Here is a 576,716-nt window from a genome sequence, read left to right as displayed (position 1 = left end):
ATAGCTGTCATTTATAACTCTGCAGGTTTGTGAATTACAGTGCCCCTGAGCTCCTTTCTTCAACTCGCTTTCTTTTGAGCTGGCCGCAACACCGCAGGATGTCTTCAGGCCCTAATCTGGTTCCGGCACGGCACGCTGAGCGTTTGGTTAATTCCTCTTCCTGGTGGGAAATGAGAGTTAAATTTGCCCGTCCAGACACCTCCAGCTAGCCTCTCATTGGTTCTCGCTATTCCTGTTCATCTTCCGCAGAAATTGCAAACTGGGCCAAACAGGAGGTTAAAGGGACTGACTCTCCAAGTCGGGAGAGTGTTAGTAAAGCGTCTGGAATGTTGCACCCGAGTACCAGGGTACGAAAACTGAGACATATTTGAACACGTCTCCCGATCACATGGTTGATCATACTCTAGGTTCCACATGCATGTTTTAGCTGAAGGAAGAATACCTTAATCCTGGGTAGTTGAAACCCGTGGAATGGGTACCATGCAATATGACTTCAAAGGGTCTTCATTTGCTCACCGAACCTCTCCAATCCTATCACTGCTGCGTTTATTCCCCTGTACACATGCTTGATTCTCTTTCGGAGACATAGCAATCCATAGGTTTTAAGATACTTACTAGTCAGGTACATTCTTAGGCGTTTAATATGCGGTGTTGAGTCCATTTCGTTGAGCAAGGAGTAGCTCTTGTCTATTCCATATTTGACTTAAGGAACTTTATCTGTGCTCATTTCAATCTCTGGTTTTATGCAGCACCCCAACTCACCTTTCCCCTTAAGCAAGCATAAGTTGGTTTTCTAAATTTGAGACCCTGTTCTCTTCTGTAATTCAGTTCCTGTGTAGCCAAGTTTACATTCCGTGTATTACTGATATCTTATGATGTTTCTTTTTCTGTGTGACTTACTTCAGTTAGAATCATCATACCTGAATCCACTCATTGTGCTGCTAAGGGCCTGATGACACAGACTTCATTGCTGAGTGATATTGCTTTGTAAGTAAATACCACAACTTCTTTATCCATTTTTCACTTTCTGCGATGTTGAACTTGTACTGTAAACGAGGTTCTTTTAAACAGAGCCGTTCCAAACTTTGGGGTGGCTGTGTCTTTTTGATTTTAATTTCCCTAAGCTATAGGACCATAAGTGGAAGTGCCCTAGGTTCTGTTGCTTTGTTTTTTAGATGTTTCAGGAAACACCATACACTTCTCCCGAGTGGTTGTTGGCAATTTACATCCCGCCCATCAGCATAACAAGGCTCCCAGTTCTCCATGGCCTGTCCTGCCTTTCTGGATTTTACACTTTTTTTCAGATGGCCCTTTTGACCGGGGGGAAGTGAGACTTCATTGTAGTGCAGATTTCCTTTGCAAGCTTGCTTGGTTGGCCAAAAAGGGCGTATGCGTTTTTTCCTGAATATATTCAGGAAAAAAGGCATACGCCCTTTTTGGCCAAGTGCATCATTGTGGACGTTCTGCCTCTTTTCCTATGCTTTCAGTGCAATTCCAGTCTACCTCCTGAAATCGGTTTCCTGCAATTCTGCCCCGCTTTCAAGTCCTCTTGGCAGCCTTACTTCAGTCTATTTTTGGATGATAGCTGTCATTTATAACTCTGCAGGTTTGTGAATTACAGTGCCCCTGAGCTCCTTTCTTCAACTCGCTTTCTTTTGAGCTGGCCGCAACACCGCAGGATGGCTTCAGGCCCTAATCTGGTTCCGGTACGGCACGCTGAGCCTTTGGTTATTTCCTCTTCCTGGTGGGAAATGAGAGTTAAATTTGCTCGTCCAGACACCTCCAGCTAGCCTCTCATTGGTTCTCACTATTCCTGTTCATCTTCCGCAGAAATTGCAAACTGGGCCAAACAGGAGGTTCAAGGCGCTGACTCTCCAAGTGGGGAGAGTGTTAGTAAAGCGTCTGGAATGTTGCACCCGAGTACCAGGGGAGGAAAACTGAGACATATTTGAACACGTCTCCCGATCACATGGTTGATCATACTCTGGGTTCCACATGCATGTTTTAGCTGAAGGAAGAATACCTAAAACCTGGGTAGTTGAAACCCGTGGAATGGGTACCATGCAATATGACTTCAAAGGGTCTTCATTTGCTCACCGAACCTCTCCAATCCTATCACTGCTGCGTTTATGCCCCTGTACACATGCTTGATTCTCTTTCGGAGACATAGCAATCCATAGGTTTTAAGATACTTACTAGTCAGGTACATTCTTAGGCGTTTAATATGCGGTGTTGAGTCCATTTCGTTGAGCAAGGAGTAGCTCTTGTCTATTCCATATTTGGCTTAAGGAACTTTATCTGTGCTCATTTCAATCTCTGGTTTTATGCAGCACCCCAACTCACCTTTCCCCTTAAGCAAGCATAAGTTGGTTTTCTAAATTTGAGAACCTGTTCTGTTTTGGAATTCAGTTCCTGTGTAGCCAAGTTTACATTCCGTGTATTAGTGATATCTTATGATGTTTCTTTTTCTGTGCAACTTATTTCAGTTAGAATCATCGTACCTGAATCCACTCATTATGCTGCTACGGGCCTGATGACATAGATTTCATTGCTGAGTGATACTGCATTGTACGTAAGTACCACAAGTTCTTTATCCATTTTTCACTTTCTGCGATGTTGAACTTGTACTGTAAACGAGGTTCTTGTAAACAGAGGCGTCCCAAACTTTGGGGTGGCTGTGTCTTTTTGATTTTAATTTCCCTAAGCTATAGGACCATAAGTGGAAGTGCCCTAGGCTCTGTTGCTTTGCTTTTTAGATGTTTCAGGAGACACCATACACTTCTCCCGAGTGTCTGTTGGCAATTTACATCCCGCCCATCAGCATAACAAGGCTCCCAGTTCTCCATGGCCTGTCCTGCCTTTCTGGATTTTACACTTTTTTCAGATGGCCCTTTTGACCGGGGGGAAGTGAGACTTCATTGTAGTGCAGATTTCCTTTGCAAGCTTGCTTGGTTGGCCAAAAAGGGCGTATGCGTTTTTTCCTGAATATATTCAGGAAAAAACGCATACGCCCTTTTTGGCCAAGTGCATCATTGTGGACGTTCTGCCTCTTTTCCTATGCTTTCAATGCAATTCCAGTCTACCTCCTGAAATCGGTTTCCTGCAATTCTGCCCCGCTTTCAAGTCCTCTTGGCAGCCTTACTTCAGTCTATTTTTGGACGATAGCTGTCATTTATAACTCTGCAGGTTTGTGAATTACAGTGCGCCTGAGCTCCTTTCTTCAACTCGCTTTCTTTTGAGCTGGCCGCAACACCGCAGGATGGCTTCAGGCCCTAATGTGGTTCCGGCACGGCACGCTGAGCCTTTGGTTATTTCCACCTCCTGGTGGGAAATGAGAGTTAAATTTGCCCGTCCAGACACCTCCAGCTAGCCTCTCATTGGTTCTCGCTATTCCTGTTCATCTTCCGCAGAAATTGCAAACTGGGCCAAACAGGAGGTTAAAGGCGCTGACTCTCCAAGTGGGGAGAGTGTTAGTAAAGCGTCTGGAATGTTGCACCCGAGTACCAGGGGAGGAAAACTGAGACATATTTGAACACGTCTCCCGATCACATGGTTGATCATACTCTAGGTTCCACATGCATGTTTTAGCTGAAGGAAGAATACCTAAAACCTGGGTAGTTGAAACCCGTGGAATGGGTACCATGCAATATGACTTCAAAGGGTCTTCATTTGCTCACCGAACCTCTCCAATCCTATCACTGCTGCGTTTATGCCCCTGTACACATGCTTGATTCTCTTTCGGAGACATAGCAATCCATAGGTTTTAAGATACTTACTAGTCAGGTACATTCTTAGGCGTTTAATATGGGGTTTTGAGTCCATTTCGTTGAGCAAGGAGTAGCTCTTGTCTATTCCATATTTGGCTTAAGGAAATTTATCTGTGCTCATTTCAATCTCTGGTTTTATGCAGCACCCCAACTCACCTTTCCCCTTAAGCAAGCATAAGTTGGTTTTCTAAATTTGAGACCCTGTTCTGTTTTGCAATGCAGTTCCTGTGTAGCCAAGTTTACATTCCGTGTATTACTGATATCTTATGATGTTTCTTTTTCTGTGTGACTTATTTCAGTTAGAATCATCGTACCTGAATCCACTCATTATGCTGCTACGGGCCTGATGACATAGATTTCATTGCTGAGTGATACTGCATTGTACGTAAGTACCACAAGTTCTTTATCCATTTTTCACTTTCTGCGATGTTGAACTTGTACTGTAAACGAGGTTCTTGTAAACAGAGGCGTCCCAAACTTTGGGGTGGCTGTGTCTTTTTGATTTTAATTTCCCTAAGCTATAGGACCATAAGTGGCAGTGCCCTAGGCTCTGTTGCTTTGTTTTTTAGATGTTTCAGGAGACACCATACACCTCTCCCGAGTGTCTGTTGGCAATTTACATCCCGCCCATCAGCATAACAAGGCTCCCAGTTCTCCATGGCCTGTCCTGCCTTTCTGGATTTTACACTTTTTTCAGATGGCCCTTTTGACCGGGGGGAAGTGAGACTTCATTGTAGTGCAGATTTCCTTTGCAAGCTTGCTTGGTTGGCCAAAAAGGGCGTATGCGTTTTTTCCTGAATATATTCAGGAAAAAACGCATACGCCCTTTTTGGCCAAGTGCATCATTGTGGACGTTCTGCCTCTTTTCCTATGCTTTCAATGCAATTCCAGTCTACCTCCTGAAATCGGTTTCCTGCAATTCTGCCCCGCTTTTAAGTCCTCTTGGCAGCCTTACTTCAGTCTATTTTTGGACGATAGCTGTCATTTATAACTCTGCAGGTTTGTGAATTACAGTGCCCCTGAGCTCCTTTCTTCAACTCGCTTTCTTTTGAGCTGGCCGCAACACCGCAGGATGGCTTCAGGCCCTAATCTGGTTCCGGCACGGCACGCTAAGCCTTTGGTTATTTCCTCTTCCTGTTGGGAAATGAGAGTTAAATTTGCCCGTCCAGACACCTCCAGCTAGCCTCTCATTGGTTCTCGCTATTCCTGTTCATCTTCCGCAGAAATTGCAAACTGTGCCAAACAGGAGGTTAAAGGCGCTGACTCTCCAAGTGGGGAGAGTGTTAGTAAAGCGTCTGGAATGTTGCACCCGAGTACCAGGGGAGGAAAACTGAGACATATTTGAACACGTCTCCCGTTCACATGGTTGATCATACTCTGGGTTCCACATGCATGTTTTAGCTGAAGGAAGAATACCTAAAACCTGGGTAGTTGAAACCCGTGGAATGGGTACCATGCAATATGACTTCAAAGGGTCTTCATTTGCTCACCGAACCTCTCCAATCCTATCACTGCTGCGTTTATGCCCCTGTACACATGCTTGATTCTCTTTCGGAGACATAGCAATCCATAGGTTTTAAGATACTTACTAGTCATGTACATTCTTAGGCGTTTAATATGCGGTGTTGAGTCCATTTCGTTGAGCAAGGAGTAGCTCTTGTCTATTCCATATTTGGCTTAAGGAACTTTATCTGTGCTCATTTCAATCTCTGGTTTTATGCAGCAACCCAACTCACCTTTCCCCTTAAGCAAGCATAAGTTGGTTTTCTAAATTTGAGACCCTGTTCTGTTCTGTAATTCAGTTCCTGTGTAGCCAAGTTTACATTCCGTGTATTACTGATATCTTATGATGTTTCTTTTTCTGTGTGACTTACTTCAGTTAGAATCATCATACCTGAATCCACTCATTGTGCTGCTAAGGGCCTGATGACACAGATTTCATTGCTGAGTGATATTGCTTTGTAAGTAAATACCACAACTTCTTTATCCATTTTTCACTTTCTGCGATGTTGAACTTGTACTGTAAACGAGGTTCTTGTAAACAGACGCGTCCCAAACTTTGGGGTGGCTGTGTCTTTTTGATTTTAATTTCCCTAAGCTATAGGACCATAAGTGGCAGTGCCCTAGGCTCTGTTGCTTTGTTTTTTAGATGTTTCAGGAGACACCATACACTTCTCCCGAGTGTCTGTTGGCAATTTACATCCCGCCCATCAGCATAACAAGGCTCCCAGTTCTCCATGGCCTGTCCTGCCTTTCTGGATTTTACACTTTTTTCAGATGGCCCTTTTGACCGGGGGGAAGTGAGACTTCATTGTAGTGCAGATTTCCTTTGCAAGCTTGCTTGGTTGGCCAAAAAGGGCGTATGCGTTTTCTCCTGAATATATTCAGGAAAAAACGCATACGCCCTTTTTGGCCAAGTGCATCATTGTGGACGTTCTGCCTCTTTTCCTATGCTTTCAATGCAATTCCAGTCTACCTCCTGAAATCGGTTTCCTGCAATTCTGCCCCGCTTTCAAGTCCTCTTGGCAGCCTTACTTCAGTCTATTTTTGGACGATAGCTGTCATTTATAACTCTGCAGTTTTGTGAATTACAGTGTGCCTGAGCTCCTTTCTTCAACTCGCTTTCTTTTGAGCTGGCCGCAACACCGCAGGATGGCTTCAGGCCCTAATCTGGTTCTGGCACGGCACGCTGAGCGTTTGGTTAATTCCTCTTCCTGGTGGGAAATGAGAGTTAAATTTGCCCGTCCAGACACCTCCAGCTAGCCTCTCATTGGTTCTCGCTATTCCTGTTCATCTTCCGCAGAAATTGCAAACTGGGCCAAACAGGAGGTTAAAGGGACTGACTCTCCAAGTCGGGAGAGTGTTAGTAAAGCGTCTGGAATGTTGCACCCGAGTACCAGGGTACGAAAACTGAGACATATTTGAACACGTCTCCCGATCACATGGTTGATCATACTCTAGGTTCCACATGCATGTTTTAGCTGAAGGAAGAATACCTTAAACCTGGGTAGTTGAAACCCGTGGAATGGGTACCATGCAATATGACTTCAAAGGGTCTTCATTTGCTCACCGAACCTCTCCAATCCTATCACTGCTGCGTTTATTCCCCTGTACACATGCTTGATTCTCTTTCGGAGACATAGCAATGCATAGGTTTTAAGATACTTACTAGTCAGGTACATTCTTAGGCGTTTAATATGGGGTGTTGAGTCCATTTCGTTGAGCAAGGAGTAGCTCTTGTCTATTCCATATTTGGCTTAAGGAAATTTATCTGTGCTCATTTCAATCTCTGGTTTTATGCAGCACCCCAACTCACCTTTACCCTTAAGCAAGAATAAGTTGGTTTTCTAAATTTGAGACCCTGTTCTGTTCTGTAATTCAGTTCCTGTGTAGCCAAGTTTACATTCCGTGTATTACTGATATCTTATGATGTTTCTTTTTCTGTGTGACTTATTTCAGTTAGAATCATCATACCTGAATCCACTCATTGTGCTGCTAAGGGCCTGATGACACAGACTTCATTGCTGAGTGATATTGCTTTGTAAGTAAATACCACAACTTCTTTATCCATTTTTCACTTTCTGCGATGTTGAACTTGTACTGTAAACGAGGTTCTTGTAAACAGAGCCGTTCCAAACTTTGGGGTGGCTGTGTCTTTTTGATTGTAATTTCCCTAAGCTATAGGACCATAAGTGGAAGTGCCCTAGGTTCTGTTGCTTTGTTTTTTAGATGTTTCAGGAAACACCATACACTTCTCCCGAGTGGTTGTTGGCAATTTACATCCCGCCCATCAGCATAACAAGGCTCCCAGTTCTCCATGGCCTGTCCTGCCTTTCTGGATTTTACACTTTTTTCAGATGGCCCTTTTGACCGGGGGGAAGTGAGAGTTCATTGTAGTGCAGATTTCCTTTGCAAGCTTGCTTGGTTGGCCAAAAAGGGCGTATGCGTTTTTTCCTGAATATATTCAGGAAAAAACGCATACGCCCTTTTTGGCCAAGTGCATCATTGTGGACGTTCTGCCTCTTTTCCTATGCTTTCAATGCAATTCCAGTCTACCTCCTGAAATCGGTTTCCTGCAATTCTGCCCCGCTTTCAAGTCCTCTTGGCAGCCTTACTTCAGTCTATTTTTGGACGATAGCTGTCATTTATAACTCTGCAGGTTTGTGAATTACAGTGCCCCTGAGCTCCTTTCTTCAACTCGCTTTCTTGTGACCTGGCCGCAACACCGCAGGATGGCTTCAGGCCCTAATCTGGTTCCGGTACGGCACGCTGAGCCTTTGGTTATTTCCTCTTCCTGGTGGGAAATGAGAGTTAAATTTGCCCGTCCAGACACCTCCAGCTAGCCTCTCATTGGTTCTCGCTATTCCTGTTCATCTTCCGCAGAAATTGCAAACTGGGCCAAACATGAGGTTAAAGGCGCTGACTCTCCAAGTGGGGAGAGTGTTAGTAAAGCGTCTGGAATGTTGCACCCGAGTACCAGGGGAGGAAAACTGAGACATATTTGAACACGTCTCCCGATCACATGGTTGATCATACTCTGGGTTCCACATGCATGTTTTAGCTGAAGGAAGAATACCTAAAACCTGGGTAGTTGAAACCCGTGGAATGGGTACCATGCAATATGACTTCAAAGGGTCTTCATTTGCTCACCGAACCTCTCCAATCCTATCACTGCTGCGTTTATGCCCCTGTACACATGCTTGATTCTCTTTCGGAGACATAGCAATCCATAGGTTTTAAGATACTTACTAGTCAGGTACATTCTTAGGCGTTTAATATGCGGTGTTGAGTCCATTTCGTTGAGCAAGGAGTAGCTCTTCTCTATTCCATATATGGCTTAAGGAACTTTATCTGTGCTCATTTCAATCTCTGGTTTTATGCAGCATCCCAACTCACCTTTCCCCTTAAGCAAGCATAAGTTGTTGTTCTAAATTTGAGAACCTGTTCTGTTTTGGAATTCAGTTCCTGTGTAGCCAAGTTTACATTCCGTGTATTAGTGATATCTTATGATGTTTCTTTTTCTGTGTAACTTATTTCAGTTAGAATCATCATACCTGAATCCACTCATTATGCTGCTACGGGCCTGATGACATAGATTTCATTGCTGAGTGATACTGCATTGTACGTAAGTACCACAAGTTCTTTATCCATTTTTCACTTTCTGCGATGTTGAACTTGTACTGTAAACGAGGATCTTGTAAACAGAGCCGTTCCAAACTTTGGGGTGGCTGTGTCTTTTTGATTTTAATTTCCCTAAGCTATAGGACCATAAGTGGAAGTGCCCTAGGCTCTGTTGCATTGTTTTTTAGATGTTTCAGGAAACACCATACACTTCTCCAGAGTGTCTGTTGGCAATTTACATCCCGCCCATCAGCATAACAAGGCTCCCAGTTCTCAATGGCCTGTTGCCTTTCTGGATTTTACACTTTTTTCAGATGGCCCTTTTGACCGGGGGGAAGTGAGACTTCATTGTAGTGCAGATTTCCTTTGCAAGCTTGCTTGGTTGGCCAAAAAGGGCGTATGCGTTTTTTCCTGAATATATTCAGGAAAAAACGCATACGCCCTTTTTGGCCAAGTGCATCATTGTGGACGTTCTGCCTCTTTTCCTATGCTTTCAATGCAATTCCAGTCTACCTCCTGAAATCGGTTTCCTGCAATTCTGCCCCGCTTTCAAGTCCTCTTCGCAGCCTTACTTCAGTCTATTTTTGGACGATAGCTGTCATTTATAACTCTGCAGGTTTGTGAATTACAGTGCCCCTGAGCTCCTTTCTTCAACTCGCTTTCTTTTGAGCTGGCCACAACACCGCAGGATGGCTTCAGGCCCTAGTCTGGTTCCGGCACGGCACGCTAAGCCTTTGGTTATTTCCTCTTCCTGTTGGGAAATGAGAGTTAAATTTGCCCGTCCAGACACCTCCAGCTAGCCTCTCATTGGTTCTCGCTATTCCTGTTCATCTTCCGCAGAAATTGCAAACTGGGCCAAACAGGAGGTTAAAGGCGCTGACTCTCCAAGTGGGGAGAGTGTTAGTAAAGCGTCTGGAATGTTGCACCCGAGTACCAGGGGAGGAAAACTGAGACATATTTGAACACGTCTCCCGTTCACATGGTTGATCATACTCTGGGTTCCACATGCATGTTTTAGCTGAAGGAAGAATACCTAAAACCTGGGTAGTTGAAACCCGTGGAATGGGTACCATGCAATATGACTTCAAAGGGTCTTCATTTGCTCACCGAACCTCTCCAATCCTATCACTGCTGCGTTTATGCCCCTGTACACATGCTTGATTCTCTTTCGGAGACATAGCAATCCATAGGTTTTAAGATACTTACTAGTCAGGTACATTCTTAGGCGTTTAATATGTGGTGTTGAGTCCATTTCGTTGAGCAAGGAGTAGCTCTTGTCTATTCCATATTTGGCTTAAAGAACTTTATCTGTGCTCATTTCAATCTCTGGTTTTATGCAGCAACCCAACTCACCTTTCCCCTTAAGCAAGCATAAGTTGGTTTTCTAAATTTGAGACCCTGTTCTGTTCTGTAATTCAGTTCCTGTGTAGCCAAGTTTACATTCCGTGTATTACTGATATCTTATGATGTTTCTTTTTCTGTGTGACTTACTTCAGTTAGAATCATCATACCTGAATCCACTCATTGTGCTGCTAAGGGCCTGATGACACAGATTTCATTGCTGAGTGATATTGCTTTGTAAGTAAATACCACAACTTCTTTATCCATTTTTCACTTTCTGCGATGTTGAACTTGTACTGTAAACAAGGTTCTTGTAAACAGAGCCGTTCCAAACTTTGGGGTGGCTGTGTCTTTTTGATTTTAATTTCCCTAAGCTATAGGACCATAAGTGGAAGTGCCCTAGGTTCTGTTGCTTTGTTTTTTAGATGTTTCAGGAAACACCATACACTTCTCCCCAGTGTCTGTTGGCAATTTACATCCCGCCCATCAGCATAACAAGGCTCCCAGTTCTCCATGGCCTGTCCTGCCTTTCTGGATTTTACACTTTTTTCAGATGGCCCTTTTGACCGGGGTAAGTGAGACTTCATTGTAGTGCAGATTTCCTTTGCAAGCTTGCTTGGTTGTCCAAAAAGGGCGTATGCGTTTTTTCCTGAATATATTCAGGAAAAAACGCATACGCCCTTTTTGGCCAAGTGCATCATTGTGGACGTTCTGCCTCTTTTCCTATGCTTTCAATGCAATTCCAGTCTACCTCCTGAAATCGGTTTCCTGCAATTCTGCCCCGCTTTCAAGTCCTCTTGGCAGCCTTACTTCAGTCTATTTTTGGACGATAGCTGTCATTTATAACTCTGCAGGTTTGTGAATTACAGTGCCCCTGAGCTCCTTTCTTCAACTCGCTTTCTTGTGACCTGGCCGCAACACCGCAGGATGGCTTCAGGCCCTAATCTGGTTCCGGTACGGCACGCTGAGCCTTTGGTTATTTCCTCTTCCTGGTGGGAAATGACAGTTAAATTTGCCCGTCCAGACACCTCCAGCTAGCCTCTCATTGGTTCTCGCTATTCCTGTTCATCTTCCGCAGAAATTGCAAACTGGGCCAAACAGGAGGTTAAAGGCGCTGACTCTCCAAGTGGGGAGAGTGTTAGTAAAGCGTCTGGAATGTTGCACCCGAGTACCAGGGGAGGAAAACTGAGACATATTTGAACACGTCTCCCGTTCACATGGTTGATCATACTTGGGTTCCACATGCATGTTTTAGCTGAAGGAAGAATACCTTAAACCTGGGTAGTTGAAACCCGTGGAATGGGTACCATGCAATATGACTTCAAAGGGTCTTCATTTGCTCACCGAACCTCTCCAATCCTATCACTGCTGCGTTTATTCCCCTGTACACATGCTTGATTCTCTTTCGGAGACATAGCAATCCATAGGTTTTAAGATACTTACTAGTCAGGTACATTCTTAGGCGTTTAATATGCGGTTTTGAGTCCATTTCGTTGAGCAAGGAGTAGCTCTTGTCTATTTCATATTTGGCTTAAGGAAATTTATTTGTGCTCATTTCAATCTCTGGTTTTATGCAGCACCCCAACTCAACTTTACCCTTAAGCAAGAATAAGTTGGTTTTCTAAATTTGAGACCCTGTTCTGTTCTGTAATTCAGTTCCTGTGTAGCCAAGGTTACATTCCATGTATTACTGATATCTTATGATGTTTCTTTTTCTGTGTGACTTATTTCAGTTAGAATCATCATACCTGAATCCACTCATTGTGCTGCTAAGGGCCTGATGACACAGATTTCATTGCTGAGTGATATTGCTTTGTAAGTAAATACCACAACTTCTTTATGCATTTTTCACTTTCTGCGATGTTGAACTTGTACTGTAAACGAGGTTCTTGTAAACAGAGCCGTTCCAAACATTGGGGTGGCTGTGTCTTTTTGATTTTAATTTCACTAAGCTATAGGACCATAAGTGGAAGTGCCCTAGGCTCTGTTGCTTTGTTTTTTAGATGTTTCAGGAAACACCATACACTTCTCCCGAGTGGTTGTTGGCAATTTACATCCCGCCCATCAGCATAACAAGGCTCCCAGTTCTCCATGGCCTGTCCTGCCTTTCTGGATTTTACACTTTTTTCAGATGGCCCTTTTGACCGGGGGGAAGTGAGACTTCATTGTAGTGCAGATTTCCTTTGCAAGCTTGCTTGGTTGGCCAAAAAGGGCGTATGCGTTTTTTCCTGAAGATATTCAGGAAAAAACGCATACGCCCTTTTTGGCCAAGTGCATCATTGTGGACGTTCTGCCTCTTTTCCTATGCTTTCAATGCAATTCCAGTCTACCTCCTGAAATCGGTTTCCTGCAATTCTGCCCCGCTTTCAAGTCCTCTTGGCAGCCTTACTTCAGTCTATTTTTGGACGATAGCTGTCATTTATAACTCTGCAGGTTTGTGAATTACAGTGCCCCTGAGCTCCTTTCTTCAACTCGCTTTCTTTTGAGCTGGCCGCAACACCGCAGGATGGCTTCAGGCCCTAATCTGGTTCCGGTACGGCACGCTGAGCCTTTGGTTATTTCCTCTTCCTGGTGGGAAATGAGAGTTAAATTTGCCCGTCCAGACACCTCCAGCTAGCCTCTCATTGGTTCTCGCTATTCCTGTTCATCTTCCGCAGAAATTGCAAACTGGGCCAAACAGGAGGTTAAAGGCGCTGACTCTCCAAGTGGGGAGAGTGTTAGTAAAGCGTCTGGAATATTGCACCCGAGTACCAGGGGAGGAAAACTGAGACATATTTGAACACGTCTCCCATTCACATGGTTGATCATACTTGGGTTCCACATGCATGTTTTAGCTGAAGGAAGAATACCTTAAACCTGGAGAGTTGAGACCCGTGTAATGGGTACCATGCAATATGACTTCAAAGGGTCTTCATTTGCTCACCGAACCTCTCCAATCCTATCACTGTTGCGTTTATGCCCCTGTACACATGCTTGATTCTCTTTTGGAGACATAGCAATCCATAGGTTTTACGATACTTACTAGTCAGGTACATTCTTAGGCGTTTAATATGCGGTGTTGAGTCCATTTCGTTGAGCAAGGAGTAGCTCTTGTCTATTCCATATTTGACTTAAGGAACTTTATCTGTGCTCATTTCAATCTCTGGTTTTATGCAGCACCCAAACTCACCTTTACCCTTAAGCAAGCATAAGTTGGTTTTCTAAATTTGAGACCCTGTTCTGTTCTGTAATTCAGTTCCTGTGTAGCCAAGTTTACATTCCGTGTATTACTGATATCTTATGATGTTTCTTTTTCTGTGTGACTTATTTCAGTTAGAATCATCATACCTGAATCCACTCATTGTGATGCTAAGGGCCTGATGACATAGATTTCATTGCTGAGTGATATTGCTTTGTAAGTAAATACCACAACTTCTTTATCCATTTTTCACTTTCTGCGATGTTGAACTTGTACTGTAAACGAGGTTCTTGTAAACAGAGGCGTCCCAAACTTTGGGGTGGCTGTGTCTTTTTGATTTTAATTTCCCTAAGCTATAGGACCATAAGTGGCAGTGCCCTAGGCTCTGTTGCTTTGTTTTTTAGATGTTTCAGGAAACAGCATACACTTCTCCCGAGTGTCTGTTGGCAATTTACATCCCGCCCATCAGCATAACAAGGCTCCCAGTTCTCCATGGCCTGTCCTGCCTTTCTGGATTTTACACTTTTTTCAGATGGCCCTTTTGACTGGGGGGAAGTGAGACTTCATTGTAGTGCAGATTTCCTTTGCAAGCTTGCTTGGTTGGCCAAAAAGGGCGTATGCGTTTTTTCCTGAATATATTCAGGAAAAAACGCATACGCCCTTTTTGGCCAAGTGCATCATTGTGGACGTTCTGCCTCTTTTCCTATGCTTTCAATGCAATTCCAGTCTACCTCCTGAAATCGGTTTCCTGCAATTCTGCCCCGATTTCAAGTCCTCTTGGAAGCCTTACTTCAGTCTATTTTTGGACGATAGCTGTCATTTATAACTCTGCAGGTTTGTGAATTACAGTGCCCCTGAGCTCCTTTCTTCAACTCGCTTTCTTGTGACCTGGCCGCAACACCGCAGGATGGCTTCAGGCCCTAATCTGTTTCCGGTACGGCACGCTGAGCCTTTGGTTATTTCCTCTTCCTGGTGGGAAATGAGAGTTAAATTTGCCCGTCCAGACACCTCCAGCTAGTCTCTCATTGGTTCTCGCTATTCCTGTTCATCTTCCGCAGAAATTGCAAACTGGGCCAAACAGGAGGTTAAAGGCGCTGACTCTCCAAGTGGGGAGAGTGTTAGTAAAGCGTCTGGAATGTTGCACCCGAGTACCAGGGGAGGAAAACTGAGACATATTTGAACACGTCTCCCGTTCACATGGTTGATCATACTTGGGTTCCACATGCATGTTTTAGCTGAAGGAAGAATACCTTAAACCTGGAGAGTTAAGACCCGTGTAATGGGTACCATGCAATATGACTTCAAAGGGTCTTCATTTGCTCACCGAACCTCTCCAATCCTATCACTGCTGCGTTTATGCCCCTGTACACATGCTTGATTCTCTTTCGGAGACATAGCAATCCATAGGTTTTAAGATACTTACTAGTCAGGTACATTCTTAGGCGTTTAATATGCGGTGTTGAGTCCATTTCGTTGAGCAAGGAGTAGCTCTTGTCTATTCCATATTTGACTTAAGGAACTTTATCTGTGCTCATTTCAATCTCTGGTTTTATGCAGCACCCCAACTCACCTTTCCCCTTAAGCAAGCATAAGTTGGTTTTCTAAATTTGAGACCCTGTTCTGTTCTGTAATTCAGTTCCTGTGTAGCCAAGTTTACATTCCGTGTATTACTGATATCTTATGATGTTTCTTTTTCTGTGTGACTTACTTCAGTTAGAATCATCATACCTGAATCCACTCATTGTGCTGCTAAGGGCCTGATGACACAGATTTCATTGCTGAGTGATATTGCTTTGTAAGTAAATACCACAACTTCTTTATGCATTTTTCACTTTCTGCGATGTTGAACTTGTACTGTAAACGAGGTTCTTGTAAACAGAGGCGTCCCAAACTTTGGGGTGGCTGTGTCTTTTTGATTTTAATTTCCCTAAGCTATAGGACCATAAGTGGAAGTGCCCTAGGCTCTGTTGCTTTGTTTTTTAGATGTTTCAGGAAACACCATACACTTCTCCCGAGTGGTTGTTGGCAATTTACATCCCGCCCATCAGCATAACAAGGCTCCCAGTTCTCCATGGCCTGTCCTGCCTTTCTGGATTTTACACTTTTTTCAGATGGCCCTTTTGACCGGGGGGAAGTGAGACTTCATTGTAGTGCAGATTTCCTTTGCAAGCTTGCTTGGTTGGCCAAAAAGGGCGTATGCGTTTTTTCCTGAATATATTCAGGAAAAAACGCATACGCCCTTTTTGGCCAAGTGCATCATTGTGGACGTTCTGCCTCTTTTCCTATGCTTGCAATGCAATTCCAGTCTACCTCCTGAAATCGGTTTCCTGCAATTCTGCCCCGCTTTCAAGTCCTCTTGGCAGCCTTACTTCAGTCTATTTTTGGACGATAGCTGTCATTTATAACTCTGCAGGTTTGTGAATTACAGTGCCCCTCAGCTCCTTTCTTCAACTTGCTTTCTTGTGACCTGGCCGCAACACCGCAGGATGGCTTCAGGCCCTAATCTGGTTCCGGCACGGCACGCTGAGCCTTTGGTTATTTCCTCTTCCTGGTGGGAAATGAGAGTTAAATTTGCCCGTCCAGACACCTCCAGCTAGTCTCTCATTGGTTCTCGCTATTCCTGTTCATCTTCCGCAGAAATTGCAAACTGGGCCAAACAGGAGGTTAAAGGCGCTGACTCTCCAAGTGGGGAGAGTGTTAGTAAAGCGTCTGGAATGTTGCACCCGAGTACCAGGGGAGAAAAACTGAGACATATTTGAACACATCTCCCATTCACATGGTTGATCATACTTGCGTTCCACATGCATGTTTTAGCTGAAGAAAGAATACCTTAAACCTGGAGAGTTAAGACCCGTGTAATGGGTACCATGCAATATGACTTCAAAGGGTCTTCATTTGCTCACCGAACCTCTCCAATCCTATCACTGCTGCGTTTATGCCCCTGTACACATGCTTGATTCTCTTTTGGAGACATAGCAATCCATAGGTTTTAAGATACTTAATAGTCAGGTACATTCTTAGGCGTTTAATATGGGGTGTTGAGTCCATTTCGTTGAGCAAGGAGTAGCTCTTGTCTATTCCATATTTGGCTTAAGGAACTTTATCTGTGCTCATTTCAATCTCTGGTTTTATGCAGCACCCCAACTCACCTTTACCCTTAAGCAAGAATAAGTTGGTTTTCTAAATTTGAGACCCTGTTCTGTTCTGTAATTCAGTTCCTGTGTAGCCAAGTTTACATTCCGTGTATTACTGATATCTTATGATGTTTCTTTTTCTGTGTGACTTATTTCAGTTAGAATCATCATACCTGAATCCACGCATTGTGCTGCTAAGGGCCTGATGACACAGATTTCATTGCTGAGTGATATTGCTTTGTAAGTAAATACCACAACTTCTTTATCCATTTTTCACGTTCTGCGATGTTGAACTTGTACTGTAAACGAGGTTCTTGTAAACAGAGCCGTTCCAAACTTTGGGGTGGCTGTGTCTTTTTGATTTTAATTTCCCTAAGCTATAGGACCATAAGTGGAAGTGCCCTAGGTTCTGTTGCTTTGTTTTTTAGATGTTTCAGGAAACACCATACACTTCTCCCGAGTGGTTGTTGGCAATTTACATCCCGCCCATCAGCATAACAAGGCTCCCAGTTCTCCATGGCCTGTCCTGCCTTTCTGGATTTTACACTTTTTTCAGATGGCCCTTTTGACCGGGGGGAAGTGAGACTTCATTGTAGTGCAGATTTCCTTTGCAAGCTTGCTTGGTTGGCCAAAAAGGGCGTATGCGTTTTTTCCTGAATATATTCAGGAAAAAACGCATACGCCCTTTTTGGCCAAGTGCATCATTGTGGACGTTCTGCCTCTTTTCCTATGCTTTCAATGCAATTCCAGTCTACCTCCTGAAATCGGTTTCCTGCAATTCTGCCCCGCTTTCAAGTCCTCTTGGCAGCCTTACTTCAGTCTATTTTTGGACGATAGCTGTCATTTATAACTCTGCAGGTTTGTGAATTACAGTGCCCCTGAGCTCCTTTCTTCAACTCGCTTTCTTGTGAACTGGCCGCAACACCGCAGGATGGCTTCAGGCCCTAATCTGGTTCCGGCCCGGCATGCTGAGCCTTTGGTTAATTCCTCTTCCTGGTGGGAAATGAGAGTTAAATTTGCCCGTCCAGACACCTCCAGCTAGCCTCTCATTGGTTCTTGCTATTCCTTTTCATCTTCCACAGAAATTGCAAACTGGGCCAAACAGGAGGTTAAAGGGACTGACTCTCCAAGTCGGGAGAGTGTTAGTAAAGCGTCTGGAATGTTGCACCCGAGTACCAGGGGAGGAAAACTGAGACATATTTGAACACGTCTCCCGTTCACATGGTTGATCATACTCTGGGTTCCACATGCATGTTTTAGCTGAAGGAAGAATACCTTAAACCTGGAGAGTTGAGACCTGTGGAATGGGTACCATGCAATATGACTTCAAAGGGTCTTCATTTGCTCACCGAACCTCTCCAATCCTATCACTGCTGCGTTTATTCCCCTGTACACACGCTTGATTCTCTTTTGGAGACATAGCAATCCATAGGTTTTAAGATACTTACTAGTCAGGTACATTCTTAGGGGTTTAATATGGGGTTTTGAGTCCATTTCGTTGAGCAAGGAGTAGCTCTTGTCTATTCCATATTTGGCTTAAGGAACTTTATCTGTGCTCATTTCAATCTCTGGTTTTATGCAGCACCCCAACTCACCTTTCCCCTTAAGCAAGCATAAGTTGGTTTTCTAAATTTGAAACCCTGTTCTGTTTTGGAATGCAGTTCCTGTGTAGCCAAGTTTACATTCCGTGTATTAGTGATATCTTATGATGTTTCTTTTTCTGTGTGACTTATTTCAGTTAGAATCATCGTACCTGAATCCACTCATTATGCTGCTACGGGCCTGATGACATAGATTTCATTGCTGAGTGATACTGCATTGTACGTAAGTACCACAAGTTCTTTATCCATTTTTCACTTTCTGCGATGTTGAACTTGTACTGTAAACGAGGTTCTTGTAAACAGAGGCGTCCCAAACTTTGGGGTGGCTGTGTCTTTTTGATTTTAATTTCCCTAAGCTATAGGACCATAAGTGGCAGTGCCCTAGGCTCTGTTGCTTTGTTTTTTAGATGTTTCAGGAAACACCATACACTTCTCCCGAGTGTCTGTTGGCAATTTACATCCCGCCCATCAGCATAACAAGGCTCCCAGTTCTCCATGGCCTGTCCTGCCTTTCTGGATTTTACACTTTTTTCAGATGGCCCTTTTGACCGGGGGGAAGTGAGACTTCATTGTAGTGCAGATTTCCTTTGCAAGCTTGCTTGGTTGGCCAAAAAGGGCGTATGCGTTTTTTCCTGAAGATATTCAGGAAAAAACGCATACGCCCTTTTTGGCCAAGTGCATCATTGTGGACGTTCTGCCTCTTTTCCTATGCTTTCAATGCAATTCCAGTCTACCTCCTGAAATCGGTTTCCTGCAATTCTGCCCCGCTTTCAAGTCCTCTTGGCAGCCTTACTTCAGTCTATTTTTGGACGATAGCTGTCATTTATAACTCTGCAGGTTTGTGAATTACAGTGCCCCTGAGCTCCTTTCTTCAACTCGATTTCTTGTGACCTGGCCGCAACACCGCAGGATGGCTTCAGGCCCTAATCTGGTTCCGGTACGGCACGCTGAGCCTTTGGTTATTTCCTCTTCCTGGTGGGAAATGAGAGTTAAATTTGCCCGTCCAGACACCTCCAGCTAGCCTCTCATTGGTTCTCACTATTCCTGTTCATCTTCCGTAGAAATTGCAAACTGGGCCAAACAAGAGGTTAAAGGCGCTGACTCTCCAAGTGGGGAGAGTGTTAGTAAAGCGTCTGGAATGTTGCACCCGAGTACCAGGGGAGGAAAACTGAGACATATTTGAACACGTCTCTCGTTCACATGGTTGATCATACTTGCGTTCCACATGCATGTTTTAGCTGAAGGAAGAATACCTTAAACCTGGAGAGTTGAGACCCGTGTAATGGGTACCATGCAATATGACTTCAAAGGGTCTTCATTTGCTCACCGAACCTCTCCAATCCTATCACTGCTGCGTTTATGCCCCTGTACACATGCTTGATTCTCTTTCGGAGACATAGCAATCCATAGGTTTTAAGATACTTACTAGTCAGGTACATTCTTAGGCGTTTAATATGCGGTGTTGAGTCCATTTCGTTGAGCAAGGAGTAGCTCTTGTCTATTCCATATTTGACTTAAGGAACTTTATCTGTGCTCATTTCAATCTCTGGTTTTATGCAGCACCCCAACTCACCTTTACCCTTAAGCAAGCATAAGTTGGTTTTCTAAATTTGAGACCCTGTTGTGTTCTGTAATTCAGTTCCTGTGTAGCCAAGTTTACATTCCGTGTATTACTGATATCTTATGATGTTTCTTTTTCTGTGTGACTTACTTCAGTTAGAATCATCATACCTGAATCCACTCATTGTGATGCTAAGGGCCTGATGACATAGATTTCATTGCTGAGTGATATTGCTTTGTAAGTAAATACCACAACTTCTTTATCCATTTTTCACTTTCTGCGATGTTGAACTTGTACTGTAAACGAGGTTCTTGTAAACAGAGGCGTCCCAAACTTTGGGGTGGCTGTGTCTTTTTGATTTTAATTTCCCTAAGCTATAGGACCATAAGTGGCAGTGCCCTAGGCTCTGTTGCTTTGTTTTTTAGATGTTTCAGGAGACACCATACACTTCTCCCGAGTGTCTGTTGGCAATTTACATCCCGCCCATCAGCATAACAAGGCTCCCAGTTCTCCATGGCCTGTCCTGCCTTTCTGGATTTTACACTTTTTTCAGATGGCCCTTTTGACCGGGGGGAAGTGAGACTTCATTGTAGTGCAGATTTCCTTTGCAAGCTTGCTTGGTTGGCCAAAAAGGGCGTATGCGTTTTTTCCTGAATATATTCAGGAAAAAACGCATACGCCCTTTTTGGCCAAGTGCATCATTGTGGACGTTCTGCCTCTTTTCCTATGCTTTCAATGCAATTCCAGTCTACCTCCTGAAATCGGTTTCCTGCAATTCTGCCCCGCTTTCAAGTCCTCTTGGCAGCCTTACTTCAGTCTATTTTTGGACGATAGCTGTCATTTATAACTCTGCAGGTTTGTGAATTACAGTGCCCCTGAGCTCCTTTCTTCAACTCGCTTTCTTGTGACCTGGCCGCAACACCGCAGGATGGCTTCAGGCCCTAATCTGGTTCCGGCCCGGCATGCTGAGCCTTTGGTTAATTCCTCTTCCTGGTGGGAAATGAGAGTTAAATTTGCCCGTCCAGACACCTCCAGCTAGCCTCTCATTGGTTCTCGCTATTCCTGTTCATCTTCCGCAGAAATTGCAAACTGGGCCAAACAGGAGGTTAAAGGGACTGACTCTCCAAGTGGGGAGAGTGTTAGTAAAGCGTCTGGAATGTTGCACCCGAGTACCAGGGGAGGAAAACTGAGACATATTTGAACACGTCTCCCGATCACATGGTTGATCATACTCTAGGTTCCACATGCATGTTTTAGCTGAAGGAAGAATACCTTAAACCTGGGTAGTTGAAACCCGTGGAATGGGTACCATGCAATAGGACTTCAAAGGGTCTTCATTTGCTCACCGAACCTCTCCAATCCTATCACTGCTGCGTTTATGCCCCTGTACACATGCTTGATTCTCTTTCGGAGACATAGCAATCCATAGGTTTTAAGATACTTACTAGTCAGGTACATTCTTAGGCGTTTAATATGGGGTGTTGAGTCCATTTCGTTGAGCAAGGAGTAGCTCTTGTCTATTCCATATTTGGCTTAAGGAACTTTATCTGTGCTCATTTCAATTTCTGGTTTTATGCAGCACCCCAACTCACCTTTACCCTTAAGCAAGAATAAGTTGGTTTTCTAAATTTGAGACCCTGTTCTGTTCTGTAATACAGTTCCTGTGTAGCCAAGTTTACATTCCGTGTATTACTGATATCTTATGATGTTTCTTTTTCTGTGTGACTTATTTCAGTTAGAATCATCATACCTGAATCCACTCATTGTGCTGCTAAGGGCCTGATGACACAGATTTCATTGCTGAGTGATATTGCTTTGTAAGTAAATACCACAACTTCCTTATGCATTTTTCACTTTCTGCGATGTTGAACTTGTACTGTAAACGAGGTTCTTGTAAACACAGGCGTCCCAAACTTTGGGGTGGCTGTGTCTTTTTGATTTTAATTTCCCTAAGCTATAGGACCATAAGTGGAAGTGCCCTAGGCTCTGTTGCTTTGTTTTTCAGATGTTTTAGGAAACACCATACACTTCTCCCCAGTGTCAGTTGGCAATTTACATCCCGCCCATCAGCATAACAAGGTTCCCAGTTCTCCATGGCCTGTGCTGCCTTTCTGGATTTTACACTTTTTTCAGATGGCCCTTTTGACCGGGGGGAAGTGAGACTTCATTGTAGTGCAGATTTCCTTTGCAAGCTTGCTTGGTTGGCCAAAAAGGGCGTATGCGTTTTTTCCTGAATATATTCAGGAAAAAACGCATACGCCCTTTTTGGCCAAGTGCATCATTGTGGACGTTCTGCCTCTTTTCCTATGCTTTCAATGCAATTCCAGTCTACCTCCTGAAATCGGTTTCCTGCAATTCTGCCCCGCTTTCAAGTCCTCTTGGCAGCCTTACTTCAGTCTATTTTTGGACGATAGCTGTCATTTATAACTCTGCAGGTTTGTGAATTACAGTGCCCCTGAGCTCCTTTCTTCAACTCGCTTTCTTGTGAACTGGCCGCAACACCGCAGGATGGCTTCAGGCCCTAATCTGGTTCCGGTACGGCACGCTGCGCCTTTGGTTAATTCCTCTTCCTGGTGGGAAATGAGAGTTAAATTTGCCCGTTCAGACACCTCCAGCTAGTCTCTCATTTGTTCTCGCTATTCCTGTTCATCCTCCGCAGAAATTGCAAACTGGGCCAAACAGGAGGTTAAAGGGACTGACTCTGCAAGTCGGGAGAGTGTTAGTAAAGCGTCTGGAATGTTGCACCCGAGTACCAGGGGAGGAAAACTGAGACATATTTGAACACGTCTCCCGTTCACATGGTTGATCATACTCTGGGTTCCAAATGCATGTTTTAGCTGAAGGAAGAATACCTTAAACCTGGAGAGTTGAGACCCGTGGAATGGGTACCATGCAATATGACTTCAAAGGGTCTTCATTTGCTCACCGAACCTCTCCAATCCTATCACTGCTGCGTTTATGCCCCTGTACACACGCTTGATTCTCTTTTGGAGACATAGCAATCCATAGGTTTTAAGATACTTAGTAGTCAGGTACATTCTTAGGCGTTTAATATGGGGTGTTGAGTCCATTTCGTTGAGCAAGGAGTAGCTCTTGTCTATTCCATATTTGGCTTAAGGAACTTTATCTGTGCTCATTTCAATCTCTGGTTTTATGCAGCACCCCAACTCACCTTTCCCCTTAAGCAAGCATAAGTTGGTTTTCTAAATTTGAGACCCTGTTCTGTTTTGGAATGCAGTTCCTGTGTAGCCAAGTTTACATTCCGTGTATTAGTGATATCTTATGATGTTTCTTTTTCTGTGTGACTTATTTCAGTTAGAATCATCATACCTGAATCCACTCATTGTGCTGCTAAGGGCCTGATGACACAGATTTCATTGCTGAGTGATATTGCTTTGTAAGTAAATACCACAACTTCTTTATCCATTTTTCACTTTCTGCGATGTTGAACTTGTACTGTAAACGAGGTTCTTGTAAACAGAGCCGTTCCAAACTTTGGGGTGGCTGTGTCTTTTTGATTTTAATTTCCCTAAGCTATAGGACCATAAGTGGAAGTGCCCTAGGTTCTGTTGCTTTGTTTTTTAGATGTTTCAGGAAACACCATACACTTCTCCCGAGTGGTTGTTGGCAATTTACATCCCGCCCATCAGCATAACAAGGCTCCCAGTTCTCCATGGCCTGTCCTGCCTTTCTGGATTTTACACTTTTTTCAGATGGCCCTTTTGACCGGGGGGAAGTGAGACTTCATTGTAGTGCAGATTTCCTTTGCAAGCTTGCTTGGTTGGCCAAAAAGGGCGTATGCGTTTTTTCCTGAATATATTCAGGAAAAAACGCATACGCCCTTTTTGGCCAAGTGCATCATTGTGGACGTTCTGCCTCTTTTCCTATGCTTTCAATGCAATTCCAGTCTACCTCCTGAAATCGGTTTCCTGCAATTCTGCCCCGCTTTCAAGTCCTCTTGGCAGCCTTACTTCAGTCTATTTTTGGACGATAGCTGTCATTTATAACTCTGCAGGTTTGTGAATTACAGTGCCCCTGAGCTCCTTTCTTCAACTCGCTTTCTTGTGAACTGGCCGCAACACCGCAGGATGGCTTCAGGCCCTAATCTGGTTCCGGCCCGGCATGCTGAGCCTTTGGTTAATTCCTCTTCCTGGTGGGAAATGAGAGTTAAATTTGCCCGTCCAGACACCTCCAGCTAGCCTCTCATTGGTTCTTGCTATTCCTTTTCATCTTCCACAGAAATTGCAAACTGCGCCAAACAGGAGGTTAAAGGGACTGACTCTCCAAGTCGGGAGAGTGTTAGTAAAGCGTCTGGAATGTTGCACCCGAGTACCAGGGGAGGAAAACTGAGACATATTTGAACACGTCTCCCGTTCACATGGTTGATCATACTCTGGGTTCCACATGCATGTTTTAGCTGAAGGAAGAATACCTTAAACCTGGAGAGTTGAGACCTGTGGAATGGGTACCATGCAATATGACTTCAAAGGGTCTTCATTTGCTCACCGAACCTCTCCAATCCTATCACTGCTGCGTTTATTCCCCTGTACACACGCTTGATTCTCTTTTGGAGACATAGCAATCCATAGGTTTTAAGATACTTACTAGTCAGGTACATTCTTAGGGGTTTAATATGGGGTTTTGAGTCCATTTCGTTGAGCAAGGAGTAGCTCTTGTCTATTCCATATTTGGCTTAAGGAACTTTATCTGTGCTCATTTCAATCTCTGGTTTTATGCAGCACCCCAACTCACCTTTCCCCTTAAGCAAGCATAAGTTGGTTTTCTAAATTTGAAACCCTGTTCTGTTTTGGAATGCAGTTCCTGTGTAGCCAAGTTTACATTCCGTGTATTAGTGATATCTTATGATGTTTCTTTTTCTGTGTGACTTATTTCAGTTAGAATCATCGTACCTGAATCCACTCATTATGCTGCTACGGGCCTGATGACATAGATTTCATTGCTGAGTGATACTGCATTGTACGTAAGTACCACAAGTTCTTTATCCATTTTTCACTTTCTGCGATGTTGAACTTGTACTGTAAACGAGGTTCTTGTAAACAGAGGCGTCCCAAACTTTGGGGTGGCTGTGTCTTTTTGATTTTAATTTCCCTAAGCTATAGGACCATAAGTGGCAGTGCCCTAGGCTCTGTTGCTTTGTTTTTTAGATGTTTCAGGAAACACCATACACTTCTCCCGAGTGTCTGTTGGCAATTTACATCCCGCCCATCAGCATAACAAGGCTCCCAGTTCTCCATGGCCTGTCCTGCCTTTCTGGATATTACACTTTTTTCAGATGGCCCTTTTGACCGGGGGGAAGTGAGACTTCATTGTAGTGCAGATTTCCTTTGCAAGCTTGCTTGGTTGGCCAAAAAGGGCGTATGCGTTTTTTCCTGAATATATTCAGGAAAAAACGCATACGCCCTTTTTGGCCAAGTGCATCATTGTGGACGTTCTGCCTCTTTTCCTATGCTTTCAATGCAATTCCAGTCTACCTCCTGAAATCGGTTTCCTGCAATTCTGCCCCGCTTTCAAGTCCTCTTGGCAGCCTTACTTCAGTCTATTTTTGGACGATAGCTGTCATTTATAACTCTGCAGGTTTGTGAATTACAGTGCCCCTGAGCTCCTTTCTTCAACTCGCTTTCTTTTGAGCTGGCCGCAACACCGCAGGATGGCTTCAGGCCCTAATCTGGTTCCGGTACGGCACGCTGAGCCTTTGGTTATTTCCTCTTCCTGGTGGGAAATGACAGTTAAATTTGCCCGTCCAGACACCTCCAGCTAGCCTCTCATTGGTTCTCACTATTCCTGTTCATCTTCCGTAGAAATTGCAAACTGGGCCAAACAGGAGGTTAAAGGCGCTGACTCTCCAAGTGGGGAGAGTGTTAGTAAAGCGTCTGGAATGTTGCACCCGAGTACCAGGGGAGGAAAACTGAGACATATTTGAACACGTCTCTCGTTCACATGGTTGATCATACTTGGGTTCCACATGCATGTTTTAGCTGAAGGAAGAATACCTTAAACCTGGAGAGTTGAGACCCGTGTAATGGGTACCATGCAATATGACTTCAAAGGGTCTTCATTTGCTCACCGAACCTCTCCAATCCTATCACTGCTGCGTTTATGCCCCTGTACACATGCTTGATTCTCTTTCGGAGACATAGCAATCCATAGGTTTTAAGATACTTACTAGTCAGGTACATTCTTAGGCGTTTAATATGCGGTGTTGAGTCCATTTCGTTGAGCAAGGAGTAGCTCTTGTCTATTCCATATTTGACTTAAGGAACTTTATCTGTGCTCATTTCAATCTCTGGTTTTATGCAGCACCCCAACTCACCTTTACCCTTAAGCAAGCATAAGTTGGTTTTCTAAATTTGAGACCCTGTTCTGTTCTGTAATTCAGTTCCTGTGTAGCCAAGTTTACATTCCGTGTATTACTGATATCTTATGATGTTTCTTTTTCTGTGTGACTTACTTCAGTTAGAATCATCATACCTGAATCCACTCATTGTGATGCTAAGGGCCTGATGACATAGATTCCATTGCTGAGTGATATTGCTTTGTAAGTAAATACCACAACTTCTTTATCCATTTTTCACTTTCTGCGATGTTGAACTTGTACTGTAAACGAGGTTCTTGTAAACAGAGGCGTCCCAAACTTTGGGGTGGCTGTGTCTTTTTGATTTTAATTTCCCTAAGCTATAGGACCATAAGTGGCAGTGCCCTAGGCTCTGTTGCTTTGTTTTTTAGATGTTTCAGGAGACACCATACACTTCTCCCGAGTGTCTGTTGGCAATTTACATCCCGCCCATCAGCATAACAAGGCTCCCAGTTCTCCATGGCCTGTCCTGCCTTTCTGGATTTTACACTTTTTTCAGATGGCCCTTTTGACCGGGGGGAAGTGAGACTTCATTGTAGTGCAGATTTCCTTTGCAAGCTTGCTTGGTTGGCCAAAAAGGGCGTATGCGTTTTTTCCTGAATATATTCAGGAAAAAACGCATACGCCCTTTTTGGCCAAGTGCATCATTGTGGACGTTCTGCCTCTTTTCCTATGCTTTCAATGCAATTCCAGTCTACCTCCTGAAATCGGTTTCCTGCAATTCTGCCCCGCTTTCAAGTCCTCTTGGCAGCCTTACTTCAGTCTATTTTTGGACGATAGCTGTCATTTATAACTCTGCAGGTTTGTGAATTACAGTGCCCCTGAGCTCCTTTTTTCAACTCGCTTTCTTGTGACCTGGCCGCAACACTGCAGGATGGCTTCAGGCCCTAATCTGGTTCCGGCCCGGCATGCTGAGCCTTTGGTTAATTCCTCTTCCTGGTGGGAAATGAGAGTTAAATTTGCCCGTCCAGACACCTCCAGCTAGCCTCTCATTGGTTCTCGCTATTCCTGTTCATCTTCCGCAGAAATTGCAAACTGGGCCAAACAGGAGGTTAAAGGGACTGACTCTCCAAGTGGGGAGAGTGTTAGTAAAGCGTCTGGAATGTTGCACCCGAGTACCAGGGGAGGAAAACTGAGACATATTTGAACACGTCTCCCGATCACATGGTTGATCATACTCTAGGTTCCACATGCATGTTTTAGCTGAAGGAAGAATACCTTAAACCTGGGTAGTTGAAACCCGTGGAATGGGTACCATGCAATAGGACTTCAAAGGGTCTTCATTTGCTCACCGAACCTCTCCAATCCTATCACTGCTGCGTTTATGCCCCTGTACACATGCTTGATTCTCTTTCGGAGACATAGCAATCCATAGGTTTTAAGATACTTACTAGTCAGGTACATTCTTAGGCGTTTAATATGGGGTGTTGAGTCCATTTCGTTGAGCAAGGAGTAGCTCTTGTCTATTCCATATTTGGCTTAAGGAACTTTATCTGTGCTCATTTCAATGTCTGGTTTTATGCAGCACCCCAACTCACCTTTACCCTTAAGCAAGAATAAGTTGGTTTTCTAAATTTGAGACCCTGTTCTGTTCTGTAATACAGTTCCTGTGTAGCCAAGTTTACATTCCGTGTATTACTGATATCTTATGATGTTTCTTTTTCTGTGTGACTTATTTCAGTTAGAATCATCATACCTGAATCCACTCATTGTGCTGCTAAGGGCCTGATGACACAGATTTCATTGCTGAGTGATATTGCTTTGTAAGTAAATACCACAACTTCCTTATGCATTTTTCACTTTCTGCGATGTTGAACTTGTACTGTAAACGAGGTTCTTGTAAACAGAGGCGTCCCAAACTTTGGGGTGGCTGTGTCTTTTTGATTTTAATTTCCCTAAGCTATAGGACCATAAGTGGAAGTGCCCTAGGCTCTGTTGCTTTGTTTTTTAGATGTTTCAGGAAACACCATACACTTCTCCCGAGTGGTTGTTGGCAATTTACATCCCGCCCATCAGCATAACAAGGCTCCCAGTTCTCCATGGCCTGTCCTGCCTTTCTGGATTTTACACTTTTTTCAGATGGCCCTTTTGACCGGGGGGAAGTGAGAGTTCATTGTAGTGCAGATTTCCTTTGCAAGCTTGCTTGGTTGGCCAAAAAGGGCGTATGCGTTTTTTCCTGAATATATTCAGGAAAAAACGCATACGCCCTTTTTGGCCAAGTGCATCATTGTGGACGTTCTGCCTCTTTTCCTATGCTTTCAATGCAATTCCAGTCTACCTCCTGAAATCGGTTTCCTGCAATTCTGCCCCGCTTTCAAGTCCTCTTGGCAGCCTTACTTCAGTCTATTTTTGGACGATAGCTGTCATTTATAACTCTGCAGGTTTGTGAATTACAGTGCCCCTGAGCTCCTTTCTTCAACTCGCTTTCTTGTGACCTGGCCGCAACACCGCAGGATGGATTCAGGCCCTAATCTGGTTCCGGCACGGCACGCTGAGCCTTTGGTTAATTCCTCTTCCTGGTGGGAAATGAGAGTTAAATTTGCCCGTCCAGACACCTCCAGCTAGCCTCTCATTGGTTCTCGCTATTCCTGTACATCTTCCGCAGAAATTGCAAACTGGGCCAAACAGAAGGTTAAAGGGACTGACTCTCCAAGTGGGGAGAGTGTTAGTAAAGCGTCTGGAATGTTGCACCCGAGTACCAGGGGAGGAAAACTGAGACATATTTGAACACGTCTCCCGATCACATGGTTGATCATACTCTAGGTTCCACATGCATGTTTTAGCTGAAAGAAGAATACCTTAAACCTGGGTAGTTGAAACCCGTGGAATGGGTACCATGCAATATGACTTCAAAGGGTCTTCATTTGCTCACCGAACCTCTCCAATCCTATCACTGCTGCGTTTATGCCCCTGTACGCATGCTTGATTCTCTTTCGGAGACATAGCAATCCATAGGTTTTAACATACTTACTAGTCAGGTACATTCTTAGACGTTTAATATGCGGTGTTGAGTCCATTTCGTTGAGCAAGGAGTAGCTCTTGTCTATTCCATATTTGGCTTAAGGAACTTTATCTGTGCTCATTTCAATCTCTGGTTTTATGCAGCACCCCAACTCACCTTTACCCTTAAGCAAGCATAAGTTGGTTTTCTAAATTTGAGACCCTGTTCTGTTCTGTAATTCAGTTCCTGTGTAGCCAAGTTTACATTCCGTGTATTACTGATACCTTATGATGTTTCTTTTTCTGTGTGACTTATTTCAGTTAGAATCATCATACCTGAATCCACTCATTGTGCTGCTAAGGGCCTGATGACACAGATTTCATTGCTGAGTGATATTGCTTTGTAAGTAAATACCACAACTTCTTTATGCATTTTTCACTTTCTGCGATGTTGAACTTGTACTGTAAACGAGGTTCTTGTAAACAGAGGCGTCCCAAACTTTGGGGTGGCTGTGTCTTTTTGATTTTAATTTCCCTAAGCTATAGGACCATAAGTGGCAGTGCCCTAGGCTCTGTTGCTTTGTTTTTTAGATGTTTCAGGAAACACCATACACTTCTCCCGAGTGGTTGTTGGCAATTTACATCCCGCCCATCAGCATAACAAGGCTCCCAGTTCTCCATGGCCTGTCCTGCCTTTCTGGATTTTACACTTTTTTCAGATGGCCCTTTTGACCGGGGGGAAGTGAGACTTCATTGTAGTGCAGATTTCCTTTGCAAGCTTGCTTGGTTGGCCAAAAAGGGCGTATGCGTTTTTTCCTGAATATATTCAGGAAAAAACGCATACGCCCTTTTTGGCCAAGTGCATCATTGTGGACGTTCTGCCTCTTTTCCTATGCTTTCAATGCAATTCCAGTCTACCTCCTGAAATCGGTTTCCTGCAATTCTGCCCCGCTTTCAAGTCCTCTTGGCAGCCTTACTTCAGTCTATTTTTGGACGATAGCTGTCATTTATAACTCTGCAGGTTTGTGAATTACAGTGCCCCTGAGCTCCTTTCTTCAACTCGCTTTCTTGTGACCTGGCCGCAACACCGCAGGATGGCTTCAGGCCCTAATCTGGTTCCGGCACGGCACGCTGAGCCTTTCGTTATTTCCTCTTCCTGGTGGGAAATGAGAGTTCAATTTGCCCGTCCAGACACCTCCAGCTAGTCTCTCATTGGTTCTCGCTATTCCTGTTCATCTTCCGCAGAAATTGCAAACTGGGCCAAACAGGAGGTTAAAGGCGCTGACTCTCCAAGTGGGGAGAGTGTTAGTAAAGCGTCTGGAATGTTGCACCCGAGTACCAGGGGAGGAAAACTGAGACATATTTGAACACGTCTCCCGTTCACATGGTTGATCATACTCTGGGTTCCACATGCATGTTTTAGCTGAAGGAAGAATACCTTAAACCTGGAGAGTTGAGACCCGTGGAATGGGTACCATGCAATATGTCTTCAAAGGGTCTTCATTTGCTCACCGAACCTCTCCAATCCTATCACTGCTGCGTTTATGCCCCTGTACACACGCTTGATTCTCTTTTGGAGACATAGCAATTCATAGGTTTTAAGATACTTACTAGTCAGGTACATTCTTAGGCGTTTAATATGGGGTGTTGAGTCCATTTCGTTGAGCAAGGAGTAGCTCTTGTCTATTCCATATTTGGCTTAAGGAACTTTATCTGTGCTCATTTCAATCTCTGGTTTTATGCAGCACCCCAACTCACCTTTCCCCTTAAGCAAGCATAAGTTGGTTTTCTAAATTTGAGACCCTGTTCTGTTTTGGAATGCAGTTCCTGTGTAGCCAAGTTTACATTCCGTGTATTAGTGATATCTTATGATGTTTCTTTTTCTGTGTGACTTATTTCAGTTAGAATCATCGTACCTGAATCCACTCATTATGCTGCTACGGGCCTAATGACATAGATTTCATTGCTGAGTGATACTGCATTGTACGTAAGTACCACAAGTTCTTTATCCATTTTTCAATTTCTGTGATATTGAACTTGTACTGTAAACGAGGTTCTTGTAAACGGAGGCGTCCCAAACTTTGGGGTGGCTGTGTCTTTTTGATTTTAATTTCCCTAAGCTATAGGACCATAAGTGGCAGTGCCCTAGGCTCTGTTGCTTTGTTTTTTAGATGTTTCAGGAAACACCATACACTTCTCCCGAGTGGTTGTTGGCAATTTACATCCCGCCCATCAGCATAACAAGGCTCCCAGTTCTCCATGGCCTGTCCTGCCTTTCTGGATTTTACACTTTTTTCAGATGGCCCTTTTGACCGGGGGGAAGTGAGACTTCATTGTAGTGCAGATTTCCTTTGCAAGCTTGCTTGGTTGGCCAAAAAGGGCGTATGCGTTTTTTCCTGAATATATTCAGGAAAAAACGCATACGCCCTTTTTGGCCAAGTGCATCATTGTGGACGTTCTGCCTCTTTTCCTATGCTTTCAGTGCAATTCCAGTCTACCTCCTGAAATCGGTTTCCTGCAATTCTGCCCCGCTTTCAAGTCCTCTTGGCAGCCTTACTTCAGTCTATTTTTGGACGATAGCTGTCATTTATAACTCTGCAGGTTTGTGAATTACAGTGCCCCTGAGCTCCTTTTTTCAACTTGCTTTCTTGTGACCTGGCCGCAACACCGCAGGATGGCTTCAGGCCCTAATCTGGTTCCGGCACGGCACGCTGAGCCTTTGGTTATTTCCTCTTCCTGGTGGGAAATAAGAGTTAAATTTGCCCGTCCAGACACCTCCAGCTAGTCTCTCATTGGTTCTCGCTATTCCTGTTCATCTTCCGCAGAAATTGCAAACTGGGCCAAACAGGAGGTTAAAGGCGCTGACTCTCCAAGTGGGGAGAGTGTTAGTAAAGCGTCTGGAATGTTGCACCCGAGTACCAGGGGAGGAAAACTGAGACATATTTGAACACGTCTCCCGTTCACATGGTTGATCATACTTGGGTTCCACATGCATGTTTTAGCTGAAGGAAGAATACCTTAAACCTGGAGAGTTAAGACCCGTGTAATGGGTACCATGCAATATGACTTCAAAGGGTCTTCATTTGCTCACCGAACCTCTCCAATCCTATCACTGCTGCGTTTATGCCCCTGTACACATGCTTGATTCTCTTTCGGAGACATAGCAATCCATAGGTTTTAAGATACTTACTAGTCAGGTACATTCTTAGGCGTTTAATATGCGGTGTTGAGTCCATTTCGTTGAGCAAGGAGTAGCTCTTGTCTATTCCATATTTGACTTAAGGAACTTTATCTGTGCTCATTTCAATCTCTGGTTTTATGCAGCACCCCAACTCACCTTTACCCTTAAGCAAGCATAAGTTGGTTTTCTAAATTTGAGACCCTGTTCTGTTCTGTAATTCAGTTCCTGTGTAGCCAAGTTTACATTCCGTGTATTACTGATATCTTATGATGTTTCTTTTTCTGTGTGACTTACTTCAGTTAGAATCATCATACCTGAATCCACTCATTGTGCTCCTAAGGGCCTGATGACACAGATTTCATTGCTGAGTGATATTGCTTTGTAAGTAAATACCACAACTTCTTTATCCATTTTTCACTTTCTGCGATGTTGAACTTGTACTGTAAACGAGGTTCTTGTAAACAGAGGCGTCCCAAACTTTGGGGTGGCTGTGTCTTTTTGATTTTAATTTCCCTAAGCTATAGGACCATAAGTGGCAGTGCCCTAGGCTCTGTTGCTTTGTTTTTTAGATGTTTCAGGAAACACCATACACTTCTCCCGAGTGGTTGTTGGCAATTTACATCCCGCCCATCAGCATAACAAGGCTCCCAGTTCTCCATGGCCTGTCCTGCCTTTCTGGATTTTACACTTTTTTCAGATGGCCCTTTTGACCGGGGGGAAGTGAGACTTCATTGTAGTGCAGATTTCCTTTGCAAGCTTGCTTGGTTGGCCAAAAAGGGCGTATGCGTTTTTTCCTGAATATATTCAGGAAAAAACGCATACGCCCTTTTTGGCCAAGTGCATCATTGTGGACGTTCTGCCTCTTTTCCTATGCTTTCAATGCAATTCCAGTCTACCTCCTGAAATCGGTTTCCTGCAATTCTGCCCCGCTTTCAAGTCCTCTTGGCAGCCTTACTTCAGTCTATTTTTGGACGATAGCTGTCATTTATAACTCTGCAGGTTTGTGAATTACAGTGCCCCTGAGCTCCTTTTTTCAACTTGCTTTCTTGTGACCTGGCCGCAACACCGCAGGATGGCTTCAGGCCCTAATCTGGTTCCGGCACGGCACGCTGAGCCTTTGGTTATTTCCTCTTCCTGGTGGGAAATAAGAGTTAAATTTGCCCGTCCAGACACCTCCAGCTAGTCTCTCATTGGTTCTCGCTATTCCTGTTCATCTTCCGCAGAAATTGCAAACTGGGCCAAACAGGAGGTTAAAGGCGCTGACTCTCCAAGTGGGGAGAGTGTTAGTAAAGCGTCTGGAATGTTGCACCCGAGTACCAGGGGAGGAAAACTGAGACATATTTGAACACGTCTCCCGTTCACATGGTTGATCATACTTGGGTTCCACATGCATGTTTTAGCTGAAGGAAGAATACCTTAAACCTGGAGAGTTAAGACCCGTGTAATGGGTACCATGCAATATGACTTCAAAGGGTCTTCATTTGCTCACCGAACCTCTCCAATCCTATCACTGCTGCGTTTATGCCCCTGTACACATGCTTGATTCTCTTTCGGAGACATAGCAATCCATAGGTTTTAAGATACTTACTAGTCAGGTACATTCTTAGGCGTTTAATATGGGGTGTTGAGTCCATTTCGTTGAGCAAGGAGTAGCTCTTGTCTATTCCATATTTGACTTAAGGAAATTTATCTGTGCTCATTTCAATCTCTGGTTTTATGCAGCACCCCAACTCACCTTTACCCTTAAGCAAGCATAAGTTGGTTTTCTAAATTTGAGACCCTGTTCTGTTCTGTAATTCAGTTCCTGTGTAGCCAAGTTTACATTCCGTGTATTACTGATATCTTATGATGTTTCTTTTTCTGTGTGACTTACTTCAGTTAGAATCATCATACCTGAATCCACTCATTGTGCTCCTAAGGGCCTGATGACACAGATTTCATTGCTGAGTGATATTGCTTTGTAAGTAAATACCACAACTTCTTTATCCATTTTTCACTTTCTGCGATGTTGAACTTGTACTGTAAACGAGGTTCTTGTAAACAGAGGCGTCCCAAACTTTGGGGTGGCTGTGTCTTTTTGATTTTAATTTCCCTAAGCTATAGGACCATAAGTGGCAGTGCCCTAGGCTCTGTTGCTTTGTTTTTTAGATGTTTCAGGAAACACCATACACTTCTCCCGAGTGGTTGTTGGCAATTTACATCCCGCCCATCAGCATAACAAGGCTCCCAGTTCTCCATGGCCTGTCCTGCCTTTCTGGATTTTACACTTTTTTCAGATGGCCCTTTTGACCGGGGGGAAGTGAGACTTCATTGTAGTGCAGATTTCCTTTGCAAGCTTGCTTGGTTGGCCAAAAAGGGCGTATGCGTTTTTTCCTGAATATATTCAGGAAAAAACGCATACGCCCTTTTTGGCCAAGTGCATCATTGTGGACGTTCTGCCTCTTTTCCTATGCTTTCAATGCAATTCCAGTCTACCTCCTGAAATCGGTTTCCTGCAATTCTGCCCCGCTTTCAAGTCCTCTTGGCAGCCTTACTTCAGTATATTTTTGGACGATAGCTGTCATTTATAACTCTGCAGGTTTGTGAATTACAGTGCCCCTGAGCTCCTTTCTTCAACTCGCTTTCTTTTGAGCTGGCCGCAACACCGCAGGATGGCTTCAGGCCCTAATCTGGTTCCGGTACGGCACGCTGAGCCTTTGGTTATTTCCTCTTCCTGGTGGGAAATGAGAGTTAAATTTGCCCGTCCAGACACCTCCAGCTAGCCTCTCATTGGTTCTCGCTATTCCTGTTCATCTTCCGCAGAAATTGCAAACTGGGCCAAACAGGAGGTTAAAGGCGCTGACTCTCCAAGTGGGGAGAGTGTTAGTAAAGCGTCTGGAATGTTGCACCCGAGTACCAAGGGAGGAAAACTGAGACATATTTGAACACGTCTCCCGTTCACATGGTTGATCATACTTGGGTTCCACATGCATGTTTTAGCTGAAGGAAGAATACCTTAAACCTGGAGAGTTAAGACCCGTGTAATGGGTACCATGCAATATGACTTCAAAGGGTCTTCATTTGCTCACCGAACCTCTCCAATCCTATCACTGCTGCGTTTATGCCCCTGTACACATGCTTGATTCTCTTTCGGAGACATAGCAATCCATAGGTTTTAAGATACTTACTAGTCAGGTACATTCTTAGGCGTTTAATATGGGGTGTTGAGTCCATTTCGTTGAGCAAGGAGTAGCTCTTGTCTATTCCATATTTGACTTAAGGAAATTTATCTGTGCTCATTTCAATCTCTGGTTTTATGCAGCACCCCAACTCACCTTTACCCTTAAGCAAGCATAAGTTGGTTTTCTAAATTTGAGACCCTGTTCTGTTCTGTAATTCAGTTCCTGTGTAGCCAAGTTTACATTCCGTGTATTACTGATATCTTATGATGTTTCTTTTTCTGTGTGACTTACTTCAGTTAGAATCATCATACCTGAATCCACTCATTGTGCTCCTAAGGGCCTGATGACACAGATTTCATTGCTGAGTGATATTGCTTTGTAAGTAAATACCACAACTTCTTTATCCATTTTTCACTTTCTGCGATGTTGAACTTGTACTGTAAACGAGGTTCTTGTAAACAGAGGCGTCCCAAACTTTGGGGTGGCTGTGTCTTTTTGATTTTAATTTCCCTAAGCTATAGGACCATAAGTGGCAGTGCCCTAGGCTCTGTTGCTTTATTTTTTAGATGTTTCAGGAAACACCATACACTTCTCCCGAGTGGTTGTTGGCAATTTACATCCCGCCCATCAGCATAACAAGGCTCCCAGTTCTCCATGGCCTGTCCTGCCTTTCTGGATTTTACACTTTTTTCAGATGGCCCTTTTGACCGGGGGGAAGTGAGACTTCATTGTAGTGCAGATTTCCTTTGCAAGCTTGCTTGGTTGGCCAAAAAGGGCGTATGCGTTTTTTCCTGAATATATTCAGGAAAAAACGCATACGCCCTTTTTGGCCAAGTGCATCATTGTGGACGTTCTGCCTCTTTTCCTATGCTTTCAATGCAATTCCAGTCTACCTCCTGAAATCGGTTTCCTGCAATTCTGCCCCGCTTTCAAGTCCTCTTGGCAGCCTTACTTCAGTCTATTTTTGGACGATAGCTGTCATTTATAACTCTGCAGGTTTGTGAATTACAGTGCCCCGGAGCTCCTTTCTTCAACTCGCTTTCTTGTGACCTGGCCGCAACACCGCAGGATGGCTTCAGGCCCTAATCTGGTTCCGGCACGGCACGCTGAGCCTTTGGTTATTTCCTCTTCCTGGTGGGAAATGAGAGTTAAATTTGCCCGTCCAGACACCTCCAGCTAGCCTCTCATTGGTTCTCGCTATTCCTGTTCATCTTCCGCAGAAATTGCAAACTGGGCCAAACAGGAGTTTAAAGGGACTGACTCTCCAAGTCGGGAGAGTGTTAGTAAAGCGTCTGGAATGTTGCACCCGAGTACCAGGGGAGGAAAACTGAGACATATTTGAACACGTCTCCCGTTCACATGGTTGATCATACTTGGGTTCCACATGCATGTTTTAGCTGAAGGAAGAATACCTAAAACCTGGGTAGTTGAAACCCGTGTAATGGGTACCATACAATATGACTTCAAAGGGTCTTCATTTGCTCACCGAACCTCTCCAATCCTATCACTGCTGCGTTTATGCCCCTGTACACATGCTTGATTCTCTTTTGGAGACATAGCAATCCATAGGTTTTACGATACTTACTAGTCAGGTACATTCTTAGGCGTTTAATATGCGGTGTTGAGTCCATTTCGTTGAGCAAGGAGTAGCTCTTGTCTATTCCATATTTGACTTAAGGAACTTTATCTGTGCTCATTTCAATCTCTGGTTTTATGCAGCACCCCAACTCACCTTTACCCTTAAGCAAGCATAAGTTGGTTTTCTAAATTTGAGACCCTGTTCTGTTCTGTAATTCAGTTCCTGTGTAGCCAAGTTTACATTCCGTGTATTACTGATATCTTATGATGTTTCTTTTTCTGTGTGACTTACTTCAGTTAGAATCATCATACCTGAATCCACTCATTGTGCTGCTAAGGGCCTGATGACACAGATTTCATTGCTGAGTGATATTGCTTTGTAAGTAAATACCACAACTTCTTTATCCATTTTTCACTTTCTACGATGTTGAACTTGTACTGTAAACGAGGTTCTTGTAAACAGAGCCGTTCCAAACTTTGGGGTGGCTGTGTCTTTTTGATTTTAATTTCCCTAAGCTATAGGACCATAAGTGGAAGTGCCCTAGGTTCTGTTGCTTTGTTTTTTAGATGTTTCAGGAAACACCATACACTTCTCCCGAGTGGTTGTTGGCAATTTACATCCCGCCCATCAGCATAACAAGGCTCCCAGTTCTCCATGGCCTGTCCTGCCTTTCTGGATTTTACACTTTTTTCAGATGGCCCTTTTGACCGGGGGGAAGTGAGACTTCATTGTAGTGCAGATTTCCTTTGCAAGCTTGCTTGGTTGGCCAAAAAGGGCGTATGCGTTTTTTCCTGAATATATTCAGGAAAAAACGCATACGCCCTTTTTGGCCAAGTGCATCATTGTGGACGTTCTGCCTCTTTTCCTATGCTTTCAATGCAATTCCAGTCTACCTCCTGAAATCGGTTTCCTGCAATTCTGACCCGCTTTCAAGTCCTCTTGGCAGCCTTACTTCAGTCTATTTTTGGACGATAGCTGTCATTTATAACTCTGCAGGTTTGTGAATTACAGTGCCCCTGAGCTCCTTTCTTCAACTCGCTTTCTTGTGACCTGGCCGCAACACCGCAGGATGGCTTCAGGCCCTAATCTGGTTCCGGTACGGCACGCTGAGCCTTTGGTTATTTCCTCTTCCTGGTGGGAAATGAGAGTTAAATTTGCCCGTCCAGACACCTCCAGCTAGCCTCTCATTGGTTCTCGCTATTCCTGTTCATCTTCCGCAGAAATTGCAAACTGGGCCAAACAGGAGGTTAAAGGCGCTGACTCTCCAAGTGGGGAGAGTGTTAGTAAAGCGTCTGGAATGTTGCACCCGAGTACCAGGGGAGGAAAACTGAGACATATTTGAACACGTCTCCCGTTCACATGGTTGATCATAATCTGGGTTCCACATGCATGTTTTAGCTGAAGGAAGAATACCTTAAACCTGGAGAGTTGAGACCCGTGGAATGGGTGCCATGCAATATGACTTCAAAGGGTCTTCATTTGCTCACCGAACCTCTCCAATCCTATCACTGCTGCGTTTATGCCCCTGTACACACGCTTGATTCTCTTTTGGAGACATAGCAATCCATAGGTTTTAAGATACTTACTAGTCAGGTACATTCTTAGGCGTTTAATATGGGGTGTTGAGTCCATTTCATTGAGCAAGGAGTAGCTCTTGTCTATTCCATATTTGGCTTAAGGAACTTTATCTGTGCTCATTTCAATCTCTGGTTTTATGCAGCACCCCAACTCACCTTTCCCCTTAAGCAAGCATAAGTTGGTTTTCTAAATTTGAGACCCTGTTCTGTTCTGTAATTCAGTTCCTGTGTAGCCAAGTTTACATTCCGTGTATTACTGATATCTTATGATGTTTCTTTTTCTGTGTGACTTATTTCAGTTAGAATCATCATACCTGAATCCACTCATTGTGCTGCTAAGGGCCTGATGACACAGATTTCATTGCTGAGTGATATTGCTTTGTAAGTAAATACCACAACTTCTTTATCCATTTTTCACTTTCTGCGATGTTGAACTTGTACTGTAAACGAGGTTCTTGTAAACAGAGCCGTTCCAAACTTTGGGGTGGCTGTGTCTTTTTGATTTTAATTTCCCTAAGCTATAGGACCATAAGTGGAAGTGCCCTAGGTTCTGTTGCTTTGTTTTTTAGATGTTTCAGGAAACACCATACACTTCTCCCGAGTGGTTGTTGGCAATTTACATCCCGCCCATCAGCATAACAAGGCTCCCAGTTCTCCATGGCCTGTCCTGCCTTTCTGGATTTTACACTTTTTTCAGATGGCCCTTTTAACCGGGGGGAAGTGAGACTTCATTGTAGTGCAGATTTCCTTTGCAAGCTTGCTTGGTTGGCCAAAAAGGGCGTATGCGTTTTTTCCTGAATATATTCAGGAAAAAACGCATACGCCCTTTTTGGCCAAGTGCATCATTGTGGACGTTCTGCCTCTTTTCCTATGCTTTCAATGCAATTCCAGTCTACCTCCTGAAATCGGTTTCCAGCAATTCTGCCCCGCTTTCAAGTCCTCTTGGCAGCCTTACTTCAGTCTATTTTTGGACGATAGCTGTCATTTATAACTCTGCAGGTTTGTGAATTACAGTGCCCCTGAGCTCCTTTCTTCAACTCGCTTTCTTTTGAGCTGGCCGCAACACCGCAGGATGGCTTCAGGCCCTAATCTGGTTCCGGTACGGCACGCTGAGCCTTTGGTTATTTCCTCTTCCTGGTGGGAAATGAGAGTTAAATTTGCCCGTCCAGACACCTCCAGCTAGCCTCTCATTGGTTCTCGCTATTCCTGTTCATCTTCCGCAGAAATTGCAAACTGGGCCAAACAGGAGGTTAAAGGCGCTGACTCTCCAAGTGGGGAGAGTGTTAGTAAAGCGTCTGGAATGTTGCACCCGAGTACCAGGGGAGGAAAACTGAGACATATTTGAACACGTCTCCCGTTCACATGGTTGATCATACTTGGGTTCCACATGCATGTTTTAGCTGAAGGAAGAATACCTTAAACCTGGAGAGTTAAGACCCGTGTAATGGGTACCATGCAATATGACTTCAAAGGGTCTTCATTTGCTCACCGAACCTCTCCAATCCTATCACTGCTGCGTTTATGCCCCTGTACACATGCTTGATTCTCTTTCGGAGACATAGCAATCCATAGGTTTTAAGATACTTACTAGTCAGGTACATTCTTAGGCGTTTAATATGCGGTGTTGAGTCCATTTCGTTGAGCAAGGAGTAGCTCTTGTCTATTCCATATTTGACTTAAGGAACTTTATCTGTGCTCATTTCAATCTCTGGTTTTATGCAGCACCCCAACTCACCTTTACCCTTAAGCAAGCATAAGTTGGTTTTCTAAATTTGAGACCCTGTTCTGTTCTGTAATTCAGTTCCTGTGTAGCCAAGTTTACATTCCGTGTATTACTGATATCTTATGATGTTTCTTTTTCTGTGTGACTTACTTCAGTTAGAATCATCATACCTGAATCCACTCATTGTGCTGCTAAGGGCCTGATGACACAGATTTCATTGCTGAGTGATATTGCTTTGTAAGTAAATACCACAACTTCTTTATCCATTTTTCACTTTCTACGATGTTGAACTTGTACTGTAAACGAGGTTCTTGTAAACAGAGCCGTTCCAAACTTTGGGGTGGCTGTGTCTTTTTGATTTTAATTTCCCTAAGCTATAGGACCATAAGTGGAAGTGCCCTAGGTTCTGTTGCTTTGTTTTTTAGATGTTTCAGGAAACACCATACACTTCTCCCGAGTGGTTGTTGGCAATTTACATCCCGCCCATCAGCATAACAAGGCTCCCAGTTCTCCATGGCCTGTCCTGCCTTTCTGGATTTTACACTTTTTTCAGATGGCCCTTTTGACCGGGGGGAAGTGAGACTTCATTGTAGTGCAGATTTCCTTTGCAAGCTTGCTTGGTTGGCCAAAAAGGGCGTATGCGTTTTTTCCTGAATATATTCAGGAAAAAACGCATACGCCCTTTTTGGCCAAGTGCATCATTGTGGACGTTCTGCCTCTTTTCCTATGCTTTCAATGCAATTCCAGTCTACCTCCTGAAATCGGTTTCCTGCAATTCTGCCCCGCTTTCAAGTCCTCTTGGCAGCCTTACTTCAGTCTATTTTTGGACGATAGCTGTCATTTATAACTCTGCAGGTTTGTGAATTACAGTGCCCCTGAGCTCCTTTCTTCAACTCGCTTTCTTGTGACCTGGCCGCAACACCGCAGGATGGCTTCAGGCCCTAATCTGGTTCCGGTACGGCACGCTGAGCCTTTGGTTATTTCCTCTTCCTGGTGGGAAATGAGAGTTAAATTTGCCCGTCCAGACACCTCCAGCTAGCCTCTCATTGGTTCTCGCTATTCCTGTTCATCTTCCGCAGAAATTGCAAACTGGGCCAAACAGGAGGTTAAAGGCGCTGACTCTCCAAGTGGGGAGAGTGTTAGTAAAGCGTCTGGAATGTTGCACCCGAGTACCAGGGGAGGAAAACTGAGACATATTTGAACACGTCTCCCGTTCACATGGTTGATCATAATCTGGGTTCCACATGCATGTTTTAGCTGAAGGAAGAATACCTTAAACCTGGAGAGTTGAGACCCGTGGAATGGGTGCCATGCAATATGACTTCAAAGGGTCTTCATTTGCTCACCGAACCTCTCCAATCCTATCACTGCTGCGTTTATGCCCCTGTACACACGCTTGATTCTCTTTTGGAGACATAGCAATCCATAGGTTTTAAGATACTTACTAGTCAGGTACATTCTTAGGGGTTTAATATGGGGTTTTGAGTCCATTTCGTTGAGCAAGGAGTAGCTCTTGTCTATTCCATATTTGGCTTAAGGAACTTTATCTGTGCTCATTTCAATCTCTGGTTTTATGCAGCACCCCAACTCACCTTTCCCCTTAAGCAAGCATAAGTTGGTTTTCTAAATTTGAGACCCTGTTCTGTTTTGGAATGCAGTTCCTGTGTAGCCAAGTTTACATTCCGTGTATTAGTGATATCTTATGATGTTTCTTTTTCTGTGTGACTTATTTCAGTTAGAATCATCGTACCTGAATCCACTCATTATGCTGCTACGGGCCTGATGACATAGATTTCATTGCTGAGTGATACTGCATTGTACATAAGTACCACAAGTTCTTTATCCATTTTTCACTTTCTGCGATGTTGAACTTGTACTGTAAACGAGGTTCTTGTAAACAGCGGCGTCCCAAACTTTGGGGTGGCTGTGTCTTTTTGATTTTAATTTCCCTAAGCTATAGGACCATAAGTGGCAGTGCCCTAGGCTCTGTTGCTTTGTTTTTTAGATGTTTCAGGAAACACCATACACTTCTCCGGAGTGTCTGTTGGCAATTTACATCCCGCCCATCAGCATAACAAGGCTCCCAGTTCTCCATGGCCTGTCCTGCCTTTCTGGATTTTACACTTTTTTCAGATGGCCCTTTTGACCGGGGGGAAGTGAGACTTCATTGTAGTGCAGATTTCCTTTGCAAGCTTGCTTGGTTGGCCAAAAAGGGCGTATGCGTTTTTTCCTGAATATATTCAGGAAAAAACGCATACGCCCTTTTTGGCCAAGTGCATCATTGTGGACGTTCTGCCTCTTTTCCTATGCTTTCAATGCAATTCCAGTCTACCTCCTGAAATCGGTTTCCTGCAATTCTGCCCCGCTTTCAAGTCCTCTTGGCAGCCTTACTTCAGTCTATTTTTGGACGATAGCTGTCATTTATAACTCTGCAGGTTTGTGAATTACAGTGCCCCTGAGCTCCTTTCTTCAACTCGCTTTCTTGTGACCTGGCCGCAACACCGCAGGATGGCTTCAGGCCCTAATCTGGTTCCGGCACGGCACGCTGAGCCTTTAGTTAATTCCTCTTCCTGGTGGGAAATGAGAGTTAAATTTGCCCGTCCAGACACCTCCAGCTAGCCTCTCATTGGTTCTCGATATTCCTGTTCATCTTCCGCAGAAATTGCAAACTGGGCCAAACAGGAGGTTAAAGGGACTGACGCTCCAAGTGGGGAGAGTGTTAGTAAAGCGTCTGGAATGTTGCACCCGAGTACCAGGGGAGGAAAACTGAGACATATTTGAACACGTCTCCCGATCACATGGTTGATCATACTTGGGTTCCACATGCATGTTTTAGCTGAAGGAAGAATACCTTAAACCTGGAGAGTTGAGACCCGTGTAATGGGTACCATGCAATATGACTTCAAAGGGTCTTCATTTGCTCACCGAACCTCTCCAATCCTATCACTGCTGCGTTTATGCCCCTGTACACATGCTTGATTCTCTTTCGGAGACATAGCAATCCATAGGTTTTAAGATACTTAATAGTCAGGTACATTCTTAGGCGTTTAATATGGGGTGTTGAGTCCATTTCGTTGAGCAAGGAGTAGCTCTTGTCTATTCCATATTTGGCCTAAGGAACTTTATCTGTGCTCATTTCAATCTCTGGTTTTATGCAGCACCCCAACTCACCTTTACCCTTAAGCAAGCATAAGTTGGTTTTCTAAATTTGAGACCCTGTTCTGTTCTGTAATTCAGTTCCTGTGTAGCCAAGTTTCCATTCCGTGTATTACTGATATCTTATGATGTTTCTTTTTCTGTGTGACTTATTTCAGTTAGAATCATCATACCTGAATCCACGCATTGTGCTGCTAAGGGCCTGATGACACAGATTTCATTGCTGAGTGATATTGCTTTGTAAGTAAATACCACAACTTCTTTATCCATTTTTCACGTTCTGCTATGTTGAACTTGTACTGTAAACGAGGTTCTTGTAAACAGAGCCGTTCCAAACTTTGGGGTGGCTGTGTCTTTTTGATTTTAATTTCCCTAAGCTATAGGACCATAAGTGGAAGTGCCCTAGGCTCTGTTGCTTTGTTTTTTAGATGTTTCAGGAAACACCATACACTTCTCCCGAGTGGTTGTTGGCAATTTACATCCCGCCCATCAGCATAACAAGGCTCCCAGTTCTCCATGGCCTGTCCTGCCTTTCTGGATTTTACACTTTTTTCAGATGGCCCTTTTGACTGGGGGGAAGTGAGACTTCATTGTAGTGCAGATTTCCTTTGCAAGCTTGCTTGGTTGGCCAAAAAGGGCGTATGCGTTTTTTCCTGAATATATTCAGGAAAAAACGCATACGCCCTTTTTGGCCAAGTGCATCATTGTGGACGTTCTGCCTCTTTTCCTATGCTTTCAGTGCAATTCCAGTCTACCTCCTGAAATCGGTTTCCTGCAATTCTGCCCCGCTTTCAAGTCCTCTTGGCAGCCTTACTTCAGTCTATTTTTGGACGATAGCTGTCATTTATAACTCTGCAGGTTTGTGAATTACAGTGCCCCAGAGCTCCTTTCTTCAACTTGCTTTCTTGTGACCTGGCCGCAACACCGCAGGATGGCTTCAGGCCCTAATCTGGTTCCGGCACGGCACGCTGAGCCTTTGGTTATTTCCTCTTCCTGGTGGGAAATGAGAGTTAAATTTGCCCGTCCAGACACCTCCAGCTAGCCTCTCATTGGTTCTCGCTATTCCTGTTCATCTTCCGCAGAAATTGCAAACTGGGCCAAACAGGAGGTTAAAGGCGCTGACTCTCCAAGTGGGGAGAGTGTTAGTAAAGCGTCTGGAATGTTGCACCCGAGTACCAGGGGAGGAAAACTGAGACATATTTGAAACGTCTCCCGTTCACATGGTTGATCATACTTGGGTTCCACATGCATGTTTTAGCTGAAGGAAGAATACCTTAAACCTGGAGAGTTAAGACCCGTGTAATGGGTACCATGCAATATGACTTCAAAGGGTCTTCATTTGCTCACCGAACCTCTCCAATCCTATCACTGCTGCGTTTATGCCCCTGTACACATGCTTGATTCTCTTTCGGAGACATAGCAATCCATAGGTTTTAAGATACTTACTAGTCAGGTACATTCTTAGGCGTTTAATATGCGGTGTTGAGTCCATTTCGTTGAGCAAGGAGTAGCTCTTGTCTATTCCATATTTGACTTAAGGAACTTTATCTGTGCTCATTTCAATCTCTGGTTTTATGCAGCACCCCAACTCACCTTTACCCTTAAGCAAGCATAAGTTGGTTTTCTAAATTTGAGACCCTGTTCTGTTCTGTAATTCAGTTCCTGTGTAGCCAAGTTTACATTCCTTGTATTACTGATATCTTATGATGTTTCTTTTTCTGTGTGACTTACTTCAGTTAGAATCATCATACCTGAATCCACTCATTGTGCTGCTAAGGGCCTGATGACACAGATTTCATTGCTGAGTGATATTGCTTTGTAAGTAAATACCACAACTTCTTTATCCATTTTTCACTTTCTGCGATGTTGAACTTGTACTGTAAATGAGGTTATTGTAAACAGAGCCGTTCCAAACTTTGGGGTGGCTGTGTCTCTTTGATTTAAATTTCCCTAAGCTACAGGACCATAAGTGGAAGTGCCCTAGGTTCTGTTGCTTTGTTTTTTAGATGTTTCAGGAAACACCATACACTTCTCCCGAGTGGTTGTTGGCAATTTACATCCCGCCCATCAGCATAACAAGGCTCCCAGTTCTCCATGGCCTGTCCTGCCTTTCTGGATTTTACACTTTTTTCAGATGGCCCTTTTGACTGGGGGGAAGTGAGACTTCATTGTAGTGCAGATTTCCTTTGCAAGCTTGCTTGGTTGGCCAAAAAGGGCGTATGCGTTTTTTCCTGAAGATATTCAGGAAAAAACGCATACGCCCTTTTTGGCCAAGTGCATCATTGTGGACGTTCTGCCTCTTTTCCTATGCTTTCAATGCAATTCCAGTCTACCTCCTGAAATCGGTTTCCTGCAATTCTGCCCCGCTTTCAAGTCCTCTTGGCAGCCTTACTTCAGTCTATTTTTGGACGATAGCTGTCATTTATAACTCTGCAGGTTTGTGAATTACAGTGCCCCTGAGCTCCTTTCTTCAACTCGCTTTCTTTTGAGCTGGCCGCAACACCGCAGGATGGCTTCAGGCCCTAATCTGGTTCCGGTACGGCACTCTGAGCCTTTGGTTATTTCCTCTTCCTGGTGGGAAATGAGAGTTAAATTTGCCCGTCCAGACACCTCCAGCTAGCCTCTCATTGGTTCTCGCTATTCCTGTTCATCTTCCGCAGAAATTGCAAACTGGGCCAAACAGGAGGTTAAAGGCGCTGACTCTCCAAGTGGGGAGAGTGTTAGTAAAGCGTCTGGAATGTTGCACCCGAGTACCAGGGGAGGAAAACTGAGACATATTTGAACACGTCTCCCGATCACATGGTTGATCATACTTGGGTTCCACATGCATGTTTTAGCTGAAGGAAGAATACCTTAAACCTGGAGAGTTGAGACCCGTGTAATGGGTACCATGCAATATGACTTCAAAGGGTCTTCATTTGCTCACCGAACCTCTCCAATCCTATCACTGCTGCGTTTATGCCCCTGTACACATGCTTGATTCTCTTTCGGAGACATAGCAATCCATAGGTTTTACGATACTTACTAGTCAGGTACATTCTTAGGCGTTTAATATGCGGTGTTGAGTCCATTTCGTTGAGCAAGGAGTAGCTCTTGTCTATTCCATATTTGACTTAAGGAACTTTATCTGTGCTCATTTCAATCTCTGGTTTTATGCAGCACCCCAACTCACCTTTACCCTTAAGCAAGCATAAGTTGGTTTTCTAAATTTGAGACCCTGTTCTGTTCTGTAATTCAGTTCCTGTGTAGCAAAGTTTACATTCCGTGTATTACTGATATCTTATGATGTTTCTTTTTCTGTGTGACTTATTTCAGTTAGAATCATCATACCTGAATCCACTCATTGTGCTGCTAAGGGCCTGATGACACAGATTTCATTGCTGAGTGATATTGCTTTGTAAGTAAATACCACAACTTCTTTATGCATTTTTCACTTTCTGCGATGTTGAACTTGTACTGTAAACGAGGTTCTTGTAAACAGAGGCGTCCCAAACTTTGGGGTGGCTGTGTCTTTTTGATTTTAATTTCCCTAAGCTATAGGACCATAAGTGGAAGTGCCCTAGGCTCTGTTGCTTTGTTTTTTAGATGTTTCAGGAAACACCATACACTTCTCCCGAGTGGTTGTTGGCAATTTACATCCCGCCCATCAGCATAACAAGGCTCCCAGTTCTCCATGGCCTGTCCTGCCTTTCTGGATTTTACACTTTTTTCAGATGGCCCTTTTGACCGGGGGGAAGTGAGACTTCATTGTAGTGCAGATTTCCTTTGCAAGCTTGCTTGGTTGGCCAAAAAGGGCATATGCGTTTTTTCCTGAATATATTCAGGAAAAAACGCATACGCCCTTTTTGGCCAAGTGCATCATTGTGGACGTTCTGCCTCTTTTCCTATGCTTGCAATGCAATTCCAGTCTACCTCCTGAAATCGGTTTCCTGCAATTCTGCCCCGCTTTCAAGTCCTCTTGGCAGCCTTACTTCAGTCTATTTTTGGACGATAGCTGTCATTTATAACTCTGCAGGTTTGTGAATTACAGTGCCCCTGAGCTCCTTTCTTCAACTTGCTTTCTTGTGACCTGGCCGCAACACCGCAGGATGGCTTCAGGCCCTAATCTGGTTCCGGCACGGCACGCTGAGCCTTTGGTTATTTCCTCTTCCTGGTGGGAAATGAGAGTTAAATTTGCCCGTCCAGACACCTCCAGCTAGTCTCTCATTGGTTCTCGCTATTCCTGTTCATCTTCCGCAGAAATTGCAAACTGGGCCAAACAGGAGGTTAAAGGCGCTGACTCTCCAAGTGGGGAGAGTGTTAGTAAAGCGTCTGGAATGTTGCACCCGAGTACCAGGGGAGAAAAACTGAGACATATTTGAACACATCTCCCATTCACATGGTTGATCATACTTGCGTTCCACATGCATGTTTTAGCTGAAGAAAGAATACCTTAAACCTGGAGAGTTAAGACCCGTGTAATGGGTACCATGCAATATGACTTCAAAGGGTCTTCATTTGCTCACCGAACCTCTCCAATCCTATCACTGCTGCGTTTATGCCCCTGTACACATGCTTGATTCTCTTTCGGAGACATAGCAATCCATAGGTTTTAAGATACTTAATAGTCAGGTACATTCTTAGGCGTTTAATATGGGGTGTTGAGTCCATTTCGTTGAGCAAGGAGTAGCTCTTGTCTATTCCATATTTGGCTTAAGGAACTTTATCTGTGCTCATTTCAATCTCTGGTTTTATGCAGCACCCCAACTCACCTTTCCCCTTAAGCAAGCATAAGTTGGTTTTCTAAATTTGAGACCCTGTTCTGTTCTGTAATTCAGTTCCTGTGTAGCCAAGTTTACATTCCGTGTATTACTGATATCTTATGATGTTTCTTTTTCTGTGTGACTTATTTCAGTTAGAATCATCATACCTGAATCCACGCATTGTGCTGCTAAGGGCCTGATGACACAGATTTCATTGCTGAGTGATATTGCTTTGTAAGTAAATACCACAACTTCTTTATCCATTTTTCACGTTCTGCGATGTTGAACTTGTACTGTAAACGAGGTTCTTGTAAACAGAGCCGTTCCAAACTTTGGGGTGGCTGTGTCTTTTTGATTTTAATTTCCCTAAGCTATAGGACCATAAGTGGAAGTGCCCTAGGCTCTGTTGCTTTGTTTTTTAGATGTTTCAGGAAACACCATACACTTCTCCCGAGTGGTTGTTGGCAATTTACATCCCGCCCATCAGCATAACAAGGCTCCCAGTTCTCCATGGCCTGTCCTGCCTTTCTGGATTTTACACTTTTTTCAGATGGCCCTTTTGACTGGGGGGAAGTGAGACTTCATTGTAGTGCAGATTTCCTTTGCAAGCTTGCTTGGTTGGCCAAAAAGGGCGTATGCGTTTTTTCCTGAATATATTCAGGAAAAAACGCATACGCCCTTTTTGGCCAAGTGCATCATTGTGGACGTTCTGCCTCTTTTCCTATGCTTTCAGTGCAATTCCAGTCTACCTCCTGAAATCGGTTTCCTGCAATTCTGCCCCGCTTTCAAGTCCTCTTGGCAGCCTTACTTCAGTCTATTTTTGGACGATAGCTGTCATTTATAACTCTGCAGGTTTGTGAATTACAGTGCCCCTGAGCTCCTTTCTTCAACTCGCTTTCTTTTGAGCTGGCCGCAACACCGCAGGATGGCTTCAGGCCCTAATCTGGTTCCGGCACGGCACGCTGAGCCTTTGGTTATTTCCTCTTCCTGGTGGGAAATGAGAGTTAAATTTGCCCGTCCAGACACCTCCAGCTAGCCTCTCATTGGTTCTCGCTATTCCCGTTCATCTTCCGCAGAAATTGCAAACTGGGCCAAACAGGAGGTTAAAGGCGCTGACTCTCCAAGTGGGGAGAGTGTTAGTAAAGCGTCTGGAATGTTGCACCCGAGTACCAGGGGAGGAAAACTGAGACATATTTGAACACGTCTCCCGATCACATGGTTGATCATACTTGGGTTCCACATGCATGTTTTAGCTGAAGGAAGAATACCTTAAACCTGGAGAGTTAAGACCCGTGTAATGGGTACCATGCAATATGACTTCAAAGGGTCTTCATTTGCTCACCGAACCTCTCCAATCCTATCACTGCTGCGTTTATGCCCCTGTACACATGCTTGATTCTCTTTCGGAGACATAGCAATCCATAGGTTTTACAATACTTACTAGTCAGGTACATTCTTAGGCGTTTAATATGCGGTGTTGAGTCCATTTCGTTGAGCAAGGAGTAGCTCTTGTCTATTCCATATTTGACTTAAGGAACTTTATCTGTGCTCATTTCAATCTCTGGTTTTATGCAGCACCCCAACTCACCTTTACCCTTAAGCAAGCATAAGTTGGTTTTCTAAATTTGAGACCCTGTTCTGTTCTGTAATTCAGTTCCTGTGTAGCCAAGTTTACATTCCTTGTATTACTGATATCTTATGATGTTTCTTTTTCTGTGTGACTTACTTCAGTTAGAATCATCATACCTGAATCCACTCATTGTGCTGCTAAGGGCCTGATGACACAGATTTCATTGCTGAGTGATATTGCTTTGTAAGTAAATACCACAACTTCTTTATCCATTTTTCAATTTCTGCGATGTTGAACTTCTACTGTAAACGAGGTTCTTGTAAACAGAGGCGTCCCAAACTTTGGGGTGGCTGTGTCTTTTTGATTTTAATTTCCCTAAGCTATAGGACCATAAGTGGCAGTGCCCTAGGCTCTGTTGCTTTGTTTTTTAGATGTTTCAGGAAACACCATACACTTCTCCCGAGTGGTTGTTGGCAATTTACATCCCGCCCATAAGCATAAAAAGGCTCCCATTTCTCCATGGCCTGTCCTGCCTTTCTGGATTTTACACTTTTTTCAGATGGCCCTTTTGACCAGGGGGAAGTGAGACTTCATTGTAGTGCAGATTTCCTTTGCAAGCTTGCTTGGTTGGCCAAAAAGGGCGTATGCGTTTTTTCCTGAATATATTCAGGAAAAAACGCATACGCCCTTTTTGGCCAAGTGCATCATTGTGGACGTTCTGCCTCTTTTCCTATGCTTTCAATGCAATTCCAGTCTACCTCCTGAAATCGGTTTCCTGCAATTCTGCCCCGCTTTCAAGTCCTCTTGGCAGCCTTACTTCAGTCTATTTTTGGACGATAGCTGTCATTTATAACTCTGCAGGTTTGTGAATTACAGTGCCCCTGAGCTCCTTTCTTCAACTCGCTTTCTTGTGACCTGGCCGCAACACCGCAGGATGGCTTCAGGCCCTAATCTGGTTCCGGTACGATACGCTGAGCCTTTGGTTATTTCCTCTTCCTGGTGGGAAATGAGAGTTAAATTTGCCCGTCCAGACACCTCCAGCTAGCCTCTCATTGGTTCTCGCTATTCCTGTTCATCTTCCGCAGAAATTGCAAACTGGGCCAAACAGGAGGTTAAAGGCGCTGACTCTCCAAGTGGGGAGAGTGTTAGTAAAGCGTCTGGAATGTTGCACCTGAGTACCAGGGGATGAAAACTGAGACATATTTGAACACGTCTCCCGTTCACATGGTTGATCATACTTGGGTTCCACATGCATGTTTTAGCTGAAGGAAGAATACCTTAAACCTGGAGAGTTAAGACCCGTGTAATGGGTACCATGCAATATGACTTCCAAGGGTCTTCATTTGCTCACCGAACCTCTCCAATCCTATCACTGCTGCGTTTATGCCCCTGTACACATGCTTGATTCTCTTTCGGAGACATAGCAATCCATAGGTTTTAAGATACTTACTAGTCAGGTACATTCTTAGGCGTTTAATATGGGGTGTTGAGTCCATTTCGTTGAGCAAGGAGTAGCTCTTGTCTATTCCATATTTGGCTTAAGGAACTTTATCTGTGCTCATTTCAATCTCTGGTTTTATGCAGCACCCCAACTCACCTTTACCCTTAAGCAAGAATAAGTTGGTTTTCTAAATTTGAGACCCTGTTCTGTTCTGTAATTCAGTTCCTGTGTAGCCAAGTTTACATTCCGTGTATTACTGATATCTTATGATGTTTCTTTTTCTGTGTGACTTATTTCAGTTAGAATCATCATACCTGAATCCACGCATTGTGCTGCTAAGGGCCTGATGACACAGATTTCATTGCTGAGTGATATTGCTTTGTAAGTAAATACCACAACTTCTTTATCCATTTTTCACGTTCTGCGATGTTGAACTTGTACTGTAAACGAGGTTCTTGTAAACAGAGCCGTTCCAAACTTTGGGGTGGCTGTGTCTTTTTGATTTTAATTTCCCTAAGCTATAGGACCATAAGTGGAAGTGCCCTAGGCTCTGTTGCTTTGTTTTTTAGATGTTTCAGGAAACACCATACACTTCTCCCGAGTGGTTGTTGGCAATTTACATCCCGCCCATCAGCATAACAAGGCTCCCAGTTCTCCATGGCCTGTCCTGCCTTTCTGGATTTTACACTTTTTTCAGATGGCCCTTTTGACTGGGGGGAAGTGAGACTTCATTGTAGTGCAGATTTCCTTTGCAAGCTTGCTTGGTTGGCCAAAAAGGGCGTATGCGTTTTTTCCTGAATATATTCAGGAAAAAACGCATACGCCCTTTTTGGCCAAGTGCATCATTGTGGACGTTCTGCCTCTTTTCCTATGCTTTCAGTGCAATTCCAGTCTACCTCCTGAAATCGGTTTCCTGCAATTCTGCCCCGCTTTCAAGTCCTCTTGGCAGCCTTACTTCAGTCTATTTTTGGACGATAGCTGTCATTTATAACTCTGCAGGTTTGTGAATTACAGTGCCCCTGAGCTCCTTTCTTCAACTTGCTTTCTTGTGACCTGGCCGCAACACCGCAGGATGGCTTCAGGCCCTAATCTGGTTCCGGCACGGCACGCTGAGCCTTTGGTTATTTCCTCTTCCTGGTGGGAAATGAGAGTTAAATTTGCCCGTCCAGACACCTCCAGCTAGTCTCTCATTGGTTCTCGCTATTCCTGTTCATCTTCCGCAGAAATTGCAAACTGGGCCAAACAGGAGGTTAAAGGCGCTGACTCTCCAAGTGGGGAGAGTGTTAGTAAAGCGTCTGGAATGTTGCACCCGAGTACCAGGGGAGGAAAACTGAGACATATTTGAAACGTCTCCCGTTCACATGGTTGATCATACTTGGGTTCCACATGCATGTTTTAGCTGAAGGAAGAATACCTTAAACCTGGAGAGTTAAGACCCGTGTAATGGGTACCATGCAATATGACTTCAAAGGGTCTTCATTTGCTCACCGAACCTCTCCAATCCTATCACTGCTGCGTTTATGCCCCTGTACACATGCTTGATTCTCTTTCGGAGACATAGCAATCCATAGGTTTTAAGATACTTACTAGTCAGGTACATTCTTAGGCGTTTAATATGCGGTGTTGAGTCCATTTCGTTGAGCAAGGAGTAGCTCTTGTCTATTCCATATTTGACTTAAGGAACTTTATCTGTGCTCATTTCAATCTCTGGTTTTATGCAGCACCCCAACTCACCTTTCCCCTTAAGCAAGCATAAGTTGGTTTTCTAAATTTGAGACCCTGTTCTGTTCTGTAATTCAGTTCCTGTGTAGCCAAGTTTACATTCCGTGTATTACTGATATCTTATGATGTTTCTTTTTCTGTGTGACTTACTTCAGTTAGAATCATCATACCTGAATCCGCTCATTGTGCTGCTAAGGGCCTGATGACACAGATTTCATTGCTGAGTGATATTGCTTTGTAAGTAAATACCACAACTTCTTTATCCATTTTTCACTTTCTGCGATGTTGAACTTGTACTGTAAACGAGGTTCTTGTAAACAGAGCCGTTCCAAACTTTGGGGTGGCTGTGTCTCTTTGATTTTAATTTCCCTAAGCTATAGGACCATAAGTGGAAGTGCCCTAGGTTCTGTTGCTTTGTTTTTTAGATGTTTCAGGAAACACCATACACTTCTCCCGAGTGGTTGTTGGCAATTTACATCCCGCCCATCAGCATAACAAGGCTCCCAGTTCTCCATGGCCTGTCCTGCCTTTCTGGATTTTACACTTTTTTCAGATGGCCCTTTTGACCGGGGGGAAGTGAGACTTCATTGTAGTGCAGATTTCCTTTGCAAGCTTGCTTGGTTGGCCAAAAAGGGCGTATGCGTTTTTTCCTGAAGATATTCAGGAAAAAACGCATACGCCCTTTTTGGCCAAGTGCATCATTGTGGACGTTCTGCCTCTTTTCCTATGCTTTCAATGCAATTCCAGTCTACCTCCTGAAATCGGTTTCCTGCAATTCTGCCCCGCTTTCAAGTCCTCTTGGCAGCCTTACTTCAGTCTATTTTTGGACGATAGCTGTCATTTATAACTCTGCAGGTTTGTGAATTACAGTGCCCCTGAGCTCCTTTCTTCAACTCGCTTTCTTTTGAGCTGGCCGCAACACCGCAGGATGGCTTCAGGCCCTAATCTGGTTCCGGTACGGCACGCTGAGCCTTTGGTTATTTCCTCTTCCTGGTGGGAAATGAGAGTTAAATTTGCCCGTCCAGACACCTCCAGCTAGCCTCTCATTGGTTCTCGCTATTCCTGTTCATCTTCCGCAGAAATTGCAAACTGGGCCAAACAGGAGGTTAAAGGCGCTGACTCTCCAAGTGGGGAGAGTGTTAGTAAAGCGTCTGGAATGTTGCACCCGAGTACCAGGGTACGAAAACTGAGACATATTTGAACACGTCTCCCGATCACATGGTTGATCATACTTGGGTTCCACATGCATGTTTTAGCTGAAGGAAGAATACCTTAAACCTGGAGAGTTAAGACCCGTGTAATGGGTACCATGCAATATGACTTCCAAGGGTCTTCATTTGCTCACCGAACCTCTCCAATCCTATCACTGCTGCGTTTATGCCCCTGTACACATGCTTGATTCTCTTTCGGAGACATAGCAATCCATAGGTTTTAAGATAATTACTAGTCAGGTACATTCTTAGGCGTTTAATATGCGGTGTTGAGTTCATTTCGTTGAGCAAGGAGTAGCTCTTGTCTATTCCATATTTGACTTAAGGAACTTTATCTGTGCTCATTTCAATCTCTGGTTTTATGCAGCACCCCAACTCACCTTTACTCTTAAGCAAGCATAAGTTGGTTTTCTAAATTTGAGACACTGTTCTGTTCTGTAATTCAGTTCCTGTGTAGCCGAGTTTACATTCCGTGTATTACTGATATCTTATGATGTTTCTTTTTCTGTGTGACTTACTTCAGTTAGAATCATCATACCTGAATCCACTCATTGTGCTGCTAAGGGCCTGATGACACAGATTTCATTGCTGAGTGATATTGCTTTGTAAGTAAATACCACAAGTTCTTTATCCATTTTTCACTTTCTGCGATGTTGAACTTGTACTGTAAACGAGGTTCTTGTAAACAGAGCCGTTCCAAACTTTGGGGTGGCTGTGTCTTTTTGATTTTAATTTCCCTAAGCTATAGGACCATAAGTGGAAGTGCCCTAGGTTCTGTTGCTTTGTTTTTTAGATGTTTCAGGAAACACCATACACTTCTCCCGAGTGGTTGTTGGCAATTTACATCCCGCCCATCAGCATAACAAGGCTCCCAGTTCTCCATGGCCTGTCCTGCCTTTCTGGATTTTACACTTTTTTCAGATGGCCCTTTTGACCGGGGGGAAGTGAGACTTCATTGTAGTGCAGATTTCCTTTGCAAGCTTGCTTGGTTGGCCAAAAAGGGCGTATGCGTTTTTTCCTGAATATATTCAGGAAAAAACGCATACGCCCTTTTTGGCCAAGTGCATCATTGTGGACGTTCTGCCTCTTTTCCTATGCTTTCAATGCAATTCCAGTCTACCTCCTGAAATCGGTTTCCTGCAATTCTGCCCCGCTTTCAAGTCCTCTTGGCAGCCTTACTTCAGTCTATTTTTGGACGATAGCTGTCATTTATAACTCTGCAGGTTTGTGAATTACAGTGCCCCTGAGCTCCTTTCTTCAACTCGCTTTCTTTTGAGCTGGCCGCAACACCGCACGATGGCTTCAGGCCCTAATCTGGTTCCGGTACGGCACGCTGAGCCTTTGGTTATTTCCTCTTCCTGGTGGGAAATGAGAGTTAAATTTGCCCGTCCAGACACCTCCAGCTAGCCTCTCATTGGTTCTCGCTATTCCTGTTCATCTTCCGCAGAAATTGCAAACTGGGCCAAACAGGAGGTTAAAGGCGCTGACTCTCCAAGTCGGGAGAGTGTTAGTAAAGCGTCTGGAATATTGCACCCGAGTACCAGGGGAGGAAAACTGAGACATATTTGAACACGTCTCCCGATCACATGTTTGATCATACTTGGGTTCCACATGCATGTTTTAGCTGAAGGAAGAATACCTTAAACCTGGAGAGTTGAGACCCGTGTAATGGGTACCATGCAATATGACTTCAAAGGGTCTTCATTTGCTCACCGAACCTCTCCAATCCTATCACTGCTGCGTTTATGCCCCTGTACACATGCTTGATTCTCTTTTGGAGACATAGCAATCCATAGGTTTTACGATACTTACTAGTCAGGTACATTCTTAGGCGTTTAATATGGGGTGTTGAGTCCATTTCGTTGAGCAAGGAGTAGCTCTTGTCTATTCCATATTTGACTTAAGGAACTTTATCTGTGCTCATTTCAATCTCTGGTTTTATGCAGCACCCCAACTCACCTTTACCCTTAAGCAAGCATAAGTTGGTTTTCTAAATTTGAGACCCTGTTGTGTTCTGTAATTCAGTTCCTGTGTAGCCAAGTTTACATTCCGTGTATTACTGATATCTTATGATGTTTCTTTTTCTGTGTGACTTATTTCAGTTAGAATCATCATACCTGAATCCACTCATTGTGATGCTAAGGGCCTGATGACATAGATTTCATTGCTGAGTGATATTGCTTTGTAAGTAAATACCACAACTTCTTTATCCATTTTTCACTTTCTGCGATGTTGAACTTGTACTGTAAACGAGCTTCTTGTAAACAGAGGCGTCCCAAACATTGGGGTGGCTGTGTCTTTTTGATTTTAATTTCCCGAAGCTATAGGACCATAAGTGGCAGTGCCCTAGGCTCTGTTGCTTTGTTTTTTAGATGTTTCAGGAAACACCATACACTTCTCCCGAGTGGTTGTTGGCAATTTACATCCCGCCCATCAGCATAACAAGGCTCCCAGTTCTCCATGGCCTGTCCTGCCTTTCTGGATTTTACACTTTTTTCAGATGGCCCTTTTGACCGGGGGGAAGTGAGACTTCATTGTAGTGCAGATTTCCTTTGCAAGCTTGCTTGGTTGGCCAAAAAGGGCGTATGCGTTTTTTCCTGAATATATTCAGGAAAAAACGCATACGCCCTTTTTGGCCAAGTGCATCATTGTGGACGTTCTGCCTCTTTTCCTATGCTTTCAATGCAATTCCAGTCTACCTCCTGAAATCGGTTTCCTGCAATTCTGCCCCGCTTTCAAGTCCTCTTGGCAGCCTTACTTCAGTCTATTTTTGGACGATAGCTGTCATTTATAACTCTGCAGGTTTGTGAATTACAGTGCCCCTGAGCTCCTTTCTTCAACTCGCTTTCTTTTGACCTGGCCGCAACACCGCACGATGGCTTCAGGCCCTAATCTGGTTCCGGTACGGCATGCTGAGCCTTTGGTTATTTCCTCTTCCTGGTGGGAAATGAGAGTTAAATTTGCCCGTCCAGACACCTCCAGCTAGCCTCTCATTGGTTCTCGCTATTCCTGTTCATCTTCCGCAGAAATTGCAAACTGGGCCAAACAGGAGGTTAAAGGCGCTGACTCTCCAAGTCGGGAGAGTGTTAGTAAAGCGTCTGGAATATTGCACCCGAGTACCAGGGGAGGAAAACTGATACATATTTGAACACATCTCCCTTTCACATGGTTGATCATACTTGGGTTCCACATGCATGTTTTAGCTGAAGGAAGAATACCTTAAACCTGGAGAGTTGAGACCCGTGTAATGGGTACCATGCAATATGACTTCAAAGGGTCTTCATTTGCTCACCGAACCTCTCCAATCCTATCACTGCTGCGTTTATGCCCCTGTACACATGCTTGATTCTCTTTTGGAGACTTAGCAATCCATAGGTTTTACGATACTTACTAGTCAGGTACATTCTTAGGCGTTTAATATGCGGTGTTGAGTCCATTTCATTGAGCAAGGAGTAGCTCTTGTCTATTCCATATTTGACTTAAGGAACTTTATCTGTGCTCATTTCAATCTCTGGTTTTATGCAGCACCCAAACTCACCTTTACCCTTAAGCAAGCATAAGTTGGTTTTCTAAATTTGAGACCCTGTTCTGTTCTGTAATTCAGTTCCTGTGTAGCCAAGTTTACATTCCGTGTATTACTGATATCTTATGATGTTTCTTTTTCTGTGTGACTTATTTCAGTTAGAATCATCATACCTGAATCCACTCATTGTGATGCTAAGGGCCTGATGACATAGATTTCATTGCTGAGTGATATTGCTTTGTAAGTAAATACCACAACTTCTTTATCCATTTTTCACTTTCTGCGATGTTGAACTTGTACTGTAAACGAGGTTCTTGTAAACAGAGGCGTCCCAAACTTTTGGGTGGCTGTGTCTTTTTGATTTTAATTTCCCTAAGCTATAGGACCATAAGTGGCAGTGCCCTAGGCTCTGTTGCTTTGTTTTTTAGATGTTTCAGGAAACACCATACACTTCTCCCGAGTGTCTGTTGGCAATTTACATCCCGCCCATCAGCATAACAAGGCTCCCAGTTCTCCATGGCCTGTCCTGCCTTTCTGGATTTTACACTTTTTTCAGATGGCCCTTTTGACCGGGGGGAAGTGAGACTTCATTGTAGTGCAGATTTCCTTTGCAAGCTTGCTTGGTTGGCCAAAAAGGGCGTATGCGTTTTTTCCTGAATATATTCAGGAAAAAACGCATACGCCCTTTTTGGCCAAGTGCATCATTGTGGACGTTCTGCCTCTTTTCCTATGCTTTCAATGCAATTCCAGTCTACCTCCTGAAATCGGTTTCCTGCAATTCTGCCCCGCTTTCAAGTCCTCTTGGAAGCCTTACTTCAGTCTATTTTTGGACGATAGCTGTCATTTATAACTCTGCAGGTTTGTGAATTACAGTGCCCCTGAGCTCCTTTCTTCAACTCGCTTTCTTTTGACCTGGCCGCAACACCGCAGGATGGCTTCAGGCCCTAATCTGGTTCCGGCACGGCACGCTGAGCCTTTGGTTATTTCCTCTTCCTGGTGGGAAATGAGAGTTAAATTTGCCCGTCCAGACACCTCCAGCTAGCCTCTCATTGGTTCTCGCTATTCCTGTACATCTTCCGCAGAAATTGCAAACTGGGCCAAACAGGAGGTTAAAGGGACTGACTCTCCAAGTGGGGAGAGTGTTAGTAAAGCGTCTGGAATGTTGCACCCGAGTACCAGGGGAGGAAAACTCAGACATATTTGAACATGTCTCCCGATCACATGGTTGATCATACTCTAGGTTCCACATGCATGTTTTAGCTGAAAGAAGAATACCTTAAACCTGGGTAGTTGAAACCCGTGGAATGGGTACCATGCAATATGACTTCAAAGGGTCTTCATTTGCTCACCGAACCTCTCCAATCCTATCACTGCTGCGTTTATGCCCCTGTACGCATGCTTGATTCTCTTTCGGAGACATAGCAATCCATAGGTTTTAAGATACTTACTAGTCAGGTACATTCTTAGGCGTTTAATATGCGGTGTTGAGTCCATTTCGTTGAGCAAGGAGTAGCTCTTGTCTATTCCATATTTGGCTTAAGGAACTTTATCTGTGCTCATTTCAATCTCTGGTTTTATGCAGCACCCCAACTCACCTTTACCCTTAAGCAAGCATAAGTTGGTTTTCTAAATTTGAGACCCTGTTCTGTTCTGTAATTCAGTTCCTGTGTAGCCAAGTTTACATTCCGTGTATTACTGATACCTTATGATGTTTCTTTTTCTGTGTGACTTATTTCAGTTAGAATCATCATACCTGAATCCACTCATTGTGCTGCTAAGGGCCTGATGACACAGATTTCATTGCTGAGTGATATTGCTTTGTAAGTAAATACCACAACTTCTTTATGCATTTTTCACTTTCTGCGATGTTGAACTTGTACGGTAAACGAGGTTCTTGTAAACAGAGGCGTCCCAAACTTTGGGGTGGCTGTGTCTTTTTGATTTTAATTTCCCTAAGCTATAGGACCATAAGTGGCAGTGCCCTAGGCTCTGTTGCTTTGTTTTTTAGATGTTTCAGGAAACACCATACACTTCTCCCGAGTGGTTGTTGGCAATTTACATCCCGCCCATCAGCATAACAAGGCTCCCAGTTCTCCATGGCCTGTCCTGCCTTTCTGGATTTTACACTTTTTTCAGATGGCCCTTTTGACCGGGGGGAAGTGAGACTTCATTGTAGTGCAGATTTCCTTTGCAAGCTTGCTTGGTTGGCCAAAAAGGGCGTATGCGTTTTTTCCTGAATATATGCAGGAAAAAACGTATACGCCCTTTTTGGCCAAGTGCATCATTGTGGACGTTCTGCCTCTTTTCCTATGCTTTCAATGCAATTCCAGTCTACCTCCTGAAATCGGTTTCCTGCAATTCTGCCCCGCTTTCAAGTCCTCTTGGCAGCCTTACTTCAGTCTATTTTTGGACGATAGCTGTCATTTATAACTCTGCAGGTTTGTGAATTACAGTACCCCTGAGCTCCTTTCTTCAACTTGCTTTCTTGTGACCTGGCCGCAACACCGCAGGATGGCTTCAGGCCCTAATCTGGTTCCGGCACGGCACGCTGAGCCTTTGGTTATTTCCTCTTCCTGGTGGGAAATGAGAGTTAAATTTGCCCGTCCAGACACCTCCAGCTAGTCTCTCATTGGTTCTCGCTATTCCTGTTCATCTTCCGCAGAAATTGCAAACTGGGCCAAACAGGAGGTTAGAGGCGCTGACTCTCCAAGTGGGGTGAGTGTTAGTAAAGCGTCTGGAATGTTGCACCCGAGTACCAGGGGAGAAAAACTGAGACATATTTGAACACATCTCCCATTCACTTGGTTGATCATACTTGCGTTCCACATGCATGTTTTAGCTGAAGGAAGAATACCTTAAACCTGGAGAGTTAAGACCCGTGTAATGGGTACCATGCAATATGACTTCAAAGGGTCTTCATTTGCTCACCGAACCTCTCCAATCCTATCACTGCTGCGTTTATGCCCCTGTACACATGCTTGATTCTCTTTCGGAGACATAGCAATCCATAGGTTTTAAGATACTTACTAGTCAGGTACATTCTTAGGCGTTTAATATGGGGTGTTGAGTCCATTTCGTTGAGCAAGGAGTAGCTCTTGTCTATTCCATATTTGGCTTAAGGAACTTTATCTGTGCTCATTTCAATCTCTGGTTTTATGCAGCACCCCAACTCACCTTTACCCTTAAGCAAGAATAAGTTGGTTTTCTAAATTTGAGACCCTGTTCTGTTCTGTAATTCAGTTCCTGTGTAGCCAAGTTTACATTCCGTGTATTACTGATATCTTATGATGTTTCTTTTTCTGTGTGACTTATTTCAGTTAGAATCATCATACCTGAATCCACGCACTGTGCTGCTAAGGGCCTGATGACATAGATTTCATTGCTGAGTGATATTGCTTTGTAAGTAAATACCACAACTTCTTTATCCATTTTTCACTTTCTGCGATGTTGAACTTGTACCGTAAACGAGTTTCTTGTAAACAGAGCCGTTCCAAACTTTGGGGTGGCTGTGTCTTTTTCATTTTAACTTCCCTAAGCTATAGGACCATAAGTGGAAGTGCCCTAGGTTCTGTTGCTTTGTTTTTTAGATGTTTCAGGAAACACCATACACTTCTCCCGAGTGGTTGTTGGCAATTTACATCCCGCCCATCAGCATAACAAGGCTCCCAGTTCTCCATGGCCTGTCCTGCCTTTCTGGATTTTACACTTTTTTCAGATGGCCCTTTTGACCGGGGGGAAGTGAGACTTCATTGTAGTGCAGATTTCCTTTGCAAGCTTGCTTGGTTGGCCAAAAAGGGCGTATGCGTTTTTTCCTGAATATATTCAGGAAAAAACGCATACGCCCTTTTTGGCCAAGTGCATCATTTTGGACGTTCTGCCTCTTTTCCTATGCTTTCAATGCAATTCCAGTCTACCTCCTGAAATCGGTTTCCTGCAATTCTGCCCCGCTTTCAAGTCCTCTTGGCAGCCTTACTTCAGTCTATTTTTGGACGATAGCTGTCATTTATAACTCTGCAGATTTGTGAATTACAGTGCCCCTGAGCTCCTTTCTTCAACTTGCTTTCTTGTGACCTGGCCGCAACACTGCAGGATGGCTTCAGGCCCTAATCTGGTTCCGGCCCGGCATGCTGAGTCTTTGGTTAATTCCTCTTCCTGGTGGGAAATGAGAGTTAAATTTGCCCGTTCAGACACCTCCAGCTAGTCTCTCATTGGTTCTCGCTATTCCTGTTCATCCTCCGCAGAAATTGCAAACTGGGCCAAACAGGAGGTTAAAGGGACTGACTCTCCAAGTGGGGAGAGTGTTAGTAAAGCGTCTGGAATGTTGCACCCGAGTACCAGGGGAGGAAAACTGAGACATATTTGAACACGTCTCCCGTTCACATGGTTGATCATACTCTGGGTTCCACATGCATGTTTTAGCTGAAGGAAGAATACCTTAAACCTGGAGAGTTGAGACCCGTGGAATGGGTGCCATGCAATATGACTTCAAAGGGTCTTCATTTGCTCACCGAACCTCTCCAATCCTATCACTGCTGCGTTTATGCCCCTGTACACACGCTTGATTCTCTTTTGGAGACATAGCAATCCATAGGTTTTAAGATACTTACTAGTCAGGTACATTCTTAGGCGTTTAATATGGGGTGTTGAGTCCATTTCGTTGAGCAAGGAGTAGCTCTTGTCTATTCCATATTTGGCTTAAGGAACTTTATCTGTGCTCATTTCAATCTCTGGTTTTATGCAGCACCCCAACTCAACTTTCCCCTTAAGCAAGCATAAGTTGGTTTTCTAAATTTGAGACCCTGTTCTGTTTTGGAATGCAGTTCCTGTGTAGCCAAGTTTACATTCCGTGTATTAGTGATATCTTATGATGTTTCTTTTTCTGTGTGACTTATTTCAGTTAGAATCATCGTACCTGAATCCACTCATTATGCTGCTACGGGCCTGATGACATAGATTTCATTGCTGAGTGATACTGCATTGTACGTAAGTACCACAAGTTCTTTATCCATTTTTCAATTTCTGTGATATTGAACTTGTACGGTAAACGAGGTTCTTGTAAACGGAGGCGTCCCAAACTTTGGGGTGGCTGTGTCTTTTTGATTTTAATTTCCCTAAGCTATAGGACCATAAGTGGAAGTGCCCTAGGCTCTGTTGCTTTGTTTTTTAGATGTTTCAGGAAACACCATACACTTCTCCCGAGTGGTTGTTGGCAATTTACATCCCGCCCATCAGCATAACAAGGCTCCCAGTTCTCCATGGCCTGTCCTGCCTTTCTGGATTTTACACTTTTTTCAGATGGCCCTTTTGACTGGGGGGAAGTGAGACTTCATTGTAGTGCAGATTTCCTTTGCAAGCTTGCTTGGTTGGCCAAAAAGGGCGTATGCGTTTTTTCCTGAATATATTCAGGAAAAAACGCATACGCCCTTTTTGGCCAAGTGCATCATTGTGGACGTTCTGCCTCTTTTCCTATGCTTTCAGTGCAATTCCAGTCTACCTCCTGAAATCGGTTTCCTGCAATTCTGCCCCGCTTTCAAGTCCTCTTGGCAGCCTTACTTCAGTCTATTTTTGGACGATAGCTGTCATTTATAACTCTGCAGGTTTGTGAATTACAGTGCCCCTGAGCTCCTTTCTTCAACTTGCTTTCTTGTGACCTGGCCGCAACACCGCAGGATGGCTTCAGGCCCTAATCTGGTTCCGGCACGGCACGCTGAGCCTTTGGTTATTTCCTCTTCCTGGTTGGAAATAAGAGTTAAATTTGCCCGTCCAGACACCTCCAGCTAGTCTCTCATTGGTTCTCGCTATTCCTGTTCATCTTCCGCAGAAATTGCAAACTGGGCCAAACTGGAGGTTAAAGGCGCTGACTCTCCAAGTGGGGAGAGTGTTAGTAAAGCGTCTGGAATGTTGCACCCGAGTACCAGGGGAGGAAAACTGAGACATATTTGAACACGTCTCCCGTTCACATGGTTGATCATACTTGGGTTCCACATGCATGTTTTAGCTGAAGGAAGAATACCTTAAACCTGGAGAGTTAAGACCCGTGTAATGGGTACCATGCAATATGACTTCAAAGGGTCTTCATTTGCTCACCGAACCTCTCCAATCCTATCACTGCTGCGTTTATGCCCCTGTACACATGCTTGATTCTCTTTCGGAGACATAGCAATCCATAGGTTTTAAGATACTTACTAGTCAGGTACATTCTTAGGCGTTTAATATGCGATGTTGAGTCCATTTCGTTGAGCAAGGAGTAGCTCTTGTCTATTCCATATTTGACTTAAGGAAATTTATCTGTGCTCATTTCAATCTCTGGTTTTATGCAGCACCCCAACTCACCTTTACCCTTAAGCAAGCATAAGTTGGTTTTCTAAATTTGAGACCCTTTTCTGTTCTGTAATTCAGTTCCTGTGTAGCCAAGTTTACATTCCATGTATTACTGATATCTTATGATGTTTCTTTTTCTGTGTGACTTACTTCAGTTAGAATCATCATACCTGAATCCACTCATTGTGCTCCTAAGGGCCTGATGACACAGATTTCATTGCTGAGTGATATTGCTTTGTAAGTAAATACCACAACTTCTTTATCCATTTTTCACTTTCTGTGATGTTGAACTTGTACTGTAAACGAGGTTCTTGTAAACAGAGCCGTTCCAAACTTTGGGGTGGCTGTGTCTTTTTGATTTTAATTTCCCTAAGCTATAGGACCATAAGTGGAAGTGCCCTAGGTTCTGTTGCTTTGTTTTTTAGATGTTTCAGGAAACACCATACACTTCTCCCGAGTGGTTGTTGGCAATTTACATCCCGCCCATCAGCATAACAAGGCTCCCAGTTCTCCATGGCCTGTCCTGCCTTTCTGGATTTTACACTTTTTTCAGATGGCCCTTTTGACCGGGGGGAAGTGAGACTTCATTGTAGTGCAGATTTCCTTTGCAAGCTTGCTTGGTTGGCCAAAAAGGGCGTATGCGTTTTTTCCTGAATATATTCAGGAAAAAACGCATACGCCCTTTTTGGCCAAGTGCATCATTGTGGACGTTCTGCCTCTTTTCCTATGCTTTCAATGCAATTCCAGTCTACCTCCTGAAATCGGTTTCCTGCAATTCTGCCCCGCTTTCAAGTCCTCTTGGCAGCCTTACTTCAGTCTATTTTTGGACGATAGCTGTCATTTATAACTCTGCAGGTTTGTGAATTACAGTGCCCCTGAGCTCCTTTCTTCAACTTGCTTTCTTGTGACCTGGCCGCAACACCGCAGGATGGCTTCAGGCCCTAATCTGGTTCCGGCACGGCACGCTGAGCCTTTGGTTATTTCCTCTTCCTGGTGGGAAATGAGAGTTAAATTTGCCCGTCCAGACACCTCCAGCTAGTCTCTCATTGGTTCTCGCTATTCCTGTTCATCTTCCGCAGAAATTGCAAACTGGGCCAAACAGGAGGTTAAAGGCGCTGACTCTCCAAGTGGGGAGAGTGTTAGTAAAGCGTCTGGAATGTTGCACCCGAGTACCAGGGGAGGAAAACTGAGACATATTTGAACACGTCTCCCGTTCACATGGTTGATCATACTTGGGTTCCACATGCATGTTTTAGCTGAAGGAAGAATACCTTAAACCTGGAGAGTTAAGACCCGTGTAATGGGTACCATGCAATATGACTTCAAAGGGTCTTCATTTGCTCACCGAACCTCTCCAATCCTATCACTGCTGCGTTTATGCCCCTGTACACATGCTTGATTCTCTTTCGGAGACATAGCAATCCATAGGTTTTAAGATACTTACTAGTCAGGTACATTCTTAGGCGTTTAATATGCGATGTTGAGTCCATATCGTTGAGCAAGGAGTAGCTCTTGTCTATTCCATATTTGACTTAAGGAAATTTATCTGTGCTCATTTCAATCTCTGGTTTTATGCAGCACCCCAACTCACCTTTACCCTTAAGCAAGCATAAGTTGGTTTTCTAAATTTGAGACCCTGTTCTGTTCTGTAATTCAGTTCCTGTGTAGCCAAGTTTACATTCCGTGTATTACTGATATCTTATGATGTTTCTTTTTCTGTGTGACTTACTTCAGTTAGAATCATCATACCTGAATCCACTCATTGTGCTCCTAAGGGCCTGATGACACAGATTTCATTGCTGAGTGATATTGCTTTGTAAGTAAATACCACAACTTCTTTATCCATTTTTCACTTTCTGCGATGTTGAACTTGTACTGTAAACGAGGTTCTTGTAAACAGAGCCGTTCCAAATTTTGGGGTGGCTGTGTCTTTTTGATTTTAATTTCCCTAAGCTATAGGACCATAAGTGGCAGTGCCCTAGGCTCTGTTGCTTTGTTTTTTAGATGTTTCAGGAAACACCATACACTTCTCCCGAGTGGTTGTTGGCAATTTACATCCCGCCCATCAGCATAACAAGGCTCCCAGTTCTCCATGGCCTGTCCTGCCTTTCTGGATTTTACACTTTTTTCAGATGGCCCTTTTGACCGGGGGGAAGTGAGACTTCATTGTAGTGCAGATTTCCTTTGCAAGCTTGCTTGGTTGGCCAAAAAGGGCGTATGCGTTTTTTCCTGAATATATGCAGGAAAAAACGTATACGCCCTTTTTGGCCAAGTGCATCATTGTGGACGTTCTGCCTCTTTTCCTATGCTTTCAATGCAATTCCAGTCTACCTCCTGAAATCGGTTTCCTGCAATTCTGCCCCGCTTTCAAGTCCTCTTGGCAGCCTTACTTCAGTCTATTTTTGGACGATAGCTGTCATTTATAACTCTGCAGGTTTGTGAATTACAGTGCCCCTGAGCTCCTTTCTTCAACTCGCTTTCTTTTGAGCTGGCCGCAACACCGCAGGATGGCTTCAGGCCCTAATCTGGTTCCGGTATGGCACGCTGAGCCTTTGGTTATTTCCTCTTCCTGGTGGGAAATGAGAGTTAAATTTGCCCGTCTAGACACCTCCAGCTAGCCTCTCATTGGTTCTCGATATTCCTGTTCATCTTCCGCAGAAATTGCAAACTGGGCCAAACAGGAGGTTAAAGGCGCTGACTCTCCAAGTGGGGAGAGTGTTAGTAAAGCGTCTGGAATGTTGCACCCGAGTACCAGGGGAGGAAAACTGAGACATATTTGAACACGTCTCCCGTTCACATGGTTGATCATACTTGGGTTCCACATGCATGTTTTAGCTGAAGGAAGAATACCTTAAACCTGGAGAGTTGAGACCCGTGTAATGGGTACCATGCAATATGACTTCAAAGGGTCTTCATTTGCTCACCGAACCTCTCCAATCCTATCACTGCTGCGTTTATGCCCCTGTACACATGCTTGATTCTCTTTTGGAGACATAGCAATCCATAGGTTTTACGATACTTACTAGTCAGGTACATTCTTAGGCGTTTAATATGCGGTGTTGAGTCCATTTCGTTGAGCAAGGAGTAGCTCTTGTCTATTCCATATTTGACTTAAGGAACTTTATCTGTGCTCATTTCAATCTCTGGTTTTATGCAGCACCCCAACTCACCTTTACCCTTAAGCAAGCATAAGTTGGTTTTCTAAATTTGAGACACTGTTCTGTTCTGTAATTCAGTTCCTGTGTAGCCAAGTTTACATTCCATGTATTACTGATATCTTATGATGTTTCTTTTTCTGTGTGACTTATTTCAGTTAGAATCATCATACCTGAATCCACTCATTGTGATGCTAAGGGCCTGATGACATAGATTTCATTGCTGAGTGATATTGCTTTGTAAGTAAATACCACAACTTCTTTATCCATTTTTCACTTTCTGTGATGTTGAACTTGTACTGTAAACGAGGTTCTTGGAAACAGAGCCGTTCCAAACTTTGGGGTGGCTGTGTCTTTTTGATTTTAATTTCCCTAAGCTATAGGACCATAAGTGGCAGTGCCCTAGGCTCTGTTGCTTTGTTTTTTAGATGTTTCAGGAAACACCATACACTTCTCCCGAGTGGTTGTTGGCAATTTACATCCCGCCCATCAGCATAACAAGGCTCCCAGTTCTCCATGGCCTGTCCTGCCTTTCTGGATTTTACACTTTTTTCAGATGGCCCTTTTGACTGGGGGGAAGTGAGACTTCATTGTAGTGCAGATTTCCTTTGCAAGCTTGCTTGGTTGGCCAAAAAGGGCGTATGCGTTTTTTCCTGAATATATTCAGGAAAAAACGCATACGCCCTTTTTGGCCAAGTGCATCATTGTGGACGTTCTGCCTCTTTTCCTATGCTTTCAGTGCAATTCCAGTCTACCTCCTGAAATCGGTTTCCTGCAATTCTGCCCCGCTTTCAAGTCCTCTTGGCAGCCTTACTTCAGTCTATTTTTGGACGATAGCTGTCATTTATAACTCTGCAGGTTTGTGAATTACAGTGCCCCTGAGCTCCTTTCTTCAACTCGCTTTCTTGTGACCTGGCCGCAACACCGCAGGATGGCTTCAGGCCCTAATCTGGTTCCGGCACGGCACGCTGAGCCTTTGGTTATTTCCTCTTCCTGGTGGGAAATGAGAGTTAAATTTTCCCGTCCAGACACCTCCAGCTAGTCTCTCATTGGTTCTCGCGATTCCTGTTCATCTTCCGCAGAAATTGCAAACTGGGCCAAACAGGAGGTTAAAGGCGCTGACTCTCCAAGTGGGGAGAGTGTTAGTAAAGCGTCTGGAATGTTGCACCCGAGTACCAGGGGAGGAAAACTGAGACATATTTGAACACGTCTCCCGTTCACATGGTTGATCATACTCTGGGCTCCACATGCATGTTTTAGCTGAAGGAAGAATACCTTAAACCTGGAGAGTTAAGACCCGTGTAATGGGTACCATGCAATATGACTTCAAAGGGTCTTCATTTGCTCACCGAACCTCTCCAATCCTATCACTGCTGCGTTTATGCCCCTGTACACATGCTTGATTCTCTTTCGGAGACATAGCAATCCATAGGTTTTAAGATACTTACTAGTCAGGTACATTCTTAGGCGTTTAATATGCGGTGTTGAGTCCATTTCGTTGAGCAAGGAGTAGCTCTTGTCTATTCCATATTTGACTTAAGGAACTTTATCTGTGCTCATTTCAATCTCTGGTTTTATGCAGCACCCCAACTCACCTTTACCCTTAAGCAAGCATAAGTTGGTTTTCTAAATTTGAGACCCTGTTCTGTTCTGTAATTCAGTTCCTGTGTAGCCAAGTTTACATTCCGTGTATTACTGATATCTTATGATGTTTCTTTTTCTGTGTGACTTACTTCAGTTAGAATCATCATACCTGAATCCACTCATTGTGCTGCTAAGGGCCTGATGACACAGATTTCATTGCTGAGTGATATTGCTTTGTAAGTAAATACCACAACTTCTTTATCCATTTTTCACTTTCTACGATGTTGAACTTGTACTGTAAACGAGGTTCTTGTAAACAGAGCCGTCCCAAACTTTGGGGTGGCTGTGTCTTTTTGATTTTAATTTCCCTAAGCTATAGGACCATAAGTGGAAGTGCCCTAGGCTCTGTTGCTTTGTTTTTTAGATGTTTCAGGAAACACCATACACTTCTCCCGAGTGGTTGTTGGCAATTTACATCCCGCCCATCAGCATAACAAGGCTCCCAGTTCTCCATGGCCTGTCCTGCCTTTCTGGATTTTACACTTTTTTCAGATGGCCCTTTTGACCGGGGGGAAGTGAGACTTCATTGTAGTGCAGATTTCCTTTGCAAGCTTGCTTGGTTGGCCAAAAAGGGCGTATGCGTTTTTTCCTGAATATATTCAGGAAAAAACGCATACGCCCTTTTTGGCCAAGTGCATCATTGTGGACGTTCTGCCTCTTTTCCTATGCTTTCAATGCAATTCCAGTCTACCTCCTGAAATCGGTTTCCTGCAATTCTGCCCCGCTTTCAAGTCCTCTTGGCAGCCTTACTTCAGTCTATTTTTGGACGATAGCTGTCATTTATAACTCTGCAGCTTTGTGAATTACAGTGCCCCTGAGCTCCTTTCTTCAACTCGCTTTCTTGTGACCTGGCCGCAACACCGCAGGATGGCTTCAGGCCCTAATCTGGTTCCGGTACGGCACGCTGAGCCTTTGGTTATTTCCTCTTCCTGGTGGGAAATGAGAGTTAAATTTGCCCGTCCAGACACCTCCAGCTAGCCTCTCATTGGTTCTCGCTATTCCTGTTCATCTTCCGCAGAAATTGCAAACTGGGCCAAACAGGAGGTTAAAGGCGCTGACTCTCCAAGTCGGGAGAGTGTTAGTAAAGCGTCTGGATTATTGCACCCGAGTACCAGGGGAGGAAAACTGAGACATATTTGAACACGTCTCCCGTTCACATGGTTGATCATACTTGGGTTCCACATGCATGTTTTAGCTGAAGGAAGAATACCTTAAACCTGGAGAGTTGAGACCCGTGTAATGGGTACCATGCAATATGACTTCAAAGGGTCTTCATTTGCTCACCGAACCTCTCCAATCCTATCACTGCTGCGTTTATGCCCCTGTACACATGCTTGATTCTCTTTTGGAGACATAGCAATCCATAGGTTTTACGATACTTACTAGTCAGGTACATTCTTAGGCGTTTAATATGCGGTGTTGAGTCCATTTCGTTGAGCAAGGAGTAGCTCTTGTCTATTCCATATTTGACTTAAGGAACTTTATCTGTGCTCATTTCAATCTCTGGTTTTATGCAGCACCCCAACTCACCTTTACCCTTAAGCAAGCATAAGTTGGTTTTCTAAATTTGAGACCCTGTTCTGTTCTGTAATTCAGTTCCTGTGTAGCCAAGTTTCCATTCCGTGTATTACTGATATCTTATGATGTTTCTTTTTCTGTGTGACTTATTTCAGTTAGAATCATCATACCTGAATCCACTCATTGTGATGCTAAGGGCCTGATGACATAGATTTCATTGCTGAGTGATATTGCTTTGTAAGTAAATACCACAACTTCTTTATCCATTTTTCACTTTCTGCGATGTTGAACTTGTACTGTAAACGAGGTTCTTGTAAACAGAGGCGTCCCAAACTTTCGGGTGGCTGTGTCTTTTTGATTTTAATTTCCCTAAGCTATAGGACCATAAGTGGCAGTGCCCTAGGCTCTGTTGCTTTGTTTTTTAGATGTTTCAGGAAACACCATACACTTCTCCCGAGTGTCTGTTGGCAATTTACATCCCGCCCATCAGCATAACAAGGCTCCCAGTTCTCCATGGCCTGTCCTGCCTTTCTGGATTTTACACTTTTTCAGATGGCCCTTTTGACCGGGGGGAAGTGAGACTTCATTGTAGTGCAGATTTCCTTTGCAAGCTTGCTTGGTTGGCCAAAAAGGGCGTATGCGTTTTTTCCTGAATATATTCAGGAAAAAACGCATACGCCCTTTTTGGCCAAGTGCATCATTGTGGACGTTCTGCCTCTTTTCCTATGCTTTCAATGCAATTCCAGTCTACCTCCTGAAATCGGTTTCCTGCAATTCTGCCCCGATTTCAAGTCCTCTTGGAAGCCTTACTTCAGTCTATTTTTGGACGATAGCTGTCATTTATAACTCTGCAGGTTTGTGAATTACAGTGCCCCTGAGCTCCTTTCTTCAACTCGCTTTCTTTTGAGCTGGCCGCAACACCGCAGGATGGCTTCAGGCCCTAATCTGGTTCCAGTACGGCACGCTGAGCCTTTGGTTATTTCCTCTTCCTGGTGGGAAATGAGAGTTAAATTTGCCCGTCCAGACACCTCCAGCTAGTCTCTCATTGGTTCTCGCTATTCCTGTTCATCTTCCGCAGAAATTGCAAACTGGGCCAAACAGGAGGTTAAAGGCGCTGACTCTCCAAGTGGGGAGAGTGTTAGTAAAGCATCTGGAATGTTGCACCCGAGTACCAGGGGAGGAAAACTGAGACATATTTGAACACGTCTCCCGTTCACATGGTTGATCATACTTGGGTTCCACATGCATGTTTTAGCTGAAGGAAGAATACCTTAAACCTGGAGAGTTAAGACCCGTGTAATGGGTACCATGCAATATGACTTCAAAGGGTCTTCATTTGCTCACCGAACCTCTCCAATCCTATCACTGCTGCGTTTATGCCCCTGTACACACGCTTGATTCTCTTTTGGAGACACAGCAATTCATAGGTTTTAAGATACTTACTAGTCAGGTACATTCTTAGGCGTTTAATATGGGGTGTTGAGTCCATTTCGTTGAGCAAGGAGTAGCTCTTGTCTATTCCATATTTGGCTTAAGGAACTTTATCTGTGCTCATTTCAATCTCTGGTTTTATGCAGCACCCCAACTCACCTTTCCCCTTAAGCAAGCATAAGTTGGTTTTCTAAATTTGAGACCCTGTTCTGTTTTGGAATGCAGTTCCTGTGTAGCCAAGTTTACATTCCGTGTATTAGTGATATCTTATGATGTTTCTTTTTCTGTGTGACTTATTTCAGTTAGAATCATCGTACCTGAATCCACTCATTATGCTGCTACGGGCCTGATGACATAGATTTCATTGCTGAGTGATACTGCATTGTACGTAATTACCACAAGTTCTTTATCCATTTTTCACTTTCTGTGATATTGAACTTGTACGGCAAACGAGGTTCTTGTAAACGGAGGCGTCCCAAACTTTGGGGTGGCTGTGTCTTTTTGATTTTAATTTCCCTAAGCTATAGGACCATAAGTGGAAGTGCCCTAGGCTCTGCTGCTTTGGTTTTTAGATGTTTCAGGAAACACCATACACTTCTCCCGAGTGTCTGTTGGCAATTTACATCCCGCCCATCAGCATAACAAGGCTCCCAGTTCTCCATGGCCTGTCCTGCCTTTCTGGATTTTACACTTTTTTCAGATGGCCCTTTTGACCGGGGGGAAGTGAGACTTCATTGTAGTGCAGATTTCCTTTGCAAGCTTGCTTGGTTGGCCAAAAAGGGCGTATGCGTTTTTTCCTGAATATATTCAGGAAAAAACGCATACGCCCTTTTTGGCCAAGTGCATCATTGTGGACGTTCTGCCTCTTTTCCTATGCTTTCAATGCAATTCCAGTCTACCTCCTGAAATCGGTTTCCTGCAATTCTGCCCCGCTTTCAAGTCCTCTTGGCAGCCTTACTTCAGTCTATTTTTGGACGATAGCTGTCATTTATAACTCTGCAGGTTTGTGAATTACAGTGCCCCTGAGCTCCTTTCTTCAACTCGCTTTCTTGTGACCTGGCCGCAACACCGCAGGATGGCTTCAGGCCCTAATCTGGTTCTGGCACGGCACGCTGAGCCTTTGGTTATTTCCTCCTCCTGGTGGGAAATGAGAGTTAAATTTGCCCGTCCAGACACCTCCAGCTAGCCTCTCATTGGTTCTCGCTATTCCTGTTCATCTTCCGCAGAAATTGCAAACTGGGCCAAACAGGAGGTTAAAGGGACTGACTCTCCAAGTCGGGAGAGTGTTAGTAAAGCGTCTGGAATGTTGCACCCGAGTACCAGGGTACGAAAACTGAGACATATTTGAACACGTCTCCCGATCACATGGTTGATCATACTCTAGGTTCCACATGCATGTTTTAGCTGAAGGAAGAATACCTTAAACCTGGGTAGTTGAAACCCGTGGAATGGGTACCATGCAATATGACTTCAAAGGGTCTTCATTTGCTCACCGAATGTCTCCAATCCTATCACTGCTGCGTTTATTCCCCTGTACACATGCTTGATTCTCTTTCGGAGACATAGCAATCCATAGGTTTTAAGATACTTACTAGTCAGGTACATTCTTAGGCGTTTAATATGCGGTGTTGAGTCCATTTCGTTGAGCAAGGAGTAGCTCTTGTCTATTCCATATTTGGCTTAAGGAACTTTATCTGTGCTCATTTCAATCTCTGGTTTTATGCAGCACCCCAACTCACCTTTACCCTTAAGCAAGCATAAGTTGGTTTTCTAAATTTGAGACCCTGTTCTGTTCTGTAATTCAGTTCCTGTGTAGCCAAGTTTACATTCCGTGTATTACTGATATCTTATGATGTTTCTTTTTCTGTGTGACTTACTTCAGTTAGAATCATCATACCTGAATCCACTCATTGTGCTGCTAAGGGCCTGATGACACAGATTTCATTGCTGAGTGATATTGCTTTGTAAGAAAATACCACAACTTCTTTATCCATTTTTCACTTTCTGCGATGTTGAACTTGTACTGTAAACGAGGTTCTTGTAAACAGAGCCGTTCCAAACTTTGGGGTGGCTGTGTCTTTTTGATTTTAATTTCACTAAGCTATAGGACCATAAGTGGCAGTGCCCTAGGCTCTGTTGCTTTGTTTTTTAGATGTTTCAGGAAACACCATACACTTCTCCCGAGTGTCTGTTGGCAATTTACATCCCGCCCATCAGCATAACAAGGCTCCCAGTTCTCCATGGCCTGTCCTGCCTTTCTGGATTTTACACTTTTTTCAGATGGCCCTTTTGACCGGGGGGAAGTGAGACTTCACTGTAGTGCAGATTTCCTTTGCAAGCTTGCTTGGTTGGCCAAAAAGGGCGTATGCGTTTTTTCCTGAATATATTCAGGAAAAAACGCATACGCCCTTTTTGGCCAAGTGCATCATTGTGGACGTTCTGCCTCTTTTCCTATGCTTTCAATGCAATTCCAGTCTACCTCCTGAAATCGGTTTCCTGCAATTCTGCCCCGCTTTCAAGTCCTCTTGGCAGCCTTACTTCAGTCTATTTTTGGACGATAGCTGTCATTTATAACTCTGCAGGTTTGTGAATTACAGTGCCCCTGAGCTCCTTTCTTCAACTCGTTTTCTTTTGAGCTGGCCGCAACACCGCAGGATGGCTTCAGGCCCTAATCTGGTTCCGGCACGGCACGCTGATCCTTTGGTTAATTCCTCTTCCTGGTGGGAAATGAGAGTTAAATTTGCCCGTCCAGACACCTCCAGCTAGCCTCTCATTGGTTCTCGCTATTCCTGTTCATCTTCCGCAGAAATTGCAAACTGGGCGAAACAGGAGGTTAAAGGGACTGACTCTCCAAGTCGGGAGAGTGTTAGTAAAGCGTCTGGAATGTTGCACCCGAGTACCAGGGTACGAAAACTGAGACATATTTGAACACGTCTCCCGATCACATGGTTGATCATACTCTAGGTTCCACATGCATGTTTTAGCTGAAGGAAGAATACCTTAAACCTGGGTAGTTGAAACCCGTGGAATGGGTACCATGCAATATGACTTCAAAGGGTCTTCATTTGCTCACTGAACGTCTCCAATCCTATCACTGCTGCGTTTATGCCCCTGTACACATGCTTGATTCTCTTTCGGAGACATAGCAATCCATAGGTTTTAAGATACTTACTAGTCAGGTACATTCTTAGGCGTTTAATATGCGGTGTTGAGTCCATTTCGTTGAGCAAGGAGTAGCTCTTGTCTATTCCATATTTGACTTAAGGAACTTTATCTGTGCTCATTTCAATCTCTGGTTTTATGCAGCACCCCAACTCACCTTTACCCTTAAGCAAGCATAAGTTGGTTTTCTAAATTTGAGACCCTGTTCTGTTCTGTAATTCAGTTCCTGTGTAGCCAAGTTTACATTCCGTGTATTACTGATATCTTATGATGTTTCTTTTTCTGTGTGACTTACTTCAGTTAGAATCATCATACCTGAATCCACTCATTGTGCTGCTAAGGGCCTGATGACACAGATTTCATTGCTGAGTGATATTGCTTTGTAAGTAAATACCACAACTTCTTTATCCATTTTTCACTTTCTGCGATGTTGAACTTGTACTGTAAACGAGGTTCTTGTAAACAGAGCCGTCCCAAACTTTGGGGTGGCTGTGTCTTTTTGATTTTAATTTCCCTAAGCTATAGGACCATAAGTGGAAGTGCCCTAGGTTCTGTTGCTTTGTTTTTTAGATGTTTCAGGAAACACCATACACTTCTCCCGAGTGGTTGTTGGCAATTTACATCCCGCCCATCAGCATAACAAGGCTCCCAGTTCTCCATGGCCTGTCCTGCCTTTCTGGATTTTACACTTTTTTCAGATGGCCCTTTTGACCGGGGGGAAGTGAGACTTCATTGTAGTGCAGATTTCCTTTGCAAGCTTGCTTGGTTGGCCAAAAAGGGCGTATGCGTTTTTTCCTGAATATATTCAGGAAAAAACGCATACGCCCTTTTTGGCCAAGTGCATCATTGTGGACGTTCTGCCTCTTTTCCTATGCTTGCAATGCAATTCCAGTCTACCTCCTGAAATCGGTTTCCTGCAATTCTGCCCCGCTTTCAAGTCCTCTTGGCAGCCTTACTTCAGTCTATTTTTGGACGATAGCTGTCATTTATAACTCTGCAGGTTTGTGAATTACAGTGCCCCTGAGCTCCTTTCTTCAACTCGCTTTCTTGTGACCTGGCCGCAACACCGCAGGATGGCTTCAGGCCCTAATCTGGTTCCGACCCGGCATGCTGAGCCTTTGGTTAATTCCACTTCCTGGTGGGAAATGAGAGTTAAATTTGCCCGTCCAGACACCTCCAGCTAGCCTCTCATTGGTTCTCGCTATTCCTGTTCATCTTCCGCAGAAATTGCAAACTGGGCCAAACAGGAGGTTAAAGGGACTCACTCTCCAAGTCGGGAGAGTGTTAGTAAAGCGTCTGTATGTTGCACCCGAGTACCAGGGTACGAAAACTGAGACATATTTGAACACGTCTCCCGATCACATGGTTGATCATACTCTAGGTTCCACATGCATGTTTTAGCTGAAGGAAGAATACCTTAAACCTGGGTGATTGAAACCCGTGGAATGGGTACCATGCAATATGACTTCAAAGGGTCTTCATTTGCTCACCGAACCTCTCCAATCCTATCACTGCTGCGTTTATGCCCCTGTACACATGCTTGATTCTCTTTCGGAGACATAGCAATCCATAGGTTTTAAGATACTTACTAGTCAGGTACATTCTTAGGCGTTTAATATGGGGTGTTGAGTCCATTTCATTGAGCAAGGAGGAGCTCTTGTCTATTCCATATTTGGCTTAAGGAACTTTATCTGTGCTCATTTCAATCTCTGGTTTTATGCAGCACCCCAACTCACCTTTACCCTTAAGGAAGAATAAGTTGGTTTTCTAAATTTGAGACCCTGTTCTGTTCTGTAATTCTGTTCCTGTGTAGCCAAGTTTACATTCCGTGTATTACTGATATCTTATGATGTTTCTTTTTCTGTGTGACTTATTTCAGTTAGAATCATCATACCTGAATCCACTCATTGTGCTGCTAAGGGCCTGATGACACAGATTTCATTGCTGAGTGATATTGCTTTGTAAGCAAATACCACAAGTTCTTTATCAATTTTTCACTTTCTGCGATGTTGAACTTGTACTGTAAACGAGGTTCTTGTAAACAGAGGCGTCCCAAACTTTGGGGTGGCTGTGTCTTTTTGATTTTAATTTCCCTAAGCTATAGGACCATAAGTGGCAGTGCCCTAGGCTCTGTTGCTTTGTTTTTTAGATGTTTCAGGAAACACCATACACTTCTCCCGAGTGTCTGTTGGCAATTTACATCCCGCCCATCAGCATAACAAGGCTCCCAGTTCTCCATGGCCTGTCCTGCCTTTCTGGATTTTACACTTTTTTCAGATGGCCCTTTTGACCGGGGGGAAGTGAGACTTCATTGTAGTGCAGATTTCCTTTGCAAGCTTGCTTGGTTGGCCAAAAAGGGCGTATGCGTTTTTTCCTGAATATATTCAGGAAAAAACGCATACGCCCTTTTTGGCCAAGTGCATCATTGTGGACGTTCTGCCTCTTTTCCTATGCTTTCAATGCAATTCCAGTCTACCTCCTGAAATCGGTTTCCTGCAATTCTGCCCCGCTTTCAAGTCCTCTTGGCAGCCTTACTTCAGTCTATTTTTGGACGATAGCTGTCATTTATAACTCTGCAGGTTTGTGAATTACAGTGCCCCTGAGCTCCTTTCTTCAACTCGCTTTCTTGTGACCTGGCCGCAACACCGCAGGATGGCTTCAGGCCCTAATCTGGTTCCGGCCCGGCACGCTGAGCCTTTGGTTATTTCCTCTTCCTGGTGGGAAATGAGAGTTAAATTTGCCCGTCCAGACACCTCCAGCTAGCCTCTCATTGGTTCTCGCTATTCCTGTTCATCTTCCGCAGAAATTGCAAACTGGGCCAAACAGGAGGTTAAAGGGACTCACTCTCCAAGTGGGGAGAGTGTTAGTAAAGCGTCTGGAATGTTGCACCCGAGTACCAGGGGAGGAAAACTGAGACATATTTGAACACGTCTCCCGATCACATGGTTGATCATACTCTAGGTTCCACATGCATGTTTTAGCTGAAGGAAGAATACCTTAAACCTGGGTAGTTGAAACCCGTGGAATGGGTACCATACAATATGACTTCAAAGGGTCTTCATTTGCTCACCGAACCTCTCCAATCCTATCACTGCTGCGTTTATGCCCCTGTACACATGCTTGATTCTCTTTCGGAGACATAGCAATCCATAGGTTTTAAGATACTTACTAGTCAGGTACATTCTTAGGCGTTTAATATGGGGTGTTGAGTCCATTTCGTTGAGCAAGGAGTAGCTCTTGTCTATTCCATATTTGGCTTAAGGAACTTTATCTGTGCTCATTTCAATCTCTGGTTTTATGCAGCACCCCAACTCACCTTTACCCTTAAGCAAGAATAAGTTGGTTTTCTAAATTTGAGACCCTGTTCTGTTCTGTAATTCTGTTCCTGTGTAGCCAAGTTTACATTCCGTGTATTACTGATATCTTATGATGTTTCTTTTTCTGTGTGACTTATTTCAGTTAGAATCATCATACCTGAATCCACTCTTTGTGCTGCTAAGGGCCTGATGACACAGATTTCATTGCTGAGTGATATTGCTTTGTAAGTAAGTACCACAAGTTCTTTATCCATTTTTCACTTTCTGCGATGTTGAACTTGTACTGTAAACGAGGTTCTTGTAAACAGAGGCGTCCCAAACTTTGGGGTGGCTGTGTCTTTTTGATTTTAATTTCCCTAAGCTATAGGACCATAAGTGGCAGTGCCCTAGGCTCTGTTGCTTTGTTTTTTAGATGTTTCAGGAAACACCATACACTTCTCCCGAGTGGTTGTTGGCAATTTACATCCCGCCCATCAGCATAACAAGGCTCCCAGTTCTCCATGGCCTGTCCTGCCTTTCTGGATTTTACACTTTTTTCAGATGGCCCTTTTGACCGGGGGGAAGTGAGACTTCATTGTAGTGCAGATTTCCTTTGCAAGCTTGCTTGGTTGGCCAAAAAGGGCGTATGCGTTTTTTCCTGAATATATTCAGGAAAAAACGCATACGCCCTTTTTGGCCAAGTGCATCATTGTGGACGTTCTGCCTCTTTTCCTATGCTTTCAATGCAATTCCAGTCTACCTCCTGAAATCGGTTTCCTGCAATTCTGCCCCGCTTTCAAGTCCTCTTGGCAGCCTTACTTCAGTCTATTTTTGGACGATAGCTGTCATTTATAACTCTGCAGGTTTGTGAATTACAGTGCCCCTGAGCTCCTTTCTTCAACTCGCTTTCTTTTGAGCTGGCCGCAACACCGCAGGATGGCTTCAGGCCCTAATCTGGTTCCGGCACAGCACGCTGAGCCTTTGGTTAATTCCTCTTCCTGGTGGGAAATGAGAGTTAAATTTGCCCGTCCAGACACCTCCAGCTAGCCTCTCATTGGTTCTCGCTATTCCTGTTCATCTTCCGCAGAAATTGCAAACTGGGCCAAACAGGAGGTTAAAGGGACTGATTCTCCAAGTCGGGAGAGTGTTAGTAAAGCGTCTGGAATGTTGCACCCGAGTACCAGGGTACGAAAACTGAGACATATTTGAACACGTCTCCCGATCACATGGTTGATCATACTCTAGGTTCCACATGCATGTTTTAGCTGAAGGAAGAATACCTTAAACCTGGGTAGTTGAAACCCGTTGAATGGGTACCATGCAATATGACTTCAAAGGGTCTTCATTTGCTCACCGAACCTCTCCAATCCTATCACTGCTGCGTTTATGCCCCTGTACACATGCTTGATTCTCTTTCGGAGACATAGCAATCCATAGCTTTTAAGATACTTACTAGTCAGGTATATTCTTAGGCGTTTAATATGCGGTGTTGAGTCCATTTCGTTGACCAAGGAGTAGCTCTTGTCTATTCCATATTTGGCTTAAGGAACTTTATCTGTGCTCATTTCAATCTCTGGTTTTATGCAGCACCCCAACTCACCTTTACCCTTAAGCAAGCATAAGTTGGTTTTCTAAATTTGAGACCCTGTTCTGTTCTGTAATTCAGTTCCTGTGTAGCCAAGTTTACATTCCGTGTATTACTGATATCTTATGATGTTTCTTTTTCTGTGTGACTTACTTCAGTTAGAATCATCATACCTGAATCCACTCATTGTGCTGCTAAGGGCCTGATGACACAGATTTCATTGCTGAGTGATATTGCTTTGTAAGTAAATACCACAACTTCTTTATCCATTTTTCACTTTCTGCGATGTTGAACTTGTACTGTAAACGAGGTTCTTGTAAACAGAGCCGTTCCAAACTTTGGGGTGGCTGTGTCTTTTTGATTTTAATTTCCCTAAGCTATAGGACCATAAGTGGAAGTGCCCTAGGTTCTGTTGCTTTGTTTTTTAGATGTTTCAGGAAACACCATACACTTCTCCCGAGTGGTTGTTGGCAATTTACATCCCGCCCATCAGCATAACAAGGCTCCCAGTTCTCCATGGCCTGTCCTGCCTTTCTGGATTTTACACTTTTTTCAGATGGCCCTTTTGACCGGGGGGAAGTGAGACTTCATTGTAGTGCAGATTTCCTTTGCAAGCTTGCTTGGTTGGCCAAAAAGGGCGTATGCGTTTTTTCCTGAATATATTCAGGAAAAAACGCATACGCCCTTTTTGGCCAAGTGCATCATTGTGGACGTTCTGCCTCTTTTCCTATGCTTGCAATGCAATTCCAGTCTACCTCCTGAAATCGGTTTCCTGCAATTCTGCCCCGCTTTCAAGTCCTCTTGGCAGCCTTACTTCAGTCTATTTTTGGACGATAGCTGTCATTTATAACTCTGCAGGTTTGTGAATTACAGTGCCCCTGAGCTCCTTTCTTCAACTCGCTTTCTTGTGACCTGGCCGCAACACCGCAGGATGGCTTCAGGCCCTAATCTGGTTCCGGTATGGCACGCTGAGCCTTTGGTTATTTCCTCTTCCTGGTGGGAAATGAGAGTTAAATTTGCCCGTCCAGACACCTCCAGCTAGCCTCTCATTGGTTCTCGCTATTCCTGTTCATCTTCCGCAGAAATTGCAAACTGGGCCAAACAGGAGTTTAAAGGCGCTGACTCTCCAAGTGGGGAGAGTGTTAGTAAAGCTTCTGGAATGTTGCACCCGAGTACCAGGGGAGGAAAACTGAGACATATTTGAACACGTCTCCCGTTCACATGGTTGATCATACTTGGGTTCCACATGCATGTTTTAGCTGAAGGAAGAATACCTTAAACCTGGAGAGTTGAGACCCGTGTAATGGGTACCATGCAATATGACTTCAAAGGGTCTTCATTTGCTCACCGAACCTCTCCAATCCTATCACTGCTGCGTTTATGCCCCTGTACACATGCTTGATTCTCTTTCGGAGACATAGCAATCCATAGGTTTTAAGATACTTACTAGTCAGGTACATTCTTAGGCGTTTAATATGCGGTGTTGAGTCCATTTCGTTGAGCAAGGAGTAGCTCTTGTCTATTCCATATTTGACTTAAGGAACTTTATCTGTGCTCATTTCAATCTCTGGTTTTATGCAGCACCCCAACTCACCTTTACCCTTAAGCAAGCATAAGTTGGTTTTCTAAATTTGAGACCCTGTTCTGTTCTGTAATTCAGTTCCTGTGTAGCCAAGTTTACATTCCGTGTATTACTGATATCTTATGATGTTTCTTTTTCTGTGTGACTTACTTCAGTTAGAATCATCATACCTGAATCCACTCATTGTGCTGCTAAGGGCCTGATGACACAGATTTCATTGCTGAGTGATATTGCTTTGTAAGTAAATACCACAACTTCTTTATCCATTTTTCACTTTCTACGATGTTGAACTTGTACTGTAAACGAGGTTCTTGTAAACAGAGCCGTCCCAAACTTTGGGGTGGCTGTGTCTTTTTCATTTTAATTTCCCTAAGCTATAGGACCATAAGTGGAAGTGCCCTAGGCTCTGTTGCTTTGTTTTTTAGATGTTTCAGGAAACACCATACACTTCTCCCGAGTGGTTGTTGGCAATTTACATCCCGCCCATCAGCATAACAAGGCTCCCAGTTCTCCATGGCCTGTCCTGCCTTTCTGGATTTTACACTTTTTTCAGATGGCCCTTTTGACCGGGGGGAAGTGAGACTTCATTGTAGTGCAGATTTCCTTTGCAAGCTTGCTTAGTTGGCCAAAAAGGGCGTATGCGTTTTTTCCTGAATATATTCAGGAAAAAACGCATACGCCCTTTTTGGCCAAGTGCATCATTGTGGACGTTCTGCCTCTTTTCCTATGCTTTCAATGCAATTCCAGTCTACCTCCTGAAATCGGTTTCCTGCAATTCTGCCCCGCTTTCAAGTCCTCTTGGCAGCCTTACTTCAGTCTATTTTTGGACGATAGCTGTCATTTATAACTCTGCAGCTTTGTGAATTACAGTGCCCCTGAGCTCCTTTCTTCAACTCGCTTTCTTGTGACCTGGCCGCAACACCGCAGGATGGCTTCAGGCCCTAATCTGGTTCCGGTACGGCACGCTGAGCCTTTGGTTATTTCCTCTTCCTGGTGGGAAATGAGAGTTAAATTTGCCCGTCCAGACACCTCCAGCTAGCCTCTCATTGGTTCTCGCTATTCCTGTTCATCTTCCGCAGAAATTGCAAACTGGGCCAAACAGGAGGTTAAAGGCGCTGACTCTCCAAGTCGGGAGAGTGTTAGTAAAGCGTCTGGAATATTGCACCCGAGTACCAGGGGAGGAAAACTGAGACATATTTGAACACGTCTCCCGTTCACATGGTTGATCATACTTGGGTTCCACATGCATGTTTTAGCTGAAGGAAGAATACCTTAAACCTGGAGAGTTGAGACCCGTGTAATGGGTACCATGCAATATGACTTCAAAGGGTCTTCATTTGCTCACCGAACCTCTCCAATCCTATCACTGCTGCGTTTATGCCCCTGTACACATGCTTGATTCTCTTTCGGAGACATAGCAATCCATAGGTTTTACGATACTTACTAGTCAGGTACATTCTTAGGCGTTTAATATGCGGTGTTGAGTCCATTTCGTTGAGCAAGGAGTAGCTCTTGTCTATTCCATATTTGACTTAAGGAACTTTATCTGTGCTCATTTCAATCTCTGGTTTTATGCAGCACCCCAACTCACCTTTCCCCTTAAGCAAGCATAAGTTGGTTTTCTAAATTTGAGACCCTGTTCTGTTCTGTAATTCAGTTCCTGTGTAGCCAAGTTTCCATTCCGTGTATTACTGATATCTTATGATGTTTCTTTTTCTGTGTGACTTATTTCAGTTAGAATCATCATACCTGAATCCACTCATTGTGATGCTAAGGGCCTGATGACATAGATTTCATTGCTGAGTGATATTGCTTTGTAAGTAAATACCACAACTTCTTTATCCATTTTTCACTTTCTGCGATGTTGAACTTGTACTGTAAACGAGGTTCTTGTAAACAGAGGCGTCCCAAACTTTCGGGTGGCTGTGTCTTTTTGATTTTAATTTCCCTAAGCTATAGGACCATAAGTGGCAGTGCCCTAGGCTCTGTTGCTTTGTTTTTTAGATGTTTCAGGAAACACCATACACTTCTCCCGAGTGTCTGTTGGCAATTTACATCCCGCCCATCAGCATAACAAGGCTCCCAGTTCTCCATGGCCTGTCCTGCCTTTCTGGATTTTACACTTTTTTCAGATGGCCCTTTTGACCGGGGGGAAGTGAGACTTCATTGTAGTGCAGATTTCCTTTGCAAGCTTGCTTGGTTGGCCAAAAAGGGCGTATGCGTTTTTTCCTGAATATATTCAGGAAAAAACGCATACGCCCTTTTTGGCCAAGTGCATCATTGTGGACGTTCTGCCTCTTTTCCTATGCTTTCAATGCAATTCCAGTCTACCTCCTGAAATCGGTTTCCTGCAATTCTGCCCCGCTTTCAAGTCCTCTTGGCAGCCTTACTTCAGTCTATTTTTGGACGATAGCTGTCATTTATAACTCTGCAGGTTTGTGAATTACAGTGCCCCTGAGCTCCTTTCTTCAACTCGCTTTCTTGTGACCTGGCCGCAATACCGCAGGATGGCTTCAGGCCCTAATCTGGTTCGGGCACGGCACGCTGAGCCTTTAGTTAATTCCTCTTCCTGGTGGGAAATGAGAGTTAAATTTGTCCGTCCAGACACCTCCAGCTAGCCTCTCATTGGTTCTCGCTATTCCTGTTCATCTTCCGCAGAAATTGCAAACTGGGCCAAACAGGAGGTTAAAGGGACTGACGCTCCAAGTGGGGAGAGTGTTAGTAAAGCGTCTGGAATGTTGCACCCGAGTACCAGGGGAGGAAAACTGAGACATATTTGAACACGTCTCCCGATCACATGGTTGATCATACTCTAGGTTCCACATGCATGTTTTAGCTGAAGGAAGAATACCTTAAACCTGGGTAGTTGAAACCCGTGGAATGGGTACCATGCAATATGACTTCAAAGGGTCTTCATTTGCTCACCGAACCTCTCCAATCCTATCACTGCTGCGTTTATGCCCCTGTACACATGCTTGATTCTCTTTCGGAGACATAGCAATCCATAGGTTTTAAGATACTTACTAGTCAGGTACATTCTTAGGCGTTTAATATGGGGTGTTGAGTCCATTTCGTTGAGCAAGGAGTAGCTCTTGTCTATTCCATATTTGACTTAAGGAACTTTATCTGTGCTCATTTCAATCTCTGGTTTTATGCAGCACCCCAACTCACCTTTCCCCTTAAGCAAGCATAAGTTGGTTTTCTAAATTTGAGACCCTGTTCTGTTCTGTAATTCAGTTCCTGTGTAGCCAAGTTTACATTCCGTGTATTACTGATATCTTATGATGTTTCTTTTTCTGTGTGACTTATTTCAGTTAGAATCATCTTACCTGAATCCACTCATTGTGCTGCTAAGGGCCTGATGACACAGATTTCATTGCTGAGTGATATTGCTTTGTAAGTAAATACCACAACTTCTTTATGCATTTTTCACTTTCTGCGATGTTGAACTTGTACTGTAAACGAGGTTCTTGTAAACAGAGGCGTCCCAAACTTTGGGGTGGCTGTGTCTTTTTGATTTTAATTTCCCTAAGCTATAGGACCATAAGTGGAAGTGCCCTAGGCTCTGTTGCTTTGTTTTTTAGATGTTTCAGGAAACACCATACACTTCTCCCGAGTGGTTGTTGGCAATTTACATCCCGCCCATCAGCATAACAAGGCTCCCAGTTCTCCATGGCCTGTCCTGCCTTTCTGGATTTTACACTTTTTTCAGATGGCCCTTTTGACCGGGGGGAAGTGAGACTTCATTGTAGTGCAGATTTCCTTTGCAAGCTTGCTTGGTTGGCCAAAAAGGGCGTATGCGTTTTTTCCTGAATATATTCAGGAAAAAACGCATACGCCCTTTTTGGCCAAGTGCATCATTGTGGACGTTCTGCCTCTTTTCCTATGCTTGCAATGCAATTCCAGTCTACCTCCTGAAATCGGTTTCCTGCAATTCTGCCCCGCTTTCAAGTCCTCTTGGCAGCCTTACTTCAGTCTATTTTTGGACGATAGCTGTCATTTATAACTCTGCAGGTTTGTGAATTACAGTGCCCCTGAGCTCCTTTCTTCAACTTGCTTTCTTGTGACCTGCCCGCAACACCGCAGGATGGCTTCAGGCCCTAATCTGGTTCCGGCACGGCACGCTGAGCCTTTGGTTATTTCCTCTTCCTGGTGGGAAATGACAGTTAAATTTGCCCGTCCAGACACCTCCAGCTAGTCTCTCATTGGTTCTCGCTATTCCTGTTCATCTTCCGCAGAAATTGCAAACTGGGCCAAACAGGAGGTTAAAGGCGCTGACTCTCCAAGTGGGGAGAGTGTTAGTAAAGCGTCTGGAATGTTGCACCCGAGTACCAGGGGAGAAAAACTGAGACATATTTGAACACATCTCCCATTCACATGGTTGATCATACTTGCGTTCCACATGCATGTTTTAGCTGAAGAAAGAATACCTTAAACCTGGAGAGTTAAGACCCGTGTAATGGGTACCATGCAATATGACTTCAAAGGGTCTTCATTTGCTCACCGAACCTCTCCAATCCTATCACTGCTGCGTTTATGCCCCTGTACACATGCTTGATTCTCTTTCGGAGACATAGCAATCCATAGGTTTTAAGATACTTACTAGTCAGGTACATTCTTAGGCGTTTAATATGCGGTGTTGAGTCCATTTCGTTGAGCAAGGAGTAGCTCTTGTCTATTCCATATTTGACTTAAGGAACTTTATCTGTGCTCATTTCAATCTCTGGTTTTATGCAGCACCCCAACTCACCTTTACTCTTAAGCAAGCATAAGTTGGTTTTCTAAATTTGAGACCCTGTTCTGTTCTGTAATTCAGTTCCTGTGTAGCCAAGTTTACATTCCATGTATTACTGATATCTTATGATGTTTCTTTTTCTGTGTGACTTACTTCAGTTAGAATCATCATACCTGAATCCACTCATTGTGCTGCTAAGGGCCTGATGACACAGATTTCATTGCTGAGTGATATTGCTTTGTAAGTAAATACCACAACTTCTTTATCCATTTTTCACTTTCTGCGATGTTGAACTTGTACTGTAAACGAGGTTCTTGTAAACAGAGCCGTTCCAAACTTTGGGGTGGCTGTGTCTTTTTGATTTTAATTTCCCTAAGCTATAGGACCATAAGTGGCAGTGCCCTAGGCTCTGTTGCTTTGTTTTTTAGATGTTTCAGGAAACACCATACACTTCTCCCTAGTGTCTGTTGGCAATTTACATCCCGCCCATCAGCATAACAAGGCTCCCAGTTCTCCATGGCCTGTCCTGCCTTTCTGGATTTTACACTTTTTTCAGATGGCCCTTTTGACCGGGGGGAAGTGAGACTTCATTGTAGTGCAGATTTCCTTTGCAAGCTTGCTTGGTTGGCCAAAAAGGGCGTATGCGTTTTTTCCTGAATATATTCAGGAAAAAACGCATACGCCCTTTTTGGCCAAGTGCATCATTGTGGACGTTCTGCCTCTTTTCCTATGCTTTCAATGCAATTCCAGTCTACCTCCTGAAATTGGTTTCCTGCAATTCTGCCCCGCTTTCAAGTCCTCTTGGCAGCCTTACTTCAGTCTATTTTTGGACGATAGCTGTCATTTATAACTCTGCAGGTTTGTGAATTACAGTGCCCCTGAGCTCCTTTCTTCAACTCGCTTTCTTGTGACCTGGCCGCAACACCGCAGGATGGATTCAGGCCCTAATCTGGTTCCGGCACGGCACGCTGAGCCTTTGGTTAATTCCTCTTCCTGGTGGGAAATGAGAGTTAAATTTGCCCGTCCAGACACCTCCAGCTAGCCTCTCATTGGTTCTCGCTATTCCTGTACATCTTCCGCAGAAATTGCAAACTGGGCCAAACAGAAGGTTAAAGGGACTGACTCTCCAAGTGCGGAGAGTGTTAGTAAAGCGTCTGGAATGTTGCACCCGAGTACCAGGGGAGGAAAACTGAGACATATTTGAACACGTCTCCCGATCACATGGTTGATCATACTCTAGGTTCCACATGCATGTTTTAGCTGAAAGAAGAATACCTTAAACCTGGGTAGTTGAAACCCGTGGAATGGGTACCATGCAATATGACTTCAAAGGGTCTTCATTTGCTCACCGAACCTCTCCAATCCTATCACTGCTGCGTTTATGCCCCTGTACGCATGCTTGATTCTCTTTCGGAGACATAGCAATCCATAGGTTTTAAGATACTTACTAGTCAGGTACATTCTTAGGCGTTTAATATGCGGTGTTGAGTCCATTTCGTTGAGCAAGGAGTAGCTCTTGTCTATTCCATATTTGGCTTAAGGAACTTTATCTGTGCTCATTTCAATCTCTGGTTTTATGCAGCACCCCAACTCACCTTTACCCTTAAGCAAGCATAAGTTGGTTTTCTAAATTTGAGACCCTGTTCTGTTCTGTAATTCAGTTCCTGTGTAGCCAAGTTTACATTCCGTGTATTACTGATACCTTATGATGTTTCTTTTTCTGTGTGACTTATTTCAGTTAGAATCATCATACCTGAATCCACTCATTGTGCTGCTAAGGGCCTGATGACACAGATTTCATTGCTGAGTGATATTGCTTTGTAAGTAAATACCACAACTTCTTTATGCATTTTTCACTTTCTGCGATGTTGAACTTGTACTGTAAACGAGGTTCTTGTAAACAGAGGCGTCCCAAACTTTGGGGTGGCTGTGTCTTTTTGATTTTAATTTCCCTAAGCTATAGGACCATAAGTGGCAGTGCCCTAGGCTCTGTTGCTTTGTTTTTTAGATGTTTCAGGAAACACCATACACTTCTCCCGAGTGGTTGTTGGCAATTTACATCCCGCCCATCAGCATAACAAGGCTCCCAGTTCTCCATGGCCTGTCCTGCCTTTCTGGATTTTACACTTTTTTCAGATGGCCCTTTTGACCGGGGGGAAGTGAGACTTCATTGTAGTGCAGATTTCCTTTGCAAGCTTGCTTGGTTGGCCAAAAAGGGCGTATGCGTTTTTTCCTGAATATATTCAGGAAAAAATGCATACGCCCTTTTTGGCCAAGTGCATCATTGTGGACGTTCTGCCTCTTTTCCTATGCTTTCAATGCAATTCCAGTCTACCTCCTGAAATCGGTTTCCTGCAATTCTGTCCCGCTTTCAAGTCCTCTTGGCAGCCTTACTTCAGTCTATTTTTGGACGATAGCTGTCATTTATAACTCTGCAGGTTTGTGAATTACAGTGCCCCTGAGCTCCTTTCTTCAACTCGCTTTCTTGTGACCTGGCCGCAACACCGCAGGATGGCTTCAGGCCCTAATCTGGTTCCGGCACGGCACGCTGAGACTTTCGTTATTTCCTCTTCCTGGTGGGAAATGAGAGTGCAATTTGCCCGTCCAGACACCTCCAGCTAGTCTCTCATTGGTTCTCGCTATTCCTGTTCATCTTCCGCAGAAATTGCAAACTGGGCCAAACAGGAGGTTAAAGGCGCTGACTCTCCAAGTGGGGAGAGTGTTAGTAAAGCGTCTGGAATGTTGCACCCGAGTACCAGGGGAGGAAAACTGAGACATATTTGAACACGTCTCCCGTTCACATGGTTGATCATACTCTGGGTTCCACATGCATGTTTTAGCTGAAGGAAGAATACCTTAAACCTGGAGAGTTGAGACCCGTGGAATGGGTACCATGCAATATGTCTTCAAAGGGTCTTCATTTGCTCACCGAACCTCTCCAATCCTATCACTGCTGCGTTTATGCCCCTGTACACACGCTTGATTCTCTTTTGGAGACATAGCAATTCATAGGTTTTAAGATACTTACTAGTCAGGTACATTCTTAGGCGTTTAATATGGGGTGTTGAGTCCATTTCGTTGAGCAAGGAGTAGCTCTTGTCTATTCCATATTTGGCTTAAGGAACTTTATCTGTGCTCATTTCAATCTCTGGTTTTATGCAGCACCCCAACTCACCTTTCCCCTTAAGCAAGCATAAGTTGGTTTTCTAAATTTGAGACCCTGTTCTGTTTTGGAATGCAGTTCCTGTGTAGCCAAGTTTACATTCCGTGTATTAGTGATATCTTATGATGTTTCTTTTTCTGTGTGACTTATTTCAGTTAGAATCATCATACCTGAATCCACTCATTGTGCTGCTAAGGGCCTGATGACACAGATTTCATTGCTGAGTGATATTGCTTTGTAAGTAAATACCACAACTTCTTTATGCATTTTTCAGTTTCTGCGATGTTGAACTTGTACTGTAAACGAGGTTCTTGTAAACAGAGGCGTCCCAAACTTTGGGGTGGCTGTGTCTTTTTGATTTTAATTTCCCTAAGCTATAGGACCATAAGTGGCAGTGCCCTAGGCTCTGTTGCTTTGTTTTTTAGATGTTTCAAGAAACACCATACACTTCTCCCGAGTGTCTGTTGGCAATTTACATCCCGCCCATCAGCATAACAAGGCTCCCAGTTCTCCATGGCCTGTCCTGCCTTTCTGGATTTTACACTTTTTTCAGATGGCCCTTTTGACCGGGGGGAAGTGAGACTTCATTGTAGTGCAGATTTCCTTTGCAAGCTTGCTTGGTTGGCCAAAAAGGGCGTATGCGTTTTTTCCTGAATATATTCAGGAAAAAACGCATACGCCCTTTTTGGCCAAGTGCATCATTGTGGACGTTCTGCCTCTTTTCCTATGCTTTCAATGCAATTCCAGTCTACCTCCTGAAATCGGTTTCCTGCAATTCTGCCCCGCTTTCAAGTCCTCTTGGCAGCCTTACTTCAGTCTATTTTTGGACGATAGCTGTCATTTATAACTCTGCAGGTTTGTGAATTACAGTGCCCCTGAGCTCCTTTCTTCAACTCGCTTTCTTGTGACCTGGCCGCAACACCGCAGGATGGCTTCAGGCCCTAATCTGGTTCCGGCATGGCACGCTGAGCCTTTCGTTATTTCCTCTTCCTGGTGGGAAATGAGAGTTCAATTTGCCCGTCCAGACACCTCCAGCTAGTCTCTCATTGGTTCTCGCTATTCCTGTTCATCTTCCGCAGAAATTGCAAACTGGGCCAAACAGGAGGTTAAAGGCGCTGACTCTCCAAGTGGGGAGAGTGTTAGTAAAGCGTCTGGAATGTTGCACCCGAGTACCAGGGGAGGAAAACTGAGACATATTTGAACACGTCTCCCGTTCACATGGTTGATCATACTCTGGGTTCCACATGCATGTTTTAGCTGAAGGAAGAATACCTTAAACCTTGAGAGTTGAGACCCGTGGAATGGGTACCATGCAATATGTCTTCAAAGGGTCTTCATTTGCTCACCGAACCTCTCCAATCCTATCACTGCTGCGTTTATGCCCCTGTACACACGCTTGATTCTCTTTTGGAGACATAGCAATTCATAGGTTTTAAGATACTTACTAGTCAGGTACATTCTTAGGCGTTTAATATGGGGTGTTGAGTCCATTTCGTTGAGCAAGGAGTAGCTCTTGTCTATTCCATATTTGGCTTAAGGAACTTTATCTGTGCTCATTTCAATCTCTGGTTTTATGCAGCACCCCAACTCACCTTTCCCCTTAAGCAAGCATAAGTTGGTTTTCTAAATTTGAGACCCTGTTCTGTTTTGGAATGCAGTTCCTGTGTAGCCAAGTTTACATTCCGTGTATTAGTGATATCTTATGATGTTTCTTTTTCTGTGTGACTTATTTCAGTTAGAATCATCGTACCTGAATCCACTCATTATGCTGCTACGGGCCTGATGACATAGATTTCATTGCTGAGTGATACTGCATTGTACGTAAGTACCACAAGTTCTTTATCCATTTTTCAATTTCTGTGATATTGAACTTGTACTGTAAACGAGGTTCTTGTAAACGGAGGCGTCCCAAACTTTGGGGTGGCTGTGTCTTTTTGATTTTAATTTCCCTAAGCTATAGGACCATAAGTGGAAGTGCCCTAGGCTCTGTTGCTTTGTTATTTAGATGTTTCAGGAAACACCATACACTTCTCCCGAGTGTCTGTTGGCAATTTACATCCCGCCCATCAGCATAACAAGGCTCCCAGTTCTCCATGGCCTGTCCTGCCTTTCTGGATTTTACACTTTTTTCAGATGGCCCTTTTGACTGGGGGGAAGTGAGACTTCATTGTAGTGCAGATTTCCTTTGCAAGCTTGCTTGGTTGGCCAAAAAGGGCGTATGCGTTTTTTCCTGAATATATTCAGGAAAAAACGCATACGCCCTTTTTGGCCAAGTGCATCATTGTGGACGTTCTGCCTCTTTTCCTATGCTTTCAGTGCAATTCCAGTCTACCTCCTGAAATCGGTTTCCTGCAATTCTGCCCCGCTTTCAAGTCCTCTTGGCAGCCTTACTTCAGTCTATTTTTGGACGATAGCTGTCATTTATAACTCTGCAGGTTTGTGAATTACAGTGCCCCTGAGCTCCTTTTTTCAACTTGCTTTCTTGTGACCTGGCCGCAACACCGCAGGATGGCTTCAGGCCCTAATCTGGTTCCGGCACGGCACGCTGAGCCTTTGGTTATTTCCTCTTCCTGGTGGGAAATAAGAGTTAAATTTGCCCGTCCAGACACCTCCAGCTAGTCTCTCATTGGTTCTCGCTATTCCTGTTCATCTTCCGCAGAAATTGCAAACTGGGCCAAACAGGAGGTTAAAGGCGCTGACTCTCCAAGTGGGGAGAGTGTTAGTAAAGCGTCTGGAATGTTGCACCCGAGTACCAGGGGAGGAAAACTGAGACATATTTGAACACGTCTCCCGTTCACATGGTTGATCATACTTGGGTTCCACATGCATGTTTTAGCTGAAGGAAGAATACCTTAAACCTGGAGAGTTAAGACCCGTGTAATGGGTACCATGCAATATGACTTCAAAGGGTCTTCATTTGCTCACCGAACCTCTCCAATCCTATCACTGCTGCGTTTATGCCCCTGTACACATGCTTGATTCTCTTTCGGAGACATAGCAATCCATAGGTTTTAAGATACTTACTAGTCAGGTACATTCTTAGGCGTTTAATATGGGGTGTTGAGTCCATTTCGTTGAGCAAGGAGTAGCTCTTGTCTATTCCATATTTGACTTAAGGAAATTTATCTGTGCTCATTTCAATCTCTGGTTTTATGCAGCACCCCAACTCACCTTTACCCTTAAGCAAGCATAAGTTGGTTTTCTAAATTTGAGACCCTGTTCTGTTCTGTAATTCAGTTCCTGTGTAGCCAAGTTTACATTCCGTGTATTACTGATATCTTATGATGTTTCTTTTTCTGTGTGACTTACTTCAGTTAGAATCATCATACCTGAATCCACTCATTGTGCTCCTAAGGGCCTGATGACACAGATTTCATTGCTGAGTGATATTGCTTTGTAAGTAAATACCACAACTTCTTTATCCATTTTTCACTTTCTGCGATGTTGAACTTGTACTGTAAACGAGGTTCTTGTAAACAGAGGCGTCCCAAACTTTGGGGTGGCTGTGTCTTTTTGATTTTAATTTCCCTAAGCTATAGGACCATAAGTGGCAGTGCCCTAGGCTCTGTTGCTTTGTTTTTTAGATGTTTCAGGAAACACCATACACTTCTCCCGAGTGGTTGTTGGCAATTTACATCCCGCCCATCAGCATAACAAGGCTCCCAGTTCTCCATGGCCTGTCCTGCCTTTCTGGATTTTACACTTTTTTCAGATGGCCCTTTTGACCGGGGGGAAGTGAGACTTCATTGTAGTGCAGATTTCCTTTGCAAGCTTGCTTGGTTGGCCAAAAAGGGCGTATGCGTTTTTTCCTGAATATATTCAGGAAAAAACGCATACGCCCTTTTTGGCCAAGTGCATCATTGTGGACGTTCTGCCTCTTTTCCTATGCTTTCAATGCAATTCCAGTCTACCTCCTGAAATCGGTTTCCTGCAATTCTGCCCCGCTTTCAAGTCCTCTTGGCAGCCTTACTTCAGTCTATTTTTGGACGATAGCTGTCATTTATAACTCTGCAGGTTTGTGAATTACAGTGCCCCTGAGCTCCTTTTTTCAACTTGCTTTCTTGTGACCTGGCCGCAACACCGCAGGATGGCTTCAGGCCCTAATCTGGTTCCGGCACGGCACGCTGAGCCTTTGGTTATTTCCTCTTCCTGGTGGGAAATAAGAGTTAAATTTGCCCGTCCAGACACCTCCAGCTAGTCTCTCATTGGTTCTCGCTATTCCTGTTCATCTTCCGCAGAAATTGCAAACTGGGCCAAACAGGAGGTTAAAGGCGCTGACTCTCCAAGTGGGGAGAGTGTTAGTAAAGCGTCTGGAATGTTGCACCCGAGTACCAGGGGAGGAAAACTGAGACATATTTGAACACGTCTCCCGTTCACATGGTTGATCATACTTGGGTTCCACATGCATGTTTTAGCTGAAGGAAGAATACCTTAAACCTGGAGAGTTAAGACCCGTGTAATGGGTACCATGCAATATGACTTCAAAGGGTCTTCATTTGCTCACCGAACCTCTCCAATCCTATCACTGCTGCGTTTATGCCCCTGTACACATGCTTGATTCTCTTTCGGAGACATAGCAATCCATAGGTTTTAAGATACTTACTAGTCAGGTACATTCTTAGGCGTTTAATATGGGGTGTTGAGTCCATTTCGTTGAGCAAGGAGTAGCTCTTGTCTATTCCATATTTGACTTAAGGAAATTTATCTGTGGTCATTTCAATCTCTGGTTTTATGCAGCACCCCAACTCACCTTTACCCTTAAGCAAGCATAAGTTGGTTTTCTAAATTTGAGACCCTGTTCTGTTCTGTAATTCAGTTCCTGTGTAGCCAAGTTTACATTCCGTGTATTACTGATATCTTATGATGTTTCTTTTTCTGTGTGACTTACTTCAGTTAGAATCATCATACCTGAATCCACTCATTGTGCTCCTAAGGGCCTGATGACACAGATTTCATTGCTGAGTGATATTGCTTTGTAAGTAAATACCACAACTTCTTTATCCATTTTTCACTTTCTGCGATGTTGAACTTGTACTGTAAACGAGGTTCTTGTAAACAGAGGCGTCCCAAACTTTGGGGTGGCTGTGTCTTTTTGATTTTAATTTCCCTAAGCTATAGGACCATAAGTGGCAGTGCCCTAGGCTCTGTTGCTTTGTTTTTTAGATGTTTCAGGAAACACCATACACTTCTCCCGAGTGGTTGTTGGCAATTTACATCCCGCCCATCAGCATAACAAGGCTCCCAGTTCTCCATGGCCTGTCCTGCCTTTCTGGATTTTACACTTTTTTCAGATGGCCCTTTTGACCGGGGGGAAGTGAGACTTCATTGTAGTGCAGATTTCCTTTGCAAGCTTGCTTGGTTGGCCAAAAAGGGCGTATGCGTTTTTTCCTGAATATATTCAGGAAAAAACGCATACGCCCTTTTTGGCCAAGTGCATCATTGTGGACGTTCTGCCTCTTTTCCTATGCTTTCAATGCAATTCCAGTCTACCTCCTGAAATCGGTTTCCTGCAATTCTGCCCCGCTTTCAAGTCCTCTTGGCAGCCTTACTTCAGTCTATTATTGGACGATATCTGTCATTTATAACTCTGCAGGTTTGTGAATTACAGTGCCCCGGAGCTCCTTTCTTCAACTCGCTTTCTTGTGACCTGGCCGCAACACCGCAGGATGGCTTCAGGCCCTAATCTGGTTCCGGCACGGCACGCTGAGCCTTTGGTTATTTCCTCTTCCTGGTGGGAAATGAGAGTTAAATTTGCCCGTCCAGACACCTCCAGCTAGCCTCTCATTGGTTCTCGCTATTCCTGTTCATCTTCCGCAGAAATTGCAAACTGGGCCAAACAGGAGTTTAAAGGGACTGACTCTCCAAGTCGGGAGAGTGTTAGTAAAGCGTCTGGAATGTTGCACCCGAGTACCAGGGGAGGAAAACTGAGACATATTTGAACACGTCTCCCGTTCACATGGTTGATCATACTTGGGTTCCACATGCATGTTTTAGCTGAAGGAAGAATACCTAAAACCTGGGTAGTTGAAACCCGTGTAATGGGTACCATACAATATGACTTCAAAGGGTCTTCATTTGCTCACCGAACCTCTCCAATCCTATCACTGCTGCGTTTATGCCCCTGTACACATGCTTGATTCTCTTTTGGAGACATAGCAATCCATAGGTTTTACGATACTTACTAGTCAGGTACATTCTTAGGCGTTTAATATGCGGTGTTGAGTCCATTTCGTTGAGCAAGGAGTAGCTCTTGTCTATTCCATATTTGACTTAAGGAACTTTATCTGTGCTCATTTCAATCTCTGGTTTTATGCAGCACCCCAACTCACCTTTACCCTTAAGCAAGCATAAGTTGGTTTTCTAAATTTGAGACCCTGTTCTGTTCTGTAATTCAGTTCCTGTGTAGCCAAGTTTACATTCCGTGTATTACTGATATCTTATGATGTTTCTTTTTCTGTGTGACTTACTTCAGTTAGAATCATCATACCTGAATCCACTCATTGTGCTGCTAAGGGCCTGATGACACAGATTTCATTGCTGAGTGATATTGCTTTGTAAGTAAATACCACAACTTCTTTATCCATTTTTCACTTTCTACGATGTTGAACTTGTACTGTAAACGAGGTTCTTGTAAACAGAGCCGTTCCAAACTTTGGGGTGGCTGTGTCTTTTTGATTTTAATTTCCCTAAGCTATAGGACCATAAGTGGAAGTGCCCTAGGTTCTGTTGCTTTGTTTTTTAGATGTTTCAGGAAACACCATACACTTCTCCCGAGTGGTTGTTGGCAATTTACATCCCGCCCATCAGCATAACAAGGCTCCCAGTTCTCCATGGCCTGTCCTGCCTTTCTGGATTTTACACTTTTTTCAGATGGCCCTTTTGACCGGGGGGAAGTGAGACTTTATTGTAGTGCAGATTTCCTTTGCAAGCTTGCTTGGTTGGCCAAAAAGGGCGTATGCGTTTTTTCCTGAATATATTCAGGAAAAAACGCATACGCCCTTTTTGGCCAAGTGCATCATTGTGGACGTTCTGCCTCTTTTCCTATGCTTTCAATGCAATTCCAGTCTACCTCCTGAAATCGGTTTCCTGCAATTCTGCCCCGCTTTCAAGTCCTCTTGGCAGCCTTACTTCAGTCTATTTTTGGACGATAGCTGTCATTTATAACTCTGCAGGTTTGTGAATTACAGTGCCCCTGAGCTCCTTTCTTCAACTCGCTTTCTTGTGACCTGGCCGCAACACCGCAGGATGGCTTCAGGCCCTAATCTGGTTCCGGTACGGCACGCTGAGCCTTTGGTTATTTCCTCTTCCTGGTGGGAAATGAGAGTTAAATTTGCCCGTCCAGACACCTCCAGCTAGCCTCTCATTGGTTCTCGCTATTCCTGTTCATCTTCCGCAGAAATTGCAAACTGGGCCAAACAGGAGGTTAAAGGCGCTGACTCTCCAAGTGGGGAGAGTGTTAGTAAAGCGTCTGGAATGTTGCACCCGAGTACCAGGGGAGGAAAACTGAGACATATTTGAACACGTCTCCCGTTCACATGGTTGATCATACTTGGGTTCCACATGCATGTTTTAGCTGAAGGAAGAATACCTTAAACCTGGGTAGTTGAAACCCGTGGAATGGGTACCATGCAATATGACTTCAAAGGGTCTTCATTTGCTCACCGAACCTCTCCAATCCTATCACTGCTGCGTTTATGCCCCTGTACACATGCTTGATTCTCTTTCGGAGACATAGCAATCCATAGGTTTTAAAATACTTACTAGTCAGGTACATTCTTAGGCGTTTAATATGCGGTTTTGAGTCCATTTCGTTGAGCAAGGAGTAGCTCTTGTCTATTCCATATTTGGCTTAAGGAAATTTATTTGTGCTCATTTCAATCTCTGGTTTTATGCAGCACCCCAACTCACCTTTACCCTTAAGCAAGAATAAGTTGGTTTTCTAAATTTGAGACCCTGTTCTGTTCTGTAATTCAGTTCCTGTGTAGCCAAGGTTACATTCCATGTATTACTGATATCTTATGATGTTTCTTTTTCTGTGTGACTTATTTCAGTTAGAATCATCATACCTGAATCCACTCATTGTGCTGCTAAGGGCCTGATGACACAGATTTCATTGCTGAGTGATATTGCTTTGTAAGTAAATACCACAACTTCTTTATGCATTTTTCACTTTCTGCGATGTTGAACTTGTACTGTAAGCGAGGTTCTTGTAAACAGAGCCGTTCCAAACATTGGGGTGGCTGTGTCTTTTTGATTTTAATTTCACTAAGCTATAGGACCATAAGTGGAAGTGCCCTAGGCTCTGTTGCTTTGTTTTTTAGATGTTTCAGGAAACACCATACACTTCTCCCGAGTGGTTGTTGGCAATTTACATCCCGCCCATCAGCATAACAAGGCTCCCAGTTCTCCATGGCCTGTCCTGCCTTTCTGGATTTTACACTTTTTTCAGATGGCCCTTTTGACCGGGGGGAAGTGAGACTTCATTGTAGTGCAGATTTCCTTTGCAAGCTTGCTTGGTTGGCCAAAAAGGGCGTATGCGTTTTTTCCTGAAGATATTCAGGAAAAAACGCATACGCCCTTTTTGGCCAAGTGCATCATTGTGGACGTTCTGCCTCTTTTCCTATGCTTTCAATGCAATTCCAGTCTACCTCCTGAAATCGGTTTCCTGCAATTCTGCCCCGCTTTCAAGTCCTCTTGGCAGCCTTACTTCAGTCTATTTTTGGATGCTAGCTGTCATTTATAACTCTGCAGGTTTGTGAATTACAGTGCCCCTGAGCTCCTTTCTTCAACTCGCTTTCTTTTGAGCTGGCCGCAACACCGCAGGATGGCTTCAGGCCCTAATCTGGTTCCGGTACGGCACGCTGAGCCTTTGGTTATTTCCTCTTCCTGGTGGGAAATGAGAGTTAAATTTGCCCGTCCAGACACCTCCAGCTAGCCTCTCATTGGTTCTCGCTATTCCTGTTCATCTTCCGCAGAAATTGCAAACTGGGCCAAACAGGAGGTTAAAGGCGCTGACTCTCCAAGTGGGGAGAGTGTTAGTAAAGCGTCTGGAATATTGCACCCGAGTACCAGGGGAGGAAAACTGAGACATATTTGAACACGTCTCCCGTTCACATGGTTGATCATACTTGGGTTCCACATGCATGTTTTAGCTGAAGGAAGAATACCTTAAACCTGGAGAGTTGAGACCCGTGTAATGGGTACCATGCAATATGACTTCAAAGGGTCTTCATTTGCTCACCGAACCTCTCCAATCCTATCACTGTTGCGTTTATGCCCCTGTACACATGCTTGATTCTCTTTTGGAGACATAACAATCCATAGGTTTTACGATACTTACTAGTCAGGTACATTCTTAGGCGTTTAATATGCGGTGTTGAGTCCATTTCGTTGAGCAAGGAGTAGCTCTTGTCTATTCCATATTTGACTTAAGGAACTTTATCTGTGCTCATTTCAATCTCTGGTTTTATGCAGCACCCAAACTCACCTTTACCCTTAAGCAAGCATAAGTTGGTTTTCTAAATTTGAGACCCTGTTCTGTTCTGTAATTCAGTTCCTGTGTAGCCAAGTTTACATTCCGTGTATTACTGATATCTTATGATGTTTCTTTTTCTGTGTGACTTATTTCAGTTAGAATCATCATACCTGAATCCACTCATTGTGATGCTAAGGGCCTGATGACATAGATTTCATTGCTGAGTGATATTGCTTTGTAAGTAAATACCACAACTTCTTTATCCATTTTTCACTTTCTGCGATGTTGAACTTGTACTGTAAACGAGGTTCTTGTAAACAGAGGCGTCCCAAACTTTGGGGTGGCTGTGTCTTTTTGATTTTAATTTCCCTAAGCTATAGGACCATAAGTGGCAGTGCCCTAGGCTCTGTTGCTTTGTTTTTTAGATGTTTCAGGAAACAGCATACACTTCTCCCGAGTGTCTGTTGGCAATTTACATCCCGCCCATCAGCATAACAAGGCTCCCAGTTCTCCATGGCCTGTCCTGCCTTTCTGGATTTTACACTTTTTTCAGATGGCCCTTTTGACTGGGGGGAAGTGAGACTTTATTGTAGTGCAGATTTCCTTTGCAAGCTTGCTTGGTTGGCCAAAAAGGGCGTATGCGTTTTTTCCTGAATATATTCAGGAAAAAACGCATACGCCCTTTTTGGCCAAGTGCATCATTGTGGACGTTCTGCCTCTTTTCCTATGCTTTCAATGCAATTCCAGTCTACCTCCTGAAATCGGTTTCCTGCAATTCTGCCCCGCTTTCAAGTCCTCTTGGCAGCCTTACTTCAGTCTATTTTTGGACGATAGCTGTCATTTATAACTCTGCAGGTTTGTGAATTACAGTGCCCCTGAGCTCCTTTCTTCAACTCGCTTTCTTGTGACCTGGCCGCAACACCGCAGGATGGCTTCAGGCCCTAATCTGGTTCCGGTACGGCACGCTGAGCCTTTGGTTATTTCCTCTTCCTGGTGGGAAATGAGAGTTAAATTTGCCCGTCCAGACACCTCCAGCTAGCCTCTCATTGGTTCTCGCTATTCCTGTTCATCTTCCGCAGAAATTGCAAACTGGGCCAAACAGGAGGTTAAAGGCGCTGACTCTCCAAGTGGGGAGAGTGTTAGTAAAGCGTCTGGAATGTTGCACCCGAGTACCAGGGGAGGAAAACTGAGACATATTTGAACACGTCTCCCGTTCACATGGTTGATCATACTTGGGTTCCACATGCATGTTTTAGCTGAAGGAAGAATACCTTAAACCTGGGTAGTTGAAACCCGTGGAATGGGTACCATGCAATATGACTTCAAAGGGTCTTCATTTGCTCACCGAACCTCTCCAATCCTATCACTGCTGCGTTTATGCCCCTGTACACATGCTTGATTCTCTTTCGGAGACATAGCAATCCATAGGTTTTAAGATACTTACTAGTCAGGTACATTCTTAGGCGTTTAATATGCGGTTTTGAGTCCATTTCGTTGAGCAAGGAGTAGCTCTTGTCTATTCCATATTTGGCTTAAGGAAATTTATTTGTGCTCATTTCAATCTCTGGTTTTATGCAGCACCCCAACTCACCTTTACCCTTAAGCAAGAATAAGTTGGTTTTCTAAATTTGAGACCCTGTTCTGTTCTGTAATTCAGTTCCTGTGTAGCCAAGGTTACATTCCATGTATTACTGATATCTTATGATGTTTCTTTTTCTGTGTGACTTATTTCAGTTAGAATCATCATACCTGAATCCACTCATTGTGCTGCTAAGGGCCTGATGACACAGATTTCATTGCTGAGTGATATTGCTTTGTAAGTAAATACCACAACTTCTTTATGCATTTTTCACTTTCTGCGATGTTGAACTTGTACTGTAAACGAGGTTCTTGTAAACAGAGCCGTTCCAAACATTGGGGTGGCTGTGTCTTTTTGATTTTAATTTCACTAAGCTATAGGACCATAAGTGGAAGTGCCCTAGGCTCTGTTGCTTTGTTTTTTAGATGTTTCAGGAAACACCATACACTTCTCCCGAGTGGTTGTTGGCAATTTACATCCCGCCCATCAGCATAACAAGGCTCCCAGTTCTCCATGGCCTGTCCTGCCTTTCTGGATTTTACACTTTTTTCAGATGGCCCTTTTGACCGGGGGGAAGTGAGACTTCATTGTAGTGCAGATTTCCTTTGCAAGCTTGCTTGGTTGGCCAAAAAGGGCGTATGCGTTTTTTCCTGAAGATATTCAGGAAGAAACGCATACGCCCTTTTTGGCCAAGTGCATCATTGTGGACGTTCTGCCTCTTTTCCTATGCTTTCAATGCAATTCCAGTCTACCTCCTGAAATCGGTTTCCTGCAATTCTGCCCCGCTTTCAAGTCCTCTTGGCAGCCTTACTTCAGTCTATTTTTGGATGATAGCTGTCATTTATAACTCTGCAGGTTTGTGAATTACAGTGCCCCTGAGCTCCTTTCTTCAACTCGCTTTCTTTTGAGCTGGCCGCAACACCGCAGGATGGCTTCAGGCCCTAATCTGGTTCCGGTACGGCACGCTGAGCCTTTGGTTATTTCCTCTTCCTGGTGGGAAATGAGAGTTAAATTTGCCCGTCCAGACACCTCCAGCTAGCCTCTCATTGGTTCTCGCTATTCCTGTTCATCTTCCGCAGAAATTGCAAACTGGGCCAAACAGGAGGTTAAAGGCGCTGACTCTCCAAGTGGGGAGAGTGTTAGTAAAGCGTCTGGAATATTGCACCCGAGTACCAGGGGAGGAAAACTGAGACATATTTGAACACGTCTCCCGTTCACATGGTTGATCATACTTGGGTTCCACATGCATGTTTTAGCTGAAGGAAGAATACCTTAAACCTGGAGAGTTGAGACCCGTGTAATGGGTACCATGCAATATGACTTCAAAGGGTCTTCATTTGCTCACCGAACCTCTCCAATCCTATCACTGTTGCGTTTATGCCCCTGTACACATGCTTGATTCTCTTTTGGAGACATAACAATCCATAGGTTTTACGATACTTACTAGTCAGGTACATTCTTAGGCGTTTAATATGCGGTGTTGAGTCCATTTCGTTGAGCAAGGAGTAGCTCTTGTCTATTCCATATTTGACTTAAGGAACTTTATCTGTGCTCATTTCAATCTCTGGTTTTATGCAGCACCCAAACTCACCTTTACCCTTAAGCAAGCATAAGTTGGTTTTCTAAATTTGAGACCCTGTTCTGTTCTGTAATTCAGTTCCTGTGTAGCCAAGTTTACATTCCGTGTATTACTGATATCTTATGATGTTTCTTTTTCTGTGTGACTTATTTCAGTTAGAATCATCATACCTGAATCCACTCATTGTGATGCTAAGGGCCTGATGACATAGATTTCATTGCTGAGTGATATTGCTTTGTAAGTAAATACCACAACTTCTTTATCCATTTTTCACTTTCTGCGATGTTGAACTTGTACTGTAAACGAGGTTCTTGTAAACAGAGGCGTCCCAAACTTTGGGGTGGCTGTGTCTTTTTGATTTTAATTTCCCTAAGCTATAGGACCATAAGTGGCAGTGCCCTAGGCTCTGTTGCTTTGTTTTTTAGATGTTTCAGGAAACAGCATACACTTCTCCCGAGTGTCTGTTGGCAATTTACATCCCGCCCATCAGCATAACAAGGCTCCCAGTTCTCCATGGCCTGTCCTGCCTTTCTGGATTTTACACTTTTTTCAGATGGCCCTTTTGACTGGGGGGAAGTGAGACTTCATTGTAGTGCAGATTTCCTTTGCAAGCTTGCTTGGTTGGCCAAAAAGGGCGTATGCGTTTTTTCCTGAATATATTCAGGAAAAAACGCATACGCCCTTTTTGGCCAAGTGCATCATTGTGGACGTTCTGCCTCTTTTCCTATGCTTTCAATGCAATTCCAGTCTACCTCCTGAAATCAGTTTCCTGCAATTCTGCCCCGATTTCAAGTCCTCTTGGAAGCCTTACTTCAGTCTATTTTTGGACGATAGCTGTCATTTATAACTCTGCAGGTTTGTGAATTACAGTGCCCCTGAGCTCCTTTCTTCAACTCGCTTTCTTGTGACCTGGCCGCAACACCGCAGGATGGCTTCAGGCCCTAATCTGTTTCCGGTACGGCACGCTGAGCCTTTGGTTATTTCCTCTTCCTGGTGGGAAATGAGAGTTAAATTTGCCCGTCCAGACACCTCCAGCTAGTCTCTCATTGGTTCTCGCTATTCCTGTTCATCTTCCGCAGAAATTGCAAACTGGGCCAAACAGGAGGTTAAAGGCGCTGACTCTCCAAGTGGGGAGAGTGTTAGTAAAGCGTCTGGAATGTTGCACCCGAGTACCAGGGGAGGAAAACTGAGACATATTTGAACACGTCTCCCGTTCACATGGTTGATCATACTTGGGTTCCACATGCATGTTTTAGCTGAAGGAAGAATACCTTAAACCTGGAGAGTTAAGACCCGTGTAATGGGTACCATGCAATATGACTTCAAAGGGTCTTCATTTGCTCACCGAACCTCTCCAATCCTATCACTGCTGCGTTTATGCACCTGTACACATGCTTGATTCTCTTTCGGAGACATAGCAATCCATAGGTTTTAAGATACTTACTAGTCAGGTACATTCTTAGGCGTTTAATATGCGGTGTTGAGTCCATTTCGTTGAGCAAGGAGTAGCTCTTGTCTATTCCATATTTGACTTAAGGAACTTTATCTGTGCTCATTTCAATCTCTGGTTTTATGCAGCACCCCAACTCACCTTTCCCCTTAAGCAAGCATAAGTTGGTTTTCTAAATTTGAGACCCTGTTCTGTTCTGTAATTCAGTTCCTGTGTAGCCAAGTTTACATTCCGTGTATTACTGATATCTTATGATGTTTCTTTTTCTGTGTGACTTACTTCAGTTAGAATCATCATACCTGAATCCACTCATTGTGCTGCTAAGGGCCTGATGACACAGATTTCATTGCTGAGTGATATTGCTTTGTAAGTAAATACCACAACTTCTTTATCCATTTTTCACTTTCTACGATGTTGAACTTGTACTGTAAACGAGGTTCTTGTAAACAGAGCCGTTCCAAACTTTGGGGTGGCTGTGTCTTTTTGATTTTAATTTCCCTAAGCTATAGGACCATAAGTGGAAGTGCCCTAGGTTCTGTTGCTTTGTTTTTTAGATGTTTCAGGAAACACCATACACTTCTCCCGAGTGGTTGTTGGCAATTTACATCCCGCCCATCAGCATAACAAGGCTCCCAGTTCTCCATGGCCTGTCCTGCCTTTCTGGATTTTACACTTTTTTCAGATGGCCCTTTTGACCGGGGGGAAGTGAGACTTTATTGTAGTGCAGATTTCCTTTGCAAGCTTGCTTGGTTGGCCAAAAAGGGCGTATGCGTTTTTTCCTGAATATATTCAGGAAAAAACGCATACGCCCTTTTTGGCCAAGTGCATCATTGTGGACGTTCTGCCTCTTTTCCTATGCTTTCAATGCAATTCCAGTCTACCTCCTGAAATCGGTTTCCTGCAATTCTGCCCCGCTTTCAAGTCCTCTTGGCAGCCTTACTTCAGTCTATTTTTGGACGATAGCTGTCATTTATAACTCTGCAGGTTTGTGAATTACAGTGCCCCTGAGCTCCTTTCTTCAACTCGCTTTCTTGTGACCTGGCCGCAACACCGCAGGATGGCTTCAGGCCCTAATCTGGTTCCGGTACGGCACGCTGAGCCTTTGGTTATTTCCTCTTCCTGGTGGGAAATGACAGTTAAATTTGCCCGTCCAGACACCTCCAGCTAGCCTCTCATTGGTTCTCGCTATTCCTGTTCATCTTCCGCAGAAATTGCAAACTGGGCCAAACAGGAGGTTAAAGGCGCTGACTCTCCAAGTGGGGAGAGTGTTAGTAAAGCGTCTGGAATGTTGCACCCGAGTACCAGGGGAGGAAAACTGAGACATATTTGAACACGTCTCCCGTTCACATGGTTGATCATACTTGGGTTCCACATGCATGTTTTAGCTGAAGGAAGAATACCTTAAACCTGGGTAGTTGAAACCCGTGGAATGGGTACCATGCAATATGACTTCAAAGGGTCTTCATTTGCTCACCGAACCTCTCCAATCCTATCACTGCTGCGTTTATTCCCCTGTACACATGCTTGATTCTCTTTCGGAGACATAGCAATCCATAGGTTTTAAGATACTTACTAGTCAGGTACATTCTTAGGCGTTTAATATGCGGTTTTGAGTCCATTTCGTTGAGCAAGGAGTAGCTCTTGTCTATTTCATATTTGGCTTAAGGAAATTTATTTGTGCTCATTTCAATCTCTGGTTTTATGCAGCACCCCAACTCAACTTTACCCTTAAGCAAGAATAAGTTGGTTTTCTAAATTTGAGACCCTGTTCTGTTCTGTAATTCAGTTCCTGTGTAGCCAAGGTTACATTCCATGTATTACTGATATCTTATGATGTTTCTTTTTCTGTGTGACTTATTTCAGTTAGAATCATCATACCTGAATCCACTCATTGTGCTGCTAAGGGCCTGATGACACAGATTTCATTGCTGAGTGATATTGCTTTGTAAGTAAATACCACAACTTCTTTATGCATTTTTCACTTTCTGCGATGTTGAACTTGTACTGTAAACGAGGTTCTTGTAAACAGAGCCGTTCCAAACATTGGGGTGGCTGTGTCTTTTTGATTTTAATTTCACTAAGCTATAGGACCATAAGTGGAAGTGCCCTAGGCTCTGTTGCTTTGTTTTTTAGATGTTTCAGGAAACACCATACACTTCTCCCGAGTGGTTGTTGGCAATTTACATCCCGCCCATCAGCATAACAAGGCTCCCAGTTCTCCATGGCCTGTCCTGCCTTTCTGGATTTTACACTTTTTTCAGATGGCCCTTTTGACCGGGGGGAAGTGAGACTTCATTGTAGTGCAGATTTCCTTTGCAAGCTTGCTTGGTTGGCCAAAAAGGGCGTATGCGTTTTTTCCTGAAGATATTCAGGAAAAAACGCATACGCCCTTTTTGGCCAAGTGCATCATTGTGGACGTTCTGCCTCTTTTCCTATGCTTTCAATGCAATTCCAGTCTACCTCCTGAAATCGGTTTCCTGCAATTCTGCCCCGCTTTCAAGTCCTCTTGGCAGCCTTACTTCAGTCTATTTTTGGACGATAGCTGTCATTTATAACTCTGCAGGTTTGTGAATTACAGTGCCCCTGAGCTCCTTTCTTCAACTCGCTTTCTTTTGAGCTGGCCGCAACACCGCAGGATGGCTTCAGGCCCTAATCTGGTTCCGGTACGGCACGCTGAGCCTTTGGTTATTTCCTCTTCCTGGTGGGAAATGAGAGTTAAATTTGCCCGTCCAGACACCTCCAGCTAGCCTCTCATTGGTTCTCGCTATTCCTGTTCATCTTCCGCAGAAATTGCAAACTGGGCCAAACAGGAGGTTAAAGGCGCTGACTCTCCAAGTGGGGAGAGTGTTAGTAAAGCGTCTGGAATATTGCACCCGAGTACCAGGGGAGGAAAACTGAGACATATTTGAACACGTCTCCCATTCACATGGTTGATCATACTTGGGTTCCACATGCATGTTTTAGCTGAAGGAAGAATACCTTAAACCTGGAGAGTTGAGACCCGTGTAATGGGTACCATGCAATATGACTTCAAAGGGTCTTCATTTGCTCACCGAACCTCTCCAATCCTATCACTGTTGCGTTTATGCCCCTGTACACATGCTTGATTCTCTTTTGGAGACATAGCAATCCATAGGTTTTACGATACTTACTAGTCAGGTACATTCTTAGGCGTTTAATATGCGGTGTTGAGTCCATTTCGTTGAGCAAGGAGTAGCTCTTGTCTATTCCATATTTGACTTAAGGAACTTTATCTGTGCTCATTTCAATCTCTGGTTTTATGCAGCACCCAAACTCACCTTTACCCTTAAGCAAGCATAAGTTGGTTTTCTAAATTTGAGACCCTGTTCTGTTCTGTAATTCAGTTCCTGTGTAGCCAAGTTTACATTCCGTGTATTACTGATATCTTATGATGTTTCTTTTTCTGTGTGACTTATTTCAGTTAGAATCATCATACCTGAATCCACTCATTGTGATGCTAAGGGCCTGATGACATAGATTTCATTGCTGAGTGATATTGCTTTGTAAGTAAATACCACAACTTCTTTATCCATTTTTCACTTTCTGCGATGTTGAACTTGTACTGTAAACGAGGTTCTTGTAAACAGAGGCGTCCCAAACTTTGGGGTGGCTGTGTCTTTTTGATTTTAATTTCCCTAAGCTATAGGACCATAAGTGGCAGTGCCCTAGGCTCTGTTGCTTTGTTTTTTAGATGTTTCAGGAAACAGCATACACTTCTCCCGAGTGTCTGTTGGCAATTTACATCCCGCCCATCAGCATAACAAGGCTCCCAGTTCTCCATGGCCTGTCCTGCCTTTCTGGATTTTACACTTTTTTCAGATGGCCCTTTTGACTGGGGGGAAGTGAGACTTCATTGTAGTGCAGATTTCCTTTGCAAGCTTGCTTGGTTGGCCAAAAAGGGCGTATGCGTTTTTTCCTGAATATATTCAGGAAAAAACGCATACGCCCTTTTTGGCCAAGTGCATCATTGTGGACGTTCTGCCTCTTTTCCTATGCTTTCAATGCAATTCCAGTCTACCTCCTGAAATCGGTTTCCTGCAATTCTGCCCCGATTTCAAGTCCTCTTGGAAGCCTTACTTCAGTCTATTTTTGGACGATAGCTGTCATTTATAACTCTGCAGGTTTGTGAATTACAGTGCCCCTGAGCTCCTTTCTTCAACTCGCTTTCTTGTGACCTGGCCGCAACACCGCAGGATGGCTTCAGGCCCTAATCTGTTTCCGGTACGGCACGCTGAGCCTTTGGTTATTTCCTCTTCCTGGTGGGAAATGAGAGTTAAATTTGCCCGTCCAGACACCTCCAGCTAGTCTCTCATTGGTTCTCGCTATTCCTGTTCATCTTCCGCAGAAATTGCAAACTGGGCCAAACAGGAGGTTAAAGGCGCTGACTCTCCAAGTGGGGAGAGTGTTAGTAAAGCGTCTGGAATGTTGCACCCGAGTACCAGGGGAGGAAAACTGAGACATATTTGAACACGTCTCCCGTTCACATGGTTGATCATACTTGGGTTCCACATGCATGTTTTAGCTGAAGGAAGAATACCTTAAACCTGGAGAGTTAAGACCCGTGTAATGGGTACCATGCAATATGACTTCAAAGGGTCTTCATTTGCTCACCGAACCTCTCCAATCCTATCACTGCTGCGTTTATGCCCCTGTACACATGCTTGATTCTCTTTCGGAGACATAGCAATCCATAGGTTTTAAGATACTTACTAGTCAGGTACATTCTTAGGCGTTTAATATGCGGTGTTGAGTCCATTTCGTTGAGCAAGGAGTAGCTCTTGTCTATTCCATATTTGACTTAAGGAACTTTATCTGTGCTCATTTCAATCTCTGGTTTTATGCAGCACCCCAACTCACCTTTCCCCTTAAGCAAGCATAAGTTGGTTTTCTAAATTTGAGACCCTGTTCTGTTCTGTAATTCAGTTCCTGTGTAGCCAAGTTTACATTCCGTGTATTACTGATATCTTATGATGTTTCTTTTTCTGTGTGACTTACTTCAGTTAGAATCATCATACCTGAATCCACTCATTGTGCTGCTAAGGGCCTGATGACACAGATTTCATTGCTGAGTGATATTGCTTTGTAAGTAAATACCACAACTTCTTTATCCATTTTTCACTTTCTGCGATGTTGAACTTGTACTGTAAACGAGGTTCTTGTAAACAGAGCCGTTCCAAACTTTGGGGTGGCTGTGTCTTTTTGATTTTAATTTCCCTAAGCTATAGGACCATAAGTGGCAGTGCCCTAGGCTCTGTTGCTTTGTTTTTTAGATGTTTCAGGAAACACCATACACTTCTCCCGAGTGTCTGTTGGCAATTTACATCCCGCCCATCAGCATAACAAGGCTCCCAGTTCTCCATGGCCTGTCCTGCCTTTCTGGATTTTACACTTTTTTCAGATGGCCCTTTTGACCGGGGGGAAGTGAGACTTCATTGTAGTGCAGATTTCCTTTGCAAGCTTGCTTGGTTGGCCAAAAAGGGCGTATGCGTTTTTTCCTGAATATATTCAGGAAAAAACGCATACGCCCTTTTTGGCCAAGTGCATCATTGTGGACGTTCTGCCTCTTTTCCTATGCTTTCAATGCAATTCCAGTCTACCTCCTGAAATCGGTTTCCTGCAATTCTGCCCCGCTTTCAAGTCCTCTTGGCAGCCTTACTTCAGTCTATTTTTGGACGATAGCTGTCATTTATAACTCTGCAGGTTTGTGAATTACAGTGCCCCTGAGCTCCTTTCTTCAACTCGCTTTCTTGTGACCTGGCCGCAACACCGCAGGATGGCTTCAGGCCCTAATCTGGTTCCGGCACGGCACGCTGAGCCTTTAGTTAATTCCTCTTCCTGGTGGGAAATGAGAGTTAAATTTGCCCGTCCAGACACCTCCAGCTAGCCTCTCATTGGTTCTCGCTATTCCTGTTCATCTTCCGCAGAAATTGCAAACTGGGCCAAACAGGAGGTTAAAGGGACTGACGCTCCAAGTGGGGAGAGTGTTAGTAAAGCGTCTGGAATGTTGCACCCGAGTACCAGGGGAGGAAAACTGAGACATATTTGAACACGTCTCCCGATCACATGGTTGATCATACTCTAGGTTCCACATGCATGTTTTAGCTGAAGGAAGAATACCTTAAACCTGGGTAGTTGAAACCCGTGGAATGGGTACCATGCAATATGACTTCAAAGGGTCTTCATTTGCTCACCGAACCTCTCCAATCCTATCACTGCTGCGTTTATGCCCCTGTACACATGCTTGATTCTCTTTCGGAGACATAGCAATCCATAGGTTTTAAGATACTTACTAGTCAGGTACATTCTTAGGCGTTTAATATGCGGTGTTGAGTCCATTTCGTTGAGCAAGGAGTAGCTCTTGTCTATTCCATATTTGACTTAAGGAACTTTATCTGTGCTCATTTCAATCTCTGGTTTTATGCAGCACCCCAACTCACCTTTCCCCTTAAGCAAGCATAAGTTGGTTTTCTAAATTTGAGACCCTGTTCTGTTCTGTAATTCAGTTCCTGTGTAGCAAAGTTTACATTCCGTGTATTACTGATATCTTATGATGTTTCTTTTTCTGTGTGACTTATTTCAGTTAGAATCATCATACCTGAATCCACTCATTGTGCTGCTAAGGGCCTGATGACACAGATTTCATTGCTGAGTGATATTGCTTTGTAAGTAAATACCACAACTTCTTTATGCATTTTTCACTTTCTGCGATGTTGAACTTGTACTGTAAACGAGGTTCTTGTAAACAGAGGCGTCCCAAACTTTGGGGTGGCTGTGTCTTTTTGATTTTAATTTCCCTAAGCTATAGGACCATAAGTGGAAGTGCCCTAGGCTCTGTTGCTTTGTTTTTTAGATGTTTCAGGAAACACCATACACTTCTCCCGAGTGGTTGTTGGCAATTTACATCCCGCCCATCAGCATAACAAGGCTCCCAGTTCTCCATGGCCTGTCCTGCCTTTCTGGATTTTACACTTTTTTCAGATGGCCCTTTTGACCGGGGGGAAGTGAGACTTCATTGTAGTGCAGATTTCCTTTGCAAGCTTGCTTGGTTGGCCAAAAAGGGCGTATGCGTTTTTTCCTGAATATATTCAGGAAAAAACGCATACGCCCTTTTTGGCCAAGTGCATCATTGTGGACGTTCTGCCTCTTTTCCTATGCTTGCAATGCAATTCCAGTCTACCTCCTGAAATCGGTTTCCTGCAATTCTGCCCCGCTTTCAAGTCCTCTTGGCAGCCTTACTTCAGTCTATTTTTGGACGATAGCTGTCATTTATAACTCTGCAGGTTTGTGAATTACAGTGCCCCTGAGCTCCTTTCTTCAACTTGCTTTCTTGTGACCTGGCCGCAACACCGCAGGATGGCTTCAGGCCCTAATCTGGTTCCGGCACGGCACGCTGAGCCTTTGGTTATTTCCTCTTCCTGGTGGGAAATGAGAGTTAAATTTGCCCGTCCAGACACCTCCAGCTAGTCTCTCATTGGTTCTCGCTATTCCTGTTCATCTTCCGCAGAAATTGCAAACTGGGCCAAACAGGAGGTTAAAGGCGCTGACTCTCCAAGTGGGGAGAGTGTTAGTAAAGCGTCTGGAATGTTGCACCCGAGTACCAGGGGAGAAAAACTGAGACATATTTGAACACATCTCCCAATCACATGGTTGATCATACTTGCGTTCCACATGCATGTTTTAGCTGAAGAAAGAATACCTTAAACCTGGAGAGTTAAGACCCGTGTAATGGGTACCATGCAATATGACTTCAAAGGGTCTTCATTTGCTCACCGAACCTCTCCAATCCTATCACTGCTGCGTTTATGCCCCTGTACACATGCTTGATTCTCTTTTGGAGACATAGCAATCCATAGGTTTTAAGATACTTAATAGTCAGGTACATTCTTAGGCGTTTAATATGGGGTGTTGAGTCCATTTCGTTGAGCAAGGAGTAGCTCTTGTCTATTCCATATTTGGCTTAAGGAACTTTATCTGTGCTCATTTCAATCTCTGGTTTTATGCAGCACCCCAACTCACCTTTACCCTTAAGCAAGAATAAGTTGGTTTTCTAAATTTGAGACCCTGTTCTGTTCTGTAATTCAGTTCCTGTGTAGCCAAGTTTACATTCCGTGTATTACTGATATCTTATGATGTTTCTTTTTCTGTGTGACTTATTTCAGTTAGAATCATCATACCTGAATCCACGCATTGTGCTGCTAAGGGCCTGATGACACAGATTTCATTGCTGAGTGATATTGCTTTGTAAGTAAATACCACAACTTCTTTATCCATTTTTCACGTTCTGCGATGTTGAACTTGTACTGTAAACGAGGTTCTTGTAAACAGAGCCGTTCCAAACTTTGGGGTGGCTGTGTCTTTTTGATTTTAATTTCCCTAAGCTATAGGACCATAAGTGGAAGTGCCCTAGGCTCTGTTGCTTTGTTTTTTAGATGTTTCAGGAAACACCATACACTTCTCCCGAGTGGTTGTTGGCAATTTACATCCCGCCCATCAGCATAACAAGGCTCCCAGTTCTCCATGGCCTGTCCTGCCTTTCTGGATTTTACACTTTTTTCAGATGGCCCTTTTGAATGGGGGGAAGTGAGACTTCATTGTAGTGCAGATTTCCTTTGCAAGCTTGCTTGGTTGGCCAAAAAGGGCGTATGCGTTTTTTCCTGAATATATTCAGGAAAAAACGCATACGCCCTTTTTGGCCAAGTGCATCATTGTGGACGTTCTGCCTCTTTTCCTATGCTTTCAGTGCAATTCCAGTCTACCTCCTGAAATCGGTTTCCTGCAATTCTGCCCCGCTTTCAAGTCCTCTTGGCAGCCTTACTTCAGTCTATTTTTGGACGATAGCTGTCATTTATAACTCTGCAGGTTTGTGAATTACAGTGCCCCTGAGCTCCTTTCTTCAACTTGCTTTCTTGTGACCTGGCCGCAACACCGCAGGATGGCTTCAGGCCCTAATCTGGTTCCGGCACGGCACGCTGAGCCTTTGGTTATTTCCTCTTCCTGGTGGGAAATGAGAGTTAAATTTGCCCGTCCAGACACCTCCAGCTAGTCTCTCATTTGTTCTCGCTATTCCTGTTCATCTTCCGCAGAAATTGCAAACTGGGCCAAACAGGAGGTTAAAGGCGCTGACTCTCCAAGTGGGGAGAGTGTTAGTAAAGCGTCTGGAATGTTGCACCCGAGTACCAGGGGAGGAAAACTGAGACATATTTGAACACGTCTCCCGATCACATGGTTGATCATACTCTAGGTTCCACATGCATGTTTTAGCTGAAGGAAGAATACCTTAAACCTGGGTAGTTGAAACCCGTGGAATGGGTACCATGCAATATGACTTCAAAGGGTTTTCATTTGCTCACCGAACCTCTCCAATCCTATCACTGCTGCGTTTATTCCCCTGTACACACGCTTGATTCTCTTTTGGAGACATAGCAATCCATAGGTTTTAAGATACTTACTAGTCAGGTACATTCTTAGGGGTTTAATATGGGGTTTTGAGTCCATTTCGTTGAGCAAGGAGTAGCTCTTGTCTATTCCATATTTGGCTTAAGGAACTTTATCTGTGCTCATTTCAATCTCTGGTTTTATGCAGCACCCCAACTCACCTTTCCCCTTAAGCAAGCATAAGTTGGTTTTCTAAATTTGAGACCCTGTTCTGTTTTGGAATGCAGTTCCTGTGTAGCCAAGTTTACATTCCGTGTATTACTGATATCTTATGATGTTTCTTTTTCTGTGTGACTTATTTCAGTTAGAATCATCATACCTGAATCCACGCATTGTGCTGCTAAGGGCCTGATGACACAGATTTCATTGCTGAGTGATATTGCTTTGTAAGTAAATACCACAACTTCTTTATCCATTTTTCACGTTCTGCGATGTTGAACTTGTACTGTAAACGAGGTTCTTGTAAACAGAGCCGTTCCAAACTTTGGGGTGGCTGTGTCTTTTTGATTTTAATTTCCCTAAGCTATAGGACCATAAGTGGAAGTGCCCTAGGCTCTGTTGCTTTGTTTTTTAGATGTTTCAGGAAACACCATACACTTCTCCCGAGTGGTTGTTGGCAATTTACATCCCGCCCATCAGCATAACAAGGCTCCCAGTTCTCCATGGCCTGTCCTGCCTTTCTGGATTTTACACTTTTTTCAGATGGCCCTTTTGAATGGGGGGAAGTGAGACTTCATTGTAGTGCAGATTTCCTTTGCAAGCTTGCTTGGTTGGCCAAAAAGGGCGTATGCGTTTTTTCCTGAATATATTCAGGAAAAAACGCATACGCCCTTTTTGGCCAAGTGCATCATTGTGGACGTTCTGCCTCTTTTCCAATGCTTTCAGTGCAATTCCAGTCTACCTCCTGAAATCGGTTTCCTGCAATTCTGCCCCGCTTTCAAGTCCTCTTGGCAGCCTTACTTCAGTCTATTTTTGGACGATAGCTGTCATTTATAACTCTGCAGGTTTGTGAATTACAGTGCCCCTGAGCTCCTTTCTTCAACTCGCTTTCTTTTGAGCTGGCCGCAACACCGCAGGATGGCTTCAGGCCCTAATCTGGTTCCGGCACGGCACGCTGAGCCTTTGGTTATTTCCTCTTCCTGGTGGGAAATGAGAGTTAAATTTGCCCGTCCAGACACCTCCAGCTAGTCTCTCATTGGTTCTCGCTATTCCTGTTCATCTTCCGCAGAAATTGCAAACTGGGCCAAACAGGAGGTTAAAGGCGCTGACTCTCCAAGTGGGGAGAGTGTTAGTAAAGCGTCTGGAATGTTGCACCCGAGTACCAGGGGAGGAAAACTGAGACATATTTGAAACGTCTCCCGTTCACATGGTTGATCATACTTGGGTTCCACATGCATGTTTTAGCTGAAGGAAGAATACCTTAAACCTGGAGAGTTAAGACCCGTGTAATGGGTACCATGCAATATGACTTCAAAGGGTCTTCATTTGCTCACCGAACCTCTCCAATCCTATCACTGCTGCGTTTATGCCCCTGTACACATGCTTGATTCTCTTTCGGAGACATAGCAATCCATAGGTTTTAAGATACTTACTAGTCAGGTACATTCTTAGGCGTTTAATATGCGGTGTTGAGTCCATTTCGTTGAGCAAGGAGTAGCTCTTGTCTATTCCATATTTGACTTAAGGAACTTTATCTGTGCTCATTTCAATCTCTGGTTTTATGCAGCACCCCAACTCACCTTTACCCTTAAGCAAGCATAAGTTGGTTTTCTAAATTTGAGACCCTGTTCTGTTCTGTAATTCAGTTCCTGTGTAGCCAAGTTTACATTCCTTGTATTACTGATATCTTATGATGTTTCTTTTTCTGTGTGACTTACTTCAGTTAGAATCATCATACCTGAATCCACTCATTGTGCTGCTAAGGGCCTGATGACACAGATTTCATTGCTGAGTGATATTGCTTTGTAAGTAAATACCACAACTTCTTTATCCATTTTTCACTTTCTGCGATGTTGAACTTGTACTGTAAACGAGGTTATTGTAAACAGAGCCGTTCCAAACTTTGGGGTGGCTGTGTCTCTTTGATTTTAATTTCCCTAAGCTACAGGACCATAAGTGGAAGTGCCCTAGGTTCTGTTGCTTTGTTTTTTAGATGTTTCAGGAAACACCATACACTTCTCCCGAGTGGTTGTTGGCAATTTACATCCCGCCCATCAGCATAACAAGGCTCCCAGTTCTCCATGGCCTGTCCTGCCTTTCTGGATTTTACACTTTTTTCAGATGGCCCTTTTGACCGGGGGGAAGTGAGACTTCATTGTAGTGCAGATTTCCTTTGCAAGCTTGCTTGGTTGGCCAAAAAGGGCGTATGCGTTTTTTCCTGAAGATATTCAGGAAAAAACGCATACGCCCTTTTTGGCCAAGTGCATCATTGTGGACGTTCTGCCTCTTTTCCTATGCTTTCAATGCAATTCCAGTCTACCTCCTGAAATCGGTTTCCTGCAATTCTGCCCCGCTTTCAAGTCCTCTTGGCAGCCTTACTTCAGTCTATTTTTGGACGATAGCTGTCATTTATAACTCTGCAGGTTTGTGAATTACAGTGCCCCTGAGCTCCTTTCTTCAACTCGCTTTCTTGTGACCTGGCCGCAACACCGCAGGATGGCTTCAGGCCCTAATCTGGTTCCGGTACGATACGCTGAGCCTTTGGTTATTTCCTCTTCCTGGTGGGAAATGAGAGTTAAATTTGCCCGTCCAGACACCTCCAGCTAGCCTCTCATTGGTTCTCGCTATTCCTGTTCATCTTCCGCAGAAATTGCAAACTGGGCCAAACAGGAGGTTAAAGGCGCTGACTCTCCAAGTGGGGAGAGTGTTAGTAAAGCGTCTGGAATGTTGCACCTGAGTACCAGGGGATGAAAACTGAGACATATTTGAACACGTCTCCCGTTCACATGGTTGATCATACTTGGGTTCTACATGCATGTTTTAGCTGAAGGAAGAATACCTTAAACCTGGAGAGTTAAGACCCGTGTAATGGGTACCATGCAATATGACTTCCAAGGGTCTTCATTTGCTCACCGAACCTCTCCAATCCTATCACTGCTGCGTTTATGCCCCTGTACACATGCTTGATTCTCTTTCGGAGACATAGCAATCCATAGGTTTTAAGATACTTACTAGTCAGGTACATTCTTAGGCGTTTAATATGGGGTGTTGAGTCCATTTCGTTGAGCAAGGAGTAGCTCTTGTCTATTCCATATTTGGCTTAAGGAACTTTATCTGTGCTCATTTCAATCTCTGGTTTTATGCAGCACCCCAACTCACCTTTACCCTTAAGCAAGAATAAGTTGGTTTTCTAAATTTGAGACCCTGTTCTGTTCTGTAATTCAGTTCCTGTGTAGCCAAGTTTACATTCCGTGTATTACTGATATCTTATGATGTTTCTTTTTCTGTGTGACTTATTTCAGTTAGAATCATCATACCTGAATCCACGCATTGTGCTGCTAAGGGCCTGATGACACAGATTTCATTGCTGAGTGATATTGCTTTGTAAGTAAATACCACAACTTCTTTATCCATTTTTCACGTTCTGCGATGTTGAACTTGTACTGTAAACGAGGTTCTTGTAAACAGAGCCGTTCCAAACTTTGGGGTGGCTGTGTCTTTTTGATTTTAATTTCCCTAAGCTATAGGACCATAAGTGGAAGTGCCCTAGGCTCTGTTGCTTTGTTTTTTAGATGTTTCAGGAAACACCATACACTTCTCCCGAGTGGTTGTTGGCAATTTACATCCCGCCCATCAGCATAACAAGGCTCCCAGTTCTCCATGGCCTGTCCTGCCTTTCTGGATTTTACACTTTTTTCAGATGGCCCTTTTGACTGGGGGGAAGTGAGACTTCATTGTAGTGCAGATTTCCTTTGCAAGCTTGCTTGGTTGGCCAAAAAGGGCGTATGCGTTTTTTCCTGAATATATTCAGGAAAAAACGCATACGCCCTTTTTGGCCAAGTGCATCATTGTGGACGTTCTGCCTCTTTTCCTATGCTTTCAGTGCAATTCCAGTCTACCTCCTGAAATCGGTTTCCTGCAATTCTGCCCCGCTTTCAAGTCCTCTTGGCAGCCTTACTTCAGTCTATTTTTGGACGATAGCTGTCATTTATAACTCTGCAGGTTTGTGAATTACAGTGCCCCTGAGCTCCTTTCTTCAACTTGCTTTCTTGTGACCTGGCCGCAACACCGCAGGATGGCTTCAGGCCCTAATCTGGTTCCGGCACGGCACGCTGAGCCTTTGGTTATTTCCTCTTCCTGGTGGGAAATGAGAGTTAAATTTGCCCGTCCAGACACCTCCAGCTAGTCTCTCATTGGTTCTCGCTATTCCTGTTCATCTTCCGCAGAAATTGCAAACTGGGCCAAACAGGAGGTTAAAGGCGCTGACTCTCCAAGTGGGGAGAGTGTTAGTAAAGCGTCTGGAATGTTGCACCCGAGTACCAGGGGAGGAAAACTGAGACATATTTGAAACGTCTCCCGTTCACATGGTTGATCATACTTGGGTTCCACATGCATGTTTTAGCTGAAGGAAGAATACCTTAAACCTGGAGAGTTAAGACCCGTGTAATGGGTACCATGCAATATGACTTCAAAGGGTCTTCATTTGCTCACCGAACCTCTCCAATCCTATCAGTGCTGCGTTTATGCCCCTGTACACATGCTTGATTCTCTTTTGGAGACATAGCAATCCATAGGTTTTACGATACTTACTAGTCAGGTACATTCTTAGGCGTTTAATATGCGGTGTTGAGTCCATTTCGTTGAGCAAGGAGTAGCTCTTGTCTATTCCATATTTGACTTAAGGAACTTTATCTGTGCTCATTTCAATCTCTGGTTTTATGCAGCACTCCAACTCACCTTTACCCTTAAGCAAGCATAAGTTGGTTTTCTAAATTTGAGACCCTGTTCTGTTCTGTAATTCAGTTCCTGTGTAGCCAAGTTTACATTCCATGTATTACTGATATCTTATGATGTTTCTTTTTCTGTGTGACTTATTTCAGTTAGAATCATCATACCTGAATCCACTCATTGTGATGCTAAGGGCCTGATGACATAGATTTCATTGCTGAGTGATATTGCTTTGTAAGTAAATACCACAACTTCTTTATCCATTTTTCACTTTCTGCGATGTTGAACTTGTACTGTAAACGAGGTTCTTGTAAACAGAGGCTTCCCAAACTTTGGGGTGGCTGTGTCTTTTTGATTTTAATTTCCCTAAGCTATAGGACCATAAGTGGCAGTGCCCTAGGCTCTGTTGCTTTGTTTTTTAGATGTTTCAGGAAACACCATACACTTCTCCCGAGTGGTTGTTGGCAATTTACATCCCGCCCATCAGCATAACAAGGCTCCCAGTTCTCCATGGCCTGTCCTGCCTTTCTGGATTTTACACTTTTTTCAGATGGCCCTTTTGACCAGGGGGAAGTGAGACTTCATTGTAGTGCAGATTTCCTTTGCAAGCTTGCTTGGTTGGCCAAAAAGGGCGTATGCGTTTTTTCCTGAATATATTCAGGAAAAAACGCATACGCCCTTTTTGGCCAAGTGCATCATTGTGGACGTTCTGCCTCTTTTCCTATGCTTTCAATGCAATTCCAGTCTACCTCCTGAAATCGGTTTCCTGCAATTCTGCCCCGCTTTCAAGTCCTCTTGGCAGCCTTACTTCAGTCTATTTTTGGACGATAGCTGTCATTTATAACTCTGCAGGTTTGTGAATTACCGTGCCCCTGAGCTCCTTTCTTCAACTCGCTTTCTTGTGACCTGGCCGCAACACCGCAGGATGGCTTCAGGCCCTAATCTTGTTCCGGTACGATACGCTGAGCCTTTGGTTATTTCCTCTTCCTGGTGGGAAATGAGAGTTAAATTTGCCCGTCCAGACACCTCCAGCTAGCCTCTCATTGGTTCTCGCTATTCCTGTTCATCTTCCGCAGAAATTGCAAACTGGGCCAAACAGGAGGTTAAAGGCGCTGACTCTCCAAGTGGGGAGAGTGTTAGTAAAGCGTCTGGAATGTTGCACCTGAGTACCAGGGGAGGAAAACTGAGACATATTTGAACACGTCTCCCGTTCACATGGTTGATCATACTTGGGTTCCACATGCATGTTTTAGCTGAAGGAAGAATACCTTAAACCTGGAGAGTTAAGACCCGTGTAATGGGTACCATGCAATATGACTTCCAAGGGTCTTCATTTGCTCACCGAACCTCTCCAATCCTATCACTGCTGCGTTTATGCCCCTGTACACATGCTTGATTCTCTTTCGGAGACATAGCAATCCATAGGTTTTAAGATAATTACTAGTCAGGTACATTCTTAGGCGTTTAATATGCGGTGTTGAGTTCATTTCGTTGAGCAAGGAGTAGCTCTTGTCTATTCCATATTTGACTTAAGGAACTTTATCTGTGCTCATTTCAATCTCTGGTTTTATGCAGCACCCCAACTCACCTTTACCCTTAAGCAAGCATAAGTTGGTTTTCTAAATTTGAGACACTGTTCTGTTCTGTAATTCAGTTCCTGTGTAGCCAAGTTTACATTCCGTGTATTACTGATATCTTATGATGTTTCTTTTTCTGTGTGACTTACTTCAGTTAGAATCATCATACCTGAATCCACTCATTGTGCTGCTAAGGGCCTGATGACACAGATTTCATTGCTGAGTGATATTGCTTTGTAAGTAAATACCACAACTTCTTTATCCATTTTTCACTTTCTGCGATGTTGAACTTGTACTGTAAACGAGGTTCTTGTAAACAGAGCCGTTCCAAACTTTGGGGTGGCTGTGTCTTTTTGATTTTAATTTCCCTAAGCTATAGGACCATAAGTGGAAGTGCCCTAGGTTCTGTTGCTTTGTTTTTTAGATGTTTCAGGAAACACCATACACTTCTCCCGAGTGGTTGTTGGCAATTTACATCCCGCCCATCAGCATAACAAGGCTCCCAGTTCTCCATGGCCTGTCCTGCCTTTCTGGATTTTACACTTTTTTCAGATGGCCCTTTTGACTGGGGGGAAGTGAGACTTCATTGTAGTGCAGATTTCCTTTGCAAGCTTGCTTGGTTGGCCAAAAAGGGCGTATGCGTTTTTTCCTGAATATATTCAGGAAAAAACGCATACGCCCTTTTTGGCCAAGTGCATCATTGTGGACGTTCTGCCTCTTTTCCTATGCTTTCAGTGCAATTCCAGTCTACCTCCTGAAATCGGTTTCCTGCAATTCTGCCCCGCTTTCAAGTCCTCTTGGCAGCCTTACTTCAGTCTATTTTTGGACGATAGCTGTCATTTATAACTCTGCAGGTTTGTGAATTACAGTGCCCCTGAGCTCCTTTCTTCAACTTGCTTTCTTGTGACCTGGCCGCAACACCGCAGGATGGCTTCAGGCCCTAATCTGGTTCCGGCACGGCACGCTGAGCCTTTGGTTATTTCCTCTTCCTGGTGGGAAATGAGAGTTAAATTTGCCCGTCCAGACACCTCCAGCTAGTCTCTCATTGGTTCTCGCTATTCCTGTTCATCTTCCGCAGAAATTGCAAACTGGGCCAAACAGGAGGTTAAAGGCGCTGACTCTCCAAGTGGGGAGAGTGTTAGTAAAGCGTCTGGAATGTTGCACCCGAGTACCAGGGGAGGAAAACTGAGACATATTTGAAACGTCTCCCGTTCACATGGTTGATCATACTTGGGTTCCACATGCATGTTTTAGCTGAAGGAAGAATACCTTAAACCTGGAGAGTTAAGACCCGTGTAATGGGTACCATGCAATATGACTTCAAAGGGTCTTCATTTGCTCACCGAACCTCTCCAATCCTATCACTGCTGCGTTTATGCCCCTGTACACATGCTTGATTCTCTTTCGGAGACATAGCAATCCATAGGTTTTAAGATACTTACTAGTCAGGTACATTCTTAGGCGTTTAATATGCGGTGTTGAGTCCATTTCGTTGAGCAAGGAGTAGCTCTTGTCTATTCCATATTTGACTTAAGGAACTTTATCTGTGCTCATTTCAATCTCTGGTTTTATGCAGCACCCCAACTCACCTTTACCCTTAAGCAAGCATAAGTTGGTTTTCTAAATTTGAGACCCTGTTCTGTTCTGTAATTCAGTTCCTGTGTAGCCAAGTTTACATTCCGTGTATTACTGATATCTTATGATGTTTCTTTTTCTGTGTGACTTACTTCAGTTAGAATCATCACACCTGAATCCGCTCATTGTGCTGCTAAGGGCCTGATGACACAGATTTCATTGCTGAGTGATATTGCTTTGTAAGTAAATACCACAACTTCTTTATCCATTTTTCACTTTCTGCGATGTTGAACTTGTACTGTAAACGAGGTTCTTGTAAACAGAGCCATTCCAAACTTTGGGGTGGCTGTGTCTCTTTGATTTTAATTTCCCTAAGCTATAGGACCATAAGTGGAAGTGCCCTAGGTTCTGTTGCTTTGTTTTTTAGATGTTTCAGGAAACACCATACACTTCTCCCGAGTGGTTGTTGGCAATTTACATCCCGCCCATCAGCATAACAAGGCTCCCAGTTCTCCATGGCCTGTCCTGCCTTTCTGGATTTTACACTTTTTTCAGATGGCCCTTTTGACCGGGGGGAAGTGAGACTTCATTGTAGTGCAGATTTCCTTTGCAAGCTTGCTTGGTTGGCCAAAAAGCGCGTATGCGTTTTTTCCTGAAGATATTCAGGAAAAAACGCATACGCCCTTTTTGGCCAAGTGCATCATTGTGGACGTTCTGCCTCTTTTCCTATGCTTTCAATGCAATTCCAGTCTACCTCCTGAAATCGGTTTCCTGCAATTCTGCCCCGCTTTCAAGTCCTCTTGGCAGCCTTACTTCAGTCTATTTTTGGACGATAGCTGTCATTTATAACTCTGCAGGTTTGTGAATTACAGTGCCCCTGAGCTCCTTTCTTCAACTCGCTTTCTTTTGAGCTGGCCGCAACACCGCAGGATGGCTTCAGGCCCTAATCTGGTTCCGGCACGGCACGCTGAGCCTTTGGTTATTTCCTCTTCCTGGTGGGAAATGAGAGTTAAATTTGCCCGTCCAGACACCTCCAGCTAGCCTCTCATTGGTTCTCGCTATTCCTGTTCATCTTCCGCAGAAATTGCAAACTGGGCCAAACAGGAGGTTAAAGGCGCTGACTCTCCAAGTGGGGAGAGTGTTAGTAAAGCGTCTGGAATGTTGCACCCGAGTACCAGGGTACGAAAACTGAGACATATTTGAACACGTCTCCCGATCACATGGTTGATCATACTTGGGTTCCACATGCATGTTTTAGCTGAAGGAAGAATACCTTAAACCTGGAGAGTTGAGACCCGTGGAATGGGTACCATGCAATATGACTTCAAAGGGTCTTCATTTGCTCACCGAACCTCTCCAATCCTATCAGTGCTGCGTTTATGCCCCTGTACACATGCTTGATTCTCTTTTGGAGACATAGCAATCCATAGGTTTTACGATACTTACTAGTCAGGTACATTCTTAGGCGTTTAATATGCGGTGTTGAGTCCATTTCGTTGAGCAAGGAGTAGCTCTTGTCTATTCCATATTTGACTTAAGGAACTTTATCTGTGCTCATTTCAATCTCTGGTTTTATGCAGCACTCCAACTCACCTTTACCCTTAAGCAAGCATAAGTTGGTTTTCTAAATTTGAGACCCTGTTCTGTTCTGTAATTCAGTTCCTGTGTAGCCAAGTTTACATTCCATGTATTACTGATATCTTATGATGTTTCTTTTTCTGTGTGACTTATTTCAGTTAGAATCATCATACCTGAATCCACTCATTGTGATGCTAAGGGCCTGATGACATAGATTTCATTGCTGAGTGATATTGCTTTGTAAGTAAATACCACAACTTCTTTATCCATTTTTCACTTTCTGCGATGTTGAACTTGTACTGTAAACGAGGTTCTTGTAAACAGAGGCTTCCCAAACTTTGGGGTGGCTGTGTCTTTTTGATTTTAATTTCCCTAAGCTATAGGACCATAAGTGGCAGTGCCCTAGGCTCTGTTGCTTTGTTTTTTAGATGTTTCAGGAAACACCATACACTTCTCCCGAGTGGTTGTTGGCAATTTACATCCCGCCCATCAGCATAACAAGGCTCCCAGTTCTCCATGGCCTGTCCTGCCTTTCTGGATTTTACACTTTTTTCAGATGGCCCTTTTGACCAGGGGGAAGTGAGACTTCATTGTAGTGCAGATTTCCTTTGCAAGCTTGCTTGGTTGGCCAAAAAGGGCGTATGCGTTTTTTCCTGAATATATTCAGGAAAAAACGCATACGCCCTTTTTGGCCAAGTGCATCATTGTGGACGTTCTGCCTCTTTTCCTATGCTTTCAATGCAATTCCAGTCTACCTCCTGAAATCGGTTTCCTGCAATTCTGCCCCGCTTTCAAGTCCTCTTGGCAGCCTTACTTCAGTCTATTTTTGGACGATAGCTGTCATTTATAACTCTGCAGGTTTGTGAATTACCGTGCCCCTGAGCTCCTTTCTTCAACTCGCTTTCTTGTGACCTGGCCGCAACACCGCAGGATGGCTTCAGGCCCTAATCTTGTTCCGGTACGATACGCTGAGCCTTTGGTTATTTCCTCTTCCTGGTGGGAAATGAGAGTTAAATTTGCCCGTCCAGACACCTCCAGCTAGCCTCTCATTGGTTCTCGCTATTCCTGTTCATCTTCCGCAGAAATTGCAAACTGGGCCAAACAGGAGGTTAAAGGCGCTGACTCTCCAAGTGGGGAGAGTGTTAGTAAAGCGTCTGGAATGTTGCACCTGAGTACCAGGGGAGGAAAACTGAGACATATTTGAACACGTCTCCCGTTCACATGGTTGATCATACTTGGGTTCCACATGCATGTTTTAGCTGAAGGAAGAATACCTTAAACCTGGAGAGTTAAGACCCGTGTAATGGGTACCATGCAATATGACTTCCAAGGGTCTTCATTTGCTCACCGAACCTCTCCAATCCTATCACTGCTGCGTTTATGCCCCTGTACACATGCTTGATTCTCTTTCGGAGACATAGCAATCCATAGGTTTTAAGATAATTACTAGTCAGGTACATTCTTAGGCGTTTAATATGCGGTGTTGAGTTCATTTCGTTGAGCAAGGAGTAGCTCTTGTCTATTCCATATTTGACTTAAGGAACTTTATCTGTGCTCATTTCAATCTCTGGTTTTATGCAGCACCCCAACTCACCTTTACCCTTAAGCAAGCATAAGTTGGTTTTCTAAATTTGAGACACTGTTCTGTTCTGTAATTCAGTTCCTGTGTAGCCAAGTTTACATTCCGTGTATTACTGATATCTTATGATGTTTCTTTTTCTGTGTGACTTACTTCAGTTAGAATCATCATACCTGAATCCACTCATTGTGCTGCTAAGGGCCTGATGACACAGATTTCATTGCTGAGTGATATTGCTTTGTAAGTAAATACCACAACTTCTTTATCCATTTTTCACTTTCTGCGATGTTGAACTTGTACTGTAAACGAGGTTCTTGTAAACAGAGCCGTTCCAAACTTTGGGGTGGCTGTGTCTTTTTGATTTTAATTTCCCTAAGCTATAGGACCATAAGTGGAAGTGCCCTAGGTTCTGTTGCTTTGTTTTTTAGATGTTTCAGGAAACACCATACACTTCTCCCGAGTGGTTGTTGGCAATTTACATCCCGCCCATCAGCATAACAAGGCTCCCAGTTCTCCATGGCCTGTCCTGCCTTTCTGGATTTTACACTTTTTTCAGATGGCCCTTTTGACCGGGGGGAAGTGAGACTTCATTGTAGTGCAGATTTCCTTTGCAAGCTTGCTTGGTTGGCCAAAAAGGGCGTATGCGTTTTTTCCTGAATATATTCAGGAAAAAACGCATACGCCCTTTTTGGCCAAGTGCATCATTGTGGACGTTCTGCCTCTTTTCCTATGCTTTCAATGCAATTCCAGTCTACCTCCTGAAATCGGTTTCCTGCAATTCTGCCCCGCTTTCAAGTCCTCTTGGCAGCCTTACTTCAGTCTATTTTTGGACGATAGCTGTCATTTATAACTCTGCAGGTTTGTGAATTACAGTGCCCCTGAGCTCCTTTCTTCAACTCGCTTTCTTTTGACCTGGCCGCAACACCGCAAGATGGCTTCAGGCCCTAATCTGGTTCCGGTACGGCATGCTGAGCCTTTGGTTATTTCCTCTTCCTGGTGGGAAATGAGAGTTAAATTTGCCCGTCCAGACACCTCCAGCTAGTCTCTCATTGGTTCTCGCTATTCCTGTTCATCTTCCGCAGAAATTGCAAACTGGGCCAAACAGGAGGTTAAAGGCGCTGACTCTCCAAGTCGGGAGAGTGTTAGTAAAGCGTCTGGAATATTGCACCCGAGTACCAGGGGAGGAAAACTGAGACATATTTGAACACATCTCCCGTTCACATGGTTGATCATACTTGGGTTCCACATGCATGTTTTAGCTGAAGGAAGAATACCTTAAACCTGGAGAGTTGAGACCCGTGTAATGGGTACCATGCAATATGACTTCAAAGGGTCTTCATTTGCTCACCGAACCTCTCCAATCCTATCACTGCTGCGTTTATGCCCCTGTACACATGCTTGATTCTCTTTTGGAGACTTAGCAATCCATAGGTTTTACGATACTTACTAGTCAGGTACATTCTTACGTGTTTAATATGGGGTGTTGAGTCCATTTCGTTGAGCAAGGAGTAGCTCTTGTCTATTCCATATTTGGCTTAAGGAACTTTATCTGTGCTCATTTCAATCTCTGGTTTTATGCAGCACCCCAACTCACCTTTCCCCTTAAGCAAGCATAAGTTAGTTTTCTAAATTTGAGACCCTGTTCTGTTCTGTAATTCAGTTCCTGTGTAGCCAAGTTTACATTCCGTGTATTACTGATATCTTATGATGTTTCTTTTTCTGTGTGACTTACTTCAGTTAGAATCATCATACCTGAATCCACTCATTGTGATGCTAAGGGCCTGATGACATAGATTTCATTGCTGAGTGATATTGCTTTGTAAGTAAATACCACAACTTCTTTATCCATTTTTCACTTTCGGCGATGTTGAACTTGTACTGTAAACGAGGTTCTTGTAAACAGAGGCGTCCCAAACTTTTGGGTGGCTGTGTCTTTTTGATTTTAATTTCCCTAAGCTATAGGACCATAAGTGGCAGTGCCCTAGGCTCTGTTGCTTTGTTTTTTAGATGTTTCAGGAAACACCATACACTTCTCCCGAGTGTCTGTTGGCAATTTACATCCCGCCCATCAGCATAACAAGGCTCCCAGTTCTCCATGGCCTGTCCTGCCTTTCTGGATTTTACACTTTTTTCAGGTGGCCCTTTTGACTGGGGGGAAGTGAGACTTCATTGTAGTGCAGATTTCCTTTGCAAGCTTGCTTGGTTGGCCAAAAAGGGCGTATGCGTTTTTTCCTGAATATATTCAGGAAAAAACGCATACGCCCTTTTTGGCCAAGTGCATCATTGTGGACGTTCTGCCTCTTTTCCTATGCTTTCAATGCAATTCCAGTCTACCTCCTGAAATCGGTTTCCTGCAATTCTGCCCCGCTTTCAAGTCCTCTTGGCAGCCTTACTTCAGTCTATTTTTGGACGATAGCTGTCATTTATAACTCTGCAGGTTTGTGAATTACAGTGCCCCTGAGCTCCTTTCTTCAACTCGCTTTCTTGTGACCTGGCCGCAACACCGCAGGATGGCTTCAGGCCCTAATCTGGTTCCGGTACGGCACGCTGAGCCTTTGGTTATTTCCTCTTCCTGGTGGGAAATGAGAGTTAAATTTGCCCGTCCAGACACCTCCAGCTAGCCTCTCATTGGTTCTCGCTATTCCTTTTCATCTTCCGCAGAAATTGCAAACTGGGCCAAACAGGAGGTTAAAGGCGCTGACTCTCCAAGTCGGGAGAGTGTTAGTAAAGCGTCTGGAATATTGCACCCGAGTACCAGGGGAGGAAAACTGAGACATATTTGAACACGTCTCCCGTTCACATGGTTGATCATACTTGGGTTCCACATGCATGTTTTAGCTGAAGGAAGAATACCTTAAACCTGGAGAGTTGAGACCCGTGTAATGGGTACCATGCAATATGACTTCAAAGGGTCTTCATTTGCTCACCGAACCTCTCCAATCCTATCACTGCTGCGTTTATGCCCCTGTACACATGCTTGATTCTCTTTCGGAGACATAGCAATCCATAGGTTTTAAGATACTTACTAGTCAGGTACATTCTTAGGCGTTTAATATGCGGTGTTGAGTCCATTTCGTTGAGCAAGGAGTAGCTCTTGTCTATTCCATATTTGGCTTAAGGAACTTTATCTGTGCTCATTTCAATCTCTGGTTTTATGCAGCACCCCAACTCACCTTTACCCTTAAGCAAGCATAAGTTGGTTTTCTAAATTTGAGACCCTGTTCTGTTCTGTAATTCAGTTCCTGTGTAGCCAAGTTTACATTCCGTGTATTACTGATACCTTATGATGTTTCTTTTTCTGTGTGACTTATTTCAGTTAGAATCATCGTACCTGAATCCACTCATTGTGCTGCTAAGGGCCTGATGACACAGATTTCATTGCTGAGTGATATTGCTTTGTAAGTAAATACCACAACTTCTTTATGCATTTTTCACTTTCTGCGATGTTGAACTTGTACTGTAAACGAGGTTCTTGTAAACAGAGGCATCCCAAACTTTGGGGTGGCTGTGTCTTTTTGATTTTAATTTCCCTAAGCTATAGGACCATAAGTGGAAGTGCCCTAGGCTCTGTTGCTTTGTTTTTTAGATGTTTCAGGAAACACCATACACTTCTCCCGAGTGGTTGTTGGCAATTTACATCCCGCCCATCAGCATAACAAGGCTCCCAGTTCTCCATGGCCTGTCCTGCCTTTCTGGATTTTACACTTTTTTCAGATGGCCCTTTTGACCGGGGGGAAGTGAGACTTCATTGTAGTGCAGATTTCCTTTGCAAGCTTGCTTGGTTGGCCAAAAAGGGCGTATGCGTTTTTTCCTGAATATATTCAGGAAAAAACGTATACGCCCTTTTTGGCCAAGTGCATCATTGTGGACGTTCTGCCTCTTTTCCTATGCTTTCAATGCAATTCCAGTCTACCTCCTGAAATCGGTTTCCTGCAATTCTGCCCCGCTTTCAAGTCCTCTTGGCAGCCTTACTTCAGTCTATTTTTGGACGATAGTTGTCATTTATAACTCTGCAGGTTTGTGAATTACAGTGCCCCTGAGCTCCTTTCTTCAACTTGCTTTCTTGTGACCTGGCCGCAACACCGCAGGATGGCTTCAGGCCCTAATCTGGTTCCGGCACGGCACGCTGAGCCTTTGGTTATTTCCTCTTCCTGGTGGGAAATGAGAGTTAAATTTGCCCGTCCAGACACCTCCAGCTAGCCTCTCATTGGTTCTCGCTATTCCTGTACATCTTCCGCAGAAATTGCAAACTGGGCCAAACAGGAGGTTAAAGGGACTGACTCTCCAAGTGGGGAGAGTGTTAGTAAAGCGTCTGGAATGTTGCACCCGAGTACCAGGGGAGGAAAACTCAGACATATTTGAACACGTCTCCCGATCACATGGTTGATCATACTCTAGGTTCCACATGCATGTTTTAGCTGAAAGAAGAATACCTTAAACCTGGGTAGTTGAAACCCGTGGAATGGGTACCATGCAATATGACTTCAAAGGGTCTTCATTTGCTCACCGAACCTCTCCAATCCTATCACTGCTGCGTTTATGCCCCTGTACGCATGCTTGATTCTCTTTCGGAGACATAGCAATCCATAGGTTTTAAGATACTTACTAGTCAGGTACATTCTTAGGCGTTTAATATGCGGTGTTGTGTCCATTTCGTTGAGCAAGGAGTAGCTCTTGTCTATTCCATATTTGGCTTAAGGAACTTTATCTGTGCTCATTTCAATCTCTGGTTTTATGCAGCACCCCAACTCACCTTTACCCTTAAGCAAGCATAAGTTGGTTTTCTAAATTTGAGACCCTGTTCTGTTCTGTAATTCAGTTCCTGTGTAGCCAAGTTTACATTCCGTGTATTACTGATACCTTATGATGTTTCTTTTTCTGTGTGACTTATTTCAGTTAGAATCATCATACCTGAATCCACTCATTGTGCTGCTAAGGGCCTGATGACACAGATTTCATTGCTGAGTGATATTGCTTTGTAAGTAAATACCACAACTTCTTTATGCATTTTTCACTTTCTGCGATGTTGAACTTGTACGGTAAACGAGGTTCTTGTAAACAGAGGCGTCCCAAACTTTGGGGTGGCTGTGTCTTTTTGATTTTAATTTCCCTAAGCTATAGGACCATAAGTGGCAGTGCCCTAGGCTCTGTTGCTTTGTTTTTTAGATGTTTCAGGAAACACCATACACTTCTCCCGAGTGGTTGTTGGCAATTTACATCCCGCCCATCAGCATAACAAGGCTCCCAGTTCTCCATGGCCTGTCCTGCCTTTCTGGATTTTACACTTTTTTCAGATGGCCCTTTTGACCGGGGGGAAGTGAGACTTCATTGTAGTGCAGATTTCCTTTGCAAGCTTGCTTGGTTGGCCAAAAAGGGCGTATGCGTTTTTTCCTGAATATATTCAGGAAAAAACGTATACGCCCTTTTTGGCCAAGTGCATCATTGTGGACGTTCTGCCTCTTTTCCTATGCTTTCAATGCAATTCCAGTCTACCTCCTGAAATCGGTTTCCTGCAATTCTGCCCCGCTTTCAAGTCCTCTTGGCAGCCTTACTTCAGTCTATTTTTGGACGATAGCTGTCATTTATAACTCTGCAGGTTTGTGAATTACAGTACCCCTGAGCTCCTTTCTTCAACTTGCTTTCTTGTGACCTGGCCGCAACACCGCAGGATGGCTTCAGGCCCTAATCTGGTTCCGGCACGGCACGCTGAGCCTTTGGTTATTTCCTCTTCCTGGTGGGAAATGAGAGTTAAATTTGCCCGTCCAGACACCTCCAGCTAGTCTCTCATTGGTTCTCGCTATTCCTGTTCATCTTCCGCAGAAATTGCAAACTGGGCCAAACAGGAGGTTAGAGGCGCTGACTCTCCAAGTGGGGTGAGTGTTAGTAAAGCGTCTGGAATGTTGCACCCGAGTACCAGGGGAGAAAAACTGAGACATATTTGAACACATCTCCCATTCACATGGTTGATTATACTTGCGTTCCACATGCATGTTTTAGCTGAAGGAAGAATACCTTAAACCTGGAGAGTTAAGACCCGTGTAATGGGTACCATGCAATATGACTTCAAAGGGTCTTCATTTGCTCACCGAACCTCTCCAATCCTATCACTGCTGCGTTTATGCCCCTGTACACATGCTTGATTCTCTTTCGGTGACATAGCAATCCATAGGTTTTAAGATACTTACTAGTCAGGTACATTCTTAGGCGTTTAATATGGGGTGTTGAGTCCATTTCGTTGAGCAAGGAGTAGCTCTTGTCTATTCCATATTTGGCTTAAGGAACTTTATCTGTGCTCATTTCAATCTCTGGTTTTATGCAGCACCCCAACTCACCTTTACCCTTAAGCAAGCATAAGTTGGTTTTCTAAATTTGAGACCCTGTTCTGTTCTGTAATTCAGTTCCTGTGTAGCCAAGTTTACATTCCGTGTATTACTGATATCTTATGATGTTTCTTTTTCTGTGTGACTTATTTCAGTTAGAATCATCATACCTGAATCCACGCATTGTGCTGCTAAGGGCCTGATGACATAGATTTCATTGCTGAGTGATATTGCTTTGTAAGTAAATACCACAACTTCTTTATCCATTTTTCACTTTCTGCGATGTTGAACTTGTACCGTAAACGAGTTTCTTGTAAACAGAGCCGTTCCAAACTTTGGGGTGGCTGTGTCTTTTTCATTTTAACTTCCCTAAGCTATAGGACCATAAGTGGAAGTGCCCTAGGTTCTGTTGCTTTGTTTTTTAGATGTTTCAGGAAACACCATACACTTCTCCCGAGTGGTTGTTGGCAATTTACATCCCGCCCATCAGCATAACAAGGCTCCCAGTTCTCCATGGCCTGTCCTGCCTTTCTGGATTTTACACTTTTTTCAGATGGCCCTTTTGACCGGGGGGAAGTGAGACTTCATTGTAGTGCAGATTTCCTTTGCAAGCTTGCTTGGTTGGCCAAAAAGGGCGTATGCGTTTTTTCCTGAATATATTCAGGAAAAAACGCATACGCCCTTTTTGGCCAAGTGCATCATTGTGGACGTTCTGCCTCTTTTCCTATGCTTTCAATGCAATTCCAGTCTACCTCCTGAAATCGGTTTCCTGCAATTCTGCCCCGCTTTCAAGTCCTCTTGGCAGCCTTACTTCAGTCTATTTTTGGACGATAGCTGTCATTTATAACTCTGCAGATTTGTGAATTACAGTGCCCCTGAGCTCCTTTCTTCAACTCGCTTTCTTGTGACCTGGCCGCAACACTGCAGGATGGCTTCAGGCCCTAATCTGGTTCCGGCCCGGCATGCTGAGTCTTTGGTTAATTCCTCTTCCTGGTGGGAAATGAGAGTTAAATTTGCCCGTTCAGACACCTCCAGCTAGTCTCTCATTGGTTCTCGCTATTCCTGTTCATCCTCCGCAGAAATTGCAAACTGGGCCAAACAGGAGGTTAAAGGGACTGACTCTCCAAGTGGGGAGAGTGTTAGTAAAGCGTCTGGAATGTTGCACCCGAGTACCAGGGGAGGAAAACTGAGACATATTTGAACACGTCTCCCGTTCACATGGTTGATCATACTCTGGGTTCCACATGCATGTTTTAGCTGAAGGAAGAATACCTTAAACCTGGAGAGTTGAGACCCGTGGAATGGGTGCCATGCAATATGACTTCAAAGGGTCTTCATTTGCTCACCGAACCTCTCCAATCCTATCACTGCTGCGTTTATGCCCCTGTACACACGCTTGATTCTCTTTTGGAGACATAGCAATCCATAGGTTTTAAGATACTTACTAGTCAGGTACATTCTTAGGCGTTTAATATGGGGTGTTGAGTGCATTTCGTTGAGCAAGGAGTAGCTCTTGTCTATTCCATATTTGGCTTAAGGAACTTTATCTGTGCTCATTTCAATCTCTGGTTTTATGCAGCACCACAACTCAACTTTCCCCTTAAGCAAGCATAAGTTGGTTTTCTAAATTTGAGACCCTGTTCTGTTTTGGAATGCAGTTCCTGTGTAGCCAAGTTTACATTCCGTGTATTAGTGATATCTTATGATGTTTCTTTTTCTGTGTGACTTATTTCAGTTAGAATCATCGTACCTGAATCCACTCATTATGCTGCTACGGGCCTGATGACATAGATTTCATTGCTGAGTGATACTGCATTGTACGTAAGTACCACAAGTTCTTTATCCATTTTTCAATTTCTGTGATATTGAACTTGTACGGTAAACGAGGTTCTTGTAAACGGAGGCGTCCCAAACTTTGGGGTGGCTGTGTCTTTTTGATTTTAATTTCCCTAAGCTATAGGACCATAAGTGGAAGTGCCCTAGGCTCTGTTGCTTTGTTTTTTAGATGTTTCAGGAAACACCATACACTTCTCCCGAGTGGTTGTTGGCAATTTACATCCCGCCCATCAGCATAACAAGGCTCCCAGTTCTCCATGGCCTGTCCTGCCTTTCTGGATTTTACACTTTTTTCAGATGGCCCTTTTGACTGGGGGGAAGTGAGACTTCATTGTAGTGCAGATTTCCTTTGCAAGCTTGCTTGGTTGGCCAAAAAGGGCGTATGCGTTTTTTCCTGAATATATTCAGGAAAAAACGCATACGCCCTTTTTGGCCAAGTGCATCATTGTGGACGTTCTGCCTCTTTTCCTATGCTTTCAGTGCAATTCCAGTCTACCTCCTGAAATCGGTTTCCTGCAATTCTGCCCCGCTTTCAAGTCCTCTTGGCAGCCTTACTTCAGTCTATTTTTGGACGATAGCTGTCATTTATAACTCTGCAGGTTTGTGAATTACAGTGCCCCTGAGCTCCTTTCTTCAACTTGCTTTCTTGTGACCTGGCCGCAACACCGCAGGATGGCTTCAGGCCCTAATCTGGTTCCGGCACGGCACGCTGAGCCTTTGGTTATTTCCTCTTCCTGGTTGGAAATAAGAGTTAAATTTGCCCGTCCAGACACCTCCAGCTAGTCTCTCATTGGTTCTCGCTATTCCTGTTCATCTTCCGCAGAAATTGCAAACTGGGCCAAACAGGAGGTTAAAGGCGCTGACTCTCCAAGTGGGGAGAGTGTTAGTAAAGCGTCTGGAATGTTGCACCCGAGTACCAGGGGAGGAAAACTGAGACATATTTGAACACGTCTCCCGTTCACATGGTTGATCATACTTGGGTTCCACATGCATGTTTTAGCTGAAGGAAGAATACCTTAAACCTGGAGAGTTAAGACCCGTGTAATGGGTACCATGCAATATGACTTCAAAGGGTCTTCATTTGCTCACCGAACCTCTCCAATCCTATCACTGCTGCGTTTATGCCCCTGTACACATGCTTGATTCTCTTTCGGAGACATAGCAATCCATAGGTTTTAAGATACTTACTAGTCAGGTACATTCTTAGGCGTTTAATATGCGATGTTGAGTCCATTTCGTTGAGCAAGGAGTAGCTCTTGTCTATTCCATATTTGACTTAAGGAAATTTATCTGTGCTCATTTCAATCTCTGGTTTTATGCAGCACCCCAACTCACCTTTACCCTTAAGCAAGCATAAGTTGGTTTTCTAAATTTGAGACCCTTTTCTGTTCTGTAATTCAGTTCCTGTGTAGCCAAGTTTACATTCCGTGTATTACTGATATCTTATGATGTTTCTTTTTCTGTGTGACTTACTTCAGTTAGAATCATCATACCTGAATCCACTCATTGTGCTCCTAAGGGCCTGATGACACAGATTTCATTGCTGAGTGATATTGCTTTGTAAGTAAATACCACAACTTCTTTATCCATTTTTCACTTTCTGTGATGTTGAACTTGTACTGTAAACGAGGTTCTTGTAAACAGAGCCGTTCCAAACTTTGGGGTGGCTGTGTCTTTTTGATTTTAATTTCCCTAAGCTATAGGACCATAAGTGGCAGTGCCCTAGGTTCTGTTGCTTTGTTTTTTAGATGTTTCAGGAAACACCATACACTTCTCCCGAGTGGTTGTTGGCAATTTACATCCCGCCCATCAGCATAACAAGGCTCCCAGTTCTCCATGGCCTGTCCTGCCTTTCTGGATTTTACACTTTTTTCAGATGGCCCTTTTGACCGGGGGGAAGTGAGACTTCATTGTAGTGCAGATTTCCTTTGCAAGCTTGCTTGGTTGGCCAAAAAGGGCGTATGCGTTTTTTCCTGAATATATTCAGGAAAAAACGCATACGCCCTTTTTGGCCAAGTGCATCATTGTGGACGTTCTGCCTCTTTTCCTATGCTTTCAATGCAATTCCAGTCTACCTCCTGAAATCGGTTTCCTGCAATTCTGCCCCACTTTCAAGTCCTCTTGGCAGCCTTACTTCAGTCTATTTTTGGACGATAGCTGTCATTTATAACTCTGCAGGTTTGTGAATTACAGTGCCCCTGAGCTCCTTTCTTCAACTCGCTTTCTTTTGAGCTGGCCGCAACACCGCAGGATGGCTTCAGGCCCTAATCTGGTTCCGGTACGGCACGCTGAGCCTTTGGTTATTTCCTCTTCCTGGTGGGAAATGAGAGTTAAATTTGCCCGTCCAGACACCTCCAGCTAGCCTCTCATTGGTTCTCGCTATTCCTGTTCATCTTCCGCAGAAATTGCAAACTGGGCCAAACAGGAGGTTAAAGGCGCTGACTCTCCAAGTGGGGAGAGTGTTAGTAAAGCGTCTGGAATGTTGCACCCGAGTACCAGGGGAGGAAAACTGAGACATATTTGAACACGTCTCCCGTTCACATGGTTGATCATACTTGGGTTCCACATGCATGTTTTAGCTGAAGGAAGAATACCTTAAACCTGGAGAGTTGAGACCCGTGTAATGGGTACCATGCAATATGACTTCAAAGGGTCTTCATTTGCTCACCGAACCTCTCCAATCCTATCACTGCTGCGTTTATGCCCCTGTACACATGCTTGATTCTCTTTTGGAGACATAGCAATCCATAGGTTTTACGATACTTACTAGTCAGGTACATTCTTAGGCGTTTAATATGCGGTGTTGAGTCCATTTCGTTGAGCAAGGAGTAGCTCTTGTCTATTCCATATTTGACTTAAGGAACTTTATCTGTGCTCATTTCAATCTCTGGTTTTATGCAGCACCCCAACTCACCTTTACCCTTAAGCAAGCATAAGTTGGTTTTCTAAATTTGAGACCCTGTTCTGTTCTGTAATTCAGTTCCTGTGTAGCCAAGTTTACATTCCATGTATTACTGATATCTTATGATGTTTCTTTTTCTGTGTGACTTATTTCAGTTAGAATCATCATACCTGAATCCACTCATTGTGATGCTAAGGGCCTGATGACATAGATTTCATTGCTGAGTGATATTGCTTTGTAAGTAAATACCACAACTTCTTTATCCATTTTTCACTTTCTGTGATGTTGAACTTGTACTGTAAACGAGGTTCTTGTAAACAGAGGCGTCCCAAACTTTGGGGTGGCTGTGTCTTTTTGATTTTAATTTCCCTAAGCTATAGGACCATAAGTGGCAGTGCCCTAGGCTCTGTTGCTTTGTTTTTTAGATGTTTCAGGAAACACCATACACTTCTCCCGAGTGGTTGTTGGCAATTTACATCCCGCCCATCAGCATAACAAGGCTCCCAGTTCTCCATGGCCTGTCCTGCCTTTCTGGATTTTACACTTTTTTCAGATGGCCCTTTTGACTGGGGGGAAGTGAGACTTCATTGTAGTGCAGATTTCCTTTGCAAGCTTGCTTGGTTGGCCAAAAAGGGCGTATGCGTTTTTTCCTGAATATATTCAGGAAAAAACGCATACGCCCTTTTTGGCCAAGTGCATCATTGTGGACGTTCTGCCTCTTTTCCTATGCTTTCAGTGCAATTCCAGTCTACCTCCTGAAATCGGTTTCCTGCAATTCTGCCCCGCTTTCAAGTCCTCTTGGCAGCCTTACTTCAGTCTATTTTTGGACGATAGCTGTCATTTATAACTCTGCAGGTTTGTGAATTACAGTGCCCCTGAGCTCCTTTCTTCAACTTGCTTTCTTGTGACCTGGCCGCAACACCGCAGGATGGCTTCAGGCCCTAATCTGGTTCCGGCACGGCACGCTGAGCCTTTGGTTATTTCCTCTTCCTGGTGGGAAATAAGAGTTAAATTTGCCCGTCCAGACTCCTCCAGCTAGTCTCTCATTGGTTCTCGCTATTCCTGTTCATCTTCCGCAGAAATTGCAAACTGGGCCAAACAGGAGGTTAAAGGCGCTGACTCTCCAAGTGGGGAGAGTGTTAGTAAAGCATCTGGAATGTTGCACCCGAGTACCAGGGGAGGAAAACTAAGACATATTTGAACACGTCTCCCATTCACATGGTTGATCATACTTGGGTTCCACATGCATGTTTTAGCTGAAGGAAGAATACCTTAAACCTGGAGAGTTAAGACCCGTGTAATGGGTACCATGCAATATGACTTCAAAGGGTCTTCATTTGCTCACCGAACCTCTCCAATCCTATCACTGCTGCGTTTATGCCCCTGTACACATGCTTGATTCTCTTTCGGAGACATAGCAATCCATAGGTTTTACGATACTTACTAGTCAGGTACATTCTTAGGCGTTTAATATGCGGTGTTGAGTCCATTTCGTTGAGCAAGGAGTAGCTCTTGTCTATTCCATATTTGACTTAAGGAACTTTATCTGTGCTCATTTCAATCTCTGGTTTTATGCAGCACCCCAACTCACCTTTACCCTTAAGCAAGCATAAGTTGGTTTTCTAAATTTGAGACCCTGTTCTGTTCTGTAATTCAGTTCCTGTGTAGCCAAGTTTACATTCCATGTATTACTGATATCTTATGATGTTTCTTTTTCTGTGTGACTTATTTCAGTTAGAATCATCATACCTGAATCCACTCATTGTGATGCTAAGGGCCTGATGACATAGATTTCATTGCTGAGTGATATTGCTTTGTAAGTAAATACCACAACTTCTTTATCCATTTTTCACTTTCTGCGATGTTGAACTTGTACTGTAAACGAGGTTCTTGTAAACAGAGGCGTCCCAAACTTTGGGGTGGCTGTGTCTTTTTGATTTTAATTTCCCTAAGCTATAGGACCATAAGTGGCAGTGCCCTAGGCTCTGTTGCTTTGTTTTTTAGATGTTTCAGGAAACACCATACACTTCTCCCGAGTGGTTGTTGGCAATTTACATCCCGCCCATCAGCATAACAAGGCTCCCAGTTCTCCATGGCCTGTCCTGCCTTTCTGGATTTTACACTTTTTTCAGATGGCCCTTTTGACCAGGGGGAAGTGAGACTTCATTGTAGTGCAGATTTCCTTTGCAAGCTTGCTTGGTTGGCCAAAAAGGGCGTATGCGTTTTTTCCTGAATATATTCAGGAAAAAACGCATACGCCCTTTTTGGCCAAGTGCATCATTGTGGACGTTCTGCCTCTTTTCCTATGCTTTCAATGCAATTCCAGTCTACCTCCTGAAATCGGTTTCCTGCAATTCTGCCCCGCTTTCAAGTCCTCTTGGCAGCCTTACTTCAGTCTATTTTTGGACGATAGCTGTCATTTATAACTCTGCAGGTTTGTGAATTACAGTGCCCCTGAGCTCCTTTCTTCAACTCGCTTTCTTGTGACCTGGCCGCAACACCGCAGGATGGCTTCAGGCCCTAATCTGGTTCCGGCACGGCACGCTGAGCCTTTGGTTATTTCCTCTTCCTGGTGGGAAATGAGAGTTAAATTTTCCCGTCCAGACACCTCCAGCTAGTCTCTCATTGGTTCTCGCGATTCCTGTTCATCTTCCGCAGAAATTGCAAACTGGGCCAAACAGGAGGTTAAAGGCGCTGACTCTCCAAGTGGGGAGAGTGTTAGTAAAGCGTCTGGAATGTTGCACCCGAGTACCAGGGGAGGAAAACTGAGACATATTTGAACACGTCTCCCGTTCACATGGTTGATCATACTTGGGCTCCACATGCATGTTTTAGCTGAAGGAAGAATACCTTAAACCTGGAGAGTTAAGACCCGTGTAATGGGTACCGTGCAATATGACTTCAAAGGGTCTTCATTTGCTCACCGAACCTCTCCAATCCTATCACTGCTGCGTTTATGCCCCTGTACACATGCTTGATTCTCTTTCGGAGACATAGCAATCCATAGGTTTTAAGATACTTACTAGTCAGGTACATTCTTAGGCGTTTAATATGCGGTGTTGAGTCCATTTCGTTGAGCAAGGAGTAGCTCTTGTCTATTCCATATTTGACTTAAGGAACTTTATCTGTGCTCATTTCAATCTCTGGTTTTATGCAGCACCCCAACTCACCTTTCCCCTTAAGCAAGCATAAGTTGGTTTTCTAAATTTGAGACCCTGTTCTGTTCTGTAATTCAGTTCCTGTGTAGCCAAGTTTCCATTCCGTGTATTACTGATATCTTATGATGTTTCTTTTTCTGTGTGACTTATTTCAGTTAGAATCATCATACCTGAATCCACTCATTGTGCTGCTAAGGGCCTGATGACACAGATTTCATTGCTGAGTGATATTGCTTTGTAAGTAAATACCACAACTTCTTTATCCATTTTTCACTTTCTGCGATGTTGAACTTGTACTGTAAACGAGGTTCTTGTAAACAGAGCCGTTCCAAACTTTGGGGTGGCTGTGTCTTTTTGATTTTAATTTCCCTAAGCTATAGGACCATAAGTGGAAGTGCCCTAGGTTCTGTTGCTTTGTTTTTTAGATGTTTCAGGAAACACCATACACTTCTCCCGAGTGGTTGTTGGCAATTTACATCCCGCCCATCAGCATAACAAGGCTCCCAGTTCTCCATGGCCTGTCCTGCCTTTCTGGATTTTACACTTTTTTCAGATGGCCCTTTTGACCGGGGGGAAGTGAGACTTCATTGTAGTGCAGATTTCCTTTGCAAGCTTGCTTGGTTGGCCAAAAAGGGCGTATGCGTTTTTTCCTGAATATATTCAGGAAAAAACGCATACGCCCTTTTTGGCCAAGTGCATCATTGTGGACGTTCTGCCTCTTTTCCTATGCTTGCAATGCAATTCCAGTCTACCTCCTGAAATCGGTTTCCTGCAATTCTGCCCCGCTTTCAAGTCCTCTTGGCAGCCTTACTTCAGTCTATTTTTGGACGATAGCTGTCATTTATAACTCTGCAGGTTTGTGAATTACAGTGCCCCTGAGCTCCTTTCTTCAACTCGCTTTCTTGTGACCTGGCCGCAACACCGCAGGATGGCTTCAGGCCCTAATCTGGTTCCGGTATGGCACGCTGAGCCTTTGGTTATTTCCTCTTCCTGGTGGGAAATGAGAGTTAAATTTGCCCGTCCAGACACCTCCAGCTAGCCTCTCATTGGTTCTCGCTATTCCTGTTCATCTTCCGCAGAAATTGCAAACTGGGCCAAACAGGAGTTTAAAGGCGCTGACTCTCCAAGTGGGGAGAGTGTTAGTAAAGCTTCTGGAATGTTGCACCCGAGTACCAGGGGAGGAAAACTGAGACATATTTGAACACGTCTCCCGTTCACATGGTTGATCATACTTGGGTTCCACATGCATGTTTTAGCTGAAGGAAGAATACCTTAAACCTGGAGAGTTGAGACCCGTGTAATGGGTACCATGCAATATGACTTCAAAGGGTCTTCATTTGCTCACCGAACCTCTCCAATCCTATCACTGCTGCGTTTATGCCCCTGTACACATGCTTGATTCTCTTTCGGAGACATAGCAATCCATAGGTTTTAAGATACTTACTAGTCAGGTACATTCTTAGGCGTTTAATATGCGGTGTTGAGTCCATTTCGTTGAGCAAGGAGTAGCTCTTGTCTATTCCATATTTGACTTAAGGAACTTTATCTGTGCTCATTTCAATCTCTGGTTTTATGCAGCACCCCAACTCACCTTTACCCTTAAGCAAGCATAAGTTGGTTTTCTAAATTTGAGACCCTGTTCTGTTCTGTAATTCAGTTCCTGTGTAGCCAAGTTTACATTCCGTGTATTACTGATATCTTATGATGTTTCTTTTTCTGTGTGACTTACTTCAGTTAGAATCATCATACCTGAATCCACTCATTGTGCTGCTAAGGGCCTGATGACACAGATTTCATTGCTGAGTGATATTGCTTTGTAAGTAAATACCACAACTTCTTTATCCATTTTTCACTTTCTACGATGTTGAACTTGTACTGTAAACGAGGTTCTTGTAAACAGAGCCGTCCCAAACTTTGGGGTGGCTGTGTCTTTTTCATTTTAATTTCCCTAAGCTATAGGACCATAAGTGGAAGTGCCCTAGGCTCTGTTGCTTTGTTTTTTAGATGTTTCAGGAAACACCATACACTTCTCCCGAGTGGTTGTTGGCAATTTACATCCCGCCCATCAGCATAACAAGGCTCCCAGTTCTCCATGGCCTGTCCTGCCTTTCTGGATTTTACACTTTTTTCAGATGGCCCTTTTGACCGGGGGGAAGTGAGACTTCATTGTAGTGCAGATTTCCTTTGCAAGCTTGCTTAGTTGGCCAAAAAGGGCGTATGCGTTTTTTCCTGAATATATTCAGGAAAAAACGCATACGCCCTTTTTGGCCAAGTGCATCATTGTGGACGTTCTGCCTCTTTTCCTATGCTTTCAATGCAATTCCAGTCTACCTCCTGAAATCGGTTTCCTGCAATTCTGCCCCGCTTTCAAGTCCTCTTGGCAGCCTTACTTCAGTCTATTTTTGGACGATAGCTGTCATTTATAACTCTGCAGCTTTGTGAATTACAGTGCCCCTGAGCTCCTTTCTTCAACTCGCTTTCTTTTGAGCTGGCCGAAACACCGCAGGATGGCTTCAGGCCCTAATCTGGTTCCGGTACGGCACGCTGAGCCTTTGGTTATTTCCTCTTCCTGGTGGGAAATGAGAGTTAAATTTGCCCGTCCAGACACCTCCAGCTAGCCTCTCATTGGTTCTCGCTATTCCTGTTCATCTTCCGCAGAAATTGCAAACTGGGCCAAACAGGAGGTTAAAGGCGCTGACTCTCCAAGTCGGGAGAGTGTTAGTAAAGCGTCTGGAATATTGCACCCGAGTACCAGGGGAGGAAAACTGAGACATATTTGAACACGTCTCCCGTTCACATGGTTGCTCATACTTGGGTTCCACATGCATGTTTTAGCTGAAGGAAGAATACCTTAAACCTGGAGAGTTGAGACCCGTGTAATGGGTACCATGCAATATGACTTCAAAGGGTCTTCATTTGCTCACCGAACCTCTCCAATCCTATCACTGCTGCGTTTATGCCCCTGTACACATGCTTGATTCTCTTTCGGAGACATAGCAATCCATAGGTTTTACGATACTTACTAGTCAGGTACATTCTTAGGCGTTTAATATGCGGTGTTGAGTCCATTTCGTTGAGCAAGGAGTAGCTCTTGTCTATTCCATATTTGACTTAAGGAACTTTATCTGTGCTCATTTCAATCTCTGGTTTTATGCAGCACCCCAACTCACCTTTCCCCTTAAGCAAGCATAAGTTGGTTTTCTAAATTTGAGACCCTGTTCTGTTCTGTAATTCAGTTCCTGTGTAGCCAAGTTTCCATTCCGTGTATTACTGATATCTTATGATGTTTCTTTTTCTGTGTGACTTATTTCAGTTAGAATCATCATACCTGAATCCACTCATTGTGATGCTAAGGGCCTGATGACATAGATTTCATTGCTGAGTGATATTGCTTTGTAAGTAAATACCACAACTTCTTTATCCATTTTTCACTTTCTGCGATGTTGAACTTGTACTGTAAACGAGGTTCTTGTAAACAGAGGCGTCCCAAACTTTGGGGTGGCTGTGTCTTTTTGATTTTAATTTCCCTAAGCTATAGGACCATAAGTGGCAGTGCCCTAGGCTCTGTTGCTTTGTTTTTTAGATGTTTCAGGAAACACCATACACTTCTCCCGAGTGTCTGTTGGCAATTTACATCCCGCCCATCAGCATAACAAGGCTCCCAGTTCTCCATGGCCTGTCCTGCCTTTCTGGATTTTACACTTTTTTCAGATGGCCCTTTTGACCGGGGGGAAGTGAGACTTCATTGTAGTGCAGATTTCCTTTGCAAGCTTGCTTGGTTGGCCAAAAAGGGCGTATGCGTTTTTTCCTGAATATATTCAGGAAAAAACGCATACGCCCTTTTTGGCCAAGTGCATCATTGTGGACGTTCTGCCTCTTTTCCTATGCTTTCAATGCAATTCCAGTCTACCTCCTGAAATCGGTTTCCTGCAATTCTGCCCCGATTTCAAGTCCTCTTGGAAGCCTTACTTCAGTCTATTTTTGGACGATAGCTGTCATTTATAACTCTGCAGGTTTGTGAATTACAGTGCCCCTGAGCTCCTTTCTTCAACTCGCTTTCTTTTGAGCTGGCCGCAACACCGCAGGATGGCTTCAGGCCCTAATCTGGTTCCAGTACGGCACGCTGAGCCTTTGGTTATTTCCTCTTCCTGGTGGGAAATGAGAGTTAAATTTGCCCGTCCAGACACCTCCAGCTAGTCTCTCATTGGTTCTCGCTATTCCTGTTCATCTTCCGCAGAAATTGCAAACTGGGCCAAACAGGAGGTTAAAGGCGCTGACTCTCCAAGTGGGGAGAGTGTTAGTAAAGCATCTGGAATGTTGCACCCGAGTACCAGGGGAGGAAAACTGAGACATATTTGAACACGTCTCCCGTTCACATGGTTGATCATACTTGGGTTCCACATGCATGTTTTAGCTGAAGGAAGAATACCTTAAACCTGGAGAGTTAAGACCCGTGTAATGGGTACCATGCAATATGACTTCAAAGGGTCTTCATTTGCTCACCGAACCTCTCCAATCCTATCACTGCTGCGTTTATGCCCCTGTACACATGCTTGATTCTCTTTCGGAGACATAGCAATCCATAGGTTTTAAGATACTTACTAGTCAGGTACATTCTTAGGCGTTTAATATGGGGTGTTGAGTCCATTGCGTTGAGCAAGGAGTAGCTCTTGTCTATTCCATATTTGGCTTAAGGAACTTTATCTGTGCTCATTTCAATCTCTGGTTTTATGCAGCACCCCAACTCACCTTTCCCCTTAAGCAACCATAAGTTGGTTTTCTAAATTTGAGACCCTGTTCTGTTTTGGAATTCAGTTCCTGTGTAGCCAAGTTTACATTCCGTGTATTAGTGATATCTTATGATGTTTCTTTTTCTGTGTGACTTATTTCAGTTAGAATCATCGTACCTGAATCCACTCATTATGCTGCTACGGGCCTGATGACATAGATTTCATTGCTGAGTGATACTGCATTGTACGTAATTACCACAAGTTCTTTATCCATTTTTCACTTTCTGTGATATTGAACTTGTACGGTAAACGAGGTTCTTGTAAACAGAGGCGTCCCAAACTTTGGGGTGGCTGTGTCTTTTTGATTTTAATTTCCCTAAGCTATAGGACCATAAGTGGAAGTGCCCTAGGCTCTGCTGCTTTGTTTTTTAGATGTTTCAGGAAACACCATACACTTCTCCCAAGTGTCTGTTGGCAATTTACATCCCGCCCATCAGCATAACAAGGCTCCCAGTTCTCCGTGGCCTGTCCTGCCTTTCTGGATTTTACACTTTTTTCAGATGGCCCTTTTGACCGGGGGGAAGTGAGACTTCATTGTAGTGCAGATTTCCTTTGCAAGCTTGCTTGGTTGGCCAAAAAGGGCGTATGCGTTTTTTCCTGAATATATTCAGGAAAAAACGCATACGCCCTTTTTGGCCAAGTGCATCATTGTGGACGTTCTGCCTCTTTTCCTATGCTTTCAATGCAATTCCAGTCTACCTCCTGAAATCGGTTTCCTGCAATTCTGCCCCGCTTTCAAGTCCTCTTGGCAGTCTTACTTCAGTCTATTTTTGGACGATAGCTGTCATTTATAACTCTGCAGGTTTGTGAATTACAGTGCCCCTGAGCTCCTTTCTTCAACTCGCTTTCTTGTGAGCTGGCCGCAACACCGCAGGATGGCTTCGGGCCCTAATCTGGTTCCGGCACGGCACGCTGAGCCTTTGGTTAATTCCTCTTCCTGGTGGGAAATGAGAGTTAAATTTGCCCGTCCAGACACCTCCAGCTAGTCTCTCATTGGTTCTCGCTATTCCTGTTCATCTTCCGCAGAAATTGCAAACTGGGCCAAACAGGAGGTTAAAGGGACTGACTCTCCAAGTCGGAAGAGTGTTAGTAAAGCGTCTGGAATGTTGCACCCGAGTACCAGGGTATGAAAACTGAGACATATTTGAACACGTCTCCCGATCACATGGTTGATCATACTCTAGGTTCCACATGCATGTTTTAGCTGAAGGGAGAATACCTTAAACCTGGATAGTTGAAACCCGTGGAATGGGTACCATGCAATATGACTTCAAAGGGTCTTCATTTGCTCACCGAACCTTCCAATCCTATCACTGCTGCATTTATGCCCCTGTACACATGCATGATTCTCTTTCAGAGACATAGCAATCCATAGGTTTTAAGATACTTACTAGTCAGGTACATTCTTAGGTGTTTAATATGCGGTGTTGAGTCCATTTCGTTGAGCAAGGAGTAGCTCTTGTCTATTCCATATTTGACTTAAGGAACTTTATCTGTGCTCATTTCAATCTCTGGTTTTATGCAGCACCCCAACTCACCTTTACCCTTAAGCAAGCATAAGTTGGTTTTCTAAATTTGAGACCCTGTTCTGTTCTGTAATTCAGTTCCTGTGTAGCCAAGTTTGCATTCCGTGTATTACTGATATCTTATGATGTTTCTTTTTCTGTGTGACTTATTTCAGTTAGAATCATCATACCTGAATCCACTCATTGTGATGCTAAGGGCCTGATGACATAGATTACATTGCTGAGTGATATTGCTTTGTAAGTAAATACCACAAGTTCTTTATCCATTTTTCACTTTCTGCGATGTTGAAATTGTACTGTAAACGAGGTTCTTGTAAACAGAGGCGTCCCAAACTTTGGGGTGGCTGTGTCTTTTTGATTTTAATTTCCCTAAGCTATAGGACCATAAGTGGCAGTGCCCTAGGCTCTGTTGCTTTGTTTTTTAGATGTTTCAGGAAACACCATACACTTCTCCCGAGTGGTTGTTGGCAATTTACATCCCGCCCATCAGCATAACAAGGCTCCCAGTTCTCCATGGCCTGTCCTGCCTTTCTGGATTTTACACTTTTTTCAGATGGCCCTTTTGACCAGGGGGAAGTGAGACTTCATTGTAGTGCAGATTTCCTTTGCAAGCTTGCTTGGTTGGCCAAAAAGGGCGTATGCGTTTTTTCCTGAATATATTCAGGAAAAAACGCATACGCCCTTTTTGGCCAAGTGCATCATTGTGGACGTTCTGCCTCTTTTCCTATGCTTTCAATGCAATTCCAGTCTACCTCCTGAAATCGGTTTCCTGCAATTCTGCCCCGCTTTCAAGTCCTCTTGGCAGCCTTACTTCAGTCTATTTTTGGACGATAGCTGTCATTTATAACTCTGCAGGTTTGTGAATTACAGTGCCCCTGAGCTCCTTTCTTCAACTCGCTTTCTTTTGAGCTGGCCGCAACACCGCAGGATGGCTTCAGGCCCTAATCTGGTTCCGGTACGGCATGCTGAGCCTTTGGTTATTTCCTCTTCCTGGTGGGAAATGAGAGTTAAATTTGCCCGTCCAGACACCTCCAGCTAGCCTCTCATTGGTTCTCGCTATTCCTGTTCATCTTCCGCAGAAATTGCAAACTGGGCCGAACAGGAGGTTAAAGGGACTGACTCTCCAAGTCGGGAGAGTGTTAGTAAAGCGTCTGGAATGTTGCACCCGAGTACCAGGGTACGAAAACTGAGACATATTTGAACACGTCTCCCGATCACATGGTTGATCATACTCTAGGTTCCACATGCATGTTTTAGCTGAAGGAAGAATACCTTAAACCTGGGTAGTTGAAACCCGTGGAATGGGTACCATGCAATATGACTTCAAAGGGTCTTCATTTGCTCACCGAATGTCTCCAATCCTATCACTGCTGCGTTTATGCCCCTGTACACATGCTTGATTCTCTTTCGGAGACATAGCAATCCATAGGTTTTAAGATACTTACTAGTCAGGTACATTCTTAGGCGTTTAATATGCGGTGTTGAGTCCATTTCGTTGAGCAAGGAGTAGCTCTTGTCTATTCCATATTTGGCTTAAGGAACTTTATCTGTGCTCATTTCAATCTCTGGTTTTATGCAGCACCCCAACTCACCTTTACCCTTAAGCAAGCATAAGTTGGTTTTCTAAATTTGAGACCCTGTTCTGTTCTGTAATTCAGTTCCTGTGTAGCCAAGTTTACATTCCGTGTATTACTGATATCTTATGATGTTTCTTTTTCTGTGTGACTTACTTCAGTTAGAATCATCATACCTGAATCCACTCATTGTGCTGCTAAGGGCCTGATGACACAGATTTCATTGCTGAGTGATATTGCTTTGTAAGAAAATACCACAACTTCTTTATCCATTTTTCACTTTCTGCGATGTTGAACTTGTACTGTAAACGAGGTTCTTGTAAACAGAGCCGTTCCAAACTTTGGGGTGGCTGTGTCTTTTTGATTTTAATTTCACTAAGCTATAGGACCATAAGTGGCAGTGCCCTAGGCTCTGTTGCTTTGTTTTTTAGATGTTTCAGGAAACACCATACACTTCTCCCGAGTGTCTGTTGGCAATTTACATCCCGCCCATCAGCATAACAAGGCTCCCAGTTCTCCATGGCCTGTCCTGCCTTTCTGGATTTTACACTTTTTTCAGATGGCCCTTTTGACCGGGGGGAAGTGAGACTTCATTGTAGTGCAGATTTCCTTTGCAAGCTTGCTTGGTTGGCCAAAAAGGGCGTATGCGTTTTTTCCTGAATATATTCAGGAAAAAACGCATACGCCCTTTTTGGCCAAGTGCATCATTGTGGACGTTCTGCCTCTTTTCCTATGCTTTCAATGCAATTCCAGTCTACCTCCTGAAATCGGTTTCCTGCAATTCTGCCCCGCTTTCAAGTCCTCTTGGCAGCCTTACTTCAGTCTATTTTTGGACGATAGCTGTCATTTATAACTCTGCAGGTTTGTGAATTACAGTGCCCCTGAGCTCCTTTCTTCAACTCGCTTTCTTTTGAGCTGGCCGCAACACCGCAGGATGGCTTCAGGCCCTAATCTGGTTCCGGCACGGCACGCTGATCCTTTGGTTAATTCCTCTTCCTGGTGGGAAATGAGAGTTAAATTTGCCCGTCCAGACACCTCCAGCTAGCCTCTCATTGGTTCTCGCTATTCCTGTTCATCTTCCGCAGAAATTGCAAACTGGGCGAAACAGGAGGTTAAAGGGACTGACTCTCCAAGTCGGGAGAGTGTTAGTAAAGCGTCTGGAATGTTGCACCCGAGTACCAGGGTACGAAAACTGAGACATATTTGAACACGTCTCCCGATCACATGGTTGATCATACTCTAGGTTCCACATGCATGTTTTAGCAGAAGGAAGAATACCTTAAACCTGGGTAGTTGAAACCCGTGGAATGGGTACCATGCAATATGACTTCAAAGGGTCTTCATTTGCTCACTGAACGTCTCCAATCCTATCACTGCTGCGTTTATGCCCCTGTACACATGCTTGATTCTCTTTCGGAGACATAGCAATCCATAGGTTTTAAGATACTTACTAGTCAGGTACATTCTTAGGCGTTTAATATGCGGTGTTGAGTCCATTTCGTTGAGCAAGGAGTAGCTCTTGTCTATTCCATATTTGACTTAAGGAACTTTATCTGTGCTCATTTCAATCTCTGGTTTTATGCAGCACCCCAACTCACCTTTACCCTTAAGCAAGCATAAGTTGGTTTTCTAAATTTGAGACCCTGTTCTGTTCTGTAATTCAGTTCCTGTGTAGCCAAGTTTACATTCCGTGTATTACTGATATCTTATGATGTTTCTTTTTCTGTGTGACTTACTTCAGTTAGAATCATCGTACCTGAATCCACTCATTGTGCTGCTAAGGGCCTGATGACACAGATTTCATTGCTGAGTGATATTGCTTTGTAAGTAAATACCACAAGTTCTTTATCCATTTTTCACTTTCTGCGATGTTGAACTTGTACTGTAAACGAGGTTCTTGTAAACAGAGCCGTTCCAAACTTTGGGGTGGCTGTGTCTTTTTGATTTTAATTTCCCTAAGCTATAGGACCATAAGTGGAAGTGCCCTAGGTTCTGTTGCTTTGTTTTTTAGATGTTTCAGGAAACACCATACACTTCTCCCGAGTGGTTGTTGGCAATTTACATCCCGCCCATCAGCATAACAAGGCTCCCAGTTCTCCATGGCCTGTCCTGCCTTTCTGGATTTTACACTTTTTTCAGATGGCCCTTTTGACCGGGGGGAAGTGAGACTTCATTGTAGTGCAGATTTCCTTTGCAAGCTTGCTTGGTTGGCCAAAAAGGGCGTATGCGTTTTTTCCTGAATATATTCAGGAAAAAACGCATACGCCCTTTTTGGCCAAGTGCATCATTGTGGACGTTCTGCCTCTTTTCCTATGCTTTCAATGCAATTCCAATCTACCTCCTGAAATCGGTTTCCTGCAATTCTGCCCCGCTTTCAAGTCCTCTTGGCAGCCTTACTTCAGTCTATTTTTGGACGATAGCTGTCATTTATAACTCTGCAGGTTTGTGAATTACAGTGCCCCTGAGCTCCTTTCTTCAACTCGCTTTCTTGTGACCTGGCCGCAACATCGCAGGATGGCTTCAGGCCCTAATCTGGTTCCGGCCCGGCACGCTGAGCCTTTGGTTATTTCCTCTTCCTGGTGGGAAATGAGAGTTAAATTTGCCCGTCCAGACACCTCCAGCTAGCCTCTCATTGGTTCTCGCTATTCCTGTTCATCTTCCGCAGAAATTGCAAACTGGGCCAAACAGGAGGTTAAAGGGACTCACTCTCCAAGTGGGGAGAGTGTTAGTAAAGCGTCTGGAATGTTGCACCCGAGTACCAGGGGAGGAAAACTGAGACATATTTGAACACGTCTCCCGATCACATGGTTGATCATACTCTAGGTTCCACATGCATGTTTTAGCTGAAGGAAGAATACCTTAAACCTGGGTAGTTGAAACCCGTGTAATGGGTACCATACAATATGACTTCAAAGGGTCTTCATTTGCTCACCGAACCTCTCCAATCCTATCACTGCTGCGTTTATGCCCCTATACACATGCTTGATTCTCTTTCGGAGACATAGCAATCCATAGGTTTTAAGATACTTACTAGTCAGGTACATTCTTAGGCGTTTAATATGGGGTGTTGAGTCCATTTCGTTGAGCAAGGAGTAGCTCTTGTCTATTCCATATTTGGCTTAAGGAACTTTATCTGTGCTCATTTCAATCTCTGGTTTTATGCAGCACCCCAACTCACCTTTACCCTTAAGCAAGAATAAGTTGGTTTTCTAAATTTGAGACCCTGTTCTGTTCTGTAATTCTGTTCCTGTGTAGCCAAGTTTACATTCCGTGTATTACTGATATCTTATGATGTTTCTTTTTCTGTGTGACTTATTTCAGTTAGAATCATCATACCTGAATCCACTCTTTGTGCTGCTAAGGGCCTGATGACACAGATTTCATTGCTGAGTGATATTGCTTTGTAAGTAACTACCACAAGTTCTTTATCCATTTTTCACTTTCTGCGATGTTGAACTTGTACTGTAAACGAGGTTCTTGTAAACAGAGACGTCCCAAACTTTGGGGTGGCTGTGTCTTTTTGATTTTAATTTCCCTAAGCTATAGGACCATAAGTGGCAGTGCCCTAGGCTCTGTTGCTTTGTTTTTTAGATGTTTCAGGAAACACCATACACTTCTCCCAAGTGTCTGTTGGCAATTTACATCCCGCCCATCAGCATAACAAGGCTCCCAGTTCTCCATGGCCTGTCCTGCCTTTCTGGATATTACACTTTTTTCAGATGGCCCTTTTGACCGGGGGGAAGTGAGACTTCATTGTAGTGCAGATTTCCTTTGCAAGCTTGCTTGGTTGGCCAAAAAGGGCGTATGCGTTTTTTCCTGAATATATTCAGGAAAAAACGCATACGCCCTTTTTGGCCAAGTGCATCATTGTGGACGTTCTGCCTCTTTTCCTATGCTTTCAATGCAATTCCAGTCTACCTCCTGAAATCGGTCTCCTGCAATTCTGCCCCGCTTTCAAGTCCTCTTGGCAGCCTTACTTCAGTCTATTTTTGGACGATAGCTGTCATTTATAACTCTGCAGGTTTGTGAATTACAGTGCCCCTGAGCTCCTTTCTTCAACTCGCTTTCTTTTGAGCTGGCCGCAACACCGCAGGATGGCTTCAGGCCCTAATCTGGTTCCGGCACAGCACGCTGAGCCTTTGGTTAATTCCTCTTCCTGGTGGGAAATGAGAGTTAAATTTGCCCATCCAGACACCTCCAGCTAGCCTCTCATTGGTTCTCGCTATTCCTGTTCATCTTCCGCAGAAATTGCAAACTGGGCCAAACAGGAGGTTAAAGGACTGACTCTCCAAGTCGGGAGAGTGTTAGTAAAGCGTCTGGAATGTTGCACCCGAGTACCAGGGTACGAAAACTGAGACATATTTGAACACGTCTCCCGATCACATGGTTGATCATACTCTAGGTTCCACATGCATGTTTTAGCTGAAGGAAGAATACCTTAAACCTGGGTAGTTGAAACCCGTGGAATGGGTACCATGCAATATGACTTCAAAGGGTCTTCATTTGCTCACCGAACCTCTCCAATCCTATCACTGCTGCGTTTATGCCCCTGTACACATGCTTGATTCTCTTTCGGAGACATAGCAATCCATAGGTTTTAAGATACTTACTAGTCAGGTATATTCTTAGGCGTTTAATATGCGGTGTTGAGTCCATTTCGTTGACCAAGGAGTAGCTCTTGTCTATTCCATATTTGGCTTAAGGAACTTTATCTGTGCTCATTTCAATCTCTGGTTTTATGCAGCACCCCAACTCACCTTTACCCTTAAGCAAGCATAAGTTGGTTTTCTAAATTTGAGACCCTGTTCTGTTCTGTAATTCAGTTCCTGTGTAGCCAAGTTTACATTCCGTGTATTACTGATATCTTATGATGTTTCTTTTTCTGTGTGACTTACTTCAGTTAGAATCATCATACCTGAATCCACTCATTGTGCTGCTAAGGGCCTGATGACACAGATTTCATTGCTGAGTGATATTGCTTTGTAAGTAAATACCACAAGTTCTTTATCCATTTTTCACTTTCTGCGATGTTGAACTTGTACTGTAAACGAGGTTCTTGTAAACAGAGCCGTTCCAAACTTTGGGGTGGCTGTGTCTTTTTGATTTTAATTTCCCTAAGCTATAGGACCATAAGTGGAAGTGCCCTAGGTTCTGTTGCTTTGTTTTTTAGATGTTTCAGGAAACACCATACACTTCTCCCGAGTGGTTGTTGGCAATTTACATCCCGCCCATCAGCATAACAAGGCTCCCAGTTCTCCATGGCCTGTCCTGCCTTTCTGGATTTTACACTTTTTTCAGATGGCCCTTTTGACCGGGGGGAAGTGAGACTTCATTGTAGTGCAGATTTCCTTTGCAAGCTTGCTTGGTTGGCCAAAAAGGGCGTATGCGTTTTTTCCTGAATATATTCAGGAAAAAACGCATACGCCCTTTTTGGCCAAGTGCATCATTGTGGACGTTCTGCCTCTTTTCCTATGCTTGCAATGCAATTCCAGTCTACCTCCTGAAATCGGTTTCCTGCAATTCTGCCCCGCTTTCAAGTCCTCTTGGCAGCCTTACTTCAGTCTATTTTTGGACGATAGCTGTCATTTATAACTCTGCAGGTTTGTGAATTACAGTGCCCCTGAGCTCCTTTCTTCAACTCGCTTTCTTGTGACCTGGCCGCAACACCGCAGGATGGCTTCAGGCCCTAATCTGGTTCCGGTATGGCACGCTGAGCCTTTGGTTATTTCCTCTTCCTGGTGGGAAATGAGAGTTAAATTTGCCCGTCCAGACACCTCCAGCTAGCCTCTCATTGGTTCTCGCTATTCCTGTTCATCTTCCGCAGAAATTGCAAACTGGGGCAAACAGGAGTTTAAAGGCGCTGACTCTCCAAGTGGGGAGAGTGTTAGTAAAGCTTCTGGAATGTTGCACCCGAGTACCAGGGGAGGAAAACTGAGACATATTTGAACACGTCTCCCGTTCACATGGTTGATCATACTTGGGTTCCACATGCATGTTTTAGCTGAAGGAAGAATACCTTAAACCTGGAGAGTTGAGACCCGTGTAATGGGTACCATGCAATATGACTTCAAAGGGTCTTCATTTGCTCACCGAACCTCTCCAATCCTATCACTGCTGCGTTTATGCCCCTGTACACATGCTTGATTCTCTTTCGGAGACATAGCAATCCATAGGTTTTAAGATACTTACTAGTCAGGTACATTCTTAGGCGTTTAATATGCGGTGTTGAGTCCATTTCGTTGAGCAAGGAGTAGCTCTTGTCTATTCCATATTTGACTTAAGGAACTTTATCTGTGCTCATTTCAATCTCTGGTTTTATGCAGCACCCCAACTCACCTTTACCCTTAAGCAAGCATAAGTTGGTTTTCTAAATTTGAGACCCTGTTCTGTTCTGTAATTCAGTTCCTGTGTAGCCAAGTTTACATTCCGTGTATTACTGATATCTTATGATGTTTCTTTTTCTGTGTGACTTACTTCAGTTAGAATCATCATACCTGAATCCACTCATTGTGCTGCTAAGGGCCTGATGACACAGATTTCATTGCTGAGTGATATTGCTTTGTAAGTAAATACCACAACTTCTTTATCCATTTTTCACTTTCTACGATGTTGAACTTGTACTGTAAACGAGGTTCTTGTAAACAGAGCCGTCCCAAACTTTGGGGTGGCTGTGTCTTTTTGATTTTAATTTCCCTAAGCTATAGGACCATAAGTGGAAGTGCCCTAGGCTCTGTTGCTTTGTTTTTTAGATGTTTCAGGAAACACCATACACTTCTCCCGAGTGGTTGTTGGCAATTTACATCCCGCCCATCAGCATAACAAGGCTCCCAGTTCTCCATGGCCTGTCCTGCCTTTCTGGATTTTACACTTTTTTCAGATGGCCCTTTTGACCGGGGGGAAGTGAGACTTCATTGTAGTGCAGATTTCCTTTGCAAGCTTGCTTGGTTGGCCAAAAAGGGCGTATGCGTTTTTTCCTGAATATATTCAGGAAAAAACGCATACGCCCTTTTTGGCCAAGTGCATCATTGTGGACGTTCTGCCTCTTTTCCTATGCTTTCAATGCAATTCCAGTCTACCTCCTGAAATCGGTTTCCTGCAATTCTGCCCCGCTTTCAAGTCCTCTTGGCAGCCTTACTTCAGTCTATTTTTGGACGATAGCTGTCATTTATAACTCTGCAGCTTTGTGAATTACAGTGCCCCTGAGCTCCTTTCTTCAACTCGCTTTCTTGTGACCTGGCCGCAACACCGCAGGATGGCTTCAGGCCCTAATCTGGTTCCGGTATGGCACGCTGAGCCTTTGGTTATTTCCTCTTCCTGGTGGGAAATGAGAGTTAAATTTGCCCGTCCAGACACCTCCAGCTAGCCTCTCATTGGTTCTCGCTATTCCTGTTCATCTTCCGCAGAAATTGCAAACTGGGGCAAACAGGAGTTTAAAGGCGCTGACTCTCCAAGTGGGGAGAGTGTTAGTAAAGCTTCTGGAATGTTGCACCCGAGTACCAGGGGAGGAAAACTGAGACATATTTGAACACGTCTCCCGTTCACATGGTTGATCATACTTGGGTTCCACATGCATGTTTTAGCTGAAGGAAGAATACCTTAAACCTGGAGAGTTGAGACCCGTGTAATGGGTACCATGCAATATGACTTCAAAGGGTCTTCATTTGCTCACCGAACCTCTCCAATCCTATCACTGCTGCGTTTATGCCCCTGTACACATGCTTGATTCTCTTTCGGAGACATAGCAATCCATAGGTTTTAAGATACTTACTAGTCAGGTACATTCTTAGGCGTTTAATATGCGGTGTTGAGTCCATTTCGTTGAGCAAGGAGTAGCTCTTGTCTATTCCATATTTGACTTAAGGAACTTTATCTGTGCTCATTTCAATCTCTGGTTTTATGCAGCACCCCAACTCACCTTTACCCTTAAGCAAGCATAAGTTGGTTTTCTAAATTTGAGACCCTGTTCTGTTCTGTAATTCAGTTCCTGTGTAGCCAAGTTTACATTCCGTGTATTACTGATATCTTATGATGTTTCTTTTTCTGTGTGACTTACTTCAGTTAGAATCATCATACCTGAATCCACTCATTGTGCTGCTAAGGGCCTGATGACACAGATTTCATTGCTGAGTGATATTGCTTTGTAAGTAAATACCACAACTTCTTTATCCATTTTTCACTTTCTACGATGTTGAACTTGTACTGTAAACGAGGTTCTTGTAAACAGAGCCGTCCCAAACTTTGGGGTGGCTGTGTCTTTTTGATTTTAATTTCCCTAAGCTATAGGACCATAAGTGGAAGTGCCCTAGGCTCTGTTGCTTTGTTTTTTAGATGTTTCAGGAAACACCATACACTTCTCCCGAGTGGTTGTTGGCAATTTACATCCCGCCCATCAGCATAACAAGGCTCCCAGTTCTCCATGGCCTGTCCTGCCTTTCTGGATTTTACACTTTTTTCAGATGGCCCTTTTGACCGGGGGGAAGTGAGACTTCATTGTAGTGCAGATTTCCTTTGCAAGCTTGCTTGGTTGGCCAAAAAGGGCGTATGCGTTTTTTCCTGAATATATTCAGGAAAAAACGCATACGCCCTTTTTGGCCAAGTGCATCATTGTGGACGTTCTGCCTCTTTTCCTATGCTTTCAATGCAATTCCAGTCTACCTCCTGAAATCGGTTTCCTGCAATTCTGCCCCGCTTTCAAGTCCTCTTGGCAGCCTTACTTCAGTCTATTTTTGGACGATAGCTGTCATTTATAACTCTGCAGCTTTGTGAATTACAGTGCCCCTGAGCTCCTTTCTTCAACTCGCTTTCTTGTGACCTGGCCGCAACACCGCAGGATGGCTTCAGGCCCTAATCTGGTTCCGGTACGGCACGCTGAGCCTTTGGTTATTTCCTCTTCCTGGTGGGAAAGGAGAGTTAAATTTGCCCGTCCAGACACCTCCAGCTAGCCTCTCATTGGTTCTCGCTATTCCTGTTCATCTTCCGCAGAAATTGCAAACTGGGCCAAACAGGAGGTTAAAGGCGCTGACTCTCCAAGTCGGGAGAGTGTTAGTAAAGCGTCTGGAATATTGCACCCGAGTACCAGGGGAGGAAAACTGAGACATATTTGAACACGTCTCCCGTTCACATGGTTGATCATACTTGGGTTCCACATGCATGTTTTAGCTGAAGGAAGAATACCTTAAACCTGGAGAGTTGAGACCCGTGTAATGGGTACCATGCAATATGACTTCAAAGGGTCTTCATTTGCTCACCGAACCTCTCCAATCCTATCACTGCTGCGTTTATGCCCCTGTACACATGCTTGATTCTCTTTTGGAGACATAGCAATCCATAGGTTTTACGATACTTACTAGTCAGGTACATTCTTAGGCGTTTAATATGCGGTGTTGAGTCCATTTCGTTGAGCAAGGAGTAGCTCTTGTCTATTCCATATTTGACTTAAGGAACTTTATCTGTGCTCATTTCAATCTCTGGTTTTATGCAGCACCCCAACTCACCTTTACCCTTAAGCAAGCATAAGTTGGTTTTCTAAATTTGAGACCCTGTTCTGTTCTGTAATTCAGTTCCTGTGTAGCCAAGTTTCCATTCCGTGTATTACTGATATCTTATGATGTTTCTTTTTCTGTGTGACTTATTTCAGTTAGAATCATCATACCTGAATCCACTCATTGTGATGCTAAGGGCCTGATGACATAGATTTCATTGCTGAGTGATATTGCTTTGTAAGTAAATACCACAACTTCTTTATCCATTTTTCACTTTCTGCGATGTTGAACTTGTACTGTAAACGAGGTTCTTGTAAACAGAGGCGTCCCAAACTTTCGGGTGGCTGTGTCTTTTTGATTTTAATTTCCCTAAGCTATAGGACCATAAGTGGCAGTGCCCTAGGCTCTGTTGCTTTGTTTTTTAGATGTTTCAGGAAACACCATACACTTCTCCCGAGTGTCTGTTGGCAATTTACATCCCGCCCATCAGCATAACAAGGCTCCCAGTTCTCCATGGCCTGTCCTGCCTTTCTGGATTTTACACTTTTTTCAGATGGCCCTTTTGACCGGGGGGAAGTGAGAATTCATTGTAGTGCAGATTTCCTTTGCAAGCTTGCTTGGTTGGCCAAAAAGGGCGTATGCGTTTTTTCCTGAATATATTCAGGAAAAAACGCATACGCCCTTTTTGGCCAAGTGCATCATTGTGGACGTTCTGCCTCTTTTCCTATGCTTTCAATGCAATTCCAGTCTACCTCCTGAAATCGGTTTCCTGCAATTCTGCCCCGCTTTCAAGTCCTCTTGGCAGCCTTACTTCAGTCTATTTTTGGACGATAGCTGTCATTTATAACTCTGCAGGTTTGTGAATTACAGTGCCCCTGAGCTCCTTTCTTCAACTCGCTTTCTTTTGAGCTGGCCGCAACACCGCAGGATGGCTTCAGGCCCTAATCTGGTTCCGGTACGGCACGCTGAGCCTTTGGTTATTTCCTCTTCCTGGTGGGAAATGAGAGTTAAATTTGCCCGTCCAGACACCTCCAGCTAGCCTCTCATTGGTTCTCGCTATTCCTGTTCATCTTCCGCAGAAATTGCAAACTGGGGCAAACAGGAGGTTAAAGGCGCTGACTCTCCAAGTCGGGAGAGTGTTAGTAAAGCGTCTGGAATATTGCACCCGAGTACCAGGGGAGGAAAACTGAGACATATTTGAACACGTCTCCCGTTCACATGGTTGATCATACTTGGGTTCCACATGCATGTTTTAGCTGAAGGAAGAATACCTTAAACCTGGAGAGTTGAGACCCGTGTAATGGGTACCATGCAATATGACTTCAAAGGGTCTTCATTTGCTCACCGAACCTCTCCAATCCTATCACTGCTGCGTTTATGCCCCTGTACACATGCTTGATTCTCTTTTGGAGACATAGCAATCCATAGGTTTTACGATACTTACTAGTCAGGTACATTCTTAGGCGTTTAATATGCGGTGTTGAGTCCATTTCGTTGAGCAAGGAGTAGCTCTTGTCTATTCCATATTTGACTTAAGGAACTTTATCTGTGCTCATTTCAATCTCTGGTTTTATGCAGCACCCCAACTCACCTTTACCCTTAAGCAAGCATAAGTTGGTTTTCTAAATTTGAGACCCTGTTCTGTTCTGTAATTCAGTTCCTGTGTAGCCAAGTTTCCATTCCGTGTATTACTGATATCTTATGATGTTTCTTTTTCTGTGTGACTTATTTCAGTTAGAATCATCATACCTGAATCCACTCATTGTGATGCTAAGGGCCTGATGACATAGATTTCATTGCTGAGTGATATTGCTTTGTAAGTAAATACCACAACTTCTTTATCCATTTTTCACTTTCTGCGATGTTGAACTTGTACTGTAAACGAGGTTCTTGTAAACAGAGGCGTCCCAAACTTTCGGGTGGCTGTGTCTTTTTGATTTTAATTTCCCTAAGCTATAGGACCATAAGTGGCAGTGCCCTAGGCTCTGTTGCTTTGTTTTTTAGATGTTTCAGGAAACACCATACACTTCTCCCGAGTGTCTGTTGGCAATTTACATCCCGCCCATCAGCATAACAAGGCTCCCAGTTCTCCATGGCCTGTCCTGCCTTTCTGGATTTTACACTTTTTTCAGATGGCCCTTTTGACCGGGGGGAAGTGAGACTTCATTGTAGTGCAGATTTCCTTTGCAAGCTTGCTTGGTTGGCCAAAAAGGGCGTATGCGTTTTTTCCTGAATATATTCAGGAAAAAACGCATACGCCCTTTTTGGCCAAGTGCATCATTGTGGACGTTCTGCCTCTTTTCCTATGCTTTCAATGCAATTCCAGTCTACCTCCTGAAATCGGTTTCCTGCAATTCTGCCCCGCTTTCAAGTCCTCTTGGCAGCCTTACTTCAGTCTATTTTTGGACGATAGCTGTCATTTATAACTCTGCAGGTTTGTGAATTACAGTGCCCCTGAGCTCCTTTCTTCAACTCGCTTTCTTGTGAGCTGGCCGCAACACCGCAGGATGGATTCAGGCCCTAATCTGGTTCCGGCACGGCACGCTGAGCCTTTGGTTAATTCCTCTTCCTGGTGGGAAATGAGAGTTAAATTTGCCCGTCCAGACACCTCCAGCTAGTTTCTCATTGGTTCTCGCTATTCCTGTTCATCTTCCGCAGAAATTGCAAACTGGGCCAAACAGGAGGTTAAAGGCGCTGACTCTCCAAGTGGGGAGAGTGTTAGTAAAGCGTCTGGAATGTTGCACCCGAGTACCAGGGGAGGAAAACTGAGACATATTTGAACACGTCTCCCGTTCACATGGTTGATCATACTCTGGGTTCCACATGCATGTTTTAGCTGAAGGAAGAATACCTTAAACCTGGAGAGTTGAGACCCGTGGAATGGGTACCATGCAATATGTCTTCAAAGGGTCTTCATTTGCTCACCGAACCTCTCCAATACTATCACTGCTGCGTTTATGCCCCTGTACACACGCTTGATTCTCTTTTGGAGACATAGCAATTCATAGGTTTTAAGATACTTACTAGTCAGGTACATTCTTAGGCGTTTAATATGGGGTGTTGAGTTCATTGCGTTGAGCAAGGAGTAGCTCTTGTCTATTCCATATTTGGCTTAAGGAACTTTATCTGTGCTCATTTCAATCTCTGGTTTTATGCAGCACCCCAACTCACCTTTACCCTTAAGCAAGCATAAGTTGGTTTTCTAAATTTGAGAACCTGTTCTGTTTTGGAATGCAGTTCCTGTGTAGCCAAGTTTACATTCCGTGTATTAGTGATATCTTATGATGTTTCTTTTTCTGTGTGACTTATTTCAGTTAGAATCATCGTACCTGAATCCACTCATTATGCTGCTACGGGCCTGATGACATAGATTTCATTGCTGAGTGATACTGCATTGTACGTAATTACCACAAGTTCTTTATCCATTTTTCACTTTCTGTGATATTGAACTTGTACGGTAAACGAGGCTCTTGTAAACAGAGGCGTCCCAAACTTTGGGGTGGCTGTGTCTTTTTGATTTTAATTTCCCTAAGCTATAGGACCATAAGTGGAAGTGCCCTAGGCTCTGCTGCTTTGTTTTTTAGATGTTTCAGGAAACACCATACACTTCTCCCAAGTGTCTGTTGGCAATTTACATCCCGCCCATCAGCATAACAAGGCTCCCAGTTCTCCGTGGCCTGTCCTGCCTTTCTGGATTTTACCCTTTTTTCAGATGGCCCTTTTGACCGGGGGGAAGTGAGACTTCATTGTAGTGCAGATTTCCTTTGCAAGCTTGCTTGGTTGGCCAAAAAGGGCGTATGCGTTTTTTCCTGAATATATTCAGGAAAAAACGCATACGCCCTTTTTGGCCAAGTGCATCATTGTGGACGTTCTGCCTCTTTTCCTATGCTTTCAATGCAATTCCAGTCTACCTCCTGAAATCGGTTTCCTGCAATTCTGCCCCGCTTTCAAGTCCTCTTGGCAGTCTTACTTCAGTCTATTTTTGGACGATAGCTGTCATTTATAACTCTGCAGGTTTGTGAATTACAGTGCCCCTGAGCTCCTTTCTTCAACTCGCTTTCTTGTGAGCTGGCCGCAACACCGCAGGATGGCTTCGGGCCCTAATCTGGTTCCGGCACGGCACGCTGAGCCTTTGGTTAATTCCTCTTCCTGGTGGGAAATGAGAGTTAAATTTGCCCGTCCAGACACCTCCAGCTAGTCTCTCATTGGTTCTCGCTATTCCTGTTCATCTTCCGCAGAAATTGCAAACTGGGCCAAACAGGAGGTTAAAGGGTCTGACTCTCCAAGTCGGAAGAGTGTTAGTAAAGCGTCTGGAATGTTGCACCCGAGTGTCAGGGGAGGAAAACTGAGACATATTTGAACACGTCTCCCGTTCACACGGTTGATCATACTCTGGGTTCCACATGCATGTTTTAGCTGAAGGAAGAATACCTTAAACCTGGAGATTTGAGACCCGTGGAATGGGTACCATGCAATATGTCTTCAAAGGGTCTTCATTTGCTCACCGAACCTCTCCAATCCTATCACTGCTGCGTTTATGCCCCTGTACACACGCTTGATTCTCTTTTGGAGACACAGCAATTCATAGGTTTTAAGATACTTACTAGTCAGGTACATTCTTAGGCGTTTAATATGGGGTGTTGAGTCCATTTCGTTGAGCAAGGAGTAGCTCTTGTCTATTCCATATTTGGCTTAAGGAACTTTATCTGTGCTCATTTCAATCTCTGGTTTTATGCAGCACCCCAACTCACCTTTCCCCTTAAGCAAGCATAAGTTGGTTTTCTAAATTTGAGACCCTGTTCTGTTTTGGAATGCAGTTCCTGTGTAGACAAGTTTACATTCCGTGTATTAGTGATATCTTATGATGTTTCTTTTTCTGTGTGACTTATTTCAGTTAGAATCATCGTACCTGAATCCACTCATTATGCTGCTACGGGCCTGATGACATAGATTTCATTGCTGAGTGATACTGCATTGTACGTAATTACCACAAGTTCTTTATCCATTTTTCACTTTCTGTGATATTGAACTTGTACGGCAAACGAGGTTCTTGTAAACAGAGGCGTCCCAAACTTTGGGGTGGCTGTGTCTTTTTGATTTTAATTTCCCTAAGCTATAGGACCATAAGTGGAAGTGCCCTAGGCTCTGCTGCTTTGTTTTTTAGATGTTTCAGGAAACACCATACACTTCTCCCGAGTGTCTGTTGGCAGTTTACATCCCACCCATCAGCATAACAAGGCTCCCAGTTCTCCATGGCCTGTCCTGCCTTTCTGGATTTTACACTTTTTTCAGATGGCCCTTTTGACCGGGGGGAAGTGAGACTTCATTGTAGTGCAGATATCCTTTGCAAGCTTGCTTGGTTGGCCAAAAAGGGCGTATGCGTTTTTTCCTGAATATATTCAGGAAAAAACGCATACGCCCTTTTTGGCCAAGTGCATCATTGTGGACGTTCTGCCTCTTTTCCTATGCTTTCAATGCAATTCCAGTCTACCTCCTGAAATCGGTTTCCTGCAATTCTGCCCCGCTTTCAAGTCCTCTTGGCAGCCTTACTTCAGTCTATTTTTGGACGATAGCTGTCATTTATAACTCTGCAGGTTTGTGAATTACAGTGCCCCTGAGCTCCTTTCTTCAACTCGCTTTCTTGTGACCTGGCCGCAACACCGCAGGATGGCTTCAGGCCCTAATCTGGTTCTGGCACGGCACGCTGAGCCTTTGGTTATTTCCTCCTCCTGGTGGGAAATGAGAGTTAAATTTGCCCGTCCAGACACCTCCAGCTAGCCTCTCATTGGTTCTCGCTATTCCTGTTCATCTTCCGCAGAAATTGCAAACTGGGCCAAACAGGAGGTTAAAGGGACTGACTCTCCAAGTCGGGAGAGTGTTAGTAAAGCGTCTGGAATGTTGCACCCGAGTACCAGGGTATGAAAACTGAGACATATTTGAACACGTCTCCCGATCACATGGTTGATCATACTCTAGGTTCCACATGCATGTTTTAGCTGAAGGGAGAATACCTTAAACCTGGATAGTTGAAACCCGTGGAATGGGTACCATGCAATATGACTTCAAAGGGTCTTCATTTGCTCACCGAACCTTCCAATCCTATCACTGCTGCGTTTATGCCCCTGTACACATGCATGATTCTCTTTCAGAGACATAGCAATCCATAGGTTTTAAGATACTTACTAGTCAGGTACATTCTTAGGTGTTTAATATGCGGTGTTGAGTCCATTTCGTTGAGCAAGGAGTAGCTCTTGTCTATTCCATATTTGACTTAAGGAACTTTATCTGTGCTCATTTCAATCTCTGGTTTTATGCAGCACCCCAACTCACCTTTACCCTTAAGCAAGCATAAGTTGGTTTTCTAAATTTGAGACCCTGTTCTGTTCTGTAATTCAGTTCCTGTGTAGCCAAGTTTGCATTCCGTGTATTACTGATATCTTATGATGTTTCTTTTTCTGTGTGACTTATTTCAGTTAGAATCATCATACCTGAATCCACTCATTGTGATGCTAAGGGCCTGATGACATAGATTACATTGCTGAGTGATATTGCTTTGTAAGTAAATACCACAACTTCTTTATCCATTTTTCACTTTCTGCGATGTTGAAATTGTACTGTGAACGAGGTTCTTGTAAACAGAGGCGTCCCAAACTTTGGGGTGGCTGTGTCTTTTTGATTTTAATTTCCCTAAGCTATAGGACCATAAGTGGCAGTGCCCTAGGCTCTGTTGCTTTGTTTTTTAGATGTTTCAGGAAACACCATACACTTCTCCCGAGTGGTTGTTGGCAATTTACATCCCGCCCATCAGCATAACAAGGCTCCCAGTTCTCCATGGCCTGTCCTGCCTTTCTGGATTTTACACTTTTTTCAGATGGCCCTTTTGACCGGGGGGAAGTGAGACTTCATTGTAGTGCAGATTTCCTTTGCAAGCTTGCTTGGTTGGCCAAAAAGGGCGTATGCGTTTTTTCCTGAATATATTCAGGAAAAAACGCATACGCCCTTTTTGGCCAAGTGCATCATTGTGGACGTTCTGCCTCTTTTCCTATGCTTTCAATGCAATTCCAGTCTACCTCCTGAAATCGGTTTCCTGCAATTCTGCCCCGCTTTCAAGTCCTCTTGGCAGCCTTACTTCAGTCTATTTTTGGACGATAGCTGTCATTTATAACTCTGCAGGTTTGTGAATTACAGTGCCCCTGAGCTCCTTTCTTCAACTCGCTTTCTTGTGACCTGGCCGCAACACCGCAGGATGGCTTCAGGCCCTAATCTGGTTCCGGTACGGCATGCTGAGCCTTTGGTTATTTCCTCTTCCTGGTGGGAAATGAGAGTTAAATTTGCCCGTCCAGACACCTCCAGCTAGCCTCTCATTGGTTCTCGCTATTCCTGTTCATCTTCCGCAGAAATTGCAAACTGGGCCAAACAGGAGGTTAAAGGCGCTGACTCTCCAAGTGGGGAGAGTGTTAGTAAAGCGTCTGGAATGTTGCACCCGAGTACCAGGGGAGGAAAACTGAGACATATTTGAACACGTCTCCCGATCACATGGTTGATCATACTCTGGGTTCCACATGCATGTTTTAGCTGAAGGAAGAATACCTAAAACCTGGGTAGTTGAAACCCGTGGAATGGGTACCATGCAATATGACTTCAAAGGGTCTTCATTTGCTCACCGAAACTCTCCAATCCTATCACTGCTGCGTTTATGCCCCTGTACACATGCTTGATTCTCTTTCGGAGACATAGCAATCCATAGGTTTTACGATACTTACTAGTCAGGTACATTCTTAGGCGTTTAATATGCGGTGTTGAGTCCATTTCGTTGAGCAAGGAGTAGCTCTTGTCTATTCCATATTTGGCTTAAGGAACTTTATCTGTGCTCATTTCAATCTCTGGTTTTATGCAGCACCCCAACTCACCTTTACCCTTAAGCAAGAATAAGTTGGTTTTCTAAATTTGAGACCCTGTTCTGTTCTGTAATTCTGTTCCTGTGTAGCCAAGTTTACATTCCGTGTATTACTGATATCTTATGATGTTTCTTTTTCTGTGTGACTTATTTCAGTTAGAATCATCATACCTGAATCCACTCATTGTGCTGCTAAGGGCCTGATGACACAGATTTCATTGCTGAGTGATATTGCTTTGTAAGTAAATACCACAACTTCTTTATCCATTTTTCACTTTCTGCGATGTTGAACTTGTACTGTAAACGAGGTTCTTGTAAACAGAGGCGTCCCAAACTTTGGGGTGGCTGTGTCTTTTTGATTTTAATTTCCCTAAGCTATAGGACCATAAGTGGAAGTGCCCTAGGCTCTGTTGCTTTGTTTTTTAGATGTTTCAGGAAACACCATACACTTCTCCCAAGTGTCTGTTGGCAATTTACATCCCGCCCATCAGCATAACAAGGCTCCCAGTTCTCCATGGCCTGTCCTGCCTTTCTGGATTTTACACTTTTTTCAGATGGCCCTTTTGACCGGGGGGAAGTGAGACTTCATTGTAGTGCAGATTTCCTTTGCAAGCTTGCTTGGTTGGCCAAAAAGGGCGTATGCGTTTTTTCCTGAATATATTCAGGAAAAAACGCATACGCCCTTTTTGGCCAAGTGCATCATTGTGGACGTTCTGCCTCTTTTCCTATGCTTTCAATGCAATTCCAGTCTACCTCCTGAAATCGGTTTCCTGCAATTCTGCCCCGCTTTCAAGTCCTCTTGGCAGCCTTACTTCAGTCTATTTTTGGACGATACCTGTCATTTATAACTCTGCAGGTTTGTGAATTACAGTGCCCCTGAGCTCCTTTCTTCAACTCGCTTTCTTTTGAGCTGGCCGCAACACCGCAGGATGGCTTCAGGCCCTAATCTGGTTCCGGCACAGCACGCTGAGCCTTTGGTTAATTCCTCTTCCTGGTGGGAAATGAGAGTTAAATTTGCCCGTCCAGACACCTCCAGCTAGCCTCTCATTGGTTCTCGCTATTCCTGTTCATCTTCCGCAGAAATTGCAAACTGGGCCGAACAGGAAGTTAAAGGGACTGACTCTCCAAGTCGGGAGAGTGTTAGTAAAGCGTCTGGAATGTTGCACCCGAGTACCAGGGTACGAAAACTGAGACATATTTGAACACGTCTCCCGATCACATGGTTGATCATACTCTAGGTTCCACATGCATGTTTTAGCTGAAGGAAGAATACCTTAAACCTGGGTAGTTGAAACCCGTGGAATGGGTACCATGCAATATGACTTCAAAGGGTCTTCATTTGCTCACCGAATGTCTCCAATCCTATCACTGCTGCGTTTATGCCCCTGTACACATGCTTGATTCTCTTTCGGAGACATAGCAATCCATAGGTTTTAAGATACTTACTAGTCAGGTACATTCTTAGGTGTTTAATATGCGGTGTTGAGTCCATTTCGTTGAGCAAGGAGTAGCTCTTGTCTATTCCATATTGGGCTTAAGGAACTTTATCTGTGCTCATTTCAATCTCTGGTTTTATGCAGCACCCCAACTCACCTTTACCCTTAAGCAAGCATAAGTTGGTTTTCTAAATTTGAGACCCTGTTCTGTTTTGGAATTCAGTTCCTGTGTAGCCAAGTTTACATTCCGTGTATTAGTGATATCTTATGATGTTTCTTTTTCTGTGTGACTTATTTCAGTTAGAATCATCGTACCTGAATCTACTCATTATGCTGCTACGGGCCTGATGACATAGATTTCATTGCTGAGTGATACTGCATTGTACGTAAGTACCACAAGTTCTTTATCCATTTTTCACTTTGTGCGATGTTGAACTTGTACTGTAAACGAGGTTCTTGTAAACAGAGGCGTCCCAAACTTTGGGGTGGCTGTGTCTTTTTGATTTTAATTTCCCTATGCTATAGGACCATAAGTGGCAGTGCCCTAGGCTCTGTTGCTTTGTTTTTTAGATGTTTCAGGAAACACCATACACTTCTCCCGAGTGGTTGTTGGCAATTTACATCCCGCCCATCAGCATAACAAGGCTCCCAGTTCTCCATGGCCTGTCCTGCCTTTCTGGATTTTACACTTTTTTCAGATGGCCCTTTTGACCGGGGGGAAGTGAGACTTCATTGTAGTGCAGATTTCCTTTGCAAGCTTGCTTGGTTGGCCAAAAAGGGCGTATGCGTTTTTTCCTGAATATATTCAGGAAAAAACGCATACGCCCTTTTTGGCCAAGTGCATCATTGTGGACGTTCTGCCTCTTTTCCTATGCTTTCAATGCAATTCCAGTCTACCTCCTGAAATCGGTTTCCTGCAATTCTGCCCCGCTTTCAAGTCCTCTTGGCAGCCTTACTTCAGTCTATTTTTGGACGATAGCTGTCATTTATAACTCTGCAGGTTTGTGAATTACAGTGCCCCTGAGCTCCTTTCTTCAACTCGTTTTCTTGTGACCTGGCCGCAACACCGCAGGATGGCTTCAGGCTCTAATCTGGTTCCGGCCCGGCATGCTGAGCCTTTGGTTAATTCCTCTTCCTGGTGGGAAATGAGAGTTAAATTTGCCCGTCCAGACACCTCCAGCTAGCCTCTCATTGGTTCTCGCTATTCCTGTTCATCTTCCGCAGAAATTGCAAACTGGGCCAAACAGGAGGTTAAAGGGACTCACTCTCCAAGTCGGGAGAGTGTTAGTAAAGCGTCTGTATGTTGCACCCGAGTACCAGGGGAGGAAAACTGAGACATATTTGAACACGTCTCCCGATCACATGGTTGATCATACTCTAGGTTCCACATGCATGTTTTAGCTGAAGGAAGAATACCTTAAACCTGGGTAGTTGAAACCCGTGGAATGGGTACCATGCAATATGACTTCAAAGGGTCTTCATTTGCTCACCGAACCTCTCCAATCCTATCACTGCTGCGTTTATGCCCCTGTACACATGCTTGATTCTCTTTCGGAGACATAGCAATCCATAGGTTTTAAGATACTTACTAGTCAGGTACATTCTTAGGCGTTTAATATGGGGTGTTGAGTCCATTTCGTTGAGCAAGGAGTAGCTCTTGTCTATTCCATATTTGGCTTAAGGAACTTTATCTGTGCTCATTTCAATCTCTGGTTTTATGCAGCACCCCAACTCACCTTTACCCTTAAGCAAGAATAAGTTGGTTTTCTAAATTTGAGACCCTGTTCTGTTCTGTAATTCTGTTCCTGTGTAGCCAAGTTTACATTCCGTGTATTACTGATATCTTATGATGTTTCTTTTTCTGTGTGACTTATTTCAGTTAGAATCATCATACCTGAATCCACTCTTTGTGCTGCTAAGGGCCTGATGACACAGATTTCATTGCTGAGTGATATTGCTTTGTAAGTAACTACCACAAGTTCTTTATCCATTTTTCACTTTCTGCGATGTTGAACTTGTACTGTAAACGAGGTTCTTGTAAACAGAGGCGTCCCAAACTTTGGGGTGGCTGTGTCTTTTTGATTTTAATTTCCCTAAGCTATAGGACCATAAGTGGCAGTGCCCTAGGCTCTGTTGCTTTGTTTTTTAGATGTTTCAGGAAACACCATACACTTCTCCCGAGTGGTTGTTGGCAATTTACATCCCGCCCATCAGCATAACAAGGCTCCCAGTTCTCCATGGCCTGTCCTGCCTTTCTGGATTTTACACTTTTTTCAGATGGCCCTTTTGACCGGGGGGAAGTGAGACTTCATTGTAGTACAGATTTCCTTTGCAAGCTTGCTTGGTTGGCCCAAAAGGGCGTATGCGTTTTTTCCTGAATATATTCAGGAAAAAACGCATACGCCCTTTTTGGCCAAGTGCATCATTGTGGACGTTCTGCCTCTTTTCCTATGCTTTCAATGCAATTCCAGTCTACCTCCTGAAATCGGTCTCCTGCAATTCTGCCCCGCTTTCAAGTCCTCTTGGCAGCCTTACTTCAGTCTATTTTTGGACGATAGCTGTCATTTATAACTCTGCAGGTTTGTGAATTACAGTGCCCCTGAGCTCCTTTCTTCAACTCGCTTTCTTTTGAGCTGGCCGCAACACCGCAGGATGGCTTCAGGCCCTAATCTGGTTCCGGCACAGCACGCTGAGCCTTTGGTTAATTCCTCTTCCTGGTGGGAAATGAGAGTTAAATTTGCCCGTCCAGACACCTCCAGCTAGCCTCTCATTGGTTCTCGCTATTCCTGTTCATCTTCCGCAGAAATTGCAAACTGGGCCAAACAGGAGGTTAAAGGGACTGACTCTCCAAGTCGGGAGAGTGTTAGTAAAGCGTCTGGAATGTTGCACCCGAGTACCAGGGTACGAAAACTGAGACATATTTGAACACGTCTCCCGATCACATGGTTGATCATACTCTAGGTTCCACATGCATGTTTTAGCTGAAGGAAGAATACCTTAAACCTGGGTAGTTGAAACCCGTGGAATGGGTACCATGCAATATGACTTCAAAGGGTCTTCATTTGCTCACCGAACCTCTCCAATCCTATCACTGCTGCGTTTATGCCCCTGTACACATGCTTGATTCTCTTTCGGAGACATAGCAATCCATAGGTTTTAAGATACTTACTAGTCAGGTATATTCTTAGGCGTTTAATATGCGGTGTTGAGTCCATTTCGTTGACCAAGGAGTAGCTCTTGTCTATTCCATATTTGGCTTAAGGAACTTTATCTGTGCTCATTTCAATCTCTGGTTTTATGCAGCACCCCAACTCACCTTTACCCTTAAGCAAGCATAAGTTGGTTTTCTAAATTTGAGACCCTGTTCTGTTCTGTAATTCAGTTCCTGTGTAGCCAAGTTTACATTCCGTGTATTACTGATATCTTATGATGTTTCTTTTTCTGTGTGACTTACTTCAGTTAGAATCATCATACCTGAATCCACTCATTGTGCTGCTAAGGGCCTGATGACACAGATTTCATTGCTGAGTGATATTGCTTTGTAAGTAAATACCACAAGTTCTTTATCCATTTTTCACTTTCTGCGATGTTGAACTTGTACTGTAAACGAGGTTCTTGTAAACAGAGCCGTTCCAAACTTTGGGGTGGCTGTGTCTTTTTGATTTTAATTTCCCTAAGCTATAGGACCATAAGTGGAAGTGCCCTAGGTTCTGTTGCTTTGTTTTTTAGATGTTTCAGGAAACACCATACACTTCTCCCGAGTGGTTGTTGGCAATTTACATCCCGCCCATCAGCATAACAAGGCTCCCAGTTCTCCATGGCCTGTCCTGCCTTTCTGGATTTTACACTTTTTTCAGATGGCCCTTTTGACCGGGGGGAAGTGAGACTTCATTGTAGTGCAGATTTCCTTTGCAAGCTTGCTTGGTTGGCCAAAAAGGGCGTATGCGTTTTTTCCTGAATATATTCAGGAAAAAACGCATACGCCCTTTTTGGCCAAGTGCATCATTGTGGACGTTCTGCCTCTTTTCCTATGCTTGCAATGCAATTCCAGTCTACCTCCTGAAATCGGTTTCCTGCAATTCTGCCCCGCTTTCAAGTCCTCTTGGCAGCCTTACTTCAGTCTATTTTTGGACGATAGCTGTCATTTATAACTCTGCAGGTTTGTGAATTACAGTGCCCCTGAGCTCCTTTCTTCAACTCGCTTTCTTGTGACCTGGCCGCAACACCGCAGGATGGCTTCAGGCCCTAATCTGGTTCCGGTACGGCACGCTGAGCCTTTGGTTATTTCCTCTTCCTGGTGGGAAATGAGAGTTAAATTTGCCCGTCCAGACACCTCCAGCTAGCCTCTCATTGGTTCTCGCTATTCCTGTTCATCTTCCGCAGAAATTGCAAACTGGGCCAAACAGGAGTTTAAAGGCGCTGACTCTCCAAGTGGGGAGAGTGTTAGTAAAGCTTCTGGAATGTTGCACCCGAGTACCAGGGGAGGAAAACTGAGACATATTTGAACACGTCTCCCGTTCACATGGTTGATCATACTTGGGTTCCACATGCATGTTTTAGCTGAAGGAAGAATACCTTAAACATGGAGAGTTGAGACCCGTGTAATGGGTACCATGCAATATGACTTCAAAGGGTCTTCATTTGCTCACCGAACCTCTCCAATCCTATCACTGCTGCCTTTATGCCCCTGTACACATGCTTGATTCTCTTTCGGAGACATAGCAATCCATAGGTTTTAAGATACTTACTAGTCAGGTACATTCTTAGGCGTTTAATATGCGGTGTTGAGTCCATTTCGTTGAGCAAGGAGTAGCTCTTGTCTATTCCATATTTGACTTAAGGAACTTTATCTGTGCTCATTTCAATCTCTGGTTTTATGCAGCACCCCAACTCACCTTTACCCTTAAGCAAGCATAAGTTGGTTTTCTAAATTTGAGACCCTGTTCTGTTCTGTAATTCAGTTCCTGTGTAGCCAAGTTTACATTCCGTGTATTACTGATATCTTATGATGTTTCTTTTTCTGTGTGACTTATTTCAGTTAGAATCATCATACCTGAATCCACTCATTGTGCTGCTAAGGGCCTGATGACATAGATTTCATTGCTGAGTGATATTGCTTTGTAAGTAAATACCACAACGTCTTTATCCATTTTTCACTTTCTGCGATGTTGAACTTGTACTGTAAACGAGGTTCTTGTAAACAGAGGCGTCCCAAACTTTGGGGTGGCTGTGTCTTTTTGATTTTAATTTCCCTAAGCTATAGGACCATAAGTGGCAGTGCCCTAGGCTCTGTTGCTTTGTTTTTTAGATGTTTCAGGAAACACCATACACTTCTCCCGAGTGTCTGTTGGCAATTTACATCCCGCCCATCAGCATAACAAGGCTCCCAGTTCTCCATGGCCTGTCCTGCCTTTCTGGATTTTACACTTTTTTCAGATGGCCCTTTTGACCGGGGGGAAGTGAGACTTCATTGTAGTACAGATTTCCTTTGCAAGCTTGCTTGGTTGGCCAAAAAGGGCGTATGCATTTTTTCCTGAATATATTCAGGAAAAAACGCATACGCCCTTTTTGGCCAAGTGCATCATTGTGGACGTTCTGCCTCTTTTCCTATGCTTTCAATGCAATTCCAGTCTACCTCCTGAAATCGGTTTCCTGCAATTCTGCCCCGCTTTCAAGTCCTCTTGGCAGCCTTACTTCAGTCTATTTTTGGACGATAGCTGTCATTTATAACTCTGCAGGTTTGTGAATTACAGTGCCCCTGAGCTCCTTTCTTCAACTCGCTTTCTTGTGACCTGGCCGCAACACCGCAGGATGGCTTCAGGCCCTAATCTGGTTCCGGCCCGGCATGCTGAGCCTTTGGTTAATTCCTCTTCCTGGTGGGAAATGAGAGTTAAATTTGCCCGTCCAGACACCTCCAGCTAGCCTCTCATTGGTTCTCGCTATTCCTGTTCATCTTCCGCAGAAATTGCAAACTGGGCCAAACAGGAGGTTAAAGGGACTGACTCTCCAAGTGGGGAGAGTGTTAGTAAAGCGTCTGGAATGTTGCACCCGAGTACCAGGGGAGGAAAACTGAGACATATTTGAACACGTCTCCCGTTCACATGGTTGATCATACTTGGGTTCCACATGCATGTTTTAGCTGAAGGAAGAATACCTTAAACCTGGAGAGTTGAGACCCGTGTAATGGGTACCATGCAATATGACTTCAAAGGGTCTTCATTTGCTCACCGAACCTCTCCAATCCTATCACTGCTGCGTTTATGCCCCTGTACACATGCTTGATTCTCTTTCGGAGACATAGCAATCCATAGGTTTTAAGATACTTACTAGTCAGGTACATTCTTAGGCGTTTAATATGCGGTGTTGAGTCCATTTCGTTGAGCAACGAGTAGCTCTTGTCTATTCCATATTTGACTTAAGGAACTTTATCTGTGCTCATTTCAATCTCTGGTTTTATGCAGCACCCCAACTCACCTTTACCCTTAAGCAAGCATAAGTTGGTTTTCTAAATTTGAGACCCTGTTCTGTTCTGTAATTCAGTTCCTGTGTAGCCAAGTTTACATTCCGTGTATTACTGATATCTTATGATGTTTCTTTTTCTGTGTGACTTATTTCAGTTAGAATCATCATACCTGAATCCACTCATTGTGCTGCTAAGGGCCTGATGACACAGATTTCATTGCTGAGTGATATTGCTTTGTAAGTAACTACCACAAGTTCTTTATCCATTTTTCACTTTCTGCGATGTTGAACTTGTACTGTAAACGAGGTTCTTGTAAACAGAGGCGTCCCAAACTTTGGGGTGGCTGTGTCTTTTTGATTTTAATTTCCCTAAGCTATAGGACCATAAGTGGCAGTGCCCTAGGCTCTGTTGCTTTGTTTTTTAGATGTTTCAGGAAACACCATACACTTCTCCGGAGTGGTTGTTGGCAATTTACATCCCGCCCATCAGCATAACAAGGCTCCCAGTTCTCCATGGCCTGTCCTGCCTTTCTGGATTTTACACTTTTTTCAGATGGCCCTTTTGACCGGGGGGAAGTGAGACTTCATTGTAGTGCAGATTTCCTTTGCAAGCTTGCTTGGTTGGCCAAAAAGGGCGTATGCGTTTTTTCCTGAATATATTCAGGAAAAAACGCATACACCCTTTTTGACCAAGTGCATCATTGTGGACGTTCTGCCTCTTTTCCTATGCTTTCAATGCAATTCCAGTCTACCTCCTGAAATCGGTTTCCTGCAATTCTGCCCCGCTTTCAAGTCCTCATGGCAGCCTTACTTCAGTCTATTTTTGGACGATAGCTGTCATTTATAACTCTGCAGGTTTGTTAATTACAGTGCCCCTGATCTCCTTTCTTCAACTCGCTTTCTTTTGAGCTGGCCGCAACACCGCAGGATGGCTTCAGGCCCTAATCTGGTTCCGGTACGGCACGCTGAGCCTTTGGTTATTTCCTCTTCCTGGTGGGAAATGAGAGTTAAATTTGCCCGTCCAGACACCTCCAGCTAGCCTCTCATTGGTTCTCGCTATTCCTGTTCATCTTCCGCAGAAATTGCAAACTGGGCCAAACAGGAGTTTAAAGGCGCTGACTCTCCAAGTGGGGAGAGTGTTAGTAAAGCGTCTGGAATGTTGCACCCGAGTACCAGGGGAGGAAAACTGAGACATATTTGAACACGTCTCCCGTTCACATGGTTGATCATACTTGGGTTCCACATGCATGTTTTAGCTGAAGGAAGAATACCTTAAACCTGGAGAGCTGAGACCCGTGTAATGGGTACCATGCAATATGACTTCAAAGGGTCTTCATTTGCTCACCGAACCTCTCCAATCCTATCACTGCTGCGTTTATGCCCCTGTACACATGCTTGATTCTCTTTCGGAGACATAGCAATCCATAGGTTTTAAGATACTTACTAGTCAGGTACATTCTTAGGCGTTTAATATGGGGTGTTGAGTCCATTTCGTTGAGCAAGGAGTAGCTCTTGTCTATTCCATATTTGGCTTAAGGAACTTTATCTGTGCTCATTTCAATCTCTGGTTTTATGCAGCACCCCAACTCACCTTTACCCTTAAGCAAGCATAAGTTGGTTTTCTAAATTTGAGACCCTGTTCTGTTCTGTAATTCAGTTCCTGTGTAGCCAAGATTACATTCCGTGTATTACTGATATCTTATGATGTTTCTTTTTCTGTGTGACTTATTTCAGTTAGAATCATCATACCTGAATCCACTCATTGTGCTGCTAAGGGCCTGATGACACAGATTTCATTGCTGAGTGATATTGCTTTGTAAGTAAATACCACAACTTCTTTATCCATTTTTCACTTTCTGCGATGTTGAACTTGTACTGTAAACGAGGTTCTTGTAAACAGAGCCGTTCCAAACTTTGGGGTGGCTGTGTCTTTTTGATTTTAATTTCCCTAAGCTATAGGACCATAAGTGGAAGTGCCCTAGGTTCTGTTGCTTTGTTTTTTAGATGTTTCAGGAAACACCATACACTTCTCCCAAGTGGTTGTTGGCAATTTACATTCCACCCATCAGCATAACAAGGCTCCCAGTTCTCCATGGCCTGTCCTGCCTTTCTGGATTTTACACTTTTTTCAGATGGCCCTTTTGACTTGGGGGAAGTGAGACTTCATTGTAGTGCAGATTTCCTTTGCAAGCTTGCTGGGTTGGCCAAAAAGGGCGTATGCGTTTTTTCCTGAATATATTCAGGAAAAAACGCATACGCCCTTTTTGGCCAAGTGCATCATTGTGGACGTTCTGCCTCTTTTCCTATGCTTTCAATGCAATTCCAGTCTACCTCCTGAAATCGGTTTCCTGCAATTCTGCCCCGCTTTCAAGTCCTCTTGGCAGCCTTACTTCAGTCTATTTTTGGACGATAGCTGTCATTTATAACTCTGCAGGTTTGTGAATTACAGTGCCCCTGAGCTCCTTTCTTCAACTCGCTTTCTTGTGACCTGGCCGCAACACCGCAGGATGGCTTCAGGCCCTAATCTGGTTCCGGCCCGGCATGCTGAGCCTTTGGTTAATTCCTCTTCCTGGTGGGAAATGAGAGTTAAATTTGCCCGTCCAGACACCTCCAGCTAGCCTCTCATTGGTTCTCGCTATTCCTGTTCATCTTCCGCAGAAATTGCAAACTGGGCCAAACAGGAGGTTAAAGGGACTGACTCTCCAAGTCGGGAGAGTGTTAGTAAAGCATCTGGAATGTTGCACCCGAGTACCAGGGTACGAAAACTGAGACATATTTGAACACGTCTCCCGATCACATGGTTGATCATACTCTAGGTTCCACATGCATGTTTTAGCTGAAGGAAGAATACCATAAACCTGGGTAGTTGAAACCCGTGGAATGGGTACCATGCAATATGACTTCAAAGGGTCTTCATTTGCTCACCGAAACTCTCCAATCCTATCACTGCTGCGTTTATGCCCCTGTACACATGCTTGATTCTCTTTCGGAGACATAGCAATCCATAGGTTTTAAGATACTTACTAGTCAGGTACATTCTTAGGCGTTTAATATGCGGTGTTGAGTCCATTTCGTTGAGCAAGGAGTAGCTCTTGTCTATTCCATATTTGACTTAAGGAACTTTATCTGTGCTCATTTCAATCTCTGGTTTTATGCAGCACCCCAACTCACCTTTACCCTTAAGCAAGCATAAGTTGGTTTTCTAAATTTGAGACCCTGTTCTGTTCTGTAATTCAGTTCCTGTGTAGCCAAGTTTACATTCCGTGTATTACTGATATCTTATGATGTTTCTTTTTCTGTGTGACTTACTTCAGTTAGAATCATCATACCTGAATCCACTCATTGTGCTGCTAAGGGCCTGATGACACAGATTTCATTGCTGAGTGATATTGCTTTGTAAGTAAATACCACAACTTCTTTATCCATTTTTCACTTTCTGCGATGTTGAACTTGTACTGTAAACGAGGTTCTTGTAAACAGAGCCGTTCCAAACTTTGGGGTGGCTGTGTCTTTTTGATTTTAATTTCCCTAAGCTATAGGACCATAAGTGGAAGTGCCCTAGGTTCTGTTGCTTTGTTTTTTAGATGTTTCAGGAAACACCATACACTTCTCCCGAGTGGTTGTTGGCAATTTACATCCCACCCATCAGCATAACAAGGCTCCCAGTTCTCCATGGCCTGTCCTGCCTTTCTGGATTTTACACTTTTTTCAGATGGCCCTTTTGACCGGGGGGAAGTGAGACTTCATTGTAGTGCAGATTTCCTTTGCAAGCTTGCTTGGTTGGCCAAAAAGGGCGTATGCGTTTTTTCCTGAATATATTCAGGAAAAAACGCATACGCCCTTTTTGGCCAAGTGCATCATTGTGGACGTTCTGCCTCTTTTCCTATGCTTGCAATGCAATTCCAGTCTACCTCCTGAAATCGGTTTCCTGCAATTCTGCCCCGCTTTCAAGTCCTCTTGGCAGCCTTACTTCAGTCTATTTTTGGACGATAGCTGTCATTTATAACTCTGCAGGTTTGTGAATTACAGTGCCCCTGAGCTCCTTTCTTCAACTCGCTTTCTTTTGAGCTGGCCGCAACACCGCAGGATGGCTTCAGGCCCTAATCTGGTTCCGGTACGGCATGCTGAGCCTTTGGTTATTTCCTCTTCCTGGTGGGAAATGAGAGTTAAATTTGCCCGTCCAGACACCTCCAGCTAGCCTCTCATTGGTTCTCGCTATTCCTGTTCATCTTCCGCAGAAATTGCAAACTGGGCCAAACAGGAGGTTAAAGGCGCTGACTCTCCAAGTGGGGAGAGTGTTAGTAAAGCGTCTGGAATGTTGCACCCGAGTACCAGGGGAGGAAAACTGAGACATATTTGAACACGTCTCCCGATCACATGGTTGATCATACTCTGGGTTCCACATGCATGTTTTAGCTGAAGGAAGAATACCTAAAACCTGGGTAGTTGAAACCCGTGGAATGGGTACCATGCAATATGACTTCAAAGGGTCTTCATTTGCTCACCGAAACTCTCCAATCCTATCACTGCTGCGTTTATGCCCCTGTACACATGCTTGATTCTCTTTCGGAGACATAGCAATCCATAGGTTTTACGATACTTACTAGTCAGGTACATTCTTAGGCGTTTAATATGCGGTGTTGAGTCCATTTCGTTGAGCAAGGAGTAGCTCTTGTCTATTCCATATTTGGCTTAAGGAACTTTATCTGTGCTCATTTCAATCTCTGGTTTATGCAGCAACCCAACTCACCTTTCCCCTTAAGCAAGCATAAGTTGTTTTTCTAAATTTGTGAAACTGTTCTGTTTTGGAATTCAGTTCCTGTGTAGCCAAGTTTACATTCCGTGTATTAGTGATATCTTATGATGTTTCTTTTTCTGTGTGACTTATTTCAGTTAGAATCATCGTACCTGAATCTACTCATTATGCTGCTACGGGCCTGATGACATAGATTTCATTGCTGAGAGATACTGCATTGTACGTAAGTACCACAAGTTCTTTATCCATTTTTCACTTTGTGCGATGTTGAACTTGTACTGTAAACGAGGTTCTTGTAAACAGAGGCGTCCCAAACTTTGGGGTGGCTGTGTTTTTGATTTTAATTTCCCTATGCTATAGGACCATAAGTGGCAGTGCCCTAGGCTCTGTTGCTTTGTTTTTTAGATGTTTCAGGAAACACCATACACTTCTCCCGAGTGTCTGTTGGCAATTTACATCCCGCCCATCAGCATAACAAGGCTCCCAGTTCTCCATGGCCTGTCCTGCCTTTCTGGATTTTACACTTTTTTCAGATGGCCCTTTTGACCGGGGGGAAGTGAGACTTCATTGTAGTGCAGATTTCCTTTGCAAGCTTGCTTGGTTGGCCAAAAAGGGCGTATGCGTTTTTTCCTGAATATATTCAGGAAAAAACGCATACGCCCTTTTTGGCCAAGTGCATCATTGTGGACGTTCTGCCTCTTTTCCTATGCTTTCAATGCAATTCCAGTCTACCTCCTGAAATCGGTTTCCTGCAATTCTGCCCCGCTTTCAAGTCCTCTTGGCAGCCTTACTTCAGTGTATTTTTGGACGATAGCTGTCATTTATAACTCTGCAGGTTTGTGAATTACAGTGCCCCTGAGCTCCTTTCTTCAACTCGCTTTCTTGTGACCTGGCCGCAACACCGCAGCATGGCTTCAGGCCCTAATCTGGTTCCGGCCCGGCATGCTGAGCCTTTGGTTAATTCCTCTTCCTGGTGGGAAATGAGAGTTAAATTTGCCCGTCCAGACACCTCCAGCTAGCCTCTCATTGGTTCTCGCTATACCTGTTCATCTTCCGCAGAAATTGCAAACTGGGCCAAACAGGAGGTTAAAGGGACTGACTCTCCAAGTGGGGAGAGTGTTAGTAAAGCGTCTGGAATGTTGCACCCGAGTACCAGGGGAGGAAAACTGAGACATATTTGAACACGTCTCCCGTTCACATGGTTGATCATACTCTGGGTTCCACATGCATGTTTTAGCTGAAGGAAGAATACCTTAAACCTGGAGAGTTGAGACACGTGGAATGGGTACCATGCAATATGACTTCAAAGGGTCTTCATTTGCTCACCGAACCTCTCCAATCCTATCACTGCTGCGTTTATTCCCCTGTACACACGCTTGATTCTCTTTTGGAGACATAGCAATCCATAGGTTTTAAGATACTTACTAGTCAGGTACATTCTTAGGGGTTTAATATGGGGTTTTGAGTCCATTTCGTTGAGCAAGGAGTAGCTCTTGTCTATTCCATATTGGCTTAAGGAACTTTATCTGTGCTCATTTCAATCTCTGGTTTTATGCAGCACCCCAACTCACCTTTCCCCTTAAGCAAGCATAAGTTGGTTTTCTAAATTTGAGACCCTGTTCTGTTTTGGAATGCAGTTCCTGTGTAGCCAAGTTTACATTCCGTGTATTAGTGATATCTTATGATGTTTCTTTTTCTGTGTGACTTATTTCAGTTAGAATCATCATACCTGAATCCACTCATTGTGCTGCTAAGGGCCTGATGACACAGATTTCATTGCTGAGTGATATTGCTTTGTAAGCAAATACCACAAGTTCTTTATCCATTTTTCACTTTCTGCGATGTTGAACTTGTACTGTAAACGAGGTTCTTGTAAACAGAGGCGTCCCAAACTTTGGGGTGGCTGTGTCTTTTTGATTTTAATTTCCCTAAGCTATAGGACCATAAGTGGCAGTGCCCTAGGCTCTGTTGCTTTGTTTTTTAGATGTTTCAGGAAACACCATACACTTCTCCCAAGTGTCTGTTGTCAATTTACATCCCGCCCATCAGCATAACAAGGCTCCCAGTTCTCCATGGCCTGTCCTGCCTTTCTGGATTTTACACTTTTTTCAGATGGCCCTTTTGACCGGGGGGAAGTGAGACTTCATTGTAGTGCAGATTTCCTTTGCAAGCTTGCTTGGTTGGCCAAAAAGGGCGTATGCGTTTTTTCCTGAATATATTCAGGAAAAAACGCATACGCCCTTTTTGGCCAAGTGCATCATTGTGGACGTTCTGCCTCTTTTCCTATGCTTTCAATGCAATTCCAGTCTACCTCCTGAAATCGGTTTCCTGCAATTCTGCCCCGCTTTCAAGTCCTCTTGGCAGCCTTACTTCAGTCTATTTTTGGACGATAGCTGTCATTTATAACTCTGCAGGTTTGTGAATTACAGTGCCCCTGAGCTCCTTTCTTCAACTCGCTTTCTTTTGAGCTGGCCGCAACACCGCAGGATGGCTTCAGGCCCTAATCTGGTTCCGGCACGGCACGCTGAGCCTTTGGTTAATTCCTCTTCCTGGTGGGAAATGAGAGTTAAATTTGCCCGTCCAGACACCTCCAGCTAGCCTCTCATTGGTTCTCGCTATTCCTGTTCATCTTCCGCAGAAATTGCAAACTGGGCCAAACAGGAGGTTAAAGGGACTGACTCTCCAAGTCGGGAGAGTGTTAGTAAAGCATCTGGAATGTTGCACCCGAGTACCAGGGGAGGAAAACTGAGACATATTTGAACACGTCTCCCGATCACATGGTTGATCATACTCTAGGTTCCACATGCATGTTTTAGCTGAAGGAAGAATACCTTAAACCTGGGTAGTTGAAACCCGTGGAATGGGTACCATGCAATATGACTTCAAAGGGTCTTCATTTGCTCACCGAACCTCTCCAATCCTATCACTGCTGCGTTTATGCCCCTGTACACATGCTTGATTCTCTTTCGGAGACATAGCAATCCATAGGTTTTAAGATACTTACTAGTCAGGTACATTCTTAGGCGTTTAATATGCGGTGTTGAGTCCATTTCGTTGAGCAAGGAGTAGCTCTTGTCTATTCCATATTTGACTTAAGGAACTTTATCTGTGCTCATTTCAATCTCTGGTTTTATGCAGCACCCCAACTCACCTTTACCCTTAAGCAAGCATAAGTTGGTTTTCTAAATTTGAGACCCTGTTCTGTTCTGTAATTCAGTTCCTGTGTAGCCAAGTTTACATTCCGTGTATTACTGATATCTTATGATGTTTCTTTTTCTGTGTGACTTACTTCAGTTAGAATCATCGTACCTGAATCCACTCATTGTGCTGCTAAGGGCCTGATGACACAGATTTCATTGCTGAGTGATATTGCTTTGTAAGTAAATACCACAAGTTCTTTATCCATTTTTCACTTTCTGCGATGTTGAACTTGTACTGTAAACGAGGTTCTTGTAAACAGAGCCGTTCCAAACTTTGGGGTGGCTGTGTCTTTTTGATTTTAATTTCCGTAAGGTATAGGACCATAAGTGGAAGTGCCCTAGGTTCTGTTGCTTTGTTTTTTAGATGTTTCAGGAAACACCATACACTTCTCCCGAGTGGTTGTTGGCAATTTACATCCCGCCCATCAGCATAACAAGGCTCCCAGTTCTCCATGGCCTGTCCTGCCTTTCTGGATTTTACACTTTTTTCAGATGGCCCTTTTGACCGGGGGGAAGTGAGACTTCATTGTAGTGCAGATTTCCTTTGCAAGCTTGCTTGGTTGGCCAAAAAGGGCGTATGCGTTTTTTCCTGAATATATTCAGGAAAAAACGCATACGCCCTTTTTGGCCAAGTGCATCATTGTGGACGTTCTGCCTCTTTTCCTATGCTTTCAATGCAATTCCAGTCTACCTCCTGAAATCGGTTTCCTGCAATTCTGCCCCGCTTTCAAGTCCTCTTGGCAGCCTTACTTCAGTCTATTTTTGGACGATAGCTGTCATTTATAACTCTGCAGGTTTGTGAATTACAGTGCCCCTGAGCTCCTTTCTTCAACTCGCTTTCTTGTGACCTGGCCGCAACACCGCAGGATGGCTTCAGGCCCTAATCTGGTTCCGGCCCGGCACGCTGAGCCTTTGGTTATTTCCTCTTCCTGGTGGGAAATGAGAGTTAAATTTGCCCGTCCAGACACCTCCAGCTAGCCTCTCATTGGTTCTCGCTATTCCTGTTCATCTTCCGCAGAAATTGCAAACTGGGCCAAACAGGAGGTTAAAGGGACTCACTCTCCAAGTGGGGAGAGTGTTAGTAAAGCGTCTGGAATGTTGCACCCGAGTACCAGGGGAGGAAAACTGAGACATATTTGAACACGTCTCCCGATCACATGGTTGATCATACTCTAGGTTCCACATGCATGTTTTAGCTGAAGGAAGAATACCTTAAACCTGGGTAGTTGAAACCCGTGGAATGGGTACCATACAATATGACTTCAAATGGTCTTCATTTGCTCACCGAACCTCTCCAATCCTATCACTGCTGCGTTTATGCCCCTGTACACATGCTTGATTCTCTTTCGGAGACATAGCAATCCATAGGTTTTAAGATACTTACTAGTCAGGTACATTCTTAGGCGTTTAATATGGGGTGTTGAGTCCATTTCCTTGAGCAAGGAGTAGCTCTTGTCTATTCCATATTTGGCTTAAGGAACTTTATCTGTGCTCATTTCAATCTCTGGTTTTATGCAGCACCCCAACTCACCTTTACCCTTAAGCAAGAATAAGTTGGTTTTCTAAATTTGAGACCCTGTTCTGTTCTGTAATTCTGTTCCTGTGTAGCCAAGTTTACATTCCGTGTATTACTGATATCTTATGATGTTTCTTTTTCTGTGTGACTTATTTCAGTTAGAATCATCATACCTGAATCCCCTCTTTGTGCTGCTAAGGGCCTGATGACACAGATTTCATTGCTGAGTGATATTGCTTTGTAAGTAACTACCACAAGTTCTTTATCCATTTTTCACTTTCTGCGATGTTGAACTTGTACTGTAAACGAGGTTCTTGTAAACAGAGGCGTCCCAAACTTTGGGGTGGCTGTGTCTTTTTGATTTTAATTTCCCTAAGCTATAGGACCATAAGTGGCAGTGCCCTAGGCTCTGTTGCTTTGTTTTTTAGATGTTTCAGGAAACACCATACACTTCTCCCGAGTGGTTGTTGGCAATTTACATCCCACCCATCAGCATAACAAGGCTCCCAGTTCTCCATGGCCTGTCCTGCCTTTCTGGATTTTACACTTTTTTCAGATGGCCCTTTTGACCGGGGGGAAGTGAGACTTCATTGTAGTACAGATTTCCTTTGCAAGCTTGCTTGGTTGGCCAAAAAGGGCGTATGCGTTTTTTCCTGAATATATTCAGGAAAAAACGCATACGCCCTTTTTGGCCAAGTGCATCATTGTGGACGTTCTGCCTCTTTTCCTATGCTTTCAATGCAATTCCAGTCTACCTCCTGAAATCGGTCTCCTGCAATTCTGCCCCGCTTTCAAGTCCTCTTGGCAGCCTTACTTCAGTCTATTTTTGGACGATAGCTGTCATTTATAACTCTGAAGGTTTGTGAATTACAGTGCCCCTGAGCTCCTTTCTTCAACTCGCTTTCTTTTGAGCTGGCCGCAACACCGCAGGATGGCTTCAGGCCCTAATCTGGTTCCGGCACAGCACGCTGAGCCTTTGGTTAATTCCTCTTCCTGGTGGGAAATGAGAGTTAAATTTGCCCGTCCAGACACCTCCAGCTAGCCTCTCATTGGTTCTCGCTATTCCTGTTCATGTTCCGCAGAAATTGCAAACTGGGCCAAACAGGAGGTTAAAGGGACTGACTCTCCAAGTCGGGAGAGTGTTAGTAAAGCGTCTGGAATGTTGCACCCGAGTACCAGGGGAGGAAAACTGAGACATATTTGAACACGTCTCCCGATCACATGGTTGATCATACTCTAGGTTCCACATGCATGTTTTAGCTGAAGGAAGAATACCTTAAACCTGGGTAGTTGAAACCCGTGGAATGGGTACCATGCAATATGACTTCAAAGGGTCTTCATTTGCTCACCGAACCTCTCCAATCCTATCACTGCTGCGTTTATGCCCCTGTACACATGCTTGATTCTCTTTCGGAGACATAGCAATCCATAGGTTTTAAGATACTTACTAGTCAGGTATATTCTTAGGCGTTTAATATGCGGTGTTGAGTCCATTTCGTTGACCAAGGAGTAGCTCTTGTCTATTCCATATTTGGCTTAAGGAACTTTATCTGTGCTCATTTCAATCTCTGGTTTTATGCAGCACCCCAACTCACCTTTACCCTTAAGCAAGCATAAGTTGGTTTTCTAAATTTGAGACCCTGTTCTGTTCTGTAATTCAGTTCCTGTGTAGCCAAGTTTACATTCCGTGTATTAGTGATATCTTATGATGTTTCTTTTTCTGTGTGACTTACTTCAGTTAGAATCATCATACCTGAATCCACTCATTGTGCTGCTAAGGGCCTGATGACACAGATTTCATTGCTGAGTGATATTGCTTTGTAAGTAAATACCACAAGTTCTTTATCCATTTTTCACTTTCTGCGATGTTGAACTTGTACTGTAAACGAGGTTCTTGTAAACAGAGCCGTTCCAAACTTTGGGGTGGCTGTGTCTTTTTGATTTTAATTTCCCTAAGCTATAGGACCATAAGTGGAAGTGCCCTAGGTTCTGTTGCTTTGTTTTTTAGATGTTTCAGGAAACACCATACACTTCTCCCGAGTGGTTGTTGGCAATTTACATCCCGCCCATCAGCATAACAAGGCTCCCAGTTCTCCATGGCCTGTCCTGCCTTTCTGGATTTTACACTTTTTTCAGATGGCCCTTTTGACCGGGGGGAAGTGAGACTTCATTGTAGTGCAGATTTCCTTTGCAAGCTTGCTTGGTTGGCCAAAAAGGGCGTATGCGTTTTTTCCTGAATATATTCAGGAAAAAACGCATACGCCCTTTTTGGCCAAGTGCATCATTGTGGACGTTCTGCCTCTTTTCCTATGCTTGCAATGCAATTCCAGTCTACCTCCTGAAATCGGTTTCCTGCAATTCTGCCCCGCTTTCAAGTCCTCTTGGCAGCCTTACTTCAGTCTATTTTTGGACGATAGCTGTCATTTATAACTCTGCAGGTTTGTGAATTACAGTGCCCCTGAGCTCCTTTCTTCAACTCGCTTTCTTTTGAGCTGGCCGCAACACCGCAGGATGGCTTCAGGCCCTAATCTGGTTCCGGTACGGCATGCTGAGCCTTTGGTTATTTCCTCTTCCTGGTGGGAAATGAGAGTTAAATTTGCCCGTCCAGACACCTCCAGCTAGCCTCTCATTGGTTCTCGCTATTCCTGTTCATCTTCCGCAGAAATTGCAAACTGGGCCAAACAGGAGGTTAAAGGCGCTGACTCTCCAAGTGGGGAGAGTGTTAGTAAAGCGTCTGGAATGTTGCACCCGAGTACCAGGGGAGGAAAACTGAGACATATTTGAACACGTCTCCCGATCACATGGTTGATCATACTCTGGGTTCCACATGCATGTTTTAGCTGAAGGAAGAATACCTAAAACCTGGGTAGTTGAAACCCGTGGAATGGGTACCATGCAATATGACTACAAAGGGTCTTCATTTGCTCACCGAAACTCTCCAATCCTATCACTGCTGCGTTTATGCCCCTGTACACATGCTTGATTCTCTTTCGGAGACATGGCAATCCATAGGTTTTACGATACTTACTAGTCAGGTACATTCTTAGGCGTTTAATATGCGGTGTTGAGTCCATTTCGTTGAGCAAGGAGTAGCTCTTGTCTATTCCATATTTGGCTTAAGGAACTTTATCTGTGCTCATTTCAATCTCTGGTTTATGCAGCAACCCAACTCACCTTTCCCCTTAAGCAAGCATAAGTTGTTTTTCTAAATTTGAGAACCTGTTCTGTTTTGGAATTCAGTTCCTGTGTAGCCAAGTTTACATTCCGTGTATTAGTGATATCTTATGATGTTTCTTTTTCTGTGTGACTTATTTCAGTTAGAATCATCGTACCTGAATCTACTCATTATGCTGCTACGGGCCTGATGACATAGATTTCATTGCTGAGTGATACTGCATTGTACGTAAGTACCACAAGTTCTTTATCCATTTTTCACTTTGTGCGATGTTGAACTTGTACTGTAAACGAGGTTCTTGTAAACAGAGGCGTCCCAAACTTTGGGGTGGCTGTGTCTTTTTGATTTTAATTTCCCTATGCTATAGGACCATAAGTGGCAGTGCCCTAGGCTCTGTTGCTTTGTTTTTTAGATGTTTCAGGAAACACCATACACTTCTCCCGAGTGGTTGTTGGCAATTTACATCCCGCCCATCAGCATAACAAGGCTCCCAGTTCTCCATGGCCTGTCCTGCCTTTCTGGATTTTACACTTTTTTCAGATGGCCCTTTTGACCGGGGGGAAGTGAGACTTCATTGTAGTGCAGATTTCCTTTGCAAGCTTGCTTGGTTGGCCAAAAAGGGCGTATGCGTTTTTTCCTGAATATATTCAGGAAAAAACGCATACGCCCTTTTTGGCCAAGTGCATCATTGTGGACGTTCTGCCTCTTTTCCTATGCTTTCAATGCAATTCCAGTCTACCTCCTGAAATCGGTTTCCTGCAATTCTGCCCCGCTTTCAAGTCCTCTTGGCAGCCTTACTTCAGTCTATTTTTGGACGATAGCTGTCATTTATAACTCTGCAGGTTTGTGAATTACAGTGCCCCTGAGCTCCTTTCTTCAACTCGTTTTCTTGTGACCTGGCCGCAACACCGCAGGATGGCTTCAGGCTCTAATCTGGTTCCGGCCCGGCATGCTGAGCCTTTGGTTAATTCCTCTTCCTGGTGGGAAATGAGAGTTAAATTTGCCCGTCCAGACACCTCCAGCTAGCCTCTCATTGGTTCTCGCTATTCCTGTTCATCTTCCGCAGAAATTGCAAACTGGGCCAAACAGGAGGTTAAAGGGACTCACTCTCCAAGTCGGGAGAGTGTTAGTAAAGCGTCTGTATGTTGCACCCGAGTACCAGGGGAGGAAAACTGAGACATATTTGAACACGTCTCCCGATCACATGGTTGATCATACTCTAGGTTCCACATGCATGTTTTAGCTGAAGGAAGAATACCTTAAACCTGGGTAGTTGAAACCCGTGGAATGGGTACCATGCAATATGACTTCAAAGGGTCTTCATTTGCTCACCGAACCTCTCCAATCCTATCACTGCTGCGTTTATGCCCCTGTACACATGCTTGATTCTCTTTCGGAGACATAGCAATCCATAGGTTTTAAGATACTTACTAGTCAGGTACATTCTTAGGCGTTTAATATGGGGTGTTGAGTCCATTTCGTTGAGCAAGGAGTAGCTCTTGTCTATTCCATATTTGGCTTAAGGAACTTTATCTGTGCTCATTTCAATCTCTGGTTTTATGCAGCACCCCAACTCACCTTTACCCTTAAGCAAGAATAAGTTGGTTTTCTAAATTTGAGACCCTGTTCTGTTCTGTAATTCTGTTCCTGTGTAGCCAAGTTTACATTCCGTGTATTACTGATATCTTATGATGTTTCTTTTTCTGTGTGACTTATTTCAGTTAGAATCATCATACCTGAATCCACTCTTTGTGCTGCTAAGGGCCTGATGACACAGATTTCATTGCTGAGTGATATTGCTTTGTAAGTAACTACCACAAGTTCTTTATCCATTTTTCACTTTCTGCGATGTTGAACTTGTACTGTAAACGAGGTTCTTGTAAACAGAGGCGTCCCAAACTTTGGGGTGGCTGTGTCTTTTTGATTTTAATTTCCCTAAGCTATAGGACCATAAGTGGCAGTGCCCTAGGCTCTGTTGCTTTGTTTTTTAGATGTTTCAGGAAACACCATACACTTCTCCCGAGTGGTTGTTGGCAATTTACATCCCGCCCATCAGCATAACAAGGCTCCCAGTTCTCCATGGCCTGTCCTGCCTTTCTGGATTTTACACTTTTTTCAGATGGCCCTTTTGACCGGGGGGAAGTGAGACTTCATTGTAGTACAGATTTCCTTTGCAAGCTTGCTTGGTTGGCCCAAAAGGGCGTATGCGTTTTTTCCTGAATATATTCAGGAAAAAACGCATACGCCCTTTTTGGCCAAGTGCATCATTGTGGACGTTCTGCCTCTTTTCCTATGCTTTCAATGCAATTCCAGTCTACCTCCTGAAATCGGTCTCCTGCAATTCTGCCCCGCTTTCAAGTCCTCTTGGCAGCCTTACTTCAGTCTATTTTTGGACGATAGCTGTCATTTATAACTCTGCAGGTTTGTGAATTACAGTGCCCCTGAGCTCCTTTCTTCAACTCGCTTTCTTTTGAGCTGGCCGCAACACCGCAGGATGGCTTCAGGCCCTAATCTGGTTCCGGCACAGCACGCTGAGCCTTTGGTTAATTCCTCTTCCTGGTGGGAAATGAGAGTTAAATTTGCCCGTCCAGACACCTCCAGCTAGCCTCTCATTGGTTCTCGCTATTCCTGTTCATCTTCCGCAGAAATTGCAAACTGGGCCAAACAGGAGGTTAAAGGGACTGACTCTCCAAGTCGGGAGAGTGTTAGTAAAGCGTCTGGAATGTTGCACCCGAGTACCAGGGTACGAAAACTGAGACATATTTGAACACGTCTCCCGATCACATGGTTGATCATACTCTAGGTTCCACATGCATGTTTTAGCTGAAGGAAGAATACCTTAAACCTGGGTAGTTGAAACCCGTGGAATGGGTACCATGCAATATGACTTCAAAGGGTCTTCATTTGCTCACCGAACCTCTCCAATCCTATCACTGCTGCGTTTATGCCCCTGTACACATGCTTGATTCTCTTTCGGAGACATAGCAATCCATAGGTTTTAAGATACTTACTAGTCAGGTATATTCTTAGGCGTTTAATATGCGGTGTTGAGTCCATTTCGTTGACCAAGGAGTAGCTCTTGTCTATTCCATATTTGGCTTAAGGAACTTTATCTGTGCTCATTTCAATCTCTGGTTTTATGCAGCACCCCAACTCACCTTTACCCTTAAGCAAGCATAAGTTGGTTTTCTAAATTTGAGACCCTGTTCTGTTCTGTAATTCAGTTCCTGTGTAGCCAAGTTTACATTCCGTGTATTACTGATATCTTATGATGTTTCTTTTTCTGTGTGACTTACTTCAGTTAGAATCATCATACCTGAATCCACTCATTGTGCTGCTAAGGGCCTGATGACACAGATTTCATTGCTGAGTGATATTGCTTTGTAAGTAAATACCACAAGTTCTTTATCCATTTTTCACTTTCTGCGATGTTGAACTTGTACTGTAAACGAGGTTCTTGTAAACAGAGCCGTTCCAAACTTTGGGGTGGCTGTGTCTTTTTGATTTTAATTTCCCTAAGCTATAGGACCATAAGTGGAAGTGCCCTAGGTTCTGTTGCTTTGTTTTTTAGATGTTTCAGGAAACACCATACACTTCTCCCGAGTGGTTGTTGGCAATTTACATCCCGCCCATCAGCATAACAAGGCTCCCAGTTCTCCATGGCCTGTCCTGCCTTTCTGGATTTTACACTTTTTTCAGATGGCCCTTTTGACCGGGGGGAAGTGAGACTTCATTGTAGTGCAGATTTCCTTTGCAAGCTTGCTTGGTTGGCCAAAAAGGGCGTATGCGTTTTTTCCTGAATATATTCAGGAAAAAACGCATACGCCCTTTTTGGCCAAGTGCATCATTGTGGACGTTCTGCCTCTTTTCCTATGCTTGCAATGCAATTCCAGTCTACCTCCTGAAATCGGTTTCCTGCAATTCTGCCCCGCTTTCAAGTCCTCTTGGCAGCCTTACTTCAGTCTATTTTTGGACGATAGCTGTCATTTATAACTCTGCAGGTTTGTGAATTACAGTGCCCCTGAGCTCCTTTCTTCAACTCGCTTTCTTGTGACCTGGCCGCAACACCGCAGGATGGCTTCAGGCCCTAATCTGGTTCCGGTACGGCACGCTGAGCCTTTGGTTATTTCCTCTTCCTGGTGGGAAATGAGAGTTAAATTTGCCCGTCCAGACACCTCCAGCTAGCCTCTCATTGGTTCTCGCTATTCCTGTTCATCTTCCGCAGAAATTGCAAACTGGGCCAAACAGGAGTTTAAAGGCGCTGACTCTCCAAGTGGGGAGAGTGTTAGTAAAGCTTCTGGAATGTTGCACCCGAGTACCAGGGGAGGAAAACTGAGACATATTTGAACACGTCTCCCGTTCACATGGTTGATCATACTTGGGTTCCACATGCATGTTTTAGCTGAAGGAAGAATACCTTAAACATGGAGAGTTGAGACCCGTGTAATGGGTACCATGCAATATGACTTCAAAGGGTCTTCATTTGCTCACCGAACCTCTCCAATCCTATCACTGCTGCCTTTATGCCCCTGTACACATGCTTGATTCTCTTTCGGAGACATAGCAATCCATAGGTTTTAAGATACTTACTAGTCAGGTACATTCTTAGGCGTTTAATATGCGGTGTTGAGTCCATTTCGTTGAGCAAGGAGTAGCTCTTGTCTATTCCATATTTGACTTAAGGAACTTTATCTGTGCTCATTTCAATCTCTGGTTTTATGCAGCACCCCAACTCACCTTTACCCTTAAGCAAGCATAAGTTGGTTTTCTAAATTTGAGACCCTGTTCTGTTCTGTAATTCAGTTCCTGTGTAGCCAAGTTTACATTCCGTGTATTACTGATATCTTATGATGTTTCTTTTTCTGTGTGACTTATTTCAGTTAGAATCATCATACCTGAATCCACTCATTGTGATGCTAAGGGCCTGATGACATAGATTTCATTGCTGAGTGATATTGCTTTGTAAGTAAATACCACAACGTCTTTATCCATTTTTCACTTTCTGCGATGTTGAACTTGTACTGTAAACGAGGTTCTTGTAAACAGAGGCGTCCCAAACTTTGGGGTGGCTGTGTCTTTTTGATTTTAATTTCCCTAAGCTATAGGACCATAAGTGGCAGTGCCCTAGGCTCTGTTGCTTTGTTTTTTAGATGTTTCAGGAAACACCATACACTTCTCCCGAGTGTCTGTTGGCAATTTACATCCCGCCCATCAGCATAACAAGGCTCCCAGTTCTCCATGGCCTGTCCTGCCTTTCTGGATTTTACACTTTTTTCAGATGGCCCTTTTGACCGGGGGGAAGTGAGACTTCATTGTAGTACAGATTTCCTTTGCAAGCTTGCTTGGTTGGCCAAAAAGGGCGTATGCATTTTTTCCTGAATATATTCAGGAAAAAACGCATACGCCCTTTTTGGCCAAGTGCATCATTGTGGACGTTCTGCCTCTTTTCCTATGCTTTCAATGCAATTCCAGTCTACCTCCTGAAATCGGTTTCCTGCAATTCTGCCCCGCTTTCAAGTCCTCTTGGCAGCCTTACTTCAGTCTATTTTTGGACGATAGCTGTCATTTATAACTCTGCAGGTTTGTGAATTACAGTGCCCCTGAGCTCCTTTCTTCAACTCGCTTTCTTGTGACCTGGCCGCAACACCGCAGGATGGCTTCAGGCCCTAATCTGGTTCCGGCCCGGCATGCTGAGCCTTTGGTTAATTCCTCTTCCTGGTGGGAAATGAGAGTTAAATTTGCCCGTCCAGACACCTCCAGCTAGCCTCTCATTGGTTCTCGCTATTCCTGTTCATCTTCCGCAGAAATTGCAAACTGGGCCAAACAGGAGGTTAAAGGGACTGACTCTCCAAGTGGGGAGAGTGTTAGTAAAGCGTCTGGAATGTTGCACCCGAGTACCAGGGGAGGAAAACTGAGACATATTTGAACACGTCTCCCGTTCACATGGTTGATCATACTTGGGTTCCACATGCATGTTTTAGCTGAAGGAAGAATACCTTAAACCTGGAGAGTTGAGACCCGTGTAATGGGTACCATGCAATATGACTTCAAAGGGTCTTCATTTGCTCACCGAACCTCTCCAATCCTATCACTGCTGCGTTTATGCCCCTGTACACATGCTTGATTCTCTTTCGGAGACATAGCAATCCATAGGTTTTAAGATACTTACTAGTCAGGTACATTCTTAGGCGTTTAATATGCGGTGTTGAGTCCATTTCGTTGAGCAACGAGTAGCTCTTGTCTATTCCATATTTGACTTAAGGAACTTTATCTGTGCTCATTTCAATCTCTGGTTTTATGCAGCACCCCAACTCACCTTTCCCCTTAAGCAAGCATAAGTTGGTTTTCTAAATTTGAGACCCTGTTCTGTTCTGTAATTCAGTTCCTGTGTAGCCAAGTTTCCATTCCGTGTATTACTGATATCTTATGATGTTTCTTTTTCTGTGTGACTTATTTCAGTTAGAATCATCATACCTGAATCCACTCATTGTGCTGCTAAGCGCCTGATGACACAGATTTCATTGCTGAGTGATATTGCTTTGTAAGTAACTACCACAAGTTCTTTATCCATTTTTCACTTTCTGCGATGTTGAACTTGTACTGTAAACGAGGTTCTTGTAAACAGAGGCGTCCCAAACTTTGGGGTGGCTGTGTCTTTTTGATTTTAATTTCCCTAAGCTATAGGACCATAAGTGGCAGTGCCCTAGGCTCTGTTGCTTTGTTTTTTAGATGTTTCAGGAAACACCATACACTTCTCCCGAGTGGTTGTTGGCAATTTACATCCCGCCCATCAGCATAACAAGGCTCCCAGTTCTCCATGGCCTGTCCTGCCTTTCTGGATTTTACACTTTTTTCAGATGGCCCTTTTGACCGGGGGGAAGTGAGACTTCATTGTAGTGCAGATTTCCTTTGCAAGCTTGCTTGGTTGGCCAAAAAGGGCGTATGCGTTTTTTCCTGAATATATTCAGGAAAAAACGCATACACCCTTTTTGACCAAGTGCATCATTGTGGACGTTCTGCCTCTTTTCCTATGCTTTCAATGCAATTCCAGTCTACCTCCTGAAATCGGTTTCCTGCAATTCTGCCCCGCTTTCAAGTCCTCATGGCAGCCTTACTTCAGTCTATTTTTGGACGATAGCTGTCATTTATAACTCTGCAGGTTTGTTAATTACAGTGCCCCTGATCTCCTTTCTTCAACTCGCTTTCTTTTGAGCTGGCCGCAACACCGCAGGATGGCTTCAGGCCCTAATCTGGTTCCGGTACGGCACGCTGAGCCTTTGGTTATTTCCTCTTCCTGGTGGGAAATGAGAGTTAAATTTGCCCGTCCAGACACCTCCAGCTAGCCTCTCATTGGTTCTCGCTATTCCTGTTCATCTTCCGCAGAAATTGCAAACTGGGCCAAACAGGAGGTTAAAGGGACTGACTCTCCAAGTGGGGAGAGTGTTAGTAAAGCGTCTGGAATGTTGCACCCGAGTACCAGGGGAGGAAAACTGAGACATATTTGAACACGTCTCCCGTTCACATGGTTGATCATACTTGGGTTCCACATGCATGTTTTAGCTGAAGGAAGAATACCTTAAACCTGGAGAGCTGAGACCCGTGTAATGGGTACCATGCAATATGACTTCAAAGGGTCTTCATTTGCTCACCGAACCTCTCCAATCCTATCACTGCTGCGTTTATGCCCCTGTACACATGCTTGATTCTCTTTCGGAGACATAGCAATCCATAGGTTTTAAGATACTTACTAGTCAGGTACATTCTTAGGCGTTTAATATGGGGTGTTGAGTCCATTTCGTTGAGCAAGGAGTAGCTCTTGTCTATTCCATATTTGGCTTAAGGAACTTTATCTGTGCTCATTTCAATCTCTGGTTTTATGCAGCACCCCAACTCACCTTTACCCTTAAGCAAGCATAAGTTGGTTTTCTAAATTTGAGACCCTGTTCTGTTCTGTAATTCAGTTCCTGTGTAGCCAAGATTACATTCCGTGTATTACTGATATCTTATGATGTTTCTTTTTCTGTGTGACTTATTTCAGTTAGAATCATCATACCTGAATCCACTCATTGTGCTGCTAAGGGCCTGATGACACAGATTTCATTGCTGAGTGATATTGCTTTGTAAGTAAATACCACAACTTCTTTATCCATTTTTCACTTTCTGCGATGTTGAACTTGTACTGTAAACGAGGTTCTTGTAAACAGAGCCGTTCCAAACTTTGGGGTGGCTGTGTCTTTTTGATTTTAATTTCCCTAAGCTATAGGACCATAAGTGGAAGTGCCCTAGGTTCTGTTGCTTTGTTTTTTAGATGTTTCAGGAAACACCATACACTTCTCCCAAGTGGTTGTTGGCAATTTACATTCCACCCATCAGCATAACAAGGCTCCCAGTTCTCCATGGCCTGTCCTGCCTTTCTGGATTTTACACTTTTTTCAGATGGCCCTTTTGACTTGGGGGAAGTGAGACTTCATTGTAGTGCAGATTTCCTTTGCAAGCTTGCTGGGTTGGCCAAAAAGGGCGTATGCGTGTTTTCCTGAATATATTCAGGAAAAAACGCATACGCCCTTTTTGGCCAAGTGCATCATTGTGGACGTTCTGCCTCTTTTCCTATGCTTTCAATGCAATTCCAGTCTACCTCCTGAAATCGGTTTCCTGCAATTCTGCCCCGCTTTCAAGTCCTCTTGGCAGCCTTACTTCAGTCTATTTTTGGACGATAGCTGTCATTTATAACTCTGCAGGTTTGTGAATTACAGTGCCCCTGAGCTCCTTTCTTCAACTCGCTTTCTTGTGACCTGGCCGCAACACCGCAGGATGGCTTCAGGCCCTAATCTGGTTCCGGCCCGGCATGCTGAGCCTTTGGTTAATTCCTCTTCCTGGTGGGAAATGAGAGTTAAATTTGCCCGTCCAGACACCTCCAGCTAGCCTCTCATTGGTTCTCGCTATTCCTGTTCATCTTCCGCAGAAATTGCAAACTGGGCCAAACAGGAGGTTAAAGGCGCTGACTCTCCAAGTGGGGAGAGTGTTAGTAAAGCGTCTGGAATGTTGCACCCGAGTACCAGGGGAGGAAAACTGAGACATATTTGAACACGTCTCCCGATCACATGGTTGATCATACTCTAGGTTCCACATGCATGTTTTAGCTGAAGGAAGAATACCTTAAACCTGGAGAGTTGAGACCCGTGGAATGGGTACCATGCAATATGACTTCAAAGGGTCTTCATTTGCTCACCGAACCTCTCCAATCCTATAATGCTGCATTTATGCCCCTGTACACATGCTTGATTCTCTTTCGGAGACATAGCAATCCATAGGTTTTAAGATACTTACTAGTCAGGTACATTCTTAGGCGTTTAATATGGGATGTGGAGTCCATTGCGTTGAGCAAGGAGTAGCTCTTGTCTATTCCATATTTGGCTTAAGGAACTTTATCTGTGCTCATTTCAATCTCTGGTTTTATGCAGCACCCCAACTCACCTTTACCCTTAAGCAAGCATAATTTGGTTTTCTAAATTTGAGACCCTGTTCTGTTTTGGAATGCAGTTCCTGTGTAGCCAAGTTTACATTCCGTGTATTAGTGATATCTTATGATGTTTCTTTTTCTGTGTGACTTATTTCAGTTAGAATCATCGTACCTGAATCCACTCATTATGCTGCTACGGGCCTGATGACATAGATTTCATTGCTGAGTGATACTGCATTGTACGTAAGTACCACAAGTTCTTTATCCATTTTTCAATTTCTGCGATGTTGAACTTGTACTGTAAACGAGGTTCTTGTAAACAGAGCCGTTCCAAACTTTGGGGTGGCTGTGTCTTTTTGATTTTAATTTCCCTAAGCTATAGGACCATAAGTGGAAGTGCCCTAGGTTCTGTTGCTTTGTTTTTTAGATGTTTCAGGAAACACCATACACTTCTCCCGAGTGGTTGTTGGCAATTTACATCCCGCCCATCAGCATAACAAGGCTCCCAGTTCTCCATGGCCTGTCCTGCCTTTCTGGATTTTACACTTTTTTCAGATGGCCCTTTTGACCGGGGGGAAGTGAGACTTCATTGTAGTGCAGATTTCCTTTGCAAGCTTGCTTGGTTGGCCAAAAAGGGCGTATGCGTTTTTTCCTGAATATATTCAGGAAAAAACGCATACGCCCTTTTTGGCCAAGTGCATCATTGTGGACGTTCTGCCTCTTTTCCTATGCTTTCAATGCAATTCCAGTCTACCTCCTGAAATCGGTTTCCTGCAATTCTGCCCCGCTTTCAAGTCCTCTTGGCAGCCTTACTTCAGTCTATTTTTGGACGATAGCTGTCATTTATAACTCTGCAGGTTTGTGAATTACAGTGCCCCTGAGCTCCTTTCTTCAACTCGCTTTCTTGTGACCTGGCCGCAACACCGCAGGATGGCTTCAGGCCCTAATCTGGTTCCGGCACGGCACGCTGAGCCTTTGGTTAATTCCTCTTCCTGGTGGGAAATGAGAGTTAAATTTGCCCGTCCAGACACCTCCAGCTAGTCTCTCATTGGTTCTCGCTATTCCTGTTCATCTTCCGCAGAAATTGCAAACTGGGCCAAACAGGAGGTTAAAGGGACTGACTCTCCAAGTCGGGAGAGTGTTAGTAAAGCGTCTGGAATGTTGCACCCGAGTACCAGGGTATGAAAACTGAGACATATTTGAACACGTCTCCCGATCACATGGTTGATCATACTCTAGGTTCCACATGCATGTTTTAGCTGAAGGAAGAATACCTTAAACCTGGGTAGTTGAAACCCGTGGAATGGGTACCATGCAATATGACTTCAAAGGGTCTTCATTTGCTCACCGAACCTCTCCAATCCTATCACTGCTGCGTTTATGCCCCTGTACACATGCTTGATTCTCTTTCGGAGACATAGCAATCCATAGGTTTTAAGATACTTACTAGTCAGGTACATTCTTAGGCGTTTAATATGCGGTGTTGAGACCATTTCGTTGAGCAAGGAGTAGCTCTTGTCTATTCCATATTTGACTTAAGGAACTTTATCTGTGCTCATTTCAATCTCTGGTTTTATGCAGCACCCCAACTCACCTTTACCCTTAAGCAAGCATAAGTTGGTTTTCTAAATTTGAGACCCTGTTCTGTTCTGTAATTCAGTTCCTGTGTAGCCAAGTTTACATTCCGTGTATTACTGATATCTTATGATGTTTCTTTTTCTGTGTGACTTACTTCAGTTAGAATCATCATACCTGAATCCACTCATTGTGCTGCTAAGGGCCTGATGACACAGATTTCATTGCTGAGTGATATTGCTTTGTAAGTAAATACCACAACTTCTTTATCCATTTTTCACTTTCTGCGATGTTGAACTTGTACTGTAAACGAGGTTCTTGTAAACAGAGCCGTTCCAAACTTTGGGGTGGCTGTGTCTTTTTGATTTTAATTTCCCTAAGCTATAGGACCATAAGTGGAAGTGCCCTAGGTTCTGTTGCTTTGTTTTTTAGATGTTTCAGGAAACACCATACACTTCTCCCGAGTGGTTGTTGGCAATTTACATCCCGCCCTTCAGCATAACAAGGCTCCCAGTTCTCCATGGCCTCTCCTGCCTTTCTGGATTTTACACTTTTTTCAGATGGCCCTTTTGACCGGGGGGAAGTGAGACTTCATTGTAGTGCAGATTTCCTTTGCAAGCTTGCTTGGTTGGCCAAAAAGGGCGTATGCGTTTTTTCCTGAATATATTCAGGAAAAAACGCATACGCCCTTTTTGGCCAAGTGCATCATTGTGGACGTTCTGCCTCTTTTCCTATGCTTTCAATGCAATTCCAGTCTACCTCCTGAAATCGGTTTCCTGCAATTCTGCCCCGCTTTCAAGTCCTCTTGGCAGCCTTACTTCAGTCTATTTTTGGACGATAGCTGTCATTTATAACTCTGCAGGTTTGTGAATTACAGTGCCCCTGAGCTCCTTTCTTCAACTCGCTTTCTTTTGAGCTGGCCGCAACACCGCAGGATGGCTTCAGGCCCTAATCTGGTTCCGGCACGGCACGCTGAGCCTTTGGTTATTTCCTCTTCCTGTTGGGAAATGAGAGTTAAATTTGCCCGTCCAGACACCTCCAGCTAGCCTCTCATTGGTTCTCGCTATTCCTGTTCATCTTCCGCAGAAATTGCAAACTGTGCCAAACAGGAGGTTAAAGGTGCTGACTCTCCAAGTGGGGAGAGTGTTAGTAAAGCGTCTGGAATGTTGCACCCGAGTACCAGGGGAGGAAAACTGAGACATATTTGAACACGTCTCCCGTGCACATGGTTGATCATACTCTGGGTTCCACATGCATGTTTTAGCTGAAGGAAGAATACCTAAAACTTGGGTAGTTGAAACCCGTGGAATGGGTACCATGCAATATGAATTCAAAGGGTCTTCATTTGCTCACCGAACCTCTCCAATCCTATCACTGCTGCGTTTATTCCCCTGTACACATGCTTGATTCTCTTTCGGAGACATAGCAATCCATAGGTTTTAAGATACTTACTAGTCAGGTACATTCTTAGGGGTTTAATATGGGGTTTTGAGTCCATTTCGCTGAGCAAGGAGTAGCTCTTGTCTATTCCATATTTGGCTTAAGGAACTTTATCTGTGCTCATTTCAATCTCTGGTTTTATGCAGCACCCCAATCACCTTTACCCTTAAGCAAGCATAAGTTGGTTTTCTAAATTTGAGACCCTGTTCTGTTTTGGAATGCAGTTCCTGTGTAGCCAAGTTTACATTCCGTGTATTAGTGATATCTTATGATGTTTCTTTTTCTGTGTGACTTATTTCAGTTAGAATCATCATACCTGAATCCACTCATTATGCTGCTACTGGCCTGATGACATAGATTTCATTGCTGAGTGATACTGCATTGTACGTAAGTACCACAAGTTCTTTATCCATTTTTCACTTTCTGCGATGTTGAACTTGTACTGTAAACGAGGTTCTTGTAAACAGAGGCGTCCCAAACTTTGGGGTGGCTGTGTCTTTTTGATTTTAATTTCCCTAAGCTATAGGACCATAAGTGGCAGTGCCCTAGGCTCTGTTGCTTTGTTTTTTAGATGTTTCAGGAAACACCATACACTTCTCCTGAGTGTCTGTTGGCAATTTACATCCCGCCCATCAGCATAACAAGGTTCCCAGTTCTCCATGGCCTGTCCTGCCTTTCTGGATTTTACACTTTTTTCAGATGGCCCTTTTGACTGGGGGGAAGTGAGACTTCATTGTAGTGCAGATTTCCTTTGCAAGCTTGCTTGGTTGGCCAAAAAGGGCGTATGCGTATTTTCCTGAATATATTCAGGAAAAAACGCATACGCCCTTTTTGGCCAAGTGCATCATTGTGGACGTTCTGCCTCTTTTCCTATGCTTTCAATGCAATTCCAGTCTACCTCCTGAAATCGGTTTCCTGCAATTCTGCCCCGCTTTCAAGTCCTCTTGGCAGCCTTACTTCAGTCTATTTTTGGACGATAGCTGTCATTTATAACTCTGCAGGTTTGTGAATTACAGTGCCCCTGAGCTCCTTTCTTCAACTCGCTTTCTTTTGAGCTGGCCGCAACACCGCAGGATGGCTTCAGGCCCTAATCTGGTTCCGGCACGGCACGCTGAGCCTTTGGTTAATTCCTCTTCCTGGTGGGAAATGAGAGTTAAATTTGCCCGTCCAGACACCTCCAGCTAGCCTCTCATTGGTTCTCGCTATTCCTGTTCATCTTCCGCAGAAATTGCAAACTGGGCCAAACAGGAGGTTAAAGGGACTGACTCTCCAAGTCGGGAGAGTGTTAGTAAAGCGTCTGGAATGTTGCACCCGAGTACCAGGGTACGAAAACTGAGACATATTTGAACACGTCTCCCGATCACATGGTTGATCATACTCTAGGTTCCACATGCATGTTTTAGCTGAAGGAAGAATACCTTAAACCTGGGTAGTTGAAACCCGTGTAATGGGTACCATGCAATATGACTTCAAAGGGTCTTCATTTGCTCACCGAACCTCTCCAATCCTATCACTGCTGTGTTTATGCCCCTGTACACATGCTTTATTCTCTTTCGGAGACATAGCAATCTATAGGTTTTAAGATACTTACTAGTCAGGTACATTCTTAGACGTTTAATATGCGGTGTTGAGTCCATTTCGTTGAGCAAGGAGTAGCTCTTGTCTATTCCATATTTGACTTAAGGAACATTATCTGTGCTCATTTCAATCTCTGGTTTTATGCAGCACCCCATCTCACCTTTACCCTTAAGCAAGCATAAGTTGGTTTTCTAAATTTGAGACCCTGTTCTGTTCTGTAATTCAGTTCCTGTGTAGCCAAGTTTACATTCCGTGTATTACTGATATCTTATGATGTTTCTTTTTCTGTGTGACTTACTTCAGTTAGAATCATCATACCTGAATCCACTCATTGTGCTGCTAAGGGCCTGATGACACAGATTTCATTGCTGAGTGATATTGCTTTGTAAGTAAATACCACAACTTCTTTATCCATTTTTCACTTTCTGCGATGTTGAACTTGTACTGTAAACGAGGTTCTTGTAAACAGAGCCGTTCCAAACTTTGGGGTGGCTGTGTCTTTTTGATTTTAATTTCCCTAAGCTATAGGACCATAAGTGGAAGTGCCCTAGGTTCTGTTGCTTTGTTTTTTAGATGTTTCAGGAAACACCTACACTTCTCCTGAGTGGTTGTTGGCAATTTACATCCCGCCCATCAGCATAACAAGGCTCCCAGTTCTCCATGGCCTGTCCTGCCTTTCTGGATTTTACACTTTTTTCAGATGGCCCTTTTGACCGGGGGGAAGTGAGACTTCATTGTAGTGCAGATTTCCTTTGCAAGCTTGCTTGGTTGGCCAAAAAGGGCGTATGCGTTTTTTCCTGAATATATTCAGGAAAAAACGCATACGCCCTTTTTGGCCAAGTGCATCATTGTGGACGTTCTGCCTCTTTTCCTATGCTTTCAATGCAATTCCAGTCTACCTCCTGAAATCGGTTTCCTGCAATTCTGCCCCGCTTCCAAGTCCTCTTGGCAGCCTTACTTCAGTCTATTTTTGGACGATAGCTGTCATTTATAACTCTGCAGGTTTGTGAATTACAGTGCCCCTGAGCTCCTTTCTTCAACTCGCTTTCTTTTGAGCTGGCCGAAACACCGCAGGATGGATTGAGGCCCTAATCTGGTTACGGTACGGCACGCTGAGCCTTTGGTTATTTCCTCTTCCTGGTGGGAAATGAGAGTTAAATTTGCCCGTCCAGACACCTCCAGCTAGTCTCTCATTGGTTCTCGCTATTCCTGTTCATCTTCCGCAGAAATTGCAAACTGGGCCAAACAGGAGGTTAAAGGCGCTGTCTCTCCAAGTGGGGAGAGTGTTAGTAAAGCGTCTGGAATGTTGCACCCGAGTACCAGGGGAGGAAAACTGAGACATATTTGAACACGTCTCCCGTTCACATGGTTGATCATACTTGGGTTCCACATGCATGTTTTAGCTGAAGGAAGAATACCTTAAACCTGGAGAGTTGAGACCCGTGTAATGGGTACCATGCAATATGACTTCAAAGGGTCTTCATTTGCTCACCGAACCTCTCCAATCCTATCACTGCTGCGTTTATGCCCCTGTACACATGCTTGATTCTCTTTCGGAGACATAGCAATCCATAGGTTTTAAGATACTTACTAGTCAGGTACATTCTTAGGCGTTTAATATGGGGTGTTGAGTCCATTTCGTTGAGCAAGGAGTAGCTCTTGTCTATTCCATATTTGGCTTAAGGAACTTTATCTGTGCTCATTTCAATCTCTGGTTTTATGCAGCACCCCAACTCACCTTTCCCCTTAAGCAAGCATAAGTTGGTTTTCTAAATTTGAGACCCTGTTCTGTTCTGTAATTCAGTTCCTGTGTAGCCAAGTTTCCATTCCGTGTATTACTGATATCTTATGATGTTTCTTTTTCTGTGTGACTTATTTCAGTTAGAATCATCATACCTGAATCCACTCATTGTGCTGCTAAGGGCCTGATGACACAGATTTCATTGCTGAGTGATATTGCTTTGTAAGTAAATACCACAACTTCTTTATCCATTTTTCACTTTCTGCGATGTTGAACTTGTACTGTAAACGAGGTTCTTGTAAACAGAGCCATTCCAAACTTTGGGGTGGCTGTGTCTTTTTGATTTTAATTTCCCTAAGCTATAGGACCATAAGTGGAAGTGCCCTAGGTTCTGTTGCTTTGTTTTTTAGATGTTTCAGGAAACACCATACACTTCTCCCGAGTGGTTGTTGGCAATTTACATCCCGCCCATCAGCATAACAAGGCTCCCAGTTCTCCATGGCCTGTCCTGCCTTTCTGGATTTTACACTTTTTTCAGATAGCACTTTGGACCGGGGGGAAGTGAGACTTCATTGTAGTGCAGATTTCCTTTGCAAGCTTGCTTGGTTGGCCAAAAAGGGCGTATGCGTTTTTTCCTGAATATATTCAGGAAAAAACGCATACGCCCTTTTTGGCCAAGTGCATCATTGTGGACGTTCTGCCTCTTTTCCTATGCTTTCAATGCAATTCCAGTCTACCTCCTGAAATCGGTTTCCTGCAATTCTGCCCCGCTTTCAAGTCCTCTTGGCAGCCTTACTTCAGTCTATTTTTGGACGATAGCTGTCATTTATAACTCTGCAGGTTTGTGAATTACAGTGCCCCTGAGCTCCTTTCTTCAACTCGCTTTCTTTTTAGCTGGCCGCAACACCACAGGATGGCTTCAGTCCCTAATCTGGTTCCGGCACGGCACGCTGAGCCTTTGGTTAATTCCTCTTCCTGGTGGGAAATGAGAGTTAAATTTGCCCATCCAGCCACCTCCAGCTAGCCTCTCATTGGTTCTCGCTATTCCTGTTCATCTTCCGCAGAAATTGCAAACTGGGGCAAACAGGAGGTTAAAGGGACTGACTCTCCAAGTCGGGAGAGTGTTAGTAAAGCGTCTGGAATGTTGCACCCGAGTACCAGGGTACGAAAACTGAGACATATTTGAACACGTCTCCCGATCACATGGTTGATCATACTCTGGGTTCCACATGCATGTTTTAGCTGAAGGAAGAATACCTTAAACCTGGGTAGTTGAAACCCGTGGAATGGGTACCATGCAATATGACTTCAAAGGGTCTTCATTTGCTCACCGAACCTCTCCAATCCTATCACTGCTGTGTTTATGCCCCTGTACACATGCTTGATTCTCTTTCGAAGACATAGCAATCCATAGGTTTTAAGATACTTACTAGTCAGGTACATTCTTAGGCGTTTAATATGCGGTGTTGAGTCCATTTCGTTGAGCAAGGAGTAGCTCTTGTCTATTCCATATTTGGCTTAAGGAACTTTATCTGTGCTCATTTCAATCTCTGGTTTTATGCAGCACCCCAACTCACCTTTACCCTTAAGCAAGCATAAGTTGGTTTTCTAAATTTGAGACCCTGTTCTGTTCTGAAATTCAGTTCCTGTGTAGCCAAGTTTACATTCCGTGTATTAGTGATATCTTATGATGTTTCTTTTTCTGTGTGACTTATTTCAGGTAGAATCATCATACCTGAATCCACTCATTGTGCTGCTAAGGGCCTGATGACATAGATTTCATTGCTGAGTGATATTGTTTGTAAGTAAATACCACAGCTTCTTTATCCATTTTTCATTTTCTGCGATGTTGAACTTGTACTGTAAACGAGGTTCTTGTAAACAGAGGCGTCCCAAACTTTGGGGTGGCTGTGTCTTTTTGATTTTAACTTTCCTAAGCTATAGGACCATAAGTGGAAGTGCCCTAGGCTCTGTTGCTTTGTTTTTTCGATGTTTCAGGAAACACCATACACTTCTCCCAAGTGTCTGTTGGCAATTTACATCCCGCCCATCAGCATAACAAGGCTCCCAGTTCTCCATGGCCTGTCCTGCCTTTCTGGATTTTACACTTTTTTCAGATGGCCCTTTTGACCGGGGGGAAGTGAGACTTCATTGTAGTGCAGATTTCCTTTGCAAGCTTGCTTGGTTGGCCAAAAAGGGCGTATGCGTTTTTTCCTGAATATATTCAGGAAAAAACGCATACGCCCTTTTTGGCCAAGTGCATCATTGTGGACGTTCTGCCTCTTTTCCTATGCTTTCAATGTAATTCCAGTCTACCTCCGAAATCGGTTTCCTGCAATTCTGCCCCGCTTCCAAGTCCTCTTGGCAGCCTTACTTCAGTCTATTTTTGGACGATAGCTGTCATTTATAACTCTGCAGGTTTGTGAATTACAGTGCCCCTGAGCTCCTTTCTTCAACTCACTTTCTTGTGAGCTGGCCAAAACACTGCAGGATGGCTTCAGGCCCTAATCTGGTTCGGGCACGGCACGCTGAGCCTTTGGTTAATTCCTCTTCCTGGTGGGAAATGAGAGTTAAATTTGCCCGTCCAGACACCTCCAGCTAGTCTCTCATTGGTTCTCGCTATTCCTGTTCATCTTCCGCAGAAATTGCAAACTGGGCCAAACAGGAGGTTAAAGGGACTGACTCTCCAAGTCGGGAGAGTGTTAGTAAAGCGTCTGGAATGTTGCACCCGAGTACCAGGGTACGAAAACTGAGACATATTTGAACACGTCTCCCGATCACATGGTTGATCATACTCTAGGTTCCACATGCATGTTTTAGCTGAAGGAAGAATACCTTAAACCTGGGTAGTTGAAACCCGTGGAATGGGTACCATGCAATATGACTTCAAAGGGTCTTCATTTGCTCACCGAACCTCTCCAATCCTATCACTGCTGCGTTTATGCCCCTGTACACATGCTTGATTCTCTTTCGGAGACATAGCAATCCATAGGTTTTAAGATACTTACTAGTCAGGTACATTCTTAGGCGTTTAATATGGGGTGTTGAGTCCATTTCGTTGAGCAAGGAGTAGCTCTTGTCTATTCCATATTTGGCTTAAGGAACTTTATCTGTGCTCATTTCAATCTCTGGTTTTATGCAGCACCCCAACTCACCTTTCCCCTTAAGCAAGCATAAGTTGGTTTTCTAAATTTGAGACCCTGTTCTGTTCTGTAATTCAGTTCCTGTGTAGCCAAGTTTCCATTCCGTGTATTACTGATATCTTATGATGTTTCTTTTTCTGTGTGACTTATTTCAGTTAGAATCATCATACCTGAATCCACTCATTGTGCTGCTAAGGGCCTGATGACACAGATTTCATTGCTGAGTGATATTGCTTTGTAAGTAAATACCACAACTTCTTTATCCATTTTTCACTTTCTGCGATGTTGAACTTGTACTGTAAACGAGGTTCTTGTAAACAGAGCCGTTCCAAACTTTGGGGTGGCTGTGTCTTTTTGATTTTAATTTCCCTAAGCTATAGGACCATAAGTGGAAGTGCCCTAGGTTCTGTTGCTTTGTTTTTTAGATGTTTCAGGAAACACCATACACTTCTCCCGAGTGGTTGTTGGCAATACATCCCGCCCATCAGCATAACAAGGCTCCCAGTTCTCCATGGCCTGTCCTGCCTTTCTGGATTTTACACTTTTTTCAGATAGCACTTTGGACCGGGGGGAAGTGAGACTTCATTGTAGTGCAGATTTCCTTTGCAAGCTTGCTTGGTTGGCCAAAAAGGGCGTATGCGTTTTTTCCTGAATATATTCAGGAAAAAACGCATACGCCCTTTTTGGCCAAGTGCATCATTGTGGACGTTCTGCCTCTTTTCCTATGCTTTCAATGCAATTCCAGTCTACCTCCTGAAATCGGTTTCCTGCAATTCTGCCCCGCTTTCAAGTCCTCTTGGCAGCCTTACTTCAGTCTATTTTTGGACGATAGCTGTCATTTATAACTCTGCAGGTTTGTGAATTACAGTGCCCCTGAGCTCCTTTCTTCAACTCGCTTTCTTGTGACCTGGCCGCAACACTGCAGGATGGCTTCAGGCCCTAATCTGGTTCCGGCACGGCACGCTGAGCCTTTGGTTAATTCCTCTTCCTGGTGGGAAATGAGAGTTAAATTTGCCCGTCCAGACACCTCCAGCTAGTCTCTCATTGGTTCTCGCTATTCCTGTTCATCTTCCGCAGAAATTGCAAACTGGGCCAAACAGGAGGTTAAAGGGACTGACTCTCCAAGTCGGGAGAGTGTTAGTAAAGCGTCTGGAATGTTGCACCCGAGTACCAGGGTACGAAAACTGAGACATATTTGAACACGACTCCCGTTCACATGGTTGATCATACTCTGGGTTCCACATGCATGTTTTAGCTGAAGGAAGAATACCTTAAACCTGCAGAGTTGAGACCCGTGTAATGGGTACCATGCAATATGACTTCAAAGGGTCTTCATTTGCTCACGAACCTCTCCAATCCTATCACTGCTGCGTTTATGCCCCTGTACACATGCTTGATTCTCTTTCGGAGACATAGCAATCCATAGGTTTTAAGATACTTACTAGTCAGGTACATTCTTAGGCGTTTAATATGCGGTGTTGAGTCCATTTCGTTGAGCAAGGAGTAGCTCTTGTCTATTCCATATTTGGCTTAAGGAACTTTATCTGTGCTCATTTCAATCTCTGGTTTTATGCAGCACCCCAACTCACCTTTCCCCTTAAGCAAGCATAAGTTGGGTTTCTAAATTTGAGACCCTGTTCTGTTCTGTAATTCATTTCCTGTGTAGCCAAGTTTCCATTCCGTGTATTACTGATATCTTATGATGTTTCTTTTTCTGTGTGACTTATTTCAGTTAGAATCATCATACCTGAATCCACTCATTTTGCTGCTAAGGGCCTGATGACACAGATTTCATTGCTGAGTGATATTGCTTTGTAAGTAAATTCCACAACTTCTTTATCCATTTTTCACTTTCTGCGATGTTGAACTTGTACTGTAAATGAGGTTCTTGTAAACAGAGCCGTTCCAAACTTTGGGGTGGCTGTGTCTTTTTGATTTTAATTTCCCTAAGCTATAGGACCATAAGTGGAAGTGCCCTAGGTTCTGTTGCTTTGTTTTTTAGATGTTTCAGGAAACACCATACACTTCTCCCGAGTGGTTGTTGGCAATTTACATCCCCCCCATCAGCATAACAAGGCTCCCAGTTCTCCATGGCCTGTCCTGCCTTTCTGGATTTTACACTTTTTTCAGATGGCCCTTTTGACCGGGGGGAAGTGAGACTTCATTGTAGTGCAGATTTCCTTTGCAAGCTTGCTTGGTTGGCCAAAAAGGGCGTATGCGTTTTTTCCTGAATATATTCAGGAAAAAACGCATAGGCCCTTTTTGGCCAAGTGCATCATTGTGGACGTTCTGCCTCTTTTCCTATGCTTTCAATGCAATTCCAGTCTACCTCCTGAAATCGGTTTCCTGCAATTCTGCCCCGCTTTCAAGTCCTCTTGGCAGCCTTACTTCAGTCTATTTTTGGACGATAGCTGTGATTTATAACTCTGCAGGTTTGTGAATTACAGTGCCCCTGAGCTCCTTTCTTCAACTTGCTTTCTTGTGAGCTGGCCGCAACACCGCAGGATGGCTTCAGGCCCTAATCTGGTTCCGGCACGGCACGCTGAGCCTTTGGTTATTTCCTCTTCCTGGTGAGAAATGAGAGTTAAATTTGCCCGTCCAGACACCTCCAGCTAGTCTCTAATTGGTTCTCGCTATTCCTGTTCATCTTCCGCAGAAATTGCAAACTGGGCCAAACAGGAGGTTAAAGGCGCTGACTCTCCTAGTGGGGAGAGTGTTAGTAAAGCGTCTGGAATGTTGCACCCGAGTACCAGGGCAGGAAAACTGAGACATATTTGAACACGTCTCCCGTTCACATGGTTGATCATACATGGGTTCCACATGCATGTTTTAGCTGAAGGAAGAATACCTTAAACCTGGGTAGTTGAAACCCGTGGAATGGGTACCATGCAATATGACTTCAAAGGGTCTTCATTTGCTCACCGAACCTCTCCAATCCTATCACTGCTGCGTTTATGACCCTGTACACATGCTTGATTCTCTTTCGGAGACATAGCAATCCATAGGTTTTAAGATACTTACTAGTCAGGTACATTCTTAGACGTTTAATAAGCGGTGTTGAGTCCATTTCGTTGAGCAAGGAGTAGCTCCTGTCTATTCCATATTTGGCTTAAGGAACTTTATCTGTGCTCATTTCAATCTCTGGTTTTATGCAGCACCCCAACTCACCTTTACCCTTAAGCAAGCATAAGTTGGTTTTCTAAATTTGAGACCCTGTTCTGTTCTGTAATTCAGTTCCTGTGTAGCCAAGTTTACATTCCGTGTATTACTGATATCTTATGATGTTTCTTTTTCTGTGTGACTTATTTCAGTTAGAATCATCATACCTGAATCCACTCATTGTGCTGCTAAGGGCCTGATGACATAGATTTCATTGCTGAGTGATATTGCTTTGTAAGTGAATACCACAACTTCTTTATCCATTTTTCACTTTCTGCGATGTTGAACTTGTACTGTAAACGAGGTTCTTGTAAACAGAGGCGTCCCAAACTTTGGGGTGGCTGTGTCTTTTTGATTTTAATTTCCCTAATCTATAGGACCATAAGTGGCAGTGCCCTAGGCTCTGTAGCTTTGTTTTTTAGATGTTTCAGGAAACACCATACACTTCTCCCGAGTGTCTGTTGGCAATTTACATCCCGCCCATCAGCATAACAAGGCTCCCAGTTCTCCATGGCCTGTCCTGCCTTTCTGGATTTTACACTTTTTTCAGATGGCCCTTTTGACCGGGGGGAAGTGAGACTTCATTGTAGTGCAGATTTCCTTTGCAAGCTTGCTTGGTTGGCCAAAAAGGGCGTATGCGTTTTTTCCTGAATATATTCAGGAAAAAACGCATACGCCCTTTTTGGCCAAGTGCATCATTGTGGACGTTCTGCCTCTTTTCCTATGCTTTCAATGCAATTCCAGTCTACCTCCTGAAATCGGTTTCCTGCAATTCTGCCCCGCTTTCAAGTCCTCTTGGCAGCCTTACTTCAGTCTATTTTTGGACGATAGCTGTCATTTATAACTCTGCAGGTTTGTGAATTACAGTGCCCCTGAGCTCCTTTCTTCAACTCGCTTTCTTTTGAGCTGGCCGCAACACCACAGGATGGCTTCAGTCCCTAATCTGGTTCCGGCACGGCACGCTGAGCCTTTGGTTAATTCCTCTTCCTGGTGGGAAATGAGAGTTAAATTTGCCCATCCAGCCACCTCCAGCTAGCCTCTCATTGGTTCTCGCTATTCCTGTTCATCTTCCGCAGAAATTGCAAACTGGGCCAAACAGGAGGTTAAAGGGACTGACTCTCCAAGTCGGGAGAGTGTTAGTAAAGCGTCTGGAATGTTGCACCCGAGTACCAGGGTACGAAAACTGAGACATATTTGAACACGACTCCCGTTCACATGGTTGATCATACTCTGGGTTCCACATGCATGTTTTAGCTGAAGGAAGAATACCTTAAACCTGCAGAGTTGAGACCCGTGTAATGGGTACCATGCAATATGACTTCAAAGGGTCTTCATTTGCTCACGAACCTCTCCAATCCTATCACTGCTGCGTTTATGCCCCTGTACACATGCTTGATTCTCTTTCGGAGACATAGCAATCCATAGGTTTTAAGATACTTACTAGTCAGGTACATTCTTAGGCGTTTAACATGCGGTGTTGAGTCCATTTCGTTGAGCAAGGAGTAGCTCTTGTCTATTCCATATTTGGCTTAAGGAACTTTATCTGTGCTCATTTCAATCTCTGGTTTTATGCAGCACCCCAACTCACCTTTCCCCTAAAGCAAGCATAAGTTGGGTTTCTAAATTTGAGACCCTGTTCTGTTCTGTAATTCAGTTCCTGTGTAGCCAAGTTTACATTCCGTGTATTACTGATATCTTATGATGTTTCTTTTTCTGTGTGACTTATTTCAGTTAGAATCATCATACCTGAATCCACTCATTGTGCTGCTAAGGGCCTGATGACACAGATTTCATTGCTGAGTGATATTGCTTTGTAAGTAAATTCCACAACTTCTTTATCCATTTTTCACTTTCTGCGATGTTGAACTTGTACTGTAAATGAGGTTCTTGTAAACAGAGCCGTTCCAAACTTTGGGGTGGCTGTGTCTTTTTGATTTTAATTTCCCTAAGCTATAGGACCATAAGTGGAAGTGCCCTAGGTTCTGTTGCTTTGTTTTTTAGATGTTTCAGGAAACACCATACACTTCTCCCAAGTGTCTGTTGGCAATTTACATCCCGCCCATCAGCATAACAAGGCTCCCAGTTCTCCATGGCCTGTGCTGCCTTTCTGGATTTTACACTTTTTTCAGATAGCCCTTTTGACCGGGGGGAAGTGAGACTTCATTGTAGTGCAGATTTCCTTTGCAAGCTTGCTTGGTTGGCCAAAAAGGGCGTATGCGTTTTTTCCTGAATATATTCAGGAAAAAACGCATAGGCCCTTTTTGGCCAAGTGCATCATTGTGGACGTTCTGCCTCTTTTCCTATGCTTTCAATGCAATTCCAGTCTACCTCCTGAAATCGGTTTCCTGCAATTCTGCCCCGCTTTCAAGTCCTCTTGGCAGCCTTACTTCAGTCTATTTTTGGACGATAGCTGTGATTTATAACTCTGCAGGTTTGTGAATTACAGTGCCCCTGAGCTCCTTTCTTCAACTTGCTTTCTTGTGAGCTGGCCGCAACACCGCAGGATGGCTTCAGGCCCTAATCTGGTTCCGGCACGGCACGCTGAGCCTTTGGTTATTTCCTCTTCCTGGTGAGAAATGAGAGTTAAATTTGCCCGTCCAGACACCTCCAGCTAGTCTCTAATTGGTTCTCGCTATTCCTGTTCATCTTCCGCAGAAATTGCAAACTGGGCCAAACAGGAGGTTAAAGGCGCTGACTCTCCTAGTGGGGAGAGTGTTAGTAAAGCGTCTGGAATGTTGCACCCGAGTACCAGGGCAGGAAAACTGAGACATATTTGAACACGTCTCCCGTTCACATGGTTGATCATACTTGGGTTCCACATGCATGTTTTAGCTGAAGGAAGAATACCTTAAACCTGGGTAGTTGAAACCCGTGGAATGGGTACCATGCAATATGACTTCAAAGGGTCTTCATTTGCTCACGAACCTCTCCAATCCTATCACTGCTGCGTTTATGACCCTGTACACATGCTTGATTCTCTTTCGGAGACATAGCAATCCATAGGTTTTAAGATACTTACTAGTCAGGTACATTCTTAGACGTTTAATATGCGGTGTTGAGTCCATTTTGTTGAGCAAGGAGTAGCTCTTGTCTATTCCATATTTGGCTTAAAGAACTTTATCTGTGCTCATTTCAATCTCTGGTTTTATGCAGCACCCCAACTCACCTTTACCCTTAAGCAAGCATAAGTTGGTTTTCTAAATTTGAGACCCTGTTCTGTTCTGTAATTCAGTTCCTGTGTAGCCAAGTTTACATTCCGTGTATTACTGATATCTTATGATGTTTCTTTTTCTGTGTAACTTATTTCAGTTAGAATCATCATACCTGAATCCACTCATTGTGCTGCTAAGGGCCTGATGACATAGATTTCATTGCTGAGTGATATTGCTTTGTAAGTGAATACCACAACTTCTTTATCCATTTTTCACTTTCTGCGATGTTGAACTTGTACTGTAAATGAGGTTCTTGTAAACAGAGCCGTTCCAAACTTTGGGGTGGCTGTGTCTTTTTGATTTTAATTTCCCTAAGCTATAGGACCATAAGTGGAAGTGCCCTAGGCTCTGTTGCTTTGTTTTTTAGATGTTTCAGGAAACACCATGCAGTTCTCCCTAGTGTCTGTTGGCAATTTACATCCCGCCCATCAGCATAACAAGGATCCCAGTTCTCCATGGCCTGTCCTGCCTTTCTGGATTTTACACTTTTTTCAGATGGCCCTTTTGACCGGGGAGAAGTGAGACTTCATTGTAGTGCAGATTTCCTTTGCAAGTTTGCTTGGTTGGCCAAAAAGGGCGTATGCGTTTTTTCCTGAATATATTCAGGAAAAAAACGCATACGCCCTTTTTGGCCAAGTGCATCATTGTGGACGTTCTGCCTCTTTTCCTATGCTTTCAATGCAATTCCAGTCTACCTCCTGAAATCGGTTTCCTGCAATTCTGCCCCGCTTTCAAGTCCTCTTGGCAGCCTTACTTCAGTATATTTTTGGACGATAGCTGTCATTTATAACTCTGCAGGTTTGTGAATTACAGTGCCCCTGAGCTCCTTTCTTCAACTCGCTTTCTTGTGACCTGGCCGCAACACCGCAGGATGGCTTCAGGCCCTAATCTGGTTCTGGCACGGCACACTGAGCCTTTGGTTAATTCCTCTTCCTGGTTGGAAATGAGAGTTAAATTTGCCCATCCAGACACCTCCAGCTAGTCTCTCATTGGTTCTCGCTATTCCTGTTTATCTTCCGCAGAAATTGCAAACTGGTCCAAACAGGAGGTTAAAGGGACTGACTCTCCAAGTGAGGAGAGTGTTAGTAAAGCGTCTGGAATGTTGCACCCGAGTACCAGGGTACGAAAACTGAGACATATTTGAACACGTCTCCCGATCACATGGTTGATCATACTCTAGGTTCCACATGCATGTTTTAGCTGAAGGAAGAATACCTTAAACCTGGGTAGTTGAAACCCGTGGAATGGGTACCATTCAATATGACTTCAAAGGGTCTTCATTTGCTCACGAACCTCTCCAATCCTATCACTGCTGTGTTTATGCCCCTGTACACATGCTTGATTCTCTTTCGGACACATAGCAATCCATAGGTTTTAGGATACTTACAAGTCAGGTACATTCTTAGGCGTTTAATATGCGGTGTTGAGTCCATTTCGTTGAGCAAGGAGTAGCTCTTGTCTATTCCATATTTGGCTTAAGGAACTTTATCTGTGCTCATTTCAATCTCTGGTTTTATGCAGCACCCCAACTCACCTTTCCCCTTAAGCAAGCATAAGTTGGTTTTCTAAATTTGAGACCCTGTTCTGTTCTGTAATTCAGTTCCTGTGTAGCCAAGTTTACATTCCGTGTATTACTGATATCTTATGATGTTTCTTTTTCTGTGTGACTTATGTCAGTTAGAATCATCATACCTGAATCCACTTGTGCTGCTAAGGGCCTGATGACACAGATTTCATTGCTGAGTGATATTGCTTTGTAAGTGAATACCACAACTTCTTTATCCATTTTTCACTTTCTGCGATGTTGAACTTGTACTGTAAACGAGGTTCTTGTAAACAGAGCCGTTCCAAACTTTGGGGTGGCTGTGTCTTTTTTATTTTAATTTCCCTAAGCTATAGGACCATAAGTGGAAGTGCCCTAGGCTCTGTTGCTTTGTTTTTTAGATGTTTCAGGAAACACCATGCAGTTCTCCCTAGTGTCTGTTGGCAATTTACATCCCGCCCATCAGCATAACAAGGATCCCAGTTCTCCATGGCCTGTCCTGCCTTTCTGGATTTTACACTTTTTTCAGATGGCCCTTTTGACCGGGGAGAAGTGAGACTTCATTGTAGTGCAGATTTCCTTTGCAAGTTTGCTTGGTTGGCCAAAAAGGGCGTATGCGTTTTTTCCTGAATATATTCAGGAAAAAAACGCATACGCCCTTTTTGGCCAAGTGCATCATTGTGGACGTTCTGCCTCTTTTCCTATGCTTTCAATGCAATTCCAGTCTACCTCCTGAAATCGGTTTCCTGTAATTCTGCCCCGCTTTCAAGTCCTCTTGGCAGCCTTACTTCAGTATATTTTTGGACGATAGCTGTCATTTATAACTCTGCAGGTTTGTGAATTACAGTGCCCCTGAGCTCCTTTCTTCAACTCGCTTTCTTGTGACCTGGCCGCAACACCGCAGGATGGCTTCAGGCCCTAATCTGGTTCTGGCACGGCACACTGAGCCTTTGGTTAATTCCTCTTCCTGGTTGGAAATGAGAGTTAAATTTGCCCATCCAGACACCTCCAGCTAGTCTCTCATTGGTTCTCGCTATTCCTGTTTATCTTCCGCAGAAATTGCCAACTGGTCCAAACAGGAGGTTAAAGGGACTGACTCTCCAAGTGAGGAGAGTGTTAGTAAAGCGTCTGGAATGTTGCACCCGAGTACCAGGGTACGAAAACTGAGACATATTTGAACACGTCTCCCGATCACATGGTTGATCATACTCTAGGTTCCACATGCATGTTTTAGCTGAAGGAAGAATACCTTAAACCTGGGTAGTTGAAACCCGTGGAATGGGTACCATTCAATATGACTTCAAAGGGTCTTCATTTGCTCACGAACCTCTCCAATCCTATCACTGCTGCGTTTATGCCCCTGTACACATGCTTGATTCTCTTTCGGAGACATAGCAATCCATAGGTTTTAAGATACTTACAAGTCAGGTACATTCTTAGGCGTTTAATATGCGGTGTTGAGTCCATTTCGTTGAGCAAGGAGTAGCTCTTGTCTATTCCATATTTGGCTTAAGGAACTTTATCTGTGCTCATTTCAATCTCTGGTTTTATGCAGCACCCCAACTCACCTTTCCCCTTAAGCAAGCATAAGTTGGTTTTCTAATTTTGAGACCCTGTTCTGTTCTGTAATTCAGTTCCTGTGTAGCCAAGTTTACATTCCGTGTATTACTGATATCTTATGATGTTTCTTTTTCTGTGTGACTTATGTCAGTTAGAATCATCATACCTGAATCCACTTGTGCTGCTACGGGCCTGATGACACAGATTTCATTGCTGAGTGATATTTCTTTGTAAGTAAATACCACAACTTCTTTATCCATTTTTCACTTTCTGCGATGTTGAACTTGTACTGTAAACGAGGTTCTTGTAAACAGAGCCGTTCCAAACTTTGGGGTGGCTGTGTCTTTTTTATTTTAATTTCCCTAAGCTATAGGACCATAAGTGGAAGTGCCCTAGGTTCTGTTGCTTTGTTTTTTAGATGTTTTAGGAAACACCATACACTTCTCCCGAGTGGTTGTTGGCAATTTACATCCCGCCCATCAGCATAATAAGGCTCCCAGTTCTCCATGGCCTGTCCTGCCTTTCTGGATTTTACACTTTTTTCAGATGGCCCTTTTGACCGGGGGGAAGTGAGACTTCATTGTAGTGCAGATTTCCTTTGCAAGCTTGCTTGGTTGGCCAAAAAGGGCGTATGCGTTTTTTCCTGAATATATTCAGGAAAAAACGCATACGCCCTTTTTGGCCAAGTGCATCATTGTGGACGTTCTGCCTCTTTTCCTATGCTTTCAATGCAATTCCAGTCTACCTCCTGAAATCGGTTTCCTGCAATTCTGCCCCGCTTTCAAGTCCTCTTGGCAGCCTTACTTCAGTCTATTTTTGGACGATAGCTGTCATTTATAACTCTGCAGGTTTGTGAATTACAGTGCCCCTGAGCTCCTTTCTTCAACTCGCTTTCTTGTGACCTGGCCGCAATACCGCAGAATGGCTTCAGGCCCTAATCTGGTTCTGGCACGGCACGCTGAGCCTTTGGTTAATTCCTCTTCCTGGTGGGAAATGAGAGTTAAATTTGCCCATCCAGACACCTCCAGCTAGTCTCTCATTGGTTCTCACTATTCCTGTTCATCTTCCACAGAAATTGCAAACTGGGCCAAACAGGAGGTTAAAGGGACTGACTCTCCAAGTGGGGAGTGTGTTAGTAAAGCGTCTGGAATGTTGCACCCGAGTACCAGGGTACGAAAACTGAGACATATTTGAACACGTCTCCCGATCACATGGTTGATCATACTCTAGGTTCCACATGCATGTTTTAGCTGAAGGAAGAATACCTTAAACCTGGGTAGTTGAAACCCGTGGAATGGGTACCATGCAATATGACTTCAAAGGGTCTTCATTTGCTCACCGAACCTTTCCAATCCTATCACAACTGCGTTTATGCCCCTGTACACATGCTTGATTCTCTTTCGGAGACATAGCAATCCATAGGTTTTAAGATACTTACTAGTCAGGTACATTCTTAGGCGTTTAATATGCGGTGTTGAGTCCATTTCGTTGAGCAAGGAGTAGCTCTTGTCTATTCCATATTTGGCTTAAGGAACTTTATCTGTGCTCATTTCAATCTCTGGTTTTATGCAGCACCCCAACTCACCTTTACCCTTAAGCAAGCATAAGTTGGTTTTCTAAATTTGAGACCCTGTTCTGTTTCGGAATGCAGTTCATGTGTAGCCAAGTTCACATTACGTGTATTAGTGATACCTTATGAAGTTTCTTTTTCTGTGTGACTTATTTCACTTAGAATCATCGTGCCTCTATCCACTCATTATGCTGGTACGGGCCTGGTGACATAGATTTCATTGCTGAGTGGTATTCTGTTGTACATAAGTACCGCAACTTCTTTATCCATTATTTGCTCTCTGGGATATTTAACTTGTGCCGTAGAAGAGATTCCTGTAAAAAGAGCCGTCCCAAATTTTGGGGTTGCTGTGTCTTTTTGATATTAATTTCCCTAAGCTATAGGACCATAAGTGGAAGTGCCCTAGGCTCTGTTGCTTTGTTTTTTAGATGTTTCAGGAAACACCATACACTTCTCCCGAGTGTCTGTTGGCAATTTACATCCCGCCCATCAGCATAACAAGGCTCCCAGTTCTCCATGGCCTGTCCTGCCTTTCTGGATTTTACACTTTTTTCAGATGGCCCTTTTGACCGGGGGGAAGTGAGACTTCATTGTAGTGCAGATTTCCTTTGCAAGCTTGCTTGGTTGGCCAAAAAGTGCGTATGCGTTTTTTCCTGAATATATTCAGGGAAAAACGCATACGCCCTTTTTGGCCAAGTGCATCATTGTGGACGTTCTGCCTCTTTTCCTATGCTTTCAATGCAATTCCAGTCTACCTCCTGAAATCGGTTTCCTGCAATTCTGCCCCGCTTTCAAGTCCTCTTGGCAGCCTTACTTCTGTCTATTTTTGGATGATAGCTGTCATTTATAACTCTGCAGGTTTGTGAATTACAGTGCCCCTGAGCTCCTTTCTTCAACTCGCTTTCTTGTGAGCTGGCCGCAACACCGCAGGATGGCTTCAGGCCCTAATCTGGTTCCGGCACGGCACGCTGAGCCTTTGTTTAATTCCTCATCCTGATGGGAAATTAGAGTTAAATTTGCCCGTCCAAACACCTCCCGCTTGTCTCTCATTGGTTCTCCCTATTCCTGTACATCTTCCGCAGTAATTGCAAACTGGGCCAAACAGGAGGTTAAAGGCACTGACTCTCCAAGTGGGGAGAGTGTTATTAAAGCGTCTGGAATGTTGCACCGAAGTACCAGGGGACGAAAACTGAGACATATTTGAACACGTCTCCCGATCACACGGTTGATCATACTCTGGGTTCCACATGCATGTTTTAGCTGAAGAAAGAATACCTTAAACCTGGAGAGTTGAGACCCGTGGAATGGGTACCATGCAATATGACTTCAAAGGGTCTTCATTTGCTCACCGAATCTCTCCAATCCTATCACTGCTGCGTTTATGACCCTTGTACACACGCTTGATTCTCTTTTGGAGACATAGCAATCCATAGGTTTTAAGATACTTACTAGTCAGGTATATTCTTAGGCGTTTAATATGGGGTGTGGAGTCCATTTCATTGAGCAAGGAGTAGCTCTTGTCTATTCCATATTTGGCTTAAGGAACTTTATCTGTGCTCATTTCAATCTCTGGTTTTATGCAGCACCCCAACTCACCTTTCCACTTAAGCAAGCATAAGTTGGTTTTCTAAATTTGAGACCCTGTTCTGTTTTGTAATTCAGTTCCTCTGTAGCAAAGTTTAAATTCCATGCATTAGTGATATTTTTTGATGTTTCTTTTTCTGTGTGACTTATTTCAGTTAGAATCACCATACCCGAATCCACTCATTATGCTGCTACGGGCCTGATGACGTAGATTTCATTGCTGAGTGATATTGCATTGTACATGAGTACCACAACTTCTTTATCCATTTTTCACTTTCTGTGATATTGAACTTGTACGGTAAACGAGGTTCTTGTAAACAGAGGCGTCCCAAACTTTGGGGTGGCTGTGTCTTTTTGATTTTAATTTCCCTAAGCTATAGGACCATAAGGGGAAGTGCACTAGGCTCTGTTGCTTTGTTTTTTAGATGTTTCAGGAAACACCATACACTTCTCCGGAGTGGCTATTGGCAATTTACATCCCGCCCATCAGCATAACAAGGCTCCCAGTTCTCCATGTCCTGTCCTGCCTTTCTGGATTTTACACTTTTTTCAGATGGCCCTTTTGACCGGGGGGAAGTGAGACTTCATTGTAGTGCAGATTTCCTTTGCAAGCTTGATTGGTTGGCCAAAAAGGGTGTATGCATTTTTTCCTGAATATATTCAGGGTAAAACGCATACGCCCTTTTTGCCCAAGTGCATCACTGTGGACGTTCTGTCTCTTTTCCTATGCTTGAAATGCAATTCCTGTCTACCTCCTGAAATCGGTTTCCTGCAATTCTGCCCCGCTTTCAAGTCCTCTTGGCAGCCTTACTTCAGTATATTTTTGGACGATAGCTGTCATTTATAACTCTGCAGGTTTGTGAATTACAGTGCCCCTGAGCTCCTTTCTTCAACTCGCTTTCTTGTGACCTGGCCGCAACACCGCAGGATGTCTTCAGGCCCTAATGTGGTTCCGGCATGGCATGCTGAGCCTTTGGTTATTTCCTCTTCTTGGTGGGAAATGAGAGTTAAATTTGCCCGTCCAGACACCTCCAGGTAGTCTCTCATTGGTTCTCGATATTCCTGTTCATCTTCCGCAGAAATTGCAAACTGGGGCAAACAGGAGGTTAAAGGCGCTGACTCTCCAAGTGGGGAGAGTGTTAGTAAAGCGTCTGGAATGTTGCACCCGAGTACCAGGGGAGGAAAACTGAGACATATTTGAAGACGTCTCCCGATCACATGGTTGATCATACTCTGGGTTCCACATGCATGTTTTAGCTGAAGGAAGAATACCTAAAAACTGGGTAGTTGAAAAACGTGGAATGGGTACCATGCAATATGACTTCAAAGGGTCTTCATTTGCTCACCGAACCTCTCCAATCGTATTACTGCTGCGTTTATGCCCCTGTACACATGCTTGATTCTCTTTTGGAGACATAGCAATCCATAGGTTTTAAGATACTTACTAGTCAGGTACATTCTTAGGCGTTTAATATGCAGTGTTGAGTCCATTTCGCTGAGCAAGGAGTAGCTCTTGTCTATTCCATATTTGGCTTAAGGAACTTTATCTGTGCTCATTTCAATCTCTGGTTTTATGCAGCACCCCAACTCACCTTTACCCTTAAGCAAGCATAAGTTGGTTTTCTAAATTTGAGACCCTGTTCTGTTTTAGAATGCAGTTCCTGTGTAGCCAAGTTTACATTCCGTGTATTACTGATATCTTATGATGTTTCTTTTTCTGTGTGACTTATTTCAGTTAGAATCATCGTACCTGAATCCACTCATTATGCTACTACGGGCCTGATGACATAGATTTCATTGCTGAGTGATACTGCATTGTACGTAAGTACCACAAGTTCTTTATCCATTTTTCACTTTCTGTGATATTGAACTTGTACGGTAAACGAGGTTCTTGTAAACGGAGGCGTTCCAAACTTTGGGGTGGCTGTGTCTTTTTGATTTTAATTTCCCTAAGCTATAGGACCATAAGTGGCAGTGCCCTAGGCTCTGTTGCTTTGTTTTTTAGATGTTTCAGGAAACACCATACACTTCTCCTGAGTGTCTGTTGGCAATTTACCTCCCGCCCATCAGCATAAGAAGGCTCCCAGTTCTCCATGGCCTGTCGTGCCTTTATGGATTTTACACTTTTTTCAGATGGCCCTTTTGACCAGGTGGAATTGAGACTTCATTGTAGTGCAGATTTCCTTTGCAAGCTTGCTTGGTTGGCCAAAAAGTGCGTATGCGTTTTTTCCTGAATATATTCAGGAAAAAACACATACGCCCTTTTTGGCCAAGTGCATCATTGTCGAGTTTCTGACTCTCTTCATATGCTTTCAATGCAATTCCAGTCTACCTCCTGAAATCGGTTTCCTGCATTCTGCCTTGCTTTCAATGCCTCTTCATAGCCTTACCTCAATATATTTTTTAAAAATAGTTGGCCTTTATAACTCTGCAGGTTTTTGAATTGCAGTGGCCCTTAGCTCCATTTTTTAGCTCTTATTTTTGTGGTCTTGCCCCGTAACCACAGGATTCCTTGAAGCCCTATTTTTCTTCTGGGGCACCTTGCTGTGCCTTTGGTTAATTCTTCTTACTGATGTGATATTAGAGTGACATGTGCCCATTGAAACCGCTACAGCTAGTTTCTCACTGGTTCCCCCTATTCCCATTCATCCTCTGCACTAACTGCAGACTGTGCGATACCAGAACTTAAAGGCATTGACTCCATGTGGGGATGTTGTTAGTAAAGCGGCTGGAATGTCGATCCGGAGCCCCAGGAGAGGAAAAATGAGGTGCGTTTTAGAAACCTTTCCCGATCATATGGTATACCAGTCGCTGGGTTTCCCAAGCATGGTTTAGCTGTAGGAAGATTCCCTTCAACCTGGAGTGTTGGGACCCTTGGACTGAGTAGCATGAAGTATTGCATTAAACTTTCGGCAGTTGCTCACCAAAGCTCACCAATCCTGTCAGCCCCAAGTGTCCAGCCTTATGTCTTATCCAGCTGTGGGTTTATATGTGGTCAATCCAGGTTGCATCACAGCCCCTGAGCGAATTTTGTAAGAATTTTTCTCTCTTTCATTGTTTCAGCGTTTTGTTTTTAAAATTTATTTCTATAATGGGGTTTAGCTCCTTTTCACTGCTGTGTTTGTGCCGCTCTGCACACACTTGATTCCCTTATGGAGATATATCAATACATGGGTTTTAAGATTCTTATTCCTCAGATATATTTCTCTGGGGTGTATAGGGTGTGTTGAGGCCTGTTCATTGAGCAAGGTGTAGATCTTGTCTAATACCTATTTGGTTTATTGAACGGTATCTGTGCTAATTTCAAACTCTGGTTTTATGCATCACCCCACCTCTCCTTTCCCCTTAAGCTGACATAAGTGTGTTTTCTAAATGTGAGACACTGTTCTGTTCTGTAATTCATTTCTTGTGCAGCCATATTTACCCTCCCTCTATAAGTGATATCTTATGATATGTTTCTTTTTCTGTTTGACTTATTTCAAGTAGTATTATCGGACCTAAATCCACTCTTTATCCTTCTACTAGCCTTATTACATTGATTTCATGGTGAAGAGATATTCCATTGTACATAAGTACCACATCTTCTTTATCCATTGTTCTCTTTCCTGGGATATTTAAGGTGTACTGAAGTTGAGGTTCTTGTAAACAGAGTAGCCCTAAACTGTGGTGTGCTTGTGTCTTGTTGATTTTTAGACTTCCCTAGATATACTCCCATGATTGGAAGGGTCCTATGCTCTGTAGCTCTGTTTTTTAGATGATTTAGGAACCACCATACACTTCTCCAGAGTGGCTCTCGGCAGTTCACACACTGCCCATCAGCGTATAAAGGCTCCCTGTTCTCCATGGCCTGTCCTGCATTTCTGGTTTTTACAATTTTTTAGGATGGCCCTTTTGACCGGTGGGAAGTGAGACTTCTTTGTTGTGCACATTTGCATTGCTTGCTTGCTTCGTTGCCCATAAAGTGCGTATGCGTTTTTTCCTGGATATAATCAGGAAAAAACGCATACGCCCTTTTGGGCCAACTGCATCATTGTCGAAATTCTGCCGCTTTTCATGTGCGTTAAAGACGAGTCCAATCTATCTCTTGAAATCTGTTTCTTGCAATTCTGTCTTGCATTCAGATCCTCTTCTTTGCCTTACCTCAACATATTTTTGGACGTTAGTTTTCATTTATAACTCTGCAGGTTTGTGAATTGCAGTGACCCTGAGCTCCATTTTTTAAGTTGCTCTTTTGTGAGCTGGCCTCAAACTCGCAGGATTGCTTCAGGCCCTATTTTGGCTCCGGCGAGGCAGGCTGAGCCTTTCTTTAATTCTTACTCTTAATGGGAAATTAGAGTGATATGTGCCCGTCCAAACCCCTACAACTCTTCTCTCATTGGTTCCCCCTCTTCCCGTTCATCCTCCTCACAATTTGCAAAATGTGTGAAACAGAAGTTTAAATGTGCTGATTCTCCAAGTGGGGAGATTCTAAGTAGCGTGGCTGGAATGGTGAACAGGAGCACCAGGAGAGGATAAATGAGGTGCATTTTAGACACATCTCCCGATCACATGGTGTACAGTCCTCTGGGTTTTCCATGCATGTTTTAGCTGTAGGAAGATCCCTTGAACCTGCAGATTTGGGACCCATTGAATGGGTACCAGGTAGTATTACTTTAAAGGGTGTGCATTTCCTCACCCAACCTCACATTTCTCTTAGCGCAAACAGTTTCCAGCCTTATGTCTCATCCTGCTGTGGGTCTAGATGTGTTCAATCCATGTTGCATCACCGTCCCTGAGGAAAAGTTGTAAGAGGTTTTCTCTGTCTCTCTGTCGTTTATTTTTTTCAATTTATTACTATATTGGTTACAGCTGATTTTCAAAGCTCTGTTTCTTGCTGCTGTACATCCACTTGATTCACGTACAGAGAGACATCAATAAATTCTTTTTCAGATTCTTACCAGTCGTATATATTCTTTTCCGGTGACTTGAGTGTGCTGAGTGCAGTTCTTTTAGCTACCGTGTAGGCCTTGTTGATTATCAGTTTGGTATTTGGAATGGTATCTTTGCTAATTTCAACCTCCTGGATGATGCCTCACCCCTCCCCACCTTTCCCGTTTAGCAGCCTTATGCGTGTTTTCTACATATTTGACTATGTTTTTGTTTTGTAATTTATTTCGTGTGTAGCCATTTTGGATTCCACCTTTAAGTGATATCTTATGATATGTGTCTTTTTCTTTTTGAATTCTGTCACTTAGAATGATCATACGTAACTCCTCCGGAGTTGTTACAACTGGCCATATTTCATTGATTTCCAGGCTGAATAATATTCCACTCTACCTAAGTACCACATCTCTATCCATTTTTTCCCTCCAGAGACATTTAAGTTATATCCTAGTCGAGGATCTTTTAAACAGAGAGGGGGTAAACATTGGGGTGCCTGTGTCCTCTCGATTTTTGTTTTTCCCAAGATATACGCCCATGAGTGCAAGTGCCCTATGCTCTGTAGCTCATTTTGTAGATGCTTTAGTAAACACAATACACTTCTCCAGAATGGCCGTTGGCAATATACATTTCCACTATAAGTCTCACAGGGCTCCCTCTTCTCGTTGCCCTGTCCTGCATTTCTGTTGTTTACGCTTTATGAGGATGGCTCTTCTGACTGATGCGAAGTGATATCTTTTGTGGTATTGACTTCCAGTGCCCACCTGTTTGGTTGGCTAAAAAAGTGTATGCCCTTTTCTTGAATATATACAGAAAAGAACGCATACACCCTTTTTGGCCAACTGCAATGTTGGCAATGTTCAGCTCCTTTTCTTGTGCTTAATGGCGAGTCCTTTCTACCTCCTCAAATCCCTTTCCTGCCATTCTCCCTTGCTTACAAGTCCTTTTCTCTGACTTTCCTCAAGACATTTTTCAGTGATGGATATTTTCAACTCTGCAGTTTTGTGAATTTTACTGCCCCTGAGTTCCATTGTTCAACTCGTGTTTATGGGAACTGGCCACAAAGCAGCGGGATTTCCTCAAGCCCTATACTGTTTCCATGGGCAACCCTAGCCTTTGGTCAATTCGTCTTCCTGATTGGAAATTAGAGTGACATGTGCCTGTCTGAACACCTAGGACTTGTCTCTCATTGTTCCTCATCCTTCCGCTTCATCCTCTGGACAAATTCCAAACTGTACGCAACAGGATGTTGACAGTGCTGACATCTCCAAGTGGGGAGACTGTTAGTAAAGACGCTGGAGGGGTGAACCCGAGCACCAGGAGATGAGGAGATGAGATGCCTTTTCCAAACTCTTCCCGATCAGACGGTATACCATCCTCTGGGTGTGACAGACATGTTTTAGCAGTAGGAAGAGTCCCATTCATGTAAGGAGAACACCAGGGCTTTTTCAAAATCAGTGTCTCCCCGAAACCCAAACTGGGGAAGTTTTTAAGCTACGGCTACACATATGTTCATTAAGGGCCTTGGGAAGTAGGCAGAGTCCAAACTTTAGATGATTGAAGTCTTCAGGGTCAGAAGCACTCACCACCAGCTTCCCTTAGGCTACACTTTAACTGTCATTGATAGATGATGTCAATAAAAATATCTATTCTTTTTCAGATTATTTCCCCTTATAGGTTATTGCAAAATGTTGAGTGTAGTTCCCTGTGCTATACAGTAGTTCCTTGTTGATGATCTATTTTATACATAGCAGTGTGTATGTGTTCATTCCAAACTGTTAATTTATCCCTCCTCCCACCTTTCCCCTTTGGTAATAATAAATTATAAGATTTTATACTTCTCAGAAATGGGGGAGCTGAAAGAGAGGTATCATTTTCAATGGAAAAGCATTTAAAACAAGATTGAAGGTTTAACCAAGATTATTAGATGTACATCCTTGGAAAGAAATCACTTCGTTTCTCTAATATTGACCTGACAAATAAGACAAACCTTTTCACTGAACTTGCTTATAAAAAGTGATGGAAATATCAAATGGAAGTGTTAAAAACATCTTATTTTACCCGAGCCTTATACACTGTTCTATGTTAACTACAGTTTGGCTCACACATCTGTTCATTGAGGTTACAATAGTCTCAATTTCTGTTACTGATCCTCCAGAGTGGACCCCAACAAGTGTCCCCCTGCCCAGTGTCATTGGGGCCAACAGATCGAGACTGAGTTTGGTTCACAAGCAAAGGAAACTTTATATTTTGATCAGAGAATGGAGAGGTGAGAGCATGCACTACCCCGTGGGCTGTGGGCTGGGCTGCTGTGTAGAGATCCTGTCAGAGTCAGTGGGAGGGAGGGAGGCGGCGGAGCTCTCGAGGGCCGGGTTGGCTGTAGCTCAGGCTCTATATCGTGGAGTCTGCACTGGGCCCCAGGAGCTGAGGTGTCGACCCAGCCATTCTGCACTAGGAAATCTGGTCTGAAGTGCCGGGTGTGGAACCTCTGCATGCGGGACCCTAGGAGCACGTGAAATTAGACAAAGCACAAAGGATAAAAAAGGTTAGACTTGACTTTATTGCCCAGATTCTACTTTCATCTCCCAGGGATTTTTAATGGGCTTTGCTGGGGACAAACCCCTCCTCTGCCTTTTGTCCCGTTCCTCATTCTTGGAGTGCTGAGGGTGCAGACCCTTCTTCTGTAACTGCTGAGTGCTGAGTTGGGAGCCCTCATACCCTGGGGCGAGGGTCAGAGCTTCTCCCCAGCAGCCTCCCGGTGACGTTGATTGTCCCCAGGACCCCTGCCTCCCTGCTCGTCCACCTGAGCACCAGCATTGGAAGTGTTATAGATTCTAATGACCTTTAAGGGTCCAGGAAAGAGATGTGCAGAGACGCTGTGGGGGCCGGTTTCACCCCGCCCCACATTTGTTCGGCCACCTTAGGCTGACCGTCTCTGCCAGCCTAGATGCTCTGACCAGTAGTCTGCGCTTTCTTCAATTAGGCCCCTGAATTAACGTACAAACAGCACCAGGTGTCAGAGCCCTGCCCGCTCAACTCCCAGACAGTCCAGGGTCAGTGGTGATCAAGGACCATGATGGCTACTGAGTCAACAGCCTTTTGAAGTAAACAGGAGTCCAGCCGGTCTTATTGGCCACCATCATCACGGTGTCTGTAGGCTTTTCTATGGTGACAGTGTGGTATACTGTTCCCCTGCCAAGATTATTAGCTCCCCTCTGGGTGCAGTAAGTCCTGCAAGCAGTAGTCTACTCTTTTGGGACACACTCTTGTTGTTTTATGAGAGAAACTCCAGGTCAAGTGATGTTCACACGAGTCGTCATGGTGCCCTGTTGCCCCCGGTTATCTCTCTGGATGTTGGAGTTGGAGGGCCTCCTCACTCGAGGTCGGTGTGCCCACGGAGCGAACCCTGCAACTTCAGGGCATGGTTGGTGGTTAGGATCACCACGTGGGGTCCTTTTCCCTTAGGAGGGAGGTGGCCTTTTGGGCTGCTGATTTCCAGGTTTTTAGATACCGCCAGTATCTTGGCCAGATGTGGCAGTGGGCCAAGCCCCTTAGTGACCGTAGTTTATCCTACCTGGATGGCATTCTTGCATTGTTCCATTTCAAGTGGTCCCAGTTTTTGCACTAATTCTCCAATGGCGATTCACCTTTCACCGGGAATGTAAAGGTCAAAGGGTTTAGCTAAATTAGGGAGTTCCAGGGCAAGGGTCTGAATTGACTGCTCTTTCCATTCTTGAAAGGCCACTTCTGGATTCTATTCAAAAGGATCATCATCTTTTCCTTTCAGTGTTTCATATAGAGGCCCAGCTAGTAGACTATAGTTAGGGATCCAGAAGCAGCAAACCCTGGCCTCCCCAGGAACCCCTAAGCTGTCTTCTAGTTTTAGAAAGGGGTAAGGCTGAAAATGGTTTCTTCCCTTTCCTGGGATGGGCTTCTCTGACCTTCTGTGAGAATGAAGCCCAGGCAGGTCACCGCAGTCTGTGATATTTGAGCTTTTTCTTGGACAACTTCTATCCTTTATTGGCTTGGTAGTTCAGAGGCCTCCTTAGTAGGGCTGGTGATCAGAATGTCGTCTGCATATTGAAGGAGGGTTTCCTTTTCCAGAGGTAGAACTTTTAGGTCTTTAGCTAAGCTTTCCCCAAAGATGGTGTGGGAATTTTTGCACCCTTGGGGCCAGACGGCCCGGAAGTATTGTTTTAGTTGTATGTTGAGTCCTGCCACTCACAAGCCAAAATTTCTTGTGACTCTGGGACTAATGGAATACAAAAGAAGGCATCATTGAAGACTAATACAGAATACCATGTCCTGGTGGTTGGTAGAATGACCAGCAGGGTGTAGGAATTAGGAGCAACTGGAGGTATATCCTCGGTGGCTTCACTGACTGTCCTGACATCCTTTACCAGGTCCCCAGCAGCCCATGGGGCTCTCGTGGTCAGACCAATCCCAGAATATGGAGCTCACCTGGGCAGGTACCCCACCCCCACCCCAGCCCACGGGGCTCTCTGGTCAGGCCCCTCCCAGGATACAGAGCTACCCTTGCAGGTACCGTGGCAGGGCTGGGCACACAGGAACCGTGCACATAGCCCTCATTGCAGAGCACCCCCAGCTCACCTGTCGCTCAGAGCTGACACAGAGCACCTCAGAGCAGGACTTGAACTAACAAACAGCAGCTGCGACAGGTCTGTGACCCTGGGCATCACTCCGTGAGGCCTCCCTCCACCTGGTCTTCCAGAGACTTCCACTGCACCCGGGGCACCAGGCCTCTGTCTCCAACCACCACCCACCCCTCCTCTCCCTGACTCCTGGGTTCCTCTCATTAGGAGAGGGTTTTCTTGAAGTTGTCTCCCACTCATGGGCCAGATAAAATGATTAGAAAACAAGCCAAAGCTGCAGCCCCTTGTCTATCCTGACTCTCAGGAGCCCACACCTGTTCCTTGGACCTGGCCGGTTCAGCAAGTTCCATTTTCTGCAACTGTGAGCCCCTGAGGGGTGATGATTGGCTGACCTGGGCAGCCTTACCGTGCCGGCCAGCCCTCCCCAGGTGTGCCTGGGTTGAGATCAATATAAATACCACTCCAGGCAGCAAGAGCCCCTGCAGCCGTGCCTGACGCCATTTTCTCTGCCCTGTCAGCAGTCTCCGGGCTGGGCTGGTGGGAGGGAGTGAGAGGCCACGGCTTTGTGGGTGGCCCAGTGTGAGTGGGGCTCTGCTGGACTTTCTGCAGCAGTTGCCAGGCTGCCACCTGCTAAAGAAGAGGATGTGTCACCCATACCTGCTGCTGGAATTTCTCCCTGGGCAGAGGTGAGGAAGGAAAAAAGCAGTGGGGGCAGGGACAGGACGGGTATCTCAGGCAGGGAAGTGGAAATCTTCCAGAAGAGCACCCAGGGCCAGGACCATCCTGGCTGGCCTGCAGGCACCAAGTCGGCCGGCATGCTGTCACTCGTGTGGCTCTATGGCCCTTCCTCTAGGCTTTCAAGTCCTTGTATATATTCAGGTGTTTTACCTGGGACGGGTGGGAATAGTTCAGCAGCAACTGGCCTGGGGCTCAGCTCACGTTTACTCACAGATGCCTCGGCACGGTGCCCCAGCTTTGCAATGAGGACGCTTGTTGCGTGGGGGCTGCTGGCTGAATGGGAGACGATTCCCCACCACTGACCAACTTCAGAATTGTTTACAACTGGAGCAAGTGCCCTGATACGGTTTTCCTCTGTGTAACTGGTGGGTTCTGTGTTTTTTTTCTCTTTTTCGTTTTTGGTTCAAGGTAGATTTTATTCCTCTTTTTTGTATTTACAGATATAAGCATGGAAATAATTTATTCATATAAATACATGTATGTGCAGGGAATAATTGTTTTTTCTGTTTTATTTTTTAAATTTTATTTCTTTTTAATTTTGAATTTTATTTTATATTTTTATACAGCAGGTTCTTATTGGTTATGTATTTTATACATATAAATGTATACATGCCAATCCCAGTCTCTCAACTCCTCCCACCACCACCCCCCCAACAGCTTTCCCCCCTTGTTGTCCATACGTTTGTTGTCTACATCTGTTGCTCTATTTATGCCTTGCAAAATGGTTAACCTGTACAGTTTTTCTAGGTTCCACATATATGCATGAATATACAAGATTTGTTTTTCTCTTTCTGACTTACTTCACTCTGTATGACAGTCTCTAGATCCATCGACGTCTCTACAAATGACCCAATTTCATTCCTTTTCATGGCTTAGTAATATTCCATTTTATATATGTACCACAGCTTTATGCATTCGTCTGTCTGTGGGCATTTAGGTTGCTTCCATTACCTCGATATTGTAAATAGTGATGCAATGAACATTGCGGTGAATGACACTTTTTGATTTATGGTTTTGTCTGGGTATATGTCCAGTACTGGGATTGCTGTATCATATGGTAATTCTATAGTTAGTTTCTTAAGAAATTCGATATTGTTCTCCATAATGACTGTATCAATTTATATTCCCAACAATAGTGGAAGAGGGTTCCTTTTCTACACACACTTTCCAGCATTTTTTGTTTGTAGATTTTCAATGATGCCTATTCTACCAGGTGTGAGGTGATACCTCATTGTTGAATCCATTTCGTTGAGCAAGGGGTAGCTCTTGTCTATTACATATTTGGCTTATGGAACGGTATCTGTGCTAATTTCAAACTCTGCTTTTATGCAGCACCCCAACTCACCTTCCCCCTTAAGCAGGCATAAGTTGGTTTTCTAAACTTGAGACCCTGTTCTGTTTTGTAATTCAGTTCATGTGTAGCCAAGTTCACATTCCGTGTATTAGTGATACCTTATGATGTTTCTTTTTCTGTGTGACTTATTTCACTTAGAATCATCGTGCCTCAATCCACTCATTATGCTGGTAGAGGCCTGGTGACATAGATTTCATTGCTGAGTGGTATTCTGTTGTACATAAGTACCGCAACTTCTTTATCCATTATTTGCTCTCTGGGATATTTAACTTGTGCCGTAGAAGAGATTTCTGTAAAAAGAGCCGTCCCAAATTTTGGGGTTGCTGTGTCTTTTTGATATTAATTTCCCTAAGCTATAGGACCATAAGTGGAAGTGCCCTAGGCTCTGTTGCTTTGTTTTTTAGATGTTTCAGGAAACACCATACACTTCTCCCGAGTGTCTGTTGGCAATTTACATCCCGCCCATCAGCATAACAAGGCTCCCAGTTCTCCATGGCCTGTCCTGCCTTTCTGGGTTTTACACTTTTTTCAGATGGCCCTTTTGACCGGGGGGAAGTGAGACTTCATTGTCGTGCAGATTTCCTTTGCAAGCTTGCTTGGTTGGCCAAAAAGGGCGTATGCGTTTTTTCCTGAATATATTCAGGAAAAAACGCATACGCCCTTTTGGCAAAGTGCATCATTGTGGACGTTCTGCCTCTTTTCCTATGCTTTCAATGCAATTCCAGTCTACCTCCTGAAATCGGTATCCTGCAATTCTGCCCCGCTTTCAAGTCCTCTTGGCAGCCTTACTTCAGTCTATTTTTGGACGATAGCTGTCATTTATAACTCTGCAGGTTTGTGAATTACAGAGCCCCTGAGCTCCTTTCTTCAACTCACTTTCTTGTGAGCTGGTCGCAACACCGCAGGATGGCTTCAGGCCCTAATCTGTTTCCGGCACGGCACGCTGAGCCTTTGGTTAATTCCTCTTCCTAGTGGGAAATGAGAGTTAAATTTGCCCGTTCAGACACCTCCAGCTAGTCTCTCATTGGTTCTCCCTATTCCTGTTCATCTTCCGCAGAAATTGCAAACTGGGCCAAACAGGAGGTTAAGGGGCTGACTGTCCAAGTCGGGAGAGTGTTAGTAAAGCGTCTGGAATGTTGCACCCGAGTACCAGGGTATGAAAACTGAGACATATTTGAACACGTCTCCCGATCACACGGTTGATCATACTCTGGGTTCCACATGCATGTTTTAGCTGAAGGAAGAATACCTTAAACCTGGAGAGTTGAGACCCGTGGAATGGGTACCATGCAATATGACTTCAAAGGGTCTTCATTTGCTCACCGAACCTCTCCAATCCTATCACTGCTGCATTTATGCCCCAGTACGCACGGTTGATTCACTTTCGGAGAAATAGCAATCCCAAGGTTTTAAGATACTTACTAGTCAGGTACATTCTTAGGCGTTTAATATGCGGTGTTGAGTCCATTTCGTTGAGCAAGGAGTAGCTCTTGTCTGTTCCATATTTGGCTTAAGGAACTTTATCTGTGCTCATTTCAATCTCTGGTTTTATGCAGCACCCCAACTCACCTTTTCCCTTAAGCAAGCATAAGTTGGTTTTCTAAATTTGAGACCCTGTTCTGTTTTGGAATTCAGTTCCTGTGTAGCCAAGTTTACATTCCGTGTATTAGTGATATCTTTTGATGTTTCTTTTTCTGTGTGACTTATTTCAGTTAGAATCATCGTACCTGAATCCACTCATTATGCTGTCACGGGCATTATGACATAGATTTCATTGCTGAGTGATACTGCATTGTACGTAAGTACCACAAGTTCTTTATCCATTTTTCACTTTCTGTGATATTGAACTTGTACGGTAAACAAGGTTCTTGTAAACAGAGGCGTCCCAAACTTTGGGGTGGCTGTGTCTTTTTGATTTTAATTTCCCTAAGCTATAGGACCATAAGTGGAAGTGCCCTAGGCTCTGTTGCTTTGTTTTTTAGATGTTTCAGGAAACACCATACACTTCTCCCGAGTGTCTGTTGGCAATTTACATCCCGCCCATCAGCATAACAAGGCTCCCAGTTCTCCATGGCCTGTCCTGCCTTTCTGGATTTTACACTTTTTTCAGATGGCCCTTTTGACCGGGGGGAAGTGAGACTTCATTGTAGTGCAGATTTCCTTTGCAAGCTTGCTTGGTTGGCCAAAAAGGGCGTATGCGTTTTTTCCTGAATATATTCAGGAAAAAACGCATACGCCCTTTTTGGCCAAGTGCATCATTGTGGACGTTCTGCCTCTTTTCCTATGCTTTCAATGCAATTCCAGTCTACCTCCTGAAATCGGTTTCCTGCAATTCTGCCCCGCTTTCAAGTCCTCTTGGCAGCCTTACTTCAGTCTATTTTTGGACGATAGCTGCCATTTATAACTCTGCAGGTTTGTGAATTACAGTGCCCCTGAGCTCCTTTCTTCAACTCGCTTTCTTTTGAGCTGGCCGCAACACCGCAGGATGGCTTCAGGCCCTAATCTGGTTCCGGTACGGCACGCTGAGCCTTTGGTTATTTCCTCTTCCTGGTGGGAAATGAGAGTTAAATTTGCCCGTCCAGACACCTCCAGCTAGTCTCTCATTGGTTCTCGCTATTCCTGTTCATCTTCCGCAGAAATTGCAAACTGGGCCAAACAGGAGGTTAAAGGGGCTGACTCTCCAAGTGGGGAGAGTGTTAGTAAAGCGTCTGGAATGTTGCACCCGAGTACCAGGGTACGAAAACTGAGACATATTTGAACACGTCTCCCGAACACATGGTTGATCATAATCTGGGTTCCACATGCATGTTTTAGCTGAAGGAAGAATACCTTAAACCTGGGTAGTTGAAACCCGTGGAATGGGTACCATGCAATATGACTTCAAAGGGTCTTCATTTGCTCACCGAACCTCTCCAATCCTATCACTGCTGTGTTTATGCCCCTGTACACATGCTTGATTCTCTTTCGGAGACATAGCAATCCATAGGTTTTAAGATACTTACTAGTCAGGTACATTCTTAGGCGTTTAATATGGGGTGTTGAGTCCATTTCGTTGAGCAAGGAGTAGCTCTTGTCTATTCCATATTTGGCTTAAGGAACTTTATCTGTGCTCATTTCAATCTCTGGTTTTATGCAGCACCCCAACTCACCTTTACCCTTAAGCAAGCATAAGTTGGTTTCCTAAATTTGAGACCCTGTTCTGTTCTGAAATTCAGTTCCTGTGTAGCCAAGTTTACATTCCGTGTATTAGTGATATCTTATGATGTTTCTTTTTCTGTGTGACTTATTTCAGGTAGAATCATCATACCTGAATCCACTCATTGTGCTGCTAAGGGCCTGATGACACAGATTTCATTGCTGAGTGATATTGCTTTGTAAGTGAATACCACAACTTCTTTATCCATTTTTCACTTTCTGCGATGTTGAACTTGTACTGTAAACGAGGTTCTTGTAAACAGAGCCGTTCCAAACTTTGGGGTGGATGTGTCTTTTTGATTTTAATTTCCCTAAGCTATAGGACCATAAGTGGAAGTGCCCTAGGCTCTGTTGCTTTGTTTTTTAGATGTTTCAGGAAACACCATACACTTCTCCTGAGTGTCTGTTGGCAATTTACATCCCGCCCATCAGCATAACAAGGCTCCCAGTTCTCCATGGCCTCTCCTGCCTTTCTGGATTTTACACTTTTTTCAGATGGCCCTTTTGACCGGGGGGAAGTGAGACTTCATTGTAGTGCAGATTTCCTTTGCAAGTTTGCTTGGTTGGCCAAAAAAGGCGTATGCGTTTTTTCCTGAATATATTCAGGAAAAAACGCATACGCCCTTTTTGGCCAAGTGCATCATTGTGGACGTTCTGCCTCTTTTCCTATGCTTTCAATGCAATTCCAGTCTATCTCCTGAAATCGGTTTCCTGCAATTCTGCCCCGCTTTCAAGTCCTCTTGGCAGCCTTACTTCAGTCTATTTTTGGACGATAGCTGTCATTTATAACTCTGCAGGTTTGTGAATTACAGTGCCCCTGAGCTCCTTTCTTCAACTCGCTTTCTTGTGAGCTGGCCGCAACACCGCAGGATGGCTTCAGGCCCTAACCTGGTTCCGGCACGGCACGCTGAGCCTTTGGTTATTTCCTCTTCCTGGTGGGAAATGAGAGTTAAATTTGCCCGTCCAGACACCTCCAGCTAGCCTCTCATTGGTTCTCGCTATTCCTGTTCATCTTCCGCAGAAATTGCAAACTGGGCCAAACAGGAGGTTAAAGGTGCTGACTCTCCAAGTGGGGAGAGTGTTAGTAAAGCGTCTGGAATGTTGCACCCGATTACCAGGGGAGGAAAACTGAGACATATTTGAACACGTCTCCCGTTCACACGGTTGATCATACTCTGGGTTCCACATGCATGTTTTAGCTGAAGGAAGAATACCTTAAACCTGGAGAGTTGAGACCCGTGGAATGGGTACCATGCAATATGTCTTCAAAGGGTCTTCATTTGCTCACCGAACCTCTCCAATCCTATCACTGCTGCGTTTATGCCCCTGTACACACGCTTGATTCTCTTTTGGAGACATAGCAATCCATAGGTTTTAAGATACTTACTAGTCAGGTACATTCTTAGGCGTTTAATATGGGGTGTTGAGTCCATTTCGTTGAGCAAGGAGTAGCTCTAGTCTATTCCATATTTGGCTTAAGGAACTTTATCTGTGCTCATTTCAATCTCTGGTTTTATGCAGCACCCCAACTCACCTTTACCCTTAAGCAAGCATAAGTTGGTTTTCTAAATTTGAGACCCTGTTCTGTTTTGGAATTCAGTTCCTCTGTAGCCAAGTTCACATTCCGTGTATTAGTGATATCTTATGATGTTTCTTTTTCTGTGTGACTTATTTCAGTTAGAATCATCATACCTGAATCCACTCATTATGCTGCTACGGGCCTGATGACATAGATTTCATTGCTGAGTGATACTGCATTGTACGTAAGTACCACAAGTTCTTTATCCATTTTTCACTTTCTGTGATATTGAACTTGTACGGTAAATGAGGTGCTTGTAAACAGAGGCGTCCGAAACTTTGGGGTGGCTGTGTCTTTTTGATTTTAATTTCCCTAAGCTATAGGACCATAAGTGGAAGTGCCCTAGGCTCTGTTGCTTTGTTTTTTAGATGTTTTAGGAAACACCATACACTTCTCCCAAGTGTCTGTTGCCAATTTACATCCCGCCCATCAGCATAACAAGGCTCCCAGTTCTCCATGGCCTGTCCTGCCTTTCTGGATTTTACACTTTTTTCAGATGGCCCTTTTGACCGGGGGGAAGTGAGACTTCATTGTAGTGCAGATTTCCTTTGCAAGCTTGCTTGGTTGGCCAAAAAGGGAGTATGCGTTTTTTCCTGAATATATTCAGGAAAAAACGCATACGCCCTTTTTGGCCAAGTGCATCATTGTGGACGTTCTGCCTCTTTTCCTATGCTTTCAATGCAATTCCAGTCTACCTCCTGAAATCGGTTTCCTGCAATTCTGCCCCGCTTTCAAGTCCTCTTGGCAGACTTACTTCAGTATATTTTTGGACGATAGCTGTCATTTATAACTCTGCAGGTTTGTGAATTACAGTGCCCCTGAGCTCCTTTCCTCAACTCACTTTCTTTTGATCTGGCCGCAACACCGCAGGATGGCTTCAGGCCCTAATCTGGTTCCGGCACGGCACGCTGAGCCTTTGGTTATTTCCTCTTCCTGGTGGGAAATGAGAGTTAAATTTGCCCGTCCAGACACCTCCAGCTAGTCTCTCATTGGTTCTCGCTAATCCTGTTCATCTTCCGCAGAAATTGCAAACTGGGCCAAACAGGAGGTTAAAGGCGCTGACTCTCCAAGTGGGGAGAGTGTTAGTAAAGCGTCTGGAATGTTGCACCCGAGTACCAGGGGAGGAAAACTGAGACATATTTGAACACGTCTCCCGTTCACACGGTTGATCATACTCTAGGTTCCACATGCATGTTTTAGCTGAAGGAAGAACACCTTAAACCTGGAGAGTTGAGACCTGTGTAATGGGTACCATGCAATATGACTTCAAAGGGTCTTCATTTGCTCACCGAACCTCTCCAATCCTATCACTGCTGCGTTTATGCCCCTGTACACACGCTTGATTCTCTTTTGGAGACATAGCAATCCATAGGTTTTAAGATACTTACTAGTCAGGTACATTCTTAGGCGTTTAATATGGGGTGTTGTGTCCATTTCGTTGAGCAAGGAGTAGCTCTTGTCTATTCCATATTTGGCTTAAGGAACTTTATCTGTGCTCATTTCAATCTCTGGTTTTATGCAGCACCCCAACTCACCTTTCCCCTTAAGCAAGCATAAGTTGGTTTTCTGAATTTGAGACCCTGTTCTGTTTTGGAATTCAGTTCCTGTGTAGCCAAGTTTACATTCCGTGTATTACTGATATCTTATGATGTTTCTTTTTCTGTGTGACTTATTTCAGTTAGAATCATCGTACCTGAATCCACTCATTATGCTGCTACGGGCCTGATGACATAGATTTCATTGCTGAGTGATACTGCATTGTACGTAAGTACCACAAGTTCTTTATCCATTTTTCACTTTCTGTGATATTGAACTTGTACGGTAAATGAGGTTCTTGTAAACGGAGGCGTCCCAAACTTTGGGGTGGCTGTGTCTTTTTGATTTTAATTTCCCTAAGCTATAGGACCATAAGTGGAAATGCCCTAGGCTCTGTTGCTTTGTTTTTTAGATGTTTCAGGAAACACCATACACTTCTCCCGAGTGTCTGTTGGCAATTTACATCCCGCCCATCAGCATAACAAGGCTCCCAGTTCTCCATGGCCTGTCCTGCCTTTCTGGATTTTACACTTTTTTCAGATGGCCCTTTTGACCGGCGGGAAGTTAGATTTCATTGTAGAGCAGATTTACTTTGCAAGTTTGCTTGGTTGGCCAAAAAGGGCGTATGCGTTTTTTCCTGAATATATTCAGGGAAAATCGCATACGCCCTTTTTGGCCAAGTGCATCATTGTGGACGTTCTGCCTCTTTTCCTATGCTTTCAATGCAATTCCAGTCTACCTCCTGAAATCGGTTTCCTGCAATTCTGCCCCGCTTTCAAGTCCTCTTGGCAGCCTTACTTCAGTATATTTTTGGACGATAGCTGTGATTTATAACTCTGCAGGTTTGTGAATTACAGTGCCCCTGAGCTCCTTTCCTCAATTCGCTTTCTTTTGAGCTTGCCGCAACACCGCAGGATGGCTTCAGGCCCTAATCTGGTTCCGGCACGACACGCTGAGCCTTTGGTTATTTCCTCTTCCTGGTGGGAAATGAGAGTTAAATTTGCCCGTCCAGACACCTCCAGCTAGTCTCTCATTGGTTCTCGCTATTCCTGTTCATCTTCCGCAGAAATTGCAAACTGGGCCAAACAGGAGGTTAAAGGCGCTGACTCTCCAAGTGGGGAGAGTGTTAGTAAAGCGTCTGGAATGTTGCACCCGAGTACCAGGGGAGGAAAACTGAGACATATTTGAACACGTCTCCCATTCACACGGTTGATCATACTCTGGGTTCCACATGCATGTTTTAGCTGAAGGAAGAATACCTTAAATTTGGAGAGTTGAGACCTGTGTAATGGGTACCATGCAATATGACTTCAAAGGGTTTTCATTTGCTCACCAAACCTCTCCAATCCTATCACTGCTGCGTTTATGCCCCTGTACACATGCTTGATTCTCTTTTGGAGACATAGCAATCCATAGGTTTTAAGATACTTACTAGTCAGGTACATTCTTAGGCGTTTAATATGGGGTGTTGAGTCCATTTCGTTGAGCAAGGAGTAGCTCTTGTCTATTCCATATTTGGCTTAAGGAACTTTATCTGTGCTCATTTCAATCTCTGGTTTTATGCAGCACCCCAACTCACCTTTCCCCTTAAGCAAGCATAAGTTGGTTTTCTAAATTTGAGACCCTGTTCTGTTTTGGAATTCAGTTCCTCTGTAGCCAAGTTTACATTCCGTGTATTAGTGATATCTTATGATGTTTCTTTTTCTGTGTGACTTATTTCAGTTAGAATCATCGTACCTGAATCCACTCATTATGCTGCTACGGGCCTGATGCCATAGATTTCATTGCTGAGTGATACTGCATTGTACGTAAGTACCACATGTTCTTTATCTATTTTTCACTTTCTGTGATATTGAACTTGTACGGTAAATGAGGTGCTTGTAAACAGAGGTGTCCCAAACTTTGGGGTGGCTGTGTCTTTTTGATTTTAATTTCCCTAAGCTATAGGACCATAAGTGGAAGTGCCCTAGGCTCTGTTGATTTTTTTTTAGATGTTTCAGGAAACACCATACACTTCTCCCAAGTTTCTGTTGGCAATTTACATCCCGCCCATCAGCATAACAAGGCTCCCAGTTCTCCATGGCCTGTCCTGCCTTTCTGGATTTTACACTTTTTTCAGATGGCCCTTTTGACCGGGGGGAAGTGAGACTTCATTGTAGTGCAGATTTCCTTTGCAAGCTTGCTTGGTTGGCCAAAAAGGGCGTATGCGTTTTTTCCTGAATATATTCAGGAAAAAACGCATACGCCCTTTTTGGCCAAGTGCATCATTGTGGACGTTCTGCCTCTTTTCCTATGCTTTCAATGCAATTCCAGTCTACCTCCTGAAATCGGTTTCCTGCAATTCTGCCCCGCTTTCAAGTCCTCTTGGCAGCCTTACTTCAGTCTATTTTTGGACGATAGCTGTCATTTATAACTCTGCAGGTTTGTGAATTACAGTGCCCCTGAGCTCCTTTCCTCAACTCGCTTTCTTTTGAGCTGGCCGCAACACCGCAGGATGGCTTCAGGCCCTAATCTGGTTCCGGCACGGCACGCTGAGCCTTTGGTTATTTCCTCTTCCTGGTGGGAAATGAGAGTTAAATTTGCCCGTCCAGACACCTCCAGCTAGTCTCTCATTGGTTCTCGCTATTCCTGTTCATCTTCCGCAGAAATTGCAAACTGGGCCAAACAGGAGGTTAAAGGCGCTGACTCTCCAAGTGGGGAGAGTGTTAGTAAAGCGTCTGGAATGTTGCACCCGAGTACCAGGGGAGGAAAACTGAGACATATTTGAACACGTCTCCCGTTCACACGGTTGATCATACTCTAGGTTCCACATGCATGTTTTAGCTGAAGGAAGAACACCTTAAACCTGGAGAGTTGAGACCTGTGTAATGTGTACCATGCAATATGACTTCAAAGGGTCTTCATTTGCTCACCGAACCTCTCCAATCCTATCACTGCTGCGTTTATGCCCCTGTACACACGCTTGATTCTCTTTTGGAGACATAGCAATCCATAGGTTTTAAGATACTTACTAGTCAGGTACATTCTTAGGCGTTTAATATGGGGTGTTGAGTCCATTTCGTTGAGCAAGGAGTAGCTCTTGTCTATTCCATATTTGGCTTAAGGAACTTTATCTGTGCTCATTTCGATCTCTGGTTTTATGCAGCACCCCAACTCACCTTTCCCCTTAAGCAAGCATAAGTTGGTTTTCTAAATTTGAGACCCTGTTCTGTTCTGTAATTCAGTTCCTGTGTAGCCAAGTTTACATTCCGTGTATTACTGATATCTTATGATGTTTCTTTGTCTGTGTGACTTATTTCAGTTAGAATCATCGTACCTGAATCCACTCATTATGCTGCTACGGGCCTGATGACATAGATTTCATTGCTGAGTGATACTGCATTGTACGTAAGTACCACAAGTTCTTTATCCATTTTTCACTTTCTGTGATATTGAACTTGTACGGTAAACGAGGTTCTTGTAAACAGAGGCGTCCCAAACTTTGGGGTGGCTGTGTCTTTTTGATTTTAATTTCCCTAAGCTATAGGACCATAAGTGGAAGTGCCCTAGGTTCTGTTGCTTTGTTTTTTAGATGTTTCAGGAAACACCATACACTTCTCCCGAGTGTCTGTTGGCAATTTACATCCCGCCCATCAGCATAACAAGGCTCCCAGTTCTCCATGGCCTGTCCTGCCTTTCTGGATTTTACACTTTTTTCAGATGGCCCTTTTGACCGGGGGGAAGTGAGACTTCATTGTAGTGCAGATTTCCTTTGCAAGCTTGCTTGGTTGGCCAAAAAGGGCGTATGCGTTTTTTCCTGAATATATTCAGGAAAAAACGCATACGCCCTTTTTGGCCAAGTGCATCATTGTGGACGTTCTGCCTCTTTTCCTATGCTTTCAATGCAATTCCAGTCTACCTCCTGAAATCGGTTTCCTGCAATTCTGCCCCGCTTTCAAGTCCTCTTGGCAGCCTTACTTCAGTCTATTTTTGGACGATAGCTGTCATTTATAACTCTGCAGGTTTGTGAATTACAGTGCCCCTGAGCTCCTTTCTTCAACTCGCTTTCTTTTGAGCTGGCCGCAACACCGCAGGATGGCTTCAGGCCCTAATCTGGTTCCGGTACGGCACGCTGAGCCTTTGGTTATTTCCTCTTCCTGGTGGGAAATGAGAGTTAAATTTGCCCGTCCAGACACCTCCAGCTAGCCTCTCATTGGTTCTCGATATTCCTGTTCATTTCCGCAGAAATTGCAAACTGGGCCAAACAGGAGGTTAAAGGCGCTGACTCTCCAAGTGGGGAGAGTGTTAGTAAAGCGTCTGGAATGTTGCACCCGAGTACCAGGGGAGGAAAACTGAGACATATTTGAACACGTCTCCCGTTCACACGGTTGATCATACTCTGGGTTCCACATGCATGTTTTAGCTGAAGGAAGAATACCTTAAACCTGGAGAGTTGAGACCCGTGGAATGGGTACCATGCAATATGTCTTCAAAGGGTCTTCATTTGCTCACCGAACCTCTCCAATCCTATCACTGCTGCGTTTATGTCCCTCTACACACGCTTGATTCTCTTTTGGAGACATAGCAATCCATAGGTTTTAAGATACTTACTAGTCAGGTACATTCTTAGGCGTTTAATATGGGGTGTTGAGTCCATTTCATTGAGCAAGGAGTAGCTCTTGTCTATTCCATATTTGGCTTAAGGAACTTTATCTGTGCTCATTTCAATCTCTGGTTTTATGCAGCACCCCAACTCACCTTTCCCCTTAAGCAAGCATAAGTAGGTTTTCTAAATTTGAGACCCTGTTCTGTTTTGGAATTCAGTTCCTCTGTAGCCAAGTTTACATTCCGTGTATTAGTGATATCTTATGATGTTTCTTTTTCTGTGTGACTTATTTCAGTTAGAATCATCGTACCTGAATCCGCTCATTATGCTGCTACGGGCCTGATGACATAGATTTCATTGCTGAGTGATACTGCATTGTACGTAAGTACCACAAGTTCTTTATCCATTTTTCACTTTCTGTGATATTGAACTTGTACGGTAAACGAGGTTCTTGTAAACAGAGGCGTCCCAAACTTTGGGGTGGCTGTGTCTTTTTGATTGTAATTTCCCTAAGCTATAGGACCATAAGTGGAAGTGCCCTAGGCTCTGTTGCTTTGTTTTTTAGATGTTTCAGGAAACACCATACACTTCTCCCGAGTGTCTGTTGGCAATTTACATCCCGCCCATCAGCATAACAAGGCTCCCAGTTCTCCATGGCCTGTCCTGCCTTTCTGGATTTTACACTTTTTTCAGATGGCCCTTTTGACCGGGGGAAAGTGAGACTTCATTGTAGTGCAGATTTCCTTTGCAAGCTTGCTTGGTTGGCCAAAAAGGGCGTATGCGTGTTTTCCTGAATATATTCAGGAAAACACGCATACGCCCTTTTTGGCCAAGTGCATCATTGTGGACGTTCTGCCTCTTTTCCTATGCTTTCAATGCAATTCCAGTCTACCTCCTGAAATCGGTTTCCTGCAATTCTGCCCCGCTTTCAAGTCCTCTTGGCAGCCTTACTTCAGTATATTTTTGGACGATAGCTGTGATTTATAACTCTGCAGGTTTGTGAATTACAGGGCCCCTGAGCTCCTTTCCTCAACTCGCTTTCTTTTGAGCTGGCCGCAACACCGCAGGATGGCTTCAGACCCTAATCTGGTTCCGGCACGGCACGCTGAGCCTTTGGTTATTTCCTCTTCCTGGTGGGAAATGAGAGTTAAATTTGCCCGTCCAGACACCTCCAGCTAGCCTCTCATTGGTTCTCGCTATTCCTGTTCATCTTCCGCAGAAATTGCAAACTGGGCCAAACAGGAGGTTAAAGGGACTGACTCTCCAAGTCGGGAGAGTGTTAGTAAAGCGTCTGGAATGTTGCACCCGAGTACCAGGGGAGGAAAACTGAGACATATTTGAACACGTCTCCCGTTCACACGGTTGATCATACTCTGGGTTCCACATGCATGTTTTAGCTGAAGGAAGAATGCCTTAAACCTGGAGAGTTGAGACCCGTGGAATGGGTACCATGCAGTATGTCTTCAAAGGGTCTTCATTTGCTCACCGAACCTCTCCAATCCTATCACTGCTGCGTTTATGCCCCTGTACACACGCTTGATTCTCTTTTGGAGACATAGCAATCCATAGGTTTTAAGATACTTACTAGTCAGGTACATTCTTAGGCGTTTAATATGGGGTGTTGAGTCCATTTCGTTGAGCAAGGAGTAGCTCTTGTCTATTCCATATTTGGCTTAAGGAACTTTATCTGTGCTCATTTCAATCTCTGGTTTTATGCAGCACCCCAACTCACCTTTCCCCTTAAGCAAGCATAAGTTGGTTTTCTAAATTTGAGACCCTGTTCTGTTTTGGAATTCAGTTCCTCTGTAGCCAAGTTTACATTCCGTGTATTAGTGATATCTTATGATGTTTCTTTTTCTGTGTGACTTATTTCAGTTAGAATCATCGTACCTGAATCCACTCATTATGCTGCTACGGGCCTGATGACATAGATTTCATTGCTGAGTGATACTGCATTGTACGTAAGTACCACAAGTTCTTTATCCATTTTTCACTTTCTGTGATATTGAACTTGTACGGTAAACGAGGTTCTTGTAAACAGAGGCGTCCCAAACTTTGGGGTGGCTGTGTCTTTTTGATTGTAATTTCCCTAAGCTATAGGACCATAAGTGGAAGTGCTCTAGGCTCTGTTGCTTTGTTTTTTAGATGTTTCAGGAAACACCATACACTTCTCCCGAGTGTCTGTTGGCAATTTACATCCCGCCCATCAGCATAACAAGGCTCCCAGTTCTCCATGGCCTGTCCTGCCTTTCTGGATTTTACACTTTTTTCAGATGGCCCTTTTGACCGGGGGGAAGTGAGACTTCATTGTAGTGCAGATTTCCTTTGCAAGCTTGCTTGGTTGGCCAAAAAGGGCGTATGCGTTTTTTCCTGAATATATTCAGGAAAAAACGCATACGCCCTTTTTGGCCAAGTGCATCATTGTGGACGTTCTGCCTCTTTTCCTATGCTTTCAATGCAATTCCAGTCTACCTCCTGAAATCGGTTTCCTGCAATTCTGCCCCGCTTTCAAGTCCTCTTGGCAGCCTTACTTCAGTCTATTTTTGGACGATAGCTGTCATTTATAACTCTGCAGGTTTGTGAATTACAGTGCCCCTGAGCTCCTTTCTTCAACTGGCTTTCTTGTGAGCTGGCCGCAACACCGCAGGATGGCTTCAGGCCCTAATCTGGTTCCAGCATGGCACGCTGAGCCTTTGGTTAATTCCTCTTCCTGGTGAGAAATGAGAGTTAAATTTGCCCGTCCAGACACCTCCAGCTAGTCTCTCATTGGTTCTCGCTATTCCTGTTCATCTTCTGCAGAAATTGCAAACTGGGCCAAACAGGAGGTTAAAGGCGCTGACTCTCCAAGTGGGGAGAGTGTTAGTAAAGCGTCTGGAATGTTGCACCCGAGTACCAGGGGAGGAAAACTGAGACATATTTGAACACGTCTCCCGTTCACACAGTTGATCATACTCTGGGTTCCACATGCATGTTTTAGCTGAAGGAAGAATACCTTAAACCTGGAGAGTTGAGACCCGTGGAATGGGTACCATGCAATATGTCTTCAAAGGGTCTTCATTTGCTCACCGAACCTCTCCAATCCTATCACTGCTGCGTTTATGCCCCTGTACACATGCTTGATTCTCTTTTGGAGACATAGCAATCCATAGGTTTTAAGATACTTACTAGTCAGGTACATTCTTAGGCGTTTAATATGGGGTGTTGAGTCCATTTCGTTGAGCAAGGAGTAGCTCTTGTCTATTCCATATTTGGCTTAAGGAACTTTATCTGTGCTCATTTCAATCTCTGGTTTTATGCAGCACCACAACTCACCTTTCCCCTTAAGCAAGCATAAGTTGGTTTTCTAAATTTGAGACCCTGTTCTGTTTTGGAATTCAGTTCCTCTGTAGCCAAGTTTACATTCCGTGTATTAGTGATATCTTATGATGTTTCTTTGTCTGTGTGACTTATTTCAGTTAGAATCATCGTACCTGAGTCCACTCATTATGCTGCTACGGGCCTGATGACATAGATTTCATTGCTGAGTGATACTGCATTGTACGTAAGTACCACAAGTTCTTTATCCATTTTTCACTTTCTGTGATATTGAACTTGTACGGTAAATGAGGTTCTTGTAAACAGAGGCGTCCCAAACTTTGGGGTGGCTGTGTCTTTTTGATTTTAATTTCCCTAAGCTATAGGACCATAAGTGGAAGTGCCCTAGGCTCTGTTGCTTTGTTTTTTAGATGTTTCAGGAAACACCATACACTTCTCCCGAGTGTCTGTTGGCAATTTACATCCCGCCCATCAGCATAACAAGGCTCCCAGTTCTCCATGGCCTGTCCTGCCTTTCTGGATTTTACATTTTTTCAGATGGCCCTTTTGACCGGGGGGAAGTGAGACTTCATTGTAGTGCAGATTTCCTTTGCAAGCTTGCTTGGTTGGCCAAAAAGGGCGTATGCGTTTTTTCCTGAATATATTCAGGAAAAAACGCATACGCCCTTTTTGGCCAAGTGCATCATTGTGGACGTTCTGCCTCTTTTCCTATGCTTTCAATGCAATTCCAGTCTACCTCCTGAAATCGGTTTCCTGCAATTCTGCCCCGCTCTCAAGTCCTCTTGGCAGCCTTACGTCAGTATATTTTTGGATGATAGCTGTCATTTATAACTCTGCAGGTTTGTGAATTACAGTGCCCCTGAGCTCCTTTCTTCAACTCGCTTTCTTGTGAGCTGGCCGCAACACCGCAGGATGGCTTCAGGCCCTAATCTGGTTCCGGCACGGCACGCTGAGCCTTTGGTTATTTCCTCTTCCTGGTGAGAAATGAGAGTTAAATTTGCCCGTCCAGACACCTCCAGCTAGTCTGTCATTGGTTCTCGCTATTCCTGTTCATCTTCCGCAGAAATTGCAAACTGGGCCAAACAGGAGGTTAAAGGTGCTGACTCTCCAAGTGGGGAGAGTGTTAGTAAAGCATCTGGAATGTTGCACCCGAGTACCAGGGGAGGAAAACTGAGACATATTTGAACACGTCTCCCGTTCACACGGTTGATCATACTCTGGGTTCCACATGCATGTTTTAGCTGAAGGAAGAATACCTTAAACCTGGAGAGTTGAGACCCGTGGAATGGGTACCATGCAATATGTCTTCAAAGGGTCTTCATTTGCTCACCGAACCTCTCCAATCCTATCACTGCTGCGTTTATGCCCCTGTACACACGCTTGATTCTCTTTTGGAGACATAGCAATCCATAGGTTTTAAGATACTTACTAGTCAGGTACATTCTTAGGCGTTTAATATGGGGTGTTGAGTCCATTTCGTTGAGCAAGGAGTAGCTCTTGTCTATTCCATATTTGGCTTAATGAACTTTATCTGTGCTCATTTCAATCTCTGGTTTTATGCAGCACCACAACTCACCTTTCCCCTTAAGCAAGCATAAGTTGGTTTTCTAAATTTGAGACCCTGTTCTGTTTTGGAATTCAGTTCCTCTGTAGCCAAGTTTACATTCCGTGTATTAGTGATATCTTATGATGTTTCTTTTTCTGTGTGACTTATTTCAGTTAGAATCATCGTACCTGAATCCACTCATTATGCTGCTACGGGCCTGATGACATAGATTTCATTGCTGAGTGATACTGCATTGTACGTAAGTACCACAAGTTCTTTATCCATTTTTCACTTTCTGTGATATTGAACTTGTACGGTAAACGAGGTTCTTGTAAACAGAGGCGTCCCAAACTTTGGGGTGGCTGTGTCTTTTTGATTGTAATTTCCCTAAGCTATAGGACCATAAGTGGAAGTGCCCTAGGCTCTGTTGCTTTGTTTTTTAGATGTTTCAGGAAACACCATACACTTCTCCCGAGTGTCTGTTGGCAATTTACATCCCGCCCATCAGCATAACAAGGCTCCCAGTTCTCCATGGCCTGTCCTGCCTTTCTGGATTTTACACTTTTTTCAGATGGCCCTTTTGACCGGGGGGAAGTGAGACTTCATTTTAGTGCAGATTTCCTTTGCAAGCTTGCTTGGTTGGCCAAAAAGGGCGTATGCGTTTTTTCCTGAATATATTCAGGAAAAAACGCATACGCCCTTTTTGGCCAAGTGCATCATTGTGGACGTTCTGCCTCTTTTCCTATGCTTTCAATGCAATTCCAGTCTACCTCCTGAAATCGGTTTCCTGCAATTCTGCCCCGCTCTCAAGTCCTCTTGGCAGCCTTACGTCAGTATATTTTTGGACGATAGCTGTCATTTATAACTCTGCAGGTTTGTGAATTACAGTGCCCCTGAGCTCCTTTCTTCAACTAGCTTTCTTGTGAGCTGGCCGCAACACCGCAGGATGGCTTCAGGCCCTAATCTGGTTCCGGCACGGCACGCTGAGCCTTTGGTTATTTCCTCTTCCTGGTGAGAAATGAGAGTTAAATTTGCCCGTCCAGACACCTCCAGCTAGTCTCTCATTGGTTCTCGCTATTCCTGTTCATCTTCCGCAGAAATTGCAAACTGGGCCAAACAGGAGGTTAAAGGTGCTGACTCTCCAAGTGGGGAGAGTGTTAGTAAAGCATCTGGAATGTTGCACCCGAGTACCAGGGGAGGAAAACTGAGACATATTTGAACACGTCTCCCGTTCACACGGTTGATCATACTCTGGGTTCCACATGCATGTTTTAGCTGAAGGAAGAATACCTTAAACCTGGAGAGTTGAGACCCGTGGAATGGGTACCATGCAATATGTCTTCAAAGGGTCTTCATTTGCTCACCGAACCTCTCCAATCCTATCACTGCTGCGTTTATGCCCCTGTACACACGCTTGATTCTCTTTTGGAGACATAGCAATCCATAGGTTTTAAGATACTTACTAGTCAGGTACATTCTTAGGCGTTTAATATGGGGTGTTGAGTCCATTTCGTTGAGCAAGGAGTAGCTCTTGTCTATTCCATATTTGGCTTAAGGAACTTTATCTGTGCTCATTTCAATCTCTGGTTTTATGCAGCACCACAACTCACCTTTCCCCTTAAGCAAGCATAAGTTGGTTTTCTAAATTTGAGACCCTGTTCTGTTTTGGAATTCAGTTCCTCTGTAGCCAAGTTTACATTCCATGTATTAGTGATATGTTATGATGTTTCTTTTTCTGTGTGACTTATTTCAGTTAGAATCATCGTACCTGAATCCACTCATTATGCTGCTACGGGCCTGATGACATAGATTTCATTGCTGAGTGATACTGCATTGTACGTAAGTACCACAAGTTCTTTATCCATTTTTCACTTTCTGTGATATTGAACTTGTACGGTAAACGAGGTTCTTGTAAACAGAGGCGTCCCAAACTTTGGGGTGGCTGTGTCTTTTTGATTGTAATTTCCCTAAGCTATAGGACCATAAGTGGAAGTGCCCTAGGCTCTGTTGCTTTGTTTTTTAGATGTTTCAGGAAACACCATACACTTCTCCCGAGTGTCTGTTGGCAATTTACATCCCGCCCATCAGCATAACAAGGCTCCCAGTTCTCCATGGCCTGTCCTGCCTTTCTGGATTTTACACTTTTTTCAGATGGCCCTTTTGACCGGGGGGAAGTGAGACTTCATTGTAGTGCAGATTTCCTTTGCAAGCTTGCTTGGTTGGCCAAAAAGGGCGTATGCGTTTTTTCCTGAATATATTCAGGAAAAAACGCATACGCCCTTTTTGGCCAAGTGTATCATTGTGGACGTTCTGCCTCTTTTCCTATGCTTTCAATGCAATTCCAGTCTACCTCCTGAAATCGGTTTCCTGCAATTCTGCCCCGCTTTCAAGTCCTCTTGGCAGCCTTACTTCAGTCTATTTATGGACGATAGCTGTCATTTATAACTCTGCAGGTTTGTGAATTACAGTGCCCCTGAGCTCCTTTCTTCAACTCGCTTTCTGTTGAGCTGGCCGCAACACCGCAGGATGGCTTCAGGCCCTAATCTGGTTCCGGCTCGGCACGCTGAGCCTTTGGTTATTTCCTCTTCCTGGTGGGAAATGAGAGTTAAATTTGCCCGTCCAGACACCTCCAGCTAGCCTCTCATTGGTTCTCGCTATTACTGTTCATCTTCCGCAGAAATTGCAAACTGGGCCAAACAGGAGGTTAAAGGCGCTGACTCTCCAAGTGGGGAGAGTGTTAGTAAAGCGTCTGGAATGTTGCACCCGAGTACCAGGGGAGGAAAACTGAGACATATTTGAACACGTCTCCCGTTCACACGGTTGATCATACTCTGGGTTCCACATGCATGTTTTAGCTGAAGGAAGAATGCCTTAAACCTGGAGAGTTGAGACCCGTGGAATGGGTACCATGCAATATGTCTTCAAAGGGTCTTCATTTGCTCACCGAACCTCTCCAATCCTATCACTGCTGCGTTTATGCCCCTGTACACACGCTTGATTCTCTTTTGGAGACATAGCAATCCATAGGTTTTAAGATACTTACTAGTCAGGTACATTCTTAGGCGTTTAATATGGGGTGTTGAGTCCATTTCGTTGAGCAAGGAGTAGCTCTTGTCTATTCCATATTTGGCTTAAGGAACTTTATCTGTGCTCATTTCAATCTCTGGTTTTATGCAGCACCCCAACTCACCTTTCCCCTTAAGCAAGCATAAGTTGGTTTTCTAAATTTGAGACCCTGTTCTGTTTTGGAATTCAGTTCCTCTGTAGCCAAGTTTACATTCCGTGTATTAGTGATATCTTATGATGTTTCTTTTTCTGTGTGACTTATTTCAGTTAGAATCATCGTACCTGAATCCACTCATTATGCTGCTACGGGCCTGATGACATAGATTTCATTGCTGAGTGATACTGCATTGTACGTAAGTACCACAAGTTCTTTATCCATTTTTCACTTTCTGTGATATTGAACTTGTACGGTAAACGAGGTTCTTGTAAACAGAGGCGTCCCAAACTTTGGGGTGGCTGTGTCTTTTTGATTGTAATTTCCCTAAGCTATAGGACCATAAGTGGAAGTGCCCTAGGCTCTGTTGCTTTGTTTTTTAGATGTTTCAGGAAACACCATACACTTCTCCCGAGTGTCTGTTGGCAATTTACATCCCGCCCATCAGCATAACAAGGCTCCCAGTTCTCCATGGCCTGTCCTGCCTTTCTGGATTTTACACTTTTTTCAGATGGCCCTTTTGACCGGGGGGAAGTGAGACTTCATTTTAGTGCAGATTTCCTTTGCAAGCTTGCTTGGTTGGCCAAAAAGGGCGTATGCGTTTTTTCCTGAATATATTCAGGAAAAAACGCATACGCCCTTTTTGGCCAAGTGCATCATTGTGGACGTTCTGCCTCTTTTCCTATGCTTTCAATGCAATTCCAGTCTACCTCCTGAAATCGGTTTCCTGCAATTCTGCCCCGCTTTCAAGTCCTCTTGGCAGCCTTACTTCAGTCTATTTTTGGACGATAGCTGTCATTTATAACTCTGCAGGTTTGTGAATTACAGTGCCCCTGAGCTCCTTTCTTCAACTCGCTTTCTTGTGAGCTGGCCGCAACACCGCAGGATGGCTTCAGGCCCTAATCTGGTTCCGGCATGGCACGCTGAGCCTTTGGTTAATTCCTCTTCCTGGTGAGAAATGAGAGTTAAATTTGCCCGTCCAGACACCTCCAGCTAGTCTCTCATTGGTTCTCGCTATTCCTGTTCATCTTCTGCAGAAATTGCAAACTGGGCCAAACAGGAGGTTAAAGGCGCTGACTCTCCAAGTGGGGAGAGTGTTAGTAAAGCGTCTGGAATGTTGCACCCGAGTACCAGGGGAGGAAAACTGAGACATATTTGAACACGTCTCCCGTTCACACAGTTGATCATACTCTGGGTTCCACATGCATGTTTTAGCTGAAGGAAGAATACCTTAAACCTGGAGAGTTGAGACCCGTGGAATGGGTACCATGCAATATGTCTTCAAAGGGTCTTCATTTGCTCACCGAACCTCTCCAATCCTATCACTGCTGCGTTTATGCCCCTGTACACACGCTTGATTCTCTTTTGGAGACATAGCAATCCATAGGTTTTAAGATACTTACTAGTCAGGTACATTCTTAGGCGTTTAATATGGGGTGTTGAGTCCATTTCGTTGAGCAAGGAGTAGCTCTTGTCTATTCCATATTTGGCTTAAGGAACTTTATCTGTGCTCATTTCAATCTCTGGTTTTATGCAGCACCACAACTCACCTTTCCCCTTAAGCAAGCATAAGTTGGTTTTCTAAATTTGAGACCCTGTTCTGTTTTGGAATTCAGTTCCTCTGTAGCCAAGTTTACATTCCGTGTATTAGTGATATCTTATGATGTTTCTTTGTCTGTGTGACTTATTTCAGTTAGAATCATCATACCTGAATCCACTCATTATGCTGCTACGGGCCTGATGACACAGATTTCATTGCTGAGTGATACTGCATTGTACGTAAGTACCACAAGTTCTTTATCCATTTTTCACTTTCTGTGATATTGAACTTGTACGGTAAACGAGGTTCTTGTAAACAGAGGCGTCCCAAACTTTGGGGTGGCTGTGTCTTTTTGATTTTAATTTCCCTAAGCTATAGGACCATAAGTGGAAGTGCCCTAGGCTCTGTTGCTTTGTTTTTTAGATGTTTCAGGAAACACCATACACTTCTCCCGAGTGTCTGTTGGCAATTTACATCCCGCCCATCAGCATAACAAGGCTCCCAGTTCTCCATGGCCTGTCCTGCCTTTCTGGATTTTACACTTTTTTCAGATGGCCCTTTTGACCGGGGGGAAGTGAGACTTCATTGTAGTGCAGATTTCCTTTGCAAGCTTGCTTGGTTGGCCAAAAAGGGCGTATGCGTTTTTTCCTGAATATATTCAGGAAAAAACGCATACGCCCTTTTTGGCCAAGTGCATCATTGTGGACGTTCTGCCTCTTTTCCTATGCTTTCAATGCAATTCCAGTCTACCTCCTGAAATCGGTTTCCTGCAATTCTGCCCCGCTTTCAAGTCCTCTTGGCAGCCTTACGTCAGTATATTTTTGGACGATAGCTGTCATTTGTAACTCTGCAGGTTTGTGAATTACAGTGCCCCTGAGCTCCTTTCTTCAACTCGCTTTCTTGTGAGCTGGCCGCAACATCGCAGGATGGCTTCAGGCCCTAATCTGGTTCCGGCACGGCACGCTGAGCCTTTGGTTATTTCCTCTTCCTGGTGAGAAATGAGAGTTAAATTTGCCCGTCCAGACACCTCCAGCTAGTCTCTCATTGGTTCTCGCTATTCCTGTTCATCTTCCGCAGAAATTGCAAACTGGGCCAAACAGGAGGTTAAAGGGACTGACTCTCCAAGTGGGGAGAGTGTTAGTAAAGCGTCTGGAATGTTGCACCCGAGTACCAGGGGAGGAAAACTGAGACATATTTGAACACGTCTCCCGTTCACACGGTTGATCATACTCTGGGTTCCACATGCATGTTTTAGCTGAAGGAAGAATACCTTAAACCTGGAGAGTTGAGACCCGTGGAATGGGTACCATGCAATATGTCTTCAAAGGGTCTTCATTTGCTCACCGAACCTCTCCAATCCTATCACTGCTGCGTTTATGCCCCTGTACACACGCTTGATTCTCTTTTGGAGACATAGCAATCCATAGGTTTTAAGATACTTACTAGTCAGGTACATTCTTAGGCGTTTAATATGGGGTGTTGAGTCCATTTCGTTGAGCAAGGAGTAGCTCTTGTCTATTCCATATTTGGCTTAAGGAACTTTATCTGTGCTCATTTCAATCTCTGGTTTTATGCAGCACCCCAACTCACCTTTCCCCTTAAGCAAGCATAAGTTGGTTTTCTAAATTTGAGACCCTGTTCTGTTTTGGAATTCAGTTCCTCTGTAGCCAAGTTTACATTCCGTGTATTAGTGATATCTTATGATGTTTCTTTTTCTGTGTGACTTATTTCAGTTAGAATCATCGTACCTGAATCCACTCATTATGCTGCTACGGGCCTGATGACATAGATTTCATTGCTGAGTGATACTGCATTGTACGTAAGTACCACAAGTTCTTTATCCATTTTTCACTTTCTGTGATATTGAACTTGTACGGTAAACGAGGTTCTTGTAAACAGAGGCGTCCCAAACTTTGGGGTGGCTGTGTCTTTTTGATTGTAATTTCCCTAAGCTATAGGACCATAAGTGGAAGTGCCCTAGGCTCTGTTGCTTTGTTTTTTAGATGTTTCAGGAAACACCATACACTTCTCCCGAGTGTCTGTTGGCAATTTACATCCCGCCCATCAGCATAACAAGGCTCCCAGTTCTCCATGGCCTGTCCTGCCTTTCTGGATTTTACACTTTTTTCAGATGGCCCTTTTGACCGGGGGGAAGTGAGACTTCATTGTAGTGCAGATTTCCTTTGCAAGCTTGCTTGGTTGGCCAAAAAGGGCGTATGCGTTTTTTCCTGAATATATTCAGGAAAAAACGCATACGCCCTTTTTGGCCAAGTGTATCATTGTGGACGTTCTGCCTCTTTTCCTATGCTTTCAATGCAATTCCAGTCTACCTCCTGAAATCGGTTTCCTGCAATTCTGCCCCGCTTTCAAGTCCTCTTGGCAGCCTTACTTCAGTCTATTTTTGGACGATAGCTGTCATTTATAACTCTGCAGGTTTGTGAATTACAGTGCCCCTGAGCTCCTTTCTTCAACTCGCTTTCTGTTGAGCTGGCCGCAACACCGCAGGATGGCTTCAGGCCCTAATCTGGTTCCGGCACGGCACGCTGAGCCTTTGGTTATTTCCTCTTCCTGGTGGGAAATGAGAGTTAAATTTGCCCGTCCAGACACCTCCAGCTAGCCTCTCATTGGTTCTCGCTATTCCTGTTCATCTTCCGCAGAAATTGCAAACTGGGCCAAACAGGAGGTTAAAGGCGCTGACTCTCCAAGTAGGGAGAGTGTTAGTAAAGCGTCTGGAATGTTGCACCCGAGTACCAGGGGAGGAAAACTGAGACATATTTGAACACGTCTCCCGTTCACACGGTTGATCATACTTTGGGTTCCACATGCATGTTTTAGCTGAAGGAAGAATACCTTAAACCTGGAGAGTTGAGACCCGTGGAATGGGTACCATGCAATATGTCTTCAAAGGGTCTTCATTTGCTCACCGAACCTCTCCAATCCTATCACTGCTGCGTTTATGCCCCTGTACACATGCTTGATTCTCTTTTGGAGACATAGCAATCCATAGGTTTTAAGATACTTACTAGTCAGGTACATGCTTAGGCGTTTAATATGGGGTGTTGAGTCCATTTCGTTGAGCAAGGAGTAGCTCTTGTCTATTCCATATTTGGCTTAAGGAACTTTATCTGTGCTCATTTCAATCTCTGGTTTTATGCAGCACCACAACTCACCTTTCCCCTTAAGCAAGCATAAGTTGGTTTTCTAAATTTGAGACCCTGTTCTGTTTTGGAATTCAGTTCCTCTGTAGCCAAGTTTACATTCCGTGTATTAGTGATATCTTATGATGTTTCTTTTTCTGTGTGACTTATTTCAGTTAGAATCATCGTACCTGAATCCACTCATTATGCTGCTACGGGCCTGATGACATAGATTTCATTGCTGAGTGATACTGCATTGTACGTAAGTACCACAAGTTCTTTATCCATTTTTCACTTTCTGTGATATTGAACTTGTACGGTTAATGAGGTTCTTGTAAACAGAGGCGTCCCAAACTTTGGGGTGGCTGTGTCTTTTTGATTTTAATTTCCCTAAGCTATAGGACCATAAGTGGAAGTGCCCTAGGCTCTGTTGCTTTGTTTTTTAGATGTTTCAGGAAACACCATACACTTCTCCCGAGTGTCTGTTGGCAATTTACATCCCGCCCATCAGCATAACAAGGCTCCCAGTTCTCCATGGCCTGTCCTGCCTCTCTGGATTTTACACTTTTTTCAGATGGCCCTTTTGACCGGGGGGAAGTGAGACTTCATTGTAGTGCAGATTTCCTTTGCAAGCTTGCTTGGTTGGCCAAAAAGGGCGTATGCGTTTTTTCCTGAATATATTCAGGAAAAAACGCATACGCCCTTTTTGGCCAAGTGCATCATTGTGGACGTTCTGCCTCTTTTCCTATGCTTTCAATGCAATTCCAGTCTACCTCCTGAAATCGGTTTCCTGCAATTCTGCCCCGCTTTCAAGTCCTCTTGGCAGCCTTACTTCAGTCTATTTTTGGACGATAGCTGTCATTTATAACTCTGCAGGTTTGTGAATTACAGTGCCCCTGAGCTCCTTTCTTCAACTCGCTTTCTTGTGACCTGGCCGCAACACCGCAGGATGGCTTCAGGCCCTAATCTGGTTCCGGCATGGCACGCTGAGCCTTTGGTTAATTCCTCTTCCTGGTGAGAAATGAGAGTTAAATTTGCCCGTCCAGACACCTCCAGCTAGTCTCTCATTGGTTCTCGCTATTCCTGTTCATCTTCTGCAGAAATTGCAAACTGGGCCAAACAGGAGGTTAAAGGCGCTGACTCTCCAAGTGGGGAGAGTGTTAGTAAACCATCTGGAATGTTGCACCCGAGTACCAGGGGAGGAAAACTGAGACATATTTGAACACTTCTCCCGTTCACACAGTTGATCATACTCTGGGTTCCACATGCATGTTTTAGCTGAAGGAAGAATACCTTAAACCTGGAGAGTTGAGACCCGTGGAATGGGTTCCATGCAATATGTCTTCAAAGGGTCTTCATTTGCTCACCGAACCTCTCCAATCCTATCACTGCTGCGTTTATGCCCCTGTACACACGCTTGATTCTCTTTTGGAGACATAGCAATCCATAGGTTTTAAGATACTTACTAGTCAGGTACATTCTTAGGCGTTTAATATGGGGTGTTGAGTCCATTTCGTTGAGCAAGGAGTAGCTCTTGTCTATTCCATATTTGGCTTAAGGAACTTTATCTGTGCTCATTTCAATCTCTGGTTTTATGCAGCACCACAACTCACCTTTCCCCTTAAGCAAGCATAAGTTGGTTTTCTAAATTTGAGACCCTGTTCTGTTTTGGAATTCAGTTCCTCTGTAGCCAAGTTTACATTCCATGTATTAGTGATATCTTATGATGTTTCTTTTTCTGTGTGACTTATTTCAGTTAGAATCATCGTACCTGAATCCACTCATTATGCTGCTACGGGCCTGATGACATAGATTTCATTGCTGAGTGATACTGCATTGTACGTAAGTACCACAAGTTCTTTATCCATTTTTCACTTTCTGTGATATTGAACTTGTATGGTAAACGAGGTTCTTGTAAACAGAGGCGTCCCAAACTTTGGGGTGGCTGTGTCTTTTTGATTTTAATTTCCCTAAGCTATAGGACCATAAGTGGAAGTGCCCTAGGTTCTGTTGCTTTGTTTTTTAGATGTTTCAGGAAACACCATACACTTCTCCCGAGTGTCTGTTGGCAATTTACATCCCTCTCATCAGCATAACAAGGCTCCCAGTTCTCCATGGCCTGTCCTGCCTTTCTGGATTTTACACTTTTTTCAGATGGCCCTTTTGACCGGGGGGAAGTGAGACTTCATTGTAGTGCAGATTTCCTTTGCAAGCTTGCTTGGTTGGCCAAAAAGGGCGTATGCGTTTTTTCGTGAATATATTCAGGAAAAAACGCATACGCCCTTTTTGGCCAAGTGCATCATTGTGGACGTTCTGCCTCTTTTCCTATGCTTTCAATGCAATTCCAGTCTACCTCCTGAAATCGGTTTCCTGCAATTCTGCCCCGCTTTCAAGTCCTCTTGGCAGCCTTACTTCAGTCTATTTTTGGACGATAGCTGTCATTTATAACTCTGCAGATTTGTGAATTACAGTGCCCCTGAGCTCCTTTCTTCAACTCGCTTTCTTTTGAGCTGGCCGCAACACCGCAGGATGGCTTCAGGCCCTAATCTGGTTCCGGCACGGCACGCTGAGCCTTTGGTTATTTCCTCTTCCTGGTGGGAAATGAGAGTTAAATTTGCCCGTCCAGACACCTCCTGCTAGTCTCTCATTGGTTCTCGCTATTCCTGTTCATCTTCCGCAGAAATTGCAAACTGGGCCAAACAGGAGGTTAAAGGCGCTGACTCTCCAAGTGGGGAGAGTGTTAGTAAAGCGTCTGGAATGTTGCACCCGAGTACCAGGGGAGGAAAACTGAGACATATTTGAACACGTCTCCCGTTCACACGGTTGATCATACTCTGGGTTCCACATGCATGTTTTAGCTGAAGGAAGAATACCTTAAACCTGGAGAGTTGAGACCCGTGGAATGGGTACCATGCAATATGTCTTCAAAGGGTCTTCATTTGCTCACCGAACCTCTCCAATCCTATCACTGCTGCGTTTATGCCCCTGTACACACGCTTGATTCTCTTTTGGAGACATAGCAATCCATAGGTTTTAAGATACTTACTAGTCAGGTACATTCTTAGGCGTTTAATATGGGGTGTTGAGTCCATTTCGTTGAGCAAGGAGTAGCTCTTGTCTATTCCATATTTGGCTTAAGGAACTTTATCTGTGCTCATTTCAATCTCTGGTTTTATGCAGCACCCCAACTCACCTTTCCCCTTAAGCAAGCATAAGTTGGTTTTCTAAATTTGAGACCCTGTTCTGTTTTGGAATTCAGTTCCTCTGTAGCCAAGTTTACATTCCGTGTATTAGTGATATCTTATGATGTTTCTTTTTCTGTGTGACTTATTTCAGTTAGAATCATCATACCTGAATCCACTCATTATGCTGCTACGGGCCTGATGACATAGATTTCATTGCTGAGTGATACTGCATTGTACATAAGTACCACAAGTTCTTTTTCCATTTTTCACTTTCTGTGATATTGAACTTGTATGGTAAACGAGGTTCTTGTAAACAGAGGCGTCCCAAACTTTGGGGTGGCTGTGTCTTTTTGATTTTAATTTCCCTAAGCTATAGGACCATAAGTGGAAGTGCCCTAGGCTCTGTTGCTTTGTTTTTTAGATGTTTCAGGAAACACCATACACTTCTCCCGAGTGTCTGTTGGCAATTTACATCCCGCCCATCAGCATAACAAGGCTCCCAGTTCTCCATGGCCTGTCCTGCCTTTCTGGATTTTACACTTTTTTCAGATGGCCCTTTTGACCGGGGGGAAGTGAGACTTCATTGTAGTGCAGATTTCCTTTGCAAGCTTGCTTGGTTGGCCAAAAAGGGCGTATGCGTTTTTTCCTGAATATATTCAGGAAAAAACGCATACGCCCTTTTTGGCCAAGTGCATCATTGTGGACGTTCTGCCTCTTTTCCTATGCTTTCAATGCAATTCCAGTCTACCTCCTGAAATCGGTTTCCTGCAATTCTGCCCCGCTTTCAAGTCCTCTTGGCAGCCTTACTTCAGTCTATTTTTGGACGATAGCTGTCATTTATAACTCTGCAGGTTTGTGAATTACAGTGCCCCTGAGCTCCTTTCTTCAACTCGCTTTCTTTTGAGCTGGCCGCAACACCGCAGTATGGCTTCAGGCCCTAATCTGGTTCCGGCACGGCACGCTGAGCCTTTGGTTATTTCCTCTTCCTGGTGGGAAATGAGAGTTAAATTTGCCCGTCCAGACACCTCCAGCTAGTCTCTCATTGGTTCTCGCTATTCCTGTTCATCTTCCGCAGAAATTGCAAACTGGGCCAAACAGGAGGTTAAAGGCGCTGACTCTCCAAGTGGGGAGAGTGTTAGTAAAGCATCTGGAATGTTGCACCCGAGTACCAGGGGAGGAAAACTGAGACATATTTGAACACGTCTCCCGTTTACATGGTTGATCATACTCTGGGTTCCACATGCATGTTTTACCTGAAGGAAGAATACCTTAAACCTGGAGAGTTGAGACCCGCGGAATGGGTACCATGCAATATGTCTTCAAAGGGTCTTCATTTGCTCACCGAACCTCTCCAATCCTATCACTGCTGCGTTTATGCCCCTGTATACACGCTTGATTCTCTTTTGGAGACATAGCAATCCATAGGTTTTAAGATACTTACTAGTCAGGTACATTCTTAGGCGTTTAATATGGGGTGTTGAGTCCATTTCGTTGAGCAAGGAGTAGCTCTTGTCTATTCCATATTTGGCTTAAGGAACTTTATCTGTGCTCATTTCAATCTCTGGTTTTATGCAGCACCCCAACTCACCTTTCCCCTTAAGCAAGCATAAGTTGGTTTTCTAAATTTGAGACCCTGTTCTGTTTTGGAATTCAGTTCCTCTGTAGCCAAGTTTACATTCCGTGTATTAGTGATATCTTATGATGTTTCTTTTTCTGTGTGACTTATTTCAGTTAGAATCATCATACCTGAATCCACTCATTATGCTGCTACGGGCCTGATGACATAGATTTCATTGCTGAGTGATACTGCATTGTACATAAGTACCACAAGTTCTTTATCCATTTTTCACTTTCTGTGATATTGAACTTGTACGGTAAACGAGGTTCTTGTAAACAGAGGCGTCCCAAACTTTGGGGTGGCTGTGTCTTTTTGATTGTAATTTCCCTAAGCTATAGGACCATAAGTGGAAGTGCCCTAGGCTCTGTTGCTTTGTTTTTTAGATGTTTCAGGAAACACCATACACTTCTCCCGAGTGTCTGTTGGCAATTTACATCCCGCCCATCAGCATAACAAGGCTCCCAGTTCTCCATGGCCTGTCCTGCCTTTCTGGATTTTACACTTTTTTCAGATGGCCCTTTTGACCGGGGGGAAGTGAGACTTCATTTTAGTGCAGATTTCCTTTGCAAGCTTGCTTGGTTGGCCAAGAAGGGCGTATGCGTTTTTTCCTGAATATATTCAGGAATATATTCAGGAAAAAACGCATACGCCCTTTTTGGCCAAGTGCATCATTGTGGACGTTCTGCCTCTTTTCCTATGCTTTCAATGCAATTCCAGTCTACCTCCTGAAATCGGTTTCCTGCAATTCTGCCCCGCTTTCAAGTACTCTTGGCAGCCTTACTTCAGTATATTTTTGGACGATAGCTGTCATTTATAACTCTGCAGGTTTGTGAATTACAGGGCCCCTGACCTCCTTTCCTCAACTCGCTTTCTTTTGAGCTGGCCGCAACACCGCAGGATGGCTTCAGACCCTAATCTGGTTCCGGCACGGCACGCTGAGCCTTTGGTTAATTCCTCTTCCTGGTGGGAAATGAGAGTTAAATTTGCCCGTCCAGACACCTCCAGCTAGCCTCTCATTGGTTCTCGCTATTCCTGTTCATCTTCCGCAGAAATTGCAAACTGGGCCAAACAAGAGGTTAAAGGGACTGACTCTCCAAGTCGGGAGAGTGTTAGTAAAGCATCAGGAATGTTGCACCCGAGTACCAGGGTACGAAAACTGAGACATATTTGAACATGTCTCCCGATCACTTGGTTGATCATACTCTAGGTTCCACATGCATGTTTCAGCTGAAGGAAGAATACCTTAAACCTGGGTAGTTGAAACCCGTGGAATGGGTACCATGCAATATGACTTCAAAGGGTCTTCATTTGCTCACCGAACCTCTCCAATCCTATCACTGCTGCGTTTATTCCCCTGTACACATGCTTGATTCTCTTTCGGAGACATAGCAATCCATAGGTTTTAAGATACTTACTAGTCAGGTACATTCTTAGGCGTTTAATATGCGGTGTTGAGTCCATTTCGTTGAGCAAGGAGTAGCTCTTGTCTATTCCATATTTGGCTTAAGGAACTTTATCTGTGCTCATTTCAATCTCTGGTTTTATGCAGCACCCCAACTCACCTTTCCCCTTAAGCAAGCATAAGTTGGTTTTCTGAATTTGAGACCCTGTTCTGTTTTGGAATGCAGTTCCTCTGTAGCCAAGTTTACATTCCGTGTATTACTGATATCTTATGATGTTTCTTTTTCTGTGTGACTTATTTCAGTTAGAATCATCGTACCTGAATCCACTCATTATGCTGCTATGGGACTGATGACATAGATTTCATTGCTGAGTGATACTGCATTGTACGTAAGTACCACAAGTTCTTTATCCATTTTTCACTTTCTGTGATACTGAACTTGTACGGTAAACGAGTTTCTTGTAAACGGAGGTGTCCCAAACTTTGGGGTGGCTGTGTCTTTTTGATTTTAATTTCCCTAAGCTATAGGACCTTAAGTGGAAGTGCCCTAGGCTCTGTTGCTTTGTTTTTCAGATGTTTTAGGAAACACCATACACTTCTCACGAGTGTCTGTTGGCAATTTACATCCCGCCCATCAGCATAACAAGGCTCCCAGTTCTCCATGGCCTGTGCTGCCTTTCTGGATTTTACACTTTTTTCAGATGGCCCTTTTGACCGGGGGGAAGTGAGACTTCATTGTAGTGCAGATTTCCTTTGCAAGCTTGCTTGGTTGGCCAAAAAGGGCGTATGCGTTTTTTCCTGAATATATTCAGGAAAAAACGCATACGCCCTTTTTGGCCAAGTGCATCATTGTGGACGTTCTGCCTCTTTTCCTATGCTTTCAATGCAATTCCAGTCTACCTCCTGAAATCGGTTTCCTGCAATTCTGCCCCGCTTTCAAGTCCTCTTGGCAGCCTTACTTCAGTCTATTTTTGGACGATAGCTGTCATTTATAACTCTGCAGGTTTGTGAATTACAGTGCCCCTAACCTCCTTTCTTCAACTCGCTTTCTTGTGACCTGGCCGCAACACCGCAGGATGGCTTCAGGCCCTAATCTGGTTCCGACACGGCGTGCTGAGCCTTTGGTTAATTCCTCTTCCTGGTGGGAAATGAGAGTTAAATTTGCCCGTCCAGACACCTCCAGCTAGCCTCTCATTGGTTCTCGCTATTCCTGTTCATCTTCCGCAGAAATTGCAAACTGGGCCAAACAGGAGGTTAAAGGGACTGACTCTCCAAGTCGGGAGAGTGTTAGTAAAGCGTCAGGAATGTTGCACCCGTGTACCAGGGTACGAAAACTGAGACATATTTGAACATGTCTCCCGATCACATGGTTGATCATAGTCTAGGTTCCACATGAATGTTTTAGCTGAAGGAAGAATACCTTAAACCTGGGTAGTTGAAACCCGTGGAATGGGTACCATGCAATATGACTTCAAAGGGTCTTCATTTGCTCACCGAACCTCTCCAATCCTATCACTGCTGCGTTTATCCCCCTGTACACATGCTTGATTCTCTTTTGGGGACATAGCAATCCATAGGTTTTAAGATACTTACTAGTCAGGTACATTCTTAGGCGTTTAATATGCGGTGTTGAGTCCATTTCATTGAGCAAGGAGTAGCTCTTTTCTATTCCATATTTGGCTTAAGGAACTTTATCTGTGCTCATTTCAATCTCTGGTTTTATGCAGCACCCCAACTCACCTTTCCCTTTAAGCAAGCATAAGTTGGTTTTCTAAATTTGAGACCCTGTTCTGTTTTGGAATTCAGTTCCTCTGTAGCCAAGTTTACATTCCGTGTATTAGTGATATCTTATGATGTTTCTTTTTCTGTGTGACTTATTTCAGTTAGAATCATCGTACCTGAATCCACTCATTATGCTGCTATGGGCCTGATGACATAGATTTCATTGCTGAGTGATATTGCTTTGTAAGTAAATACCACAACTTCTTTCTCCATTTTTCATTTTCTGCGATGTTGAACTTGTACTGTAAACGAGGTTCTTGTAAACAGAGGCGTCCCAAACTTTGGGGTGGCTGTGTCTTTTTGATTTTAATTTCCCTAAGCTATAGGACCATAAGTGGAAGTGCCCTAGGCTCTGTTGCTTTGTTTTTTAGATGTTTCAGGAAACACCATACACTTCTCCCGAGTGTCTGTTGGCAATTTACATCCCGCTCATCAGCATAACAAGGCTCCCAGTTCTCCATGGCCTGTCCTGCCTTTCTGGATTTTACACTTTTTTCAGATGGCCCTTTTGACCGGGGGGAAGTGAGACTTCATGGTAGTGCAGATTTCCTTTGCAAGCTTGCTTGGTTGGCCAAAAAGGGCGTATGCGTTTTTTCCTGAATATATTCAGGAAAAAACGCATACGCCCTTTTTGGCCAAGTGCATCATTGTGGACGTTCTGCCTCTTTTCCTATGCTTTCAATGCAATTCCAGTCTACCTCCTGAAATCGGTTTCCTGCAATTCTGCCCCGCTTTCAAGTCCTCTTGGCAGCCTTACTTCAGTATATTTTTGGATGATAGCTGTCATTTATAACTCTGCAAGTTTGTGAATTACAGTGCCCCTGAGCTCCTTTCTTCAACTCGCTTTCTTTTGAGCTGGCCGCAACACCGCAGGATGGCTTCAGGCCCTAATCTGGTTCCGGCACTGCACGCTGAGCCTTTGGTTAATTCCTCTTCCTGGTGGGAAATGAGAGTTAAATTTGCCCGTCCAGACACCTCCAGCTAGCCTCTCATTGGTTCTCGCTATTCCTGTTCATCTTCCGCAGAAATTGCAAACTGGGCCAAACAGGAGGTTAAAGGGACTGACTCTCCAAGTCGGGAGAGTGTTAGTAAAGCGTCAGGAATGTTGCACCCGAGTACCAGGGTACGAAAACTGAGACATATTTGAACATGTCTCCCGATCACATGGTTGATCATACTCTAGGTTCCACATGCATGTTTTAGCTGAAGGAAGAATACCTTAAACCTGGGTAGTTGAAACCCGTGGAATGGGTACCATGCAATATGACTTCAAAGGGTCTTCATTTGCTCACCGAACCTCTCCAATCCTATCACTGCTGCGTTTATGCCCCTGTACACATGCTTGATTCTCTTTTGGAGACATAGCAATCCATAGGTTTTAAGATACTTACTAGTCAGGTACATTCTTAGGCGTTTAATATGCGGTGTTGAGTCCACTTCGTTGAGCAAGGAGTAGCTCTTGTCTATTCCATATTTGGCTTAAGGAACTTTATCTGTGCTCATTTCAATCTCTGGTTTTATGCAGCACCCCAACTCACCTTTCCCCTTAAGCAAGCATAAGTTGGTTTTCTAAATTTGAGACCCTGTTCTGTTTTGGAATTCAGTTCCTGTGTAGCCAAGTTTACATTCCGTGTATTACTGATATCTTATGATGTTTCTTTTTCTGTGTGACTTATTTCAGTTAGAATCATCGTACCTGAATCCACTCATTATGCTGCTATGGGCCTGATGACATAGATTTCATTGCTGAGTGATACTGCATTGTACGTAAGTACCACAAGTTCTTTATCCATTTTTCACTTTCTGTGATATTGAACTTGTACGGAAAACGAGTTTCTTGTAAACGGAGGCGTCCCAAACTTTGGGGTGGCTGTGTCTTTTTGATTTTAATTTCCCTAAGCTATAGGACCATAAGTGGAAGTGCCCTAGGCTCTGTTGCTTTGTTTTTCAGATGTTTCAGGAAACACCATACACTTCTCCCGAGTGGTTGTTGGCAATTTACATCCCGCCCATCAGCATAACAAGGCTCCCAGTTCTCCATGGCCTGTGCTGCCTTTCTGGATTTTACACTTTTTTCAGATGGCCCTTTTGACCGGGGGGAAGTGAGACTTCATTGTAGTGCAGATTTCCTTTGCAAGCTTGCTTGGTTGGCCAAAAAGGGCGTATGCGTTTTTTCCTGAATATATTCAGGAAAAAACGCATACGCCCTTTTTGGCCAAGTGAATCATTGTGGACGTTCTGCCTCTTTTCCTATGCTTTCAATGCAATTCCAGTCTACCTCCTGAAATCGGTTTCCTGCAATTCTGCCCCGCTTTCAAGTCCTCTTGGCAGCCTTACTTCAGTCTATTTTTGGACGATAGCTGTCATTTATAACTCTGCAGGTTTGTGAATTACAGTGCCCCTGAGCTCCTTTCTTCAACTCGCTTTCTTGTGACCTGGCCGCAACACCGCAGGATGGCTTCAGGCCCTAATCTGGTTCCGGCCCGGCATGCTGAGCCTTTGGTTAATTCCTCTTCCTGGTGGGAAATGAGAGTTAAATTTTCCCGTCCAAACACCTCCAGCTAGCCTCTCATTGGTTCTCGCTATTCCTGTTCGTCTTCCGCAGAAATTGCAAACTGGGCCAAACAGGAGGTTAAAGGCGCTGACTCTCCAAGTGGGGAGAGTGTTAGTAAAGCGTCTGGAATGTTGCACCCGAGTACCAGGGGAGGAAAACTGAGACATATTTGAACACGTCTCCCGATCACATGGTTGATCATACTCTGGGTTCCACATGCATGTTTTAGCTGAAGGAAGAATACCTAAAACCTGGGTAGTTGAAACCCGTGTAATGGGTACCATGCAATATGACTTCAAAGGGTCTTCATTTGCTCACTGAACCTCTCCAATCCTATCACTGCTGCGTTTATGCCCCTGTACACACGCTTGATTCTCTTTTGGAGACATAGCAATCCATAGGTTTTAAGATACTTACTAGTCAGGTACATTCTTAGGCGTTTAATATGGGGTGTTGAGTCCATTTCGTTGAGCAAGGAGTAGCTCTTGTCTATTCCATATTTGGCTTAAGGAACTTTATCTGTGCTCATTTCAATCTCTGGTTTTATGCAGCACCCCAACTCACCTTTCCCCTTAAGCAAGCATAAGTTGGTTTTCTAAATTTGAGACCCTGTTCTGTTTTGGAATTCAGTTCCTGTGTAGCCAAGTTTACATTCCGTGTATTACTGATATCTTATGATGTTTCTTTTTCTGTGTGACTTATTTCAGTTAGAATCATCGTACCTGAATCCACTCATCATGCTGCTATGGGCCTGATGACATAGATTTCATTGCTGAGTGATACTGCATTGTACGTAAGTACCACAAGTTCTTTATCCATTTTTCACTTTCTGTGATATTGAACTTGTACGGTAAACGAGTTTCTTGTAAACGGAGGCGTCCCAAACTTTGGGGTGGCTGTGTCTTTTTGATTTTAATTTCCCTAAGCTATAGGACCATAAGTGGAAGTGCCCTAGGCTCTGTTGCTTTGTTTTTTAGATGTTTCAGGAAACACCATACACTTCTCCCGAGTGGTTGTTTGCAATTTACATCGCGCCCATCAGCATAACAAGGCTCCCAGTTCTCCATGGCCTGTGCTGCCTTTCTGGATTTTACACTTTTTTCAGATGGCCCTTTTGACCGGGGGGAAGTGAGACTTCATTATAGTGCAGATTTCCTTTGCAAGCTTGCTTGGTTGACCAAAAAGGGCGTATGCGTTTTTTCCTGAATATATTCAGGAAAAAACGCATACGCCCTTTTTGGCCAAGTGAATCATTGTGGACGTTCTGCCTCTTTTCCTATGCTTTCAATGCAATTCCAGTCTACCTCCTGAAATCGGTTTCCTGCAATTCTGCCCCGCTTTCAAGTCCTCTTGGCAGCCTTACTTCAGTCTATTTTTGGACGATAGCTGTCATTTATAACTCTGCAGGTTTGTGAATTACAGTGCCCCTGAGCTCCTTTCTTCAACTCGCTTTCTTGTGACCTGGCCGCAACACCGCAGGATGGCTTCAGGCCCTAATCTGGTTCCGGCCCGGCATGCTGAGCCTTTGGTTAATTCCTCTTCCTGGTGGGAAATGAGAGTTAAATTTGCCCGTCCAGACACCTCCAGCTAGCCTCTCATTGGTTCTCGCTATTCCTGTTCGTCTTCCGCAGAAATTGCAAACTGGGCCAAACAGGAGGTTAAAGGCGCTGACTCTCCAAGTGGGGAGAGTGTTAGTAAAGCGTCTGGAATGTTGCACCCGAGTACCAGGGGAGGAAAACTGAGACATATTTGAACACGTCTCCCGATCACATGGTTGATCATACTCTGGGTTCCACATGCATGTTTTAGCTGAAGGAAGAATACCTAAAACCTGGGTAGTTGAAACCCGTGGAATGGGTACCATGCAATATGACTTCAAAGGGTCTTCATTTGCTCACCGAACCTCTCCAATCCTATCACTGCTGCATTTATGCACCTGTACACACGCTTGATTCTCTTTTGGAGACATAGCAATCCTTAGGTTTTAAGATACTTACTAGTCAGGTACATTCTTAGGCGTTTAATATGGGGTGTTGAGTCCATTTCGTTGAGCAAGGAGTAGCTCTTGTCTATTCCATATTTGGCTTAAGGAACTTTATCTGTGCTCATTTCAATCTCTGGTTTTATGCAGCACCCCAACTCACCTTTCCCCTTAAGCAAGCATAAGTTGGTTTTCTAAATTTGAGACCCTGTTCTGTTTTGGAATTCAGTTCCTGTGTAACAAAGTTTACATTCCGTGTATTAGTGATATCTTATGATGTTTCTTTTTCTGTGTGACTTATTTCAGTTAGAATCATCCTACCTGAATCCACTCATTATGCTGCTACGGGCCTGATGACATAGATTTCATTGCTGAGTGATACTGCATTGTACGTAAGTACCACAAGTTCTTTATCCATTTTTCACTTTCTGTGATATTGAACTTGTACGGTAAATGAGGTTCTTGTAAACAGAGGCGTCCCAAACTTTGGGGTGGCTGTGTCTTTTTGATTTTAAATTCCCTAAGCTATAGGACCATAAGTGGAAGTGCCCTAGGCTCTGTTGCTTTGTTTTTTAGATGTTTCAGGAAACACCATACACTTCTCCCGAGTGTCTGTTGGCAATTTACATCCCGCCCATCAGCATAACAAGGCTCCCAGTTCTCCATGGCCTGTCCTGCCTTTCTGGATTTTACACTTTTTTCAGATGGCCCTTTTGACCGGGGGGAAGTGAGACTTCATTGTAGTGCAGATTTCCTTTGCAAGTTTGCTTGGTTGGCCAAAAAGGGCGTATGCGTTTTTTCCTGAATATATTCAGGAAAAAACGCATACGCCCTTTTTGGCCAAGTGCATCATTGTGGACGTTCTGCCTCTTTTCCTATGCTTTCAATGCAATTCCAGTCTACCTCCTGAAATCGTTTTCCTGCAATTCTGCCCCGCTTTCAAGTCCTCTTGGCAGCCTTACGTCAGTATATTTTTGGACGATAGCTGTCATTTATAACTCTGCAGGTTTGTGAATTACAGTGCCCCTGAGCTCCTTTCTTCAACTCGCTTTCTTGTGACCTGGCCGCAACACCGCAGGATGGCTTCAGGCCCTAATCTGGTTCCGGCCCGGCATGCTGAGCCTTTGGTTAATTCCTCTTCCTGGTGGGAAATGAGAGTTAAATTTGCCCGTCCAGACACCTCCAGCTAGCCTCTCATTGGTTCTCACTATTCCTATTCGTCTTCCGCAGAAATTGCAAACTGGGCCAAACTGGAGGTTAAAGGCGCTGACTCTCCAAGTGGGGAGAGTGTTAGTAAAGCATCTGGAATGTTGCACCCGAGTACCAGGGGAGGAAAACTGAGACATATTTGAACACGTCTCCCGATCACATGGTTGATCATACTCTGGGTTCCACATGCATGTTTTAGCTGAAGGAAGAATACCTAAAACCTGGGTAGTTGAAACCCGTGGAATGGGTACCATGAAATATGACTTAAAAGGGTCTTCATTTGCTCACCGAACCTCTCCAATCCTATCACTGCTGCGTTTATGCCCCTGTACACACGCTTGATTCTCTTTTGGAGACATAGCAATCCATAGGTTTTAAGATACTTACTAGTCAGGTACATTCTTAGGCGTTTAATATGGGGTGTTGAGTCCATTTCGTTGAGCAAGGAGTAGCTCTTGTCTATTCCATATTTGGCTTAAGGAACTTTATCTGTGCTCATTTCAATCTCTGGTTTTATGCAGCACCCCAACTCACCTTTCCCCTTAAGCAAGCATAAGTTGGTTTTCTAAATTTGAGACCCTGTTCTGTTTTGGAATGCAGTTCCTGTGTAGCCAAGTTTACATTCCGTGTATTAGTGATATCTTATGATGTTTCTTTTTCTGTGTGACTTATTTCAGTTAGAATCATCGTACCTGAATCCACTCATTATGCTGCTACGGGCCTGATGACATAGATTTCATTGCTGAGTGATACTGCATTGTACGTAAGTACCACAAGTTCTTTATCCATTTTTCACTTTCTGTGATATTGAACTAGTACGGTAAACGAGGTTCTTGTAAACAGAGGCGTCCCAAACTTTGGGGTGGCTGTGTCTTTTTGATTTTAATTTCCCTAAGCTATAGGACCATAAGTGGAAGTGCCCTAGGCTCTGTTGCTTTGTTTTTTAGATGTTTCAGGAAACACCATACACTTCTCCCGAGTGTCTGTTGGCAATTTACATCCCGCCCATCAGCATAACAAGGCTCCCAGTTCTCCATGGCCTGTCCTGCCTTTCTGGATTTTACACTTTTTTCAGATGGCCCTTTTGACCGGGGGGAAGTGAGACTTCATTGTAGTGCAGATTTCCTTTGCAAGCTTGCTTGGTTGGCCAAAAAGGGCATATGCGTTTTTTCCTGAATATATTCAGGAAAAAACGCATACGCCCTTTTTGGCCAAGTGCATCATTGTGGACGTTCTGCCTCTTTTCCTATGCTTTCAATGCAATTCCAGTCTACCTCCTGAAATCGGTTTCCTGCAATTCTGCCCCGCTTTCAAGTCCTCTTGGCAGCCTTACTTCAGTATATTTTTGGACGATAGCTGTCATTTATAACTCTGCAGGTTTGTGAATTACAGTGCCCCTGAGCTCCTTTCTTCAACTCTCTTTCTTGTGAGCTGGCCGCAACACCGCAGGATGTCTTCAGGCCCTAATCTGGTTCTGGCACGACACGCTGAGCCTTTGGCTAATTCCTCTTCCTGGTGGGAAATGAGAGTTAAATTTGCCCGTCCAGACACCTCCAGCTAGCCTTTCATTGGTTCTCGCTATTCCTGTTCATCTTCCGCAGAAATTGCAAACTGGGCCAAACAGGAGGTTAAAGGGACTGACTCTCCAAGTCGGGAGAGTGTTAGTAAAGCATCTGAAATGTTGCACCCGAGTACCAGGGGAGGAAAACTGAGACATATTTGAACACGTCTCCCGTTCACATGGTTGATCATACTCTGGGTTCCACATGCATGTTTTAGCTGAAGGAAGAATACCTTAAACCTGGAGAGTTGAGACCCGTGTAATGGGTACCATGCAATATGACTTCAAAGGGTCTTCATTTGCTCACCGAACCTCTCCAATCCTATCACTGCTGCGTTTATGCCCCTGTACACACGCTTGATTCTCTTTTGGAGACATAGCAATGAATAGGTTTTAAGATACTTACTAGTCAGGTACATTCTTAGGCGTTTAATATGCGGTGTTGAGTCCATTTCGTTGAGCAAGGAGTAGCTCTTGTCTATTCCATATTTGGCTTAAGGAACTTTATCTGTGCTCATTTCAATCTCTGGTTTTATGCAGCACCCCAACTCACCTTTCCCCTTAAGCAAGCATAAGTTGGTTTTCTAAATTAGAGACCCTGTTCTGTTCTGTAATTCAGTTCCTGTGTAGCCAAGTTTCCATTCCGTTTATTACTGATATCTTATGATGTTTCTTTTTCTGTGTGACTTATTTCAGTTAGAATCATCATACCTGAATCCACTCATTGTGCTGCTAAGGGCCTGATGACACAGATTTCATTGCTGAGTGATATTGCTTTGTAAGTAAATACCACAACTTTTTTATCCATTTTTCACTTTCTGCGATGTTGAACTTGTACTGTAAACAAGGTTCTTGTAAACAGAGCCGTTCCTAACTTTGGGGTGGCTGTGTCTTTTTGATTTTAATTTCCCTAAGCTATAGGACCATAAGTGGAAGTGCCCTAGGTTCTGTTGCTTTGTTTTTTAGATGTTTCAGGAAACACCATACACTTCTCCCGAGTGGTTTTGGCAATTTACATCCCGCCCATCAGCATAACAAGGCTCCCAGTTCTCCATGGCCTGTCCTGCCTTTCTGGATTTTACACTTTTTTCAGATGGCCCTTTTGACCGGGGGGAAGTGAGAGTTCATTGTAGTGCAGATTTCCTTTGCAAGCTTGCTTGGTTGGCCAAAAAGGGCATATGCGTTTTTTCCTGAATATATTCAGGAAAAAACGCATACGCCCTTTTTGGCCAAGTGCATCATTGTGGACGTTCTGCCTCTTTTCCTATGCTTTCAATGCAATTCCAGTCTACCTCCTGAAATCGTTTTCCTGCAATTCTGCCCTGCTTTCAAGTCCTCTTGGCAGCCTTACTTCAGTCTATTTTTGGACGATAGCTGTCATTTATAACTCTGCAGGTTTGTGAATTACAGTGCCCCTGAGCTCCTTTCTTCAACTCGCTTTCTTGTGACCTGGCCGCAACACCGCAGGATGGCTTCAGGCCCTAATCTGGTTCCGGTACGGCATGCTGAGCCTTTGGTTATTTCCTCTTCCTGGTGGGAAATGAGAGTTAAATTTGCCCGTCCAGACACCTCCAGCTAGCCTCTCATTGGTTCTCGCTATTCCTGTTCATCTTCCGCAGAAATTGCAAACTGTGCCAAACAGGAGGTTAAAGGCGCTGACTCTCCAAGTGGGGAGAGTGTTAGTAAAGCGTCTGGAATGTTGCACCCGAGTACCAGGGGAGGAAAACTGAGACATATTTGAACACGTCTCCCGATCACATGGTTGATCATACTCTGGGTTCCACATGCATGTTTTAGCTGAAGGAAGAATACCTAAAACCTGGGTAGTTGAAACCCGTGGAATGGGTACCATGCAATATGACTTCAAAGGGTCTTCATTTGCTCACCGAACCTCTCCAATCCTATCACTGCTGCGTTTATGCCCCTGTACACATGCTTGATTCTCTTTCGGAGACATAGCAATCCATAGGTTTTAAGATACTTACCAGTCAGGTACATTCTTAGGCGTTTAATATGCGGTGTTGAGTCCATTTCGTTGAGCAAGGAGTAGCTCTTGTCTATTCCATATTTGGCTTAAGGAACTTTATCTGTGCTCATTTCAATCTCTGGTTTTATGCAGCACCCCAACTCACCTTTACCCTTAAGCAAGCATAAGTTGGTTTTCTAAATTTGAGACCCTGTTCTGTTCTGTAATTCAGTTCCTGTGTAGCCAAGTTTACATTCCGTGTATTACTGATATCTTATGATGTTTCTTTTTCTGTGTGACTTATTTCAGTTAGAATCATCATACCTGAATCCACTCATTGTGCTGCTAAGGGCCTGATGACACAGATTTCATTGCTGAGTGATATTGCTTTGTAAGTAAATACCACAACTTCTTTATCCATTTTTCACTTTCTGCGATGTTGAACTTGTACTGTAAACGAGGTTCTTGTAAACAGAGCCGTTCCAAACTTTGGGGTGGCTGTGTCTTTTTGATTTTAATTTCCCTAAGCTATAGGACCATAAGTGGAAGTGCCCTAGGCTCTGTTGCTTTGTTTTTTAGATGTTTCAGGAAACACCATACACTTCTCCCAAGTGTCTGTTGGCAATTTACATCCCGCCCATCAGCATAACAAGGCTCCCAGTTCTCAAAGGCCTGTTGCCTTTCTGGATTTTACACTTCTTTCAGATGGCCCTTTTGACCGGGGGGAAGTGAGACTTCATTGTAGTGCAGATTTCCTTTGCAAGCTTGCTTGGTTGGCCAAAGAGTGCGTATGCGTTTCTTCCTGAATATATTCAGGAAAAATCGCATACGCACTTTTTGGCCAAGTGCATCATTGTGGACGTTCTGCCTCTTTTCCTATGCTTTCAATGCAATTCCAGTCTACCTCCTGAATTCGGTTTCCTGCAATTCTGCCCCGCTTTCAAGTCCTCTTGGCAGCCTTACTTCAGTCTATTTTTGGACGATAGCTGTCATTCATAACTCTGCAGGTTTGTGAATTACAGTGCCCCTGAGCTCCTTTCTTCAACTCGCTTTCTTGTGACCTGGCCGCAACACCGCAGGATGGCTTCAGGCCCTAATCTGGTTCCGGCCCGGCATGCTGAGCCTTTGGTTAATTCCTCTTCCTGGTGGGAAATGAGAGTTAAATTTGCCCGTCCAGACACCTCCAGCTAGCCTCTCATTGGTTCTCGCTATTCCTGTTCATCTTCCGCAGAAATTGCAAACTGGGCCAAACAGGAGGTTAAAGGGACTGACTCTCCAAGTCGGGAGAGTGTTAGTAAAGCGTCTGGAATGTTGCACCCGAGTACCAGGGGAGGAAAACTGAGACATATTTGAACACGTCTCCCGTTCACATGGTTGATCATACTCTGGGTTCCACATGCATGTTTTAGCTGAAGGAAGAATAAGTTAAACCTGGAGAGTTGAGACCCGTGTAATGGGTACCATGCAATATGACTTCAAAGGGTCTTCATTTGCTCACCGAACCTCTCCAATCCTATCACTGCTGCGTTTATGCCCCTGTACACACGCTTGATTCTGTTTTGGAGACATAGCAATCCATAGGTTTTAAGATACTTACTAGTCAGGTACATTCTTAGGCGTTTAATATGGGGTTTTGAGTCCATTTCGTTGAGCAAGGAGTAGCTCTTGTCTATTCCATATTTGGCTTCAGGAACTTTATCTGTGCTCATTTCAATCTCTGGTTTTATGCAGCACCCCAACTCACCTTTACCCTTAAGCAAGCATAAGTTGGTTTTCTATATTTGAGACCCTGTTCTGTTTTGGAATGCAGTTCCTGTGTAGCCAAGTTTACATTCCGTGTATTAGTGATATCTTATGATGTTTCTTTTTCTGTGTGACTTATTTCAGTTAGATTCATCGTACCTGAATCCACTCATTATGCTGCTACGGGCCTGATGACATAGATTTCATTGCTGAGTGATACTGCATTGTACGTAAGTACCACAAGTTCTTTATCCATTTTTCACTTTCTGTGATATTGAACTTGTACGGAAAACGAGTTTCTTGTAAACGGAGGCGTCCCAAACTTTGGGGTGGCTGTGTCTTTTTGATTTTAATTTCCCTAAGCTATAGGACCATAAGTGGAAGTGCCCTAGGCTCTGTTGCTTTGTTTTTCAGATGTTTCAGGAAACACCATACACTTCTCCCGAGTGGTTGTTGGCAATTTACATCCCGCCCATCAGCATAACAAGGCTCCCAGTTCTCCATGGCCTGTGCTGCCTTTCTGGATTTTACACTTTTTTCAGATGGCCCTTTTGACCGGGGGGAAGTGAGACTTCATTGTAGTGCAGATTTCCTTTGCAAGCTTGCTTGGTTGGCCAAAAAGGGCGTATGCGTTTTTTCCTGAATATATTCAGGAAAAAACGCATACGCCCTTTTTGGCCAAGTGAATCATTGTGGACGTTCTGCCTCTTTTCCTATGCTTTCAATGCAATTCCAGTCTACCTCCTGAAATCGGTTTCCTGCAATTCTGCCCCGCTTTCAAGTCCTCTTGGCAGCCTTACTTCAGTCTATTTTTGGACGATAGCTGTCATTTATAACTCTGCAGGTTTGTGAATTACAGTGCCCCTGAGCTCCTTTCTTCAACTCGCTTTCTTGTGACCTGGCCGCAACACCGCAGGATGGCTTCAGGCCCTAATCTGGTTCCGGCCCGGCATGCTGAGCCTTTGGTTAATTCCTCTTCCTGGTGGGAAATGAGAGTTAAATTTTCCCGTCCAAACACCTCCAGCTAGCCTCTCATTGGTTCTCGCTATTCCTGTTCGTCTTCCGCAGAAATTGCAAACTGGGCCAAACAGGAGGTTAAAGGCGCTGACTCTCCAAGTGGGGAGAGTGTTAGTAAAGCGTCTGGAATGTTGCACCCGAGTACCAGGGGAGGAAAACTGAGACATATTTGAACACGTCTCCCGATCACATGGTTGATCATACTCTGGGTTCCACATGCATGTTTTAGCTGAAGGAAGAATACCTAAAACCTGGGTAGTTGAAACCCGTGTAATGGGTACCATGCAATATGACTTCAAAGGGTCTTCATTTGCTCACTGAACCTCTCCAATCCTATCACTGCTGCGTTTATGCCCCTGTACACACGCTTGATTCTCTTTTGGAGACATAGCAATCCATAGGTTTTAAGATACTTACTAGTCAGGTACATTCTTAGGCGTTTAATATGGGGTGTTGAGTCCATTTCGTTGAGCAAGGAGTAGCTCTTGTCTATTCCATATTTGGCTTAAGGAACTTTATCTGTGCTCATTTCAATCTCTGGTTTTATGCAGCACCCCAACTCACCTTTCCCCTTAAGCAAGCATAAGTTGGTTTTCTAAATTTGAGACCCTGTTCTGTTTTGGAATTCAGTTCCTGTGTAGCCAAGTTTACATTCCGTGTATTACTGATATCTTATGATGTTTCTTTTTCTGTGTGACTTATTTCAGTTAGAATCATCGTACCTGAATCCACTCATCATGCTGCTATGGGCCTGATGACATAGATTTCATTGCTGAGTGATACTGCATTGTACGTAAGTACCACAAGTTCTTTATCCATTTTTCACTTTCTGTGATATTGAACTTGTACGGTAAACGAGTTTCTTGTAAACGGAGGCGTCCCAAACTTTGGGGTGGCTGTGTCTTTTTGATTTTAATTTCCCTAAGCTATAGGACCATAAGTGGAAGTGCCCTAGGCTCTGTTGCTTTGTTTTTTAGATGTTTCAGGAAACACCATACACTTCTCCCGAGTGGTTGTTTGCAATTTACATCGCGCCCATCAGCATAACAAGGCTCCCAGTTCTCCATGGCCTGTGCTGCCTTTCTGGATTTTACACTTTTTTCAGATGGCCCTTTTGACCGGGGGGAAGTGAGACTTCATTATAGTGCAGATTTCCTTTGCAAGCTTGCTTGGTTGACCAAAAAGGGCGTATGCGTTTTTTCCTGAATATATTCAGGAAAAAACGCATACGCCCTTTTTGGCCAAGTGAATCATTGTGGACGTTCTGCCTCTTTTCCTATGCTTTCAATGCAATTCCAGTCTACCTCCTGAAATCGGTTTCCTGCAATTCTGCCCCGCTTTCAAGTCCTCTTGGCAGCCTTACTTCAGTCTATTTTTGGACGATAGCTGTCATTTATAACTCTGCAGGTTTGTGAATTACAGTGCCCCTGAGCTCCTTTCTTCAACTCGCTTTCTTGTGACCTGGCCGCAACACCGCAGGATGGCTTCAGGCCCTAATCTGGTTCCGGCCCGGCATGCTGAGCCTTTGGTTAATTCCTCTTCCTGGTGGGAAATGAGAGTTAAATTTGCCCGTCCAGACACCTCCAGCTAGCCTCTCATTGGTTCTCGCTATTCCTGTTCGTCTTCCGCAGAAATTGCAAACTGGGCCAAACAGGAGGTTAAAGGCGCTGACTCTCCAAGTGGGGAGAGTGTTAGTAAAGCGTCTGGAATGTTGCACCCGAGTACCAGGGGAGGAAAACTGAGACATATTTGAACACGTCTCCCGATCACATGGTTGATCATACTCTGGGTTCCACATGCATGTTTTAGCTGAAGGAAGAATACCTAAAACCTGGGTAGTTGAAACCCGTGGAATGGGTACCATGCAATATGACTTCAAAGGGTCTTCATTTGCTCACCGAACCTCTCCAATCCTATCACTGCTGCATTTATGCACCTGTACACACGCTTGATTCTCTTTTGGAGACATAGCAATCCTTAGGTTTTAAGATACTTACTAGTCAGGTACATTCTTAGGCGTTTAATATGGGGTGTTGAGTCCATTTCGTTGAGCAAGGAGTAGCTCTTGTCTATTCCATATTTGGCTTAAGGAACTTTATCTGTGCTCATTTCAATCTCTGGTTTTATGCAGCACCCCAACTCACCTTTCCCCTTAAGCAAGCATAAGTTGGTTTTCTAAATTTGAGACCCTGTTCTGTTTTGGAATTCAGTTCCTGTGTAACAAAGTTTACATTCCGTGTATTAGTGATATCTTATGATGTTTCTTTTTCTGTGTGACTTATTTCAGTTAGAATCATCCTACCTGAATCCACTCATTATGCTGCTACGGGCCTGATGACATAGATTTCATTGCTGAGTGATACTGCATTGTACGTAAGTACCACAAGTTCTTTATCCATTTTTCACTTTCTGTGATATTGAACTTGTACGGTAAATGAGGTTCTTGTAAACAGAGGCGTCCCAAACTTTGGGGTGGCTGTGTCTTTTTGATTTTAAATTCCCTAAGCTATAGGACCATAAGTGGAAGTGCCCTAGGCTCTGTTGCTTTGTTTTTTAGATGTTTCAGGAAACACCATACACTTCTCCCGAGTGTCTGTTGGCAATTTACATCCCGCCCATCAGCATAACAAGGCTCCCAGTTCTCCATGGCCTGTCCTGCCTTTCTGGATTTTACACTTTTTTCAGATGGCCCTTTTGACCGGGGGGAAGTGAGACTTCATTGTAGTGCAGATTTCCTTTGCAAGTTTGCTTGGTTGGCCAAAAAGGGCGTATGCGTTTTTTCCTGAATATATTCAGGAAAAAACGCATACGCCCTTTTTGGCCAAGTGCATCATTGTGGACGTTCTGCCTCTTTTCCTATGCTTTCAATGCAATTCCAGTCTACCTCCTGAAATCGTTTTCCTGCAATTCTGCCCCGCTTTCAAGTCCTCTTGGCAGCCTTACGTCAGTATATTTTTGGACGATAGCTGTCATTTATAACTCTGCAGGTTTGTGAATTACAGTGCCCCTGAGCTCCTTTCTTCAACTCGCTTTCTTGTGACCTGGCCGCAACACCGCAGGATGGCTTCAGGCCCTAATCTGGTTCCGGCCCGGCATGCTGAGCCTTTGGTTAATTCCTCTTCCTGGTGGGAAATGAGAGTTAAATTTGCCCGTCCAGACACCTCCAGCTAGCCTCTCATTGGTTCTCACTATTCCTATTCGTCTTCCGCAGAAATTGCAAACTGGGCCAAACTGGAGGTTAAAGGCGCTGACTCTCCAAGTGGGGAGAGTGTTAGTAAAGCATCTGGAATGTTGCACCCGAGTACCTGGGGAGGAAAACTGAGACATATTTGAACACGTCTCCCGATCACATGGTTGATCATACTCTGGGTTCCACATGCATGTTTTAGCTGAAGGAAGAATACCTAAAACCTGGGTAGTTGAAACCCGTGGAATGGGTACCATGAAATATGACTTCAAAGGGTCTTCATTTGCTCACCGAACCTCTCCAATCCTATCACTGCTGCGTTTATGCCCCTGTACACACGCTTGATTCTCTTTTGGAGACATAGCAATCCATAGGTTTTAAGATACTTACTAGTCAGGTACATTCTTAGGCGTTTAATATGGGGTGTTGAGTCCATTTCGTTGAGCAAGGAGTAGCTCTTGTCTATTCCATATTTGGCTTAAGGAACTTTATCTGTGCTCATTTCAATCTCTGGTTTTATGCAGCACCCCAACTCACCTTTCCCCTTAAGCAAGCATAAGTTGGTTTTCTAAATTTGAGACCCTGTTCTGTTTTGGAATGCAGTTCCTGTGTAGCCAAGTTTACATTCCGTGTATTAGTGATATCTTATGATGTTTCTTTTTCTGTGTGACTTATTTCAGTTAGAATCATCGTACCTGAATCCACTCATTATGCTGCTACGGGCCTGATGACATAGATTTCATTGCTGAGTGATACTGCATTGTACGTAAGTACCACAAGTTCTTTATCCATTTTTCACTTTCTGTGATATTGAACTAGTACGGTAAACGAGGTTCTTGTAAACAGAGGCGTCCCAAACTTTGGGGTGGCTGTGTCTTTTTGATTTTAATTTCCCTAAGCTATAGGACCATAAGTGGAAGTGCCCTAGGCTCTGTTGCTTTGTTTTTTAGATGTTTCAGGAAACACCATACACTTCTCCCGAGTGTCTGTTGGCAATTTACATCCCGCCCATCAGCATAACAAGGCTCCCAGTTCTCCATGGCCTGTCCTGCCTTTCTGGATTTTACACTTTTTTCAGATGGCCCTTTTGACCGGGGGGAAGTGAGACTTCATTGTAGTGCAGATTTCCTTTGCAAGCTTGCTTGGTTGGCCAAAAAGGGCATATGCGTTTTTTCCTGAATATATTCAGGAAAAAACGCATACGCCCTTTTTGGCCAAGTGCATCATTGTGGACGTTCTGCCTCTTTTCCTATGCTTTCAATGCAATTCCAGTCTACCTCCTGAAATCGGTTTCCTGCAATTCTGCCCCGCTTTCAAGTCCTCTTGGCAGCCTTACTTCAGTATATTTTTGGACGATAGCTGTCATTTATAACTCTGCAGGTTTGTGAATTACAGTGCCCCTGAGCTCCTTTCTTCAACTCTCTTTCTTGTGAGCTGGCCGCAACACCGCAGGATGTCTTCAGGCCCTAATCTGGTTCTGGCACGACACGCTGAGCCTTTGGCTAATTCCTCTTCCTGGTGGGAAATGAGAGTTAAATTTGCCCGTCCAGACACCTCCAGCTAGCCTTTCATTGGTTCTCGCTATTCCTGTTCATCTTCCGCAGAAATTGCAAACTGGGCCAAACAGGAGGTTAAAGGGACTGACTCTCCAAGTCGGGAGAGTGTTAGTAAAGCATCTGAAATGTTGCACCCGAGTACCAGGGGAGGAAAACTGAGACATATTTGAACACGTCTCCCGTTCACATGGTTGATCATACTCTGGGTTCCACATGCATGTTTTAGCTGAAGGAAGAATACCTTAAACCTGGAGAGTTGAGACCCGTGTAATGGGTACCATGCAATATGACTTCAAAGGGTCTTCATTTGCTCACCGAACCTCTCCAATCCTATCACTGCTGCGTTTATGCCCCTGTACACACGCTTGATTCTCTTTTGGAGACATAGCAATGAATAGGTTTTAAGATACTTACTAGTCAGGTACATTCTTAGGCGTTTAATATGCGGTGTTGAGTCCATTTCGTTGAGCAAGGAGTAGCTCTTGTCTATTCCATATTTGGCTTAAGGAACTTTATCTGTGCTCATTTCAATCTCTGGTTTTATGCAGCACCCCAACTCACCTTTCCCCTTAAGCAAGCATAAGTTGGTTTTCTAAATTAGAGACCCTGTTCTGTTCTGTAATTCAGTTCCTGTGTAGCCAAGTTTCCATTCCGTTTATTACTGATATCTTATGATGTTTCTTTTTCTGTGTGACTTATTTCAGTTAGAATCATCATACCTGAATCCACTCATTGTGCTGCTAAGGGCCTGATGACACAGATTTCATTGCTGAGTGATATTGCTTTGTAAGTAAATACCACAACTTTTTTATCCATTTTTCACTTTCTGCGATGTTGAACTTGTACTGTAAACAAGGTTCTTGTAAACAGAGCCGTTCCTAACTTTGGGGTGGCTGTGTCTTTTTGATTTTAATTTCCCTAAGCTATAGGACCATAAGTGGAAGTGCCCTAGGTTCTGTTGCTTTGTTTTTTAGATGTTTCAGGAAACACCATACACTTCTCCCGAGTGGTTTTGGCAATTTACATCCCGCCCATCAGCATAACAAGGCTCCCAGTTCTCCATGGCCTGTCCTGCCTTTCTGGATTTTACACTTTTTTCAGATGGCCCTTTTGACCGGGGGGAAGTGAGAGTTCATTGTAGTGCAGATTTCCTTTGCAAGCTTGCTTGGTTGGCCAAAAAGGGCATATGCGTTTTTTCCTGAATATATTCAGGAAAAAACGCATACGCCCTTTTTGGCCAAGTGCATCATTGTGGACGTTCTGCCTCTTTTCCTATGCTTTCAATGCAATTCCAGTCTACCTCCTGAAATCTGTTTCCTGCAATTCTGCCCTGCTTTCAAGTCCTCTTGGCAGCCTTACTTCAGTCTATTTTTGGACGATAGCTGTCATTTATAACTCTGCAGGTTTGTGAATTACAGTGCCCCTGAGCTCCTTTCTTCAACTCGCTTTCTTGTGACCTGGCCGCAACACCGCAGGATGGCTTCAGGCCCTAATCTGGTTCCGGTACGGCATGCTGAGCCTTTGGTTATTTCCTCTTCCTGGTGGGAAATGAGAGTTAAATTTGCCCGTCCAGACACCTCCAGCTAGCCTCTCATTGGTTCTCGCTATTCCTGTTCATCTTCCGCAGAAATTGCAAACTGTGCCAAACAGGAGGTTAAAGGCGCTGACTCTCCAAGTGGGGAGAGTGTTAGTAAAGCGTCTGGAATGTTGCACCCGAGTACCAGGGGAGGAAAACTGAGACATATTTGAACACGTCTCCCGATCACATGGTTGATCATACTCTGGGTTCCACATGCATGTTTTAGCTGAAGGAAGAATACCTAAAACCTGGGTAGTTGAAACCCGTGGAATGGGTACCATGCAATATGACTTCAAAGGGTCTTCATTTGCTCACCGAACCTCTCCAATCCTATCACTGCTGCGTTTATGCCCCTGTACACATGCTTGATTCTCTTTCGGAGACATAGCAATCCATAGGTTTTAAGATACTTACCAGTCAGGTACATTCTTAGGCGTTTAATATGCGGTGTTGAGTCCATTTCGTTGAGCAAGGAGTAGCTCTTGTCTATTCCATATTTGGCTTAAGGAACTTTATCTGTGCTCATTTCAATCTCTGGTTTTATGCAGCACCCCAACTCACCTTTACCCTTAAGCAAGCATAAGTTGGTTTTCTAAATTTGAGACCCTGTTCTGTTCTGTAATTCAGTTCCTGTGTAGCCAAGTTTACATTCCGTGTATTACTGATATCTTATGATGTTTCTTTTTCTGTGTGACTTATTTCAGTTAGAATCATCATACCTGAATCCACTCATTGTGCTGCTAAGGGCCTGATGACACAGATTTCATTGCTGAGTGATATTGCTTTGTAAGTAAATACCACAACTTCTTTATCCATTTTTCACTTTCTGCGATGTTGAACTTGTACTGTAAACGAGGTTCTTGTAAACAGAGCCGTTCCAAACTTTGGGGTGGCTGTGTCTTTTTGATTTTAATTTCCCTAAGCTATAGGACCATAAGTGGAAGTGCCCTAGGCTCTGTTGCTTTGTTTTTTAGATGTTTCAGGAAACACCATACACTTCTCCCAAGTGTCTGTTGGCAATTTACATCCCGCCCATCAGCATAACAAGGCTCCCAGTTCTCAAAGGCCTGTTGCCTTTCTGGATTTTACACTTCTTTCAGATGGCCCTTTTGACCGGGGGGAAGTGAGACTTCATTGTAGTGCAGATTTCCTTTGCAAGCTTGCTTGGTTGGCCAAAGAGTGCGTATGCGTTTCTTCCTGAATATATTCAGGAAAAATCGCATACGCACTTTTTGGCCAAGTGCATCATTGTGGACGTTCTGCCTCTTTTCCTATGCTTTCAATGCAATTCCAGTCTACCTCCTGAATTCGGTTTCCTGCAATTCTGCCCCGCTTTCAAGTCCTCTTGGCAGCCTTACTTCAGTCTATTTTTGGACGATAGCTGTCATTCATAACTCTGCAGGTTTGTGAATTACAGTGCCCCTGAGCTCCTTTCTTCAACTCGCTTTCTTGTGACCTGGCCGCAACACCGCAGGATGGCTTCAGGCCCTAATCTGGTTCCGGCCCGGCATGCTGAGCCTTTGGTTAATTCCTCTTCCTGGTGGGAAATGAGAGTTAAATTTGCCCGTCCAGACACCTCCAGCTAGCCTCTCATTGGTTCTCGCTATTCCTGTTCATCTTCCGCAGAAATTGCAAACTGGGCCAAACAGGAGGTTAAAGGGACTGACTCTCCAAGTCGGGAGAGTGTTAGTAAAGCGTCTGGAATGTTGCACCCGAGTACCAGGGGAGGAAAACTGAGACATATTTGAACACGTCTCCCGTTCACATGGTTGATCATACTCTGGGTTCCACATGCATGTTTTAGCTGAAGGAAGAATAAGTTAAACCTGGAGAGTTGAGACCCGTGTAATGGGTACCATGCAATATGACTTCAAAGGGTCTTCATTTGCTCACCGAACCTCTCCAATCCTATCACTGCTGCGTTTATGCCCCTGTACACACGCTTGATTCTGTTTTGGAGACATAGCAATCCATAGGTTTTAAGATACTTACTAGTCAGGTACATTCTTAGGCGTTTAATATGGGGTTTTGAGTCCATTTCGTTGAGCAAGGAGTAGCTCTTGTCTATTCCATATTTGGCTTCAGGAACTTTATCTGTGCTCATTTCAATCTCTGGTTTTATGCAGCACCCCAACTCACCTTTACCCTTAAGCAAGCATAAGTTGGTTTTCTATATTTGAGACCCTGTTCTGTTTTGGAATGCAGTTCCTGTGTAGCCAAGTTTACATTCCGTGTATTAGTGATATCTTATGATGTTTCTATTTCTGTGTGACTTATTTCAGTTAGATTCATCGTACCTGAATCCACTCATTATGCTGCTACGGGCCTGATGACATAGATTTCATTGCTGAGTGATACTGCATTGTACGTAAGTACCACAAGTTCTTTATCCATTTTTCACTTTCTGTGATATTGAACTTGTACGGTAAATGAGGTTCTTGTAAACGGAGGCGTCCCAAACTTTGGGGTGGCTGTGTCTTTTTGATTTTAATTTCCCTAAGCTATAGGACCATAAGTGGAAGTGCCCTAGGCTCTGTTGCTTTGTTTTTTAGATGTTTCAGGAAACACCATACACTTCTCCCGAGTGGTTTTGGCAATTTACATCCCGCCCATCAGCATAACAAGGCTCCCAGTTCTCCATGGCCTGTCATGCCTTTCTGGATTTTACACTTTTTTCAGATGGCCCTTTTGACCGGGGGGAAGTGAGACTTCATTGTAGTGCAGATTTCCTTTGCAAGCTTGCTTGGTTGGCCAAAAAGGGCGTATGCGTTTTTTCCTGAATATATTCAGGAAAAAACGCATACGCCCTTTTTGGCCAAGTGCATCATTGTGGACGTTCTGCCTCTTTTCCTATGCTTTCAATGCAATTCCAGTCTACCTCCTGAAATCGGTTTCCTGCAATTCTGCCCCGCTTTCAAGTCCTCTTGGCAGCCTTACTTCAGTCTATTTTTGGACGATAGCTGTCATTTATAACTCTGCAGGTTTGTGAATTACAGTGCCCCTGAGCTCCTTTCTACAACTCGCTTTCTTTATAGCTGGCCGCAACACCGCAGGCTGGCTTCAGGCCCTAATCTGGTTCCGGTATGGAACGCTGAGCCTTTGGTTATTTCCTCTTCCTGGTGGGAAATGAGAGTTAAATTTGCCCGTCCAGACACCTCCAGCTAGCCTGTCATTGGTTCTCGCTATTCCTGTTCATCTTCCGCAGAAATGCAAACTGTGCCAAACAGGAGGTTAAAGGCGCTGACTCTCCAAGTGGGGAGAGTGTTAGTAAAGCGTCTGGAATGTTGCACCCGAGTACCAGGGGAGGAAAACTGAGACATATTTGAACACGTCTCCCGATCACATGGTTGATCATACTCTAGGTTCCACATGCATGTTTTAGCTGAAGGAAGAATACCTTAAACCTGGGTAGTTGAAACCCGTGGTATGGGTACCATGCAATATGACTTCAAAGGGTCTTCATTTGCTCACCGAACCTCTCCAATCCTATCACTGCTGCGTTTATGCCCCTGTACACATGCTTGATTCTCTTTCGGAGACATAGCAATCCATAGGTTTTAAGATACTTACAAGTCAGGTACATTCTTAGGCGTTTAATATGGGATGTTGAGTGCATTTCGTTGAGCAAGGAGTAGCTCTTGTCTATTCCATATTTGGCTTAAGGAACTTTATCTGTGCTCATTTCAATCTCTGGTTTTATGCAGCACCCCAACTCACCTTTCCCCTTAAGCAAGCATAAGTTGGTTTTCTAAATTTGAGACCCTGTTCTGTTCTGTAATTCAGTTCCTGTGTAGCCAAGTTTACATTCCGTGTATTACTGATATCTTATGATGTTTCTTTTTCTGTGTGACTTATTTCAGTTAGAATCATCATACCTGAATCCACTCATTGTGCTGCTAAGGGCCTGATGACACAGATTTCATTGCTGAGTGATATTGCTTTGTAAGTAAATACGACAACTTTTTTATCCATTTTTCACTTTCTGCAATGTTGAACTTGTACTGTAAACGAGGTTCTTGTAAACAGAGCCGTTCGAAACATTGGGGTGGCTGTGTCTTTTTGATTTTAATTTCCCTAAGCTATAGGACCATAAGTGGAAGTGCCCTAGGCTCTGTTGCTTTGTTTTTTAGATGTTTCAGGAAACACCATACACTTCTCCCAAGTGTCTGTTGGCAATTTACATCCCGCCCATCAGCATAACAAGGCTCCCAGTTCTCAAAGGCCTGTTGCCTTTCTGGATTTTACACTTTTTTCAGATGGCCCTTTTGACCGGGGGGAAGTGAGACTTCATTGTAGTGCAGATTTCTTTGCAAGCTTGCTTGGTTGGCCAAAGAGTGCGTATGCGTTTCTTCCTGGATATATTCAGGAAAAATCGCATACGCCCTTTTTGGCCAAGTGCATCATTGTGGACGTTCTGCCTCTTTTCCTATGCTTTCAATGCAATTCCAGTCTACCTCCTGAATTCGGTTTCCTGCAATTCTGCCCCGCTTTCAAGTCCTCTTGGCAGCCTTACTTCAGTCTATTTTTGGACGATAGCTGTCATTCATAACTCTGCAGGTTTGTGAATTACAGTGCCCCTGAGCTCCTTTCTTCAACTCGCTTTCTTGTGACCTGGCCGCAACACCGCAGGATGGCTTCAGGCCCTAATCTGGTTCCGGTACGGCATGCTGAGCCTTTGGTTATTTCCTCTTCCTGGTGGGAAATGAGAGTTAAATTTGCCCGTCCAGACACCTCCAGCTAGCCTCTCATTGGTTCTCGCTATTCCTGTTCATCTTCCGCAGAAATTGCAAACTGTGCCAAACAGGAGGTTAAAGGCGCTGACTCTCCAAGTGGGGAGAGTGTTAGTAAAGCGTCTGGAATGTTGCACCCGAGTACCAGGGGAGGAAAACTGAGACATATTTGAACACGTCTCCCGATCACATGGTTGATCATACTCTGGGTTCCACATGCATGTTTTAGCTGAAGGAAGAATACCTAAAACCTGGAGAGTTGAGACCCGTGTAATGGGTACCATGCAATATGACTTCGAAGGGTCTTCATTTGCTCACCGAACCTCTCCAATCCTATCACTGCTGCGTTTATGCCCCTGTACACACGCTTGATTCTGTTTTGGAGACATAGCAATCCATAGGTTTTAAGATACTTACTAGTCAGGTACATTCTTAGGCGTTTAATATGGGGTTTTGAGTCCATTTCGTTGAGCAAGGAGTAGCTCTTGTCTATTCCATATTTGGCTTCAGGAACTTTATCTGTGCTCATTTCAATCTCTGGTTTTATGCAGCACCCCAACTCACCTTTACCCTTAAGCAAGCATAAGTTGGTTTTCTATATTTGAGACCCTGTTCTGTTTTGGAATGCAGTTCCTGTGTAGCCAAGTTTACATTCCGTGTATTAGTGATATCTTATGATGTTTCCTTTTCTGTGTGACTTATTTCAGTTAGATTCATCGTACCTGAATCCACTCATTATACTGCTACGGGCCTGATGACATAGATTTCATTGCTGAGTGATACTGCATTGTACGTAAGTACCACAAGTTCTTTATCCATTTTTCACTTTCTGTGATATTGAACTTGTACGGTAAATGAGGTTCTTGTAAACGAAGGCGTCCCAAACTTTGGGGTGGCTGTGTATTTTTGATTTTAATTTCCCTAAGCTATAGGACCATAAGTGGAAGTGCCCTAGGCTCTGTTGCTTTGTTTTTTAGATGTTTCAGGAAACACCATACACTTCTCCGGAGTGTCTGTTGGCAATTTACATCCCGCCCATCAGCATAACAAGGCTCCTAGTTCTCCATGGCCTGTCCTGCCTTTCTGGATTTTACACATTTTTCAGATGGCCCTTTTGACCGGGGGGAAGTGAGACTTCATTGTAGTGCAGATTTCCTTTGCAAGCTTGCTTGGTTGGCCAAAAAGGGCGTATGCGTTTTTTCCTGAATATATTCAGGAAAATATATTCAGGAATATATTCAGGAAAAAACGCATACGCCCTTTTTGGCCAAGTGCATCATTGTGGACGTTCTGCCTCTTTTCCTATGCTTTCAATGCAATTCCAGTCTACCTCCTGAAATCGGTTTCCTGCAATTCTGCTCCGCTTTCAAGTCCTCTTGGCAGCCTTACTTCAGTATATTTTTGGACGATAGCTGTCATTTATAACTCTGCAGGTTTGTGAATTACAGTGCCCCTGAGCTCCTTTCTTCAACTCGCTTTCTTGTGACCTGGCCGCAACACCGCAGAATGGCTTCAGGCCCTAATCTGGTTCTGGCACGGCACGCTGAGACTTTGGTTAATTCCTCTTCCTGGTGGGAAATGAGAGTTAAATTTGCCCATCCAGACACCTCCAGCTAGTCTCTCATTGGTTCTCACTATTCCTGTTCATCTTCCACAGAAATTGCAAACTGGGCCAAACAGGAGGTTAAAGGGACTGACTCTCCAAGTGGGGAGAGTGTTAGTAAAGCGTCTGGAATGTTGCACCCGAGTACCAGGGTACGAAAACTGAGACATATTTGAACACGTCTCCCGATCACATGGTTGATCATACTCTAGGTTCCACATGCATGTTTTAGATGAAGGAAGAATACCTTAAACCTGGGTAGTTGAAACCCGTGGAATGGGTACCATGCAGTATGACTTCAAAGGGTCTTCATTTGCTCACCGAACCTTTCCAATCCTATCACTGCTGCGTTTATGCCCCTGTACACATGCTTGATTCTCTTTCGGAGACATAGCAATCCATAGGTTTTAAGATACTTACTAGTCAGGTACATTCTTAGGCGTTTAATATGCGGTGTTGAGTCCATTTCGTTGAGCAAGGAGTAGCTCTTGTCTATTCCATATTTGGCTTAAGGAACTTTATCTGTGCTCATTTCAATCTCTGGTTTTATGCAGCGCCCCAACTCACCTTTACCCTTAAGCAAGCATAAGTTGGTTTTCTAAATTTGAGACCCTGTTCTGTTTCGGAATGCAGTTCATGTGTAGCCAAGTTCACATTCCGTGTATTAGTGATACCTTATGAAGTTTCTTTTTCTGTGTGACTTATTTCACTTAGAATCATCGTGCCTCAATCCACTCATTATGCTGGTACGGGCCTGGTGACATAGATTTCATTGCTGAGTGGTATTCTGTTGTACATAAGTACCGCAACTTCTTTATCCATTATTTGCTCTCTGGGATATTTAACTTGTGCCGTAGAAGAGATTCCTGTAAAAAGAGCCGTCCCAAATTTTGGGGTTGCTGTGTCTTTTTGATATTAATTTCCCTAAGCTATAGGACCATAAGTGGAAGTGCCCTAGGCTCTGTTGCTTTGTTTTTTAGATGTTTCAGGAAACACCATACACTTCTCCCCAGTGTCTGTTGGCAATTTACATCCCGCCCATCAGCATAACAAGGCTCCCAGTTCTCCATGGCCTGTCCTGCCTTTCTGGATTTTACACTTTTTTCAGATGTCCCTTTTGACCGGGGGGAAGTGAGACTTCATTGTAGTGCAGATTTCCTTTGCAAGCTTGCTTGGTTGGCCAAAAAGGGCGTATGCGTTTTTTCCTGAATATATTCAGGAAAAAACGCATACGCCCTTTTTGGCCAAGTGCATCATTGTGGACGTTCTGCCTCTTTTCCTATGCTTTCAATGCAATTCCAGTCTACCTCCTGAAATCGGTTTCCTGCAATTCTGCCCCGCTTTCAAGTCCTCTTGGCAGCCTTACTTCAGTCTATTTTTGGACGATAGCTGTCATTTATAACTCTGCAGGTTTGTAAATTACAGTGCCTCTGAGCTCCTTTCTTCAACTCGCTTTCTTGTGAGCTGGCCGCAACACCGCAGGATGGCTTCAGGCCCTAATCTGGATCCGGCACGGCACGCTGAGCCTTTGTTTAATTCCTCATCCTGATGGGAAATTAGAGTTAAATTTGCCCGTCCAAACACCTCCCGCTTGTCTCTCATTGGTTCTCCCTATTCCTGTACATCTTCCGCAGTAATTGCAAACTGGGCCAAACAGGAGGTTAAAGGCACTGACTCTCCAAGAGAGGAGAGTGTTAGTAAAGCGTCTGGAATGTTGCACCGAAGTACCAGGGGACGAAAACTGAGACATATTTGAACACGTCTCCCGATCACACGGTTGATCATACTCTGGGTTCCACATGCATGTTTTAGCTGAAGAAAGAATACCTTAAACCTGGAGAGTTGAGACCCGTGGAATGGGTACCATGCAATATGACTTCAAAGGGTCTTCATTTGCTCACCGAATCTCTCCAATCCTATCACTGCTGCGTTTATGACCCTTGTACACACGCTTGATTCTCTTTTGGAGACATAGCAATCCATAGGTTTTAAGATACTTACTAGTCAGGTATATTCTTAGGCGTTTAATATGGGGTGTGGAGTCCATTTCGTTGAGCAAGGAGTAGCTCTTGTCTATTCCATATTTGGCTTAAGGAACTTTATCTGTGCTCATTTCAATCTCTGGTTTTATGCAGCACCCCAACTCACCTTTCCACTTAAGCAAGCATAAGTTGGTTTTCTAAATTTGAGACCCTGTTCTGTTTTGTAATTCAGTTCCTCTGTAGCCAAGTTTAAATTCCATGCATTAGTGATATTTTTTGATGTTTCTTTTTCTGTGTGACTTATTTCAGTTAGAATCACCATACCCGAATCCACTCATTATGCTGCTACGGGCCTGGTGACATAGATTTCATTGCTGAGTGATATTGCATTGTACATGAGTACCACAACTTCTTTATCCATTTTTCACTTTCTGTGATATTGAACTTGTACGGTAAACGAGGTTCTTGTAAACAGAGGCGTCCCAAACTTTGGGGTGGCTGTGTCTTTTTGATTTTAATTTCCCTAAGCTATAGGACCATAAGTGGAAGTGCCCTAGGCTCTGTTGCTTTGTTTTTTAGATGTTTCAGGAAACACCATACACTTCTCCCGAGTGTCTGTTGGCAATTTACTTCCCGCCCATCAGCATAACAAGGCTCCCAGTTCTCCATGGCCTGTCCTGCCTTTCTGGATTATACACTTTTTTCAGATGGCCCTTTTGACCGGGGGGAAGTGAGACTTCATTGTAGTGCAGATTTCCTTTGCAAGCTTGCTTGGTTGGCCAAAAAGTGCGTATGCGTTTTTTCCTGAATATATTCAGGAAAAAACGCATACGCCCTTTTTGGCCAAGTGCATCATTGTCGAGTTTCTGACTCTCTTCATATGCTTTCAATGCAATTCCAGTCTACCTCCTGAAATCGGTTTCCTGCATTCTGCCTTGCTTTCAATGCCTCTTCATAGCCTTACCTCAATATATTTTTTAAAAATAGTTGGCCTTTATAACTCTGCAGGTTTTTGAATTGCAGTGGCCCTTAGCTCCATTTTTTAGCTCTTATTTTTGTGGTCTTGCCCCATAACCACAGGATTCCTTGAAGCCCTATTTTTCTTCTGGGGCACCTTGCTGTGCCTTTGGTTAATTCTTCTTACTGATGTGATATTAGAGTGACATGTGCCCATTGAAACCGCTACAGCTAGTTTCTCACTGGTTCCCCCTATTCCCATTCATCCTCTGCACTAACTGCAGACTGTGCGATACCAGAACTTAAAGGCATTGACTCCATGTGGGGATGTTGTTAGTAAAGCGGCTGGAATGTCGATCCGGAGCCCCAGGAGAGGAAAAATGAGGTGCGTTTTAGAAACCTTTCCCGATCATATGGTATACCAGTCGCTGGGTTTCCCAAGCATGGTTTAGCTGTAGGAAGATTCCCTTCAACCTGGAGTGTTGGGACCCTTGGACTGAGTAGCATGAAGTATTGCATTAAACTTTCGGCAGTTGCTCACCAAAGCTCACCAATCCTGTCAGCCCCAAGTGTCCAGCCTTATGTCTTATCCAGCTGTGGGTTTATATGTGGTCAATCCAGGTTGCATCACAGCCCCTGAGCGAATTTTGTAAGAATTTTTCTCTCTTTCATTGTTTCAGCGTTTTGTTTTTAAAATTTATTTCTATAATGGGGTTTAGCTCCTTTTCACTGCTGTGTTTGTGCCGCTCTGCACACACTTGATTCCCTTATGGAGATATATCAATACATGGGTTTTAAGATTCTTATTCCTCAGATATATTTCTCTGCGGTGTATAGGGTGTGTTGAGGCCTGTTCATTGAGCAAGGTGTAGATCTTGTCTAATACCTATTTGGTTTATTGAACGGTATCTGTGCTAATTTCAAACTCTGGTTTTATGCATCACCCCACCTCTCCTTTCCCCTTAAGCTGACATAAGTGTGTTTTCTAAATGTGAGACACTGTTCTGTTCTGTAATTCATTTCTTGTGCAGCCATATTTACCCTCCCTCTATAAGTGATATCTTATGATATGTTTCTTTTTCTGTTTGACTTATTTCAAGTAGTATTATCGGTCCTAAATCCACTCTTTATCCTTCTACTAGCCTTATTACATTGATTTCATGGTGAAGAGATATTCCATTGTACATAAGTACCACATCTTCTTTATCCATTGTTCTCTTTCCTGGGATATTTAAGGTGTACTGAAGTTGAGGTTCTTGTAAACAGAGTAGCCCTAAACTGTGGTGTGCTTGTGTCTTGTTGATTTTTAGACTTCCCTAGATATACTCCCATGATTGGAAGTGTCCTATGCTCTGTAGCTCTGTTTTTTAGATGATTTAGGAACCACCATACACTTCTCCAGAGTGGCTCTCGGCAGTTCACACACTGCCCATCAACGTATAAAGGCTCCCTGTTCTCCATGGCCTGTCCTGCATTTCTGGTTTTTACAATTTTTTAGGATGGCCCTTTTGACCGGTGGGAAGTGAGACTTCTTTGTTGTGCACATTTGTATTGCTTGCTTGCTTCATTGCCCATAAAGTGCGTATGCGTTTTTTCCTGGATATAATCAGGAAAAAACGCATACGCCCTTTTGGGCCAACTGCATCATTGTCGAAATTCTGCCGCTTTTCATGTGCGTTAAAGACGAGTCCAATCTATCTCTTGAAATCTGTTTCTTGCAATTCTGTCTTGCATTCAGATCCTCTTCTTTGCCTTACCTCAACATATTTTTGGACGTTAGTTTTCATTTATAACTCTGCAGGTTTGTGAATTGCAGTGACCCTGAGCTCCATTTTTTAAGTTGCTCTTTTGTGAGCTGGCCTCAAACTCGCAGGATTGCTTCAGGCCCTATTTTGGCTCCGGCGAGGCAGGCTGAGCCTTCCTTTAATTCTTATTCTTAATGGGAAATTAGAGTGATATGTGCCCGTCCAAACCCCTACAACTCTTCTCTCATTGGTTCCCCCTCTTCCCGTTCATCCTCCTCACAATTTGCAAAATGTGTGAAACAGAAGTTTAAATGTGCTGATTCTCCAAGTGGGGAGATTCTAAGTAGCGTGGCTGGAATGGTGAACAGGAGCACCAGGAGAGGATAAATGAGGTGCATTTTAGACACATCTCCCGATCACATGGTGTACAGTCCTCTGGGTTTTCCATGCATGTTTTAGCTGTAGGAAGATCCCTTGAACCTGCAGATTTGGGACCCATTGAATGGGTACCAGGTAGTATTACTTTAAAGGGTGTGCATTTCCTCACCCAACCTCACATTTCTCTTAGCGCAAACAGTTTCCAGCCTTATGTCTCATCCTGCTGTGGGTCTAGATGTGTTCAATCCATGTTGCATCACCGTCCCTGAGGAAAAGTTGTAAGAGGTTTTCTCTGTCTCTCTGTCGTTTATTTTTTTCAATTTATTACTATATTGGTTACAGCTGATTTTCAAAGCTCTGTTTCTTGCTGCTGTACATCCACTTGATTCACGTACAGAGAGACATCAATAAATTCTTTTTCAGATTCTTACCAGTCGTATATATTCTTTTCCGGTGACTTGAGTGTGCTGAGTGCAGTTCTTTTAGCTACCGTGTAGGCCTTGTTGATTATCAGTTTGGTATTTGGAATGGTATCTTTGCTAATTTCAACCTCCTGGATGATGCCTCACCCCTCCCCACCTTTCCCGTTTAGCAGCCTTATGCGTGTTTTCTACATATTTGACTATGTTTTTGTTTTGTAATTTATTTCATGTGTAGCCATTTTGGATTCCACCTTTAAGTGATATCTTATGATATGTGTCTTTTTCTTTTTGAATTCTGTCACTTAGAATGATCATACGTAACTCCTCCGGAGTTGTTACAACTGGCCATATTTCATTGATTTCCAGGCTGAATAATATTCCACTCTACCTAAGTACCACATCTCTATCCATTTTTTCCCTCCAGAGACATTTAAGTTATATCCTAGTCGAGGATCTTTTAAACAGAGAGGGGGTAAACATTGGGGTGCCTGTGTCCTCTCGATTTTTGTTTTTCCCAAGATATACGCCCGTGAGTGCAAGTGCCCTATGCTCTGTAGCTCATTTTTTAGATGCTTTAGTAAACACAATACACTTCTCCAGAATGGCCGTTGGCAATATACATTTCCACTATAAGTCTCACAGGGCTCCCTCTTCTCGTTGCCCTGTCCTGCATTTCTGTTGTTTACGCTTTATGAGGATGGCTCTTCTGACTGATGCGAAGTGATATCTTTTGTGGTATTGACTTCCAGTGCCCACCTGTTTGGTTGGCTAAAAAAGTGTATGCCCTTTTCTTGAATATATACAGAAAAGAACGCATACACCCTTTTTGGCCAACTGCAATGTTGGCAATGTTCAGCTCCTTTTCTTGTGCTTAATGGCGAGTCCTTTCTACCTCCTCAAATCCCTTTCCTGCCATTCTCCCTTGCTTACAAGTCCTTTTCTCTGACTTTCCTCAAGACATTTTTCAGTGATGGATATTTTCAACTCTGCAGTTTTGTGAATTTTACTGCCCCTGAGTTCCATTGTTCAACTCGTGTTTATGGGAACTGGCCACAAAGCAGCGGGATTTCCTCAAGCCCTATACTGTTTCCATGGGCAACCCTAGCCTTTGGTCAATTCGTCTTCCTGATTGGAAATTAGAGTGACATGTGCCTGTCTGAACACCTAGGACTTGTCTCTCATTGTTCCTCATCCTTCCGCTTCATCCTCTGGACAAATTCCAAACTGTACGCAACAGGATGTTGACAGTGCTGACATCTCCAAGTGGGGAGACTGTTAGTAAAGACGCTGGAGGGGTGAACCCGAGCACCAGGAGATGAGGAGATGAGATGCCTTTTCCAAACTCTTCCCGATCAGACGGTATACCATCCTCTGGGTGTGACAGACATGTTTTAGCAGTAGGAAGAGTCCCATTCATGTAAGGAGAACACCAGGGCTTTTTCAAAATCAGTGTCTCCCCGAAACCCAAACTGGGGAATTTTTTAAGCTACGGCTACACATATGTTCATTAAGGGCCTTGGGAAGTAGGCAGAGTCCAAACTTTAGATGATTGAAGTCTTCAGGGTCAGAAGCACTCACCACCAGCTTCCCTTAGGCTACACTTTAACTGTCATTGATAGATGATGTCAATAAAAATATCTATTCTTTTTCAGATTATTTCCCCTTATAGGTTATTGCAAAATGTTGAGTGTAGTTCCCTGTGCTATACAGTAGTTCCTTGTTGATGATCTATTTTATACATAGCAGTGTGTATGTGTTCATTCCAAACTGTTAATTTATCCCTCCTCCCACCTTTCCCCTTTGGTAATAATAAATTATAAGATTTTATACTTCTCAGAAATGGGGGAGCTAAAAGAGAGGTATCATTTTCAATGGAAAAGCATTTAAAACAAGATTGAAGGTTTAACCAAGATTATTAGATGTACATCCTTGGAAAGAAATCACTTCGTTTCTCTAATATTGACCCGACAAATAAGACAAACCTTTTCACTGAACTTGCTTATAAAAAGTGATGGAAATATCAAATGGAAGTGTTAAAAACATCTTATTTTACCCGAGCCTTATACACTGTTCTATGTTAACTACAGTTTGGCTCACACATCTGTTCATTGAGGTTACAATAGTCTCAATTTCTGTTACTGATCCTCCAGAGTGGACCCCAACAAGTGTCCCCCTGCCCAGTGTCATTGGGGCCAACAGATCGAGACTGAGTTTGGTTCACAAGCAAAGGAAACTTTATATTTTGATCAGAGAATGGAGAGGTGAGAGCATGCACTACCCCGTGGGCTGTGGGCTGGGCTGCTGTGTAGAGATCCTGTCAGAGTCAGTGGGAGGGAGGGAGGCGGCGGAGCTCTCGAGGGCTGGGTTGGCTGTAGCTCAGGCTCTATATCGTGGAGTCTGCACTGGGCCCCAGGAGCTGAGGTGTCGACCCAGCCATTCTGCACTAGGAAATCTGGTCTGAAGTGCCGGGTGTGGAACCTCTGCATGCGGGACCCTAGGAGCACGTGAAATTAGACAAAGCACAAAGGATAAAAAAGGTTAGACTTGACTTTATTGCCCAGATTCTACTTTTATCTCCCAGGGATTTTTAATGGGCTTTGCTGGGGACAAACCCCTCCTCTGCCTTTTGTCCCGTTCCTCATTCTTGGAGTGCTGAGGGTGCAGACCCTTCTTCTGTAACTGCTGAGTGCTGAGTTGGGAGCCCTCATACCCTGGGGCGAGGGTCAGAGCTTCTCCCCAGCAGCCTCCCGGTGACGTTGATTGTCCCCAGGACCCCTGCCTCCCTGCTCGTCCACCTGAGCACCAGCATTGGAAGTGTTATAGATTCTAATGACCTTTAAGGGTCCAGGAAAGAGATGTGCAGAGACGCTGTGGGGGCCGGTTTCACCCCGCCCCACATTTGTTCGGCCACCTTAGGCTGACCGTCTCTGCCAGCCTAGATGCTCTGACCAGTAGTCTGCACTTTCTTCAATTAGGCCCCTGAATTAACGTACAAACAGCACCAGGTGTCAGAGCCCTGCCCGCTCAACTCCCAGACAGTCCAGGGTCAGTGGTGATCAAGGACCATGATGGCTACTGAGTCAACAGCCTTTTGAAGTAAACAGGAGTCCAGCCGGTCTTATTGGCCACCATCATCACGGTGTCTGTAGGCTTTTCTATGGTGACAGTGTGGTATACTGTTCCCCCGCCAAGATTATTAGCTCCCCTCTGGGTGCAGTAAGTCCTGCAAGCAGTAGTCTACTCTTTTGGGACACACTCTTGTTGTTTTATGAGAGAAACTCCAGGTCAAGTGATGTTCACACGAGTCGTCATGGTGCCCTGTTGCCCCCGGTTATCTCTCTGGATGTTGGAGTTGGAGGGCCTCCTCACTCGAGGTCGGTGTGCCCACGGAGCGAACCCTGCAACTTCAGGGCATGGTTGGTGGTTAGGATCACCACGTGGGGTCCTTTTCCCTTAGGAGGGAGGTGGCCTTTTGGGCTGCTGATTTCCAGGTTTTTAGATACCGCCAGTATCTTGGCCAGATGTGGCAGTGGGCCAAGCCCCTTAGTGACCGTAGTTTATCCTACCTGGATGGCATTCTTGCATTGTTCCATTTCAAGTGGTCCCAGTTTTTGCACTAATTCTCCAATGGCGATTCACCTTTCACCGGGAATGTAAAGGTCAAAGGGTTTAGCTAAATTAGGGAGTTCCAGGGCAAGGGTCTGAATTGACTGCTCTTTCCATTCTTGAAAGGCCATTTCTGGATTCTATTCAAAAGGATCATCATCTTTTCCTTTCAGTGTTTCATATAGAGGCCCAGCTAGTAGACTGTAGTTAGGGATCCAGAAGCAGCAAACCCTGGCCTCCCCAGGAACCCCTAAGCTGTCTTCTAGTTTTAGAAAGGGGTAAGGCTGAAAATGGTTTCTTCCCTTTCCTGGGATGGGCTTCTCTGACCTTCTGTGAGAATGAAACCCAGGCAGGTCACCGCAGTCTGTGATATTTGAGCTTTTTCTTGGACAACTTCTATCCTTTATTGGCTTGGTAGTTCAGAGGCCTCCTTAGTAGGGCTGGTGATCAGAATGTCGTCTGCATATTGAAGGAGGGTTTCCTTTTCCAGAGGTAGAACTTTTAGGTCTTTAGCTAAGCTTTCCCCAAAGATGGTGTGGGAATTTTTGCACCCTTGGGGCCAGACGGCCCGGAAGTATTGTTTTAGTTGTATGTTGAGTCCTGCCACTCACAAGCCAAAATTTCTTGTGACTCTGGGACTAATGGAATACAAAAGAAGGCATCACTGAAGACTAATACAGAATACCATGTCCTGGTGGTTGGTAGAATGACCAGCAGGGTGTAGGAATTAGGAGCAACTGGAGGTATATCCTCGGTGGCTTCACTGACTGTCCTGACATCCTTTACCAGGTCCCCAGCAGCCCATGGGGCTCTCGTGGTCAGACCAATCCCAGAATATGGAGCTCACCTGGGCAGGTACCCCACCCCCACCCCAGCCCACGGGGCTCTCGTGGTCAGGCCCCTCCCAGGATACAGAGCTACCCTTGCAGGTACCGTGGCAGGGCTGGGCACACAGGAACCGTGCACATAGCCCTCATTGCAGAGCACCCCCAGCTCACCTGTCGCTCAGAGCTGACACAGAGCACCTCAGAGCAGGACTTGAACTAACAAACAGCAGCTGCGACAGGTCTGTGACCCTGGGCATCACTCCGTGAGGCCTCCCTCCACCTGGTCTTCCAGAGACTTCCACTGCACCCGGGGCACCAGGCCTCTGTCTCCAACCACCACCCACCCCTCCTCTCCCTGACTCCTGGGTTCCTCTCATTAGGAGAGGGTTTTCTTGAAGTTGTCTCCCACTCATGGGCCAGATAAAATGATTAGAAAACAAGCCAAAGCTGCAGCCCCTTGTCTATCCTGACTCTCAGGAGCCCACACCTGTTCCTTGGACCTGGCCGGTTCAGCAAGTTCCATTTTCTGCAACTGTGAGCCCCTGAGGGGTGATGATTGGCTGACCTGGGCAGCCTTACCGTGCCGGCCAGCCCTCCCCAGGTGTGCCTGGGTTGAGATCAATATAAATACCGCTCCAGGCAGCAAGAGCCCCTGCAGCCGTGCCTGACGCCATTTTCTCTGCCCTGTCAGCAGTCTCGGGGCTGGGCTGGTGGGAGGGAGTGAGAGGCCACGGCTTTGTGGGTGGCCCAGTGTGAGTGGGGCTCTGCTGGACTTTCTGCAGCAGTTGCCAGGCTGCCACCTGCTAAAGAAGAGGATGTGTCACCCATACCTGCTGCTGGAATTTCTCCCTGGGCAGAGGTGAGGAAGGAAAAAAGCAGTGGGGGCAGGGACAGGACGGGTATCTCAGGCAGGGAAATGGAAATCTTCCAGAAGAGCACCCAGGGCCAGGACCATCCTGGCTGGCCTGCAGGCACCAAGTCGGCCGGCATGCTGTCACTCGTGTGGCTCTATGGCCCTTCCTCTAGGCTTTCAAGTCCTTGTATATATTCAGGTGTTTTACCTGGGACGGGTGGGAATAGTTCAGCAGCAACTGGCCTGGGGCTCAGCTCACGTTTACTCACAGATGCCTCGGCACGGTGCCCCAGCTTTGCAATGAGGACGCTTGTTGCGTGGGGGCTGCTGGCTGAATGGGAGACGATTCCCCACCACTGACCAACTTCAGAATTGTTTACAACTGGAGCAAGTGCCCTGATACGGTTTTCCTCTGTGTAACTGGTGGGTTCTGTGTTTTTTTTCTCTTTTTCGTTTTTGGTTCAAGGTAGATTTTATTCCTCTTTTTTGTATTTACAGATATAAGCATGGAAATAATTTATTCATATAAATACATGTATGTGCAGGGAATAATTGTTTTTTCTGTTTTATTTTTTAAATTTTATTTCTTTTTAATTTTGAATTTTATTTTATATTTTTATACAGCAGGTTCTTATTGGTTATCTATTTTATACATATAAATGTATACATGCCAATCCCAGTCTCTCAACTCCTCCCACCACCACCCCCCCAACAGCTTTCCCCCCTTGTTGTCCATACGTTTGTTGTCTACATCTGTTGCTCTATTTATGCCTTGCAAAATGGTTAACCTGTACAGTTTTTCTAGGTTCCACATATATGCATGAATATACAAGATTTGTTTTTCTCTTTCTGACTTACTTCACTCTGTATGACAGTCTCTAGATCCATCGACGTCTCTACAAATGACCCAATTTCATTCCTTTTCATGGCTTAGTAATATTCCATTTTATATATGTACCACAGCTTTATGCATTCGTCTGTCTGTGGGCATTTAGGTTGCTTCCATTACCTCGATATTGTAAATAGTGATGCAATGAACATTGCGGTGAATGACTCTCTTTGATTTATGGTTTTGTCTGGGTATATGTCCAGTACTGGGATTGCTGTATCATATGGTAATTCTATTGTTAGTTTCTTAAGAAATTCCATATTGTTCTCCATAATGACTGTATCAATTTATATTCCCAACAATAGTGGAAGAGGGTTCCTTTTCTCCACACCCTTTCCAGCATTTTTTGTTTGTAGATTTTCAATGATGCCTATTCTACCAGGTGTGAGGTGATACCTCATTGTTGAATCCATTTCGTTGAGCAAGGGGTAGCTCTTGTCTATTACATATTTGGCTTATGGAACGGTATCTGTGCTAATTTCAAACTCTGCTTTTATGCAGCAACCCAACTCACCTTCCCCCTTAAGCAGGCATAAGTTGGTTTTCTAAACTTGAGACCCTGTTCTGTTTTGTAATTCAGTTCATGTGTAGCCAAGTTCACATTCCGTGTATTAGTGATACCTTATGATGTTTCTTTTTCTGTGTGACTTATTTAACTTAGAATCATCGTGCCTCAATCCACTCATTATGCTGGTACGGGCCTGGTGACATAGATTTCATTGCTGAGTGGTATTCTGTTGTACATAAGTATCGCAACTTCTTTATCCATTATTTGCTCTCTGGGATATTTAACTTGTGCCGTAGAAGAGATTTCTGTAAAAAGAGCCGTCCCAAATTTTGGGGTTGCTGTGTCTTTTTGATATTAATTTCCCTAAGCTATAGGACCATAAGTGGAAGTGCCCTAGGCTCTGTTGCTTTGTTTTTTAGATGTTTCAGGAAACACCATACACTTCTCCCGAGTGGTTGTTGGCAATTTACATCCAGCCCATCAGCATAACAAGGCTCCCAGTTCTCCATGGCCTGTCCTGCCTTTCTGGGTTTTACACTTTTTTCAGATGGCCCTTTTGACCGGGGGCAAGTGAGACTTCATTGTAGTGCAGATTTCCTTTGCAAGCTTGCTTGGTTGGCCAAAAAGGGCGTATGCGTTTTTTCCTGAATATATTCAGGAAAAAACGCATATGCCCTTTTGGCAAAGTGCATCATTGTGGACGTTCTGCCTCTTTTCCTATGCTTTCAATGCAATTCCAGTCTACCTCCTGAAATCGGTATCCTGCAATTCTGCCCCGCTTTCAAGTCCTCTTGGCAGCCTTACTTCAGTATATTTTTGGATGATAGCTGTCATTTATAACTCTGCAGGTTTGTGAATTACAGAGCCCCTGAGCTCCTTTCTTCAACTCACTTTCTTGTGAGCTGGCCGCAACACCGCAGGATGGCTTCAGGCCCTAATCTGTTTCCGGCACGGCACGCTGAGCCTTTGGTTAATTCCTCTTCCTAGTGGGAAATAAGAGTTAAATTTGCCCGTTCAGACACCTCCAGCTAGTCTCTCATTGGTTCTCCCTATTCCTCTTCATCTTCCGCAGAAATTGCAAACTGGGCAAAACAGGAGGTTAAAGGCGCTGACTGTCCAAGTCGGGAGAGTGTTAGTAAAGCGTCTGGAATGTTGAACCCGAGTACCAGGGTATGAAAACTGAGACATATTTGAACACGTCTCCCGATCACACGGTTGATCATACTCTGGGTTCCACATGCATGTTTTAGCTGAAGGAAGAATACCTTAAACCTGGAGAGTTGAGACCCGTGGAATGGGAACCATGCAATATGACTTCAAAGGGTCTTCATTTGCTCACCGAACCTGTCCAATCCTATCACTGCTGCATTTATGCCCCAGTACACACGCTTGATTCTCTTTCGGAGAAATAGCAATCCCTAGGTTTTAAGATACTTACTAGTCAGGTACATTCTTAGGCGTAATATGCGGTGTTGAGTCCATTTCGTTGAGCAAGGAGTAGCTCTTGTCTGTTCCATATTTGGCTTAAGGAACTTTATCTGTGCTCATTTCAATCTCTGGTTTTATGCAGCACCCCAACTCACCTTTACTCTTAAGCAGGCATAAGTTGGTTTTCTAAATTTGAGACCCTGTTCTGTTCTGTAATTCAGTTCCTGTGTAGCCAAGTTTACATTCCGTGTATTAGTGATATCTTTTGATGTTTCTTTTTCTTTGTGACTTATTTCAGTTAGAATCATCGTACCTGAATCCACTCATTATGCTGTTACGGGCCTGATGACATAGATTTCATTGCAGAGTGATATTGCTTTGTAAGTAAATACCACAACATCTTTATCCATTTTTCACTTTCTGCGATGTTGAACTTGTACTGTAAACGAGGTTCTTGTAAACAGAGCCGTTCGAAACTTTGGGGTGGCTGTGTCTTTTTGATTTTAATTTCCCTAAGCTATAGGACCATAAGTGGAAGTGCCCTAGGTTCTGTTGCTTTGTTTTTTAGATGTTTCAGGAAACACCATACACTTCTCCCGAGTGGTTGTTGGCAATTTACATCCCGCCCATCAGCATAACAAGGCTCCCAGTTCTCCATGGCCTGTCCTGCCTTTCTGGATTTTACACTTTTTTCAGATGGCCCTTTAGACCGGGGGGAAGTGAGACTTCATTGTAGTGCAGATTTCCTTTGCAAGCTTGCTTGGTTGGCCAAAAAGGGCGTATGCGTTTTTTCCTGAATATATTCAGGAAAAAACGCATACGCCCTTTTTGGCCAAGTGCATCATTGTGGACGTTCTGCCTCTTTTCCTATGCTTTCAATGCAATTCCAGTCTACCTCCTGAAATCGGTTTCCTGCAATTCTGCCCCGCTTTCAAGTCCTCTTGGCAGCCTTACTTCAGTCTATTTTTGGACGATAGCTGTCATTTATAACTCTGCAGGTTTGTGAATTACAGTGCCCCTGAGCTCCTTTCTTCAACTCGCTTTCTTGTGACCTGGCCGCAACACCGCAGGATGGCTTCAGGCCCTAATCTGGTTCTGGCACGGCACGCTGAGCCTTTGGTTAATTCCTCTTCCTGGTGGGAAATGAGAGTTAAATTTGCCCATCCAGACACCTCCAGCTAGTCTCTTTGGTTCTCGCTATTCCTGTTCATCTTCCACAGAAATTGCAAACTGGGCCAAACAGGAGGTTGAAGGGGCTGACTCTCCAAGTGGGGAGAGTGTTAGTAAAGCGTCTGGAATGTTGCACCCGAGTACCAGGGTACGAAAACTGAGACATATTTGAACACGTCTCCCGATCACATGGTTGATCATACTCTAGGTTCCACATGCATGTTTTAGCTGAAGGAAGAATACCTTAAACCTGGGTAGTTGAAACCCATGGAATGGGTACCATGCAATATGACTTCAAAGGGTCTTCATTTGCTCACGAACCTCTCCAATCCTATCACTGCTGCGTTTATGCCCCTGTACACATGCTTGATTCTCTTTCGGAGACATAGCAATCCATAGGTTTTAAGATACTTACTAGTCAGGTACATTCTTAGGCGTTTAAAATGCGGTGTTGAGTCCATTTCGTTGAGCAAGGAGTAGATCTTGTCTATTCCATATTTGGCTTAAGGAACTTTATCTGTGCTCATTTCAATCTCTGGTTTTATGCAGCACCCCAACTCACCTTTACCCTTAAGCAAGCATAAGTTGGTTTTCTAAGTTTGAGACCCTGTTCTGTTCTGTAATTCAGTTCCTGTGTAGCCAAGTTTCCATTCCGTGTATTACTGATATCTTATGATGTTTCTTTTTCTGTGTGACTTATTTCAGTTAGAATCATCATACCCTAATCCACTCATTGTGCTGCTAAGGGCCTGATGACATAGATTTCATTGCTGAGTGATATTGCTTTGTAAGTAAATACCACAACTTCTTTATCCATTTTTCACTTTCTGCGATGTTGAACTTGTACTGTAAACGAGGTTCTTGTAAACAGAGGCGTCCCAAACTTTGGGGTGGCTGTGTCTTTTTGATTTTAATTTCCCTAAGCTATAGGACCATAAGTGGAAGTGCCCTAGGCTCTGTTGCTTTGTTTTTTAGATGTTTCAGGAAACACCATACACTTCTCCCCAGTGGTTGTTGGCAATTTACATCCCGGCCATCAGCATAACAAGGCTCCCAGTTCTCCATGGCCTGTCCTGCCTTTCTGGATTTTACACTTTTTTCAGATGGCCCTTTTGACCGGGGGGAAGTGAGACTTCATTGTAGTGCAGATTTCTTTGCAAGTTTGCTTGGTTGGCCAAAAAGGGCGTATGCGTTTTTTCCTGAATATATTCAGGAAATAACGCATACGCCCTTTTTGGCCAAGTGCATCATTGTGGACGTTCTGCCTCTTTTCCTATGCTTTCAATGCAATTCCAGTCTACCTCCTGAAATCGGTTTCCTGCAATTCTGCCCCGCTTTCAAGTCCTCTTGGCAGCCTTACTTCAGTATATTTTTGGACGATAGCTGTCATTTATAACTCTGCAGGTTTGTGAATTACAGTGCCCCTGAGCTCCTTTCTTCAACTCGCTTTCTTGTGACCTGGCCACAACACCGCAGGATGGCTTCAGGCCCTAATCTGGTTCTGGCACGGCACGCTGAGCCTTTGGTTAATTCCTCTTCCTGGTGGGAAATGAGAGTTAAATTTGCCCATCCAGACACCTCCAGCTAGTCTCTCATTGGATCTCGCTATTCCTGTTCATCTTCCACAGAAATTGCAAACTGGGCCAAACAGGAGGTTAAAGGGACTGACTCTCCAAGTGGGGAGAGTGTTAGTAAAGCGTCTGGAATGTTGCACCCGAGTACCAGGGTACGAAAACTGAGACATATTTGAACACGTCTCCCGATCACATGGTTGATCATACTCTAGGTTCCACATGCATGTTTTAGCTGAAGGAAGAATACCTTAAACCTGGGTAGTTGAAACCCGTGGAATGGGTACCATGCAATATGACTTCAAAGGGTCTTCATTTGCTCACGAACCTCTCCAATCCTATCACTGCTGCGTTTATGCCCCTGTACACATGCTTGATTCTCTTTCGGAGACATAGCAATCCATAGGTTTGAAGATACTTACTACTCAGGTACATTCTTAGGCGTTTAATATGCGGTGTTGAGTCCATTTCGTTGAGCAAGGAGTAGCTCTTGTCTATTCCATATTTGGCTTAAGGAACTTTATCTGTGCTCATTTCAATCTCTGGTTTTATGCAGCACCCCAACTCACCTTTACCCTTAAGCAAGCATAAGTTGGTTTTCTAAGTTTGAGACCCTGTTCTGTTCTGTAATTCAGTTCCTGTGTAGCCAAGTTTCCATTCCATGTATTACTGATATCTTATGATGTTTCTTTTTCTGTGTGACTTATTTCAGTTAGAATCATCATACCTGAATCCACTCATTGTGCTGCTAAGGGCCTGATGACATAGATTTCATTGCTGAGTGATATTGCTTTGTAAGTAAATACCACAACTTCTTTATCCATTTTTCACTTTCTGCGATGTTGAACTTGTACTGTAAACGAGGTTCTTGTAAACAGAGGCGTCCCAAACTTTGGGGTGGCTGTGTCTTTTTGATTTTAATTTCCCTAAGCTATAGGACCATAAGTGGCAGTGCCCTAGGCTCTCTTGCTTTGTTTTTTAGATGTTTCAGGAAACACCATACACTTCTCCCGAGTGGTTGTTGGCAATTTACATCCCGCCCATCAGCATAACAAGGCTCCCAGTTCTCCATGGCCTGTCCTGCCTTTCTGGATTTTACACTTTTTTCAGATGGCCCTCTTGACCGGGGGGAAGTGAGACTTCATTGTAGTGCAGATTTCCTTTGCAAGCTTGCTTGGTTGGCCAAAAAGGGCGTATGCGTTTTTTCCTGAATATATTCAGGAAAAAACGCATACGCCCTTTTTGGCCAAGTGCATCATTGTGGACGTTCTGCCTCTTTTCCTATGCTTTCAATGCAATTCCAGTCTACCTCCTGAAATCGGTTTCCTGCAATTCTGCCCCGCTTTCAAGTCCTCTTGGCAGCCTTACTTCAGTCTATTTTTGGACGATAGCTGTCATTTATAACTCTGCAGGTTTGTGAATTACAGTGCCCCTGAGCTCCTTTCTTCAACTCGCTGTCTTGTGACCTGGCCGCAACACCGCAGGATGGCTTCAGGCCCTAATCTGGTTCTGGCACGGCACGCTGAGCCTTTGGTTAATTCCTCTTCCTGGTGGGAAATGAGAGTTAAATTTGCCCATCCAGACACCTCCAGCTAGTCTCTCATTGGTTCTCGCTATTCCTGGTCATCTTCCACAGAAATTGCAAACTGGGCCAAACAGGAGGTTGAAGGGGCTGACTCTCCAAGTGGGGAGAGTGTTAGTAAAGCGTCTGGAATGTTGCACCCGAGTACCAGGGTACGAAAACTGAGACATATTTGAACACGTCTCCCGATCACATGGTTGATCATACTCTAGGTTCCACATGCATGTTTTAGCTGAAGGAAGAATACCTTAAACCTGGGTAGTTGAAACCCGTGGAATGGGTACCATGCAATATGACTTCAAAGGGTCTTCATTTGCTCACGAACCTCTCCAATCCTATCACTGCTGCGTTTATGCCCCTGTACACATGCTTGATTCTCTTTCGGAGACATAGCAATCCATAGGTTTGAAGATACTTACTAGTCAGGTACATTCTTAGGCGTTTAATATGCGGTGTTGAGTCCATTTCGTTGAGCAAGGTGTAGCTCTTGTCTATTCCATATTTGGCTTAAGGAACTTTATCTGTGCTCATTTCAATCTCTGGTTTTATGCAGCACCCCAACTCACCTTTACCCTTAAGCAAGCATAAGTTGGTTTTCTAAGTTTGAGACCCTGTTCTGTTCTGTAATTCAGTTCCTGTGTAGAAAAGTTTCTATTCCGTGTATTACTGATATCTTATGATGTTTCTTTTTCTGTGTGACTTATTTCAGTTAGAATCATCATACCCTAATCCACTCATTGTGCTGCTAAGGGCCTGATGACATAGATTTCATTGCTGAGTGATATTGCTTTGTAAGTAAATACCACAACTTCTTTATCCATTTTTCACTTTCTGCGATGTTGAACTTGTACTGTAAACGGGGTTCTTGTAAACAGAGGCGTCCCAAACTTTGGGGTGGCTGTGTCTTTTTGATTTTAATTTCCCTAAGCTATAGGACCATAAGTGGAAGTGCCCTAGGCTCTGTTGCTTTGTTTTTTAGATGTTTCAGGAAACACCATACACTTCTCCCGAGTGGTTGTTGGCAATTTACATCCCGGCCATCAGCATAACAAGGCTCCCAGTTCTCCATGGCCTGTCCTGCCTTTCTGGATTTTACACTTTTTTCAGATGGCCCTTTTGACCGGGGGGAAGTGAGACTTCATTGTAGTGCAGATTTCCTTTGCAAGTTTGCTTGGTTGGCCAAAAAGGGCGTATGCGTTTTTTCCTGAATATATACAGGAAATAACGCATACGCCCTTTTTGGCCAAGTGCATCATTGTGGACGTTCTGCCTCTTTTCCTATGCTTTCAGTGCAATTCCAGTCTACCTCCTGAAATCGGTTTCCTGCAATTCTGCCCCGCTTTCAAGTCCTCTTGGCAGCCTTACTTCAGTCTATTTTTGGACGATAGCTGTCATTTATAACTCTGCAAGTTTGTGAATTACAGTGCCCCTGAGCTCCTTTCTTCAACTCGCTTTCTTGTGACCTGGCCACAACACCGCAGGATGGCTTCAGGCCCTAATCTGGTTCTGGCACGGCACGCTGAGCCTTTGGTTAATTCCTCTTCCTGGTGGGAAATGAGAGTTAAATTTGCCCATCCAGACACCTCCAGCTAGTCTCTCATTGGATCTCGCTATTCCTGTTCATCTTCCACAGAAATTGCAAACTGGGCCAAACAGGAGGTTAAAGGGACTGACTCTCCAAGTGGGGAGAGTGTTAGTAAAGCGTCTGGAATGTTGCACCCGAGTACCAGGGTACGAAAACTGAGACATATTTGAACACGTCTCCCGATCACATGGTTGATCATACTCTAGGTTCCACATGCATGTTTTAGATGAAGGAAGAATACCTTAAACCTGGGTAGTTGAAACCCGTGGAATGGGTACCATGCAATATGACTTCAAAGGGTCTTCATTTGCTCACGAACCTCTCCAATCCTATCACTGCTGCGTTTATGCCCCTGTACACATGCTTGATTCTCTTTCGGAGACATAGCAATCCATAGGTTTGAAGATACTTACTACTCAGGTACATTCTTAGGCGTTTAATATGCGGTGTTGAGTCCATTTCGTTGAGCAAGGAGTAGCTCTTGTCTATTCCATATTTGGCTTAAGGAACTTTATCTGTGCTCATTTCAATCTCTGGTTTTATGCAGCACCCCAACTCACCTTTACCCTTAAGCAAGCATAAGTTGGTTTTCTAAGTTTGTGACCCTGTTCTGTTCTGTAATTCAGTTCCTGTGTAGCCAAGTTTCCATTCCATGTATTACTTATATCTTATGATGTTTCTTTTTCTGTGTGACTTATTTCAGTTAGAATCATCATACCTGAATCCACTCATTGTGCTGCTAAGGGCCTGATGACATAGATTTCATTGCTGAGTGATATTGCTTTGTAAGTAAATACCACAACTTCTTTATCCATTTTTCACTTTCTGCGATGTTGAACTTGTACTGTAAACGAGGTTCCTGTAAACAGAGCCGTTCCAAACTTTGGGGTGGCTGTGTCTTTTTGATTTTAATTTCCCTAAGCTATAGGACCATAAGTGGCAGTGCCCTAGGCTCTCTTGCTTTGTTTTTTAGATGTTTCAGGAAACACCATACACTTCTCCCGAGTGTCTGTTGGCAATTTACATCCCGCCCATCAGCATAACAAGGCTCCCAGTTCTCCATGGCCTGTCCTGCCTTTCTGGATTTTACACTTTTTTCAGATGGCCCTCTTGACCGGGGGGAAGTGAGACTTCATTGTAGTGCAGATTTCCTTTGCAAGCTTGCTTGGTTGGCCAAAAAGGGCGTATGCGTTTTTTCCTGAATATATTCAGGAAAAAACGCATACGCCCTTTTTGGCCAAGTGCATCATTGTGGACGTTCTGCCTCTTTTCCTATGCTTTCAATGCAATTCCAGTCTACCTCCTGAAATCGGTTTCCTGCAATTCTGCCCCGCTTTCAAGTCCTCTTGGCAGCCTTACTTCAGTCTATTTTTGGACGATAGCTGTCATTTATAACTCTGCAGGTTTGTGAATTACAGTGCCCCTGAGCTCCTTTCTTCAACTCACTTTATTTTGAGCTGGCCGCAACACCGCAGGATGGCTTCAGGCCCTAATCTGGTTCCGGTACGGCATGCTGAGCCTTTGGTTATTTCCTCTTCCTGTTGGGAAATGAGAGTTAAATTTGACCGTCCAGACACCTCCAGCTAGCCTCTCATTGGTTCTCGCTATTCCTGTTCATCTTCCGCAGAAATTGCAAACTGGGCCAAACAGGAGGTTAAAGGCGCTGACTCTCCAAGTCGGGAGAGTGTTAGTAAAGCGTCTGGAATGTTGCACCCGAGTACCAGGGGAGGAAAACTGAGACATATTTGAACACGTCTCCCGATCACATGGTTGATCATACTCTGGGTTCCACATGCATGTTTTAGCTGAAGGAAGAATACCTAAAACCTGGGTAGTTGAAACCCGTGGAATGGGTACCATGCAATATGACTTCAAAGGGTCTTCATTTGCTCACCGAACCTCTCCAATCCTATCACTGCTGCGTTTATGCCCCTATACACATGCTTGATTCTCTTTCGGAGACATAGCAATCCATAGGTTTTAAGATACTTACTAGTCAGGTACATTCTTAGGCGTTTAATATGCGGTGTTGAGTCCATTTCGTTGAGCAAGGAGTATCTCTTGTCTATTCCATATTTGGCTTAAGGAACTTTATCTCTGCTCATTTCAATCTCTGGTTTTATGCAGCACCCCAACTCACCTTTCCCCTTAAGCAAGCATAAGTTGGTTTTCTAAATTTGAGACCCTGTTCTGTTCTGTAATTCAGTTCCTGTGTAGCCAAGTTTACATTCCGTGTATTACTGATATCTTATGATGTTTCTTTTTCTGTGTGACTTATTTCAGTTAGAATCATCGTACCTGAATCCACTCATTATGCTGCTACGGGCCTGATGACATAGATTTCATTGCTGAGTGATATTGCTTTGTAAGTAAATACCACAACTTCTTTATCCATTTTTCACTTTCTGTGATGTTGAACTTGTACTGTAAACGAGGTTCTTGTAAACAGAGGCGTCCCAAACTTTGGGGTAGCTGTGTCTTTTTGATTTTAATTTCCCTAAGCTATAGGACCATAAGTGGCAGTGCACTAGGCTCTGTTGCTTTGTTTTTTAGATGTTTCAGGAAACACCATACACTTCTCCCTAGTGTCTGTTGGCAATTTACATCCCGCCCATCAGCATAACAAGGCTCCCAGTTCTCCATGGCCTGTCCTGCCTTTCTGGATTTTACACTTTTTTCAGATGGCCCTTTTGACCGGGGGGAAGTGAGACTTCATTGTAGTGCAGATTTCCTTTGCAAGCTTGCTTGGTTGGCCAAAAAGGGCGTATGCGTTTTTTCCTGAATATATTCAGGAAAAAACGCATACGCCCTTTTTGGCCAAGTGCATCATTGTGGACGTTCTGCCTCTTTTCCTATGCTTTCAATGCAATTCCAGTCTACCTCCTGAAATCGGTTTCCTGCAATTCTGCCCCGCTTTCAAGTCCTCTTGGCAGCCTTACTTCAGTCTATTTTTGGACGATAGCTGTCATTTATAACTCTGCAGGTTTGTGAATTACAGTGCCCCTGAGCTCCTTTCTTCAACTCGCTTTCTTGTGACCTGGCCGCAACACCGCAGGATGGCTTCAGGCCCTAATCTGGTTCCGGCCCGGCATGCTGAGCCTTTGGTTAATTCCTCTTCCTGGTGGGAAATGAGAGTTAAATTTGCCCGTCCAGACACCTCCAGCTAGCCTCTCATTGGTTCTCGCTATTCCTGTTCATCTTCCACAGAAATTGCAAACTGGGCCAAACAGGAGGTTAAAGGGACTGACTCTCCAAGTGGGGAGAGTGTTAGTAAAGCGTCTGGAATGTTGCACCCGAGTACCAGGGGAGGAAAACTGAGACATATTTGAACACGTCTCCCGATCACATGGTTGATCATACTCTAGGTTCCACATGCATGTTTTAGCTGAAGGAAGAATACCTTAAACCTGGGTAGTTGAAACCCGTGGAATGGGTACCATGCAATATGACTTCAAAGGGTCTTCATTTGCTCACCGAACCTCTCCAATCCTATCACTGCTGCGTTTATGTCACTGTACACATGCTTGATTCTCTTTCGGAGACATAGCAATCCATAGGTTTTAAGATACTTACTAGTCAGGTACATTCTTAGGCGTTTAATATTGGGTGTTGAGTCCATTTCGTTGAGCAAGGAGTAGCTCTTGTCTATTCCATATTTGGCTTAAGGAACTTTATCTGTGCTCATTTCAATCTCTGGTTTTATGCAGCACCCCAACTCACCTTTCCCCTTAAGCAAGCATAAGTTAGTTTTCTAAATTTGAGACCCTGTTCTGTTCTGTAATTCAGTTCCTGTGTAGCCAAGTTTACATTCCGTGTATTACTGATATCTTATGATGTTTCTTTTTCTGTGTGACTTAGTTCAGTTAGAATCATCATACCTGAATCCACTCATTGTGCTGCTAAGGGCCTGATGACACAGATTTCATTGCTGAGTGATACTGCTTTGTAAGTAAATACCACAACTTCTTTATCCATTTTTCACTTTCTGCGATGTTGAACTTGTACTGTAAACGAGGTTCTTGTAAACAGAGGCGTCCCAAACTTTGGGGTGGCTGTGTCTTTTTGATTTTAATTTCCCTAAGCTATAGGAACATAAGTGGCAGTGCCCTAGGCTCTGTTACTTTGTTTTTTAGATGTTTCAGGAAACACCATACACTTCTCCCGAGTGTCTGTTGGCAATTTACATCCCGCCCATCAGCATAACAAGGCTCCCAGTTCTCCATGGCCAGTCCTGCCTTTCTGGATTTTACACTTTTTTCAGATGGCCCTTTTGACCAGGGGGAAGTGAGACTTCATTGTAGTGCAGATTTCCTTTGCAAGCTTGCTTGGTTGGCCAAAAAGGGCGTATGCGTTTTTTCGTGAATATATTCAGGAAAAAACGCATACACACTTTTTGGCCAAGTGCATCATTGTGGACGTTCTGCCTCTTTTCCTATGCTTTCAATGCAATTCCAGTCTACCTCCTGAAATCGGTTTCCTGCAATTCTGCCCCGCTTTCAAGTCCTCTTGGCAGACTTACTTCAGTCTATTTTTGGACGATAGCTGTCATTTATAACTCTGCAGGTTTGTGAATTACAGTGCCCCTGAGCTCCTTTCTTCAACTCGCTTTCTTGTGTCCTGGCCGCAACACCGCAGGATGGCTTCAGGCCCTAATCTGGTTCCGACCCGGCATGCTGAGCCTTTGGTTAATTCCTCTTCCTGGTGGGAAATGAGAGTTAAATTTGCCCGTCCAGACACCTCCAGCTAGCCTCTCATTCGTTCTCGCTATTCCTGTTCATCTTCCGCAGAAATTGCAAACTGGGCCAAACAGGAGGTTAAAGGGACTGACTCTCCAAGTGGGGAGAGTGTTAGTAAAGCGTCTGGAATGTTGCACCCGAGTACCAGTGGAGGAAAACTGAGACATATTTGAACATTTCTCCCGTTCACATGGTTGATCATACTCTGGGTTCCACATGCATGTTTTAGCTGAAGGAAGAATACCTAAAACCTGGGTAGTTGAAACCCGTGGAATGGGTACCATGCAATATGACTTCAAAGGGTCTTCATTTGCTCACCGAACCTCTCCAATCCTATCACTGCTGCGTTTATGCCCCTGTACACATGCTTGATTCTCTTTCGGAGACATAGCAATCTATAGGTTTTAAGATACTTACTAGTCAGGTACATTCTTAGGCGTTTAATATGCGGTGTTGAGTCCATTTCGTTGAGCAAGGAGTAGCTCTTGTCTATTCCATATTTGGCTTAAGGAACTTTATCTGTGCTCATTTCAATCTCTGGTTTTATGCAGCACCCCAACTCACCTTTACCCTTAAGCAAGCATAAGTTGGTTTTCTAAATTTGAGACCCTGTTCTGTTTTGTAATTCAGTTCCTGTGTAGCCAAGTTTCCATTCCGTGTATTACTGATATCTTATGATGTTTCTTTTTCTGTGTGACTTATTTCAGTTAGAATCATCATACCTGAATCCACTCATTGTGATGCTAAGGGCCTGATGACACAGATTTCATTGCTGAGTGATATTGCTTTGTAAGTAAATACCACAACTTCTTTATCCATTTTTCACTTTCTGCGATGTTGAACTTGTACTGTAAACGAGGTTCTTGTAAACAGAGCCGTTCCAAACTTTGGGGTGGCTGTGTCTTTTTGATTTTAATTTCCCTAAGTTATAGGACCATAAGTGGAAGTGCCCTAGGTTCTGTTGCTTTCTTTTTTAGATGTTTCAGGAAACACCATACACTTCTCCCGAGTGGTTGTTGGCAATTTACATCCCGCCCATCAGCATAACAAGGCTCCCAGTTCTCCATGACCTGTCCTGCCTTTCTGGATTTTACACTTTTTTCAGATGGCCCTTTTGACCGGGGGGAAGTGAGACTTCATTGTAGTGCAGATTTCCTTTGCAAGCTTGCTTGGTTGGCCAAAAAGGGCGTATGCGTTTCTTCCTGAATATATTCAGGAAAAAACTCATACGCCCTTTTTGGCCAAGTGCATCATTGTGGACGTTCTGCCTCTTTTCCTATGCTTTCAATGCAATTCCAGTCTAGCTCCTGAAATCGGTTTCCTGCAATTCTGCCCCGCTTTCAAGTCCTCTTGGCAGCCTTACTTCAGTCTATTTTTGGACGATAGCTGTCATTTATAACTCTGCAGTTTTGTGAATTACAGTGCCCTTGAGCTCCTTTCTTCAACTCGCTTTCTTTTGAGCTGGCCGCAACACCGCAGGATGGCTTCAGGACCTAATCTGGTTCCGGCACGGCACGCTGAGCCTTTGGTTATTTCCTCTTCCTGGTGGGAAATGAGAGTTAAATTTGCCCGTCCAGACACCTCCAGCTAGCCTCTCATTGGTTCTCGCTATTCCTGTTCATCTTCCGCAGAAATTGCAAACTGGGCCAAACAGGAGGTTAAAGGGACTGACTCTCCAAGTGGGGAGAGTGTTAGTAAAGCGTCTGGAATGTTGCACCCGAGTACCAGTGGAGGAAAACTGAGACATATTTGAACATTTCTCCCGTTCACATGGTTGATCATACTCTGGGTTCCACATGCATGTTTTAGCTGAAGGAAGAATACCTAAAACCTGGGTAGTTGAAACCCGTGGAATGGGTACCATGCAATATGACTTCAAAGGGTCTTCATTTGCTCACCGAACCTCTCCAATCCTATCACTGCTGCGTTTATGCCCCTGTACACATGCTTGATTCTCTTTCGGAGACATAGCAATCTATAGGTTTTAAGATACTTACTAGTCAGGTACATTCTTAGGCGTTTAATATGCGGTGTTGAGTCCATTTCGTTGAGCAAGGAGTAGCTCTTGTCTATTCCATATTTGGCTTAAGGAACTTTATCTGTGCTCATTTCAATCTCTGGTTTTATGCAGCACCCCAACTCACCTTTACCCTTAAGCAAGCATAAGTTGGTTTTCTAAATTTGAGACCCTGTTCTGTTTTGTAATTCAGTTCCTGTGTAGCCAAGTTTCCATTCCGTGTATTACTGATATCTTATGATGTTTCTTTTTCTGTGTGACTTATTTCAGTTAGAATCATCATACCTGAATCCACTCATTGTGATGCTAAGGGCCTGATGACACAGATTTCATTGCTGAGTGATATTGCTTTGTAAGTAAATACCACAACTTCTTTATCCATTTTTCACTTTCTGCGATGTTGAACTTGTACTGTAAACGAGGTTCTTGTAAACAGAGCCGTTCCAAACTTTGGGGTGGCTGTGTCTTTTTGATTTTAATTTCCCTAAGTTATAGGACCATAAGTGGAAGTGCCCTAGGTTCTGTTGCTTTCTTTTTTAGATGTTTCAGGAAACACCATACACTTCTCCCGAGTGGTTGTTGGCAATTTACATCCCGCCCATCAGCATAACAAGGCTCCCAGTTCTCCATGACCTGTCCTGCCTTTCTGGATTTTACACTTTTTTCAGATGGCCCTTTTGACCGGGGGGAAGTGAGACTTCATTGTAGTGCAGATTTCCTTTGCAAGCTTGCTTGGTTGGCCAAAAAGGGCGTATGCGTTTCTTCCTGAATATATTCAGGAAAAAACTCATACGCCCTTTTTGGCCAAGTGCATCATTGTGGACGTTCTGCCTCTTTTCCTATGCTTTCAATGCAATTCCAGTCTAGCTCCTGAAATCGGTTTCCTGCAATTCTGCCCCGCTTTCAAGTCCTCTTGGCAGCCTTACTTCAGTCTATTTTTGGACGATAGCTGTCATTTATAACTCTGCAGTTTTGTGAATTACAGTGCCCTTGAGCTCCTTTCTTCAACTCGCTTTCTTTTGAGCTGGCCGCAACTCCGCAGGATGGCTTCAGGACCTAATCTGGTTCCGGCACGGCACGCTGAGCCTTTGGTTATTTCCTCTTCCTGGTGGGAAATGAGAGTTAAATTTGCCCGTCCAGACACCTCCAGCTAGCCTCTCATTGGTTCTCGCTATTCCTGTTCATCTTCCGCAGAAATTGCAAACTGGGCCAAACAGGAGGTTAAAGGGACTGACTCTCCAAGTGGGGAGAGTGTTAGTAAAGCGTCTGGAATGTTGCACCCGAGTACCAGTGGAGGAAAACTGAGACATATTTGAACATTTCTCCCGTTCACATGGTTGATCATACTCTGGGTTCCACATGCATGTTTTAGCTGAAGGAAGAATACCTAAAACCTGGGTAGTTGAAACCCGTGGAATGGGTACCATGCAATATGACTTCAAAGGGTCTTCATTTGCTCACCGAACCTCTCCAATCCTATCACTGCTGCGTTTATGCCCCTGTACACATGCTTGATTCTCTTTCGGAGACATAGCAATCTATAGGTTTTAAGATACTTACTAGTCAGGTACATTCTTAGGCGTTTAATATGCGGTGTTGAGTCCATTTCGTTGAGCAAGGAGTAGCTCTTGTCTATTCCATATTTGGCTTAAGGAACTTTATCTGTGCTCATTTCAATCTCTGGTTTTATGCAGCACCCCAACTCACCTTTACCCTTAAGCAAGCATAAGTTGGTTTTCTAAATTTGAGACCCTGTTCTGTTTTGTAATTCAGTTCCTGTGTAGCCAAGTTTCCATTCCGTGTATTACTGATATCTTATGATGTTTCTTTTTCTGTGTGACTTATTTCAGTTAGAATCATCATACCTGAATCCACTCATTGTGATGCTAAGGGCCTGATGACACAGATTTCATTGCTGAGTGATATTGCTTTGTAAGTAAATACCACAACTTCTTTATCCATTTTTCACTTTCTGCGATGTTGAACTTGTACTGTAAACGAGGTTCTTGTAAACAGAGCCGTTCCAAACTTTGGGGTGGCTGTGTCTTTTTGATTTTAATTTCCCTAAGTTATAGGACCATAAGTGGAAGTGCCCTAGGTTCTGTTGCTTTCTTTTTTAGATGTTTCAGGAAACACCATACACTTCTCCCGAGTGGTTGTTGGCAATTTACATCCCGCCCATCAGCATAACAAGGCTCCCAGTTCTCCATGACCTGTCCTGCCTTTCTGGATTTTACACTTTTTTCAGATGGCCCTTTTGACCGGGGGGAAGTGAGACTTCATTGTAGTGCAGATTTCCTTTGCAAGCTTGCTTGGTTGGCCAAAAAGGGCGTATGCGTTTCTTCCTGAATATATTCAGGAAAAAACTCATACGCCCTTTTTGGCCAAGTGCATCATTGTGGACGTTCTGCCTCTTTTCCTATGCTTTCAATGCAATTCCAGTCTAGCTCCTGAAATCGGTTTCCTGCAATTCTGCCCCGCTTTCAAGTCCTCTTGGCAGCCTTACTTCAGTCTATTTTTGGACGATAGCTGTCATTTATAACTCTGCAGTTTTGTGAATTACAGTGCCCTTGAGCTCCTTTCTTCAACTCGCTTTCTTTTGAGCTGGCCGCAACACCGCAGGATGGCTTCAGGACCTAATCTGGTTCCGGCACGGCACGCTGAGCCTTTGGTTATTTCCTCTTCCTGGTGGGAAATGAGAGTTAAATTTGCCCGTCCAGACACCTCCAGCTAGCCTCTCATTGGTTCTCGCTATTCCTGTTCATCTTCCGCAGAAATTGCAAACTGTGCCAAACAGGAGGTTAAAGGCGCTGACTCTCCAAGTGGGGAGAGTGTTAGTAAAGCGTCTGGAATGTTGCACCCGAGTACCAGGGGAGGAAAACTGAGACATATTTGAACACGTCTCCCGATCACATGGTTGATCATACTCTGGGTTCCACATGCATGTTTTAGCTGAAGGAAGAATACCTAAAACCTGGGTAGTTGAAACCCGTGGAATGGGTACCATGCAATATGACTTCAAAGGGTCTTCATTTGCTCACCGAACCTCTCCAATCCTATCACTGCTGCGTTTATGCCCCTGTACACATGCTTGATTCTCTTTCGGAGACATAGCAATCCATAGGTTTTAAGATACTTACTAGTCAGGTACATTCTTAGGCGTTTAATATGGGGTTTTGAGTCCATTTCGTTGAGCAAGGAGTAGCTCTTGTCTATTCCATATTTGGCTTAAGGAACTTTATCTGTGCTCATTTCAATCTCTGGTTTTATGCAGCACCCCAACTCACCTTTACCCTTAAGCAAGCAAAGGTTGGTTTTCTAAATTTGAGACCCTGTTCTGTTTTGGAATGCAGTTCCTGTGTAGCCATGTTTACATTCCGTGTATTAGTGATATCTTATGATGTTTCTTTTTCTGTGTGACTTATTTCAGTTAGAATCATCGTACCTGAATCCACTCATTATGCTGCTACGGGCCTGATGACATAGATTTCATTGCTGAGTGATACTGCATTGTACGTAAGTACCACAAGTTCTTTATCCATTTTTCACTTTCTGCGATGTTGAACTTGTACTGTAAACGAGGTTCTTGTAAACAGAGCCGTTCCAAACTTTGGGGTGGCTGTGTCTTTTTGATTTTAATTTCCCTAAGCTATAGGACCATAAGTGGCAGTGCCCTAGGCTCTGTTGCTTTGATATTTAGATGTTTCAGGAAACACCATGCACTTCTCCCCAGTGTCTGTTGGCAATTTACATCCCGCCCATCAGCATAACAAGGCTCCCAGTTCTCCATGGCCTGTCCTGCCTTTCTGGATTTTACACTTTTTTCAGATGGCCCTTTTGACCGGGGGGAAGTGAGACTTCATTGTAGTGCAGATTTCCTTTGCAAGCTTGCTTGGTTGGTCAAAAAGGGCGTATGCGTTTTTTCCTGAATATATTCAGGAAAAAACGCATACGCCCTTTTTGGCCAAGTGCATCATTGTGGACGTTCTGCCTCTTTTCCTATGCTTTCAATGCAATTCCAGTCTACCTCCTGAAATCGGTTTCCTGCAATTCTGCCCCGCTTTCAAGTCCTCTTGGCAGCCTTACTTCAGTCTATTTTTGGACGATAGCTGTCATTTATAACTCTGCAGGTTTGTGAATTACAGTGCCCCTGAGCTCCTTTCTTCAACTCGCTTTCTTTTGAGCTGGCCGCAACACCGCAGGATGGCTTCAAGCCCTAATCTGATTCCGGCACGGCACGCTGAGCCTTTGGTTATTTCCTCTTCCTGTTGGGAAATGAGAGTTAAATTTGCCCGTCCAGACACCTCCAGCTAGCCTCTCATTGATTCTCGCTATTCCTGTTCATCTTCCGCAGAAATTGCAAACTGTGCCAAACAGGAGGTTAAAGGCGCTGACTCTCCAAGTGGGGAGAGTGTTAGTAAGGCGTCTGGAATGTTGCACCCGAGTACCAGGGGAGGAAAACTGAGACATATTTGAACACGTCTCCCGATCACATGGTTGATCATACTCTGGGTTCCACATGCATGTTTTAGCTGAAGGAAGAATACCTAAAACCTGGGTAGTTGAAACCCGTGGAATGGGTACCATGCAATATGACTTCAAAGGGTCTTCATTTGCTCACCGAACCTCTCCAATCCTATCACTGCTGCGTTTATGCCCCTGTACACATGCTTGATTCTCTTTCGGAGACATAGCAATCCATAGGTTTTAAGATACTTACTAGTCAGGTACATTCTTAGGCGTTTAATATGGGGTTTTGAGTCCATTTCGTTGAGCAAGGAGTAGCTCTTATCTATTCCATATTTGGCTTAAGGAACTTTATCTGTGCTCATTTCAATCTCTGGTTTTATGCAGCACCCCAACTCACCTTTCCCCTTAAGCAAGCATAAGTTGGTTTTCTAAATTTGAGATCCTGTTCTGTTTTAGAATGCAGTTCCTGTGTAGCCAAGTTTACATTCCGTGTATTAGTGATATCTTATGATGTTTCTTTTTCTGTGTGACTTATTTCAGTTAGAATCATCGTACCTGAATCCACTCATTATGCTGCTACGGGCCTGATGACATAGATTTCATTTCTGAGTGATACTGCATTGTACGTAAGTACCACAAGTTCTTTATCCATTTTTCACTTTCTCTGATATTGAACTTGTACGGTAAACGAGGTTCTTGTAAACAGAGGTGTCCCAAACTTTTGGGTGGCTGTGTCTTTTTGATTTTAATTTCCCTAAGCTATAGGACCATAAGTGGCAGTGCCCTAGGCTCTGTTGCTTTGATTTTTAGATGTTTCAGGAAACACCATACACTTCTCCCGAGTGTCTGTTGGCAATTTACATCCCGCCCATCAGCATAACAAGGCTCCCAGTTCTCCATGGCCTGTCCTGCCTTTCTGGATTTTACACTTTTTTCAGATGGCCCTTTTGACCGGGGGGAAGTGAGACTTCATTGTAGTGCAGATTTCCTTTGCAAGCATGCTTGGTTGGCCAAAAAGGGCGTATGCGTTTTTTCCTGAATATATTCAAGAAAAAACGCATACGCCCTTTTTGGCCAAGTGCATCATTGTGGACGTTCTGCCTCTTTTCCTATGCTTTCAATGCAATTCCAGTCTACCTCCTGAAATCGGTTTCCTGCAATTCTGCCCCGCTTTCAAGTCCTCTTGGCAGCCTTACTTCAGTCTATTTTTGGACGATAGCTGTCATTTATAACTCTGCAGGTTTGTGAATTACAGTGCCCCTGAGCTCCTTTCTTCAACTTGCTTTCTTTTGACCTGGCCACAACACCGCAGGATGGCTTCAGGCCCTAATCTGGTTCCGGCACGGCACGCTGAGCCTTTGGTTATTTCCTCTTCCTGGTGGGAAATGAGAGTTAAATTTGCCCGTCCAGACACCTCCAGCTAGTCTCTCATTGGTTCTCGCTATTCCTGTTCATCTTCCGCAGAAATTGCAAACTGGGCCAAACAGGAGGTTAAAGGCGCTGACTCTCCAAGAGGGGAGAGTGTTAGTAAAGCGTCTGGAATGTTGCACCCGAGTACCAGGGGAGGAAAACTGAGACATATTTGAACACGTCTCCCGTTCACATGGTTGATCATACTTGGGTTCCACATGCATGTTTTAGCTGAAGGAAGAATACCTAAAACCTGGGTAGTTGAAACCCGTGGAATGGGTACCATGCAATATGACTTCAAAGGGTCTTCATTTGCTCACCGAACCTCTCCAATCCTATCACTGCTGCATTTATGCCCCTGTACACATGCTTGATTCTCTTTCGGAGACATAGCAATCCATAGGTTTTAAGATACTTACTAGTCAGGTACATTCTTAGGCGTTTAATATGGGGTGTTGAGTCCATTTCGTTGAGCAAGCAGTAGCTCTTGTCTATTCCATATTTAGCTTAAGGAACTTTATCTGTGCTCATTTCAATCTCTGGTTTTATGCAGCACCCCAACTCACCTTTCCCCTTAAGCAAGAATAAGTTGGTTTTCTAAATTTGAGACCCTGTTCTGTTCTGTAATTCAGTTCCTGTGTAGCCAAGTTTACATTCCGTGTATTACTGATATCTTATGATGTTTCTTTTTCTGTGTGACTTATTTCAGTTAGAATCATCATACCTAAATCCACTCATTGTGCTGCTAAGGGCCTGATGACACAGATTTCATTGCTGAGTGATACTGCATTGTAAGTAAATACCACAACTTCTTTATCCATTTTTCACTTTCTGTGATGTTGAACTTGTACTGTAAACGAGGTTCTTGTAAACAGAGGCGTCCCAAACTTTGGGGTGGCTGTGTCTTTTTGATTTTAATTTCCCTAAGCTATAGGACCATAAGTGGTAGTGCCCTAGGCTCTGTTGCTTTGTTTTTTAGATGTTTCAGGAAACACCATACACTTCTCCCAAGTGGTTGTTGGCAATTTACATCCCGCCCATCAGCATAACAAGGCTCCCAGTTCTCCATGGCCTGTCCTGCCTTTCTGGATTTTACACTTTTTTCAGATGGCCCTTTTGACCGGGGGGAAGTGAGACTTCATTGTAGTGCAGATTTCCTTTGCAAGCTTGCTTGGTTGGCCAAAAAGGGCGTATGCGTTTTTTCCTGAATATATTCAGGAAAAAACGCATACGCCCTTTTTGGCCAAGTGCATCATTGTGGACGTTCTGCCTCTTTTCCTATGCTTTCAATGCAATTCCAGTCTACCTCCTGAAATCGGTTTCCTGCAATTCTGCCCTGCTTTCAAGTCCTCATGGCGGCCTTACTTCAGTCTATTTTTGGAGGATAGCTGTCATTTATAACTCTGCAGGTTTGTGAATTACAGTGCCCCTGAGCTCCTTTCTTCAACTCGCTTTCTTGTGACCTAGCCGCAACACCGCAGGATGGCTTCAGGCCCTAATCTGGTTCCGGCCCGGCATGCTGAGCCTTTGGTTAATTCCTCTTCCTGGTGGGAAATGAGAGTTAAATTTGCCCGTCCAGACACCTCCAGCTAGCCTCTCATTGGTTCTCGCTATTCCTGTTCATCTTCCGCAGAAATTGCAAACTGGGCCAAACAGGAGGTTAAAGGGACTGACTCTCCAAGTGGGGAGAGTGTTAGTAAAGCGTCTGGAATGTTGCACCCGAGTACCAGGGGAGGAAAACTGAGACATAATTGAACACGTCTCCCGATCACATGGTTGATCATACTCTAGGTTCCACATGCATGTTTTAGCTGAAGGAAGAATACCTTAAACCTGGGTAGTTGAAACCCGTGTAATGGGTACCATGCAATATGACTTCAAAGGGTCTTCATTTGCTCACCGAACCTCTCCAATCCTATCACTGCTGCGTTTATGCCCCTGTACACATGCTTGATTCTCTTTCGGAGACATAGCAATCCATAGGTTTTAAGATACTTACTAGTCAGGTACATTCTTAGGCGTTTAATATGGGGTGTTGAGTCCATTTCGTTGAGCAAGGAGTAGCTCTTGTCTATTCCATATTTGGCTTAAGGAACTTTATCTGTGCTCATTTCAATCTCTGGTTTTATGCAGCACCCCAACTCACCTTTACCCTTAAGCAAGCATAAGTTGGTTTTGTAAATTTGAGACCCTGTTCTGTTCTGTAATTCAGTTCCTGTGTAGCCAAGTTTACATTCCGTGTATTACTGATATCTTATGATGTTTCTTTTTCTGTGTGACTTATTTCAGTTAGAATCATCATACCTGAATCCACTCATTGTGCTGCTAAGGGCCTGATGACATAGATTTCATTGCTGAGTGATATTGCTTTGTAAGTAAATACCACAACTTCTTTATCCATTTTTCACTTTCTGCGATGTTGAACTTGTACTGTAAACGAGGTTCTTGTAAACAGAGCAGTTCCAAACTTTGGGGTGGCTGTGTCTTTTTGATTTTAATTTCCCTAAGCTATAGGACCATAAGTGGAAGTGCCCTAGGTTCTGTTGCTTTGTTTTTTAGATGTTTCAGGAAACACCATACACTTCTCCCGAGTGATTGTTGGCAATTTACATCCCGCCCATCAGCATAACAAGGCTCCCAGTTCTCCATGGCCTGTCCTGCCTTTCTGGATTTTACACTTTTTTCAGATGGCCCTTTTGACCGGGGGGAAGTGAGACTTCATTGTAGTGCAGATTTCCTTTGCAAGCTTGCTTGGTTGGCCAAAAAGGGCGTATGCGTTTTTTCCTGAATATATTCAGGAAAAAACGCATACGCCCTTTTTGGCCAAGTGCATCATTGTGGACGTTCTGCCTCTTTTCCTATGCTTTCAATGCAATTCCAGTCTACCTCCTGAAATCGGTTTCCTGCAATTCTGCCCCGCTTTCAAGTCCTCTTGGCAGCCTTACTTCAGTCTATTTTTGGACGATAGCTGTCATTTATAACTCTGCAGGTTTGTGAATTACAGTGCCCCTGAGCTCCTTTCTTCAACTCGCTTTCTTTTGAGCTGGCCGCAACACCGCAGGATGGCTTCAGGCCCTAATCTGGTTCCGGTACGGCACGCTGAGCCTTTGGTTATTTCATCTTCCTGGTGGAAAATGAGAGTTAAATTTGCCCGTCCAGACACCTCCAGCTAGCCTCTCATTGGTTCTCACTATTCCTGTTCATCTTCCGCAGAAATTACAAACTGGGCCAAACAGGAGGTTAAAGGCGCTGACTCTCCAAGTGGGGAGAGTGTTAGTAAAGCGTCTGGAATGTTGCACCCGAGTACCAGGGGAGGAAAACTGAGACATATTTGAACACGTCTCCCGTTCACATGGTTGATCATACTTGGGTTCCACATGCATGTTTTAGCTGAAGGAAGAATACCTAAAACCTGGGTAGTTGAAACCCGTGGAATGGGTACCATGCAATATGACTTCAAAGGGTCTTCATTTGTTCACCGAACCTCTCCAATCCTATCACTGCTGCATTTATGGCCCTGTACACATGCTTGATTCTCTTTCGGAGACATAGCAATCCATAGGTTTTAAGATACTTACTAGTCAGGTACATTCTTAGGCGTTTAATATGGGGTGTTGAGTCCATTTCGTTGAGCTAGGAGTAGCTCTTGTCTATTCCATATTTGGCTTAAGGAACTTTATCTGTGCTCATTTCAATCTCTGGTTTTATGAAGCACCCCAACTCACCTTTACCCTTAAGCAAGCATAAGTTGGTTTTGTAAATTTGAGACCCTGTTCTGTTCTGTAATTCAGTTCCTGTGTAGCCAAGTTTCCATTCCGCGTATTACTGATATCTTATGATGTTTCTTTTTCTGTGTGACTTATTTCAGTTAGAATCATCATACCTGAATCCACTCATTGTGATGCTAAGGGCCTGATGACATAGATTTCATTGCTGAGTGATATTGCTTTGTAAGTAAATACCACAACTTCTTTATCCATTTTTCACTTTCTGCGATGTTGAAATTGTACTGTAAACGAGGTTCTTGTAAACAGAGGCGTCCCAAACTTTGGGGTGGCTGTGTCTTTTTGATTTTAATTTCCCTAAGCTATAGGACCATAAGTGGAAGTGCCCTAGGCTCTGTTGCTTTGTTTTTTAGATGTTTCAGGAAACACCATACACTTCTCCCGAGTGTCTGTTGGCAATTTACATCCCGCCCATCAGCATAACAAGGCTCCCAGTTCTCCATGGCCTGTCCTGCCTTTCTGGATTTTACACTTTTTTCAGATGGCCCTTTTGACCGGGGGGAAGTGAGACTGCATTGTAGTGCAGATTTCCTTTGCAAGCTTGCTTGGTTGGCCAAAAAGGGCGTATGCGTTTTTTCCTGAATATATTCAGGAAAAAACGCATACGCCCTTTTTGGCCAAGTGCATCATTGTGGACGTTCTGCCTCTTTTCCTATGCTTTCAATGCAATTCCAGTCTAGCTCCTGAAATCGGTTTCCTGCAATTCTGCCCCGCTTTCAAGTCCTCTTGGCAGCCTTACTTCAGTCTATTTTTGGACGATAGCTGTCATTTATAACTCTGCAGGTTTGTGAATTACAGTGCCCCTGAGCTCCTTTCTTCAACTTGCTTTCTTTTGACCTGGCCACAACACTGCAGGATGGCTTCAGGCCCTAATCTGGTTCCGGCACGGCACGCTGAGCCTTTGGTTATTTCCTCTTCCTGGTGGGAAATGAGAGTTAAATTTGCCCGTCCAGACACCTCCAGCTAGTCTCTCATTGGTTCTCGCTATTCCTGTTCATCTTCCGCAGAAATTGCAAACTGGGCCAAACAGGAGGTTAAAGGCGCTGACTCTCCAAGAGGGGAGAGTGTTAGTAAAGCGTCTGGAATGTTGCACCCGAGTACCAGGGGAGGAAAACTGAGACATATTTGAACACGTCTCCCGTTCACATGGTTGATCATACTTGGGTTCCACATGCATGTTTTAGCTGAAGGAAGAATACCTAAAACCTGGGTAGTTGAAACCCGTGGAATGGGTACCATGCAATATGACTTCAAAGGGTCTTCATTTGCTCACCGAACCTCTCCAATCCTATCACTGCTGCATTTATGCCCCTGTACACATGCTTGATTCTCTTTCGGAGACATAGCAATCCATAGGTTTTAAGATACTTACTAGTCAGGTACATTCTTAGGCGTTTAATATGGGGTGTTGAGTCCATTTCGTTGAGCTAGGAGTAGCTCTTGTCTATTCCATATTTGGCTTAAGGAACTTTATCTGTGCTCATTTCAATCTCTGGTTTTATGAAGCACCCCAACTCACCTTTACCCTTAAGCAAGCATAAGTTGGTTTTGTAAATTTGAGACCCTTTTCTGTTCTGTAATTCAGTTCCTGTGTAGCCAAGTTTCCATTCCGCGTATTACTGATATCTTATGATGTTTCTTTTTCTGTGTGACTTATTTCAGTTAGAATCATCATACCTGAATCCACTCATTGTGATGCTAAGGGCCTGATGACATAGATTTCATTGCTGAGTGATATTGCTTTGTAAGTAAATACCACAACTTCTTTATCCATTTTTCACTTTCTGCGATGTTGAAATTGTACTGTAAACGAGGTTCTTGTAAACAGAGGCGTCCCAAACTTTGGGGTGGCTGTGTCTTTTTGATTTTAATTTCCCTAAGCTATAGGACCATAAGTGGAAGTGCCCTAGGCTCTGTTGCTTTGTTTTTTAGATGTTTCAGGAAACACCATACACTTCTCCCGAGTGTCTGTTGGCAATTTACATCCCGCCCATCAGCATAACAAGGCTCCCAGTTCTCCATGGCCTGTCCTGCCTTTCTGGATTTTACACTTTTTTCAGATGGCCCTTTTGACCGGGGGGAAGTGAGACTGCATTGTAGTGCAGATTTCCTTTGCAAGCTTGCTTGGTTGGCCAAAAAGGGCGTATGCGTTTTTTCCTGAATATATTCAGGAAAAAACGCATACGCCCTTTTTGGCCAAGTGCATCATTGTGGACGTTCTGCCTCTTTTCCTATGCTTTCAATGCAATTCCAGTCTAGCTCCTGAAATCGGTTTCCTGCAATTCTGCCCCGCTTTCAAGTCCTCTTGGCAGCCTTACTTCAGTCTATTTTTGGACGATAGCTGTCATTTATAACTCTGCAGGTTTGTGAATTACAGTGCCCCTGAGCTCCTTTCTTCAACTTGCTTTCTTTTGACCTGGCCACAACACTGCAGGATGGCTTCAGGCCCTAATCTGGTTCCGGCACGGCACGCTGAGCCTTTGGTTATTTCCTCTTCCTGGTGGGAAATGAGAGTTAAATTTGCCCGTCCAGACACCTCCAGCTAGCCTCTCATTGGTTCTCGCTATTCCTGTTCATCTTCCGCAGAAATTGCAAACTGGGCCAAACAGGAGGTTAAAGGGACTGACTCTCCAAGTGGGGAGAGTGTTAGTAAAGCGTCTGGAATGTTGCACCCGAGTACCAGGGGAGGAAAACTGAGACATATTTGAACACGTCTCCCGATCACATGGTTGATCATACTCTAGGTTCCACATGCATGTTTTAGCTGAAGGAAGAATACCTTAAACCTGTGTAGTTGAAACCCGTGGAATGGGTACCATGCAATATGACTTCAAAGGGTCTTCATTTGCTCACCGAACCTCTCCAATCCTATCACTGCTGCGTTTATGCCCCTGTACACATGCTTGATTCTCTTTCGGAGACATAGCAATCCATAGGTTTTAAGATACTTACTAGTCAGGTACATTCTTAGGCGTTTAATATGGGTGTTGAGTCCATTTCGTTGAGCAAGGAGTAGCTCTTGTCTATTCCATATTTGGCTTAAGGAACTTTATCTGTGCTCATTTCAATCTCTGGTTTTATGCAGCACCCCAACTCACCTTTACCCTTAAGCAAGCATAAGTTGGTTTTGTAAATTTGAGACCCTGTTCTGTTCTGTAATTCAGTTCCTGTGTAGCCAAGTTTACATTCCGTGTATTACTGATATCTTATGATGTTTCTTTTTCTGTGTGACTTATTTCAGTTAGAATCATCATACCTGAATCCACTCATTGTGCTGCTAAGGGCCTGATGACATAGATTTCATTGCTGAGTGATATTGCTTTGTAAGTAAATACCACAACTTCTTTATCCATTTTTCACTTTCTGCGATGTTGAACTTGTACTGTAAACGAGGTTCTTGTAAACAGAGCAGTTCCAAACTTTGGGGTGGCTGTGTCTTTTTGATTTTAATTTCCCTAAGCTATAGGACCATAAGTGGAAGTGCCCTAGGTTCTGTTGCTTTGTTTTTTAGATGTTTCAGGAAACACCATACACTTCTCCCGAGTGATTGTTGGCAATTTACATCCCGCCCATCAGCATAACAAGGCTCCCAGTTCTCCATGGCCTGTCCTGCCTTTCTGGATTTTACACTTTTTTCAGATGGCCCTTTTGACCGGGGGGAAGTGAGACTTCATTGTAGTGCAGATTTCCTTTGCAAGCTTGCTTGGTTGGCCAAAAAGGGCGTATGCGTTTTTTCCTGAATATATTCAGGAAAAAACGCATACGCCCTTTTTGGCCAAGTGCATCATTGTGGACGTTCTGCCTCTTTTCCTATGCTTTCAATGCAATTCCAGTCTACCTCCTGAAATCGGTTTCCTGCAATTCTGCCCCGCTTTCAAGTCCTCTTGGCAGCCTTACTTCAGTCTATTTTTGGACGATAGCTGTCATTTATAACTCTGCAGGTTTGTGAATTACAGTGCCCCTGAGCTCCTTTCTTCAACTCGCTTTCTTTTGAGCTGGCCGCAACACCGCAAGATGGCTTCAGGCCCTAATCTGGTTCCGGTACGGCACGCTGAGCCTTTGGTTATTTCATCTTCCTGGTGGAAAATGAGAGTTAAATTTGCCCGTCCAGACACCTCCAGCTAGCCTCTCATTGGTTCTCACTATTCCTGTTCATCTTCCGCAGAAATTACAAACTGGGCCAAACAGGAGGTTAAAGGCGCTGACTCTCCAAGTGGGGAGAGTGTTAGTAAAGCGTCTGGAATGTTGCACCCGAGTACCAGGGGAGGAAAACTGAGACATATTTGAACACGTCTCCCGTTCACATGGTTGATCATACTTGGGTTCCACATGCATGTTTTAGCTGAAGGAAGAATACCTAAAACCTGGGTAGTTGAAACCCGTGGAATGGGTACCATGCAATATGACTTCAAAGGGTCTTCATTTGCTCACCGAACCTCTCCAATCCTATCACTGCTGCATATATGGCCCTGTACACATGCTTGATTCTCTTTCGGAGACATAGCAATCCATAGGTTTTAAGATACTTACTAGTCAGGTACATTCTTAGGCGTTTAATATGGGGTGTTGAGTCCATTTCGTTGAGCTAGGAGTAGCTCTTGTCTATTCCATATTTGGCTTAAGGAACTTTATCTGTGCTCATTTCAATCTCTGGTTTTATGAAGCACCCCAACTCACCTTTACCCTTAAGCAAGCATAAGTTGGTTTTGTAAATTTGAGACCCTGTTCTGTTCTGTAATTCAGTTCCTGTGTAGCCAAGTTTCCATTCCGCGTATTACTGATATCTTATGATGTTTCTTTTTCTGTGTGACTTATTTCAGTTAGAATCATCATACCTGAATCCACTCATTGTGATGCTAAGGGCCTGATGACATAGATTTCATTGCTGAGTGATATTGCTTTGTAAGTAAATACCACAACTTCTTTATCCATTTTTCACTTTCTGCGATGTTGAAATTGTACTGTAAACGAGGTTCTTGTAAACAGAGGCGTCCCAAACTTTGGGGTGGCTGTGTCTTTTTGATTTTAATTTCCCTAAGCTATAGGACCATAAGTGGAAGTGCCCTAGGCTCTGTTGCTTTGTTTTTTAGATGTTTCAGGAAACACCATACACTTCTCCCGAGTGTCTGTTGGCAATTTACATCCCGCCCATCAGCATAACAAGGCTCCCAGTTCTCCATGGCCTGTCCTGCCTTTCTGGATTTTACACTTTTTTCAGATGGCCCTTTTGACCGGGGGGAAGTGAGACTGCATTGTAGTGCAGATTTCCTTTGCAAGCTTGCTTGGTTGGCCAAAAAGGGCGTATGCGTTTTTTCCTGAATATATTCAGGAAAAAACGCATACGCCCTTTTTGGCCAAGTGCATCATTGTGGACGTTCTGCCTCTTTTCCTATGCTTTCAATGCAATTCCAGTCTAGCTCCTGAAATCGGTTTCCTGCAATTCTGCCCCGCTTTCAAGTCCTCTTGGCAGCCTTACTTCAGTCTATTTTTGGACGATAGCTGTCATTTATAACTCTGCAGGTTTGTGAATTACAGTGCCCCTGAGCTCCTTTCTTCAACTTGCTTTCTTTTGACCTGGCCACAACACTGCAGGATGGCTTCAGGCCCTAATCTGGTTCCGGCCCGGCATGCTGAGCCTTTGGTTATTTCCTCTTCCTGGTGGGAAATGAGAGTTAAATTTGCCCGTCCAGACACCTCCAGCTAGTCTCTCATTGGTTCTCGCTATTCCTGTTCATCTTCCGCAGAAATTGCAAACTGGGCCAAACAGGAGGTTAAAGGCGCTGACTCTCCAAGAGGGGAGAGTGTTAGTAAAGCGTCTGGAATGTTGCACCCGAGTACCAGGGGAGGAAAACTGAGACATATTTGAACACGTCTCCCGTTCACATGGTTGATCATACTTGGGTTCCACATGCATGTTTTAGCTGAAGGAAGAATACCTAAAACCTGGGTAGTTGAAACCCGTGGAATGGGTACCATGCAATATGACTTCAAAGGGTCTTCATTTGCTCACCGAACCTCTCCAATCCTATCACTGCTGCATTTATGCCCCTGTACACATGCTTGATTCTCTTTCGGAGACATAGCAATCCATAGGTTTTAAGATACTTACTAGTCAGGTACATTCTTAGGCGTTTAATATGGGTGTTGAGTCCATTTCGTTGAGCAAGGAGTAGCTCTTGTCTATTCCATATTTGGCTTAAGGAACTTTATCTGTGCTCATTTCAATCTCTGGTTTTATGCAGCACCCCAACTCACCTTTACCCTTAAGCAAGCATAAGTTGGTTTTGTAAATTTGAGACCCTGTTCTGTTCTGTAATTCAGTTCCTGTGTAGCCAAGTTTACATTCCGTGTATTACTGATATCTTATGATGTTTCTTTTTCTGTGTGACTTATTTCAGTTAGAATCATCATACCTGAATCCACTCATTGTGCTGCTAAGGGCCTGATGACATAGATTTCATTGCTGAGTGATATTGCTTTGTAAGTAAATACCACAACTTCTTTATCCATTTTTCACTTTCTGCGATGTTGAACTTGTACTGTAAACGAGGTTCTTGTAAACAGAGCAGTTCCAAACTTTGGGGTGGCTGTGTCTTTTTGATTTTAATTTCCCTAAGCTATAGGACCATAAGTGGAAGTGCCCTAGGTTCTGTTGCTTTGTTTTTTAGATGTTTCAGGAAACACCATACACTTCTCCCGAGTGATTGTTGGCAATTTACATCCCGCCCATCAGCATAACAAGGCTCCCAGTTCTCCATGGCCTGTCCTGCCTTTCTGGATTTTACACTTTTTTCAGATGGCCCTTTTGACCGGGGGGAAGTGAGACTTCATTGTAGTGCAGATTTCCTTTGCAAGCTTGCTTGGTTGGCCAAAAAGGGCGTATGCGTTTTTTCCTGAATATATTCAGGAAAAAACGCATACGCCCTTTTTGGCCAAGTGCATCATTGTGGACGTTCTGCCTCTTTTCCTATGCTTTCAATGCAATTCCAGTCTACCTCCTGAAATCGGTTTCCTGCAATTCTGCCCCGCTTTCAAGTCCTCTTGGCAGCCTTACTTCAGTCTATTTTTGGACGATAGCTGTCATTTATAACTCTGCAGGTTTGTGAATTACAGTGCCCCTGAGCTCCTTTCTTCAACTCGCTTTCTTTTGAGCTGGCCGCAACACCGCAAGATGGCTTCAGGCCCTAATCTGGTTCCGGTACGGCACGCTGAGCCTTTGGTTATTTCATCTTCCTGGTGGAAAATGAGAGTTAAATTTGCCCGTCCAGACACCTCCAGCTAGCCTCTCATTGGTTCTCACTATTCCTGTTCATCTTCCGCAGAAATTACAAACTGGGCCAAACAGGAGGTTAAAGGCGCTGACTCTCCAAGTGGGGAGAGTGTTAGTAAAGCGTCTGGAATGTTGCACCCGAGTACCAGGGGAGGAAAACTGAGACATATTTGAACACGTCTCCCGTTCACATGGTTGATCATACTTGGGTTCCACATGCATGTTTTAGCTGAAGGAAGAATACCTAAAACCTGGGTAGTTGAAACCCGTGGAATGGGTACCATGCAATATGACTTCAAAGGGTCTTCATTTGCTCACCGAACCTCTCCAATCCTATCACTGCTGCATATATGGCCCTGTACACATGCTTGATTCTCTTTCGGAGACATAGCAATCCATAGGTTTTAAGATACTTACTAGTCAGGTACATTCTTAGGCGTTTAATATGGGGTGTTGAGTCCATTTCGTTGAGCTAGGAGTAGCTCTTGTCTATTCCATATTTGGCTTAAGGAACTTTATCTGTGCTCATTTCAATCTCTGGTTTTATGAAGCACCCCAACTCACCTTTACCCTTAAGCAAGCATAAGTTGGTTTTGTAAATTTGAGACCCTGTTCTGTTCTGTAATTCAGTTCCTGTGTAGCCAAGTTTCCATTCCGCGTATTACTGATATCTTATGATGTTTCTTTTTCTGTGTGACTTATTTCAGTTAGAATCATCATACCTGAATCCACTCATTGTGATGCTAAGGGCCTGATGACATAGATTTCATTGCTGAGTGATATTGCTTTGTAAGTAAATACCACAACTTCTTTATCCATTTTTCACTTTCAGCGATGTTGAAATTGTACTGTAAACGAGGTTCTTGTAAACAGAGGCGTCCCAAACTTTGGGGTGGCTGTGTCTTTTTGATTTTAATTTCCCTAAGCTATAGGACCATAAGTGGAAGTGCCCTAGGCTCTGTTGCTTTGTTTTTTAGATGTTTCAGGAAACACCATACACTTCTCCCGAGTGTCTGTTGGCAATTTACATCCCGCCCATCAGCATAACAAGGCTCCCAGTTCTCCATGGCCTGTCCTGCCTTTCTGGATTTTACACTTTTTTCAGATGGCCCTTTTGACCGGGGGGAAGTGAGACTGCATTGTAGTGCAGATTTCCTTTGCAAGCTTGCTTGGTTGGCCAAAAAGGGCGTATGCGTTTTTTCCTGAATATATTCAGGAAAAAACGCATACGCCCTTTTTGGCCAAGTGCATCATTGTGGACGTTCTGCCTCTTTTCCTATGCTTTCAATGCAATTCCAGTCTAGCTCCTGAAATCGGTTTCCTGCAATTCTGCCCCGCTTTCAAGTCCTCTTGGCAGCCTTACTTCAGTCTATTTTTGGACGATAGCTGTCATTTATAACTCTGCAGGTTTGTGAATTACAGTGCCCCTGAGCTCCTTTCTTCAACTTGCTTTCTTTTGACCTGGCCACAACACTGCAGGATGGCTTCAGGCCCTAATCTGGTTCCGGCACGGCACGCTGAGCCTTTGGTTATTTCCTCTTCCTGGTGGGAAATGAGAGTTAAATTTGCCCGTCCAGACACCTCCAGCTAGTCTCTCATTGGTTCTCGCTATTCCTGTTCATCTTCCGCAGAAATTGCAAACTGGGCCAAACAGGAGGTTAAAGGCGCTGACTCTCCAAGAGGGGAGAGTGTTAGTAAAGCGTCTGGAATGTTGCACCCGAGTACCAGGGGAGGAAAACTGAGACATATTTGAACACGTCTCCCGTTCACATGGTTGATCATACTTGGGTTCCACATGCATGTTTTAGCTGAAGGAAGAATACCTAAAACCTGGGTAGTTGAAACCCGTGGAATGGGTACCATGCAATATGACTTCAAAGGGTCTTCATTTGCTCACCGAACCTCTCCAATCCTATCACTGCTGCATTTATGCCCCTGTACACATGCTTGATTCTCTTTCGGAGACATAGCAATCCATAGGTTTTAAGATACTTACTAGTCAGGTACATTCTTAGGCGTTTAATATGGGGTGTTGAGTCCATTTCGTTGAGCTAGGAGTAGCTCTTGTCTATTCCATATTTGGCTTAAGGAACTTTATCTGTGCTCATTTCAATCTCTGGTTTTATGCAGCACCCCAACTCACCTTTCCCCTTAAGCAAGAATAAGTTGGTTTTCTAAATTTGAGACCCTGTTCTGTTCTGTAATTCAGTTCCTGTGTAGCCAAGTTTACATTCCGTGTATTACTGATATCTTATGATGTTTCTTTTTCTGTGTGACTTATTTCAGTTAGAATCATCATACCTAAATCCACTCATTGTGCTGCTAAGGGCCTGATGACACAGATTTCATTGCTGAGTGATACTGCATTGTAAGTAAATACCACAACTTCTTTATCCATTTTTCACTTTCTGTGATGTTGAACTTGTACTGTAAACGAGGTTCTTGTAAACAGAGGCGTCCCAAACTTTGGGGTGGCTGTGTCTTTTTGATTTTAATTTCCCTAAGCTATAGGACCATAAGTGGAAGTGCCCTAGGCTCTGTTGCTTTGTTTTTTAGATGTTTCAGGAAACACCATACACTTCTCCCGAGTGGTTGTTGGCAATTTACATCCTGCCCATCAGCATAACAAGGCTCCCAGTTCTCCATGGCCTGTCCTGCCTTTCTGGATTTTACACTTTTTTCAGATGGCCCTTTTGACCGGGGGGAAGTGAGACTTCATTGTAGTGCAGATTTCCTTTGCAAGCTTGCTTGGTTGGCCAAAAAGGGCGTATGCGTTTTTTCCTGAATATATTCAGGAAAAAACGCATACGCCCTTTTTGGCCAAGTGCATCATTGTGGACGTTCTGCCTCTTTTCCTATGCTTTCAATGCAATTCCAGTCTACCTCCTGAAATCGGTTTCCTGCAATTCTGCCCTGCTTTCAAGTCCTCTTGGCGGCCTTACTTCAGTCTATTTTTGGAGGATAGCTGTCATTTATAACTCTGCAGGTTTGTGAATTACAGTGCCCCTGAGCTCCTTTCTTCAACTCGCTTTCTTGTGACCTAGCCGCAACACCGCAGGATGGCTTCAGGCCCTAATCTGGTTCCGGCCCGGCATGCTGAGCCTTTGGTTAATTCCTCTTCCTGGTGGGAAATGAGAGTTAAATTTGCCCGTCCAGACACCTCCAGCTAGCCTCTCATTGGTTCTCGCTATTCCTGTTCATCTTCCGCAGAAATTGCAAACTGGGCCAAACAGGAGGTTAAAGGGACTGACTCTCCAAGTGGGGAGAGTGTTAGTAAAGCGTCTGGAATGTTGCACCCGAGTACCAGGGGAGGAAAACTGAGACATATTTGAACACGTCTCCCGATCACATGGTTGATCATACTCTAGGTTCCACATGCATGTTTTAGCTGAAGGAAGAATACCTTAAACCTGTGTAGTTGAAACCCGTGGAATGGGTACCATGCAATATGACTTCAAAGGGTCTTCATTTGCTCACCGAACCTCTCCAATCCTATCACTGCTGCGTTTATGCCCCTGTACACATGCTTGATTCTCTTTCGGAGACATAGCAATCCATAGGTTTTAAGATACTTACTAGTCAGGTACATTCTTAGGCGTTTAATATGGGTGTTGAGTCCATTTCGTTGAGCAAGGAGTAGCTCTTGTCTATTCCATATTTGGCTTAAGGAACTTTATCTGTGCTCATTTCAATCTCTGGTTTTATGCAGCACCCCAACTCACCTTTACCCTTAAGCAAGCATAAGTTGGTTTTCTAAATTTGAGACCCTGTTCTGTTTTGGAATGCAGTTCCTGTGTAGCCAAGTTTACATTCTGTGTATTAGTGATATCTTATGATGTTTCTTTTTCTGTGTGACTTATTTCAGTTAGAATCATCGTACCTGAATCCACTCATTATGCTGCTACTGTCCTGATGACATAGATTTCATTGCTGAGTGATACTGCATTGTACGTAAGTACCACAAGTTCTTTGTCCATTTTTCACTTTCTCTGATATTGAACTTGTACGGTAAACGAGGTTCTTGTAAACAGAGGCGTCCCAAACTTTGGGGTGGCTGTGTCTTTTTGATTTTAATTTCCCTAAGCTATAGGACCATAAGTGGAAGTGCCCTAGGCTCTGTTGCTTTGTTTTTTAGATGTTTCAGGAAACACCATACACTTCTCCCAAGTGGTTGTTGGCAATTTACATCCCGCCCATCAGCATAACAAGGCTCCCAGTTCTCCATGGCCTGTCCTGCCTTTCTGGATTTTACACGTTTTTCAGATGGCCCTTTTGACCGGGGGGAAGTGAGACTTCATTGTAGTGCAGATTTCGTTGGCAAGCTTGCTTGGTTGGCCAAAAAGGGCGTATGCGTTTTTTCCTGAATATATTCAGGAAAAAACGCATACGCCCTTTTTGGCCAAGTGCATCATTGTGGACGTTGTGCCTCTTTTCCTATGCTTTGAATGCAATTCCAGTCTACCTCCTGAAATCGGTTTCCTGCAATTCTGCCCTGCTTTCAAGTCCTCTTGGCGGCCTTACTTCAGTCTATTTTTGGACGATAGCTGTCATTTATAACTCTGCAGGTTTGTGAATTACAGTGCCCCTGAGCTCCTTTCTTCAACTCGCTTTCTTGTGACCTAGTCGCAACACCGCAGGATGGCTTCAGGCCCTAATCTGGTTCCGGCCCGGCATGCTGAGCCTTTGGTTAATTCCTCTTCCTGGTGGGAAATGAGAGTTAAATTTGCCCGTCCAGACACCTCCAGCTAGCCTCTCATTGGTTCTCGCTATTCCTGTTCATCTTCCGCAGAAATTGCAAACTGGGCCAAACAGGAGGTTAAAGGGACTGACTCTCCAAGTGGGGAGAGTGTTAGTAAAGCGTCTGGAATGTTGCACCCGAGTACCAGGGGAGGAAAACTGAGACATATTTGAACACGTCTCCCGATCACATGGTTGATCATACTCTAGGTTCCACATGCATGTTTTAGCTGAAGGAAGAATACCTTAAACCTGGGTAGTTGAAACCCGTGGAATGGGTACCATGCAATATGACTTCAAAGGTTCTTCATTTGCTCACCGAACCTCTCCAATCCTACCACTGCTGCGTTTATGCCCCTGTACACATGCTTGATTCTCTTTCGGAGACATAGCAATCCATAGGTTTTAAGATACTTACTAGTTAGGTACATTCTAAGGCGTTTAATATGGGGTGTTGTGTCCATTTCGTTGAGCAAGGAGTAGCTCTTGTCTATTCCATATTTGGCTTAAGGAACTTTATCTGTGCTCATTTCAATCTCTGGTTTTATGCAGCACCCCAACTCACCTTTACCCTTAAGCAAGCATAAGTTGGTTTTCTAAATTTGAGACCCTGTTCTGTTCTGTAATTCAGTTCCTGTGTAGCCAAGTTTACATTCCGTGTATTACTGATATCTTATGATGTTTCTTTTTCTGTGTGACTTACTTCAGTTAGAATCATCATACCTGAATCCACTCATTGTGCTGCTAAGGGCCTGATGACACAGATTTCATTGCTGAGTGATATTGCTTTGTAAGTAAATACCACAACTTCTTTATCCATTTTTCACTTTCTGCGATGTTGAACTTGTACTGTAAACGAGGTTCTTGTAAACAGAGCAGTTCCAAACTTTGGGGTGGCTGTGTCTTTTTGATTTTAATTTCCCTAAGCTATAGGACCATAAGTGGAATTGCCCTAGGCTCTGTTGCTTTGTTTTTTAGATGTTTCAGGAAACACCATACACTTCTCCCGAGTGTCTGTTGGCAATTTACATCCCGCCCATCAGCATAACAAGGCTCCCAGTTCTCCATGGCCTGTCCTGTCTTTCTGGATTTTACACTTTTTTCAGATGGCCCTTTTGACCGGGGGGAAGTGAGACTTCATTGTAGTGCAGATTTCCTTTGCAAGCTTGCTGGGTTGGCCAAAAAGGGCGTATGCGTTTTTTCCTGAATATATTCAGGAAAAAACGCATACGCCCTTTTTGGCCAAGTGCATCATTGTGGACGTTCTGCCTCTTTTCCTATGCTTTCAATGCAATTCCAGTCTAGCTCCTGAAATCGGTTTCCTGCAATTCTGCCCCGCTTTCAAGTCCTCTTGGCAGCCTTACTTCAGTCTATTTTTGGACGATAGCTGTCATTTATAACTCTGCAGGTTTGTGAATTACAGTGCCCCTGAGCTCCTTTCTTCAACTTGCTTTCTTGTGACCTGGCCGCAACACCACAGGATGGCTTCAGGCCCTAATCTGGTTCCGGCAGGGCACGCTGAGCCTTTGGTTAATTACTCTTCATGGTGGAAAATGAGAGTTAAATTTGCCCGTCCAGACACCTCCAGCTAGCCTCTCATTGGTTCTCGCTATTCCTGTTCATCTTCCGCAGAAATTGCAAACTGGGCCAAACAGGAGGTTAAAGGGACTGACTCTCCAAGTCGGGAGAGTGTTAGTAAAGTGTCTGGAATGTTGCACCCGAGTACCAGGGTACGAAAACTGAGACATATTTGAACACGGCTCCCGTTCACACGGATGATCATACTCTAGGTTCCACATGCATGTTTTAGCTGAAGGAAGAATACCTTAAACCTGGGTAGTTGAAACCCGTGGAATGGGTACCATGCAATATGACTTCAAAGGGTCTTCATTTGCTCACCGAACCTCTCCAATCCTATCACTGCTGCGTTTATGCTCCTGTACACATGCTTGATTCTCTTTCGGAGACATAGCAATCCATAGGTTTTAAGATACTTACTAGTCAGGTACATTCTTAGACGTTTAATATGGGGTGTTGAGTCCATTTCATTGAGCAAGGAGTAGCTCTTTTCTATTCCATATTTGGCTTAAGGAACTTTATCTGTGCTCATTTCAATCTCTGGTTTTATGCAGCACCCCAACTCACCTTTACCCTTAAGCAAGAATAAGTTGGTTTTCTAAATTTGAGACCCTGTTCTGTTCTGTAATTCAGTTCCTGTGTAGCCAAGTTTACATTCCGTGTATTACTGATATCTTATGATGTTTCTTTTTCTGTGTGACTTATTTCAGTTAGAATCATCATACCTGAATCCACTCATTGTGCTGCTAAGGGCCTGATGACACAGATTTCATTGCTGAGTGATATTGCTTTGTAAGTAAATACCACAAGTTCTTTATCCATTTTTCACTTTCTGCGATGTTGAACTTGTACTGTAAACGAGGTTCTTGTAAACAGAGCCTTTCCAAACTTTGGGGTGGCTGTGTCTTTTTGATTTTAATTTCCCTAAGCTATAGGACCATAAGTGGAATTGCCCTAGGCTCTGTTGCTTTGTTTTTTAGATGTTTCAGGAAACACCATACACTTCTCCCGAGTGTCTGTTGGCAATTTACATCCCGCCCATCAGCATAACAAGGCTCCCAGTTCTCCATGGCCTGTCCTGCCTTTCTGGATTTTACACTTTTTTCAGATGGCCCTTTTGACCGGGGGGAAGTGAGACTTCATTGTAGTGCAGATTTCCTTTGCAAGCTTGCTTGGTTGGCCAAAAAGGGCGTATGCGTTTTTTCCTGAATATATTCAGGAAAAAACGCATACGCCCTTTTTGGCCAAGTGCATCATTGTGGACGTTCTGCCTCTTTTCCTATGCTTTCAATGCAATTCCAGTCTACCTCCTGAAATCGGTTTCCTGCAATTCTGCCCCGCTTTCAAGTCCTCTTGGCAGCCTTACTTCAGTCTATTTTTGGACGATAGCTGTCATTTATAACTCTGCAGGTTTGTGAATTACAGTGCCCCTGAGCTCCTTTCTTCAACTCGCTTTCTTTTGAGCTGGCCGCAACACCGCAGGATGGCTTCAGGCCCTAATCTGGTTCTGGCACGGCACGCTGAGCCTTTGGTTAATTCCTCTTCCTGGTGGGAAATGAGAGTTAAAATTGCCCGTCCAGACACCTCCGGCTAGCCTCTCATTGGTTCTCGCTATTCCTGTTCATCTTCCGCAGAAATTGCAAACTGGGCCAAACAGGAGGTTAAAGGGACTGACTCTCCAAGTCGGGAGAGTGTTAGTAAAGCGTCTGGAATGTTGCACCCGAGTACCAGGGTACGAAAACTGAGACATATTTGAACACGTCTCCCGATCACATGGTTGATCATACTCTAGGTTCCACATGCATGTTTTAGCTGAAGGAAGAATACCTTAAACCTGGAGAGTTAAGACCCGTGTAATGGGTACCATGCAATATGACTTCAAAGGGTCTTCATTTGCTCACCGAACCTCTCCAATCCTATCACTGCTGCGTTGATGCCCCTGTACACATGCTTGATTCTCTTTCGGAGACATAGCGATCCATAGGTTTTAAGATACTTACTAGTCAGGTACATTCTTAGGCGTTTAATATGCGGTGTTGAGTCCATTTCGTTGAGAAAGGAGTAGCTCTTGTCTATTCCATATTTGACTTAAGGAACTTTATCTGTGCTCATTTCAATCTCTGGTTTTATGCAGCACCCCAACTCACCTTTACCCTTAAGTAAGCATAAGTTGGTTTTCTAAATTTGAAACCCTGTTCTGTTCTGTAATTCAGTTCCTGTGTAGCCAAGTTTACATTCCGTGTATTACTGATATCTTATGATGTTTCTTTTTCTGTGTGACTTATTTCAGTTAGAATCATCATACCTGAATCCACTCATTGTGCTGCTAAGGGCCTGATGACATAGATTTCATTGCTGAGTGATATTGCTTTGTAAGTGAATACCACAACTTCTTTATCCATTTTTCACTTTCTGCGATGTTGAACTTGTACTGTAAACGAGGTTCTTGTAAACAGAGCCTTTGCAAACTTTGGGGTGGCTGTGTCTTTTTGATTTTAATTTCCCTAAGCTATAGGACCATAAGTGGAATTGCCCTAGGCTCTGTTGCTTTGTTTTTTAGATGTTTCAGGAAACACCATACACTTCTCCCGAGTGTCTGTTGGCAATTTACATCCCGCCCATCAGCATAACAAGGCTCCCAGTTCTCCATGGCCTGTCCTGTCTTTCTGGATTTTACACTTTTTTCAGATGGCCCTTTTGACCGGGGGGAAGTGAGACTTCATTGTAGTGCAGATTTCCTTTGCAAGCTTGCTGGGTTGGCCAAAAAGGGCGTATGCGTTTTTTCCTGAATATATTCAGGAAAAAACGCATACGCCCTTTTTGGCCAAGTGCATCATTGTGGACGTTCTGCCTCTTTTCCTATGCTTTCAATGCAATTCCAGTCTACCTCCTGAAATCGGTTTCCTGCAATTCTGCCCCGCTTTCAACTCCTCTTGGCAGCCTTACTTCAGTCTATTTTTGGACGATAGCTGTCATTTATAACTCTGCAGGTTTGTGAATTACAGTGCCCCTGAGCTCCTTTCTTCAACTCGCTTTCTTTTGAGCTGGCCGCAACACCGCAGGATGGCTTCAGGCCCTAATCTGGTTCCGGCACGGCATGCTGAGCCTTTGGTTATTTCCTCTTCCTGGTGGGAAATGAGAGTTATATTTGCCCGTCCAGACACCTCCAGCTACTCTCTCATTGGTTCTCGCTATTCCTGTTCATCTTCCGCAGAAATTGCAAACTGGGCCAAACAGGAGGTTAAAAGCGCTGACTCTCCAAGTCGGGAGAGTTTTAGTAAAGCGTCTGGAATGTTGCACCCGAGTACCAGGTACGAAAACTGAGACATATTTGAACACGTCTCCCGATCACATGGTGGATCATACTCTAGGTTCCACATGCATGTTTTAGCTGAAGGAAGAATACCTTAAACCTGGAGAGTTAAGACCCGTGTAATGGGTACCATGCAATATGACTTCAAAGGGTCTTCATTTGCTCACCGAACCTCTCCAATCCTATCACTGCTGCGTTTATGCCCCTGTACACATGCTTGATTCTCTTTCGGAGACATAGCAATCCATAGGTTTTAAGATACTTACTAGTCAGGTACATTCTTAGGCGTTTAATATGCGGTGTTGAGTCCATTTCGTTGAGCAAGGAGTAGCTCTTGTCTATTCCATATTTGACTTAAGGAACTTTATCTGTGCTCATTTCAATCTCTGGTTTTATGCAGCACCACAACTCACCTTTCCCCTTAAGCAAGCATAAGTTGGTTTTCTAAATTTGAGACCCTGTTCTGTTTTGGAATGCAGTTCCTGTGTAGCCAAGTTTACATTCCGTGTATTAGTGATATCTTATGATGTTTCTTTTTCTGTGTGACTTATTTCAGTTAGAATCATCGTACCTGAATCCACTCATTATGCTGCTACGGGCCTGATGACATAGATTTCATTGCTGAGTGATACTGCATTGTACGTAAGTACCACAAGTTCTTTGTCCATTTTTCACTTTCTCTGATATTGAACTTGTACGGTAAACGAGGTTCTTGTAAACAGAGGCGTCCCAAACTTTGGGGTGGCTGTGTCTTTTTGATTTTAATTTCCCTAAGCTATAGGACCATAAGTGGAAGTGCCCTAGGCTCTGTTGCTTTGTTTTTTAGATGTTTCAGGAAACACCATACACTTCTCCCGAGTGTCTGTTGGCAATTTACATCCCGCCCATCAGCATAACAAGGCTCCCAGTTCTCCATGGCCTGTCCTGTCTTTCTGGATTTTACACTTTTTTCAGATGGCCCTTTTGACCGGGGGGAAGTGAGACTTCATTGTAGTGCAGATTTCCTTTGCAAGCTTGCTGGGTTGGCCAAAAAGGGCGTATGCGTTTTTTCCTGAATATATTCAGGAAAAAACGCATACGCCCTTTTTGGCCAAGTGCATCATTGTGGACGTTCTGCCTCTTTTCCTATGCTTTCAATGCAATTCCAGTCTAGCTCCTGAAATCGGTTTCCTGCAATTCTGCCCCGCTTTCAAGTCCTCTTGGCAGCCTTACTTCAGTCTATTTTTGGACGATAGCTGTCATTTATAACTCTGCAGGTTTGTGAATTACAGTGCCCCTCAGCTCCTTTCTTCAACTTGCTTTCTTGTGACCTGGCCGCAACACCACAGGATGGCTTCAGGCCCTAATCTGGTTCCGGCAGGGCACGCTGAGCCTTTGGTTAATTACTCTTCATGGTGGAAAATGAGAGTTAAATTTGCCCGTCCAGACACCTCCAGCTAGCCTCTCATTGGTTCTCGCTATTCCTGTTCATCTTCCGCAGAAATTGCAAACTGGGCCAAACAGGAGGTTAAAGGGACTGACTCTCCAAGTCGGGAGAGTGTTAGTAAAGTGTCTGGAATGTTGCACCCGAGTACCAGGGTACGAAAACTGAGACATATTTGAACACGGCTCCCGTTCACACGGATGATCATACTCTAGGTTCCACATGCATGTTTTAGCTGAAGGAAGAATACCTTAAACCTGGGTAGTTGAAACCCGTGGAATGGGTACCATGCAATATGACTTCAAAGGGTCTTCATTTGCTCACCGAACCTCTCCAATCCTATCACTGCTGCGTTTATGCTCCTGTACACATGCTTGATTCTCTTTCGGAGACATAGCAATCCATAGGTTTTAAGATACTTACTAGTCAGGTACATTCTTAGACGTTTAATATGGGGTGTTGAGTCCATTTCATTGAGCAAGGAGTAGCTCTTTTCTATTCCATATTTGGCTTAAGGAACTTTATCTGTGCTCATTTCAATCTCTGGTTTTATGCAGCACCCCAACTCACCTTTACCCTTAAGCAAGAATAAGTTGGTTTTCTAAATTTGAGACCCTGTTCTGTTCTGTAATTCAGTTCCTGTGTAGCCAAGTTTACATTCCGTGTATTACTGATATCTTATGATGTTTCTTTTTCTGTGTGACTTATTTCAGTTAGAATCATCATACCTGAATCCACTCATTGTGCTGCTAAGGGCCTGATGACACAGATTTCATTGCTGAGTGATATTGCTTTGTAAGTAAATACCACAAGTTCTTTATCCATTTTTCACTTTCTGCGATGTTGAACTTGTACTGTAAACGAGGTTCTTGTAAACAGAGCCTTTCCAAACTTTGGGGTGGCTGTGTCTTTTTGATTTTAATTTCCCTAAGCTATAGGACCATAAGTGGAATTGCCCTAGGCTCTGTTGCTTTGTTTTTTAGATGTTTCAGGAAACACCATACACTTCTCCCGAGTGTCTGTTGGCAATTTACATCCCGCCCATCAGCATAACAAGGCTCCCAGTTCTCCATGGCCTGTCCTGCCTTTCTGGATTTTACACTTTTTTCAGATGGCCCTTTTGACCGGGGGGAAGTGAGACTTCATTGTAGTGCAGATTTCCTTTGCAAGCTTGCTTGGTTGGCCAAAAAGGGCGTATGCGTTTTTTCCTGAATATATTCAGGAAAAAACGCATATGCCCTTTTTGGCCAAGTGCATCATTGTGGACGTTCTGCCTCTTTTCCTATGCTTTCAATGCAATTCCAGTCTACCTCCTGAAATCGGTTTCCTGCAATTCTGCCCCGCTTTCAAGTCCTCTTGGCAGCCTTACTTCAGTCTATTTTTGGACGATAGCTGTCATTTATAACTCTGCAGGTTTGTGAATTACAGTGCCCCTGAGCTCCTTTCTTCAACTCGCTTTCTTTTGAGCTGGCCGCAACACCGCAGGATGGCTTCAGGCCCTAATCTGGTTCTGGCACTGCACGCTGAGCCTTTGGTTAATTCCTCTTCCTGGTGGGAAATGAGAGTTATATTTGCCCGTCCAGACACCTCCAGCTAGCCTCTCATTGGTTCTCGCTATTCCTGTTCATCTTCCGCAGAAATTGCAAACTGGGCCAAACAGGAGGTTAAAAGCGCTGACTCTCCAAGTCGGGAGAGTGTTAGTAAAGCGTCTGGAATGTTGCACCCGAGTACCAGGTACGAAAACTGAGACATATTTGAACACGTCTCCCGGTCACATGGTTGATCATACTCTAGGTTCCACATGCATGTTTTAGCTGAAGGAAGAATACCTTAAACCTGGAGAGTTAAGACCCGTGGAATGGGTACCATGCAATATGACTTCAAAGGGTCTTCATTTGCTCACCGAACCTCTCCAATCCTATCACTGCTGCGTTGATGCCCCTGTACACATGCTTGATTCACTTTCGGAGACATAGCGATCCATAGGTTTTAAGATACTTACTAGTCAGGTACATTCTTAGGCGTTTAATATGCGGTGTTGAGTCCGTTTCGTTGAGAAAGGAGTAGCTCTTGTCTATTCCATATTTGACTTAAGGAACTTTATCTGTGCTCATTTCAATCTCTGGTTTTATGCAGCACCCCAACTCACCTTTCCCCTTAAGCAAGCATAAGTTGGTTTTCTAAATTTGAAACCCTGTTCTGTTCTGTAATTCAGTTCCTGTGTAGCCAAGTTTACATTCCGTGTATTACTGATATCTTATGATGTTTCTTTTTCTGTGTGACTTATTTCAGTTAGAATCATCATACCTGAATCTACTCATTGTGCTGCTAAGGGCCTGATGACATAGATTTCATTGCTGAGTGATATTGCTTTGTAAGTGAATACCACAACTTCTTTATCCATTTTTCACTTTCTGCGATGTTGAACTTGTACTGTAAACGAGGTTCTTGTAAACAGAGCCTTTGCAAACTTTGGGGTGGCTGTGTCTTTTTGATTTTAATTTCCCTAAGCTATAGGACCATAAGTGGAATTGCCCTAGGCTCTGTTGCTTTGTTTTTTAGATGTTTCAGGAAATACCATACACTTCTCCCGAGTGTCTGTTGGCAATTTACATCCCGCCCATCAGCATAACAAGGCTCCCAGTTCTCCATGGCCTGTCCTGTCTTTCTGGATTTTACACTTTTTTCAGATGGCCCTTTTGACCGGGGGGAAGTGAGACTTCATTGTAGTGCAGATTTCCTTTGCAAGCTTGCTGGGTTGGCCAAAAAGGGCGTATGCGTTTTTTCCTGAATATATTCAGGAAAAAACGCATACGCCCTTTTTGGCCAAGTGCATCATTGTGGACGTTCTGCCTCTTTTCCTATGCTTTCAATGCAATTCCAGTCTACCTCCTGAAATCGGTTTCCTGCAATTCTGCCCCGATTTCAACTCCTCTTGGCAGCCTTACTTCAGTCTATTTTTGGACGATAGCTGTCATTTATAACTCTGCAGGTTTGTGAATTACAGTGCCCCTGAGCTCCTTTCTTCAACTCGCTTTCTTTTGAGCTGGCCGCAACACCGCAGGATGGCTTCAGGCCCTAATCTGGTTCCGGCACGGCATGCTGAGCCTTTGGTTATTTCCTCTTCCTGGTGGGAAATGAGAGTTATATTTGCCCGTCCAGACACCTCCAGCTAGTCTCTCATTGGTTCTCGCTATTCCTGTTCATCTTCCGCAGAAATTGCAAACTGGGCCAAACAGGAGGTTAAAAGCGCTGACTCTCCAAGTGGGGAGAGTGTTAGTAAAGCGTCTGGAATGTTGCACCCGAGTACCAGGTACGAAAACTGAGACATATTTGAACACGTCTCCCGGTCACATGGTGGATCATACTCTAGGTTCCACATGCATGTTTTAGCTGAAGGAAGAATACCTTAAACCTGGAGAGTTAAGAACCGTGTAATGGGTACCATGCAATATGACTTCAAAGGGTCTTCATTTGCTCACCGAACCTCTCCAATCCTATCACTGCTGCGTTTATGCCCCTGTACACATGCTTGATTCTCTTTCGGAGACATAACAATCCATAGGTTTTAAGATACTTACTAGTCAGGTACATTCTTAGGTGTTTAATATGCGGTGTTGAGTCCATTTCGTTGAGCAAGGAGTAGCTCTTGTCTATTCCATATTTGACTTAAGGAACTTTATCTGTGCTCATTTCAATCTCTGGTTTTATGCAGCACCCCAACTCACCTTTACCCTTAAGCAAGCATAAGTTGGTTTTCTAAATTTGAGACCCTGTTCTGTTCTGTAATTCAGTTCCTGTGTAGCCAAGTTTACATTCCGTGTATTACTGATATCTTATGATGTTTCTTTTTCTGTGTGACTTATTTCAGTTAGAATCATCATACCTGAATCCACTCATTGTGCTGCTAAGGGCCTGATGACACAGATTTCATTGCTGAGTGATATTGCTTTGTAAGTAAATACCACAACTTCTTTATCCATTTTTCACTTTCTGCGATGTTGAACTTGTACTGTAAATGAGGTTCTTGTAAACAGAGCCGTTCCAAACTTTGGGGTGGCTGTGTCTTTTTGATTTTAATTTCCCTAAGCTATAGGACCATAAGTGGAAGTGGCCTAGGTTCTGTTGCTTTGTTTTTTAGATGTTTCAGGAAACACCATACACTTCTCCCGAGTGGTTGTTGGCAATTTACATCCCGCCCATCAGCATAACAAGGCTCCCAGTTCTCCATGGCCTGTCCTGCCTTTCTGGATTTTACACTTTTTTCAGATGGCCCTTTTGACCGGGGGGAAGTGAGACTTCATTGTAGTGCAGATTTCCTTTGCAAGCTTGCTTGGTTGGCCAAAAAGGGCGTATGCGTTTTTTCCTGAATATATTCAGGAAAAAACGCATACGCCCTTTTTGGCCAAGTGCATCATTGTGGACGTTCTGCCTCTTTTCCTATGCTTTCAATGCAATTCCAGTCTACCTCCTGAAATCGGTTTCCTGCAATTCTGCCCCGCTTTCAAGTCCTCTTGGCAGCCTTACTTCAGTCTATTTTTGGACGATAGCTGTCATTTATAACTCTGCAGGTTTGTGAATTACAGTGCCCCTGAGCTCCTTTCTTCAACTCGCTTTCTTTTGAGCTGGCCGCAACACCGCAGGATGGCTTCAGGCCCTAATCTGGTTCCGGCACGGCACACTGAGCCTTTGGTTAATTCCTCTTCCTGGTGGGAAATGAGAGTTAAATTTGCCCGTCCAGACACCTCCAGCTAGCCTCTCATTGTTTCTCGCTATTCCTGTTCATCTTCCGCAGAAATTGCAAACTGTGCGAAACAGGAGGTTAAAGGCGCTGACTCTCCACGTGGGGAGAGTGTTAGTAAAGCGTCTGGAATGTTGCACCCGAGTACCAGGGGAGGAAAACTGAGACATATTTGAACACGTCTCCCGTTCACATTGTTGATCATAATTGGGTTCCACATGCATGTTTTAGCTGAAGGAAGAATACCTTAAACCTGGAGAGTTGAGACCCGTGTAATGGGTACCATGCAATATGACTTCAAAGGGTCTTCATTTGCTCACCGAACCTCTCCAATCCTATCACTGCTGCGTTTATGCCCCTGTACACATGCTTGATTCTCTTTCAGAGACATGGCATTCCATAGGTTTCACGATACTTACTAGTCAGGTACATTCTTAGGCGTTTAATATGCGGTGTTGAGTCCATTTCGTTGAGCAAGGAGTAGCTCTTGTCTATTCCATATTTGGCTTAAGGAACTTTATCTGTGCTCATTTCAATCTCTGGTTTTATGCAGCACCCCAACTCACCTTTACCCTTAAGCAAGCATAAGTTGGTTTTCTAAATTTGAGACCCTGTTCTGTTCTGTAATTCAGTTCCTGTGTAGCCAAGTTTACATTCCATGTATTACTGATATCTTATGATGTTTCTTTTTCTGTGTGACTTATTTCAGTTAGAATCATCATACCTGAATCCACTCATTGTGCTGCTAAGGGCCTGATGACACAGATTTCATTGCTGAGTGATATTGCTTTGTAAGTAAATACCACAACTTCTTTATCCATTTTTCACTTTCTGCGATGTTGAACTTGTACTGTAAACGAGGTTCCTGTAAACAGAGCCGTTCCAAACTTTGGGGTGGCTGTGTCTTTTTGATTTTAATTTCCCTAAGCTATAGGACCATAAGTGGAAGTGCCCTAGGTTCTGTTGCTTTGTTTTTTAGATGTTTCAGGAAACACCATACACTTCTCCGGAGTGGTTGTTGGCAATTTACATCCCGCCCATCAGCATAACAAGGCTCCCAGTTCTCCATGGCCTGTCCTGCCTTTCTGGATTTTACACTTTTTTCAGATGGCCCTTTTGACCTGGGAGAAGTGAGACTTCATTGTAGTGCAGATTTCCTTTGCAAGTTTGCTTGGTTGGCCAAAAAGGGCGTATGCGTTTTTTCCTGAATATATTCAGGAAAAAACGCATACGCCCTTTTTGGCCAAGTGCATCATTGTGGACGTTCTGCCTCTTTTCCTATGCTTTCAATGCAATTCCAGTCTACCTCCTGAAATCGGTTTCCTGCAATTCTGCCTTGCTTTCAATGCCTCTTCATAGCCTTACCTCAATATATTTTTTAAAAATAGTTGGCCTTTATAACTCTGCAGGTTTTTGAATTGCAGTGGCCCTTAGCTCCATTTTTTAGCTCTTATTTTCGTGGTCTTGCCCCGTAACCACAGGATTCCTTGAAGCCCTATTTTTCTTCTGGGGCACCTTGCTGTGCCTTTGGTTAATTCTTCTTACTGATGTGATATTAGAGTGACATGTGCCCATTGAAACCGCTACAGCTAGTTTCTCACTGGTTCCCCCTATTCCCATTCATCCTCTGCACTAACTGCAGACTGTGCGATACCAGAACTTAAAGGCATTGACTCCATGTGGGGATGTTGTTAGTAAAGCGGCTGGAATGTCGATCCGGAGCCCCAGGAGAGGAAAAATGAGGTGCGTTTTAGAAACCTTTCCCGATCATATGGTATACCAGTCGCTGGGTTTCCCAAGCATGGTTTAGCTGTAGGAAGATTCCCTTCAACCTGGAGTGTTGGGACCCTTGGACTGAGTAGCATGAAGTATTGCATTAAACTTTCGGCAGTTGCTCACCAAAGCTCACCAATCCTGTCAGCCCCAAGTGTCCAGCCTTATGTCTTATCCAGCTGTGGGTTTATATGTGGTCAATCCAGGTTGCATCACAGCCCCTGAGCGAATTTTGTAAGAATTTTTCTCTCTTTCATTGTTTCAGCGTTTTGTTTTTAAAATTTATTTCTATAATGGGGTTTAGCTCCTTTTCACTGCTGTGTTTGTGCCGCTCTGCACACACTTGATTCCCTTATGGAGATATATCAATACATGGGTTTTAAGATTCTTATTCCTCAGATATATTTCTCTGCGGTGTATAGGGTGTGTTGAGGCCTGTTCATTGAGCAAGGTGTAGATCTTGTCTAATACCTATTTGGTTTATTGAACGGTATCTGTGCTAATTTCAAACTCTGGTTTTATGCATCACCCCACCTCTCCTTTCCCCTTAAGCTGACATAAGTGTGTTTTCTAAATGTGAGACACTGTTCTGTTCTGTAATTCATTTCTTGTGCAGCCATATTTACCCTCCCTCTATAAGTGATATCTTATGATATGTTTCTTTTTCTGTTTGACTTATTTCAAGTAGTATTATCGGACCTAAATCCACTCTTTATCCTTCTACTAGCCTTATTACATTGATTTCATGGTGAAGAGATATTCCATTGTACATAAGTACCACATCTTCTTTATCCATTGTTCTCTTTCCTGGGATATTTAAGGTGTACTGAAGTTGAGGTTCTTGTAAACAGAGTAGCCCTAAACTGTGGTGTGCTTGTGTCTTGTTGATTTTTAGACTTCCCTAGATATACTCCCATGATTGGAAGTGTCCTATGCTCTGTAGCTCTGTTTTTTAGATGATTTAGGAACCACCATACACTTCTCCAGAGTGGCTCTCGGCAGTTCACACACTGCCCATCAGCGTATAAAGGCTCCCTGTTCTCCATGGCCTGTCCTGCATTTCTGGTTTTTACAATTTTTTAGGATGGCCCTTTTGACCGGTGGGAAGTGAGACTTCTTTGTTGTGCACATTTGCATTGCTTGCTTGCTTCGTTGCCCATAAAGTGCGTATGCGTTTTTTCCTGGATATAATCAGGAAAAAACGCATACGCCCTTTTGGGCCAACTGCATCATTGTCGAAATTCTGCCGCTTTTCATGTGCGTTAAAGACGAGTCCAATCTATCTCTTGAAATCTGTTTCTTGCAATTCTGTCTTGCATTCAGATCCTCTTCTTTGCCTTACCTCAACATATTTTTGGACGTTAGTTTTCATTTATAACTCTGCAGGTTTGTGAATTGCAGTGACCCTGAGCTCCATTTTTTAAGTTGCTCTTTTGTGAGCTGGCCTCAAACCCGCAGGATTGCTTCAGGCCCTATTTTGGCTCCGGCGAGGCAGGCTGAGCCTTTCTTTAATTCTTATTCTTAATGGGAAATTAGAGTGATATGTGCCCGTCCAAACCCCTACAACTCTTCTCTCATTGGTTCCCCCTCTTCCCGTTCATCCTCCTCACAATTTGCAAAATGTGTGAAACAGAAGTTTAAATGTGCTGATTCTCCAAGTGGGGAGATTCTAAGTAGCGTGGCTGGAATGGTGAACAGGAGCACCAGGAGAGGATAAATGAGGTGCATTTTAGACACATCTCCCGATCACATGGTGTACAGCCCTCTGGGCTTTCCATGCATGTTTTAGCTGTAGGAAGATCCCTTGAACCTGCAGATTTGGGACCCATTGAATGGGTACCAGGTAGTATTACTTTAAAGGGTGTGCATTTCCTCACCCAACCTCACATTTCTCTTAGCGCAAACAGTTTCCAGCCTTATGTCTCATCCTGCTGTGGGTCTAGATGTGTTCAATCCATGTTGCATCACCGTCCCTGAGGAAAAGTTGTAAGAGGTTTTCTCTGTCTCTCTGTCGTTTATTTTTTTCAATTTATTACTATATTGGTTACAGCTGATTTTCAAAGCTCTGTTTCTTGCTGCTGTACATCCACTTGATTCACGTACAGAGAGACATCAATAAATTCTTTTTCAGATTCTTACCAGTCGTATATATTCTTTTCTGGTGACTTGAGTGTGCTGAGTGCAGTTCTTTTAGCTACCGTGTAGGCCTTGTTGATTATCAGTTTGGTATTTGGAATGGTATCTTTGCTAATTTCAACCTCCTGGATGATGCCTCACCCCTCCCCACCTTTCCCGTTTAGCAGCCTTATGCGTGTTTTCTACATATTTGACTATGTTTTTGTTTTGTAATTTATTTCATGTGTAGCCATTTTGGATTCCACCTTTAAGTGATATCTTATGATATGTGTCTTTTTCTTTTTGAATTCTGTCACTTAGAATGATCATACGTAACTCCTCCGGAGTTGTTACAACTGGCCATATTTCATTGATTTCCAGGCTGAATAATATTCCACTCTACCTAAGTACCACATCTCTATCCATTTTTTCCCTCCAGAGACATTTAAGTTATATCCTAGTCGAGGATCTTTTAAACAGAGAGGGGGTAAACATTGGGGTGCCTGTGTCCTCTCGATTTTTGTTTTTCCCAAGATATACGCCCATGAGTGCAAGTGCCCTATGCTCTGTAGCTCATTTTGTAGATGCTTTAGTAAACACAATACACTTCTCCAGAATGGCCGTTGGCAATATACATTTCCACTATAAGTCTCACAGGGCTCCCTCTTCTCGTTGCCCTGTCCTGCATTTCTGTTGTTTACGCTTTATGAGGATGGCTCTTCTGACTGATGCGAAGTGATATCTTTTGTGGTATTGACTTCCAGTGCCCACCTGTTTGGTTGGCTAAAAAAGTGTATGCCCTTTTCTTGAATATATACAGAAAAGAACGCATACACCCTTTTTGGCCAACTGCAATGTTGGCAATGTTCAGCTCCTTTTCTTGTGCTTAATGGCGAGTCCTTTCTACCTCCTCAAATCCCTTTCCTGCCATTCTCCCTTGCTTACAAGTCCTTTTCTCTGACTTTCCTCAAGACATTTTTCAGTGATGGATATTTTCAACTCTGCAGTTTTGTGAATTTTACTGCCCCTGAGTTCCATTGTTCAACTCGTGTTTATGGGAACTGGCCACAAAGCAGCGGGATTTCCTCAAGCCCTATACTGTTTCCATGGGCAACCCTAGCCTTTGGTCAATTCGTCTTCCTGATTGGAAATTAGAGTGACATGTGCCTGTCTGAACACCTAGGACTTGTCTCTCATTGTTCCTCATCCTTCCGCTTCATCCTCTGGACAAATTCCAAACTGTACGCAACAGGATGTTGACAGTGCTGACATCTCCAAGTGGGGAGACTGTTAGTAAAGATGCTGGAGGGGTGAACCCGAGCACCAGGAGATGAGGAGATGAGATGCCTTTTCCAAACTCTTCCCGATCAGACGGTATACCATCCTCTGGGTGTGACAGACATGTTTTAGCAGTAGGAAGAGTCCCATTCATGTAAGGAGAACACCAGGGCTTTTTCAAAATCAGTGTCTCCCCGAAACCCAAACTGGGGAATTTTTTAAGCTACGGCTACACATATGTTCATTAAGGGCCTTGGGAAGTAGGCAGAGTCCAAACTTTAGATGATTGAAGTCTTCAGGGTCAGAAGCACTCACCACCAGCTTCCCTTAGGCTACACTTTAACTGTCATTGATAGATGATGTCAATAAAAATATCTATTCTTTTTCAGATTATTTCCCCTTATAGGTTATTGCAAAATGTTGAGTGTAGTTCCCTGTGCTATACAGTAGTTCCTTGTTGATGATCTATTTTATACATAGCAGTGTGTATGTGTTAATTCCAAACTGTTAATTTATCCCTCCTCCCACCTTTCCCCTTTGGTAATAATAAATTATAAGATTTTATACTTCTCAGAAATGGGGGAGCTGAAAGAGAGGTATCATTTTCAATGGAAAAGCATTTAAAACAAGATTGAAGGTTTAACCAAGATTATTAGATGTACATCCTTGGAAAGAAATCACTTCGTTTCTCCAATATTGACCTGACAAATAAGACAAACCTTTTCACTGAACTTGCTTATAAAAAGTGATGGAAATATCAAATGGAAGTGTTAAAAACATCTTATTTTACCCGAGCCTTATACACTGTTCTATGTTAACTACAATTTGGCTCACACATCTGTTCATTGAGGTTACAATAGTCTCAATTTCTGTTACTGATCCTCCAGAGTGGACCCCAACAAGTGTCCCCCTGCCCAGTGTCATTGGGGCCAACAGATCGAGACTGAGTTTGGTTCACAAGCAAAGGAAACTTTATATTTTGATCAGAGAATGGAGAGGTGAGAGCATGCACTACCCCGTGGGCTGTGGGCTGGGCTGCTGTGTAGAGATCCTGTCAGAGTCAGTGGGAGGGAGGGAGGCGGTGGAGCTCTCGAGGGCCGGGTTGGCTGTAGCTCAGGCTCTATATCGTGGAGTCTGCACTGGGCCCCAGGAGCTGAGGTGTCGACCCAGCCATTCTGCACTAGGAAATCTGGTCTGAAGTGCCGGGTGTGGAACCTCTGCATGCGGGACCCTAGGGGCACGTGAAATTAGACAAAGCACAAAGGATAAAAAAGGTTAGACTTGACTTTATTGCCCAGATTCTATTTTTATCTCCCAGGGATTTTTAATGGGCTTTGCTGGGGACAAACCCCTCCTCTGCCTTTTGTCCCGTTCCTCATTCTTGGAGTGCTGAGGGTGCAGACCCTTCTTCTGTAACTGCTGAGTGCTGAGTTGGGAGCCCTCATACCCTGGGGCGAGGGTCAGAGCTTCTCCCCAGCAGCCTCCCGGTGACGTTGATTGTCCCCAGGACCCCTGCCTCCCTGCTCGTCCACCTGAGCACCAGCATTGGAAGTGTTATAGATTCTAATGACCTTTAAGGGTCCAGGAAAGAGATGTGCAGAGACGCTGTGGGGGCCGGTTTCACCCCGCCCCACATTTGTTCGGCCACCTTAGGCTGACCGTCTCTGCCAGCCTAGATGCTCTGACCAGTAGTCTGCGCTTTCTTCAATTAGGCCCCTGAATTAACGTACAAACAGCACCAGGTGTCAGAGCCCTGCCCGCTCAACTCCCAGACAGTCCAGGGTCAGTGGTGACCAAGGACCATGATGGCTACTGAGTCAACAGCCTTTTGAAGTAAACAGGAGTCCAGCCGGTCTTATTGGCCACCATCATCATGGTGTCTGTAGGCTTTTCTATGGTGACAGTGTGGTATACTGTTCCCCCGCCAAGATTATTAGCTCCCCTCTGGGTGCAGTAAGTCCTGCAAGCAGTAGTCTACTCTTTTGGGACACACTCTTGTTGTTTTATGAGAGAAACTCCAGGTCAAGTGATGTTCACACGAGTCGTCATGGTGCCCTGTTGCCCCCGGTTATCTCTCTGGATGTTGGAGTTGGAGGGCCTCCTCACTCGAGGTCGGTGTGCCCACGGAGCGAACCCTGCAACTTCAGGGCATGGTTGGTGGTTAGGATCACCACGTGGGGTCCTTTTCCCTTAGGAGGGAGGTGGCCTTTTGGGCTGCTGATTTCCAGGTTTTTAGATACCGCCAGTATCTTGGCCAGATGTGGCAGTGGGCCAAGCCCCTTAGTGACCGTAGTTTATCCTACCTGGATGGCATTCTTGCATTGTTCCATTTCAAGTGGTCCCAGTTTTTGCACTAATTCTCCAATGGCGATTCACCTTTCACCGGGAATGTAAAGGTCAAAGGGTTTAGCTAAATTAGGGAGTTCCAGGGCAAGGGTCTGAATTGACTGCTCTTTCCATTCTTGAAAGGCCACTTCTGGATTCTATTCAAAAGGATCATCATCTTTTCCTTTCAGTGTTTCATATAGAGGCCCAGCTAGTAGACTGTAGCTAGGGATCCAGAAGCAGCAAACCCTGGCCTCCCCAGGAACCCCTAAGCTGTCTTCTAGTTTTAGAAAGGGGTAAGGCTGAAAATGGTTTCTTCCCTTTCCTGGGATGGGCTTCTCTGACCTTCTGTGAGAATGAAGCCCAGGCAGGTCACCGCAGTCTGTGATATTTGAGCTTTTTCTTGGACAACTTCTATCCTTTATTGGCTTGGTAGTTCAGAGGCCTCCTTAGTAGGGCTGGTGATCAGAATGTCGTCTGCATATTGAAGGAGGGTTTCCTTTTCCAGAGGTAGAACTTTTAGGTCTTTAGCTAAGCTTTCCCCAAAGATGGTGTGGGAATTTTTGCACCCTTGGGGCCAGACGGCCCAGAAGTATTGTTTTAGTTGTATGTTGAGTCCTGCCACTCACAAGCCAAAATTTCTTGTGACTCTGGGACTAATGGAATACAAAAGAAGGCATCATTGAAGACTAATACAGAATACCATGTCCTGGTGGTTGGTAGAATGACCAGCAGGGTGTAGGAATTAGGAGCAACTGGAGGTATATCCTCGGTGGCTTCACTGACTGTCCTGACATCCTTTACCAGGTCCCCAGCAGCCCATGGGGCTCTCGTGGTCAGACCAATCCCAGAATATGGAGCTCACCTGGGCAGGTACCCCACCCCCACCCCAGCCCACGGGGCTCTCGTGGTCAGGCCCCTCCCAGGATACAGAGCTACCCTTGCAGGTACCGTGGCAGGGCTGGGCACACAGGAACCGTGCACATAGCCCTCATTGCAGAGCACCCCCAGCTCACCTGTCGCTCAGAGCTGACACAGAGCACCTCAGAGCAGGACTTGAACTAACAAACAGCAGCTGCGACAGGTCTGTGACCCTGGGCATCACTCCGTGAGGCCTCCCTCCACCTGGTCTTCCAGAGACTTCCACTGCACCCGGAGCACCAGGCCTCTGTCTCCAACCACCACCCACCCCTCCTCTCCCTGACTCCTGGGTTCCTCTCATTAGGAGAGGGTTTTCTTGAAGTTGTCTCCCACTCATGGGCCAGATAAAATGATTAGAAAACAAGCCAAAGCTGCAGCCCCTTGTCTATCCTGACTCTCAGGAGCCCACACCTGTTCCTTGGACCTGGCCGGTTCAGCAAGTTCCATTTTCTGCAACTGTGAGCCCCTGAGGGGTGATGATTGGCTGACCTGGGCAGCCTTACCGTGCCGGCCAGCCCTCCCCAGGTGTGCCTGGGTTGAGATCAATATAAATACCACTCCAGGCAGCAAGAGCCCCTGCAGCCGTGCCTGACGCCATTTTCTCTGCCCTGTCAGCAGTCTCGGGGCTGGGCTGGTGGGAGGGAGTGAGAGGCCACGGCTTTGTGGGTGGCCCAGTGTGAGTGGGGCTCTGCTGGACTTTCTGCAGCAGTTGCCAGGCTGCCACCTGCTAAAGAAGAGGATGTGTCACCCATACCTGCTGCTGGAATTTCTCCCTGGGCAGAGGTGAGGAAGGAAAAAAGCAGTGGGGGCAGGGACAGGACGGGTATCTCAGGCAGGGAAGTGGAAATCTTCCAGAAGAGCACCCAGGGCCAGGACCATCCTGGCTGGCCTGCAGGCACCAAGTCGGCCGGCATGCTGTCACTCGTGTGGCTCTATGGCCCTTCCTCTAGGCTTTCAAGTCCTTGTATATATTCAGGTGTTTTACCTGGGACGGGTGGGAATAGTTCAGCAGCAACTGGCCTGGGGCTCAGCTCACGTTTACTCACAGATGCCTCGGCACGGTGCCCCAGCTTTGCAATGAGGACGCTTGTTGCGTGGGGGCTGCTGGCTGAATGGGAGACGATTCCCCACCACTGACCAACTTCAGAATTGTTTACAACTGGAGCAAGTGCCCTGATACGGTTTTCCTCTGTGTAACTGGTGGGTTCTGTGTTTTTTTTCTCTTTTTCGTTTTTGGTTCAAGGTAGATTTTATTCCTCTTTTTTGTATTTACAGATATAAGCATGGAAATAATTTATTCATATAAATACATGTATGTGCAGGGAATAATTGTTTTTTCTGTTTTATTTTTTAAATTTTACTTCTTTTTAATTTTGAATTTTATTTTATATTTTTATACAGCAGGTTCTTATTGGTTATCTATTTTATACATATAAATGTATACATGCCAATCCCAGTCTCTCAACTCCTCCCACTACCACCCCCCCAACAGCTTTCCCCCCTTGTTGTCCATACGTTTGTTGTCTACATCTGTTGCTCTATTTATGTCTCGCAAAATGGTTAATCTGTACAGTTTTTCTAGGTTCCACATATATGCATGAATATACAAGATTTGTTTTTCTCTTTCTGACTTACTTCACTCTGTATGACAGTCTCTAGATCCATCGACGTCTCTACAAATGACCCAATTTCATTCCTTTTCATGGCTTAGTAATATTCCATTTTATATATGTACCACAGCTTTATGCATTCGTCTGTCTGTGGGCATTTAGGTTGCTTCCATTACCTCGATATTGTAAATAGTGATGCAATGAACATTGCGGTGAATGACTCTTCTTGATTTATGGTTTTGTCTGGGTATATGTCCAGTACTGGGATTGCTGTATCATATGGTAATTCTATTGTTAGTTTCTTAAGAAATTCCATATTGTTCTCCATAATGACTGTATCAATTTATATTCCCAACAATAGTGGAAGAGGGTTCCTTTTCTCCACACCCTTTCCAGCATTTTTTGTTTGTAGATTTTCAATGATGCCTATTCTACCAGGTGTGAGGTGATACCTCATTGTTGAATCCATTTCCTTGAGCAAGGGGTAGCTCTTGTCTATTACATATTTGGCTTATGGAACGGTATCTGTGCTAATTTCAAACTCTGCTTTTATGCAGCACCCCAACTCACCTTCCCCCTTAAGCAGGCATAAGTTGGTTTTCTAAACTTGAGACCCTGTTCTGTTTTGTAATTCAGTTCATGTGTAGCCAAGTTCACATTCCGTGTATTAGTGATACCTTATGATGTTTCATTTTCTGTGTGACTTATTTCACTTAGAATCATCGTGCCTCAATCCACTCATTATGCTGGTACGGGCCTGGTGACATAGATTTCATTGCTGAGTGGTATTCTGTTGTACAGAAGTACCGCAACTTCTTTATCCATCATTTGCTCTCTGGGATATTTAACTTGTGCCGTAGAAGAGATTCCTGTAAAAAGAGCCGTCCCAAATTTTGGGGTTGCTGTGTCTTTTTGATATTAATTTCCCTAAGCTATAGGACCATAAGTGGAAGTGCCCTAGGCTCTGTTGCTTTGTTTTTTAGATGTTTCAGGAAACACCATACACTTCTCCCGAGTGTCTGTTGGCAATTTACATCCCGCCCATCAGCATAACAAGGCTCCCAGTTCTCCATGGCCTGTCCTGCCTTTATGGATTTTACACTTTATTCTGATGGCCCTTTTGACCGGGGGGAAGTGAGACTTCATTGTAGTGCAGATTTCCTTTGCAAGCTTGCTTGGTTGGCCAAAAAGGGCGTATGCGTTTTTTCCTGAATATATTCAGGAAAAAACGCATACGCCCTTTTTGGCCAAGTGCATCATTGTGGACGTTCTGCCTCTTTTCCTATGCTTTCAATGCAATTCCAGTCTACCTCCTGAAATCGGTATCCTGCAATTCTGCACCGCTTTCAAGTCCTCTTGGAAGCCTTACTTCAGTATATTTTTGGACGATAGCTGTCATTTATAACTCTGCAGGTTTGTGAATTACAGAGACCCTGAGCTCCTTTCTTCAACTCGCTTCCTTTTGAGCTGGCCGCAACACCGCAGGATGGCTTCAGGCCCTAATCTGGTTCCGGCACGGCACGCTGAGCCTTTGGTTATTTCCTCTTCCTGGTGGGAAATGAGAGTTAAATTTGCCCGTCCAGACACCTCCAGCTAGTCTCTCATTGGTTCTCCCTATTCCTGTTCATCTTCCGCAGAAATTGCAAACTGGGCCAAACAGGAGGTTAAAGGCGCTGACTCTCCAAGTTGGGAGAGTGTTAGTAAAGCGTCTGGAATGTTGCACCAGAGTACCAGGGGAGGAAAACTGAGACATATTTGAAAACGTCTCCCGTTCACACGGTTGATCAACTCGGGGTTCCACATGCATGTTTTAGCTGAAGGAAGAATACCTTAAACCTGGAGAGTTGAGACCCGTGGAATGGGTACCATGCAATATGACTTCAAAGGGTCTTCATTTGCTCACCGAACCTCTCCAATCCTATCACTGCTGCGTTTATGCCCCTGTACACACGCTTGATTCTCTTTCAGAGACATAGCAATCCATAGGTTTTAAGATACTTACTAGTCAGGTACATTCTTAGGCGTTTAATATGTGGTGTTGAGTCCATATCGTTGAGCAAGGAGTAGCTCTTGTCTATTCCATATTTGGCTTAAGGAACTTTATCTGTGCTCATTTCAATCTCTGGTTTTATGCAGCACCCCAACTCACCTTTCCCCTTAAGCAAGCATAAGTTGGTTTTCTAAATTTGAGACCCTGTTCTGTTCTGTAATTCAGTTCCTGTGTAGCCAAGATTCCATTCCGTGTATTACTGATATCTTATGATGTTTGTTTTTCTGTGTGACTTATTTCAGTTAGAATCATCATACCTGAATCCACTCATTGTGCTGCTAAGGGCCTGATGACACAGATTTCATTGCTGAGTGATATTGCTTTGTAAGTAAATACCACAACTTCTTTATCCATTTTTCACTTTCTGCGATGTTGAACTTGTACTATAAACGAGGTTCTTGTAAACAGAGCCGTTCCAAACTTTGGGGTGGCTGTGTCTTTTTGATTTTAATTTCCCTAAGCTATAGGACCATAAGTGGAAGTGCCCTAGGCTCTGTTGCTTTGTTTTTTAGATGTTTCAGGAAACACCATACACTTCTCCCAAGTGTCTGTTGGCAGTTTACTTCCCGCCCATCAGCATAACAAGGCTCCCAGTTCTCCATGGCCTGTCCTGCCTTTCTGGATTTTACACTTTTTTCAGATGGCCCTTTTGACCAGGGGGAAGTGAGACTTCATTGTAGTGCAGATTTCCTTTGCAAGCTTGCTTGGTTGGCCAAAAAGGGCGTATGCGTTTTTTCCTGAATATATTCAGGAAAAAACGCATACGCCCTTTTTGGCCAAGTGCATCATTGTGGACGTTCTGCCTCTTTTCCTATGCTTTCAATGCAATTCCAGTCTACCTCCTGAAATCGGTTTCCTGCAATTCTGCCCCGCTTTCAAGTCCTCTTGGCAGCCTTACTTCAGTCTATTTTTGGACGATAGCTGTCATTTATAACTCTGCAGGTTTGTGAATTACAGTGCCCCTGAGCTCCATTCTTCAACTCGCTTTCTTTTGAGCTGGCCGCAACACCGCAGGATGGCTTCAGGCCCTAATCTGGTTCCGGCCCGGCACGCTGAGCCTTTGGTTAATTCCTCTTCCTGGTGGGAAATGAGAGTTAAATTTGCCCGTTCAGACACCTCCAGCTAGTCTCTCATTGGTTCTCGCTATTCCTGTTCATCTTCCGCAGAAATTGCAAACTGGGCCAAACAGGAGGTTAAAGGGACTCACTCTCCAAGTCGGGAGAGTGTTAGTAAAGCGTCTGGAATGTTGCACCCGAGTACCAGGGTACGAAAACTGAGACATATTTGAACACATCTCCCGATCACATGGTTGATCATACTCTAGGTTCCACATGCATGTTTTAGCTGAAGGCAGAATACCTTAAACCTGGGTAGTTGAAACCCGTGGAATGGGTACCATGCAATATGACTTCAAAGGGTCTTCATTTGCTCACCGAAACTCTCCAATCCTATCACTGCTGCGTTTATGCCCCTGTACACATGCTTGATTCTCTTTCGGAGACATAGCAATCCATAGGTTTTAAGATACTTACTAGTCAGGTACATTCTTAGGCTTTAATATGCAGTGTTGAGTCCATTTCGTTGAGCAAGGAGTAGCTCTTGTCTATTCCATATTTGGCTTAAGGAACTTTATCTGTGCTCATTTCAATCTCTGGTTTTATGCAGCACCCCAACTAACCTTTACCCTTAAGCAAGCATAAGTTGGTTTTCTAAATTTGAGACCCTGTTCTGTTCTGTAATTCAGTTCCTGTGTAGCCAAGTTTCCATTCCGTGTATTACTGATATCTTATGATGTTTCTTTTTCTGTGTGACTTATTTCAGTTAGAATCATCATACCTGAATCCCCTCATTGTGCTGCTAAGGGCCTGATGACACAGATTTCATTGCTGAGTGATATTGCTTTGTAAGTAAATACCACAACTTCTTTATCCATTTTTCACTTTCTGCGATGTTGAACTTGTACTGTAAACGAGGTTCTTGTAACCAGAGCTGTTCCAAACTTTGGGGTGGCTGTGTCTTTTTGATTTTAATTTCCCTAAGCTATAGGACCATAAGTGGAAGTGCCCTAGGTTCTGTTGCTTTGTTTTTTAGATGTTTCAGGAAACACCATATACTTCTCCCAAGTGGTTGTTGGCAATTTACATCCCGACCATCAGCATAACAAGGCTCCCAGTTCTCCATGGCCTGTCCTGCCTTTCTGGATTTTACACTTTTTTCAGATGGCCCTTTTGACCGGGGGGAAGTGAGACTTCATTGTAGTGCAGATTTCCTTTGCAAGCTTGCTTGGTTGGCCAAAAAGGGCGTATGCGTTTTTTCCTGAATATATTCAGGAAAAAACGCATACGCCTTTTTTGGCCAAGTGCATCATTGTGGACGTTCTGCCTCTTTTCCTATGCTTTCAATGCAATTCCAGTCTACCTCCTGAAATCGGTTTCCTGCAATTCTGCCCCGCTTTCAAGTCCTCTTGGCAGCCTTACTTCAGTATATTTTTGGACGATAGCTGTCATTCATAACTCTGCAGGTTTGTGAATTACAGTGCCCCTGAGCTCCTTTCTTCAACTCGCTTTCTTTTGAGCTGCCCGCAACACCGCAGGATGGCTTCAGGCCCTAATCTGGTTCCGGCATGGCACACTGAGCCTTTGGTTATTTCCTTTTCCTGGTGGGAAATGAGAGTTAAATTTGCCCGTCCAGAAACCTCCAGCTAGCCTCTCATTGGTTCTCGCTATTCCTGTTCATCTTCCGCAGAAATTGCAAACTGGGCCAAACAGGAGGTTAAAGGGACTGACTCTCCAAGTCGGGAGAGTGTTAGTAAAGCGTCTGGAATGTTGCACCCGAGTACCAGGGTACGAAAACTGAGACATATTTGAACACGTCTCTCGATCACATGGTTGATCATACTCTGGGTTCCACATGCATGTTTTAGCTGAAGGAAGAATACCTTAAACCTGGGTAGTTGAAACCCGTGGAATGGGTACCATGCAATATGACTTCAAAGGGTCTTCATTTGCTCACCGAACATCTCCAATCCTATCACTGCTGCGTTTATGCCCCTGTACACATGCTTGATTCTCTTTCGGAGACATAGCAATCCATAGGTTTTAAGATACTTACTAGACAGGTACATTCTTAGGCGTTTAATATGCGGTGTTGAGTCCATTTCGTTGAGCAAGGAGTAGCTCTTGTCTATTCCATATTTGGCTTAAGGAACTTTATCTGTGCTCATTTCAATCTCTGGTTTTATGCAGCACCCCAACTCACCTTTCCCCTTAAGCATGCATAAGTTGGTTTTCTAAATTTGAGACCCTGTTCTGTTCTGTGATTCAGTTCCTGTGTAGCCAAGTTTACATTCCGTGTATTAGTGATATCTTATGATGTTTCTTTTTCTGTGTGACTTATTTCAGTTAGAATCATCATACCTGAATCCACTCATTGTGCTGCTAAGGGCCTGATGACACAGATTTCATTGCTGAGTGATATTGCTTTGTAAGTAAATACCACAACTTCTTTATCCATTTTTCACTTCCTGCGATGTTGAACTTGTACTGTAAACGAGGTTCTTGTAACCAGAGCTGTTCCAAACTTTGGGGTGGCTGTGTCTTTTTGATTTTAATTTCCCTAAGCTATAGCACCATAAGTGGAAGTGCCCTAGGTTCTTTTGCTTTGTTTTTTAGATGTTTCAGGAAACACCATACACTTCTCCCAAGTGGTTGTTTGCAATTTACATCCCGACCATCAGCATAACAAGGCTCCCAGTTCTCCATGGCCTGTCCTGCCTTTCTGGATTTTACACTTTTTTCAGATGGCCCTTTTGACCGGGGGGAAGTGAGACTTCATTGTAGTGCAGATTTCCTTTGCAAGTTTGCTTGGTTGGCCAAAAAGGGCGTATGCGTTTTTTCCTGAATATATTCAGGAAAAAACGCATACGCCCTTTTTGGCCAAGTGCATCATTGTGGACGTTCTGCCTCTTTTCCTATGCTTTCAATGCAATTCCAGTCTACCTCCTGAAATCGGTTTCCTGCAATTCTGCCCCGCTTTCAAGTCCTCTTGGCAGCCTTACTTCAGTCTATTTTTGGACGATAGCTGTCATTTATAACTCTGCAGGTTTGTGAATTACAGTGCCCCTGAGCTCCTTTCTTCAACTCGCTTTCTTTTGAGCTGCCCGCAACACCGCAGGATGCCTTCAGGCCCTAATCTGGTTCCGGCACGGCCCACTGAGCCTTTGGTTATTTCCTCTTCCTGGTGGGAAATGAGAGTTAAATTTGCCCGTCCAGACACCTCCAGCTAGCCTCTCATTGGTTCTCGCTATTCCTGTTCATCTTCCGCAGAAATTGCAAACTGGGCCAAACAGGAGGTTAAAGGCGCTGACTCTCCAAGTGGGGAGAGTGTTAGTAAGGCGTCTGGAATGTTGCACCCGAGTACCAGGGGAGGAAAACTGAGACATATTTGAACACATCTCCCGATCACATGGTTGATCATACTCTGGGTTCCACATGCATGTTTTAGCTGAAGGAAGAATACCTAAAACCTGGGTAGTTGAAACCCGTGGAATGGGTACCATGCAATATGACTTCAAAGGGTCTTCATTTGCTCACCGAACCTCTCCAGTCCTATCACTGCTGCGTTTATGCCCCTGTACACGCGCTTGATTCTCTTTTGGAGACATAGCAATCCATAGGTTTTAAGATACTTACTAGTCAGGTACATTCTTAGGCGTTTAATATGGGGTTTTGAGTCCATTTCGTTGAGCAAGGAGTAGCTCTTGTCTATTCCATATTTGGCTTAAGGAACTTTATCTGTGCTCATTTCAATCTCTGGTTTTATGCAGCACCCCAACTCACTTTTCCCCTTAAGCAAGCATAAGTTGGTTTTCTAAATTTGAGACCCTGTTCTGTTTTGGAATGCAGTTCCTGTGTAGCCAAGTTTACATTCCGTGTATTAGTGATATCTTATGATGTTTCTTTTTCTGTGTGACTTATTTCAGTTAGAATCATCGTACCTGAATCCACTCATTATGCTGCTACGGTCCTGATGACATAGATTTCATTGCTGAGTGATACTGCATTGTACGTAAGTACCACAAGTTCTTTATCCATTTTTCACTTTCTGTGATATTGAACTTGTACGGTAAACGAGGTTCTTGTAAACAGAGGCGTCTCAAAATTTGGGGTGGCTGTGTCTTTTTGATTTTAATTTCCCTAAGCTATAGGACCATAAGTGGAAGTGCCCTAGGCTCTGTTGCTTTGTTTTTTAGATGTTTCAGGAAACACCATACACTTCTCCCTAGTGTCTGTTGGCAATTTACATCCCGCCCATCAGCATAACAAGGCTCCCAGTTCTCCATGGCCTGTCCTGCCTTTCTGGATTTTACACTTTTTTTCAGATGGCCCTTTTGACCGGGGGGAAGTGAGACTTCATTGTAGTGCAGATTTCCTTTGCATGTTTGCTTGGTTGGCCAAAAAGGGCGTATGCCTTTTTTCCTGAATATATTCAGGAAAAAACGCATATGCCCTTTTTGGCCAAGTGCATCATTGTGGACGTTCTGCCACTTTTCCTATGCTTTCAATGCAATTCCAGTCTACCTCCTGAAATCGGTTTCCTGCAATTCTGCCCCGCTTTCAAGTCCTCTTGGCAGCCTTACTTCAGTATATTTTTGGACGATAGCTGTCATTTATAACTCTGCAGGTTTGTGAATTACAGTGCCCCTGAGCTCCTTTCTTCAACTCGCTTTCTTGTGACCTGGCCGCAACATCGCAGGATTGTTTCAGGCCCTAATCTTGTTCCGGCACGGCACGCTGAGCCTTTGGTTAATTCCTCTTCCTGGTGAGAAATGAGAGTTAAATTTGCCCGTTCAGACACCTCCAGCTAGTCTCTCATTGGTTCTCGCTATTCCTGTTCATCTTCCGCAGAAATTGCAAACTGGGCCAAACAGGAGGTTAAAGGGACTGACTCTCCAAGTCGGGAGAGTGTTAGTAAAGCGTCTGGAATGTTGCACCCGAGTACCAGGGTACGAAAACTGAGACATATTTGAACACGTCTCCCGATCAAATTGTTGATCATACTCGAGGTTCCACATGCATGTTTTAGCTGAAGGAAGAATACCTTAAACCTGGGTAGTTGAAAACCGTGGAATGGGTACCATGCAATATGACTTCAAAGGGTCTTCATTTGCTCACCGAACCTCTCCAATCCTATCACTGCTGCATTTATGCCCCTGTACACATGCTTGATTCTCTTTCAGAGACATAGCAATCCATAGGTTTTAAGATACTTACTAGTCAGGTACATTCTTAGGCGTTTAATATGCGGTGTTGAGTCCATTTCGTTGAGCAAGGAGTAGCTCTTGTCTATTCCATATTTGGCTTAAGGAACTTTATCTGTGCTCATTTCAATCTCTGGTTTTATGCAGCACCCCAACTCACCTTTCCCCTTAAGCAAGCATAAGTTGGTTTTCTAAATTTGAGACCCTGTTCTGTTCTGTAGTTCAGTTCCTGTGTAGCCAAGTTTCCATTCCGTGTATTACTGATATCTTATGATGTTTCTTTTTCTGTGTGACTTATTTCAGTTAGAATCATCATACCTGAATCCACTCATTGTGCTGCTAAGGGCCTGATGACATAGATTTCATTGCTGAGTGATATTGCTTTGTAAGTGAATACCACAACTTCTTTATCCATTTTTCACTTTCTGCGATGTTGAACTTGTACTGTAAACGAGGTTCTTGTAAACAGAACCGTTCCAACCTTTGAGGTGGCTGTGTCTTTTTGATTTTAATTTCCCTAATCTATGGGACCATAAGTGGCAGTGCCCTAGGCTCTGTTGCTTTGTTTTTTAGATGTTTCAGGAAACACCATACACTTCTCCCAAGTGTCTGTTGGCAATTTACCTCCCGCCCATCAGCATAACAAGGCTCCCAGTTCTCCATGGCCTGTCCTGCCTTTCTGGATTTTACACTTTTTTCAGATGGCCCTTTTGACCGGGGGGAAGTGAGACTTCATTGTAGTGCAGATTTCCTTTGCAAGCTTGCTTGGTTGGCCAAAAAGGGCGTATGCGTTTTTTCCTGAATATATTCAGGAAAAAACGCATACGCCCTTTTTGGCCAAGTGCATCATTGTGGACGTTCTGCCTCTTTTCCTATGCTTTCAATGCAATTCCAGTCTACCTCCTGAAATCGGTTTCCTGCAATTCTGCCACGATTTCAAGTCCTCTTGGCAGCCTTACTTCAGTCTATTTTTGGACGATAGCTGTCATTTATAACTCTGCAGGTTTGTGAATTACAGTGCCCCTGAGCTCCTTTCTTCAACTCGCTTTCTTGTGACCTGGCCGCAACACCGCAGGATGGCTTCAGGCCCTAATCTGGTTCCGGCACGGCACGCTGAGCCTTTGGTTAATTCCTCTTCCTGGTGGGAAATGAGAGTTAAATTTGCCCGTCCAGACACCTCCAGCTAGCCTCTCATTGGTTCTCGCTATTCCTGTTCATCTTCCGCAGAAATTGCAAACGGGGCCAAACAGGAGGTTAAAGGGACTGACTCTCCAAGTCGGGAGAGTGTTAGTAAAGCGTCTGGAATGTTGCACCCGAGTTCCAGGGGAGGAAAACTGAGACATATTTGAACACGTCTCCCGATCACATGGTTGATCATACTCTAGGTTCCACATGCATGTTTTAGCTGAAGGAAGAATACCTTAAACCTGGGTAGTTGAAACCCGTGGAATGGGTACCATGCAATATGACTTCAAAGGGTCTTCATTTGCTCACGAACCTCTCCAATCCTATCACTGCTGCGTTTATGCCCCTGTACACATGCTTGATTCTCTTTCGGAGACATAGCAATCCATAGGTTTTAAGATACTTACTAGTCAGGTACATTCTTAGACGTTTAATATGCGGTGTTGAGTCCATTTCGTTGAGCAAGGAGTAGCTCTTGTCTATTCCATATTTGGCTTAAGGAACTTTATCTGTGCTCATTTCAATCTCTGGTTTTATGCAGCACCCCAACTCACCTTTACCCTTAAGCAAGCATAAGTTGGTTTTCTAAATTTGAGACCCTGTTCTGTTCTGTAATTCAGTTCCTGTGTAGCCAAGTTTACATTCCGTGTATTACTGATATCTTATGATGTTTCTTTTTCTGTGTGACTTATTTCAGTTAGAATCATCATACCTGAATCCACTCATTGTGCTGCTAAGGGCCTGATGACACAGATTTCATTGCTGAGTGATATTGCTTTGTAAGTAAATACCACAACTTCTTTATCCATTTTTCACTTTCTGCGATGTTGAACTTGTACGGTAAACGAGGTTCTTGTAAACAGAGGCGTCTCAAAATTTGGGGTGGCTGTGTCTTTTTGATTTTAATTTCCCTAAGCTATAGGACCATAAGTGGAAGTGCCCTAGGCTCTGTTGCTTTGTTTTTTAGATGTTTCAGGAAACACCATACACTTCTCCCAAGTGTCTGTTGGCAATTTACATCCCGCCCATCAGCATAACAAGGCTCCCAGTTCTCCATGGCCTGTCCTGCCTTTCTGGATTTTACACTTTTTTCAGATGGCCCTTTTGACCGGGAGGAAGTGAGACTTCATTGTAGTGCAGATTTCCTTTGCAAGCTTGCTTGGTTGGCCAAAAAGGGCGTATGCGTTTTTTCCTGAATATATTCAGGAAAAAACGCATACGCCCTTTTTGGCCAAGTGCATCATTGTGGACGTTCTGCCTCTTTTCCTATGCTTTCAATGCAATTCCAGTCTACCTCCTGAAATCGGTTTCCTGCAATTCTGCCCCGCTTTCAAGTCCTCTTGGCAGCCTTACTTCAGTCTATTTTTGGACGATAGCTGTCATTTATAACTCTGCAGGTTTGTGAATTACAGTGCCCCTGAGCTCCTTTCTTCAACTCGCTTTGTTTTGAGCTGGCCGCAACACCGCAGGATGGCTTCAGGCCCTAATCTGGTTCCGGCACGGCACGCTGAGCCTTTGGTTAATTCCTCTTCCTGGTGGGAAATGAGAGTTAAATTTGCCCGTCCAGACACCTCCAGCTAGCCTCTCATTGGTTCTCGCTATTCCTGTTCATCTTCCACAGAAATTACAAACTGGGCCAAACAGGAGTTTAAAGGCGCTGACTCTCCAAGTCGGGAGAGTGTTAGTAAAGCGTCTGGAATGTTGCACCCGAGTACCAGGGGAGGAAAACTGAGACATATTTGAACACGTCTCCCGTTCACATGGTTGATCATACTTGGGTTCCACATGCATGTTTTAGCTGAAGGAAGAATACCTTAAACCTGGAGAGTTAAGACCCGTGGAATGGGTACCATGCAATATGACTTCAAAGGGTCTTCATTTGCTCACCGAACCTCTCCAATCCTATCACTGCTGCGTTTATGACCCTGTACACATGCTTGATTCTCTTTCGGAGACATAGCAATCCATAGGTTTTAAGATACTTACTAGTCAGGTACATTCTTAGGCGTTTAATATGCGGTTTTGAGTCCATTTCGTTGAGCAAGGAGTAGCTCTTGTCTATTCCATATTTGACTTAAGGAACTTTATCTGTGCTCATTTCAATCTCTGGTTTTATGCAGCACCCCAACTCACCTTTCCCCTTAAGCAAGCATAAGTTGGTTTTCTAAATTTGAGACCCTGTTCTGTTCTGTAATTCAGTTCCTGTGTAGCCAAGTTTACATTCCGTGTATTACTGATATCTTATGATATTTCTTTTTCTGTGTGACTTATTTCAGTTAGAATCATCATACCTGAATCTACTCATTGTGTTGCTAAGGGCCTGATGACACAGATTTCATTGCTGAGTGATACTGCATTGTAAGTAAATACCACAAGTTCTTTATCCATTTTTCACTTTCTGTGATGTTGAACTTGTACTGTAAACGAGGTTCTTGTAAACAGAGGCGTCCCAAACATTGGGGTGGCTGTGTCTTTTTGATTTTAATTTCCCTAAGCTATAGGACCATAAGTGGAAGTGCCCTGGGCTCTGTTGCTTTGTTTTTTAGATGTTTCAGGAAACACCATACACTTCTCCGGAGTGTCTGTTGGCAATTTACATCCCGCCCATCAGCATAACAAGGCTCCCAGTTCTCCATGGCCTGTCCTGCCTTTCTGGATTTTACACTTTTTTCAGATGGCCCTTTTGACCGGGGGGAAGTGAGACTTCATTGTAGTGCAGATTTCCTTTGAAGCTTGCTTGGTTGGCCAAAAAGGGCGTATGCGTTTTTTCCTGAATATATTCAGGAAAAATCGCATACGCCCTTTTTGGCCAAGTGCATCATTGTGTACGTTCTGCCTCTTTTCCTATGCTTTCAATGCAATTCCAGTCTACCTCCTGAAATCGGTTTCCTGCAATTCTGCCCCACTTTCAAGTCCTCTTGGCAGCCTTACTTCAGTCTATTTTTGGATGATAGCTGTCATTTATAACTCTGCAGGTTTGTGAATTACAGTGCCCCTGAGCTCCTTTCTTCAACTCGCTTTCTTGTGACCTGGCCCCAACACCGCAGGATGGATTCAGGCCCTAATCTGGTTCCGGCACGGCACGCTGAGCCTTTGGTTAATTCCTCTTCCTGGTGGGAAATGAGAGTTAAATTTGCCTGTCCAGACACCTCCAGCTAGTCTCTCATTGGTTCTCGCTATTCCTGTTCATCTTCCGCAGAAATTGCAAACTGGGCCAAACAGGAGGTTAAAGGGACTGACTCTCCAAGTCGGGAGAGTGTTAGTAAAGCGTCTGGAATGTTGCACCCGAGTACCAGGGTACGAAAACTGAGACATATTTGAACACGTCTCCCGATCACATGGTTGATCATACTCTGGGGTCCACATGCATGTTTTAGCTGAAGGAAGAATACCTTAAACCTGGGTAGTTGAAACCCGTGGAATGGGTACCATGCAATATGACTTCAAAGGGTCTTCATTTGCTCACCGAACCTCTCCAATCCTATCACTGCTGCGTTTATGCCCCTGTACACATGCTTGATTCTCTTTCGGAGACATAGCAATCCATAGGTTTTAAGATACTTACTAGTCAGGTACATTCTTAGGCGTTTAATATGCGGTGTTGAGTCCATTTCGTTGAGCAAGGAGTAGCTCTTGTCTATTCCATATTTGACTTAAGGAACTTTATCTGTGCTCATTTCAATCTCTGGTTTTATGCAGCACCCCAACTCACCTTTACCCTTAAGCAAGCATAAGTTGGTTTTCTAAATTTGAGACCCTGTTCTGTTCTGTGATTCAGTTCCTGTGTAGCCAAGTTTACATTCCGTGTATTACTGATATCTTATGATGTTTCTTTTTCTGGGTGAGTTATTTCAGTTAGAATCATCATACCTGAATCCACTCATTGTGCTGCTAAGGGCCTGATGACACAGATTTCATTGCTGAGTGATATTGCTTTGTAAGTAAATACCACAACTTCTTTCTCCATTTTTCACTTTCTGCGATGTTGAACTTGTACTGTAAACGAGGTTCTTGTAAACAAAGCCGTTCGAAACTTTGGGGTGGCTGTGTCTTTTTGATTTTAAATTCCCTAAGCTATAGGACCATAAGTGGAAGTGCCCTAGGCTCTGTTGCTTTGTTTTTTAGATGTTTCAGGAAACACCATACACTTCTCCCGAGTGGTTGTTGGCAATTTACATCCCGCCCTTCAGCATAACAAGGCTCCCAGTTCTCCATGGCCTGTCCTGCCTTTCTGGATTTTACACTTTTTTCAGATGGCCCTTTTGACCGGGGGGAAGTGAGACTTCATTGTAGTGCAGATTTCCTTTGCAAGCTTGCTTGGTTGGCCAAAAAGGGCATATGCGTTTTTTCCTGAATATATTCAGGAAAAAACGCATACGCCCTTTTTGGCCAAGTGCATCATTGTGGACGTTCTGCCTCTTTTCCTATGCTTTCAATGCAATTCCAGTCTACCTCCTGAAATCGGTTTCCTGCAATTCTGCCCTGCTTTCAAGTCCTCTTGGCAGCCTTACTTCAGTCTATTTTTGGACGATAGCTGTCATTTATAACTCTGCAGGTTTGTGAATTACAGTGCCCCTGAGCTCCTTTCTTCAACTCGCTTTCTTGTGAGCTGGTCGCAACACCGCAGGATGGCTTCAGGCCCTAATCTGGTTTCGGCACGGCACACTGAGCCTTTGGTTAATTCCTCTTCCTGGTGGGAAATGAGAGTTAAATTTGCCCGTCCAGACACCTCCAGCTAGTCTCTCATTGGTTCTCGCTATTCCTGTTCATCTTCCGCAGAAATTGCAAACTGGGCCAAACAGGAAGTTAAAGGGACTGACTCTCCAAGTCGGGAGAGTGTTAGTAAAGCGTCTGGAATGTTGCACCCGAGTACCAGGGTACGAAAACTGAGACATATTTGAACACGTATCCCGATCACATGGTTGATCATACTCTAGGTACCACATGCATGTTTTAGCTGAAGGAAGAATACCTTAAACCTGGGTAGTTGAAACCCGTGGAATGGGTACCATGCAATATGACTTCAAAGGGTCTTCATTTGCTCACCGAACCTCTCCAATCCTATCACTGCTGCGTTTATGCCCCTGTACACATGCTTGATTCTCTTTTGGAGACATAGCAATCCATAGGTTTTAAGATACTTACAAGTCAGGTACATTCTTAGGCGTTTAATATGCGGTGTTGAGTCCATTTCGTTGAGCAAGGAGTAGCTCTTGTCTATTCCATATTTGGCTTAAGGAACTTTATCTGTGCTCATTTCAATCTCTGGTTTTATGCAGCACCCCAACTCACCTTTCCCCTTAAGCAAGCATAAGTTGTTTTTCTAAATTTGAGACCCTGTTCTGTTCTGTAATTCAGTTCCTGTGTAGCCAAGTTTACATTCCGTGTATTACTGATATCTTATGATGTTTCTTTTTCTGGGTGACTTATTTCAGTTAGAATCATCATACCTGAATCCACTCATTGTGCTGCTAAGGGCCTGATGACACAGATTTCATTGCTGAGTGATATTGCTTTGTAAGTAAATACCACAACTTCTTTATCCATTTTTCACTTTCTGCGATGTTGAACTTGTACTGTAAACGAGGTTCTTGTAAACAGAACCGTTCCAAACTTTGAGGTGGCTGTGTCTTTTTGATTTTAATTTCCCTAATCTATGGGACCATAAGTGGCAGTGCCCTAGGCTCTGTTGATTTGTTTTTTAGATGTTTCAGGAAACACCATACACTTCTCCCAAGTGTCTGTTGGCAATTTACCTCCCGCCCATCAGCATAACAAGGCTCCCAGTTCTCCATGGCCTGTCCTGCCTTTCTGGATTTTACACTTTTTTCAGATGGCCCTTTTGACCGGGGGGAAGTGAGACTTCATTGTAGTGCAGATTTCCTTTGCAAGCTTGCTTGGTTGGCCAAAAAGGGCGTATGCGTTTTTTCCTGAATATATTCAGGGAAAAACGCATACGCCCTTTTTGGCCAAGTGCATCATTGTGGACGTTCTGCCTCTTTTCCTATGCTTTCAATGCAATTCCAGTCTACCTCCTGAAATCGGTTTCCTGCAATTCTGCCCCGCTTTCAAGTCCTCTTGGCAGCCTTACTTCAGTCTATTTTTGGACGATAGCTGTCATTTATAACTCTGCAGGTTTGTGAATTACAGTGCCCCTGAGCTCCTTTCTTCAACTCGCTTTGTTTTGAGCTGGCCGCAACACCGCAGGATGGCTTCAGGCCCTAATCTGGTTCCGGCACGGCACGCTGAGCCTTTGGTTAATTCCTCTTCCTGGTGGGAAATGAGAGTTAAATTTGCCCGTCCAGACACCTCCAGCTAGCCTCTCATTGGTTCTCGCTATTCCTGTTCATCTTCCACAGAAATTACAAACTGGGCCAAACAGGAGTTTAAAGGCGCTGACTCTCCAAGTCGGGAGAGTGTTAGTAAAGCATCTGGAATGTTGCACCCGAGTACCAGGGGAGGAAAACTGAGACATATTTGAACACGTCTCCCGTTCACATGGTTGATCATACTTGGGTTCCACATGCATGTTTTAGCTGAAGGAAGAATACCTTAAACCTGGAGAGTTAAGACCCGTGGAATGGGTACCATGCAATATGACTTCAAAGGGTCTTCATTTGCTCACCGAACCTCTCCAATCCTATCACTGCTGCGTTTATGACCCTGTACACATGCTTGATTCTCTTTCGGAGACATAGCAATCCATAGGTTTTAAGATACTTACTAGTCAGGTACATTCTTAGGCGTTTAATATGCGGTGTTGAGTCCATTTCGTTGAGCAAGGAGTAGCTCTTGTCTATTCCATATTTGACTTAAGGAACTTTATCTGTGCTCATTTCAATCTCTGGTTTTATGCAGCACCCCAACTCACCTTTCCCCTTAAGCAAGCATAAGTTGGTTTTCTAAATTTGAGACCCTGTTCTGTTTTGGAATGCAGTTCCTGTGTAGCCAAGTTTACATTCCGTGTATTACTGATATCTTATGATATTTCTTTTTCTGTGTGACTTATTTCAGTTAGAATCATCATACCTGAATCTACTCATTGTGTTGCTAAGGGCCTGATGACACAGATTTCATTGCTGAGTGATACTGCATTGTAAGTAAATACCACAAGTTCTTTATCCATTTTTCACTTTCTGCGATGTTGAACTTGTACTGTAAACGAGGTTCTTGTAAACAGAGGCGTCCCAAACATTGGGGTGGCTGTGTCTTTTTGATTTTAATTTCCCTAAGCTATAGGACCATAAGTGGAAGTGCCCTGGGCTCTGTTGCTTTGTTTTTTAGATGTTTCAGGAAACACCATACACTTCTCCGGAGTGTCTGTTGGCAATTTACATCCCGCCCATCAGCATAACAAGGCTCCCAGTTCTCCATGGCCTGTCCTGCCTTTCTGGATTTTACACTTTTTTCAGATGGCCCTTTTGACCGGGGGGAAGTGAGACTTCATTGTAGTGCAGATTTCCTTTGCAAGCTTGCTTGGTTGGCCAAAAAGGGCGTATGCGTTTTTTCCTGAATATATTCAGGAAAAATCGCATACGCCCTTTTTGGCCAAGTGCATCATTGTGTACGTTCTGCCTCTTTTCCTATGCTTTCAATGCAATTCCAGTCTACCTCCTGAAATCGGTTTCCTGCAATTCTGCCCCACTTTCAAGTCCTCTTGGCAGCCTTACTTCAGTCTATTTTTGGATGATAGCTGTCATTTATAACTCTGCAGGTTTGTGAATTACAGTGCCCCTGAGCTCCTTTCTTCAACTCGCTTTCTTGTGACCTGGCCCCAACACTGCAGGATGGCTTCAGGCCCTAATCTGGTTCCGGCACGGCACGCTGAGCCTTTGGTTAATTCCTCTTCCTGGTGGGAAATGAGAGTTAAATTTGCCTGTCCAGACACCTCCAGCTAGTCTCTCATTGGTTCTCGCTATTCCTGTTCATCTTCCGCAGAAATTGCAAACTGGGCCAAACAGGAGGTTAAAGGGACTGACTCTCCAAGTCGGGAGAGTGTTAGTAAAGCGTCTGGAATGTTGCACCCGAGTACCAGGGTACGAAAACTGAGACATATTTGAACACGTCTCCCGATCACATGGTTGATCATACTCTGGGGTCCACATGCATGTTTTAGCTGAAGGAAGAATACCTTAAACCTGGGTAGTTGAAACCCGTGGAATGGGTACCATGCAATATGACTTCAAAGGGTCTTCATTTGCTCACCGAACCTCTCCAATCCTATCACTGCTGCGTTTATGCCCCTGTACACATGCTTGATTCTCTTTTGGAGACATAGCAATCCATAGGTTTTAAGATACTTACAAGTCAGGTACATTCTTAGGCGTTTAATATGCGGTGTTGAGTCCATTTCGTTGAGCAAGGAGTAGCTCTTGTCTATTCCATATTTGGCTTAAGGAACTTTATCTGTGCTCATTTCAATCTCTGGTTTTATGCAGCACCCCAACTCACCTTTCCCCTTAAGCAAGCATAAGTTGGTTTTCTAAATTTGAGACCCTGTTCTGTTCTGTAATTCAGTTCCTGTGTAGCCAAGTTTACATTCCGTGTATTACTGATATCTTATGATGTTTCTTTTTCTGGGTGACTTATTTCAGTTAGAATCATCATACCTGAATCCACTCATTGTGCTGCTAAGGGCCTGATGACACAGATTTCATTGCTGAGTGATATTGCTTTGTAAGTAAATACCACAACTTCTTTATCCATTTTTCACTTTCTGCGATGTTGAACTTGTACTGTAAACGAGGTTCTTGTAAACAGAACCGTTCCAAACTTTGAGGTGGCTGTGTCTTTTTGATTTTAATTTCCCTAATCTATGGGACCATAAGTGGCAGTGCCCTAGGCTCTGTTGCTTTGTTTTTTAGATGTTTCAGGAAACACCATACACTTCTCCCAAGTGTCTGTTGGCAATTTACCTCCCGCCCATCAGCATAACAAGGCTCCCAGTTCTCCATGGCCTGTCCTGCCTTTCTGGATTTTACACTTTTTTCAGATGGCCCTTTTGACCGGGGGGAAGTGAGACTTCATTGTAGTGCAGATTTCCTTTGCAAGCTTGCTTGGTTGGCCAAAAAGGGCGTATGCGTTTTTTCCTGAATATATTCAGGGAAAAACGCATACGCCCTTTTTGGCCAAGTGCATCATTGTGGACGTTCTGCCTCTTTTCCTATGCTTTCAATGCAATTCCAGTCTACCTCCTGAAATCGGTTTCCTGCAATTCTGCCCCGCTTTCAAGTCCTCTTGGCAGCCTTACTTCAGTCTATTTTTGGACGATAGCTGTCATTTATAACTCTGCAGGTTTGTGAATTACAGTGCCCCTGAGCTCCTTTCTTCAACTCGCTTTCTTTTGAGCTGGCCGCAACACCGCAGGATGGCTTCAGGCCCTAATCTGGTTCCGGCACGGCACGCTGAGCCTTTGGTTAATTCCTCTTCCTGGTGGGAAATGAGAGTTAAATTTGCCCGTCCAGACACCTCCAGCTAGCCTCTCATTGGTTCTCGCTATTCCTGTTCATCTTCCACAGAAATTACAAACTGGGCCAAACAGGAGTTTAAAGGCGCTGACTCTCCAAGTCGGGAGAGTGTTAGTAAAGCATCTGGAATGTTGCACCCGAGTACCAGGGGAGGAAAACTGAGACATATTTGAACACGTCTCCCGTTCACATGGTTGATCATACTTGGGTTCCACATGCATGTTTTAGCTGAAGGAAGAATACCTTAAACCTGGAGAGTTAAGACCCGTGGAATGGGTACCATGCAATATGACTTCAAAGGGTCTTCATTTGCTCACCGAACCTCTCCAATCCTATCACTGCTGCGTTTATGACCCTGTACACATGCTTGATTCTCTTTCGGAGACATAGCAATCCATAGGTTTTAAGATACTTACTAGTCAGGTACATTCTTAGGCGTTTAATATGCGGTTTTGAGTCCATTTCGTTGAGCAAGGAGTAGCTCTTGTCTATTCCATATTTGACTTAAGGAACTTTATCTGTGCTCATTTCAATCTCTGGTTTTATGCAGCACCCCAACTCACCTTTCCCCTTAAGCAAGCATAAGTTGGTTTTCTAAATTTGAGACCCTGTTCTGTTTTGGAATGCAGTTCCTGTGTAGCCAAGTTTACATTCCGTGTATTACTGATATCTTATGATGTTTCTTTTTCTGTGTGACTTATTTCAGTTAGAATCATCATACCTGAATCTACTCATTGTGTTGCTAAGGGCCTGATGACACAGATTTCATTGCTGAGTGATACTGCATTGTAAGTAAATACCACAAGTTCTTTATCCATTTTTCACTTTCTGCGATGTTGAACTTGTACTGTAAACGAGGTTCTTGTAAACAGAGGCGTCCCAAACATTGGGGTGGCTGTGTCTTTTTGATTTTAATTTCCCTAAGCTATAGGACCATAAGTGGAAGTGCCCTGGGCTCTGTTGCTTTGTTTTTTAGATGTTTCAGGAAACACCATACACTTCTCCAGAGTGTCTGTTGGCAATTTACATCCCGCCCATCAGCATAACAAGGCTCCCAGTTCTCCATGGCCTGTCCTGACTTTCTGGATTTTACACTTTTTTCAGATGGCCCTTTTGACCGGGGGGAAGTGAGACTTCATTGTAGTGCAGATTTCCTTTGAAGCTTGCTTGGTTGGCCAAAAAGGGCGTATGCATTTTTTCCTGAATATATTCAGGAAAAATCGCATACGCCCTTTTTGGCCAAGTGCATCATTGTGTACGTTCTGCCTCTTTTCCTATGCTTTCAATGCAATTCCAGTCTACCTCCTGAAATCGGTTTCTTGCAATTCTGCCCCACTTTCAAGTCCTCTTGGCAGCCTTACTTCAGTCTATTTTTGGACGATAGCTGTCATTTATAACTCTGCAGGTTTGTGAATTACAGTGCCCCTGAGCTCCTTTCTTCAACTCGCTTTCTTGTGACCTGGCCCCAACACCGCAGGATGGCTTCAGGCCCTAATCTGGTTCCGGCACGGCACGCTGAGCCTTTGGTTAATTCCTCTTCCTGGTGGGAAATGAGAGTTAAATTTGCCTGTCCAGACACCTCCAGCTAGTCTCTCATTGGTTCTCGCTATTCCTGTTCATCTTCCGCAGAAATTGCAAACTGGGCCAAACAGGAGGTTAAAGGGACTGACTCTCCAAGTCGGGAGAGTGTTAGTAAAGCGTCTGGAATGTTGCACCCGAGTATAGGGTACGAAAACTGAGACATATTTGAACACGTCTCCCGATCACATGGTTGATCATACTCTGGGGTCCACATGCATGTTTTAGCTGAAGGAAGAATACCTTAAACCTGGGGAGTTGAAACCCGTGGAATGGGTACCATGCAATATGACTTCAAAGGGTCTTCATTTGCTCACCGAACCTCTCCAATCCTATCACTGCTGCGTTTATGCCCCTGTACACATGCTTGATTCTCTTTCGGAGACATAGCAATCCATAGGTTTTAAGATACTTACTAGTCAGGTACATTCTTAGGCGTTTAATATGCGGTGTTGAGTCCATTTCGTTGAGCAAGGAGTAGCTCTTGTCTATTCCATATTTGACTTAAGGAACTTTATCTGTGCTCATTTCAATCTCTGGTTTTATGCAGCACCCCAACTCACCTTTACCCTTAAGCAAGCATAAGTTGGTTTTCTAAATTTGAGACCCTGTTCTGTTCTGTGATTCAGTTCCTGTGTAGCCAAGTTTACATTCCGTGTATTACTGATATCTTATGATGTTTCTTTTTCTGGGTGACTTATTTCAGTTAGAATCATCATACCTGAATCCACTCATTGTGCTGCTAACGGCCTGATGACACAGATTTCATTGTTGAGTGATATTGCTTTGTAAGTAAATACCACAACTTCTTTCTCCATTTTTCACTTTCTGCGATGTTGAACTTGTACTGTAAACGAGGTTCTTGTAAACAAAGCCGTTCGAAACTTTGGGGTGGCTGTGTCTTTTTGATTTTAAATTCCCTAAGCTATAGGACCATAAGTGGAAGTGCCCTAGGCTCTGTTGCTTTGTTTTTTAGATGTTTCAGGAAACACCATACACTTCTCCCAAGTGTCTGTTGGCAATTTACATCCCGCCCTTCAGCATAACAAGGCTCCCAGTTCTCAATGGCCTGTTGCCTTTCTGGATTTTACACTTTTTTCAGATGGCCCTTTTGACCGGGGGGAAGTGAGACTTCATTGTAGTGCAGATTTCCTTTGCAAGCTTGCTTGGTTGGCCAAAAAGGGCGTATGCGTTTTTTCCTGAATATATTCAGGAAAAAACGCATACGCCCTTTTTGGCCAAGTGCATCATTGTGGACGTTCTGCCTCTTTTCCTATGCTTTCAATGCAATTCCAGTCTACCTCCTGAAATCGGTCTCCTGCAATTCTGCCCCGCTTTCAAGTCCTCTTGGCAGCCTTACTTCAGTCTATTTTTGGACGATAGCTGTCATTTATAACTCTGCAGGTTTGTGAATTACAGTGCCCCTGAGCTCCTTTCTTCAACTCGCTTTCTTGTGAGCTGGTCGCAACACCGCAGGATGGCTTCAGGCCCTAATCTGCTTTCGGCACGGCACACTGAGCCTTTGGTTAATTCCTCTTCCTGGTGGGAAATGAGAGTTAAATTTGCCCGTCCAGACACCTCCAGCTAGCCTCTAATTGGTTCTCGCTATTCCTGTTCATCTTCCGCAGAAATTGCAAACTGGGCCAAACAGGAGGTTAAAGGGACTGACTCTCCAAGTCGGGAGAGTGTTAGTAAAGCGTCTGGAATGTTGCACCCGAGTACCAGGGTACGAAAACTGAGACATATTTGAACACGTATCCCGATCACATGGTTGATCATACTCTAGGTACCACATGCATGTTTTAGCTGAAGGAAGAATACCTTAAACCTGGGTAGTTGAAACCCGTGGAATGGGTACCATGCAATATGACTTCAAAGGGTCTTCATTTGCTCACCGAACCTCTCCAATCCTATCACTGCTGCGTTTATGCCCCTGTACACATGCTTGATTCTCTTTTGGAGACATAGCAATCCATAGGTTTTAAGATACTTACAAGTCAGGTACATTCTTAGGCGTTTAATATGCGGTGTTGAGTCCATTTCGTTGAGCAAGGAGTAGCTCTTGTCTATTCCATATTTGGCTTAAGGAACTTTATCTGTGCTCATTTCAATCTCTGGTTTTATGCAGCACCCCAACTCACCTTTCCCCTTAAGCAAGCATAAGTTGTTTTTCTAAATTTGAGACCCTGTTCTGTTCTGTAATTCAGTTCCTGTGTAGCCAAGTTTACATTCCGTGTATTACTGATATCTTATGATGTTTCTTTTTCTGGGTGACTTATTTCAGTTAGAATCATCATACCTGAATCCACTCATTGTGCTGCTAAGGGCCTGATGACACAGATTTCATTGCTGAGTGATATTGCTTTGTAAGTAAATACCACAACTTCTTTATCCATTTTTCACTTTCTGCGATGTTGAACTTGTACTGTAAACGAGGTTCTTGTAAACAGAGGCGTCCCAAACATTGGGGTGGCTGTGTCTTTTTGATTTTAATTTCCCTAATCTATGGGACCATAAGTGGCAGTGCCCTAGGCTCTGTTGCTTTGTTTTTTAGATGTTTCAGGAAACACCATACACTTCTCCCAAGTGTCTGTTGGCAATTTACCTCCCGCCCATCAGCATAACAAGGCTCCCAGTTCTCCATGGCCTGTCCTGCCTTTCTGGATTTTACACTTTTTTCAGATGGCCCTTTTGACCGGGGGGAAGTGAGACTTCATTGTAGTGCAGATTTCCTTTGCAAGCTTGCTTGGTTGGCCAAAAAGGGCGTATGCGTTTTTTCCTGAATATACTCAGGGAAAAACGCATACGCCCTTTTTGGCCAAGTGCATCATTGTGGACGTTCTGCCTCTTTTCCTATGCTTTCAATGCAATTCCAGTCTACCTCCTGAAATCGGTTTCCTGCAATTCTGCCCCGCTTTCAAGTCCTCTTGGCAGCCTTACTTCAGTATATTTTTGGACGATAGCTGTCACTTATAACTCTGCAGGTTTGTGAATTACAGTGCCCCTGAGCTCCTTTCTTCAACACGCTTTCTTTTGAGCTGGCCGCAACACCGCAGGATGGCTTCAGGCCCTAATCTCGTTCCGTTACGGCACGCTGAGCCTTTGGTTAATTCCTCTTCCTGGTGGGAAATGAGAGTTAAATTTGCCCGTCCAGACACCTCCAGCTAGCCTCTAATTGGTTCTCGCTATTCCTGTTCATCTTCCGCAGAAATTGCAAACTGGGCCAAACAGGAGGTTAAAGGGACTGACTCTCCAAGTCGGGAGAGTGTTAGTAAAGCGTCTGGAATGTTGCACCCGAGTTCCAGGGGAGGAAAACTGAGACATATTTGAACACGTCTCCCGATCACATGGTTGATCATACTCTAGGTTCCACATGCATGTTTTAGCTGAAGGAAGAATACCTTAAACCTGGGTAGTTGAAACCCGTGGAATGGGTACCATGCAATATGACTTCAAAGGGTCTTCATTTGCTCACGAACCTCTCCAATCCTATCACTGCTGCGTTTATGCCCCTGTACACATGCTTGATTCTCTTTCGGAGACATAGCAATCCATAGGTTTTAAGATACTTACTAGTCAGGTACATTCTTAGACGTTTAATATGCGGTGTTGAGTCCATTTCGTTGAGCAAGGAGTAGCTCTTGTCTATTCCATATTTGGCTTAAGGAACTTTATCTGTGCTCATTTCAATCTCTGGTTTTATGCAGCACCCCAACTCACCTTTACCCTTAAGCAAGCATAAGTTGGTTTTCTGAATTTGAGACCCTGTTCTGTTCTGTAATTCAGTTCCTGTGTAGCCAAGTTTACATTCCGTGTATTACTGATATCTTATGATGTTTCTTTTTCTGTGTGACTTATTTCAGTTAGAATCATCATACCTGAATCCACTCATTGTGCTGCTAAGGGCCTGATGACACAGATTTCATTGCTGAGTGATATTGCTTTGTAAGTAAATACCACAACTTCTTTATCCATTTTTCACTTTCTGCGATGTTGAACTTGTACTGTAAATGAGGTTCTTGTAAACAGAGCCTTTCGAAACTTTGGGGTGGCTGTGTCTTTTTGATTTTAATTTCCCTAAGCTATAGGACCATAAGTGGCAGTGCCCTAGGCTCTGTTGCTTTGTTTTTTAGATGTTTCAGGAAACACCATACACTTCTCCCGAGTGTCTGTTGGCAATTTACATCCCGCCCATCAGCATAACAAGGCTCCCAGTTCTCCATGGCCTGTCCTGCCTTTCTGGATTTTACACTTTTTTCAGATGGCCCTTTTGACCGGGAGGAAGTGAGACTTCATTGTAGTGCAGATTTCCTTTGCAAGCTTGCTTGGTTGGCCAAAAAGGGCGTATGCGTTTTTTCCTGAATATATTCAGGAAAAAACGCATACGCCCTTTTTGGCCAAGTGCATCATTGTGGACGTTCTGCCTCTTTTCCTATGCTTTCAATGCAATTCCAGTCTACCTCCTGAAATCGGTTTCCTGCAATTCTGCCCCGCTTTCAAGTCCTCTTGGCAGCCTTACTTCAGTCTATTTTTGGACGATAGCTGTCATTTATAACTCTGCAGGTTTGTGAATTACAGTGCCCCTGAGCTCCTTTCTTCAACTCGCTTTGTTTTGAGCTGGCCGCAACACCGCAGGATGGCTTCAGGCCCTAATCTGGTTCCGGCACGGCACGCTGAGCCTTTGGTTAATTCCTCTTCCTGGTGGGAAATCAGAGTTAAATTTGCCCGTCCAGACACCTCCAGCTAGTCTCTCATTGGTTCTCGCTATTCCTGTTCATCTTCCGCAGAAATTGCAAACTGGGCCAAACAGGAGGTTAAAGGGACTGACTCTCCAAGTCGGGAGAGTGTTAGTAAAGCGTCTGGAATGTTGCACCCGAGTACCAGGGTACGAAAACTGAGACATATTTGAACACGTCTCCCGATCACATGGTTGATCATACTCTGGGGTCCACATGCATGTTTTAGCTGAAGGAAGAATACCTTAAACCTGGGTAGTTGAAACCCGTGGAATGGGTACCATGCAATATGACTTCAAAGGGTCTTCATTTGCTCACCGAACCTCTCCAATCCTATCACTGCTGCGTTTATGCCCCTGTACACATGCTTGATTCTCTTTCGGAGACATAGCAATCCATAGGTTTTAAGATACTTACTAGTCAGGTACATTCTTAGGCGTTTAATATGCGGTGTTGAGTCCATTTCGTTGAGCAAGGAGTAGCTCTTGTCTATTCCATATTTGGCTTAAGGAACTTTATCTGTGCTCATTTCAATCTCTGGTTTTATGCAGCACCCCAACTCACCTTTCCCCTTAAGCAAGCATAAGTTGGTTTTCTAAATTTGAGACCCTGTTCTGTTCTGTGATTCAGTTCCTGTGTAGCCAAGTTTACATTCCGTGTAGTACTGATATCTTATGATGTTTCTTTTTCTGTGTGACTTATTTCAGTTAGAATCATCATACCTGAATCCACTCATTGTGCTGCTAAGGGCCTGATGACACAGATTTCATTGCTGAGTGATATTGCTTTGTAAGTAAATACCACAACTTCTTTCTCCATTTTTCACTTTCTGCGATGCTGAACTTGTACTGTAAACGAGGTTCTTGTAAACAAAGCCGTTCGAAACTTTGGGGTGGCTGTGTCTTTTTGATTTTAAATTCCCTAAGCTATAGGACCATAAGTGGAAGTGCCCTAGGCTCTGTTGCTTTGTTTTTTAGATGTTTCAGGAAACACCATACACTTCTCCCGAGTGGTTGTTGGCAATTTACATCCCGCCCTTCAGCATAACAAGGCTCCCAGTTCTCCATGGCCTGTCCTGCCTTTCTGGATTTTACACTTTTTTCAGATGGCCCTTTTGACCGGGGGGAAGTGAGACTTCATTGTAGTGCAGATTTCCTTTGCAAGCTTGCTTGGTTGGCCAAAAAGGGCGTATGCGTTTTTTCCTGAATATATTCAGGAAAAAACGCATACGCCCTTTTTGGCCAAGTGCATCATTGTGGACGTTCTGCCTCTTTTCCTATGCTTTCAATGCAATTCCAGTCTACCTCCTGAAATCGGTTTCCTGCAATTCTGCCCCGCTTTCAAGTCCTCTTGGCAGCCTTACTTCAGTCTATTTTTGGACGATAGCTGTCATTTATAACTCTGCAGGTTTGTGAATTACAGTGCCCCTGAGCTCCTTTCTTCAACTCGCTTTCTTGTGAGCTGGCCGCAACACCGCAGGATGGCTTCAGGCCCTAATCTGGTTCCAGCACGGCACGCTGAGCCTTTGGTTAATTCCTCTTCCTGGTGGGAAATGAGAGTTAAATTTGCCCGTCCAGACACCTCCAGCTAGTCTCTCATTGGTTCTCGCTATTCCTGTTCATCTTCCGCAGAAATTGCAAACTGGGCCAAACAGGAGGTTAAAGGGACTGACTCTCCAAGTCGGGAGAGTGTTAGTAAAGCGTGTGGAATGTTGCACGCGAGTACCAGGGTATGAAAACTGAGACATATTTGAACACGTCTCCCGATCACATGGTTGATCATACTCTAGGTTCCACATGCATGTTTTAGCTGAAGGAAGAATACCTTAAACCTGGGTAGTTGAAACCCGTGGAATGGGTACCATGCAATATGACTTCAAAGGGTCTTCATTTGCTCACCGAACCTCTCCAATCCTATCACTGCTGCGTTTATGCCCCTGTACACATGCTTGATTCTCTTTCGGAGACATAGCAATCCATAGGTTTTAAGATACTTACTAGTCAGGTACATTCTTAGGCGTTTAATATGCGGTGTTGAGTCCATTTCGTTGAGCAAGGAGTAGCTCTTGTCTATTCCATATTTGGCTTAAGGAACTTTATCTGTGCTCATTTCAATCTCTGGTTTTATGCAGCAACCCAACTCACCTTTACCCTTAAGCAAGCATAAGTTGGTTTTCTAAATTTGAGACGCTGTTCTGTTCTGTGATTCAGTTCCTGTGTAGCCAAGTTTACATTCCGTGTATTACTGATATCTTATGATGTTTCTTTTTCTGGGTGACTTATTTCAGTTAGAATCATCATACCTGAATCCACTCATTGTGCTGCTAAGGGCCTGATGACACAGATTTCATTGCTGGGTGATATTGCTTTGTAAGTAAATACCACAACTTCTTTCTCCATTTTTCACTTTCTGCGATGTTGAACTTGTACTGTAAACGAGGTTCTTGTAAACAGATCCGTTCCAAACTTTGGGGTGGCTGTGTCTTTTTGATTTTAATTTCCCTAAGCTATAGGACCATAAGTGGAAGTGCCCTAGGCTCTGTTGCTTTGTTTTTTAGATGTTTCAGGAAACACCATACACTTCTCCTGAGTGTCTGTTGGCAATTTACATCCCGCCCATCAGCATAAGAAGGCTCCCAGTTCTCCATGGCCTGTCCTGCCTTTCTGGATTTTACACTTTTTTCAGATGGCCCTTTTGACCGGGGGGAAGTGAGACTTCATTGTAGTGCAGATTTCCTTTGCAAGCTTGCTTGGTTGGCCAAAAAGGGCGTATGCGTTTTTTCCTGAATATATTCAGGAAAAAACGCATACGCCCTTTTTGGCCAAGTGCATCATTGTGGACGTTCTGCCTCTTTTCCTATGCTTTCAATGCAATTCCAGTCTACCTCCTGAAATCGGTTTCCTGCAATTCTGCCCCACTTTCAAGTCCTCTTGGCAGCCTTACTTCAGTCTATTTTTGGACGATAGCTGTCATTTATAACTCTGCAGGTTTGTGAATTACAGTGCCCCTGAGCTCCTTTCTTCAACTCGCTTTCTTGTGAGCTGGCCGCAGCACCGCAGGATGGCTTCAGGCCCTAATCTGGTTCCGGCACGGCACGCTGAGCCTTTGGTTAATTCCTCTTCCTGGTGGGAAATGAGAGTTAAATTTGCCCGTCCAGACACCTCCAGCTAGTCTCTCATTGGGTCTCGCTATTCCTGTTCATCTTCCGCAGAAATTGCAAACTGGGCCAAACAGGAGGTTAAAGGAACTGACTCTCCAAGTCAGGAGAGTGTTAGTAAAGCGTGTGGAATGTTGCACACGAGTACCAGGGTACGAAAACTGAGACATATTTGAACACGTCTCCCGATCACATGGTTGATCATACTCTAGGTTCCACATGCATGTTTTAGCTGAAGGAAGAATACCTTAAACCTGGGTAGTTGAAACCCGTGGAATGGGTACCATGCAATATGACTTCAAAGGGTCTTCATTTGCTCACCGAACCTCTCCAATCCTATCACTGCTGCGTTTATGCCCCTGTACACATGCTTGATTCTCTTTCGGAGACATAGCAATCCATAGGTTTTAAGGTACTTACAAGTCAGGTACATTCTTAGGCGTTTAATATGCGGTGTTGAGTCCATTTCGTTGAGCAAGGAGTAGCTCTTGTCTATTCCATATTTGGCTTAAGGAACTTTATCTGTGCTCATTTCAATCTCTGGTTTTATGCAGCACCCCAACTCACCTTTACCCTTAAGCAAGCATAAGTTGGTTTTCTAAATTTGAGACCCTGTTCTGTTCTGTGATTCAGTTCCTGTGTAGCCAAGTTTACATTCCGTGTATTACTGATATCTTATGATGTTTCTTTTTCTGTGTGACTTATTTCAGTTAGAATCATCATACCTGAATCCACTCATTGTGCTGCTAAGGGCCTGATGACACAGATTTCATTGCTGAGTGATATTGCTTTGTAAGTAAATACCACAACTTCTTTCTCCATTTTTCACTTTCTGCGATGTTGAACTTGTACTGTAAACGAGGTTCTTGTAAACAGAGCCGTTCCAAACTTTGGGGTGGCTGTGTATTTTTGATTTTAATTTCCCTAAGCTATAGGACCATAAGTGGAAGTGCCCTAGACTCTGTTGCTTTGTTTTTTAGATGTTTCAGGAAACACCATACACTTCTCCCAAGTGTCTGTTGGCAATTTACATCCCGCCCATCAGCATAACAAGGCTCCCAGTTCTCAATGGCCTGTTGCCTTTCTGGATTTTACACTTTTTTCAGATGGCCCTTTTTACCGGGGGGAAGTGAGACTTCATTGTAGTGCAGATTTCCTTTGCAAGCTTGCTTGGTTGGCCAAAAAGTGCGTATGCGTTTTTTCCTGTATATATTCAGAAAAATCGCATACGCCCTTTTTGGCCAAGTGCATCATTGTGGACGTTCTGCCTCTTTTCCTATGCTTTCAATGCAATTCCAGTCTACCTCCTGAATTCGGTTTCCTGCAATTCTGCCCCGCTTTCAAGTCCTCTTGGCAGCCTTACTTCAGTCTATTTTTGGACGATAGCTGTCATTTATAACTCTGCAGGTTTGTGAATTACAGTGCCCCTGAGCTCCTTTCTTCAACTCGCTTTCTTGTGACCTGGCCGCAACACCGCAGGATGGCTTCAGGCCCTAATCTGTTTCCGGCCCGGCATGCTGAGCCTTTGGTTAATTCCTCTTCCTGGTGGGAAATGAGAGTTAAATTTGCCCGTCCAGACACCTCCAGCTAGCCTCTCATTGGTTCTCGCTATTCCTGTTCATCTTCCGCAGAAATTGCAAACTGGGCCAAACAGGAGGTTAAAGGGACTGACTCTCCAAGTCGGGAGAGTGTTAGTAAAGCGTCTGGAATGTTGCACCCGAGTACCAGGGTACGAAAACTGAGACATATTTGAACACGTCTCCCGTTCACACGGTTGATCATACTCTGGGTTCCACATGCATGTTTTAGCTGAAGGAAGAATACCTTAAACCTGGAGAGTTGAGACCCGTGGAATGGGTATCATGCAATATGACTTCAAAGGGTCTTCATTTGCTCACCGAACCTCTCCAATCCTATCACTGCTGCGTTTATGCCCCTGTACACATGCTTGATTCTCTTTCGGAGACATAGCAATCCATAGGTTTTAAGATACTTACTAGTCAGGTACATTCGTAGGTGTTTAATATGCGGTGTTGAGTCCATTTCGTTGAGCAAGGAGTAGCTCTTGTCTATTCCATATTTGGCTTAAGGAACTTTATCTGTGCTCATTTCAATCTCTGGTTTTATGCAGCACCCCAACTCACCTTTCCCCTTAAGCAAGCATAAGTTGGTTTTCTAAATTTGAGACCTTGTTCTGTTTTGGAATTCAGGTCCTGTGTAGCCAAGTTTACATTCCGTGTATTAGTGATATCTTATGATGTTTCTTTTTCTGTGTGACTTATTTCAGTTAGAATCATCGTACCTGAATCCACTCATTATGCTGCTACGGGCCTGATGACATAGATTTCATTGCTGAGTGATACTGCATTGTACGTAAGTACCACAAGTTCTTTATCCATTTTTCACTTTCTGTGATATTGAACTTGTACGGTAAACGAGGTTCTTGTAAACAGAGGCGTCCCAAACTTTGTGGTGGCTGTGTCTTTTTGATTTTAATTTCCCTAAGCTATAGGACCATAAGTGGAAGTGCCCTAGGCTCTGTTGCTTTGTTTTTTAGATGTTTCAGGAAACACCATACACTTCTCCCAAGTGTCTGTTGGCAATTTACATCCCGCCCATCAGCATAACAAGGCTCCCAGTTCTCCATGGCCTGTCCTGCCTTTCTGGATTTTACACTTTTTTCAGATGGCCCTTTTGACCAGGGGAAGTGAGACTTCATTGTAGTGCAGATTTCCTTTGCAAGCTTGCTTGTTTGGCCAAAAAGGGCGTATGCGTTTTTTCCTGAATATATTCAGGATAAAACGCATACGCCCTTTTTGGCCAAGTGCATCATTGTGGACGTTCTGCCTCTTTTCCTATGCTTTCAATGCAATTCCAGTCTACCTCCTGAAATCGGTTTCCCGCAATTCTGCCCCGCTTTCAAGTCCTCTTGGCAGCCTTACTTCAGTCTATTTTTGGAAGATAGCTGTCATTTATAACTCTGCAGGTGTGTGAATTACAGTGCCCCTGAGCTCCTTTCTTCAACTCGCTTTCTTTTGAGCTGGCCGCAACACCGCAGGATGGCTTCAGGCCCTAACCTGGTTCCGGTACGTCACGCTGAGCCTTTGGTTATTTCCTCTTCCTGGTGGGAAATGAGAGTTAAATTTGCCCGTCCAGACACCTCCAGCTAGCCTCTCATTGGTTCTCGCTATTCCTGTTCATCTTCCGCAGAAATTGCAAACTGGGCCAAACAGGAGGTTAAAGGTGCTGACTCTCCAAGTGGGGAGAGTGTTAGTAAAGCGTCTGGAATGTTGCACCCGAATACCAGGGTACGAAAACTGAGAGATATTTGAACACGTCTCCCGATCACATGGTTGATCATACTCTAGGTTCCACATACATGTTTTAGCTGAAGGAAGAATACCTTAAATCTGGGTAGTTGAAACCCGTCGAATGGGTACCATGCAATATGACTTCAAAGGGTCTTCATTTGCTCACCGAACCTCTCCAATCCTATCACTGCTGCGTTTATGCCCCTGTACACATGCTTGATTCTCTTTCGGAGGCATAGCAATCCATAGGTTTTAAGATACTTACAAGTCAGGTACATTCTTACGAGTTTAATATGCGGTGTTGAGTCCATTTCGTTGAGCAAGGAGTAGCTCTTGTCTATTCCATATTTGGCTTAAGGATCTTTATCTGTACTCATTTCAATCTCTGATTTTATGCAGCACCCCAACTCACCTTTCCCCTTAAGCAAGCATAAGTTGGTTTTCTAAATTTGAGACCCTGTTCTGTTCTGTAATTCAGTTCCTGTGTAGCCAAGTTTACATTCCGTGTATTACTGATATCTTATGATGTTTCTTTTTCTGTGTGACTTATTTCAGTTAGAATCATCATACCTGAATCCACTCATTGTGCTGCTAAGGACCTGATGACACAGATTTCATTGCTGAGTGATATTGCTTTGTAAGTAAATACCACAACTTTTTTATCCATTTTTCACTTTCTGCGATGTTGAACTTGTACTGTAAACGAGGTTCTTGTAAAGAGAGGCGTCCCAAACTTTGGGGTGGCTGTGTCTTTTTGATTTCAAATTCCCTAAGCTATAGGACCATAAGTGGAAGTGCCCTAGGCTCTGTTGCTTTGTTTTTTAGATGTTTCAGGAAACACCATACACTTCTCCCGAGTGGTTGTTGGCAATTTACATCCCGCCCATCAGCATAACAAGGCTCCCAGTTCTCCATGGCCTGTCCTGCCTTTCTGGATTTTACACTTTTTTCAGATGGCCCTTTTGACCAGGGGGAAGTGAGACTTCATTGTAGTGCAGATTTCCTTTGCAAGCTTGCTTGGTTGGCCAAAAAGGGCGTATGCGTTTTTTCCTGAATATATTCAGGAAAAAACGCATACGCCCTTTTTGGCCAAGTGCATCGTTGTGGACTTTCTGCCTCTTTTCCTATGCTTTCAATGCAATTCCAGTCTACCTCCTGAAATCGGTTTCCTGCAATTCTGCCCCGCTTTCAAGTCCTCTTGGCAGCCTTACTTCAGTATATTTTTGGACGATAGCTGTCATTTATAACTCTGCAGGTTTGTGAATTACAGTGCCCCTGAGCTCCTTTCTTCAACTCGCTTTCTTGTGAGCTGGCCGCAACACCGCAGGATGTCTTCAGGCCCTAATCTGGTTCCGGCACGGCACGCTGAGCCTTTGGTTATTTCTTCTTCCTGGTGGGAAATGAGAGTTAAATTTGCCCGTCCAGACACCTCCAGCTAGCCTCTCATTCGCTCTCCCTATTCCTGTTCATCTTCCGCAGAAATTGCAAACTGGGCCAAACAGGAGGTTAAAGGCGCTGACTCTCCAAGTGGGGAGAGTGTTAGTAAAGCGTCTTGAATGTTGCACCCGAGTACCAGGGGAGGAAAACTGAGACATATTTGTACACGTCTCCCGTTCACACGGTTGATCTTACTCTGAGTTCCACATGCATGTTTTAGCTGAAGGAAGAATACCTTAAACCTGGAGAGTTGAGACCCGTGTAAAGGGTACCATGCAATATGACTTCAAAGGGTCTTCATTTGCTCACCGAACCTCTCCAATCCTATCACTGCTGCGTTTATGCCCCTGTACACATGCTTGATTCTCTTTCGGAGACATAGCAATCCATAGGTTTTAAGATACTTACTAGTCAGGTACATTCTTAGGCATTTAATATGCGGTGTTGAGTCCATTTCGTTGAGCAAGGAGTAGCTCTTGTCTATTCCATATTTGGCTTAAGGAACTTTATCTGTGCTCATTTCAATCTCTGGTTTTATGCAGCACCCCAACTCACCTTTACCCTTAAGCAAGCATAAGTTGGTTTTCTAAATTTGAGACCCTGTTCTGTTCTGTATTTCAGTTCCTGTGTAGCCAAGTTTACATTCCGTGTATTACTGATATCTTATGATGTTTCTTTTTCTGTGTGACTTATTTCAGTTAGAATCATCATACCTGAATCCACTCATTGTACTGCTAAGGGCCTGATGAAATAGATTTCATTGCTGAGTGATATTGCTCTGTAAGTAAATACCACAACTTCTTTATCCATTTTTCACTTTCTGCGATGTTGATCTTGTACTGTAAACGAGGTTCTTGTAAACAGAGGCGTCCCAATCTTTGGTGTGGCTGTGTCTTTTTGATTTTAATTTCCCTAAGCTATAGAACCATAAGTGGAAGTGCCCTAGGCTCTGTTGCTTTGTTTTTTAGATGTTTCAGGAAACACCATACACTTCTCCCGAGTGTCTGTTGGCAATTTACATCCCGCCCATCAGCATAACAAGGCTCCCAGTTCTCCATGGCCTGTCCTGCCTTTCTGGATTTTACACTTTTCTCAGATAGCCCTTTTGACCAGGGGGAAGTGAGACTTCATTGTAGTGCAGATTTCCTTTGCAAGCTTGCTTGTTTGGCCAAAAAGGGCGTATGCGTTTTTTCCTGAATATATTCAGGAAAAAACGCATACGCCCTTTTTGGCCAAGTGCATCATTGTGGACGTTCTGCCTCTTTTCCTATGCTTTCAATGCAATTCCAGTCTACCTCCTGAAATCGGTTTCCTGCAATTCTGCCCCGCTTTCAAGTCCTCTTGGCAGCCTTACTTCAGTCTATTTTTGGACGATAGCTGTCATTTATAACTCTGCAGGTGTGTGAATTACAGTGCCCCTGAGCTCCTTTCTTCAACTCGCTTTCTTTTGAGATGGCCGCAACACCGCAGGATGGCTTCAGGCCCTAATCTGGTTCCGGTACGTCACGCTGAGCCTTTGGTTATTTCCTCTTCCTGGTGGGAAATGAGAGTTAAATTTGCCCGTCCAGACACCTCCAGCTAGCCTCTCATTGGTTCTCGCTATTCCTGTTCATCTTCCGCAAAAATTGCAAACTGGGCCAAACAGGAGGTTAAAGGTGCTGACTCTCCAAGTGGGGAGAGTGTTAGTAAAGCGTCTGGAATGTTGCACCCGAATACCAGGGTACGAAAACTGAGAGATATTTGAACACGTCTCCCGATCACATGGTTGATCATACTCTAGGTTCCACATACATGTTTTAGCTGAAGGAAGAATACCTTAAATCTGGGTAGTTGAAACCCGTCGAATGGGTACCATGCAATATGACTTCAAAGGGTCTTCATTTGCTCACCGAACCTCTCCAATCCTATCACTGCTGCGTTTATGCCCCTGTACACATGCTTGATTCTCTTTCGGAGGCATAGCAATCCATAGGTTTTAAGATACTTACAAGTCAGGTACATTCTTACGAGTTTAATATGCGGTGTTGAGTCCATTTCGTTGAGCAAGGAGTAGCTCTTGTCTATTCCATATTTGGCTTAAGGATCTTTATCTGTACTCATTTCAATCTCTGATTTTATGCAGCACCCCAACTCACCTTTCCCCTTAAGCAAGCATAAGTTGGTTTTCTAAATTTGAGACCCTGTTCTGTTCTGTAATTCAGTTCCTGTGTAGCCAAGTTTACATTCCGTGTATTACTGATATCTTATGATGTTTCTTTTTCTGTGTGACTTATTTCAGTTAGAATCATCATACCTGAATCCACTCATTGTGCTGCTAAGGGCCTGATGACACAGATTTCATTGCTGAGTGATATTGCTTTGTAAGTAAATACCACAACTTTTTTATCCATTTTTCACTTTCTGCGATGTTGAACTTGTACTGTAAACGAGGTTCTTGTAAAGAGAGGCGTCCCAAACTTTGGGGTGGCTGTGTCTTTTTGATTTCAAATTCCCTAAGCTATAGGACCATAAGTGGAAGTGCCCTAGGCTCTGTTGCTTTGTTTTTTAGATGTTTCAGGAAACACCATACACTTCTCCCGAGTGGTTGTTGGCAATTTACATCCCGCCCTTCAGCATAACAAGGCTCCCAGTTCTCCATGGCCTGTCCTGCCTTTCTGGATTTTACACTTTTTTCAGATGGCCCTTTTGACCGGGGGGAAGTGAGACTTCATTGTAGTGCAGATTTCCTTTGCAAGCTTGCTTGGTTGGCCAAAAAGGGCGTATGCGTTTTTTCCTGAATATATTCAGGAAAAAACGCATACGCCCTTTTTGGCCAAGTGCATCGTTGTGTACGTTCTGCCTCTTTTCCTATGCTTTCAATGCAATTTCAGTCTACCTCCTGAAATCGGTTTCCTGCAATTCTGCCCCGCTTTCAAGTCCTCTTGGCAGCCTTACTTCAGTCTATTTTTGGACGATAGCTGTCATTTATAACTCTGCAGGTTTGTGAATTACAGTGCCCCTGAGCTCCTTTCTTCAACTTGTTTCTTGTGACCTGGCCGCAACACCGCAGGATGGCTTCAGGCCCTAATCTGGTTCCGGCACGGCACGCTGAGCCTGTGGTTATTTCCTCTTCCTGGTGGGAAATGAGAGTTAAATTTGCCCGTCCAGACACCTCCAGCTAGTCTCCATTGGTTCTCGCTATTCCTGTTCATCTTCCGCAGAAATTGCAAACTGGGCCAAACAGGAGGTTAAAGGCGCTGACTCTCCAAGTGGGGAGAGTGTTAGTAAGGCGTCTGGAATGTTGCACCCGAGTAACAGGGGAGGAAAACTGAGACATATTTGAACACGTCTCCCGATCACATGGTTGATCATACTCTGGGTTCCACATGCATGTTTCAACTGAAGGAAGAATACCTTAAACCTGGGTAGTTGAAAGCCGTGGAATGGGTACCATGCAATATGACTTCAAAGGGTCTTCATTTGCTCACCGAACCTCTCCAATCCTATCACTGCTGCGTTTATGCCCCTGTACACATGCTTGATTCTCTTTCGGAGACATAGCAATCCATAGGTTTTAAGATACTGACTAGTCAGGTATATTCTTAGGCGTTTAATATGGGGTGTTGAGTCCATTTCGTTGAGCAAGGAGTAGCTCTTGTCTATTCCATATTTGGCTTAAGGAACTTTATCTGTGCTCATTTCAATCTCTGGTTTTATGCAGCACCCCAACTCACCTTTCCCCTTAAGCAAGCATAAGTTGGTTTTCTAAATTTGAGACCCTGTTCTGTTCTGTAATTCAGTTCCTGTGTAGCCAAGTTTACATTCCGTGTATTACTGATATATTATGATGTTTCCTTTTCTGTGTGCCTTATTTCAGTTAGAATCATCATACCTGAATCCACTCATTGTGCTGCTAAGGGCCTGATGACACAGTTTTCTTTGCTGAGTGATATTGCTTTGTAAGTAAATACCACAACTTCTTTATCCATTTTTCACTTTCTGCGATGTTGAACTTGTACTGTAAATGAGGTTCTTGTAAACAGAGCCATTCCAAACTTTGGGGTGGCTGTGTCTTTTTGATTTTAATTTCCCTAAGCTATAGGACCATAAGTGGAAGTGCTCTAGGCTCTGTTGCTTTGTTTTTTAGATGTTTCAGGAAACACCATACACTTCTCCCAAGTGTCTGTTGGCAATTTACATCCCGCCCATCAGCATAACAAGGCTCCCAGTTCTCAATGGCCTGTTGCCTTTCTGGATTTTACACTTTTTTCAGATGGCCCTTTTGACCGGGGAGAAGTGAGACTTCATTGTAGTGCAGATTTCCTTTGCAAGCTTGCTTGGTTGGCCAAAAAGGGCGTATGCGTTTTTTCCTGAATATATTCAGGAAAAAACGCATACGCCCTTTCTGGCCAAGTGCATCATTGTGGACGTTCTGCCTCTTTTCCTATGCTTTCAATGCAATTCCAGTCTACCTCCTGAAATCGGATTCCTGCAATTCTGCCCCGCTTTCAAGTCCTCTTGGCAGCCTTACTTCAGTCTATTTTTGGACGATAGCTGTCATTTATAACTCTGCAGGTTTGTGAATTACAGTGCCCCTGAGCTCCTTTCTTCAACTCGCTTTCTTTTGAGTTGGCCGCAACACCGCAGGATGGCTTCAGGCCCTAATCTGGTTCCGGCCCGGCATACTGAGCCTTTGGTTAATTCCTCTTCCTGGTGGGAAATGAGAGTTAAATTTGCCCGTCCAGACACCTCCAGCTAGCCTCTCATTGGTTCTCGCTATTCCTGTTCATCTTCCGGAGAAATTGCAAACTGGGCCAAACAGGAAGTTAAAGGGATGGACTCTCCAAGTCGGGAGAGTGTTAGTAAAGCGTCTGGAATGTTGCACCCGAGTACCAGGGGAGGAAAACTGAGACATATTTGAACATGTCTCCCGTTCACACGGTTGATCATACTCTGGGTTCCACATGCATGGTTTAGCTGAAGGAAGAATACCTTAAACCTGGGTAGTTGAAACCCGTGGAATGGGTACCATGCAATATGACTTCAAAGGGTCTTCATTTGCTCACCGAACCTCTCCAATCCTATCACTGCTGCGTTTATGCCCCTGTACACATGCTTGATTCTCTTTCGGAGGCATAGCAATCCATAGGTTTTAAGATACTTACTAGTCAGGTACATTCTTAGGCGTTTAATATGCGGTGTTGAGTCCATTTCGTTGAGCAAGGAGTAGCTCTTGTCTATTCCATATTTGGCTTAAGGAACTTTATCTGTGCTCATTTCAATCTCTGGTTTTATGTAGCACCCCAACTCACCTTTACCCTTAAGCAAGCATAAGTTGGTTTTCTAAATTTGAGACCCTCTTCTGTTCTGTAATTCAGTTCCTGTATAGCCAAGTTTCCATTCCGTGTATTACTGATATCTTATGATGTTTCTTTTTCTGTGTGACTTATTTCAGTTAGAATCATCATACCTGAATCCACTCATTGTGCTGCTAAGGGCCTGATGACACAGATTTCATTGCTGAGTGATATTGCTTTCTAAGAAAATACCACAACTTTTTTATCGATTTTTCACTTTCTGTGAATGTTGAACTTGTACTGTAAACGAGGTTCTTCTAAACAGAGGCGTCCCAAACTTTGGGGTGGCTGTGTCTTTTTGATTTTAATTTCCCTAAGCTATAGGACCATAAGTGGCAGTGCCCTAGGCTCTGTTGCTTTGTTTTTTAGATGTTTCAGGAAACACCATACACTTCTCCCCAGTGTCTGTTGGCAATTTACATCCCGCCCATCAGCATAACAAGGCTCCCAGTTCTCCATGGCCTGTCCTGCCTTTCTGGATTTTACACTTTTTTCAGATGGCCCTTTTGACCGGGGGGAAGTGAGACTTCATTGTAGTGCAGATTTCCTTTGCAAGCTTGCTTGGTTGGCCAAAAAGGGCGTATGCGTTTTTTCCTGAATATATTCAGGAAAAAACGCATACGCCCTTTTTGGCCAAGTGCATCATTGTGGACGTTCTGCCTCTTTTCCTATGCTTTCAATGCAATTCCAGTCTACCTCCTGAAATCGGTTTCCTGCAATTCTGCCCCGTTTTCAAGTCCTCTTGGCAGCCTTACTTCAGTATATTTTTGGACGATAGCTGTCATTTATAACTCTGCATGTTTGTGAATTACAGTGCCCCTGAGCTCCTTTCTTCAACTCGCTTTCTTTTGAGCTGGCCGCAACACCGCCGGATGGCTTCAGGCCCTAATCTGGTTCCGGCACGGCACGCTGAGCCTTTGGTTAATTCCTCTTCCTGGTGGGAAATGAGAGTTAAATTTGCCCGTCCAGACACCTCCAGCTAGCCTCTCATTGGTTCTCGCTATTTCTGTTCATCTTCCGCAGAAATTGCAAACTGGGCCAAACAGGAGGTTAAAGGCGCTCACTCTCCAAGTGGGGAGAGTGTTAGTAAAGCGTCTGGAATGTTGCACCCGAGTACCAGGGGAGGAAAACTGAGACATATTTTAACACGTCTCCCGTTCACATGGTTGATCATACTTGGGTTCCACATGCATGTTTTAGCTGAAGGAAGAATACCTTAAACTTGGAGAATTGAGACCCGTGTAATGGGTACCATGCAATATGACTTCAAAGGGTCTTCATTTGCTCACCGAACCTCTCCAATCCTATCACTGCTGCGTTTATGCCCCTGTACACATGCTTGATTCTCTTTCGGAGACATAGCAATCCATAGGTTTTACGATACTTACTAGTCAGGTACATTCTTAGGCGTTTAATATGCGGTGTTGAGTCCATTTCGTTGAGCAAGGAGTAGCTCTTGTCTATTCCATATTTGACTTAAGGAACTTTATCTGTCCTCATTTCAATCTCTGGTTTTATGCAGCACCACAACTCACCTTTACCCTTAAGCAAGCATAAGTTGGTTTTCTAAATTTGAGACCCGGTTCTGTTCTGTAATTCAGTTCCTGTGTAGCCAAGTTTACATTCCGTGTATTAGTGATATCTTATGATGTTTCTTTTTCTGTGTGACTTATTTCAGTTAGAATCATCATACCTGAATCCACTCATTGTGATGCTAAGGACCTGATGACATAGATTTCATTGCTGAGTGATACTGAATTGTAAGTAAATACCACAACTTCTTTATCCATTTTTCACTTTCTGCGATGTTGAACTTGTACTGTAAACGAGGTTCTTGTAAACAGAGGCGTCCCAATCTTTGGGGTGGCTGTGTCTTTTTGATTTTAATTTCCCTAAGCTATAGGACCATAAGTGGAAGTGCCCTAGGCTCTGTTGCTTTGTTTTTTAGATGTTTCAGGAAACACCATACAGTTCTCCCGAGTGGTTGCTGGCAATTTACATCCTGCCCTTCAGCATAACAAGGCTCCCAGTTCTCCATGGCCTGTCCTGCCTTTCTGGATTTTACACTTTTTTCAGATGGCCCTTTTGACCGGGGGGAAGTGAGACTTCATTGTAGTGCAGATTTCCTTTGCAAGCTTGCTTGGTTGGCCAAAAAGGGCGTATGCGTTTTTTCCTGAATATATTCAGGAAAAAACGCATACGCCCTTTTTGGCCAAGTGCATCATTGTGGACGTTCTGCCTCTTTTCCTATGCTTTCAATGCAATTTCAATCTACCTCCTGAAATCGGTTTCCTGCAATTCTGCCCCGCTTTCAAGTCCTCTTGGCAGCCTTACTTCAGTCTATTTTTGGACGATAGCTGTCATTTATAACTCTGCAGGTTTGTGAATTACAGTGCCCCTGAGCTCCTTTCTTCAACTCGCTTTCTTGTGAGCTGGCCGCAACACCGCAGGATGGCTTCAGGCCCTAATCTGGTTCTGGCACGGAACACTGAGCCTTTGGTTATTTCCTCCTCCTGGTGGGAAATGAGAGTTAAATTTGCCCGTCCAGACACCTCCAGCTAGCCTCTCATTGGTTCTCGCTATTCCTGTTCATCTTCTGCAGAAATTGCAAACTGTGCCAAACAGGAGGTTAAAGGGGCTGACTCTTCAAGTGGGGAGAGTGTGAGTAAAGCGTCTGGAATGTTGCACCCGAGTACCAGGGTACGAAAACTGAGACATATTTGAACACGTCTCCCGATCAAATGGTTGATCATACTCTAGGTTCCACATGCATGTTTTAGCTGAAGGAAGAATACCTTAAATTGGGTAGCTGAAACCCGTGGAATGGGTACCATGCAATATGACTTCAAAGGGTCTTCATTTGCTCACCGAACCTCTCCAATCCTATCACTGCTGCGTTTATGCCCCTGTACACATGCTTGATTCTCTTTTGGAGACATAGCAATCCATAGGTTTTAAGATACTTACTAGTCAGGTACATTCTTAGGCGTTTAATATGCGGTGTTGAGTCCATTTCATTGAGCAAGGAGTAGCTCTTGTCTATTCCATATTTGGCTTAAGGAACTTTATCTGTGCTCATTTCAATCTCTGGTTTTATGCAGCACCCCAACTCACCTTTACCCTTAAGCAAGCATAAGTTGGTTTTCTAAATTTGAGACCCTGTTCTGTTCTGTAATTCAGTTCCTGTGTAGCCAAGTTTCCATTCCGTGTATTACTGATATCTTATGATGTTTCTTTTTCTGTGTGACTTATTTCAGTTAGAATCATCATACCTGAATCCATTCATTGTGCTGCTAAGGGCATGATGACATAGATTTCATTGCTGAGTGATATTGCTTTGTAAGTGAATACCACAACTTCTTTATCCATTTTTCACTTTCTGCGATGTTGAACTTGTACTGTAAACGAGGTTCTTGTAAACAGAGGCGTCCCAAACTATGGGGTGGCGGTGTCTTTTTGATTTTAATTTCCCTAAGGTATAGGACCATAAGTGGAAGTGCCCTAGGCTCTGTTGCTTTGTTTTTTAGATGTTTCACAAACACCATACACTTCTCCTGAGTGTCTGTTGGCAATTTACATCCCGCCAATCAGCATAACAAGGCTCCCAGTTCTCAATGGCCTGTTGCCTTTCTGGATTTTACACTTTTTTCAGATGGCCCTTTTGACCGGGGAGAAGTGAGACTTCATTGTAGTGCAGATTTCCTTTGCAAGATTGCTTGGTTGGCCAAAAAGGGCGTATGCATTTTTTCCTGAATATATTCAGGAAAAAACGCATATGCCCTTTTTGGCCAAGTGCATCATTGTGGACGTTCTGCCTCTTTTCCTATGCTTTCAATGCAATTCCAGTCTACCTCCTGAAATCGGTTTCCTGCAATTCTGCCCCGCTTTCAAGTCCTCTTGGCAGCCTTACTTCAGTCTATTTTTGGACGATAGCTGTCATTTATAACTCTGCATGTTTGTGAATTACAGTGCCCCTGAGCTCCTTTCTTCAACTCGCTTTCTTTTGAGCTGGCCGCAACACCGCAGGATGGCTTCAGGCCCTAATCTGGTTCCGGCACGGCACGCTGAGCCTTTGGTTAATTCCTCTTCCTGGTGGGAAATGAGAGTTAAATTTGCCCGTCCAGACACCTCCAGCTAGCCTCTAATTGGTTCTCGCTATTCCTGTTCATCTTCCGCAGAAATTGCAAACTGGGCCAAACAGGAGGTTAAAGGGACTGACTCTGCAAGTCGGGAGAGTGTTAGTAAAGCGTCTGGAATGTTGCACCCGAGTACCAGGGTACGAAAACTGAGACATATTTGAACACGTCTCCCGATCATATGGTTGATCATACTCTAGGTTCCACATGCATGTTTTAGCTGAAGGAAGAATACCTTAAACCTGGAGAGTTGAGACCCGTGGAATGGGTACCATGCAATATGACTTCAAAGGGTCTTCATTTGCTCACCGAACCTCTCCAATCCTATCACTGCTGCGTTTATGCCCCTGTACACATGCTTGATTCTCTTTCGGAGACATAGCAATCCATAGGTTTTAAGATACTTACTAGTCAGGTACATTCTTAGGCGTTTAATATGGGGTTTTGAGTCCATTTCGTTGAGCAAGGAGTAGCTCTTGTCTATTCCATATTTGGCTTAAGGAACTTTATCTGTGCTCATTTCAATCTCTGGTTTTATGCAGCACCCCAACTCACCTTTCCCCTTAAGCAAGCATAAGTTGGTTTTCTAAATTTGAGACCCTGTTCTGTTTTGGAATGCAGTTCCTGTGTAGCCAAGTTTACATTCCGTGTATTAGTGATATCTTATGATGTTTCTTTTTCTGTGTGACTTATTTCAGTTAGAATCATCGTACCTGAATCCACTCATTGTGCTGCTAAGGGCCTGATGACATAGATTTCATTGCTGAGTGATATTGCTTTGTAAGTAAATACCACAACTTCTTTATCCATTTTTCACTTTCTGCGATGTTGAACTTGTACTGTAAACGAGGTTCTTGTAAACAGAGGCGTCCCAAACTTTGGGGTGGCTGTGTCTTTTTGATTTTAATTTCCCTAAGCTATAGGACCATAAGTGGCAGTGCCCTAGGCTCTGTTGCTTTGTTTTTTAGATGTTTCAGGAAACACCATACACTTCTCCCCAGTGTCTGGTGGCAATTTACATGACGCCCATCAGCATAACAAAGCTCCCAGTTCTCCATGGCATGTCCTGCCTTTCTGGATTTTACACATTTTTCAGATGGCCCTTTTGACCGGGGGGAAGTGAGACTTCATTGTAGTGCAGATTTCCTTTGCAATCTTGCTTGGTTGGCCAAAAAGGGCGTATGCGTTTTTTCCTGAATATATTCAGGAAAAAACGCATACGCCCTTTTTGGCCAAGTGCATCATTGTGGACGTTCTGCCTCTTTTCCTATGCTTTCAATGCAATTTCAGTCTACCTCCTGAAATCAGATTCCTGCAATTCTGCCCCGCTTTCAAGTCCTCTTGGCAGCCTTACTTCAGTCTATTTTTGGACGAAAGCTGTCATTTATAACTCTGCAGGTTTGTGAATTACAGTGCCCCTGAGCACCTTTCTTCAACTCGCTTTCTTGTGAGCTGGCCGCAACACCGCCGGATGGCTTCAGGCCCTAATCTGGTTCCGGCACGGCACGCTGAGCCTTTGGTTAATTCCTCTTCCTGGTGGGAAATGAGAGTTAAATTTGCCCGTCCAGACACCTCCAGCTAGCCTTTAATTGGTTCTCGCTATTCCTGTTCATCTTCCGCAGAAATTGCAAACTGGGCCACACAGGAGGTTAAAACGACTGACTCTGCAAGTCGGGAGAGTGTTAGTAAAGCGTCTGGAATGTTGCACCCGAGTACCAGGGTACGAAAACTGAGACATATTTGAACACGTCTCCCGATCACATGGTTGATCATACTCTAGGTTCCACATGCATGTTTTAGCTGAAGGAAGAATACCTTAAACCTGGGTAGTTGAAACCCGTGGAATGGGTACCATGCAATATGACTTCAAAGGGTCTTCATTTGCTCACCGAACCTCTCCAATCCTATCACTGCTGCGTTTATGCCCCTGTACACATGCTTGATTCTCTTTCGGAGACATAGCAATCCATAGGTTTTAAGATACTTACTAGTCAGGTACATTCTTACGCGTTTAATATGCGGTGTTGAGTCCATTTCGTTGAGCAAGGAGTAGCTCTTGTCTATTCCATATTTGGCTTAAGGAACTTTATCTGTGCTCATTTCAATCTCTGGTTTTATGCAGCACCCCAACTCACCTTTACCCTTAAGCAAGAATAAGTTGGTTTTCTAAATTTGAGACCCTGTTCTGTTCTGTAATTCAGTTCCTTGTAGCCAAGTTTACATTCCGTGTATTACTGATATCTTATGATGTTTCTTTTTCTTTGTGACTTATTTCACTTAGAATCATCATACCTGAATCCACTCATTGTGCTGCTAAGGGCCTGATGACATAGATTTCATTGCTGAGTGATATTGCTTTGTAAGTAAATACCACAACTTCTTTATCCATTTTTCACTTTCTGCGATGTTGAACTTGTACTGTAAACGAGGTTCTTGTAAACAGAGCCGTTCCAAACTTTGGGGTGGCTGTGTCTTTTTGATTTTAAATTGCCTAAGCTATAGGACCATAAGTGGAAGTGCCCTAGGCTCTGTTGCTTTGTTTTTTAGATGTTTCAGGAAACACCATACACTTCTCCCGAGTGGTTGTTGGCAATTTACATCCCGCCCTTCAGCATAACAAGACTCCCAGTTCTCCATGGCCTGTCCTGCCTTTCTGGATTTTACACTTTTTTCAGATGGCCCTTTTGACCGGGAGGAAATGAGACTTCATTGTAGTGCAGATTTCCTTTGCAAGCTTGCTTGGTTGGCCAAAAAGGGCGTATGCGTTTTTTCCTGAGTATATTCAGGAAAAAACGCATACGCCCTTTTTGGCCAAGTGCATCATTGTGGACGTTCTGCCTCTTTTCCTATGCTTTCAATGCAATTCCAGTCTACCTCCTGAAATCGGTTTCCTGCAATTCTGCCCCGCTTTCAAGTCCTCTTGGCAGCCTTACTTCAGTCTATTTTTGGATGATAGCTGTCATTTATAACTCTGCAGGTTTGTGAATTACAGTGCCCCTGAGCTCCTTTCTTCAACTCGCTTTCTTGTGACCTGGCCGTAACACCGCAGGATGGCTTCAGGCCCTAATCTGGTTCCGGCCCGGCATGCTGAGCCTTTGCTTAATTCCTCTTCCTGGTGGGAAATGAGAGTTAAATTTGCCCGTCCAGACACCTCCAGCTAGCCTCTCATTGGTTCTCGCTATTCCTGTTCATCTTCCGCAGAAATTGCAAACTGGGCCAAACAGGAGGTTAAAGGGACTGACTCTCCTAGTCGGGAGAGTGTTAGTAAAGCGTCTGGAATGTTGCACCCGAGTACCAGGGGAGCAAAACTGAGACATATTTGAACACGACTCCCGTTCACATGGTTGATCATACTCTGGGTTCCACATGCATGTTTTAGCTGAAGGAAGAATACCTTAAACCTGGAGAGTTGAGACCCGTGGAATGGGTACCATGCAATATGACTTCAAAGGGTCTTCATTTGCTCACCGAACCTCTCCAATCCTATCACTGCTGCGTTTATGCCCCTGTACACACGCTTGATTCTCTTTTGGAGACATAGCAATCCATAGGTTTTAAGATACTTACTAGTCAGGTACATTCTTAGGCGTTTAATATGGGGTTTTGAGTCCATTTCGTTGAGCAAGGAGTAGCTCTTGTCTATTCCATATTTGGCTTAAGGAACTTTATCTGTGCTCATTTCAATCTCTGGTTTTATGCAGCACCCCAACTCACCTTTCCCCTTAAGCAAGCATAAGTTGGTTTTCTAAATTTGAGACCCTGTTCTGTTTTGGAATGCAGTTCCTGTGTAGCCAAGTTTACATTCCGTGTATTAGTGATATCTTATGATGTTTCTTTTTCTGTGTGACTTATTTCAGTTAGAATCATCGTACCTGAATCCACTCATTGTGCTGCTAAGGGCCTGATACATAGATTTCATTGCTGAGTTATATTGCTTTGTAAGTAAATACCACAACTTCTTTATCCATTTTTCACTTTCTGCGATGTTGAACTTGTACTGTAAACGAGATTCTTGTAAATAGAGGCGTCCCAAACTTTGGGGTGGCTGTGTCTTTTTGATTTTAATTTCCCTAAGCTATAGGACCATAAGTGGCAGTGCCCTAGGCTCTGCTGCTTTGTATTTTAGATGTTTCAGGAAACACCATAAACTTCTCCGCAGTGTCTGTTGGCAATTTACATCCCGCCCATCAGCATAACAAGGCTCCCAGTTCTCCATGGCCTGTCCTGCCTTTCTGGATTTTACACTTTTTTCAGATGGCCCTTTTGACCGGGGAGAAGTGAGACTTCATTGTAGTGCAGATTTCCTTTGCAAGCTTGCTTGGTTGGCCAAAAAGGGCGTATGCGTTTTTTCCTGAATATATTCAGGAAAAAACGCATACGCCCTTTTTGGCCAAGTGCATCATTGTGGACGTTCTGCCTCTTTTCCTATGCTTTCAATGCAATTCCAGTCTACCTCCTGAAATCGGTTTCCTGCAATTCTGCCCCGCTTTCAAGTCCTCTTGGCAGCCTTACTTCAGTCTATTTTTGGACGATAGCTGTCATTTATAACTCTGCAGGTTTGTGAATTACAGTGCCCCTGAGCTCCTTTCTTCAACTCGCTTTCTTTTGAGCTGGCCGCAACACCGCAGGATGGCTTCAGGCCCTAATCTGGTTCCGGCACGGCACGCTGAGCCTTTGGTTAATTCCTCTTCCTGGTGGGAAATGAGAGTTAAATTTGCCCGTCCAGACACCTCCAGCTAGCCTCTAATTGGTTCTCGCTATTCCTGTTCATCTTCCGCAGAAATTGCAAACTGGGCCATACAGGAGGTTAAAGGGACTGACTCTGCAAGTCGGGAGAGTGTTAGTAAAGCGTCTGGAATGTTGCACCCGAGTACCAGGGTACGAAAACTGAGACATATTTGAACACGTCTCCCGATCACATGGTTGATCATACTCTAGGTTCCACATGCATGTTTTAGCTGAAGGAAGAATACCTTAAACCTGGGTAGTTGAAACCCGTGGAATGGGTACCATGCAATATGACTTCAAAGGGTCTTCATTTGCTCACCGAACCTCTCCAATCCTATCACTGCTGCGTTTATGCCCCTGTACACATGCTTGATTCTCTTTCGGAGACATAGCAATCCATAGGTTTTAAGATACTTACTAGTCAGGTACATTCTTACGCGTTTAATATGCGGTGTTGAGTCCATTTCGTTGAGCAAGGAGTAGCTCTTGTCTATTCCATATTTGGCTTAAGGAACTTTATCTGTGCTCATTTCAATCTCTGGTTTTATGCAGCACCCCAACTCACCTTTACCCTTAAGCAAGCAAAAGTTGGTTTTCTAAATTTGAGACCCCGTTCTGTTCTGTAATTCAGTTCCTCTGTAGCCAAGTTTACATTCCGTGTATTACTGATACCTTATGATGTTTCTTTTTCTGTGTGACTTATTTCAGTTAGAATCATCATACCTGAATCCACTCATTGTGCTGCTAAGGGCCTGATGACACAGATTTCATGCTGAGTGATATTGCTTTGTAAGTAAATACTACAACTTCTTTATCCATTTTTCACTTTCTGCGATGTTGAACTTGTACTGTAAACGAGGTTCTTGTAAACAGAGCCGTTCCAAACTTTGGGGTGGCTGTGTCTTTTTGATTTTAATTTCCCTAAGCTATAGGACCATAAGTGGAAGTGCCCTAGTTTCTGTTGCTTTGTTTTTTAGATGTTTCAGGAAACACCATACACTTCTCCAGAGTAGTTGTTGGCAATTTACATCCCGCCCATCAGCATAACAAGGCTCCCAGTTCTCCATGGCCTGTCCTGCCTTTCTGGATTTTACACTTTTTTCAGATGGCCCTTTTGACCGGGGGGAAGTGAGACTTCATTGTAGTGCAGATTTCCTTTGCAAGCTTGCTTGGTTGGCCAAAAAGGGCGTATGCATTTTTTCCTGAATATATTCAGGAAAAAACGCATACGCCCTTTTTGGCCAAGTGCATCATTGTGGACGTTCTGCCTCTTTTCCTATGCTTTCAATGCAATTCCAGTCTACCTCCTGAAATCGGGTTCCTGCAATTCTGCCCCACATTCAAGTCCTCTTGGCAGCCTTACTTCAGTCTATTTTTGGACGATAGCTGTCATTTATAACTCTGCAGGTTTGTGAATTACAGTGCCCCTGAGCTCCATTCTTCAACTCGCTTTCTTGTGACCTGGCCGCAACACCGCAGGATGGCTTCAGGCCCTAATCTGGTTCCGGCACGGCACGCTGAGCCTTTGGTTATTTCCTCTTCCTGGTGGGAAATGAGAGTTAAATTTGCCCGTCCAGACACCTCCAGCTAGCCTCTCATTGGTTCTCGCTATTCCTGTTCATCTTCCGCAGAAATTGCAAACTGGGCCAAACAGGAGGTTAAAGGCGCTCACTCTCCAAGTGGGGAGAGTGTTAGTAAAGCGTCTGGAATGTTGCACCCGAGTACCAGGGGAGGAAAACTGAGACATATTTTAACACGTCTCCCGTTCACATGGTTGATCATACTTGGGTTCCACATGCATGTTTTAGCTGAAGGAAGAATACCTTAAACTTGGAGAATTGAGACCCGTGTAATGGGTACCATGCAATATGACTTCAAAGGGTCTTCATTTGCTCACCGAACCTCTCCAATCCTATCACTGCTGCGTTTATGCCCCTGTACACATGCTTGATTCTCTTTTGGAGACATAGCAATCCATAGGTTTTACGATACTTACTAGTCAGGTACATTCTTAGGCGTTTAATATGCGGTGTTGAGTCCATTTCGTTGAGCAAGGAGTAGCTCTTGTCTATTCCATATTTGACTTAAGGAACTTTATCTGTGCTCATTTCAATCTCTGGTTTTATGCAGCACCCCAACTCACCTTTACCCTTAAGCAAGCATAAGTTGGTTTTCTAAATTTGAGACCCTGTTCTGTTCTGTAATTCAGTTCCTGTGTAGCCAAGTTTACATTCCGTGTATTACTGATATCTTATGATGTTTCTTTTTCTGTGTGACTTATTTCAGTTAGAATCATCATACCTGAATCCACTCATTGTGATGCTAAGGACCTGATGACATAGATTTCATTGCTGAGTGATACTGTATTGTAAGTAAATACCACAACTTCTTTATCCATTTTTCACTTTCTGCGATGTTGAACTTGTACTGTAAACGAGGTTCTTGTAAACAGAGGCGTCCCAAACTTTGAGGTGGCTGTGTCTTTTTGATTTTAATTTCCCTAAGCTATAGGACCATAAGTGGAAGTGCCCTAGGCTCTGTTGCTTTGTTTTTTAGATGTTTCAGGAAACACCATACACTTCTCCGGAGTGGTTGTTGGCAATTTACATCCCTCCCTTCAGCATAACAAGGCTCCCAGTTCTCCATGGCCTGTCCTGCCTTTCTGGATTTTACACTTTTTTCAGATGGCCCTTTTGACCGGGGGGAAGTGCGACTTCATTGTAGTGCAGATTTCCTTTGCAAGCTTGCTTGGTTGGCCAAAAAGGGCGTATGCGTTTTTTCCTGAATATATTCAGGAAAAAACGCATACGCCCTTTTTGGCCAAGTGCATCATTGTGGACGTTCTGCCTCTTTTCCTATGCTTTCAATGCAATTTCAGTCTACCTCCTGAAATCGGATTCCTGCAATTCTGCCCCGCTTTCAAGTCCTCTTGGCAGCCTTACTTCAGTCTATTTTTGGACGATAGCTGTCATTTATAACTCTGCAGGTTTGTGAATTACAGTGCCCCTGAGCACCTTTCTTCAACTCGCTTTCTTGTGAGCTGGCCGCAACACCGCAGGATGGCTTCAGGCCCTAATCTGGTTCTGGCACGGCACGCTAAGCCTTTGGTTATTTCCTCCTCCTGGTGGGAAATGAGAGTTAAATTTGCCCGTCCAGACACCTCCAGCTAACCTCTCATTGGTTCTCGCTATTCCTGTTCATCTTCCGCAGAAATTGCAAACTGTGCCAAACAGGAGGTTAAAGGCGCTGACTCTTCAAGTGGGGAGAGTGTCAGTAAAGCGTCTGGAATGTTGCACCCGAGTACCAGGGGAGGAAAACTGAGACATATTTGAACACGTCTCCCGATCAAATGGTTGATCATACTCTAGGTTCCACATGCATGTTTTAGCTGAAGGAAGAATACCTTAAATTGGGTAGCTGAAAGCCGTGGAATGGGTACCATGCAATATGACTTCAATGGGTCTTCATTTGCTCACCGAACCTCTCCAATCCTATCACTGTTGCGTTTATGCCCCTGTACACATGCTTGATTCTCTTTCGGAGACATAGCAATCCATAGGTTTTAAGATACTTACTAGTCAGGTACATTCTTAGGCGTTTAATATGCGGTGTTGAGTCCATTTCGTTGAGCATGGAGTAGCTCTTGTCTATTCCATATTTGGCTTAAGGAACTTTATCTGTGCTCATTTCAATCTCTGGTTTTATGCAGCACCCCAACTCACCTTTCCCCTTAAGCAAGCATAAGTTGGTTTTCTAAATTTGAGACCCTGTTCTGTTCTGTAATTCAGTTCCTGTGTAGCCAAGTTTCCATTCCGTGTATTACTGATATCTTATGATGTTTCTTTTTCTGTGTGACTTATTTCAGTTAGAATCATCATACCTGAATCCACTCATTGTGCTGCTAAGGGCCTGATGACACAGATTTCATTGCTGAGTGATATTGCTTTGTAAGTTAATACCACAACTTTTTTATCCATTTTTCACTTTCTGTGATGTTGAACTTGTACTGTAAACGAGGTTCTTGTAAACAGAGCCGTTCCAAACTTTGGGGTGGCTGTGTCTTTTTGATTTTAAATTCCCTAAGCTATAGGACCATAAGTGGAAGTGCCCTAGGCTCTGTTGCTTTGTTTTTTAGATGTTTCAGGAAACACCATACACTTCTCCCTAGTGGTTGTTGGCAATTTACATCCCGCCCATCAGCATAACAAGGCTCCCAGTTCTCCATGGCCTGTCCTGCCTGTCTGGATTTTACACTTTTTTCAGATGGCCCTTTTGACCGGGGAGAAGTGAGACTTCATTGTAGTGCAGATTTCCTTTGCAAGTTTACTTGGTTGGCCAAAAAGGGCGTATGCGTTTTTTCCTGAATATATTCAGGAAAAAACGCATACGCCCTTTTTGGCCAAGTGCATCATTGTGGACGTTCTGCCTCTTTTCCTATGCTTTCAATGCAATTCCAGTCTACCTCCTGAAATCGGTTTCCTGCAATTCTGCCCCGCTTTCAAGTCCTCTTGGCAGCCTTACTTCAGTCTATCTTTGGACGATAGCTGTCATTTATAACTCTGCAGGTTTGAGAATTACAGTGCCCCTGAGCTCCTTTCTTCAACTCGCTTTCTTGTGACCTGGCCGTTACAGCGCAGGATGGCTTCAGGCCCTAATCTGGTTCCGGCCCGGCATGCTGAGCCTTTGGTTAATTCCTCTTCCTGGTGGGAAATGAGAGTTAAATTTGCCCGTCCAGACACCTCCAGCTAGCCTCTCATTGGGTCTCGCTATTCCTGTTCATCTTCCGCAGAAATTGCAAACTGGGCCAAACAGGAGGTTAAAGGGACTGACTCTCCAAGTTGGGAGAGTGTTAGTAAAGCGTCTGGAATGTTGCACCCGAGTACCAGGGGAGGAAAACTGAGACATATTTGAACACGACTCCCGTTCACATGGTTGATCATACTCTAGGTTCCACATGCATGTTTTAGCTGAAGGAAGAATACCTTAAACCTGGGTAGTTGAAACCCGTGGAATGGGTACCATGCAATATGACTTCAAAGGGTCTTCATTTGCTCACGAACCTCTCCAATCCTATCACTGCTACGTGTATGACCCTGTACACATGCTTGATTCTCTTTCGGAGACATAGCAATCCATAGGTTTTAAGATACTTACTAGTCAGGTACATTCTTAGACGTTTAATATGCGGTGTTGAGTCCATTTCGTTGAGCAAGGAGTAGCTCTTGTCTATTCCATATTTGGCTTAAAGAACTTTATCTGTGCTCATTTCAATCTCTGGTTTTATGCAGCACCCCAACTCACCTTTACCCTTAAGCAAGAATAAGTTGGTTTTCTAAATTTGAGACCCTGTTCTGTTCTGTAATTCAGTTCCTGTGTAGCCAAGTTTACATTCCATGTATTACTGATATCTTATGATGTTTCTTTTTCTGTGTGACTTATTTCAGTTAGAATCATCATACCTGAATCCACTCATTGTGCTGCTAAGGGCCTGATGGCACAGATTTCATTGCTGAGTGATATTGCTTTGTAAGTAAATACCACAACTTCTTTATCCATTTTTCACTTTCTGCGATGTTGAACTTGTACTGTAAACGAGGTTCTTGTAAACAGAGCCGTCCCAAACTTTGGGGTGGCTGTGTCTTTTTGATTTTAATTTCCCTAAGCTATAGGACCATAAGTGGCAGTGCCCTAGGCTCTGTTGCTTTGTTTTTTAGATGTTTCAGGAAACACCATACACTTCTCCCGAGTGTCTGTTGGCAATTTACATCCCGCCCATCAGCATAACAAGGCTCCCAGTTCTCCATGGCCTGTCCTGCCTTTCTGGATTTTACACTTTTTTCAGATGGCCCTTTTGACCGGGGGGAAGTGAGACTTCATTGTAGTGCAGATTTCCTTTGCAAGCTTGCTTGGTTGGCCAAAAAGGGCGTATGCGTTTTTTCCTGAATATATTCAGGAAAAAATGCATACGCCCTTTTTGGCCAAGTGCATCATTGTGGACGTTCTGCCTCTTTTCCTATGCTTTCAATGCAATTCCAGTCTACCTCCTGAAATCGGTTTCCTGCAATTCTGCCCCGCTTTCAAGTCCTCTTGGCAGCCTTACTTCAGTCTATTTTTGGACGATAGCTGTCATTTATAACTCTGCAGGTTTGTGAATTACAGTGCCCCTGAGCTCCTTTCTTCAACTCGCTTTCTTGTGACCTGGCCGCAACACCGCAGGATGGCTTCAGGCCCTAATCTGGTTCCGGCACGGCACGCTGAGCCTTTGGTTATTTCCTCTTCTTGTTGGGAAATGAGAGTTAAATTTGCCCGTCCAGACACCTCCAGCTAGTCTCTCATTGGTTCTCGCTATTCCTGTTCATCTTCCGCAGTAATTGCAAACTGGGCCAAACAGGAGGTTAAAGGCGCTGACTCTCCAAGTGGGGAGAGTGTTAGTAAAGCGTCTGGAATGTAGCACCCGAGTACCAGGGGAGGAAAACTGAGACATATTTGAACACGTCTCCCGTTCACATGGTTGATCATACTTGGGTTCCACATGCATGTTTTAGCTGAAGGAAGAATACCTTAAACCTGGAGAGTTGAGACCCGTGTAAAGGGTACCATGAAATATGACTTCAAAGGGTCTTCATTTGCTCACCGAACCTCTCCAATCCTATCACTGCTGCGTTTATGCCCCTGTACACATGCTTGATTCTCTTTTGGAGACATAGCAATCCATAGGTTTTACGATACTTACTAGTCAGGTACATTCTTAGGCGTTTAATATGCGGTGTTGAGTCCATTTCGTTGAGCAAGGAGTAGCTCTTGTCTATTGCATATTTGACTTAAGGAACTTTATCTGTGCTCATTTCAATCTCTGGTTTTATGCAGCACCCCAACTCACCTTTACCCTTAAGCAAGCATAAGTTGGTTTTCTAAATTTGAGACCCTGTTCTGCTCTGTAATTCAGTTCCTGTGTAGCCAAGTTTACATTCCGTGTATTACTGATATCTTATGATGTTTCTTTTTCTGTGTGACTTATTTCAGTTAGAATCATCATACCTGAATCCACTCATTGTGATGCTAAGGGCCTGATGACATAGATTTCATTGCTGAGTGATATTGCTTTGTAAGTAAATACCACAACTTCTTTATCCATTTTTCACTTTCTGCGATGTTGAACTTGTACTGTAAACGAGGTTCTTGTAAACAGAGGCGTCCCAAACTTTGGGGTGGCTGTGTCTTTTTTATTTTAAATTCCCTAAGCTATAGGACCATAAGTGGAAGTGCCCTAGGCTCTGTTGCTTTGTTTTTTAGATGTTTCAGGTAACACCATACACTTCTCCCGAGTGGTTGTAGGCAATTTACATCCCGCCCTTCTGCATAACAAGGCTCCCAGTTCTCCATGGCCTGTCCTGCCTTTCTGGATTTTACACTTTTTTCAGATGGCCCTTTTGACCGGGGGAAGTGAGACTTCATTGTAGTGCAGATTTCCTTTGCAAGATTGCTTGGTTGGCCAAAAAGGGCGTATGCGTTTTTTCCTGAATATATTCAGGAAAAAACGCATACGCCCTTTTTGGCCAAGTGCATCATTGTGGACGTTCTGCCTCTTTTCCTATGCTTTCAATGCAATTCCAGTCTACCTCCTGAAATCGGTTTCCTGCAATTCTGCCCCGCTTTCAAGTCCTCTTGGCAGCCTTACTTCAGTCTATTTTTGGACGATAGCTGTCATTTATAACTCTGCAGGTTTGTGAATTACAGTGCCCCTGAGCTCCTTTCTTCAACTCGCTTTCTTTTGAGCTGGCCGCAACACCGCAGGATGGCTTCAGGCCCTAATCTGGTTCCGGCACGGCACGCTGAGCCTTTGGTTAATTCCTCTTCCTGGTGGGAAATGAGAGTTAAATTTGCCCGTCCAGACACCTCCAGCTAGTCTCTCATTGGTTCTCGCTATTCCTGTTCATCTTCCGCAGTAATTGCAAACTAGGCCAAACAGGAGGTTAAAGGGACTGACTCTCCAAGTGGGGAGAGTGTTAGTAAAGCGTCTGGAATGTTGCACCCGTGTACCAGGGGAGGAAAACTGAGACATATTTGAACACGTCTCCCGTTCACATGGTTGATCATACTTGGGTTCCACATGCATGTTTTAGCTGAAGGAAGAATACCTTAAACCTGGAGAGTTGAGACCCGTGTAAAGGGTACCATGCAATATGACTTCAAAGGGTCTTCATTTGCTCACCGAACCTCTCCAATCCTATCACTGCTGCGTTTATGCCCCTGTACACATGCTTGATTCTCTTTTGGAGACATAGCAATCCATAGGTTTTACGATACTTACTAGTCAGGTACATTCTTAGGCGTTTAATATGCGGTGTTGAGTCCATTTCGTTGAGCAAGGAGTAGCTCTTGTCTATTCCATATTTGACTTAAGGAACTTTAACTGTGCTCATTTCAATCTCTGGTTTTATGCAGCACCCCAACTCACCTTTACCCTTAAGCAAGCATAAGTTGGTTTTCTAAATTTGAGACCCTGTTCTGCTCTGTAATTCAGTTCCTGTGTAGCGAAGTTTACATTCCGTGTATTACTGATATCTTATGATGTTTCTTTTTCTGTGTGACTTATTTCAGTTAGAATCATCATACCTGAATCCACTCATTGTGCTGCTAAGGGCCTGATGACATAGATTTCATTGCTGAGTGATATTGCTTTGTAAGTAAATACCACAACTTCTTTATCCATTTTTCACTTTCTGCAATGTTGAACTTGTACTGTAAACGAGGTTCTTGTAAACAGAGGCGTCCCAAACTTTGGGGTGGCTGTGTCTTTTTGACTTTAATTTCCCTAAGCTATAGGACCATAAGTGGAAGTGCCCTAGGCTCTGTTGCTTTGTTTTTTAGATGTTTCAGGAAACACCATACACTTCTCCCCAGTGTCTGTTGGCAATTTACATCCCGCCCATCAGCATAACAAGGCTCCCAGTTCTCCATGGCCTGTCCTGCCTTTCTGGATTTTACACATTTTTCAGATGGCCCTTTTGACCGGGGGGAAGTGAGACTTCATTGTAGTGCAGATTTCCTTTGCAAGCTTGCTTGGTTGGCCAAAAAGGGCGTATGCGTTTTTTCCTGAATATATTCAGGAAAAAACGCATACGCCCTTTTTGGCCAAGTGCATCATTGTGGACGTTCTGCCTCTTTTCCTATGCTTTCAATGCAATTGCAGTCTACCTCCTGAAATCGGTTTCCTGCAATTCTGCCCCGCTTTCAAGTCCTCTTGGCAGCCTTACTTCAGTCTATTTTTGGACGATAGCTGTCATTTATAACTCTGTAGGTTTGTGAATTACAGTGCCCCTGAGCTCCTTTCTTCAACTCGCTTTCTTGTGACCTGGCCGCAACACCGCAGGATGGCTTCAGGCCCTAATCTGGTTCCGGCACGGCACGCTGAGCCTTTGGTTAATTCCTCTTCCTGGTGGGAAATGAGAGTTAAATTTGCCCGTCCAGACACCTCCAGCTAGTCTCTCATTGGTTCTCGCTATTCCTGTTCATCTTCCACAGAAATTGCAAAGTGGGCCAAACAGGAGGTTAAAGGGACTGACTCTCCAAGTCGGGAGAGTGTTAGTAAAGCGTCTGGAATGTTGCACCCGAATACCAGGGTACGAAAACTGAGACATATTTGAATACATCTCTCGATCACATGGTTGATCATACACTAGGTTCCACATACATGTTTTAGCTGAAGGAAGAATACCTTAAACCTGGGTAGTTGAAACCCGTGGAATGGGTACCATGCAATAAGACTTCAAAGGGTCTTCATTTGCTCACCGAACCTCTCCAATCCTATCACTGCTGCGTTTATGCCCCTGTACACATGCTTGATTCTCTTTTGGAGACATAGCAATCCATAGGTTTTACGATACTTACTAGTCAGTTACATTATTAGGCGTTTAATATGCGGTGTTGAGTCCATTTCGTTGAGCAAGGAGTAGCTCTTGTCTATTCCATATTTGACTTAAGGAACTTTATCTGTGCTCATTTCAATCTCTGGTTTTATGCAGCACCCCAACTCACCTTTCCCCTTAAGCAAGCATAAGTTGGTTTTCTAAATTTGAGACGCTGTTGTGTTCTGTAATTCAGTTCCTGTGTAGCCAAGTTTACATTCCGTGTATTACTGATATCTTATGATGTTTCTTTTTCTGTGTGACTTATTTCAGTTAGAATCATCATACCTGAACTCACTCATTGTGATGCTAAGGGCCTGATGACATAGATTTCATTGCTGAGTGATATTGCTTTGTAAGTAAATACCACAACTTCTTTATCCATTTTTCACTTTCTGCGATGTTGAACTTGTACTGTAAACGAGGTTCTTGTAAACAGAGGCGTCCCAAACTTTGGGGTGGCTGTGTCTTTTTTATTGTAAATTCCCTAAGCTGTAGGACCATAAGTGGAAGTGCCCTAGGCTCTGTTGCTTTGTTTTTTAGATGTTTCAGGAAACACCATACACTTCACCCGAGTGGTTGTAGGCAATTTACATCCCGCCCTTCAGCATAACAAGGCTCCCAGTTCTCCATGGCCTGTCCTGCCTTTCTGGATTTTACACTTTTTTCAGATGGCCCTTTTGACCGGGGGGAAGTGAGACTTCATTGTAGTGCAGATTTCCTTTGCAAGATTGCTTGGTTGGCCAAAAAGGGCGTATGCGTTTTTTCCTGAATATATTCAGGAAAAAACGCATACGCCCTTTTTGGCCAAGTGCATCATTGTGGACGTTCTGCCTCTTTTCCTATGCTTTCAATGCAATTTCAGTCTACCTCCTGAAATCGGTTTCCTGCAATTCTGCCCCGCTTTCAAGTCCTCTTGGCAGCCTTACTTCAGTCTATTTTTGGACGATAGCTGTCATTTATAACTCTGCAGGTTTGTGAATTACAGTGCCCCTGAGCTCCTTTCTTCAACTCGCTTTCTTTTGAGCTGGCCGCAACACCGCAGGATGGCTTCAGGCCCTAATCTGGTTCCGGCACGACACACTGAGCCTTTGGTTATTTCCTCTTCCTGGTGGGAAATGAGAGTTAAATTTGCCCGTCCAGACACCTCCAGCTAGCCTCTCATTGGTTCTCGCTATTCCTGTTCATCTTCCGCAGAAATTGCAAACTGGGCCAAACAGGAGGTTAAAGGCGCTGACTCTCCAAGTGGGGAGAGTGTTAGTAAAGCGTCTGGAATGTTGCACCCGAGTACCAGGGGAGCAAAACTGAGACATATTTGAAGACGTCTCCCTTTCACACGGTTGATCATACTCTGGGTTCCACATGCATGTTTTAGCTGAAGGAAGAATACCTTAAACCTGGAGAGTTGAGACCCGTGGAATGGGTACCATGCAATATGTCTTCAAAGGGTCTTCATTTGCTCACCGAACCTCTCCAATCCTATCACTGCTGCGTTTATGCCCCTGTACACACGCTTGATTCTCTTTTGGAGACATAGCAATCCATAGGTTTTAAGATACTTACTAGTCAGGTACATTCTTAGGCGTTTAATATGGGGTGTTGAGTCCATTTCGTTGAGCAAGGAGTAGCTCTTGTCTATTCCATATTTGGCTTAAGGAACTTTATCTGTGCTCATTTCAATCTCTGGTTTTATGCAGCACCACAACTCACCTTTCCCAGTAGCAAGCATAAGTTGGTTTACTAAATTTGAGACCCTGTTCTGTTTTGGAATTCAGTTCCTCTGTAGCCAAGTTTACATTCCGTGTATTAGTGATATCTTATGATGTTTCTTTTTCTGTGTGACTTATTTCAGTTAGAATCATCGTACCTGAATCCACTCATTATGCTGCTACGGGCCTGATGACATAGATTTCATTGCTGAGTGATACTGCATTGTACGTAAGTACCACAAGTTCTTTATCCATTTTTCACTTTCTGTGATATTGAACTTGTACGGTAAACGAGGTTCTTGTAAACAGAGGCGTCCCAAACTTTGGGGTGGCTGTGTCTTTTTGATTTTAATTTCCCTAAGCTATAGTACCATAAGTGGAAGTGCCCTAGGCTCTGTTGCTTTGTTTTTTAGATGTTTCAGGAAACACCATACACTTCTCCTGAGTGTCTGTTGGCAATTTACATCCCGCCCATCAGCATAACAAGGCTCCCAGTTCTCCATGGCCTGTCCTGCCTTTCTGGATTTTACACTTTTTTCAGATGGCCCTTTTGACCGGGGGGAAGTGAGACTTCATTGTAGTGCAGATTTCCTTTGCAAGCTTGCTTGGTTGGCCAAAAAGGGCGTATGCGTTTTTTCCTGAATATATTCAGGAAAAAACGCATACGCCCTTTTTGGCCAAGTGCATCATTGTGGACGTTCTGCCTCTTTTCCTATGCTTTCAATGCAATTCCAGTCTACCTCCTGAAATCGGTTTCCTGCAATTCTGCCCCGCTTTCAAGTCCTCTTGGCAGCCTTACGTCAGTATATTTTTGGACGATAGCTGTCATTTATAACTCTGCAGGTTTGTGAATTACAGTGCCCCTGAGCTCCTTCCTCAACTCGCTTTCTTTTGAGGTGGCCGCAACACCGCAGGATGGATTCAGGCCCTAATCTGGTTCCGGCACGGCACGCTGAGCCTTTGGTTATTTCCTATTCCTGGTGGGAAATGAGAGTTAAATTTGCCCGTCCAGACACCTCCAGCTAGCCTCTCATTGGTTCTCGCTATTTCTGTTCATCTTCCGCAGAAATTGCAAACTGGGCCAAACAGGAGGTTAAAGGCGCTGACTCTCCAAGTGGGGAGAGTGTTAGTAAAGCGTCTGGAATGTTGCACCCGAGTACCAGGGGAGGAAAACTGAGACATATTTGAACACGTCTCCCGATCACATGGTTGATCATACTCTGGGTTCCACATGCATGTTTTAGCTGAAGGAAGAATACCTTAAACCTGGGTAGTTGAAACCCGTGGAATGGGTACCATGCAATATGACTTCAAAGGGTCTTCATTTGCTCACCAAACCTCTCCAATCCTATCACTGCTGTGTTTATGCCCCTGTACACATGCTTGATTCTCTTTCGGAGACATAGCAATCCATAGGTTTTAAGATACTTACTAGTCAGGTACATTCTTAGGCGTTTAATATGGGGTGTTGAGTCCATTTCATTGAGCAAGGAGTAGCTCTTGTCTATTCCATATTTGGCTTAAGGAACTTTATCTGTGCTCATTTCAGTCTCTGGTTTTATGCAGCACCCCAACTCACCTTTCCCCTTAAGCAAGCATAAGTTGGTTTTCTAAATTTGAGACCCTGTTCTGTTCTGAAATTCAGTTCCTGTGTAGCCAAGTTTACATTCCGTGTATTAGTGATATCTTATGATGTTTCTTTTTCTGTGTGACTTATTTCAGGTAGAATCATCATATCTGAATCCACTCATTGTGCTGCTAAGGGCCTGATGACATAGATTTCATTGCTGAGTGATATTGCTTTGTAAGTAAATACCACAGCTTCTTTATCCATTTTTCATTTTCTGCGATGTTGAACTTGTACTGTAAACGAGGTTCTTGTAAACAGAGGCGTCCCAAACTTTGGGGTGGCTGTGTCTTTTTGATTTTAATTTTCCTAAGCTATAGGACCATAAGTGGAAGTGCCCTAGGCTCTGTTGCTTTGTTTTTTCGATGTTTCAGGAAACACCATACACTTCTCCCAAGTGTCTGTTGGCAATTTACATCCCGCCCATCAGCATAACAAGGCTCCCAGTTCTCCATGGCCTGTCCTGCCTTTCTGGATTTTACACTTTTTTCAGATGGCCCTTTTGACCGGGGGGAAGTGAGACTTCATTGTAGTGCAGATTTCCTTTGCAAGCTTGCTTGGTTGGCCAAAAAGGGCGTATGCGTTTTTTCCTGAATATATTCAGGAAAAAACGCATACGCCCTTTTTGGCCAAGTGCATCATTGTGGACGTTCTGCCTCTTTTCCTATGCTTTCAATGCAATTCCAGTCTACCTCCCGAAATCGGTTTCCTGCAATTCTGCCCCGCTTTCAAGTCCTCTTGGCAGCCTTACTTCAGTCTATTTTTGGACGATAGCTGTCATTTATAACTCTGCAGGTTTGTGAATTACAGTGCCCCTGAGCTCCTTTCTTCAACTCACTTTCTTGTGAGCTGGCCAAAACACCGCAGGATGGCTTCAGGCCCTAATCTGGTTCGGGCACGGCACGCTGAGCCTTTGGTTAATTCGTCTTCCTGGTGGGAAATGAGAGTTAAATTTGCCCGTCCAGACACCTCCAGCTAGTCTCTCATTGGTTCTCGCTATTCCTGTTCATCTTCCGCAGAAATTGCAAACTGGGCCAAACAGGAGGTTAAAGGGACTGACTCTCCAAGTCGGGAGAGTGTTAGTAAAGCGTCTGGAATGTTGCACCCGAGTACCAGGGGAGGAAAACTGAGACATATTTGAACACGTCTCCCGTTCACACGGTTGATCATACTCTGGGTTCCACATGCATGTTTTAGCTGAAGGAAGAATACCTTAAACCTGGGTAGTTGAAACCCGTGGAATGGGTACCATGCAATATGACTTCAAAGGGTCTTCATTTGCTCACCGAACCTCTCCAATCCTATCACTGCTGCGTTTATGCCCCTGTACACATGCTTGATTCTCTTTCAGAGACATAGCAATCCATAGGTTTGAAGATACTTACTAGTCAGGTACATTCTTAGGCGTTTAATATGGGGTGTTGAGTCCATTTCGTTGAGCAAGGAGTAGCTCTTGTCTATTCCATATTTGGCTTAAGGAACTTTATCTGTGCTCATTTCAATCTCTGGTTTTATGCAGCACCCCAACTCACCTTTCCCCTTAAGCAAGCATAAGTTGGTTTTCTAAATTTGAGACCCTGTTCTGTTCTGTAATTCAGTTCCTGTGTAGCCAAGTTTCCATTCCGTGTATTACTGATATCTTATGATGTTTCTTTTTCTCTGTGACTTATTTCAGTTAGAATCATCATACCTGAATCCACTCATTGTGCTGCTAAGGGCCTGATGACACAGATTTCATTGCTGAGTGATATTGCTTTGTAAGTAAATACCACAACTTCTTTCTCCATTTTTCACTTTCTGTGATGTTGAACTTGTACTGTAAACGAGGTTCTTGTAAACAGAGCCGTTCCAAACTTTGGGGTGGCTGTGTCTTTTAGATTTTAAATTCCCTAAGCTATAGGACCATAAGTGGAAGTGCCCTAGGCTCTGTTTCTTTGTTTTTTAGATGTTTCAGGAAACACCATACACTTCTCCCGAGTGGTTGTTGGCAATTTACATCCCGCCCATCAGCATAACAAGGCTCCCAGTTCTCCATGGCCTGTCCTGCCTTTCTGGATTTTACACTTTTTTCAGATGGCCCTTTTGACAGGGGGGAAGTGAGACTTCATTGTAGTGCAGATTTCCTTTGCAAGCTTGCTTGGTTGGCCAAAAAGGGCGTATGCGTTTTTTCCTGAATATATTCAGGAAAAAACGCATACGCCCTTTTTGGCCAAGTGCATCATTGTGGACGTTCTGCCTCTTTTCCTATGCTTTCAATGCAATTCCAGTCTACCTCCTGAAATCGGTTTCCTGCAATTCTGCCCCGCTTTCAAGTCCTCTTGGCAGCCTTACTTCAGTCTATTTTTGGACGATAGCTGTCATTTATAACTCTGCAGGTTTGTGAATTACAGTGCCCCTGAGCTCTTTTCTTCAACTCGCTTTCTTGTGAGCTGGCCGCAACACCGCAGGATGGCTTCAGGCCCTAACCTGGTTCTGGCACGGCACGCTGAGCCTTTGGTTAATTCCTCTTCCTGGTGGGAAATGAGAGTTAAATTTGCCCGTCTAGACACCTCCAGCTAATCTCTCATTGGTTCTCGCTATTCCTGTTCATCTTCCGCAGAAATTGCAAACTGGGCCAAACAGGAGGTTAAAGGGACTGACTCTCCAAGTTGGGAGAGTGTTAGTAAAGCGTCTGGAATGTTGCACCCGAGTACCAGGGTACGAAAACTGAGACATATTTGAACACGTCTCCCAATCACATGGTTGATCATACTCTAGGTTCCACATGCATGTTTTAGCTGAAGGAAGAATACCTTAAACCTGGGTAGTTGAAACCCGTGGAATGGGTACCATGCAATATGACTTCAAAGGGTCTTCATTTGCTCACCGAACCTCTCCAATCCTATCACTGCTGCGTTTATGCACCTGTACACATGCTTGATTCTCTTTCGGAGACATAGCAATCCATAGGTTTGAAGATACTTACTAGTCAGGTACATTCTTAGGCGTTTAATATGGGGTGTTGAGTCCATTTCGTTGAGCAAGGAGTAGCTCTTGTCTATTCCATATTTGGCTTAAGGAACTTTATCTGTGCTCATTTCAGTCTCTGGTTTTATGCAGCACCCCAACTCACCTTTCCCCTTAAGCAAGCATAAGTTGGTTTTCTAAATTTGAGACCCTGTTCTGTTCTGAAATTCAGTTCCTGTGTAGCCAAGTTTACATTCCGTGTATTAGTGATATCTTATGATGTTTCTTTTTCTGTGTGACTTATTTCAGGTAGAATCATCATATCTGAATCCACTCATTGTGCTGCTAAGGGCCTGATGACATAGATTTCATTGCTGAGTGATATTGCTTTGTAAGTAAATACCACAGCTTCTTTATCCATTTTTCATTTTCTGCGATGTTGAACTTGTACTGTAAACGAGGTTCTTGTAAACAGAGGCGTCCCAAAATTTGGGGTGGCTGTGTCTTTTTGATTTTAATTTTCCTAAGCTATAGGACCATAAGTGGAAGTGCCCTAGGCTCTGTTGCTTTGTTTTTTCGATGTTTCAGGAAACACCATACACTTCTCCCAAGTGTCTGTTGGCAATTTACATCCCGCCCATCAGCATAACAAGGCTCCCAGTTCTCCATGGCCTGTCCTGCCTTTCTGGATTTTACACTTTTTTCAGATGGCCCTTTTGACCGGGGGGAAGTGAGACTTCATTGTAGTGCAGATTTCCTTTGCAAGCTTGCTTGGTTGGCCAAAAAGGGCGTATGCGTTTTTTCCTGAATATATTCAGGAAAAAACGCATACGCCCTTTTTGGCCAAGTGCATCATTGTGGACGTTCTGCCTCTTTTCCTATGCTTTCAATGCAATTCCAGTCTACCTCCCGAAATCGGTTTCCTGCAATTCTGCCCCGCTTTCAAGTCCTCTTGGCAGCCTTACTTCAGTCTATTTTTGGACGATAGCTGTCATTTATAACTCTGCAGGTTTGTGAATTACAGTGCCCCTGAGCTCCTTTCTTCAACTCACTTTCTTGTGAGCTGGCCAAAACACCGCAGGATGGCTTCAGGCCCTAATCTGGTTCGGGCACGGCACGCTGAGCCTTTGGTTAATTCCTCTTCCTGGTGGGAAATGAGAGTTAAATTTGCCCGTCCAGACACCTCCAGCTAGTCTCTCATTGGTTCTCGCTATTCCTGTTCATCTTCCGCAGAAATTGCAAACTGGGCCAAACAGGAGGTTAAAGGGACTGACTCTCCAAGTCGGGAGAGTGTTAGTAAAGCGTCTGGAATGTTGCACCCGAGTACCAGGGGAGGAAAACTGAGACATATTTGAACACGTCTCCCGTTCACACGGTTGATCATACTCTGGGTTCCACATGCATGTTTTAGCTGAAGGAAGAATACCTTAAACCTGGGTAGTTGAAACCCGTGGAATGGGTACCATGCAATATGACTTCAAAGGGTCTTCATTTGCTCACCGAACCTCTCCAATCCTATCACTGCTGCGTTTATGCCCCTGTACACATGCTTGATTCTCTTTCGGAGACATAGCAATCCATAGGTTTGAAGATACTTACTAGTCAGGTACATTCTTAGGCGTTTAATATGGGGTGTTGAGTCCATTTCGTTGAGCAAGGAGTAGCTCTTGTCTATTCCATATTTGGCTTAAGGAACTTTATCTGTGCTCATTTCAATCTCTGGTTTTATGCAGCACCCCAACTCACCTTTCCCCTTAAGCAAGCATAAGTTGGTTTTCTAAATTTGAGACCCTGTTCTGTTCTGTAATTCAGTTCCTGTGTAGCCAAGTTTCCATTCCGTGTATTACTGATATCTTATGATGTTTCTTTTTCTCTGTGACTTATTTCAGTTAGAATCATCATACCTGAATCCACTCATTGTGCTGCTAAGGGCCTGATGACACAGATTTCATTGCTGAGTGATATTGCTTTGTAAGTAAATACCACAACTTCTTTCTCCATTTTTCACTTTCTGTGATGTTGAACTTGTACTGTAAACGAGGTTCTTGTAAACAGAGCCGTTCCAAACTTTGGGGTGGCTGTGTCTTTTAGATTTTAAATTCCCTAAGCTATAGGACCATAAGTGGAAGTGCCCTAGGCTCTGTTTCTTTGTTTTTTAGATGTTTCAGGAAACACCATACACTTCTCCCGAGTGGTTGTTGGCAATTTACATCCCGCCCATCAGCATAACAAGGCTCCCAGTTCTCCATGGCCTGTCCTGCCTTTCTGGATTTTACACTTTTTTCAGATGGCCCTTTTGACAGGGGGGAAGTGAGACTTCATTGTAGTGCAGATTTCCTTTGCAAGCTTGCTTGGTTGGCCAAAAAGGGCGTATGCGTTTTTTCCTGAATATATTCAGGAAAAAACGCATACGCCCTTTTTGGCCAAGTGCATCATTGTGGACGTTCTGCCTCTTTTCCTATGCTTTCAATGCAATTCCAGTCTACCTCCTGAAATCGGTTTCCTGCAATTCTGCCCCGCTTTCAAGTCCTCTTGGCAGCCTTACTTCAGTCTATTTTTGGACGATAGCTGTCATTTATAACTCTGCAGGTTTGTGAATTACAGTGCCCCTGAGCTCCTTTCTTCAACTCGCTTTCTTGTGAGCTGGCCGCAACACCGCAGGATGGCTTCAGGCCCTAACCTGGTTCTGGCACGGCACGCTGAGCCTTTGGTTAATTCCTCTTCCTGGTGGGAAATGAGAGTTAAATTTGCCCGTCTAGACACCTCCAGCTAGTCTCTCATTGGTTCTCGCTATTCCTGTTCATCTTCCGCAGAAATTGCAAACTGGGCCAAACAGGAGGTTAAAGGGACTGACTCTCCAAGTTGGGAGAGTGTTAGTAAAGCGTCTGGAATGTTGCACCCGAGTACCAGGGTACGAAAACTGAGACATATTTGAACACGTCTCCCAATCACATGGTTGATCATACTCTAGGTTCCACATGCATGTTTTAGCTGAAGGAAGAATACCTTAAACCTGGGTAGTTGAAACCCGTGGAATGGGTACCATGCAATATGACTTCAAAGGGTCTTCATTTGCTCACCGAACCTCTCCAATCCTATCACTGCTGCGTTTATGCACCTGTACACATGCTTGATTCTCTTTCGGAGACATAGCAATCCATAGGTTTGAAGATACTTACTAGTCAGGTACATTCTTAGGCGTTTAATATGGGGTGTTGAGTCCATTTCGTTGAGCAAGGAGTTGCTCTTGTCTATTCCATATTTGGCTTAAGGAACTTTATCTGTGCTCATTTCAATCTCTGGTTTTATGCAGCACCCCAACTCACCTTTCCCCTTAAGCAAGCATAAGTTGGTTTTCTAAATTTGAGACCCTGTTCTGTTCTGTAATTCAGTTCCTGTGTAGCCAAGTTTCCATTCCGTGTATTACTGATATCTTATGATGTTTCTTTTTCTGTGTAACTTATTTCAGTTAGAATCATCGTACCTGAATCCACTCATTGTGCGACTAAGGGCCTGATGACACAGATTTCATTGCTGAGTGATATTGCTTTGTAAGTGAATACCACAACTTCTTTATCCATTTTTCACTTTCTGCGATGTTGAACTTGTACTGTAAACGAGGTTCTTGTAAACAGAGCCGTTCCAAACTTTGGGGTGGCTGTGTCTTTTTGATTTTAATTTCCCTGAGCTATAGGACCATAAGTGGAAGTGCCCTAGGCTCTGTTGCTTTGTTTTTTAGATGTTTCAGGAAACACCATACACTTATCCCGAGTGTCTGTTGGCAATTTACATCCCGCCCATCAGCATAACAAGGCTCCCAGTTCTCCATGGCCTGTCCTGCCTTTCTGGATTTTACACTTTTTTCAGATGGCCCTTTTGACCGGGGGGAAGTGAGACTTCATTGTAGTGCAGATTTCCTTTGCAAGCTTGCTTGGTTGGCCAAAAAGGGCGTATGCGTTTTTTCCTGAATATATTCAGGAAAAAACGCATATGCCCTTTTTGGCCAAGTGCATCATTGTGGACGTTCTGCCTCTTTTCCTATGCTTTCAATGCAATTCCAGTCTACCTCCTGAAATCGGTTTCCTGCAATTCTGCCCCGCTTCTTGTCCTCTTGGCAGCCTTACGTCAGTATATTTTTGGACGATAGCTGTCATTTATAACTCTGCAGGTTTGTGAATTACAGTGCCCCTGAGCTCCTTTCTTCAACTCGCTTTCTTTTGAGCTGGCCGCAACACCGCAGGATGGCTTCAGGCCCTAATCTGGTTCCGGCACGGCATGCTGAGCCTTTGGTTATTTCCTCTTCCTGGTGGGAAATGAGAGTTAAATTTGCCCGTCCAGACACCTCCAGCTAGCCTCTCATTGGTTCTCGCTATTCCTGTTCATCTTCCGCAGAAATTGCAAACTGGGCCAAACAGGAGGTTAAAGGCGCTGACTCTCCAAGTGGGGAGAGTGTTAGTAAAGCGTCTGGAATGTTGCACCCGAGTACCAGGGTACGAAAACTGAGACATATTTGAACACGTCTCCCGATCACATTGTTGATCATACTCTGGGTTCCACATGCATGTTTTAGCTGAAGGAAGAATACCTTAAACCTGGGTAGTTGAAACCCGTGGAATGGGTACCATGCAATATGACTTCAAAGGGTCTTCATTTGCTCACCGAACCTCTCCAATCCTATCACTGCTGTGTTTATGCCCCTGTACACATTCTTGATTCTCTTTCGGAGACATAGCAATCCATAGGTTTTAAGATACTTACTAGTCAGGTACATTCTTAGGCGTTTAATATGGGGTGTTGAGTCCATTTCGTTGAGCAAGGAGTAGCTCTTGTCTATTCCATATTTGGCTTAAGAAACTTTATCTGTGCTCATTTCAATCTCTGGTTTTATGCAGCACCCCAACTCACCTTTACCCTTAAGCAAGCATAAGTTGGTTTTCTAAATTTGAGACCCTGTTCTGTTCTGAAATTCAGTTCCTGTGTAGCCAAGTTTACATTCCGTGTATTAGTGATATCTTATGATGTTTCTTTTTCTGTGTGACTTATTTCAGGTAGAATCATCATATCTGAATCCACTCATTTTGCTGCTAAGGGCCTGATGACATAGATTTCATTGCTGAGTGATATTGCTTTGTAAGTAAATACCACAGCTTCTTTATCCATTTTTCATTTTCTGCGATGTTGAACTTGTACTGTAAACGAGGTTCTTGTAAACAGAGGCGTCCCAAACTTTGGGGTGGCTGTGTCTTTTTGATTTTAATTTTCCTAAGCTATAGGACCATAAGTGGAAGTGCCCTAGGCTCTGTTGCTTTGTTTTTTCGATGTTTCAGGAAACACCATATACTTCTCCCAAGTGTCTGTTGGCAATTTACATCCCGCCCATCAGCATAACAAGGCTCCCAGTTCTCCATGGCCTTTCCTGCCTTTCTGGATTTTACACTTTTTTCAGATGGCCCTTTTGACCGGGGGGAAGTGAGACTTCATTGTAGTGCAGATTTCCTTTGCAAGCTTGCTTGGTTGGCAAAAAAGGGCGTATGCGTTATTTCCTGAATATATTCAGGAAAAAACGCATACGCCCTTTTTGGCCAAGTGCATCATTGTGGACGTTCTGCCTCTTTTCCTATGCTTTCAATGCAATTCCAGTCTACCTCCCGAAATCGGTTTCCTGCAATTCTGCCCCGCTTTCAAGTCCTCTTGGCAGCCTTACTTCAGTCTATTTTTGGACGATAGCTGTCATTTATAACTCTGCAGGTTTGTGAATTACAGTGCCCCTGAGCTCCTTTCTTCAACTCACTTTCTTGTGAGCTGGCCAAAACACCGCAGGATGGCTTCAGGCCCTAATCTGGTTCGGGCACGGCACGCTGAGCCTTTGGTTAATTCCTCTTCCTGGTGGGAAATGAGAGTTAAATTTGCCCGTCCAGACACCTCCAGCTAGTCTCTCATTGGTTCTCGCTATTCCTGTTCATCTTCCGCAGAAATTGCAAACTGGGCCAAACAGGAGGTTAAAGGGACTGACTCTCCAAGTCGGGAGAGTGTTAGTAAAGCGTCTGGAATGTTGCACCCGAGTACCAGGGGAGGAAAACTGAGACATATTTGAACACGTCTCCCGTTCACACGGTTGATCATACTCTGGGTTCCACATGCATGTTTTAGCTGAAGGAAGAATACCTTAAACCTGGGTAGTTGAAACCCGTGGAATGGGTACCATGCAATATGACTTCAAAGGGTCTTCATTTGCTCACCGAACCTCTCCAATCCTATCACTGCTGCGTTTATGCCCCTGTACACATGCTTGATTCTCTTTCGGAGACATAGCAATCCATAGGTTTGAAGATACTTACTAGTCAGGTACATTCTTAGGCGTTTAATATGGGGTGTTGAGTCCATTTCGTTGAGCAAGGAGTAGCTCTTGTCTATTCCATATTTGGCTTAAGGAACTTTATCTGTGCTCATTTCAATCTCTGGTTTTATGCAGCACCCCAACTCACCTTTCCCCTTAAGCAAGCATAAGTTGGTTTTCTAAATTTGAGACCCTGTTCTGTTCTGTAATTCAGTTCCTGTGTAGCCAAGTTTCCATTCCGTGTATTACTGATATCTTATGATGTTTCTTTTTCTCTGTGACTTATTTCAGTTAGAATCATCATACCTGAATCCACTCATTGTGCTGCTAAGGGCCTGATGACACAGATTTCATTGCTGAGTGATATTGCTTTGTAAGTAAATACCACAACTTCTTTCTCCATTTTTCACTTTCTGTGATGTTGAACTTGTACTGTAAACGAGGTTCTTGTAAACAGAGCCGTTCCAAACTTTGGGGTGGCTGTGTCTTTTAGATTTTAAATTCCCTAAGCTATAGGACCATAAGTGGAAGTGCCCTAGGCTCTGTTTCTTTGTTTTTTAGATGTTTCAGGAAACACCATACACTTCTCCCGAGTGGTTGTTGGCAATTTACATCCCGCCCATCAGCATAACAAGGCTCCCAGTTCTCCATGGCCTGTCCTGCCTTTCTGGATTTTACACTTTTTTCAGATGGCCCTTTTGACAGGGGGGAAGTGAGACTTCATTGTAGTGCAGATTTCCTTTGCAAGCTTGCTTGGTTGGCCAAAAAGGGCGTATGCGTTTTTTCCTGAATATATTCAGGAAAAAACGCATACGCCCTTTTTGGCCAAGTGCATCATTGTGGACGTTCTGCCTCTTTTCCTATGCTTTCAATGCAATTCCAGTCTACCTCCTGAAATCGGTTTCCTGCAATTCTGCCCCGCTTTCAAGTCCTCTTGGCAGCCTTACTTCAGTCTATTTTTGGACGATAGCTGTCATTTATAACTCTGCAGGTTTGTGAATTACAGTGCCCCTGAGCTCCTTTCTTCAACTCGCTTTCTTGTGAGCTGGCCGCAACACCGCAGGATGGCTTCAGGCCCTAACCTGGTTCTGGCACGGCACGCTGAGCCTTTGGTTAATTCCTCTTCCTGGTGGGAAATGAGAGTTAAATTTGCCCGTCTAGACACCTCCAGCTAGTCTCTCATTGGTTCTCGCTATTCCTGTTCATCTTCCGCAGAAATTGCAAACTGGGCCAAACAGGAGGTTAAAGGGACTGACTCTCCAAGTTGGGAGAGTGTTAGTAAAGCGTCTGGAATGTTGCACCCGAGTACCAGGGTACGAAAACTGAGACATATTTGAACACGTCTCCCAATCACATGGTTGATCATACTCTAGGTTCCACATGCATGTTTTAGCTGAAGGAAGAATACCTTAAACCTGGGTAGTTGAAACCCGTGGAATGGGTACCATGCAATATGACTTCAAAGGGTCTTCATTTGCTCACCGAACCTCTCCAATCCTATCACTGCTGCGTTTATGCACCTGTACACATGCTTGATTCTCTTTCGGAGACATAGCAATCCATAGGTTTGAAGATACTTACTAGTCAGGTACATTCTTAGGCGTTTAATATGGGGTGTTGAGTCCATTTCGTTGAGCAAGGAGTTGCTCTTGTCTATTCCATATTTGGCTTAAGGAACTTTATCTGTGCTCATTTCAATCTCTGGTTTTATGCAGCACCCCAACTCACCTTTCCCCTTAAGCAAGCATAAGTTGGTTTTCTAAATTTGAGACCCTGTTCTGTTCTGTAATTCAGTTCCTGTGTAGCCAAGTTTCCATTCCGTGTATTACTGATATCTTATGATGTTTCTTTTTCTGTGTAACTTATTTCAGTTAGAATCATCGTACCTGAATCCACTCATTGTGCGACTAAGGGCCTGATGACACAGATTTCATTGCTGAGTGATATTGCTTTGTAAGTGAATACCACAACTTCTTTATCCATTTTTCACTTTCTGCGATGTTGAACTTGTACTGTAAACGAGGTTCTTGTAAACAGAGCCGTTCCAAACTTTGGGGTGGCTGTGTCTTTTTGATTTTAATTTCCCTGAGCTATAGGACCATAAGTGGAAGTGCCCTAGGCTCTGTTGCTTTGTTTTTTAGATGTTTCAGGAAACACCATACACTTATCCCGAGTGTCTGTTGGCAATTTACATCCCGCCCATCAGCATAACAAGGCTCCCAGTTCTCCATGGCCTGTCCTGCCTTTCTGGATTTTACACTTTTTTCAGATGGCCCTTTTGACCGGGGGGAAGTGAGACTTCATTGTAGTGCAGATTTCCTTTGCAAGCTTGCTTGGTTGGCCAAAAAGGGCGTATGCGTTTTTTCCTGAATATATTCAGGAAAAAACGCATATGCCCTTTTTGGCCAAGTGCATCATTGTGGACGTTCTGCCTCTTTTCCTATGCTTTCAATGCAATTCCAGTCTACCTCCTGAAATCGGTTTCCTGCAATTCTGCCCCGCTTCTTGTCCTCTTGGCAGCCTTACGTCAGTATATTTTTGGACGATAGCTGTCATTTATAACTCTGCAGGTTTGTGAATTACAGTGCCCCTGAGCTCCTTTCTTCAACTCGCTTTCTTTTGAGCTGGCCGCAACACCGCAGGATGGCTTCAGGCCCTAATCTGGTTCCGGCACGGCATGCTGAGCCTTTGGTTATTTCCTCTTCCTGGTGGGAAATGAGAGTTAAATTTGCCCGTCCAGACACCTCCAGCTAGCCTCTCATTGGTTCTCGCTATTCCTGTTCATCTTCCGCAGAAATTGCAAACTGGGCCAAACAGGAGGTTAAAGGCGCTGACTCTCCAAGTGGGGAGAGTGTTAGTAAAGCGTCTGGAATGTTGCACCCGAGTACCAGGGTACGAAAACTGAGACATATTTGAACACGTCTCCCGATCACATTGTTGATCATACTCTGGGTTCCACATGCATGTTTTAGCTGAAGGAAGAATACCTTAAACCTGGGTAGTTGAAACCCGTGGAATGGGTACCATGCAATATGACTTCAAAGGGTCTTCATTTGCTCACCGAACCTCTCCAATCCTATCACTGCTGTGTTTATGCCCCTGTACACATTCTTGATTCTCTTTCGGAGACATAGCAATCCATAGGTTTTAAGATACTTACTAGTCAGGTACATTCTTAGGCGTTTAATATGGGGTGTTGAGTCCATTTCGTTGAGCAAGGAGTAGCTCTTGTCTATTCCATATTTGGCTTAAGAAACTTTATCTGTGCTCATTTCAATCTCTGGTTTTATGCAGCACCCCAACTCACCTTTACCCTTAAGCAAGCATAAGTTGGTTTTCTAAATTTGAGACCCTGTTCTGTTCTGAAATTCAGTTCCTGTGTAGCCAAGTTTACATTCCGTGTATTAGTGATATCTTATGATGTTTCTTTTTCTGTGTGACTTATTTCAGGTAGAATCATCATATCTGAATCCACTCATTTTGCTGCTAAGGGCCTGATGACATAGATTTCATTGCTGAGTGATATTGCTTTGTAAGTAAATACCACAGCTTCTTTATCCATTTTTCATTTTCTGCGATGTTGAACTTGTACTGTAAACGAGGTTCTTGTAAACAGAGGCGTCCCAAACTTTGGGGTGGCTGTGTCTTTTTGATTTTAATTTTCCTAAGCTATAGGACCATAAGTGGAAGTGCCCTAGGCTCTGTTGCTTTGTTTTTTCGATGTTTCAGGAAACACCATATACTTCTCCCAAGTGTCTGTTGGCAATTTACATCCCGCCCATCAGCATAACAAGGCTCCCAGTTCTCCATGGCCTTTCCTGCCTTTCTGGATTTTACACTTTTTTCAGATGGCCCTTTTGACCGGGGGGAAGTGAGACTTCATTGTAGTGCAGATTTCCTTTGCAAGCTTGCTTGGTTGGCAAAAAAGGGCGTATGCGTTATTTCCTGAATATATTCAGGAAAAAACGCATACGCCCTTTTTGGCCAAGTGCATCATTGTGGACGTTCTGCCTCTTTTCCTATGCTTTCAATGCAATTCCAGTCTACCTCCCGAAATCGGTTTCCTGCAATTCTGCCCTGCTTTCAAGTCCTCTTGGCAGCATTACTTCAGTCTATTTTTGGACGATAGCTGTCATTTATAACTCTGCAGGTTTGTGAATTACAGTGCCCCTGAGCTCCTTTCTTCAACTCGCTTTCTTTTGAGCTGGCCGCAACACCGCAGGATGGCTTCAGGCCCTAATCTGGTTCGGGCACGGCACGCTGAGCCTTTGGTTAATTCCTCTTCCTGGTGGGAAATGAGAGTTAAATTTGCCCGTCCAGACACCTCCAGCTAGTCTCTCATTGGTTCTCGCTATTCCTGTTCATCTTCCGCAGAAATTGCAAACTGGGCCAAACAGGAGGTTAAAGGGACTGACTCTCCAAGTCGGGAGAGTGTTAGTAAAGCGTCTGGAATGTTGCACCCGAGTACCAGGGTACGAAAACTGAGACATATTTGAACACGTCTCCCGATCACATGGTTGATCATACTCTAGGTTCCACATGCATGTTTTAGCTGAAGGAAGAATACCTTAAACCTGGGTAGTTGAAACCCGTGGAATGGGTACCATGCAATATGACTTCAAAGGGTCTTCATTTGCTCACCGAACCTCTCCAATCCTATCACTGCTGCGTTTATGCCCCTGTACACATGCTTGATTCTCTTTCGGAGACATAGCAATCCATAGGTTTGAAGATACTTACTAGTCAGGTACATTCTTAGGCGTTTAATATGGGGTGTTGAGTCCATTTCGTTGAGCAAGGAGTAGCTCTTGTCTATTCCATATTTGGCTTAAGGAACTTTATCTGTGCTCATTTCAATCTCTGGTTTTATGCAGCACCCCAACTCACCTTTCCCCTTAAGCAAGCATAAGTTGGTTTTCTAAATTTGAGACGCTGTTCTGTTCTGTAATTCAGTTCCTGTGTAGCCAAGTTTCCATTCCGTGTATTACTGATATCTTATGATGTTACTTTTTCTCTGTGACTTATTTCAGTTAGAATCATCATACCTGAATCCACTCATTGTGCTGCTAAGGGCCTGATGACACAGATTTCATTGCTGAGTGATATTGCTTTGTAAGTAAATACCACAACTTCTTTCTCCATTTTTCACTTTCTGTGATGTTGAACTTGTACTGTAAACGAGGTTCTTGTAAACAGAGCCGTTCCAAACTTTGGGGTGGCTGTGTCTTTTAGATTTTAAATTCCCTAAGCTATAGGACCATAAGTGGAAGTGCCCTAGGCTCTGTTTCTTTGTTTTTTAGATGTTTCAGGAAACACCATACACTTTTCCCAAGTGGTTGTTGGCAATTTACATCCCGCCCATCAGCATAACAAGGCTCCCAGTTCTCCATGGCCTGTCCTTCCTTTCTGGATTTTACACTTTTTTCAGATGGCCCTTTTGACAGGGGGGAAGTGAGACGTCATTGTAGTGCAGATTTCCTTTGCAAGCTTGCTTGGTTGGCCAAAAAGGGCGTATGCGTTTTTTCCTGAATATATTCAGGAAAAAACGCATACGCCCTTTTTGGCCAAGTGCATCATTGTGGACGTTCTGCCTCTTTTCCTATGCTTTCAATGCAATTCCAGTCTACCTCCTGAAATCGGTTTCCTGCAATTCTGCCCCGCTTTCAAGTCCTCTTGGCAGCCTTACTTCAGTCTATTTTTGGACGATAGCTGTCATTTATAACTCTGCAGGTTTGTGAATTACAGTGCCCCTGAGCTCCTTTCTTCAACTCGCTTTCTTGTGACCTGGCCGCAACACCGCAGGATGGCTTCAGGCCCTAATCTGGTTCTGGCACGGCACGCTGAGCCTTTGGTTAATTCCTCTTCCTGGTGGGAAATGAGAGTTAAATTTGCCCGTCTAGACACCTCCAGCTAGTCTCTCATTGGTTCTCGCTATTCCTGTTCATCTTCCGCAGAAATTGCAAACTGGGCCAAACAGGAGGTTAAAGGGACTGACTCTCCAAGTCGGGAGAGTGTTAGTAAAGCGTCTGGAATGTTGCACCCGAGTACCAGGGTACGAAAACTGAGACATATTTGAACACGTCTCCCGATCACATGGTTGATCATACTCTGGGTTCCACATGCATGTTTTAGCTGAAGGAAGAATACCTTAAACCTGGGTAGTTGAAACCCGTGGAATGGGTACCATGCAATATGACTTCAAAGGGTCTTCATTTGCTCACCGAACCTCTCCAATCCTATCACTGCTGCGTTTATGCCCCTGTACACATGCTTGATTCTCTTTCGGAGACATAGCAATCCATAGGTTTGAAGATACTTACTAGTCAGGTACATTCTTAGGCGTTTAATATGGGGTGTTGAGTCCATTTCGTTGAGCAAGGAGTAGCTCTTGTCTATTCCATATTTGGCTTAAGGAACTTTATCTGTGCTCATTTCAATCTCTGGTTTTATGCAGCACCCCAACTCACCTTTCCCCTTAAGCAAGCATAAGTTGGTTTTCTAAATTTGAGACCCTGTTCTGTTCTGTAATTCAGTTCCTGTGTAGCCAAGTTTACATTCCGTGTATTACTGATATCTTATGATGTTTCTTTTTCTGTGTAACTTATTTCAGTTAGAATCATCGTACCTGAATCCACTCATGTGCTGCTAAGGGCCTGATGACACAGATTTCATTGCTGAGTGATATTGCTTTGTAAGTGAATACCACAACTTCTTTATCCATTTTTCACTTTCTGCGATGTTGAACTTGTACTGTAAACGAGGTTCTTGTAAACAGAGCCGTTCCAAACTTTGGGGTGGCTGTGTCTTTTTGATTTTAATTTCCCTAAGCTATAGGACCATAAGTGGAAGTGCCCTAGGCTCTGTTGCTTTGTTTTTTAGATGTTTCAGGAAACACCATACACTTCTCCCGAGTGTCTGTTGGCAATTTACATCCCGCCCATCAGCATAACAAGGCTCCCAGTTCTCCATGGCCTGTCCTGCCTTTCTGGATTTTACACTTTTTTCAGATGGCCCTTTTGACCGGGGGGAAGTGAGACTTCATTGTAGTGCAGATTTCCTTTGCAAGCTTGCTTGGTTGGCCAAAAAGGGCGTATGCGTTTTTTCCTGAATATATTCAGGAAAAAACACATACGCCCTTTTTGGCCAAGTGCATCATTGTGGACGTTCTGCCTCTTTTCCTATGCTTTCAATGCAATTCCAGTCTACCTCCTGAAATCGGTTTCCTGCAATTCTGCCCCGCTTTCAAGTCCTCTTGGCAGCCTTACTTCAGTCTATTTTTGGATGATAGCTGTCATTTATAACTCTGCAGGTTTGTGAATTACAGTGCCCCTGAGCTCCTTTCTTCATCTCGCTTTCTTGTGAGCTGGCCGCAACACCACAGGATGGCTTCAGGCCCTAATCTGGTTCCGGCACGGCACGCAGAGCCTTTGATTAATTCCTCTTCCTGGTGGGAAATGAGAGTTAAATTTGCCCGTCCAGACACCTCCAGCTAGTCTCTCATTGGTTCTCGCTATTCCTGTTCATCTTCCGCAGAAATTGCAAACTGGGCCAAACAGGAGGTTAAAGGGACTGACTCTCCAAGTCGGGAGAGTGTTAGTAAAGCGTCTGGAATGTTGCACCCGAGTACCAGGGTACGAAAACTGAGACATATTTGAACACGTCTCCCGATCACATGGTTGATCATACTCTGGGTTCCACATGCATGTTTTAGCTGAAGGAAGAATACCTAAAACCTGGGTAGTTGAAACCCGTGGAATGGGTACCATGCAATATGACTTCAAAGGGTCTTCGTTTGCTCACCGAACCTCTCCAATCCTATCACTGCTGCCTTTATGCCCCTGTACACATGCTTGATTCTCTTTTGGAGACATAGCAATCCATAGGTTTGAAGATACTTACTAGTCAGGTACATTCTTAGGCATTTAATATGGGATGTTGAGTCCATTTCGTTGAGCAAGGAGTAGCTCTTGTCTATTCCATATTTGGCTTAAGGAACTTTATCTGTGCTCATTTCAATCTCTGGTTTTATGCAGCACCCCAACTCACCTTTCCCCTTAAGCAAGCATAAGTTGGTTTTCTAAATTTGAGACCCTGTTCTGTTCTGTAATTCAGTTCCTGTGTAGCCAAGTTTCCATTCCGTGTATTACTGATATCTTATGATGTTTCTTTTTCTGTGTGACTTATTTCAGTTAGAATCATCATACCTGAATCCACTCATTGTGCTGCTAAGGGCCTGATGACACAGATTTCATTGCTGAGTGATATTGCTTTGTAAGTGAATACCACAACTTCTTTATCCATTTTTCACTTTCTGCGATGTTGAACTTGTACTGTAAACGAGGTTCTTGTAAACAGAGCCGTTCCAAACTTTGGGGTGGCTGTGTCTTTTTGATTTTAATTTCCCTAAGCTATAGGACCATAAGTGGAAGTGCCCTAGGCTCTGTTGCTTTGTTTTTTAGATGTTTCAGGAAACACCATACACTTCTCCTGAGTGTCTGTGGCAATTTACATCCCGCCCATCAGCATAACAAGGCTCCCAGTTCTCCATGGCCTCTCCTGCCTTTCTGGATTTTACACTTTTTTCAGATGGCCCTTTTGACCGGGGGGAAGTGAGACTTCATTGTAGTGCAGATTTCCTTTGCAAGTTTGCTTGGTTGGCCAAAAAGGGCGTATGCGTTTTTTCCTGAATATATTCAGGAAAAAACGCATACGCCCTTTTTGTCCAAGTGCATCATTGTGGACATTCTGCCTCTTTTCCTATGCTTTCAATGCAATTCCAGTCTACCTCCTGAAATCGGTTTCCTGCAATTCTGCCCCGCTTTCAAGTCCTCTTGGCAGCCTTACTTCAGTATATTTTTGGATGATAGCTGTCATTTATAACTCTGCAGGTTTGTGAATTACAGTGCCCCTGAGCTCCTTTCTTCAACTCGCTTTCTTGTGAGCTGGCCGCAACACCGCAGGATGGCTTCAGGCCCTAATCTGTTTCTGGCACAGCACGCTGAGCCTTTGGTTAATTCCTCTTCCTGGTGGGAAATGAGAGTTATATTTGCCCGTCCAGACACCTCCAGCTAGTCTCTCATTGGTTCTCGCTATTCCTGTTCATCTTCCGCAGAAATTGCAAACTGGGCCTAACAGGAGGTTAAAGGCGCTGACTCTCCAAGTGGGGAGAGTGTTAGTAAAGTGTCTGGAATGTTGCACCCGAGTACCAGGGGAGGAAAACTGAGACATATTTGAACACGTCTCCCGTTCACACGGTTGATCATACTCTGGGTTCCACATGCATGTTTTAGCTGAAGGAAGAATACCTTAAACCTGGAGAGTTGAGACCCGTGGAATGGGTACCATGCAATATGTCTTCAAAGGGTCTTCATTTGCTCACCGAACCTCTCCAATCCTATCACTGCTGCGTTTATGCCCCTGTACACACGCTTGATTCTCTTTTGGAGACATAGCAATCCATAGGTTTTAAGATACTTACTAGTCAGGTACATTCTTAGGCGTTTAATATGGGGTGTTGAGTCCATTTCGTTGAGCAAGGAGTAGCTCTTGTCTATTCCATATTTGGCTTAAGGAACTTTATCTGTGCTCATTTTGATCTCTGGTTTTATGCAGCACCCCAACTCACCTTTCCCCTTAAGCAAGCATAAGTTGGTTTTCTAAATTTGAGACCCTGTTCTGTTTTGGATTTCAGTTCCTGTGTAGCCAAGTTTACATTCCGTGTATTACTGATATCTTATGATGTTTCTTTTTCTGTGTGACTTATTTCAGTTAGAATCATCATACCTGAATCCACTCATTGTGCTGCTAAGGGCCTGATGACATAGATTTCAATGCTGAGTGATATTGCTTTGTAAGTAAATACCACAACTTCTTTATCCATTTTTCACATTCTGTGATGTTGAACTTGTACTGTAAACGAGGTTCTTGTAAACAGAGGCGTCCCAAACTTTGGGGTGGCTGTGTCTTTTTGATTTTAATTTCCCTAAGCTATAGGACCATAAGTGGAAGTGCCCTAGGCTCTGTTGCTTTGTTTTTTAGATGTTTCAGGAAACACCATACACTTCTCCCGAGTGTCTGTTGGCAATTTACATCCCGCCCATCAGCATAACAAGGCTCCCAGTTCTCCATGGCCTGTCCTGCCTTTCTGGATTTTACACTTTTTTCAGATGGCCCTTTTGACCGAGGGGAAGTGAGACTTCATTGTAGTGCAGATTTCCTTTGCAAGCTTGCTTGGTTGGCCAAAAAGGGCGTATGCGTTTTTTCCTGAATATATTCAGGAAAAAACGCATACGCCCTTTTTGGCCAAGTGCATCATTGTGGACGTTCTGCCTCTTTTCCTATGCTTTCAATGCAATTCCAGTCTACCTCCTGAAATCGGTTTCCTGCAATTCTGCCCCGCTTTCAAGTCCTCTTGGCAGACTTACTTCAGTCTATTTTTGGACGATAGCTGTCATTTATAACTCTGCAGGTTTGTGAATTACAGTGCCCCTGAGCTCCTTTCCTCAACTCACTTTCTTTTGATCTGGCCGCAACACCGCAGGATGGCTTCAGGCCCTAATCAGGTTCCGGCACGGCACGCTGAGCCTTTGGTTATTTCCTCTTCCTGGTGGGAAATGAGAGTTAAATTTGCCCGTCCAGACACCTCCAGCTAGTCTCTCATTGGTTCTCGCTATTCCTGTTCATCTTCCGCAGAAATTGCAAACTGGGCCAAACAGGAGGTTAAAGGCGCTGACTCTCCAAGTGGGGAGAGTGTTAGTAAAGCGTCTGGAATGTTGCACCCGAGTACCAGGGTACGAAAACTGAGACATATTTGAACACGTCTCCCGATCACATGGTTGATCATACTCTAGGTTCCACATGCATGTTTTAGCTGAAGGAAGAATACCTTAAACCTGGGTAGTTGAAACCCGTGGAATGGGTACCATGCAATATGACTTCAAAGGGTCTTCATTTGCTCACCGAACCTCTCCAATCCTATCACTGCTGCGTTTATGCCCCTGTACACATGCTTGATTCTCTTTCGGAGACATAGCAATCCATAGGTTTTAAGATACTTACTAGTCAGGTACATTCTTAGGCATTTAATATGGGGTGTTGAGTCCATTTCGTTGAGCAAGGAGTAGCTCTTGTCTATTCCATATTTGGCTTAAGGAACTTTATCTGTGCTCCTTTCAATCTCTGGTTTTATGCAGCACCCCAACTCACCTTTCCCCTTAAGCAAGCATAAGTTGGTTTTCTAAATTTGAGACCCTGTTCTGTTCTGTAATTCAGTTCCTGTGTAGCCAAGTTTCCATTCCGTGTATTACTGATATCTTATGATGTTTCTTTTTCTGTGTAACTTATTTCAGTTAGAATCATCGTACCTGAATCCACTCATGTGCTGCTAAGGGCCTGATGACACAGATTTCATTGCTGAGTGATATTGCTTTGTAAGTGAATACCACAACTTCTTTATCCATTTTTCACTTTCTGCGATGTTGAACTTGTACTGTAAACGAGGTTCTTGTAAACAGAGCCGTTCCAAACTTTGGGGTGGCTGTGTCTTTTTGATTTTAATTTCCCTAAGCTATAGGACCATAAGTGGAAGTGCCCTAGGCTCTGTTGCTTTGTTTTTTAGATGTTTCAGGAAACACCATACACTTCTCCTGAGTGTCTGTTGGCAATTTACATCCCGCCCATCAGCATAACAAGGCTCCCAGTTCTCCATGGCCTGTCCTGCCTTTCTGGATTTTACACTTTTTTCAGATGGCCCTTTTGACCGGGGGGAAGTGAGACTTCATTGTAGTGCAGATTTCCTTTGCAAGCTTGCTTGGTTGGCCAAAAAGGGCGTATGCGTTTTTTCCTGAATATATTCAGGAAAAAACGCATACGCCCTTTTTGGCCAAGTGCATCATTGTGGACGTTCTGCCTCTTTTCCTATGCTTTCAATGCAATTCCAGTCTACCTCCTGAAATCGGTTTCCTGCAATTCTGCCCCGCTTTCAAGTCCTCTTGGCAGCCTTACTTCAGTCTATTTTTGGACGATAGCTGTCATTTATAACTCTGCAGGTTTGTGAATTACAGTGCCCCTGAGCTCCTTTCTTCATCTCGCTTTCTTGTGAGCTGGCCGCAACACCACAGGATGGCTTCAGGCCCTAATCTGGTTCCGGCACGGCACGCTGAGCCTTTGATTACTTCCTCTTCCTGGTGGGAAATGAGAGTTAAATTTGCCCGTCCAGACACCTCCAGCTACTCTCTCATTGGTTCTCGCTATTCCTGTTCATCTTCCGCAGAAATTGCAAACTGGGCCAAACAGGAGGTTAAAGGGACTGACTCTCCAAGTGGGGAGAGTGTTAGTAAAGCGTCTGGAATGTTGCACCCGAGTACCAGGGTACGAAAACTGAGACATATTTGAACACGTCTCCCGATCACATGGTTGATCATACTCTGGGTTCCACATGCATGTTTTAGCTGAAGGAAGAATACCTAAAACCTGGGTAGTTGAAACCCGTGGAATGGGTACCATGCAATATGACTTCAAAGGGTCTTCATTTGCTCACCGAACCTCTCCAATCCTATCACTGCCCCGTTTATGCCCCTGTACACATGCTTGATTCTCTTTTGGAGACATAGCAATCCATAGGTTTTAAGATACTTACTAGTCAGGTACATTCTTAGGCATTTAATATGGGGTGTTGAGTCCATTTCGTTGAGCAAGGAGTAGCTCTTGTCTATTCCATATTTGGCTTAAGGAACTTTATCTGTGCTCATTTCAATCTCTGGTTTTATGCAGCACCCCAACTCACCTTTCCCCTTAAGCAAGCATAAGTTGGTTTTCTAAATTTGAGACCCTGTTCTGTTCTGTAATTCAGTTCCTGTGTAGCCAAGTTTCCATTCCGTGTATTACTGATATCTTATGATGTTTCTTTTTCTGTGTGACTTATTTCAGTTAGAATCATCATACCTGAATCCACTCATTGTGCTGCTAAGGGCCTGATGACACAGATTTCATTGCTGAGTGATATTGCTTTGTAAGTGAATACCACAACTTCTTTATCCATTTTTCACTTTCTGTGATGTTGAACTTGTACTGTAAACGAGGTTCTTGTAAACAGAGCCGTTCCAAACTTTGGGGTGGCTGTGTCTTTTTGATTTTAATTTCCCTAAGCTATAGGACCATAAGTGGAAGTGCCCTAGGCTCTGTTGCTTTGTTTTTTAGATGTTTCAGGAAACACCATACACTTCTCCTGAGTGTCTGTTGGCAATTTACATCCCGCCCATCAGCATAACAAGGCTCCCAGTTCTCCATGGCCTCTCCTGCCTTTCTGGATTTTACACTTTTTTCAGATGGCCCTTTTGACCGGGGGGAAGTGAGACTTCATTGTAGTGCAGATTTCCTTTGCAAGTTTGCTTGGTTGGCCAAAAAGTGCGTATGCGTTTTTTCCTGAATATATTCAGGAAAAAACGCATACGCCCTATTTGGCCAAGTGCATCATTGTGGACATTCTGCCTCTTTTCCTATGCTTTCAATGCAATTCCAGTCTACCTCCTGAAATCGGTTTCCTGCAATTCTGCCCCGCTTTCAAGTCCTCTTGGCAGCCTTACTTCAGTCTATTTTTGGATGATAGCTGTCATTTATAACTCTGCAGGTTTGTGAATTACAGTGCCCCTGAGCTCCTTTCTTCAACTCGCTTTCTTGTGAGCTGGCCGCAACACCGCAGGATGGCTTCAGGCCCTAACCTGGTTCCGGCACGGCACGCTGAGCCTTTGGTTATTTCCTCTTCCTGGTGGGAAATGAGAGTTAAATTTGCCCGTCCAGACACCTCCAGCTAGCCTCTCATTGGTTCTCGCTATTCCTGTTCATCTTCTGCAGAAATTGCTAACTGGGCCAAACAGGAGGTTAAAGGCGCTGACTCTCCAAGTGGGGAGAGTGTTAGTAAAGCGTCTGGAATGTTGCACCCGAGTACCAGGGGAGGAAAACTGAGACATATTTGAACACGTCTCCCGTTCACACGGTTGATCATACTCTGGGTTCCACATGCATGTTTTAGCTGAAGGAAGAATACCTTAAACCTGGAGAGTTGAGACCCGTGGAATGGGTACCATGCAATATGTCTTCAAAGGGTCTTCATTTGCTCACCGAACCTCTCCAATCCTATCACTGCTGCGTTTATGCCCCTGTACACACGCTTGATTCTCTTTTGGAGACACAGCAATCCATAGGTTTTAAGATACTTACTAGTCAGGTACATTCTTAGGCGTTTAATATGGGGTGTTGTGTCCATTTCGTTGAGCAAGGAGTAGCTCTTGTCTATTCCATATTTGGCTTAAGGAACTTTATCTGTGCTCATTTCAATCTCTGGTTTTATGCAGCACCCCAACTCACCTTTCCCCTTAAGCAAGCATATGTTGGTTTTCTGAATTTGAGACCCTGTTCTGTTTTGGAATTCAGTTCCTCTGTAGCCAAGTTTACATTCCGTGTATTAGTGATATCTTATGATGTTTCTTTTTCTGTGTGACTTATTTCAGTTAGAATCATCGTACCTGAATCCACTCATTATGCTGCTACGGGCCTGATGACATGGATTTCATTGCTGAGTGATACTGCATTGTACGTAAGTACCACAAGTTCTTTATCCATTTTTCACTTTCTGTGATATTGAACTTGTACGGTAAATGAGGTGCTTGTAAACAGAGGCGTCCCAAACTTTGGGGTGGCTGTGTCTTTTTAATTTTAATTTCCCTAAGCTATAGGACCATAAGTGGAAGTGCCCTAGGCTCTGTTGCTTTGTTTTTTAGATGTTTCAGGAAACACCATACACTTCTCCCAAGTGTCTGTTGGCAATTTACATCCCGCCCATCAGCATAACAAGGCTCACAGTTCTCCATGGCCTGTCCTGCCTTTCTGGATTTTACACTTTTTTCAGATGGCCCTTTTGACCGAGGGGAAGTGAGACTTCATTGTAGTGCAGATTTCCTTTGCAAGCTTGCTTGGTTGGCCAAAAAGGGCGTATGCGTTTTTTCCTGAATATATTCAGGAAAAAACGCATACGCCCTTTTTGGCCAAGTGCATCATTGTGGACGTTCTGCCTCTTTTCCTATGCTTTCAATGCAATTCCAGTCTACCTCCTGAAATCGGTTTCCTGCAATTCTGCCCCGCGTTCAAGTCCTCTTGGCAGACTTACTTCAGTCTATTTTTGGACGATAGCTGTCATTTATAACTCTGCAGGTTTGTGAATTACAGTGCCCCTGAGCTCCTTTCCTCAACTCACTTTCTTTTGATCTGGCCGCAACACCGCAGGATGGCTTCAGGCCCTAATCTGGTTCCGGCACGGCACGCTGAGCCTTTGGTTATTTCCTCTTCCTGGTGGGAAATGAGAGTTAAATTTGCCCGTCCAGACACCTCCAGCTAGTCTCTCATTGGTTCTCGCTATTCCTGTTCATCTTCCGCAGAAATTGCAAACTGGGCCAAACAGGAGGTTAAAGGCGCTGACTCTCCAAGTGGGGAGAGTGTTAGTAAAGCGTCTGGAATGTTGCACCCGAGTACCAGGGGAGGAAAACTGAGACATATTTGAACACGTCTCCCGTTCACACGGTTGATCATACTCTAGGTTCCACATGCATGTTTTAGCTGAAGGAAGAATACCTTAAACCTGGAGAGTTGAGACCTGTGTAATGGGTACCATGCAATATGACTTCAAAGGGTCTTCATTTGCTCACCGAACCTCTCCAATCCTATCACTGCTGCGTTTATGCCCCTGTACACACGCTTGATTCTCTTTTGGAGACATAGCAATCCATAGGTTTTAAGATACTTACTAGTCAGGTACATTCTTAGGCGTTTAATATGGGGTGTTGAGTCCATTTCGTTGAGCAAGGAGTAGCTCTTGTCTATTCCATATTTGGCTTAAGGAACTTTATCTGTGCTCATTTCGATCTCTGGTTTTATGCAGCACCCCATCTCACCTTTCCCCTTAAGCAAGCATAAGTTGGTTTTCTAAATTTGAGACCCTGTTCTGTTTTGGAATTCAGTTCCTGTGTAGTCAAGTTTACATTCCGTGTATTACTGATATCTTATGATGTTTCATTTTCTGTGTGACTTATTTCAGTTAGAATCATCATACGTGAATCCACTCATTGTGCTGCTAAGGGCCTGATGACATAGATTTCAATGCTGAGTGATATTGCTTTGTAAGTAAATACCACAACTTCTTTACCCATTTTTCACATTCTGCGATGTTGAACTTGTACTGTAAACGAGGTTCTTGTAAACAGAGGCGTCCCAAACTTTGGGGTGGCTGTGTCTTTTTGATTTTAATTTCCCTAAGCTATAGGACCATAAGTGCAAGTGCCCTAGGCTCTGTTGCTTTGTTTTTTAGATGTTTCAGGAAACACCATACACTTCTCCCGAGTGTCTGTTGGCAATTTACATCCCGCCCATCAGCATAACAAGGCTCCCAGTTCTCCATGGCCTGTCCTGCCTTTCTGGATTTTACACTTTTTTCAGATGGCCCTTTTGACCGGGGGGAAGTGAGACTTCATTGTAGTGCAGATTTCCTTTGCAAGCTTGCTTGGTTGGCCAAAAAGGGCGTATGCCTTTTTTCCTGAATATATTCAGGAAAAAACGCATACGCCCTTTTTGGCCAAGTGCATCATTGTGGACGTTCTGCCTCTTTTCCTATGCTTTCAATGCAATTCCAGTCTACCTCCTGAAATCAGTTTCCTGCAATTCTGCCCCGCTTTCAAGTCCTCTTGGCAGCCTTACTTCAGTGTATTTTTGGACGATAGCTGTCATTTATAACTCTGCAGGTTTGTGAATTACAGTGTCCCTGAGCTCCTTTCCTCAACTCGCTTTCTTTTGAGCTGGCCGCAACACCGCAGGATGGCTTCAGGCCCTAATCTGGTTCCGGCACGGCACGCTGAGCCTTTGATTAATTCCTCTTCCTGGTGGGAAATGAGAGTTAAATTTGCCCGTCCAGACACCTCCAGCTAGTCTCTCATTGGTTCTCGCTATTCCTGTTCATCTTCCGCAGAAATTGCAAACTGGGCCAAACAGGAGGTTAAAGGCGCTGACTCTCCAAGTGGGGAGAGTGTTAGTAAAGCGTCTGGAATGTTGCACCCGAGTACCAGGGGAGGAAAACTGAGACATATTTGAACACGTCTCCCGTTCACACGGTTGATCATACTCTAGGTTCCACATGCATGTTTTAGCTGAAGGAAGAATACCTTAAACCTGGAGAGTTGAGACCTGTGTAATGGGTACCATGCAATATGACTTCAAAGGGTCTTCATTTGCTCACCGAACCTCTCCAATCCTATCACTGCTGCGTTTATGCCCCTGTACACACGCTTGATTCTCTTTTGGAGACATAGCAATCCATAGGTTTTAAGATACTTACTAGTCAGGTACATTCTTAGGCGTTTAATATGGGGTGTTGAGTCCATTTCGTTGAGCAAGGAGTAGCTCTTGTCTATTCCATATTTGGCTTAAGGAACTTTATCTGTGCTCATTTCAATCTCTGGTTTTATGCAGCACCCCAACTCACCTTTCTCCTTAAGCAAGCATAAGTTGGTTTTCTGAATTTGAGACCCTGTTCTGTTTTGGAATTCAGTTCCTCTGTAGCCAAGTTTACATTCCGTGTATTAGTGATATCTTATGATGTTTCTTTTTCTGTGTGACTTATTTCAGTTAGAATCATCGTACCTGAATCCACTCATTATGCTGCTACGGGCCTGATGACATAGATTTCATTGCTGAGTGATACTGCATTGTACGTAAGTACCACAAGTTCTTTATCCATTTTTCACTTTCTGTGATATTGAACTTGTACGGTAAACGAGGTTCTTGTAAACAGAGGCGTCCCAAACTTTGGGGTGGCTGTGTCTTTTTGATTGTAATTTCCCTAAGCTATAGGACCATAAGTGGAAGTGCCCTAGGCTCTGTTGCTTTGTTTTTTAGATGTTTCAGGAAACACCATACACTTCTCCCCAGTGGTTGTTGGCAGTTTACATCCCGCCCATCAGCATAACAAGGCTCCCAGTTCTCCATGGCCTGTCCTGCCTTTCTGGATTTTACACTTTTTTCAGATGGCCCTTTTGACCGGGGGGAAGTGAGACTTCATTGTAGTGCAGATTTCCTTTGCAAGCTTGCTTGGTTGGCCAAAAAGGGCGTATGCGTTTTTTCCTGAATATATTCAGGAAAAAACGCATATGCCCTTTTTGGCCAAGTGCATCATTGTGGACGTTCTGCCTCTTTTCCTATGCTTTCAATGCAATTCCAGTCTACCTCCTGAAATCGGTTTCCTGCAATTCTGCCCCGCTTTCAAGTCCTCTTGGCAGCCTTACTTCAGTCTATTTTTGGACGATAGCTGTCATTTATAACTCTGCAGGTTTGTGAATTACAGTGCCCCTGAGCTCCTTTCTTCAACTCGCTTTCTTGTGAGCTGGCCGCAACACCGCAGGATGGCTTCAGGCCCTAATCTGGTTCCGGCACGGCACGCTGAGCCTTTAGTTATTTCCTCTTCCTGGTGGGAAATGAGAGTTAAATTTGCCCGTCCAGACACCTCCAGCTAGTCTCTCATTGGTTCTCTCTATTCCTGTTCATCTTCCGCAGAAATTGCAAACTGGGCCAAACAGGAGGTTAAAGGCGCTGACTCTCCAAGTGGGGAGAGTGTTAGTAAAGCGTCTGGAATGTTGCACCCGAGTACCAGGGGAGGAAAACTGAGACATATTTGAACACGTCTCCCGTTCACATGGTTGATCATACTCTGGGTTCCACATGCATGTTTTAGCTGAAGGAAGAATACCTTAAACCTGGAGAGTTGAGACCTGTGTAATGGGTACCATGCAATATGACTTCAAAGGGTCTTCATTTGCTCACCGAACCTCTCCAATCCTATCACTGCTGCATTTATGCCCCTGTACACACGCTTGATTCTCTTTTGGAGACATAGCAATCCATAGGTTTTAAGATACTTACTAGTCAGGTACATTCTTAGGCGTTTAATATCGGGTGTTGAGTCCATTTCGTTGAGCAAGGAGTAGCTCTTGTCTATTCCATATTTGGCTTAAGGAACTTTATCTGTGCTCATTTCAATCTCTGGTTTTATGCAGCACCACAACTCACCTTTCCCCTTAAGCAAGCATAAGTTGGTTTTCTAAATTTGAGACCCTGTTCTGTTTTGGAATTCAGTTCCTCTGTAGCCAAGTTTACATTCCGTGTATTAGTGATATCTTATGATGTTTCTTTTTCTGTGTGACTTATTTCAGTTAGAATCATCGTACCTGAATCCACTCATTATGCTGCTACGGGCCTGATGACATAGATTTCATTGCTGAGTGATACTGCATTGTACGTAAGTACCACAAGTTCTTTATCCATTTTTCACTTTCTGTGATATTGAACTTGTACGGTAAACGAGGTTCTTGTAAACAGAGGCGTCCCAAACTTTGGGGTGGCTGTGTCTTTTTGATTTTAATTTCCCTAAGCTATAGGACCATAAGTGGAAGTGCCCTAGGCTCTGTTGCTTTGTTTTTTAGATGTTTCAGGAAACTGCCGAGGACCAGCCCCAGCTGAACAGGATTCACCCAAAGGGGAGGACGGAGTCGGCGTGGACAGAACTCAAGACACCTCTTCTTGGGTGCAAGGATCTGACAAATTTATTTTCAAGATTCCAAAAGCTTTTATACTATAAAGTGATCTCATTTTCAAATTCAACATTCTCATTCCCACGCCAAGAACTCCCCCACATAGGCCACAAAACAAAGGTAATTTACATCAGCAGATTGATTAAAACAGGTTAGGTAATTTTCCCATCGCCCAGAGTCTCTTTCTTCTCCTGTGGTTAATCACATGTTGGTCACATCTACGTCAGGAACACAGTCTGTGGTTTCATCGTCTTCTTTAGAAAATTAGATGTTCTTGTACCTATATGTTCTTGTTCAATCAGCCAACTATTCAAAGCACAAACTCAAGCACATTATTCTTTTAACAATTGTAAATATTTATAGACTCTTTTCTTCTACCTTTATAATCAAAACAAGGCACTAAATTATACAAAAAACAATTCTACTTATAAAAGGCTACCAAGTAGCCTACTCTATCTAATTTATTATGTACCCACTGTAGCATAAAACCTTCCCACCACCATACCCAAAAATTTCCTAACCTACAATAGTAATCAAAACAATCAAAACAATACACATCATTTTTTATACTTCTAAAAAACCATGGGAGCGGACATTGTACCGTAAACTCATTGATTAAACCCACTGTTGCATAAAACCTTGTCACCATACCCAGGTATTTCCCAGCATGTTTATAACTCCACTGGGAGGCCATAACTCTTGCAATTTTTCTTTTAAAGTACAAAGCTGCTGCAGAAATGTTCCCACCATTATATTTCCCCAACAAATATAATCATTAAAGGAGCCAAAGTAGCTATAATCCTTCTCTTGGTTTTTACCCTAAATTGGGGTCTTTCCTAAACCCCTGCATTAAAACTATACATTTTTCCCAACACCAAAAGCAATCCTATAAAAATCACCTTAGGCAAAGGCAGGGAAAAACACAGAGAAAAGCTATGGTTCACGGAGGAAATGGGAAACAGAGCCCTGCTGCGGTGGAAGAGCAGTTGCCATTGGCCAGGTCTCTGGTCTGCTACCTGGGTTCTCATCTGAGCTGGGCGTGGGAAGCGAAGCAGCCATGGGGACAAGAGACCTCTCTCAAAAGGGGTGAGGGTTCAGGCTCCTGCAAAGTTGGGGGGGTGAGGGTCTATGCCCCACCTCTGTTGGCCCCCAAGTTCTCTCCTGATGGCCCCTCTGCGACTGTGCCTGTCTTAGGTTGTTCCTTCCCTGAGGAATCTTACCCATCTCTGGCTAACCACCCATCCTCCGGGGCCAAGCAGGGAGATGTGAGGTGTGTGAGTGAGCGAGGTGCAGCGCCCCCAGAGAAGGTCAGTTTTCTGTCACCGTGGTAGCCTATGCCCCCGTGGCCTCCACGCCCAGCACCTGCCCTGGGATTCCCTCACCAACTGGCGGGGCCCCGGCTCTGATCACATGTCTTCGGGAACCCAGGTTTCTCCTCCAGAGAGGGCCCAGCTTACAGCACTGGGCAAGAGAGGCCAATTGCACGGCACCAGCCACCAGGAGGCAGGAAGCTTTGCAAACGAGAACTTTACTTTTCCATATATACACCTGACAGCACCAGCTTTGCTGAGGAGAGATTTGCTTCTCCATATTTATACCTGATAGCATCAACTTTGCTTGATACTATGGGTCTCGTCTGTGCTGTGACTCAAAGGCACTTCCTATATGGCTCCCGACAGGAAACACCATACACTTCTCCCGAGTGTCTGTTGGCAATTTACATCCCGCCCATCAGCATAACAAGGCTCCCAGTTCTCCATGGCCTGTCCTGCCTTTCTGGATTTTACACTTTTTTCAGATGGCCCTTTTGACCGGGGGGAAGTGAGACTTCATTGTAGTGCAGATTTCCTTTGCAAGCTTGCTTGGTTGGCCAAAAAGGGCGTATGCGTTTTTTCCTGAATATATTCAGGAAAAAACGCATACGCCCTTTTTGGCCAAGTGCATCATTGTGGACGTTCTGCCTCTTTTCCTATGCTTTCAATGCAATTCCAGTCTACCTCCTGAAATCGGTTTCCTGCAATTCTGCCCCGCTTTCAAGTCCTCTTGGCAGCCTTACTTCAGTCTATTTTTGGACGATAGCTGTCATTTATAACTCTGCAGGTTTGTGAATTACAGGGCCCCTGAGCTCCTTTCCTCAACTCGCTTTCTTTTGAGCTGGCCGCAACACCGCAGGATGGCTTCAGACCCTAATCTGGTTCCGGCACGGCACGCTGAGCCTTTGGTTATTTCCTCTTCCTGGTGGGAAATGAGAGTTAAATTTGCCCGTCCAGACACGTCCAGCTAGCCTCTCATTGGTTCTCGCTATTCCTGTTCATCTTCCGCAGAAATTGCAAACTGGGCCAAACAGGAGGTTAAAGGCGCTGACTCTCCAAGTGGGGAGAGTGTTAGTAAAGCATCTGGAATGTTGCACCCGAGTACCAGGGGAGGAAAACTGAGACATTTTGAACACGTCTCCCGTTCACACGGTTGATCATACTCTGGGTTCCACATGCATGTTTTAGCTGAAGGAAGAATGCCTTAAACCTGGAGAGTTGAGACCCGTGGAATGGGTACCATGCAATATGTCTTCAAAGGGTCTTCATTTGCTCACCGAACCTCTCCAATCCTATCACTGCTGCGTTTATGCCCCTGTACACACGCTTGATTCTCTTTTGGAGACATAGCAATCCATAGGTTTTAAGATACTTACTAGTCAGGTACATTCTTAGGCGTTTAATATGGGGTGTTGAGTCCATTTCGTTGAGCAAGGAGTAGCTCTTGTCTATTCCATATTTGGCTTAAGGAACTTTATCTGTGCTCATTTCAATCTCTGGTTTTATGCAGCACCACAACTCACCTTTCCCCTTAAGCAAGCATAAGTTGGTTTTCTAAATTTGAGACCCTGTTCTGTTTTGGAATACAGTTCCTCTGTAGCCAAGTTTACATTCCGTGTATTAGTGATATCTTATGATGTTTCTTTTTCTGTGTAACTTATTTCAGTTAGAATCATCGTACCTGAATCCACTCATTATGCTGCTACGGGCATGATGACATAGATTTCATTGCTGAGTGATACTGCATTGTACGTAAGTACCACAAGTTCTTTATCCATTTTTCACTTTCTGTGATATTGAACTAGTACGGTAAACGAGGTTCTTGTAAACAGAGGCGTCCCAAACTTTGGGGTGGCTGTGTCTTTTTGATTTTAATTTCCCTAAGCTATAGGACCATAAGTGGCAGTGCCCTAGGCTCTGTTGCTTTGTTTTTTAGATGTTTCAGGAAACACCATACACTTCTCCCGAGTGTCTGTTGGCAATTTACATCCCGCCCATCAGCATAACAAGGCTCCCAGTTCTCCATGGCCTGTCCTGCCTTTCTGGATTTTACACATTTTTCAGATGGCCCTTTTGACCGGGGGGAAGTGAGACTTCATTGTAGTGCAGATTTCCTTTGCAAGCTTGCTTGGTTGGCCAAAAAGGGCGTATGCGTGTTTTCCTGAATATATTCAGGAAAACACGCATACGCCCTTTTTGGCCAAGTGCATCATTGTGGACGTTCTGCCTCTTTTCCTATGCTTTCAATGCAATTCCAGTCTACCTCCTGAAATCGGTTTCCTGCAATTCTGCCCCGCTTTCAAGTCCTCTTGGCAGCCTTACTTCAGTACATTTTTGGACGATAGCTGTGATTTATAACTCTGCAGGTTTGTGAATTACAGGGCCCCTGAGCTCCTTTCCTCAACTCGCTTTCTTTTGAGCTGGCCGCAACACCGCAGGATGGCTTCAGACCCTAATCTGTTTCCGGCACGGCACGCTGAGCCTTTGGTTATTTCCTCTTCCTGGTGGGAAATGAGAGTTAAATTTGCCCGTCCAGACACCTCCAGCTAGTCTCTCATTGGTTCTCGCTATTCCTGTTCATCTTCCGCAGAAATTGCAAACTGGGCCAAACAGGAGTTTAAAGGCGCTGACTCTCCAAGTGGGGAGAGTGTTAGTAAAGCGTCTGGAATGTTGCACCCGAATACCAGGGGAGGAAAACTGAGACATATTTGAACACGTCTCCCGTTCACACGGTTGATCATACTCTGGGTTCCACATGCATGTTTTAGCTGAAGGAAGAATACCTTAAACCTGGAGAGTTGAGACCCGTGGAATGGGTACCATGCAATATGTCTTCAAAGGGTCTTCATTTGCTCACCGAACCTCTCCAATCCTATCACTGCTGCGTTTATGCCCCTGTACACACGCTTGATTCTCTTTGGAGACATAGCAATCCATAGGTTTTAAGATACTTACTAGTCAGGTACATTCTTAGGCGTTTAATATGGGGTGTTGAGTCCATTTCGTTGAGCAAGGAGTAGCTCTTGTCTATTCCATATTTGGCTTAAGGAACTTTATCTGTGCTCATTTCAATCTCTGGTTTTATGCAGCACCCCAACTCACCTTTCCCCTTAAGCAAGCATAAGTTGGTTTTCTAAATTTGAGACCCTGTTCTGTTTTGGAATTCAGTTCCTCTGTAGCCAAGTTTACATTCCGTGTATTAGTGATATCTTATGATGTTTCTTTTTCTGTGTGACTTATTTCAGTTAGAATCATCATACCTGAATCCACTCATTATGCTGCTACGGGCCTGATGACATAGATTTCATTGTTGAGTGATACTGCATTGTACATAAGTACCACAAGTTCTTTTTCCATTTTTCACTTTCTGTGATATTGAACTTGTACGGGAAACGAGGTTCTTGTAAACAGAGGCGTCCCAAACTTTGGGATGGCTGTGTCTTTTTGATTTTAATTTCCCTAAGTTATAGGACCATAAGTGGAAGTGCCCTAGGCTCTGTTGCTTTGTTTTTTAGATGTTTCAGGAAACACCATACACTTCTCCCGAGTGGTTGTTGGCAATTTACATCCCGCCCATCAGCATAACAAGGCTCCCAGTTCTCCATGGCCTGTCCTGCCTTTCTGGATTTTACACTTTTTTCAGATGGCCCTTTTGACCGGGGGGAAGTGAGACTTCATTGTAGTGCAGATTTCCTTTGCAAGCTTGCTTGGTTGGCCAAAAAGGGCGTATGCGTTTTTTCCTGAATATATTCAGGAAAAAACACATACGCCCTTTTTGGCCAAGTGCATCATTGTGGACGTTCTGCCTCTTTTCCTATGCTTTCAATGCAATTCCAGTCTACCTCCTGAAATCGGTTTCCTGCAATTCTGCCCCGCTTTCAAGTCCTCTTGGCAGCCTTACGTCAGTATATTTTTGGACGATAGCTGTCATTTATAACTCTGCAGGTTTGTGAATTACAGTGCCCCTGAGCTCCTTTCTTCAACTCGCTTTCTTGTGAGCTGGCCGGAACACCGCAGGATGGCTTCAGGCCCTAATCTGGTTCCGGCACGGCACGCTGAGCCTTTGGTTATTTCCTCTTCCTGGTGGGAAATGAGAGTTAAATTTGCCCGTCCAGACACCTCCAGCTAGTCTCTCATTGGTTCTCGCTATTCCTGTTCATCTTCCGCAGAAATTGCAAACTGGGCCAAACAGGAGGTTAAAGGCGCTGACTCTCCAAGTGGGGAGAGTGTTAGTAAAGCGTCTGGAATGTTGCACCCGAGTACCAGGGGAGGAAAACTGAGACATATTTGAACACGTCTCCCGTTCACACAGTTGATCATACTCTGGGTTCCACATGCATGTTTTAGCTGAAGGAAGAATACCTTAAACCTGGAGAGTTGAGACCCGTGGAATGGGTACCATGCAATATGTCTTCAAAGGGTCTTCATTTGCTCACCGAACCTCTCCAATCCTATCACTGCTGTGTTTATGCCCCTGTACACACGCTTGATTCTCTTTTGGAGACATAGCAATCCATAGGTTTTAAGATACTTACTAGTCAGGTAAATTCTTAGGCGTTTAATATGGGGTGTTGAGTCCATTTCGTTGAGCAAGGAGTAGCTCTTGTGTATTCCATATTTGGCTTAAGGAACTTTATCTGTCCTCATTTCAATCTCTGGTTTTATGCAGCACCACAACTCACCTTTCCCCTTAAGCAAGCATAAGTTGGTTTTCTAAATTTGAGACCCTGTTCTGTTTTGGAATTCAGTTCCTCTGTAGCCAAGTTTACATTCCGTGTATTAGTGATATCTTATGATGTTTCTTTTTCTGTGTGACTTATTTCAGTTAGAATCATCGTACCTGAATCCACTCATTATGCTGCTACGGGCCTGATGACATAGATTTCATTGCTGAGTGATACTGCATTGTACGTAAGTACCACAAGTTCTTTATCCATTTTTCACTTTCTGTGATATTGAACTTGTATGGTAAACGAGGTTCTTGTAAACAGAGGCGTCCCAAACATTTGGGTGCCTGTGTCTTTTTGATTTTAATTTCCCTAAGCTATAGGACCATAAGTGACAGTGCCGTAGGCTCTGTTGCTTTGTTTTTTAGATGTTTCAGGAAACACCATACACTTCTTCCGAGTGTCTGTTGGCAATTTACATCCCGCCCATCAGTATAACAAGGCTCCCAGTTCTCCATGGCCTGTCCTGCCTTTCTGGATTTTACACTTTTTTCAGATGGCCCTTTTGACCGGGGGGAAGTGAGACTTCATTGTAGTGCAGATTTCCTTTGCAAGCTTGCTTGGTTGGCCAAAAAGGGCGTATGCGTTTTTTCCTGAATATATTCAGGAATATATTCAGGAAAAAACGCATACGCCCTTTTTGGCCAAGTGCATCATTGTGGACGTTCTGCCTCTTTTCCTATGCTTTCAATGCAATTCCAGTCTACCTCCTGAAATCGGTTTCCTGCAATTCTGCCCCGCTTTCAAGTCCTCTTGGCAGCCTTACTTCAGTCTATTTTTGGACGATAGCTGTCATTTATAACTCTGCAGGTTTGTGAATTACAGTGCCCCTGAGCTCCTTTCTTCAACTCGCTTTCTTGTGACCTGGCCGCAACACCGCAGGATGGCTTCAGGCCCTAATCTGGTTCCGACCCGGCATGCTGAGCCTTTGGTTAATTCCTCTTCCTGGTGGGAAATGAGAGTTAAATTTGCCCGTCCAGACACCTCCAGCTAGCCTCTCATTGGTTCTCGCTATTCCTGTTCATCTTCCGCAGAAATTGCAAACTGGGCCAAACAGGAGGTTAAAGGGACTGACTCTCCAAGTCGGGAGAGTGTTAGTAAAGCGTCTGGAATGATGCACCCGAGTACCAGGGGAGGAAAACTGAGACATATTTGAACACGTCTCCGGTTTACATGGTTGATCTAACTCTGGGTTCCACATGCATGTTTTAGCTGAAGGAAGAATACCTTAAACCTCGAAAGTTGAGACCCGTGTAATGGGTACCATGCAATATGACTTCAAAGGGTTTTCATTTGCTCACCGAACCTCTCCAATCCTATCACTGCTGCGTTTATGCCCCTGTACACATGCTTGATTCTCTTTCGGAGACATAGCAATCCATAGGTTTGAAGATACTTACTAGTCAGGTACATTCTTAGGCGTTTAATATGCGGTGTTGAGTCCATTTCGTTGAGCAAGGAGTAGCTCTTGTCTATTCCATATTTGGCTTAAGGAACTTTATCTGTGCTCATTTCAATCTCTGGTTTTATGCAGCACCCCAACTCACCTTTCCCCTTAAGCAAGCATAAGTTGGTTTTCTAAATTTGAGACCCTGTTCTGTTTGGGAATGCAGTTCCTGTGTAGCCAAGTTTACATTCCGTGTATTACTGATATCTTATGATGTTTCTTTTTCTGTGTGACTTATTTCAGTTAGAATCATCGTACCTGAATCCACTCATTATGCTGCTATGGGCCTGATGACATAGATTTCATTGCTGAGTGATACTGCATTGTACGTAAGTACCACAAGTTCTTTATCCATTTTTCACTTTCTGTGATACTGAACTTGTACGGTAAACGAGTTTCTTGTAAACGGAGGTGTCCCAAACTTTGGGGTGGCTGTGTCTTTTTGATTTTAATTTCCCTAACCTATAGGACCATAAGTGGAAGTGCCCTAGGCTCTGTTGCTTTGTTTTTTAGATGTTTCAGGAAACACCATACACTTCTCCCGAGTGTCTGTTGGCAATTTACATCCCGCCCATCAGCATAACAAGGCTCCCAGTTCTCCATGGCCTGTCCTGCCTTTCTGGATTTTACACTTTTTTCAGATGGCCCTTTTGACCGGGGGGAAGTGAGACTTCATTGTAGTGCAGATTTCCTTTGCAAGCTTGCTTGGTTGGCCAAAAAGGGCGTATGCGTTTTTTCCTGAATATATTCAGGAAAAAACGCATACGCCCTTTTTGGCCAAGTGCATCATTGTGGACGTTCTGCCTCTTTTCCTATGCTTTCAATGCAATTCCAGTCTACCTCCTGAAATCTGTTTCCTGCAATTCTGCCCCGCTTTCAAGTCCTCTTGGCAGACTTACTTCAGTCTATTTTTGGACGATAGCTGTCATTTATAACTCTGCAGGTTTGTGAATTACAGTGCCCCTGAGCTCCTTTCCTCAACTCACTTTCTTTTGATCTGGCCGCAACACCGCAGGATGGCTTCAGGCCCTAATCTGGTTCCGGCACGGCACGCTGAGCCTTTGGTTATTTCCTCTTCCTGGTGGGAAATGAGAGTTAAATTTGCCCGTCCAGACACCTCCAGCTAGTCTCTCATTGGTTCTCGCTATTCCTGTTCATCTTCCGCAGAAATTGCAAACTGGGCCAAACAGGAGGTTAAAGGCGCTGACTCTCCAAGTCGGGAGAGTGTTAGTAAAGCGTCAGGAATGTTGCACCCGAGTACCAGGGTACGAAAACTGAGACATATTTGAACATGTCTCCCGATCACATGGTTGATCATACTCTAGGTTCCACATGCATGTTTTACTGAAGGAAGAATACCTTAAACCTGGGTAGTTGAAACCCGTGGAATGGGTACCATGCAATATGACTTCAAAGGGTCTTCATTTGCTCACCGAACCTCTCCAATCCTATCACTGCTGCGTTTATGCCCCTGTACACATGCTTGATTCTCTTTTGGAGACATAGCAATCCATAGGTTTTAAGATACTTACTAGTCAGGTACATTCTTAGGCGTTTAATATGTGGTGTTGAGTCCACTTCGTTGAGCAAGGAGTAGCTCTTGTCTATTCCATATTTGGCTTAAGGAACTTTATCTGTGCTCATTTCAATCTCTGGTTTTATGCAGCACCCCAACTCACCTTTCCCCTTAAGCAAGCATAAGTTGGTTTTCTAAATTTGAGACCCTCTTCTGTTTTGGAATTCAGTTCCTGTGTAGCCAAGTTTACATTCCGTGTATTACTGATATCTTATGATGTTTCTTTTTCTGTGTGACTTATTTCAGTTAGAATCATCGTACCTGAATCCACTCATTATGGTGCTATGGGCCTGATGACATAGATTTCATTGCTGAGTGATACTGCATTGTACGTAAGTACCACAAGTTCTTTATCCATTTTTCACTTTCTGTGATATTGAACTTGTACGGAAAACGAGTTTCTTGTAAACGGAGGCGTCCCAAACTTTGGGGTGGCTGTGTCTTTTTGATTTTAATTTCCCTAAGCTATAGGACCATAAGTGGAAGTGCCCTAGGCTCTGTTGCTTTGTTTTTCAGATGTTTCAGGAAACACCATACACTTCTCCCGAGTGGTTGTTGGCAATTTACATCCCGCCCATCAGCATAACAAGGCTCCCAGTTCTCCATGGCCTGTGCTGCCTTTCTGGATTTTACACTTTTTTCAGATGGCCCTTTTGACCGGGGGGAAGTGAGACTTCATTGTAGTGCAGATTTCCTTTGCAAGCTTGCTTGGTTGGCCAAAAAGGGCGTATGCGTTTTTTCCTGAATTTATTCAGGAAAAAAAGCATACGCCCTTTTTGGCCAAGTGAATCATTGTGGACGTTCTGCCTCTTTTCCTATGCTTTCAATGCAATTCCAGTCTACCTCCTGAAATCGGTTTCCTGCAATTCTGCCCCGCTTTCAAGTCCTCTTGGCAGCCTTACTTCAGTCTATTTTTGGACGATAGCTGTCATTTATAACTCTGCAGGTTTGTGAATTACAGTGCCCCTGAGCTCCTTTCTTCAACTCGCTTTCTTGTGACCTGGCCGCAACACCGCAGGATGGCTTCAGGCCCTAATCTGGTTCCGGCCCGGCATGCTGAGCCTTTGGTTAATTCCTCTTCCTGGTGGGAAATGAGAGTTAAATTTGCCCGTCCAGACACCTCCAGCTAGCCTCTCATTGGTTCTCGCTATTCCTGTTCGTCTTCCGCAGAAATTGCAAACTGGGCCAAACAGGAGGTTAAAGGCGCTGACTCTCCAAGTGGGGAGAGTGTTAGTAAAGCGTCTGGAATGTTGCACCCGAGTACCAGGGGAGGAAAACTGAGACATATTTGAACACGTCTCCCGATCACATGGTTGGTCATACTCTGGGTTCCACATGCATGTTTTAGCTGAAGGAAGAATACCTAAAACCTGGGTAGTTGAAACCCGTGTAATGGGTACCATGCAATATGACTTCAAAGGGTCTTCATTTGCTCACCGAACCTCTCCAATCCTATCACTGCTGCGTTTATGCCCCTGTACACACGCTTGATTCTCTTTTGGAGACATAGCAATCCATAGGTTTTAAGATACTTACTAGTCAGGTACATTCTTAGGCGTTTAATATGGGGTGTTGAGTCCATTTCGTTGAGCAAGGAGTAGCTCTTGTCTATTCCATATTTGGCTTAAGGAACTTTATCTGTGCTCATTTCAATCTCTGGTTTTATGCAGCACCACAACTCACCTTTCCCCTTAAGCAAGCATAAGTTGGTTTTCTAAATTTGAGACCCTGTTCTGTTTTGGAATTCAGTTCCTGTGTAGCCAAGTTTACATTCCGTGTATTACTGATATCTTATGATGTTTCTTTTTCTGTGTGACTTATTTCAGTTAGAATCATCGTACCTGAATCCACTCATTATGCTGCTATGGGCCTGATGACATAGATTTCATTGCTGAGTGATACTGCATTGTACGTAAGTACCACAAGTTCTTTATCCATTTTTCACTTTCTGTGATATTGAACTTGTACGGTAAATGAGTTTCTTGTAAACGGAGGCGTCCCAAACTTTGGGGTGGCTGTGTCTTTTTGATTTTAATTTCCCTAAGCTATAGGACCATAAGTGGAAGTGCCCTAGGCTCTGTTGCTTTGTTTTTCAGATGTTTCAGGAAACACCATACACTTCTCCCGAGTGGTTGTTGGCAATTTACATCCCGCCCATCAGCATAACAAGGCTCCCAGTTCTCCATGGCCTGTGCTGCCTTTCTGGATTTTACACTTTTTTCAGATGGCCCTTTTGACCGGGGGGAAGTGAGACTTCATTGTAGTGCAGATTTCCTTTGCAAGCTTGCTTGGTTGGCCAAAAAGGGCGTATGCGTTTTTTCCTGAATATATTCAGGAAAAAACGCATACGCCCTTTTTGGCCAAGTGCATCATTGTGGACGTTCTGCCTCTTTTCCTATGCTTTCAATGCAATTCCAGTCTACCTCCTGAAATCGGTTTCCTGCAATTCTGCCCCGCTTTCAAGTCCTCTTGGCAGCCTTACTTCAGTCTATTTTTGGACGATAGCTGTCATTTATAACTCTGCAGGTTTGTGAATTACAGTGCCCCTGAGCTCCTTTCTTCAACTCGCTTTCTTGTGAGCTGGCCGCAACACCGCAGGATGGCTTCAGGCCCTAATCTGGTTCCGGCCCGGCATGCTGAGCCTTTGGTTAATTCCTCTTCCTGGTGGGAAATGAGAGTTAAATTTGCCCGTCCAGACACCTCCAGCTAGCCTCTCATTGGTTCTCGCTATTCCTGTTCGTCTTCCGCAGAAATTGCAAACTGGGCCAAACAGGAGGTTAAAGGCGCTGACTCTCCAAGTGGGGAGAGTGTTAGTAAAGCATCTGGAATCTTGCACCCGAGTACCAGGGGAGGAAAACTGAGACATATTTGAACACGTCTCCCGATCACATGGTTGATCATACTCTGGGTTCCACATGCATGTTTTAGCTGAAGGAAGAATACCTAAAACCTGGGTAGTTGAAACCCGTGGAATGGGTACCATGAAATATGACTTCAAAGGGTCTTCATTTGCTCACCGAAACTCTCCAATCCTATCACTGCTGCGTTTATGCCCCTGTACACACGCTTGATTCTCTTTTGGCGACATAGCAATCCATAGGTTTTAAGATACTTACTAGTCAGGTACATTCTTAGGCGTTTAATATGGGGTTTTGAGTCCATTTCGTTGAGCAAGGAGTAGCTCTTGTCTATTCCATATTTGGCTTAAGGAACTTTATCTGTGCTCATTTCAATCTCTGGTTTTATGCAGCACCCCAACTCACCTTTCCCCTTAAGCAAGCATAAGTTGGTTTTCTAAATTTGAGACCCTGTTCTGTTTTGGAATTCAGTTCCTGTGTAGCCAAGTTTCCATTCCGTGTATTACTGATATCTTATGATGTTTCTTTTTCTGTGTGACTTATTTCAGTTAGAATCATCGTACCTGAATCCACTCATTATGCTGCTATGGGCCTGATGACATAGATTTCATTGCTGAGTGATACTGCATTGTACGTAAGTACCACAAGTTCTTTATCCATTTTTCACTTTCTGTGATATTGAACTTGTACGGAAAACGAGTTTCTTGTAAACGGAGGCGTCCCAAACTTTGGGGTGGCTGTGTCTTTTTGATTTTAATTTCCCTAAGCTATAGGACCATAAGTGGAAGTGCCCTAGGCTCTGTTGCTTTGTTTTTCAGATGTTTCAGGAAACACCATACACTTCTCCCGAGTGGTTGTTGGCAATTTACATCCCGCCCATCAGCATAACAAGGCTCCCAGTTCTCCATGGCCTGTCCTGCCTTTCTGGATTTTACACTTTTTTCAGATGGCCCTTTTGACCAGGGGGAAGTGAGACTTCATTGTAGTGCAGATTTCCTTTGCAAGCTTGCTTGGTTGGCCAAAAAGGGCGTATGCGTTTTTTCCTGAATATATTCAGGAAAAAACGCATACGCCCTTTTTGGCCAAGTGCATCATTGTGGACGTTCTGCCTCTTTTCCTATGCTTTCAATGCAATTCCAGTCTACCTCCTGAAATCGGTTTCCTGCAATTCTGCCCCGCTTTCAAGTCCTCTTGGCAGACTTACTTCAGTCTATTTTTGGACGATAGCTGTCATTTATAACTCTGCAGGTTTGTGAATTACAGTGCCCCTGAGCTCCTTTCCTCAACTCACTTTCTTTTGATCTGGCCGCAACACCGCAGGATGGCTTCAGGCCCTAATCTGGTTCCGGCACGGCACGCTGAGCCTTTGGTTATTTCCTCTTCCTGGTGGGAAATGAGAGTTAAATTTGCCCGTCCAGACACCTCCAGCTAGTCTCTCATTGGTTCTCGCTATTCCTGTTCATCTTCCGCAGAAATTGCAAACTGGGCCAAACAGGAGGTTAAAGGCGCTGACTCTCCAAGTCGGGAGAGTGTTAGTAAAGCGTCAGGAATGTTGCACCCGAGTACCAGGGTACGAAAACTGAGACATATTTGAACATGTCTCCCGATCACATGGTTGATCATACTCTAGGTTCAACATGCATGTTTTACTGAAGGAAGAATACCTTAAACCTGGGTAGTTGAAACCCGTGGAATGGGTACCATGCAATATGACTTCAAAGGGTCTTCATTTGCTCACCGAACCTCTCCAATCCTATCACTGCTGCGTTTATGCCCCTGTACACATGCTTGATTCTCTTTTGGAGACATAGCAATCCATAGGTTTTAAGATACTTACTAGTCAGGTACATTCTTAGGCGTTTAATATGTGGTGTTGAGTCCACTTCGTTGAGCAAGGAGTAGCTCTTGTCTATTCCATATTTGGCTTAAGGAACTTTATCTGTGCTCATTTCAATCTCTGGTTTTATGCAGCACCCCAACTCACCTTTCCCCTTAAGCAAGCATAAGTTGGTTTTCTAAATTTGAGACCCTCTTCTGTTTTGGAATTCAGTTCCTGTGTAGCCAAGTTTACATTCCGTGTATTACTGATATCTTATGATGTTTCTTTTTCTGTGTGACTTATTTCAGTTAGAATCATCGTACCTGAATCCACTCATTATGGTGCTATGGGCCTGATGACATAGATTTCATTGCTGAGTGATACTGCATTGTACGTAAGTACCACAAGTTCTTTATCCATTTTTCACTTTCTGTGATATTGAACTTGTACGGAAAACGAGTTTCTTGTAAACGGAGGCGTCCCAAACTTTGGGGTGGCTGTGTCTTTTTGATTTTAATTTCCCTAAGCTATAGGACCATAAGTGGAAGTGCCCTAGGCTCTGTTGCTTTGTTTTTCAGATGTTTCAGGAAACACCATACACTTCTCCCGAGTGGTTGTTGGCAATTTACATCCCGCCCATCAGCATAACAAGGCTCCCAGTTCTCCATGGCCTGTGCTGCCTTTCTGGATTTTACACTTTTTTCAGATGGCCCTTTTGACCGGGGGGAAGTGAGACTTCATTGTAGTGCAGATTTCCTTTGCAAGCTTGCTTGGTTGGCCAAAAAGGGCGTATGCGTTTTTTCCTGAATTTATTCAGGAAAAAAAGCATACGCCCTTTTTGGCCAAGTGAATCATTGTGGACGTTCTGCCTCTTTTCCTATGCTTTCAATGCAATTCCAGTCTACCTCCTGAAATCGGTTTCCTGCAATTCTGCCCCGCTTTCAAGTCCTCTTGGCAGCCTTACTTCAGTCTATTTTTGGACGATAGCTGTCATTTATAACTCTGCAGGTTTGTGAATTACAGTGCCCCTGAGCTCCTTTCTTCAACTCGCTTTCTTGTGACCTGGCCGCAACACCGCAGGATGGCTTCAGGCCCTAATCTGGTTCCGGCCCGGCATGCTGAGCCTTTGGTTAATTCCTCTTCCTGGTGGGAAATGAGAGTTAAATTTGCCCGTCCAGACACCTCCAGCTAGCCTCTCATTGGTTCTCGCTATTCCTGTTCGTCTTCCGCAGAAATTGCAAACTGGGCCAAACAGGAGGTTAAAGGCGCTGACTCTCCAAGTGGGGAGAGTGTTAGTAAAGCGTCTGGAATGTTGCACCCGAGTACCAGGGGAGGAAAACTGAGACATATTTGAACACGTCTCCCGATCACATGGTTGGTCATACTCTGGGTTCCACATGCATGTTTTAGCTGAAGGAAGAATACCTAAAACCTGGGTAGTTGAAACCCGTGTAATGGGTACCATGCAATATGACTTCAAAGGGTCTTCATTTGCTCACCGAACCTCTCCAATCCTATCACTGCTGCGTTTATGCCCCTGTACACACGCTTGATTCTCTTTTGGAGACATAGCAATCCATAGGTTTTAAGATACTTACTAGTCAGGTACATTCTTAGGCGTTTAATATGGGGTGTTGAGTCCATTTCGTTGAGCAAGGAGTAGCTCTTGTCTATTCCATATTTGGCTTAAGGAACTTTATCTGTGCTCATTTCAATCTCTGGTTTTATGCAGCACCACAACTCACCTTTCCCCTTAAGCAAGCATAAGTTGGTTTTCTAAATTTGAGACCCTGTTCTGTTTTGGAATTCAGTTCCTGTGTAGCCAAGTTTACATTCCGTGTATTACTGATATCTTATGATGTTTCTTTTTCTGTGTGACTTATTTCAGTTAGAATCATCGTACCTGAATCCACTCATTATGCTGCTATGGGCCTGATGACATAGATTTCATTGCTGAGTGATACTGCATTGTACGTAAGTACCACAAGTTCTTTATCCATTTTTCACTTTCTGTGATATTGAACTTGTACGGTAAATGAGTTTCTTGTAAACGGAGGCGTCCCAAACTTTGGGGTGGCTGTGTCTTTTTGATTTTAATTTCCCTAAGCTATAGGACCATAAGTGGAAGTGCCCTAGGCTCTGTTGCTTTGTTTTTCAGATGTTTCAGGAAACACCATACACTTCTCCCGAGTGGTTGTTGGCAATTTACATCCCGCCCATCAGCATAACAAGGCTCCCAGTTCTCCATGGCCTGTGCTGCCTTTCTGGATTTTACACTTTTTTCAGATGGCCCTTTTGACCGGGGGGAAGTGAGACTTCATTGTAGTGCAGATTTCCTTTGCAAGCTTGCTTGGTTGGCCAAAAAGGGCGTATGCGTTTTTTCCTGAATATATTCAGGAAAAAACGCATACGCCCTTTTTGGCCAAGTGCATCATTGTGGACGTTCTGCCTCTTTTCCTATGCTTTCAATGCAATTCCAGTCTACCTCCTGAAATCGGTTTCCTGCAATTCTGCCCCGCTTTCAAGTCCTCTTGGCAGCCTTACTTCAGTCTATTTTTGGACGATAGCTGTCATTTATAACTCTGCAGGTTTGTGAATTACAGTGCCCCTGAGCTCCTTTCTTCAACTCGCTTTCTTGTGAGCTGGCCGCAACACCGCAGGATGGCTTCAGGCCCTAATCTGGTTCCGGCCCGGCATGCTGAGCCTTTGGTTAATTCCTCTTCCTGGTGGGAAATGAGAGTTAAATTTGCCCGTCCAGACACCTCCAGCTAGCCTCTCATTGGTTCTCGCTATTCCTGTTCGTCTTCCGCAGAAATTGCAAACTGGGCCAAACAGGAGGTTAAAGGCGCTGACTCTCCAAGTGGGGAGAGTGTTAGTAAAGCATCTGGAATCTTGCACCCGAGTACCAGGGGAGGAAAACTGAGACATATTTGAACACGTCTCCCGATCACATGGTTGATCATACTCTGGGTTCCACATGCATGTTTTAGCTGAAGGAAGAATACCTAAAACCTGGGTAGTTGAAACCCGTGGAATGGGTACCATGAAATATGACTTCAAAGGGTCTTCATTTGCTCACCGAAACTCTCCAATCCTATCACTGCTGCGTTTATGCCCCTGTACACACGCTTGATTCTCTTTTGGCGACATAGCAATCCATAGGTTTTAAGATACTTACTAGTCAGGTACATTCTTAGGCGTTTAATATGGGGTTTTGAGTCCATTTCGTTGAGCAAGGAGTAGCTCTTGTCTATTCCATATTTGGCTTAAGGAACTTTATCTGTGCTCATTTCAATCTCTGGTTTTATGCAGCACCCCAACTCACCTTTCCCCTTAAGCAAGCATAAGTTGGTTTTCTAAATTTGAGACCCTGTTCTGTTTTGGAATTCAGTTCCTGTGTAGCCAAGTTTCCATTCCGTGTATTACTGATATCTTATGATGTTTCTTTTTCTGTGTGACTTATTTCAGTTAGAATCATCGTACCTGAATCCACTCATTATGCTGCTATGGGCCTGATGACATAGATTTCATTGCTGAGTGATACTGCATTGTACGTAAGTACCACAAGTTCTTTATCCATTTTTCACTTTCTGTGATATTGAACTTGTACGGAAAACGAGTTTCTTGTAAACGGAGGCGTCCCAAACTTTGGGGTGGCTGTGTCTTTTTGATTTTAATTTCCCTAAGCTATAGGACCATAAGTGGAAGTGCCCTAGGCTCTGTTGCTTTGTTTTTCAGATGTTTCAGGAAACACCATACACTTCTCCTGAGTGGTTGTTGGCAATTTACATCCCGCCCATCAGCATAACAAGGCTCCCAGTTCTCCATGGCCTGTGCTGCCTTTCTGGATTTTACACTTTTTTCAGATGGCCCTTTTGACCGGGGGGAAGTGAGACTTCATTGTAGTGCAGATTTCCTTTGCAAGTTTGCTTGGTTGGCCAAAAAGGGCGTATGCGTTTTTTCCTGAATATATTCAGGAAAAAACGCATACGCCCTTTTTGGCCAAGTGCATCATTGTGGACGTTCTGCCTCTTTTCCTATGCTTTCAATGCAATTCCAGTCTACCTCCTGAAATCGTTTTCCTGCAATTCTTCCCCGCTTTCAAGTCCTCTTGGCAGCCTTACGTCAGTATATTTTTGGACGATAGCTGTCATTTATAACTCTGCAGGTTTGTGAATTACAGTGCCCCTGAGCTCCTTTCTTCAACTCGCTTTCTTGTGAGCTGGCCGCAACACCGCAGGATGGCTTCAGGCCCTAATCTGGTTCCGGCACGGCACGCTGAGCCTTTGGTTATTTCCTCTTCCTGGTGGGAAATGAGAGTTAAATTTGCCCGTCCAGACACCTCCAGGTAGTCTCTCATTGGTTCTCGCTATTCCTGTTCATCTTCCGCAGAAATTGCAAACTGGGCCAAACAGGAGGTTAAAGGCGCTGACTCTCCAAGTGGGGAGAGTGTGAGTAAAGCGTCTGGAATGTTGCACCCGAGTACCAGGGGAGGAAAACTGAGTCATATTAGAACACGTCTCCCGATCAGATGGTTGATCATACTCTGGGTTGCACATGCATGTTTTAGCTGAAGGAAGAATACCTAAAACCTGGGTATTTGAAACCCGTGGAATGGGTACCATGCAATATGACTTCAAAGGGTCTTCATTTGCTCACCGAACCTCTCCAATCCTATCACTGCTGCGTTTATGCCCCTGTACACATGCTTGATTCTCTTTCGGAGACATAGCAATCCATAGGTTTTAAGATACTTACTAGTCAGGTACATTCTTAGGCGTTTAATATGGGGTGTTGAGTCCATTTCGTTGAGCCAGGAGTAGCTGTTGTCTATTCCATATTTGGCTTAAGGAAATTTATCTGTGCTCATTTCAATCTCTGGTTTTATGCAGCACCCCAACTCACCTTTACCCTTAAGCAAGCATAAGTTGGTTTTCTAAATTTGAGACCCTCTTCTGTTCTGTAATTCAGTTCCTGTGTAGCCAAGTTTCCATTCCGTGTATTACTGATATCTTATGATGTTTCTTTTTCTGTGTGACTTATTTCAGTTAGAATCATCATACCTGAATCCACTCATTGTGCTGCTAAGGGCCTGATGACATAGATTTCATTGCTGAGTGATATTGCTTTGTAAGTGAATACCACAACTTCTTTATCCATTTTTCACTTTCTGCGATGTTGAACTTGTACTGTAAACGAGGTTCTTGTATACAGAGCCGTTCCAAACTTTGGGGTTCTGTGTCTTTTTGATTTTAATTTCCCTAAACTATAGGACCATAAGTGGAAGTGCCCAAGGTTCTGTTGCTTTGTTTTTTAGATGTTTCAGGAAACACCATACACTTCTCCCGAGTGGTTGTTGGCAATTTACATCCCGCCCATCAGCATAACAAGGCTCCCAGTTCTCCATGGCCTGTCCTGCCTTTCTGGATTTTACACTTTTTTCAGATGGCCCTTTTGACCGGGGGGAAGTGAGACTTCATTGTAGTGTAGATTTCCTTTGCAAGCTTGCTTGGTTGGCCAAAAAGGGCGTATGCGTTTTTTCCTGAATATATTCAGGAAATAACGCATACGCCCTTTTTGGCCAAGTGCATCATTGTGGACGTTCTGCCTCTTTTCCTATGCTTTCAATGCAATTCCAGTCTACCTCCTGAAATCGGTTTCCTGCAATTCTGCCCCGCTTTCAAGTCCTCTTGGCAGCCTTACTTCAGTCTATTTTTGGACGATAGCTGTCATTTATAACTCTGCAGGTTTGTGAATTTTAGTGCCCCTGAGCACCTTTCTTCAACTCGCTTTCTTTTGAGCTGGCCGCAACACCGCAGGATGGCTTCAGGCCCTAATCTTGTTCCGGTACGGCATGCTGAGCCTTTGGTTATTTCCTCTTCCTGGTGGGAAATGAGAGTTAAATTTGCCCGTCCAGACACCTCCAGCTAGCCTCTCATTGGTTCTCGCTATTCCTGTTCATCTTCCGCAGAAATTGCAAACTGGGCCAAACAGGAGGTTAAAGGCGCTGACTCTCCAAGTCGGGAGAGTGTTAGTAAAGCGTCTGGAATGTTGCACCCGAGTACCAGGGGAGGAAAACTGAGACATATTTGAACACGTCTCCCGATCACATGGTTGATCATACTCTGGGTTCCACAGGCATGTTTTAGCTGAAGGAAGAATACCTAAAACCTGGGTAGTTGAAACCCGTGGAATGGGTACCATGCAATATGACTTCAAAGGGTCTTCATTTGCTCACCGAACCTCTCCAATCCTATCACTGCTGCGTTTATGCCCCTGTACACATGCTTGATTCTCTTTCGGAGACATAGCAATCCATAGGTTTTAAGATACTTACTAGTCAGGTACATTCTTAGGCGTTTAATATGCGGTGTTGAGTCCATTTCGTTGAGCAAGGAGTAGCTCTTGTCTATTCCATATTTGGCTTAAGGAACTTTATCTCTGCTCATTTCAATCTCTGGTTTTATGCAGCACCCCAACTCACCTTTCCCCTTAAGCAAGCATAAGTTGGTTTTCTAAATTTGAGACCCTGTTCTGTTCTGTAATTCAGTTCCTGTGTAGCCAAGTTTCCATTCCGTGTATTACTGATATCTTATGATGTTTCTTTTTCTGTGTGACTTATTTCAGTTAGAATCATCATACCTGAATCCACTCATTGTGCTGCTAAGGGCCTGATGACATAGATTTCATTGCTGAGTGATATTGCTTTGTAAGTAAATACCACAACTTCTTTATCCATTTTTCACTTTCTGCGATGTTGAACTTGTACTGTAAACGAGGTTCTTGTAAACAGAGCCGTTCCAAACTTTGGGGTGGCTGTGTCTTTTTGATTTTAATTTCCCTAAGCTATAGGACCATAAGTGGAAGTGCCCTAGGTTCTGTTGCTTTGTTTTTTAGATGTTTCAGGAAACACCATACACTTCTCCCGAGTGGTTGTTGGCAATTTACATCCCGCCCATCAGCATAACAAGGCTCCCAGTTCTCCATGGCCTGTCCTGCCTTTCTGGATTTTACACTTTTTTCAGATGGCCCTTTTGACCGGGGAGAAGTGAGACTTCATTGTAGTGCAGATTTCCTTTTCAAGTTTGCTTGGTTTGCCAAAAAGGGCGTATGCGTTTTTTCCTGAATATATTCAGGAAAAAACGCATACGCCCTTTTTGGCCAAGTGCATCATTGTGGACGTTCTGCCTCTTTTCCTATGCTTTCAATGCAATTCCAGTCTACCTCCTAAAATCGGTTTCCTGCAATTCTGCCCCGCTTTCAAGTCCTCTTGGCAGCCTTACTTCAGTCTATTTTTGGACGATAGCTGTCATTTATAACTCTGCTGGTTTGTGAATTACAGTGCCCCTGAGCTCCTTTCTTCAACTCGCTTTCTTGTGACCTGACCGCAACACCGCAGGATGGCTTCAGGCCCTAATCTGGTTCCGGCCCGGCATGCTGAGCCTTTGGTTAATTCCTCTTCCTGGTGGGAAATGAGAGTTAAATTTGCCCGTTCAGACACCTCCAGGTAGTCTCTCATTGGTTCTCGCTATTCCTGTTCATCTTCCGCAGAAATTGCAAACTGGGCCAAACAGGAGGTTAAAGGCGCTGACTCTCCAAGTCGGGAGAGTGTTAGTAAAGCGTCTGGAATGTTGCACCCGAGTACCAGGGGAGGAAAACTGAGACATATTTGAACACGTCTCCCGTTCACATGGTTGATCATACTCTAGGATCCACATGCATGTTTTAGCTGAAGGAAGAATACCTTAAACCTGGGTAGTTGAAACCCGTGGAATGGGTACCATGCAATATGACTTCAAAGGGTCTTCATTTGCTCACCGAACCTCTCCAATCCTATCACTGCTGCGTTTATGCCCCGGTACACATGCTTGATTCTCTTTCGGAGACATAGCAATCCATAGGTTTTAAGATACTTACTAGTCAGGTACATTCTTAGGCGTTTAATATGCGGTGTTGGGTCCATTTCGTTGAGCAAGGAGTAGCTCTTGTCTATTCCATATTTGGCTTAAGGAACTTTATCTGTGCTCATTTCAATCTCTGGTTTTATGCAGCACCTCAGCTCACCTTTCCCCTTAAGCAAGCATAAGTTGGTTTTCTAAATTTGAGAACCTGTTCTGTTTTGGAATTCAGTTCCTATGTAGCCAAGTTTACATTCCGTGTATTAGTGATATCTTATGATGTTTCTTTTTCTGTGTGACTTATTTCAGTTAGAATCATCGTACCTGAATCCACTCATTATGCTGCTACGGGCCTGATGACATAGATTTCATTGCTGAGTGATACTGCATTGTACGTAAGTACCACAAGTTCTTTATCCATTTTTCACTTTCTGTGATATTGAACTTGTACGGTAAACGAGGTTCTTGTAAACAGAGGCGTCCCAAACTTTGGGGTGGCTGTGTGTTTTTGATTTTAATTTCCCTAAGCTATAGGACCATAAGTGGCAGTGCCCTAGGCTCTGTTGCTTTGTTTTTTAGATGTTTCAGGAAACACCATACACTTCTCCTGAGTGTCTGTTAGCAATTTACATCCCGCCCATCAGCATAACAAGGCTCCCAGTTCTCCATGGCCTGTCCTGCCTTTCTGGATTTTACACTTTTTTCAGATGGCCCTTTTGACCAGGGGGAAGTGAGACTTCATTGTAGTGCACATTTCTTTGCAAGTTTGCTTGGTTGGCCAAAAAGGGCGTATGCGTTTTTTCCTGAATATATTCAGGAAAAAACGCATACGCCCTTTTTGGCCACGTGCATCATTGTGGACATTCTGCCTCTTTTCCTATGCTTTCAATGCAATTCCAGTCTACCTCCTGAAATTGGTTTCCTGCAATTCTGCCCCGCTTTCAAGTCCTCTTGGCAGCCTTACTTCAGTATATTTTTGGACGATAGCTGTCATTTAAAACTCTGCAGGTTTGTGAATTACAGGGCCCCTGAGCTCCTTTCTTCAACTCGCTTTCTTGTGACCTGGCCGCAACACCGCAGGATGGCTTCAGGCCCTAATGTGGTTCCGGCACGGCACGCTGAGCCTTTGGTTAATTCCTCTTCCTGGTGGGAAATGAGAGTTAAATTTGCCCGTTTAGACATCTCCAGCTAGTCTCTCATTGGTTCTCGCTATTCCTGTTCATCTTCCGCAGAAATTGCAAACTGGGCCAAGCAGGAGGTTAAAGGGACTGACTCTCCAAGTCGGGAGAGTGTTAGTAAAGCGTCTGGCATGTTGCACCCGAGTACCAGGGTACGAAAACTGAGACATATTTTAACATGTCTCCCGATCACATAGTTGATCATACTCTAGGTTCCACATCAATGATTTAGCTGAAGGAAGAATACCTTCAACCTTGGTAGTTGAAACCCGTGGAATGGGTACCATGCAATATGACTTCAAAGGGTCTTCATTTGCTCACCGAACCTCTCCAATCCTATCACTGCTGCGTTTATGCCCCTGTACACATGCTTGATTCTCTTTTGGAGACATTGCAATCCATAGGTTTTACGATACTTACAAGTCAGGTACATTCTTAGGCGTTTAATATGCGGTGTTGAGTCCATTTCGTTGAGCACGGAGTAGCTCTTGTCTATTCCATATTTGACTTAAGGAACTTTATCTCTGCTCATTTCAATCTCTGGTTTTATGAAGCACCCCAAGTCACCTTTACCCTTAAGCAAGCATAAGTTGGTTTTCTAAATTTGAGACCCTGTTCTGTTCTGTAATTCAGTTCCTGTGTAGCCAAGTTTCCATTCCGTGTATTACTGATACCTTATGATGTTTCTTTTTCTGTGTGACTTATTTCAGTTACAATCATCATACCTGAATCCACTCATTGTGATGCTAAGGGCCTGATGACATAGATTTCATTGCTGAGTGATATTGCTTTGTAAGTAAATACCACAACTTCTTTATCCATTTTTCACTTTCTGCGATGTTGAACTTGTACTGTAAACGAGGTTGTTGTAAACAGAGGCGTCCCAAACTTTGGGGTGGCTGTGTCTTTTTGATTTTAATTTCCCTAAGCTATAGGACCATAAGTAGAAGTGCCCTAGGCTCTGTTGATTTGTTTTTTAGATGTTTCAGGAAACACCATACACTTCTCCGGAGTGTCTGTTGGCAATTTACATCCCGCCCATCAGCATAACAAGGCTCCCAGTTCTCCATGGCCTCTCCTGCCTTTCTGGATTTTACACTTTTTTCAGATGGCCCTTTTGACCGGGGGGAAGTGAGACTTCATTGTAGTGCAGATTTCTTTTGCAAGCTTGCTTGGTTGGCCAAAAAGGGCGTATGCGTTTTTTCCTGAATATATTCAGGAAAAAACGCATACGCCCTTTTTGGCCAAGTGCATCATTGTGGACGTTCTGCCTCTTTTCCTATGCTTTCAAGGCAATTCAAGTCTACCTCCTGAAATCGGTTTCCTGCAATTCTGCCCCGCTTTCAAGTCCTCTTGGCAGCCTTACTTCAGTCTATTTTTGGACGATAGCTGTCATTTATAACTCTGCAGGTTTGTGAATTACAGTGCCCCTGAGCTCCTTTCTTCAACTCGCTTTCTTGTGAGCTGGCTGCAACACAGCAGGATGGCTTCAGGCCCTAATCTGGTTCCGGCACGGCACGCTGAGCCTTTGGTTATTTCCTCTTCCTGGTGGGAAATGAGAGTTAAATTTGCCCGTCCAGACACCTCCAGCTAGTCTCTCATTGGTTCTCGCTATTCCTGTTCACCTTCCGCAGAAATTGCAAACTGGGCCAAATAGGAGGTTAAAGGCGCTGATTCTCCATGTCGGGAGAGTGTTAGTAAAGCGTCTGGAATGTTGCACCCGAGTACCAGGGGAGGAAAACTGAGACATATTTGAACACGTCTCCCATTCACATGGTTGATCATACTCTGGGTTCCACATGCATGTTTTAGCTGAAGGAAGAATACCTTAAACCTGGAGATTTAAGACCCGTGTAATGGTTACCATGCAATATGATTTCAAAGGGTCTTCATTTGCTCACCGAACCTCTCCAATCCTATCACTGCTGCGTTTATGCCCCGGTACACATGCTTGATTCTCTTTCAGAGACATAGCAATCCATAGGTTTTAAGATACTTACTAGTCAGGTACATTCTTAGGCGTTTAATATGCGGTGTTGAGTCCATTTCGTTGAGCAAGGAGTAGCTCTTTTCTATTCCATATTTGGCTTAAGGAACTTTATCTGTGCTCATTTCAATCTCTGGTTTTATGCAGGAACCCAACTCACCTTTCCCCTTAAGCAAGCATAAGTTGGTTTTCTAAATTTGAGAACCTGTTCTGTTTTGGAATTCAGTTCCTGTGTAGCCAAGTTTACATTCCGTGTATTAGTGATATCTTATGATGTTTCTTTTTCTGTGTGACTTATATCAGTTAGAATCATCGTACCTGAATCCACTCATTATGCTGCTACGGGCCTGATGACATAGATTTCATTGCTGAGTGATACTGCATTGTACGTAAGTACCACAAGTTCTTTATCCATTTTTCACTTTCTGTGATATTGAACTTGTACGGGAAACGAGGTTCTTGTAAACAGAGGCGTCCCAAACATTGGGGTGGCTGTGTCTTTTTGATTTTAATTTCCCTAAGCTATAGGACCATAAGTGGAAGTGCCCTAGGCTCTGTTGCTGTGTTTTTTAGATGTTTCAGGAAACACCATACACTTCTCCCGAGTGTCTGTTGGCAATGTACATCCCGCCCATCAGCATAACAAGGCTCCCAGTTCTCCATGGCCTGTCCTGCCTTTCTGGATTTTACACTTTTTTCAGATGGCCCTTTTGACCGGGGGGAAGTGAGACTTCATTGTAGTGCAGATTTCCTTTGCAAGTTTGCTTGCTTGGCCAAAAAGGGCGTATGCGTTTTTTCCTGAATATATTCAGGAAAAAACGCATACGCACTTTTTGGCCAAGTGCATCATTGTGGACATTCTGCCTCTTTTTCTATGCTTTCAATGCAATTCCAGTCTACCTCCTGAAATTGGTTTCCTGCAATTCTGCCCCGCTTTCAAGTCCTCTTGGCAGCCTTACTTCAGTCTATTTTTGGACGATAGCTGTCATTTATAACTCTGCAGGTTTGTGAATTACAGTGCCCCTGAGCTCCTTTCTTCAACTCGCTTTCTTGTGACCTGGCCGCAACACCGCAGGATGACTTCAGGCCCTAATGTGGTTCCGGCACGGCACGCTGAGCCTTTGGTTAAATCCTCTTCCTGGTGGGAAATGAGAGTTAAATTTGCCCGTTCAGACATCTCCAGGTAGTCTCTCATTGGTTCTCGCTATTCCTGTTCATCTTCCGCAGAAATTGCAAACTGGGCCAAGCAGGAGGTTAAAGGGACTGACTCTCCAAGTCGGGAGAGTGTTAGTAAAGCGTCTGGCATGTTGCACCCGAGTACCAGGGTACGAAACCTGAGACATATTTGAACACGTCTCCCGATCACATGGTTGATCATACTCTAGGTTCCACATGCATGTTTTAGCTGAAGGAAGAATACCTTAAACCTGGGTAGTTGAAACCCGTGGAATGGGTACCATGCAATATGACTTCAAAGGGTCTTCATTTGCTCACCAAACCTCTCCAATCCTATCACTGCTGCGTTTATGCCCCTGTACAGATGCTTGATTCTCTTTCGGAGACATAGCAATCCATAGGTTTTAAGATACTTACTAGTCAGGTACATTCTTAGGCGTTTAATATGCGGTGTTGAGTCCATTTCGTTGAGCAAGGAGTAGCTCTTGTCTATTCCATATTTGGCTTAAGGAACTTTATCTGTGCTCATTTCAATCTCTGGTATTATGCAGCACCCCAACTCACCTTTACCCTTAAGCAAGCATAAGTTGGTTTTCTAAATTTGAGACCCTGTTCTGTTCTGTAATTCAGTTCCTGTGTAGCCAAGTTTCCATTCCGTGTATTACTGATATCTTATGATGTTTCTTTTTCTGTGTGACTTATTTCAGTTAGAATCATCATACCTGAATCCACTCATTGTGCTGCTAAGGGCCTGATGACATAGATTTCATTGCTGAGTGATATTGCTTTGTAAGTGAATACCACAACTTCTTTATCCATTTTTCACTTTCTGCGATGTTGAACTTGTACTGTAAACGAGGTTCTTGTAAACAGAGTGGTTCCAAACTTTGGGGTGGCTGTGTCTTTTTGATTTTAAATTCCCTAATCTATAGGACCATAAGTGGAAGTGCCCTAGGCTCTGTTGCGTTGTTTTTTAGATGTTTCAGGAAACACCATACACTTCTCCCAAGTGTCTGTTGGCAATTTACATCCCGCCCATCAGCATAACAAGGCTCCCAGTTCTCAATGGCCTGTTGCCTTTCTGAATTTTACACTTTTTTCAGATGGCCCTTTTGACCAGGGGGAAGTGAGACTTCATTGTAGTGCAGATTTCCTTTGCAAGCTTGCTGGGTTGGCCAAAAAGGGCGTATGCGTTTTTTCCTGAATATATTCAGGAAAAAACGCATACGCCCTTTTTGGCCAAGTGCATCATTGTGGACGTTCTGCCTCTTTTCCTATGCTTTCAATGCAATTCCAGTCTACCTCCTGAAATCGGTTTCCTGCAATTCTGCCCCGCTTTCAAGTCCTCTTGGCAGCCTTACTTCAGTCTATTTTTGGACGATAGCTGTCATTTATAACTCTGCAGGTTTGTGAATTACAGTGCCCCTGAGCTCCTTTCTTCAACTCGCTTTCTTGTGACCTGGCCGCAACACCGAAGGATGTCTTCAGGCCCTAATCTGGTTCTGGCACGGCATGCTGAGCCTTTGGTTAATTCCTCTTCCTGGTGGGAAATGAGAGTTAAATTTGCCCGTCCAGACACCTCCAGCTAGTCTCTCATTGGTTCTCGCTATTCCTGTTCATCTTCCGCAGAAATTGCAAACTGGGCCAAACAGGAGGTTAAAGGGACTGACTCTCCAAGTGGGGAGAGTGTTAGTAAAGCGTCTGGAATGTTGCACCCGAGTACCAGGGTACGAAAACTGAGACATATTTGAACACGTCTCCCGATCACATGGTTGATCATACTCTAGGTTCCACATGCATGTTTTAGCTGAAGGAAGAATACCTTAAACCTGGGTAGTTGAAACCCGTGGAATGGGTACCATGCAATATGACTTCAAAGGGTCTTCATTTGCTCACGAACCTCTCCAATCCTATCACTGCTGCGTTTATGCCCCTGTACACATGCTTGATTCTCTTTCGGAGACATAGCAATCCATAGGTTTTAAGATACTTACTAGTCAGGTACATTCTTAGGCGTTTAATATGCGGTGTTGAGTCCATTTCATTGAGCAAGGAGTAGCTCTTGTCTGTTCCATATTTGGCTTAAGGAACTTTATCTGTGCTCATTTCAATCTCTGGTTTTATGCAGCACCCCAACTCACCTTTACCCTTAAGCAAGCATAAGTTGGTTTTCTAAATTTGAGACCCTGTTCTGTTCTGTAATTCAGTTCCTGTGTAGCCCAGTTTCCATTCCGTGTATTACTGATATCTTATGATATTTCTTTTTCTGTGTGACTTATTTCAGTTAGAATCATCATACCTGAATCCACTCATTGTGCTGCTAAGGGCCTGATGACATAGATTTCATTGCTGAGTGATATTGCTTTGTAAGTAAATACCACAACTTCTTTATCCATTTTTCACTTTCTGTGATGTTGAACTTGTACTGTAAACGAGGTTCTTGTAAACAGAGCCGTTCCAAACTTTGGGGTGGCTGTGTCTTTTTGATTTTAATTTCCCTAAGCTATAGGACCATAAGTGGAAGTGCCCTAGGCTCTGTTGCTTTGTTTTTTAGATGTTTCAGGAAACACCATACACTTCTCCTGAGTGTCTGTTGGCAATTTACATCCCGCCCCTCAGCATAACAAGGCTCCCAGTTCTCCATGGCCTGTCCTGCCTTTCTGGATTTTACACTTTTTTCAGATGGCCCTTTTGAACTGGGAGAAGTGAGACTTCATTGTAGTGCAGATTTCCTTTGCAAGCTTGCTTGGTTGGCCAAAAAGGGCGTATGCGTTTTTTCCTGAATATATTCAGGAAAAAACGCATACGCCCTTTTTGGCCAAGTGCATCATTGTGGACGTTCTGCCTCTTTTCCTATGCTTTCAATGCAATTCCAGTCTACCTCCTGAAATCGGTTTCCTGCAATTCTGCCCCGCTTTCAAGTCCTCTTGGCAGCCTTACTTCAGTATATTTTTGGACGATAGCTGTCATTTATAACTCTGCAGGTTTGTGAATTACAGTGCCCCTGAGCTCCTTTCTTCAACTCGCTTTCTAGTGACCTGGCCGCAACACCGCAGGCTGGCTTCAGGCCCTAATCTGGTTTCGGCACGGCACGCTGAGCCTTTGGTTATTTCCTCTTCCTGGTGGGAAATGAGAGTTAAATTTGCCCGTCCAGACACCTCCAGCTAGCCTCTCATTGGTTCTCGCTATTCCTGTTCATCTTCCGCAGAAATTGCAAACTGGGCCAAACAGGAGGTTAAAGACGCTGACTCTCCAAGAGGGGAGAGTGTTAGTAAAGCGTCTGGAATGTTGCACCCGAGTACCAGGGGAGGAAAACTGAGACATATTTGAACACGTCTCCCGTTCACATGGTTGATCATACTTGGGTTCCACATGCATGTTTTAGCTGAAGGAAGAATACCTTAAACCTGGAGAGTTGAGACCCGTGTAATGGGTACCATGCAATATGACTTCAAAGGGTCTTCATTTGCTCACCGAACCTCTCCAGTCCTATCACTGCTGCGTTTATGTCCCTGTACACATGCTTGATTCTCTTTCGGAGACATAGCAATCCACAGGTTTTAAGATACTTACTAGTCAGGTACATTCTTAGGCGTTTAATATTGGGTATTGAGTCCATTTCGTTGAGCAAGGAGTAGCTCTTGTCTATTCCATATTTGGCTTAAGGAACTTTATCTGTGCTCATTTCAATCTCTGGTTTTATGCAGCACCCCAACTCACCTTTCCCCTTAAGCAAGCATAAGTTGGTTTTCTAAATTTGAGACCCTGTTCTGTTCTGTAATTCAGTTCCTGTGTAGCCAAGTTTCCATTCCGTGTATTACTGATATCTTATGATGTTTCTTTTTCTGTGTGACTTATTTCAGTTAGAATCATCATACCTGAATCCACTCATTGTGCTGCTAAGGGCCTGATGACACAGATTTCATTGCTGAGTGATATTGATTTGTAAGTAAATACCACAACTTCTTTATCCATTTTTCACTTTCTGCGATGTTGAACTTGTACTGTAAACGAGGTTATTGTAAACAGAGCCGTTCCAAACTTTGGGGTGGCTGTGTCTTTTTGATTTTAATTTCCCTAAGCTATAGGACCATAAGTGGAAGTGCCCTAGGTTCTGTTGCTTTGTTTTTTAGATGTTTCAGGAAACACCATACACTTCTCCCGAGTGGTTGTTGGCAATTTACATCCCGCCCATCAGCATAACAAGGCTCCCAGTTCTCCATGGCCTGTCCTGCCTTTCTGGATTTTACACTTTTTTCAGATGGCCCTTTTGACCGGGGGGAAGTGAGACTTCATTGTAGTGCAGATTTCCTTTGCAAGCTTGCTTGGTTGGCCAAAAAGGGCGTATGCGTTTTTTCCTGAATATATTCAGGAAAAAACGCATACGCCCTTTTTGGCCAAGTGCATCATTGTGGACGTTCTCCCTCTTTTCCTATGCTTTCAATGCAATTCCAGTCTACCTCCTGAAATCGGTTTCCTGCAATTCTGCCCCGCTTTCAAGTCCTCTTGGCAGCCTTACTTCAGTCTATTTTTGGACGATAGCTGTCATTTATAACTCTGCAGGTTTGTGAATTACAGTGCCCCTGAGCTCCTTTCTTCAACTCGCTTTCTTTTGAGCTGGCCGCAACACCGCAGGATTGCTTCAGGCCCTAATGTGGTTCCGGCCCGGCACGCTGAGCCTTTGGTTAATTCCTCTTCCTGGTGGGAAATGAGAGTTAAATTTGCCCGTCCAGACACCTCCAGCTAGCCTCTCATTGTTTCTCGCTATTCCTGTTCATCTTCCGCAGAAATTGCAACCTGGGCCAAACAGGAGGTTAAAGGGACTGACTCTCCAAGTGGGGAGAGTGTTAGTAAAGTGACTGGAATGTTGCACCCGAGTACCAGGGGAGGAAAACTGAGACATATTTGAACACGTCTCCCGATCACATGGTTGATCATATTCTAGGTTCCACATGCATGTTTTAGCTGAAGGAAGAATACCTTAAACCTGGGTAGTTGAAACCTGTGGAATGGGTACCATGCAATATGACTTCAAAGGGTCTTCATTTGCTCACCGAACCTCTCCAATCCTATCACTGCTGCGTTTATGCCCCTGTACACATGCTTGATTCTCTTTCGGAGACATAGCAATCCATAGGTTTTAAGATACTTACTAGTCAGGTACATTCTTAGGCGTTTAATATGCGGTGTTGAGTCCATTTCGTTGAGCAAGGAGTAGCTCTTGTCTATTCCATATTTGACTTAAGGAACTTTATCTGTGCTCATTTCAATCTCTGGTTTTATGCAGCACCCCAACTCACCTTTCCCCTTAAGCAAGCATAAGTTGGTTTTCTAAATTTGAGACCCTGTTCTGTTCTGTAATTCAGTTCCTGTGTAGCCAAGTTTACATTCCGTGTATTACTGATATCTTATGATGTTTCTTTTTCTGTGTGACTTATTTCAGTTAGAATCATCATACCTGAATCCACTCATTGTGCTGCTAAGGGTGTGATGACACAGATTTCATTGCTCAGTGATATTGCTTTCTAAGTAAATACCACAACTTCTTTATCCATTTTTCACTTTCTGCGATGTTGAACTTGTACTGTAAACGAGGTTCTTGTAAACAGAGCCGTTCCAAAATTTGGGGTGGCTGTGTCTTTTTGATTTCAATTTCCCTAAGCTATAGGACCATAAGTGGAAGTGCCCTAGGATCTGTTGCTTTGTTTTTTAGATGTTTCAGGAAACACCATACACTTCTCCCGAGTGGTTGTTGGCAATTTACATCCTGCCCATCAGCATAACAAGGCTCCCAGTTCTCCATGGCCTGTCCTGCCTTTCTGGATTTTACACTTTTTTCAGATGGCCCTTTTGACCGGGGGGAAGTGAGACTTCATTGTAGTGCAGATTTCCTTTGCAAGCTTGCTTGGTTGGCCAAAAAGGGCGTATGCGTTTTTTCCTGAATATATTCAGGAAAAAACGCATACGCCCTTTTTGGCCAAGTGCATCATTGTGGACGTTCTGCCTCTTTTCCTATGCTTTCAATGCAATTCCAGTCTACCTCCTGAAATCGGTTTCCTGCAATTCTCTCCCGCTTTCAAGTCCTCTTGGCAGCCTTACTTCAGTCTATTTTTGGACGATAGCTGTCATTTATAACTCTGCAGGTTTGTGAATTACAGTGCCCCTGAGCTCCTTTCTTCAACTCGCTTTCTTTTGAGCTGGCCGCAACACCGCAGGATGGCTTCAGGCCCTAATCTGGTTCCGATACGGCACGCTGAGCCTTTGGTTATTTCCTCTTCCTGGTGGGAAATGAGAGTTGAATTTGCCCGTCCAGACACCTCCAGCTAGCCTCTCATTGGTTCTCGCTATTCCTGTTCATCTTCCGCAGAAATTGCAAACTGGGCCAAACAGGAGGTTAAAGGCGCTGACTCTCCAAGAGGGGAGAGTGTTAGTAAAGCGTCTGGAATGTTGCACCCGAGTACCAGGGTACGAAAACTGAGACATATTTGAACACGTCTCCCGTTCACATGGTTGATCATACTTGGGTTCCACATGCATGTTTTAGCTGAAGGAAGAATACCTTAAACCTGGAGAGTTGAGACCCGTGTAATGGGTACCATGCAATATGACTTCAAAGGGTCTTCATTTGCTCACCGAACCTCTCCAATCCTATCACTGCTGCGTTTATGCCCCTGTACACATGCTTGATTCTCTTTCGGAGACATAGCAATCCATAGGTTTTAAGATACTTACAAGTCAGGTACATTCTTAGGCGTTTAATATGCGGTGTTGAGTCCATTTCGTTGAGCAAGGAGTAGCTCTTGTCTATTCCATATTTGACTTAAGGAACTTTATCTGTGCTCATTTCAATCTCTGGTTTTATGCAGCACCCCAACTCACCTTTACCCTTAAGCAAGCATAAGTTGGTTTTCTAAATTTGAGACCCTGTTCTGTTCTGTAATTCAGTTCCTGTGTAGCCAAGTTTACATTCCATGTATTACTGATATCTTATGATGTTTCTTTTTCTGTGTGACTTACTTCAGTTAGAATCATCATACCTGAATCCACTCATTGTGCTGCTGAGGGCGTGATGACACAGATTTCATTGCTGAGTGATATTGCTTTGTAAGTAAATACCACAACTTCTTTATCCATTTTTCACTTTCTGCGATGTTGAACTTGTACTGTAAACGAGGTTCTTGTAAACAGAGCCGTTCCAAACTTTGGGGTGGCTGTGTCTTTTTGATTTTAATTTCCCTAAGCTATAGGACCATAAGTGGCAGTGCCCTAGGCTCTGTTGCTTTGTTTTTTAGATGTTTCAGGAAACACCATACACTTCTCCCGAGTGTCTGTTGGCAATTTACATCCCGCCCATCAGCATAACAAGGCTCCCAGTTCTCCATGGCCTGTCCTGCCTTTCTGGATTTTACACTTTTTTCAGATGGCCCTTTTGACCGGGGGGAAGTGAGACTTCATTGTAGTGCAGATTTCCTTTGCAAGCTTGCTTGGTTGGCCAAAAAGGGCGTATGCGTTTTTTCCTGAATATATTCAGGAAAAAACACATACGCCCTTTTTGGCCAAGTGCATCATTGTGGACGTTCTGCCTCTTTTCCTATGCTTTCAATGCAATTCCAGTCTACCTCCTGAAATCGGTTTCCTGCAATTCTGCCCCGCTTTCAAGTCCTCTTGGCAGCCTTACTTCAGTCTATTTATGGACGATAGCTGTCATTTATAACTCTGCAGGTTTGTGAATTACAGTGCCCCTGAGCTCCTTTCTTCAACTCGCTTTCTTGTGACCTGGCCGCAACACCGCAGGATGGCTTCAGGCCCTAATCTGTTTCCGGCCCGGCATGCTGAGCCTTTGGTTAATTCCTCTTCCTGGTGGGAAATGAGAGTTAAATTTGCCCGTCCAGACACCTCCAGCTAGCCTCTCATTGGTTCTCGCTATTCCTGTTCATCTTCCGCAGAAATTGCAAACTGGGCCAAACAGGAGGTTAAAGGCGCTGACTCTCCAAGTGGGGAGAGTGTTAGTAAAGCGTCTGGAATGTTGCACCCGGGTACCAGGGGAGGAAAACTGAGACATATTTGAACATGTCTCCCGATCACATGGTTGATCATACTCTGGGTTTCACATGCATGTTTTAGCTGAAGGAAGAATACCTAAAACCTGGGTAGTTGAAACCCGTGGAATGGGTACCATGCAATATGACTTCAAAGGGTCTTCATTTGCTCACCGAACCTCTCCAATCCTATCACTGCTGCGTTTATGCCCCTGTACACATGCTTGATTCTCTTTTGGAGACATAGCAATCCATAGGTTTTAAGATACTTACAAGTCAGGTACATTCTTAGGCGTTTAATATTGGGTGTTGTGTCCATTTCGTTGAGCAAGGAGTAGCTCTTATCTATTCCATATCTGGCTTAAGGAACTTTATCTGTGCTCATTTCAATCTCTGGTTTCATGCAGCAACCCAACTCACCTTTCCCCTTAAGCAAGCATAAGTTGGTTTTCTAAAGTTGAGAACCTGTTCTGTTTTGGAATTCAGTTCCTGTGTAGCCAAGTTTCCATTCCGTGTATTACTGATATCTTATGATGTTTCTTTTTCTGTGTGACTTACTTCAGTTAGAATCATCATACCTGAATCCACTCATTGTGCTGCTAAGGGCCTGATGACACAGATTTCATTGCTGAGTGATATTGCTTTGTAAGTAAATACCACAACTTCTTTATCCATTTTTCACTTTCTGCGATGTTGAACTTGTACTGTAAACGATGTTCTTGTATACAGAGCCGTTCCAAACAATGGGGTGGCTGTGTCTTTTTGATTTTAATTTCCCTAAGCTATAGGACCATAAGTGGAAGTGCCCTAGGTTCTGTTGCTTTGTTTTTTAGATGTTTCAGGAAACACCATACACTTCTCCCGAGTGGTTGTTGGCAATTTACATCCCGCCCATCAGCATAACAAGGCTCCCAGTTCTCCATGGCCTGTCCTGCCTTTCTGGATTTTACACTTTTTTCAGATGGCCCTTTGACCGGGGGGAAGTGAGACTTCATTGTAGTGCAGATTTCCTTTGCAAGCTTGCTTGGTTGGCCAAAAAGAGCGTATGCGTTTTTTCCTGAATATATTCAGGAAAAAACGCATACGCCCTTTTTGGCCAAGTGCATCATTGTGGACGTTCTGCCTCTTTTCCTATGCTTTCAATGCAATTCCAGTCTACCTCCTGAAATCGGTTTCCTGCAATTCTGCCCCGCTTTCAAGTCCTCTTGGCAGCCTTACTTCAGTCTATTTTTGGACGATAGCTGTCATTTATAACTCTGCAGGTTTGTGAATTACAGTGCCCCTGAGCTCCTTTCTGCAACTTGCTTTCTTGTGACCTGGCCGCAACACCGCAGGATGGCTTCAGGCCCTAATCTGGTTCCGGCACGGCACGCTGAGCCTTTGGTTATTTCCTCTTCCTGGTGGGAAATGAGAGTTAAATTTGCCCGTCCAGACACCTCCAGCTAGTCTCTCATTGGTTCTCGCTATTCCTGTTCATCTTCCGCAGAAATTGCAAACTGGGCCAAACAGTAGGTTAAAGGCGCTGACTCTCCAAGTGGGGAGAGTGTTAGTAAAGCGTCTGGAATGTTGCACCCGAGTACCAGGGGAAGAAAACTGAGACATATTTGAACACGTCTCCCGTTCACATGGTTGATCATACTTGGGTTCCACATGCATGTTTTAGCTGAAGGAAGAATACCTTAAACCTGGAGAGTTAAGACCCGTGTAATGGGTACCATGCAATATGACTTCAAAGGGTCTTCATTTGCTCACCGAACCTCTCCAATCCTATCACTGCTGCGTTTATGCCCCTGTACACATGCTTCATTCTCTTTCGGAGACATAGCAATCCATAGGTTTTACGATACTTACTAGTCAGGTACATTCTTAGGCGTTTAATATGCGGTGTTGAGTCCATTTCGTTGAGCAAGGAGTAGCTCTTGTCTATTCCATATTTGACTTAAGGAACTTTATCTGTGCTCATTTCAATCTCTGGTTTTATGCAGCACCCCAACTCACCTTTACCCTTAAGCAAGCATAAGTTGGTTTTCTAAATTTGAGACCCTGTTCTGTTCTGTAATTCAGTTCCTGTGTAGCCAAGTTTACATTCCGTGTATTACTGATATCTTATGATGTTTCTTTTTCTGTGTGACTTATTTCAGTTAGAATCATCATACCTGAATCCACTCATTGTGCTGCTAAGGGCCTGATGACACAGATTTCATTGCTGAGTGATATTGCTTTGTAAGTAAATACCACAACTTCTTTATCCATTTTTCACTTTCTGCGATGTTGAACTTGTACTGTAAACGAGGTTCTTGTAAACAGAGCCGTTCCAAACTTTGGGGTGGCTGTGTCTTTTTCATTTCAATTTCCCTAAGCTATAGGACCATAAGTGGAAGTGCCCTAGGATCTGTTGCTTTGTTTTTTAGATGTTTCATGAAACACCATACACTTCTCCCGAGTGGTTGTTGGCAATTTACATCCCGCCCATCAGCATAACAAGGCTCCCAGTTCTCCATGGCCTGTCCTGCCTTTCTGGATTTTACACTTTTTTCAGATGGCCCTTTTGACCGGGGGGAAGTGAGACTTTATTGTAGTGCAGATTTCCTTTGCAAGCTTGCTTGGTTGGCCAAAAAGGGCGTATGCGTTTTTTCCTGAATATATTCAGGAAAAAACGCATACGCCCTTTTTGGCCAAGTGCATCATTGTGGACGTTCTGCCTCTTTTCCTATGCTTTCAATGCAATTCCAGTCTACCTCCTGAAATCGGTTTCCTGCAATTCTGCCCCGCTTTCAAGTCCTCTTGGCAGCCTTACTTCAGTCTATTTTTGGACGATAGCTGTCATTTATAACTCTGCAGGTTTGTGAATTACAGTGCCCCTGAGCTCCTTTCTTCAACTCGCTTTCTTTTGAGCTGGCCGCAACACCGCAGGATGGCTTCAGGCCCTAATCTGGTTCCGGCCCGGCATGCGGAGCCTTTGGTTAATTCCTCTTCCTGGTGGGAAATGAGAGTTAAATTTGCCCGTCCAGACACCTCCAGCTAGCCTCTCATTGGTTCTCGCTATTCCTGTTCATCTTCCGCAGAAATTGCAAACTGGGCCAAACAGGAGGTTAAAGGGACTGACTCTCCAAGTGGGGAGAGTGTTAGTAAAGCGTCTGGAATGTTGCACCCGAGTACCAGGGGAGGAAAACTGAGACATATTTGAACACGTCTCCCGATCACATGGTTGATCATACTCTAGGTTCCACATGCATGTTTTAGCTGAAGGAAGAATACCTTAAACCTGGGTAGTTGAAACCCGTGGAATGGGTACCATGCAATATGACTTCAAAGGGTCTTCATTTGCTCACCGAACCTCTCCAATCCTATCACTGCTGCGTTTATGCCCCTGTACACATGCTTGATTCTCTTTCGGAGACATAGCAATCCATAGGTTTTAAGATACTTACTAGTCAGGAACATTCTTAGGCGTTTAATATGGGGTGTTGAGTCATTTCGTTGAGCAAGGAGTAGCTCTTGTCTACTCCATATTTGGCTTAAGGAACTTTATCTGTGCTCATTTCAATCTCTGGTTTTACGCAGCACCCCAACTCACCTTTACCCTTAAGCAAGAATAAGTTGGTTTTCTAAATTTGAGACCCTGTTCTGTTCTGTAATTCAGTTCCTGTGTAGCCAAGTTTACATTCCATGTATTACTGATATCTTATGATGTTTCTTTTTCTGTGTGACTTATTTCAGTTAGAATCATCATACCTGAATCCACTCATTGTGCTGCTAAGGGCCTGATGGCACAGATTTCATTGCTGAGTGATATTGCTTTGTAAGTAAATACCACAACTTCTTTATCCATTTTTCACTTTCTGCGATGTTGAACTTGTACTGTAAACGAGGTTCTTGTAAACAGAGCCGTCCCAAACTTTGGGGTGGCTGTGTCTTTTTGATTTTAATTTCCCTAAGCTATAGGACCATAAGTGGCAGTGCCCTAGGCTCTGTTGCTTTGTTTTTTAGATGTTTCAGGAAACACCATACACTTCTCCCGAGTGTCTGTTGGCAATTTACATCCCGCCCATCAGCATAACAAGGCTCCCAGTTCTCCATGGCCTGTCCTGCCTTTCTGGATTTTACACTTTTTTCAGATGGCCCTTTTGACCGGGGGGAAGTGAGACTTCATTGTAGTGCAGATTTCCTTTGCAAGCTTGCTTGCCTGGCCAAAAAGGGCGTATGCGTTTTTTCCTGAATATATTCAGGAAAAAACGCATACGCCCTTTTTGGCCAAGTGCATCATTGTGGACGTTCTGCCTCTTTTCCTATGCTTTCAATGCAATTCCAGTCTACCTCCTGAAATCGGTTTCCTGCAATTCTGCCCCGCTTTCAAGTCCTCTTGGCAGCCTTACTTCAGTCTATTTTTGGACGATAGCTGTCATTTATAACTCTGCAGGTTTGTGAATTACAGTGCCCCTGAGCTCCTTTCTTCAACTCGCTTTCTTGTGACCTGGCCGCAACACCGCAGGATGGCTTCAGGCCCTAATGTGGTTCCGGCCCGGCATGCTGAGCCTTTGGTTAATTCCTCTTCCTGGTGGGAAATGAGAGTTAAATTTGCCCGTCCAGACACCTCCAGCTAGCCTCTCATTGGTTCTCGCTATTCCTGTTCATCTTCCGCAGAAATTGCAAACTGGGCCAAACAGGAGGTTAAAGGGACTGACTCTCCAAGTGGGGAGAGTGTTAGTAAAGCGTCTGGAATGTTGCACCCGAGTACCAGGGGAGGAAAACTGAGACATATTTGAACACGTCTCCCGATCACATGGTTGATCATACTCTAGGTTCCACATGCATGTTTTAGCTGAAGGAAGAATACCTTAAACCTGGGTAGTTGAAACCCGTGGAATGGGTACCATGCAATATGACTTCAAAGGGTCTTCATTTGCTCACCGAACCTCTCCAATTCTATCACTGCTGCATTTATGCCCCTGTACACATGCTTGATTCTCTTTCGGAGACATAGCAATCCATAGGTTTTACGATACTTACTAGTCAGGTACATTCTTAGGCGTTTAATATGCGGTGTTGAGTCCATTTCGTTGAGCAAGGAGTAGCTCTTGTCTATTCCATATTTGGCTTAAGGAACTTTATCTGTGCTCATTTCAATCTCTGGTTTTATGCAGCACCCCAACTCACCTTTACCCTTAAGCAAGCATAAGTTGGTTTTCTAAATTTGAGACCCTGTTCTGTTCTGTAATTCAGTTCCTGTGTAGCCAAGTTTACATTCCGTTTATTACTGATATCTTATGATGTTTCTTTTTCTGTGTGACTTATTTCAGTTAGAATCATCATACCTGAATCCACTCATTGTGCTGCTAAGGGCCTGATGACACAGATTTCATTGCTGAGTGATATTGCTTTGTAAGTAAATACCACAAATTCTTTATCCATTTTTCACTTTCTGCGATGTTGAACTTGTACTGTAAACGAGGTTCTTGTAAACAGAGCCGTTCCAAACTTTGGGGTGGCTGTGTCTTTTTGATTTTAATTTCCCTAAGCTATAGGACCATAAGTGGAAGTGCCCTAGGTTCTGTTGCTTTGTTTTTTAGATGTTTCAGGAAACACCATACACTTCTCCCGAGTGGTTGTTGGCAATTTACATCCCGCCCATCAGCATAACAAGGCTCCCAGTTCTCCATGGCCTGTCCTGCCTTTCTGGATTTTACACTTTTTTCAGATGGCCCTTTTGACCGGGGGGAAGTGAGACTTCATTGTAGTGCAGATTTCCTTTGCAAGCTTGCTTGGTTGGCCAAAAAGGGCGTATGCGTTTTTTCCTGAATATATTCAGGAAAAAACGCATACGCCCTTTTTGGCCAAGTGCATCATTGTGGACGTTCTGCCTCTTTTCCTATGCTTTCAATGCAATTCCAGTCTACCTCCTGAAATCGGTTTCCTGCAATTCTGCCCCGCTTTCAAGTCCTCTTGGCAGCCTTACTTCAGTCTATTTTTGGACGATAGCTGTCATTTATAACTCTGCAGGTTTGTGAATTACAGTGCCCCTGAGCTCCTTTCTTCAACTCGCTTTCTTGTGACCTGGCCGCAACACCGCAGGATGGCTTCAGGCCCTAATCTGGTTCCGGCCCGGCATGCTGAGCCTTTGGTTAATTCCTCTTCCTGGTGGGAAATGAGAGTTAAATTTGCCAGTCCAGACACCTCCAGCTAGTCTCTCATTGGTTCTCACTATTCCTGTTCATCTTCCGCAGAAATTGCAAACTGGGCCAAACAGGAGGTTAAAGGGACTGACTCTCCAAGTGGGGAGAGTGTTAGTAAAGCGTCTGGAATGTTGCACCCGAGTACCAGGGGAGGAAAACTGAGACATATTTGAACACGTCTCCAGATCACATGGTTGATCATACTCTAGGTTCCACATGCATGTTTTAGCTGAAGGAAGAATACCTTAAACCTGGGTAGTTGAAACCCGTGGAATGGGTACCATGCAATATGACTTCAAAGGGTCTTCATTTGCTCACCGAACCTCTCCAATCCTATCACTGCTGCGTTTATGCCCCTGTACACATGCTTGATTCTCTTTCGGAGACATAGCAATCCATAGGTTTTAAGATACTTACTAGTCAGGTACATTCTTAGGCATTTAATATGCGGTGTTGAGTCCATTTCGTTGAGCAAGGAGTAGCTCTTGTCTATTCCATATTTGGCTTAAGGAACTTTATCTGTGCTCATTTCAATCTCTGGTTTTATGCAGCACCCCAACTCACCCTTACCCTTAAGCAAGAATAAGTTGGTTTTCTAAATTTGAGACCCTGTTCTGTTCTGTAATTCAGTTCCTGTGTAGCCAAGTTTACATTCCGTGTATTACTGATATCTTATGATGTTTCTTTTTCTGTGTGACTTATTTCAGTTTGAATCATCATACCTGAATCCACTCATTGTGCTGCTAAGGGCCTGATGACATAGATTTCATTGCTGAGTGATATTGCTTTGTAAGTAAATACCACAACTTCTTTATCCATTTTTCACTTTCTGCGATGTTGAACTTGTACTGTAAACGAGGTTCTTGTAAACAGAGCCGTTCCAAACTTTGGGGTGGCTGTGTCTTTTTGATTTTAATTTCCCTAAGCTATAGGACCATAAGTGGAAGTGCCCTAGGTTCTGTTGCTTTGTTTTTTAGATGTTTCAGGAAACACCATACACTTCTCCCGAGTGGTTGTTGGCAATTTACATCCCGCCCATCAGCATAACAAGGCTCCCAGTTCTCCATGGCCTGTCCTGCCTTTCTGGATTTTACACTTTTTTCAGATGGCCCTTTTGACCGGGGGGAAGTGAGACTTCATTGTAGTGCAGATTTCCTTTGCAAGCTTGCTTGGTTGGCCAAAAAGGGCGTATGCGTTTTTTCCTGAATATATTCAGGAAAAAACGCATACGCCCTTTTTGGCCAAGTGCATCATTGTGGACGTTCTGCCTCTTTTCCTATGCTTTCAATGCAATTCCAGTCTACCTCCTGAAATCGGTTTCCTGCAATTCTGCCCCGCTTTCAAGTCCTCTTGGCAGCCTTACTTCAGTCTATTTTTGGACGATAGCTGTCATTTATAACTCTGCAGGTTTGTGAATTACAGTGCCCCTGAGCTCCTTTCTGCAACTTGCTTTCTTGTGACCTGGCCGCAACACCGCAGGATGGCTTCAGGCCCTAATCTGGTTCCGGCACGGCACGCTGAGCCTTTGGTTATTTCCTCTTCCTGGTGGGAAATGAGAGTTAAATTTGCCCGTCCAGACACCTCCAGCTAGTCTCTCATTGGTTCTCGCTATTCCTGTTCATCTTCCGCAGAAATTGCAAACTGGGCCAAACAGGAGGTTAAAGGCGCTGACTCTCCAAGTGGGGAGAGTGTTAGTAAAGCGTCTGGAATGTTGCACCCGAGTACCAGGGGAGGAAAACTGAGACATATTTGAACACGTCTCCCGTTCACATAGTTGATCATACTTGGGTTCCACATGCATGTTTTAGCTGAAGGAAGAATACCTTAAACCTGGAGAGTTAAGACCCGTGTAATGGGTACCATGCAATATGACTTCAAAGGGTCTTCATTTGCTCACCGAACCTCTCCAATCCTATCACTGCTGCGTTTATGCCCCTGTACACATGCTTCATTCTCTTTCGGAGACATAGTAATCCATAGGTTTTACGATACTTACTAGTCAGGTACATTCTTAGGCGTTTAATATGCGGTGTTGAGTCCATTTCGTTGAGCAAGGAGTAGCTCTTGTCTATTCCATATTTGACTTAAGGAACTTTATCTGTGCTCATTTCAATCTCTGGTTTTATGCAGCACCCCAACTCACCTTTACCCTTAAGCAAGCATAAGTTGGTTTTCTAAATTTGAGACCCTGTTCTGTTCTGTAATTCAGTTCCTGTGTAGCCAAGTTTACATTCCGTGTATTACTGATATCTTATGATGTTTCTTTTTCTGTGTGACTTATTTCAGATTGAATCATCATACCTGAATCCACTCATTGTGCTGCTAAGGGCCTGATGACATAGATTTCATTGCTGAGTGATATTGCTTTGTAAGTAAATACCACAACTTCTTTATCCATTTTTCACTTTCTGCGATGTTGAACTTGTACTGTAAACGAGGTTCTTGTAAACAGAGCCGTTCCAAACTTTGGGGTGGCTGTGTCTTTTTGATTTCAATTTCCCTAAGCTATAGGACCATAAGTGGAAGTGCCCTAGGATCTGTTGCTTTGTTTTTTAGATGTTTCAGGAAACACCATACACTTCTCCCGAGTGGTTGTTGGCAATTTACATCCCGCCCATCAGCATAACAAGGCTCCCAGTTCTCCATGGCCTGTCCTGCCTTTCTGGATTTTACACTTTTTTCAGATGGCCCTTTTGACCGGGGGGAAGTGAGACTTCATTGTAGTGCAGATTTCCTTTGCAAGCTTGCTTGGTTGGCCAAAAAGGGCGTATGCGTTTTTTCCTGAATATATTCAGGAAAAAACGCATACGCCCTTTTTGGCCAAGTGCATCATTGTGGACGTTCTCCCTCTTTTCCTATGCTTTCAATGCAATTCCAGTCTACCTCCTGAAATCGGTTTCCTGCAATTCTGCCCCGCTTTCAAGTCCTCTTGGCAGCCTTACTTCAGTCTATTTTTGGACGATAGCTGTCATTTATAACTCTACAGGTTTGTGAATTACAGTGCCCCTGAGCTCCTTTCTTCAACTCGCTTTCTTTTGAGCTGGCCGCAACGCCGAAGGATGGCTTCAGGCCCTAATCTGGTTCCGGCACGGCATGGTGAGCCTTTGGTTATTTCCTCTTCCTGGTGGGAAATGAGAGTTAAATTTGCCCGTCCAGACACCTCCAGCTAGTCTCTGATTGGTTCTCGCTATTCCTGTTCATCTTCCGCAGAAATTGCAAACTGGGCCAAACAGGAGGTTAAAGGCGCTGACTCTTCAAGTGGGGAGAGTGTTAGTAAAGCGTCTGGAATGTTGCACCCGAGTACCAGGGGAGGAAAACTGAGACATATTTGAACACGTCTCCCGATCACATGGTTGATCATACTCTAGGTTCCACATGCATGTTTTAGCTGAAGGAAGAATACCTTAAACCTGGGTAGTTGAAACCCGTGGAATGGGTACCATGCAATATGACTTCAAAGGGTCTTCATTTGCTCACCGAACCTCTCCAATCCTATCACTGCTGCGTTTATGCCCCTGTACACATGCTTGATTCTCTTTCGGAGACATAGCAATCCATAGGTTTTAAGATACTTACTAGTCAGGAACATTCTTAGGCGTTTAATATGGGGTGTTGAGTCATTTCGTTGAGCAAGGAGTAGCTCTTGTCTATTCCATATTTGGCTTAAGGAACTTTATCTGTGCTCATTTCAATTTCTGGTTTTACGCAGCACCCCAACTCACCTTTACCCTTAAGCAAGAATAAGTTGGTTTTCTAAATTTGAGACCCTGTTCTGTTCTGTAATTCAGTTCCTGTGTAGCCAAGTTTACATTCCATGTATTACTGATATCTTATGATGTTTCTTTTTCTGTGTGACTTATTTCAGTTAGAATCATCATACCTGAATCCACTCATTGTGCTGCTAAGGGCCTGATGGCACAGATTTCATTGCTGAGTGATATTGCTTTGTAAGTAAATACCACAACTTCTTTATCCATTTTTCACTTTCTGCGATGTTGAACTTGTACTGTAAACGAGGTTCTTGTAAACAGAGCCGTCCCAAACTTTGGGGTGGCTGTGTCTTTTTGATTTTAATTTCCCTAAGCTATAGGACCATAAGTGGCAGTGCCCTAGGCTCTGTTGCTTTGTTTTTTAGATGTTTCAGGAAACACCATACACTTCTCCCGAGTGTCTGTTGGCAATTTACATCCCGCCCATCAGCATAACAAGGCTCCCAGTTCTCCATGGCCTGTCCTGCCTTTCTGGATTTTACACTTTTTTCAGATGGCCCTTTTGACCGGGGGGAAGTGAGACTTCATTGTAGTGCAGATTTCCTTTGCAAGCTTGCTTGGTTGGCCAAAAAGGGCGTATGCGTTTTTTCCTGAATATATTCAGGAAAAAACGCATACGCCCTTTTTGGCCAAGTGCATCATTGTGGACGTTCTGCCTCTTTTCCTATGCTTTCAATGCAATTCCAGTCTACCTCCTGAAATCGGTTTCCTGCAATTCTGCCCCGCTTTCAAGTCCTCTTGGCAGCCTTACTTCAGTCTATTTTTGGACGATAGCTGTCATTTATAACTCTGCAGGTTTGTGAATTACAGTGCCCCTGAGCTCTTTTCTTCAACTCGCTTTCTTTTGAGCTGGCCGCAACACCGCAGGATGGCTTCAGGCCCTAATGTGGTTCCGGCCCGGCATGCTGAGCCTTTGGTTAATTCCTCTTCCTGGTGGGAAATGAGAGTTAAATTTGCCCGTCCAGACACCTCCAGCTAGCCTCTCATTGGTTCTCGCTATTCCTGTTCATCTTCCGCAGAAATTGCAAACTGGGCCAAACAGGAGGTTAAAGGCGCTGACTCTCCAAGTGGGGAGAGTGTTAGTAAAGCGTCTGGAATGTTGCACCCGAGTACCAGGGGAGGAAAACTGAGACATATTTGAACACGTCTCCCGATCACATGGTTGATCATACTCTGGGTTCCACATGCATGTTTTAGCTGAAGGAAGAATACCTAAAACCTGGGTAGTTGAAACCCGTGGAATGGGTACCATGCAATATGACTTCAAAGGGTCTTCATTTGCTCACCGAACCTCTCCAATCCTATCACTGCTGCGTTTATGCCCCTGTACACATGCTTGATTCTCTTTCGGAGACATAGCAATCCATAGGTTTTAAGATACTTACTAGTCAGGTACATTCTTAGGCGTTTAATATTGGGTGTTGTGTCCATTTCGTTGAGCAAGGAGTAGCTCTTGTCTATTCCATATCTGGCTTAAGGAACTTTATCTGTGCTCATTTCAATCTCTGGTTTCAGGCAGCAACCCAACTCACCTTTCCCCTTAAGCAAGCATAAGTTGGTTTTCTAAATTTGAGACCCTGTTCTGTTTTGGAATTCAGTTCCTGTGTAGCCAAGTTTCCATTCCGTGTATTACTGATATCTTATGATGTTTCTTTTTCTGTGTGACTTACTTCAGTTAGAATCATCATACCTGAATCCACTCATTGTGCTGCTAAGGGCCTGATGACACAGATTTCATTGCTGAGTGATATTGCTTTGTAAGTAAATACCACAACTTCTTTATCCATTTTTCACTTTCTGCGATGTTGAACTTGTACTGTAAACGAGGTTCTTGTAAACAGAGCCGTTCCAAACTTTGGGGTGGCTGTGTCTTTTTGATTTTAATTTCCCTAAGCTATAGGACCATAAGTGGAAGTGCCCTAGGTTCTGCTGCTTTGTTTTTTAGATGTTTCAGGAAACCCCATACACTTCTCCCGAGTGGTTGTTGGCAATTTACATCCCGCCCATCAGCATAACAAGGCTCCCAGTTCTCCATGGCCTGTCCTGCCTTTCTGGATTTTACACTTTTTTCAGATGGCCCTTTTGACCGGGGGGAAGTGAGACTTCATTGTAGTGCAGATTTCCTTTGCAAGCTTGCTTGGTTGGCCAAAAAGGGCGTATGCGTTTTTTCCTGAATATATTCAGGAAAAAACGCATACGCCCTTTTTGGCCAAGTGCATCATTGTGGACGTTCTGCCTCTTTTCCTATGCTTTCAATGCAATTCCAGTCTACCTCCTGAAATCGGTTTCCTGCAATTCTGCCCCGCTTTCAAGTCCTCTTGGCGGCCTTACTTCAGTCTATTTTTGGACGATAGCTGTCATTTATAACTCTGCAGGTTTGTGAATTACAGTGCCCCTGAGCTCCTTTCTTCAACTCGCTTTCTTTTGAGCTGGCCGCAACGCCGAAGGATGGCTTCAGGCCCTAATCTGGTTCCGGCACGGCACGCTGAGCCTTTGGTTATTTCCTCTTCCTGGTGGGAAACGAGAGTTAAATTTGCCCGTCCAGACACCTCCAGCTAGTCTCTCATTGGTTCTCCCTATTCCTGTTCATCTTCCGCAGAAATTGCAAACTGGGCCAAACAGGAGGTTAAAGGCGCTGACTCTTCAAGTGGGGAGAGTGTTAGTAAAGCGTCTGGAATGTTGCACCCGAGTACCAGGGGAGGAAAACTGAGACATATTTGAACACGTCTCCCGATCACATGGTTGATCATACTCTAGGTTCCACATGCATGTTTTAGCTGAAGGAAGAATACCTTAAACCTGGGTAGTTGAAACCCGTGGAATGGGTACCATGCAATATGACTTCAAAGGGTCTTCATTTGCTCACCGAACCTCTCCAATCCTATCACTGCTGCGTTTATGCCCCTGTACACATGCTTGATTCTCTTTCGGAGACATAGCAATCCATAGGTTTTAAGATACTTACTAGTCAGGAACATTCTTAGGCGTTTAATATGGGGTGTTGAGTCATTTCGTTGAGCAAGGAGTAGCTCTTGTCTATTCCATATTTGGCTTAAGGAACTTTATCTGTGCTCATTTCAATCTCTGGTTTTACGCAGCACCCCAACTCACCTTTACCCTTAAGCAAGAATAAGTTGGTTTTCTAAATTTGAGACCCTGTTCTGTTCTGTAATTCAGTTCCTGTGTAGCCAAGTTTACATTCCATGTATTACTGATATCTTATGATGTTTCTTTTTCTGTGTGACTTATTTCAGTTAGAATCATCATACCTGAATCCACTCATTGTGCTGCTAAGGGCCTGATGGCACAGATTTCATTGCTGAGTGATATTGCTTTGTAAGTAAATACCACAACTTCTTTATCCATTTTTCACTTTCTGCGATGTTGAACTTGTACTGTAAACGAGGTTCTTGTAAACAGAGCCGTCCCAAACTTTGGGGTGGCTGTGTCTTTTTGATTTTAATTTCCCTAAGCTATAGGACCATAAGTGGCAGTGCCCTAGGCTCTGTTGCTTTGTTTTTTAGATGTTTCAGGAAACACCATACACTTCTCCCGAGTGTCTGTTGGCAATTTACATCCCGCCCATCAGCATAACAAGGCTCCCAGTTCTCCATGGCCTGTCCTGCCTTTCTGGATTTTACACTTTTTTCAGATGGCCCTTTTGACCGGGGGGAAGTGAGACTTCATTGTAGTGCAGATTTCCTTTGCAAGCTTGCTTGGTTGGCCAAAAAGGGCGTATGCGTTTTTTCCTGAATATATTCAGGAAAAAACGCATACGCCCTTTTTGGCCAAGTGCATCATTGTGGACGTTCTCCCTCTTTTCCTATGCTTTCAATGCAATTCCAGTCTACCTCCTGAAATCGGTTTCCTGCAATTCTGCCCCGCTTTCAAGTCCTCTTGGCAGCCTTACTTCAGTCTATTTTTGGACGATAGCTGTCATTTATAACTCTACAGGTTTGTGAATTACAGTGCCCCTGAGCTCCTTTCTTCAACTCGCTTTCTTTTGAGCTGGCCGCAACGCCGAAGGATGGCTTCAGGCCCTAATCTGGTTCCGGCACGGCACGGTGAGCCTTTGGTTATTTCCTCTTCCTGGTGGGAAACGAGAGTTAAATTTGCCCGTCCAGACACCTCCAGCTAGTCTCTGATTGGTTCTCGCTATTCCTGTTCATCTTCCGCAGAAATTGCAAACTGGGCCAAACAGGAGGTTAAAGGCGCTGACTCTTCAAGTGGGGAGAGTGTTAGTAAAGCGTCTGGAATGTTGCACCCGAGTACCAGGGGAGGAAAACTGAGACATATTTGAACACGTCTCCCGATCACATGGTTGATCATACTCTAGGTTCCACATGCATGTTTTAGCTGAAGGAAGAATACCTTAAACCTGGGTAGTTGAAACCCGTGGAATGGGTACCATGCAATATGACTTCAAAGGGTCTTCATTTGCTCACCGAACCTCTCCAATCCTATCACTGCTGCGTTTATGCCCCTGTACACATGCTTGATTCTCTTTCGGAGACATAGCAATCCATAGGTTTTAAGATACTTACTAGTCAGGAACATTCTTAGGCGTTTAATATGGGGTGTTGAGTCATTTCGTTGAGCAAGGAGTAGCTCTTGTCTATTCCATATTTGGCTTAAGGAACTTTATCTGTGCTCATTTCAATCTCTGGTTTTACGCAGCACCCCAACTCACCTTTACCCTTAAGCAAGAATAAGTTGGTTTTCTAAATTTGAGACCCTGTTCTGTTCTGTAATTCAGTTCCTGTGTAGCCAAGTTTACATTCCATGTATTACTGATATCTTATGATGTTTCTTTTTCTGTGTGACTTATTTCAGTTAGAATCATCATACCTGAATCCACTCATTGTGCTGCTAAGGGCCTGATGGCACAGATTTCATTGCTGAGTGATATTGCTTTGTAAGTAAATACCACAACTTCTTTATCCATTTTTCACTTTCTGCGATGTTGAACTTGTACTGTAAACGAGGTTCTTGTAAACAGAGCCGTCCTAAACTTTGGGGTGGCTGTGTCTTTTTGATTTTAATTTCCCTAAGCTATAGGACCATAAGTGGCAGTGCCCTAGGCTCTGTTGCTTTGTTTTTTAGATGTTTCAGGAAACACCATACACTTCTCCCGAGTGTCTGTTGGCAATTTACATCCCGCCCATCAGCATAACAAGGCTCCCAGTTCTCCATGGCCTGTCCTGCCTTTCTGGATTTTACACTTTTTTCAGATGGCCCTTTTGACCGGGGGGAAGTGAGACTTCATTGTAGTGCAGATTTCCTTTGCAAGCTTGCTTGGTTGGCCAAAAAGGGCGTATGCGTTTTTTCCTGAATATATTCAGGAAAAAACGCATACGCCCTTTTTGGCCAAGTGCATCATTGTGGACGTTCTGCCTCTTTTCCTATGCTTTCAATGCAATTCCAGTCTACCTCCTGAAATCGGTTTCCTGCAATTCTGCCCCGCTTTCAAGTCCTCTTGGCAGCCTTACTTCAGTCTATTTTTGGACGATAGCTGTCATTTATAACTCTGCAGGTTTGTGAATTACAGTGCCCCTGAGCTCCTTTCTTCAACTCGCTTTCTTGTGACCTGGCCGCAACACCGCAGGATGGCTTCAGGCCCTAATCTGGTTCCGGCCCGGCATGCGGAGCCTTTGGTTAATTCCTCTTCCTGGTGGGAAATGAGAGTTAAATTTGCCCGTCCAGACACCTCCAGCTAGCCTCTCATTGGTTCTCGCTATTCCTGTTCATCTTCCGCAGAAATTGCAAACTGGGCCAAACAGGAGGTTAAAGGGACTGACTCTCCAAGTGGGGAGAGTGTTAGTAAAGCGTCTGGAATGTTGCACCCGAGTACCAGGGGAGGAAAACTGAGACATATTTGAACACGTCTCCCGATCACATGGTTGATCATACTCTAGGTTCCACATGCATGTTTTAGCTGAAGGAAGAATACCTTAAACCTGGGTAGTTGAAACCCGTGGAATGGGTACCATGCAATATGACTTCAAAGGGTCTTCATTTGCTCACCGAACCTCTCCAATCCTATCACTGCTGCATTTATGCCCCTGTACACATGCTTGATTCTCTTTCGGAGACATAGAAATCCATAGGTTTTACGATACTTACTAGTCAGGTACATTCTTAGGCGTTTAATATGGGGTGTTGAGTCCATTTCGTTGAGCAAGGAGTAGCTCTTGTCTATTCCATATTTGGCTTAAGGAACTTTATTTGTGCTCATTTCAATCTCTGGTTTTATGCAGCACCCCAACTCACATTTACCCTTAAGCAAGCATAAGTTGGTTTTCTAAATTTGAGACCCTGTTCTGTTCTGTAATTCAGTTCCTGTGTAGCCAAGTTTACATTCCGTGTATTACTGATATCTTATGATGTTTCTTTTTCTGTGTGACTTATTTCAGTTAGAATCATCATACCTGAATCCACTCATTGTGCTGCTAAGTGCCTGATGACACAGATTTCATTGCTGAGTGATATTGCTTTGTAAGTAAATACCACAACTTCTTTATCCATTTTTCACTTTCTGCGATGTTGAACTTGTACTGTAAACGAGGTTCTTGTAAACAGAGCCGTTCCAAACTTTGGGGTGGCTGTGTCTTTTTGATTTTAATTTCCCTAAGCTATAGGACCATAAGTGGAAGTGCCCTAGGTTCTGTTGCTTTGTTTTTTAGATGTTTCAGGAAACACCATACACTTCTCCCGAGTGGTTGTTGGCAATTTACATCCCGCCCATCAGCATAACAATGCTCCCAGTTCTCCATGGCCTGTCCTGCCTTTCTGGATTTTACACTTTTTTCAGATGGCCCTTTTGACTGGGGGGAAGTGAGACTTCATTGTAGTGCAGATTTCCTTTGCAAGCTTGCTTGGTTGGCCAAAAAGGGCGTATGCGTTTTTTCCTGAATATATTCAGGAAAAAACGAATACGCCCTTTTTGGCCAAGTGCATCATTGTGGACGTTCTGCCTCTTTTCCTATGCTTTCAATGCAATTCCAGTCTACCTCCTGAAATCGGTTTCCTGCAATTCTGCCCCGCTTTCAAGTCCTCTTGGCAGCCTTCCTTCAGTCTATTTTTGGACGATAGCTGTCATTTATAACTCTGCAGGTTTGTGAATTACAGTGCCCCTCAGCTCCTTTCTTCAACTTGCTTTCTTGTGACCTGGCTGCAACACCGCAGGATGGCTTCAGGCCCTAATCTGGTTCCGGCACGGCACGCTGAGCCTTTGGTTATTTCCTCTTCCTGGTGGGAAATGAGAGTTAAATTTGCCCGTCCAGACACCTCCAGCTAGCCTCTCATTGGTTCTCGCTATTCCTGTTCATCTTCCGCAGAAATTGCAAACTGGGCCAAACAGGAGGTTAAAGGGACTGACTCTCCAAGTGGGGAGAGTGTTAGTAAAGCGTCTGGAATGTTGCACCCGAGTACCAGGGGAGGAAAACTGAGACATATTTGAACACGTCTCCCGATCACATGGTTGATCATACTCTAGGTTCCACATGCATGTTTTAGCTGAAGGAAGAATACCTTAAAACTGGGTAGTTGAAACCCGTGGAATGGGTACCATGCAATATGACTTCAAAGGGTCTTCATTTGCTCACCGAACCTCTCCAATCCTATCACTGCTGCGTTTATGCCCCTGTACACATGCTTGATTCTCTTTCGGAGACATAGCAATCCATAGGTTTTAAGATACTTACTAGTCAGGTACATTCTTAGGCGTTTAATATTGGGTGTTGAGTCCATTTCGTTGAGCAAGGAGTAGCTCTTGTCTATTCCATATTTGGCTTAAGGAACTTTATCTGTGCTCATTTCAATCTCTGGTTTCATGCAGCAACCCAACTCACCTTTCCCCTTAAGCAAGCATAAGTTGGTTTTCTAAATTTGAGACCCTGTTCTGTTTTGGAATTCAGTTCCTGTGTAGCCAAGTTTACATTCCGTGTATTACTGATATCTTATGATGTTTCTTTTTCTGTGTGACTTATTTCAGTTAGAATCATCGTACCTGAATCTACTCATTATGCTGCTACGGGCCTGATGACATAGATTTCATTGCTGAGTGATAGTGCATTGTACGTAAGTACCACAAGTTCTTTATCCATTTTTCACTTTCTGCGATGTTGAACTTGTACTGTAAACGAGGTTCTTGTAAACAGAGCCGTTCCAAACTTTGGGGTGGCTGTCTCTTTTTGATTTTAATTTCCCTAAGCTATAGGACCATAAGTGGAACTGCCCTAGGCTCTGTTGCTTTGTTTTTTAGATGTTTCAGGAAACACCATACACTTCTCCCGAGTGGTTGTTGGCAATTTACATCCCGCCCATCAGCATAACAAGGCTCCCAGTTCTCAATGGCCTGTTGCCTTTCTGGATTTTACACTTTTTTCAGATGGCCCTTTTGACCGGGGGGAAGTGAGACTTCATTGTAGTGCAGATTTCCTTTGCAAGCTTGCTTGGTTGGCCAAAAAGGGCGTATGCGTTTTTTCCTGAATATATTCAGGAAAAAACGCATACGCCCTTTTTGGCCAAGTGCATCATTGTGGACGTTCTGCCTCTTTTCCTATGCTTTCAATGCAATTCCAGTCTACCTCCTGAAATCGGTTTCCTGCAATTCTGCCCCGCTTTCAAGTCCTCTTGGCAGCCTTACTTCAGTCTATTTTTGGATGATAGCTGTCATTTATAACTCTGCAGGTTTGTGAATTACAGTGCCCCTGAGCTCCTTTCTTCAACTCGCTTTCTTGTGACCTGGCCGCAACACCGCAGGATGCCTTCAGACCCTAATCTGGTTCCGGCCCGGCATGCTGAGCCTTTGGTTAATTCCTCTTCCTGGTGGGAAATGAGAGTTAAATTTGCCCGTCCAGACACCTCCAGCTAGCCTCTCATTGGTTCTCGCTATTCCTGTTCATCTTCCGCAGAAATTGCAAACTGGGCCAAACAGGAGGTTAAAGGGACTGACTCTCCAAGTGGGGAGAGTGTTAGTAAAGCGTCTGGAATGTTGCACCCGAGTACCAGGGGAGGAAAACTGAGACATATTTGAACACGTCTCCCGATCACATGGTTGATCATACTCTAGGTTCCACATGCATGTTTTAGCTGAAGGAAGAATACCTTAAACCTGGGTAGTTGAAACCCGTGGAATGGGTACCATGCAATATGATTTCAAAGGGTCTTCATTTGCTCACCGAACCTCTCCAATCCTATCACTGCTGCGTTTATGCCCCTGTACACATGCTTGATTCTCTTTCGGAGACATAGCAATCCATAGGTTTTAAGATACTTACTAGTCAGGTACATTCTTAGGCGTTTAATATGGGGTGTTGAGTCCATTTCGTTGAGCAAGGAGTAGCTCTTGTCTATTCCATATTTGGCTTCAGGAACTTTATCTGTGCTCATTTCAATCTCTGGTTTTATGCAGTACCCCAACTCACCTTTACCCTTAAGCAAGCATAAGTTGGTTTTCTAAATTTGAGACCCTGTTCTGTTCTGTAATTCAGTTCCTGTGTAGCCAAGTTTCCATTCCGTGTATTACTGATATCTTATGATGTTTCTTTTTCTGTGTGACTTATTTCAGTTAGAATCATCATACCTGAATCCACTCATTGTGCTGCTAAGGGCCTGATGACACAGATTTCATTGCTGAGTGATATTGCTTTGTAAGTAAATACCAAAACTTCTTTATCCATTTTTCACTTTCTGCGATGTTGAACTTGTACTGTAAACGAGGTTCTTGTAAACAGAGCCGTTCCAAACTTTGGGGTGGCTGTGTCTTTTTGATTTTAATTTCCCTAAGCTATAGGACCATAAGTGGAAGTGCCCTAGGCTCTGTTGCTTTGTTTTTTATATGTTTCAGGAAACACCATACACTTCTCCGGAGTGGTTGTTGGCAATTTACATCCCGCCCATCAGCATAACAAGGCTCCCAGTTCTCCATGGCCTGTCCTGCCTTTCTGGATTTTACACTTTTTTCAGATGGCCCTTTTGACCGGGGGGAAGTGAGACTTCATTGTAGTGCAGATTTCCTTTGCAAGCTTGCTTGGTTGGCCAAAAAGGGCGTATGCGTTTTTTCCTGAATATATTCAGGAAAAAACGCATACGCCCTTTTTGGCCAAGTGCATCATTGTGGACGTTCTGCCTCTTTTCCTATGCTTTCAATGCAATTCCAGTCTACCTCCTGAAATCGGTTTCCTGCAATTCTGCCCCGCTTTCAAGTCCTCTTGGCAGCCTTACTTCAGTCTATTTTTGGACGATAGCTGTCTTTTATAACTCTGCAGGTTTGTGATTTACAGTGCCCCTGAGCTCCTTTCTTCAACTTGCTTTCTTGTGACCTGGCCGCAACACCGCAGGATGGCTTCAGGCCCTAATCTGGTTCCGGCACGGCACGCTGAGCCTTTGGTTATTTCCTCTTCCTGGTGGGAAATGAGAGTTAAATTTGCCCGTCCAGACACCTCCAGCTAGTCTCTCATTGGTTATCGCTATTCCTGTTCATCTTCCGCAGAAATTGCAAACTGGGCCAAACAGGAGGTTAAAGGCGCTGACTCTCCAAGTGGGGAGAGTGTTAGTAAAGCGTCTGGAATGTTGCACCCGAGTACCAGGGGAGGAAAACTGAGACATATTTGAACACGTCTCCCGTTCACATGGTTGATCATACTTGGGTTCCACATGCATGTTTTAGCTGAAGGAAGAATACCTTAAACCTGGAGAGTTAAGACCCGTGTAATGGGTACCATGCAATATGACTTCAAAGGGTCTTCATTTGCTCACCGAACCTCTCCAATCCTATCACTGCTGCGTTTATGCCCCTGTACACATGCTTGATTCTCTTTTGGAGACATAGCAATCCATAGGTTTTACGATACTTACTAGTCAGGTACATTCTTAGGCGTTTAATATGCGGTGTTGAGTCCATTTCGTTGAGCAAGGAGTAGCTCTTGTCTATTCCATATTTGACTTAAGGAACTTTATCTGTGCTCATTTCAATCTCTGGTTTTATGCAGCACCCCAACTCACCTTTACCCTTAAGCAAGCATAAGTTGGTTTTCTAAATTTGAGACCCTGTTCTGTTCTGTAATTCAGTTCCTGTGTAGCCAAGTTTACATTCCGTGTATTACTGATATCTTATGATGTTTCTTTTTCTGTGTGACTTACTTCAGTTAGAATCATCATACCTGAATCCACTCATTGTGCTGCTGAGGGCCTGATGACATAGATTTCATTGCTGAGTGATATTGCTTTGTAAGTAAATACCACAACTTCTTTATCCATTTTTCACTTTCTGCGATGTTGAACTTGTACTGTAAACGACGTTCTTGTAAACAGAGCCGTTCCCAACTTTGGGGTGGCTGTGTCTTTTTGATTTTAATTTCCCTAAGCTATAGGACCATAAGTGGAAGTGCCCTAAGCTCTGTTGCTTTGTTTTTTAGATGTTTCAGGAAACACCATACACTTCTCCCAAGTGTCTGTTGGCAATTTACATCCCGCCCATCAGCATAACAAGGCTCCCAGTTCTCCATGGCCTGTCCTGCCTTTCTGGATTTTACACTTTTTTCAGATGGCCCTTTTGACCGGGGGGAAGTGAGACTTCATTGTAGTGCAGATTTCCTTTGCAAGCTTGCTTGGTTGGCCAAAAAGGGCGTATGCGTTTTTTCCTGAATATATTCAGGAAAAAACGCATACGCACTTTTTGGCCAAGTGCATCATTGTGGACGTTCTCCCTCTTTTCCTATGCTTTCAATGCAATTCCAGTCTACCTCCTGAAATCGGTTTCCTGCAATTCTGCCCCGCTTTCAAGTCCTCTTGGCAGCCTTACTTCAGTCTATTTTTGGACGATAGCTGTCATTTATAACTCTGCAGTTTTGTGAATTACAGTGCCCCTGAGCTCCTTTCTTCAACTCGCTTTCTTTTGAGCTGGCCGCAACACCGCAGGATGGCTTCAGGCCCTAATCTGGTTCCGGCACGGCACGCTTAGCCTTTGGTTATTTCCTCTTCCTGGTGGGAAATGAGAGTTAAATTTGCCCGTCCAGACACCTCCAGCTAGCCTCTCATTGGTTCTCGCTATTCCTGTTCATCTTCCGCAGAAATTGCAAACTGTGCCAAACAGGAGGTTAAAGGCGCTGACTCTCCAAGTGGGGAGAGTGTTAGTAAAGCGTCTGGAATGTGGCACCCGAGTACCAGGGGAGGAAAACTGAGACATATTTGAACACGTCTCCCGTTCACATGGTTGATCATACTCTGGGTTCCACATGCATGTTTTAGCTGAAGGAAGAATACCTAAAACCTGGGTAGTTGAAACCCGTGGAATGGGTACCATGCAATAAGACTTCAAAGGGTCTTCATTTGCTCACCGAACCTCTCCAATCCTATCACTGCTGCGTTTATGCCCCTGTACACATGCTTGATTCTCTTTCGGAGACATAGCAATCCATAGGTTTTAAGATACTTACTAGTCAGGTACATTCTTAGGCGTTTAATATGGGGTTTTGAGTCCATTTCGTTGAGCAAGGAGTAGCTCTTGTCTATTCCATATTTGGCTTAAGGAACTTTATCTGTGCTCATTTCAATCTCTGGTTTTATGCAGCACCCCAACTCACCTTTACCCTTAAGCAAGCATAAGTTGGTTTTCTAAATTTGAGACCCTGTTCTGTTTTGGAATGCAGTTCCTGTGTAGCCAAGTTTACATTCCGTGTGTTAGTGATATCTTATGATATTTCTTTTCTGTGTGACTTATTTCAGTTAGAATCATCGTACCTGAATCCACTCATTATGCTGCTACGGGCCTGATGACATAGATTTCATTGCTGAGTGATACTGCATTGTACGTAAGTACCACAAGTTCTTTATCCATTTTTCACTTTCTGCGATGTTGAACTTGTACTGTAAACGAGGTTCTTGTAAACAGAGCCGTTCCAAACTTTGGGGTGGCTGTGTCTTTTTGATTTTAATTTCCCTAAGCTATAGGACCATAAGTGGCAGTGCCCTAGGCTCTGTTGCTTTGTTTTTTAGATGTTTCAGGAAACAATATACACTTCTCCCGAGTGGTTGTTGGCAATTTACATCCCGCCCATCAGCATAACAAGGCTCCCAGTTCTCCATGGCCTGTCCTGCCTTTCTGGATTTTACACTTTTTTCAGATGGCCCTTTTGACCGGGGGGAAGTGAGACTTCATTGTAGTGCAGATTTCCTTTGCAAGCTTGCTTGGTTGGCCAAAAAGTGCGTATGCGTTTTTTCCTGAATATATTCAGGAAATAACGCATACGCCCTTTTTGGCCAAGTGCATCATTGTGGACGTTCTGCCTCTTTTCCTATGCTTTCAATGCAATTCCAGTCTACCTCCTGAAATCGGTTTCCTGCAATTCTGCCCTGCTTTCAAGTCCTCTTGGCGGCCTTACTTCAGTCTATTTTTGGACGATAGCTGTCATTTATAACTCTGCAGGTTTGTGAATTACAGTGCCCCTGAGCTCCTTTCTTCAACTCGCTTTCTTGTGACCTGGCCGCAACACCGCAGGATGGCTTCAGGCCCTAATCTGGTTCTGGCCCGGCATGCTGAGCCTTTGGTTAATTCCTCTTCCTGGTGGGAAATGAGAGTTAAATTTGACCGTCCAGACACCTCCAGCTAGTCTCTCATTGGTTCTCGCTATTCCTGTTCATCTTCCGCAGAAATTGCAAACTGGGCCAAACAGGAGGTTAAAGGGACTGACTCTCCAAGTGGGGAGAGTGTTAGTAAAGCGTCTGGAATGTTGCACCCGAGTACCAGGGGAGGAAAACTGAGACATATTTGAACACGTCTCCCGATCACATGGTTGATCATACTCTAGGTTCCACATGCATGTTTTAGCTGAAGGAAGAATACCTTAAACCTGGGTAGTTGAAACCCGTGGAATGGGTACCATGCAATATGACTTCAAAGGGTCTTCATTTGCTCACCGAACCTCTCCAATCCTATCACTGCTGCGTTTATGCCCCTGTACACATGCTTGATTCTCTTTCGGAGACATAGCAATCCATAGGTTTTAAGATACTTACTAGTCAGGTACATTCTTAGGCGTTTAATATTGGGTGTTGAGTCCATTTCGTTGAGCAAGGAGTAGCTCTTGTCTATTCCATATTTGGCTTAAGGAACTTTATCTGTGCTCATTTCAATCTCTGGTTTCATGCAGCAACCCAACTCACCTTTCCCCTTAAGCAAGCATAAGTTGGTTTTCTAAATTTGAGACCCTGTTCTGTTTTGGAATTCAGTTCCTGTGTAGCCAAGTTTACATTCCGTGTATTACTGATATCTTATGATGTTTCTTTTTCTGTGTGACTTATTTCAGTTAGAATCATCGTACCTGAATCTACTCATTATGCTGCTACGGGCCTGATGACATAGATTTCATTGCTGAGTGATACTGCATTGTACGTAAGTACCACAAGTTCTTTATCCATTTTTCACTTTCTGCGATGTTGAACTTGTACTGTAAACGAGGTTCTTGTAAACAGAGCCGTTCCAAACTTTGGGGTGGCTGTCTCTTTTTGATTTTAATTTCCCTAAGCTATAGGACCATAAGTGGAAGTGCCCTAGGCTCTGTTGCTTTGTTTTTTAGATGTTTCAGGAAACACCATACACTTCTCCCGAGTGGTTGTTGGCAATTTACATCCCGCCCATCAGCATAACAAGGCTCCCAGTTCTCAATGGCCTGTTGCCTTTCTGGATTTTACACTTTTTTCAGATGGCCCTTTTGACCGGGGGGAAGTGAGACTTCATTGTAGTGCAGATTTCCTTTGCAAGCTGCTTGGTTGGCCAAAAAGGGCGTATGCGTTTTTTCCTGAATATATTCAGGAAAAAACGCATACGCCCTTTTTGGCCAAGTGCATCATTGTGGACGTTCTGCCTCTTTTCCTATGCTTTCAATGCAATTCCAGTCTACCTCCTGAAATCGGTTTCCTGCAATTCTGCCCCGCTTTCAAGTCCTCTTGGCAGCCTTACTTCAGTCTATTTTTGGATGATAGCTGTCATTTATAACTCTGCAGGTTTGTGAATTACAGTGCCCCTGAGCTCCTTTCCTCAACTCGCTTTCTTGTGACCTGGCCGCAACACCGCAGGATGGCTTCAGGCCCTAATGTGGTTCCGGCCCGGCATGCTGAGCCTTTGGTTAATTCCTCTTCCTGGTGGGAAATGAGAGTTAAATTTGCCCGTCCAGACACCTCCAGCTAGCCTCTCATTGGTTCTCGCTATTCCTGTTCATCTTCCGCAGAAATTGCAAACTGGGCCAAACAGGAGGTTAAAGGGACTGACTCTCCAAGTGGGGAGAGTGTTAGTAAAGCGTCTGGAATGTTGCACCCGAGTACCAGGGGAGGAAAACTGAGACATATTTGAACACGTCTCCCGATCACATGGTTGATCATACTCTAGGTTCCACATGCATGTTTTAGCTGAAGGAAGAATACCTTAAACCTGGGTAGTTGAAACCCGTGGAATGGGTACCATGCAATATGATTTCAAAGGGTCTTCATTTGCTCACCGAACCTCTCCAATCCTATCACTGCTGCGTTTATGCCCCTGTACACATGCTTGATTCTCTTTCGGAGACATAGCAATCCATAGGTTTTAAGATACTTACTAGTCAGGTACATTCTTAGGCGTTTAATATGGGGTGTTGAGTCCATTTCGTTGAGCAAGGAGTAGCTCTTGTCTATTCCATATTTGGCTTCAGGAACTTTATCTGTGCTCATTTCAATCTCTGGTTTTATGCAGTACCCCAACTCACCTTTACCCTTAAGCAAGCATAAGTTGGTTTTCTAAATTTGAGACCCTGTTCTGTTCTGTAATTCAGTTCCTGTGTAGCCAAGTTTCCATTCCGTGTATTACTGATATCTTATGATGTTTCTTTTTCTGTGTGACTTATTTCAGTTAGAATCATCATACCTGAATCCACTCATTGTGCTGCTAAGGGCCTGATGACACAGATTTCATTGCTGAGTGATATTGCTTTGTAAGTAAATACCACAACTTCTTTATCCATTTTTCACTTTCTGCGATGTTGAACTTGTACTGTAAACGAGGTTCTTGTAAACAGAGCCGTTCCAAACTTTGGGGTGGCTGTGTCTTTTTGATTTTAATTTCCCTAAGCTATAGGACCATAAGTGGAAGTGCCCTAGGCTCTGTTGCTTTGTTTTTTAGATGTTTCAGGAAACACCATACACTTCTCCCGAGTGGTTGTTGGCAATTTACATCCCGCCCATCAGCATAACAAGGCTCCCAGTTCTCCATGGCCTGTCCTGCCTTTCTGGATTTTACACTTTTTTCAGATGGCCCTTTTGACCGGGGGGAAGTGAGACTTCATTGTAGTGCAGATTTCCTTTGCAAGCTTGCTTGGTTGGCCAAAAAGGGCGTATGCGTTTTTTCCTGAATATATTCAGGAAAAAACGCATACGCCCTTTTCGGCCAAGTGCATCATTGTGGACGTTCTGCCTCTTTTCCTATGCTTTCAATGCAATTCCAGTCTACCTCCTGAAATCGGTTTCCTGCTATTCTGCCCCGCTTTCAAGTCCTCTTGGCAGCCTTACTTCAGTCTATTTTTGGACGATAGCTGTCTTTTATAACTCTGCAGGTTTGTGATTTACAGTGCCCCTGAGCTCCTTTCTTCAACTTGCTTTCTTGTGACCTGGCCGCAACACCGCAGGATGGCTTCAGGCCCTAATCTGGTTCCGGCACGGCACGCTGAGCCTTTGGTTATTTCCTCTTCCTGGTGGGAAATGAGAGTTAAATTTGACCGTCCAGACACCTCCAGCTAGTCTCTCATTGGTTCTCGCTATTCCTGTTCATCTTCCGCAGAAATTGCAAACTGGGCCAAACAGGAGGTTAAAGGGACTGACTCTCCAAGTGGGGAGAGTGTTAGTAAAGCGTCTGGAATGTTGCACCCGAGTACCAGGGGAGGAAAACTGAGACATATTTGAACACGTCTCCCGATCACATGGTTGATCATACTCTAGGTTCCACATGCATGTTTTAGCTGAAGGAAGAATACCTTAAACCTGGGTAGTTGAAACCCGTGGAATGGGTACCATGCAATATGACTTCAAAGGGTCTTCATTTGCTCACCGAACCTCTCCAATCCTATCACTGCTGCGTTTATGCCCCTGTACACATGCTTGATTCTCTTTCGGAGACATAGCAATCCATAGGTTTTAAGATACTTACTAGTCAGGTACATTCTTAGGCGTTTAATATTGGGTGTTGAGTCCATTTCGTTGAGCAAGGAGTAGCTCTTGTCTATTCCATATTTGGCTTAAGGAACTTTATCTGTGCTCATTTCAATCTCTGGTTTCATGCAGCAACCCAACTCACCTTTCCCCTTAAGCAAGCATAAGTTGGTTTTCTAAATTTGAGACCCTGTTCTGTTTTGGAATTCAGTTCCTGTGTAGCCAAGTTTACATTCCGTGTATTACTGATATCTTATGATGTTTCTTTTTCTGTGTGACTTATTTCAGTTAGAATCATCGTACCTGAATCTACTCATTATGCTGCTACGGGCCTGATGACATAGATTTCATTGCTGAGTGATACTGCATTGTACGTAAGTACCACAAGTTCTTTATCCATTTTTCACTTTCTGCGATGTTGAACTTGTACTGTAAACGAGGTTCTTGTAAACAGAGCCGTTCCAAACTTTGGGGTGGCTGTCTCTTTTTGATTTTAATTTCCCTAAGCTATAGGACCATAAGTGGAAGTGCCCTAGGCTCTGTTGCTTTGTTTTTTAGATGTTTCAGGAAACACCATACACTTCTCCCGAGTGGTTGTTGGCAATTTACATCCCGCCCATCAGCATAACAAGGCTCCCAGTTCTCAATGGCCTGTTGCCTTTCTGGATTTTACACTTTTTTCAGATGGCCCTTTTGACCGGGGGGAAGTGAGACTTCATTGTAGTGCAGATTTCCTTTGCAAGCTTGCTTGGTTGGCCAAAAAGGGCGTATGCGTTTTTTCCTGAATATATTCAGGAAAAAACGCATACGCCCTTTTTGGCCAAGTGCATCATTGTGGACGTTCTGCCTCTTTTCCTATGCTTTCAATGCAATTCCAGTCTACCTCCTGAAATCGGTTTCCTGCAATTCTGCCCCGCTTTCAAGTCCTCTTGGCAGCCTTACTTCAGTCTATTTTTGGACGATAGCTGTCATTTATAACTCTGCAGGTTTGTGAATTACAGTGCCCCTGAGCTCCTTTCCTCAACTCGCTTTCTTGTGACCTGGCCGCAACACCGCAGGATGGCTTCAGGCCCTAATGTGGTTCCGGCCCGGCATGCTGAGCCTTTGGTTAATTCCTCTTCCTGGTGGGAAATGAGAGTTAAATTTGCCCGTCCAGACACCTCCAGCTAGCCTCTCATTGGTTCTCGCTATTCCTGTTCATCTTCCGCAGAAATTGCAAACTGGGCCAAACAGGAGGTTAAAGGGACTGACTCTCCAAGTGGGGAGAGTGTTAGTAAAGCGTCTGGAATGTTGCACCCGAGTACCAGGGGAGGAAAACTGAGACATATTTGAACACGTCTCCCGATCACATGGTTGATCATACTCTAGGTTCCACATGCATGTTTTAGCTGAAGGAAGAATACCTTAAACCTGGGTAGTTGAAACCCGTGGAATGGGTACCATGCAATATGATTTCAAAGGGTCTTCATTTGCTCACCGAACCTCTCCAATCCTATCACTGCTGCGTTTATGCCCCTGTACACATGCTTGATTCTCTTTCGGAGACATAGCAATCCATAGGTTTTAAGATACTTACTAGTCAGGTACATTCTTAGGCGTTTAATATGGGGTGTTGAGTCCATTTCGTTGAGCAAGGAGTAGCTCTTGTCTATTCCATATTTGGCTTCAGGAACTTTATCTGTGCTCATTTCAATCTCTGGTTTTATGCAGTACCCCAACTCACCTTTACCCTTAAGCAAGCATAAGTTGGTTTTCTAAATTTGAGACCCTGTTCTGTTCTGTAATTCAGTTCCTGTGTAGCCAAGTTTCCATTCCGTGTATTACTGATATCTTATGATGTTTCTTTTTCTGTGTGACTTATTTCAGTTAGAATCATCATACCTGAATCCACTCATTGTGCTGCTAAGGGCCTGATGACACAGATTTCATTGCTGAGTGATATTGCTTTGTAAGTAAATACCACAACTTCTTTATCCATTTTTCACTTTCTGCGATGTTGAACTTGTACTGTAAACGAGGTTCTTGTAAACAGAGCCGTTCCAAACTTTGGGGTGGCTGTGTCTTTTTGATTTTAATTTCCCTAAGCTATAGGACCATAAGTGGAAGTGCCCTAGGCTCTGTTGCTTTGTTTTTTAGATGTTTCAGGAAACACCATACACTTCTCCCGAGTGGTTGTTGGCAATTTACATCCCGCCCATCAGCATAACAAGGCTCCCAGTTCTCCATGGCCTGTCCTGCCTTTCTGGATTTTACACTTTTTTCAGATGGCCCTTTTGACCGGGGGGAAGTGAGACTTCATTGTAGTGCAGATTTCCTTTGCAAGCTTGCTTGGTTGGCCAAAAAGGGCGTATGCGTTTTTTCCTGAATATATTCAGGAAAAAACGCATACGCCCTTTTTGGCCAAGTGCATCATTGTGGACGTTCTGCCTCTTTTCCTATGCTTTCAATGCAATTCCAGTCTACCTCCTGAAATCGGTTTCCTGCAATTCTGCCCCGCTTTCAAGTCCTCTTGGCAGCCTTACTTCAGTCTATTTTTGGACGATAGCTGTCTTTTATAACTCTGCAGGTTTGTGATTTACAGTGCCCCTGAGCTCCTTTCTTCAACTTGCTTTCTTGTGACCTGGCCGCAACACCGCAGGATGGCTTCAGGCCCTAATCTGGTTCCGGCACGGCACGCTGAGTCTTTGGTTATTTCCTCTTCCTGGTGGGAAATGAGAGTTAAATTTGCCCGTCCAGACACCTCCAGCTAGTCTCCCATTGGTTCTCGCTATTCCTGTTCATCTTCCGCAGAAATTGCAAACTGGGCCAAACAGGAGGTTAAAGGCGCTGACTCTCCAAGTGGGGAGAGTGTTAGTAAAGCGTCTGGAATGTTGCACCCGAGTACCAGGGGAGGAAAACTGAGACATATTTGAACACGTCTCCCGTTCACATGGTTGATCATACTTGGGTTCCACATGCATGTTTTAGCTGAAGGAAGAATACCTTAAACCTGGAGAGTTAAGACCCGTGTAATGGGTACCATGCAATATGACTTCAAAGGGTCTTCATTTGCTCACCGAACCTCTCCAATCCTATCACTGCTGCGTTTATGCCCCTGTACACATGCTTGATTCTCTTTTGGAGACATAGCAATCCATAGGTTTTACGATACTTACTAGTCAGGTACATTCTTAGGCGTTTAATATGCGGTGTTGAGTCCATTTCGTTGAGCAAGGAGTAGCTCTTGTCTATTCCATATTTGACTTAAGGAACTTTATCTGTGCTCATTTCAATCTCTGGTTTTATGCAGCACCCCAACTCACCTTTACCCTTAAGCAAGCATAAGTTGGTTTTCTAAATTTGAGACCCTGTTCTGTTCTGTAATTCAGTTCCTGTGTAGCCAAGTTTACATTCCGTGTATTACTGATATCTTATGATGTTTCTTTTTCTGTGTGACTTACTTCAGTTAGAATCATCATACCTGAATCCACTCATTGTGCTGCTGAGGGCCTGATGACACAGATTTCATTGCTGAGTGATATTGCTTTGTAAGTAAATACCACAACTTCTTTATCCATTTTTCACTTTCTGCGATGTTGAACTTGTACTGTAAACGACGTTCTTGTAAACAGAGCCGTTCCCAACTTTGGGGTGGCTGTGTCTTTTTGATTTTAATTTCCCTAAGCTATAGGACCATAAGTGGAAGTGCCCTAGGCTCTGTTGCTTTGTTTTTTAGATGTTTCAGGAAACACCATACACTTCTCCCAAGTGTCTGTTGGCAATTTACATCCCGCCCATCAGCATAACAAGGCTCCCAGTTCTCCATGGCCTGTCCTGCCTTTCTGGATTTTACACTTTTTTCAGATGGCCCTTTTGACCGGGGGGAAGTGAGACTTCATTGTAGTGCAGATTTCCTTTGCAAGCTTGCTTGGTTGGCCAAAAAGGGCGTATGCGTTTTTTCCTGAATATATTCAGGAAAAAACGCATACGCCCTTTTTGGCCAAGTGCATCATTGTGGACGTTCTGCCTCTTTTCCTATGCTTTCAATGCAATTCCAGTCTACCTCCTGAAATCGGTTTCCTGCAATTCTGCCCCGCTTTCAAGTCCTCTTGGCAGCCTTACTTCAGTCTATTTTTGGACGATAGCTGTCATTTATAACTCTGCAGTTTTGTGAATTACAGTGCCCCTGAGCTCCTTTCTTCAACTCGCTTTCTTTTGAGCTGGCCGCAACACCGCAGGATGGCTTCAGGCCCTAATCTGGTTCCGGCACGGCACGCTTAGCCTTTGGTTATTTCCTCTTCCTGGTGGGAAATGAGAGTTAAATTTGCCCGTCCAGACACCTCCAGCTAGCCTCTCATTGGTTCTCGCTATTCCTGTTCATCTTCCGCAGAAATTGCAAACTGTGCCAAACAGGAGGTTAAAGGCGCTGACTCTCCAAGTGGGGAGAGTGTTAGTAAAGCGTCTGGAATGTGGCACCCGAGTACCAGGGGAGGAAAACTGAGACATATTTGAACACGTCTCCCGTTCACATGGTTGATCATACTCTGGGTTCCACATGCATGTTTTAGCTGAAGGAAGAATACCTAAAACCTGGGTAGTTGAAACCCGTGGAATGGGTACCATGCAATATGACTTCAAAGGGTCTTCATTTGCTCACCGAACCTCTCCAATCCTATCACTGCTGCGTTTATGCCCCTGTACACATGCTTGATTCTCTTTCGGAGACATAGCAATCCATAGGTTTTAAGATACTTACTAGTCAGGTACATTCTTAGGCGTTTAATATGGGGTTTTGAGTCCATTTCGTTGAGCAAGGAGTAGCTCTTGTCTATTCCATATTTGGCTTAAGGAACTTTATCTGTGCTCATTTCAATCTCTGGTTTTATGCAGCACCCCAACTCACCTTTACCCTTAAGCAAGCATAAGTTGGTTTTCTAAATTTGAGACCCTGTTCTGTTTTGGAATGCAGTTCCTGTGTAGCCAAGTTTACATTCCGTGTGTTAGTGATATCTTATGATATTTCTTTTCTGTGTGACTTATTTCAGTTAGAATCATCGTACCTGAATCCACTCATTATGCTGCTACGGGCCTGATGACATAGATTTCATTGCTGAGTGATACTGCATTGTACGTAAGTACCACAAGTTCTTTATCCATTTTTCACTTTCTGCGATGTTGAACTTGTACTGTAAACGAGGTTCTTGTAAACAGAGCCGTTCCAAACTTTGGGGTGGCTGTGTCTTTTTGATTTTAATTTCCCTAAGCTATAGGACCATAAGTGGAAGTGCCCTAGGTTCTGTTGCTTTGTTTTTTAGATGTTTCAGGAAACACCATACACTTCTCCCGAGTGGTTGTTGGCAATTTACATCCCGCCCATCAGCATAACAAGGCTCCCAGTTCTCCATGGCCTGTCCTGCCTTTCTGGATTTTACACTTTTTTCAGATGGCCCTTTTGACCGGGGGGAAGTGAGACTTCATTGTAGTGCAGATTTCCTTTGCAAGCTTGCTTGGTTGGTCAAAAAGGGCGTATGTGTTTTTTCCTGAATATATTCAGGAAAAAACGCATACGCCCTTTTTGGCCAAGTGCATCATTGTGGACGTTCTGCCTCTTTTCCTATGCTTTCAATGCAATTCCAGTCTACCTCCTGAAATCGGTTTCCTGCAATTCTGCCCCGCTTTCAAGTCCTCTTGGCAGCCTTACTTCAGTCTATTTTTGGACGATAGCTGTCATTTATAACTCTGCAGGTTTGTGAATTACAGTGCCCCTGAGCTCCTTTCTTCAACTCGCTTTCTTTTGAGCTGGCCGCAACACCGCAGGATGGCTTCAGGCCCTAATCTGGTTCCGGCACGGCACGCTGAGCCTTTGGTTATTTCCTCTTCCTGTTGGGAAATGAGAGTTAAATTTGCCCGTCCAGACACCTCCAGCTAGCCTCTCATTGGTTCTCGCTATTCCTGTTCATCTTCCGCAGAAATTGCAAACTGGGCCAAACAGGAGGTTAAAGGCGCTGACTCTCCAAGTGGGGAGAGTGTTAGTAAAGCGTCTGGAATGTTGCACCCGAGTACCAGGGGAGGAAAACTGAGACATATTTGAACACGTCTCCCGATCACATGGTTGATCATACTCTGGGTTCCACATGCATGTTTTAGCTGAAGGAAGAATACCTAAAACCTGGGTAGTTGAAACCCGTGGAATGGGTACCATGCAATATGACTTCAAAGGGTCTTCATTTGCTCACCGAACCTCTCCAATCCTATCACTGCTGCGTTTATGCCCCTGTACACATGCTTGATTCTCTTTTGGAGACATAGCCATCCATAGGTTTTACGATACTTACTAATCAGGTACATTCTTAGGCGTTTAATATGCGGTGTTGAGTCCATTTCGTTGAGCAAGGAGTAGCTCTTGTCTATTCCATATTTGACTTAAGGAACTTTATCTGTGCTCATTTCAATCTCTGGTTTTATGCAGCACCCCAACTCACCTTTACCCTTAAGCAAGCATAAGTTGGTTTTCTAAATTTGAGACCCTGTTCTGTTCTGTAATTCAGTTCCTGTGTAGCCAAGTTTACATTCCGTGTATTACTGATATCTTATGATGTTTCTTTTTCTGTGTGACTTATTTCATTTAGAATCATCATACCTGAATCCACTCATTGTGATGCTAAGGGCCTGATGACATAGATTTCATTGCTGAGTGATATTGCTTTGTAAGTAAATACCACAACTTCTTTATCCATTTTTCACTTTCTGCGATGCTGAACTTGTACTGTAAACGAGGTTCTTGTAAACAGAGGCGTCCCAAACTTTGGGGTGGCTGTGTCTTTTTGATTTTAATTTCCCTAAGCTATAGGACCATAAGTGGCAGTGCCCTAGGCTCTGTTGCTTTGTTTTTTAGATGTTTCAGGAAACACTATACACTTCTCCCGAGTGGTTGTTGGCAATTTACATCCCGCCCCTCAGCATAACAAGGCTCCCAGTTCTCCATGGCCTGTCCTGCCTTTCTGGATTTTACACTTTTTTCAGATGGCCCTTTTGACCGGGGGGAAGTGAGACTTCATTGTAGTGCAGATTTCCTTTGCAAGCTTGCTTGGTTGGCCAAAAAGGGCGTATGCGTTTTTTCCTGAATATATTCAGGAAATAACGCATACGCCCTTTTTGGCCAAGTGCATCATTGTGGACGTTCTGCCTCTTTTCCTATGCTTTCAATGCAATTCCAGTCTACCTCCTGAAATCGGTTTCCTGCAATTCTGCCCTGCTTTCAAGTCCTCTTGGCGGCCTTACTTCAGTCTATTTTTGGACGATAGCTGTCATTTATAACTCTGCAGGTTTGTGAATTACAGTGCCCCTGAGCTCCTTTCTTCAACTCGCTTTCTTGTGACCTGGCCGCAACACCGCAGGATGGCTTCAGGCCCTAATCTGGTTCCGGCCCGGCATGCTGAGCCTTTGGTTAATTCCTCTTCCTGGTGGGAAATGAGAGTTAAATTTGACCGTCCAGACACCTCCAGCTAGTCTCTCATTGGTTCTCGCTATTCCTGTTCATCTTCCGCAGAAATTGCAAACTGGGCCAAACAGGAGTTTAAAGGGACTGACTCTCCAAGTGGGGAGAGTGTTAGTAAAGCGTCTGGAATGTTGCACCCGAGTACCAGGGGAGGAAAACTGAGACATATTTGAACACGTCTCCCGATCACATGGTTGATCATACTCTAGGTTCCACATGCATGTTTTAGCTGAAGGAAGAATACCTTAAACCTGGGTAGTTGAAACCCGTGGAATGGGTACCATGCAATATGACTTCAAAGGGTCTTCATTTGCTCACCGAACCTCTCCAATCCTATCACTGCTGCGTTTATGCCCCTGTACACATGCTTGATTCTCTTTCGGAGACATAGCAATCCATAGGTTTTAAGATACTTACTAGTCAGGTACATTCTTAGGCGTTTAATATGGGGTGTTGAGTCCATTTCGTTGAGCAAGGAGTAGCTCTTGTCTATTCCATATTTGGCTTAAGGAACTTTATCTGTGCTCATTTCAATCTCTGGTTTTATGCAGCACCCCAACTCACCTTTCCCCTTAAGCAAGCATAAGTTGGTTTTCTAAATTTGAGACCCTGTTCTGTTTTGGAATTCAGTTCCTGTGTAGCCAAGTTTACATTCCGTGTATTACTGATATCTTATGATGTTTCTTTTTCTGTGTGACTTATTTCAGTTAGAATCATCGTACCTGAATCTACTCATTATGCTGCTACGGGCCTGATGACATAGATTTCATTGCTGAGTGATACTGCATTGTACGTAAGTACCACAAGTTCTTTATCCATTTTTCACTTTCTGCGATGTTGAACTTGTACTGTAAACGAGGTTCTTGTAAACAGAGCCGTTCCAAACTTTGGGGTGGCTGTCTCTTTTTGATTTTAATTTCCCTAAGCTATAGGACCATAAGTGGAAGTGCCCTAGGCTCTGTTGCTTTGTTTTTTAGATGTTTCAGGAAACACCATACACTTCTCCCAAGTGTCTGTTGGCAATTTACATCCCGCCCATCAGCATAACAAGGCTCCCAGTTCTCCATGGCCTGTCCTGCCTTTCTGGATTTTACACTTTTTTCAGATGGCCCTTTTGACCGGGGGGAAGTGAGACTTCATTGTAGTGCAGATTTCCTTTGCAAGCTTGCTTGGTTGGCCAAAAAGGGCGTATGCGTTTTTTCCTGAATATATTCAGGAAAAAACGCATACGCCCTTTTTGGCCAAGTGCATCATTGTGGACGTTCTGCCTCTTTTCCTATGCTTTCAATGCAATTCCAGTCTACCTCCTGAAATCGGTTTCCTGCAATTCTGCCCCGCTTTCAAGTCCTCTTGGCAGCCTTACTTCAGTCTATTTTTGGATGATAGCTGTCATTTATAACTCTGCAGGTTTGTGAATTACAGTGCCCCTGAGCTCCTTTCTTCAACTCGCTTTCTTGTGACCTGGCCGCAACACCGCAGGATGGCTTCAGGCCCTAATGTGGTTCCGGCCCGGCATGCTGAGCCTTTGGTTAATTCCTCTTCCTGGTGGGAAATGAGAGTTAAATTTGCCCGTCCAGACACCTCCAGCTAGCCTCTCATTGGTTCTCGCTATTCCTGTTCATCTTCCGCAGAAATTGCAAACTGGGCCAAACAGGAGGTTAAAGGGACTGACTCTCCAAGTGGGGAGAGTGTTAGTAAAGCGTCTGGAATGTTGCACCCGAGTACCAGGGGAGGAAAACTGAGACATATTTGAACACGTCTCCCGATCACATGGTTGATCATACTCTAGGTTCCACATGCATGTTTTAGCTGAAGGAAGAATACCTTAAACCTGGGTAGTTGAAACCCGAGGAATGGGTACCATGCAATATGACTTCAAAGGGTCTTCATTTGCTCACCGAACCTCTCCAATCCTATCACTGCTGCGTTTATGCCCCTGTACACATGCTTGATTCTCTTTCGGAGACATAGCAATCCATAGGTTTTAAGATACTTACTAGTCAGGTACATTCTTAGGCGTTTAATATGGGGTGTTGAGTCCATTTCGTTGAGCAAGGAGTAGCTCTTGTCTATTCCATATTTGGCTTCAGGAACTTTATCTGTGCTCATTTCAATCTCTGGTTTTATGCAGTACCCCAACTCACCTTTACCCTTAAGCAAGCATAAGTTGGTTTTCTAAATTTGAGACCCTGTTCTGTTCTGTAATTCAGTTCCTGTGTAGCCAAGTTTCCATTCCGTGTATTACTGATATCTTATGATGTTTCTTTTTCTGTGTGACTTATTTCAGTTAGAATCATCATACCTGAATCCACTCATTGTGCTGCTAAGGGCCTGATGACACAGATTTCATTGCTGAGTGATATTGCTTTGTAAGTAAATACCACAACTTCTTTATCCATTTTTCACTTTCTGCGATGTTGAACTTGTACTGTAAACGAAGTTCTTGTAAACAGAGCCGTTCCAAACTTTGGGGTGGCTGTGTCTTTTTGATTTTAATTTCCCTAAGCTATAGGACCATAAGTGGAAGTGCCCTAGGCTCTGTTGCTTTGTTTTTTAGATGTTTCAGGAAACACCATACACTTCTCCCGAGTGGTTGTTGGCAATTTACATCCCGCCCATCAGCATAACAAGGCTCCCAGTTCTCCATGGCCTGTCCTGCCTTTCTGGATTTTACACTTTTTTCAGATGGCCCTTTTGACCGGGGGGAAGTGAGACTTCATTGTAGTGCAGATTTCCTTTGCAAGCTTGCTTGGTTGGCCAAAAAGGGCGTATGCGTTTTTTCCTGAATATATTCAGGAAAAAACGCATACGCCCTTTTTGGCCAAGTGCATCATTGTGGACGTTCTGCCTCTTTTCCTATGCTTTCAATGCAATTCCAGTCTACCTCCTGAAATCGGTTTCCTGCAATTCTGCCCCGCTTTCAAGTCCTCTTGGCAGCCTTACTTCAGTCTATTTTTGGACGATAGCTGTCTTTTATAACTCTGCAGGTTTGTGATTTACAGTGCCCCTGAGCTCCTTTCTTCAACTTGCTTTCTTGTGACCTGGCCGCAACACCGCAGGATGGCTTCAGGCCCTAATCTGGTTCCGGCACGGCACGCTGAGCCTTTGGTTATTTCCTCTTCCTGGTGGGAAATGAGAGTTAAATTTGCCCGTCCAGACACCTCCAGCTAGTCTCCCATTGGTTCTCGCTATTCCTGTTCATCTTCCGCAGAAATTGCAAACTGGGCCAAACAGGAGGTTAAAGGCGCTGACTCTCCAAGTGGGGAGAGTGTTAGTAAAGCGTCTGGAATGTTGCACCCGAGTACCAGGGGAGGAAAACTGAGACATATTTGAACACGTCTCCCGATCACATGGTTGATCATACTCTGGGTTCCACATGCATGTTTTAGCTGAAGGAAGAATACCTAAAACCTGGGTAGTTGAAACCCGTGGAATGGGTACCATGCAATATGACTTCAAAGGGTCTTCATTTGCTCACCGAACCTCTCCAATCCTATCACTGCTGCGTTTATGCCCCTGTACACATGCTTGATTCTCTTTTGGAGACATAGCCATCCATAGGTTTTACGATACTTACTAGTCAGGTACATTCTTAGGCGTTTAATATGCGGTGTTGAGTCCATTTCGTTGAGCAAGGAGTAGCTCTTGTCTATTCCATATTTGACTTAAGGAACTTTATCTGTGCTCATTTCAATCTCTGGTTTTATGCAGCACCCCAACTCACCTTTACCCTTAAGCAAGCATAAGTTGGTTTTCTAAATTTGAGACCCTGTTCTGTTCTGTAATTCAGTTCCTGTGTAGCCAAGTTTACATTCCGTGTATTACTGATATCTTATGATGTTTCTTTTTCTGTGTGACTTATTTCATTTAGAATCATCATACCTGAATCCACTCATTGTGATGCTAAGGGCCTGATGACATAGATTTCATTGCTGAGTGATATTGCTTTGTAAGTAAATACCACAACTTCTTTATCCATTTTTCACTTTCTGCGATGTTGAACTTGTACTGTAAACGAGGTTCTTGTAAACAGAGGCGTCCCAAACTTTGGGGTGGATGTGTCTTTTTGATTTTAATTTCCCTAAGCTATAGGACCATAAGTGGCAGTGCCCTAGGCTCTGTTGCTTTGTTTTTTAGATGTTTCAGGAAACACTATACACTTCTCCCGAGTGGTTGTTGGCAATTTACATCCCGCCCCTCAGCATAACAAGGCTCCCAGTTCTCCATGGCCTGTCCTGCCTTTCTGGATTTTACACTTTTTTCAGATGGCCCTTTTGACCGGGGGGAAGTGAGACTTCATTGTAGTGCAGATTTCCTTTGCAAGCTTGCTTGGTTGGCCAAAAAGTGCGTATGCGTTTTTTCCTGAATATATTCAGGAAATAACGCATACGCCCTTTTTGGCCAAGTGCATCATTGTGGACGTTCTGCCTCTTTTCCTATGCTTTCAATGCAATTCCAGTCTACCTCCTGAAATCGGTTTCCTGCAATTCTGCCCTGCTTTCAAGTCCTCTTGGCGGCCTTACTTCAGTCTATTTTTGGACGATAGCTGTCATTTATAACTCTGCAGGTTTGTGAATTACAGTGCCCCTGAGCTCCTTTCTTCAACTCGCTTTCTTGTGACCTGGCCGCAACACCGCAGGATGGCTTCAGGCCCTAATCTGGTTCCGGCCCGGCATGCTGAGCCTTTGGTTAATTCCTCTTCCTGGTGGGAAATGAGAGTTAAATTTGACCGTCCAGACACCTCCAGCTAGTCTCTCATTGGTTCTCGCTATTCCTGTTCATCTTCCGCAGAAATTGCAAACTGGGCCAAACAGGAGTTTAAAGGGACTGACTCTCCAAGTGGGGAGAGTGTTAGTAAAGCGTCTGGAATGTTGCACCCGAGTACCAGGGGAGGAAAACTGAGACATATTTGAACACGTCTCCCGATCACATGGTTGATCATACTCTAGGTTCCACATGCATGTTTTAGCTGAAGGAAGAATACCTTAAACCTGGGTAGTTGAAACCCGTGGAATGGGTACCATGCAATATGACTTCAAAGGGTCTTCATTTGCTCACCGAACCTCTCCAATCCTATCACTGCTGCGTTTATGCCCCTGTACACATGCTTGATTCTCTTTCGGAGACATAGCAATCCATAGGTTTTAAGATACTTACTAGTCAGGTACATTCTTAGGCGTTTAATATGGGGTGTTGAGTCCATTTCGTTGAGCAAGGAGTAGCTCTTGTCTATTCCATATTTGGCTTAAGGAACTTTATCTGTGCTCATTTCAATCTCTGGTTTTATGCAGCACCCCAACTCACCTTTCCCCTTAAGCAAGCATAAGTTGGTTTTCTAAATTTGAGACCCTGTTCTGTTTTGGAATTCAGTTCCTGTGTAGCCAAGTTTACATTCCGTGTATTAGTGATATCTTATGATGTTTCTTTTTCTGTGTGACTTATTTCAGTTAGAATCATCGTACCTGAATCCACTCATTATGCTGCTACGGGCCTGATGACATAGATTTCATTGCTGAGTGATACTGCATTGTACGTAAGTACCACAAGTTCTTTATCCATTTTTCACTTTCTGCGATGTTGAACTTGTACTGTAAACGAGGTTCTTGTAAACAGAGCCGTTCCAAACTTTGGGGTGGCTGTGTCTTTTTGATTTTAATTTCCCTAAGCTATAGGACCATAAGTGGAAGTGCCCTAGGTTCTGTTGCTTTGTTTTTTAGATGTTTCAGGAAACACCATACACTTCTCCCGAGTGGTTGTTGGCAATTTACATCCCGCCCATCAGCATAACAAGGCTCCCAGTTCTCCATGGCCTGTCCTGCCTTTCTGGATTTTACACTTTTTTCAGATGGCCCTTTTGACCGGGGGGAAGTGAGACTTCATTGTAGTGCAGATTTCCTTTGCAAGCTTGCTTGGTTGGCCAAAAAGGGCGTATGCGTTTTTTCCTGAATATATTCAGGAAAAAACGCATACGCCCTTTTTGGCCAAGTGCATCATTGTGGACGTTCTGCCTCTTTTCCTATGCTTTCAATGCAATTCCAGTCTACCTCCTGAAATCGGTTTCCTGCAATTCTGCCCCGCTTTCAAGTCCTCTTGGCAGCCTTACTTCAGTCTATTTTTGGACGATAGCTGTCATTTATAACTCTGCAGGTTTGTGAATTACAGTGCCCCTGAGCTCCTTTCTTCAACTCGCTTTCTTTTGAGCTGGCCGCAACACCGCAGGATGGCTTCAGGCCCTAATCTGGTTCCGGCACGGCACGCTGAGCCTTTGGTTATTTCCTCTTCCTGGTGGGAAATGAGAGTTAAATTCGCCCGTCCAGACACCTCCAGCTAGCCTCTCATTGGTTCTCGCTATTCCTGTTCATCTTCCGCAGAAATTGCAAACTGGGCCAAACAGGAGGTTAAAGGGACTGACTCTCCAAGTGGGGAGAGTGTTAGTAAAGCGTCTGGAATGTTGCACCCGAGTACCAGGGGAGGAAAACTGAGACATATTTGAACACGTCTCCCGTTCACATGGTTGATCATACTTTGGTTCCACATGCATGTTTTAGCTGAAGGAAGAATACCTTAAACCTGGAGAGTTGAGACCCGTGTAATGGGTACCATGCAATATGACTTCAAAGGGTCTTCATTTGCTCACCGAACCTCTCCAATCCTATCACTGCTGCGTTTATGCCCCTGTACACATGCTTGATTCTCTTTCGGAGACATAGCAATCCATAGGTTTTAAGATACTTACTAGTCAGGTACATTCTTAGGCGTTTAATATGGGGTGTTGAGTCCATTTCGTTGAGCAAGGAGTAGCTCTTGTCTATTCCATATTTGACTTAAGGAACTTTATCTGTGCTCATTTCAATCTCTGGTTTTATGCAGCACCCCAACTCACCTTTACCCTTAAGCAAGCATAAGTTGGTTTTCTAAATTTGAGTCCCTGTTCTGTTCTGTAATTCCGTTCCTGTGTAGCCAAGTTTACATTCCGTGTATTACTGATATCTTATGATGTTTCTTTTTCTGTGTGACTTATTTCAGTTAGAATCATCATACCTGAATCCACTCATTGTGATGCTAAGGGCCTGATGACATAGATTTCATTGCTGAGTGATATTGCTTTGTAAGTAAATACCACAACTTCTTTATCCATTTTTCACTTTCTGCGATGTTGAACTTGTACTGTAAACGAGGTTCTTGTAAACAGAGGCGTCCCAAACTTTGGGGTGGCTGTGTCTTTTTGATTTTAATTTCCCTAAGCTATAGGACCATAAGTGGCAGTGCCCTAGGCTCTGTTGCTTTGTTTTTTAGATGTTTCAGGAAACACCATACACTTCTCCCGAGTGTCTGTTGGCAATTTACATCCCGCCCATCAGCATAACAAGGCTCCCAGTTCTCCATGGCCTGTCCTGCCTTTCTGGATTTTACACTTTTTTCAGATGGCCCTTTTGACCGGGGGGAAGTGAGACTTCATTGTAGTGCAGATTTCCTTTGCAAGCTTGCTTGGTTGGCCAAAAAGTGCGTATGCGTTTTTTCCTGAATATATTCAGGAAAAAACGCATACGCCCTTTTTGGCCAAGTGCATCATTGTGGACGTTCTGCCTCTTTTCCTATGCTTTCAATGCAATTCCAGTCTACCTCCTGAAATCGGTTTCCTGCAATTCTGCCCCGCTTTCAAGTCCTCTTGGCAGCCTTACTTCAGTCTATTTTTGGACGATAGCTGTCATTTATAACTCTGCAGGTTTGTGAATTACAGTGCCCCTGAGCTCCTTTCTTCAACTTGCTTTCTTTTGACCTGGCCGCAACACCGCAGGTTGGCTTCAGGCCCTAAACTGCTTCCGGCACGGCACGCTGAGCCTTTGGTTATTTCCTCTTCCTGCTGGGAAATGAGAGTTAAATTTGCCCGTCCAGACACCTCCAGCTAGTCTCTCATTGGTTCTCGCTATTCCTGTTCATCTTCCGCAGAAATTGCAAACTGGGCCAAACAGGAGGTTAAAGGCGCTGACTCTCCAAGTGGGGAGAGTGTTAGTAAAGCGTCTGGAATGTTGCACCCGAGTACCAGGGGAGGAAAACTGAGACATATTTGAACACGTCTCCCGTTCACATGGTTGATCATACTTGGGTTCCACATGCATGTTTTAGCTGAAGGAAGAATACCTAAAACCTGGGTAGTTGAAACCCGTGGAATGGGTACCATTCAATATGACTTCAAAGGGTCTTCATTTGCTCACCGAACCTCTCCAATCCTATCACTGCTGCGTTTATGCCCCTGTACACATGCTTGATTCTCTTTCGGAGACATAGTAATCCATAGGTTTTAAGATACTTACTAGTCAGGTACATTCTTAGGCGTTTAATATGGGGTGTTGAGTCCATTTCGTTGAGCAAGGAGTAGCTCTTGTCTATTCCATATTTGGCTTAAGGAACTTTATCTGTGCTCATTTCAATCTCTGGTTTTATGCAGCACCCCAACTCACCTTTCCCCTTAAGCAAGCATAAGTTGGTTTTCTAAATTTGAGACCCTGTTCTGTTTTGGAATGCAGTTCCTGTGTAGCCAAGTTTACATTCCGTGTATTAGTGATATCTTATGATGTTTCTTTTTCTGTGTGACTTATTTCAGTTAGAATCATCGTACCTGAATCCACTCATTATGCTGCTACGGGCCTGATTACATAGATTTCATTGCTGAGTGATACTGCATTGTACGTAAGTACCACAAGTTCTTTATCCATTTTTCACTTTCTCTGATATTGAACTTGTACGGTAAACGAGGTTTTTGTAAACGGAGGCGTCCCAAACTTTGGGGTGGCTGTGTCTTTTTGATTTTAATTTCCCTAAACTATAGGACCATAAGTGGAAGTGCCCTAGGTTCTGTTGCTTTGTTTTTTAGATGTTTCAGGAAACACCATACACTTCTCCCGAGTGATTGTTGGCAATTTACATCCCGCCCATCAGCATAACAAGGCTCCCAGTTCTCCATGGCCTGTCCTGCCTTTCTGGATTTTACACTTTTTTCAGATGGCCCTTTTGACCGGGGGGAAGTGAGACTTCATTGTAGTGCAGATTTCCTTTGCAAGCTTGCTTGGTTGGCCAAAAAGGGCGTATGCGTTTTTTCCTGAATATATTCAGGAAAAAACGCATACGCCCTTTTTGGCCAAGTGCATCATTGTGGACGTTCTGCCTCTTTTCCTATGCTTTCAATGCAATTCCAGTCTACCTCCTGAAATCGGTTTCCTGCAATTCTGCCCCGCTTTCAAGTCCTCTTGGCAGCCTTACTTCAGTCTATTTTTGGACGATAGCTGTCATTTATAACTCTGCAGGTTTGTGAATTACAGTGCCCCTGAGCTCCTTTCTTCAACTCGCTTTCTTGTAAGCTTGCCGCAACACCACAGGATGGCTTGAGGCCCTAATCTGGTTCCGGTACGGCACGCTGAGCCTTTGGTTATTTCCTCTTCATGGTGGGAAATGAGAGTTAAATTTGCCCGTCCAGACACCTCCAGCTAGCCTCTCATTGGTTCTCGCTATTAATGTTCATCTTCTGCAGAAATTGCAACCTGGGCCAAACAGGAGGTTAAAGGCGCTGACTCTCCAAGTGGGGAGAGTGTTAGTAAAGCGTCTGGAATGTTGCACCCGAGTACCAGGGGAGGAAAACTGAGACATATTTGAACACGTCTCCCATTCACATGGTTGATCATACTTGGGTTCCACATGCATGTTTTAGCTGAAGGAAGAATACCTTAAACCTGTGTAGTTGAGACCCGTGTAATGGGTACCATGCAATATGACTTCAAAGGGTCTTCATTTGCTCACCGAACCTCTCCAATCCTATCACTGCTGCGTTTATGCCCCTGTACACATGCTTGATTCTCTTTCGGAGACATAGCAATCCATAGGTTTTAAGATACTTACTAGTCAGGTACATTCTTAGGCGTTTAATATGCGGTGTTGAGTCCATTTCGTTGAGCAAGGAGTAGCTCTTGTCTATTCCATATTTGACTTAAGGAACTTTATCTGTGCTCATTTCAATCTCTGGTTTTATGCAGCACCCCAACTCACCTTTACCCTTAAGCAAGCATAAGTTGGTTTTCTAAATTTGAGACCCTGTTCTGTTCTGTAATTCAGTTCCTGTGTAGCCAAGTTTACATTCCGTGTATTACTGATATTTTATGATGTTTCTTTTTCTGTGTGACTTATTTCAGTTAGAATCATCATACCTGAATCCACTCATTGTGATGCTAAGGGCCTGATGACATAGATTTCATTGCTGAGTGATATTGCTTTGTAAGTAAATACCACAACTTCTTTATCCATTTTTCACTTTCTGCGATGTTGAACTTGTACTGTAAACGAGGTTCTTGTAAACAGAGGCGTCCCAAACTTTGGGGTGGCTGTGTCTTTTTGATTTTAATTTCCCTAAGCTATAGGACCATAAGTGGAAGTGCCCTAGGTTCTGTTGCTTTGTTTTTTAGATGTTTCAGGAAACACCATACACTTCTCCCGAGTGGTTGTTGGCAATTTACATCCCGCCCATCAGCATAACAAGGCTCCCAGTTCTCCATGGCCTGTCCTGCCTTTCTGGATTTTACACTTTTTTCAGATGGCCCTTTTGACCGGGGGGAAGTGAGACTTCATTGTAGTGCAGATTTCCTTTGCAAGCTTGCTTGGTTTGCCAAAAAGGGCGTATGCGTTTTTTCCTGAATATATTCAGGAAAAAACGCATACGCCCTTTTTGGCCAAGTGCATCATTGTGGACGTTCTGCCTCTTTTCCTATGTTTTCAATGCAATTCCAGTCTACCTCCTGAAATCGGTTTCCTGCAATTCTGCCCCGCTTTCAAGTCCTCTTGGCAGCCTTACTTCAGTCTATTTTTGGACGATAGCTGTCATTTATAACTCTGCAGGTTTGTGAATTACAGTGCCCCTGAGCTCCTTTCTTCAACTCGCTTTCTTGTGACCTGGCCGCAACACCGCAGGATGGCTTCAGGCCCTAATCTGGTTCCGGCCCGGCATGCTGAGCCTTTGGTTAATTCCTCTTCCTGGTGGGAAATGAGAGTTAAATTTGCCCGTCCAGACACCTCCAGCTAGCCTCTCATTGGTTCTCGCTATTCCTGTTCATCTTCCGCAGAAATTGCAAACTGGGCCAAACAGGAGGTGAAAGGGACTGACTCTCCAAGTGGGGAGAGTGTTAGTAAAGCGTCTGGAATGTTGCACCCGAGTACCAGGGGAGGAAAACTGAGACATATTTGAACACGTCTCCCATTCACATGGTTGATCATACTCTAGGTTCCACATGCATGTTTTAGCTGAAGGAAGAATACCTTAAACCTGGGTAGTTGAAACCCGTGGAATGGGTACCATGCAATATGACTTCAAAGGGTCTTCATTTGCTCACTGAACCTCTCCAATCCTATCACTGCTGTGTTTATGCCCCTGTACACATGCTTGATTCTCTTTCGGAGACATAGCAATCCATAGGTTTTAAGATACTTACTAGTCAGGTACATTCTTAGGCGTTTAATATGGGGTGTTGAGTCCATTTCGTTGAGCAAGGAGTAGCTCTTGTCTATTCCATATTTGACTTAAGGAACTTTATCTGTGCTCATTTCAATCTCTGGTTTTATGCAGCACCCCAACTCACCTTTACCCTTAAGCAAGCATAAGTTGGTTTTCTAAATTTGAGACCCTGTTCTGTTTTGGAATGCAGTTCCTGTGTAGCCAAGTTTACATTCCGTGTATTAGTGATATCTTATGATGTTTCTTTTTCTGTGTGACTTATTTCAGTTAGAATCATCGTACCTGAATCCACTCATTATGCTGCTACGGGCCTGATGACATAGATTTCATTGCTGAGGGATACTGCATTGTACGTAAGTACCACAACTTCTTTATCCATTTTTCACTTTCTGCAATGTTGAACTTGTACTGTAAACGAGGTTCTTGTAAACAGAGCCGTTCCAAACATTGGGGTGGCTGTGTCTTTTTGATTTTAATTTCCCTAAGCTATAGGACCATAAGTGGAAGTGCCCTAGGTTCTGTTGCTTTGTTTTTTAGATGTTTCAGGAAACATCATACACTTCTCCCGAATGGTTGTTGGCAATTTACATCCCGCCCATCAGCATAACAAGGCTCCCAGTTCTCCATGGCCTGTCCTGCCTTTCTGGATATTACACTTTTTTCAGATGGCCCTTTTGACCGGGGGGAAGTGAGACTTCATTGTAGTGCAGATTTCCTTTGCACGCTTGCTTGGTTGGCCAAAAAGGGCGTATGCGTTTTTTCCTGAATATATTCAGGAAAAAACTCATACGCCCTTTTTGGCCAAGTGCATCATTATGGACGTTCTTCCTCTTTTCCTATGCTTTCAATGCAATTCCAGTCTACCTCCTGAAATCGGTTTCGTGCAATTCTGCCCCGCTTTCAAGTCCTCTTGGCAGCTTTACTTCAGTCTATTTTTGGACGATAGCTGTCATTTATAACTCTGCAGGTTTGTGAATTACAGTGCCCCTGAGCTCCTTTCTTCAACTCGCTTTCTTTTGAGCTGGCCGCAACACCGCAGGATGGCTTCAGGCCCTAATCTGGTTCCGGTACGGCACGCTGAGCCTTTGGTTATTTCCTCTTCCTGGTGGGAAATGAGAGTTAAATTTGCCCGTCCAGACACCTCCAGCTAGCCTCTCATTGGTTCTCGCTATTCCTGTTCATCTTCCGCAGAAATTGCAAACTGGGCCAAACAGGAGGTTAAAGGCGCTGACTCTCCAAGTGGGGAGAGTGTTAGTAAAGCGTCTGGAATGTTGCACCCGAGTACCAGGGGAGGAAAACTGAGACATATTTGAACATGTCTCCCGTTCACATGGTTGATCATACTTGGGTTCCACATGCATGTTTTAGCTGAAGGAAGAATACCTTAAACCTGGAGAGTTGAGACCCGTGTAATGGGTACCATGCAATATGATTTTAAAAGGTCTTCATTTGCTCACCGAACCTCTCCAATCCTATCACTGCTGCGTTTATGCCCCTGTACACATGCTTGATTCTCTTTCGGAGACATAGCAATCCATAGGTTTTAAGATACTTACTAGTCAGGTACATTCTTAGGCGTTTAATATGCGGTGTTGAGTCCGTTTCGTTGAGCAAGGAGTAGCTCTTGTCTATTCCATATTTGACTTAAGGAAATTTATCTGTGCTCATTTCAATCTCTGGTTTTATGCAGCACCCCAACTCACCTTTCCCCTTAAGCAAGCATAAGTTGGTTTTCTAAATTTGAGACCCTGTTCTGTTCTGTAATTCAGTTCCTATGTAGCCAAGTTTACATTCCGTGTATTACTGATATCTTATGATGTTTCTTTTTCTGTGTGACTTATTTCAGTTAGAATCATCATACCTGAATCCACTCATTGTGATGCTAAGGGCCTGATGACATAGATTTCATTGCTGAGTGATATTGCTTTGTAAGTAAATACCACAACTTCTTTATCCATTTTTCACTTTCTGCGATGTTGAACTTGTACTGTAAACGAGGTTCTTGTAAACAGAGGCGTCCCAAACTTTTGGGTGGCTGTGTCTTTTTGATTTTAATTTCCCTAAGCTATAGGACCATAAGTGGCAGTGCCCTAGGCTCTGTTGCTTTGTTTTTTAGATGTTTCAGGAAACACCATACACTTCTCCCGAGTGTCTGTTGGCAATTTACATCCCGCCCATCAGCATAACAAGGCTCCCAGTTCTCCATGGCCTGTCCTGCCTTTCTGGATTTTACACTTTTTTCAGATGGCCCTTTTGACCGGGGGGAAGTGAGACTTCATTGTAGTGCAGATTTCCTTTGCAAGCTTGCTTGGTTTGCCAAAAAGGGCGTATGCGTTTTTTCCTGAATATATTCAGGGAAAAACGCATACGCCCTTTTTGGCCAAGTGCATCATTGTGGACGTTCTGCCTCTTTTCCTATGCTTTCAATGCAATTCCAGTCTACCTCCTGAAATCGGTTTCCTGCAATTCTGCCCCGCTTTCAAGTCCTCTTGGCAGCCTTACTTCAGTCTATTTTTGGACGATAGCTGTCATTTATAACTCTGCAGGTTTGTGAATTACAGTGCCCCTGAGCTCCTTTCTTCAACTTGCTTTCTTGTGACCTGGCCGCAACACCGCAGGATGGCTTCAGGCCCTAATCTGTTTCCGGGCCGGCATGCTGAGCCTTTGGTTAATTCCTCTTCCTGGTGGGAAATGAGAGTTAAATTTGCCCGTCCAGACACCTCCAGCTAGCCTCTCATTGGTTCTCGCTATTCCTGTTCATCTTCCGCAGAAATTGCAAACTGGGCCAAACAGGAGGTTAAAGGGACTGACTCTCCAAGTGGGGAGAGTGTTAGTAAAGCGTCTGGAATGTTGAACCCGAGTACCAGGGGAGGAAAACTGAGACATATTTGAACACGTCTCCCGATCACATGGTTGATCATACTCTGGGTTCCACATGCATGTTTTAGCTGAAGGAAGAATACCTTAAACCTGGAGAGTTGAGACCCGTGGAATGGGTACCATGCAATATGACTTCAAAGGGTCTTCATTTGCTCACCGAACCTCTCCAATCCTATCACTGCTGCGTTTATGCCCCTGTACACACGCTTGATTCTCTTTTGGAGACATAGCAATCCATAGGTTTTAAGATACTTACTAGTCAGGTACATTCTTAGGCGTTTAATATGGGGTTTTGAGTCCATTTCGTTGAGCAAGGAGTAGCTCTTGTCTATTCCATATTTGGCTTAAGGAACTTTATCTGTGCTCATTTCAATCTCTGGTTTTATGCAGCACCCCAACTCACCTTTACCCTTAAGCAAGCATAAGTTGGTTTTCTAAATTTGAGACCCTGTTCTGTTTTGGAATGCAGTTCCTGTGTAGCCAAGTTTACATTCCGTGTATTAGTGATATCTTATGATGTTTCTTTTTCTGTGTGACTTATGTCAGTTAGAATCATCGTACCTGAATCCACTCATTATGCTGCTACGGGCCTGATGACATAGATTTCATTGCTGAGTGATACTGCATTGTACGTAAGTACCACAAGTTCTTTATCCATTTTTCACTTTCTGTGATGTTGAACTTGTACTGTAAACGAGGTTCTTGTAAACAGAGGCGTCCCAAACTTTGGGGTGGCTGTGTCTTTTTGATTTTAATTTCCCTAAACTATAGGACCATAAGTGGAAATGCCCTAGGTTCTGTTGCTTTGTTTTTTAGATGTTTCAGGAAACACCATACACTTCTCCCGAGTGGTTGTTGGCAATTTACATCCCGCCCATCAGCATAACAAGGCTCCCAGTTCTCCATGGCCTGTCCTGCCTTTCTGGATTTTACACTTTTTTCAGATGGCCCTTTTGACCGGGGGGAAGTGAGACTTCATTGTAGTGCAGATTTCCTTTGCAAGCTTGCTTGGTTGGCCAAAAAGGGCGTATGCGTTTTTTCCTGAATATATTCAGGAAAAAACGCATACGCCCTTTTTGGCCAAGTGCATCATTGTGGACGTTCTGCCTCTTTTCCTATGCTTTCAATGCAATTCCAGTCTACCTCCTGAAATCGGTTTCCTGCAATTCTGCCCTGCTTTCAAGTCCTCTTGGCGGCCTTACTTCAGTCTATTTTTGGACGATAGCTGTCATTTATAACTCTGCAGGTTTGTGAATTACAGTGCCCCTGAGCTCCTTTCTTCAACTCGCTTTCTTGTGACCTGGCCGCAACACCGCAGGATGGCTTCAGGCCCTAATCTGGTTCCGGCCCGGCATGCTGAGCCTTTGGTTAATTCCTCTTCCTGGTGGGAAATGAGAGTTAAATTTGCCCGTCCAGACACCTCCAGCTAGCCTCTCATTGGTTCTCGCTATTCCTGTTCATCTTCCGCAGAAATTGCAAACTGGGCCAAACAGGAGGTTAAAGGGACTGACTCTCCAAGTGGGGAGAGTGTTAGTAAAGCGTCTGGAATGTTGAACCCGAGTACCAGGGGAGGAAAACTGAGACATATTTGAACACGTCTCCCGATCACATGGTTGATCATACTCTAGGTTCCACATGCATGTTTTAGCTGAAGGAAGAATACCTTAAACCTGGGTAGTTGAAACCCGTGGAATGGGTACCATGCAATATGACTTCAAAGGGTCTTCATTTGCTCACCGAACCTCTCCAATCCTATCACTGCTGCGTTTATGCCCCTGTACACATGCTTGATTCTCTTTCGGAGACATAGCAATCCATAGGTTTTAAGATACTTACTAGTCAGGTACATTCTTAGGCATTTAATATGGGGTGTTGAGTCCATTTCGTTGAGCAAGGAGTAGCTCTTGTCTATTTCATATTTGGCTTAAGGAACTTTATCTGTGCTCATTTCAATCTCTGGTTTTATGCAGCACCCCAACTCACCTTTCCCCTTAAGCAAGCATAAGTTGGTTTTCTAAATTTGAGACCCTGTTCTGTTTTGGAATGCAGTTCCTGTGTAGCCAAGTTTACATTCCGTGTATTAGTGATATCTTATGATGTTTCTTTTTCTGTGTGACTTATTTCAGTTAGAATCATCGTACCTGAATCCACTCATTATGCTGCTACGGGCCTGATGACATAGATTTCATTGCTGAGTGATACTGCATTGTACATAAGTACCACAAGTTCTTTATCCATTTTTCACTTTCTGTGATGTTGAACTTGTACTGTAAACAAGGTTCTTGTAAACAGAGGCGTCCCAAACTTTGGGGTGGCTGTGTCTTTTTGATTTTAATTTCCCTAAGCTATAGGACCATAAGTGGAAGTGCCCTAGGTTCTGTTGCTTTGTTTTTTAGATGTTTCAGGAAACACCATACACTTCTCCCGAGTGGTTGTTGGCAATTTACATCCCGCCCATCAGCATAACAAGGCTCCCAGTTCTCCATGGCCTGTCCTGCCTTTCTGGATTTTACACTTTTTTCAGATGGCCCTTTTGACCAGGGGGAAGTGAGACTTCATTGTAGTGCAGATTTCCTTTGCAAGCTTGCTTGGTTGGCCAAAAAGGGCGTATGCGTTTTTTCCTGAATATATTCAGGAAAAAACGCATACGCCCTTTTTGGCCAAGTGCATCATTGTGGACGTTCTGCCTCTTTTCCTATGCTTTCAATGCAATTCCAGTCTACCTCCTGAAATCGGTTTCCTGCAATTCTGCCCCGCTTTCAAGTCCTCTTGGCAGCCTTACTTCAGTCTATTTTTGGACGATAGCTGTCATTTATAACTCTGCAGGTTTGTGATTTACAGTGCCCCTGAGCTCCTTTCTTCAACTCGCTTTCTTTTGAGCTGGCCGCAACACCGCAGGATGGCTTCAGGCCCTAATCTGGTTCCGGCCCGGCATGCTGAGCCTTTGGTTAATTCCTCTTCCTGGTGGGAAATGAGAGTTAAATTTGCCCGCCCAGACACCTCCAGCTAGTCTCTCATTGGTTCTCGCTATTCCTGTTCATCTTCCGCAGAAATTGCAAACTGGGCCAAACAGGAGGTTAAAGGCGCTGACTCTCCAAGTGGGGAGAGTGTTAGTAAAGCGTCTGGAATGTTGCACCCGAGCACCAGGGGAGGAAAACTGAGACATATTTGAACACGTCTCCCGTTCACATGGTTGATCATACTTGGGTTCCACATGCATGTTTTAGCTGAAGGAAGAATACCTTAAACCTGGAGAGTTGAGACCCGTGTAATGGGTACCATGCAATATGACTTCAAAGGGTCTTCATTTGCTCACCGAACCTCTCCAATCCTATCACTGCTGCGTTTATGCCCGTGTACACATGCTTGATTCTCTTTTGGAGACATAGCCATCCATAGGTTTTACGATACTTACTAGTCAGGTACATTCTTAGGCGTTTAATATGCGGTGTTGAGTCCATTTCGTTGAGCAAGGAGTAGCTCTTGTCTATTCCATATTTGACTTAAGGAACTTTATCTGTGCTCATTTCAATCTCTGGTTTTATGCAGCACCCCAACTCACCTTTACCCTTAAGCAAGCATAAGTTGGTTTTCTAAATTTGAGACCCTGTTCTGTTCTGTAATTCAGTTCCTGTGTAGCCAAGTTTACATTCCGTGTATTACTGATATCTTATGATGTTTCTTTTTCTGTGTGACTTATTTCAGTTAGAATCATCATACCTGAATCCACTCATTGTGATGCTAAGGGCCTGATGACATAGATTTCATTGCTGAGTGATATTGCTTTGTAAGTAAATACCACAACTTCTTTATCCATTTTTCACTTTCTGCGATGTTGAACTTGTACTGTAAACGAGGTTCTTGTAAACAGAGGCGTCCCAAACTTTGGGGTGCCTGTGTCTTTTTGATTTTAATTTCCCTAAGCTATAGGACCATAAGTGGCAGTGCCCTAGGCTCTGTTGCTTTGTTTTTTAGATGTTTCAGGAAACACCATACACTTCTCCCGAGTGTCTGTTGGCAATTTACATCCCGCCCATCAGCATAACAAGGCTCCCAGTTCTCCATGGCCTGTCCTGCCTTTCTGGATTTTACACTTTTTTCAGATGGCCCTTTTGACCGGGGGGAAGTGAGACTTCATTGTAGTGCAGATTTCCTTTGCAAGCTTGCTTGGTTGGCCAAAAAGGGCGTATGCGTTTTTTCCTGAATATATTCAGGAAAAAACGCATACGCCCTTTTTGGCCAAGTGCATCATTGTGGACGTTCTGCCTCTTTTCCTATGCTTTCAATGCAATTCCAGTCTACTTCCTGAAATCGGTTTCCTGCAATTCTGCCCCGCTTTCAAGTCCTCTTGGCAGCCTTACTTCAGTCTATTTTTGGACGATAGCTGTCATTTATAACTCTGCAGGTTTGTGAATTACAGTGCCCCTGAGCTCCTTTCTTCAACCCGCTTTCTTTTGAGCTGGCCGCAACACCGCAGGATGGCTTCAGGCCCTAATCTGGTTCCGGCCCGGCATGCTGAGCCTTTGGTTAATTCCTCTTCCTGGTGGGAAATGAGAGTTAAATTTGCCCGTCCAGACACCTCCAGCTAGCCTCTCATTGGTTCTCGCTATTCCTGTTCATCTTCCGCAGAAATTGCAAACTGGGCCAAACAGGAGGTTAAAGGGACTGACTCTCCAAGTCGGGAGAGTGTTAGTAAAGCGTCTGGAATGTTGCACCTGAGTACCAGGGGAGGAAAACTGAGACATATTTGAACACGTCTCCCGTTCACATGGTTGATCATACTCTGGGTTCCACATGCATGTTTTAGCTGAAGGAAGAATACCTTAAACATGGAGAGTTGAGACCCGTGGAATGGGTACCATGCAACATGACTTCAAAGGGTCTTCATTTGCTCACCGAACCTCTCCAATCCTATCACTGCTGCGTTTATGCCCCTGTACACATGCTTGATTCTCTTTCGGAGACATAGCAATCCATAGGTTTTAAGATACTTACTAGTCAGGTACATTCTTAGGCGTTTAATATGGGGTGTTGAGTCCATTTCGTTGAGCAAGGAGTAGCTCTTGTCTATTCCATATTTGGCTTAAGGAACTTTATCTGTGCTCATTTCAATCTCTGGTTTTATGCAGCACCCCAACTCACCTTTCCCCTTAAGCAAGCATAAGTTGGTTTTCTAAATTTGAGACCCTGTTCTGTTTTGGAATGCAGTTCCTGTGTAGCCAAGTTTACATTCCGTGTATTAGTGATATCTTATGATGTTTCTTTTTCTGTGTGACTTATTTCAGTTAGAATCATCGTACCTGAATCCACTCATTATGCTGCTACGGGCCTGATGACATAGATTTCATTGCTGAGTGATACTGCATTGTACGTAAGTACCACAAGTTCTTTATCCATTTTTCACTTTCTGTGATGTTGAACTTGTACTGTAAACGAGGTTCTTGTAAACAGAGGCGTCCCAAACTTTGCGGTGGCGGTGTCTTTTTGATTTTAATTTCCCTAAGCTATAGGACCATAAGTGGAAGTGCCCTAGGTTCTGTTGCTTTGTTTTTTAGATGTTTCAGGAAACACCATACACTTCTCCCGAGTGTCTGTTGGCAATTTACATCCCGCCCATCAGCATAACAAGGCTCCCAGTTCTCCATGGCCTGTCCTGCCTTTCTGGATTTTACACTTTTTTCAGATGGCCCTTTTGACCGGGGGGAAGTGAGACTTCATTGTAGTGCAGATTTCCTTTGCAAGCTTGCTTGGTTGGCCAAAAAGGGCGTATGCGTTTTTTCCTGAATATATTCAGGAAAAAACGCATACGCCCTTTTTGGCCAAGTGCATCATTGTGGACGTTCTGCCTCTTTTCCTATGCTTTCAATGCAATTCCAGTCTACCTCCTGAAATCGGTTTCCTGCAATTCTGCCCCGCTTTCAAGTCCTCTTGGCAGCCTTACTTCAGTCTATTTTTGGACGATAGCTGTCATTTATAACTCTGCAGGTTTGTGAATTACAGTGCCCCTGAGCTCCTTTCTTCAACTCGCTTTCTTGTGACCTGGCCGCAACACCGCAGGATGGCTTCAGGCCCTAATCTGTTTCCGGGCCGGCATGCTGAGCCTTTGGTTAATTCCTCTTCCTGGTGGGAAATGAGAGTTAAATTTGCCCGTCCAGACACCTCCAGCTAGCCTCTCATTGGTTCTCGCTATTCCTGTTCATCTTCCGCAGAAATTGCAAACTGGGCCAAACAGGAGGTTAAAGGGACTGACTCTCCAAGTGGGGAGAGTGTTAGTAAAGCGTCTGGAATGTTGAACCCGAGTACCAGGGGAGGAAAACTGAGACATATTTGAACACGTCTCCCGATCACATGGTTGATCATACTCTGGGTTCCACATGCATGTTTTAGCTGAAGGAAGAATACCTTAAACCTGGAGAGTTGAGACCCGTGGAATGGGTACCATGCAATATGACTTCAAAGGGTCTTCATTTGCTCACCGAACCTCTCCAATCCTATCACTGCTGCGTTTATGCCCCTGTACACAGGCTTGATTCTCTTTTGGAGACATAGCAATCCATAGGTTTTAAGATACTTACTAGTCAGGTACATTCTTAGGGGTTTAATATGGGGTTTTGAGTCCATTTCGTTGAGCAAGGAGTAGCTCTTGTCTATTCCATATTTGGCTTAAGGAACTTTATCTGTGCTCATTTCAATCTCTGGTTTTATGCAGCACCCCAACTCACCTTTACCCTTAAGCAAGCATAAGTTGGTTTTCTAAATTTGAGACCCTGTTCTGTTTTGGAATGCAGTTCCTGTGTAGCCAAGTTTACATTCCGTGTATTAGTGATATCTTATGATGTTTCTTTTTCTGTGTGACTTATGTCAGTTAGAATCATCGTACCTGAATCCACTCATTATGCTGCTACGGGCCTGATGACATAGATTTCATTGCTGAGTGATACTGCATTGTACGTAAGTACCACAAGTTCTTTATCCATTTTTCACTTTCTGCGATGTTGAACTTGTACTGTAAACGAGGTTCTTGTAAACAGAGCCGTTCCAAACTTTGGGGAGCTGTGTCTTTTTGATTTTAATTTCCCTAAGCTATAGGACCATAAGTGGAAGTGCCCTAGGCTCTGTTGCTTTGTTTTTTAGATGTTTCAGGAAACACCATACACTTCTCCCGAGTGGTTGTTGGCAATTTACATCCCGCCCATCAGCATAACAAGGCTCCCAGTTCTCCATGGCCTGTCCTGCCTTTCTGGATTTTACACTTTTTTCAGATGGCCCTTTTGACCGGGGGGAAGTGAGACTTCATTGTAGTGCAGATTTCCTTTGCAAGCTTGCTTGGTTGGCCAAAAAGGGCGTATGCGTTTTTTCCTGAATATATTCAGGAAAAAACGCATACGCCCTTTTTGGCCAAGTGCATCATTGTGGACGTTCTGCCTCTTTTCCTATGCTTTCAATGCAATTCCAGTCTACCTCCTGAAATCGGTTTCCTGCAATTCTGCCCCGCTTTCAAGTCCTCTTGGCAGCCTTACTTCAGTCTATTTTTGGACGATAGCTGTCATTTATAACTCTGCAGGTTTGTGAATTACAGTGCCCCTGAGCTCCTTTCTTCAACTCGCTTTCTTTTGAGCTGGCCGCAACACCGCAGGATGGCTTCAGGCCCTAATCTGGTTCCGGCACGGCACGCTGAGCCTTTGGTTAATTCCTCTTCCTGGTGGGAAATGAGAGTTAAATTTGCCCATCCAGACACCTCCAGCTTGCCTCTCATTGGTTCTCGCTATTCCTGTTCATCTTCCGCAGAAATTGCAAACTGGGCCAAACAGGAGGTTAAAGGGACTGACTCTCCAAGTCGGGAGAGTGTTAGTAAAGCGTCTGGAATGTTGCACCCGAGTACCAGGGTACGAAAACTGAGACATATTTGAACACGTCTCCCGATCACATGGTTGATCATACTCTAGGTTCCACATGCATGTTTTAGCTGAAGGAAGAATACCTTAAACCTGGGTAGTTGAAACCCGTGGAATGGGTACCATGCAATATGACTTCAAAGGGTCTTCATTTGCTCACCGAACCTCTCCAATCCTATCACTGCTGCGTTTATGCCCCTGTACACATGCTTGATTCTCTTTCGGAGACATAGCAATCCATAGGTTTTAAGATACTTACTAGTCAGGTACATTCTTAGGTGTTTAATATGCGGTGTTGAGTCCATTTCGTTGAGCAAGGAGTAGCTCTTGTCTATTCCATATTTGGCTTAAGGAACTTTATCTGTGCTCATTTCAATCTTGGTTTTATGCAGCACCCCAACTCACCTTTCCCCTTAAGCAAGCATAAGTTGGTTTTCTAAATTTGAGACCCTGTTCTGTTTTGGAATGCAGTTCCTGTGTAGCCAAGTTTACATTCCGTGTATTAGTGATATCTTATGATGTTTCTTTTTCTGTGTGACTTATTTCAGTTAGAATCATCGTACCTGAATCCACTCATTATGCTGCTACGGGCCTGATGACATAGATTTCATTGCTGAGTGATACTGCATTGTACGTAAGTACCACAAGTTGTTTATCCATTTTTCACTTTCTGTGATATTGAACTTGTACGGTAAACGAGGTTCTTGTAAACAGAGGCGTCCCAAACTTTGGGGTGGCTGTGTCTTTTTGATTTTAATTTCCCTAAGCTATAGGACCATAAGTGGAAGTGCCCTAGGCTCTGTTGCTTTGTTTTTTAGATGTTTCAGGAAACACCATACACTTCTCCCAAGTGTCTGTTGGCAATTTACATCCCGCCCATCAGCATAACAAGGCTCCCAGTTCTCCATGGCCTGTCCTGCCTTTCTGGATTTTACACTTTTTTCAGATGGCCCTTTTGACCGGGGGGAAGTGAGACTTCATTGTAGTGCAGATTTCCTTTGCAAGCTTGCTTGGTTGGCCAAAAAGGGCGTATGCGTCTTTTCCTGAATATATTCAGGAAAAAACGCATACGCCCTTTTTGGCCAAGTGCATCATTGTGGACGTTCTGCCTCTTTTCCTATGCTTTCAATGCAATTCCAGTCTACCTCCTGAAATCGGTTTCCTGCAATTCTGCCCCGCTTTCAAGTCCTCTTGGCAGCCTTACTTCAGTCTATTTTTGGACGATAGCTGTCATTTATAACTCTGCAGGTTTGTGAATTACAGTGCCCCTGAGCTCCTTTCTTCAACTCGCTTTCTTGTGACCTGGCCGCAACACCGCAGGATGGCTTCAGGCCCTAATGTGGTTCCGGCACGGCACGCTGAGCCTTTGGTTATTTCCGCCTCCTGGTGGGAAATGAGAGTTAAATTTGCCCGTTTAGACATCTCCAGCTAGTCTCTCATTGGTTCTCGCTATTCCTGTTCATCTTCCGCAGAAATTGCAAACTGGGCCAAACAGGAGGTTAAAGGGACTGACTCTCCAAGTCGGGAGAGTGTTAGTAAAGTGTCTGGAATGTTGCACCCGAGTACCAGGGTACGAAAACTGAGACATATTTGAACACGGCTCCCGTTCACACGGATGATCATACTCTAGGTTCCACATGCATGTTTTAGCTGAAGGAAGAATACCTTAAACCTTGGTAGTTGAAACCCGTGGAATGGGTACCATGCAACATGACTTCAAAGGGTCTTCACTTGCTCACCGAACCTCTCCAATCCTATCACTGCTGCGTTTATGCCCCTGTACACATGCTTGATTCTCTTTCGGAGACATAGCAATCCATAGGTTTTAAGATACTTACTAGTCAGGTACATTCTTAGGCGTTTAATATGCGGTGTTGAGTCCATTTCGTTGAGCAAGGAGTAGCTCTTGTCTATACCATATTTGACTTAAGGAACTTTATCTGTGCTCATTTCAATCTCTGGTTTTATGCAGCACCCCAACTCACCTTTACCCTTAAGCAAGCATAAGTTGGTTTTCTAAATTTGAGACCCTGTTCTGTTCTGTAATTCAGTTCCTATGTAGCCAAGTTTACATTCCGTGTATTACTGATATCTTATGATGTTTCTTTTTCTGTGTGACTTATTTCAGTTAGAATCATCATACCTCAATCCACTCATTGTGCTGCTAAGGGCCTGATGACACAGATTTCATTGCTGAGTGATATTGCTTTGTAAGTAAATACCACAACTTCTTTATCCATTTTTCACTTTCTGCGATGTTGAACTTGTACTGTAAACGAGGTTCTTGTAAACAGAGGCGTCCCAAACTTTGGGGTGGCTGTGTCTTTTTGATTTTAATTTCCCTAAGCTATAGGACCATAAGTGGCAGTGCCCTAGGCTCTGTTGCTTTGTTTTTTAGATGTTTCAGGAAACACCATACACTTCTCCCGAGTGTCTGTTGGCAATTTACATCCCGCCCATCAGCATAACAAGGCTCCCAGTTCTCCATGGCCTGTCCTGCCTTTCTGGATTTTACACTTTTTTCAGATGGCCCTTTTGACCGGGGAGAAGTGAGACTTCATTGTAGTGCAGATTTCCTTTGCAAGCTTGCTTGGTTGGCCAAAAAGGGCGTATGCGTTTTTTCCTGAATATATTCAGGAAAAAACGCATACGCCCTTTTTGGCCAAGTGCATCATTGTGGACGTTCTGCCTCTTTTCCTATGCTTTCAATGCAATTCTAGTCTACCTCCTGAAATTGGTTTCCTGCAATTCTGCCCCGCTTTCAAGTCCTCTTGGCAGCCTTACTTCAGTCTATTTTTAGACGATAGCTGTCATTTATAACTCTGCAGGTTTGTGAATTACAGTGCCCCTGAGCTCCTTTCTTCAACTCGCTTTCTTGTGACCTGGCCGCAACACCGCAGGATGGCTTCAGGCCCTAATCTGGTTCCGGCCCGGCATGCTGAGCCTTTGGTTAATTCCTCTTCCTGGTGGGAAATGAGAGTTAAATTTGCCCGTCCAGACACCTCCAGATAGCCTCTCATTGGTTCTCGCTATTCCTGTTCATCTTCCGCAGAAATTGCAAACTGGGCCAAACAGGAGGTTAAAGGGACTGACTCTCCAAGTGGGGAGAGTGTTAGTAAAGCATCTGGAATGTTGCACCCGAGTACCAGGGGAGGAAAACTGAGACATAATTGAACACGTCTCCCATTCACATGGTTGATCATACTCTGGGTTCCACATGCATGTTTTAGCTGAAGGAAGAATACCTTAAACCTGGAGAGTTGAGACCCGTGGAATGGGTACCATGCAATATGACTTCAAAGGGTTTTCATTTGCTCACCGAACCTCTCCAATCCTATCACTGCTGCGTTTATGCCCCTGTACACACGCTTGATTCTCTTTTGGAGACATAGCAATCCATAGGTTTTAAGATACTTACTAGTCAGGTACATTCTTAGGCGTTTAATATGGGGTGTTGAGTCCATTTAGTTGAGCAAGGAGTAGCTCTTGTCTATTCCATATTTGGCTTAAGGAACTTTATCTGTGCTCATTTCAATCTCTGGTTTTATGCAGCACCCCAACTCACCTTTCCCCTTAAGCAAGCATAAGTTGTTTTCCTAAATTTGAGACCCTGTTCTGTTTTGGAATGCAGTTCCTGTGTAGCCAAGTTTACATTCCATGTATTAGTGATATCTTATGATGTTTCTTTTTCTGTGTGACTTATTTCAGTTAGAATCATCGTACCTGAATCCACTCATTATGCTGCTATGGGCCTGATGACATAGATTTCATTGCTGAGTGATACTGCATTGTACGTAAGTACCACAAGTTCTTTATCCATTTTTCACTTTCTGTGATATTGAACTTGTACGGTAAACGAGGTTCTTGTAAACGGAGGCGCCCCAAACTTTGGGGTGGCTGTGTCTTTTTGATTTTAATTTCCCTAAGCTATAGGACCATAAGTGGCAGTGCCCTAGGCTCTGTTGCTTTGTTTTTTAGATGTTTCAGGAAACACCATACACTTCTCCCGAGTGGTTGTTGGCAATTTACATCCCGCCCATCAGCATAACAATGCTCCCAGTTCTCAATGGCCTGTCCTGCCATTCTGGATTTTACACTTTTTTCAGATGGCCCTTTTGACCGGGGGGAAGTGAGACTTCATTGTAGTGCAGATTTCCTTTGCAAGCTTGCTTGGTTGGCCAAAAAGGGCGTATGCGTTTTTTCCTGAATATATTCAGGAAAAAACGCATATGCCCTTTTCGGCCAAGTGCATCATTGTGGACGTTCTGCCTCTTTTCCTATGCTTTCAATGCAATTCCAGTCTACCTCCTGAAATCGGCTTCCTGCAATTCTGCCCCGCTTTCAAGTCCTCTTGGCAACCTTACTTCAGTCTATTTTTGGACGATAGCTGTCATTTATAACTCTGCAGGTTTGTGAATTACAGTGCCCCTGAGCTCCTTTCTTCAACTCGGTTTCTTTTGAGCTGGCCGCAACACCGCAGGATGGCTTCAGGCCCTAATCTGGTTCCGGTACGGCACGCTGAGCCTTTGGTTATTTCCTCTTCCTGGTGGGAAATGAGAGTTAAATTTGCCCGTCCAGACACCTCCAGCTAGCCTCTCATTGGTTCTCGCTATTCCTGTTCATCTTCCGCAGAAATTGCAAACTGGGCCAAACAGGAGGTTAAAGGCGCTGACTCTCCAAGTGGGGAGAGTGTTAGTAAAGCGTCTGGAATGTTGCACCCGAGTACCAGGGGAGGAAAACTGAGACATATTTGAACACGTCTCCCGTTCACATGGTTGATCATACTTGGGTTCCACATGCATGTTTTAGCTGAAGGAAGAATACCTTAAACCTGGAGAGTTGAGACCCGTGTAATGGGTACCATGCAATATGATTTCAAAGGGTCTTCATTTGCACACCGAACCTCTCCAATCCTATCACTGCTGCGTTTATGCCCCTGTACACATGCTTGATTCTCTTTCGGAGACATAGCAATCCATAGGTTTTAAGATACTTACTAGTCAGGTACATTCTTAGGCGTTTAATATGCGGTGTTGAGTCCATTTCGTTGAGCAAGGAGTAGCTCTTGTCTATTCCATATTTGACTTAAGGAACTTTATCTGTGCTCATTTCAATCTCTGGTTTTATGCAGCACCCCAACTCACCTTTACCCTTAAGCAAGCATAAGTTGGTTTTCTAAATTTGAGACCCTGTTCTGTTCTGTAATTCAGTTCCTATGTAGCCAAGTTTACATTCCGTGTATTACTGATATCTCATGATGTTTCTTTTTCTGTGTGACTTATTTCAGTTAGAATCATCATACCTGAATCCACTCATTGTGCTGCTAAGGGCCTGATGACACAGATTTCATTGCTGAGTGATATTGCTTTGTAAGTAAATACCACAACTTCTTTATCCATTTTTCACTTTCTGCGATGTTGAACTTGTACTGTAAACGAGGTTCTTGTCAACAGAGCCGTTCCAAACTTTGGGGTGGCTGTGTCTTTTTGATTTTAATTTCCCTAAGCTATAGGACCATAAGTGGAAGTGCCCTAGGTTCTGTTGCTTTGTTTTTTAGATGTTTCAGGAAACACCATACACTTCTCCCGAGTGGTTGTTGGCAATTTACATCCCGCCCATCAGCATAACAAGGCTCCCAGTTCTCCATGGCCTGTCCTGCCTTTCTGGATTTTACACTTTTTTCAGATGGCCCTTTTGACAGGGGGGAAGTGAGACTTCATTGTAGTGCAGATTTCCTTTGCAAGCTTGCTTGGTTGGCCAAAAAGGGCATATGCGTTTTTTCCTGAATATATTCAGGAAAAAACGCATACGCCCTTTTTGGCCAAGTGCATCATTGTGGACGTTCTGCCTCTTTTCCTATGCTTTCAATGCAATTCCAGTCTACCTCCTGAAATCGGTTTCCTGCAATTCTGCCCCGCTTTCAAGTCCTCTTGGCAGCCTTACTTCAGTCTATTTTTGGACGATAGCTGTCATTTATAACTCTGCAGGTTTGTGAATTACAGTGCCCCTGAGCTCCTTTCTTCAACTCGGTTTCTTTTGAGCTGGCCGCAACACCGCAGGATGGCTTCAGGCCCTAATCTGGTTCCGGTACGGCACGCTGAGCCTTTGGTTATTTCCTCTTCCTGTTGGGAAATGAGAGTTAAATTTGCCCGTCCAGACACCTCCAGCTAGTCTCTCATTGGTTCTCGCTATTCCTGTTCATATTCCGCAGGAATTGCAAACTGGGCCAAACAGGAGGTTAAAGGGACTGACTCTCCAAGTCGGGAGAGTGTTAGTAAAGCGTCTGGAATGTTGCACCTGAGTACCAGGGGAGGAAAACTGAGACATAATTGAACACGTCTCCCGTTCACATGGTTGATCATACTCTGGGTTCCACATGCATGTTTTAGCTGAAGGAAGAATACCTTAAACCTGGAGAGTTGAGACCCGTGGAATGGGTACCATGCAATATGACTTCAAAGGGTCTTCATTTGCTCACCGAACCTCTCCAATCCTATCACTGCTGCGTTTATGCCCCTGTACACACGCTTGATTCTCTTTTGGAGACATAGCAATCCATAGGTTTTAAGATACTTACTAGTCAGGTACATTCTTAGGCGTTTAATATGCGGTGTTGAGTCCATTTCGTTGAGCAAGGAGTAGCTCTTGTCTATTCCATATTTGGCTTAAGGAACTTTATGTGTGCTCATTTCAATCTCTGGTTTTATGCAGCACCCCAACTCACCTTTCCCCTTAAGCAAGCATAAGTTGGTTTTCTAAATTTGAGACCCTGTTCTGTTTTGGAATGCAGTTCCTGTGTAGCCAAGTTTACATTCCGTGTATTAGTGATATCTTATGATGTTTCTTTTTCTGTGTGACTTATTTCAGTTAGAATCATCGTACCTGAATCCACTCATTATGCTGCTACGGGCCTGATGACATAGATTTCATTGCTGAGTGATACTGCATTGTACGTAAGTACCACAAGTTGTTTATCCATTTTTCACTTTCTGTGATATTGAACTTGTACGGTAAACGAGGTTCTTGTAAACGGAGGCGTCCCAAACTTTGGGGTGGCTGTGTCTTTTTGATTTTAATTTCCCTAAGCTATAGGACCATAAGTGGAAGTGCCCTAGGCTCTGTTGCTTTGTTTTTTAGATGTTTCAGGAAACACCATACACTTCTCCCGAGTGGTTGTTGGCAGTTTACATCCCTCCCATCAGCATAACAAGGCTCCCAGTTCTCCATGGCCTGTCCTGCCTTTCTGGATTTTACACTTTTTTCAGATGGCCCTTTTGACCGGGGGGAAGTGAGACTTCATTGTAGTGCAGATTTCCTTTACAAGCTTGCTTGGTTGGCCAAAAAGGGCGTATGCGTTTTTTCCTGAATATATTCAGGAAAAAACGCATACGCCCTTTTTGGCCAAGTGCATCATTGTGGACGTTCTGCCTCTTTTCCTATGCTTTCAATGCAATTCCAGTCTACCTCCTGAAATCGGTTTCCTGCAATTCTGCCCCGCTTTCAAGTCCTCTTGGCAGCCTTACTTCAGTCTATTTTTGGACGATAGCTGTCATTTATAACTCTGCAGGTTTGTGAATTACAGTGCCCCTGAGCTCCTTTCTTCAACTCGCTTTCTTTTGAGCTGGCCGCAACACCGCAGGATGGCTTCAGGCCCTAATCTGGTTCCGGTACGGCACGCTGAGCCTTTGGTTATTTCCTCTTCCTGGTGGGAAATGAGAGTTAAATTTGCCCGTCCAGACACCTCCAGCTAGTCTCTCATTGGTTCTCGCTATTCCTGTTCATCTTCCGCAGAAATTGCAAACTGGGCCAAACAGGAGGTTAAAGGCGCTGACTCTCCAAGTGGGGAGAGTGTTAGTAAAGCGTCTGGAATGTTGCACCCGAGTACCAGGGGAGGAAAACTGAGACATATTTGAACACGTCTCCCGTTCACATGGTTGATCATACTTGGGTTCCACATGCATGTTTTAGCTGAAGGAAGAATACCTTAAACCTGGGTAGTTGAAACCCGTGGAATGGGTACCATGCAATATGACTTCAAAGGGTCTTCATTTGCTCACCGAACCTCTCCAATCCTATCACTGCTGCGTTTATGCCCCTGTACACATGCTTGATTCTCTTTCGGAGACATAGCAATCCATAGGTTTTACGATACTTACTAGTCAGGTACATTCTTAGGCGTTTAATATGGGGTGTTGAGTCCATTTCGTTGAGCAAGGAGTAGCTCTTGTCTATTCCATATTTGACTTAAGGAACTTTATCTGTGCTCATTTCAATCTCTGGTTTTATGCAGCACCCCAACTCACCTTTCCCCTTAAGCAAGCATAAGTTGGTTTTCTAAATTTGAGACCCTGTTCTGTTCTGTAATTCAGTTCCTGTGTAGCCAAGTTTACATTCCGTGTATTACTGATATCTTATGATGTTTCTTTTTCTGTGTGACTTATTTCAGTTAGAATCATCATACCTGAATCCACTCATTGTGATGCTAAGGGCCTGATGACATAGATTTCATTGCTGAGTGATATTGCTTTGTAAGTAAATACCACAACTTCTTTATCCATTTTTCACTTTCTGCGATGTTGAACTTGTACTGTAAACGAGGTTCTTGTAAACAGAGGCATCCCAAACTTTGGGGTGGCTGTGTCTTTTTGATTTTAATTTCCCTAAGCTATAGGACCATAAGTGGCAGTGCCCTAGGCTCTGTTGCTTTGTTTTTTAGATGTTTCAGGAAACACCATACACTTCTCCCGAGTTTCTGTTGGCAATTTACATCCCGCCCATCAGCATAACAAGGCTCCCAGTTCTCCATGGCCTGTCCTGCCTTTCTGGATTTTACATTTTTTCAGATGGCCCTTTTGACCGGGGGGAAGTGAGACTTCATTGTAGTGCAGATTTCCTTTGCAAGCTTGCTTGGTTGGCCAAAAAGGGCGTATGCGTTTTTTCCTGAATATATTCAGGAAAAAACACATACGCCCTTTTTGGCCAAGTGCATCATTGTGGACGTTCTGCCTCTTTTCCTATGCTTTCAATGCAATTAGAGTCTACCTCCTGAAATCGGTTTCCTGCAATTCTGCCCCACTTTCAAGTCCTCTTGGCAGCCTTACTTCAGTCTATTTTTGGACGATAGCTGTCATTTATAACTCTGCAGGTTTGTGAATTACAGTGCCCCTGAGCTCCTTTCTTCAACTCGCTTTCTTGTGACCTGGCCGCAACACCGCAGGATGGCTTCAGGCCCTAATCTGATTCCGGCACGGCACGCTGATCCTTTGGTTATTTCCTCTTCCTGGTGGGAAATGAGAGTTAAATTTGCCCGTCCAGACACCTCCAGCTAGTCTCTCATTGGTTCTCGCTATTCCTGTTCATCTTCCGCAGAAATTGCAAACTGGGCCAAACAGGAGGTTAAAGGGACTGACTCTCCAAGTCGGGAGAGTGTTAGTAAAGCGTCTGGAATGTTGCACCCGAGTACCAGGGGAGGAAAACTGAGACATATTTGAACACGTCTCCCGTTCACATGGTTGATCATACTTGGGTTCCACATGCATGTTTTAGCTGAAGGAAGAATACCTTAAACCTGGAGAGTTAAGACCCGTGTAATGGGTACCATGCAATATGACTTCAAAGGGTCTTCTTTTGCTCACCGAACCTCTCCAATCCTATCACTGCTGCGTTTATGCCCCTGTACACATGCTTGATTCTCTTTTGGAGACATAGCAATCCATAGGTTTTACGATACTTACTAGTCAGGTACATTCTTAGGCGTTTAATATGCGGTGTTGAGTCCATTTCGTTGAGCAAGGAGTAGCTCTTGTCTATTCCATATTTGACTTAAGGAACTTTATCTGTGCTCATTTCAATCTCTGGTTTTATGCAGCACCCCAACTCACCTTTACCCTTAAGCAAGCATAAGTTGGTTTTCTAAATTTGAGACCCTGTTCTGTTCTGTAATTCAGTTCCTGTGTAGCCAAGTTTACATTCCGTGTATTACTGATATCTTATGATGTTTCTTTTTCTGTGTGACTTACTTCAGTTAGAATCATCATACCTGAATCCACTCATTGTGCTGCTAAGGGCCTGATGACACAGATTTCATTGCTGAGTGATATTGCTTTGTAAGTAAATACCACAACTTCTTTATCCATTTTTCACTTTCTGCGATGTTGAACTTGTACTGTAAACGAGGTTCTTGTAAACAGAGCCGTTCCAAACATTGGGGTGGCTGTGTCTTTTTGATTTTAATTTCCCTAAGCTATAGGACCATAAGTGGAAGTGCCCTAGGTTCTGTTGCTTTGTTTTTTAGATGTTTCAGGAAACACCATACACTTCTCCCGAGTGGTTGTTGGCAATTTACATCCCGCCCATCAGCATAACAAGGCTCCCAGTTCTCCATGGCCTGTCCTGCCTTTCTGGATTTTACACTTTTTTCAGATGGCCCTTTTGACCGGGGGGAAGTGAGACTTCATTGTAGTGCAGATTTCCTTTGCAAGCTTGCTTGGTTGGCCAAAAAGGGCGTATGCGTTTTTTCCTGAATATATTCAGGAAAAAACGCATACGCCCTTTTTGGCCAAGTGCATCATTGTGGACGTTCTGCCTCTTTTCCTATGCTTGCAATGCAATTCCAGTCTACCTCCTGAAATCGGTTTCCTGCAATTCTGCCCCGCTTTCAAGTCCTCTTGGCAGCCTTACTTCAGTCTATTTTTGGACGATAGCTGTCATTTATAACTTTGCAGGTTTGTGAATTACAGTGCCCCTGAGCTCCTTTCTTCAACTCGCTTTCTTGTGACCTGGCCGCAACACCGCAGGATGGCTTCAGGCACTAATCTGGTTCCGGCCCGGCATGCTGAGCCTTTGGTTAATTCCTCTTCCTGGTGGGAAATGAGAGTTAAATTTGCCCGTCCAGACACCTCCAGCTAGCCTCTCATTGGTTCTCGCTATTCCTGTTCATCTTCCGCAGAAATTGCAAACTGGGCCAAACAGGAGGTTAAAGGGACTGACTCTCCAAGTCGGGAGAGTGTTAGTAAAGCGTCTGGAATGTTGCACCCGAGTACCAGGGGAGGAAAACTGAGACATATTTGAACACGTCTCCCGTTCACACGGTTGATCATACTCTGGGTTCCACATGCATGTTTTAGCTGAAGGAATAATACCTAAAACCTGGGTAGTTGAAACCCGTGGAATGGGTACCATGCAATATGACTTCAAAGGGTCTTCATTTGCTCACCGAACCTCTCCAATCCTATCACTGCTGCGTTTATTCCCCTGTACACACCCTTGATTCTCTTTTGGAGACATAGCAATCCATAGGTTTTAAGATACTTACTAGTCAGGTACATTCTTAGGGGTTTAATATGGGGTTTTGAGTCCATTTCGTTGAGCAAGGAGTAGCTCTTGTCTATTCCATATTTGGCTTAAGGAACTTTATCTGTGCTCATTTCAATCTCTGGTTTTATGCAGCACCCCAACTCACCTTTCCCCTTAAGCAAGCATAAGTTGGTTTTCTAAATTTGAGACCCTGTTCTGTTTTGGAATGCAGTTCCTGTGTAGCCAAGTTTACATTCCGTGTATTAGTGATATCTTATGATGTTTCTTTTTCTGTGTGACTTATTTCAGTTAGAATCATCGTACCTGAATCTACTCATTATGCTGCTAAGGGCCTGATGACATAGATTTCATTGCTGAGTGATACTGCATTGTACGTAAGTACCACAAGTTCTTTATCCATTTTTCACTTTCTGCGATGTTGAACTTGTACTGTAAACGAGGTTCTTGTAAACAGAGCCGTTCCAAACTTTGGGGTGGCTGTGTCTTTTTGATTTTAATTTCCCTAAGCTATAGGACCATAAGTGGCAGTGCCCTAGGCTCTGTTGCTTTGTTTTTTAGATGTTTCAGGAAACACCATACACTTCTCCCGAGTGGTTGTTGGCAATTTACATCCCGCCCATCAGCATAACAAGGCTCCCAGTTCTCCATGGCCTGTCCTGCCTTTCTGGATTTTACACTTTTTTCAGATGGCCCTTTTGACCGGGGGGAAGTGAGACTTCATTGTAGTGCAGATTTCCTTTGCAAGCTTGCTTGGTTGGCCAAAAAGTGCGTATGCGTTTTTTCCTGAATATATTCAGGAAAAAAAGCAGACGCCCTTTTTGGCCAAGTGCATCATTGTGGACGTTCTGCCTCTTTTCCTATGCTTTCAATGCAATTCCAGTCTACCTCCTGAAATCGGTTTCCTGCAATTCTGCCCCGCTTTCAAGTCCTCTTGGCAGCCTTACTTCAGTCTATTTTTGGACGATAGCTGTCATTTATAACTCTGCAGGTTTGTGAATTACAGTGCCCCTGAGCTCCTTTCTTCAACTCGGTTTCTTTTGAGCTGGCCGCAACACCGCAGGATGGCTTCAGGCCCTAATCTGGTTCCGGTACGGCACGCTGAGCCTTTGGTTATTTCCTCTTCCTGTTGGGAAATGAGAGTTAAATTTGCCCATCCAGACACCTCCAGCTAGTCTCTCATTGGTTCTCGCTATTCCTGTTCATATTCCGCAGGAATTGCAAACTGGGCCAAACAGGAGGTTAAAGGGACTGACTCTCCAAGTCGGGAGAGTGTTAGTAAAGCGTCTGGAATGTTGCACCTGAGTACCAGGGGAGGAAAACTGAGACATAATTGAACACGTCTCCCGTTCACATGGTTGATCATACTCTGGGTTCCACATGCATGTTTTAGCTGAAGGAAGAATACCTTAAACCTGGAGAGTTGAGACCCGTGGAATGGGTACCATGCAATATGACTTCAAAGGGTCTTCATTTGCTCACCAAACCTCTCCAATCCTATCACTGCTGCGTTTATGCCCCTGTACACACGCTTGATTCTCTTTTGGAGACATAGCAATCCATAGGTTTTAAGATACTTACTAGTCAGGTACATTCTTAGGCGTTTAATATGCGGTGTTGAGTCCATTTTGTTGAGCAAGGAGTAGCTCTTGTCTATTCCATATTTGGCTTAAGGAACTTTATCTGTGCTCATTTCAATCTCTGGTTTTATGCAGCACCCCAACTCACCTTTCCCCTTAAGCAAGCATAAGTTGGTTTTCTAAATTTGAGACCCTGTTCTGTTTTGGAATGCAGTTCCTGTGTAGCCAAGTTTACATTCCGTGTATTAGTGATATCTTATGATGTTTCTTTTTCTGTGTGACTTATTTCAGTTAGAATCATCGTACCTGAATCCACTCATTATGCTGCTACGGGCCTGATGACATAGATTTCATTGCTGAGTGATACTGCATTGTACGTAAGTACCACAAGTTGTTTACCCATTTTTCACTTTCTGTGATATTGAACTTGTACGGGAAACGAGGTTCTTGTAAAGGGAGGCGTCCCAAACTTTGGGGTGGCTGTGTCTTTTTGATTTTAATTTCCCTAAGCTATAGGACCATAAGTGGAAGTGCCCTAGGCTCTGTTGCTTTGTTTTTTAGATGTTTCAGGAAACACCATACACTTCTCCCGAGTGGTTGTTGGCAGTTTACATCCCTCCCATCAGCATAACAAGGCTCCCAGTTCTCCATGGCCTGTCCTGCCTTTCTGGATTTTACACTTTTTTCAGATGGCCCTTTTGACCGGGGGGAAGTGAGACTTCATTGTAGTGCAGATTTCCTTTACAAGCTTGCTTGGTTGGCCAAAAAGGGCGTATGCGTTTTTTCCTGAATATATTCAGGAAAAAACGCATACGCCCTTTTTGGCCAAGTGCATCATTGTGGACGTTCTGCCTCTTTTCCTATGCTTTCAATGCAATTCCAGTCTACCTCCTGAAATCGGTTTCCTGCAATTCTGCCCCGCTTTCAAGTCCTCTTGGCAGCCTTACTTCAGTATATTTTTGGACGATAGCTGTCATTTATAACTCTGCAGGTTTGTGAATTACAGTGCCCCTGAGCTCCTTTCTTCAACTCGCTTTCTTCTGAGCTGGCCGCAACACCGCAGGATGGCTTCAGGCCCTAATCTGGTTCCGGCCCGGCATGCTGAGCCTTTGGTTAATTCCTCTTCCTGGTGGGAAATGAGAGTTAAATTTGCCCGTCCAGACACCTCCAGCTAGTCTCTCATTGGTTCTCGCTATTCCTGTTCATCTTCCGCAGAAATTGCAAACTGGGCCAAACAGGAGGTTAAAGGCGCTGACTCTCCAAGTGGGGAGAGTGTTAGTAAAGCGTCTGGAATGTTGCACCCGAGTACCAGGGGAGGAAAACTGAGACATATTTGAACACGTCTCCCGTTCACATGGTTGATCATACTTGGGTTCCACATGCATGTTTTAGCTGAAGGAAGAATACCTTAAACCTGGGTAGTTGAAACCCGTGGAATGGGTACCATGCAATATGACTTCAAAGGGTCTTCATTTGCTCACCGAACCTCTCCAATCCTATCAGTGCTGCGTTTATGCCCCTGTACACATGCTTGATTCTCTTTCGGAGACATAGCAATCCATAGGTTTTACGATACTTACTAGTCAGGTACATTCTTAGGCGTTTAATATGGGGTGTTGAGTCCATTTCGTTGAGCAAGGAGTAGCTCTTGTCTATTCCATATTTGACTTAAGGAACTTTATCTGTGCTCATTTCAATCTCTGGTTTTATGCAGCACCCCAACTAACCTTTCCCCTTAAGCAAGCATAAGTTGGTTTTCTAAATTTGAGACCCTGTTCTGTTTTGGAATTCAGTTCCTCTGTAGCCAAGTTTACATTCCGTGTATTACTGATATCTTATGATGTTTCTTTTTCTGTGTGACTTATTTCAGTTAGAATCATCATACCTGAATCCACTCATTGTGATGCTAAGGGCCTGATGACATAGATTTCATTGCTGAGTGATATTGCTTTGTAAGTAAATACCACAACTTCTTTATCCATTTTTCACTTTCTGCGATGTTGAACTTGTACTGTAAACGAGGTTCTTGTAAACAGAGGCATCCCAAACTTTGGGGTGGCTGTGTCTTTTTGATTTTAATTTCCCTAAGCTATAGGACCATAAGTGGCAGTGCCCTAAGCTCTGTTGCTTTGTTTTTTAGATGTTTCAGGAAACACCATACACTTCTCCCGAGTTTCTGTTGGCAATTTACATCCCGCCCATCAGCATAACAAGGCTCCCAGTTCTCCATGGCCTGTCCTGCCTTTCTGGATTTTACACTTTTTTCAGATGGCCCTTTTGACCGGGGGGAAGTGAGACTTCATTGTAGTGCAGATTTCCTTTGCAAGCTTGCTTGGTTGGCCAAAAAGTGCGTATGCGTTTTTTCCTGAATATATTCAGGAAAAAAAGCATACGCCATTTTTGGCCAAGTGCATCATTGTGGACGTTCTGCCTCTTTTCCTATGCTTTCAATGCAATTCCAGTCTACCTCCTGAAATCGGTTTCCTGCAATTCTGCCCCGCTTTCAAGTCCTCTTGGCAGCCTTACTTCAGTCTATTTTTGGACGATAGCTGTCATTTATAACTCTGCAGGTTTGTGAATTACAGTGCCCCTGAGCTCCTTTCTTCAACTCGCTTTCTTGTGACCTGGCCGCAACACCGCAGGATGGCTTCAGGCCCTAATCTGGTTCCGGCCCGGCATGCTGAGCCTTTGGTTAATTCCTCTTCCTGGTGGGAAATGAGAGTTAAATTTGCCCGTCCAGACACCTCCAGCTAGCCTCTCATTGGTTCTCGCTATTCCTGTTCATCTTCCGCAGAAATTGCAAACTGGGCCAAACAGGAGGTTAAAGGGACTGACTCTCCAAGTGGGGAGAGTGTTAGTAAAGCGTCTGGAATATTGCACCCGAGTACCAGGGTACGAAAACTGAGACATATTTGAACACGTCTCCCGATCACATGGTTGATCATACTCTAGGTTCCACATGCATGTTTTAGCTGAAGGAAGAATACCTTAAACCTGGGTAGTTGAAACCCGTGGAATGGGTACCATGCAATATGACTTCAAAGGGTCTTCATTTGCTCACGAATCTCTCCAATCCTATCACTGCTGCGTTTATGCCCCTGTACACATGCTTGATTCTCTTTCGGAGACATAGCAATCCATAGGTTTTAAGATACTTACTAGTCAGGTACATTCTTAGGCGTTTAATATGCGGTGTTGAGTCCATTTCGTTGAGCAAGGAGTAGCTCTTGTCTATTCCATATTTGACTTAAGGAACTTTATCTGTGCTCATTTCAATCTCTGGTTTTATGCAGCACCCCAACTCACCTTTACCCTTAAGCAAGCATAAGTTGGTTTTCTAAATTTGAGTCCCTGTTCTGTTCTGTAATTCAGTTCCTGTGTAGCCAAGTTTACATTCCGTGTATTACTGATATCTTATGATGTTTCTTTTTCTGTGTGACTTACTTCAGTTAGAATCATCATACCTGAATCCACTCATTGTGCTGCTAAGGGCCTGATGACACAGATTCCATTGCTGAGTGATATTGCTTTGTAAGTAAATACCACAACTTCTTTATCCATTTTTCACTTTCTGCGATGTTGAACTTGTACTGTAAACGAGGTTCTTGTAAACAGAGCCGTTCCAAACTTTGGGGTGGCTGTGTCTTTTTGATTTTAATTTCCCTAAGCTATAGGACCATAAGTGGAAGTGCCCTAGGTTCTGTTGCTTTGTTTTTTAGATGTTTCAGGAAACACCATACACTTCTCCCGAGTGGTTGTTGGCAATTTACATCCCGCCCATCACCATAACAAGGCTCCCAGTTCTCCATGGCCTGTCCTGCCTTTCTGGATTTTACACTTTTTTCAGATGGCCCTTTTGACCGGGGGGAAGTGAGACTTCATTGTAGTGTAGATTTCCTTTGCAAGCTTGCTTGGTTGGCCAAAAAGGGCGTATGCGTTTTTTCCTGAATATATTCAGGAAAAAACGCATACGCCCTTTTTGGCCAAGTGCATCATTGTGGACGTTCTGCCTCTTTTCCTATGCTTGCAATGCAATTCCAGTCTACCTCCTGAAATCGGTTTCCTGCAATTCTGCCCCGCTTTCAAGTCCTCTTGGCAGCCTTACTTCAGTCTATTTTTGGACGATAGCTGTCATTTATAACTCTGCAGGTTTGTGAATTACAGTGCCCCTGAGCTCCTTTCTTCAACTCGCTTTCTTGTGACCTGGCCGCAACACCGCAGGATGGCTTCAGGCCCTAATCTGGTTCCGGCCCGGCATGCTGAGCCTTTGGTTAATTCCTCTTCCTGGTGGGAAATGAGAGTTAAATTTGCCCGTCCAGACACCTCCAGCTAGCCTCTCATTGGTTCTCGCTATTCCTGTTCATCTTCCGCAGAAATTGCAAACTGGGCCAAACAGGAGGTTAAAGGGACTGACTCTCCAAGTCGGGAGAGTGTTAGTAAAGCGTCTGGAATGTTGCACCCGAGTACCAGGGGAGGAAAACTGAGACATAATTGAACACGTCTCCCGTTCACACGGTTGATCATACTCTGGGTTCCACATGCATGTTTTAGCTGAAGGAAGAATACCTAAAACCTGGGTAGTTGAAACCCGTGGAATGGGTACCATGCAATATGACTTCAAAGGGTCTTCATTTGCTCACCGAACCTCTCCAATCCTATCACTGCTGCGTTTATTCCCCTGTACACACGCTTGATTCTCTTTTGGAGACATAGCAATCCATAGGTTTTAAGATACTTACTAGTCAGGTACATTCTTAGGGGTTTAATATGGGGTTTTCAGTCCATTTCGTTGAGCAAGGGGTAGCTCTTGTCTATTCCATATTTGGCTTAAGGAACTTTATCTGTGCTCATTTCAATCTCTGGTTTTATGCAGCACCCCAACTCACCTTTCCCCTTAAGCAAGCATAAGTTGGTTTTCTAAATTTGAGACCCTGTTCTGTTTTGGAATGCAGTTCCTGTGTAGCCAAGTTTACATTCCGTGTATTAGTGATATCTTATAATGTTTCTTTTTCTGTGTGACTTATTTCAGTTAGAATCATCGTACCTGAATCTACTCATTATGCTGCTAAGGGCCTGATGACATAGATTTCATTGCTGAGTGATACTGCATTGTACGTAAGTACCACAAGTTCTTTATCCATTTTTCACTTTCTGCGATGTTGAACTTGTACTGTAAACGAGGTTCTTGTAAACAGAGCCGTTCCAAACTTTGGGGTGGCTGTGTCTTTTTGATTTTAATTTCCCTAAGCTATAGGACCATAAGTGGCAGTGCCCTAGGCTCTGTTGCTTTGTTTTTTAGATGTTTCAGGAAACACCATACACTTCTCCCGAGTGGTTGTTGGCAATTTACATCCCGCCCATCAGCATAACAAGGCTCCCAGTTCTCCATGGCCTGTCCTGGCTTTCTGGATTTTACACTTTTTTCAGATGGCCCTTTTGACCGGGGGGAAGTGAGACTTCATTGTAGTGCAGATTTCCTTTGCAAGCTTGCTTGGTTGGCCAAAAAGGGCGTATGCGTTTTTTCCTGAATATATTCAGGAAAAAACGCATACGCCCTTTTTGGCCAAGTGCATCATTGTGGACGTTCTGCCTCTTTTCCTATGCTTTCAATGCAATTCCAGTCTACCTCCTGAAATCGGTTTCCTGCAATTCTGCCCCGCTTTCAAGTCCTCTTGGCAGCCTTACTTCAGTCTATTTTTGGACGATAGCTGTCATTTATAACTTTGCAGGTTTGTGAATTACAGTGCCCCTGAGCTCCTTTCTTCAACTCTCTTTCTTGTGACCTGGCCGCAACACCGCAGGATGGCTTCAGGCCCTAATCTGGTTCCGGCCCGGCATGCTGAGCCTTTGGTTAATTCCTCTTCCTGGTGGGAAATGAGAGTTAAATTTGCCCGTCCAGACACCTCCAGCTAGCCTCTCATTAGTTCTCGCTATTCCTGTTCATCTTCCGCAGAAATTGCAAACTGGGCCAAACAGGAGGTTAAAGGCACTGACTCTCCAAGTGGGGAGAGTGTTAGTAAAGCGTCTGGAATGTTGCACCCGAGTACTAGGGGAGGAAACCTGAGACATATTTGAACACGTCTCCCGATCACATGGTTGATCATACTCTAGGTTCCACATGCATGTTTTAGCTGAAGGAAGAATACCTTAAACCTGGGTAGTTGAGACCCGTGGAATGGGTACCATGCAATATGACTTCAAAGGGTCTTCATTTGCTCACCGAACCTCTCCAATCCTATCACTGCTGCGTTTATGCCCCTGTACACATGCTTGATTCTCTTTCGGAGACATAGCAATCCATAGGTTTTAAGATACTTACTAGTCAGGTACATTCTTAGGCGTTTAATATGGGGTGTTGAGTCCATTTCGTTGAGCAAGGAGTAGCTCTTGTCTATTCCATATTTGACTTAAGGAACTTTATCTGTGCTCATTTCAATCTCTGGTTTTATGCAGCACCCCAACTCACCTTTACCCTTAAGCAAGCATAAGTTGGTTTTCTAAATTTGAGACCCTGTTCTGTTCTGTAATTCAGTTCCTGTGTAGCCAAGTTTACATTCCGTGTATTACTGATATCTTATGATGTTTCTTTTTCTGTGTGACTTACTTCAGTTAGAATCATCATACCTGAATCCACTCATTGTGCTGCTAAGGGCCTGATGACACAGATTTCATTGCTGAGTGATATTGCTTTGTAAGTAAATACCACAACTTTTTTATCCATTTTTCACATTCTGCGATGTTGAACTTGTACTGTAAACGAGGTTCTTGTAAACAGAGCCGTTCCAAACTTTGGGGTGGCTGTGTCTTTTTCATTTTAATTTCCCTAAGCTATAGGACCATAAGTGGAAGTGCCCTAGGTTCTGTTGCTTTGTTTTTTAGATGTTTCAGGAAACACCATACACTTCTCCCGAGTGGTTGTTGGCAATTTACATCCCACCCATCAGCATAACAAGGCTCCCAGTTCTCCATGGCCTGTCCTGCCTTTCTGGATTTTACACTTTTTTCAGATGGCCCTTTTGACCGGGGGGAAGTGAGACTTCATTGTAGTGCAGATTTCCTTTGCAAGCTTGCTTGGTTGGCCAAAAAGGGCGTATGCGTTTTTTCCTGAATATATTCAGGAAAAAACTCATACGCCCTTTTCGGCCAAGTGCATCATTGTGGACGTTCTGCCTCTTTTCCTATGCTTTCAATGCAATTCCAGTCTAACTCCTGAAATCGGTTTCCTGCAATTCTGCCCCGCTTTCAAGTCCTCTTGGCAACCTTACTTCAGTCGATTTTTGGACGATAGCTGTCATTTATAACTCTGCAGGTTTGTGAATTACAGTGCCCCTGAGCTCCTTTCTTCAACTCGGTTTCTTTTGAGCTGGCTGCAACACCGCAGGATGGCTTCAGTCCCTAATCTGGTTCCGGTACGGCACGCTGAGCCTTTGGTTATTTCCTCTTCCTGGTGGGAAATGAGAGTTAAATTTGCCCGTCCAGACACCTCCAGCTAGCCTCTCATTGGTTCTCGCTATTCCTGTTCATCTTCCGCAGAAATTGCAAACTGGGCCAAACTGGAGGTTAAAGGCGCTGACTCTCCAAGTGGGGAGAGTGTTAGTAAAGCGTCTGGAATGTTGCACCCGAGTACCAGGGGAGGAAAACTGAGACATATTTGAACACGTCTCCCGTTCACATGGTTGATCATACTTGGGTTCCACATGCATGTTTTAGCTGAAGGAAGAATACCTTAAACCTGGAGAGTTGAGACCCGTGTAATGGGTACCATGCAATATGATTTCAAAGGGTCTTCATTTGCTCACCGAACCTCTCCAATCCTATCACTGCTGCGTTTATGCCCCTGTACACATGCTTGATTCTCTTTCGGAGACATAGCAATCCATAGGTTTTAAGATACTTACTAGTCAGGTACATTCTTAGGCGTTTAATATGCGGTGTTGAGTCCATTTCGTTGAGCAAGGAGTAGCTCTTGTCTATTCCATATTTGACTTAAGGAACTTTATCTGTGCTCATTTCAATCTCTGGTTTTATGCAGCACCCCAACTCACCTTTACCCTTAAGCAAGCATAAGTTGGTTTTCTAAATTTGAGACACTGTTCTGTTCTGTAATTCAGTTCCTATGTAGCCAAGTTTACATTCCGTGTATTACTGATATCTTATGATGTTTCTTTTTCTGTGTGACTTATTTCAGTTAGAATCATCATACCTGAATCCACTCATTGTGCTGCTAAGGGCCTGATGACATAGATTTCATTGCTGAGTGATATTGCTTTGTAAGTAAATACCACAACTTCTTTATCCATTTTTCACTTTCTGCGATGTTGAACTGGTACTGTAAACGAGGTTCTTGTAAACAGAGGCGTCCCAAACTTTGGGGTGGCTGTGTCTTTTTGATTTTAATTTCCCTAAGCTATAGGACCATAAGTGACAGTGCCCTAGGCTCTGTTGCTTTGTTTTTTAGATGTTTCAGGAAACACCATACACTTCTCCCGAGTGTCTGTTGGCAATTTACATCCCGCCCATCAGCATAACAAGGCTCCCATTTCTCCATGGCCTGTCCTGCCTTTCTGGATTTTACACTTTTTTCAGATGGCCCTTTTGACCGGGGGGAAGTGAGACTTCATTGTAGTGCAGATTTCCTTTGCAAGCTTGCTTGGTTGGCCAAAAAGTTCGTATGCGTTTTTTCCTGAATATATTCAGGGAAAAACGCATACGCCCTTTTTGGCCAAGTGCATCATTGTGGACGTTCTGCCTCTTTTCCTATGCTTTCAATGCAATTCCAGTCTACCTCCTGAAATCGGTTTCCTGCAATTCTGCCCCGCTTTCAAGTCCTCTTGGCAGCCTTACTTCAGTCTATTTTTGGACGATAGCTGTCATTTATAACTCTGCAGGTTTGTGAATTACAGTGCCCCTGAGCTCCTTTCTTCAACTCGCTTTCTTGTGACCTGGCCGCAACACCGCAGGATGGCTTCAGGCCCTAATCTGGTTCCGGCCCGGCATGCGGAGCCTTTGGTTAATTCCTCTTCCTGGTGGGAAATGAGAGTTAAATTTGCCCGTCCAGACACCTCCAGCTAGCCTCTCATTGGTTCTCGCTATTCCTGTTCATCTTCCGCAGAAATTGCAAACTGGGCCAAACAGGAGGTTAAAGGGACTGACTCTCCAAGTGGGGAGAGTGTTAGTAAAGCATCTGGAATGTTGCACCCGAGTACCAGGGGAGGAAAACTGAGACATATTTGAACACGTCTCCCGATCACATGGTTGATCATACTCTAGGTTCCACATGCATGTTTTAGCTGAAGGAAGAATACCTTAAACCTGGGTAGTTGAAACCCGAGGAATGGGTACCATGCAATATGACTTCAAAGGGTCTTCATTTGCTCACCGAACCTCTCCAATCCTATCACTGCTGCGTTTATGCCCCTGTACACATGCTTGATTCTCTTTCGGAGACATAGCAATCCATAGGTTTTAAGATACTTACTAGTCAGGTACATTCTTAGGCGTTTAATATGGGGTGTTGAGTCCATTTCGTTGAGCAAGGAGTAGCTCTTGTCTATTCCATATTTGGCTTAAGGAACTTTATCTGTGCTCATTTCAATCTCTGGTTTTATGCAGCACCCCAACTCACCTTTACCCTTAAGCAAGAATAAGTTGGTTTTCTAAATTTGAGACCCTGTTCTGTTCTGTAATTCAGTTCCTGTGTAGCCAAGTTTACATTCCGTGTATTACTGATATCTTATGATGTTTCTTTTTCTGTGTGACTTATTTCAGTTAGAATCATCATACCTGAATCCACTCATTGTGCTGCTAAGGGCCTGATGACACAGATTTCATTGCTGAGTGATATTGCTTTGTAAGTAAATACCACAACTTCTTTATCCATTTTTCACTTTCTGCGATGTTGAACTGGTACTGTAAACGAGGTTCTTGTAAACAGAGCCGTTCCAAACTTTGGGGTGGCTGTGTCTTTTTCATTTTAATTTCCCTAAGCTATAGGACCATAAGTGGAAGTGCCCTAGGTTCTGTTGCTTTGTTTTTTAGATGTTTCAGGAAACACCATACACTTCTCCCGAGTGGTTGTTGGCAATTTACATCCCGCCCATCAGCATAACAAGGCTCCCAGTTCTCCATGGCCTGTCCTGCCTTTCTGGATTTTACACTTTTTTCAGATGGCCCTTTTGACCGGGGGGAAGTGAGACTTCATTGTAGTGCAGATTTCCTTTGCAAGCTTGCTTGGTTGGCCAAAAAGGGCGTATGCGTTTTTTCCTGAATATATTCAGGAAAAAATTCATACGCCCTTTTCGGCCAAGTGCATCATTGTGGACGTTCTGCCTCTTTTCCTATGCTTTCAATGCAATTCCAGTCTAACTCCTGAAATCGGTTTCCTGCAATTCTGCCCCGCTTTCAAGTCCTCTTGGCAACCTTACTTCAGTCGATTTTTGGACGATAGCTGTCATTTATAACTCTGCAGGTTTGTGAATTACAGTGCCCCTGAGCTCCTTTCTTCAACTCGGTTTCTTTTGAGCTGGCCGCAACACCGCAGGATGGCTTCAGGCCCTAATCTGGTTCCGGTACGGCACGCTGAGCCTTTGGTTATTTCCTCTTCCTGGTGGGAAATGAGAGTTAAATTTGCCCGTCCAGACACCTCCAGCTAGCCTCTCATTGGTTCTCGCTATTCCTGTTCATCTTCCGCAGAAATTGCAAACTGGGCCAAACAGGAGGTTAAAGGCGCTGACTCTCCAAGTGGGGAGAGTGTTAGTAAAGCGTCTGGAATGTTGCACCCGAGTACCAGGGGAGGAAAACTGAGACATATTTGAACACGTCTCCCGTTCACATGGTTGATCATACTTGGGTTCCACATGCATGTTTTAGCTGAAGGAAGAATACCTTAAACCTGGAGAGTTGAGACCCGTGTAATGGGTACCATGCAATATGATTTCAAAGGGTCTTCATTTGCTCACCGAACCTCTCCAATCCTATCACTGCTGCGTTTATGCCCCTGTACACATGCTTGATTCCCTTTCGGAGACATAGCAATCCATAGGTTTTAAGATACTTACTAGTCAGGTACATTCTTAGGGGTTTAATATGGGGTTTTCAGTTCATTTCGTTGAGCAAGGAGTAGCTCTTGTCTATTCCATATTTGACTTAAGGAACTTTATCTGTGCTCATTTCAATCTCTGGTTTTATGCAGCACCCCAACTCACCTTTACCCTTAAGCAAGCATAAGTTGGTTTTCTAAATTTGAGACCCTGTTCTGTTCTGTAATTCAGTTCCTATGTAGCCAAGTTTACATTCCGTGTATTACTGATATCTTATGATGTTTCTTTTTCTGTGTGACTTATTTCAGTTAGAATCATCATACCTGAATCCACTCATTGTGATGCTAAGGGCCTGATGACATAGATTTCATTGCTGAGTGATATTGCTTTGTAAGTAAATACCACAACTTCTTTATCCATTTTTCACTTTCTGCGATGTTGAACTGGTACTGTAAACGAGGTTCTTGTAAACAGAGCCTTTCCAAACTTTGGGGTGGCTGTGTCTTTTTGATTTTAATTTCCCTAAGCTATAGGACCATAAGTGGAAGTGCCCTAGGCTCTGTTGCTTTGTTTTTTAGATGTTTCAGGAAACACCATACACTTCTCCCGAGTGGTTGTTGGCAATTTACATCCCGCCCATCAGCATAACAAGGCTCCCAGTTCTCCATGGCCTGTCCTGTCTTTCTGGATTTTACACTTTTTTCAGATGGCCCTTTTGACCGGGGGGAAGTGAGACTTCATTGTAGTGCAGATTTCCTTTGCAAGCTTGCTGGGTTGGCCAAAAAGGGCGTATGCGTTTTTTCCTGAATATATTCAGGAAAAAACGCATACGCCCTTTTTGGCCAAGTGCATCATTGTGGACGTTCTGCCTCTTTTCCTATGCTTTCAATGCAATTCCAGTCTACCTCCTGAAATCGGTTTCCTGCAATTCTGCCCCGCTTTCAAGTCCTCTTGGCAGCCTTACTTCAGTCTATTTTTGGACGATAGCTGTCATTTATAACTCTGCAGGTTTGTGAATTACAGTGCCCCTGAGCTCCTTTCTTCAACTCGCTTTCTTTTGAGCTGGCCGCAACACCGCAGGATGGCTTCAGGCCCTAATCTGGTTCTGGCACGGCATGCTGAGCCTTTGGTTAATTCCTCTTCCTGGTGGGAAATGAGAGTTAAAATTGCCCGTCCAGACACCTCCAGCTAGCCTCTCATTGGTTCTCGCTATTCCTGTTCATCTTCCGCAGAAATTGCAAACTGGGCCAAACAGGAGGTTAAAGGGACTGACTCTCCAAGTCGGGAGAGTGTTAGTAAAGCGTCTGGAATGTTGCACCCGAGTACCAGGGTACGAAAACTGAGACATATTTGAACACGTCTCCCGATCACATGGTTGATCATACTCTAGGTTCCACATGCATGTTTTAGCTGAAGGAAGAATACCTTAAACCTGGAGAGTTAAGACCAGTGGAATGGGTACCATGCAATATGACTTCAAAGGGTCTTCATTTGCTCACCGAACCTCTCCAATCCTATCACTGCTGCATTGATGCCCCTGTACACATACTTGATTCTCTTTCGGAGACATAGCGATCCATAGGTTTTAAGATACTTACTAGTCAGGTACATTCTTAGGCGTTTAATATGCGGTGTTGAGTCCATTTCGTTGAGCAAGGAGTAGCTCTTGTCTATTCCATATTTGACTTAAGGAACTTTATCTGTGCTCATTTCAATCTCTGGTTTTATGCAGCACCCCAACTCACCTTTACCCTTAAGCAAGAATAAGTTGGTTTTCTAAATTTGAGACCCTGTTCTGTTCTGTAATTCAGTTCCTGTGTAGCCAAGTTTAAATTCCGTGTATTACTGATATCTAATGATGTTTCTTTTTCTGTGTGACTTATTTCAGTTAGAATCATCATACCTGAATCCACTCATTGTGCTGCTAAGGGCCTGATGACACAGATTTCATTGCTGAGTGATATTGCTTTGTAAGTAAATACCACAAGATCTTTATCCATTTTTCACTTTCTGCGATGTTGAACTTGTACTGTAAACGAGGTTCTTGTAAACAGAGCCGTTCCAAACTTTGGGGTGGCTGTGTCTTTTTGATTTTAATTTCCCTAAGCTATAGGACCATAAGTGGAAGTGCCCTAGGTTCTGTTGCTTTGTTTTTTAGATGATTCATGAAACACCATACACTTCTCCCGAGTGGTGGTTGGCAATTTACATCCCGCCCATCAGCATAACAAGGCTCCCAGTTCTCCATGGCCTTTCTTGCCTTTCTGGATTTTACACTTTTTTCAGATGGCCCTTTTGACCGGGGGGAAGTGAGACTTCATTGTAGTGCAGATTTCCTTTGCAAGCTTGCTTGGTTGGCCAAAAAGGGCATATGCGTTTTTTCCTGAATATATTCAGGAAAAAACGCATATGCCTTTTGGCCAAGTGCATCATTGTGGACGTTCTGCCTCTTTTCCTATGCTTTCAATGCAATTCCAGTCTACCTCCTGAAATCGGTTTCCTGCAATTCTGCCCCGCTTTCAAGTCCTCTTGGCAGCCTTACTTCAGTCTATTTTTGGACGATAGCTGTCATTTATAACTCTGCAGGTTTGTGAATTACAGTGCCCCTGAGCTCCTTTCTTCAACTCGCTTTCTTTTGAGCTGGCCGCAACACCGCAGGATGGCTTCAGGCCGTAATCTGGTTCCGGCACGGCACGCTGAGCCTTTGGTTATTTCCTCTTCCTGGTGGGAAATGAGAGTTAAATTTGCCCGTCCAGACACCTCCAGCTAGTCTCTCATTGGTTCTCGCTATTCCTGTTCATCTTCCGCAGAAATTGCAAACTGGGCCAAACAGGAGGTTAAAAGCGCTGACTCTCCAAGTCGGGAGAGTGTTAGTAAAGCGTCTGGAATGTTGCACCCGAGTACCAGGTACGAAAACTGAGACATATTTGAACACATCTCCCGATCACATGGTGGATCATACTCTAGGTTCCACATGCATGTTTTAGCTGAAGGAAGAATACCTTAAACCTGGAGAGTTAAGACCCGTGTAATGGGTACCATGCAATATGACTTCAAAGGGTCTTCATTTGCTCACCGAACCTCTCCAATCCTATCACTGCTGCATTGATGCCCCTGTACACATGCTTGATTCTCTTTCGGAGACATAGCGATCCATAGGTTTTAAGATACTTACTAGTCAGGTACATTCTTAGGCGTTTAATATGCGGTGTTGAGTCCATTTCGTTGAGCAAGGAGTAGCTCTTGTCTATTCCATATTTGACTTAAGGAACTTTATCTGTGCTCATTTCAATCTCTGGTTTTATGCAGCACCCCAACTCACCTTTACCCTTAAGCAAGAATAAGTTGGTTTTCTAAATTTGAGACACTGTTCTGTTCTGTAATTCAGTTCCTGTGTAGCCAAGTTTAAATTCCGTGTATTACTGATATCTTATGATGTTTCTTTTTCTGTGTGACTTATTTCACTTAGAATCATCATACCTGAATCCACTCATTGTGCTGCTAAGGGCCTGATGACACAGATTTCATTGCTGAGTGATATTGCTTTGTAAGTAAATACCACAAGATCTTTATCCATTTTTCACTTTCTGCGATGTTGAACTTGTACTGTAATCGAGGTTCTTGTAAACAGAGCCAGTCCAAACTTTGGGGTGGCTGTGTCTTTTTGATTTTAATTTCCCTAAGCTATAGGACCATAAGTGGAAGTGCCCTAGGTTCTGTTGCTTTGTTTTTTAGATGTTTCAGGAAACACCATACACTTCTCCCAAGTGTCTGTTGGCAATTTACATCCCGCCCATCAGCATAACAAGGCTCCCAGTTCTCCATGGCCTGTCCTGCCTTTCTGGATTTTACACTTTTTTCAGATGGCTCTTTTGACCGGGGGGAAGTGAGACTTCATGGTAGTGCAGATTTCCTTTGCAAGCTTGCTTGGTTGGCCAAAAAGGGCGTATGCGTTTTTTCCTGAATATATTCAGGAAAAAATGCATACGCCCTTTTTGGCCAAGTGCATCATTGTGGACGTTCTGCCTCTTTTCCTATGCTTGCAATGCAATTCCAGTCTACCTCCTGAAATCGGTTTCCTGCAATTCTGCCCCGCTTTCAAGTCCTCTTGGCATCCTTACTTCAGTCTATTTTTGGACGATAGCTGTCATTTATAACTCTGCAGGTTTGTGAATTACAGTGCCCCTGAGCTCCTTTCTTCAACTCGCTTTCTTTTGAGCTGGCCGCAACACCGCAGGATGGCTTCAGGCCCTAATCTGGTTCCGGCACGGCACGCTGAGCCTTTGGTTATTTCCTCTTCCTGGTGGGAAATGAGAGTTAAATTTGCCCGTCCAGACACCTCCAGCTAGCCTCTCATTGGTTCTCGCTATTCCTGTTCATCTTCCGCAGAAATTGCAAACTGGGCCAAACAGGAGGTTAAAGGGACTGACTCTCCAAGTCGGGAGAGTGTTAGTAAAGTGTCTGGAATGTTGCACCCGAGTACCAGGGTACGAAAACTGAGACATATTTGAACACGTCTCCCGATCACATGGTTGATCATACTCTAGGTTCCACATGCATGTTTTAGCTGAAGGAAGAATACCTTAAACCTGGGTAGTTGAAACCCGTGGAATGGGTACCATGCAATATGACTTCAAAGGGTCTTCATTTGCTCACCGAACCTCTCCAATCCTATCACTGCTGCGTTTATGCCCCTGTACACATGCTTGATTCTCTTTCGGAGACATAGCAATCCATAGGTTTTAAGATACTTACTAGTCAGGTACATTCTTAGGCGTTTAATATGCGGTGTTGAGTCCATTTCATTGAGCAAGGAGTAGCTCTTGTCTATTCCATATTTGACTTAAGGAAATTTATCTGTGCTCATTTCAATCTCTGGTTTTATGCAGCACCCCAACTCACCTTTACCCTTAAGCAAGCATAAGTTGGTTTTCTAAATTTGAGACCCTGTTCTGTTCTGTAATTCAGTTCCTGTGTAGCCAAGTTTACATTCCATGTATTAGTGATAGCTTATGATGTTTCTTTTTCTGTGTGACTTATTTCAGTTAGAATCATCATACCTGAATCCACTCATTGTGCTGCTAAGGGCCTGATGACACAGATTTCATTGCTGAGTGATATTGCTTTGTAAGTAAATACCACAACTTCTTTATCCATTTTTCACTTTCTGCAATGTTGAACTTGTACTGTAAACGAGGTTCTTGTAATCAGAGCCTTTCCAAACTTTGGGGTGGCTGTGTCTTTTTGATTTTAAATTCCCTAAGCTATAGGACCATAAGTGGAAGTGCCCTAGGCTCTGTTGCTTTGTTTTTTAGATGTTTCAGGAAACACCATACACTTATCCCGAGTGTCTGTTGGCAATTTACATCCCGCCCATCAGCATAACAAGGCTCCCAGTTCTCCATGGCCTGTCCTGCCTTTCTGGATTTTACACTTTTCTCAGATGGCCCTTTTGACCGGGGGGAAGTGAGACTTCATTGTAGTGCAGATTTCCTTTGCAAGCTTGCTTGGTTGGCCAAAAAGGGCGTATGCGTTTTTTCCTGAATATATTCAGGAAAAAACGCATACGCCCTTTTTGGCCAAGTGCATCATTGTGGACGTTCTGCCTCTTTTCCTATGCTTTCAATGCAATTCCAGTCTACCTCCTGAAATCGGTTTCCTGCAATTCTGCCCCGCTTTCAAGTCCTCTTGGCAGCCTTACTTCAGTCTATTTTTGGACGATAGCTGTCATTTATAACTCTGCAGGTTTGTGAATTACAGTGCCCCTGAGCTCCTTTCTTCAACTCGCTTTCTTTTGAGCTGGCCGCAACACCGCAGGATGGCTTCAGGCCCTAATCTGGTTCCGGCACGGCACGCTGAGCCTTTGGTTATTTCCTCTTCCTGGTGGGAAATGAGAGTTAAATTTGCCCATCCAGACACCTCCAGCTAGTCTCTCATTGGTTCTCGCTATTCCTGTTCATCTTCCGCAGAAATTGCAAACTGGGCCAAACAGGAGGTTAAAGGCGCTGACTCTCCAAGTCGGGAGAGTGTTAGTAAAGCGTCTGGAATGTTGCACCCGAGTACCAGGGTACGAAAACTGAGACATATTTGAACACGTCTCCCGATCACATGGTTGATCATACTCTAGGTTCCACATGCATGTTTTAGCTGAAGGAAGAATACCTTAAACCTGGAGAGTTAAGACCCGTGGAATGGGTACCATGCAATATGACTTCAAAGGGTCTTCATTTGCTCACCGAACCTCTCCAATCCTATCACTGCTGCGTTTATGCCCCTGTACACATGCTTGATTCTCTTTCGGAGACATAGCAATCCATAGGTTTTAAGATACTTACTAGTCAGGTACATTCTTAAGCGTTTAATATGCGGTGTTGAGTCCATTTCGTTGAGCAAGGAGTAGCTCTTATCTATTCCATATTTGACTTAAGGAATTTTATCTGTGCTCATTTCAATCTCTGGTTTTATGCTGCACCACAACTCACCTTTACCCTTAAGCAAGCATAAGTTGGTTTTCTAAATTTGAGACCCTGTTCTGTTCTGTAATTCAGTTCCTGTGTAGCCAAGTTTACATTCCGTGTATTACTGATATCTTATGATGTTTCTTTTTCTGTGTGACTTATTTCAGTTAGAATCATCATACCTGAATCCACTCATTGTGCTGCTAAGGGCCTGATGACAAAGATTTCATTGCTGAGTGATATTGCTTTGTAAGTAAATACCACAAGTTCTTTATCCATTTTTCACTTTCTGCGATGTTGAACTTGTACTGTAAACGAGGTTCTTGTAAACAGAGCCGTCCCAAACTTTGGGGTGGCTGTGTCTTTTTGATTTTAATTTCCCTAAGCTATAGGACCATAAGTGGAAGTGCCCTAGGCTCTGTTGCTTTGTTTTTTAGATGTTTCAGGAAACACCATACACTTCTCCCGAGTGGTTGTTGGCAATTTACATCCCGCCCATCAGCATAACAAGGCTCCCAGTTCTCCATGGCCTGTCCTGTCTTTCTGGATTTTACACTTTTTTCAGATGGCCCTTTTGACCGGGGTGAAGTGAGACTTCATTGTAGTGCAGATTTCCTTTGCAAGCTTGCTGAGTTGGCCAAAAAGGGCGTATGCGTTTTTTCCTGAATATATTCAGGAAAAAACGCATACGCCCTTTTTGGCCAAGTGCATCATTGTGGACGTTCTGCCTCTTTTCCTATGCTTTCAATGCAATTCCAGTCTACCTCCTGAAATCGGTTTCCTGCAATTCTGCCCCGCTTTCAAGTCCTCTTGGCAGCCTTACTTCAGTCTATTTTTGGACGATAGCTGTCATTTATAACTCTGCAGGTTTGTGAATTACAGTGCCCCTGAGCTCCTTTCTTCAACTCGCTTTCTTTTGAGCTGGCCGCAACACCGCAGGATGGCTTCAGGCCCTAATCTGGTTCTGGCACGGCACGCTGAGCCTTTGGTTATTTCCTCTTCCTGGTGGGAACTGAGAGTTAAAATTGCCCGTCCAGACACCTCCAGCTAGCCTCTCATTGGTTCTCGCTATTCCTGTTCATCTTCCGCAGAAATTGCAAACTGGGCCAAACAGGAGGTTAAAGGGACTGACTCTCCAAGTCGGGAGAGTGTTAGTAAAGCGTCTGGAATGTTGCACCCGAGTACCAGGGTACGAAAACTGAGACATATTTGAACACGTCTCCCGATCACATGGTTGATCATACTCTAGGTTCCACATGCATGTTTTAGCTGAAGGAAGAATACCTTAAACCTGGAGAGTTGAGACCCGTGGAATGGGTACCATGCAATATGACTTCAAAGGGTCTTCATTTGCTCACCGAACCTCTCCAATACTATCACTGCTGCATTGATGCCCCTGTACACATGCTTGATTCTCTTTCGGAGACATAGCGATCCATAGGTTTTAAGATACTTACTAGTCAGGTACATTCTTAGGCGTTTAATATGCGGTGTTGAGTCCATTTCGTTGAGCAAGGAGTAGCTCTTGTCTATTCCATATTTGACTTAAGGAACTTTATCTGTGCTCATTTCAATCTCTGGTTTTATGCAGCACCCCAACTCACCTTTACCCTTAAGCAAGCATAAGTTGGTTTTCTAAATTTGAGACCCTGTTCTGTTCTGTAATTCAGTTCCTGTGTAGCCAAGTTTAAATTCCGTGTATTACTGATATCTTATGATGTTTCGTTTTCTGTGTGACTTATTTCAGTTAGAATCATCATACCTGAATCCACTCATTGTGCTGCTAAGGGCCTGATGACACAGATTTCATTGCTGAGTGATATTGCTTTGTAAGTAAATACCACAAGATCTTTATCCATTTTTCACTTTCTGCGATGTTGAACTTGTACTGTAAACGAGGTTCTTGTAAACAGAGCCGTTCCAAACTTTGGGGTGGCTGTGTCTTTTTGATTTTAATTTCCCTAAGCTATAGGACCATAAGTGGAAGTGCCCTAGGTTCTGCTGCTTTGTTTTTTAGATGATTCAGGAAACACCATACACTTCTCCCGAGTGGTGGTTGGCAATTTACATCCCGCCCATCAGCATAACAAGGCTCCCAGTTCTCCATGGCCTTTCTTGCCTTTCTGGATTTTACACTTTTTCCAGATGGCCCTTTTGACCGGGGGGAAGTGAGACTTCATTGTAGTGCAGATTTCCTTTGCAAGCTTGCTTGGTTGGCCAAAAAGTGCATATGCGTTTTTTCCTGAATATATTCAGGAAAAAACGCGTATGCCTTTTGGCCAAGTGCATCATTGTGGACGTTCTGCCTCTTTTCCTATGCTTTCAATGCAATTCCAGTCTACCTCCTGAAATCGGTTTCCTGCAATTCTGCCCCGCTTTCAAGTCCTCTTGGCAGCCTTACTTCAGTCTATTTTTGGACGATAGCTGTCATTTATAACTCTGCAGGTTTGTGAATTACAGTGCCCCTGAGCTCCTTTCTTCAACTCGCTTTCTTTTGAGCTGGCCGCAACACCGCAGGATGGCTTCAGGCCCTAATCTGGTTCTGGCACGGCACGCTGAGCCTTTGGTTATTTCCTCTTCCTGGTGGGAACTGAGAGTTAAAATTGCCCGTCCAGACACCTCCAGCTAGCCTCTCATTGGTTCTCGCTATTCCTGTTCATCTTCCGCAGAAATTGCAAACTGGGCCAAACAGGAGGTTAAAGGGACTGACTCTCCAAGTCGGGAGAGTGTTAGTAAAGCGTCTGGAATGTTGCACCCGAGTACCAGGGTACGAAAACTGAGACATATTTGAACACGTCTCCCGATCACATGGTTGATCATACTCTAGGTTCCACATGCATGTTTTAGCTGAAGGAAGAATACCTTAAACCTGGAGAGTTGAGACCCGTGGAATGGGTACCATGCAATATGACTTCAAAGGGTCTTCATTTGCTCACCGAACCTCTCCAATACTATCACTGCTGCATTGATGCCCCTGTACACATGCTTGATTCTCTTTCGGAGACATAGCGATCCATAGGTTTTAAGATACTTACTAGTCAGGTACATTCTTAGGCGTTTAATATGCGGTGTTGAGTCCATTTCGTTGAGCAAGGAGTAGCTCTTGTCTATTCCATATTTGACTTAAGGAACTTTATCTGTGCTCATTTCAATCTCTGGTTTTATGCAGCACCCCAACTCACCTTTACCCTTAAGCAAGCATAAGTTGGTTTTCTAAATTTGAGACCCTGTTCTGTTCTGTAATTCAGTTCCTGTGTAGCCAAGTTTAAATTCCGTGTATTACTGATATCTTATGATGTTTCGTTTTCTGTGTGACTTATTTCAGTTAGAATCATCATACCTGAATCCACTCATTGTGCTGCTAAGGGCCTGATGACACAGATTTCATTGCTGAGTGATATTGCTTTGTAAGTAAATACCACAAGATCTTTATCCATTTTTCACTTTCTGCGATGTTGAACTTGTACTGTAAACGAGGTTCTTGTAAACAGAGCCGTTCCAAACTTTGGGGTGGCTGTGTCTTTTTGATTTTAATTTCCCTAAGCTATAGGACCATAAGTGGAAGTGCCCTAGGTTCTGCTGCTTTGTTTTTTAGATGATTCAGGAAACACCATACACTTCTCCCGAGTGGTGGTTGGCAATTTACATCCCGCCCATCAGCATAACAAGGCTCCCAGTTCTCCATGGCCTTTCTTGCCTTTCTGGATTTTACACTTTTTCCAGATGGCCCTTTTGACCGGGGGGAAGTGAGACTTCATTGTAGTGCAGATTTCCTTTGCAAGCTTGCTTGGTTGGCCAAAAAGTGCATATGCGTTTTTTCCTGAATATATTCAGGAAAAAACGCATATGCCTTTTGGCCAAGTGCATCATTGTGGACGTTCTGCCTCTTTTCCTATGCTTTCAATGCAATTCCAGTCTACCTCCTGAAATCGGTTTCCTGCAATTCTGCCCCGCTTTCAAGTCCTCTTGGCAGCCTTACTTCAGTCTATTTTTGGACGATAGCTGTCATTTATAACTCTGCAGGTTTGTGAATTACAGTGCCCCTGAGCTCCTTTCTTCAACTCGCTTTCTTTTGAGCTGGCCGCAACACCGCAGGATGGCTTCAGGCCCTAATCTGGTTCCGGCACGGCACGCTGAGCCTTTGGTTATTTCCTCTTCCTGGTGGGAAATGAGAGTTAAATTTGCCCGTCCAGACACCTCCAGCTAGTCTCTCATTGGTTCTCGCTATTCCTGTTCATCTTCCGCAGAAATTGCAAACTGGGCCAAACAGGAGGTTAAAAGCGCTGACTCTCCAAGTCGGGAGAGTGTTAGTAAAGCGTCTGGAATGTTGCACCCAAGTACCAGGTACGAAAACTGAGACATATTTGAACACGTCTCCCGATCACATGGTGGATCATACTCTAGGTTCCACATGCATGTTTTAGCTGAAGGAAGAATACCTTAAACCTGGAGAGTTAAGACCCGTGTAATGGGTACCATGCAATATGACTTCAAAGGGTCTTCATTTGCTCACCGAACCTCTCCAATCCTATCACTGCTGCATTGATGCCCCTGTACACATGCTTGATTCTCTTTCGGAGACATAGCGATCCATAGGTTTTAAGATACTTACTAGTCAGGTACATTCTTAGGCGTTTAATATGCGGTGTTGAGTCCATTTCGTTGAGCAAGGAGTAGCTCTTGTCTATTCCATATTTGACTTAAGGAACTTTATCTGTGCTCATTTCAATCTCTGGTTTTATGCAGCACCCCAACTCACCTTTACCCTTAAGCAAGAATAAGTTGGTTTTCTAAATTTGAGACCCTGTTCTGTTCTGTAATTCAGTTCCTGTGTAGCCAAGTTTAAATTCCGTGTATTACTGATATCTTATGATGTTTCTTTTTCTGTGTGACTTATTTCAGTTAGAATCATCATACCTGAATCCACTCATTGTGCTGCTAAGGGCCTGATGACACAGATTTCATTGCTGAGTGATATTGCTTTGTAAGTAAATACCACAAGATCTTTATCCATTTTTCACTTTCTGCGATGTTGAACTTGTACTGTAAACGAGGTTCTTGTAAACAGAGCCGTTCCAAACTTTGGGGTGGCTGTGTCTTTTTGATTTTAATTTCCCTAAGCTATAGGACCATAAGTGGAAGTGCCCTAGGCTCTGTTGCTTTGTTTTTTAGATGATTCAGGAAACACCATACACTTCTCCCGAGTGGTGGTTGGCAATTTACATCCCGCCCATCAGCATAACAAGGCTCCCAGTTCTCCATGGCCTTTCTTGCCTTTCTGGATTTTACACTTTTTTCAGATGGCCCTTTTGACAGGGGGGAAGTGAGACTTCATTGTAGTGCAGATTTCCTTTGCAAGCTTGCTTGGTTGGCCAAAAAGGGCATATACGTTTTTTGCTGAATATATTCAGGAAAAAACGCATATGTCTTTTGGCCAAGTGCATCATTGTGGACGTTCTGCCTCTTTTCCTATGCTTTCAATGCAATTCCAGTCTACCTCCTGAAATCGGTTTCCTGCAATTCTGCCCCGCTTTCAAGTCCTCTTGGCAGCCTTACTTCAGTCTATTTTTGGACGATAGCTGTCATTTATAACTCTGCAGGTTTGTGAATTACAGTGCCCCTGAGCTCCTTTCTTCAACTCGCTTTCTTGTGAGCTGGCCGCAACACCGCAGGATGGCTTCAGGCCCTAATCTGGTTCCGGCACGGCACGCTGAGCCTTTGGTTAATTCCTCTTCCTGGTGGGAAATGAGAGTTAAATTTGCCCGTCTAGACACCTCCAGCTAGTCTCTCATTGGTTCTCGCTATTCCTGTTCATCTTCCGCAGAAATTGCAAACTGGGCCAAACAGGAGGTTAAAGGGACTGACTCTCCAAGTCGGGAGAGTGTTAGTGAAGCGTCTGGAATGTTGCACCCGAGTACCAGGGTACGAAAACTGAGACATATTTGAACACGTCTCCCGATCACATGGTTGATCATACTCTGGGTTCCACATGCATGTTTTAGCTGAAGGAAGAATACCTAAAACCTGGGTAGTTGAAACCCGTGGAATGGGTACCATGCAATATGACTTCAAAGGGTCTTCATTTGCTCACCGAACCTCTCCAATCCTATCACTGCTGCGTTTATGCCCCTGTACACATGCTTGATTCTCTTTCGGAGACATAGCAATCCATCGGTTTTAATATACTTACTAGTCAGGTACATTCTTAGGCGTTTAATATGCGGTGTTGAGTCCATTTCGTTGAGCAAGGAGTAGCTCTTGTCTATTCCATATTTGGCTTAAGGAACTTTATGTGTGCTCATTTCAATCTCTGGTTTTATGCAGCACCCCAACTCACCTTTACCCTTAAGCAAGCATAAGTTGGTTTTCTAAATTTGAGACCCTGTTTTGTTCTGTAATTCAGTTCCTGTGTAGCCAAGTTTATATTCCGTGTATTACTGATATCTTATGATGTTTCTTTTTCTGTGTGACTTATTTCAGTTAGAATCATCATACCTGAATCCACTCATTGTGCTGCTAAGGGCCTGATGACACAGATTTCATTGCTGAGTGATATTGCTTTGTAAGTAAATACCACAGCTTCTTTATCCATTTTTCACTTTCTGCGATGTTGTACTTGTACTGTAAACGAGGTTCTTGTAAACAGAGGCTTCCCAAACTTTGGGGTGGCTGTGTCTTTTTGATTTTAATTTCCCTAAGCTATAGGACCATAAGTGGAAGTGCCCTAGGCTCTGTTGCTTTGTTTTTTAGATGTTTCAGGAAACACCATACACTTCTCCCGAGTGTCTGTTGGCAATTTACATCCCGCCCATCAGCATAACAAGGCTCCCAGTTCTCCATGGCCTGTCCTGCCTTTCTGGATTTTACACTTTTTTCAGATGGCCCTTTTGACCGGGGGGAAGTGAGACTTCATTGTAGTGCAGATTTCCTTTGCAAGCTTGCTTGGTTGGCCAAAAAGGGCGTATGCGTTTTTTCCTGAATATATTCAGGAAAAAACGTATACGCCCTTTTTGGCCAAGTGCATCATTGTGGACGTTCTGCCTCTTTTCCTATGCTTTCAATGCAATTCCAGTCTACCTCCTGAAATCGGTTTCCTGCAATTCTGCCCCGCTTTCAAGTCCTCTTGGCAGCCTTACTTCAGTCTATTTTTGGACGATAGCTGTCATTTATAACTCTGCAGGTTTGTGAATTACAGTGCCCCTGAGCTCCTTTCTTCAACTCGCTTTCTTGTGAGCTGGCCGCAACACCGCAGGATGGCTTCAGGCCCTAATCTGGTTCCGGCACGGCACGCTGAGCCTTTGGTTAATTCCTCTTCCTGGTGGGAAATGAGAGTTAAATTTGCCCGTCCAGACACCTCCAGCTAGTCTCTCATTGGTTCTCGCTATTCCTGTTCATCTTCCGCAGAAATTGCAAACTGGGCCAAACAGGAGGTTAAAGGGACTGACTCTCCAAGTCGGGAGAGTGTTAGTAAAGCGTCTGGAATATTGCACCTGAGTACCAGGGTACGAAAACTGAGACATATTTGAACACGTCTCCCGATCACATGGTTGATCATACTCTAGGTTCCACATGCATGTTTTAGCTGAAGGAAGAATACCTTAAACCTGGGTACTTGAAACCCGTGGAATGGGTACCATGCAATATGACTTCAAAGGGTCTTCATTTGCTCACCGAACCTCTCCAATCCTATCACTGCTGCGTTTATGCCCCTGTACACATGCTTGATTCTCTTTCGGAGACATAGCAATCCATAGGTTTTAAGATACTTACTAGTCAGGTACATTCTTAGGCGTTTAATATGCGGTGTTGAGTCCATTTCATTGAGCAAGGAGTAGCTCTTGTCTATTCCATATTTGGCTTAAGGAACTTTATGTGTGCTCATTTCAATCTCTGGTTTTATGCAGCACCCCAACTCACCTTTACCCTTAAGCAAGCATAAGTTGGTTTTCTAAATTTGAGACCCTGTTCTGTTCTGTAATTCAGTTCCTGTGTAGCCAAGTTTACATTCGTGTATTACTGATATCTTATGATGTTTCTTTTTCTGTGTGACTTATTTCAGTTAGAATCATCATACCTGAATCCACTCATTGTGCTGCTAAGGGCCTGATGACACAGATTTCATTGCTGAGTGATATTGCTTTGTAAGTAAATACCACAAGTTCTTTATCCATTTTTCACTTTCTGCGATGTTGAACTTGTACTGTAAACGACGTTCTTGTAAACAGAGCCGTTCCAAACTTTGGGGTGGCTGTGTCTTTTTGATTTTAAATTCCCTAAGCTATAGGACCATAAGTGGAAGTGCCCTAGGCTCTGTTGCTTTGTTTTTTAGATGTTTCAGGAAACACCATACACTTCTCCCGAGTGTCTGTTGGCAATTTACATCCCGCCCATCAGCATAACAAGGCTCCCAGTTCTCCATGGCCTGTCCTGCCTTTCTGGATTTTACACTTTTTTCAGATGGCCCTTTTGACCGGGGGGAAGTGAGACTTCATTGTAGTGCAGATTTCCTTTGCAAGATTGCTTGGTTGGCCAAAAAGGGCGTATGCGTTTTTTCCTGAATATATTCAGGAAAAAACGCATACGCCCTTTTTGGCCAAGTGCATCATTGTGGACGTTCTGCCTCTTTTCCTATGCTTTCAATGCAATTCCAGTCTACCTCCTGAAATCGGTATCCTGCAATTCTGCCCCGCTTTCAGGTCCTCTTGGCAGCCTTACTTCAGTCTATTTTTGGACGATAGCTGTCATTTATAACTCTGCAGGTTTGTGAATTACAGTGCCCCTGAGCTCCTTTCTTCAACTCGCTTTCTTGTGAACTGGCCGCAACACCGCAGGATGGCTTCAGGCCCTAATCTGGTTCCGGTACGGCATGCTGAGCCTTTGGTTATTTCCTCTTCCTGGTGGGAAATGAGAGTTAAATTTGCCCGTCCAGACACCTCCAGCTAGTCTCTCATTGGTTCTCGCTATTCCTGTTCATCTTCCGCAGAAATTGCAAACTGGGCCAAACAGGAGGTTAAAGGCACTGACTCTCCAAGTCGGGAGAGTGTTAGTAAAGCGTCTGGAATGTTGCACCCGAGTACCAGGGTACGAAAACTGAGACATATTTGAACACGTCTCCCGATCACATGGTTCATCATACTCTGGGTTCCACATGCATGTTTTAGCTGAAGGAAGAATACCTAAAACCTGGGTAGTTGAAACCCGTGGAATGGGTACCATGCAATATGACTTCAAAGGGTCTTCATTTGCTCACCGAACCTCTCCAATCCTATCACTGCTGCGTTTATGCCCCTGTACACATGCTTGATTCTCTTTCGGAGACATAGCAATCCATAGGTTTTAAGATACTTACTAGTCAGGTACATTCTTAGGCGTTTAATATGCGGTGTTGAGTCCATTTCGTTGAGCAAGGAGTAGCTCTTGTCTATTCCATATTTGGCTTAAGGAACTTTATCTGTGCTCATTTCAATCTCTGGTTTTATGCAGCACCCCAACTCACCTTTACCCTTAAGCAAGCATAAGTTGGTTTTCTAAATTTGAGACCCTGTTCTGTTCTGTAATTCAGTTCCTGTGTAGCCAAGTTTACATTCCGTGTATTACTGATATCTTATGATGTTTCTTTTTCTGTGTGACTTATTTCAGTTAGAATCATCATACCTCAATCCACTCATTGTGCTGCTAAGGGCCTGATGACACAGATTTCATTGCTGAGTGATATTGCTTTGTAAGTAAATACCACAACTTCTTTATTCATTTTTCACTTTCTGCGATGTTGAACTTGTACTGTAAACGAGGTTCCTGTAAACAGAGCCGTTCCAAACTTTGGGGTGGCTGTGTCTTTTTGATTTTAATTTCCCTAAGCTATAGGACCATAAGTGGAAGTGCCCTAGGTTCTGTTGCTTTGTTTTTTAGATGTTTCAGGAAACACCATACACTTCTCCGGAGTGGTTGTTGGCAATTTACATCCCGCCCATCAGCATAACAAGGCACCCAGTTCTCCATGGCCTGTCCTGCCTTTCTGGATTTTACACTTTTTTCAGATGGCCCTTTTGACCGGGGGGAAGTGAGACTTCATTGTAGTGCAGATTTCCTTTGCAAGATTGCTTGGTTGGCCAAAAAGGGCGTATGCGTTTTTTCCTGAATATATTCAGGAAAAAACGCATACGCCCTTTTTGGCCAAGTGCATCATTGTGGACGTTCTGCCTCTTTTCCTATGCTTTCAATGCAATTCCAGTCTACCTCCTGAAATCGGTATCCTGCAATTCTGCCCCGCTTTCAAGTCCTCTTGGCAGCCTTACTTCAGTCTATTTTTGGACGATAGCTGTCATTTATAACTCTGCAGGTTTGTGAATTACAGTGCCCCTGAGCTCCTTTCTTCAACTCGCTTTCTTGTGACCTGGCCGCAACACCGCAGGATGGCTTCAGGCCCTAATCTGGTTCCGGTACGGCACGCCGAGCCTTTGGTTATTTCCTCTTCCTGGTGGGAAATGAGAGTTAAATTTGCCCGTCCAGACACCTCCAGCTAGCCTCTCATTAGTTCTCGCTATTCCTGTTCATCTTCCGCAGAAATTGCAAACTGGGCCAAACAGGAGGTTAAAGGCACTGACTCTCCAAGTGGGGAGAGGGTTAGTAAAGCGTCTGGAATGTTGCACCGAAGTACCAGGGGACGAAAACTGAGACATATTTGAACACGTCTCCCGATCACACGGTTCATCATACTCTGGGTTCCACATGCATGTTTTAGCTGAAGAAAGAATACCTTAAACCTGGAGAGTTGAGACCCTTGGAATGGGTACCATGCAATATGACTTCAAAGGGTCTTCATTTGCTCAACGAATCTCTCCAATCCTATCACTGCTGCGTTTATGACCCTTTTACACATGCTTGATTCTCTTTTGGAGACATAGCAATCCATAGGTTTTAAGATACTTACTAGTCAGGTACATTCTTAGGGGTTTAATATGGGGTGTTGAGTCCATTTCGTTGAGCAAGGAGTAGCTCTTGTCTGTTCCATATTTGGCTTAAGGAACTTTATCTGTGCTCATTTCAATCTCTGGTTTTATGCAGCACCGCAACTCACCTTTCCCCTTAAGCAAGCATAAGTTGGTTTTCTAAATTTGAGACCCTGTTCTGTTTTGGAATTCATTTCCTATGTAGCCAAGGTTACATTCCGTGTATTAGTGATATCTTTTGATGTTTCTTTTTCTGTGTGACTTATTTCAGTTAGAATCATCGTACCTGAATCCACTCATTATGCTGCTACGGGCCTGATGACATAGATTTCATTGCTGAGTGATACTGCATTGTACGTAAGTACCACAACTTCTTTATCCATTTTTCACTTTCTGCGATGTTGAACTTGTACGGTAAACGAGGTTCTTGTAAACAGAGGCGTCCCAAACTTTGGGGTGGCTGTGTCTTTTTGATTTTAATTTCCCTAAACTATAGGACCATAAGTGGAAGTGCCCTAGGCTCTGTTGCTTTGTTTTTTCGATGTTTCAGGAAACACCATACACTTCTCCCGAGTGTCTGTTGGCAATTTACATCCCGCCCATCAGCATAACAAGGCTCCCAGTTCTCCATGGCCTGTCCTGCCTTTCTGGATTTTACACTTTTTTCAGATGGCCCTTTTGACCGGGGGGAAGTGAGACTTCATTGTAGTGCAGATTTCCTTTGCAAGCTTGCTTGGTTGGCCAAAAAGGGCGTATGCGTTTTTTCCTGAATGTATTCAGGAAAAAACGCATACGCCCTTTTTGGCCAAGTGCATCATTGTGGACGTTCTGCCTCTTTTCCTATGCTTTCAATGCAATTCCAGTCTACCTCCTGAAATCGGTTTCCTGCAATTCTGCCCCGCTTTCAAGTCCTCTTGGCAGCCTTACTTCAGTATATTTTTGGACGATAGCTGCCATTTATAACTCTGCAGGTTTGTGAATTACAGTGCCCCTCAGCTCCTTTCTTCAACTCGCTTTCTTGTGAGCTGGCCGCAACACCGCAGGATGGCTTCAGGCCCTAATCTGGTTCCAGCACGGCACGCTGAGCCTTTGGTTAATTCCTCTTCCTGGTGGGAAATGAGAGTTAAATTTGCCCGTCCAGACACCTCCAGCTAGTCTGTCATTGGTTCTCGCTATTCCTGTTCATCTTCCACAGAAATTGCAAACTGGACCAAAGAGGAGGTTAAAGGCGCTGACTCTCCAAGTGGGGAGAGTGTTAGTAAAGCGTCTGGAATGTTGTACCCGAGTACCAGGGGAAGAAAACTGAGACATATTTGAACACGTCTCCCGTTCACATGGTTGATCATACTCTGGGTTCCACATGCATGTTTTAGCTGAAGGAAGAATACCTTAAACCTGGAGATTTGAGACACGTGGAATGGGTACCATGCAACATGACTTCAAAGGGTCTTCATTTGCTCACCGAACCTCTCCAATCCTATCACTGCTGCGTTTATGCCCCTGTACACGTGCTTGATTCTCTTTTGGAGACATAGCAATCCATAGGTTTTAAGATACTTACTAGTCAGGTACATTCTTAGGCGTTTAATATGGGGTGTTGAGTCCATTTCGTTGAGCAAGGAGTAGCTCTTCTCTATTCCATATTTGGCTTCAGGAACTTTATCTGTGCTCATTTCAATCTCTGGTTTTATGCAGCACCCCAACTCACCTTTCCCCTTAAGCAAGCATAAGTTGGTTTTCTAAATTTGAGACCCTGTTCTGTTTTGGAATTCAGTTCCTGTGTAGCCAAGTTTACATTCCGTGTATTAGTGATATCTTATGATGTTTCTTTTTCTGTGTGACTTATTTCAGTTAGAATCATCATACCTGAATCCACTCATTGTGCTGCTACGGGCCTGATGACATAGATTTCATTGCTGAGTGATACTGCATTGCACGTAAGTACCACAAGTTCTTTATCCATTTTTCACTTTCTGTGATATTGAATTTGTACGGTAAACGAGGTTCTTGTAAACAGAGGCGTCCCAAACTTTGGGGTGGCTGTGTCTTTTTGATTTTAATTTCCCTAAGCTATAGGACCATAAGTGGAATTGCACTAGGCTCTTTTGCTTTGTTTTTTAGATGTTTCAGGAAACACCATACACTTCTCCCGAGTGTCTGTTGGCAATTTACATCCCGCCCATCAGCATAACAAGGCTCCCAGTTCTCCATGGCCTGTCCTGCCTTTCTGGATTTTACACTTTTTTCAGATGGCCCTTTTGACCGGGGGGAAGTGAGACTTCATTGTAGTGCAGATTTCCTTTGCAAGCTTGCTTGGTTGGCCAAAAAGGGCGTATGCGTTTTTTCCTGAATATATTCAGGAAAAAACGCATACGCCCTTTTTGGTCAAGTGCATCATTGTGGACATTCTGCCTCTTTTCCTATGCTTTCAATGCAATTCCAGTCTACCTCCTGAAATCGGTTTCCTGCAATTCTGC

The sequence above is a fragment of the Stenella coeruleoalba genome (genome assembly GCF_951394435.1).
Source record: "Stenella coeruleoalba genome assembly, contig: scaffold_117, whole genome shotgun sequence".
In the NCBI taxonomy this organism is placed as follows: Eukaryota; Metazoa; Chordata; class Mammalia; order Artiodactyla; family Delphinidae; genus Stenella; species Stenella coeruleoalba.
The sequence above is the reverse complement of the archived record's forward strand: the minus strand, read 5'-3'. Positions refer to the sequence as shown.